This window comes from Anguilla anguilla, chromosome 2 (genome assembly GCF_013347855.1).
Source record: "Anguilla anguilla isolate fAngAng1 chromosome 2, fAngAng1.pri, whole genome shotgun sequence".
NCBI lineage: Eukaryota > Metazoa > Chordata > Actinopteri > Anguilliformes > Anguillidae > Anguilla > Anguilla anguilla.
Window position 1 is genome coordinate 40780913 of NC_049202.1, and position 423902 is coordinate 41204814.

Sequence of the window (423902 nt, forward strand, 5' to 3'; positions counted from 1 at the left end):
TTTGAAAGGGTTGGTGGCATTGAATTTCTTCTAAAATATCACTTTGAACTGAATAAAATTCCAATTAGATTATCTAACTTCCATAAGCAAGTACTATTCTCCTGGTTGATGGTATATAAACATAATTTTTCACCTCACAGGTGTTTTATTTGGAATAACAAGGACATAAGGTATAAGAATAAATCATTATTTATCCACAGATGGTTTGAAAACGGTATTCTGTTAGTGACACAATTATTCAACGAACATGGACATTTATATAACTATGTGGAATTTTTGAATAAATATAGAATTCTAGTGACGGTGAAAGAGTATGCCACAGTATTTGATGCAATACCTATAGGACTTATAAGACTTATACAAGGATTTGTTATTCATGAGAGGTGTCAAAACTTCAATTTTAGCGTCTTATTGAATGGTATATGCATCAAAGATAAAAAATGTAATAATAATTATATTAGGAAGCTGTGCACTGAACCTGTTTTACCTCCTGCAAAGGCATACTGGAATTCTAGATTTAATAATATCAATTGGAAAATGATATGGAACCAAAGTAGAAAGTATTGTGTCACTAACAAGGTCCGAGAAGTATCTTTGAAAATTATTCATTCAATATACCCAGTTAACCAGGTACTGTCAAGATTTTAAAATGATATCGATGTTAAGTGTGTGTTTTGTCAAACTGAAAATTAATCTATAAGTCATTTGTTTTATGATTGTATCTATACTAAGATATTTTGGATAGATATAGAACATTATTTTTATAGATGTTCAGGAGCCAAGATTAAGCTTGAAAACAATGATGTTTCACTTGTTTTTGGAATTTAGACTACAACAAAATATTTATGATTAATCTTCTTATTATGTACAGCAAATATTATATACATAAATGCAAGTGGGCAAAGGAAAAATCTAGATTTTTTTTGTTCAAAATTGAATTTGAATATTATATTAACATGTTGCACAGGATAAAAAAATAACAAGGCAAAGCGAACCCTGAATGTATGTGAAGCTTTATGTATTTTTCTTTGAGAATCATGTATACCCCTGACTTAAAAAATTAGTAAATATATATACGTTTATATGTTCTGTTAAAATGTTTACAAAAAAAACTGCATTATAAACTTCAAAAAAAAAGAAAAAAAAGAGAGTGGTAAGTACTATCTGCCCCAAAAAAATGATCACGTTGCCAGAAAAGATTAAAGTTGTCAATAAAGTGCACGCTGTGGGTGTTGCAGACGAAAGCCAGGTGTCGAGGCTGAGCAGTTGACTGAAGCGCCCCATTCCACGGCCGAGAGTGAGGGTTGGGCCAGAGATGTAAACACTGCTATGGGACTATTTTAGGGTATTAAAGAGGTGGACAAAGTCACATTTTAACAGTCCAGACTGCTGTTTTGGAGTGTCATTAGTACCAACGTGCAATAGGATCCCATGAACCTCAGGGTTGGATTTTAAAATATCAGGGACTTTGTGGTATTTAGCTACTGTTCTGTGTCGGTCTTTTCCTGTTGGTAAGCTTTGAATTTCACCACTCTTTGCCAATGCTGTTTGCTAATGTTTGACAAATGACGTCATATCGTTCCCCTTGCCACATTAAATAATTTTGCTATTTCTGCAATTTGGACACTGTCTGTTTCTTTGGAACTTAGTTGCATTGCATTGATTTGGGAACTGAAATTTTAAAGTGCTGATTGACAGAACTGTTATAGTTGGCACATTCTGCTAATTGCCATTCAACCTTATATAACTCACCTATGTACTTGCCTTTTCACTTGTGGTTTTGCCTACCATAAACCAGTACTTTCTCATGTGCCCAAATCTTGTATGTGATTACATTCTATCACATTATCATATTAGCCTATTTTACAACCTGTACTGCTGTTTTTTTTAAAAAACCCTCAGATACATCAAACGGCGCATCAAGATCACCAACTGTAAGAAACCAAAACTTGTCGTGTGGATGTCAGCAACTGTACGAAAACCCTCCTCAAACCAAACAACGGAAGTATCTGGGTGGCAAAGGAGCATGTGTAGTCTTAGCCGGTGCTACTATAACAGGATTAATTTAATCTTATCTTGATTATCCGACTCCAAAATAGTGTTTTAACCTTTCCTTTGTGGTAACAGTTATGCGTAGATGGGAGGAATCTGCTCTCCACCAGTAGTGTGGCTCTATACAGATCGCTATTTAACTTGGTAGATGCGGTCGTGTCTCTGGCTTGTGTAGCCTGCATAAATACAATTGTGCATCCTGCTACGACACTAGGCAAGTATAGATGAGTGGCAACGGACTCAGATATTTTGAGTATTATGTGTATGTTAGATTAAAATTAATGCAGTTTATTGTTCAGTGTGTTCAGTAATAATGACAAAATGTTGCAAAATGTGAGTGGTGAAATGGCTATATGCACGTGATGTGCAGATAGGACCTACCAGGTCACCTGGAAGGGGTCTGCCTCTGCTTCTCATCCACTTGTTACAGGAGTGCTGCAGGGATCTGTACTGGGTCCTCTGCTGTTCTCCTTATACACCAGATCTCTTGGTTCAGTCATTAATTCACATGGCTTTTCCTATCATTGTTATGCAGATGACACACAACTCTTCTTTTCTTTCCCCCCCCTCGGCCACACAGGTCAATGATAAGATCTCTTCCTGCCTGGCTGACATCTCCACCTGGATGGCCAGCCACCATCTGAAGCTCAACCTCGACAAAACTGAGCTGCTCTTCTTCCCGTGCAAGACCTCCTTGCTTCGTGAACTCTCAATCACGTTTGATGGCACCACAGTCACTGCCTCTCACTCTGCCAAGAGCTTGGGGGTGGTCCTGGATGACCAACTGGACCTCAAGGAGCACATCAAGGCAACATCACGGTCCTGCAGATTCCTCCTGTACAACATCAGGAGGATTCGACCATACCTGACGACGCACTCCACCCAGCTGCTCGTCCAGGCTACGGTGACCTCTCGCCTTGATTACTGCAACTCTCTCCTTGCAAACCTGCCAGATTGTGCCATACAGCCACTACAGATGATTCAGAATGCCGCTGCCCGACTCATCTACAACCTCCCCAAATTCTCCCACGTCACTCCTCTGCTGCGATCACTTCACTGGCTACCGGTCGCTGCCAGGATCCGGTTCAAAGCCCTGACCCTTGCCTACACTGCTGCCAACAGGACAGCCCCCATCTACTTGCAGGACATGACTCAATTCTATGTGCCTGCTCGACCACTCCGCTCTGCGGCAGCAGGGCGCCTTGTAACCCCTCCCACCCGCCCAAAGGGATCACAGAGCTTCTTCACCCTAGCTCCCCAGTGGTGGAACGAACTCCCCGTCCCTCTCCGAACCTCCCCCTCACTATCCATCTTCCGCCGTGGCCTGAAGCCTCATCTCTTCAGACTATACCTAGACTAACCACCACCACGCTGTATAATAATATTTAAAAAAATAATTAAAAAAATAAATAAATAAAAAAAAAACCTTTTTCCTGTCACTTGTTACATGTTGCCCCATCCCTGCACTTCTTGGTAATTTGTATTTGTCCTAATACTGTAGCTTATTCTTCTGCCTAGTTGGCTTTGCAGATGTTAGGCCAGAATAGTGTTCATTGTTCTCGGCTAGAAATAGCTGTTCAAAATAAGTATTGTACCTTACTGAACCCGTGTTCAGCAGTTGTCTACGACCATAAAATGCACTTTTTTGTACGTCGCTTTGGATAAAAGCGTCTGCCAAATGAATGTAATGTAATGTAATGTAATGTGTAGAAGACCGTGCTGTTGAGTCTCTCCAGTCTATTGCACTTCTCTTCTTATATACAGGGGAAAACCTGAAGTTGTGAAATAAAGACACAATCATGACAAAATAGTACGAAAATGAATCCTGCTTGCACTATCTCTGTAAACATATCACACTGGGTTAACCTTTGTAGCTGAGATACCAACTTGTTCCCGATGACATTGGCTTTCCAACAATGCAAAACATGATTAGAAAGTATTATGGAGAACCTAAATTTTACATAATTCTGATGCAATCGGATGTTTTGCAACTGAGCACTGTCTCTTTGTCATACTTGCTGACTCACTATCTGCACAGCAAACAGTCTGTTATTTGTATTATCCTTTTTCATCTCTTTGGGGAAATACATTGGAAGATAAACATTATTGTTGTTGTTGTTGTTGTTGTTGTTGTTATACCCTTTTTTTGGGTTCTTTTTTCTCTCCAGCTAAATGCCTATAACTCTATATATGGTGTGGTGAAAACTCAAGAACTTGGGTCAGTTGCAGCATGCCTTCAAATTGGAGACTAGCATGAGATTTTCTGAAGACATTCCATATTTCCTGGATACAGATCAAGATAAAGACCTAATTGCCTTAGTCCCGTTAACATAGTTCCATGCTAATCCTGATTGCAGAGGGCTTTAAACCCCACCTACAGTAAAACTGCAGTTGTGTACTTCATAAACCGGTTGGTCACTAGGACTCTGTCCAAATCAAAGCCCTTCCATACTATTGAGTATGCTTGTTTAGTACAATGGATCATAGACTGTAGGAAAAATATGGACAAAGTGACCCATTGACTTTCCATGGACTTTTGAAAAGCATTTTGAAGCTTAGTGTGATTGACAGTCCGGAGCCGTTATTAACCACATGAGATAAAAGCCCTTGAGTGATGTTCAGTGACTCGGCAGTGATGCAAACTGTCCCTAGTTGGTCCACAACATAATTAAAATATTGTCCTAATGACACAATAATTTAGTTTACAGAAGATGTACAGTAGGACAGGTTGTTGTTAACTATGAGAGTGTGTCAGACATTTGTTGTCTCAAAGTCACAGTAGAAATTAATCTCCTTTTACTAAACTTGAAGAGATTATTAAGCATTTTAGGTCTTTCCTCATAACTTTTACTTTTCATACCAGGAAGCAATTTAGTTGCCCTCCTTTGAACCTTTTCCAGAGTCTCTATATCATTCTTTGAGTATGGTCCCCAGAACTGCACACAATACTCCATGTGTGGTCTGACAAAGGTATTGTATGAAATAATATAGCTTCCTTGGATTTATACTCAATATTTTGGCTATATATCCCAGCATCCTTGCCTTTTTTTTTACTGCTACAGCACAGTGCCTAGAAACTGAAAGGCTTTGATCAACTCATACTCCCTAGTCTATTTCATATTGAACCATGAATAATTCTTTACATATTTACTAAACTTTGATACATAGTCTTGATGGCACACGTGTGCCCTTCAAATAATGCCATAAGCGCTCAAGCACCTTCGGTGCTTGGCCCCTAATAATAATAATAAAATAAAGGTGATTTAAAAGTTTATAAATAAGTCTGTACATTTTTTGAGTCATGTGTTGCTGACATTTTGTTTAATATGTCGTAAAACGACTTTATTATCATTTTACTTCAAGCTTTGGGTGAGAAGTCCATATTCCAAGAAAGAGATGGTAGTGGGGTAGAAAAAGGTAGGACAACGTAGAAGTCTCACAGTCTTGTTCCTGATAAACTATATTTATATTTTTACAGTATGTTCTTGTCATTCTGATTTTAACTTCTCTTTTCACAGAAAACAGAAGTGATCTTGCAGCTGATGTTGGAAGGGTGGAGGCTCTGGCAATTACACAAGTAAAAACACAAGTGAAATTTGATATTTTAGCCTGTGTGTTTTCAGTTGTGTAACGTTTCATGTCTGTATGTTGCAACGAAGGCCTTCTCAAGACTCAAGTCCACAATTAGGGAGGTATAGAGGATATGCATTGACGTCACTTTCCCACCGGAATACGCCCCCTCAGTCGGGACTGAGCAAAACATTCTGCGACATGGCTGCCTTTAGTAGAGGAAACTGCAAAACCGGGAGTAAAACAAACAATTATCTGCTTAAATTAAAGGCAGTTGGACTCGACAGTGATCCTTACAACTTACCAAAGAACCAGTGCATGGACATTCAACAAGAAATCGGAGCTGTTGTTTTACAGTCTGCCGAAAACTAAAGAAAAGAGAAGCAAATGCATCGCTGCAGTTCACAGAAACAACTTGAATCCAGGCACCAAAACCTGGATTTGCGGTTGTTATTTTGTGTCAGGTATGTTGGATTTTTGGGTAAAATCATATCTTATTAATTTATATGCTTGACTAGCTAACACTATCTAGAACACTATCTAGGAAGTTTGTAGAACACAAGGCTCATCATCATGGTTTTTAAAAAAATAAATGCTGACAAAAACTATTCAGTTACACAGAATATAAATGAAAGATGCTAAATATTTAATTGATGAGTAGTCAGTACATAACTTAAGTAACTTAAATAACTTAGTTACAATCTCGAAGATTTCCGTTTCGTTCTCTTTGGCGGTACCAATGGCGAAAAGCAGTAATTGCAGGTGTGTTTTTGAACCTCACTTCCCAGAGATCCAACCGGATCCAACGAGTGTCGCACGTGTGACGTCAGCCATTTGGCACCTGGGCCACGCAAACTATAACAGTTACTATTTACTGAATAAAAAATGGTTGGTATAAAAGTAACTGTTGCAGCTGAGTGCCACCGCTCGTTTAAGAGATGAGAGAGACGAGTTTATTTCTTTGGACGCGACTGCGTCTTTTTTTATTTTACGGCCGCCACGCGGCTTTCTGTTCGCAATTCACAACACACAAGACACAATACACAATCCCCGGCTGACTGTCCGTCAGCTCTTCTTCCGTCTCCCCTTCCTCTCTCTGTCGACCCGCTTTTAAGCGTCCAGGCTCACTGTCGAGGTAATCAGCACATTGTCCATCAATCAAACAATTAACCATCAGTGCTGATTAATAATCCCAAACAGCCGTGGCGCAGAATTCCGAGAGCCGCCCCGCCCACTCTCTCTCTGCAGCCAACGCAAAACCACGCCCACCCTACCACAGTAACGTTATGTACATACTCATTCATTGTCTAGCATTAGGCTAACTTAAGCTGTCTTTACACTGCTGAGCCGGGTTAAAATGCTGTAGCAGACCTGGGGTAGAATTAGTGGTGATCAATTTTCACAAACGTTCTTTATCCACCTTTTGCCCGGTATGAACATGTTTACACTGCAGAGAAGAATTCGCGGGATTCGCTGCGGCTCGTGCAATTATGTATCTCGTGCACAATAAACAGTCTTTTTCGTGAATGATTGTTGCGGGATATTTATGAAACGACTGCCTTGTTGTTTCTGGTTTTGCTAGCTAAACTGTTCGAGAATAAAGCTGAGCTGGGTGTTAAATTAGCAATCAGAATAAGAAGAATAAAACAAAAACAAATGAGATTTCATCAAAAAAGGCACCAAGGCTGAAGGAACATATGAGTAAGCGTAATAAAATAATAACGCTAATCCATACTGCCGTATTCTTTTATTTAGTTTTCTCCGGATTGACATTTTTACACAGAAATCAGACCCGGCTCTGCTCCACCTATACCTTGGCTTTATTCCGATCATTAAACTTGATGGCAATGTAAATAGCGGTAGCGTTAAGGCCAGTTCAGATCAATGATTCACAACGAGACGAAACGGTTTTAGAATGTTGCAGAGAAAATTGCAGCGGTGTGAACTGGTTAGTTGCAGAGCGTCTGAAGCCGTTGCCTAGGGTCTCAAAAGACCCACCTTGTCAAATCGCCAAATGCAGTTTTAGAACGTTTACCATCAGACGTCTTGGAATTTTGCAAGTTGCATCCAGTCTCGTTGCGAATCATTGATCTGAACTGGCCTTTAGTTAGCTACACTGCAACGTTGCAACAAGGTAGCATATTACATTCGAGAGACGGTTTGCGAGGTCGGTACCGGTCGGTAGCGTTAGCTAACGTTTTTTATAATTGTTAGCTGACGTTAGATTGTGTTATTTACATTAGCTAGCTAGCTAACGCAACTTTACCTGATATGAGAGATGGATATGTTGCCTTTCTTGACATGGTCCGGTAGCTAGCGTTAGCCGTGCACAGAGCTATGTAACTTAGTAACGTTACATTGTCATCAAATGTAATACGAAATCTACATCAACAAATAATATGACCTCTCATGTTACACAAAAACTCTTTAGGGTTCCATAACCCCCCTCCCCTCCCCTCCCCTCCCCTTCTCTGTTATCGTAACGCTGGCAGACACCAGAAAAAACAGTACGCCGCTCACACACAAGTGAGTTGAAAAGCGAGCCTGTTGCGTTAGCTCCGCCTACCCTCTGAGGCGGACCAACCACTGATGGGTGATGGAAAACACGTCACTAACTATGCGCCGCTTGTGAGTTTTTCCCAGGAATGTCGCCACAGACACCTAGTTCTTTAATCATAAATTATAATAAAAATAATATTAATTAATATAATAATACGCTTAATCCCATTGTTTTACCTAATTTGGCGATAGATAGTGACTTAACAGACATTTATTTTAATGAAAATCTTTGAGATTATTACTTTAAGGTATGATTTCACCCAAAAATCCTAATATGTATTTTACCCAGGGATACCTTTCATGAAAATTCAATTATGTTTTCTATTCCTAGCTGCATATAGTCACAAAACGTGTCTGTCATAAAAAAAACTTTATTTTTCAATCAATCACTCAATCAATCAATCAATCAATCAATCAATTTTTATTTAAAGTGCAGAATCACCATGCAGCATGGTCCCAATACACTTTACAAATAATGCAGAACAGAGATGCATTAAAGAAAAAGGAAAGAAAGAAAGAAAGGAAAAGAAATGTAATTGAATAGACAATTTAAGAGATCAAATTTGAAATGTAGTATTTAAAACACAGTATTTAAAATGGCTGATAAATGTTTTATCAGCATTTAACATGCGATAAAAATATAACACTTTTTGGCCAAATAATTACCTAATTTGGGAAAGGCAAAAAATCAAAATGATGGAGAGTAGCATGATCCAATTAGAATCCCGTAATGTTAAAGCCCTGTTCACTGTACAGCTGCAGTCCTCATTCCGAGGCTTGGCTGGAGCATAGGCAGCAGTTGGCGATGGGGCACATCTCATCCAGTCAACTGCAATAGATTTGGATGCAACAGCCTCTTGATTTATCCCACCTTGCTTCAGCATCCAGTAGGAATTTCCCTTGAAGAAATAAGTATCACCTGAGAGACAAAGGACACAACAGGAGAATTATGAGGGAGGTGCATAATAATAACTGAAACAAGAGGGGGAATAATGAAAAAATCCCACTACATTTTTCTATTAATACAATTTCTTGGATCTCATTTTAAATATTTCCATCACCTTCCTTTTAATTCAAATTAAATTCCATAACAAATATGATCCTGTGCTTTGCTAAAAATGTCATGAAAACATTTAAGATATTTCAAACTAAAAAGGAACACATGTCATTTTTAAATAAATTCCACTATTAATATTATGAGTATGATGATTGCCATACCCATTACGGTTTATGGAAATTAAATACACTTCAATATACTATAAATATGTTTACTTTTTAAAAATATAATGTTAATATATTACAGAGCCATATGTAATATATTACAATATCTAAAAGTAGTGATAATTTGTATGTCTGTCCATATATTGCGAAGTGTTGCAATATTTTTATGAAATACTTGATCTCAATACTTTTCAGCATAGTACACTTCTGTAAGGGACACTGTCCCTCATAGTGGCAGATTTCTGGCCTCAGTTCCTTTCATGAGAACACTGACATCCCATTTACTTTCAGAAGATGAAGAACTTGTGGACAGGCTTACATTGCATTTGAGTACATATCTGTCACCTCTCTGCTCTGCCCACATTTTAGGGTAAAGCGCACCTCTGTCTTGACCTCTTTCTAATCACAGAGCGAATCACCCTGCAGCTCTTTTCTGGGCACCTTTGCCAGGTGGCCAGACTGTGACACCTGGAGGGGTGGGAAGAGCAGAGAGGGGTGCTCCTCCTCTTTGGCTCCTGTCCGTGGTCCTGCAGGGCCCCCCTGACTGTGGGAGGAAACCCGCACAGCTGACAGCGGCCAATGGACTGAATCAGCCCTCTCTGCTCTTCCTCCCACCTCTCCTGGGATTGCACGGACAATACAGCCAATATGTTCCCCGAGACCAGGGAAGATGTCAATGGTTCATCTTCTAGGGTACTACAGTGTACTGGAATTTTAGGGCTCAAACCCGTTTTGTGATGATTGTTTCTGCCTGTTCCCCAATCAGTGATGTTGTATTGCTACTATACTGTACAGATTACATTTAAAATAATTAATTATTCATAATAAATGAATATAATATGTTTGTGTGACGGCTATGTAACATCTTATTTCTCACCATTTTTCCAGCTGAAAATGTCATCAGGGTCAGGGGGTACACCTCCCCAGAGAGTAGCATCTTTTGGGTAGTCTCCATCCAGCTTTCTCTCCATTCCTCTCCTCCCTTCATCAAACCTCCAAAACTGCCTACCACTGAATAGGTAGGTCTTCCCATTGTGGTCCCATACAAATGCAGCCTCCACTCTCTGTATCTCATAACCGTCTCTTGACCTCATTGTCCACTCTGAGAGTGGATGTGGGTACCCAGGAAGGGATGTGGCGCCATTGAAGACCCAATACTGATTTCCTGTTCAGATAGAAACATGGAGAGAGAAAGACAAGAAGACTCCTTTAAATTTTACGTTACACAGACAATAACCCAGCAGTGTTCAGACTGCTTTCTCTCTTACCAATAAAGAAAATTATGTGACTGTCACTCTTCCTCTCGTACACAGCATCAACTTTTTCAATTCCTGGGGGGATCCCAATCCAGAATTTCCATATCAAAGCTGGGGAAAGAGAAACCGATGAACCCGACTGCTGGATCCGCCAGAAATACGGGCCTGGAACGAGAAGAGCAAAATCGCTAATTTGTCACTGTAGGACGGCTGAGTACAATGTTATGAACTCCACAGCACTGTGGTCCAAGAAGTGCATTTTGGACACTGGTTCAATATTTTGTTCTCCTACCCTTGAACAAGAAGATCTCTCCTCTAATATGAGCCACTGCATCAAAGCTCCCATTGCAGGGATTGGGAAGAGAGTGGTTTGGCCTGAGAGAAGGAAAGTGTGCAGGTGTAACAGAGGGAGGGGTCAGTGTTACACTGATGCAGAGAGCCAAGACTGAGATAGTGTTGCCAGCTAATAATAAAACAATACCACAATAATTCAGCCGCCTTGAACATGACTGCTTTGTCATACAGAGGCACATTACTAATACACGTTCCCAGTATATATAGAATAAAATCACACTATTTGTATTGCACAGCACACAGAACGGGTTTAACATGACCTACACTCCTGGGCAAAAAAAATGGGCCAAGCCCAAAATGGCAAAATATTAAGCTTCTAATGGTCTTGACCAGAAATCATTGGTCAGAAAATTAGCAAGAATTAAACAAATGCACTCTTGAGACCTCCTGTGCCACCATTTGCTCGTTTACTTTTGCTGCAGTGAACTGTTTGGCAGCAGCACGGTGATTTGAGGCTCATTTGATACCTTGGACCCTTGATTAAAAGCTAATTTTTTTGCCATTTTGGGCTTGGCCCATTTTTTTTGCCCAGGAGTGTAGACATGAACTGAAGCCACTGAATACAGCAGCAGCATTTCATAACATAATTTTGCTGCTTAACCTGTGTTACACAACTTATATTTTATTTTTCAATAGTAATTCAAGTTGAGTGTCTTGTTCAAACATACAACAGTAGTGCCCCTCCTGGAATTTAAGCCTTAAGTTAAGTTTGGGTTAACCACGGCAATCCTAACTTACTTATGCCCACTTACAATAGGCATTAGTTATTGAATGTACTATGGACACTGAATGGACTATTGACCATCCTATTTTTTATTTATTGTATTCAGACATAACAACTGTAGTATTTTATATAATGATGGTGATGATAATAATGATGATGATGCTGGTTAGTATTATTGTAGTTGTTGCTGTAGTTATTGTTGTTTGATGGTGATGTTGGTGGTGTACTCGCTTTTGTGTTGGTCTTGGAGGATCAGGACTGGGCAGGAGAGGAGGACGAGGAGGACCAGGTACGTCACCTGGAGGCCGTGTAGGGGAGGCTTTTCTAACCCCTGAAATAAAGATATAGCCAAATCATACTGAATTCTAACAGTGATATTATAAACAGAAAGCAAAAAGAGAAACACACATAGGAATGTGAAATAAGTGATCTCTCACCATACAGTGTCTGGATGGCCAGTCTGTCATCCATGGGAAGTTTATATGCTGCAATGTCCCCAACTGGACCCTGGTAATAGGGCCTCATGATGGAAGGATCAGAAGAAGAATGGGAGAGACCCAGGGCATGGCCAAACTCATGTACAGCCACTGCGAATAGGTCTGTGCTGCCACTGTTCCCTAAAACATAATGACATTGATTTAAATGTAAGTCTATCACAACCACCTGGGTATCTGTCCATCTGTTCATCTATCCATTCAGTAACACCTAGCACCAAAGGACCATGCTCTAATCTTGGGGAGCAGAGGTAAATGGTGAGGTTTGTTGCATACAAAAAAGCATGGATATCATTGAAACAGATGAAAATGTCTTTCACAACTTATGTTGATTTCAGCAGCATAACACCTCAGCCCTATCTATTTTATGCACCTCCATAGCTCCAGATTTCCTCATCGTCGAAGTGCGTGTCCCCTGCAATGTCGCCCGTGCCAGGGAAGAACGCATGAGCAAGAGTCCCTCCTATACCATCGAAGGGGTATCCATCGTCGTGAAAAGATCGAGAGAAGGACACCCTTATGTCTCCCCCCTGTCCGGCTCCTTGTCCGTAAGTCTCGGATAGATAATGAAAGCTCAGCGGTGTAACATCGCTCCACACTTTGAGGGCATGAGCAAGGATTGGATTAACTGAATCAGACTGTATGTGGGTGCCTATGGTAGGGAAGCTGTGGACGCTAGGTACAGGTAGGAGAGAGAAAATATTACACACAGTGAGGGAAGTCAGTCACTGGACGGTGTGAAAATGAATATCTCATGGTGGGAATATCTTCGTCCTCTTTTAAGGTACCTCCAAGTTATGTCCGTTTTGTCCCAGCGCAGCCCTGACAGAGCATATCTCTTCCTCCTCCTCTTTTTCAGCATGTCTTCCGGTCCCACAATATCAGGGAGAGAACAGCGAGGGGTTGCCATAAGGGCAAGAGTGTCTTCATCTGTTAAAGAGATGAAATGGGTTACAGCTGCTTAAAACGAGGAGGAAACAAAGTGACACAATTATAATCTCCTTTTTTATTAACTCATTTTCTGTAGCATCCTTACAGTTACCCATTGCTATAAAATTTAATTTCCACCTATTTAAAATACTAAATCTTCACTATACATAAGGAGGATAGGTTGTCCATTCATCTTCATGCAAATCTACTAAATTCAGGTTAAGATATCAAGATAGATAAAAGCAGACATCCAATCAAAGATCAGTATACACATATTGATATGCAAAAGCCAGGCAATAAGGCAGGCTTGTTGTCAGATGATAACATAATTAATGAGCGACTACCCAGCTTCCCAGTCTCTTTTAGCCCAGCAAATCTCTGCATTTGGCGAAGTCCTTTCTCAATGCCCTCCCTTGTCTGAAGTCTCCCTGTGTGGGTGTTCGCGGGAGGCAGGTATCCATACCGGCTCAGCCAGTCCTGAGAAGGGGAGAAATGCATTACACTCACTGGAAACTTTATTACGTACACCTGTCTACTGGGTAGGACACCCTGTTGCTTCCAGAATTTTTCACAGCATGGATTAAACAAGGTGCTGAAAACATTCCTTTGGGATATTGGTCCATGCTGACTCGATAGCATCATACAGTTTCTGCAGATCTTTTAGCCACACATTCATTTTACGTGACTCCCACTCCACCTCATACCAAAGGTGTTCTGTTAGATTGAGGTCTGGGGGCTCAACAGGCCATTGGCGTAAACTGAAGTCATGGGCATGTTAGTGGAACCAGCCTGAGTGGTTTGCTTCATGTGTGCTTTGTGACATGGCACATAATCCTGCTGGAAGTATCCATTTGAAAAAGGGTACACTGTGGCTATAAAGGGATGCACATGGTCAGTAAAAATGCTTAGATATGCTGTGGCATTCAAATGTGGCTAAATTGGTATTAGGGGCCTAATCTGTGCCAAGAGAACATCTGACATGCCATTACTCCACCACCGCCAGCCTGCACCATTGACACAAGCCTGGATGGATCCATGGACTCATGCCACTTACACCATCTGCATGTCACAGCAGAAATCAATATTTGTCAGGCCAGGCAACGTTTTTCTTCAATCCTCCAGTTTTGGTGACCACGTGCCCACTATAGACTCATCTTCCTAATCAGATGGCAGAAGTGGAACCTGGCATGGTCTTCTGCTGCACTTGGCCATCTGCTTCAATATTCAACGCATTGTGCATTCAGAGATGCCCAACACTGTTGTAAACCGCTGTAATTTGAACATTAGTGGCCTTTCTATTTGCTTGTACAAGTCTGCCTATTCTACTCGGAACTCTCATTAACAAGGTGTTTTTGCCAGCAAAACTGCCATTCATTAGGGGTCCAAGCAGCGAAGCTGGTGGAACCCTATTGTATCTGTTAGGATTATTATTATTCTTATTTTTCTCCGCTAAAAGTGTCTGAGTCTCAGCAACCATCACCTAAAAATCACCTATGTCGGCCAGATGGTGGCGCTATAACAAGGGTCATGCATAAAAGGCCATAACTCCCACACCATAAGTTAGATCAACACAAAACTTAATTGACCTATGCATCTGAATGTGCTCTACAACTTTGCCATTGGGACTACCTATGTCCGCCATATTGTTTGCCCGCCATTTGGACTTTTTTATTAGTTGGGGTGCGGAAGAGCTGGAGCTCCAAATCTAAGTGTTACGACATCTAGTAAGCTTCTTTACGGCAAGCCACATCCATGGCAATGCAAGTAATCCGACACGGTAGGGTCTAGTTTTTATCAGTGAGGGGAGCGTCTGAACGTCGGGGAAGCGATGGAAGATAGTGCCAGCCAGAGTGCATGCTAGGCTATTAAAGGTTTGTTAGTAAAGGCTTTTTGAGAGGATGAATCATTACTTTTCTTTGGCATGGATCCATTTGAAGACAATATCGGGTGAGTTCGTTTAGTCTTTGAATCCGTCATTATCCTGAGAGAAATCGTATTCTCAATTTAATCTCTAAATTGACTGCAAGCTTAGGGTTGTAACTAGGTAGTTGTTTCGTAGGTGACTTAGTCTTAACTCGTCTTAACTATTGCTTGTATTTTTGCATTTGCGTTGTTGCTGTTCTTGTTTGTGTTAGTGTTAATCAGTTTAACCTACAGGGTCCAAGATGAACTATGCGGTTGTTCCCTGCACTTGGAATGGTAGGCTACTGCCCTCTAGGGTTTTCGACACACTTGTTCCTGGTTATGGTTATACACTTTGTTGTACGTCGCAGGTCGCGAGTTAATATTTCGTCTTTTGTTTAGTTTTTTCTCAATGGCGTATTTATTATTTGAAATGTGTATTTATGTGTTATTATTCTATCTGTCTCTGAGGCGCTCTGAAATGTGCATTCTCTGCTAAGCTGAGCAATGGATTGGAATATGTGTCTGACGTAGTGTTGCACGTTATACGGAAACTTCAGCACTTTTTCGGTACTTAAAAAAAAAAAAAACAATTCGGTATTAGAATTTTCCGACGTTCGGTAGTTTTGCGTCAAATGTAAAAGCCAGGGAAATGTGTCTCCTGCATTACTGATTGAGAGGATGAAAAGTGTAATTTGTCAGAATCTTCGCTAGATGGCAGTAGCAACTAAGGTTGCCAAGTGAGGTGACGTGCGCTTGTGCATTCACTTCGTAGATACAGCGCAAGCTTCCACTCAGTTGACTTCAGTAGCAATAGATGTTCTAATTTGTAAATATTTTATTATAGGAAGATGCTGTATTGTTATTAAAATATGCTGTTTTTAGATTTATTTAAAAGTGAAAGACCTGTTTTAAAGAAAAGTTTCTGATCTATTAAGGTAATTTCAGTATCGTTAGGTACCGAGTATTGAATCAGTATCGAGTATCGTGATACTAAACCTGGTATCGGTATCATAGTCAAAATTTTGGTATCATGACAACACTAGTGTGGCGCCTTTTTTAGTTGCGGCATGGAAGCGCTGCAGCTGTACATACACGCTGGGCCATCTAAGTGTTACGACATAGTAAAGGCCTTTACGGGAAGCGGCCAGGACACATCCATGGTGACACAACTGTCATCCGACAGCGTCTCTTAGCACAAAATTGGCCATAAGTCATCAATTTTTTATACAATCATCATGATATTCATTAGATATGTTGGGTGAAGGTATATGATCATGAGGACAAAGCCATTTTAAAATCGCTCCATAGGGGGCGCGATGGTGCCAATGCTTGGACCCCTCCCAACGCCGCTTGCAGCTATTTCTGAGATGCTGGAACCACCATGTCTGGCAGCAACAATCATACCACGGTCACTTATATCATATTGAGATTACTCAGTTTAAGGTTTGCTCGAACAACAACTGAACTTCTTCACCATGTCTGCTTGTTTTATACAATAGATGACATAATGGCATAAGTTGGTTTCATTAAGGGATTATGCATACTGGAAGTATCTTTTACATTTACTTATAGCTCTGGCAGAATATGACAGAATTTGGACAATTGCATCTACTTTCAGTGGACATTATTGTTTAGTGTGTAAAATGTATTTGCAGTATGTTGAAGTTAGCAACATGGTCCTCTACTTTCAGTGCTGCTAGTGATGGACACCATCACAAACACACAACTCTGTAGCTTCCGCTCTCATACCAGGGGCCTCGTCCCTGAAATAGTCTTACGATCACATTGTGCCTTAAATAGTGGCTAACACAGAAACCCATACCTACGTAGTTATTTTTAAAAACCTCATTGACGTCGATATGATCGCATCTGTATGTAAAGGTAACGGAAGTTATCTATAATTAACATACCTGATGGGAACATGGAGGTACTGCGCGTTTGAGGGCTGCGAGCGAATACCAAAAGTGAGCTGTGTGGGCGCTTTAAGAGCAACATTTAAATGATAATCTATTTAAATACTGTAGCAATTTCAGCGACCAGACGGATCGATTCCTTGAACCATTGTGCTCATTTATTGACAGGCAAAGTCGAATGCAGCTTTGAAACAAGCACGGGATTCTGACCTACCCGCGCGCGCATTACATGCTTTTCTTGTCCTACACCTGCGGACCACATGCAAATCACAGGTACAAATCCCAGTGGAAACTAACTGGCTGTTCTTTTACACAATTCCCGAATAACTGAGCACACACCAGGAAGTGTTACAAATACATTAACTACACACAAGACGAAAATATGAAGGGTCAACTGCGTGCTTAGCTGGGGATTAAACCTCAGATTTGAACCTCTAAACCACAGCTGTTTTACAACTGGAAAAAGCGAATCGTTATTCCAGAGGTTTGGATAGCTGTCCCAGTCGTTTCACCAGCTAAACACGCTGCGAAGAGTGCAAGAAATGTTGGTCGCATTCACAAAGCAGGGTAATTGTAAAGCTCGTTCACGTGATGTTTGAGATTTATATGCGTAATAGACACAAACAGGCCACTTTAAACCAAACGTAAGAAACTTTTCTCGGTCTCGGTTATTTATTTCTTTTTTAATAACCCAAGAGAAAGCGCGTAATTGCATTTATCATCATTAATAACCTTTATGGTAGCTCATACAAATGCAGTCTTACCACACCCCGGGAGTATTGGTGTTGGTCTTGGTGAGGTACTGGAATGGAGAGTCCAACAGACATGAAAACCATCATGGTCCCGGTTAAACACAGCACCTGGTAAACCATTCCGCACTCTGGCCCAACTCACAAAATCCAACACACTGGACGCAGACACGATCCCTGACAGCTTACAATATCGTCAGGTCCGATCTATTTCCTACACGTTGTATGTCAGATCTATGGAATTGGGCAGGGCTAATCAGGCAATTGGGCAGGGCGTATCCTTTGTGTGACAACCGTTTCAACTGAAAATGTCGTAAACCGCAAATGCACAGTAAAACGGTTAGTATTTATTCAACTGTAACAGAGCTCGTAGGCACCACATGTAGCCAGGTGCTTATGCATCGTAACAGTGGCAGTTTTACGGTGTGAAACAATTAAAACATTTTAAAAGCCAAAACATTTCGCAACTGGACCGTTTCCTAGAATAAGTGCAAGGAAACCTATTCCTTGTCTCATTCGGTTAGACTTTGATTTAAATTGTATGCTCAGAATAAAATCAGAATTTTTTTTGTACTAATAAAATTATTCATTCTTTAATTATTGACACTTCTGGTGACTAGTGTTTATGATATTGGTGAATATATTGCTTGTTCATTCCTCATAATCTTTCAATGATTCTTATGGCATGTGATTGTGGACTGTCAATCCAGTCGTGAAAATGTTTCATTCAGTGAATTAAATTGCATAAGAATAAGGTTAAACTCTTTTTTTTCTTTCTGATGTACCGTTTTTCTACGACGCTTAAGTTGGCTCCCGTTTCGCTGCTCCCGATTCGAAATTTCCGGTCCACCTTAAATCGGTTGCGTTATATGATTGGACGGTTTCGCGGTCTTCCTTGCGTATTTTCAAAGGTTAGAATTTGCTTCTAAAAGAGAGATACGAATCAAGAGAGAAATTGAACAAAGGTGGTAATAAGAATTTTAAAAAACTATTTTTAATTATGTTACGTTCACTTCACATATCTTTTAAGACTGTAGGCTACTATGGACAGATCAGTGTCACGCATTTTGTTTTCTCCTCAAAATCTAATAGTCTCACCATTGCATCAGGTGTGTATGAGAGAACAGGAAATAATGCACATCTAATATGTTGTGGACGAAAAATCACTGCACCATATTCAAATAAAACTCCAAACTGTGTACATAAACAAATGTATGAATAAAATCCTATTGAAAAATTGACGTTGTGGCAAGTGAGTGCCACCCCTCCTGCCTTCCAACAGACTCGCGTGAGACAAGGGTTGTTTTTAGCACTTCCGTGCTCTTTTATTAAGCCCACGGCTTTCGCTCGGCCGCAACGTAATACAGGCTTTTCTTTTTAATTCGGTAATTCTGTGCAGTTCCGTCGTCTCTCCGGCGTTCACTCTCGAAGACCCCCGGTCTCCGCTTTTAAAAACCCCAGGCTCACTGTTGAAAACAATCAGAGGCAATCAGAGCAATTAAACAATTGATAATTATCGGCGCTGATTACCTCCACCTGACAGTTGTGACGGGAGAGCCGCTCCTCTCACTCTCTCTCTGCAGCCGACGCCCAAACCACGCCCCCACCCCACCACATACCCCCACCGCCCAACTTAGGCCGGGGAACCATCCGGCTGATGACCAACGCCCCCCCCCCCTCCCCCCCCCCTCCTGGGGGCGAGAGAGGAAGTCAGCCACGACCATCCGTGCACCCGGTCTATGGACCACCTTGAAGTTAAAAGGCTGCAAAGAGAGATACCACTGAGTGATCCGGGCGTTGGTAACCTTCATGCGGTGGAGCCATTGGAGGGGGCATGGTCCGAACAGAGGGTGAATGGGCGACCCAGAAGGTAATAACGAAGGGCCCCGACCGCCCACCGAATGGCGAGGCACTCTTTCTCCACCGTGCTTCGCTTCGCCTCCCGTTGCGACATTTTTCGGCTAATATACAGCACGGGCGGTCGACTCCCGAAATGAGCCGTGCCAAGCCGATCCAAGATCTCGTCGACCCAAGGAATTGGATAAGCATCAAATCGTGACACTTCATTTACTTTTCTATAATCCACACAGAAGCGAATAGACCCATCAGGCTTACCTACCAGCACAATGGGGCTACTCCCTAAACCGCTGTAATTTGAACATTAGTGGCCTTTCTATTTGCTTGTACAAGTCTGCCTATTCTACTCTGAACTCTCATTAACACGGTGTTTTTGTCAGCAAAACTGCCATTCATTGGTTGTTGTTGTTTTTTTAAATTTTTTTTATTGCTCCATTCACTTTGAACTATAGAGACTGTAGATTATGAAAATCCCAGGACAAGCAGCTATTTCTGAGATGCTGGAACCACCATGTCTGGCAGCAACAATCATACCACGGTCACTTATATCATATTGAGATTACTCAGTTTAAGGTTTGCTCGAACAACAACTAAACAACTTCACCATGTCTGCTTGTTTTATACATTAGATGACATAATGGCAGAAGTTGGTTTCATTAAGGGATTATGCATACTGGAAGTATCTTTTACATTTACTTACAGCTCTGGCAGAATATGATAGAATTTGGACAATTGCATATACTTTCAGTGGACATTATTGTTTAGTGTGTAAAAATGTATTTGCAGTATGTTGAAGTTAGCAACATGGTCCTCTACTTTCAGTGCTGCTAGTGATGGACACCATCACAAACACACAACTCTGTAGCTTCCGCTCTCATACCAGGGGCCTCGTTCCTGAAATAGTCTTACGATCACATTGTGCCTTAAATAGTGGCTAACACAGAAACCCATACCTAAGTAGTTATTTTTAAAAATCTCTTTGACGTAGATATGACCGCATCTGTATGTAAAGGTAACGGAAGTTATCTATAATTAACATACCTGATGGGAACATGGAGGTACTGCGCGTTTGAGGGCTGCGAGCGAATCCCAAAAGTGAGCTGTGTGGGCGCTTTAAGAGCAACATTTAAATGATAATCTATTTAAAGACTGTAGCAATTTCAGCGACCAGACGGAACAATTCCTTGAACCATTGTGCTCATTTAATTCTCATTACCACCTTTGTTCAATTTCTCTGTTGATCCGTATCTCTCTTTTAAGCCGCGTTTCCACCGCAGGAACTAGGGTCTAAATTTAGTTCCTGGGGCTTTATTTTACCCCCCAAAAGGTTCCTGCTCGGGGGGTAGTACTTTTCGAAAGTACAGGAACCTTTTGGGTGGAGCTTGCAGCGCTGAACATTTCTGATTGGTCGCAGCATTTTCTTGTATTTATTTTCCGCCATTACCCGCCATGTTTGAAAATATTTATTTTCATAATAACTTCAAATCAAACTTGTATGTTATGCGGCGCAGTAGCCTAGTTTTGGTTATAGCCTGCCAACGTCTTGGAATTATAACGTGTGCTCTTCTGTTCGTTTTATAAAATGCTAAGCATTCGTGCTGGGACAGCATATTACGTAGGCTACCAAAACATTCAAACGGATTAATTCGGTTGCTGAATATTTTCTTCCGGATTTTCTTTGTTAGCCCGTTGTAATTGACTCAAAACGTTTGATACAGTTATGTGAGGTATGCGGTAGTTCTGCGTAATTAACATTGGTGATACAGTACAAGCAAACTGGAAATCACCTTCCGCACTTTTTTTCAGGGTAAAATAACAGGTTAATTCTAGTAATCGTCCCTTTAGCTTTTTCAGACTGCCGTAATTTTACTCAATTTTACTGCCATTTTTCAATTCCACGAAAAGACCAGGAAGACTATGGACTAATTTATGGTGCATGGTTCGCATCTGGAGGGCACACTTCGCTGCTCGGCTAGCAGTAACTTCGAAGGAAAGCAAACGGTGGCTGTACCACTACTAATTTAAATTTTCACGCAAGTCCGAGTTTTCGTTCTATTCTTGTCATTTTGCGATTAGCCTATATGGAATTGACGACGAGAAAGTAATCAAACAGCAAATTGTTTACAACGTGTGCATGTTTTCTGCTGTTGTTGCCAGTTATACATATAAATGTGAATGCATTCTGTCGCTTCGGATGTCAAGACATGAAAGCGAATGTTCGCATAAAAACATAATGAATGTGTTTGAGAGAATATATGAAAATCAATAAATACAAAAGTAACCATATATAGTCATTGTTCGTAACCCGTTGTATATAAGTGGAATAAACCCCTCCGGGCTGTCCCGGTTATTAGAAAATAATGTAGGCTACTTCGGTGGTAGTATGGGGTTACAGAAGAAATCATATGACAGATGGACCGACGACAACGTCGCTTTTTCATACGTCAGTGGGCTAATTTGCCTAATCTTCGCGGGACTTTAGACCGCGGTGGAAACGCAGACAACCATGGGCTGAAGGAACCTTTTAGTTCCTGGTAAAGTAGTTCCTGGGACTAAAAGTTCCGGGTAATTTTGGTGGAAACGCGGCTTTAGAAGCAAATTATAACCTTTGCAAATACGTAAGGAAGACCGCGAAACCGTCCAATCATATAACGCAACCGATTTAAGGTGGACCGGAAAATATCGAATCGGGAGCCAACTTCAGCGTCGTGTTTCACGCCTATTTGGAATGACCGTTCTTATATGATTGGTCACTGTTTCATTTCACTCCTCAGTCCACATGCTGAGCTGTGCAGTTGTATATGTATCTCTTGTATGTCTTTGGGACGTATCAATTTTGAGAAAGATTGAAGCTGTAATTATTACATGTACAGTAGGTTCAAGCAGAGCAATTATGAATAAATTATATGCTCAAGATCACAGCAGTGTTACTGGGTGAATTACAGGCTGAAAAACTCTTACTCAAAAGGAAAAAAATATCCTTGTCTGTTGTAACCAACTGTGTTGATGCAGAAAGATGCATCTCTTCATGTTCATGTTTTCACCAATTATCCTTGATCAAATTTAATCACAGAGTTGACATCTTGCATCATGTTGACATTCACCACTTTTACTTTTCTTTTTAAATATACACTCACTGGCCACTTTATTAGGCACACCTGTTCAACTGCAAACTGCACCCGTTAATGCAAATATCTAATCAGCCAATCACGTGGCAGCAACTCAATGCATTTACGCATGTAGACATGCCCAAGACGATCTGCTGACGATGACGATCTTTGACGATCTTTAAGTAACTTTGAACATGGCATGGTTGTTGGTGCCAGATGGGCTGGTTTGAGTATTTCAGAAACTGCTAATCTCCTGGGATTTTCATGCACAACCATCTCTAGGGTTTACAAAGAATGGTCCAAAAAAGAGAAAATATCCAGTGAGCGGAAGTTCTCTGGGCAAAAATGCCTTGTTGATGGCAGAGGTCAGAGGAGAATGGCCAGGCTGGTTCGAGCTGATAGAAAGGCAACAGTAACTCAAATAACCACTCGTTACAACCGAGGTATGCAGAAGAGCATCTCTGAACGTACAACACGTCGAACCCTGAAGCAGATGGGCTACAGCAGCAGAAGACCACACCATGTGCCACGCCTGTCACCTAATGAAGTAGCCGGTGAGTGTGTATATACCACGTTTCCAAAAGTATGTGGACACCTGAACATTACACCCATATGTGCTTCTTGAACATCTCATTCCAAAACCATACACATTAATATGGAGTTGGACCCCCCATTTGCTGCTGTAACAGTCTCCACTCTTCTTGGAAGCCTTTCCAGTGAATTTTGGAACATGGCTGCGAGGATTTGCTTCCATTCTGCCACAAGAGCATTAGTGAGGCTGGGCACTGATTTTTGGGCCTGGCTCACAGTCAACCAATTCATTCCCAAGGTGTTTGATAGGGTCAAGGTTAGAGCTCTGTGCTGGCCAATTAAGTTCTTCCACACCAAACTCAACAAACCATTTCTTTACGGACCTTGCTTGGTGCTTGGGGGCATTGTCATGCCGAAACAGGAAATGTTGCCGTTTCCCCAAAATGTTGCTACAAACTTAGCACACAGTCCTTTAGAATGTCATTGTATGCTGTAGCATTGGAACAAAGGGGCTAAGCCCAAACCATGAAAAACAGCCCCAGATCATTATTCCTCCTCTACCAAACTTTACAGTTGGCATTCAGGGCTGCTATTAAATATTATCTCTTTTTATTATCTCTTTATAAGTTTAACACCAAACACCACAATGAGCCAATAATGTACAAACAGCAACATCCTGCCCTCACATAACCACCAGAGGGCACACACTCCTAGTGTTCCTGTCCTTTATAACTCAAACCCCACTGCTGTAACATCGGATTATGGGCAAGAGTTGACAAAAGAGGTATGCAAGTATGCAATAATGGCAAACAGATTAAAGTGTATGGCCATTTTATACCTTAAAATCAGTTGCATTTGCACCCTTATGACATACAAAATTGCTGTAGATTTTATATGCATTTATGTACCACTTATGTACCACGTATGTCAACCCCTGATTATGGGTCATTTTCTTCAAGATGGATTCTGCAGATGTGTTTATCATTTGGTTGTGCTACATTTTGAAGAAGCTAATGTAAGAAGAGCACAGGCTTCTTCTGGCTACACAAACCCTGTACACCACCAGCAGCCATTCTTCCATTTTTAGCCAGGTGCGCTCAGAAGTCACTGCAGCTGCATAGAATCAATGGGTCTCATGAAACGTGTACGATCACATTTGATCGTAAACTGCATGCAAGAACTTTTCCAAGAATATTTCGGCGTTCGTCATTTTTTTCTTATCTGTATCTGTTCATGGCCGTTTCCTTATGCAAATCACATGAACAGGATCGCACTTAAAATTTACAAACAGCCAGCATTCATCATCTCATACACCTCAGCTGAAGTTTGCCAATTGGATCAAAAGGGAAGTGGAGTTGGCTTGTTTTCTGTTGGAACCGTAAGTAATGTTACCTGAAGTGTGAAGCTAGCAATAATAAGGACTTTGTCAGGGCCTGAAACTTTCTAAATAAAAATCCCAACAATAAAACCATTATTACGTTCCACATAATGGAATTAAGAAATAATCTAATCTGCCTTACTGTCTCTCACAGTCACTAATTTTACAGTACTAATGTTACTAATGGTATCCTGTTAGTTATGTTAAGTGGGGCACGTGGGGTGAGTGGGCAGAGTTGAAGACAGAGAAGGTGACTTCTTTGATTGTAAGCACAGGACCACAGCAAGGCTAAACAATCCTGCATTGTATGCTTTCAAGTGGACCTTGTGAACTCTCTCAGCCAACGGGGGGTTGAGTGACGGAAAAACCAGCACGGTGAGGCAGAGGTAGTGTTTAACAAAAAAGGTCTTTAATAATGGTAATGAGTGGGGGTAGAGGTAGGGGGAGCCAAAAACAACTAAAAAGTCTTCCCGGTCGGGGTATCAGTGCTCCGCTCCAGGTCTTCACAGCCTCTTCTGGAGAGAAACGAAAAAAAGAAGTAGGTTAAGGGGGGACAGGGCGTGGTCAGCCCGATCCGGGTCCGGTTCCGGTTCCGGTTCCTTGCTCCGGCTGCCGGCTGGTGATCCTCCGTTTCCAGCGAGTTGGCCCACGGCCGCTTCCAGTCTCTTCCCGGTGTAGAGTCGTCCGGCGTGGCTACGACGGAAGCCCCAGCAACTCTTCCCTTCCTTGGGTTGTGCTGCTCTATATAAGCCTGCCTGCTCGTTAGTACAAGCAGCTTCAGGTGGGCGCCGGCAGCCAATCCCGCAAGCAGCTTCAGGTGTGTGGCAGAGTGGAAAATTCCACCTACCTTCCCTCTGCTGCAGCCCTGTCCATGGTGCTGCCGGTTGTCGCCTCAGTTGGTCTGCCGGGGGCTGTCCAGGGTCCTGAACATCTCTAGACAGGGGTTTGCTAGGTACCGCCCACTCACCACTTTTCCCAGCGGCCGCCGGTGTCGATGGGCTCGGCCGTCCTGGTGGTCTCGTGGGGAGCACCGATAAGGGATCGGGGCGCCACAACCTCAAAAAGAACCACAAACAAACCTTGCTGTGACCACCTCTTGAGGTGGCCTGAGTAACGGTTCATTTCAGGGGGGTCTGAGTTTGTTTAGTGTGTCTAAATATGCACAAAAAATGCTGAGTCATCAGTCAGAGTCCTCTTGAGAGGCTGAAATGAACCAAGTGTGAAAAGACTCTGTCTAGTCTTAAAGTTTTTCTGGTATATTTGTTACGGGTGAGTTACCGAGTCGGGATTGAACCCAAGTCGTGCTGGTGTTGACCCTGTGCTCTAACCACTGAGCCACTGGAGCTGAGTGGACCTAGAGTCTTCAGAACAAACAGCAAGTGAAACAGCCCTCAAAGGAAGAGAGAAAAACAAAAGATCCAATAAAGCTCAGAAGATTACTAAATAAGAAAACAGGTCAAAAATACAAAATCCCAAAGGTTTTTTTGCTGAAAACAATGACATTAATTAAAAGTCTCTGAAAAAATCCCTAGGGGGAAAATGTCACCACCTAGAGTCCAAACAGAAGATTGTCCAGAATCCTAACAGGACCCCCCCTGGCTCCTGACGTTCCTCTGAGGACGATCAGGATGGCGCCGCTGGAACTCCAAAATTAGCTCTGGGTCCAGAATGTCCCAGGCAGGGACCCAGGAGCATTCCTCCGGGCCATTACCCTCCCAGTCCAAGTACTGGACGTGCCCACGGACCAGGCAAGAGTCCAGCAGGTGGCGGACTGTGAAGGCAGGTTGACTCCCAATGAGCCGTGGGGGAGGGGGTGGGCAGGTTGCAGGGGCAAGGGTGCTGGTGAGTACTGGTCTGGAGGCGGGAGACATGAAAGGTGGGGTTAATCCGCATTGACCGGGGGAGCTGGAGATGATATACCACTGGATTGACCCTTCTTAGAACCTTAAAAGGGCTAATAAACCAGGAGGTCAATTTGCGGGACTCCACCCGCAGAGGAAGATCCTGGGTAGAGATTCAAACCCTTTGTCCAGAGCAATAGGATGGTGCTGGTCTACGCCAGCGGTTGGCCTGATACTGCTGGTGCTGAGAGGCCTGTTGTAGGGCCAGCCACACTTTCCTCCAGGTGTGCCGGCAGAATCGAATGAACCTCTGGGCTGAAGGGACCCCGACCTCAAGCTCCTGGTCCGGGAACTGTGGAGGCTGGTACCTGAACTGGCACTCGAATGGAGACATCCCTGTGGATGAGCAGCGTAGGGTGTTGTGAGCATACTCTGCCTACAGGAGGTGGCTGCTCCAAGAGGTCGAGTTAGTGGAAGCAAAACAGCACAGAGTCGTCTCCAGGTCCTGGTTCAGCCTCTCCGCCTGGCCATTGGACTCAGGATGAAAGTCAGAGGAAAGGCAGCTGTCTCGGAAGGGTTTGAATCTGCTGGGTCCATGTCGCTGGCTGAGTCTTACTGTTACGGGTGAGATCCCTAGTTGGGATTTGAACCCAGGTTGTGGTGGTGTTGACCCTGTGCTGTAACCACTGATCCACTGGAGCAGAGTGGACCCAAATGCAGAAACTCTCAGGAGATAGATGTTGCAAAAATTTACTTTAGTCTTTGCTAGAGTCTTCAGAACAAACAGCAAGTGAAACAGCCCTCAAAGGAAGGGAGAAAAACAAAAGAATCAAAAAAAAGCTCAGAGGATTACTAAATAAGAAAACAGGCCAAAAATACAAAATCCCAAAGGTTTTTCAAAAGGCACAAATACAAAATCCCAAAAGTTTTCTTTTCACAAGGCACAAATATAAAATCACAAAAGTTTTTTTTTTTCACAAGGCACAACAGCAAAAACAGGAAACAAGTTTCAAATATTTTTAAACACAAGGATTAGCTCGGGAGAAGACACCAGAAAGGCTAGAGCATTCATTCCAAAGCAAGGCAACTCAAAGACTCAGCAAGGAAGAACACAAAACAAAGGGTTTAAATACAGTTACAAACAAGATACAGCTGAAAACAATGACATTAATTAAAAGTCTCTAAAAAATCCCTAGGGGGAAATGTCACCACCTAGAGTCCAAACAGAAGATTGTCCAGAATCCGAACAATATTCTCCTAGTTTATTTATTTATTTATTTATTTTTGAGCCCTCCAGTAAAGATCTATTCAAGTTTCGGAGCTCTATTTTCTGGAATCAATGTCACACGGTGCATGGGGGCTGTCAATGGCATGGCGTGTGGGCACACTGGGCGTGGCTAGTGAATGTTGGGATTTTCATGAGAGAATTAGAAACAGTTGGTAGAACTACAAACATCTTAAATTGAACCTCCACTAGAAAAAAAGCATGACCTGTATTGAACTGAACTGTACTGAACTGAATTTACAATTACATTCTCTTACACTTTGCTCATTTCCCTTTTTATAAGAATATGAAAGTAATATTAACCCGTAAGCATAAAAATATTTTTGATGGCCAGGAAATGATATCAATTACTTTTTTTAAAGAATTTCTTTAAAACTGTCAAGAAAGAAATGAGTCAACAGGAAGTTTAGCTCATCCTGTTCTTGCTTGCAATCATAAAAAATGGAAAGAACTAGTGAAGAGGAAGGCAAGACCACATACCACATCCTCTATGACTTGACACGCTCTTCAAGTCAAAATGTTTTTCATGGTACAAAACATTTAAAAAATGGTTGTAAATGTGTGAATGATTTCCTGGGTGTGAGTACTGCAGAGAAGATAATTAATGGGTGAAAACCCTTATATGAATAGCTGCACTGCAGTCCAATGCTCTTATGGACAGATGATAGAATATGGTACATATAGGCTCAGTGCATGCAGGTTGTACCAGCTGTATATGGTGGCCAAACATTCAGTGATTTGACATTGTTCTTAACATTCTTTTCATTCACTACCTGTGTGTTTTATTAAAATATATGTGACTATCATATAATTTCATACATTTGACATTTAAACAGTTCTACAACTAGAATATTGTGTGGGTATATAGCCCACATTTTGGTAAATTTAAATTTAGTAGATTACAATTCATAGTTGTGTTTGTTTATCATTTTCTATGAGCTTCATATTATAAACTACCACCAAATAAACTTGAGAGAATGGAGAAAATCTTATGAATTTATGGGCATACTCAAATTCCTCTGATTGCTGTAAATCATTCATCAGAACAATTCTATTCATGGCATCCAAATCTGAAGCTTAAGCTGGTGTCCGGAGAGTGAAGGTTGCAGTTGGAACACGGGCAAATAACAGCTTTCATCTGGAAATACCTGAACACCTTGGGTTTATATGCATGATTCCTAAGTCCATAACGGCACCAAAAAGAAACTGAAAGAGGAACAATGCACAGCAAAAATCTACACAAAGACACAGTATTAATACATTTTACGCTCTAGGGGTATTTCTTTCTTTTTTCTCACCATTCATATAGTCCAGCTTTTCTGTGCCCCTCTTTCCTTCTCCACGTGTGCGCTAGGGTGTATACATGATTGCACACATAGGCACACAACTTTTTACTGTGCACATTTGGACAATATCACGGTCGAATATAGCTCCCCGTTCCTGAGCTTATCACCCTCTCCCTTTCTTTGAGAAATATAATCATTAAATCAATAAAGACAGGTGACAGTTTTTTTTTTCTTGTGACTTCCCTTTGTGACCCAGACACAAAGAAAAGGGAAGAGAAAGAGAGAGAGAGAGAGAGAGAGAGAGAGAGAGAGAAAGAGAAGAGAGGAAGCTGTTGACTGCATGCATGAACATTTTTACCACTGCAACATTTCTATTTCAACATCCTATTTTTCTTTTTATTACTGTGTTTTTTCACAACTGCCGGAAGGTAAGTAAAGTTTTTCTATACCTTTCAAGAACAGGGAGAAGATACATAAATTAGGACAGCAGCGTAAGAGTTGTACAAATGGTATGCTTCACAACTGCTACTTAAGGATAATTTATACTATTCATTGCAGTATTTTTTGAGGCCTGTTTTTTAAATCTAAATTTGCTTAGTTGCAGTACGAGAACTTTTATTGCAGTCTTTGCAAATTTCTTCGATGTGTTGTGCTAATTGTTTACCTTAGCGGTGTATTTTCACTCTTTTTATTTTTTATGAGCTTTTGAAAACCAAATAAAAAACACTACACTTGACTGTGTGATCTTGACTGAGTCACAACAAAGAGCAGCTTTCATACAGTAACGCTCCAATGCTTTCTCTGTCTATATTGTAATGTGAGTTTCCTGTTCTGTATAATTACAAAATGAATGTAGTGTAAAATGGATTTAGGGTAAAGGGTTAGGTTTCTGCTACAGACAGACATTTATGGCTTCTACTTTCATCAAATGTTAATGGCCCTGTTTGCCTCTTTCTTGTAGGGAACACACTCATTTTGTCCATCATTGCTGTATTATCACCCTCTCTCTCTGTACTCTGTTCACTTAAACAAAGAGGAAGCCTAGAGAAAGCGAACAGCACATAAGAGGAAGAGAAGGGTTGTGACTTTCTGGCTGGCATGCGAGTTTACTCCAGAAGCTTATAGAGGACACAGGAAAATTGCAGAAAGAAGACAGGAGGGAACATTTAAATGTAAACACTAGAGAGCCAATTCACTGTTGAATCTGGACTGGATTAGACAGCAAAAAGCGGAATGACACCAGCAGAACACGAGGACATCTACAAATTGATAAGGCTATAGATAAAGGTGTTACCGCATATGACTACACCCAATATCTTAGCTCTGTATTGCATAATGGTCTGAGACTCAACAAGAGTGGTAATATAGAGGCAACAGATGCAGCATCATCCCAAATGGATGCATAAGGACAAAACTGTACAAAAACAGTCGAAAACATAAATATGAAGTGCAATTATACACTATGAAGGTAGCCAGAATGATACATCAAACCAGCTAATAATCTTAATTTCTTCAAACAGACTAGGAATAAATAACTGTACTGTGGCTTCTAGGACCATCACAAAACTTTGAAATAGCCAGCCATTCAATACAAACTTGAAGAACAACATAACATATCATTATTTCTACCATTTACAATTGCTATTAAAATTGGCTTCAGTCTCTGGCAAGCTGTGAAACATTTTTTATCATCTCATTTTCAAGTACATACTTTCAAAAGATAATATTTCTTTCAGAATAAAAATTAAAGAAACCAATAATCCCAGTATTCACAGAGATCAGGTAGGAGGAATCAGCTTTTAGCTGTCATCTACTTCTCCTGGATTCACCATTAACATTGACAATCACCATGTCAGTGCTAGTACTGACCTTCCTCATACACTCCCTCACATGCTCTCCTCTCTTTGCCCAAACATACTTGCCCTCCTCAGACTATGATTTGAACATGACCACAGAAACGTCAGAAGATGTAACACGTGGCATGGGTTCTCCAAATTTTAGTATGTTCACTCCTCAACCTTCAAATGTTCCTGTAAGGGAAACTACTGCAGTGCCCATGCCTGAAAACACGGCAATAACTGTTGCTGAAACAGAGTCCATCCTTGAAACTACTATAGCAGCCATTTTGAAAACTACGGAAGTGCCCAGTACTGAAGTTGATTCAGAGGACACATTTGAAACAACCCCTAAGCCCAGTATTGAATATGTTACCTCTTCTATTTCCCAAACATTAGAGGGTACTCGGCCTCAAACTCCAATTCAGACCAGCCACCATGTTAGTCGGGTGGTCCCTACACAAGCAACAACTCCAGAGACATTTGCCTCCACACCCTTCAGCTCTGCATCCCAAAATGAGCAAAGCTCAACAAAGAGCACAGTAGATGATGTGACTTCCAAGTCAAATCCAACCAAAACCCTCACGGTGGTCACTCCTTCCATGATTCCAGAATCTGCCAAGACCAGTTTTTCAAAGCCAAGTTCAGACCTGAAGCCTACCTCCACTGTTGGTTCTACTGCAAGCAGTCCCACGCCTGTCCCCATGACACAGGGTTTTGGGATAGTAATCATCATCATAGCATTGGTGGTCTGTATGAGTGGGATCATCTTTATGAGCATGTTCTTCAACAAACGAAGGAAGAGGAGATCTGAAAACTTCAGCTACAGCTTCAGGACTGGAGGGAGCAGTAAATCCAAGATGAAAAAAGGTACAGATGATGATGCCTGGTTTGGGCCTGTGGCTTTGAAGGGAGATGAGGCGGTGGAGGCAGGGGAGGAAGGGGGCAATGAAGTGGATGGAGATGGTGAAGGGGTGCAGGTGGTACTAAGCACTTTTATGGCAAAGGAAGAGGAGAAGGATGGGGTGAATGGGAGTTGTGTAGGGGCAAAGGAGGACATTAAGAAGGATGAGGAGGTACCCCTGTTGATCACTGATGAGGATGTGGAAAAGGCAGTCAGTCATTCACCTCCCCTGTCTTCTTCCCTTTCTCCTCCGCTCTCTGAGACTGCTGCAGGTGAGCAAAATGGGAGTCCAGCTTTCTGTCTGACCTCTGCTGTTTGAGAGGGAGAAATGCATTTGTTGATTCCTTACTAGTCCCTTTCAAATTGAATGTCTGATCAGTTTAGCTAAATTGTGAAATGCAGTGATTGCCTATAATGACAGTTGAGAAAGCAACACACATGAATTACAGGGGCCAGATGTTAAAAAAGAAGAATGACACGACATTATTTTTGCTAACCAATGTACACAATATGAACAAAAGCACCTGGACCACCCCCCCCCCCCCCTCCCCTCCCCTCCCCCCAACTGAAAACTCACCTCTTCAGGCTGCACCTCTCCCCATGCCTCCCTGCCTCCCTGTAGCCTCTAATTGACTATGTAATCTTAGGGCTGTAGCTAGGTAAGCTGCTTATCTTAGTTGACTTAGTTATTGCACTCGCACCTACTCAACTATTGCTTGTATTATTTGCATAGACTGTTTTGTTGCTGTTTTTGTTTGTGTTAATCAGAGTAACCTACAGGGTCCAAGTTAAACTATGTGGTCGTTCCCTGCACGGTACTTGGAACTGTACTTCCCTCTAGGGTTTTCAACACACTTGTTCCTGGTTATGGTTATACACTTTGTTGTACATCGCTCTGGATAAGAGCGTCTGCCAAATGCATGTAATGTAATGTAATGTAATGGTACAGCATACAATGACATTCTAGACAATTCTGTGCTTCCGCAACAGTTTGGGGTAGGCCCTATCCTGTTTCATGATGACAATGCCCCCTGGGACATAGCGAGGCCTTATAAAAATGGTTTTGTTGAGAATGGTGTGGAAGAACTTAACTGGCCTGCAAAGAGCCCTGACCTCAACCCCATCCAATACCTTTGGGATCAATTGGAAATCCAAGTGCAAGCCAGGCCTAATTGGCCAATCAGTGCCCGACCTCACTAATGCTCTTCTGGCTGAATGGAAGCGAATCCCTGCAGCAATGCTCCAACATCTAGTATAAATCTTCCCAGAAGAGTGAGGTTTTTATAGCAGCAAAGTGTGGACAAGCTCTATATTAATGCCCATAATTTTGGATGAGATGTTGGATGTCAGGTGTCCGCATACCTTTGGCCATATAATGTATTTAAAATACTCAATTGTGATTTGCTTTGACGAATGGTGAAATATCCTAATGGGATAAGTTGTGTCCAACAACGCTTATAAATAATTGACTCCAGTATATGATTAACTTACTTAGTTGTCATTATTTGTAAAAATAAATATTTAGCTTCTCATGCCAAACTTGTACTGAATTCATTATTCAATCAATTATTCTTATGCACAGTGCACAGTATTTTTATTCAAGCATGGTACAGAAATCGAGTGCCAAGTTCTGATGACTAAAAAACATTTGTACACATCATATCAATTTGAACAGTCATGAATTTCTCTCATTTCTGTGTCTTCTTCGTTTTTGTACATGCTAGGTTTTATCTCTTAATTTGTTTAGAAATACTGGTAGCATATTTTGGCCAGACATAAAAAATTTCAGGTTAGAGAAACACAGAAACACTGATATTATTGGCAAAGATCTAAATGCACTGCTTTTGCTGATTTTTTGTTTGTGTGTTTGTTTGTTTGTTTTTTGAGCATACTATTCATTTTAAATATTTGGGATTTATATTAATTTAGATGTACCTTTAATCATATTGGAAGCATAGCTGCATGACATGAATAGAAATGTTTATATTTCTATAAATAGTACTGGGTTTTGGCATTCTTTTGTAGTCAGTTTATTTTACCCTCTGTGTGTTTGACGTATACAACATTTTGACAAATAACAATATTATTTTCTTAAATAAGTAGGTGACATCACATTCTTTCCAATAAAATATTTTCCGAAACCTATTAATTTTGTTTGCTGTTCTATTTTTGTTGCTCTGTGTATGTTCTCAAACATTTAGAATATGGTGTGATAAAATGTGCTGAGGATGGGCATGTTCTTGTTCACCATGTTATATTGATATGGGTCAGTACTGTGTGGTCTAATTGTTAGGATTTTGTCAATTGCAGAATTAAATAATACAACTAATTTCTGTGTGACTTTACTGCGTCCTGGTGTTTAAATACAATGTGACATAACCAGGACACACCAATAAGATATTTTGCACCTTACAGCTGGAAAAATCTGCAAAAGAATTTTAAACTTGACAAATTAATTTCAATTGTGGACTTTAAACATGCAATTTATGACTCTGTGACCGAAATATGCTCCTGCTTTTAACCTCTTTTAACCTCTTCTCTACTTTTAATTATAGTTACACCTCTGTCTCAGTCCACATTTGATGTTTGGGTAACTTTGTGTTTCATGTCAGGTGCCCCTTGCAAAAGAGATTTCAACCTCAATGGGGTTCTCCTGGTTAAATAATGGTTTAAATATGAAGATTTCCAAATGTTTGCCACTAGAGGGCGCTACAGTACCAATTGAGGCAAAATAGGTCTTGGGGGTACACAGTTGTTCTTGTTTCATTTTCAGTCATTTTGGGGCTGTACTCTTCTCTCAGTTTTTGTGCTTACCAAAGAGCTTCAAGAATTTAAAGAATAATAGTAATAAATTAGGCAGGGAACTAAGTACAGAAGAAAAAGAGAAGTGACAGCCAGGGAAAAACAGTTAACACTTCTCCACTCTCCACTTGGACAAAGTAATATTAACTATGTATGGCCAGTAGGATTTATAAATATCTCATTATATTACCTAAAACTAGAACTACTGTGATTATTGTTGTATTCTCAATGACATTTTTATCTGTTTTCCTGAGCCCCCCATCCCTTACTGTGGAATGACAGGAAATGGAACATGGGAGGAAAGGAGGCATCACAAACAACGTGATAAAGCGATGGAACATCTTCAGCAATTATAAACTTTAGATAGCTCTTTGTTTTCTTAAAATGTGTAATCTTATAACTCAAATTCCTTGTTTTCAGTGGGACGGTATGGCATTAGGGAGAAGGGGGGAGGGAGGGGGAAAAGGGACAGAGGAAGAGGGAGAATTGTGGGGGAGGGAATGAGAAAAGAATGATTTCCCTTGAGACGGAAAATGGGGGAGGAGGAGAGGGATAGAGGGGAGGGCGGCAACAACGCTGACACATCTGGAAGTTATTGAGAACGAGAGAAACGGAGAGAGGAATTAACGGGAAACAAAAAAATGAAGAGAAGGTAGAAAGAGAAGGAGAAAAGTAGAAACAAAGAAAGATTACAAATAGCAGTTCCAATATTGTTCAAAGACTGGGTTTGCTGGGTCAAACAGAGAGTGCATTAAAAGGAGGAAGCTATACAAAGGGAGAAAAGAAGAAACCTTGTGTGAGGGGAAAAGTGTGCTGGAAAACCAAGTCAAACTACTAAAATAATACTATAAGTAATACTGTTAGGAGTGTCATAGTATTTTTGTGGATTTGGGACATTTCCAGGCGGAGTACAAATAGCAAGCAGTAAAAATTTCCAAGACTGACTACAAACTATCAACTTCAGCGTTGGAGCCACCAAGTGTTGATCATAGCTATTAACACTGAGACAGGTAGGAACAGATAAGATGTACATTTTATAGCACCATTACAATGACTCACGGACGAAGAAACAGTAAAGAAAGTCTCAACTTTCAGTACAAGAGAGGGTTAATTCTATGCTCTAACTGAGTACATGTTATAGTGCATTTATTGTACCATAGACTCTCAAGTGTAATTCTATCACTCCTGACTGAACGCCCAAAGCACTATTTAACATTGAGATGAACATGTAAATTCCATCACAAGGCTTCATCACAACGCTTCCAAATTTCCAAAATAAACTACTGGTTTGGCAAGAGCTGTGACATTTACATACGGCACTTGATTTACTTTGAAATGGTAGTAATGGTTCACACAAATAAACCCTTCAAATATATATTCAGTCAAATAAAATGATTGGATAAATGCATACACATTCAGTATAATCACTGTTAACCCTCTGAGTGTTGAACACAGCACTCAAATGCAGCTCAACATTGGGGCTACACGGAGGCAAATTCAGAAATTCTTTTCCAAATTAGAATACCATTAAAGAAAAGGCTATGCGGTTTATACTACTTTTGCCCATTCTTCACTGTTTTCTAAAAAAAAAAAATTATAATTTACAGCCAGTAAAGTGCTCCAAATAGGGCGGTTACTTCCTGTTTGGAAGTCTAACTTCCTTTGTATGAAACAATGAACGGACAAAGTTCAGGCGCTTCACAAGTTCTATGACTATGCAAAACAATGCATGATTAGAGTACATACATTCAATACATTTCAATTACTTAAATCCAATATATTCTTGTAAGGTTTCTAGTCAGACAGACATACACAAATATGCATAGAAAAATAGACAAGAATGAGAGGAATCAGAATATGTGCGTCATTCTAGCGGTAGCCATTAAGCCGAGTAGGCTACTGCGTTTTACCCGTGTATCAACCACATTCTCCTTCAGTCAATCAATACTGCACATTCATAAGGAGTTACTCCTCTGAACTGATTCTGTGTTAAATGTGTCTCTTGTCTCTGTACAGAATGTCGGTGTCACGAAGGTGTCTTTGCTGTGTGAAATACCTTATGTTTGTCTTCAACCTCATATTCTGGGTTAGTACATTTGGCACCTGATTTTGGGTTTCCTGTCACCAACTCAGTCCAATTTCATTTTGTTTGGTTCCACACTTATTTCTATTACACAAACAAGTGAACATACAGTTTATCATATTCCAATTACAAATGACTCCCATCAGTACTATTATTGCTGCTCTCTGCCAATGTAGCAGTTCTCCAAAGCCTGAACAGCAATTGTATCACCCCCAGTCTTTCATGTTAGAAGTATGTTGATCAACAGTTTTTGTTAAACACTCGCTTTCAATGCAGTGACATCAAATCATCCCATGATGTCAATATTGTTAACATTCACCTTTTAACGACAGACTGACGAGACATCTCAAAATGCTTTAATCAGGCATTGTTAGAATATTTTCACTTCAACACAAGTTTAAATATGGATGTCAACACTTGCAACCTGTGAAAGTCAAAATACTCAAGTATCATGTAGTCATAGCTTTGATTTAATTGAAACTTGCTTAAACTGTGCTCTCAGAGCAGTTGTCTTGGAGAGACTCGATTAAACCCCTGAAAAGGGTTTAATTACAACTGAATCCATTCAGTATAGCACCATTTGGCCTTGCTGATCAAATGCTAATAATTCCTTTGCCCCGTGCAGCTAGGAGGATGCGGCTTGTTTGGGGTGGGGGTGTGGCTGTCCTTCACACAGTCGGAGTTCTCTTCCCTCCCGCTCTCCTTCCCCTCCCTCTCTGCTGCAAACCTGCTCCTCGTGGCCGGGGGGGTCACCATGATCACGGGGTTCCTGGGTTGCCTGGGCGCCCTCAAGGAGCAGCGTTGTCTACTGATGACGGTAAGGACGGCTCACTGACACCACAAACACAAGGAACGGTCCACACCACAGGTGTGCACGGAACATCATTTCTGTTTAACGCAGAACACCGTCAAGGCACTCAGCGTTTAGGGCCACTTAGACCAGCATATAATTCTTGTCGTTTACAGCAGTTAGCAGACACTGCTGCTCTTAGCGTGGAGGGCAAAGGAGCAGTATTGTACACACTGTACTTACAGTACACATAAGCAACAAGACACAAGTAAAAGCTTACTATACCAGTTTATGAACTGTCCTATCCCTCAGTGTACTTCCCCAGAGAGGATGTAGAAGTGTCTAGTCAGCATGTTAACCATACTCTGTCTCTCTTCATTCAGTTCTTCGTTATCCTCCTTATTCTGGTTATAACAGAGGTGACTCTGACCCTCATACTGCACATTTTCCATGAACAGGTGAGATTATCTGTTTGTACAGTCCCCCCCCCCCCCCCCCCCCCCTTACCCCCCTTGTGCTGTTTGGACAATTCTTGATCCAAATAACTATTCTTTTGATCCCTTTTTCACGCATTTACTTATAATGTCTAGCCACAATTATTACTATATTTTTGTTGTGTGTACTTAATGTATTTCTATTTAGATGTAGGCAAAGGTTGAGTCAAGATGGACAGAATGACCTGTTCTTATTTGCAAGTCTTCCAGTCTACTGTGACCACCCGCCTTAAAGCAACAGCTCTTAAACACGGATGCTCTCACCACTCACCTTTGTCTACCAGTCACATTCACAGGGTATCACACCATGTGTTTCTGCCCCCCAGCTCGACACAAAGGCACAGAACGAGTTGAAGAGCGGAATGGTAGACTACGAAACCAATCCAGGGCTGCAGAAATCGTGGGACAGCGTGCAGAAAATGGTGAGTGGGGAGGCGGAGGTGGAGGCGACAGAGGCGCGAGCCGAAAGAGAACCTCACAGACCGCACAGAAGGCCACAGTGTCCATATTTCCCCCCTCAGTTCAAGTGCTGCGGAGTGACCAATCAGACGGACTGGTACGCCGTGCGTAGCACTCTCCCCACATCCTGCTGCAGCGCAGAGATTGGCCCTTGCAAAAACGGATGGAATGAGGTCAGTCGCCGCCAAAACACACGCATCACAACCCTCAGAGACTTGAGCCTTTCACTGTCTAATGAAGGTCCTTAGTGTTATTCTAGGCATGATTTACATTAGGTTTACATTGTTTGGTATGGTCACGCCTTTTACAGTATATTTTACATACAATGTAGGCAATGTTTGCAGCAGGAGGCAAAAACTAGCTGTTACATGTAAACATGAAAGTTCCCCAGCAGAATCCAGTTTACCCTGAATACGGAATCTTTCTCTCAGCCCTGTTATCAAAAAGCAAGAAGATGGTTACTGGACAACATCACCTCAGTCCTTATTTTTGGAGTCTGCATTGGCATAGTCCAGGTAATGCTACCCCAGTCACTTTCATCACGCTTTTACATATATAGTATAGCATATTAAGCAATAGGCACGACATCAATACATAATTCCCTTTCATTTTACATCGATACCAGGGTTATTTTTCAAATACAAAATGCTGTTAGGGTCTACTATAATTCCATTTGAGAAGAACAAGGTTTTATTGTTTGCACCCTTCTATGACCTGTGCTTCCCTACTCTAGTCTTCAGTTCAAGTCAATGAACCGCTCTGCTCAGTCACTTGTAATATTACCCCTTAACCCCAGTTCTTTCCATTCCAGATTTTTGCCCTGGCTTTCTCTTTGTACATGTACTGCCAAATACTACGTGCTGAAAAATACCTGGACTGAAACCAGATGAGAAATGGGTAAACTTCACATAGTAGAGAAGAAGAATGTATTTGAGTATATGGAATGTGTATGGCACATAGCCTTATACTGTGTTAGAGAAACAGATGGAGCTTTATTTTTAGAGACAGTTTTAGGCAACACATTGTCAATGACCAGTATGTACTAGATACTGGTGTATAATCTTATTAACAGTAATGTTAGTTACTGCTAGCAATGCAAGTTACTGTTATTAGTTTGTTGTGAAACTAATTATGTTTCCTAAGGTTTAATGTAAACTCATTTGCCATACACTACAAACTGTGGAATCACTGTAAATATGTAATCGTCTTGTAACTTCTGCATAAACCACATATTGACAAAAAAAGAAAAAGGAACACTGCTTGTTTTTGTAACAAAAATGTAATTTTAAAATGACAGTTAAAAAATAGCATGTTTCACACATCCATTCTTTTTGGTTTTACTGCTATTTTACTGCTTGATAATAGCACATTGGTGCACACAGTCTATACAGTCTACCCTTTCTCCTCTGCACATAACAATGACACTGGAGAGGATGCTACATGATTTTCCGTCCCCATTTCTTCTTCATGTCAGGTCACAATTCAGAGCTCAGAGCTCACAGTGCATGCTCAATGGAGGTAGTGATGTACTCCGTATTTGTCCACAGGCCTCAAGCTGTCAGTCATACTCAGAAACATCTTCTAACTGGGCAATGTTCTCCTGTAGAGAAAGAGAGAAACTGTTAAAGCCACTAAGCTGTCATTTAAAATACGGATGTATCTCATCAGCCGACTACTGGTTGTGCTTATATGTACAATATCTACCAACCATTTAAATTCACACACACCCATTACTAGGGAAGTGCAGAAAAAGCAGGGGAAACAGTACTCCTAATTGGATCTGTCCTACGTGACTTTATGTTCATACTGGGAAATGTGAAACCAAATGTGCCAGGGAAATCCATAAATGAATCTAAAATGGACTCTTCCTTGTATTAGCTGCAAAAGAAAAACGTTGAAATATTCAAACAAGTGCTTAAATGTAACTGCTGTCATATTCACAAGACCACAAACTCAAATATGATCAGATAAGACCACTCTGTGCACATGTTGAACATACAGTATGCGGCAAACTGGTGTCATAGTATGTTCCAAAGTATCGATTTGGGATTTTAAAAACAGTGTATATTATGGTGCCTGAAGTACAAAACACAAAAACAAACAAAAAAATTAGCAGAGGTGCATAAATATAAATACTAAATTAGAGGCGCAGAGGCTATATGCAGAAGAAATGTGGCTTAATTACAGAAATGCATCACACTGATCACAGCACCATCAAATTCTTGGTGCAGTTTGCATTGTAAGAGGAATAATTCACTTTCTGTGGTTTCCGATTGCCTTTTTATGTGTGATGAAGGATATCTGTACAGGAGTTTCTGATGACCTGCCAGCTCTACAGTGGCTGGTATAGGCGCTTTTGTTAATTCATCATGTAAAGAAGAAAATACACTTCAAGTAACTCCATACAGGATTTTACAGCAAGATTGCATATGCCGAGGCTGTACACATTAGCATTTCTACGGAATTTATTCATAATTATAAACATCAGTTTTCATATTGTGCTGCAATGGCAGATGCTAAGGAGCCTAGAAACAGTGAAGCAGAAAGACAATCCGACAGGGCTCGTTCATGAACTAGTCAACCTTGGAATTGCTTTTGCTCGGTGACGTCAGCAACGTGGAGTTGGCCTGTTTTCTGTTCGACCTGTAAGTAACGTTTTATCTTTTTAGTTAGCTAGCTAGATACGTAAGGCTAGATGCCCATGGTTGGGTAGCTTTTGTATCAACTTCTACTTTCCCTCAAGGAGTCTTCCCCCTATGGGAACTGCTGTTACTGTTTATAGTTGCAACTTAGCTAGCTCGGTAATTCACCAGCATTTATTTCAATCAGGAACTGAATTGATACAGTATGTATGCTACCTAGCTACGTGTAGCTAACTTCACAAACAAAGCTAATAAAGTTGCAAACAAAGACTCCCATTGTCATCAGGTTTCACTGATGATAAAACACAGCATAACTGCCTACGCATCAGTAGTTCACCTGCATTTATTTCAATCAGGGGAACTGAATTTGATACAGCATGCATGCTGTCTAGCAACGTGTAGCCAACTTCACTAACAAGTTAACAAAGTTGCAAACAAAGACTCACTAATATTAAAACACAACATAATTTGTAGTACTTCCATTGAATTATAGAAATTGATGTTAAATGAATACTTAACGTCAATTAGTTCATGATGTTAATATTAACACCATAAACTCATACATTTACTGGAGGACACTGTATGATGATTTACTTTATGCCACTCAAATGTCCGCTGGTTAAGACTGGTTAAAGTTTTCTGGCGGGTAACAAAAGGACAAGATTGCAAAAGGACAGATTTTACAGACTTCCACTTTATGTGCACTTCTCAGTACAATGTCTCAGTATTACCTCCGAGGCAACTATAGTAACCCTTGAAATGGTCTGTGTGCCCCTTATGCTACAGTCAATATGTGCAAGTTTGTCAACACCAGACTAGATGGTTTACAACACAACCAAAAGTAGTTAAAATAAAAGTAAAAATACATGAGAAAAAACACTTTGGCACTCACCCAACCACCCTGACTCTGCACCCAGGGGGCAAATTTTGTCATGTACCGCTCAGCAAACCCCCGCATCCTCTGCGTCCCTGTGGCCGTGACGACACGCCGCGACACCTCCATCGTCACGGCGACCCGGGTCAAAGTGGGACTGGCCGGGGCGGGCGTGGGAGCTTCCGCCTGACTGGCAAAGGTATCGAGCAACTTGGCGAAGGAAGGGTAGGAGAGACGGGTCAAAGACGATCTCAAAAACGGATCCGACTGGATCTGTGGAAAAAAAAGAGAGCAGAGGGTGGAAGAGATGCCTCCTGCAGAGCCTTGAAGGCACACAGCAGGGAGGAATGGAGCGACAGAAGGGGGCGTTCCCTTTTATACCTTGTTGTTGATGGCATCTCCCTGCAGTGACAAAACATGGACCAGCTGTCTGACCACAGCATCCTTATCACTGGCTGAGAGAAGAGAGACACATCCAAGGTTATACAAGCACAGTGTAACTGCAGCGAAAAGGAATCAATTGTCAAAGAGCAGACACAGACAGAGCGCTGGAAGTACAGCTAAAAAACAGTAACGTCTTAGAGTGCAGACGATGCCAGGGTATGAATCCTGACACATGACACAGAGCAATCATTTCAGATCAACAATCTCACTTTCACTCGTGCTGGGAGGTGGGCTGACAGGAGAGAGCTTAGCCGTGTGCTTCTGAGCTATCTTATCCAGGGTCTCTGCCAGTTCATTATAGAACTGGGGCGGGTGAGCTGAAAGAGAGAGAAAGAAGGTGGAGAGCAGGTTGAATATACTGACTGACTGACTGAGCATCATGACACCATGATAACACCAAGACATTACTTACTTATCTTGAAGCAGATAAAAGACAGAAAGGGAAAAGAAGGCCGAAAGAACTAAAACGATCAGCCTTCCCCCACCCCACTTTCCCTCCTTTTCACTTACACGGTGAGGCAGGTGTAGCCTCAGGCTCCACCCCTGCGGCGAATTTCAGGGAATTCGGCCTCTTGGGTTGCGACTCCGCATTCGCCGTCTCCTCATTTTTTGGGGGTTTTATTTTGCGGAGGAGGGAGGAAAGTGGGGACTTCTTTTTCTTCTTTTTACTTTCCTTTTTCCCACTCCCTTCATCAGAGGATGAAGTGGGAGACTGACGCTCTGACTAAAATTATATCCATAACAAAATATCATATAGCAGCCTGCAGCTACAAACAATAAACATAAAACAAAACCTTTCAAATGCAATATCTACAATGAATATTTGAATTTTAAAATAATTAAATGATCACAATATTCCCATTAATGGATAGATTGAAAAAGGTGACATCCACCAGTGAAAATAACTAAAATCCTGAAATAAGGGTTTGATGCCAAAGACAGTTGTAAAACTACAAGCATACAATTAAGTTAACAGTATAAATCACGCTGCCTGCTTTCTTCGTTTATAAGTAACAGTCAATCATTCAAAGAAACCAGTCTTACATTTTCAGACATTTTGTAGTGAGATCAGAAATATGAAATAACGCTACTTTAAAACCGCTATGAATATTATTATAATATTTCAATTAATTTTTATGGTAAAAGCTAGCTGCTGTAATGAAGCACAGAGCAACTCCACAGGTTTTCCAATTTATCCTTTGACGCCCCTACAAACTGGTGTTGTGAGAAAATACACAACACAACAGTAGTTTTTAACAGTAGTGTGTAAAATATTTTCTTACTTCAGGCTTGTCTTGTAAGTGCTGTGTGCGATCGATGCTTTTGGTTTTTCCAGAAACATCTAGCTTGGCCAGGCCTGTTCGAATGTCCCGTTCAAGGGAGCCACTCTGCACTTGGACGTCCTTCTTAGAAGAGTCCTTCTGTGAGCGTCTCAATACGGTGGAGCGCTGCCGCATCCGCTTCCTTATCAGGTCTTTGATTCCGTGTTTCTTCTCCTCAGCTGCACTGATTCGTTCGTCCAGCGAGTCCCAGCCATCTTCCGCCTTCCTCGGGAAATTCTTCTCAAATGCACTGAAAGATAAACGACAAGGAATAAAGGATGGAGAATGAAAAGGCACTGCCATTTGACATGTGACTTGTCTGCCATTCATAAATGGTGGCTGCATTCACTTGACTTTTCAAAGGTATGTCGGGCCTAGATCATTCTGCTCATATTTGGGTTTTTCCACGTGGTGGCTTAAAAATGAGGCAAACACAGAAATAGAAGATGAATGCTGACACTATTCAGGCTAATCAGTCACCAAAAGCATGTTTTTAACTATTTTTTCTAGCAAGCTTTCGTTTGCGATACCATTTTTTTGTCCAAGTCTCTTGACAGACGTCACAGCACTGCCACAACCTACACTGTACACAACATCCAATAAGGCAGACCAACTGGCTGTTTCCCCTAATGTAGAGGCTACTCTTTGATAGAGGACATAAACATTGGAAGCACAACAACTTCCAGGACAGTCTGTGGAAAAGCAAAGCCAAACAAATAGGCTATGTAGATGTTGAGTTTATAAATCGCAGCAATAAGTAGTTTTATCCCTAAATGCAGAGAAGGCCTTTGACCGTCTTAAATGGCAATATATCTGGCAGGTCCTTAAATACAACGGCTTCGGGTCCTCCTTTTATTTCCACGATAAAACTACTCTACTCCAATCCTACTGTCAGAATCATGACAGGAACCACTTTTTCCCACTAATTTTCCTATCTCTTGGGGCACTAGACAAGACTGCTCTCTTAGTCCCTCACTGTTTGTGCTCTCTTTTGAACCACTCGATCAGATGATCCGTCAAAATCCTGCTTTAATCTCTGTGTACGACACTAGGCACCATTTACCTCTGCATGCAGACAATTCACTTCTGTATGTAAATGATGTCTCCACTCACCTCCCCTCTTTACTAGTGATATTCTCAAACTTAGGGGACAAATTTGCAGGCTACAAGACAGATTGCATCCTCATCAGCTTTGCTATCTCTGAACAATGCGGTGAACTCTGTAAACATTACTACTGACATTCCCATAGTTAAACAATTCCAGGACCTTGGCGTGAACATCTTTTCTTCTATCAATAAAATGACCACTGAGAACTATGACAGAACACTAAATTCAATAGTAACTGACCTAACAAGGTCCTGGAAGGTTATGCATTGGAGAAATGCATCTCTTAAATACATTAAATTGACCCACAATAAAACCAGATTTTCATTTGAAAACCGCGACTACATTTTGCTAAATTTCGGCTGATTTGTCACCAACAGTACTAGCTGCTGAAAGCACAGAGAATGCAGTTCTCTTCAGAACTTCAGAAACATATTTTCAGAAATAAACGTTATTAGTAGAACTACGACTTCATGCCATACTTCATTCTAAGGATGATGGTCGGGAGGTGAATGTGAGAGTGCACTGAGGGTGTTTATTTCCATGACGTGCAATTGAGGGCAAAGTGAAACCGAAATTGACAAATTCACGCTATTTTTAACAGGTTACGCGTTGTGTTTATGGTTCGTGGAATGAAATACAAACGTTGCTATGTATACACTCCACTACTATATTGATGATTATAACTATAGGAATGTAACCATTGTTTTACAGGCATTACAAAGACTACAGTTATTCTGACACTGTGTTTGAAACAATGGGATTTTGTAGGCTGTTTGTCACCTGCTTCAGTAGCTTGTAGACCAATCATTCAGTTCATAGCAAAAAAATATATAATTAGTAGTCGTATGCATAGTTATTTACGACGGTATTTATTTTTGTTTTATCTCATAGTTATATATAACATAAATGTATTTGTTACACACTGTATCAAGAGAAGGAGCAAATAGGCACAACCTGTGGTATTAATTCTTCCAAAAAATTCTTTAGGGAGCTACAGTAGACTAAAACGGGTGTAGGCTATACTGTGTAAATACCGCTGCTGCTGATTACCCTCTGATGCACTTCCCCCCTCCACTAGCTATTATCCTGGAGGACATTCTGGATATAGTGTTTGTGGTCCTGTACCTGTACTTGCTGTGGTCCTTGTATGCCCCTCCTATCCGGCCCGGCCGCTGGGCGAGAGGGACGGCCAGAGACTGGCGAAGGAAAGCTCCGAGCACCAATCGAGTGTCTTCCATGATCTCCACAAGAGAAACAGTGGGGGCAGGAGATGACGGACGAGACACATGGTTGGATGTGGCAGGGACTGCCATTGCTGAAAGAGAAAGGGGACCAAAACGAGAGGTCAAAAGCCTATGAAACGAATGACTGCATCTGACCATAACGGTAAAAAAAACACTGGACAGGAACTGCAGCACAACTAGTGTTGGTCTTTCTTATGGTTAACAAGCTACAAGCCAATGCCTTGTCAATGTCTATAAACACATCATATGAAGACAGCAAAGATATTAAAAAATTAAATAAAATTAATAAAAATTAAATCACTTTACTAATCAAGTCAACTTAGTACATTAAAGACATTGACTTGTTTATATCTTCCTGCTACCATATAGCAGTTACAGGTACATTGCACAGCACCAGACCATCTGCTTGAATATAAAGAGATGGCATATAAAATCCAGGTTATAATGCAGTACAGCAAGTCTAACAGCCTTTTAGTATTTCAGCTATTTCTGAGGACTCACTTCCTCTCTGCGGACAATCCACTGCACCTCCTAATCCACAGCAAGAATACTATCATTATACATGGTGAGTAATCTGTTAAATTTTATACGCCGCGCTCTATATGTTGTGTCATAACATGGTGCTTTCCCTACTTCTGATTCAACAGTTTTACTGATGACACTTCTACCTACATAATGTATTTTCCCACTAATACTTTGGCAATTCCTCTTTCAGTTTCAGGCACCCCCAATAGGCAATAAGCTCCTGTTAAATTTTTTTACATGTTCAGAAAAAAATAATTTATGTGGGTGTCTCCTAAAAATAATATACAAATATTTTTGGATAGATTTCACTGACATCGACAAGAATCAAAGTGGCATGTATCATGCATAGGATGAGTTGAATGCTTTGGAGCCGCAAAGTTTCATTAGTTGCATAGAGATTCAGATCATAAGTTCAGGATGTGGACGGTTTGTATTTTCCCCAATGAAAAAAAAAAGTAGTTAAAGGTCCAGGAAACTCAGTTCAAATTATGGTTATAATCCCCATAAGTGACAATTCATTGTCTTCTTAATATTTCTTTCAAGTTTGCAACCCACTTATTACCATTAAATTGTAATAACACCATTATATTATTGTGACCTGTTCAGCAGACAAGAATAGGGTGGGCGTGTACCCTGCGTTCATTAACATTCATATACGTAAGACGTCATATGTAAAACATTCCTCATCGCTAGCTAAGTTAGAGCTGGTTTGAGCAGTAACCTTACACAACCAGACAAAACGAAAGAGACCAACATAAACAAGGCTTTACCATCTTACAGTTGAACCTGATGATCATTCAATGTGTAATAACTGCTCTATAGCAGTCTCAAACTCAGGACATTACAGTCAAATGAAGAGTCTTTGATTCCATATGTTAAAGCTTGAAAGCTATTTAATTCCCGGCTAGCTAAAGGAAGGCCTACTTACCGATCCACCATGTTCTGCAAAGGTTCAAGGCGAAAATGGACAGTGCAAATACTAACTGTACAGGTTATTGTAATATAGCAGTGCCCGTGGGCTCCAGAAATAAAACCTATTCCTTGTAGGTTTCTTCATTTTTGTGAAAAGCGCACATATTGCTTTCTCTGCATCAAGAGAAGGAGCAATGCTTAGGCATTTTCAACTTAGCATGCCTTACTAACACAAAAGTGGCAAGACAGCCAATTATATATTACATGTAGAAAGGATTTCACTGGACTACATAGGGGCAACATAGCTCAGGAGGTAAGAGCGGTTGTCTGGCAGTTGGAGGGTTGCTGGTTCGATCCCCCACCCTGGGCGTGTTGAAGTGTCCCTGAGCAAGACACCTAACCCCTAACTGCTCCCAATGAGTTGATTGGTACCTTGCATGGCAGCCTTTCACCATTGGTGTGTGAGTGTGAGTGTGCGTGTGAATGGGTGAATGAGAGGCATCAATTGTAAAGCGCTTTGGATAAAAGCGCTATATAAATGCAGTCCATTTCCCATTTGGACTAAGGGATTTCCTTACGTAACAAACACCTAGTCAACCCTGCCACTGAAAACCTGGCATTTTAACCAGGGGGAAAGCAAGCCAATTTTGGCACAGGTTTTCAAATGTTTTTTTGTTTGTTTGTTTTTTTAAACAATACATCAGTAAAAAATTTACAGATTTCAGTTCAGGGACCTTTAAAAAGGTAAAAGGTATTTGTGACTGAAATCCCAAAATGGCTCAAATACACTTTCCCCATATGACGTTTCTATGCACAAAATTTCAGGAAACTTTGAGACATTAGGAGTTTTCTGTCCAAATTCTCACACAGTGTCCCCAATATTGTCCTGACTAGCTGGATACCACTGGGGTAAGCAATATTGATGTGATAATGCCACTGCTATGTAAAGTGACAGAGCAATGTTCCATTCCTCCATCTAGTAAGTAAGCCTGTCATCACCTCTTCCCCTTGCAGCATATTGTTCAGTGGCTCATTCATACTCTTAAACCAAAACGTTGGTGTAACCACTAGCCACTTGGAAAAACACCTCCGAGCTGTTAGCTAGCTACCTCCTTAGATAGTTCATAAACAATTGAACTACTAGCAAATTAGCTCTATAGCTAGCATTTCCAGTCGCCACATACGCAGGACAGGTTATTAGCTTTTTACGCTATTTCAGATAGTCTAGCACTGTATTTTAATATCAAGCACACTAGCTAACCAAGTATTATCACTTCTTAACGTGAGTCAAATCTATGTTATAAACCGTTAGCAGACAACTTTAGGCGAAAGTTAGGAAGACAGAGTTACCTAACGCTGGCTTTCCAGCTAGCGTACCTGTGTCTACACCAGATCTGACACACAAGTTCTGAAACGGCGAGGAACAGCAAGCTAACGTTTGTTGTTGAGAAGGTGAGTGACCTTGTTAGGTAATTTACAGTAAATAACTAGACTACCTTGGATATCGTTAGCTTGTTAACATTAGGTATCGTTGACCTTACCCGAGTTCCTCGACGTTCCTCGCAGTGATCCTCCAAAAGAAAAAGTGAAACGGATTCATAAACACATAAAAAAAACTTTAATTAAACGAATTAAAACATGGTAAAACGTTTTGAACCATTTAAAATAGCCAGCTAACTACAAATAAAAATCAAGCTGTATATCAAACTGTTGGCCAGCTAGGCTTGGCTTGAAAAAAATCCAAGTGGCCGTCAGACTAAAAACTTCCTCTACTCATTCCCTCTGCAGCCAGATAATTGTTTCTTCATCTCGGAAAAACTTGAGTGAATGACATTTCCCCTCTACTCCTTTCTTCTCTCTTTACATTTGAGCAATATCATTGCGGGACAATGAAGTTTCTACCGAAACGCTCTCCATAGTTTTCATTCCAACTTGTAGGGACTGGAGGAATGTCATTTGGTGCACTGTGCGCATGTCAGGTGTCAGTCCCTAAAAGGGGCGGTGTATTTACTCACAGAAAATATTGAAATACTGTAGCAGAAGTATTCCCAATAACAGTCATAGAATGCAACATATGAAATGCTTACATCAACAATAAGGACACACAATGGAAATGATTATTTAGTATGTGGTGTTTATTGGAAAACCGAAATAGAAAAATAAACAACATGTAAAAAAAATTACACGTGTAAATTTGCCAAAATCTATATTCCTGCTTAAACAACAACACGAATATCAAATCGAATTAAATTAAAATTAAAATGATGATGAGGATGATTTTGATGATGATGATGATGATGATGATGATGATGACGACGACGACCATATATCCCACGAGCCTGCCCCCCCCCCCCCCCCCCCCCCCCCCCAATTAAGTGCTGAACCCCAAGCCTTGCCCCCCCCAAACCCTGCCCAGCGTCACTTGAAAATCAAACACTGGTACAAGGATTGGGAGAGACAAGACAGAGAGAGTAGCCGAGGCAATGGGAGAGATATAGAGGAGACTGAAGAATTACACTGTACGCAGCTGCAGCCTCGTATATACACACATAGAGATAGAGAGAGAGAGAGAGAGAGAGAGAGAGAGAGAGGATAAATGATTGTTCAGGTTTAACTCTAGAGACATACAGAGGGGTGGACATATACTGAAGAAAGGTAACATGACAGATCAGTGTGGCTATTTCAGGGATGGAGAAGGAGAGTTCCAACCGGTGAAGGAGAGCAACAAGCATGCCAGAAAAAGTGTATGTGTGTGCACATAGATATGGGCGAGCACACATCCACACACTGCATAATTACCAGTAGTCAAGATTAACAAAACATTTTAAGACTGTTGCTCAGACTCCTTTATGCATTAATTTCGCTTCATGTTCTCACAAATGACACTGCAAACTTTTCTGGGTCACTTTGTCTAGCTTCATGTCTCACAATCATTCTTGATGCTCCATCTAGTTCTTACAAATTGTTTTGATTCTTTGAATACTCACCTCTAACTCTGTGCCACTGTCTCTTTTGATTCTTTGAGTACTCACCTCTAACTCCGTGCCACTGTCTCCTCCTCTTTCTGAAAAAGAATCTCTTTGTGTTGCCTTCTTCTCCCAAAACATTCTTCAGTCTGCCTCTTATTCTTCTATCTTCTCCAGCTAGTAACTTGTCCTTTCCCTATCTCCTAATGTCTCACTCTTGGTATCAATTCCTGTGTGCCTATCTCTAAAAATCTTAACTGCTCTAGCGAAGGCCAATGAGGAAGGAGGCTGCAGGGTGAGGCACTTCCTTTGTGACAGGAAACGAGAGAGAGAGAGAGAGAGAGAGAGAGAGAGAGAGAGAGAGAGAGAGAGAGAGAGAGAGAGAGAGAGAGAGAGAGAGAGAGAGAGAGAGAGAGAGAGAGAGAGAGAGAGAGAGAGAGAGAGAGAGAGAGAGAGAGAGAGAGAGAGAGAGAGAGAGAGATGGGCCTAAAACAGCACAGAAAAATACCAGAAAGCAATTGGCAAATCCAAAATCCAATCTCTCTTGAATTCCTTTCTGGTCTACACATACCCTCACAATAAAGAAGGAGTAAACCTTGCTGTAAACCACATAAAAAACATATTTGACATCTATATCCAATCTGACAAAGAAGTCATTGAAAAATAATTTTAAAAAAGATAAAAATGAAAAATGTTTGATTCGGATTGCAAATATATGAGAAAAATTTATCCAACCAAAAACACAGACATTCAGAAAGTCAGGAACTACGCCTTCATTATTGTGAAACACTAAAACAATATAAAAACACACCCAGAACCAAAAAAGAACAGCACATCCAAAACCAACTAAATATAATTGAAGAATCAATTGAGTCAAATAACTTCTGGGACAATTGGAAATCTTTAAACTAACCACACCATGATGAATTGGCCATCCAAAATGGAGAACTATGGAAGAATAATTTTGAACAATTATATAGTAAGACGATAAAGAATCCAGAACAAAACCAAATATGTGAAAAACTGAATAACCTTGAAAAAATCACTAAAGACATTCAGAATCTAGATTATAAAATTACAGAATCAGAACTTGTGGAAAAATTGAACGCCTTGCAATACAGAAAAGCCTGTGGGGCAGATGGCATCTTAAATGAGATGGTGAAACACACAGATAAGCAAATTTAGATTAGCCATTCTAAAACTGTTCAATTTTGAGTGTGAGTCATTTCCCTGAAATCTGGAACCAAGGACTCATAACCCCTATTTGTGGAGTGGAGATAAATTTGACCCTAAAAACTACCGAGGCATTTGTGTTGACAGTAATCTGAGGGAATGTATTTTGCAGTATTTTAAATACAAGAATCATAGACTTCCTTATTAAGCACAATGTCCTGAGTAGAAGTCAAATTGGATTTTTACCAAAACACTGGACATCTGACCACATTTTCACCCTGCACACCCTAGTGGATAAATATGTAAACCAAAACAAAACCAAAATCTTTGCTTGCTTTGTTGATTTCCAGAAAGCATTTGATTCCATTTGGCATGAAGGTTTATTCTTTAAACTTATTGAAAGTGGTGTAGGGGGAAAATGTTATGATGTCATCAAATCAATGTACACGAATAGCAAATGTGCCATCAAAATTGGAACTAAACAAACAGATTTCTTCACTCAGGAGCGTGGACTGAGACAGGGTTGCAGTTTGAGTCCTACCCTATTCAACATTTATATTAACAAATTGGCAAAATTACTGGAGCAATCTGCAGCACCTGGCCTCACTCTGCATGACACAGAAATGAAATGTCTTCTGTACGCAGATGACCTGGTTCTGCTGTCGCCCACAAAAGAGGGATTACAGCAGAACCTGGCTCTGTCAGAACTGGGCCCTGACAGTTAATCAAAAGAAAACTAAAATATTAATTTTACAGAAAAGGTCCAGATCTCAGGGAATCACTCAAAACTTTACCCTAGGAAAACATAAAATCAACAACTAATTACACTTATTTAGGCTTAAGAATCAGTTCCACAGGAAATTTCAGCTTGGCCATGAATGAACTGAAAGAGAAAGCAAGAAGGGCTTTCTATGCCATCAAAAAAATCAATTAAAATCAAAATTCCAATTAGGATCTGGCTCAAAATATTAGAATCAGTGATCAAACCAATTGCACTTTATGGCAGTGAGGTATGGGGCCCGCTCACACAATGTGATTTTGTTAAATGGGACAAACATCCAATTGAGACCCTGCATGCTGAACTCTGTAAAAGTATCCTCCAGGTACAGAGGAAAACTCCAAACAATGCATGCAGGGCAGAATTAGGCCATTATCCTCTACTAATAAACATCCAAAAAAGAGCCATCAAATTCTGGAATCATATAAAAATGAGCGATCCCAAATCATATCATTATAAAGCCCTGCACTGCCAAGAACATAGAAAGGAACCCCCTCAGCCTGCTGGTCCTGAGTTCACTCACAGATACTAACACTACGAACACCAATCAGCCTCGGGGCTGCCATACACTATTTCAAACAATTAGACCAAACCAAATTATGATGAAAGAAAAAGAAAACTATGTTACATATTGGAACAAAACCACAAAAGCTCTACATAAGCTTGAATGCTATTTGGCCCTAAAAAGACCGTACACCATGACAGAATATTTGACCATGGTGGCTGATAACAAATTGAGAAAAGCATTGACAATATATAGACTCAGTGAGCACAGCCTGGCCATAGAGACTGGCCATCACAGGTATATATGCCTTGCAATGTAATCCGATTGATGTCATTTTTATAGTAATCTATTGCCTATCTATGTCTTCTGTTTCTATGTTCTCCAGCGAAGACACTTAAGTGATTGTCAACTAATGGCTGATTAGGACCACCTGTGTATAGCCATGTGTTGTCTTACAAGTATATAGGTTGGTTTGTCTGTGGTTTTATTACACTGATGATGATATTGTGATTGAAATGTTTGTCACCATTTTCTTTTGCACCTAGCACTTTTTATACTTTTGCTAGCATGGTCAAATAAATATTTATATTTTTGCAGCCTCTTCTCAAAGAGTTTTTCCTTTTATTTATTCTGTGGTGTGCGAATCCACCCCTCCTAGCCTCCATTGTCTACTATGACCTTTGCACCTGCAACCAATCAACATAGAAAGGGTGGAGATGGACACAATAACATATCCTGTGCTACTTGACACATTTCCTAGAAATGTGGAGAATATTCAAAATTGTGTGCATGCATAATCAAAAAAAAAAATGTATGGGTTATTGTCACATAGTTAAATGCGGTTATATTTGTGATTATAATTGATCAAATACCTTTATTTTAAATAATACATGTGGTATTTTGAGCATATATTAAAAGTATATTCATTGTATTTTTGGTTTGCATCTCTCTGTTATCAGACAGTGCATATCTTCTTAGAGGTGGAGGGGGGGAAACAGTGGGAGAACAGAGATAAAGATTGGAAATGATGGAGCGATAAAGCAAGTGGACAGTAATGGGAATAAGAGGTCTCTTTGCAAACATAGCTGCACTGTTTAATTGAAGTTGGGATCTTGGGGAATGGAGTTTTACATGACTATAGTGCAATTGACTGAAAGCAGAGCCTCAAATCACGTGTGGCTTCCTCAATTTCAAAAATGAACTCCACAGTTCATTTGCATTTGTCTAAATTAAGTTCAATGTTTTGTCAAACAAACTGTCCTGAAGTCCTCTTAGCAAGGAAAAAAGAAAGAATGTGATGTAAATTAAGAAAAGGTTTGTCATATGTAAGCATTGTCATTTGTATCTTGTGCTTTTATTCAAAAATTGTGATCACTGTCAACCAGTAGAATTTATACTGTTCAGTCAAAGCAGAAGTGTAACATAAGAACCGGACGAGTAGTAATTGTCCAAGGGATCGTTCACCGTTTGTTAGACTGTGCCTTTTACATTTACAGCAGATTTGAAATGAGAAGATTATCTGAAAATAAGTTAAATGTAACAGTACTGAGACAGTGACTCAATTTTTGTTGTCTTGGCTCTGTATTCCAGCACATTGCCTTTGAAATAAAACAATGAGGTTTAAGTGCAGACTGTTTGTTTTAATTTGTGATACATCCACATAAGGTGATCCCTGTAGGAATTACAATCCTTTTTATACATGGTTCTCCTATTTTAGGGGAGCAAAAGTGATTGGACAATTGGCTGCTCAGGTGTTTTTTGGCCAGCTGTGTGTCTTTATGAAGGACAAACCCTTTTTCAGCTGTCGAACAGATCAAGAACACTCTCCAGGATGTACAGCAGGCATAGATGTGTCAAGGACTACCATAAAGGGAAGACTACTCGAACATAACCTCAGAGGATTGACCACGTGAACCACTAGTAGTCACAAGGATGGAACAGCCAGATTAGTTTGCTCAAACATTTTTTTTAAAAGAAGTATTTTAAAGGAACTGACTGTTCTGGAGCAGTCTTATGGACAAATGAGATGAGTATTAACTTGTACCAAAGTGCTGAAAAGAAGGAAGTGTGGAGTAAGAAAGGAATTGCTCATGATCCAAAAGACCCCCCTCATCTGTGAAACATGGTGAAGGTAGTGTTATGGCTTGGGCATGTATGGCTGTCACTAAAACTGACTGCAATACTAAAGCAACCAATAAGTTTTTCAGGGCCAAAAAGTGGAATGTTCACCTATCCTGAATCCAACCGAATAAGCATTTCACTTGCTGAAGACAAGACAAAACACCCAAAAGACAATCAGGAACTGAAGATGGCTGCAGTACAGGCCTGGCAGAGCATCACCAGGGAAGATACCCAGTGGCTGGTTATGTCTATAGGTCACAGACCTCAGGCAGTCATCAAATGTAAATGATTTGCAACCAAGAACTGAATATTACGACTTAATTTAAGATTATGTTAATTTGTCTAATTACTTTTGTTCCCCTAAAATGTGGGGCCTATGTATAAAAAGGGTTGTATTTCCTACATGGATCATCCAATATGAATGCAAATACCTTTACATTTAAGCTTACTATCTGCCCTTTAACCTCACATTAATTGTTCTATTTCCAGTGTGCTGGAATACAGAGCCAAAACAACAAATAATGTCACAGACTCGGTTCTTTTGCATTTAACTGTAATTTTCTGTGCATGAATTCAATATTCCTTATGATCCAGCATGTTTGTGCGAGTTTAAGTGTCATTGCAACTCTGCATGTTCCTCTGTGAGAATGTTGAGTGCAAATTGGTCTATTTGTGTGCTATTATCAGTGGGTGTGACGCTGTTAGTGACAAAAACAGGAAGCCCCTGCAGGCACGCACGCCGGAAGTAATCTGCAAAATGAGAGAGTGAAATAAACAAGCAATTAAAATCTCTCTCTCTCTCTCTCTCTCTCTCTATCTGGCGGCATGATTAACACATATGAATTGGCGAAAATACATGTTAGAGGAACTACAGAATTAGAGAATCAAAAGAAAGAAAAGACTGCAAATGACTATTTATACCGGTAAGAAATATAAAAATGTAACTTTAAAAAAGAATCCCTGGTATAAAATAAAAATATAGACAAAAAAGTCATTTACAAAAGAAATATAACCATTAACAGCTTTTATAAGTTGGATGGTGTGCACTGAGTGTACAGTATGTGAGTGTATGTGTCACTCAGTGTCATTTAGTAGCAGTTGCCAGTGCTAGGCACTTGTCTTCCTTGGGTAGCCATGTTTTCCTTTCAGCCAGTCTCAAATGCTAGGTTGTGATCTCAGATTTTTTATTTTCCCCCAAAATGTATATGCTTAATATTATGCACTGTTCCCAGACAATCTTTAAAAGTGTAGTCATTTTAAGGTTCACATAATTTAATTTGGTTTGATTTTCCATGTTGAGATGGTGCTAAATTGAAGCTGTCTATTATGTTTGCATGTTTATACATTGAACAACTCAAACACCTCCTATATCACTTTTAAAACTAATTGATGGTAATACATTGCCCCAGCCACTATTCATTTTCACAAAATTTTATTCTGATATTTTTCTTCAGGGTTTCACAAAACAATTGACATTAAAACACCAACACAACAAAGACACACACCAACACAACAAACACAGAGACACACAAGAGAAAGAGAGAGCAAGGTATAAGGGGATAAGAAAAAGAAACTCACTGAAGTGAAAAGACAAAGGTGAAGGTAAAGAAGGAAAATGAGTAGAAAGGAAGAGAAACACTCTAGAAAGAGAGAATTTCAAATTAAAACAAACAATATGGCAACACCCTTGTTTCATAGTAGTCAATTCTTGATTGTCAATAGCTGTTCAGTATTCATGCTTGATTGTCATTGGTTGGACATTTTGATACTTGACTCCCAGGGGATTTTAGTCCATTAATGGTTGATTGTCATAGGCCAGATGCAAGTCTTCATTTGCGTTTTTTTTTTTTTTGCTGACCTGAGAACCTCTTTCCGTTGACTGGTGGCTGAGCTTGATTGTCATCAGCTGAAATTCATCCTTGGTCACTCCTGCTTCATCGAGTACTGCTTCACAGAGAGGGCATGTTGTTCATCAGATTTAGGACACATACTCTTGCTCCCTCATTTCCCTTTCCTTTTCTGCTTGACCTTGTCTTTCTCTCATCTACAGTAATTAACAAAAATATTCTTGTTCAGCAGTTATCACTTTCATGTCATGTTGCGTGTTCCATTACCAATAGTGGGGTTTCCATGAGAAATTATTGAACAGTGCATTACAAGATAAGCTTGTAAGAGGTTTCTAAATGCACCATTAACAGTCTTACTTTATTATATCAATGTTTGTAAGTTTTGTTGTCTCACATTTAGTGTATATTACTTATTTGAGCTTACTTGACCTATAGATCTCTGAGTGATTTGTAGTGACTTGACTATGAGTGCTGCAAGACTATTTTAATTTTAGGCACCATATGTACACTGAAACACTTATTGTTGTATGCTTATACTTTAGCATTTTTCCAGTTTGATGCTCAATTACTTGCCACTGTCTGCTCTATACTTGGCTGTTCTTGTTGTTCTTGTTGCTGTTGTGATATGTATTTAATTCAGCATGTCACAATGGCCCAGTATGGTCTTAACATGTCAGATGAAATATTTGTGATAATAATCAGCCACGATAAGATCAGAATTAAAGAACTGATTTGATTCATTTTGAGGGGTGTTTGTGCATAAATACAAATCTAATGCTGGGGAAAATATTGTATGTACATTTATTTTTCTTTATATGATTTAGTGCAATAGATCTGGCCTAAAGCTGCATGTAATTAAACAATAATGAAATGTTTGTAAATTAAAAAAAAAAGTTTTTTAGTTGTTCCTGAGAATTCAATTTTGTGAATTTATTGCATGACACAGACAATAAGTAACTCTGAAAACTCCACTATTGTTTATTGTTTATATTTAATATTTTTCCTTTTTCTTTTCTCTCTGTCTCTCCATCTTTCTCTCTCTGCTTCTCTTCATTGTCTGTACTGACAGTTTGTGTGGATGTGCTTTGACTAACCTCTCATAACCTCATAACTACCCTTTCATCTCACACATTCTTTCCTTTCCTTCCATCCCTTCCTCTGTCTCACTGCAGTCGGGCCCAGTATTGACCCATATTCTGCCCCATGCTCTGTTCACTGCCAGGGACCTGCACTGGTACCGAAACTCCTGGAGAGATGAGACCTGACAGAGATAACCGGAAAGGGAAGATGTGGAGGGTTAGCAATAGCTCATACTCCATTACAGACTGAATTGTTGAGCACCACTAAAATACACACACCATTGCAAACTGGTTAAGAGACAGATAAGCTCACCTGTGTTAGAGTTGGCTGAGGGAGGTGGAGGCAAGTGAGGGGAGGGGTAAGGGGATGAGTCAAAGTTCCGGGGGGCTGTGGGCGAAGAGGGGAGCATGCAGGAGTAAGAGGGGGCAGACTGAGGAGGTACAGACTGAAGGGTATGGCAGACAATGGAAGAGGGGAGGCAGAGACAAGAGAACAAAAGAAGAAGTTGTAAAATAAAAGAAACTAAGTCAGCCATTAGAGATGTTTTGATAAAGTACTATACTCTATAATAAATATACAAGTTCACATTTTGTATTAAAATATAAAAATAATAACTTTATGAGGTGGCTAAATATCACAGTGAGTCATAGATTAAACTGTAGTAATATTGCACAAAAACCTTTCACCACCAAAGCAAAATATAAATACAACAATTCATTGTAAGTTATATAAAGCATGACTTTATATTTGGCCAACCTGACCACAGTATAAAATGATTAATTTTCTATTTTCTAAAGAGTGTTATTTATGAAGGTGTTCACTAAATAAAATGCAATCACGGATGTGAACTTGTGAGGTAGACCATAGACTGACCACAAGAGGGAGCCAGCATACTAGTTTCCAACATTAAAGAATCAATTTTTCTTTCCCTTGACGGTGTTCAGTTAATAATTGCTGTGAGTGTATCAAAACCAAAGGTTTTTCATGTCATTTCTTCTCTTCCTATATTTGTTCTCTTTTCTTCTTTATTAGTACTTTTTGTTTGTTATGCCTGCAACATTACACACATTTGTACCACGACCTAGGAAAACTTTGATAAACACCAACACTGAAAGAGTTCATGTGGTTGTCTTGTATTTCTTCATTGCCAGTTTATTGGCAAATGCTACTAACCTATGGACTGAAAATCTCCATATAGCTATAAATGTTCATATAGCTATAACTGACAAGTATTACCTGGACCCCTGAAAAGACAGATAGAGAACTGTAGCTGGGGAGCGAAGAGTCATTGCGATTTAGCATGGAACCTGGGAACGACACAGTAAAATAGAAAATGAATGCAATTCATACCCCCACTAACACTCAGAGAGAAATACAGTACATTTTATATTAATTTAGTATATCAACTGTATATTAACCGGTGTATTAACACTGTCCTATCTCTAGACTCTCCTGTTTAGCTAAAATTCTACAATATTTGATAAATTCAAAATTTAAAACTTTTCTTGCTGACCACAACATCTTAAGTCTCAATGGCTTCAGACCCAAGCATAGCACCATTACAGTTGCCATCCGAGTAATAAATTATATTGCAAACACATTAGATACCAAGCTACACTGCGCTGCTGAAAAAACTTTTCAAAGGCCTTTGACAATGTGGATAATTTCTTGCTTTTAAATAGACTTTTGGATGCTTGTTTTGATTGTTATGCTCATTCTTGGTTTGGGAATTACTTAACAGATAGGACACAATGCAGTTATGTTGATGGGTTCAACTCAATGTTTACTCGGTATCGCTAATGGTGTCCTCCAGGGTTCTATCCTGGGCCCAATACACATAAATGACATTGTACTGGATCTGGGAATATGCTAATCAGATCTCTATGCTGATTATGTCACCATTATTTATTGTTCCATTTTAACTGCTCAGGCCATAAATTACTTGCAGCTTGGATTTAACATTATTCAAACATCTATTGCCGTGCTTAAATAATTTTTATGTGAAGAGAAAACTAATTCATGTTTTTTATTTCCAAATTACACAATGTTGTTTCCAAAGACTTGTAAATGTATACTTCAAATGTGCATAAATCTTACAATTCTCCAGCTACACGTTCGTAGGCATCTGGATTGACAACTGCCTTTCAAAAGTCACATTGTTGACTTGTGTAGAAATATCAGAAGTAAACTCAGGATACTATTCATGAACAAATTGTATTTTTCCTTTGAAACAAGAAGGAAGATTGCTGAAGCATCATTGATTATGCTGTCATAATTTATATGCACGCACTAGTTTCAGTACTTAAAACACTAGACATTGTTTTCTACTCTGCTTTATGGTTGATCATTAATTGTAGTTATTGGACTCAATACTCATTACTGGGTGTTATATACCAGTGGGATGGGATCTTTTATAAATAATAAAAGAAATGTTGCATTTCTGCTACAGTATAGACAAGTTTATAAACATGGGTGGAATGAATTCTGGACTTACCAACTCTAATGATTCTGGTACCACCTCATACTGACCAGTTAAGTTCTTTCCAATGTGATTTTAATTGCTCAAGAGGTGCTATGCGCTTATATATAACCTTATTTATTTATTTTTTTTTTTATATATTTATAATTTTGAAGGTAAGGAATTCCATGTGATCATTGCTTTGTATACTATTCTGTCTCAAGAAGTTAGTATTTGCTTTGGGGATTGGTTATACAGATATGTTGAGAAATTAATTTTTAAAATTTGAATAAAATGCAAAGAGATGGGGGAGAGATTAGTACATTGGCTAATATGACTACAGTAACTACCTCCCAACTAATACAAAATGTTTCAAAAACATTATATTAATATTGACATTTGGTTATGAGTTGGGCCACCAGTTTGTCTCCCCTTGTTTTCTCACATTGTACTTCAGTCCTCCGCCAGCTAGAGGTCGCGATAGCCTCTTTGTCAAGCCCCTTCTCAAACAATTATCCCATTTGCACCACCTCAGTATTTTAAGTTGATAAAGTAATTGGCACTAATTAGCACAGATGACAATAGACAGCAATGTTTACAAGCGTGTTAAATTCAGCTCGATTACTTGCTACTGTGGACATGCTGCAGTATTTTTTGTACAGGGCCAAGATTTTTCTAGAAGCAGTGGGAAATGCCAACATTAAAATTGAGAGCATTGATATAACATTTAACTTGCACAAAAAAGTTAAATCAATAAAAAAATATATGATTCAACTACTTAACTAATCATGATCTTCAATCAAGACTTTAAGTAGAATCAGGTGTCTTAGTGCTGGCTAAAACGCAAACCAGCAGCCACACCACCCCTTTTCGGATAAGATTGGACACCCCTGCTTTATTTTGATGCATTTTTCTTTTTCCTGCCTTGATACTCAGTCTTGGTCCTGGGGAGCCACAGAACCTGCTGGTTTTTATTTTTTCCTTAAGATTCAGACCCTAGAAACCAGGTGACTTCAGCTAATTGTGTAATCAACTGCTTTAATTGATCATCTGCTGTGCTACTCAAGTGGCGCAACGAAAGCCAGCAGATCCCGTGGCTCTTTGTGACCAGGAGTGAAGACCACTGGCTCAAAGGCATGCTTTTTTAGCATTTAAACTTCCATCCATGTTCACTTTCCTTCCTGACTCTCCCCATATTACAGTAGATCAACTAATTGTCTCAGTTAGAAACTCATTGTATGATTAGTCACTTGACTGTCCCTTTGGAGTGCTTATGGGGTCCCTGGAGCATAACCATTGAAATAAAATTTGAAATCGCTGCAGAACACATGGTGGAGACAAACTGGTGGTCCTAGTTATGAGATAAAATATTGACCAGAACTATTTTTTTTCCACAAATTTTTTTTAAATATTTAATCTTTTAATTTATTGTTCCAAACAAGATTGCCAAAGTGAGACAAATGGTTCAGACATGCTGATTACATGTATCCCCTAATGGCTATTGTTACGTCATGAGAAAGCACAATGGAAGGTTAATAATTAATATTTTAAGAAATTCATTTTTAATACATTTTAATAAATTTGTTTTAAAATGAATATAAAACTGAACACAGTTCCAAGACCGCTTCTGAAATGTTTTCTGTGACCTAAAACAACTAACAACTTTTTTACAATTACGCTCGGTATGCTTCTAAATTAAAAAATAACGTGGTTAAAAACCTTTGAATGTTCGGCCATTTTACTTTTCTTTAGTCCCCTTGTCATGCCTTACAGTGATTTTTTGTAACAATGAAGGAAATATCATGAAAAAGATCATGGTTGAATGGTTGAGAGATCAGTTGTTATCCTTATACATTATAAGATAAAAAATACAAAAAGGCAATTCACTATTCAACATGTAGGATGGGTTAGCTAATAGTATCCACAAACTGTGGGACAGGGATGAAAACTATAATAACAAATGCAGAGTTAAATGATACATCCAATACGTACTGCAGAATTGACAACATTTCACTTGCTGCACTAATACACAAGAAACAGCATGGTGTACAGTATAGCCTCCTAAGTTACTCATGAACATAAAAAAGTGAAATGGTTATTACATTAATATTATGTAAATTTTAATTGGTATCATAATGAGCGTTACATGACGTATTCACGCATACTTTTATCTGAACCAAATACAGACCTGAGCTGTTTCCATGTTGATGGTGATAGACAGCTGAGTTGAAGGAAGTGCTAAGGGGGGCATGTGCCTGGGAACAGGATGTCCCACCCCCAGATCGTCTCTGGTTACGCAGCTTTTCCTCTCTTCTCCATTTGGCTCTCCGATTGGAGAACCACACCTGTCAATTAATTTCAAGGAGGTGTATATGCATATGTATGCATGCAGCTGATCTTTAAGTGTGCATTACACTCAACTAACAGTCTGACAACCCTAAAGAGTATTAACCAAAAAGAGTATAAGAATATTAATAGGTAATTGCATACCTGAATCCGTGCCTCTGGCAGATCAATCTTGGCTGCGAGTCTCTCTCTTGCAAAGACATCTGGGTAATGAGTCCTCTCAAATTCTGAGAAGCAAAGACATTGCTTTCAATGCACACAATACACTAAAACGGCACAGGGTCATTGAAAAGACGAGGGCCTATTCTCAAAATTTAATTAGTTGTCTCATGTCAACATAGCATTACAGAAGACAATATTTCAAGCCCTTGTTTACATATAGAGATGGCTAGGGAGAGCTCTTTCTGGTGGAAGGCATTTGTAGGTTATATCTGAAACAATGCACTGTGGCAAAAGCAGGAGCGGAGGTGGCTGCCGTCTTAAATCATTGGTACATTACTGAATGGCTATTCAACTAAAGGTCTGGGAGCCTCAGCAGCCTGCCATGATCAAATGGTTGACCATTTCATCAAAACACATCTAATATGCATTTAAAAATGTGCCATACCCAGGTCGAGGTCCTAAAAAACAGTGTTTCTATGGAGAAATATAATCACATGCTTTTTTCTCATTCTCATAATTGAAATGCAAAAATGTAATAATGCAGTAATTGAAATGCAACACTGAAGCAAGATGCGGGAGGCAAACAGAGAGCGCTAGCAGCAGTCAGCAGTGACATTTCTTTGTAAAGTACAATCAGGGTAGCAAAGGACTGACCTTTCTCCAGGGCCTCGATCTGTTCCTGGGTAAAACTCGTCCTGTTTCTTTGCAGCTTCCTCTTCAGCTGCAGCCGGAGCTGAGACTCGTCCCCCTCATCCCTCTCTCCCTGAATCCCTACTCCTCCTCCCATCCCACCATCCACATCCACCACACATCCTTCTGACACTATGGTAGAGAGGCAAAGAGGGATCTGGTTAATACTGTGCCATAATGAAACAATGTATTTATTCACCACAAATCTGTCCAACTAGCACTGAAAAGATTAAAATCATGCACAGTACGAGCTCTTCAGAACCTTAATGACTGACCTTGTGGAAGAGGGTGAGGGAGGGAATGGAAACATAGGACATAAAATGCTGCGCATACTTCACACAAAGTATTTTAACTGGTATAATGAATCACACCAGATAAATATTGACCATTAGAGGCTTTGTTCCTATATGGTAAGTGCATGAGTTTTTAGTAACTTAAGCAGTTATTGTCTCCTTGTCTGCAGTCAGTTAAGCAGAAGTGGAGTTCACCCAAAGCAATTCCATAGTGAAGTGAGCTCCAATAAGAGAAAAAAGGGAAAAAGGTTTTTCTGTTAATAAGACAAGCATCTGACCGATACATCTCTTCATCACCCTTTCCCGCATCATTCATAAAGAATAATAATTTTTGATGCAACAACTCTCATCATCCTTTGCAATTGTTGAGGAAGCTTACCTGTGCTATGTTGTGGTGGCACAGTGTTTGGCTGATGGTACCAGTTGTTTGGCCCAGTCCAGTTTGACTCACTTTGCAGATTCAACATGGTTAGTTTATCATACATTATATTCACCCCCACCCCAAAGGAAACAGGCCCTTGACCTTTTCACTTTCTCACCCTTGACCTCTGGCCTCCCTCTCCCCCAAGAACAGGTCAAAAAGCTGCAAGTAAATAGAGAATGAGGTTACTTGTATGCGTGTACATGGTAAGTGTTACGCACCAATTGGTATCTGAGTGAAATCTGATTATATAGTATATGTCCTTTGACTAATCAGCCATTGCATGACAGTAGCACTGAGAAGAATGTTTTAATATAAAGTGTAAACACAGTGAATATACAGTATGCTAGTTTTAAATACAGTCAACATTAACAGTTTTTGAAAGGTCATCTTGTTTTTAATCAAAAATATACAGAAATTTAGATAAATAAATTGATGTTTATAATTAGTATCGGAAAATTAGCATCGTATCTACTACTTTCTACTTTATGTAAGGGAATATATATATATATATATATATATATATGATCCACTTTCAATTTAGCAAACTCTGTCAGACTGCATCAAGTTTATAGTCAAAGGTCAATTACCTGTCCTTTTTTGTATACATAAATCTAGCAACATTTATCATGCATCTATCCATCTTTTCTATCTCACTCCAATTATTACATTCTTTTGACTTCATTTTATTCGCTCTATCTTTGTCTCTTTGAGTCCTTGTCCCTGTCTCTTTTACTCTTCATATTACTGTCTACCACCCCCCTCCCCCCCAAATACTTCAAATGTTTTAAAAATGGAAACTCACCAATGATGGCAAATGAAATGTATGACAGAAAAACAACAAAAAGACAACTCTTCTTTCTCTCTCCTTCTGTATTATAACCTCCCCTCATTCCCCCTGTCCCTTCGCTTCTACTCCCTTGCTTTGTTGACAATGGACTGTATGTGTGCAAAAAGAGAAGGGACAGAGAGAGGGAGAGGAAGAGAGAGAGAGAAAGAGGGAGGGAGGGAGGGAGATGGAGAGAGTTAGACAGGGCGAAAGAGAGAGGGAGGGCTAGAGAGAAATGCATCTGCAGGCACTCTTGTCCTCGGAGCGATGGATAGAGAGAGAAAGAGGGTGAGGGAGGGAGAGAAAGAGGAAGAGAGGAGTGACACGGTGAGTCAATGTCAGTGTCAAGTTTGAACTTAATGCCAGAGAAAGGGGAGGTGAAGTGAGAAAGGGAAGGAGTGGACAAAAAGGATGCAGGGATAGAAAGAAGGTGGATATAAAGAGAACAAATTTGGGGAAATGGGCCAAATGGAGCTACGGAGGTATATTTGTAGTATGATCATTCTTAAAGTAGGATACTGGGCACGTACAGAAAGGCAGAAAAAAGAGAAGTGGAATGAGAGGAGGCCCATTCATTTTACCCATTCACTGTACCACAGTTGCTTTCATTCACAGGTGTGAATATTTCATATAGTCAAAATATAATATCTTGATTGCCATACATTCCTGTGGATAACAGTCCTTTCTGAAAATATCATAGTCACCACATTTATTTAGTTTTTCTGTTTTGTTCTAATACTAAACAATAAACGTTTAATGGAAAGCCTAACATTATGAGAATATAGAGAGAGTGAATGAGAAATTTTTGTTGTATTAAGGTTAAGTTGAATTAATTGCCTCTCTCTCTCTCTCTCTCTCTCTCTCTCTATATATATATATATATATATATATATATATATATATATATATGTGTGTGCGTGTCCCTGAATGGGTAATAAATAATGTATAACAATATATTACATTATACAACTTATTTCTGTGTGTTGTTTCATTTTTCCTTGTTGTGTTTTTCTCCACTTCAATGTCACATTTCTAATGCTGCATTTACATATTATATTGGATTAGCTCGGAAAAGCCAAGAACTTCTGACACGCCAAAAAAGAAAAGAAATCAAAATCAGAATCCTCTTTTGAGGGAGAGGTGAAGGTTTTCCGAGGAATACAGCTGTACAGGAGTAAAGAAGCGATCCAGATGGCCTCAGTGTTCAGCACAGAGTGCAATAATACATATGTCAGGTGTGTGTAAGGATGGGGGTTGATTGGATACACACAATATATTCACAATATGTGGCCATGTAAGATAATGCATATTGTGCTGTTACATCAGAATGTTACATACTTACTCAGTGCAGTATGGAAGAAAAGCCAAATGGAACTAATGGAAGAATACTGCATTTTCCTTAGTTGTAATGGCTGCTTCTTTTGGTCTTTTTAGTTTACAAACATATTTAATGCATATGATTGTAAATTAGAGCACTTAGGATTTTTTTCATGTATATTTACTGTTATACTACACTTCTAATCAAAACTAAGGTCTATGCTGTACTGTTTGCTCATTGGCTTTATTTAAAATGCAAAATTTTGTATGCGCTGTACTTCTGTGTTGAGAGCCTCAATAAATAATTGAGTAATGTAGTACGGTATGGGTAAGGTGGTACTGCACCATAATCAAACATGGCAAACATGTACTTTACTGCAACATGATAGATATCCTATCCATTTTTCAATACAAATGACAGGATACCAATAATGTTGTTTCTGAAACTGATTCAAGCACACTTGGGAAAGTGATGAAGGCACATAGGTTTGTATAGTGGAGATACAATCAGAGACTCGAGGAAGAGGGGTATAAATATATCTCTGTAGAGTCTAGGAGAAAAAAAGGGGGACAGGGAAATGTGAGGGAGAGATGGGGGGAGGAGGGTGCCAACTTGTTTTATTTCCGGTTGACAAGATGCTACGCTCTCTCTCTCTCTCCCACTCCTGCTCTCTCTCTCTGTCACTTCCTTCAGAGGATTGCCTGAGAGAAGAGGCAGAAGTGACAAACAACAGAGTGAGAGAAAAGAAAAGCAGATAAGGAGTGGGAGAAGGGGAGACAGGAAAAAGAAACATTGTATATACTGTAGAATGAGTGTGATTATTTGTTTGCTCTTTACCTGCAGTATGCAGCTATTTGTACATTCCCCTCTTTCCCTTTTTGCATCGGTTTGTCTGAGTATGTTTACCTGTGACTCTCCAGTACAGTGTATAGTGCCCTGTGAGTTTTTTGGTGGGAGTATGTTAGCATATGGGGGTGTGAGTGTCTTTGCGTCCCATACATGTGTCTCTGTCTCTGAGTGTATGTGTGTGCCTCTGCGTGCGTGTACTTCTGTGTGTGCCTGTGTATGCCTTTGCAACGAGTCGTGTAGCTGTAGGGCACAATTTTTTTCAGGTCTCTTGTTAGTTCATTCCTGTCACCCTCTCTCTCCCTCCCTTTTTAGTGCTGGAGGGGGGGATGAGCTGAGGGAGGGGGAGAGGAAGAGCGGTCACCATAGCAACAATGCCGGGACAAATTTTCATCAAGTCTTTAAAATAAAAACAAAACAGTGAGGGAGGGGCATATAAGCATATTTGCTGAAGATTTTTTGTATAACAACATATTAACACATTAGTGCAGAGATTTTGGAGGGGGCAATACAAATGCCAGTATATTACATTCAAACATTTATTTATTTAGATAAAGTTCTCTCTGTTACTTTTTGATCTCTACTTCACTCTGTCTCTCCTCTCACTCTGTTTCATTCTCTTTTTATTCCATGTTAACAACACTTTTGAATTCTCTCCCTCCCCCTCTTTGTCTTTCCTTCCTGCTCCCTCTATCTCTCCCTCGCTTTCTCCACTGTTGTGTAGCCCCAGGCGACACTGACGTGTCCTCCCTCCATCCCTCCCTCTCTCCCTCTCTCCCTCTCTCTGCCCCTGTCACCTTCAATTGCTCTGTGAAACTAGACACAGAGCCTGAGGCAAAGGAAGAGCCAGAGAGGGGGGGGGGAGAGAGAGAGTGAGAGAGAGAGAGAGAGAGAGAGAGAGAGAGAGAGAGATGGTAAAGGGGCATTGAGAGGAACAGTGGGGGAAAAGAGAGGTAGGAGAATGGATATTGAAGTGGGTTATACTGATTGGGGTGGGGGGGTATTTGAGCATACAGCAATAAATATAATAATCTAAAAATATATATATCAGCAGACAGAGAGGGAACAATGAGAGAACTTGGGAAGAGTTAAACAGAAAGAAACAACATGTGAAGTTTTAGAGGAAATAGCATATTGTTCCTGTTTGTGGTGAGTTATTTAACTCAACCCATGCATAAAATTGTATTTTGAAAATAGCCAAAAAAGAATTTATTGGAAATTGTTTTACACTAGGTGCACTAGGTACACTTTGGGTAAGTGAAAGTGTGAAAACATTGCTCTCTCATTGCTCTCGCTCAGTGGCTCACTTGATTAACCTTCCAGAATTAAGTCAATTTTTAAAATATCAATACGAACCTTCATAACACGTACAGGTGACTGCTGTAGTATATATCCTCTTGCCTTTACATTGAAATGTAGCCAAGAACCTTGGAGATGCCATAGGGATTGATAAAAGTGTTTGAAAATTTCAAAGTGGTATCAAAAGATAACAATTATAAAAAGTAATCCTTTATTGATCAAAATTAGTCCACTTACATTACTGTTTCCTTATCTTTTTAATTGGCTATTTTTAAAGAAAAATCTAAACAGAGAAGCTAAAGTATTCTGTGCCCATGAAATTATATATCTGGTCTAAAGACCCATAGCACCATTTATTGATCTCAGAAGTTAAATTCCTTACAATAGCACCTATACAGTAATTAAGGACGTTAATAGAAACATTGTAAATCCAGAGACTCATTAAGGCCATTAGGAGCTACTGTGTTTAAGTGATTAATCCAGTGTGTCTCTGCCTGGAGAATCTGCCAGGAGAATCTTCATAATCTCCACCTCAGCGTGATGGCAAGACTTTTTCAATGGCCCAGATACGAAATTGGGAAATGGTATGTTTGTAATGGACTGCAAGCATACGAGATTCATCATTTCTCTTAATGCTGCTTTTATGTTTAGCAATGCGGATTTTGAGGGGGTGCGACATCTTGCCGATGTACAGTTTTTGGCATGTACACTGCACAAGTAGTCAAGGTGGACAATGGAATTAGTTTTTTGGTATGTGGGTGAGGAAAGTGCTTTACTTTTGACATTGAGTTCTTATACACCAACATTCCCCACTCTGACGCAATTGAGGCAATGACCCAAGTCCTACTTACCAATAGACATACAGCACCTGCCTCCAATATATTCCTTCCCAAACTGGCAGTGATAGTCTTGAACAGGCCTGGGTAAAATACGTATTTGTTTCGGATTAAAATATTTTCCTGTGCTCTATTGATCTTGCCTGGTGTAGCTGAGCCTGCCAATATGACCAGAAGGTGGAGTATTTCATTGGTTCCAATACACCAGACAAGATCAGTAAAGCATAGAAAAGCATCTGAATCCAAAACAAATACATATTTGACCCAGATCTGGTCTTGAAGAATAACTTGTTTCATTTTGAAAATAACTATAATAAACAGATAAAAGGTGTGGCGATTGGTGCAGCTCTGGTGCCCTCTACAGAAAATATTTATGTGGCCAAGTTTGAAAGTGATTTTGTCCTTAACTCTTCTGTCAATCACTTTTTACCACCCATATAGGACTGGTACTGCTATATAGAGAAGGTACATGCCTTAATTCGGATGCCCCCAAAAAGACTCCCAGAGTTCCATTCTCTGTTAAACTCAAGGGACCTTAGCTTGAAGTTCACCATGAATTATGGCCCTGACAATAAATGTTTCTTTGCCATTATAATAAAGAAAGAGCTCACTACGTCCATCTATAGAAAAGAAACAGACCACAACACACTCCTATTAGCTTCAACCTACCATCCTAGTAATCTAAAGGATCTCCCAGTGAGACAATTTCTGAGATTGAGGTTTTTATGTTCCAGCAAACAAGATTTTATCACACAAGCAAATGACATGCAAATTACATTTATAGAGGTCATAGAATGAGGAAAATGGCTATTAAAGCTCTACAAATAAGCTGTCAACATTAGTATTCAGCATCAACTCATATTCATAAATGCATTTTACATTGTTATCATGTAGAGCACCTGCTCCTAGAGAGCCACAGGTTATGCTGGTTTTCCCGTTAACGCAGTGTATTATTCTGGTTTACTCAGTCTACCTGGTTTCTTGGGTCTAAATTGGTTGCTGATAATAAGTGTTGATCAGCATTGACCCTCCCTGTTGTGTTTCATATGAACTGTATAGGTATTAATTGCACTGGTGAATAGTAATTATATCTTCATGATAATTAAGATTCCCAGTGTATTCAAGCAAAGCATATCTGTTCATGATGTTGTTTTATAGCTTCACTATCATGTAAGTGGTGATGGATGGTTATGTTCTCCAATGAATGTAAATTGAAACTGTATGAAAACAAAATTTTAAATTTTATCTGTGTGTGAATATTTTACACACACACACAAACGCACACACACACAAACCAGGAATAAGCGGGTTAGGTAATGGATGGTTGTAATTAGAACAGAACAGGTTATCTAAGGTTATGTTCTCCTATGAATGTAAATGAAAACTATATTAAAACATAATTTTTCATTTTATCTGCCAAAGATTTTACACACATAGAGAAACACACACACACGAGTACAAAAGAATTCGTAAACATTCTCATTAATCTGACTTAAACATAACCCAAACCACCATTGCTGGATTGTTTCATGCGCGCCCCCAGGGTCGGCGTTGTTCCCTGCTCGTCCGCGTGTCAACGTGGCGCTTCAAAACCAATAGTAACTCGTGTCTTGCTCTGCGCTGCTCCCTTCTTTGCAGTTATTGGCTATGACTTCTCGCACCGTGTATTCTGTTGGTCAATCAAAGAGATGGGACCGCCTTCCGTACAGTACAATTTACAGGGAACGCGTTGCCAGGTCTTACCCTGAAGAAGGCTGAGATTTTAAGAAGTTTCGAAGTGTTTCAAGAAAAATTGGTAAGAGTTTATTTTAAAAATTTTTAATTATCAATAGCCTACAAGAAATTCATTCTTCTATAATGACGTATGCATTCTCAAAATGTAATTGCTTTAATTGTCAGACATGATGGGTATTCACATCTTATTGACCAAAGTTTTACGGCAGTTGAAGTTTTAGCTTTTGCCATCTGCGGTAAAGAAAAGAATGGAAGTTTATTTTGCTTGTTAACCGACTGTGCTGTCTTATAAATGTATACTGCAGTGAACTGAATGGTTTTATGGGTGTAGTTCGCTGTAAGAAATCACGAGGTAGGCTACTCTTTTTTTATATAAAGATAAATCACAGAAAAGTAACGGATAAAATGTTAGCTGACTGTTCGTTATTTAGATAGAGGAAATGAACTGGAATATTATATCTTGAATATATTTGGTCCATTAGCAAAACACTATCACTAAATTTTGCATCCTTGATACGGACATTGATTTGTCGTTACACGTCGAAATGATTGTAATTACAATTATACATTGTTTTTTTTTTTCACTAATATTTCGTGAGAAGTAAAAATCTAAAGGTTCAAACGTTGGCTTTAGTGCCTTTGTTGGTAAAATGAAGGTATGTTATCCTGTTGGAAACCTTAATATTTGATAAATTCACCATTCACGTAACAGATAGGTGGCAAAACATTCATTTAACTCATTTGCAATTACAGTGAAGTACAGCTGTATTTTACTTTTGCAGAAGAGCAACTATGGTGCTGATGCAGTTTCTATGGACAGTGGCAATATGTCTGGCTGTGACAGTTGCCGTGCCTACACAAGAGAAGCGGGTGCATCACCACAGTGACCTGAGTGACCACAAACATGACGACTCACAGGGCTACCAGTATGACCATGAGGCTTTTCTTGGGAAAGAGGAAGCGAAGACCTTTGATCAGCTGACCCCTGAAGAGAGCAAAGAGAGACTAGGGTAAAATTGCACTGTTCTTCTGTTACCTTAGTGCACTATGCCTCAGGTGAATCTGTACTTCACTACCTCTCAGAACAAATTTTATACGACAATAAAAATAATAATCATAATTGCAGACTTTTGTTCAGATATAGACATACTGTATGCAGGACTGAGTTGATTCTTTTTCTGTTCCCCAGTGTAAATGCACTGAAATGTCCAGGTGCGTGTATGTTCCATTTAATCTTATTCCTCTGTTCTCTGACAGAAAGATAGTGGACCGCATCGACACAAACAGTGACGGTTACATCAACCACGGAGAGCTACACGTTTGGATCAAACACAGGCAGAGGAGGTACATCGAGGAGAATGTGAACAAGCACTGGCATGAGTATGACCTCAACAAGGATGGACTGGTCTCCTGGGAAGAGTACAAGAACACTACCTATGGCTATTACTTGAGTGAGTATGTGGATGAAATAGAGAGAAAATGACTACTGCAGAGGGACGAGCAAAGATTTAGTGAACTGAGTATGAAAGATGGGGAGGGAGATAAAAGTACAGGAGAAAATGGTTCATCATTTGTCTACACTGTACACTCTGAGGACAAATATTAAATTAACCCAGTTACCTTCAGTGTAATCTGCTGCATTTCAAAAGTTCACATGAACACATGTACAAACCTGGCTGTTTCAGATGAGGAGTTTGATGATGTTGATGACAAGGCCAGCTACAAGGCCATGTTGGCCAGGGATGAAAGGAGATTTAAAAGCGCCAATGTCAATGGTGATGGCATAGCAACTAAGGAGGAGTTTACAGCCTTCTTGCATCCTGAAGAGTATGATCACATGAAGGACGTTGTTGTAGCGGTGAGTAGAAGAGTGGGATGATGCTGGTTAAGTACATATACTGGACTGGATTTAAAAGCTCATTTTCACTGGCGCAATATACAGTGCCATGAAAAAGTATTTGCCCCCTTCCTGATTTCCTCTATTATTGCATATTAGTCACAACCAGTGGTTTCAGATCTTTCGATAAAATGTATTATTAGACACAAGGAAACTGAGTTAACACAAAACACATTCTAATATTACATTTTATCTAAAGATCTGATACCATTGAGCGTGACAAATTTGCAAAAACAGGAAATCAGGAAGAGGGCAAATTGTTTTTCATGACACTGTATGCAAAGCAATGTCAGTGACAGAATCAATGGAAATGCTTAAAAAATGCTGAATTTTCCTCTACAGGAAACAATAGAGGACATTGACAAGAATGGCGACAGGTTGATCAACTTGGAAGAATATATAGGCAAGACACATTACCATTGCTTTCTATCCTATATCCTGGTAAAAAGATTCAATTTCCTAATTTGTTATACAATATTTCCTTGCTTTTAGGTGACATGTTCGCTCCAGAGCATGGGGAGAGTGAGCCAGACTGGGTTCAGACTGAAAAAAAGCATTTTGCAGAGTTCAGAGATGTGAACAAGGTATTTCTAATTTTTATTAAAGAGTGCAGTAACACATAAATAAGATAATTACAGTACATTAGTAAATTAAGATGTTCTTATCCAAACTATTCAGGTTAAGTATACAGCACCTCATTTGGGAAATAAGCCTACTTTAGGGTTGGGCTTAGGGTTGTACAGTTACAAGCACAGTTTCCTAATCATTATACCACACTGTTACCATTATACAGTATATTATAATATACCTGTGTTGTGTTAAAGGGTACCCTCACCATAAATTTATAATTTAATATTTAAGTGATGAAGAATGCATCAACAAAAAGCTACTACTACATGATAGTACATACTTATTAAAATAGTGAATATTTTGTACCCACCGAGTACCTAAGGACATTAAGGTTAAGCACAGCATATTAACAACAATTAATAACATGCAACATTTTTGGTGAGATTATCCTTTCATTCCATTTCAGGGCAATTCAAATTTACATGATTCTTTTTAATATGTAGTTGCTTATATTTGTTTTTCATTTTCACTGATACGTTTGTGTATGTGCAGTTTTGAGGAAAAACTCTCTGATATTGCTCATAGTGTTGATTCACTGTGGTGAGCAGCTAGTCTTCCCACACCCATGTTGGATCATATCTCTTACTTCCCCTTAACAACACCATTATCTTTGTCAGGATGGGACCCTAGATGCTGCTGAGGTGGCTCAGTGGGTCCTCCCTGGAGAGATTGACCATGCAGACAATGAAGCTAAACATCTCATTCACGAGACAGACACGGACAAGGTACATTTACCTTTCTACTTTAACTCGCCCACGTAACTCACGTCATACCTGTGAAACAACTGAGCTAACACTTTGTGGCAGCCGTCTCCATGGGTGACTTTCTTTCCCAAACTCGCAAATTCAAGATGAGAGTTATCAGTGTGGTGGGAGTATCTCCCCAGCAAAAAGTTTTGATAAAGAAGCCAATTAACCATTCTGCATAAATGTGTTAATGTGCCATGTTGAGCCCTGCATTTTCACTGACGGGACTTTGGGACCTGAAAATCAATGTCTGTAGCGCCAGCTGCTATAGTTGAAGACCAAGGCAGTTTGGGGGAAGCCAAAGAAGGCCAGTCATAATGAGTGTGGTGTAATCTAACATATTTGAAGAGTAACTGTATGTGTCAGATAGCAAAAGATGGGTGTAAAGTATTTGCAGAAACAAGATTTTACAACACAATCCTTGATGGAAGACATTATGTAAAATGTGTTTTTCCACTATTCCACTGTTCCGTGTGCCATTGGTTCCTTGAAAACAGCTAATCAGGTATTATCAGATTATTCAGTAATCACAAGCACATCTGTGGCTCAGTGCACATCAACATAGAATTAATAATTAAATGATTAATCGGGATGATTGAAGTAAATCAGCATGGTGATTGTGAGTGCTGAACAGGTAATTTCAGTAGGAGGATGTATCATTATTTTGGTGCTGGGAGACTGAAATACAACTAAACTCCCTCAAAAACACACACAATGAAAGCACAGGGCCCAGTGATATGAAAAATTTAAGCAAAATCATTGCAGCTGTCGGGTCACCTGAAATGTATTAGATACAATCTAAAGTTCATTTGACTGAGCTATGATTTACAATTGACACAGGCTTCATAAGGCTTCATAGCAGCTAACAATAAGGCTTCATAAGGCTTGCTGTAAAACTTTCGCTGTTAGTGATTGATTAATTGGTTTTGATTGATCATTTTTCTAATGACCTACAATCATCTCTCTCTCTGTAAATGCTCATTGTGATCTCAACGTGGTTGGCGGGACTGCTTACCTTGCTCCTGTTTGTGCCGTGATTGGCTGAGCAGGATGAAAAACTTACCAAGAAGGAGGTTTTGGCAAACTGGAACATGTTTGTTGGAAGCCAAGCAACCAATTATGGAGAGGACCTCACCAAGAAACACGATGAGCTCTGATGTCATCTGAGGACATGGGCATAGATTTGGGTTGTCATTTATGGAGGGTAGGTAGGGTATGGTTCAAAGTTTCTGAGTTTCTTGCTGGAAGCAAATATTGGAGTGGTTTTAAATTATGGTAAACATTAAGCAAAGATTTGATAAATAATCGCTGCTGTTACATAATACTGTAACTTCAATTTGAGACATTTTTGGATAGTTGTGATAATGAACGTAGGCCAGCATCAAAACTGGCTGAAGTATTATGATAATTGTAATATCACAAGCTGATACATTGAACCTTACTACTTTGTAAAAAAATTACTTGATTGCACCTCATTCTTTTTCTTAACTACACTTTGCCTCACACTAGAATGCATGTGCACTGCCAGTGTTCCATGTATTTTCATCCAGACATATTATATTTTGTCTAAATATTATATCTGTTTGGGTGAAAACAGAGTTTCTCATGTGGCACTAATTGTCCTCCTGATATATACTGTACCTTCACATTATTGTATCACCTTGATGCGATGCATTTACCTTTGGAAATACCACAAATGTTATGAAATTGTACACTTTCTCAAAACAAGATTCTGTCCAAAACATTTCTTCCACATTAATACTTATAAGAATTATATGCGATTGTTTACCATAATTTAACAAGAAATTTTGCAGCACTATTTCAGCCATGATGAGAATTGGGTTTAGGGTTGTATTTATACTGTCATGAACTGTCATTGTCGACTGGTGTATTTTAAAACCAGGTGTTCATTCGGAATCATTGAAATTTCCCAGGATCTTTTGGTTGGAGATATGGTAGATCAGACCTTTTATAAATAAATGGCAAAGTGAGAATGTTTAGATTTTCTATATTAGAGAGACAGAGGAAAGAGAAGAATGTTGTTTCTTTTTAAATCTACATTTTCTACACAGAAAGGAATTAGAATGAAGAGAAAACCAGAAGGTCACAGGGTAATTTCCACTGTTTAAATCAAAAGATCAAAGGATAATTGTGTTTTTAGGAATGACGATGGCTGACATAATTTCCTCATTGACATCCTAATAAAGCCATGTTTTCTAATCATTGTATTGTCTTGTTATTATTGCCATTTTTTAATGTGACAATATACAGTTCCACCATTTTTAACTACCGATACAATATAGTGTGATAAAAATTATATTGCATACCGGCCTTGAAATTATTTACTAAGACCTTTAGCATGTTCAAAACATTTTGCCACACAGAAAACTGATATTTGTTCTGCACTAATCATTGGTTATCAGTTTTGCATGTGCTAGAAGGGTTTGCACACACTAAAGGTCTTAGTAAATCAGTAAAGGTCATTTAGTAAATCAGGACCTTAGTGTGCCACACATCTGTTGCATATTTGAAGAATATGAACATTCCAGAAGCTGTGAAAGTTTCTCATTGACAGAATAGGAACTGTCAGTCTTTTACTATTGTACACCTATTATTTTAATTACTGTAATTTGCCTATCACACAAACTGTGTGCAAACTATATTCAGACTCTAGTCTCATTTTTATCTGTTATAAATGGACAATGTTATTGTACTGCGGTAAGACGAGACAATATTCAATCAGTGGCTATATTCACAGATGTTTAAGTTGCCGGTGAATTCAGGGTGCCATCTGGTGGATGACTGTGTATTCCAGGGCTGAGCAAACACAGCCCCTCAAAGCCGCATGGGTCTTCTGTTTCTTGTGTTCTCTTGTGTTCATTATTCTAAGACACCACCTCACCCAATTGCCCGCTATGAACCCATTTCTAATTGCAAGGCAGTAACATCACAACCTGCAAGCATGTTGTCTTTGAACTGAGTCTGCAATGGACCTGAACCTGATCCATTCACCAGGAGGAAAGCGTGTTGATAAATTGCTGGACAGCCACACAGATTTCTTTGAATGTCATAGTACTCAGGAACAATGATCTGATTCCAGTGTGATTCAAGCCTTGTTTGTGTGTTCTCAGCTTCCCCTGCAATGCAGACAGTCACATTACCACGTGCAGTAAGTGTTCACGGTTTTGTAGATTCTGTGGTCAGTCACCATTAGAAGAATGGTGGACGATAGCACATTAGCTGTTCTTCTGTAATGAGTTATGCAAGTGGTATTTAGGAGTGGTATTCATTGTTTTCAAAAAGAAAGTAATGAAGAAATGAACAAAAGTATAACAGCAAAAAAGGTATATCCAAAGCATAAATATTTTAAATTATAAGTTTTTAGCATGTGCATTTTTAACATTTTGCATTTTTACTATAAAATATCTTCCCCCATTTAGTAATGCATTGGCAATCATCACATTGTGGCTGAACAATTGAATTTTTCACTATGTCTAGACATTTCCAGCACCATTATATGTGAACAAACTTTTTTTTTTAAATCTAGCATCTGTATGAGAGTAGGTTTGGAGGGTTAGTATGTTGCCTTCCAGGCACGTGTAAGAAGACATATGCAGGTCCATGCTGTCATTTCCATTCAAGTTCATACAAGCTAAACACAGCTGCAATTTAAAAAAAAAAGTTTTTTCCTAGAAGCATAAAATACCTGCAAGACGCTAATCTGTACAAACAAACTGTCTTTTGTTCACCTTTCCTGTTAGAATTGCTCTGTGTGACCAAGATTTGACAACAGAAGGTCACACAGAATTTCACACAGCACAACTTAAAGACTAGGTTACGGATTGTTGCAAAACATTAATTTGACAAAATGTGGCATGGTTAGGTCTTTAGTCTCAGGCAATGTTACAGCCAGTGTAAGTCTCCGATACCTTATGCTCAATTGTCACCTCACTCTGTACCACAGTATTTAACACTGCATCCTGTGGAACAAGTCCACTGATTGTGGAAAGGTGAGCATGCTGCTCAGTATCTGTATGCCCTCATGCAGGCATACCATTCAGAAAGCTCAACTATAATTATACTGCACCACCAGAGAGAACAGGCTCCATTATTTATAATCCCGGACTGCGTGGAGGAACTCTGCTGGCTAGTCCAATTCAACATTCTGCATTGTGTCAGTGAATGAGGTGGAAGATAATACAATCTTCATATCTCACGTTGCTGTCCTAGTATTGAATCCCACCCATGTCAGTTGCGTGTGTAGCTAGCAGCCCTACAGAGCAAAGAGCTGGAAGAAGCGTGAACTCAACTCAATAACAACATTTTACAGACACCACATATGAATGTACGAAGGCATTTGTGAAACACTTACCCATTTTATGTTAATTATGTCAATTGCACACACACGAAACCTGATAAGTATGCCTGTCCAGTACAAACAGTACTTTAGGAGAAAGCTAGTACCCCCCCCCCCCCCCCCCCTTCCTCTGGCAGGACTAGGCAAATTGTTCCTTGCCACTACAAACTCCCATTGTGTTGGTTAATTAACTTGGTTATTAATTAATTATTAGGTTAGTTATAATAGCTATGTATGTTAATTAAGGATAATTTTAAAAATACAATAATTCAATTTGAATTGCATTATCAAAGAAACTATGCAAATAGTAGGCTCAAGGTACGATCACAACTGTTACATTCAGAAGTACCCATTCCTTATTCACCACATTATAAAATGTAATCACGTGTACAAATAGCAATGCAACTTGCTGCAACTTGTTCTGACTTCTACCCAAATTATTACACTGTACAAAACTTGGATGGAGCACACACATAGACTAGAACTCCTGCTTGACAGTCAACATAATGCTGCATGGGCTTTGAATCTTGTCTTTCTCCTTTTGATCGCACCGTGACTTATCCACAGCGGTTTATCACACATAGCACAGAACACCAATTACACTTTCAGTCTCAAGGGTTTGTTCATTCTTCAAATTTATTCAGAAAAAGGCAAATCACCCATTTCTAATACCATTCAGTTCTTAACTTAACTGACTGTGGAGACAAACCATTAACAAAGCTAGCTATAGTAACATTCAACTATCAAACATAGTGTAAGTATGGCTCACTACACTACAGCATACTAAAACACACTGTATAATGCGATATCAAGTCAAGCCTGTGGTTCTCCAAGACAAAAAGGGTATCTTGCTACTTGCTGTCAAGTGACTGTTGACTGAACGATATCTTTTAAAAATGCAGTTTTTGACCAGAAAGTGCCCTCCTCAACACTTCAGTACTTAAATACATTATATCCAACAGCTGAATACTTGTTTCTTTAAATGACTCACTCCTTTTCCACTAAAGGTGCAGCCACAGACATCCCATTGGTCCTTCCTTCCCACTTTGTATGTGTATTCAGATGCAATCTCAGGTGAGACAGCCTGGTGAAAAGCCGGTTACACTGAGTACAGCAGTAGGGTTTCTCTCCGGTGTGAATGCGCTGGTGGAGCTTCAGGCTGGAGCCAGTGCTGAAGCTCTTTCCGCACTGTGAACAGCAGTAAGGTCTCTCTCCTGTGTGGACACGCATGTGTACCTTTACATGACCCCACTGCCTAAATCTCTTAGAGCAGCAGGGGCAGCTGTATGGTTTTTCCCCAGTGTGAACAAGCAAATGTCTCTTTAAGTCATTATTAGATGTGTAGAACTTGGCACAGTAAGAGCATGTGAAAAGGTTCTGACCAGAGTGCAATTTTGAGTGCGTTTTTAAATCAGACTTCCTCATAAATGTTTTTGGGCAATTTTTGCACATGAAGGGACGTTCACCTGTGTGCACCCTCATGTGCGTGATGAGGTTGCCCTCGGCCAGGAAACTGAGCGGACAGGTGGGACAGGTAAACACTCCACGTCCAGAGTGAATCCTCTGGTGCTTGCGCAGGTTTTTCACACAGGAAAAAGACTTGTGACAAGACGGGCAAGGGTGCGGCTTCGGGGGTTGAGAGGAAGGCTGGGGGAAGGACCTGACTATCGGAGAGAGAGGAGATACAGCTGGTGAGGGACATGAGGGGGGCGTGTGTATTTTATCAGGGGAGCAGAGGGAAGACATGAGGAGATTGGGAGGAGGGGAAGGTGGAGAGGGTGGAGGGGAAGGTGGGGAGGGTGGAGGGGAAGGTGACCGGCGGCCAAGCACTAGGGAATGGGGCACATCAGGCGCTGGATCAGCACTGTGACTACGCTTCTGTGATTTGCATCTTGATACTGAATGAGGACTAACTTCCCCAGTTTGGGGAGTCGGCCTCTCTGCTTCAGTACACACAGACTGTGTCTCACAGCTTTGTAATTTTCCAAAACGGTTCTTTCGAGGTTTATTGGAAAGGAGCATTTGAGTTCTAGTATGTTTTCCTGCCTCGCCGAAATCAGACTTCTCCGTTTCAAACAGTTCTTCCTCCTCGAGATGACTCTCTGCTCCCGTTTCTTCCTCTTTAATCTGGATGGAGAAAACTGCGAATGGCGAGCCGCTTCCCACGTCCTTGTCCAACTTTTCACCTGCCTTGCTGTTTAGACTGAACACACAAAAGCATGTTAAGGCATGCAGGCTTTGAGCATTAACCATAACTCAAGTGACTGTACCCTCAATGTCCATACACACGCAATCCCACAGCCGTGAAATACCATTTTGTGAATGCACTATTCTTCTAGCAGAAAGGGTAGCCCATCTACACATCACATACACTGTACACAATGTTCATTCTTACCTCTTCCATCTCACTGGCTGTCCACAGTGATCCTTAAGATGACCTTTCAAAGTATTCTCGGAGCAAAAACGCTCACCACACTGGGAATATTGCCCAGTGGGCAAAACACACAGGTGCGACTTCTTGTTTTCCTCCCGACTGAAAGTCTTGCTGCACCGAACGCAGTGATACAGCCTCCCTCTCGCGTGCACCTGCTGGTGTTTTTTGAGGTCCCCAGACTGACTGAAGGTCATACCACACCAGGCACAGCAGTACAATTTTGCACCGCAGTGAGTCCTCTGGTGCTTTTTTAGACTGCCCTCCGTGCTGACGCTCTTCCCACAGACGGTACACAGGAAGCACGGTCGCTTTCCAGCGTGTATTTGCTGGTGTCGTTTGTAACTGTAGGAATTGGCAAATGTCTTAAGACAGATGGGACAAAGAAATGGTTTGTCCCCACTGTGGCTATGCTTGTGTTTATTAAGAGAGCCCAACTGGGTGAATGTTTTTAGACAGAGCGGACAGCTGTATGGCTTCTCACCTGTGTGGACCCTACTGTGCTGCTTCAAATTGTACGATCTGTCAAAAACTTTACCACAAACTAAACATGGATGGATCTTGTCCCTTCGTCCGTATTTGGGGATGGTGGGTAGAATAGTTTTTTCTTCACTTTTGTTCCCAGACATGTCCTCTCCTGTTTGTTCCCCGCCTTCAAATTCACTATTATATTCTTCCTCTTTGATTTTGACTGTAATTATCTGCGAACTGTCAAACACAGGATCAGCTACACTCTCCTGAGCAGTTTCTATATTTATTTCTGGGTTTAGGTTCTCACAGTTAATGAGACTGTTACCAACTGAAGGGTCCATTTCATCAATAGAGTTCAAATGATTGCTTTGGTCACTGTTAACCTTATGATCAGAGATGCTTTTACAATCTTTGTAAATTATGTTTATATTAGGGTTTTGTTTTACTTTCTCCTTCACACTGGTGGCATTGGTGTGCTGGTTAATGCCAACATCACCATTAGTATCTTTGTTTAATACAGCACTACTGCTTTTACAAGGACCGTGGATTTTCTCATCATGGCGTCTGCTTTTAGTCAATGTGACATAATCCTTTTGGCACATTTTACTTTTCCGCTCAGTTCGTCTTGGTTCCTCTTCATCAAAATGCTTTGCCAAACTGAGCAATCTTTTCTTTGCAAAGCCAGCTCTTGGTCTGGACCGATATCCACGCCTATTTTTTTCCGGGAATTCTAATATGCTGCTTTCCTGAGTTCTTCCATCAGAACCCAGTTTGGAGTCTCCTTGAAATTGTTCTTCTACTTCCAATCCCAATTCATATTCAAAAGGCTCTTCTTTGATGTGAACCAGTTCCATTTTTTTTTTTAAATATTCCAGAATAATGTTCTTCAATACATGCTCCCACTGTCAGACAGAATATTGCAGAGTATTAACTCAGACAGAAAAAGCATTATTTAAACTTATATAACAGGTACAAATGATTCAACTGTTCCTCCTTACAGGGCAATGAGTATAACCATAACAAACACCACATATTTAGCAGAAGTCGCACGTAAATTGTTAAACTGTCGCTACAAAATCCTACATATTTGCTTAAACTTAAACAATTAGGTTTAAGTCATTAAAAACAAATTACCTGCATAAACAATTACGATGGTCTGACAGATGAGCTAGTAAGTTACGGAAAGAAAACATTAAAGTTATTTGAAATACATATTTCTGTTTCACATGCACCAAAGACAGCAAACTACGCAGACGTACATGTGAAGGTTCTGATACACTTCGAAAACTCGTAACCGATAGCTGTTAGCAAACTAAAATAGCTAGGTCGCTAGCTAGATAAAAGCTAACTGTTATCGATAATGCCAAATAGTGCTACCATACGTGATTGTGTAAAAATCCATTAACTAGGTCGCTAATTTGTCCTTTATATTTCACATTGTGTTAGCTATACAAACGTAACAATCCCAGTCAAATGGCTTTCTAGCATGCTTGCTGGCAAGCCAGTGATGCAAAGTCAAGCTCTCTACTGAAGCCCACTGTATTCTGTCTGGAGCTCACAACGAGCAATAAAGTACTTTTCCTTTTAATTTCTTCGGAGTTAATCACTGAAGCTATTCGCCTCTACTGTTTTACCTGACTCTTTCACAACTTTAGGTTAATGGTTACCTTTTGTGAACTATGACGTTAGCTAGCCAATTCGTCCAATTATATATATTTAAAGAAATGTCATATAGCTGGATTATAGCTGCTGTAGCTATATATTTCCCCTTGATTGGATGGTGGTCCGTCACCCTTCTTGGTCTCCTGTTGCCATGAAGCTGTGATTAAAGGTTCCGTTTTATGGGCAAATACAGTATGTCGGTTAAGGTCTAACTGTTGACAAACTAAACCACAATAACAAAATTATGTTCGACTTTTAAAATAAAAAAACATTTTTGTATCACTATCATTTGTATTACTATGTATTAATGAACTCAAATGTTAATACAGAATTAAAGATTTAAATTTCTCAAAACGCGTTATATTATGCATAATACTAATATGTGCAAAAATATTATGCTAAAATACTAAGAAGCTTAAGTATTGTGAGCTGGTGTTATTTAAAATTTCATAATAATTCGTTTCAACACATAATTATCAGACTATTATGCTCTGAGTTTTATGCTGATCCTTTGCATTTCATAACACAGCTTTGATAGTTCATAATTGCTGTGCATTTTTGCCTTCGTCAAGTGTGACCATAAAACTTGACACATAAAAATTGCACTGGTGTGGTCAAATGTCTTCTGTGTATGGCCCAGTGTGTAGTATTTAATTACAGTTAATTACAGTCAGGCCTACCTGAATTGAAATAACATCCATTGGCAGTTGCTTATTATCATATATATATAAGATAGTATCTAATTGCATCTTATCTATATGTCCTCCATCATTTTGGAGAGCACATAGTAGCACATGAACTTTGAACTAGCGTATGCTGTTAATTGCTTCTTTTTCATTCTGCAGTTCACCAGCTAAGCTGCGCAGCTTTGCATTGGTGTTTTAAATTTCATATATAATTCACACACATGAAGTTGCAGGCATCCAATGAACCATACAAGCTGAAACCATCCCTTGCTGCCACAAACAATTAAGCACTGGCCTGTGGGGCCACCTACTACCTTCAGCAGGATTGAATTCAAAGCTGTGAGTAGGCTGAACACCTTTAGCAGAATGTGTTACTTGATAGCCCTTTTTTGTCTTCTTAATTACATTATACAATGGTCGCAGTTGGTTTTAGAAAACCAACTTATTGCATTTCCTTATTACAAGACAATATGTCTGTAGTTTTAATAATGCTAACATGTTATCCAATCTCTAAATATATTTATTTATGATGATGTATATAACAACACTACTGTGAAATGATAATCAATGATAATGTGTCCTCATGCAAAACATCATGGTTTATATCTAGGACACTATAATGCTATGTATATATGTCAAGAGTTTAGTATGGTTAGTGTATATTGATATTTGAAGGCATTTTATCATTTAATCAATTTGGAATGGTTACTGCATCTGAACACTACCTCAGACACAGCAAAATAAAGCATGGAAATGAAAACACAATTTAGTTAATCTGACATTTTTATTCTGCCATGCAGCAGTATACTTTGAATATTCCTAATTTCATATTGCTGCCATGCAACAATATAATACTTTAAATATGCCTAATCACATCTTTTTGTTATTTGCGACTGGGTCTAAAACTTTTTAAAACAATACAAAATTAACTAATTTAGATATTTTTATAATATTTAATTTTTCAGTTTGTATGTGTGATGTAATCAGATCAAAAGGTAACAGAAAAATAAAGTAATAAACAAAATAGCTAGTAATGATAAAGTAGTCTAACAACAAATTTCCCATTGGTGCAGATCCTGCCTTGGCCACATGGTGGCGATGGAGTGGTATCCAGGCTATTCAAAGATGTCAGCCATTGTTCTGTTGAAGGAGAGAAAGGAAAGAGTTCACTGCTACAGATCTCACCAAAATAATGTGGTTCTTTCATTAATCAATGCCTGTATTGATGGAATAGGGAATACAGTGTTTTTTTTTTTTTTTTGGGGGGGGGGGGGGGGGTAAAAGGTAGGAATCCGTGCTTTTACCACACATGAATTGTTTGATTATAAATCTAAAATTGTGGAGTACAGAGCCAAACCAAGAAAAGACAAATCTTTGTCCCAAACATCATGGAGATCACTGTATATAAAGTGTATTCAGTAGCTTAGTTGTGCCTTACTGGTAGAGTGATCCTGTTAGTACATCAAGAAAGCCACCTGAAAAAAAATGCTTGGTCAGTTTAAGGACTTGGAATTTGTTAATGCATTTGTCATCCCACAGCACTATGCCAAAACAATATTTAGAATATTAATGCACATTTCTAAATCAAATTGTTTTATTTAATTTTCTCACCTGGTCTGCAAACCGTGTCACATAGTACAGGACAGATGTAGCAGACATTGCACATCTAGAGAAAGATGAAATCAAAGTGAACACCTACACAACACGACTCACACCCTGCTCACCATTGAAAAACTTTGCTTACACATGTTTACTGTGGTCATGTACATACAGTGCCCAAGAGGACAAATCACCAATATTGCTTTTAGTTCATTTGTAAGATGTAGCATGTAGTGATGCAGCGTTTAATTATGGCCAAAGCTACTTTTCATGTCAGCTGCATTATTTGAATCGTAGATCTGTATGTCGACAAGTTTCACAACATGCAATTTTCTCACACAGGATGATGTTGTTCATTTAACTTGTCAAGCTTGGGTTTGGTTACTGTGACAAAAACAGACTCACTTCACAGTCTTTGCAGTGTTCTGACATGTCTCCCTCCTGACAAGGGCACATTTCACAGGCATCGCAGTGCTGAAAGAGAGAAGGTAATTGTTTTTACTTCTGGATAAATACTGAGGGATGCACACTAAGGAAAATGGCAGTGACAGAGACCGGTGTAGCTATATTGAGCGTTTACCTCGCAGAAGGAACAGTAGCCACAAAGGGATCCAGCGCGATGGAGTTCAGCACCACCGCCCTCTTCCTCTACATGACCATCTTCAGCTTCAGCATCGGAATCTGGAAAAAAAATAATGGTCATCCGATGAAAACAGATGTAAACAGAGACATAAAATTACTAACCAATATATTTCAGTGCATTTCTCAAAAATTGTGTTTGGCCAGGCTGAGCAAAAGGCCACAATAAAATCACTGATAAAATACTACTCTGACCTGAATTTCTGATGAAGACGAAACTGAAATATTTATGTTTCAAATAAGCCTTTTGACACAGACTGGAAATTATAAGTGTCTCATGGAAGCAACTGAGTAAGTACTATACTTTTTGACACGGCTAAAGAAAATTAATACAATTTATAATTACTTTTTTCAGCTATTCTATTTTTAGCTTCAGAAGGTCAGCATGGCTAACCCAGACTCCAGCCATTGTATTGCACATACCAAGAGGGCACATTGTGCTGAAGGATATCCTGGTGAAGAGCAATCACAGTGTGACTAATTCTGCACTGCCGCACTGAAGATGAGTTCTGTGTATTTTGGTTAGCTTTTGGTTAGAGAGGGAAATTACACAAAATATTGCTATATACTTAGTCTGTGGTACACGTACTATATAGCAGCATTTTCTCACGCATGTATTCAGTAATCACATATGCTTGCCACAATTCTGCCCTTGCTCAGCACACACACACACACACACACAAGCACATGCACATTTAAAGGCAAAAGTGCAAAGATTTTTATTAATTGTGATTCATGTACAGCTTTTGAAATCCATTATGTTGTAAAGTAAAATGGAATTCAGTAGGGACTGTAGAGAATTATATTATAATTATCTTCAGTAGGGGATTATCTTATAATAATGCATTTTAAGTGCAAACAAAATGCTTATATTTTTATCATTACACAAATCAAGATGGCAAAATCTTTGATATGTATTTCATATTTCGCAAGGGCAATAATGGGCACAGTACATTTAAACATATGTAGGCACAGTAGCAAAGCTCATCCCCTCCTTATTCTGGTTAATTCCCAAGTTCAGAACAAATATTAAATAGATTTTCATATAAATCTTTAATTACCTTGTTGATCCTGCTGTTCATCTTTAACATCATCACCCTCATCCTTATCACTTTCACCATCATCTTCATCATGACCTTCCATAGCATCAGGTTCATCTTCCTCCTCTGTGTCGTCAGCATCATCATCCTCCTGTCCACCTTCATCACCGTCATCTCCACCATCATCATCAGCATCATCATCCCCCTGCCCACCATCATCATCATCATCATCTCCACCATCATCAGCAGCAGCATCTTCTCCATCGTCATCATCATCATCTCTGCTGTCATTATCTTTGTCTTCACCTTCATTGTCATCTTTTGTATCATGATCTTCCTCCTCATCACCTTTATCATTATCATCATCATCATTTTCATCATGATCACCATCTTCCTCCTCAATGTCCTCTTCAGCATCGCTGCCATCATTGGCATTTTCATCATCGTTGTCGTCATCGTTGTTGTCGTCATACTCATCACTGGCTGTTTCATCTTCACCCTCCCCATCATGATCATCATCACTGATGACTTCCTCTTCACTCTCTGTATCAATACTATCAACGTCTTCATCATCACCATCATCATAACTGTCATTTTCATCATAATTGTCATCATTAGCTCCTTCTATGCTCTCCCCAATATCTCCATCATCACCGACATCATCATCCTCATCGTTATTATCATCATCAAGCTCTGCACCTGTTGGTTCCTCACTCTCATCAGCTTGGTTTTGTAGGTGGTCTTCAGTGAGAGCTTCCTCCTGAGCTCTGACCACTGGAGTGAGGGGTGTTTGGAAGGAACACAGGAGAATGAGCATCAGCCCTCTCAGCCATGTTTTGAAGGAGGCCATATTAGACCAAAGCGTGGGCAGATAAACAAAGAGAAGGGGAAAGAAGGTTAAAATCCTTCAGGGCTCCAGTACATCCACAAGAACAGATTCAGCGACAGCTGTGAGCTGTTGTTTTATCTAACAGAGAAACATATATTTAACATATACTCCCCCCTTTTTAAATATGCGTAATCCAAATCCCAGGATTTTGACACCCACACCCAAAATCCAGTGGAAACAATGCACAACTCTCAAGATATTCCTCTTCTTTTCAAAAAATGGGAACTGAACAAAGTATCAGAAAAACATATTGCCTCGTGTTCCACTATGCAGTAGCTTATGCATTCATGAAAAAAAAAAGATAGGACTATATAGTTCAGCCAACGATAGGTGCCCAGTGGCGAGACTTGGACCTTACTAAAATGACACAGACAGTGAACAGGAGAATGGGGGGTAAGATGAGAAGTGGGGGGTACTTTTGTTGACTGACAACAGCACATGTTTAAAGACTATGCTTATGATGTTCCGAACTCAGTCGGGTGTGGAAAAAGAGAATAGAGGGAGGGAGGGGGAAAGAGAGAGAGAGGGAGGGGGGGGGAGGGAGAGAAAGAGAGAGACAGAGAGAGAGAGACAGAAAGGGAGAAAGGATAAATGATTGTTCAAGTTTAACTCTAGAGACATACAGAGGGGTGGACATATACTGAAGAAAGGTAACATGACAGATCAGTGTGGCTATTTCAGGGGTGGAGAAGGAGAGTTCCAACCAGTGAAGGAGAGCAACAAGCATGCCGGAAAAAGTGTATGTGTGTGTAGATAGATATGGGCGAGCACACATTCACACACACCCTCACACGTGCATAAATGTGCTCCTAATCCCCAACATTTGGCTGGGAATCTATCAAACAGCCAGTTCATACCCAGGACTGTCACAGATGGACATTCCTGGAGCACATAATGAGTTGCACTTTGACACGCTGGAAGGTCATGCATGGAGAAGTAACAGTTGTCTCAACTACTCACTGACTTAAAATTATTTTGAAACTATTATGTAAGTATTTTGGAAGAAAGTTCACATATTGTATTCAAATCAGTTAACTATATATAGCCATGGCAGCAGTGACAATACTCAACAAAAAAAAACCCACTCACAAACACAAGTACATAAATGTAAAAAAAAATAAAAAGTGCACGCAAATGGTCTGGACAGAAACAATGGCATGTCACGCAGGCACAGACATGGGTACACGTAGTACTGGCCTCAGGCAGTCAAGCATTGACACTCAACCTTTCTGCAGCCAAACCCACCAACCCCCAACAACACATTGCCAAAATAGTTGAGTGTGTGAGTTGTGGGATGGGCAGGTGGGCAGGAACTCTATTAAAAGCCCCTCTATCCCCCAGTATCAGTATAAAGTGACCTTCACTTCGTCTGCCGGTCACTGGAACTGTGCGTTGTAAGCTTCATCGCAGTCCCTCTTTCCCTTTCCCCTTTCTCACATCGAACAGTAGCTCTGTCTTCCTTCTTAAGGCCTGTGCATTAGCTTTCAACATTTCCTTTTCTAAATCCTCCTCTCCAACCCTCTCTAAAAAAACAGCACTTTGTTTGTCCCTTTGTCCTAATTATCTCCTCCCAAAGTCACTTTGTTGAATCATTTCCCCCCTTCCCCTGCCTTTGTCGTTACCGTCTCTGGGGACAAATGCTCATTTCACTAAATCTCTGTCAGACATTTGTTGTGCTTCCTCGATTTTGTTTTGACTTGTGAGTGGTTTTCACATGCATGTGAGCAAGACAATGAGACTGAATGAAATGTGGCTAAAACTAATGTGCGGGTGAAATTTGAGGAGGCTGGACACAGGGGACCAAAATATGCTCTACTCCATAAACCCATTCAACTGTGATGGGCTCTACCAAATGGCCTCTTCAATACACATTAAGTGTCTGTGCACAAACAAAATGATGTTGGTAGGTAATTACATCATGCCACAGTACATAGAACTGTAAGATATACATACACAGCAACTGTAAGTCTAGAATTTCTGTTGAGAAAGTCCTATGTATATACAGATGGGTGACAAATTAAAGGAAAAACCTGAATAAATGAGTGGAGAAACATAACAAATACAGCTTCTTGGAGAAAAACAGTCAAAATAAGCAAGCAAGATCGTTTAATTCAGCAAACATCAATCAGAAACATATATGAGATCCAACAAAATTTTAAGTAAACAGTTTAAGATGGAATGGCTTTTCTTCTGTGTTAATTTTGTTTCCTCCTGTAAGATCCATGGTTACGCAATTCATTTCATCTCCTCGGCCAGTGTGATCCATGCAAGCACACATCCTTGTAAGGTTAAAGCCAAAACAGAACATTGTCCTCCACACACTGTGCCCTTTACTCTCCAAAGGCAGAGATGACAACAGGAGGTCTCACACACATACACACACACACACACAAATTCGAATTTACATAACCATTTCTTAAATAAAATGACACCAGACAGTCGCCCTAGAGTTCCCTAGCAAGATCAAGTGTTGTTTCTCTATGTATTTCTGAAGTTTGTATTTGTATGTATTTCCACACTCATTCCTGATCTGTGTGAAAACAGTGAACAATATGAAAGTACAGCACGAGCAAATGACAAATAGTGAAGGCTGATATAAAAACAGAAAGTGAACAATCAGCAGCAGTAAAACAGCCTTCAGGATTTAAAGCCATAAAAACAGGTTCAGTAACAAAGTGAAAAAGTCTGCCTCTTCCGTTCACTGACCCTATATATTAATTTTGGTTGTTTTCCTTTGGAATCAACTCGAAGAAGAGGGAGGAGTCTCTGAAAGACAAAAGGTACAGTATTATGATTATCATAAATATGCAATTAGATGTAAGAAATTTTAGGGAGGGGGGAAATTATTGAGAATTGGTAACAGAAACTAAAGTAATTGTCAATTAAATGCTGCTCAAAATCTCAAATAGACAGCTTTAAATGTATAATACACATTTCCCTGTATGTTACAGGTGACCCATTCCTCAAAGAGACCTGGCTGGCAGTGGGAAAAAGTGACAGCATATAGCAGTACCTCTGAGTTTAGGTGGAGGACGTGTTGGCTTGCCCAGGTTGCTCTGATATAATGTCTCCACCACCCAAGCGAGGGCACTACAGCAATAATCCGTCTGTGAGTGAGAAAGAGAGAGAGAGAGAGAGAGAGAGAGAGAGAGAGAGAGAGAGAGAGAGAGAGAGAGAGAGGGAGAGAGAGGGAGAGAGAGGAGAGTGCAGTAGATTAACTGTAGCCACTGTACTCAGCTGACTGAGAGGACAGCTGCAGAATAAACTCAGGTTGAAGGGGAGAGAAGCTGCCCTTATACAAGCAAGCTGTGAATTTAATGTGTTGGGTTACTGTGGGCCCAGGTGGAATGAAGACCAGAGACCTTGAGTCCCATTGCAGGGCTCAAGTTGTGCTACTAACAGGCAGTAAAGGAAATAGGACTAATGACAGCTTACCTGTGATTCCAGTGCTCTCAATCGGCGATCATGGTCACGAATTTCAGCCATTTGTTTCAGCACATTGTCCACCCTGCGCACACAGCAGTACTCCATCATTCACTGTCTGTTAATGCGTGTCGTCACCTTATATACCTCATGCCTTGTACAACAGTGCACAAACAAATGGAAAAGGCAATCAAGCCCTAGCTAGGCCTGACAGCCACTAAACTGAGATGTGAAAGCAGGGCAGAGACAAGGTTGGAGGGAGACAGAGGTAGAGACATGGGTTTAGAGACACATTGGTGGAGAAAGAGGCAGAAGGAGGTGCAGGGAGACAGAGCCATAGTCACACACACATAGGGCCACAGAGGGGGAGAGAGACACACACATAGGGCCACAGAGGGGGAGAGAGACACACATATAGGGCCACAGAGGGGGAGAGACACACATAGGGCCACAGAGGGGGAGAGAGACACACATAGGGCCACAGAGGGGGAGAGAGACACACACATAGGGCCACAGAGGGGGAGAGAGACACACATATATAGGGCCACAGAGGGGGAGAGAGACACACATATATAGGGCCACAGAGGGGGAGAGAGACACACATATATAGGGCCACAGAAGCGGAGAGAGACACACATACAGGGCCACAGAGGGGGAGAGAGACACACACATAGGGCCACAGAGGGGGAGAGACACACACATAGGGCCACAGAGGGGGAGAGAGACACACACATAGGGCCACAGAGGGGGAGAGAGACACACATATATAGGGCCACAGAGGGGGAGAGAGACACACATACAGGGCCACAGAGGGGGAGAGAGACACACATATATAGGGCCACAGAAGCGGAGAGAGACACACATACAGGGCCACAGAGGGGGAGAGAGACACACACATAGGGCCACAGAGGGGGAGAGAGACACACACACATAGGGCCACAGAGGGGGAGAGAGACACACACATAGGGCCACAGAGGGGGAGAGAGACACACACATAGGGCCACAGAGGGGGAGAGAGACAGGTGGGGAGAGCGGAAAAGGCTACTTGGCAGATGTGCGCTTGAGTCTCTCTGTGTCGCTCCCTCGCTGCCTCTTGTTCAGTTCGGTCAGGAGGTTCTCTTTCTGAATGGCCTCCCATGTCATCAGCCTGTTGGCCCGCTTGTCTGTTAACTCCATCACTGGGTGGGTGGGGGGGAGAGACAGGTGCTAGTTAGTGAGGGACACTGTTTACTCAGATGGCCCTTCTCAAACAGCAGGGGAAGGGGAATCTTTAACAAAGCATCATTTTTCACCCCACAACATGCAACACGGTAAAAAAACATGTGGATGTAGCAAACCTGATGCACTCTGGGACCTGCTGTTTTTGAACCAGCCTACCGTAAATCATGAAGACATAGTCGCTCTCATTCAACTTCAGCCTCTGAAAATCCCCAGAGCACATCTTTGAAAGTGATGACGCTAAATGATTCTGGTCTTGCCGCTCAGTACATTCATGGCTTTGGCTGTAGCATTTAATGTGTGGCTTTTACTTTCAGCCTTCATTAAGACTGCTATTGTAAGTTTCTAATTCTGTTGTGGTTCTTTAATTCTTCAACTGATGGAAAAGCACACTGGACCTGTGGCATCTGATGAATGAACTGCAATTATGATGATTATCATTATTATTATTATCATGTAGCCATAGTAGTAGGTTAGTAATAACCATGTTGTTCATAAATATATAAATAATATATATAATGTCAATATGAATATATACTGCATGTATACTGTATTTTGACAACATGTTAATCAAAATAATGTTTGATGTTTTAATGTGAATCTTTCACTTATGAAATCGCATGGCAGAACTTAGCATCCCATTGCTTGCCACAAAGTTGTTTTAAACCATGAGCTTCTTCTGTCTCTCTAAACATTTCTTCATGATCTTCCACTTAATAAAAGGTTTACTGTAAAGGCAAGAGTTTTCCCATTATATATGAGTGATAAGCAACGATGAAAATGAAGGGTTTTTTTATTGAATAAGAAAGTACTTCAAATTATACTAAACATATATAAATTTGTGTATGTGTTGCAGAAATAAACAGTAAAATGTCCATTGTTAAATCAACTCTTACAGTGTATATATGGTCCTGGTCTGGCCCAATTAACCCTGGACATTTCACTGAGTACTACCCACAAAAAATGTAGGCTAAGGCTTCCATGTGGGCAGCTCTGTCACTCCTCTTAGGGGGAAAGGGCCCTCCATTTAAGCTGAAATTTGCAATGCAACACAAACTCAGCATGAAATGTATTAGCTTTATCCTGTTGCCATTATTCTCACCATTACACAAGAACAAACGCAGCAGAAACTTTCCCAGATGCAAACTTGCACAAACTCACAACTCCCACCAAACTCACTCGTATATACCTCGTATACTGCATATAGGTGGTAAGTACCACCTATATGCAAGCTAGAACAGCTAAATAACAGAACCATATGCCCACCCTTCCACCAGTTAATTATTCTTTTGTTTCAGCCACTGACACCATTGGACACAACTTTGTTACACTCACCGAAGTGGCGGACCTTGACAGAGGGGATCTTGCGGATTTTCCTCTTGATGATGAGATGGAGGTGGGATAGAATGATAAAGGGGGGAGCCAGGGAGGGGCGCATGTGGTAATCCACAATCAGGTTGTAACGCTGGAATTTCCAGTAGATGTCGCTGTTGTCTTGTACCTTGGAGAACGTGTAGCTGGTGTAAAAGGAAGGGAGGAGCCATGGGTCAGTACACCATTGTTGTCTGTCTTTAGGTTGGTTGCTTTTTATCTGATACCACAAAAGGCCAAATTAATTTCCCCACCAGACATAATTAAGTCGAAAAGAATTTAACAGAATGGAAACAGTACTAACCACATTCTATTCATGCTGAGGATACTACATAGATAAAATATTGAAGGTATATTAAACAGCAAGAGACACCCTTGCCATAGTGATAGAGGTGGGGATAGTGATGGGGAGAGAAGCAAAGAGCAAAAATAGAGGTCAAAAAAGGGAGGGAGGGAGAGGGAGGAAGAGAGAGAGAGGTAGACAGAGAGAGAGAGAGAGAGAGAGCGAGAGAGAGAGTATGTGAGAGAGAGAGAGAGAGAGAGAGAGAGATGTTAAAAGCCATACCTGAACATGGCAATGAGAAGGTTGAGAAGCAAGATGTTGGTGACCAGCAGGTAGACCACCAGCAGAATGATCACCAGCCAATTGGCATAAGTGTTGATACAAGGCTCAGCTCCAGCATCAATTAGCGTCACGTTGTCTGTGCAGGTCACCTCCCCAGCCTTGGCAGCTAAGGACAGAGGGACAAATAGTGAATGAAAGATTCAAAAAGAGGAAGAGCTCAACAGGGAAAGGTTAACACTTTTGATCTGTAACAAGTGTATAGTGCATATGATTATATGCAGTGCACACTTTGGAAAAAGGCCATATCTCTAAGAGGGATAGGTCAACTTTTGGAGAATTTGATGTTGTTTCATTTTTAGCCTATTCTTTGAATTTGCCCAGACAGTTTTTGTGTGCTATGAATAATATTATTGATAAATACAAAAGTTTCTGATGGCTTGCTGGCTTTACAGTGACTAATATAGGGGCATTCAGGGGTTTGTGGTCTGGAGCATGAAAATATCTGACAACGCAATTCAAGCAGTTCCAAATCTGCTTGTATAATGATGTTACACCTCTAGAGGTTTACCGGCCATTTTAAGTCTGCAGGTTGTCAGAAACTTCTGTTAAAAACCTGAAAAATATCCTTAATTTCACATTAAAAAACAGGTCTGGCCCCATTGAAAATTTACACTAAAACAGTAATAATATTTTTTAAAACCCAGAAAGTTAACTATCCTTTAAATATTTTGTGATTGCGGTATTTCTCAATTTTAGGCAGCAAACAGTATGGAATACATGCACTGCACTAACAAGCAGGGAATCAGACACTGTAGAATACCATCAAGGTCCTCAAGGGGGATCTGTCCGAAAATGTGCAGGTAAGGCCGGTAGAACACCCTGCGCAGGACCCAGTCTGGGCGAGAGTCATACGAGTACAGCAACGCCTGATTGGCCACTCCATATGCCAATAGCCACACCCCCAGGAAGAAAAGGAAGAAGAACACATCTTTGATCTGAGGGAGAAAAAGACAGAGGGAAAGGAGTGGTGAGTGCAACACAGTTGTGAAAAGAGAAAATAAATTCTCCTTTTAAAGCATAATATAAAAATAAAAATTAATTACATATTGGTTTTTGAGCCGGCATTTGCAAATTTGTTAAGCTAGGCATATTCCCTCCCAGCACTGTCAATTTTATTTATTTATTTATTTTTTTAGAAAATTGTAGCAGGGCAGTCTTTAAAAATAGATGGTTCTAAGTGTCCAAAGCTTCAAATGACTTCCAATGGCATGAAAAATATAAAATAAAATGTTTTAAAAAATTGTGATGTATTGTTTTTTTTTCTTCAGAATATAAAGAGCAGGCAGTGATGTCAAAATATTTCAAAGTTAACTTATCCTCCACCTGCTCTTAAACCACCCACCACTCTGACAGTTGATCTCACAGTTAATCTCTTTGACCAATATTCATTCCCTCCCTCTCATTCATTACCCCCTCTCTTTTTCTCTCTCTCTCTCTCACCATTTTCCCCAAAATAATAATCTTGGGGCCCATTCTCTTGTGAATGGCAAAAATGTGGATGAGTCTGAGGGTGAACACCATGTAATCCAGACAGAGCACGGCCCGGCCGATCTCGTAGGACCACTGGAACATTCTGGCAAGAGAAGGAAGGAAAGTGGAAAAACAGGTTGAGCGTTGCTTGGGCCTCACATTAGGCTCAGAGAGCAGACGGGTTGAGCCCACGCCCTTCATCTATACAAAAGCCACAATGTTCAACAGTCTGTAAACAGATCAAGTAGCGCAGTGCACAAAGAACCACTTTCTAGTAACTGTCACGCTCTTTCCTTCCCTGCCCCAACCATGACACTAGCCAGTTTGTCACATTCCATTATATCAGATAGGTCACCCTATAATGGAAGTTGGGCCAATCTGGCCAACAGTGTGAAACAACTTTTGTAGTACTTGAAGGAGAACACGGACAAACAGAAAGTGGTTGAGTAAGCTGGAATATGACGAGATTGAGAGATATGATGGAAGTCTCATTGGATAAATTACTGAAATGACTGCGCTCAACATCTCTCCGCTTGTCTGTACAGTATTTCACACAGGTACGCAGTGAGCTGAGTGGTGGGGCAGTCGGTCATTGATTACCTGCAGCACATGCCGACGATGAATAATACGATGGCTGTAAGGTCACACTTGTTCCACAGATCCTGAATGTACAGCCACATCCTCTGTAGCAATGGGCTGTTCCCCACAAAGAAGGTCTGTGAGAGCAGGTGGAGATATTTATGAACAGTATGTATAGATATATAGTGTCCTCCAAAATGATTCACACTCTAGACAGAGATACGCAAAACAAGACTGTGTAAAATAAGCAACGTGGGGGTGGCCCATAATACTGAAATCTAATTACAGAGGAGGCAGGTGGAAATGAGCCCACAGGTCACAGGTTCGATTCCCAGGTAAGACACTGCCGTTGTACCCTTGAACAAGGTACTGAACCTGCATTGCTTCAGTATATATCCAGCTGTATAAATGGATGGTATGTAAAAAGTCACTCTGGATAAGAGCATCTGCTAAATGCCTGTAATGTAATACCCCCCAGTCAACAATCTGGGTGTACAGTATGTAGGGCTGATTCATTCATTTCCGTACTGTACAAAACTGATGCATCTCAGTACTATAAAACAGTTATTCATCTCAGTACTGTCAACACTGATTCATTTCAGTACTGTACAACACTGATTCATTTCAGTACTGTACAACAGTTATTCATCTCAGTACTGTACAACAGTTATTCATCTCAGTACTGTACAACACTCTCAGATCTAAAAGACTGCTGTACAGTACCGAGCTGAATCAGCCCGACATACACCCATGTGAGATCAGTGAGGGGTCTGATGTCCCACTTCTAATTGAAATTGCATGGATTGATCCATTTGAACCATTGAACTAGTTGAAATGAAAGGGAGCAAAATTGTTCCTGTTGTCTCTGGTCACGTTGGACTTCAGAATTTACTTTGGCTGACTAGAGCCTTAAGCTGTACAAGAGCCATAATCAGGCGGGAGCAGAAGCAGGGTTTAGAGTAAACAGGGAAGGAGATACTGTACACCGTGAGTACAGCATGGACTTAAAGACTGTATAGTATCACAGTGTACAGTATCACCTTCCCTGTATACTAAATCCTGCTTCTGCTCCCTCCTGCCCTTGTACAGCTTAAGTCTCTGGTCAGCCAAAGTAAATTTTGAAGTCAAATGTGACCATGTTATACATATCTACACAGACCCAGTAGATCCTTCTGCAAAGAAAAAAAATCCAGGGACAACAGGAACAATTTTGCTCCCCTTAATTTTTTACTAGTCCAATAGGGTCGAGAGTCAGCCACTCTACAGACTGCACCACGTCACACACAACTGAACACTCTGGTAAGTATAGACATCCATCATTCATTGCCAGGTTTCCTCTCTTGTAACATGACATTATTTGAATTTTACAAAACCTCAAGGCTCAACATTAATAGGGTTGTACTGTGAGTTCTGACAATATGCATAATGCTGTGTTGACCCAGTCCATCGAAAAATGTAAAATGAAACAGTCCATGGTCCAAAACACCAACAGTAATACTGTATGGACAGCCTTCTTTCTCCATACCTGTCGGATTTCTTCGCAGACAATGGTGAAGACCCAGAAGTACAGCACAAACTCCATTGTGGAAGGACCTTCTGGAGGTGGTGGCTTGAAGTCAACCAATAGCACATAGGCAAACAGGAAGAGGAACAGGAAGTACATCAGCACATTTCCTAGAAAAGAAGTGACTGGTGCAGACCAGAACTGTCTCCATCGGGCTAGCAAAAATGGGCGCTTAGACTTCCGATGGATGTGTTCTAGAGAGGAAAGAGAATGAGAGAGTTATTTAAGAACATGTACAAAGGCTAATGATCACAATTAGCAAATAAGCAGTATTGTACTCTGGGATGGGCTAAATACCTTTAGTGTTCATGCTGACTGATGTAACACTACACTACATTACAAGGGAGAGGGTTATGTGAGGAGTAATGAGGGGAAAAAATAAAGATATGGATGAAAGACAGAAATAGATAGAAATAAAGAGGTAGAGAGAGAGAGAAAGAGTCAAGATTAACACTGCCAGAGAGAGAGTCCCACCTTTGTTCGGTCTTAGAGAATGAAATTCTGTGAATTCTTCAGGTTCGTCTTCACTGAGACTGGGGAGAGGGAGACACACATGCAAAGTGCATTGACTGTCTTGACATTTGATTTTCCCAGCTGAAAGGTAAGGGCAAATGCAGATGCTCACAGACACAGAAGCATTAGGAAAAATGAGCAGCAGGAGAACATTACGTTTGCTTGATGTCAGCGAAAGAGAAGATGGTCTCTCCATCCAGGCTATCCATCTCTTTGGCCGGAGGAACCTCCTCATGGTTTGTGTCCTCATCCAGCTTCCTGAGGGAGGGAGAGAGAAAGAAAAAAAATTTTCTTCACAGTTGACAGTCCTGATACGACAGGTCACTCACAGTGACGCTGAGACAAAGCAAGAGAGAGAGACAGTTGCTGACCTGTAGTTGATGAGTCTGGTATAGACAAGAAAAGGGCAAAAGAAAGTAAAGATGAGCTTCCACTTGTTTGTGTTTCTGTCCATATCTCCCCACCAGATCTCAGTCAGGAGAGACTATAACAAAAACAAAGTTCAAAATCCAACATCAGCTTTGGAAAAACATTGATAACATGAAGAAACTTCAAACAGACATGCATAATTTTTTACATTTTTTTATTAAGTGCTGACCACAGTTTGTCCTGATATATTTTATAAATGAAGTATATAAATATATATATCAAAGCATGGTAGATAAGTAAAGACTGACAAACAGACCTGCACTCCATCATGGCTGAAGAAGAGGCGGGCATCACCTGCTGTCGCCATCTGCAGAGCGGTAGCACCGCCCCAAACCATTGACTTCTTGATGAGTAGCGTAAAGGAGCGATTCTCACTGCTCCGATAGCACTGACTGAACACATCTAGAGAGGGGGGCAGAGGGAGACCTTAAAAATACAATACTATGTGCTATGTTGTGCCAAATCCACTGCAGTGTCACAGTCTTACAGTTGACACAACTGCATTAAAAATGTAATGGTTTTAAAAATAAATAAAAACACTTTAACAGATGATATTTCTGTGTATTCAACATTATAAGACACACATTTTATCCATGCTCCCTTCAGTCCATTTCCTTATGAAGCACAAATATAATGCAAAGCATTCCATCATAGACACCACGTCAATGCAATGTACATTGCAATTAATGAACATCAAGCACAAATATGACTGCAGTCTCTTGGTCAGTGGGCAAACTTTCCACTCCCTCACCATGTGCCAGGTTCTCAAACTTCTGTGCCAGCTCCTTCATGGACTGCTTGGTCTCATTCTCCGATTCCAGTTTTGAAAGTTCCCTCAGCATCTTACAGCCAGTGAGCGCGCTCAGCACAGACTCACCTACCTAAGAAAGAGAGAGATTCAAAAAGAGAGAGAGAGTGAGTAATGAGTGAGGGAAATGATTACAGGACATAATCCTCTGATTGAGTAATGAAGTCAGCTTGTCTAGCACATATCTATCTTGGGTTGACAGTGCTGTAAGTTACTGTATGCTACGGTATGATAATGCTCCTGCCACAGATGAACACCACACATTGGTGAATTACCATCTCCCAGAAGAAGATGGCCATCTCTCGGCGGTTCTGCAGGACAGCCCAGATGAACAGAGCAGCCCAGGGGTGGAGGCAGGACTTGCTGCGGTACAAACACGGGCCCTGAAGAACCATGTTCACTTTCTGAGAGACAAACAGAAATTTTAACCAGTAATCCCATGACAAACATTCACATCTAAAAGGTGAAGCAGTACATGAAGGAGTCTGCACACTACAAAAAACCTTCCACACAGAGGTCTTCAGTATCAGAAGTATATAATTATATTATTATGTTCACAATCTAAAATAAAAACTTCCTGAGTTCCATTCATCTTGCCCCTTCAAGTTCATTAGGAACAGGTTCCAGTCCAGCTCCAAACCACCAATCATAACCTCCCATTTTTGTCAGGGTGTACAGAGTAAATCCCAACACCTTTAAACCTTCATTTCTAAGCCAATGCTTGGCTGCCTGTAATACTTATTCTGCCACACCCCACAGAGCAATGCTTTCCCCTTACCCCAAATTACCCATGGCCAAAGAGGTTAACTCAAAGGCTCGGATACATTGCAGGTCCTGCTGCACTTTATCTATCCAGTGGCAACATCAGCAAAGTGATCCGACTGCAGTTTGACCCCTCAGCAGGTGCAGTCATGTTAATGGGTAGTGTTACAGTACCTTGAGTGACTTTCTTGTGGGAGCAACATCATCCAGTTGCAAGGGACCAAAGTAGAACGGCAGACAAACATCTCCCAAGATCTCCCACAATACTCTTGAAACCTGGGAGAGGAGGAAGAGGGATGCAACTATTAGCATCCGAGAGGGAATATCTAAGGTAGCTTACAGTACACATGCACTGTTCCTCTGTCTAAAATGTGAGCAGCTATCATCTACAACAGGGCTACGAAACCCAAGTTATCAAAGGCCACAATCTAGCAAGTTTTCATGTGCTTCTACTTTCGAAACTCAAAAAATGTCTTCCATTTCAAAGCTACCTGAGAAAAATGCCCAAACGGATTTAATGCCCCTCCGGGACCAAGGTAAAGTATCCCTCATCTACACGGTCCTAAATTATTTATTATTATTTACAAAATTGCAGCATACTACTCAGGTCTAAAAACTCTTTTCCCTTTGTATTTATTTTACACAGAATTGACCTGGTAATAGGTTTACATCCCTGTGCATTAGTACACTACTTTTCTTAGGTCTCACCTCGTACAAACTGAACCGTTCTTTAATGAGTCCAGACTGGGGGTTCTCGCCGGATGCGATATCGTCCTCTGTATTGAGGGAGGGCGCCGACCCCGCGCTGACCCGCCGCTCGCTCAGACGGCGGTGCAGCAGCATGTAGGCCAGGGAGCTGTCCGACACAGAACTGTACAGGCTCTCCAGCCGCTCGTACGTCAGGTAGTCCAGGATGTTGAAGCCGTTCTCGGTGAAGAGCCGCACAAACTGGGGCTTGTTGTTCACCAAGGCGTCTGTCATGGAGTCCTCCAAGTCAGTGTACTGATCGGGGAGGGAGGTCAGTAAACAGATCGTGAGTAACGCTGCCTGTAAACACTTAGTGACTGATTGACTAGAGTGCAGTCAAGCTGCTGATGGATAATGTCCTGGGGGAAATGCGTTGTGAAGGAGAAGGAAATAAAGTTTATATTACATTACATTAAATAAAAAACAATCCACTGCATTTGCCTTGTGGCAAACACCAAGTGCAAATAACATAAAAAACAGAGAACAGAGAACAACTGATTATTGGCCTAGTCCTTCAGTTAATTATAATACAGAACATTTTCTTATACATGGAGACAGAAGAGATGCTCCTATATGGACTATGTAGAGCCAAGACTACTCTGATCAATGTAATCTACAGAGTAAATGATGTCCAGTATGGGGACAGTGCATTACTGAATGCTGAGAGATTCACACAGAATTATGTTTGGAGGAGATTCATCTCACCTTCCACTGAATATTCCCATTGAAGAGCTCGCTCTTGGCAATGTCCACTCGGTTCCAGGCCACAGCGAGTTTCAGCTCCTCTGTGTAAGGGCTTTTGTCATTTGCATCCCGCTGTTTACTCGCTGCAAAATAGACAAAGAATGAAATTGGTGAAATGGCCATTACCGGCTTTGCAAATCGCTGCCTTTTTAATCCACCACTTTTCATGAAAGAAAAGGGGCATATTTGCTTTGGTGTCAGTTATCTCTCAGCAGTTACAGCAGGTGAACCAAAAACAAGGAAGAAATAGATGTTTACCTCGGACTAGAGCTTTAAGCAGTACGGTGTCAAAATCATCCGGTCCCTCCTGCTCACCATGATAGATGGTGATCAGCTCCCTATTCTGACATATATTCAGCCCCTGAGAATGAGGCGTGAGAAAGAATAATTATAAAAAGTTGATAAAAGGATTCATGAGATTCATATTTAGGCAGAATGGAAGAAAGCTGGCCACACCCTTACCTCACATCTACCACCTAACTGAGATGAAAATGTCCTCATAAAGACCCTGTGCAATCTTTCTTAGGGGCAAACCCAGATATGTTATAGTGACAAATAAACTTTGTTTAGCTCCAAAGCAGTGTATACAGTGACATTATAGCTCCAGAGGCTATACATATTACCAGATTCATTTTATAGTGTTTGTTCACAATTATAAACATGAAAATCTAGTTTCTATATGGTACCAATGCTTTTTCTCAGTTCAAAAGCAGAACAAGCTCTCCACTCCCATTGTCAGATGCAAGGTTTATATCCAGATACCTAGCCATGGAGTAGTCTACCACCAAGTAGATGTTCTATGCCTAGCATAGCAAGCTACTTACAAATTAAAATGAAGTTACGATTATGTCCAACTACAAAACAGAAGAGTTTCAGCTACATTTCCAAACCTTATTTATTCAAAACCAAATTTACAGATGATCACGTCCAACAGAAAAGAACCTCAGAGGTTGAAGAGGGAAGGTAAACTACCCTTTAAGTTGTACTGCACATAACCTCGCCCACTCATATCTGTGCAAGCTCAATTTACAGACAGATGTGTGAAAAAAAGAACTAGCTAGACATCCCATGTCCTGGAGAAGAGACCAGCACCTGTTTGACGATTTTGATTGCAAAAAAATGTTACATTTGGTCTTTGAAATTTGGTCTGTCACACTCTGCTTTCCGAAGAACACAAGACTTATCTGCCCCCCGCCCTTACCATTTCAGTCAGTTTCTCAATCTTTTTTTCTTTCTCAGAGGGAAAGTGCTTCTTCACTCTCTGTCTAACTTGCTCCCTCAGGTCAAGATTGGGGTCCTCCCCTTCTCCTTCAACTGCAGCCGAGACAGAGGGTGCAGAGAAGAGGTCATCCACAATCTCAGAGATGAGGTCAGCTGCACCCCCTGACCCTTCCAGGACGAGCCAGGGCGTCAAGTTCCGAAGAGAACTCTCCACTTGCTGAAAATAACCAAGGGTTTGGCATTAATAGGTGTCGGCTGGGATAAAAGCAACATTGTAAGCAACAAATGACAATATTATTCATTGCTATGATCACTGCTTGCACTATTCACAACCCCACCTTTAGCATGGATGCCTCTCCGGCTATCAGCATACACAGGACAGGAATCTCAATGTTTCCGCTGCCTGGAGGAGAACAAAACGGATACAGATGGACATACCATTTTGCAATTACCCTTGCATAAAACCTGATAAAGGTTAGACCAGCAGACAAACTTGACAGGCTGAGATGACTTCACAACCCACTGAACACATAAAGATGAGTTCAAGTTTATCTATGAAATAACAATAAGCTAAATTTTCTGATATAAGTCATATTGCTGCAATAATATTAATTAATGCTGCTACAGAGAAAGCTATGGAATTACAGTAAAATGCACAGTGTTTTAGAATTGACTTCGCAGCTATAAATCAGTAGCGCAAATTGATGCTTTTAACACATAACTTATAACTAAAAAAATGATGAGACAGAAAACATAAGGAAGTCTGAATTGCATGCTTATCTCCTGAAAAAGGAGTGCAGGTTTTTATTAATGTTAGACACTGCCACACTTAACAACATAACCAGATGACAGATTTTAGCTTAGACTCTGATTGAAGGGGACAGTGACCTAAGAAGACTGAAAAACATGTAACACCGTATCTCCATGACTAGTCAACAAACAGGTTATTCAGCCTTCTCCTCAGTAGGTACAAAAAGACCAGTACAAAAGATACAAAAAACATGACGGTACACAGAAATACACAACCTCCAGATAGCACCATCAGTGGCAAATTGAGCTAATTTCAATATTTTTTCTCCCCCTCCCCCTTGCTTTCGTCCCTTCTTACTACATGCGCCCAGCTATTCTCTCACCCCAGATGCCCGTCTTCTGGTTGGAGATGTACTCCTCCAGACGGGCCCTGAAGCCGGCTTCCACCCCCCTGCGCCCCACGCTGCCGTCGTCCACCAGCAGAAAGGCCTGGCAGTTGTTGTCCAGGCAGCAGGTGTCGCTCGAAGTGTTCTGCACATAGTATCTGGCAGGGAAGCTGCCCTGAAAGACAGCGAAGACAGCGACCTAACATTAGAAACACAAGCAAGGCGGTATGTGGCTGCGGGCTTTTCATTATTGCACATGGCATGCGTTTGTAGGATGGCATCCTTGGCGCTAACGCTACCTGCGGGTTGACCAGTTGCTGTCTGTTTTGCACCAGGCTCCAGGGTGTGATGCCCAGGGTGATGACCTTGGTTTGGGTCAGTGAGGGGGCAGCGGTGCCATGGTCTCTGACCGCCTCGCCCACACACCTCCCCACCCCCTCTCGCAACCCTCCTGTCAATATCCATGCGCCTGAAAGAAAAACAGAGCATGTGTGTGTAAGTGAGAGAAAGAGAGGTATGGAAAGAAAGGCATTGGTTCAGCTATAATGCATTAATTGAGTTCTCTGGTATCTTGCTAAATTTTGAGTTGACATGGGTGTGGGGGGTTGACTTTTTTCTTTATTACAATGAAAAGTACAGAACAGCTACCATGTTCTTAAATTCTGTGTAATCCATGTAAACCATGCTTTTTTGTAAAAATAGAAAAAAAAACTAAATTAAGCAAAAAAAATAAAAAGGAACAATGCACTGACATAAATGCACTGCTTGGCAAGCCTCTAAAGAGCCTTGAATAAGAACGGAATTTACGCAAATGATTTGGGCTTTCCAGATGCAGGAAGGCCCGTGCAAGTGGCCGCTGTGATTGATGTGGTACTGTGGAGCCCACGTCTCTGAATGCCCTTGTCCTTGTGACGGGAATTCCTCTGGTTGAGCCAGGCTTTCAGAGGAAGCCTCTATTGTGATCGCATTTAGCAGCATACCCTAAGGGGCAGCGCTCTCCCTTCATGTGCCATTCGAAAAAGAGACGGCAATTGTTTACAAGATGTCCTTGCTGACACCACTGCCCCATTCCTTCTGGCCTCGGGGTGTAAAATGACTCCACTACGATGTAACATGGACAGCTGACAGACAACGGCATGTGTCCCATGTGTGACTGAAAATGAGAGAACACAAAGGAAGAAGAAAGGGTGGGGGACTCACCAGTACTCTGCGCAGCCTTAACCAGGCCCTGTCTGAGCACCTCTCGAACCCAGGGCTTCACCTTCACCTTGCCCTGTCCGCCCACCACTGACACCACCAAGTTAGGCTGAGGTATTCCCCAGTGAACGGTCATCAGTGTGTACACGATTTTTGGGGCGGTGTCGCAGGACAAGCGCAGGAACTGGGAGTAGCGGGGGAGAGAGAACGTCACATACAGACCACACCGGACATTGGCACATTGGTGCTAAGAGCAAGATGGTACGGTACATGGACACTGGCCGACCAGACCCTTCAGCACCTGACCACTGACTGAGGTGTTTCTAACTCAAACACAATCCCAAGCTGCGACCTGTGTGATTGACTGACCAAGACATCGGAATAAACAGCAAGGTTACTTGACGAAGCTCAAGTAACCTCTGAGTCTGAGACTTCAGAGTAGTTTGAGTCTATTTTCACTGTAACACTGCGGGATGCTGGACCATTGGAGAGCCTAAAGCCCAGAGCAAACTTTTTAAGTCACTCAGCGAATCAGAAACGTCTTGTATCAAAGGCATTTGCAAGATGCCACACCCTGTCAAAGCTTTATTGAGAGTACCCCTCTTGAAGTGCTTGCAGCTTTCATGTGTTTGCATATATGGCTCCAAATGTTTCCTAAAAAATATACAGGAATCATTGTGTAGCCAGCGAGAGTTCCTGTAAGTTCTAATTAAATTCAGTTATCTGAATTGTTAAAATCAAAACTCCAGAAAGAACTCAGTGCAAGTGAACTCAGCGCATTTTTAAAATTCTAATACAACACTAAGGAGTGTTTTAAAAAACAATGTTCAAAAAAATTGTACATGTACTGGGTGAACAAAACACCTATTGGCAGCGACTTAACACATTGTAAATGTAACAATGTTCCAATTTTTTCAGTTGCACATTTGTTATCACTGCTGTCAGAAATTGAGAAAAGGCAGTTCAACACAGAATAGGCACCAGTGAGAGAAAAGAGCAAGGGGTCTTGAGATCAGGGCAACAAAAGGAAGAAGGAAGAAGATGAAAGGGTAAAAACAATTAATTACAAATGCAACCAAGGGGTAACGTTACGATTGACTGGATGAATGAGCGAGCGACTCATAGTCAGAACTAAGTAAAAGGAGCACCCACGTGACTGTGTCTCTTCCCTGCGCCAGCAAACTCCAGTTCCCCAAAGGCGTCGGTCGGGTACTCAGACGAGTGCTGGGCGCTGTCCCACTGGCTCACGATGGCTGTGCTGAAATAATCCCCCGTGGCCACTGACGTATGCGTCTCCCGTGCCCCCCCACACTGACACAGAGCTCCATTGCTGAGGGGGGAGGCGAAGGAGAGATTATATATATGCATGAACAGATTCAACTCCACAGTCGTGTAAACACTGTTATATGGAGACAAAAAAAAGGATGGTGCCTACCTCGACGAATCTTCAACAAAAGTTGTACACACTCTCTTCTTAATGATCTTGCAGATCCAGCTCTACAATGATAAAATAACTTTAGATTTTGTTCACTGAAACAAGTTTGTTCAGCTGGATACCAGTATCTAGATCACAAAGCTCCGTAAACCAATTAGACAACCGTTGATGGCACAGGAGTGGCCATTTCTAGGAACTAAATACCATTCTGTACAAGACAGCCCAGGGCAGACAGACAAGTCCATTCCTGCATCTGCCCTGAAAATAACTGCGGTAAACAAAATCACTACACCCAAAAATTTTAATGTCAAACTTTGTTGAATCACACTACATACTGCCAAAGAACACAGAGAAAACATACAATAGCGGTCTTCAAATTCAGTACAAATAAAGCTCAATTCAACAATTTCATTTAAAAGCCAAATCACATTGTTGTGTTTGAAACTCTGCCTCATTTCATCCTTTAATGTTGAATGATAGATATAACTATTGTAGTGGGAAGTTAACAGGATCCAGTTTGCTAACATTTTCTATGTAGAATCTTGTTGGGCGTCGCTGTGGCCACATAGGGATTAGAAAAACAAGAAAGCCATTAAATTAACATGATTTGTACAACAGGGTGGGTGATAGTATTCAAATTTTTGAAGGAGTAAATTAAATCAGAATATGCAATGTCATTGTAATTATATGCACATTCACTTTACCAAATCTGCAGTTTAACACAGCATTTGTTTGGGTAAACAGAGCTATTCAACATATCAAAGATGTTTATTGGAAAGAGTTGGAAAGTTCAATGCTTGGCCAAACATTAAACAACATCTCAGAATTTGAGGTAATCACATTTATTTTTGCTTGTACAACAATGACTGGGGACAACCACAAACTAAATCAACCACATACTTTCCAAATTTAATTGTATTCTCAGTGGGAGGTCAGAAGATAAATATTACAGATGCCTGCCTCTGTGAAGAGAGATCTGGTGCTCTAATTTGTGTGTCCTTGGCATACACATTGATTGTTACTGCCATTACAATTTCTCCAGGTAAATGTGGATGTTTTTTTTTTTTTTTTTTGCCTATTTTATTGTATCGATGAATAAAATGAAAACAGCACATAATTGTTGCCGGGGAAAAAAAATCTTTAATTTTCATTGATATAAAACAATAGGGGGTTTAGCAGCCTTCAGTTTTGAGCTATTTTATTTGAGACAAAGTTTCAAACACAGAACTGGAACATGGAAATGTTCCACCGTCATGAAATAAGTGCCTCAAGAAAATAGTAGATACCCAACAGAGGACCTCTCTATGCCTTTTCAGCTTGATCCTGAGAGTAGTTTTTGTACTGCGCTAAGAACTGAGAGAGTGTGTGCTGTAGGAAGCTGTAATTTCCCACTGTCCAGTTATTGCTAGTTATTACTGTATCTTTTTTTAGAATTTCAAGACTCCAGTCTGCTTGAATCATAAGTTAGCCCTTTGGCTAGTTGCTACTGAATAACAAAGGTAGGGGGCTAGTTAGAATCTAACTGCTTTGGTGAGAAATATGCAAGGTAGTTAAGATTGGTTGATGAACTTATCACACATTTTACATGTTTTGATTCAGTGAAAGGTGAGAGAGCAGTCTGTTGATATATGATAAGTAAACCTAGGTATCTATCTAAACCTAAAACTTTCCAAAAAAAAGTCCTGTAAAACATAGCTAACCTAGCTAACCTAAACAAAGGTTTAGGATTGGCCACTCATTACGTAAGTGCATCAGAGCTAGTTACATATTTAGGGCTATTATTCTTTGATCCAGCACCCCCGCGACCCTGACCAGGATAAGCAGGTATAGATATGGATGGATGTTCAGAGTGCTAGTTTTGTTGTAGCAAAAAATAGGGATGATTTACCATCCTAATGCCATATTATTTTACAAAGAACAAATATTTCATAGTCATTTAAGGACTTCTAATCATTCAGCTCATGTAGGCACTACTGTTGTTCCGCACAGGCAAATGATTCATTTTCAAAGAAGTGGGATTTCTTTGTTTTTAATTTCCCTGATGAAAATTCAAGCCAAGACCAGCTGGTTGTTGCTGGTCTAATCTAGTCTAAAATGTCCTGTGGCTGGTCAAAGCTGGTTAAACTGGTGGCTAAACTGGCATATTCGCTGACTATAGGCTGATGAACAGCTGATTAAACTGGTTGACCAGCTAAAACCAGCAAGAAGTATTGAAAACACAGTTAAACCAGCTTGATCAGCTTAAATTGGTTTAAACTGTAATTTTTGGCAGGGTTATCAAGAGACTGAGGTTGAAATAAAAGCCAGCATACACAGTAAGTAAGGCCCAGGACCAATTTTGGGAGCATCTCAGTTATCAGGCTTTAGGCTTTCTATTTCCAAGATTAAATTTAGTTTTTCTCTATATGGACTCTTATAATAAGTAGGTATACTGCTTTTTAGATAAGCCAAAATTAAGCGTACAATATATGATTACGATTCGGGAGGGGGGGGGAGAGAAACACATTGCTTCAAAGCTGTTGCAGACGATATTAAGTTATTATAGTCGCCTAAACCGGTTTCAGTTTGGGATGGAATAAAAGTGGACTGACGTCACGGCTATCTTGGCAACAATCACTACCTCTGGCGTGGTTTCAATCCGAAGTTAAAACGTAAAATACAGCAACAGAACTGTTCGCAACCAGCAAGGGTGGTTAAGAAGAGATCAAGGAAAAATCTAAACTATACTGTAGGCGAAACTACGACACATCCAACTAAAACGTGGACACTTCCACAATCCGGATATTAGGCTAACCTACTTCCAAAGTTAAATAGGCATTTTCCGCATTACTATTAGTGAACTTCAAGAAACAGTGTTTCTTCCCCTCAGAATATTTTAGACGCAATAGATTAACAGCGCGAAAATCAAGTTGCCATGCACTTTACTTATGTATGTATAAAAATGTGTTCTCTTTTCTAGCTCGCAGTGATGCAAATGTTTTTAGCCAAAAATGCGTGTACGTTACTGCGTAGGAAAATCTAATTCAGAGCCTAAAGTTACCTGATCCTTCTCCGGTTTCCCCGTTCCTCCTCCCTCCTCTTTATTGGTGTCTTTCATCGCTCCAGGTCCCCTACCATGAGGTAGAGCAGGCTACTGTAGGGTACCTCTGGTGCAGCAAGAGCAATATGATTGATCGTCACCATAAAGGTGAACTAAGGGAAGCCCGTGATAAAATGGGATGTGGCTCCAATTCGGGAAGTAGCTTCACTTCAAGGAACAACCCGCCCTGTAGTCACAGACATCTACCTTGACGATTAAAGTAGTTACCTAGGCTACATGTAGCCTGGCGTGCCGAGGGTGTGGTTTCAAACATAGAATTAAAAGGAAGATAAAAATAACCCGTGAAAAGCATTCCTAATAGAACTCAAAATACCCGTCAGATTTAGTGCTTAAATACTTCGATATTTGACACACTGACATACAAGCTGCATTTTAAACAATATCGGGGTGATCCAGGTTGACTGTCAAAAAGTATATATTCGTCCGAAGATCGCAAATCATTAGAATGTTCTTAACATTCTGATGCTGATCAACAGTCACTTCTGGTAATTGAAAGCAATGAAATCCTACAACATTGACTTAGAATACTGGTGCGGGGGGAGGGGACCATTCCAAAAAAAACCTACTATTTAAAAAAAAAAAACAAAGTTAAAAAAAAAAGTAAGTTATAGGCCTGTTCGCCACATTGTTTTCTTTCTGGACAGGATTTATTCCTAAAATGACCATGAAGTGGCCTTTTTGTTATTTTACCCTCTATACATTGGACATAATTAGCTACACAGAAAATACACTACACAGACTACAGAAAATCTCAAACATTTTTATTTAAAATAAATTTTTACATTAATAAAAATAATATAAGTTATCTGTATGTACAAAAGCACACTGCAAACCACCACTGAGACTATACACCCACAGCTCATTTCCTCCCCTAATACACAACAGTGTGTATGAACTACTGTGCAGTAAATGTTGAAACTTCTGCTTGCTCCTCTATCTCCACTCAGCACAGTGATGTGCAGATGATGAGTCAGAGCATGTTGTATAAATTAAAAAAGTTGTTTCTTCACCCACACCTGTTAAACTGTGAACCTGACCCCCTCTGCTCTTCTATCCCTCTTTCTGTGGCAAATCACAGTTATAGGCCTACTTATTGTCATTTGACCCTCACTTCCTCTCCTATCTCCCATAGCCCTGTGGGTCATTTGCCTTTTTGGACTCGTCCTTTCCATTGGTCTGGCCGATACGATACAACGTGTTGGCCAGGTTGTGAAGTTGGCAGGTGCCAAGCTGACAGCCACGTGATGGAGCGCGCCGGGGGCGGACTCTGGGCTCTGTGCTGTTAGAAAGAAACATTTCATTGTAAGATATTAGTGAAAATATTGAATAAATCCCACGTTAAACACTACAGATATTCATATAACCAAAGACACAAGATATGCTGCTTTTGTCTCCTGTAAAATTAATTTGGAGATGGACAAAGATTTTTCTTTTGTAAATTTACATTGAAAATAATACAGCTTATATCTACATATTGATAGAGAGAATCTCAGTACCTGTCCGTTTGTCCCAGAGAGTTGTGCAGCACCATTAGGCCCAGAAAATGTTCTGGCTGCGGAGCCTCCAGATTTTCAACCTTTAAACTCGGGACACCCCTCTCCAAAGTAGAGGTAATTGGCTGGAGTGGTCTAACAGAAACAGTGTAAATTAGATTTTTACTACTACTAATATTGGTTTTAAAACATTGTCCTTATTGCTTGTACCTAATGGTTTTAAAACTTGTTTACACAGTTAGTTCAATCACTAATTTAAAAGTGGTCAAAATAATCTATGAAGATTTATTTCTACTAATTAATTGAATTCCATTTGATTTCCAGAATTGACTGAACTGAAATCGAGTAGGCCCCCCACATTGTTGAGGGTACTTTGCCAACTCATACTCATATCACGATGACATTGTCAGATTCAACAACAGAAATGTATAAATTCCAGCACAAATCACTAAGGGCCGATGGCTCATCTGTAGAGAGGTATGTACGTGAGACACAAGGCATGTTTGTGTGGCTCACCTGTGTAGCTTAGGTCTAAGAGGTGTAGCTTTAGTTCCAGACAGGGTCACCAGCAGCAGGATCAGCTGGTGGAAAAATTTCATGCTGGTCAGCTCTACTCTGGTGCAACCTGGGGAAGCAAGGAGCAGATGCAGAGGCAAATGTGTTATATTTGTGGTCACAATGATTTATATATTTTGAACCAACAGCGATACAAATAATGTACATATGTATGAAAATATTGTAAATGATTTAAATAAACATACGACAGGCAATATTTATACGCACATTAAATGTAAAGTGTCATATAAGATCGGCATTTGCCGTATATATAATAAGCGAAGACTTACCTAAATTAATATGTATTCTTGATTTATTGATTTAATCCTCAAGTTCAGGTTGAAGTTTTCTCAGTTACTTTCTCTGAGTCTCTAGCATTACTCAGTCGCTCTCAGTCCTTTTATAAGAGGAGGGAGGGAAAGTGGGAGGCGTCTTGGGTCACTCAACCTTTCCCTCCGCCTTCTGCTGTGACACATCAATTAATAAGTGTGATTATAACATATATAGGATCGCCTTCTCAACTAAGTATCCGATCCTCCACTACACCAAATATTAAGCTCTACAATTAGACTGTGTTGTTAAACCAGTTTCATTGTTTTCGTTATTTGAGTTTAATCAGGACTGACACTCTACTTCCCACACCCCCTCCACCATTCTCCACCTCCCTCAGTCTTTCCTGGAGTGATTGTTTCAGGGAAGATTGTTTCATTTCCATCACCTGCAGGAAACCACGTCTGAAAATAACTCCATCCCTCTTACTGCCTTTACCTTTCGGGTTTTCCTGTCGTTTCCCCCTCACTCTGCATCATGTTTTGACTGCATCTTACGCATTTCCCTCCAAATTTATATCATATAGTACTACTATGATGACTACTGTGCATGAGTTTATAGTTACTCACAGTCCTGAATGTTTTTTTTTTTTTTTTTTTTTTTACCATTTCCTTTAACAGATAAGAAGGATAACCATATTTCCAGTGCTACAAATGCTAAGACGCAAATCCAGGTTGGTCCAGGAAATCATCATGTGGTATTTAAATCCCTCCCTGCCAACCTTGGTTATACTCAAAAGAAAATTATTGTTCCATTTCTCTTCTCACGATGTCCCTCTCCTCTCTCTCGCCGTTTCCTCCTTGGGCCCATTGTGTACTTTTCCGGCAAGAAACATCTGGAGTTGTTTTTCAGACACAATAACAATTTGAGTCATCGTACACATTTTGAGTCATACACACGTGCATATATAAATGCCAAAAATTTCAATGGCTAAAGTTTGTTTTGTAGCTACATGATGAATCAGTAATCAGTAACCACCTTACCGTTAAGGTAATGGGGCCACAGTAACAAATGGCTCAATCTTGACCGTTTCTATTCAAACTCAATGGCTGACATTACAACATACACCATCCTTTTGAAAAGGTGTTTTTGTCTCAATTGTTATCTCAATGCCCTAGGACACATCACCCAGTAACTCGAAATTAAAGATAACATTGCTACATCAAGTTATAGGACCTAAAGCAATCATGAACAGTTACAAGAGTTTATTAAATTCCGTAATACATTTGGGGGATAAGCTCATCATAAGAAGCTGTTTTTCCCTAAAAGTTAAGAATTATGAATCAATAGGTGATTGTGTGGATAATGTCTGTGGCATTTTTGACATTTAGTACGTATTGTTGTACCTGCTTAATTTACTTTGCTGTTTTCCTCCATCAGTACCTGTTCTCTATCCTGTGTGTATCTGCGTGTTGCTTTGCCCTGTCTGTAATGATGCAAACATCCTGTTATTCGTGGTCAGTTCGTACCAGGTTGCGAGTGGGCTTTTTGTTTTACTTCGGGCAGTAGGTACAAGTGTGAATATCCTGTCAGGAAACTGGGTCATTCACCTACGACGTAACGCTCATATGCTCACAAGCTTCCCTCCAGCACTGACAGGGGCACATAAAGGGGTAATCACATGTGCAAACACTGCATATGAAACATCCAGGACTCTATTCAAACACAGCAAACTGCAGTTTCGCCTAGGTGTGGCACGGAACAGGATTTTTAAACTAACAGCATAAGTAACAGATAAAAAAAGATGCTTCATATGCTTGGGAATTGGTATCTCATGGCAAACTGAAGCCAGAGGTTGCGGTACTCCTGCCGTTACTTTGGATGTGCACTCCACTGAGTCCCTATGGAGATCCTTCTGACACATTCACTCATCTGCCCACCAATGGGTCAAATTCCCTCCACTGTGCGCCATCAATAAATCACAGACCCAAAAACAGCAGTGACTACTTGTGGTAAAACATTCCACTTAAGCTAATTAAGACACACTCATGAATGTGAGTTCCATATATTTGTACCAACCAACACGCAGCAGATGATACTTCCTATGCACAACCTGGGTGCATGAGAGACAGAGAATAGAGAGAGGGCAGGGTCTGTGCATTCATGGTGTACTTACAGTATATACAGTGTCCGTGAGACTGCATTTTGTATTCATGGTTTTATCTCTACAATATATCATGGTACCGTGTGTATATTTTGAATTGCTATCAATATATCTGTACAGCAACACAAAGACAAAGAAAAGGGGATCCACCATCAGTGTGCTTATAGGGTGTAAGGAATGGAAAAAGGACTGGATGAAGGTGATTGCCAGTCTAGTCTCTGAACAAATCAGATTTCTGCTTCACAGTCTCTTGCATCATTACAAGTGGGCGCTCTGGTGAAGGGGGGGGGGGGGGGGATCGATCACATTGAAGAATGAAGTGCCCCTGGCTCACTGGTCACACCTCCGCCAGCCCCCTCCCTCTCTTCCTCGTCCATTTTCCGTCCGTGCTTCCGGAAGTACTTGTATCTCTGGACATAGAGCTTGACCAGGTTGCTGACCTTGACGGGGTTGATCTCCCCAGTGCGGCTGTGACAGATCTGAGGGATGGGGGATGGGTGGAGAGAAGGGACAGGCTCATTCAGACACGCCCTATGGATGCATCCATCACATTCAGGTGAAGCTCATCGGGCACTGCACACTCACAGCAGGACCGCTAATGCACCATGTGCAACACGTATGAAAATAAATACTGCACAGGAACGACATCACACACTCTGTCAGAGCATTCACCTTTTGCGATGACCCCATTTTTGCCATAAAGCACACAACTAGCGATTATAATGCTGGTTTCTTCTGTGGTAAGAGGAAAAAGCAACCTTGTTGTTGCAAAATATATTTTAAGCCGTGGGAACTTAACCATACTAAACACACAATAATAAGCCATTTTTGCAGAAAAAAAGAAAATCATAAGGTGGTTCTTTCCTCTATTCATCCGAAACAGACCATTGTTAGGACAATTTACCTCCTATTTACCTCATGAGTAATGCTGCTTTTTCATAAACATTCATTAAATACACATGCGACCAGGTTTAAACAGGGATTAAACCGCATTGATGAATAGAGGTCCTGACCTTGTGCACAGCCTTTCGCAGAATGTCCTTGTATTCCTCCTTGGTGATGTCCTTCCGTTGGTAATAAGGCTTGATGGCCAGCTTCACCTCCTCCACAGCTCTCTCCTGAGTGTGGAGCTTCTTCATATACTGAGGAGAAAAAGAGGGTTAATAACACACACATTCAGATGCACTGCAATCTCAACACATTCACACATACACTGGATAAGAAAAAACTGATTGGTGAAAACGGAGACGGAGAGGCAATTTCAGAGCATCACACACAGCAACAGGCATGTCATCAATTTCGGAGAAACGTAGAGCAGAGTATACATGGTGAGACCATGAAACTGCACCAAAAAAATGTCTTACTTTTTCAGGATCTTTGCTCTCACTGTCCCAACCCGTTTCACTTGATGCCCCAACTGCCCCTGAAGACACCCCAAGCATGGGATGGGGCGGGGTCTGTGTGCATCCACCAGCCAATGACAGGCTGGGATGCAGGTGGGATGGCGGAGTCTTGGTGCAGCCAACCAAAGGAAGAGAGCTATGGAGGATGAACTGGGCAGGGGTCGAGCCAGGGGGCGTGGCAAGAGATGAAGGCGGTGGAGGTTGTGAGGATGAGGATGAAGACGACGGTGGCAGGGGCAGCTGCTGCGATTGGCTCTGGTTCGCTTGGGAGAGAATCTGAGACAGAGAATATGAGGATATGAGGGAGCAAAGAAATACAAAGAAATGGTTAGTACATTGGTACATTTATCACTGAGTATTTAAAAAGTAAAGCAAGGAAGAGAAATCCTGTGATGAGTCTGACCTGGCTGGTGGCCTGAATGAACTCCTGGGCTTTGGCTCGATTGGCCAGGTTTGCTTCCTCCATTTTAAACAGGAGAGCTGTCACTGGAAGAGTCAGAAGAGTGCTTAAATAGTGCAACCAATATTGGGACAACATGCAGCCTTAAAGTAGTCCACACTAGGGGGGCTACTGGGTGGCTCATCCTGTTAAGGCAGTAGCCTGTAGTCAATGGATGGGCCCCATGGTCTAGTATCAAATACATGCCGGTACTAGTGCCAGTACTGACTGAGGTCGGCAGCCCACCAGGGCAAGTAGTGCTAGCATTGTCCAGGGATGGAGGCTTGCAGCACGCTATGATAACAGTGTCTACACCCCCTACTGGTGGATCAGTCACCCTTAAATCCGCCTGTTGAGCTGCACATGAAGCGGCTTCCTCTAACTTATGTCTGTCTACATTTTATGTACCAACCATTAAGGTTATGGAGTGGGAATAGTTAGAATGATGACTGCGTCACCATTAGGAATACAGAGGTGTCACAGGATAGCTCTAAGGAGCGCTAAAGCAGGGTGTGGAAAATTTATTCTTAAAAAAAACCTACCTAGTCAGCCTACTAATTTTTTCACAGGTCGACTCAAAAGTTTTGCTCTGCCTACACCACTGTAACTAGCGCAAAATGTGCAAATGAAATAGAAATCACTCCTAGGGTTTTTTATTATTGGCCTGAGTGGCAAAAATTTGTTTTGATCAGAACGGCAAAACATTATTTGTTTGCTTATTTCATCCTGCTTCTGTTACAAGTGTCATGATAAAATGCTGAACGACAAACATTTATTGTGTTGTTATTGTGAGTTGGCATATAATGGAAAAAAGTATTTTTATCAGAATGCAAGTGAATTAGTGCAAAACACAGATTGTGAAATGTCCCGCGTTCCTAAAACACAGCACTTCATGCCCTAGCGCAACCACTGAAGTGAATACCATCTTGATTCTGACTTTAAATTTAGGAATACCTTTTTCTTACGGCCGCCAAGTAGTCTCCTGTAGCTAACACTACTTCAGAACAGAGTTCTGCTATTGAAATGGCTAGATTTTATTCTGGAAACTGAAACTGAAATGACTTAGTTATGTCAAATTTAGTTTTTCACAGTCTCAATGCTCCAGCAACATTAATGAAAGGCCAATAAATTAATATGAATATATAAACATGAATTTGGTGTTAGAGACTAAATGGGGACAAAGGAACTGAAAACACACGGAGATACTCACAGGCTAATACACCTCCAGCGGTGCAGTCTACTCCTGTCTGCAAGCTCCAGGGCAGGGGCTGGGCAGCAGGAGGTGGTGGGGGAGGCGGTGGGGGTTTGTTGGCAGAAGAAGAGGAAACAGAAGAGTTGGGCTCTACAGAAGATGGAGCAACTGAGAGAGAGTTGGAGGAAGAGGAACATGGTGGGGAAGTGGGAGTTTTCTGATCATCCATAGGGTTGTTGAGGTCTGGAGTAGACTGAGAGATGCCAGACACGCCCCCCGGGGCAGCCTGATGGGGCAGGGGGCTGGAGGGAACATTGGAAGGGGATGTGAGCGGGGTGGTCTGGGACTGTGTAGGGCCGTCTTCAGAAAGGAAGTTAGGCTCAGGGGTCTTGCAACTGCTGTCGACAGTCTGAGAGTCTGGTGTGGATTCCCTGGTGTCACGCGAGGGGTGAATACCAACAGGGGGCGTACAAGGAGGAGACAAGGGTGGGGGGACACTTGTAGAGGAGGATGAGGAGGAGGAGGAGGAGGGAGTTGGGACAGGAGGCCCCGGAGGGGGGCTAGAGGGTTTAGCACTACCTGTGCTCCCAGACTGAATGTCTGATACTGACAAGGGCCAACTACCACCTTCCACACAGGAGGTTGTATTTGCCCCATCACCTTGAACACCCACTCTTCCCTTCTCCCTCTCTTTTTGCTTCTTCCCTAGCTTTCGCCTACATTTAGTCAAGGAGAAGGAAGAAGGGGAAGAAGCAGCAGAGGAGGAGGCAGAGGTAGTGGAACTGGGCTTGGCTTTTTTTGATTTGAGAACTGAAACATGCGAAGAGGAAGATGAAGGATGGACGAGGGTGCTAGTCTTCCGGCCTTTGCCAAACTCTTTACTCCTCCCAGAAAGCGAGATTGGTTCAGAGCTGGGTTTAAGGAAAGGGGACCTGCTTTCATTGTCCCTTCGGAAGACCACCGCTATAGACCCACCCACTACAGTCCCAGTGCTGGCCCCGCCTGGGCCTGCCAGATCTTTAGTGCTTGCAATGCCTCCCAACTTCCCTGACCCGCTCCCACCAGTGGTACTGCTCACCCCCTCCCGCACCAGCACCGACACCTTGGATTGCAGCTTCCCTTTCTTGGTCGAGCCGCTGCTCAACTTTTTGGACTTGCCTGACCGTCCGCCCTCCTTTTTCCCAACTTTCTCCTTCTCCTTTCCCGTTTTCCGTGCCCGTTTGGCCACTGTAGGCATGGGAAGAGTGGGAGTAGGGACTGAGGGAGTGGAGGTGGGGGAGAGAGAGGGAGGGCTCTTGCTGGCTTTCTGTCTGAGCGACGAGTCCGTGGCGATGGTTTTTTTGCCTGTTCGAGATTTCTTTTTGCTGTGGGTCCCACATTTCAGCTTAGGCTTGGTCTTAGTGCTCAAAGTTGGGGTTAAGGGAGGAAGAGGAAGAAGAGGAGAGCCCTCCAGTGAGTAGTCCGAATCCAAGGCCTCCCCGTCTAGAGACAGCATGTCTACTCCGAGTGTGTCAGAGAAGTGGTCCGAATCGTAATCAAGGCGGTACCTCAGTGGGGTGAGAGAGGAGTCTCTGGACCGGCTCAGCCCCTCCTCATCATCCGCATAATCCTCTTCCTCCAGCCGTCTTTTTCGTTTGTGTTTCTTTTTGTGTTGCTTGTTAGAGGATGGAGGGGGAGTACCGGAGGCTGTCTGTGGCAGCTGGGGTGACCCAGGTAAAGTGGTGGTGGTGGTAGTGGTAGTGACCGTAATGGTGCGTTTGATAGCGAACAAGTCTGAACCATTGAGATCTTGGATGGACGGGGGGACCACAGGTCGCCCATCTCTCCTCCTCCTTTCCCTCTCACGATCCTGTTCTCTCTGCTCTCGGCTCGCCCTCTGCCTGCACCCCGTTCCTCTCTCCTCATCCCCCAGCTCCTCATCTCCCTCTCCCCTCTCCCGCTTTCTCCTCTGGCTACTGTGGTCTCTTTCCCTCCTTCTTTCCTTGTCATCCCGCCTCCCATTTCTGTTCCTGTCCCTGTCTCTGTCCCTCTCGTGTTCTCTTTCCCTGTCTCTTTCCCTATCTCTCTCCCGGTCTCTCTCCCTGTCCCTGTGTCTGTCTCTGTCCCTGTCTCTCTCCCTGTCCTTGTGCCGATCTTCAGCAGTGCTGGACCAGGAGCGCTGGCTGTGGTGCTGGTGAAGAGAGGTGTGAGAGCGGGAATGAGAGGGAAGCTCCGGCGTAGTCCGTCTCTTCTTCCTCTTGCTGCTGCCACTTCGACTACTCCAACTAGCGCCCTCTTTTCTTTTCTTGTCCCTACCTTGCCGCTCACTGTCCTTATTCCCCTCCTTTCTTTCCTGGCTGCCTCCTTCCTTCGCTTTCTTCCTCCGCCTTTTCCCCACGATTTCCCCCTCCTGCTTCCGCTTACGTCTCTCCCTTTCCTTGGAGCTCTTTGATGACTTTCGGCTCTTTGCCTTCTCTGTTGGAGCGGGGCGAGACGGAGGGGGTGTCGCCAGGGGGAGAGGAGGGGGAGGGGACAGTGAAGCCGAGGAGGGACATGATCGGTACCTGTCTTTCCGTCTGCTGACCAGCTTTCTCCTCAGGTCACCCACACTTGTTGTGGTGCCTCCATCCCTCTCCACCATCCAGTCACCCTCTGCTCTCACAGACACAAAATCATCTCCCTCCAGAACTCGAAGGATTCTCTCAGGCTTGGGACAAGAGGGAAGAAAGGAGCTGTCAGGGAAATGCCCCCTCTCCCCGTCTCGGTCTCTCTTTTTCTTTCTGTCCCTTTCACCTGCTGCCACTATTTCCCCTTCCTCGATTTCAGAGTTGTCAGAGTTAGTCTCCTTCCTTTCTCGTCCTCCTTTTCCCTTGTCTTTTACTCGATCTCTAGGTCCTTTGCCCCTGACTGCCCTCTCTTGCTCCCGCTCATCCCTGCCTCTCTCTTCCCTGCGTCTGGGATGGTGTGAAGGGAAATCAGCGGAGATGGGGGATGCTGAAGGAGGGGCTATAAAGTATGAAGGAGTCATTTCTTTCTCATCGTTGTCACTCCCCTCTTTTTGTTCCCCTGTCACTCCCATAGTCTCTCCCCTCTCGCTCTCCACACTAAGAATGCACTCCACTCTTCTCTCCTTTTCTCTCTCTGAGGCAGGCGAGCCAGTGGGATCGAAGGGGTCATATTTGTCTCCCTCCTCCTCATCTTCTTCTTCTTTGGCTGCTCCTCCCTCTCGCTCCCCTTCTCCTTCTGTCGGGTGGAAAGGGTCATAGATCTCCACATTCTCTTGATCCTCCCCAGAGCCAGGATGGGAAGGTGTGGAACAGCGGTGAACAGAGGGAGTGGAGGACAGAGGAAGTGACCGAGTAGGAAGGGGCAGTGAGATGGAGGTGGAGGAAACTGTACCCCCCTCGGACTGGGAGACCCCCGCAACACAACCATGACCGCGGTCATGGAAACTGGTTGCTGCGGCAACAGGAGAAGAAGATGAGGACGAGGGGGAAGATGAAGGGGACGAAGGAGCCGATGAAGGGGAGGATGGTGTAGAGGGGCAGGAAGGCAGGGGGCTTTTGGGTGCCTGCATTGCACCTAATAGGGAACCATTAACCTTATTTTTCATAGATTCAGGGGTCACAATAATGACTTGGGGTTGCGTTGGTAGAAAAATTGGACACTGGAAATTGTTCAAAAACTGCTCTTCCGGTTTGGATATCCATGTTAAAGACTGATGTTTCAACTGTAAGGGCAGATGATCCAAGAGGGTGCCTGGGAAAACAGAGAGAAATGGTGTTTTGACTGGATGAGAGCACTTTTTTATCTCACCACATACATTAATGAATGAAAGTTCCTTCCTCTAACAATAAGAATACAGAGGGGGGACAGGGTGAGAGTAATAGAACGAAGTACCTGACTTTCGACTATGGAACCTATGGGAGATAGAGGACAAGAAAGCGAGGGATGACCCATCTTCCACTCTTACTTCTGCAGTGAGCTCCAAATCAAAATCAATACTGAGACCACAGTTGAAGGAGAGAAAAGGGGTAAATGTAACAACAATTTTGAAATTACATGTCATTCAATGGAGAAATCAAACAATTGTAGATTGATTCAATATCAATTACTTTAGTTCCAATGATATATCATACTGTGATGCTACTGACCACAGTATCTGGCTTTCCAACTGTTGTCTACGCTGTTGGTGTTCTGAATGAAGTCAATATCATTAATAGCCCCAAACACACACACACACCACAATCCCCCAATTCAAAATGGGCCCCTAGGTTGTCCCTCCTGCCCTCTCACCTGTCAGAGGGCTGATGGGGGGAACAGTGCAGTGAAACAAGGGGGAGGAGGGAATCTGAGACAGCAAGAGCAGCAGCATCCTGAGACAAGGAAAGTAAGAACCAAGAAATTACGCTAAATGACATGGAACTCAAATGAACACAAAACAATAGAGGGCAAATTAGAAAACAACACTGGTAGCCACAAGCACAATGTTCAGCTGAATGCTATGAGTATTGAAGTTAAAAACTGGGGTGACCATTTACTTGAGCAAAGATTCTTAAATGTTTAGAAGAAAATGTAAAGGGGAAATTGGAAATCTTTTTTTTTCCTTTTTTGCTTTTGTATCTTTCAAAAATAACTGCCATACTAATGGGTCAAAGCATATACTAACGGTCAAAGCCCACATGTTGCGAGCCCCCCCCCCCCCCCCCCCCCCCCCCCCCCCCCCCGCCCCCCCGCCCCCACCCAGATTGCACAATCGCTCCTACCAACTACCCCACCCCCCCTACCTCCAAGAGCCTTTTATCTTATCAAAGAGCATTGTCATACTGGCTAACCTACGTTGTGACACCATTAGGCGGGACAGCTGCTGCAAAACAACTTTTACGCACAAAAAAAAACTATGAAAAAGAGTAATCAAGTAAATAGTAAGGACAAATTAGTTTGTAATCATTTAGAGAAAATTGTAACATGTCCCACCGCAAAAACAAACAGTATCATTTTTGGTCTCAAAAAATGCAACACTTAGTTTTCAAAATATTAGCAATTAATTTGTTGATCAGTTTATTAATCACAAACCCAGGACGTTATCACTGCAAAGAACGGGAAGATGCAGACTACACAGCAGTTTGACTCACATGGAACAAGGGGATAATACCAAAGACAATGAAATAGTCTGTCTTATCATAGGTCTTACCAGTTCACTGGGCTGGTCATCCGAGGTTTCCCTCTGGTCTTGGTTACACCTCATCCCAGCCCTCCTCTCTTCCTCCACCCCTTCTCTTTCTTTGTGGCACTTTTCTTGCTAAACAGATGGACCAGAACAAGTTACAGGCAGGTAAAACCCCACACCTTCACACAGCACAGAGTCAAAGCGCACAATGACAAGCATTCCAAACCGAATTGAATTCAGCCTTGCTTACGAATAACAATTTTTTTCTAGCTTTTCTTTCCCCTCCCCTCCCCCCCCAATCCAAAATAGGACATATAATATATAACTCGAAAACACGACTGAAACACGGGCACAACCATATAACAAAGAAACTTCTTCACACAAACCAATGATTTGGGGCCATCGGATGGAACATTTTCGAATCCTTCCTCTTCTTCCATCTAGACACAAAATACAAACATTACAGAATTACACTATGAACAATCTCTATCTACCTTCGATGACGTACAGGTCTGTCTGCGTATGGGTCAAACATCAGGACGGTCACAAAGCCCTTTGTCTACGTATATCGTCATCGGTTGTGAATAATATGTAGCAAATGTTTACTAGCCAAGAACCAAAGAAACTAGATGGGTGACTGAATTTCAAATTGCCTGTCACTCCGTGTCAGTCAGGCTGTAACGTTACAATTACCAGCAGCAGTCAAGCAACTGACTGTCAATTTGAAGCTATCCTATATAACCAGCTAGCTATTTAACGAGTGAATGGTTACCCTGAAAACATATTTAGACTAGTTGGTTAAATATAATGAATTAGCTAAAATAGCTAACGTGAAAGACCTGGCAATTTAGAGAATGTATACGTAAGTCAGCTAGCTAGCTAAGTTAACTCTACACGCACGAATTACTTTGCAGGGCAGCTAATCATACAGCTAACTAGTTCGCTGGTTAGACTGTAAGCTATGTTTCACCGTAATACATGGGCACGTCAAAGACAAATTTCCATGAAGCGTCAGTCAGGTAGCTAGCTACGCCTACTACTATGATATTGGGGCTAGCTTGATCGGAAGCTAACGTTAGCTAGCTCGTAAGCTGCCTACAGTGGTTAGCTAAATTAGCTAGCTGACTACTGTCTCATTACTAGCTATTGAGCTAGCTAACTACCAAGATGTCATCATACTTACAATTCTTTATTAGACGAAACTGTTGAAGATTAAATATTCAAGCCCCAGCGTTACTAATTAAAAAATGCGCTAAATGTAATTAAAAATTTAGACAGCTATTATCATACACTCAAAACGTTTTTTCTTCCCTCCGAGAGTACAATAAAGGGCCCAACCCGGCCACCGCCGCCATTTTCTTGATTGAATGCCAATTGACTTGCGAGGGACGACGGGAAATGGTGTTCTTCTATAAATCAACAATCCTTTCAAGAAATCGTCGGTTTGTACTACAAGCCGAACGATGCGCTGCAGGGACAAATATGGAGGATTTGAGAACCAACTCTGCGCAAAATTTTGCGCATGTTCTAGTCTAATACTGTGATAATCACTTATCAGCTCCGTTAAGTCAAAAAGAGTTTTGAGCAAAGACGTTCTGTTATTATACAGTTATATGAACTAGGTAGACTTCCGGTTTCCGGCTGCCGAATTGCATTAGCGCACTTTTCTTACCAAAATAAAAGTACAGACTAATAGGCCTAATATGTTTTGAACCTTTGTTAATAATAGACCATAAAATGGGTATGGTATAATTCCCATCTCATAAAAAACACGTGTTCAACGTACAAAAATGCCAAGTTACTCACACATACAAGTGACTTGAAAGAACTGAGGAAATATTGGGTAGCATTGCTTTGGAATACATTTTATTTAATTTCGGCGAGGCAAGCCTATATTGTTTGTAGTACCGTAACTTGGCGTCATTTTGATATCAATACTTTTAATGGCAGGCCTGGATTTTGGCAGTCTGAATGAATGAGTTATAGACGGTGTATGTCTTGTATGTGTGAGTAACTTGGCATTTTTGTACGTTGAAAACGTGTTTTTTATGAGATATCATTTCTTTTTGCAAAGCGTTTTATTATGAGAGCGAGAAATGCAAAGTGACCCTGTAAGAAACGGTTGTGGATTATGGCTATCCTTGTGTGAATTTGTACAGTCTGATGAGTGTGTACCGTTTAGCAGTATCGGTTTGCTATATATGTAAAACAATGGCTGTGACAAAGGGTGCGGTGGCGTAAGTGTAAACGCATCAGAAGCGCAGGTGAAATATGGCTAGTGTATGTACTCACGGATTTGACGGCCATCCAACGAGCCTTGATTGACAAAAAAATCAGCAAGCCCGTAGAATTAGAGCTCCCTAGGTAGAAACTTGTGTACCCTTCTGTTCTGCTCCGTTGTCTGTTATTTCGTGGAGATGCACTTTTAGTGTTTGTAAGGTTTATGAGGCATTTTGATAGGCTTATCTGCAGGTAGGAATCCTCTTCGCTGTTTTGCTAAGCTAGAACTGGAAAACTTGATAGTGGAGAATAGGAGCAGACGCATATGTCCCAGCAGGCTTTGCATATGAGAAAATAACAACATTGTGAGATAAATTAGGAGAAATTATGAAATTGCGTAGTTGAAACAATATGTTTTTAGCAGAATGGGTATGTAGGTGAAGGTTGACATGATAACAGACTATAGTGCGAAGTAAACAAAGTGACCATGAGTGAGCTTAGTTTCCTTATCGAATGGTAGGCTATATATAACAGTCTGTAGAAACCATTGATTGTTAAGGCGGATGGTTGAGTAATGTGTGAAATCTATTGGACTGATGCGGTTTTGTCATATTCAGTACTAGTAGTTATAATTATGAGTGAGTCATGATTTTAAATGTAATGTTTTAATGGGGAGTTGCAGAACGTACATACGTAGTAATTGTTTGTATGTGGCTAGATAGAGAACAGGGCGAGGTAACATGAATGTAGAAACGTGGCGTTTGCTGATAAGAAGGTTTTGTAGGGTAGCCAAGTGAAGAAATATAGTTAGTAGAAATGGCACAGTGGTGAACTGGTGTAACTTTTTTAATAAAAGGAATACATTTGCCGTCATGAAATGCATATGGGTGGCCGTGAGTGAGTTTTGGTAAAGCAAATATAAGCGTAAGAAAACGTTAGTGTAAAAGAGGAAATTATCTGCCTGAGGGCGAGGCGGGATTCAATCCTTCAACCGGAGGTTTACCAGTGTGTGACTTTGTTAGTGCAGCACCATGACATAGCTGTGCAATGCGTGAAATATCATTAGCAAACCTGTCCGTGGTTTTAAAGAACACAGGCCAGTAAGCACAGAAGAGCTCCCGTTGAATCCATATGGCTCTGCAATATTGTAGCTGGTTAATAACTGAACGTGCAGACGGTACGTCATAATGCAGTGTATACGTTCGGTGAACGGTGGGTAGATATGGTGCAAAAGCAATAATTGAGAAGTAGTAGACAATTATTAGGGAGCGTAAAAGGAGGTTGAAGAACTGTGTTCCTAGCTGGGCTTGAACCTATAACCCCACGTTCCCAAGAATGGGACCTTGCCCACTAGGCCACAGGCAGACTAGTTATTTAAACTGGAAATGTTTCAGAGTAAAAAGGCATGGGTATTTTGCGTGTGTATGCGTGTTTTTGATTGGGTCGTGTAGGTGATGATTTGGCTGGTGTCGGTAAAATGTCCAATGGGGAGACATGTTGTTAGTGGGATAGGCGGCAGGAAAAATAAGAATGAGAAGAAGAAGAAAAAGAAGAAGAAGAAGAAAACGCAAAATCCCCTTAGTTTGGGGCTTCATTGTGTGGACATGTGAAGTTGTTCATGAAATCAGTCTGTTGAAATGGGGTCAGAATGTACAGAATTTAATGTTTTTAAGGGCTGAGTGTCTGTGGCTGTTGTGGTTATTTCTGTGGGGAACCCTGAAAAGTGCCAAACTCTCGGTGCTGTATAGGTATGGGGCATGCCCCCGCCAAGGCGTAACTTGGCGGGATGGCATACCTGCCATCCCAATTTACGGCTATAAATTATTGTGTATTGTCTACAAACGACCAATTCTAACACAGTGAAGGTGGTGTGAATTATGTCCTTGCATCATCAGTGTAGGAACTTAACCCAAGCTGCAATTCATTTAGTAAGACTGTGGTCTAAAAAAATACTGATTTAATTAATAGTTGGAAACTTAATCTGTACAAACTACACTGGGCCCAGTATTAAAGTGAAATGTTTATCTGCCACTTTCAAAAGTAAAACAGGTCTTGCCTTTGTACTCAAAGCTCCACCCAAGACTGTTTCGTTATCTATTTTTACTAATCACTTGGGCACGAATAAGCAAACACAGCAAATGGTGTTTTTCATATACTGATAAAGGCTATATTATAATGCCAATTGATATAGCTACGGCACACTTAACAATAAAATTACATATGTATACAGTTGGTTTGTCTTACCATACATACCTGTTTTATTCGGTGCTCTGTTGATTTTGAAGTACTGTAGATATTGTTCAGGCATGGTGCTGTGTACAGTGCCCCTCCCATTCTGCAACAGAAGTGATCTACTAAAGATTATATTGCATTTAATACAGCATTCTATCTTCCCTCTGGCGCCTGCTACTTTCTCTCTTTGAAATGAGTGGTTTTGCTATATCAGTTGCCCTCTCTCTCAGGCCTGTCTGAAAAGGCCTTGTTCCCAAACAAATAGTGCAGATGCATTACTGAGATTTTCAAGAAAGGTCTTGTCCCTTGGAGTTAGTGTGCTTGTCCTACACACTTATTGGGTCTGCTGGCCACATACACTATGGCTCACACTGTTCACATGGTCTAAGGCTTCAGTAGACAAGGACATTGCAGTTGAAATTCACAGATAAGATGGCCCTCCTACTAGTTCCTTCCCAGACCAACTTTAGGGACCATATCATGAGTGCCTCATTTGCAGGGCACATGTTCTTATGGGTTGAACAAACTTTCAGTCCAGAGAGAGGCACCCATTTGGATACAATACATAGGTATATATTATACAGACCTCAACTACATATATATATATATTGTATATATCTACAGATATCTTTGGGCATGCATACAACACAGATCTGAAGTTTCCACAAAAAGCTCTCCTCTATTTTTTAAAATGGGATCAAACACAACTTCTGAGGAATCAGGCCAAACCTCAGACCTTGGTCATTGAAGTAGAAGCTCTTTTGGTGAAAGGTGCCATCCACATGGTGCAACCCACAAACCAACACTGCAGGTTTTACTCTCGGGACTTCCTAGTGTCAATGGGGGACAGAGGCTTGCACCACACAAGAATAGTCACAGATAGTGGGTTGCTTGGCTTACTCTACTTTAAGCCACAGAAAAGAGCAATTTGTAACCCATGCAAAATATGCTTTTCAAATATGCTAGTCACCAGAATTCAGTAAATATGCAGGCATGCCTCCAAAACAGAACCCATCAGCGGATGGTTAAGCACAACTGCAGTATGGCACTAAACTGGTGAGCAACCGCAGGCCATCTAACACCAGGGGCCCCCATGGGACCCATTGGTGAACTGGGACATTTTAACAACCAAGACCTCTTCCAAAGGCAATGGTGCTGCTTGGAATGGTCTGCATGTGCGCAGGGCATTGAACCCTGCGTACAGCCATTATTAAATCAATGTGAGAACTGACAGCTGTTTTTTTCCAGCCCAACATCACTTCTCACTAGTGGTGAGAGGGAAGACTATGTTGGTGAAAATAGACAAAGACACAGCAGTGTCTTATCAGTCACCAAGGCAGATCAGATCCTCACTGTCACACACAACAGAGAGATGGCTCCAACCTCCTTATACACGTTCTGGGCAGGCTGTCTGTGAAGTTTTTAGTGTTAAGGAGGGATGATATCAACTTAATAAATAAGTGTCCTGAAATCGGGCGTTGTTATCTTATCTGTAGGAATGAGGACACGTATTTTAGCATTTGGGTCATGTTCTGTGGCAATAACTTCTGTCTGTGTTATTCAGCCCATAGGAGTGGCCTCAGACAGCTTCCACATTTAACCATCCAAGAGAATGTGCAGCAGCAGAGGACAGGCAGTGCAAGTTGAGAAGTAGAGGATGCTCAATAGACTGGGATGACAGCATCTCATTGTGCAACAGCAACCCCCCACTGGCGGATCGGGCATCCACAAATCTGCCTGTTCAGCACTGAGGTTGTATGACTCAGCTGCACATGAAGTGTCTTTCTCTAACTTGTCTGTGTGAGCCTGACTTGTGAACTATAGTGTGAAAAAAAGCTGTGGTTAACATCTCATGCATTCAAGAATTGACAGCCGAAATTAGAAATATGATTGTGCATTTAAAATTGTGAAGAAAAGGGCCAAAAGCATTATTAAAAGAAATGGATTTATATTTTTAATTGTGAACTCAATACTTGATCTGACAATTTTTTTATTGTGATGTAGAACATAATGAAATGGTTTTAAACATAATGAAATAGTTTTAATCAAAATATCAAGATGAAATCCAGTAAATTGTATTTTAAAATATTTTTTGACTGAGATCTACGATCACAATTTACAATCTCAGTCTACAAGACACATATTTTCTAAATAAAAATATATGAAAGTTGCTTTCACTTCCTCATAGGAACTTGAAGTTGGAGATCATCTGAAGGGAAAAATAACACATTATTGATGGTACTGACATTTAGTTGAACATAAAAATACACTTTTTCCCTTCTAAAAAATTGATCAGTCAATGCCCCATAATCACAATGACAACACTTTTTCAGGCGATAATCTATATTTTGTAGATCAAATAATGTCAATAAAAGGGGTTCATGTACAAACATAAAGTAAAGTAGTGACCAAGGTAGGGGAGCATTGAGTGTTCTCAACACCTCCTAAATTCTGTTGATATCATAAAATAGAGTTTGTTGCCACATGACCATGGGCCTCATTTATAAAAATGTTCTTAGATTTATACTTGAACTTAGTCTTAAGATCATTTCCGACGATGTGCTTACGTTCGATTCATAAAAGATACTGAGAATAAAAAACCTTGCTTACGCAGGTTCTAAGAAGCCCATTTGTAACTTACGCACCTGTGATCTATACATCGGAAATTAACTTAAAACTGACACCACCTGAACGTGCCTTACAACCAGCGATTTCCCCTTATATAATGCTAACACAAATGAGGGTTTAGTCAGGAATAACCATGGACCAAAAGAGAAAAGCGAACTTTTTGGAAGACGAGATCACGGCGATGGTAGAGGAGATTGAAGACAGGCAACACGTATTATTCAGTGGACTAAATAGTGGGTTGACAAACAAAGCCAAACAGGTAGCTTGGGAGTGTGTCGCCGCTGCAGTGAACGAGGTGGGGCAGCAAGACATAACTGTGGCTGATCTGAAAAAGAAGTGGTCTGACCTTAAACTGCAAGGGGAAAAAAATAGCCATACATAACCAGCAGGAAAATCACTTACGTCAAGTCTAGACTGCGTAGAGATAAGATCATTTCCATGTCAAAGTAAGGTTTTATAAATAACTACTTATACGTGGTTTTCCGCGTAAGTCATACTTAAGATCAAAATTGATCGTAAGTCCATTTTATAAATGAGTCCCCATAACTGTAATTGCACAGCCGCACATCAACCCATAGTTTCATAGAGCAGCAATATATCAACTCTCTAACGTGTCCATCCACTGTTCCAGTGCATCCATTAGGCTGGGTTTATCAGAGATCTGCAGCTGCACGGACTGGAGAGAGGAGGCGCCACCATCCACTGCTATCAACTTCAGCAACTCCAAAGAAGTTAAGATGACCTAAGATGAAATATGACCAAAAATGGGGCTGAAGCAAAGAGTAGTGAACAGAGAGCAACACCATAGCACAAGAGGATTGCCTTTTAACAGAGGACTACTTTCAAGAACATCTCCTTACATTCAAGCACTTTCACATAACTGATTAGTGGGGTCTTTTTTTTCGTTTTGGGGAAGAAACATATGAGCAAAAGAAACATGAACAGGTAATGTGCGAAGCCTCTGCTGGTCACTCTCACCTCCAGCATGATGAGTTTCTTCTCCCAGGGCTTGTGTTCCGGGTCTGGCCATTTCTCCCCAATGCAAAAGAAGAGGGAAAAAGAGGGGGATTCACCCCCACTGCTTATGAAATTCATCAGCCCTGAGAGGGAGAGCAGGAGGGAACATAGTGAGACAGTGTTGTACAATAAACATCTCTGCCACAAAACATAAATTCCATTTTCCTCTCTTCCTAATCTCGGTCGTCTGACTGTACCTAATCTCTGTTCACTCTATCGTCAAGTTTCAAGTTTCATTTATTAAAGTTTGTCAAGGCAGGGTACAGCAGCATAACAACACAGTTTTTAAACAGTGAATCCTGAAATGCATCAAACATAACAGCGATCAACACCATAAGCAAAAAGTATAAAATTAAGAGCATAATCTCTAGAATAAATAGGTTATTTATAAAACAATTTAAGGGCACGAGGAATAAAGGAAAGTTCATGTCAAAAATAGAGCAGTAAAAGCATAAAATCTTGGAGCCCAAATTCATGCGGCTGCCCTTAGAAGCGCCACCTAGTGCTACAAGCAAACCCCGACGGAACTAACGCAGATGCTCAATATGAGCGAAAAAGGCCCTGTACCAACAATTACAAAAAAACTGCCTCTTCTCGATGTTGCCTGACCAACAACACCTGCCAACCCCTTTTCCTTCTCACCTTGGATGAAATCCTTCATAGAGTACAGGATCTGTCCTTCTTGTTTGCTGACCTCTTGAGGAATGTTGCTGTTCGGAAACTTACAAAGACTCCAGTAGATTTTGCTGCCACCTCTTCGCAGTCCGTACACTGATGACCCACCAACCAATACCTCTAATCCATCACCCAGCTTGTCCAGAATTTGCTGGGTGAGCCGGGCCTGTGTCCTGTCATAAATTGTGACCTGGTCTGTTCCAGGTAGGTAAATTGGTGTGAGCCCAGGGTCAGACCTAGCAAATGCACTCGAAGACTCCGTATTCTCAGGCCTGTTACACAAAGAAAGACAATAGGGTTTATAACTGTTACTCTCCATTTTAGACACTGCAGAACAGGGGACCCCAACTCAGGCCCTAGAGGGCAGGATATTCTGGTTTGTGTATCACCTTAAAATCAGCAATTAATTTAGACCCAAGAAATTAGGTATGTGATTTTCTCACTGAAATGCCGAGTAACAACAAAAATCATCATGTTCTGTGGCTCTCTGGGACCAGGGCTTCCTATTCCTGCTCTAGAACATGTGGTGTCGTAACTACTCCACCAAATTCAAAGCCAGGGCTGCTGAGTGATTCATCCAGTAAAGACATCATGCTCATTCCTGCGAATGGATGAGGCCCATGGCCCATGATCAGTGGCATCAGTGGGGGGAATGGTGGAACTGATTACCCAGAATCCAGGCTCAATCCCAAATCGATTCCTAGCATGGGGAAGAATCTATTTTTAGAATATATCTTGGCTGAGCAGCAGCACAAATGGTGCATGCCCAAAAAACCTACATACAACAACTTGGCTGAATACCGAATTCTGATCGGCTGGGACTAGGATCATTTTTCAATATACGCCCTGGCTATGAAGTAGTGCCTGCAAAAGTTCAATCACGTAGCAGTCAGATCAGCCTGATATTTTTTCAGGGAGGGGTGAAATAAAGTTTCATCATATGTGCTACTATACATTAGTTCACATTTGGGCATGTGCCTCATCTTAGCTGTCTGAACATATTTTTTTTTTTGTCCTGGTGTCAAGTTATCTCCAAATTAATAAAGGCTGGGTTTGCACTTATCTATTTTAACATGAGCAAGCACAGATTCAATAACATTAACTGGAAAATTGCCTGTCACTTTACAAGAAATTCATTTTAGTCGTACACAGCTAATAACGACAAAAGTATGCAGTAAGGACTCAATGTCTGAACCATTCACAAGAGCAACTGAATGACAATGGACTTATTCAATATATCTTCTAACAACAATGACATTTCAAATGAATGACTTTTATTAAAGTAAAATGGTTATTATTGATGTCAATGTCATCTTGGTCATCAGGCGAAAGTTCTTGCAAGGCCAGGCCTATAATGCTGAGTAATTTTCCCTCTGTTCCACTCTCGCATGCTTAACATGTTTGTGCCATCTTCCTCTTGTAAGTATCATGGCTGCCACGGTGACTGACAACTTTAGACACTGCTTGGTTCTTAAACACACCATACAAATTTACTTCCACATTTCAGGTAGTCTTAAAAACCTCATGTTTTTAAAACTGCTTGTGAAACAAACATGTCCTATATTGCACCCGTTTGCATAAAAATTTGCCAATCTGGCACTTACGATAAACACAATGTGAAATACATAAAATACACAATATTCATTACGTCATTTAAGTATAACCAAGCACTATAAGATTAAAAAAAACAAAAAAACAACTCACTATAGAATGTTTGCAATGTTTTAGTGGTGATACACAAGCAGAAAGGCAAAAATGCATTTCTTACCAGTTTTCAACAATAATAATTTATCAGTTTAATTTATCAAGACAAATAATGCAATTTATCAAGACAAATAATGTAATTGGCTAATTGAGATTGTTTAGATTGTTATATAATGAACCATCAAAGAGTATAAAAAGACATTCTCTAGATAAAATGTAGAATTTTAGCCATTCCTTTTCATGCCACTCTTGCCTAGTCCATAAAATTATTTATTTACCTGAACAATACTTTGAACCCTGCATTATTCTCCACCAGCTGTTCCAAAACCTTCACTCCTCTGTAGTATGCTGACACCTTAAACTGGGTACCTGGGACAGGGAGAACAGAAGCAAGCTGTGGAAGGGGATAGAGAGGATAGAGAGAGACTCTGCTGCAACATTCAGACGAGACTGCAGCTTTCGCTAAGTGCACCATATTCAGGTGCTCCCCTTCCTCCTCACTGCTATCTGTATCCCCTTTCAATCAATCGACTGGTCAGCCAAACCCTCCCAGGCTCTACTAATATCATGACCAGGGACAACAGTTCAAAATTAGCAATTTGTCTAACATTGGCACAGTTGATTAACATAACATAACATACAGATGAGAACAGGCCGTTCAGCCCAACAATGCTCACCAATTTCCTAACTAAATTGTACCTAGTACTCTGATTGCATACAGGCGTATCTACTGTAACACTGTATCAAGCCTGGTCTTGAAAACCCCCAGAGTTTCTGCCTCTGCAACATGACCTGGCAGGTTATTCCACACATCGACTACTCTCGGTGTGAAAAAAATGCTTCCTAATGTCTGTGCGGACTTTTGCTAACTTCCATTTACGTCCCTCGTTCAACTCATACCCCTTTTCCACCAAGGCATTTTGAGGGCCAGTTTGGCGCCGGTGCCTAATCGCGTACCAGTTCTAGATTTTCGACAGCAAAAGAACCAGCTCTCGGCCAGGAAAACTGGTTCCAAAGCGGCACCAACACTTGGCTGGTCTAGAACCAAGAACCGCTTACATCAGGGGCTGGAGGCGGGATTATTGTGACCAACCAAGACCAACAAAAACTTTGTGACCGCCAGGTAGAGTGAGAGCACCTATTATTGACCACCTTCGTTCGACAGACAGGAAAACGTAGACTTATTTGCAACTATATATGAAATAGGCAAAATATCGGTAACAACTTGTACCTAGTTATGTAGGAAAAAATGTCCTTGTTATCCTCCAGTGGTTATTTTTTCAGTACTTTCGCGATTTTTTTCTGTGCCGGCAAATAAGTCAGAGGTGGCACAGTGCTAGATTTTGGTTGCTCAGGGGACGTGTATCGACCACTCCAAATAAATGAATGGAACTTGACATAAATTTGCTAGCATACTGTTTACCTGTCCTGTCTTGCGTATTTGAGGTTAATATGAGAAAGGGTGGTCGCTATCAGCACGTCTAGGAATCCGTACATATTCACTGTTGTAACCCAAGTCGCAGGATGCAAAATAGCCATTAGGAAAGCAGTTTGAAATTATGAAGCAACGTCTGCACCATTGGATTTAATGGGTCGTGATAAGAGAATTCCGAGCGTGTTGCTTGTCTTAAAGTTGATATAGTAAATAAGGCTGTAATAATAATATAACTAAATGTATATGTATGAAGTTGTTTTTTTTTACATGTAGACAGTTTATTATCTGAATTTTTACAGGACATACATCTTAATAGGTAACGATGTTGCCGGGAAAGCGGAGACGTATACAGTGACGTAATGACGTGGCTCTCTAGCCCATGGAAAAGCAAACCGGTTCTTAGAAGGTTTGCAAGTTGAACCAGCTGCGAACTGGCACTAGCACCAGCCCAGAACCAGAACTAGGTTCACGTTGGTGGAAAAGAGGCATCACAGAACTCAACCCAGAGAATCTCTTGTAATTCACTTTGTTAATCTCCTTTATTAATTTAAAGGCCTCAATTACATCACCCATAAGTCTCCTTTTACTATCCTTGAAGAGCTTAAGCATCTTAAGTCTTTCCTCATAGCTTTTATCTTTCATACTAGGAATCAATTTGGTTGCCCTTCTTTGAACCTTTTCCAGAGCCGCTACATCTTTCTTGTAGTACAGTCCCCAGAACTGCACCCAATACTCCAAGTATGGTCTAACAAATGTATAAGATAAGTATAACTTCCTTGAATTTACTCAAAACTTTTTGCTATATATCCCAGCATCCTGTTGGCCTTTTTTACTGCTACAGCACAGTGCCTAGAACATGAAAGGTTTTGATCACACATTACTCCAATTATTACCATTCAGTTTGTTAAAACTGACCACATTACAATTTTATTCCTTCCATTGAGTAATCCTGCCTTATGTTTTTAGTTCCCACATGCAAAACGTAACATTTAGCTATACTGAATTTCATTTGCCAGGTTTCCACCGACTTCTGGATTTTGTTTAAATCTTCTTGGATAATTTTAGCTATTAGCTGGACCTCCCAGTTTTATATCATCTGCAAATTTAACTTATGTAAAATCAATGTTCCAGTCAAGGTCATTGATATAAATGAGGAAAAACAGGGGTCCCTGCTCTGATCATTGTGGGACTCCACTTCCCATAGTACCCATCTCAGATATGGATCGTTCCTACTACTCTTTGTGTTCTACCTTGTAGCCAGTTCCGAACCCACTCTGAAATACGTCCTGTACCTCCTACTGTCTTCATATTGCTAATACGTTTCCCATGTGGCACCTTGTCATAAGGTTGGTTATAGTCAATATACTTGGCTTCCTTGACCTTCCTTAGCGAAAACCATGCTGGCTATCCCTTAACTGACAGGCTTTTAGTTTCCTGGATCAGTATGGTCCGCTTTCTCATATATTGGTATTATCTAAAGCAGTGGTCTCAAACCCTGGTCCTGGAGAGCTACAGGGTCTGCTGGTTTTCATAGTGACTCTGCACTTCATGAATCAATTAGAGCAGTTGATTACACAGTTAGCTCAACTCACCTGGTGTCTTGGGTCTCAATTGGGTGCTGATTTTAAGATGAAAACAAAAACCAGCAGACCCTGTAGCTCTGCAGGACCTTAAGGTTGGAGACCACTATCTAAAGACCGTAGAAACATACCTGCCAGTGGTTTAAAGATGATCTCACCTAACTCCTTGGGTACCCTTGGGTATATGTCATTAGGGTCTCCTGCCTTATTTGTCTTTAGATTATGTAATTTATCCAGTACTTCTTTATCCTGTATATCAATACCTGCTAAGACATTTTGAGGACTGAATATGCCTCCTCTCTAGTAAAACCCTCAAGAAAGTAGCTACTTAAGGCATCAGAAATATGATTATTCTTACGAAGCAATTCTCCTTCTTTATAACATCCTTACATACTCCTTCACTTTCCTTTTCCTACTACAGTATTGAAAGAAACATTTAGGATTACTTTTTGCATTGTGGGTAATTTGCCTTTCAAAAAGCCTCTTAGCTTCCCATAGTTCTTTTTTAACCTTAGCTTGCATATTACAAACATGCAGCCTTATTACTCTGTTGTCATTTTTATACATCTTACGCAGTTTTTTTTTCTGTCCCCACTCTGGCCACTTGCTTGTCCTTACACTGCAGGAGATCTCCTACCTGGGCACCACGCAGGCAGCACACCATATGGGATTCCTTTTTGTGCAAACAGACTATGATGTCTGCCCCCTAATAATTGAGTCCCCCATTATCACCAGCTTCCATTTCTGGGAGGATGCGGCCATCTGGTTGCAGAGTGGCTCATCTGTGCTTCCACTCTCAGGGTCAAGGGCCAGGTCCAATTCCTGCATGTGCTGGAATCGGTTGGACACCCCAACCTCTGGAGATGTTGCCCCTGTGTGGTGTACACGCCCCTTTCAGCTTGCTCTACTGTCACCCAACTATCTCCCTCTCACCTTAGGAGCAAAACCATCTTACCTCACTTATGATATGGGTTTTAAAAATCCAAACTAATATCAAATACACACTTGAAAGCACAATACAATCTTGTAACAAACTTTTCCAAACTCCACCAGACTACTTCCACTCTCCCCACAAAAAACAGGAAGTGCGTGTCAGACACAAGCAATTGAGCAAGAGCAGCCAAAGGGCATGTCAGAGCAGCCAAAGGGCTTTCACTAAAAAGTGTACTGTCTCTCTAAGAATAAAAAATAAAATGAATAAAAATGAATATTTAGATCCATTGTACTCATCGTCACTGCTTGACCCAGTGTTCTGTTCTTACTCAGAGTGCCGTTCACCACGGATGAACTCATTGTGTACGTAAGCTGCTCCATTCTCTGCATGCTGTGGTCTGTGGCCATTGCTTCGGTGCTAGAATGTTCCTGTTCTGGAATCACGACAGCTGACACCACTTCTGCAGGCTGCATTATTACTACAAAAAAAAAAAGTAAAACTTGAATAGTTTTGTCCAATTTTGTTATGACTATTTTAGTCAGGTGTGCCACTATTGCTCATGTAAATAAGGTGAATGCACCTACAGACGGGTGACAAATTAAAGAAAAAACCAACATTAAGGGTCTTAGTAAGGTGTTGGGCCACCAAGAGTCACCAGAACAGCTTCAATGCACCTTGGCATGGATTCTACAAGTCTCTGTAACTCCACTGGAATGAAACACAAGAACATATTCCCTCATTTGGTGTTTTGATTATGGTGGTAGAGAGCGCTGTCTGACACGTCGGTTCATCTCCCATAGGTGTTCAACTGGGTTGACATTTGGTGACTGTGTAGGCCATAGCATATGATTCACATAATTTTTGTACTCATGAAACCATTCAGTGATAACTCAGAATAACTTTGTATTGATTTGCAGTGACCCTTCCCTCTAAGGGGATAAGTGGACCCAAACTATGCTAGGAAAATTCTCCCCACAACATAACAAAGCCACTGGACCCCCTCATTGTAGGGATCAATCTTTCAGGCCTCTACCATTCTCTTAGTGTATGCCACACGTGCACTCGCCCACTTGTAGAGAATATGGTGAAGGATGACTCATATGACCATATCACTTTTTTCCACATCCCTGTAGATCAGTGCCCATGCTTTTGACCACTGAACTGTGAAATGTGGATTTGTCTTTGTAATGAGGGGTTTATGCACTACAACTCTACTATTACATCCCTCTGGATGCAGTTGACGGACTGTTCTTGCTGACACAGTCTGATCACATCCTGCATTGACATTCTCAGGCACCTGAGGAAGAGTTGCCCTTCTGGTTTTCCTTACATATTGCACTAATGAACGAGCATCACGGTCATCTAATGGGAGCATTCGACCACAATTTCAGACCCTATTTAGTGATCTCTTTCCCATAGATCTAAATACAGATGTCACTTTAATCACTGAATTGAAGCACCACCCAGTTGAGCAGTCTTTGTGGCTGAAGCCCCAGCCACCCTTGCCCAAATAATGAACTCTCTTTCAAATTCGCTTAGGTATTTTCCTCTTGCCATCTTCATATAAAATCAAGGTCAACTAGGCCTGCTCAGCATTTTTATACAGGCCACAGAGCAAGATATGATGTTAATTGCTTAATTGTATCATGCAGTACACCTGTATGGAAGCATTTGCATTCCTTATGTTTCTCTACTCATTTATTCAGGTTTTTCCCTTAATTTGTCACCAGTCTCTATGTTAAATGAATACACTGCAATGCAAATACGTAATATTCTTCCTGCAGAATTCCAGATGCTGGTAGACTCTTATTCCACATGATCGCCCAACACCTTATAAAGTGAAGTATAGCTGTACTGAAAAGCAGTGCAATACTTATGTCAGTTACATTCTTAGTATTTTTTTAAACATACTTAAGCTCTTAATGCTGCACCCCCTTAAAAAAGCAATCTTTTCTTATTTACCCAATTAAATGACTTTATAAATGACCTTTTTCCTGAAATCTCTACCACAGACATACCTTGTTGAGGTTCATAAATATTCAATCCCATCAAAGACTGCTCAAGCACATCTTTATCCACTGCAGGGGATAGTCCATCTGGTGAGTAGGAATATTCAGGCACGGCATATACTTTGAAGAGATGGGATGAAAGGGGACAATTAGGAAAAAGAAAAAAAGGAATAAATAAAATAAAAAAATGTATAAATAAGATATACATTACTTTTAATGGTTCTTTGGGCAGAAAATAGAAATAATTTCATAAAATGCATCACCTATGCCTTGGATAGGTGTGTCTTCTGCAAGATTCTCAACAGTTGGCATTGGACTCTGAAACAGTGAGACATTGACTGAGTTCAACAAACAGTTATACACTGCATCAATAAGCAGACAATTGACTGAAACATGCTTTGAATTAACACACACAAATAGCACCAAATGTACTTACTGCCAGTGGCGGACCTGGAGTTGGGTTTACAACAGGTTCCTGGTATCCTAAACATGAGACAAGCAACTGTCAGTGTGCACAGTGGGCTCCAGTTTCTGACAGTATAAATGACATTGTGGAGTGAGTTTTAATTCCTATGAGCTACACGTTTCTCATTGTGTCTGTTCCACAGCTGCCTTTGATGGCTCCTTACTCCTGCGTTGCTCTCTCTGGGGCAGCCGGAACACTTTGTGGGGGTAAGCAGCATCATTACTCTTGTCTGTGATCCTTTCACAGCCTTTGGCACGGAGAGCGCTGCGGAAGTTGCGTTTCCACACTGAGGCATCAGTATGGGTCGCACCACTTATCTCTGCCCATGCCTGTGAAAATCAGAAAGCAGGGCACAGATGAACACTTAATACTGGCCAGCTGGAGATTGAAGCGGTTGACAAGATGGCTCTCATACAGCTGTCATCAAGTACTCAGACTGAATGGACATTTGATTAAAATGTGAAGGGACAAACATTGGAAGACAGATGGAGTACAGAGTTCAGAGAGTAACATTACCTTAAAAATTCGAACATCATCATCAGAAGAGTCCTGTCTCAAACCATGTTTCCACGGGATACAGAATTCCGTGCGCTCCTGATTGGCCCAGTTCACCCCAGGGTATCGCCCACTGTCAATCTGTTCGATCAACCAAGGGATGAGGAGAGGCTTTGATGCCGCCATTTCTGTAGACAAAGTTACAATATGTGTTGGAACATGTACACGCTTCTCATTAATATGGAAAAGTGGAGAGATGGGTTAATTTAGCAAAAAATAATTCCCTTTAATATTAGATTCTACATAGGTGAATGAGATTAAAAATATCAAACAGAATAAGCAAAACATAAAATATTCAGGGTTCAAATATTTGGATCTTAAAAAATATACCAATCCACACACGCCAAAAGCAGTTAATGGTTCTAATATGCTCCATAACTTAAAAGTTAAATGAGTATGCTCAAAGTGGTTAATGGGAGACATTCAGGGCACAATCAAGGTCTTATTTTTTGGTTTTCAAAAAAAAAAAAAAATAGATCATGTAGGCTATCTAACGCTTTACGACCACAGTTCATTGGTTATGACAAGAGCCGATTCACTCCCGACCAATGTTCCCTCTAAGCTGCGCGCGTGCGCAATCGCGCACTGCCCGCACATTCTCAGCGCACAAGAAAATCTATCCAGCGCATAAACAACATCAACATAACGTATTAATTCATATCTAATATTAGACCTAATCTAATCTAATTAATTCGCCCAATAATATTGTTTTTTTGTTTCTCACTCTGAGTGACAGGTGTCCAGCCAATGATACGATACGGTTCACTTACGGTACGAAGCCAATCATGGCATTGACGGTGCTTGCGTCTGGGCCCTGCCTATATGCGCCGTGCAGGTTAGCTAGCAGGTTAATAGATGCTAATACAAACCCCGCATCATGGCGAAACGAACAGGCAGCGACACATCCACTCAGCAAGCCACAGTAAAAAAGAAATGCAGTTCTTTTAAGATGGAATGGCTGTCGGAGTATGTGCAAATTGAAGAAAAAGCGGTGAAATTGGGTGAGATTTTTTCTTTTTCAAGTGAGAAAGGTCTACTCTGCAAAACATGCAGCGATGCCAAAGTAGCAAGTGAGTTTTCAGAGGGAAAAATGTGGACTGAATGGAAGCTGGACTATCTCAAGCGTCACGTTCAGCATAAAAGTCATTTAAAAGCTGTCGAAACTGTACGAAGACTCAAGATGGGACAGGGGATTGGTACATTATTGCGGGAGAGCGCAAAAGAGCGAGAGAAAAGGAACGAGCTGTCACACAAAACAAAATCGGACCCTGAACAAGTTAAAGTTCTCATTGACAATATTTTACTTGCCATCAAAATGAATGCATCAATTCTGTCAGTTCAACAAATCCACGATCACATGGCACTGTGCTTACAGAATTCTGTAAAAGAGAATTCACCGATAACAGAGATCCAGTGGCAAAGTACTGCTACAAAAAGCTGAGTGATTCAAAATTCAAGGTTACTATCACTGCTCTGGGAGATGTTTTGGGTGAGCTAGCACAACTCTGCCTCACTTTACAAAGACGCAACCTGACTGTGATGGAAGGACACTGCTTTGCTAGAGCAAAAATTGAGAAGTTGCGTTCCCAATACTTGAAGGAGAAGGATGTACAGTGGAGCGACCGTGTCAAAGAGGCAATGGGGACCTCATCAGCTGATGGCAGAAATACTGGTGAGATTACTCTTTTTATTAGTAAGCTGTGTGATCACATGGATGCTCGTTTTCCAGAGGATGAATTAAAGGAGTGGTCTGCATTTGACATTGAAACATTGAGCTCAGACATCAGTTTTGACTATGGATCAGCAGACATTGCCACACTGGCAAAGAAGTATGAGGCCATTCTCCACCACCCACCACAGTCTATGGAGACCATTAACAGTCAGTATGCTGAATTCAAGTACATAATGAAGCAAAAACTTAAACAGAGGTCAATCAGCACATTCTCAGATATGGTTGCTGCAACACTTAGATGTGAGGAGCTAAAGGAGATCTCACAGCTTGTGGATATTTGTGCTACATTTCAAGCTTCCAGTGCCGACTGTGAAAGAGGATTTAGTTTAATGAATCATATCAAAACAAAATCCAGAAATCGTCTTGAAGTGACACATTTGGACCAGCTGATGCGCATAAAGTCAAAGCAAGAAGCAGACGAAGCCATCAACCTGGACAAAGTGTACAACCATTGGAGAAGTGAGAAGGACAGACGTGAAAAATAAGGTAAAATTTAAGTCAGATTTGTGCATATTCTAGTGACGGTTATTAAGATTTTGTCTTTATGGATATTAATCATTAAATGTTGTTACTATTAGATCATTTATGGGTAGTAGAAATGCCAAGAAAAACTGTGTAATTAGATATTTTACAGACAAAGTGTTACAGGAATTTGCACTGTATCACAAGCTACAGCACAAGTCATTGTGCAAAATGTGAATGTTTTAATGTAAGCAAAATGTTATGTCTGAAAGGTGTATATGTCTCATATCTTCCAGAACAGGACCCTCAGCCAGGCAAAGCAGGACTCTTCCCATGGCCAAAGCAGGACTCTCACATACTGTATAACATCTACACATCCCATTTTTCAGATTTTTGTCTTTTTTTAAGTGGACCAAATTACTTATTTAAAAATAAAGCGTGCATATCTAATGTTGCTCACCGTAGTCCTCAGTTTGCTCAGGGAGCTTGTGTGTATGCCCAGATACATGAAAAATTAGAGGGAACATTGCTCCCGACCATCGCGGGGGAGAACCCGACGTTTTGATGCCGGGCAGATGTCGGGCAGATGTGTCTGTGCTATCGGGGTACCTCTAAAGCGGTTTAAGACTGAGAAACAAGGGGAAAATTTGTCCCGGTAAAATATACCTAAGTAGCCTATAGAAAGTCGTCATTTAAAACAATCTTCTTCAACATTGCACGTTCAGGTTTTTTCTACATGTAGTTTGATATTCATGAGGCAATAGTGTTTTCATAACTTAGACCGCATGACAAAGGCAGGCATTAAGGAATTCTAACAAAAGTGGCCAATTATGCACAACTAGTAGATAGCAATTTTAGTTTAGCCAAGCATTAATCAGACCATCCTAATTCATGAAGTAACACTGGAAATACTACTTTAATGCCGTTACGCTCATGAGACTGTAGCCAACTTCAAACATTTCGGTCGACATGCCAAAACGACCGGTCAACGGACACTTTGGCCACGACCGTAAAAAACGCGCAGATGCAAGTCAGTCTTAAATGTCAGCCATTATTTTGGTTGCAATAAAAGTTAAAACTGACTATCTACAGCGCTTCGACAGCACCTTACCAAAATTAGTACCTAGACGATGTTATAGGTAATAAGGTAATAAACAAGTAAGATAGGCTACTTACCGGGAAGACAATACGACACCGTGCGATATGAAGTTCACTTGACAGTCTCGATTTAATCGTGCGAAATGTGCATAAAATGACCCTGTCAGCATACGTTAGTTATACTGCCACTCTTGTCCTCTCAAATGAATTAAATGTTTCAAACCACCTACCTGGCGGTTAGGTTGTGCTTCTCTGTAAATCCGTTCTCTCAGTTTCGTTTTCGAGTTCCTTCGTCATAATTGCTGTCCCAGACACCGCCCTCTTTAGACTTGTCGGAGAATAGCTAGGCTACAGTACATTGGTACCGACTAGCGATCCAATCCAGTATTGTCGCTCCACGTCTGCCATCTGAATTGGGGATTAATTAAAAATAATGGTCGCGACTTCGTGGAAGACACAGGTTTTAAGGTCGCTGTGATCGAGGTGAAGGTTAAAGAGAAGACCTACAAAGTTTATGTTTTTCCATCATTTTCATTACTTTAATGTTTTATTTGTTTTGTCAAATACAGGTAGTTAATTTACAGAACAACGGAGAATTTGAGAGTCAAGAACTGTAGAATATTTACACAGAAAACATTTTGCCAGGAAATAAAGCAAATAGATACCTCCAAAAATAATAATTAGAATAATTAGAATAAACAACAAACAGATAAAAACGAAAAAACTGTTAACACGTCTTCCTTTATTACATCTCTATAATCCCCCTTCCTTTTAGAAAATGAATGTCTTAGATTTTTTCTTTTCTCTACCCTTTCATTGTTTTGAAAGAACAGAAATACTACTTTTGTTTAGTTTTAAATACATTTCTTCCTCTCTTTTTAAACAGACAAAAAGGACAACATATTTCTTCTCATCCCTTCCTCCTTTCTTTCACATATGGTGAAACGGAAAGAGAACAAAGGAGTGTGGGTAGGCAGTTTCATTTATCCCCAACAAAATGTTATTTAAAATAGCAATAACAAACTATCCCAGTTTGTGCGGGTACTTGTTAAAAATGTTTTTGTATAAATAATAATTATATATATATATATATATATATGTAGATCGCACAGCTCACCGACACTGCCTGTAGCACTCAACTGCATAAACACCTCTCTTTTCTTTCAGCTTTACCAGGTCCAAGTCTGTGTTTCACCAACACACTCTCCATCTCTCTCACACTTCAGTGGCACTGTTACCTTTTACTCTGGTTTCTATGGTCTCTAATACTCTTCAAAAGTGGATACTGTTATAATTTTAGCACAAAAAAAAAAAAAAAAAATTAAATAAAATCAAATCGTAACAGACTCTCCTATCACTGCCCAAGTCAAATTCGTTCAACGAGTTCCCTCTCAGTCCGTGTAGCCTGATCTGACATCTGGCTCAGTCTTGTAATACTGTGCCTGAACAACGCCATTCCCTCACATCCTTCAGCGAATCCTCACAGAGGGGAAGTCACACGGTCAGCTGTTCTCCCTGACAGAGCTTTCACCAGCGGGTGACCGAAAGGCATCCGTGTTTTTAGCCCATTCCCACTGGCCCCCTGTGGAATGGAGTTGCCCATCCTGGACCCTGAGAGCTAACCACACTTTGTACTTTTCATCACTCTCCCAATTCTCTGTACCACAAGTTCATTTTCTTCCTCTCACTTTTATTCCCTCCTCTAGCTCTCAGGCTTTTGCACTGAGGGCGAGTAGTTCAATGAAGGAGTTGAACAGCGTCTCCAGCCAGCCCTGGTTAGCCATACACTGCTGCACAACCTCCTCCTGACCAGGATCCTCAGCTGCCTGCTCAATGCTGTCCGTCTGCAAAGGGAAGGCAAACGTGGAAAAGGGTTCAGGTTGTACATACATAGACAGGAAACAAATCCAGGCTCACTGGCCCAGACATGTTTTTTTAATGTATTTTTTTATTTGGTCAAGCCCAGCAAGAACCTGCCCCCAAAACAATCTGATACTGGGCTAGTTTTACCCACGCCAGCAGCAGCTTTCACAAACTAAATATTAGTACCGAAGCTGTCACAACTGAGACATTTTTTTCACATTTTGCTTGATATTCATTGAGCAATCCTAAGTACATTTGAAGCCTCAAATTTTCACATAAAATAAAAATCTAAACCATTTCTGAGATGGAATCTGAAAACAAATTTTTAATACAGTGATTTGAATTACCATTAAATAGGACATCATCTTATACAAGTGTTCAGGGCCCAGTATCGTGGTGGTTTCATTATTATATGGTACCTGCACCTCCATGCATTCTGAGAAAGCAGGTTCCATCAAACATGTTTTTAATGTTTCATCCTACTCGCTCAGTTTTGCACAGTTAATGAATGTGGCTGGTGCAGTACATAGGTGCATTATAAAGCTCCCTTCCACTGGCCCAGTTAGTTTGTGGGCCCACCTTCTCTCTCTGGCCTGTCTGAAAAGGCCTTGTTCCCAAATAAATAGTGCAGATGCATTACTGAGATTTTCAAGAAAGGTCTTGTCCCTTGGAGTTAGTGTGCTTGTGCTACACGCTTATTGGACCTGTTGGCCACATACACTATGGCACACACTGTTCACATGGTCTAAGGCTTCAATGGACAAGGACATTGCAGTTGAAATTCACAGACAAGATGGCTCAAACACAACTTCTGCGCAATCAGACCGAACCTCAAACCTTGGTCATTGAAGTAGAAGCTCTTTTGGTGAAAGGTGGAATCCACATGGGGCAACCCACAAACCAACACTGCAGGTTTTACTCTTGGTACTGCCTAGTGTCAATGGGGGGACAGAGGCTTGCACCACACAAGAATAGTCACAGATAGTGGGTTGCTTGGCTTACTCTACTTTAAGCCACAGAAAAGAGCAATTTGTAACCCATGCAAAATATGCTTTTCCAAGGTCGTCACTGGGATTCAGTAAATATGCAGGCATTCCTCTCGGACTATTCATCTCAACAGTCGGCTCTTTTCCACCTCCATCCACCCCAAGTGTGAGGCTTCAGCAGTGTCTGAGGACATTGGGATTCATGACAGAATTAGTATCAATAACATGCCTGGGCCTCTTCCTTCTGACACCCTTTAAGAAATACTTAAAAATGTCAGGCTTTGAATCCACAACAGAACCCATCAGCGGATGGTTAAGCACAACTGCAGTATGGCACTAAACTGGTGAGTAACCGCAGGCCATCTAACACCAGGAGCCCCCATGGGACCCATTGGTGAACTGGGACATTTTAACAACCAAGGCCTCTTCCAAAGGCAATGCTGCTGATTGGAATGGTCTGCATGTGCACAGTACATGGAATCCTGCGTACAGACATTACTATATCAATGTGAGAACTGATAGCAGTTTTTTAGCCCAACACCACTTCTCACTAGTGGTGAGGGGGAAGACTATGTTGCTGAAAACAGACAAAGACACAGCAGTGTCTTATCAGTCACCAAGGCAGATCAGATTGTCACACACAACAGATAGATGGCTCCAACCCAACCCCTGGTAGTCCTTCCTTATACAGGGTACCATGATTATGTTAGTATCCCATCAGTCTAATGTAACAATTTGTTCTGGGCAGGCTGTCTGTGAGGTTTTTAGTGTTAAGGAGAGATGATATCAACTTAACAAATAAGTGTCCTGAAATCAGGCATTGTTATCTTATCTGTGGGAATGAGGGCACTTATTTTAGCATTTGGGTCATGGTCTCTGGCCATAACTTCAGTCTGGGATGACAGCATCTCATTGAGCAACAGCGAACCCCGCTGGTGGATTGGCCATCCACAAATCTGCCTGTTCAGCACTGAGGGTGTATGACTCAGCTGCACATGAAGTGTCTTTCTCTGACTTGTCTGTGTGAGCCTGACTTCTTGACTATAGTGTGAAAACACATCACATGCATTCAAGAATTGACAGCGGATGTTGTGACAAAAATTTTAAATATGATTGTGCATAAAAATTGGGAAGAAAAGGGGGAAAAGCATTATTAAAAGAAACTGATTTATATTTTTAATTGTGAACTCAGTACTTGATATGACAATTTTTTATTGTGATGTAACACATAATGAAATGGTTTAAATCAAAATATTAAGATGACAGCCAGTACATTGTATTTTAAAATAAAATCATGTTTATTGAATCAGTCTACAAGACATATATTTTCTAAATAAAAAATGTGAATGTTGTTTTCACTGCCTAATAGGAACTTGTAGTTGAAGATCATCAAAAATTAAGAGGCAACTTGTGAAGGGAAAAACACCACAATATTCATGGTACTGAAGTAGCCTGCTTAAATATTGGTATTTAACCAATCCTGTTTATGGGTAATGCACAGAAATTGGATCATAAATTATTTTAAATGTAAACACCAAATTGTTTTATGGGGAGGGTAAACATCAATTTTGCTTAAGACACATTATTGTGATTTTGTACCGGATCAAACAAATATGAATGTATAGCAGACACTGAGGTGAACATAAAAACACACTTTTTCTCTTGTAAAAAATTGATCAGTCAATGCCCCATAATCATGCCTAATTAAGAAACCCCTGCTCGGTGCAATGACACCACTTTTTCGGGCTATAATCTATATTTTATAGATCAAATAATGTCAATAAAAGGGGTTCATGTACAAACATAGTAAAGTAGTGACCAAGGTAGGGGAGCATTGAGTGTTCTCAACACCTCCTAAATTCTGTTGATATCATAAAATAGAGTTTGTTGTCACATGACCATGGGCCTCATTTATAAAAATGTTCTTAGATTTATACTTGAACTTAAGATCATTTCCGACGGTGTGCTTACGTTCGATTCATAAAAGATACTGAGAATAAAAAACCTTGCTTACGCAGGTTCTAAGAAGCCCATTTGTAACTTACCCACCTGTGATCTATAAATCTGAAATTAACTCAAAATTGACGCCACCTGAACGTGCCTTACAATCAGCAATTTCCCCTTATATAATGCTAACACAAATGAGGGTTTAGTCAGGAATAACCATGGACCAAAAGAGAAAAGCGAACTTTTTGGAAGATGAGATCACGGCGATGGTCGAGGAGATTGAAGACAGGCAACACGTATTATTCGGCGGACTAAATAGTGGGTTGACAAACAAAGCCAAACAGGTAGCTTGGGAGTGTGTCGCCGCTGCAGTGAACGAGGTGGGGCAGCAAGACATAACTGTGGCTGATCTGAAAAAGAAGTGGTCTGACCTTAAACTGCAAGGGGAAAAAAATAGCCATAGTTTCATAGAGCAGCAACATATCAACTCTCTAACGTGTCCATCCACTGTTCCAGTACATCCATTAGGCTGGGTTTATCAGAGATCTGCAGCTGCGCGGACTGGAGAGAGGAGGCGCCACCTTCCACTGCTAACAACTTCAGCAACTCCAAAGAAGTTAAGATGACCTAAGATGAAAGATGACCAAAAATGGGACTGAGGCAAAGAGTAGTGAATGGAGAGCAACACCATAGCACACAAGGATTGCGTTTTTAACAGAGGACTACTTTCAAGAACATCTCCTCACATTCAAGCACTTTCACATAACTGTTTAGTGGGGTCTGATCGTTTTGGAGAAGAAACATATGGGCAAAAGAAACATAAACAGGTAATGTGTGAAGCCTCTGCTGGTCACTCTCACCTCCAGCATGATGAGTTGCTTCTCCCAGGGTTTGTGTTCCGGGTCTGGCCATTCCCACCCAATGGAAAAGAAGAGGGAAAAAGAGGGGGATTCACGCCCACTGCTTATGAAATTAATCAGCCCTGAGAGGGAGAGCAGGAGGGAATATAGTGAGACAGTGCTGTACAATAAACATATCTTCTGCAAAGCATCCTCAATTCCATTATCCTCTCTTCCTAATCTCTGTCATCTAACTGTACCTAGTCTCTGTTCACTCTACAAGCAAACCCCGATGGACCTAGCGCAGGTACTCGATATGAGAAAGACAATTACAAAACAATTACAAAAAACTGCCTCTTCTCTATGTTGCCTGACCAACAACACCTACCAATCCCTTTTCTTTCTCACCTTGGATGAAATCCTTCACAGAGTACAGCATCTGTCGTTCTTGTTTGCTGACCTCTTGAGGAATGTTGCTGTTCGGAAACTTACAAAGACTCCAGTAGATTTTGCTGCCACCTCTTCGCAGTCCGTACACTGATGACCCACCAACCAATACCTCTAATCCATCACCCAAGTTTTCCAGAACTCGCTTGGTGTGCCTGGCCTGTTTCTTGTCAACAATTGTGACCTGGTCTGTTCCAGGTAGGTAAATTGGTGTGAGCCCAGGGTCAGACCTAGCAAATGCACTCGAAGACGTATTCTCAGGCCTGTTACACAAAGAAAGACAATAGGGTTTATAACTGTTACTCTCCAGGGCTTCCTATTCCTGCTCTAGAACATGTGGTGTCGTAACTACTCCACCAAATTCAAAGCCAGGGCTGCTGGGTGATTCATCCAGTAAAGGCATCATGCTCATTCCTGTGAATGGATGAGGGCCATGGCCTGTGATCAGTGGCATCAAAGTGGGGGGAATGGTGGAACTGATTACCCAGAATCCAGGCTCAAACCCAAATTGATTCCTAGATTTCTATTTTTAGAATATATATTGGCTGAGCAGCAGCACAAATGGAGCATGCCCAAAAAACCTACATACAACAACTTGGCTGAATACTGAATTGTGATTGGCTGGGACTAGGATAATTTTTCAATATACGCTCGGCTATGAAGTCGTGCCTGCAAAAGTTCAATCACCATTCTAAATGAATGCGCATTCATATGATTCAATAAAGTGAAACTTTGTAGGAGCTAGCAACCCAACAATGACATTATCATGCTTGCAACAGTGTCAGCATGATGTCCATGAATGACTGTAGAGTAGCTAGTCTAGTTAAAGATTGACGATGTTTATAGTTTCGCCCGTTTTCAATAGCTATAATTCTATAGTTGGCTAGCTATCTATCCGTGATAACAAATTTGCCAGGAGACCGTTTTGACTTAAAACCAAACTGAATTTTAATATTAGGAAGGCTAACCCGCTTGAGGTAATATGAAGATGCATTCATTGCTAAGCCATATAAGGTACGGGATATTTGCAGGAATACTTGAGTAGCATTCCCATTGCAAGGGAATTGAATATTTTGCAATAGAAATGCATGTTTCCATTACAAATAACAGTGGTAGTAACCTAAATTCGCCCCAGGCAATTTTCTTCAGAGCAGGGAATTCAGCCTGTGTAATGTTCGGTCCCTCAGACATTAAACCACTTAAATGGAGGCTTACCCACAAAAAGAACAACGGTAATCAAAACATGCATTTCAGAATATATATTTTCGTACCAACTCCAAAGCTCAGTGAGCTCACAAACACCTTACATCTTGATTCTTATTAAGGGACAGAGGGCCCTATTTCAATAAGATTTGGTACCCCTTCATCTGTTATCTTGGGAAGACAGGATGTTAGACAAAATATACAAGGTGAACCTTAACTAGGTTCATCCCATACAGCGCCCTCCTTAATTTCTCGGTCCTCGTTCTTCCCCCCTTTTTTCCCTTTTCTCATAATCAGCAGGTGAGATCTGTTGGGTTGGGGGGTGGTAGGGAAATTGGAATAGACTTTAATTTTTTTTATTTATGTATTTATTTTGTTTTTCCTTTCCTTTTTTGTTGTTGTTGATGTTTTTAGTTTTATTTTGAATGTTAAATGTTTCTTTATGCATACTGAAAATCTTCCTATACTACTTGTACTGTCATCCTCATGTGAACCTTGAATCTCCAATAAAAAACTTACTTGACAGAATATACATTTTCTTTATTATGTTCATATTAGATTAAATAGCCTTTATTTATTTCATATGATAAATTAATAAATGGCATCAAATTCAAACACAGAGTATGTATATAGCCTTTATGAGAAAATAAAGATAAAGTAGGCAGGTATCTGACGAGTAATCGATCAATCCATTACTCGTACCCATCCATACTAGCTAGGGGGTGTTCCTAGGCACAACTTGAAGCAAAGAGACCCAGCATACCCCCTAGCCATGCCAATATTCATACCATGGGATGAAAATACTCTCAAATTAAAGCTGACAGTATGCACTTCAACCTCATTGTCATTGTATCCTTTCAAACTCAAAGTGCTAGAGTACAGAACCAAAATAACAAAAAACGTGTCACTGTCCAATGAATTATGGTGCTCACGATATCTCACCAAACAAAGACAACACAACAACTCTAAAAGTAGGCTAATGTTTTAACAGATTACGTGGTGTGTCCTTCTGCTGAATTTAATTGGTTCATAAGCAATGATAATTTCTTGTTTGGACCAAACATTACTTTAACCAGCTACATACAAAATATTGTAGGTTAGCAGCTTAGCTATTTAATTTAATGCTGGTTATCTCCTATTGCAAAACCTGGGGCACGGATTACAAAATTGAGAGTATGGATTTCCACATGGAGATGTTTTTTCACTGGGGGGGGGGGGGGAATGGGGGGCTCCGTGCAGACAGATCAACCTGATATTGTTTCAAGGAGGGGTGAAATAAAGTTTCGTCATGTGTGCTACTGTACATTAGTTCACATTTGGGTATCTGCCTCATCTCAGCTGTCTGAACATAATCTTTTTTTTTTGTCCTGGTGTCAAGTTATCTCCAAATGTACAAATTAATAAAGACTTTTGCACTTATCTATTTAACACGAGCAATCACAGATTCAATAACATTAACTGGAAAATTGCCTGTCACTTTACAAGAAATTCATTTTAGTCGTACACAGATAATAACGACAATAATACACAGTTTTAGGACTCAATGTCTGAATCATTGACAAGAGCAACTGAATGACAATGGACTTATTCAATATGTCTTCTAACAACTATGACGTTTCAAATTAATAACTTTTATTAAAGTAAAATGGTTATTATTGATGTCAATGTCATCTTGGTCATCAGGCGAAAGTTCTTGCAAGGCCAGGCCTATAATGCTGAGGCCTATAATTTTCCCTCTGTTCCACTCTCGCATGCTTAACATGTTTTTGCCATCTTCCGCTTGTAAGTATCATAGCTGCCATGGTCACTGACTTGGTTCTTAAACACACTGTAAAAATTTACTTCCACATTTCAGGTAGTCTTAAAAACCTCATGTTTTTAAAACTGCTTGTGAAACAAACATGTCCTGTATTGCACCGTTTGCATAAACATTTATCAATCTGGCACTTACGTTAAACACAAAGTGAAATACATAAAATACACAATATTCACTACCCCAATTAAGTATAATCAAGCAATATATGACGAAAAGAACTAATACTCAATATAGAATGTATGCAATGTCTTGATGGTGATACATGAGCAGAAAGGCAAAAATGCATTTCTTACCAGTTTTCAACATAATAATTTATCAAATTAATTTATCAAGACACATAATGCTAATAATGTAATTGGCTAATAAAGATTGTTTAGATTGTTATATACTCAACCATTTCTTAATCAAAGAGACATCCTCTAGATAAAATGTAGAATTATAGCCATTGCTTTTCTAGCCTAGTCCATAAAATAATTTATTTACCTGAACAATACTTTGAACCCTGCATTATTCTCCACCAGCTGCTCCAAAACCTTCACTCCTCTGTAGTATGCTGACACCTTGAACTGGGTACCTGGGACAGGGAGAACAGAAGCAAGCTGTGGAAGGGGATAGAGAGGATAGAGAGAGACTCTGCTGCAACACTCAGATGAGGCTGCTGCTTTTGCTAACTGCACCATATTCAGGTGCTCCCCTTCCTCCTCACTCCTATCTGTGTTCCCTTTTAATCAATCGACTGGTCAGCCAAACCCTCCCAGGCTCTACTAATATCATGACCAGGGACAACAGTTCAAAATTAGCAATTTGTCTAACATTGGCACAGTTGATTTACATCACATAACATAACATCAAACATTACTCCAATTATTACCGTTCAGTCTTTTAAAAACTGACCACATTACAATTTTATTCCTTCCATAAAGCAATCCTGTGTATGTTTTCAGTTCCCTCATGCAGAACTTTACATTTAGCTATATTTAATTTCATTTGCCAGGTTTCCACCGACTTCTGGATTTTGTTTAATTTATTTTAGCTATTAGCTGGACCTCCCAGTTTTATATCATCTGCAAATTTAATTTATGTAAAATCAATGTTCCAATCAAGGTCATTGATATAAATGAGGAAAAGCAGTGGTCCCAGCTCCGATCTTCGTGGGACTCCACTTCCCACAGTACCCATCTCAGATAACATCTCTCCTACTGCTCTTTGTGTTCTACCTTGTAGCCAGTTCCGAACCCACTCTGAAATATGCCCTGTAATCCCTACTGTCTTCATATTGCTAATACATTTCCCATGTGGTACCTTGTCATAAACTTGGTTATAGTCAAAACACTTGGCTTCCTTGACCTTCCCTAGCGAAAACCATGCTGGCTATCCCTTAACTGACAGGTTTGTAGTTTCCTGGATCAGTATGGTCCCCTTTCTCATATATTGGTATTATCTAAAGACTGTACAGAAATGCTTGCCAGTGGTTTAAAGATGATCTCACCTAACTCCTTGGGTACCCTTGGGTATACGCCATTAGGGCTTCCTGCCTTATTTGTCTTTAGATTTTTTAATTTATCCAGTACTTCTTTATCCTGTATATCAATATCTACTAAGACATTTTGAGGACTGAATATGCCTTCCAGTCTATCAGCAACCTCCTCTCTAGTAAAACCCTCAAGAAAGTAGCTACTTAAGGCATCAGAAATATGATTATTCTTACAAAGCGATTCTCCTTCTTTATAACATCCTTACATACTCCTTCACTTTCCTTTTCCTACTACAGTATTGAAAGAAACATTTAGAATTACTTTTTGAATTGTGGCTAATTTGCCTTTCAAAGAGCCTCTTAGCTTCCCATAGTTCTTTTCTAACCTTAGGTTGCATATTACAAACATGTAGCCTTATTACTCTGTTGTCATTTTTATACATCTTACGCAGTTTTTTTTTTTTTTCTCCCCACTCTGGCCACTTGCTTGTCCTTACACTGCAGGAGATCTCCTACCTGGGCACCAGGCAGGCAGCACACCATATGGGATTCCTTTTTGTGCAAACAGACTATGATGTCTGCCCCCCTAATAATCGAGTCCCCCATTATCACCAGCTTCCATTTCTGGGAGGATGCGGCCATCTGGGTGCAGAGTGGCTCATCTGTGCTTCCACTCTCAGGGTCAAGGGCCAGGTCCAATTCCTGCATGTGCTGGAATCGGTTGGACACCCCAGCCTCTGGAGATGTTGCCCCTGTGTGGTGTACACGCCCCTTTCAGCTTGCTCTACTGTCACCCAACTATCTTCCCCTCACCTTAGGAGCAAAACCATCTTACCTCACTTATGATATGGGTTTTAAAAATCCAAACGAATATTAAATACACACTTGAAAGCACAATACAATCTTGTAACAAACGTTTCCAAACTCCACCAGACTACTTCCACTCTACCCACAACAAACAGGAAGTGCGTGTCAGACACAAGCAGTTGAGCAAGAGCAGCCAAAGGGCATGTCAGAGCAGCCAAAGGACTTTCAAAAAAGTACTGTCTCTCTAAGAATAAAAAAATAAAATGAATAAAAATGAATATTTAGATCCATTGTACTCATCGTCACTGCTTTGCCCAGTGTTCTGTTCTTACTTAGAGTGCCGTTCACCACGGATGTACTCATTGTGTACGTAAGCTGCTCCATTCTCTGCATGCTGTGGTCTGTGTCCATTGCTTCGGTGCTAGAATGTTCCTGTTCTGGAATCACGACAGCTGACACCACTTCTGCAGGCTGCATTATTACTACAAAAAAAAAAAGTAAAACTTGATTAGTTTTGTCCAATTTTGTTATGACTATTTTAGTCAGGTGTGCCACTATTGCTCATGTAAATAAGGTGAATGCACCTACAGATGGGTGACAAATTAAAGAAAAAACCAACAATAAGGGTCTTAGTAAGGTGTTGGGCCACCAAGAGTCACCAGAACAGCTTCAATGCACCTTGGCATGGATTCTACAAGTCTCCGGAACTCTACTGGGGTGAAACACAAAAACATATTCCCTCATCGTGTTTTGATTATGGTGGTAGAAAGCGATGTTTAACACGCCAGTCCAAAATCTCCCATAGGTGTTCAACTGGGTTGACATTTGGTGACTGCGAAGGCCATAGCATATGATTCACATAATGTTTGTACTCATGAAACCATTCAGTGATAAGGGTGATCACTCAGAATAACTTTGTATTGATTTGCAGTGATGCTTCCCTCTAAGGAGACAAGTGGACCCAAACTATGCTAAAAAGCTTTCAGGCCTGTACCATTCTCTTAGTGTACGCCACACATGCACTTGCCCACTTGTGGAGAATATGGTGAAGGATGATTCATATGACCATATCACTTTTTTCCACATCCCTGTAGATCAGTGCCCATGATTTTGCACCACTGAGCTGTGAAATGTGGATTTGTCTTTGTAATGAGCGGTCACTTTAATCACAGTTCCTATTGAAGCACCACCCAGTTGAGCTTCATGAATCATACGACTGAAGCCCCAGCCATCCTTGCCCCAATAATGAACTCTCTTTCAAATTCACTTAGATATTTTCCTCTTGCCATCTTCATATAAAATCAAGGTCAACTAGGCCTGCTCAGCATTTTTATACAGGCCACAGAGCAAGATAGGATGTTAATTGCTTAATTGGATCATGCAATACACCTGTATGGAAGCATTTGCATTCCTTGTGTCTCTACTCATTTATTCAGGTTTTTTCTTTTATGTATCACCTGTCTATGTTAAATGAATACAATGTAGTACAATAACGTAATATTCTTCCTGCAAAATTCCAGATGCTGGTAGACTCTGATTCCACATGATCACCTAACACCTTATAAAGTGAAGTATAGTTGTACTGAAAAGCAGTGTAATACTTATGTCAGTTACATTCTTAGTATTTTTTAAACATACTTAAGCTCTTAATGCTGCACCCCCTTAAAAAAGCAATCTTTTCTTATTTACCCAATTAAATGACTTTATAAATGACCTTTTTCCTGAAATCTCTACCACAGACATACCTTGTTGAGGTTCATAAATATTCAATCCCATCAAAGACTGCTCAAGCACATCTTTATCCACTGCAGGGGATAGTCCATCCGGTGAGTAGAAATATTCAGGCACGGCATATACTTTGAAGATGGGATGAAAGGGGACAATTAGGAAAAAGAAAAAAAGTAATAAATAAAATTAAAAAAAATGTATAAATAAGATATACATAACTTTTAATGGTTCCTTGTGCAGAAAATAGAAATAATTTCATAAAATGCATCACCTATGCCTTGGATAGGTGTGTCTTCTGCAAGATTCTCAACAGTTGGCATTGGACTCTGAAACAGTGAGACATTGACTGAGTTCAACAAACAGTTATACACTGCATCAATAAGCAGACAATTGACTGAAACATGCTTTGAATTAACACACACAAATAGCACCAAATGTACTTACTGCCAGTGGCAGACCTGGAGTTGGGTTTACAACAGGTTCCTGGTATCCTAAACATGAGACAAGCAGTGTCAGTGTACACAGTGGGCTCCAGTTTCTGACAGTATAAATGACATTGTGGAGTGAGTTTTAATTCCTATGAGCTGCACGTTTCTCATTGTGTCTGTTCCACAGCTGCCTTTGATGGCACCTTACTCCTGCATTGCTCTCCCTGGGGCAGCCGGAACACTTTGTGGGGGAAAGCAGCATCTTTACTGTTGTCTGTGATCCAATGACAGCCTTTCGCAGAGAGAGCGCTGCGGAAGTTGCGTTTCCACAGCGAGGCTTTAGTATTGGTCGCACCACTTATCTCTGCCCATGCCTGTGAAAATCAGAAAGCAGGGCACAGATGAACACTCACTACTGGCCTACTGGAGTTTGAAGCGGTTGACAAGATGGCTCTCATACAACTGTCATTAAGTACTCAGACTGAATGGATATTTTATTCAAAAGTGCAGGGACAAACATTGGAAGACAGATGGAGTACAGAGTTCAGAGAGTAACATTACCTTGAAAATTTGAACATCATCATCAGCAGAGTCCTCCTTTCCCAAATGTTTCCACGGGATACAGAATTCCGTGCGCTCCTGATTGACCCAGTTCACCCCAGGGTATTGTCTACTGTCAATCTGTTTGATCAACCAAGGGATGATGAGAGGCTTTGATGCTGCCATTTCTGTAGACAGAGTAAGAATATGTGCTGGAACATGTACACGCTGGTCATTAATATGGTCTTTAACAGAGGAGAGAATTTAGTTTAATTTAGCAAAAAATAATTCACTTTAATATTAACTTTCACTTCTTTAATCTCTTCTGAATGAGATTAAAAAGGTCAAACAGAATGAGCAAAACAAAATATTCAGTGTTCAAATATTTAATCTAATTACAAAAGAAGTGAAAGGTTCCAATACCATGCTCCCTAACTTAAATGATAATGCTCAAAATGGTTAATGGGAGACATTCAGGGCACAATAAAGGTTTTATTATGGGTTCCCAATTTTAACAAACTTGATTATGTAGCCTATCTAATGCGTTACGACACTGGGCTGATTCCCGCCTGACCTTCGCAGGGGAGAACCCGACGTTCTGTCGGGGTACCTCCAATGTGCATTTAAGACTAAGAAGCCGGAGGCAAATTTGTCTCGGTAAAATGCTCATTCGTTCAATTCAAAACATTTCAAGGTAGCCTGTTTTTCCATGTCTGAACTTAACACTCAAACATAGCAAAATTAAAGTAATGCCTATGTCAATGTAGGCCTAACGAAACCGTGCCTTTCATCACCTAGCCTGTGCCTTACCAATACGTATAGAAAGTCATCTTCAAAATCATCTTCAACATTGCACGTTCATATTCATAATTTAGACGGAATGACAAAAGCAGGCATTACAAAATTATAAAAGTGGCCAATTGGGCACAACTGTTGGATATAATCTTAAATTTAGCCAAGCATTAATCAGACCACCCTAATTCATGAAGTAACACTGGAAATACTACTTTAATGCCGTTACGCTGTGTAGCCAACTTCAAACATTTCGGTCAACGTGACAAAACGACCGGTCACTGGACATTTTCGCCACGACCATAAATAACGCGCAGATGCAAGTCACTCTTAAATGCCAGCCATTATTTTGGTTACAATAAAAGTTCAAACTGACCATCTACAGCGCTTCGACAGCACCTCACCCAAATTAGTACCTAGACGATGTTACAGCTAGACAGGTAATAAACCAGTAAAATACTTACCGGGAAGACAATACGAAACCGTAGAATATGAAGTTCACTTGACAGTCACGACTTAATCGTGCGAAAAGTGCATAAAATGACCCTGTCAGCATACGTTAGCTATACTGCCACTCTTATCCTCTCAAATGAATTAAATGTTTCAAAGCACCTACCTGGGAGTTAGGTTGTGCTTCTCTGTAAATCCTTTCTCTCGGTTTCGTTTTCAAGGTCCTTCGTCATAACTGCTGTCTCAGACACCGCCCTCTTTAGATTTGTCGGAGAATAGCTACAGTACACTACTACAGACTAGCGATCCAATCCGGTGGTGTCGCTCCACCTCTGCCATATGAATTTGGGATTAATTAAAAATAATGGTCGCGAGGTCGTGCAAGACACAGGTTTTAAGGTCGCTGTGATCGAGGTAAAGATTAAAGAGAAGAGGCCACACCAACTACAAAGGTTCTGTTTTCCCATCATTTTCATTCTTTTAATGTTTTATTTGTTTTGTCAAATACAGGTAGTTAATGTACAGAAGAATCGAGAATTTGAGAGTCAAGAACTGTACAATATTTACACAGAAAACATTTTGCAGGAAATAAAACAAGATAGATAGCTCCAAAAATAATAATTATAATAATTACAATAAACAACAAACAACAAACAGATAAAAACAAAAGAACTGTTAACACATCTTCCTTTATTACATCTCTATAATCCCCCTTCCTTTTAGAAAATGAATGTCTTAAGATTTTTTCTTTTCTCTACCCTTTCATTGTTTTGAAGGAACAGAAATACTACTTTTTAGTTTTAAATACATTTCTCCCTCTCTTTTTAAACAGACAAAAAAGGACAACATATTTCTTCTTATCCCTTCCTCCTTTCTTTCACATATGGTGAAATGGAAAGAGAACAAGGGAGTGTGGGTAGGCATTTTCATTTTACCCTAACAAAATGTTATTTAAAATAGCAATAACAAACTATCCCAGCTTGTGCGGGTACTTGTTAAAAATGTTTTTGTATAAATAATAAAAATAATAATTATTATATATATATATGTAGATCACACAGCTCACCGACACTGCCTGTAGCACTGAACTGCATAAACACCTCTCTCTTCTTTCAGCTTTACCAGGTCCAAGTCTGTGTTTCACCAACACACTCTCCAGCTCTCTCACACTCCAGTGGCACTGTCACCTTTTACTCTGGTTTCTATGGTCTCTAATACTCTTCAAAAGTGGATACTGTTATAATTTTTGCACAAAAAATAAAAATAAATTATATTAAATCAAATCGTAACAGACTCTCCTATCACTGTCCAAGTCAGATTCGTTCAACGAGTTCCCTCTCAGTCCGTGTAGCCTGACCTGACATCTGGCTCAGTCTTGTAATACTGCGCCTGAGGTCCCTCCCCTTTCTCGTGGCAGGCCTGAGTACGTGCCACACACTAACAGTAGACCTAGACCAGGCCTGAGCAACGCCATTCCCTCACATCCTTCAGCGAATCCTCACAGAGGGGAAGTCACACGGTCAGCTGTTCTCCCTGACAGAGCTTTCACCAGCGGGTGACCGAAAGGCATCCGTGTTTTTAGCCCATTCCCACTGGCCCCCTGTGGAATGGAGTTGCCCATCCTGGACCCTGAGAGCTAACCACACTTTGTACTTTTCATCACTCTCCCAATTCTCTGTACCACAAGTTCATTTTCTTCCTCTCACTTTTACTCCCTCCTCTAGCTCTCAGGCTTTTGCACTGAGGGCGAGTAGTTCAATGAAGGAGTTGAACAGCGTCTCCAGCCAGCCCTGGTTAGCCATACACTGCTGCACAACCTCCTCCTGACCAGGATCCTCAGCTGCCTGCTCAATGCTGTCCGTCTGCAAAGGGAAGGCAAACGTGGAAAAGGGTTCAGGTTGTACATACATACACAGGAAACAAATCCAGGCTCACTGGCCCAGACATGTTTTTTTAATGTATTTTGTATTTGGTCAAGCCCAGCAAGAACCTGCCCCCAAAACAATCTGATACTGGGCTAGTTTTACCCATGCCAGCAGCAGCTTTCACAAACTAAATATTAGTACCAAAGCTGTCACAACAGAGAATTTCTTTTTCACATTTTGCTTGATATTCATTGAGCAATCCTAAGTACATTTGAAGCCTCAAATTTTCACATAAAATAAAAATCTAAACCATTTCTGAGATGGAATCTGAACACAAATTTTTAATACAGTGATTTGAATTACCATGAAATAGGACATCATCTTATACAAGTGTTCAGGGCCCAGCATGGCGGTGATTTCATTATTATATGGTACCTGCACCTCCATGCATTCTGAGAAAGCAGGTTCCATCAAACATGTTTTTAATGACATGATCCTACTTGCTCATTTTAAGGGAGACTTTTAAAGAAACTGTTTTACATAATACACACTTTGGAGAAATAGATTATATGATGTGCCAAATTATGCAACAGTGCATGTATTTTAAGTGTTTAAAAGCAAATAGCAGATTTTTCCACAGTCTCAATAATATTTTTTTAAATGGTCAAAATTCCAAACAATTTTAGCAGGAATAAAAAATATATATTTGCATATTCAGGACAAATGACTGGGCTCTGCCAAATGTACTCCACTCCTGGCACCACATGTGCAACACACACAACATTAAAGAGCATCAAATATTTCTATTGTACACGGACATACAGAGGCAACCATGCTTCAAGTAATCATCTAGCATCATGTGCTCCGAACAAAATGAAAACAAAGTAACTGGTTGAATATTTCCAATTGTATTTACAGGTTCACAAGAGTTGCAGAAAGCTCTGTGTAGTTGTGCATACAAGCTCATCTCTTACCTCCCTCTTGCAATGAAGAAAGGTGTGATATTTATAATGATGGAGCGAGTGATAAAGACTGTAGAGACGACATGTTTCCGTTGCCAATTTAAAATCCTGAGAGAAAGAACGAAGGAACAGTTATCAACAGTGCATTGTTTACCTGAGAAAAAATAGCAGCAAATCAGGAAAGTAAACAAATGGCAAGTACAGTTAAATTTACATATTTATGCAATTCACTGTGTAAACACACTGCTTCTTTAAAATATCATATTCCCGCAACTTTATTTTTGTCTCGTTTTGCACATGTTAACACCTTTCTCCGTGTCTGTATTATGCCTTGACGCGCTTTTCCCTTAGCCTATAGAACAAAACCGCTCCATTTTACAAATAAAACGTGGGAATTGATTCAATTGTGTTCTTTATTTTTTTTTTAAAGTTTTGCAACATAAGATTTAATAATCTTTACGAAATTACATCTCTGTGGACGCAAAAATCGATGCTTTAGCCTAATGCTGGACAAGCCTGATGCCGCTGAGCATCAGGCTCGGCAGTAACAGGAAGTAAAGAAACTCAGCATTTCCACCATTAAGCAGATGCCAGGAAGCTCCGGGGCGGACCCCTACACTTGCCTGCTGCTTGGGCAGACTCCTCTTGACCCTGTTCAGGGTTTTGCGATTGTATCCTTCCCCGCTGAGCCGCACCTTCACTGCCCCCGAATCCAGGGGGTCCGCCGTCATCTGAGGGAAGGCGTGAAGCGCCTCCTAAAGAAGCGGAGAGAGAGAGGGGAGCGCAAGACGGAGAAACAGAGAAGAGAAAGAAGCAACGAAAAGGGAGAAGGAGTGAAGCAAGAGAGAAAAAAGGCATCAATGTGACTGTACGTCATAGACTCCAGAAAACTGAATTAAGTCTGTCAAGTTAACAAGATGTGCAGGAATGTATCAAAGGTCCAGGCAACTGGATTCAAATCGTGGTTATATTGCCCAGAAGTGACAACTGATTGTCTTCTTAATATTTTCTAACCCCATTATAACCACTAATTTGTAATAAACACTATTCGATTATTGTGATCTGTTCAGCAGAGGAGGACGGGGCGGGAGTGTATCCTGCGTTCATTAGCATTCATATCCATGAGCCATCAGATGTAAACCATTCCTCATCGCTAGCTAAGTTAGAGCCGGTTAGAGCAGTAACCTTACACTACTACCAGACAAAACGAAAGAAAGCAACATGAACTAGGCTTCATCATTGTATAGTTAAACCTGAAGATCATTCAATGTATAGTGACATTGTAACACTGAGCTACTGTGCACTAACATTAGACTCTTCTGATCCACCGCATTCTGCGACAAATTCCAGGCGAAAATGGGCACTGCAAAACTAACTGTATGGGTTATTGTAATATTGCAGTGCTCCTGGACTCTTTGGACATTTTTGTGAAAAGAAAAGCGTATTGCTTTCTCCACATCCAGAGAAGGGGCCATGCTTAGGCATTTTAAACTTAGCTTGCCTTACCCACACAAAAGTGGCAAGAGCATAATTTACATATTACATGTAGAAAAGATTACACTGGACTTAAGGTTTTTGTTATGTAACAAACACTCAGTTAAACCCACTCACTGAAAACCTGATGTCTGGCCAAAGGGGAAAGCGAGCCAATTACAGCACAGGCTCGCAAGAATAATTTAAAAATATTTCTCACAGTAGGCGAATGCAAAAAAAAACACATCAGCAAAGAATTTACATTTCAGGTTCCTGGATCTTTAAAAACTTCCAGTAAAACTTTAATTGAACCCTTCAAAATAAGGCTGACATAACATTGTCATACACGACATAGCAGCTGTCACAAGATGGCATAACAAATGATGTCAGTTTATGGCAAATGACATAGAACTGTCATCAATGTTCTTGGTAAATTTTATGATTTTTTATTTTTTTGCATAACTCATATTACACACACACTGGCATTGAAAAATTTTTTGTAAGAGTTTATGTTGCTTTACACTGAACAGGAGCAAAGGGAAATGGTAACAAAAATGATTATTGGCTTTATGTCAGAATTTAATTTAAAAGATGAAAAAAAGTCTATCAATAATATTATTTCCCATTTCTCAGAAAGGGAAAATGCAGTAAATATGTTTGATTATGTATCCAACATAGAGATGAGACACTGATCAAAACATTTCATTTTGGGAGCTTGTGTTATTCAACTGAAGTCAATAAAGGAATTACTGAAGGTCAAAAAAAGGTGACAGACAATAAGACAGGTCCACAGACATGTAGCAGTGTTGGGTGCACACAGACCTGGTGTTGGGAGCTCATGCTAACTCTCCTTAGCAACCTCCTCTTCTGCTCATTAAGGATGCCGTCAATCTTCCTCATTGGAGGGAGGTACAACTCATCTGCGCGAGGGAGGGAGAGAGAGAGGGAGCGAGGGAGAGAATGGAGGACAGTGTTAATTCCTTAATGGAGAGACTCACCTCTATGTCCCACCTTTTCCATTCCCACTCCAAAGCCCACAGAGCTTCCCCCCCTCCGTTCTCACCGTGGGTGTCCTCCAGGGCCTGAATCATGTCAGGGTCCAGTGCAGTGCTGACCAGCATCTCCACGTAGCTGCGGAACATCTCCCTCATGGCACGGCTGTTCACTCCTCCACGGACCGGCACTGCGGGAAAAAACAGAGAGCAAACAGGCTCAGTGTCAATGAACACACCACCAAGGTTTCAACCTGCTCACTCTCTAAGAACAACCCTATTATGGCCACAACCTGCTCATCCTCAAACCCCCCCCTCCCCAAATAAAACAATCTTGGTGCTCACCCTCAATGAACACAACAATCAAAATGCCTGTCCTCTCTCATGTGAGACAAACTGTATTTGAGGCCTCTCCATAGAGCATGATCATTGTGCACAACTTCTTGTTAAAACAAATATTTAGCTTCTGAGCAGCTCAGTTGTGAAGGCACACACAGGCACAGGCTGAGCCCTACAGGTTGGCTGAATATAGCCGAGAGCCCACAGCGGTGGGACACAATCGGCTCGGTCCCACTGGGGAAGTCAGCCAGGGTTCCCCTGGATCCCACTGTTATCCCACTGTTAGCTGCCTGTGGTTATCAGTGACAGACAGGCCTCTTCTCCAACTGGCGCTAGCTCCCTCATGTAGTGCAGTGTGAATGACAAGGCAGTCACAGGCATGCACAAGAGTGGATCAGGCTCAGATGAGCTATTGGCGATTCTAAACGGCGAAGGAAAAAGGGGGGAATGAGCACAGGGAGGGATGGGAAACGGACATGACTGGCAATGTCAACATGAAGCCAGAGGTAAAAGGGTTCTCACTCTCATCCTCGCTGGGGGGGTCCGGAGAGGACTCGGACTCCGACGAGGACGGGACCTCCTTCAGCCACTTCTTCCTCTTCTTGGGTGGGGGCTCCGCCTTCACCTTCACGGGCCTGGCCTTGGGGGCGCGCTCCGCTTTCCTCTCCCCTCCACCTCTCCTCTCCTCCCTCCCCTTGCCTTTCTCCACACCTCGCTTCTCCAGCTTCTCGTGAGGCGGCTGCGGTTTCCTTTCCTTCTCTTTTTCCTTTTCCCGCTCCTTCTCTTTCTCCTTCTCTCGCTGCTCTTTGTTCCGCTGCTCTTTTTCCCTCTCCCGTTCTCGCTGTTCGCGCTGCTCTCGCTCCCTCTGCCTCTCTCGCTCTTTCTCCTCCCTCTCTACGCGGGGTGGGGTCTGGCTACGAGGAGGGGCCGTTGGTTTGGGCAGGGACTGCCGCCTGTTTTGAAGACAGACAGGATCATTAATACAGTGCGCATTCTACGTATTGTTTATATTATATACAACACATATATGTGTGACACACACGCACGCACACAGACACAATAACACATGCTATATGAATAAACAAAACTATTTCATTAGCCCTCGGTCTTGCGTAGTCTCTACCATTCACAGGAAGTCACAGAGAGAAGAATCAGGGTCCGTTTTACTACTCACAAGAAAATGGAGTGGACCAGAGTGGACACACTTCAACAGAAAAACAGCTACGTGAGCATACCAAGAGCAAGGTGGAAACACTCAGGTAAAAAAATGTTTCATCGCACTCAGCAGAGAAAACACCAGACCATTGCGTTGCCATAGAGACACATGCAGAGGGAGAGAAGAGATGGGCAGGTGATGCGTTAGCATATCGACAGGTAAATCGGTGATGTACAGAGACTGAGAATGAGAAAAGGAAAAGGGACTGAGACATCAGTGAAATCAAGATGTGCAGGCATACCTCAGTGTTAGTGCGGGTCTGTGCCAAGGTTTTCGTGAGCACACCCTCACATAGTCCTTTTTATTGACGTTCTCAAGGAACTTGACGTACAGGCGCTGGTATCGTGTCTTCGCATCTCCAAAGTACCCCAGATACTGAGAAAGAAAGAAGCGCGACGGTTAAGAGTTGTGTGACATGACAATCTTAGATCATGAACGATTAAATTTTATCCACGATCTGCGTTTACAGAGAGAAATTGGAAGTATCGTGCCTCAGAGCTACTGAGCACCTGTCCTGAAGAAATGCCTCATACTTTGTATATGAAAATCCAAAATATATGTATGTATATATATATATTGTATTTTTTTGCAAAAAGACATTCTCAAATGTAAAATTGGCTTGCGTAGTGTTGAATTGTCATTTGCGGATCGAGTGATGCGTACATTCAGTGATACAAGTTAATTCGGTTGCTTTGTTTTTTTGTTTTGAGACTTTTCTCTGGCAGTTGGTGTGTTTTCGCACAAATAGCAACGGATACACACAATGACAATTTACAAGACATAAGTTGAAAGATATGGGTTTTTTTCAGATGGCAAAACGTTAGTAACTTCTCCCTTATTTATGAATCGGGATATACGCATTTGTCAATCATACTGAGACTAAGCTCTCTCAATAGAAACGGGTCGTTCCCAACAAAACCTTTGGTTCCGTTCTGGGTATACTGGCACCTAACACAGTCAAAGGTGTTCAGAACACTACTCTGTGTTACGATTATTATTATTGCCATGACAAGCGATTATGGTCAAGTCTAGTCATACCTCAAAGCCCTATTTGAGTCTCACTATTCATTTCATTCTCGACTGGAAGCTGCACTTTTTGGAACTGGCATATTTACTAAAAATCCCTAACTCAGAGTCCCTGCCATTTCAGACTTTTTTGACTGTTATTGTTTTGCAGAAATGCACGTGAGTGCTGTTTACATTTTTAAACAGGTGCAGTATTTATTAAAATATTTTAAAAAGTACTTTGGCCTGAGTTGTCTTTCCGTAATGTTTTCACTTGTATCATAATTACTAAAATTTTAAAAGCATGTTATTAAAATGACTGGCCATTTCGTATTTTAAAACACTGCCAGCACAATCTTCCACATTGTCGTGCAAACAAAGCTAATTTGAGTAAACCGTGTGGAGAAAAATCACCCACAATTAAGAGGATGAGGCCTATCTTCGAAATCGAAGGCAATGATTTAATTCTTAGTCAGGTGGCAATGTCCTGTGTTTGTGTAATTAAAATCGGGAGCACTCCCACTTTAAAAAAATTACAAATAGAATAAACGTTAGTTAGATTCGAGCTGGCGTGGCTCAGCGGGGCAATGGGAGACTCACATTGCTTGTAGCACAGAACTGCCTCTGTCCGTCCTTGATCTCGGGGGTGAATTTCTGCAGCAGGGCTTTCTGCACCCTCCAGATTGGGGGGGGCTCCCGGCCTGTCTGCAGGGCCAGCTGGGGAGGCAGGAGAGAGAAAGGCCGCACAGCTACTTTCACAAACACTGATTGCACTTCTCCATGTCAGACAAGAAAAGGGGTCTGGGCTCTAATGCGAAATGAGAGAGAAAGCTCTGCATCAGTGATTCTGAACCATCTATTGGTCAAGGAACACCTGGGCACCATCTGGAGGCAAAAAAAGCTCGTAACAAATAATTCTGGTTCAAAAGGCGCTTTGAATTACTGAATGCCCAGGTTAGAAAATGCTGGTTTACTGGTTAAGAGACACGGGAGTAGACAAATTCAAACATCCACTGGAGCTTTGTTTCATCCAATGAAGAATGAGTGAAATAACATAATACTGGAAGACTAAACAAAAAGAAATGGACAAAACAGACTACAGAGCAAACAAAACAATATGGACAAAACCGCAGACTATAAACTAAACAAAAACATGGACACAAGAGATGGACAAAATAACAGACTATGAACTAAACACAAAGACGTGGACAGAATAATAGACTATAGAGAGATGGACAGAATAAAAAATTATTAGACTGAGCTCAGACAGATAGACTGAAGGACAGGAAGCAACAGGAACAGAGACGGCAGTGTGGAAAATCATGAGAGACACAACAAAAAACAGACATATAGGAATTTCAGTGAATGCGTCACATGCACCCACACACGCATAAGTCTGCACGGTACCTTCAGAGTACCAATGTCTTCTGTTCGCACCACAAACTCGTCCCTCTCCCGGAATATGCCTTCGCCACCACTCTCGCTGTCCTCCTCTTCACTCTCCCCAGCGATGGCTGCATTCGTTTGCTTCTTGGCCAAGTGCAGAGCAGTGATCTGGGGGGCAGGCGCATCCTCTGGAGTAGGTGGGGATGGAGGGGAAGGCTGGGGAATTTCAGGGGGCAGGGCAGAGGGAGGGGAGGAAGACGGAGGAGGGGTGGAGGATGGAGGGAGAGTCGGAGGAGGAGGAGGAGATGGGGACGGAAGTGAAGGAGGAAGAGGGCTGGGGGGCGGGGACTGCTGTTGGTGGGGCTGCTCTTCCTGCAGGGGTAGGGGAGAGGGAAGGGAAAGAGGGGGCAGAGGAGGGGGGGATGGAGAGGAGGAGGGAGGAGGAGATGGGGAAGGTGAGGGAGGGGAGGGAGGGGAGGGAGGGGAGGGAGGTGCCAGTGCTGGAGGAGGCTCCTCCGGGGATACTGGAATAGAAGAAGAAAATCATTACAGGCCTATCGTTTCAGCAGGTCGGCGGTTCTTGCATTTTCAGCAGTCCCGTTTATAGAAACATCTGTATGACAAAACAAACAGTAATCTCATAAATGCCAAGGCAGCGGATTCCTGCTGCTCCTTCTCACCATCAACATTTGGGGCATCTAACATTTCCAACTGCTGTGCCCTCGATTCATCGTTTTCCTCCTCTTCCTCCTCCTCCTCGTCCCCCTCCTCTTCCCTCCTCTCTTCCTCTTCCTCCGCCTCCGCCTCCTCCTCCGGCTCTGCCTGCCTCTCCAGCTCCGCGGGCTCGGGGGACTGGGGGTGAACGTGGGGGGGCGGCTGCGGGCTGAGAGGAGGCGGCTGCTGGGCGGGCAGGGCTTGGTGTGACGGGGGTGGGAGGGGAGGCGGGGGTTGGGGCGTGTCGTAGAGGGCAGAGATGGCCGAGGAGATGCTCTTCTGCAGATCCTGGTTCTTGCTGACCGAGTCCTCTTCGTCCGAGGAGAAGGAAGGCAGGGTCTCCAGGTTCCTCTTCAGTTCTTCGTCCAGCCTCTTGCAGGGGCTGGGGCAGTTCCCGAGGGCTAACCCTCCGTCCCCTTCTCCGTCCCCAAATGGTGGAGGGGGAGGCGGGGGAGGTGGTGGCGGGGGTGGAGACAAAGGTCGGATCCCGGATTTGCTGGGGGAGGCACTGCCGCCTCCTGGCCCTCCTGTTGCCCCTGGGGGCACCCCCTGTCCCGCTGGTCTTTTCCCCGATTTCAGAAAGTCCAAGAACGAGGCCATGAACCCAGATTTCATCTCTGGCTCTTTCTCATCCACCTGCAAAAGTACGGCAGGGAGTTGAACAAAAGACAGTGAAAAAGGGGAAGAAAAAAGAAGAAATAAGAAAACTAGAACAGAATTTAATCATGTATTTATAGAACACAAGGACTTTAATCTCCTTGCCCTTCCTACTTTTGGTCAGCTGACCCTTTTAACAGCGCAAGAAGTTATCAAAACATTGAAGCGCTCTGTGGGTTACACCCCCCTCCCCCATTGTCATCACCCAGTGTAAATCTACTTGTGGGGATATTGAGCCAAATTGAGCCAAGTAACTTAATCATACACAAAGTTACACATCAAACCGAAAAAAACAATCTGTCTATTCAGAAAAGAGGTGCACTATACTTTATCCCCCCATTTCAGAAGAAAGTGCTGTTCAGCTCTCTGACCACCAGAGGGAGCACAGGAGCCTTGATAATGACAGAAGACCGTGACTCATGTTCTCAATCAGGCATCTTGGTGTAGCAGCATGTCAATCAATCATTTCATGGCTGTTTCCATGGAAGATTTTTTTTCACACAAGCTACTGCAGCTGTACTCTTGGTTTTGGTGCAAAATGCAAATACAGATACGAAACTGGAATGAACTCTTGGTTACTTAGTTACATAAAATACATTACAGACAGGGCGATTGGTTTTCACAAGCTCTTGAAAAAGTAGGCCAATTACATTATGAAGTGGATGATGGCAGTTTATATATTCTGCACGAATGTAGTGTATTCTTCATAAACACTGGATAGAATATTTGCAATACTAACTAGAGATTTAATTCTGTATGTGAAAATGTTAAGAGTCTAAATTTGACTGGAGAGTGCATACTAGTATTGGAACAATTGTTCTAAACCTGCTTCCATGCTAACAAGGGGAAACTTCTATCTCCACTTACCCAACATCACAGTGTACATAAAATTTTGTATATTGCATTTGCAAATTCATGCAATGCATTGTATAGGGACCAAAACCAATACCCTATTTGAATTGCACATTGGGCAAGGCAGATTTTTTGGTTTCATTTCAATACAAGCAAATGAACTACAAATCCCTACCAAACCCACACAACCTCCCTCCCTCCTGCTCACCTCCTGGCCTTTCTGCTTGACCTTCTCTTGGTTTCGGTTAATCTCCATTCCACTCGTGGGCCCGGGGCTCAGACCTAGAGATGGTGCCGATCCAACAGAGCCGTCGGACAGAACCGGATCGGTACCAGAAAGGGAGTCCGTCCTCAAGAGGGCATCGGAAGAGGGCATGGAGGGGATGGGTAGCTTGATCTGCAAGACAGAACGGGACCAAAGAGGATTGAAGCCTAACCTGAAGACGACACGCTTCTGAACACATTCCACCCTCTCAAGCCTCCATCAACCCAGTCACACCCCCAAATCCATCCCTGCCCATTCACGGCCCCTTAAACCATCTCAAATTCCCCAGGCTTTGCACCACACCGCTGTCCCATCCATTCCCCACCACCTTGCTCACCTTAATAGGTCTTATGGGCTCCTGGTGCTGTTGGGGTTGGTGATGTAATTGCTGCTGTTGTTGCGGCTGCTGCGGCTGCTGCAGCTGTTGCTGCGGTTGCTGTTGGTGTTGCTGCGGTTGGTGTTGGTGTTGATGTTGTTGGTGCTGCTGTAGTGGCGGTTGCTGCTGCTGCTGCTGTTGTTGTATGTGTTGCAGTTGATGATGCTGGTTTTGGGTTTTATTCGCCATGTCCATCATCATATCCTCCCTCTTGCCCCGACCTCTGCCCCTTCCCCTGCCCCTGCGGCTCTCTCCTCCCATCCCCGCCCCGTACGCTCCCATCACGCCCCGGGAGTGGTGCGGCTCCGGCAAGGGGCGAATGCGGGGCCTGCCCCTGGGCCTCGGGGGCCCCTCTCGTTTTGGCTTGGTGGGTTTCCTGCCCCTCTTCTTGGGCCCGTCCTGGGGCAGCAGCTGCGGAGAGGGACCGAGGGAGGGGTACCCGGACGAGTGACAGAAGTCCAGGTCTCCCATCAAGGGGCTCAGGGCCCCGCCGCCCGGCACGCCCGCGCCCGACTTCCTGCAGCTGGACACCAGATCAGGGAGCAGGTCCGGGAGCCTCCGACTGTTCAGCCGGATGTCGGCCGGCACGTCCGCTTTGTCCTCGTCGTCTTCGAACTCGTATTCCTGCGCGTAGCTTTTCTTGGGCAGCGAGTTGGGGTCCCGCCTCTGTTTCAGCAGGTGGAAGGAGCTGGTCTTCAGGAGCTTCTTGGGGCGGGAGGAGCAGAAGATGGGGGAGGTAAGGCCGCCCGGCGCGGGGCCTCCTCCGATCCCCGTCCCTCCCAGCATCTTGTTTGCGGAGCCGTCGCCGGCGCCCCCTAGCCCCATGCCGGAGCTCTGGGACTGGATCAGGCCCAGCTGCTCCGTGTTGACGGTGGAAGGGAGCTCATGGGCCTTCAGAGAGTCCAGGTCCAAGTGCATGGAGCCGTTGCCCGACTCTGACAGGGCGTGGCAGTACTGCCCGTAGCCTTGGTCGCTGTGGTGCCCCATCATGTCGTAACTGCCTCCGCCACCAGCTCCGGCCGTCTTCACCCCTTCCATGGCCTCCTGACCCCTGCGTCCCTCCGAAACACCTTCCTGTCCAGCCTGCCCCGCCCCTCCGCCCCCGCTGCAGCTGGACTTGTAATCCTCAGAGCAGAACATGTCCTCCATGCCCGGGAAGAAGGAGCGGTCTTCGTCTGGCAGGAGCGAGTCGGGGAAGCAGATGGACGTCAGGGGCACGAATCTCTGCTGCTGGCCCTGTCCGGCTTTGCCCACTGGGCTCCCGGTGTCAAACTGGTGCTCTTTGAGCTGATCCAGCTGGGACTGGGAGAGCTGAGAAGGGTGGGGTTCCTGCTCCCTCTGCTGCTGCTGCTGCTGCTGCTGGGGAGGGCCAGAGCTGGGGGGCGGGGCCATGTGGTGGGGGTGACCAGGGTGCGAGTGCGGGTGGGAGTGCGGGTGGTGAGAGTGGGAGTGCTGGTGATGGGAGTGAGGGTGGGGGTGCGGGTGGTGCGGGGCGATGTGGTGCATGTGGGAGGGCGTGGACAAGCCCAGGCCCGGCTCGGAGAGGAAGTCGTGCAGCTCCGAGGCGGTGTGCGGCGGGTGATGGGCCGGGTGGTGGGGCGGGAGCCTGTGCTGCTGCTGCTGCTGCTGCTGCTGCTGGCCGTGGCGGTCGCCGCTCCCTCCACCTCCACCTCCTCCCCCGCCCCTCTCCCCGGTTCCCGCCCCCTCCCCGCGGGCGTTCTGGGAGAGGGAGTGCTCCAGCATGTCCAGCGGGGAGACGGAGTTCTGGCCGGACTGGCCCTGGTCCTGCTGGGCCCCGCGGCCGTAGTGGGCCTCCAGAGCCTGGGACTGGAGCTGGAGCTGCAGCTGAGAGGACTGGGTCTGGCTCTCCCCCGACGCCCCACCCCCGCCTCCCCCGGCTCCGCCCATCATGGCCGCCTGCTGACTCATGGAGTGCTGCTGCTGGGCTTGCGAGTCCATCTTATTGCGGGTGGTGTGGGACAGCACGGACTGGAGCAGGTGGGCCTGCGGGGGCTGGCGGGGGGCGTCGGTGGGCGAGTCCAGGATGGAGAGAGCGGCCTGGGACTGCTGCTGCTGCTGCTGCTGCTGCAGGTCGGGGGTTTTGCGCAGGTAGGGCAGGTCGGTGGGATCCTGGGGCTTCTTTTGGAGCTCCAGGTGAGAGTGGGAGTGGGCGTGGGGGTGAGGGTGCGACTGGTGCTGGGAGAGGGGGTGCTGGGAATAGGGGTCCCCCCGGCTGTAGTGCACCACGGACCCGAGGGAGTCGTGGTGGTGCGGGTGGGGGTGAGGGTGCGGGTGGGAGTGCGTCTGCTCCGCGCTGCCCCTCCCTCCTCCTCCTCCGCCTCCTCCCCCCGCCCCGGCCCGCTCGTTCTTCTGCTGCTGCTGCTGCTGCTGCTGCTTCTTCAAGGACATCTCCAGCTGGCCGTCCAGGCCGCTTCCCGGCCCTCCCCCGGCAGCCCCGGCTCCGCCGGCGCCCGCCCCGGCGCTGGAGGTGGCGTTGTTGGTGCGGATGACGCTCTGGAGGTGGTACCTCTCCTCGGAGCTCTTGCTCAGCTCGTAGGCCAGGCCCTTGCCCCCGTCCTGGGACTGCGGCTGGGGCTGCTGGGACTGCTGCTGCTGCTGCTGCTGCTGTGGGTGGTGCTGGGAAGGGTGGGGGGCGGGGCTCTGCGCCTGCAGGAGGTGCTGGATGAGGAAGTCGTCGTCGTCGTCTTCGTCCTCGTCCTGGGACCTCTCCACCCCCAGCATGTCGGAGCCCGGCTTGGATTTGGGCGGGGTGGGGTGGTAGGACTGGGGCGGCCCTCGCGTGTCGGGGTACCCTTGTGGGGAGGACAGGAAGGCGGGGGAGAGGACGGAGGAGAGGTACTTGTTGCCCCCGGCTCCGCCGGGGGACTGGGCGGGCCGGGCGGGGGCAGGAGAGTGCAGCCCCGGGCGAATGATGCCGGAGCCTGATGGGGAGGGGCTGGAGTCGGGGAGGTGGTAAGAGCTCCCTCCTCCTCCGCTCCCCACGCTGCTACCACCTCCTCCCGAACCCCCGCTGCCTCCGCCGCCACCGCTACTGCCCCCCGCGGACCCCGTACTGCCCCCCGCTGAGCCTCCACCCCCTCCTGACCCTAAAAGTGCAGGGGAGTGACCGGGGCCGCCGTACCCCAGAGAGGGGCTCCCCGCTCCTCCGAGAGACGCAGGCAGCGACCCGTACCCCGAATCTCCCCCGTAAACCACCTCCGCCGAGAACGACTGCCCACCTGCCCCCAAGCTCCCGTAGCCTTTCCCCGAGCCAGCGCCTCCCCCCGCGCTCAGATCCTGCGCCTGGGGGGAGTTGAAGCCCCCGTACGGCTGCGAGAGGTGCGAGGGAGGGGGCTGGCTGGGGGAATAGGACTGGGGCTGCTGCTGGGGCGGGGTCTGGCCCGAAAGCCCGGGGGAGGGCTTGACCGGGGCGACGGGGGAGCCGTAGCCCGACAGGCAGGGCTTGGGGGGGGCCTGCTGGGCGGACGCGGAGGATGTGGGCGGGGGCGGCGGTGGCGGCGGAGGCGGGGCGGACTGGGGCGGAGGCTGCTGCCGGGAGGGAGCGGAGGAGGAGCCGGAGGCCGGGTTGGAGCCGGAGGGGTGAGCGCCCGAGGCCGAGGACGAGGAGGAGGAGGAAGAGGACGTGGAGGACGCCGAGGGGGGCGTGTGCGGAGTCCGGGACGAGGAGCCCGAGCCGGAGGAGGAATAGCCGCTGCTGGAGCTGCTCTTCGCCCCCTTGCCCGCGCCCCCCGAGGAAGAGGAGGAGGCGGAGGAGGTGTACGCCGGCTGGATGATGGGCCGGTACACTTGATCCGCCCTGGGGGAAGGTTTGGGGTCGGACGAAGGGCTCTGGTCCCCCAGGGGGCTGCAGGAGACCCCGGCGTGCCTGTGGTGGGCGATCTGCTGGTACCCCGACGCGCCGCAGCTGAGGTAGTGCTGCAGGGAGTGGGCCGCCGTGGACGACAGCTGCGACTGCGAGGGCGACGGGCGCTGGTAGTGCTTGATCACGCTGTCCTGCCTGGGGATGGCCCTCTCCTGGGGGGGCGGCTGGGGCGGGGCGGGGGCCGAGGAGAACACGGAGGCGTTGTACAGCTGGGAGGACTGGTCCTGGAGCTGGGAGGAGAGGAGATTGAACTGATGGGGGGGCAGGTGGCGAGCGGAGGACGTGGTGGGGGCCTGGGGCGGGGGCGGGCCCCCGGGGTCCTGCCCGCTCCGGTAGGCCGCGCCCTGCGAGGAGAGCAGCCGGTCGAAGCCCAGGCTGGACTGGGAGGGCGTCTTGATGTGCAGCAGGGGGTCGTGAGGGGACAGGAGGCCGTTGGAGGTGGGGCTGAACGTGGGCGTGTCCTGAAGGGACAGAGACGGGGCGACCCCCGGGAAGGACCGCCCTGAAAATGACGCGGGGTGCTGATAGGCCGACAGGGCGGAGGAGGAGGGGAAGGTGCCTGACCCGGGGAGGGCGCCGGATATAAAGAGCTCAGTTGGGGCTGGAGGGTGCATGGCTGTGGGGGACAGAGACAGCAAGAGGGGAATTATTCACAGCTCATTCACTCAAACGCACTCAGACCTGGGTAAAATACATATTTGTTTTGGTTTCAGATACTTTTCTGTGCTCTATTGATCTTGCTTGCTGTAACTGAGCCTGCCAATATGACCAGAAGGCGGGGTTTGTACCTTTTGAAAGTATTTCATTGGTTACCAATACACCAGACAAAATCAGTAAAGTGTAGAAAAGTATTTGAGTCCAAAACAAATACGTATTTGACCCAGGTCTGAACGCACCACATGGCATGCTATTGCCAAGCAATGTTTCCATTTGAACAGTTAAGAAATAACAGCAAAACGCACAAATGCTTGTTTTAACATTCAATATTCAAGTTTTCTTTGGCAAGGGTTCTTAATGTCCAAACATGATCATAACACATCATAACACAGCGCAGCGCCGATTGGCAGAGTAGCAAAAACAGTAAAAGAAAATACTACCGCGCCGATGCACTGACAGTGTCTTACCTGTCTGCCAAGAAGGGGTACGGAACTGCGAGAGGAGGGAAGAGGCCGATGGGGGGGGCTGAGGACCTCTGGACTCCAGAGCTGAGATCAGGTTCATGACTGAAGCATCCGGAGCAGAGGGGCTGGCATGGTGCAGTCCAGTGTCAAACAGCCCGGACAGACCTGACGGGGAAACGAACGCAGCCTTAAAAGCAGCTGAACGCCGGAATAACACTGCAGTCGACAGAGCATTAGCACGACTATTTTAAGGGACTTTTATTGCAAGCGATTCTACACAGAGATGAAAATAGACAACATCTCATGCAAGTCATCAAGCCAAGTGAGCACAGTCATAAGAGGAAAGAAGTGAAGTACAATTACAATACAAAAATTTTAAAAACAGGACCCTACCTTTGAATAATGCACTGTATAAACGGAACACATTTTGTATGTTCTTATGAGTCATAAATTTATTTCTAACAGACAGGTTCTTCTCAGCACACTGAATATTATGTGGGACTGCATGGTTGTTTCTAATGCATAAGCATTCATACTTCCATAAGCAAAAGATGATTAAGTGAATCACTAAGTGAATTGCTCCATAAACAAAAACACAATTTTCTTACCTAAACTCCGCCCAGCAGCCCCCCAGGCTCCACCCTGTCCAGAACTGGCTGGGTGGTGATTGGTTGCATAGCCCTGCAGGGGATGGGGTGTGGCATAGGCCTGGCGATGGAGAAGCTCTGAGTCTGGGTGGGATGATCTGGAGCTCCCATACACCAGACTAAACAAGAGGAAAAGATTAATGCAGATTTCAACCAGGCCCCACACCAAAAACACACAATCCATTGGTTTAATGCAAAATCACTGCTGCCATATTTGTTTCAATGTTGAGCACAATATCTGATTTCAATCCACTTGACTACAGCCAGATCAAAGACAGAGCTGTTCTCTAATGTGCAAAGGCAAACCGAGCAAGCTATGTCTTTCATGTACAGCCATGAGTAGTTTACTACTGTGTCAAAAGCACTTAATTTGCGTGAGGGTCAATATTTCCAATCCACTGAATAATAAATACTGTCTTGATACAATACCTTAGGGAACTGAAACAGAAGTATATCATAACACAAGTATCCAAAAGCACACTATTAATAAATTACGGAATTCATATAAAATCAGCCCATTAATAAATAAACAGGAAATTTTCATTATAAGCAGAAATGTTTTTCCAGTTTGTGTTAAAACAATAGTTCATTTTCAGGGGTTCCTCATATTATTTCTGTTTTATTGGATGTTTTCCTTTGGTTCAGTAATTGTGCGCAATGAAGGATATTTTATACATTTACATAAGTCTGACGACCAGCCAACATAATGCATTATGGAGTTCATGGTCTAAAGCAGGAAAATACACTTTTCCAGTAACTCCAAAGCAGCTTGTGCAGTGATGTTATGCCTCTATGCCCCTGCGTAGTTGTACGTGAGTATATTACCCGATATATCTTCAAAAGCATTTGGATTCAGACTTTGGTTAAACCCATTTCCTATGGTGCAGGCAACCCTAGACTTTTGTGCTCAAAAAAGAAGCATTAGCAAGCTCCAAAACAGACAATTATGTTGACAACTGTGAATAAACACTGTAAAAAAATTTTTCCATATGTACAGCCTCTGAAAACATAACATTGCTGTTCAAGCTGATTTGGGAGTTACTTTAAGTGTATTGTCTTGCTTCAGAGGACAAAGCTCCCACTGCGCCAATACCAGCCATTATAATGCTGGCGGGTAGTCACACATTTCTGCAAGTAGCCTGTCTAAAATATCACTCATCTAAACTGTCTGAGCCACTCAAAAACATACACTTAAACTGAAAATAAAACCCCCAGAAAGTGAACTACCCTGTTACTAACCATCTAAAAAAATTGTACAACAAACATTTTCAATCTGATGTGCTTAACATCTTCAGGCCTTTTGCAAATTGTCCTACAAAATCGCCTTACAATGGGTATATTCACAGTGAATCTGGACAACACAGCAAGAGCGTGCTTGTGACACAAGGTCAAGACAGAACCTAGAGTCAATTTGGCCACTGAGGACCACAGTAACCTTTTTCATTCATCCAGTCATAATAATTGTTAAAAGGTGTCACTCAGGTAGGCCTGAACTATACCTTGCTAGCAAGGTGCACTTAAAACATGATAGTTAGGATTTATATTTTCCCCCCAAAACATACAGCCTTGTTGACCAAAGAAACATGTTTGGCCCTTTTGAAGTTAGCAAATCCTTGCAGCAGCCCAGCATCTCTCTAGGTACGGAAAAAGGCCGATACTGCAAAGAAATAATGTTTCACATTCTTTGTAATTCATTTCAACGAACATTGATTATAGACATCTACTTTGCACTTCTGAAAATGTTTTTAAATAGTCTACTTCGTTCTTAAGTTAATTAAGAAACGCTTGATTTTTTTTCATACAAATGCTTAATATCACTTAAATGCAAGTGAGAAGACTGAAAGGCTGATGTGCTAGGGGCTGCTGAGTGCACCACACATTAACCGAATGATATTCAGTGATACATGATTGAGCCCCAGGGTCCCGGATCAAATACGGACCATATCAGTGCCAACTGGGGCCACTAGCTCCATAGAACAATGCGCGTGGTATGGGAGGGTTCAGTCAGTTAGGAATTTAATCCCTATTTAGCATCCCCCAATTGGTCGCCATGGACTACATGTTAATGCCAGGTGTGAAAGGTCTTCCTCTGACTTAATGCCATGCTAAGCTCCAGCATAGCTGTGGGTTGCGGTGTGAAAAGAAGCAGACTGGCGACCCCAGGTGTTTCGGAGGGGAACCGTGGATTTCTACACTCTCCGAAATGGGCAGAGGAGTTCAAGAATGAACATGGCTGCGGTTTCAAACAGTTGGTTATAAAATATATATCAAATTAGGGTAGGAATTGGAGATGCTCAGCCCCATGCTGGGTGCCAAATTTATAATAAATACATTACAAAAATCTGTTTTGCTTTTTTATTTTCAAAAAGCTGATATGCTTAAGGTTAAATATAATGATACTTGTAAAGATACTTGCCGCTAGCTGTTGTAATTGCTTAGTACAAGTAATTGGCTCACTGATTCAACATTAACTAATGAGTTTTACAATCTACAAATCTAACATTAGCCAGGCTAATTAAAATACAAAAAAGGCACGTCATAACAATATGAATGTCACAACTAAAAAGTACCACCAACAAAAAGTTCTGCCAGGGTAATTTTTTAGCAAGGTTTTTAAAAAATCTATTATTTTCCCACTGAAATTAGAATATTCTTTGCTTGTTTAGTTGAGTCATGCACCTCCATTTTATCAGTCTATTTCCACCCAGAACACCAGGTCCAAAACAAATGTATGCTTCAGAGTCTACGCTTGACCACGTTGTTTTCTTTTGGTGTACCTGAGGTGGAAGAAAAGGCACACGATGGATCCAGCCCCATTTAGGTGAAGCTGGTTTGTGCTATAGGGGTTAGTCTACAGGTCAAAATATTTAACAAAATGTTGAAATACAGCATTATTTATACAACCATAATTACTCTTCAACATTATGGCTGATATTTGCATTCAACGACTCGCAGGAATTGCAGGGAACAATTACCGCAATACATTAAAGGCATTATTGCCACAGTCCTAAATCGGTGCAATTCACTACATGACTGGTTGTAAAACTACACATATTTTGTTAATGCTTAGGTAGCCCTAGCTCCTGCACAGACTATTGTTTCAGGTTTCGAAAAGTGTTGTTTTAGCAGGGATATTATCAAAATGGGCACGATACCCATCCCTGGTCATGAAACAATATTGTGAGGTTTACATGTGAAATTATAGAGAATAAATTTCAGAAATATAAATGGGTTCCCCACAAAGATTATACAAGTGCAAAAGAAACAGCTTACATTTTTTTTTGCCAATTATTAGTTGGCAAGCAAGCTAGCTTCCACACAAACAAAAGATGGTGACCGCAAATTTTTTAAAAACGTTTGCACTTCCTTATATGTCCATTTTGCGTATGTATCCAAAGTTGTTATTGGCTGATGTAGCTAAATGTCTAATGGGGAGAATTATTGATTGTGGTATTGGAGTTTTTGTGATGATGTAATCGGCAAGAAGAAGAAAAAGAAGATGTAAACTCCTTTAAGTTTGGGGCCTCATTGTGTGGGCATGTGAAAGTTAGTGAATTCTGTTTACATGAAGTCACAAGGCACAGAAGGTTAATGTTCTTAAGTGGTGAGTCTATGGTCATTGTGGTTATGCCATCCCAATAGTTCATATACCGTTCTCTTTTTTTTCTTGTTTTTCTTTCAGAAATATATCCTAAAAAACTTTTAGTATATAAAAACTTTTTATACTTTTAGTATAACATTACACGTGCGTTGTGTTTTCTGTTTTGTTTCTCCAGGCAGGTGAAAAAGTGAGGGGAATACATCCGGGAACAGCCAAACAGACAGGCCCCCCTTCAGAAATTTTGGCAAGTAATAAAAGAAAAGTCTTTTTCTGTGTGGAACGGCCATTGAAATCACTGATGTGCAATGGAAAAAAATTAATTACCAATAAATTACCTGCAATACTAATCCCATCCAGACAGGGTTTAAGATAGCTAATGTTTGCCAATAATAGTTACAGAAATAGTTTTGAAAAGTATCGTTATGAAATGAAAAAGGACATTTAGAAATAAATCTATTTATATATTTATTTATTCTGGCACATTCCATCCCGCATAGTCATGCGATCTGAATTATTTATTTTGAAATAAAATGTATTTATTTATTGATTCATTCATTTATTTCATTTTGGCACATTTAGTTCTCCACACCAAATATAATTCAAATTTCTCGACTTTGCCTACCTCTGTTTAAACAGTTGTCCTTTTGTATTTTTAATTACTTATCACCAGCTTCTAGAACATCCCACAGTGGTTATGCTTCACTACCTGCTAATTAATTTTATGTCATATCAAACAATCCACTCAGCAGGGTCTGAAGCTAGCACCTGACCACCCGCCAAATGCGGGTAGATTCCGTCATTGTCGGATAAACGGGTCCAATTTACCTGACATTGTCGTTTAGAAATCAAAACAATTTGTCGCAACACATCAATGGGATAAAAAAAAAAAAAACCCTGAAAAGAGGAAGACAAATTATACTGTCTAAGACCAAAGTAAGGTTAAAAAAGAAGCAGTATAGTAATGAGAAGGGGAAACTTGATGATACCGGCAAATGTCGCGAGTACTCGAGGCTGAAGACCAAATCATGTCTGAGCGCACTGCCGTCTATACCAGCGTTTCCCAACCTTTTCCCTTCTGCGGCACACTTTCCAAATTTACAGAATCTCATGGCACACCGCTCTCAAAAGCATAAAAAATAAACACCCTGCAGGCCCCCTCTACACACGCACGCAGGTAGGTCTAAATTTTCTTTTGGGGATTTTTCACACGGCACACCTGACCTCGCCTGACACGGCACATCGGTTGGGAAAAGCTGGTCTATACACCCCCGAAAACCAAAACACAAGCATTCTAACTTATAGCCCTTCCTACGTTAAAGAAAAACACTAAATACTGTGACTACTACTGTTTGTTCATTTAATTATATTGTGAAAACAAAGATTTTAAAAATGTTTTACAAAGCATGCTTGCGTGGTTCTATGATTTTCATTTTAATACTGTCTGGTAAAATGTCAGTGTCTGGAAAACGTTCTCCATATATGAAACAGCGGCTGGCGCAACAAAAAGTTTGTTGCAGATCCTGACTCAGTATTATCTCAATTGCACACGATCACTTTCTCAACCTTTAAATATATTCTCTTTTATGTACATAACACCTCTTCAGCACTCATCTTTCTACTGCCATAGAAAACCGCCATCCAATCCATGTCAATGCATGCTCTTCCCTATTTGGGCTAATATGCGTGTCCCCTGACATGATTTAAATCAGCTGGCGGGTTATTTTTCACCAGACTGCGTAACCTACGGTTCACCAGAGGGCTTGTTGTTGAGCAGTGAGGCAGGGGTTACCCCCGTCAGTTGTAACCCTCCCTCCATGTGCTATAGCCGATTATGTCACCCTGAGGGACTCTTCTGACTCTGGCACAACCAACATTTGATGCGGGCTGCAGGATGCATCGCTACACTACAAACAACTGCCCGTAACTGATACAATCCATATTTATCAAACTAAATTTCAAACCAACACCCAAAAGCAACCTTGGCAAAGTTGGCCCCTAGAGGGTTCGCAGCTTTCTTTTTACACACAAATGGACCAGGTCCTTCAGCAGAGGTTCCCTTTAAAAATGTAATCAAGTTTAACCCTTTCATATAGCACCTTGCACTTTCCATTTCAGGCTCAGAACACAATTAAGCAGCGAAAAACCCAAGGCATGTCATATCCCACATACACAAATCCACACAGCTTACTCTATACAACCGTAGACAACATGAAGCATGGATGAGCTGTAATTCACAATGGCTTGCCTTGACAACAGCATCCCATGATACCCAGGCTGTGGTTAAAAACTCCACATCACATTCCCTATCTGAGGTCTGCGGTTGCTAGTTGGTTGAGAGATGCACAGACACATTTAAAGGGTAACCAAGACAGCAACAGAAATAAATGAAAATCATAAGTTCTGGGTGGTTAATTTAACAGTGCTGTTCTTGTGTGGACAGGCCCGCCAGACTGATACAGGATCTGGATTCTGCCTATGTCCAGCGGTGGCTGGAAGGCCCGCATGACACCAAACAAAATCACCCAGGGAGGGAGGGTTCTGAGTCAGTGGGACGTTACTGTATCATCGCACATCAGTGGCCCATAATCTACATACCAAAACAGACATGAAGTGCCACCATCCAACCCTACATTTCTGCAAGCTTAGCTAAAGGACCCCAGAGCAATAAGAAGCAGTTGGCTAGGAATTAGGCCTACATTTTCATTCTATTCCCTAATTGGGAACAGGTCACTTGCAAACCATTTTATAACGTGCTATTTAGGTAGACGGCTAAAACTCTTAGCTTGTTCGTACGCGGTTTAGTTTGTTCATGATGATGATGCACACATTGGTAAGGACTGATGTCAGTACAAAATCTGCTGCCCGTGCAAAACCTGTTGTCTCAAATTGTTATTGGATAAAATGCTATCACATGGTTTAAACTTCAGCACAGTTTTGCGCATGCGTACGTACAAGTTACTGGTACATTCACTTAGTAGCCTAGCCTGTTTGTAGCTGTATTAGCTCTGAAGGTAGCTAACAAGTCTTTGTAGCCGGCTAGCTAGCTAGCCAGCTAGGTGAAACTTGCGTGTGACACATTTAAATCGATTCAAATCAAATGGCACATTGCTCTTGTTAAAAACTATTTCAGAATTTTTGGAAAATAAGTTGAGACCACTAGAAATAGCCTATACTGTGAGCTTTCAGTTTTCGAAAGATATGTTTATCATGGTTCTTCAAGGCAGCAAAAATTCCTCTGGGGTATTCCTATGGGAGCTGTGTATAAATATGCAACAAAACTATATAAAATTCAATCAGCAACATTTTGGTCTCTACTACGATTATCCAAAATTATCCAAAAATACGGCCTGGGGTTCAAAAATCCTAAACCTATCCTTTAATTTAGTTTGCAAGCAATGTAACTTCCCTAACTTTAAAGCTGAATAACAGCAACTGTGTTCTGGCTGTAACCCTGAGGCACTAGGATGATGCCGTGAATTAATTGGCAGCGCAAGAGTATCCTGCTGCTCCATTTGTGGTAACATTCAGAGGATGCTACTGTCAAGCAATGTACACTACATTTCCAAAAGTATTTGGACACCTAAACATAACAGCCATAAGTACTTGTTTAACATCTTGTTCGAAAACCACAGGTATTAATATGGAGTTGGACCCACTTTTGCTGCTGTAAAAGCCTCCACTCTTCTGGGAAGGCTTTCCATTAAATTTTGGAACATGCTGCTGGGATTTGCTTCCATTCAGCCACAAGAGCACTAGTGAGGTTGGGTACTGATGTTGGGTGTTCCAATTCATCCCAAAGGTGTCTGATGGGGTAGAAGTCAAGCCTCTGTGCAAGCCAGTCAATTTCTTCCCCACCAAACTCAGCAAACCATTTCTTTATGGACCTTGCTTTGTGCGTGGGGGGCATTGTCATGCTGAAACCGGAAAAAGCCTTCCCAAAGCTGTTGCCACAGTTGGAAGCGCACAATCCTCTAGAATATCACGGCATGCTGAAGATTTCCCTTCACTGAAACTAAGATGGGCTATGCCCAAACAATGAAAAACAGCCCCAGATCATTATTCTTCCTCCACCGAACTTCACAGTTGGCACTATTCAATTGCGCAGGTAGTATTCTGCTGGCATTCGTCAAACCCAGATTCATCAGTCAGACTGCCAGATAGAGAAGCATGATTCACCACTCCAGAAAATGCATTTCCACTGCTTCAGAGTCCAATGGCGGTTTGCTTCACACCACTCCAGCCGATGCTTGGAATTGCGCATGGTGATATTAGGCTTGTGTGTGCCTGCTCAGCCATGGAAACCCATTTTATGAAGCTCTTGACGAACAGTTCTTGTGCTGACGTTATTTACAGAGGTAGTCTGGAACTCCGCGGTAAGTGTTGCAGCGGAGGACAGGTGATTTTTACGCGCTACATGCTTCAGCACTCAGCAGTCCCATTTTGTGAGCTTGTGTGGCCTGCCGCTTCGAGGCTGAGCTGTTGTTGCTACTATACGTTTCCACTTCACAATAACAGCACTTACAATTGACTGCGGCAGTTCTAGCAGGGCAAAACTCTGACTCGCTGGAAAGACTGCATCCAATAACACTGCTACATTCTCTTCAGAATGACCTATTCTACTGCCAATGTTTGTCAACAAAGATTGCATGGATGTATGCTTGATCTTATGCACCTGTTAGCAATGGGTGTGGTTGCAATAGCCAAAACCACTAATTAGAAAGGGCGTCTACATACATTTGAAATTGTAGTGTACATCAACACTCCAATTAATCAGTTTTACTGTAACAATTTCACAGTAAGACTTTTGTTGCAGTTGAGCTAATGGAATAGTCTTTTGTGGTTTCTTGGTGAAACTTTTCTGCGTTTTGAGCACTAAATATAAACGGTTGGAAAATTAAGGGAACCAGCTAAATGTTAACTAGCACAATATATAAATATTATTTTCTGAAAACAGTGCTGTTAGTTTGTCCACCAGCGATAATATATGGCTCTCAAAAAGCCATTCGGTTTTCATGGAAAAGCCATGATTTTCAGGTGCATGTACATGAATGTATATCTTTTGTGCCTCCAGTTATCAATTCAAAATTTTGAAATGCAAGAACATTATTTTTTTGCGCAAAATAACATGAAGTAACCTGAAAGGAAATGCTGGGAGCACTCCGAGGTCAGTGAACAGTAACAGTGATGACTAACAGTATCATCTTTCTCCCCCCTTAGCATGCTTGTTTTTTCCCCTTCATCTCCACTTCTGACCACCGTGAAAAGTAGCTGATTAGCAATATGGCATTTATGGGATTAAATATTCACTCCCCATTAAATTTAACTGATCTAGCCAGATAGCTGGGACATTTTAAGATGGAACATGAGCAAATTACAACCGCTGAATAAGTAGCACGATCTTGTATGCTCCAATTACAAAATCATGTGCCCACAGGAGCTATGATGACCAACTTAAATATAATATGATTCTGCCATTATACCACTGCCGTTATTGATAAATGCTGGTCTTTTTTAAATATAAACATCCACTGGTACGAAACATCATCATTACAGTACATTCTCTTATTTGATTAGCTTTGGTTTGTTTTGTATAAACTTCAGAAGAACTTGCATTAATTAACCTCCAGAGCAATTTGTACATACTGTCGCCTCAATGTACTATACTTGCATTTTGCAAACATTTGGGAAGTACAAATGTTTACATTTGGAAAGTACAAATGTGCACAAATGCCTTTCACTTCTTTTACACTTAGGTATAATACATCAGCCTCAATACCTATAGATCACTACTGCCAGAATTAACATGCAGGGTTCTAATGCAATACTAATGAAGCACAGCACTGTACTGCATCATGGGATAGTTACTTGTATATGAAGCATGTTCTTTGCTGGATGCAAGCAGGAAAGCCAAGCTACATGAGCCTACATGAGATGGTAAAAGTCCCTCCCAAGTTAATAGCACTACGCCTGTTTTTTTCTGCAGTGATTTGTAGTGATAGGGATCTTCGACTGTTAAAAAGGAAATAAAAATGCTTTTAAGCAATAAAGCAAATGCTCTTTCCACTCCCTTATTTACATTATCCTGGTGAGTTCACTTCCAATATTTATGTCATACTGTCAATAAATGATTGCTATATTTGCAAGAGAGGAATTATGTTTTTAGCTGATTATATCCAATATAAAAATAAAACCTATACAATGAAACTGAGTTAACCAAATGCCTTTCTGACAATCCAAAGCAGAACAAAAAAAAAATTTAATCAACCACCCATGCTGCAGCTAACCAAGGAATTCTGTACCAGTAAAGTGCCATTCAAGATCAATGGCATATAAACGTCTAATATGAGTTTAAATTCAAAAGTTAACATAGTTAAATTTAAAGTTAACATGCATATATAAATATTGAGCCGACACAACAGTAAAGGCATTGCGTAATTTAATTTCTCGGTTCAATCTACACAGAAAGGCAAGAACAGTTTTATTTAAATGCTGAGTTTAAAGTGTTAATTGTGGTATCTAGTTAACCCAGGGATAATTCACAACCGCTAGCTAGCTAAAACAATCCAATTATAAACCCATGCAGTTGTATCACTTTTTAAGAAGCTTGAGCCAACACTTGGGCCATCAAAAAAATTAAGTAAAAGCTGTCACGTGTACTGGTTTATTTAAAGTGTTTGGAAACACACTAATGTTGCAGTAAAATATCAGAGTTGGAGTTCACAATTCAACAAATATCTTGATGATGAATTAAACTTTATATATCAAGGAAAACATTTCTACACCTCTTTTTTCAACTTCATGTAACTAAAAGGTCTAATCAACAGGTTTCAAGCACAGATTCACACAGGGCTATTCCAATGACATGAACATTGGGTATCAACATCCAGCTGAAAACAGTACTTGAACTTGATTAGCATTCAACAGCTTTGGATAAATTTATGGAAGCGACATAACAGTCAGCTTTGCCAACTTGATGCTGGGAATAATTCTAGTACTGTAAAAGTGTGTAGCTAACGTTAGTCATTTTAACTTGACAGTCCATTGTACCATTTAATTCATATCAAAGGAAAAGTAGCCAGAGTTACCACAAAGAATAGGCCATACTGTACAAATCTGGCCAGCTGCTCATAATTACAATTGCAGTGCAAATATCCACAGTACCACTCCCTCACATAATCAACACAACGTATAGACTTGGTATTGGTAAATCCCTTACAGATAGAAACATGTACCACCCACCCCCCTTCAATTCAAAGCTGCCGATATGATACTGAACATTAGAGCAGCTGTTTTGTTCAGGAAAGAACGTTCCCTTTTGTGGAATCAATGTGTTTCGTTGTACAGAATTGCCTCTTAACAAGGGGAGAGTGGGGCTTTTCCAATTTCCACTTTCAGTTACCAAGGGTGATGGCATTCCCCTGCGTTCAATGACAATTCAAACTCTGGTTGAGGGGAACTGAGAAGATGAATAGTAGTAGCAAGTCACATCCTATCAATATGACTACGATATCTTTCTCATTTCAGAAATAGCTGTTTGATGGGTAAGACTAAAAGCAAGTCTTCATAGGCCCCAATAGTGCTGAGCAAGAGACACCACTGACTCAAGGAAGGTGGCTCACCTGACATCCATTGTCAGATAAGTAGTCTCCTACCCAACATAACTGCAGTCTGAACCCAGCTTACACTACCAAGGGGAAGCATTTGTAGGAGAGAAGGATCCCACAGAATAAATAGCCTTGGACTGAATAGTATCTCAGCACCAATGATCCTCTGAATACTCTCTTGGATGAAGGACCAATACTCGCTCGCTCTTTGGATAGCTCCATAGTACATGTACCAATTTATCTTCAGAGGGACATGTCCAGCATTTTGGACCTATTTTTGGATCTTCTATATTAGGGGCTCCTCTTTTTTCATTTTCTTTTTTTTATTTTTTATTTGCTATAGTTTCTTCATGTACACATACACAAATACATTGTTACACTGGTTACAATGTCGTCAAACTTACTCCACTATATGCAACATACTATTAGTTGATGGATGGTACTTAAGTATTGTGGGTCTGAGGTGTTGAGCTGAATGTGTACGTTTGTATGAGGAATTATGCATTTCTTTATTTTTTTTTCCAAGTGGCTATAGTATGGGTAAAGGGTTCCGTTGGAAATGCATGAGGGGGTACATGTATTATATATTATTATTAGAAATTAAATTGCTGTACCCCTCACAAAATCTATAATAAAGAGATTATCAAAAAAAAGATCAAAGTAGTGATGATACATAAATAAATAATAATGTGTAAACTAAATTGACAATAAGCATTAGTTTGTGTATCCTTAGAGGAACTGAACTTCAAGCAGATAACTTCTGATAAACTGGCCCAATCCAGCAATATACTAAGGTAGCAGGAAGTGAGCGAAGAGATCAAAAGCATAGCAGTGTAGGAATCTGTGCTTGTAACCTGAGGGTTGCTGGTTTGATTCCCAAGTAGGAGACTGCTGCTGTACCATTAATTGAGGCACTTAACCTGAACCACTTGTATATATTCAGCTGTACATATCCATACTATGTGATAAGTGGGTGTGCTAAGTGCCTGCAATGTAATAAAGGTAAAAAACCCTTTAACCAATGTTCCATATGTAGAATCCTAAAGTGTGATCAGAATTTCGAAGTGTAGTGCCAATAGCACAAGCATTAATGGTCAGGGTGGGTTGCCATTCCGAGTTACTGGACAGTAACAGCAGAACACACAATGCTATAGTTAGGTGATTTCTTATTCTGATTTTGCATCTGATTTTCATTATACAAGTTTTGTTCTACTAATAAAAATATAATGATAACCATGAACTAATTTTACAAATCAGGACTCATTTTATTGATAAGTCATTATACTATTCTTGTTTAGATGCAATGAGGGGCCTGTTGTAACTATTGAAGGCTGATGGAAAATACCAGTCCTGAATGCTACAAAAATCTTAGTTTTGACAAATGGGCAATCTGTTGGGTCTGCAGTAACTGACTGAATATATACTGGGCCTAAGCCCAGTTGGTCATTAACAAGTCATCTTAAAAGCTGGAAGACCTTTTTGCTATTTAAAATAGCTGCTGGAGAGACTAGTGCTGATGTAGGGTAGAAAGGAGGACAAGGAGAATGAGGGGAAGGGTCAACTGAGTGTATTCTCAAAAGGCCATCTCACTGACACAATACTGGCTTGGTTGTACTGGAATTTCAGAGGAATTATACCTGCAAACTTCATTACTTATTGAGCAAATATGAGCTAATATACAATATATGACCTAAAGTATCTGAACACTCCTTGGTCTGGGGCTGTATGATTTGGGCCAGGCTCCTTAGTTCCAGTGAATCAATCGCATACAATCACATTCTAGATGATTCTGTGGTTCCCCAAGATTTCGGGGAAGGCCCTTTCCTGTTTCAGCATGACAACGCCCCCAGGCAAACAGCAAGGTCCATTTGGAAATGGTTTTGTTGAGAACGGTGTGTAAGAACTTGACTGGCCTGCACAGAGCTCTGACCTCAACCTCATTCAATTTGGGAACAATCATAAAGCAAAATTCGAGCCAGGCCAAATCGCCCAATCAGTGCCCAACCTTACTAATACTCTTCTGGCTGAATGGAAGCAAATCCCTGAAGCTATGCTCCAACATCTAGTATAAAGGCTTCCCAGAAAAGTGGAGGTTGTTTTAGCAGCAAAGAGTGGACCAACTCCATATTAATGTCCATCATTTTGGATAAGATGTTGGATGCCAGGTGTCCATAATACTTTTGGCCATGTAGGGTACTATAGCATTAACTCATCATCAAAGAACTTAATTCCATTTGATGTCACCAATGACATTGTATCAGCCAGAATTACAATTACCATATCTATATTAATCAGACAAATGTCTGATAAAAACAGTATAGCTGCCATCCAAACTGGGTGACCTTATAATGGAATACAACACTAAATTACCTAGCCTACCAGTAATAGTCACAGCCACTGCCAAACTGTAGCATAATAAAATGTACTGCATGATTATCAAAAAATTTGACTCAGGCCTATATATAAAATGACTTTCTTCCCTTTAAGGCATTCTTTTTTCCTTTGGGGGAGGTATATGTGACAAATGTATAGGGGTATATGCAAATTATACGCTTACCTATTCTAAGACTTACTTGGATTGGAGGCCTCTTATACAAACCACGAGCTGGTCAATGCGATGTTGGCATGATCAAAACCAGATATTTTTCAGCCAGACCAAACAGCAACAAAAATGCTAGGAAAAGTCATATCCACTGTAGGAAATTCTATCTACAGCATCTTTCAGATTACATAGTAAGCTTATTCCTGACTCACAGTATTCATTACAAATCAGCTGATGCAGAGGGTGTCACCCTGGTGTCAGGGCCAATCTGTCCAACTGGCCATATTTAAATTCTCAGGCTTGTCCTTTCAGTGCCACTGCAACCTGAGAAGTGGCTACATAGGCAAACCTTAAGTAAGATTTTGCTTTTTTTAGGGGGATAATAGAAGGTTGGCTATAAAAACACTTCCATATTCGCTCTGCCCAGGATCACCTGTAGTGATGTCTAATGGTGATGTCTGAGGTAAAATGGAAATGGTGTAAAAATGGTTATTACTTGTAGTATAGATTTGAGATGTCTATGACTTCTACAAAAACATGTACACCTGCCTAATACATGAAGCATTCTGACATTATTACAATGGAATTTTTTCCATTGTTTACCTTGATTGTTTCCCAAAAATATGTATTAATCACAAATAAATACTACAATTAAAGTAACTGTTGTTGATGTTCATTAAAAATTATTCCTGCATGACGTTAAAGAACACAAACTCACAGGTGTTTTTTTTTTTTTTTTAAACTAGTGCTACATAGTTACATAGTAAACAATGTGCACAACCAATCAGTGTTTTTATTCAGTACACACAGCGCTTTAAGTACTAATCTATCTACGTTTAAATGTGTAACACGATTTAAAATTGTATTTTTAGCGGTGCTGTAATGTCTGCAAGAAATTAAAAGTATAACCACTGGGTTATGTTAATTACCTACCTAAAAATACGATAACTTCCCTACTACGAATATCATAAAAACTGATTTACTTCAGCTGTCATTGACTGCAGTGCTGGTACAAAGCTAGCGAACGTTAGCTAATGTGGCACGTTCTGAATTGACAAAGTAGGCCGCGATTGAGTAGACTCTACGAGCAGACACACACAGTCGCGGCATACTTGCCATTAAACACTATATTTTCACAAAGTCTTATTCAGGAAGCATAAATATACTGGTTACATTTACGTTAATTGTTTATGCATTAATTCTGCTGAAGACATGGTGTATGTGATGCCTGCGTACCCAACTGGCAATTTCATTTCTCAAATGCCTTGACAGGACAGCTTGCGAGCTAGTCTAGCCACAAAGCGATTGTGCGGGTAAGTACAGCTACCTATCCTGCTCTATTTCGGCTCGTCAGCAACATGTTGGAAAAACGGAAAGCTAACCTTTCTTATATGACATGCATTGTTCAGGTATATGGAAAAATTACATAACGAGGTAAGCATCTACACAACTTGCTTAAAAAACAGTAGGACCGGACAACACCATAAACGCTAGCCAGACAGCAGAGATTAGCAGTAGCGCTTCTAGTTCTATTTAACTACCGTTACTGATTTGTTTTGTCTTCCAACCTTACCGGTCTTTGAACGATGGTATCAAAGAATACCCATGTTTCTCTGGGCATTTCTTTCATTTCATGTTACTTGGTATTACGCTAACTATGTAACCAACAGCGTTATTAAAATAGGTTAGAGAGCTTACAAAAATGTATTTATTCTGAGTACAATTTGATATCTAATTTATTTCTGTTTTTGAAATACCAGATGTCTTCAAGCTAGTCTGGTTGCTAAGGGCTAGCTATCTGTGTAGTGTGTCGTCGTATGAATCACAAACTAGACAACATTTTGAGCCATTAACTTTCTATCGCTCTGTTAATTCCGCTAGTTGTAACCAGTCCAATTAACATGCAGTGCTCATTTGCATGTAACGTTAGCTACTTGCAAAATGACACCATCAGTTAGCTAACGATGACCATATTAAGTAACTGTTAGCTGTATTGTCATGCACCACCGAGCCTTGTGTTCAGCAAACTACAGTAGCTAGAAACTAGCTACTAGGTACAACAATGTTATATGAACTGCAGCTCACGCTAGGTTCCACATAAATAATATTAGACTATAACGATATAGCAAGCGACTGTGTCAAGCATAAACCTCTACAAAGCTAACAAGTAATGTTATTATTAAGGCTAGCTAGGATATATTCTGCTAGCAAGTACATGGAACCGATTGCTACAGCTAGGTAGCTAATTGCTTTTGCATGCGGGTCATACTAGGTTTTGTTGTAGCTAGTACGTTAACAATGGAAGGAAACTAAATGTCGTTTCATCTTTTAGTCAGTCAACATATTTAGTTAGTTCATGAAAATATTTTTTATGTAACGTAAATGGCATCGCACCACCCAGCGAATATACAGAGGCCATGGATACGGATACAGTAGCGAGGACATATCCGTACCTATAGTAGCTAGCTAGCTAGCTAATACCAAATTATAAACATTGATATCAACACCTACCAATATACATTAACAGGTAGCAAAGAATGTAATCAGCCAGGGGAGCATCATAACTATGAAAATATGTAACTGACAGTATAGCCAATCATCTAACAAAATAAAGTATATCGATTTGTTTTTTGTTTTTTTTTATAAACCGACACATCCTTCAACCCATCCCCCTCTCCTCTCCCATCCCTCCCCCTTTTTCTGTCTACCTTCTTCTCCACGCATTAACTCTGTCAATCGCATTCCTTGCATTTTCAAGACAGCCCCCCTCCCCCTTACGTCCTAGTAAGCTAATAATAATACTAGCGAGTTCGCTATCTACCTGCACGACACAATGTAGCTTGCTAGCTAGTGCTAGCTAATCAACGTTTCTTGTTACATGTCTTGCTATACGAAAAGAGCACGGGTTCTATTGCGCCAACTTGAATGGGCATTGTTACCTCTAGCTAGCCAGCTAGCTGCATGAGGACATGTATGCATGCATGGTATGGAAATGCACATTAGCTGCATGGACAAATTCTTACCTTGCCTTTGCCGACCTCTCGTAACTCCATCCCGTTCCTGCGCCCAAATCACCAAATCCTGTACCAGGATAATTTCTATCCATTAAAAAAATGAAGGATGAAGATGGAGTGATAGTGGGGGGCGGGGAGGGAGAAATATTCTGAATTGTAGCACACTATCTCGGCCTCAATATTTTCTTCCTTTCTGTATTATATTTAGCTATTTCTCCCGTTTCACAGGCAAATCTTCAAGAATGAGAAACGGCACAGAGAGAGGGAGAGAAATGGAGGGGAGGAGAAGGAGGAGGGGGTGGAGGATAGAGAGGGGAGGAGGGGGAATATGAGGGGAGTCACACCAACCACCACCAAAAAATTCTTTTTCTTCCTTCCCTCCCCTCTCCCGTATTTCTTTCAATATCTAGCTAGCTATTGTCCTTTTCAGGAGAAGCAGCAGTTGAACTCCATTGCTGTAGCTTATCCCTTGTAGCTAAAATGCTGATGCACAGATATGATTATTCACGTCTTGTCCTTTCACCAGTCTCTCCTCCCCTTTCTCTTAAGAATCGCAATGGTCGCAAACGGAGGGGTACGAGTGTCGTTAGAAAATATATATTCCTTTCTCGAATTATTTCTTTTGTAGACTTCGCTAACCAGCTAGGTAGCTCCCTAGCCAACAGCAAGCATACCCCTCCCTTCTACTGAAATTGGTTGGTGGCTAGCTAGCGAGCTAGCTCTGTCGACGCATCAAAATATGACTGGTTGGTGTCTTTTTGCAGTTTCGTGATCTTTTTCTTTTCCTGTCCTCCGAAAAGGATATACAACGATATGCGTCACAGCGAGGCTCCAAGACCGATGGTAAAAATCCAGATACAAGGCTTCAGCGTTAGGCCTCAGTTTAAAATATATTTTCAGTCATTTTGTTCTGAAGACGCCATTTTTGAAAGCGACTGGTTCGCTCTTTCCCTCCCTCCCTCACTCACCCTCTTTCTCTCAAACACATACTCACACGCAGTCTGTCTACCTCCCCCTTCCCTTCCCTCGTCCTCTCACAGACGAGCGTAAACCATTCCCAGCATACAGTTCAGGCCCATTTTTAACAAAAAGGGAAAGACAGCGAATGAGGGGGATGGGAGGAAAGGAAATGCATGGAATCACAGAGAACATTGATTGATGGATTGATCGCGCGTATTTATTGACTGACCGAAGGATAGACAGACATTTACTGCATAGTATTTTATTGGTACCTTGCAAGCTATAGCTTGCTACAATTACACAGACATACATTGCAGTATGTAAATTAATATAGACCAGGTGGGACTGTATCACTGCTCTGACCTCTCCTGAGTTGTAGCTAGCTATCTTGGCAAAAATGGAATAACTGAAACTTGTGAATCTGAAACAGACTGTCGATTCTTTATATTTGATTTTAATAAATTACTCATTAGTCTGAAGGTGTTTACAAAAGTATGCACGTGACACGTTAAAGACGAAATCAGATTATCCGTAAATACGTGAACTGTAACTGTTACCGAAAACAATAGAAATAACAGTGACTGTGAATTTCATATCGAGATTGCCTTATTCTGTTAACTCAATCTATCCTTTTCTGTCAGTCCTCTTTTTACCCCATATATCAGTCGTTAATCGGCTGCTTTTATATTTCCAGAAGACATCGGTTTAACACTTGTAACGATTTACACCTCATACCCCAGTTTATCCATTCATCGTTATCCGTTCTGGACTATTCTGTCTCTACCTGTTCGTTCTTCTTTTTGGTCAGGTGCTCATGAGACCCCCCCCCCCCCCCCCCCCCCCCCCCTTTAAAAACACAGCAAGGGTCACAGTACTAATGTTTTATAGCAATAGTACATGACTACGATGAGAAAGGGCATGCAGTCCATACACTAATCTGACTGGATTTGGGTCCAGTATTATGTGTGTGGACTGTTGGCTTCTGACAGATATACACACTACATTAGCAAATGGAGGTAATGAAAGAAGACAGCCGCCTTGTATGGAGACCAGAGTAAGGAGGCGGGGTTGTGTAATTCTGGTCACTGCAATTAAGGTCCTCCTTAAAGGTTGGCAGTCAAGTTGCTAATATAACAGACAAAGGCACTGACTGAGGAGGCAATGGGGGAAATCTTCTGGCATCCACACTGGAACACAGAAATGTGGATATACAGTGCCCCCTCTAATTATTCACACACTAGATAAAGATGAGCAAAAAAGGCTATATACACTCACCGGCCACTTTATTAGGTACACCTGTTCAACTATCTAAGCGAACACATATCTAATCAGCCAATCACGTGGCAGCAACTCATTGCATTTATGCATGTAGAAATGGTCAAGACAAACTACTGAAGTTCAAACCAAGCATCAGAATGGGGAAGACAGGTGATTTAAGTGACTTTGAACATGGCATGTTTGTTGGTGCCAGATGGGCTGGTTTGAGTATTTCAGAAACTGCTGGGATTTTCATGCACAACCATCTCTAGGGTTTACAGACAATGGGCCGAAAAAGAGAAAATATCCAGTGACCGGCAGTTCTCTGGGCGAAAATGCCTTGTTGATGGCAGAGGTCAGAGGAGAATGGCCAGACTGGTTTGAGCTGATAGAAAGGCAACAGTACAGTAATTCAAATAACCACTCGTTACAACTGAGGTATGCAGAAGAGCATCTCTGAATGCACAACACGTCGAACTTTGAAGCAGATTGGCTACAGCAGCAGAAGACGCCACCCGGTACTAGCAAGTACCTAATAAAGTGGCTAGTGAGTGTAAAATAATATAAGTACTGAGCTATATCTTAATTCTCATATAAGGAAATTATTATTTATATTAAGGATGATCCAGTGGAATCAACCAAAATAACATTTTCCTCAAACTATACACCCCCCCCAAAAAAAAAAAATGTCTGAAATATTCACAAGCCTATTTTCTATAGTTTGCACATCGTTCCTTCACTAAACTCTACTGAGTTATTTACTACCATGTTTTGAGATTGGTAAATATATTGGGAGGGATCTTTCACCATTCCTCTGTACATAATATTTTAAGATTCTTCAAATCCTTCAGTGTGCACTTGTAGGCTACCCTCTTCAATCAAAAACCATACTTCAAAAAAAAATCAGATTCAAGTCTGGAGACAGAGCTATTACAAAACAGTAATTTTGTGGTGAGTTAACCATTTATTGATTGATTTTGAGATATGCTTGCTGAAAGATTCATTTACAGTGAAGTTTCACCTGACTGCCAGAGGGAGCCAGATTTTGGCCAAATAGTATTGGTACTTTCTGAAGTTCATGATTCCATTGACCTTAATATGAGCCCCAGGGCCCTTAGATTCAAAAGACTCCCATAACCATATTCTACCACCATATTTTTAAGTATGATATTATTTTCAGGAGGATAAAATTTTACTAACACCAAACCCACTGCCGATGTGCATTTTGGTCTGATTTGACCATAAAAGATGGTCAAATTGAAATTCAAATGCCATTTTTAAACTTCCAGAAGTGTATATCTGTTAATTGCCCTCAATATAGTTTTTTCTGCCTTAAGTCTTTCTATTCGCATAGAGGTAGCATCTGATGGTATATTTGGAGCCTTTGTTTCCCCCAGATTCAAGTTCTGTTGATCTCCAACAGTAGCCCTTCTTTCTTTTCATCCAAAACAGTAACATTTTTTCACCTAAGAAATATTGCTTGCCTTCATCCTTCACCATGCACCTTCGCTGCTGAATGCCCAATTCATGCTTTTGTTACCTCCTGGCTTGACTTCAGTAATTTTCTATTCTATGGCCTCTCTAACACCCTACTGACCAAACGTCCAAAACTCTGGGGCCACACTACATCCTGGAAATACAACACACCCACTTTAAAAGACCTACACTGACTTCCCATTAAGGCGCGTATCAATTTCAAAATTCTTTTGATCACGTACAAAACTCTCAATGACCTGGCCCCTTACTACCTCACTCATCTGCTGTGTACGTTCTCCCTCATACCCTCTGCTCCTCTAATGCTGATACTCTATTCACCATCCCCAAGACCCATCTCCATGAGTTTGGCCTCTCTGTGGAATACTCTTCCAATAAACATCAGGAAATAAGAGCATGTAGAAATTCTTCCAGAACCCAAGGTCGATTAAATAATAATAATAATAATTATAATAATGATAATGATAACAATTATTATTATTATTATTGTTGTTATTATTATTATTATTATTATTACTATTATTTGGCTGCTGCTTGGCCCCTATTGTGTTTCTACCTTTTCTTATTTTGCATCATCATCATTTTCTTCTGGCTAGGGTGTCTATGGCAGCCCCTAGAACCGTATGGTAAAAAGTTGTAAAAATTTGGCACACTGATTGGGGACAGTCCCATTATTCTTTTCACCAAGATTCATGTCTCCACCCCGAGCACTCTAGTGCCACCAACGGGTCAAAGTTGGAGGTATGTTTATGCATGTAAGTTTTGAGCCGTATGCCCAATTTAAAAAAAAATGAGGTACCGTTGGATTCCTTGGATCAAGCTGAGTTCAGTGCACTCATTAACATTAATTTCCGCCATATTGGATTGTCCGCCATATTGGATTTTCTGAAAAAGTTTTTAAAATTTTCACAGGCCACAAATTTTGTCCAATCTTCACAAATTTGGCACAGATGATATTCAGACCAAGCCTCACAAATGTTATCAGATGGATTTTGGATTTTCGAAAGCGTTCGTCCGTCATAGTCAATCGAAATCGGCGGAAAAGTTGCCAAACAGGAAGTGAGCTCATACTTCAGAAACGCTTTGATGTATCAACACTACTTCCGGAGGACTTGCAGAAAAACGAGTCATTTGACCACTGGGGGGCGCCGCAATAAGTAAAAATGAGTTTTGCCCAATAACTGTTGATGTGTTTGCTTTAAAAAAGTCATTCTCATGTGTGGTTGTATCTTAGGAGATCCTAAGGCAGAGACAAAAGCGTTCGTCCATTATAGTCAATCGAAAAACAGGAAGTGAGGCCATAACTCAGCAACGCTTTGATGTATCAAAACCAAACTTGGTACATGGACTCGGGACCCCATTTTGAGGAAGCGCAAAACATTTTCTGTCATTTGACCACTGGGGTCACTGCAATAACCAAAAATGCGTTTTGGCTAATAACTGGTGATGTGTTTGCTTAAAAAAAAATAATTCTCATGTCTGCTAATACCGTGAGAGGTCCCAAGGCCGAGACATGGCAACTTTTCATGTCAACCTAATTGATGCAGCCGCCATATTGGATTTTATCAAAAGGTTTAAAAATTTTTCACACACCACAAAGTTTGCCCAATCTTCACCAAACTTGGCACAGATCATCTTCGGACCAACCCTCAAAAAGGTTCTCTGATGCATTTTTGATTTTCAAAAACGTTCATCCATTACAGCCAAATCAAAGGCAAATGACCCAAACAGGACATGAGCTCATATCTCAGTTGCACCCAGTCTTTGGTCAATTGACATAAAACTTGCTATCAGTGCTTACAGCCACACTTTTAACATGATCCGATCAAGTTGCCATGGCAACTCTGCCCTGCTGGACTGCTTGGCCCCCTCATCGCTGCTTGCAACTATATTTATTATTATTATTATTATTATTATTATTATTATTATTAATAATTTATTTATTTTTTGTTGGATTTTATTTAAAATTACTGACCCTTTGTGAAGCCCCACCCAAGTCCCACTCTCCTTAGGTACTGTTGCTAATGCTGTCAAGCTTTCGCTTCAGAAAGCTAGTTTCCATAAAAAACCTGTTGAGAGGACCTGTCAGTCAACGTTATATTCACATGTATTTGTATATAGCCTACTTCATCAAATTGAATACAGTCTACCCCCTTGTTAATGAAGAGAATCACAGGTATGTTATAGTGCACTGCATTTAATTCATTTCATGGTAAACACCTTGGTGTTACGTTTTTTTATGTTTTTTACGCTGCTGTCTACAAAATATGCTCACACTTCAATAAACATTATCTATAGCCCTTACCTAGCGCTCAGTTGCTAGCTAGCTCTGCGAGCCATCACTACATACTGTATTGTCTTTCATAGCTGTATTGGGGTGATAAACATTTAGGAACTCCGGCCCAGATCTGTGTGAAGTCCGGCCCAGCAATGCCGACTTTGGGCCAGAATCAGACCAGATCCGACCACTACTTCATTACTTTACATTTATTTTGCAGACACTTGACTCCAGAGCAATGTACAAGGAAAGAGAAGTGTAATTCATCCTTCAGCATTATTTCAGCAACACTTCCAGACCAGCAAGTTTATATTGAACTTTAATAAAAATACAAATAATATAAAATATAACGAAGTAGATAAAAAAACCTCTGGGTACCCAGTTTCCTCCCACAGTAAAAAGACATGCAGATAGGCTCTTTGGAGACTCTAAATTGCCCACAGGTATGAGTGTGTGAGTGAATGGTGTGTGTGCCCTGCGATAGATTGGTGACCTCATTACAAGAGGTTGGCAACATAAAAGGTACAGATTTATGTTCCACATTAGGAAAATGATCACAGCAAGTTTTACATTCATAAAAGACAGCAGTGATTTTTAATACATTTATTTAGAAATATTGTGCTCTGTAGCACCATCATACGATTCAATTAGAAAAATAATAAAACACTACGGAAAACAATAGAGTATCTTTTGGTGCCTCTAATAATAATAATAATAAGAAGAAGAAGAATAGTCAAAAAGCTAATGTTTATAGAAAGCCATAAAGCATGCTGTAATAGTTCTAAATTAATTACATAAGAATAGTGCTAGGGGGTGGGAACAGGACAGATGGATTCCAAGATTCAGTCTGGCTCTTTCGGTCAATACCTGGTCAGGGCTGGTGGATCCCTAAATGTATCCCTCTCCATTATCTTTGTTTAGTCCTGAAAATACTCTTCTGCCTCCTCATAATTAACCATCTATGGACATAACCTCTCCAGACTGTTGGGCACCATCAGTTCAAAATTCCAGTTGCTGCTGAGGACAGAGCAAGACAAGAGCATACTTTGAACATTTGGTCGCCTAGTCAGAGAAGAAAGGTGAGTGTAGGCTGAACACAAGCAATGCACGACAGTTTATGTGGACATAAGGACACTGTCAGATTCAGTACTCACTACAGTGGTTGTGTGGGTACTGACATGAGATGAGTTGATATTGACATTCAGTGACTTACAGAATGCATCACTAACAAAGAAATAGAGCTAGTTTTGGAATATACCATAGCTCTTGTGGACTTGTGGATAAATGTGGAGACAAGTAACGGCAGGAAGTGTGAGTTTGTACCATGCAATTATATCTTGAGTCCCATTTCTGAAACAACAGACTGAATGACTGAACAATGCTCACACTTACCATTGTTGTTGTACATAATTGTGTCCTCAGGTGCAGGAGGGATAGTGCACCAAAATACATTTATATCAAGCCTATTCTTCAGAAATAACATGAAAAATACCACACAATGATGCTTATAATAATCATAATGGTACATACAATCGTGGTAAGTGAATATTACAGTCACAGATACATAACAATATCTACAATAACAATAATGTAGATACACTAAAAATGGCACAATATTAATCATCAACATCTTAATTGTGGCAATATTAGCATCAAAAATAAAAAATCTGTTGCCTATTTAAATATATAAAGTACAGGACTAATATTCGGTATCATAAAATGAACATAATTTCTTTATCATTGTCTCTGTCGTCATCTAGTGGTTCATGTTAGAATGCAGTTGCTTTGTATATGTGTTTAACATCCTTAAGTTTGTGTAGTTCATTTGAAGCAATCAACAGACAACATAAGTTTTAAGTTGAATTACTTTCATGCCTTAAAGTTTTTGTTCAATCTAAACTAATCGCATTCTCATTCTGTTCAAGCTGAATTATTATTTTACTCACCTGTTTGTCTCCATTAGCTTTGATTAACCAGAAAAAAAGCATAATCAAATTCACTTATTTTTCCCCAGCTGCATAAGCCACCTTGTCTACCACATGGTTTACCTGTTTGACAACATACCTAAAGCTGAGATATTGGTGATTTATTACATTAATTACACCAGTTACACAAATACACCAATGCATAACCTGTAAAAATAAATAGATTTGGTAATGGATGAGAGCGCTTAGTAAACTAAATGCTGAATTGATTCATTTCATAGCAATCTGTATCAGTGGACACACCAAACTTTGCAATGCAGAGCTCAAAGACTTGTACAAGACAGAAGATCAAATGAAAAGGGCATCCACCACCTTGTTGCTACCTGTAATACATTTTAAATTGCAAGTACACAGTTTGATATCTTAATTAATGGATATGACTGAACAAAATATCTTATCATAAATTATCATAAAATATATTCTAGGTTGTGAATTTTACTCTATTTAGCAAAAGGTATGCAGTATACTGTATATACAGTTATATTGGGGGGAGGGAAGGGGTGGAGAATTCATAAAAAAATACATGCATCTAAGAGGTAATGAGGTGGTAATTTTGTTTACAGCTGGTTTCCTGTCTATTCTTACATGCAGAAATACTTCTGGAATAGTTTTTGTAATCCACACAGAGTACTTCACTGAATACTTTTTGAAGTCTGAGTCAGCTTTGTTGATAAATATTGTATGATAAATATAAGTATTGTGCTGCCATAGTTTGGCATACTACAGTATTAAAGCTCCTCTTTACCATTGTAACAATGTAACTGTCTATACGCAGGAACATTTGTGGCCTCTGGCTTCCTGACCATGGGACTGACCCTCTACTGAGTCACGTTCACCATTAACCTTTTCTGGTCAGCCAAGGCATAATTAAGTGCCTGTCCCCTTCCTCTTGTGACTCTCCAATAAACTTGCTGCTTGATCAATACCACCAGCTTGGGGTAGGAACACCCCTTTGGCCCAATTTAACAGGCTTAAACATTAAAGCAGTAATCAATGGTTTACCTATCCTTGTTTTATTGACCGCACCAATACCACAAGCCAATCAAATGTTTTTATGCCCAAAATAATACACCAATCACGTTACAGTGATCATGTGAGATTCCGTCGCGTCACTGACATAAAACTCATCAAAAATCTGGAAAAAAAAACAACTTGAACAACTACGCTCTGAGGGTTAAGGCACTTGTATACCCGACCAGACGCCCCTAAGGAAATCGACAGACTTCACTACGCGCCCCAAAGCACCTCGCGAGAATGACTGATCTAGCTTACTGGGCAGGAACACATACTAGCATAGGATCACACTAGCAGAAAGAGCTGAATGAAGCTTCTGTGATACACTGCAATATACACAGCATATGCTCATAGTAGCTAGCAAATAATTTTTTGAAATTTGCCAATATACAATTTTCTGTTAGCTTTATTGTACTCTATAATTATAAACAAAATTATGTGAATCATGACTACAGTTGAATAGTTTACCCATTTGTGTAAGTAGTCAGTAATCATAGTCTAATGGGGGTTAGCAATGGTTTTGCTAAATCCAGAGGGACACAGTTTCACTTTAAGGTATTGTTAATACCTGTTCCAGTCCTAATGCAATATCAATAATCCAAACCTGTGCTCTTTTCTCCCATTTCTTCTACACTAATGTCCACTTCTGCTTTCCTCTGAATCCTCTTACCTTAGCCTTCTGGTTTTACTTCTATGAACCACCGCTCTTGGATTTGACTTCCATTTCTTGAGGACAGTGTTGCATTTCTTACATAGCCTATAAATCAAGTTTAAAATAGCCTATAAAATGTGTCAGCATGCTGTCTTCAAACTCAGGAGTTTTCTACGTATTTCTCAATATGTTTATGTTTTGATGATAATGATGTAACAAAATAAAGCACAAAAGTAGTATACAAATACTTAAAATATAATGCATATGATTCATTAGATGTATACAGAGTAGGCTATAGCTAAAAGTAACACTTCATGCATATTGGATTATATAAACATAAGATGCAAAATGGTGAAACCAAAATATGTTCATAATTTATTGATAAATTAATACATAACAATTATCAGAAATCCACACAAAGTATGTTTTCATAAACTAAATTAATGAGCAATTTCCTTTAATTATCATTCAAGTAAATGTAGACTTCCAGTAAGATTTGTCCAACATACATTCCAAAGCATACATGCAATTGAGTTCTACCTAAAGTGATCCCCAAACACACACACACCCCTCATACAGTTTAAAAAAAAAAAAAACATTTTCTTCTATTCCCTCTCTCTCTCTCCATTTACAATCTTTATTAGGATGTGTTAGCAACATTGCGGTTTTGCTTTCCTCCCAGTTCACCATATGGACGTACAGCCTGTCCCACCTTAATTCTAGGGCCCAGTAAAGCTCCCAAAAGCATTTTTTCACCCCGGTTTAAAAACCTGTTGAGAGTAAAGTTGACAGGAGACAATGTGGCTTGTTCCAAGGTTGCACGTTCAACAGCCTCCACCGCAGAAGCACAGTATATCTCTGGTGCCACCCGGTCTTGATCTATGGAACCACGCCCCTTTTGACACTCTCTCTGTGCAGCTGAACAGCAGCAGCACACAGCCTTCTTCTCATGGTTTGCGTTGGAATGATCACTCTCTCTGTTTTGCTGAAAAATTGAATTGCAACTTTCTCCGATTCGATTTTTGAAGTTGTACTTGCTTTTGCATTCCCCTCTCTGTTGTCTTTTCTGAACATGTAGTCTGGGGGTCTCTATCTTAGACTTTTCAGAGGGAACTAACAAATTATTTGGAGCTGAATTTTTTGCCTTTTTTTGTCAGCAGATGAAATTGCCTCCATCGTCTGGTCATGTTTGGAACTGCAGTCTCTGTTTGTTTGGTCTTCTTGGTGGCTGTTATTAACGCAGACGTTCCCTGAGCCCTGCTTTTTGTGTCCATCAGTTTCCATTGGAAAGAGAGCAAGAGTCTGAGTTTTCCGTAGATCTGAACGAGAGGTAGATCCTGGTGGTATTTTTAACTCTGTTGGTTTTAGACATGGATTTGTTTAGATATTATTTAATGAATGTTGGTTTTGAATCAGAATTTCAGAGGAGCCCTGAATCTCTTTATTATCAAGGGAAATAGTGAGTTTTGATTCTGTCAGAAAGAGAGGCAGTCAGTTCTGTTGCTTCATTTGGGTTCTCTCGGTTTAAGTTCTTGGTTGCAACATGAGTATGGTTTATTTCAGCACACTGTATATAGCCCTGGATAAAATTGCCATTGACGTGATTAGAACTGTCACAGAACGTGCACTGCTGACTCTCTTCTGTAAAGCCTTTAGAAACAAAGTGGTCCTTTGGAACATCCAGGATATGCGTATCCTAATTAGGTAAAATTAACAGAGCAGGATAGCAAACATCTCTAGATGTCTTGGCAGAGGTGGGGCCTGTATCTGGAACCTGAATGACCTGAGCAGTTGTCTTGGTTCTGCAGCCCGTTTGGGCTAAGGTACCCTGGAAATATTGCATTTGGCCCAGGAAATTGAAGTTAGGTGAAACTGATGGTCTGCACTCTTTCACAAACCTGAAATGGAATGAGAGCAACAGCTGGATGTTACACCCCCTGAAAAGATCCACGTCACTGATGATGAAATAAACCTCAGATTGACCACCATAGTTTCCAACACACACTATTGCTCTTCCCTTCTCTCTTCCCATCATAAACATATACTTCTATTCCCCATCTTTCAAATTGGCTCAGTGTTGTGCATGCACACAGACATCCTCACAGGCACATATACCTGCACACAGATACACAAACAATCCACCATATTCTATACATAGACTATCACCCTTCTCTTTCAATCACGGACCTGTAGGCATTGTCCTCATTAGTGTGTCTTTTGTTTTCTGTAGGGAGTGAGAGAGAGCTCGTGCACAAGTGCTAATGGTGCCCATGCTACTTTTGTGCAGGTATGTGGAGTTCAGGGGTACATTGATTTATCTCATCTGCCTACATGTGCACACGTTTTTCTTTCAGTTTAGCTATAACCAATGGTTACAAAAAATGACTAATTGGTGGGACAGTGGGACTACGTCCTGTTATCATTTACAGCAAAATAAATTGTGTATTTCTGAAGTAGATATTTATTGGATCAAAAGTCATGTTGATTAAATGTGGTTTGATCATCATCATCTAAGTCACAGTAATAGACTAACACAATCTGCTTAATCTAATAACAAACAAACAATTGTACTTCTTGTCAACACTGAATGCATCATTTAAACACAGTCTAGGTTGGAAAAAGTATCTGGACCACTAGGTTAATGACTTCTCCAAAAGCTAAATGGAGTCAGGTGTTCCAATCAATGAGATATGATTGGAGGTGTGGGTTGGAGGTGCTCTGCCCAATAAAAAAAGGCACACATAGGTGGGTTACAGACAGTCTGGTGTTTTCAAGAAACATATGTTCATGTAAACCATGCCCTGAACAAAACCATTTTCAGAGGAACATGAAAGAATTGTAGAGACACATAAAGCTGGAAAAGGCTACAAAAGCATTTCTAAAGACCCGGGTTTTCATCAATTCACGGTAAGACAAGCTGTCCACAAATGGAGGAAATTCAGTACTGTTGCTACTCTCCCTGAATGGGCATCCTTCAAAGATCACAGCAAGAGTACAGGGTGCAATGCTGAAGTATGTCAAAAAGAACCCTAGGGAAACAGTAAAGGACCTGAATAAATCTGTTGAACTTGCAGAAGTCTCTGTTCATGTGTCCACTATAAGAAAAACACCAAACAAGAATGATATTCATGGGAGGATGCCACAAAAAAAACACTGCTCTCCAAGAATACACTGCTGCATGTCTCAAGTTTGCAAAAGACCACCTGGATATTCCACAACGCTTCTGGGACAATGTTCTATGGACGGATGAGACAAAAGTTGAACTTTTTTGGCAGAAATGCACAACACTATGTTTGAAGGGACACTGCTCACCAACACCAAAACCTCAACCCGACTCTGAAGCATGGTGGAGGTAGCATCGTGGCTTTGGGCTGCTTTGCTGCCTCAGGGCCTGAAAAGCTTGTAGTTATCGAGGAAACAAACAATTCAAAATTGTATCAATATATTTTACAGGAGAATGCTAGGGTAGAAGTCCATCACCTGAAGCTTAATAGAAGCTGGTTGATGCCGCAAGACAGTGACCCAAAACACGAGTAAATCGACAACAGCGTGGTTTAAATGGAAGAAGATTTCAGGATTCAAGATTCAACCCAATTGTGATTAGGTGACCTGAAAAGGGATGCTCATGCACAAAAATATCAATGAACGGAAGGAGTTTCATAAAAATAAATGGTCTACAATTCATCCTTACCATTGTGCTACAGGAAACATTTGTAGGAGGTTATTGCTGCTTAAGATGTCCTACCAGTTACTAGATACAAGGGATCACATATTTTTCCAGCCTGAACTGTGGAATGTTTAGAAAATGTGCTCAATAAAGACATCAAAAATGCATTTGAGTGTGTTATTATTTTAAGCAGAATGTGTTTGTCTATTATTGTGACTTGAATGAAGATTACATTTAATGAGTGCAAAAATCCAGGTAATTCCAAAGGGTTCACAAACTTTTTCTTGAAACTGTATATAAAGAATTTCCACAATTGGAGCTGCTCCTGTTTACTATTTATATAAATAATATCTGCTCAACAATAAAGCACTCAAAATTCAGTTTTTATGCAGATGATACAGTTTTGTATTCCATAGCCCCCACTCAAGCCCTGGATCTATCCCATCTGCAATCAGATTTCCAGGCTTTACAGTTAGCTTTTGTCTATTATTGTGAATCCAGGTAATTCCAAAGGATTCACAAATTTTTTCCTGCAACTGCAAGTTACTCCAAAGCTGTCTGTACAGTGACGTTATGCCACCAAAGGTTGTGTAAGAATGTTACTCAAAGTATTCTTCAATGAATATTTCCATTGACGGCTGTAACTATTTCCTAAAGTGTAAGCAACCTGAGAGTGCTCTGCTCAAACAATTACCAGCACAATATAAAAATTGATGTTTACACTGGTGAATCAATGGTATAATATTAATCTAAATATTATTATAGAAACATAAAATTTCTGTATAAGTGCAGTTTCTTTCTGTAAACGACAAACCTCCAACTTCCTCCATACCAGCCACTGTAAAGCTGACTGGTCATCATAAACGTCTGTAAGAATCTAAAATAGCCTTCGTTTCACATAACTGTTCAGGCCACACAAAAGCATACACTAAAACAGAAATATCAAGAAACCACAGAAAGGGAACTATCCCTTTAAACAGACAAACAAATATGCAAAGAGCAGTAAACAAATACGAACCAGACAAAGAGAAACGGCTGGATACAAGGTATACTTTTACTTTCACATTGTTCAGTACAGAGCAATTCTAACACAAGTTTCTGACAGATTTTACACTGATACACCTGGCTGTGCAGCTAGCGATACCGTATAGACAAATACAATGACAATGACTCCTGAATTATCTAAAATGAGCATGACCACAGTACTTCATTGAAAGCTTAGAGGAAGCAGTTACTCTTACCCACGCAAACATCATGATAGTGGCTCCTTATTCATCTAATATAACAGTGTCCCAGAACATCCTGGGTGTTTATTATGAGCAACGCACAGCCACAAAATCAACACAAACCCTGTGGTGCAATTGAATAATAGTATATTTTGACTGCGTGTACATACCAAGTCCAGGGGCACAACGGTCATTTTCAGTCTAAAGTAAAAGTGCATCAGGAGACAGATGGTTTTAAAATATCAGCTTTCAGCATGCACACACACGCACGCACGTACGCACGCACAGACACACACCCACACGGACACACACAGAGACTTTGGAGACACGCAGAATGGTAAGTCCCTGCTTGGTGCACACACAGAAGAATAAAGACCTAGCAGGCCACTCCAAGTTGCATACGAACACTGTCAATCAGAATCAAAGGATCTGGTCCAGCTACCCCAAGAAATGCCTTAATATATATCCTGGAATGTTAAACAGTTAACATGTCGATATACATTCAGAGACAATATCAAGGAAGTGTTAAAACGACTATCAATAATTTCATGTATGTATATTTTAGAACTGCAGTCCATGCTAATGCAAGGCTGCTACAAAAAAGCTGAACCTCCAAGACCCAGGTACTGTGAGTAACAGTTTGTGCCCTGTGCGCAGACTGGAAGCAGGAATATCAGAGGGACAAGGAGGGGGAACCTGCATAAGAGAGCACACTGTAGTGTCTGTCAGTACAAGAAAAGCTTGTTTTGTTTAGGAAAGCAAAATTCAGGAGGAACAACTGAACTTCATCAACATACTCTAATAGGGAATGGTTCAATTTCAACAAAGGTGGCGAGGGATGGGAAAGCGCATAGTAGAAGCTCTCAAGCTGTCTATCTCATAAAGTGCACTGGCCAATTCTATTCAACCAACAGGCAGGTGAAGCGAGGACTTTTTGTTAGAACTCTTACAATAGGGCCGAGTGTTGCTGTGGGCAGCAACGGTACAAAGCCGAACGTTGTCGTATAGAAATACAGGCTTATACAGATACGAACGTGTGTGCACACCTGTGTGTTTGTGTGCGTGGATTTTATCAACTAGGAATGCTGTCAGATTGAAATGTCACTGGCAGGTTTGGAATGAAGACTGAAGGAGAAAATGAGAGATCGCCATCGTTGGTCTCTCCCTCTCCCACGGCAACCGGCTGTCAATACAAGTACGAGATTAAGTAAATTCAACGAAAGACCGAATCACCGAAATCCTGAAACGCACGCAATCGCACACAGACATACACACAGGTAAACACCAATAAAAACAATAATTATAGCAATAATTATCATGACAATAATAATAACAATAACATATGGCTGTCATGTGAGGACAGCTGTTTTTCCCTTATGTAAGCACGTCTGAAGGTTCTGCTGATCCTCTCTTGGTTGACACAGTTTGAAGCCCGGAGCCCAGCCTTGGCGCTAGCTCTAAAACTGCTCCGCCAGAAGCTCACAGAGGCGCTTGGAGACCGAGTCCTTACTGCTGCGGAGCGTCAGCCGGTACATCTGAGAGAAGGAGAGGAGGGGCGCGCAGGTTAGCATGTGCGCTCTGCACTGGCAACGGTACGGACAGGACACTCCGGTGCTCTGAGAGAGTGGGTGAGATGGGGGATGTTACCATGAGCGACTGCCCGGACGCTACAGTATGCACGCTAACACGAGCACTGTGCCGAAAGGGGGGGGGGGGGGGACGGGGGGGGGGACAGGGGGGTTTATTACCTGCATGTCAGGCTTTAGTCGAGGCAAATCCAGAGAAACAAGACCGTGACAGAGAGACAGGAATGTAATGAATCAGCAGAAATGAACAGTAAAATGTACAACAGAGAAAGGGATCATTTTAATCGCCATTTTATGACAGAGAGAAAATGCAATTTCTAACACCGTCAAAACTGAGAACTTCCCCACCCCCGGATGGTAGGTGCAGTTAGATGCAAAGAGATCAGAGGCAGACAGAGGACTTGACTGCGAGAGAGAAAGGGGGGAGGTGACAACAAGGAAAGGGAATTATAAGGCAGCGAGACATTAACAGAGCATGAACCGATGAAGTATGTACTTACCTGGGCTTGTGCATTAGGTTCCAGTCTCAAAAGACAGCCCACCTGCTGGGCCTTGGTCTGGATGACTCCAGCACACACAAAGTTCTCAGGGTTGGGGTCCACATTCTCCAGCAATGCAGTTCCCAGACCCAGCAACTACACCACAGAAGGGAGGTAGGAAAGGACAGGGAGACGGAGAAATGGAGACAAGATGGAAGGATGGAGAGAATAATTATGTTCAATATTTGATGCATTCTTACAAAATCAAGTGTTTTTTGGGCAAGAAAGTTCAGTTGTAAAAGATTTTTTGCCATCCTGGACTTCAACTGAGCCAAACTCACTTTTAACCATCACAGAATCTATAGACATGGCAGCCATATAAAGCAGCATAAAATACTAAAGAGATGCCTGAATAGTGGTTCCTGGCTGTACCGGAGGCTTCATGTGCAGGACTGCTCCAGTTCTAGTCACATTGCTTTGGCAGGCTCTCCTAAGTGGGAAATTCTAACTACGCTACACTAATCCCTCAGTTCTGAGACAGGGATGACATGCATAGGAGAGGGTCTGTCCGTTCAGTATTATTTTCTCTCGTTGGGAAGACTGACTCCATCACAACTCTTTGGGAATTCTTAATTTGGCATCCTAAAGCCATGGTCACACACACATGAAGCTCTGCAGTCAGGGATGACTGCACTGCACCCTACCTTGGCTTTGAGCACCTCTGTGTCCATGGCATTGTTGGCCTTGAAGATCTTCTGCGCTTCTTGCTGAGGGCTGAGAGGAAAGTGGAATATGTTTTAAACATGCTTTGCGCCAATAGTTTTAAAGCAAATATTAACGATTACCCATCCATCTACAATGATTACACATGACATTATAATATCCACTTATATTTATGATGATGTGAAATATTGCCGTAAAGATACCAAAATTTTACCTGCCACGCGATACCAGTATAAGTAATTTCACTTAAAGAGCATACGGCAGTTTAAGACCCCCAAAACAGTGTTAATTAACACATAACTAGTAATCGAAAAACCTCAATTGTATTTTAATACATACAAAGCAATTTGAGATATGAGTTATATAACTGTTTTCTGCTGATACAAAAAACGATCCTGCAATATGCTCATTAGGGCGATTAAAGCTTGTGGCCTAAAACAGAATTACAAAAAATATCATATTACATATCACTACATATCAACTACGGTGTTAAAAGTTTCAGTTTCAAAACGTACATGCAAACACGTACAAATAAAATGCACACAAGTGGCATGAAATTCTCAACCCATTTGACAATGAGACGAATCGACATGCACACAAAAGCTCACAGGCTGAGCTGTTTCCAGCGCTGAAAGAAGTCTTGAGAGGCCATCTCTGTGGGCTGGAAGAACTTGTTGATGGTGATGGGAAGTTTCAGAGTGATGTTCTGTAGAGCTCCTCCATATCTGAGAAAGAGCAAATAAGGATAATACATCATGTACACAAAATGCAAATCAAAGTAGGTGACTCTTGGGCAAGGACACAAAACACTGCATTTGTTTATTAAAAGTGTGCCCATTTGGTGTTTAAGCTCTTTTTTTCAATGGCTTTGTACAAGAATGTGTCATAAGTACTCCAGCATTACATGAAAAATGTGTCATAAGTACTCCAGCATTACATGCAGTCCATTCTTTCTTCTGAGAAAATTAGGCTTTCTATTTTGTCCTTTATTCAGTAACAACAGGAGTCGAACATCACTATTTTTTTTGTCCCTCAACACAGACACCTAGACACAGACGTACCTGAACTTGATGTTAAGCAGTGGAGCCTCACTGAAGTCGGACAGACACTCAATGTTGATAACTTGCTGCACCTGAGCACCACCCTCCACCAGAGGCTCCACAGGTTTTGCCTGTAGGTTGAGCTGTGAGGAGGCTGCGTTAAGGCCTGCTTAACCAACACTGCACTGAACGCCACACAGCACTGTATTACTACATTATCAGTCTTCAAACACCAGCATAGCACCGTGACTCAAAGCAATATTCTGCAGAGAACAGTCAACAGACTGTCATTGCAATTTCAGGCAGAATAACACGTGAAAACTAAGCGTTGTACTCTACACAAACTACATAACAGTACTAAAATTAGAAAGAAATCAGCACTCTGCTGGGCAATGCTACAGTTTCACACTATAATTACACGGTAATTTGATGAAGACACCCGCAGGCCATGCTTTCTGTTGTACTGAGCAGTTGGTAATTGCAGGAGATGAAAGCCCTTATTTCGTAAACCCTGCAGAGAATCAGTGTGATGGTCTGCGTAAAGGATATGAGACTGCAGCTCCCCTGGGCAGCTGACAGCAGTGCTGAAACTGACAAACTGAACTGAAGTCTTATTTCCATAGAACAAGTACATCCGCCCTAAGAGTGAGTGAGTGAGAGAGAGAGAGAGAGAGAGATAAAGAGAGAGAGAGAGAGAGAGAGAGATTTAATAAAAGATTATTAAATGTCATATTTTAAAAACACACACACAATGAGCTGCACAATGTTTGAGACAGACATTTCTTCTAGATTTGGCTCTGTGCTCCACAATTTTTTATTTTTAATCAAACAACTCGCATGTAGTCTGGAGGGATTTGCTTGAATTTAAATGAGATGATTCTGTATACTTCAGAATTCATTCTGCTGCTGCTGCCATCAGCAGTTATATCATCAATGAAGACACATGAGCCCAAACCATAACACCCCCGCCACCATGTTTCATAGATGAGGGGGGTGCTTTGGATCTTGGGCAGTTCCTTTTGGTCTTTACACTTTGCTCTTGCCATCACTAGAAGGCTTTTGAGAAGACAGGCAGTAATGAGAGGTGTACTGGCCACTTTAAGTGCAGGGCATTATCATTCAAGCACATCTATAAAGTGAGCTCATCACTACACATGCTGCTGGCTAAAGTTTCCCTAAATTGTTTTGCATAATGGTTTTGCAAAACCACACACACTTTATTAATTTCACACACATTTTTAAATAGTAATTGGTATATTATAGGTGGGCATTGTCACTGTAAGAAGATTCCTGAACTGAAAACCAATCAAATACATGGAATAGACCAATATTGAATACCAGTTAAGCTTTCTGCCTGGTTGAGAAGGAATTATGTTCCCACTAGATGCGAATCGTACCACAGTTCGATTGCAATTGTTCAGGTCTACCTCGTACAGGCAAACTCGGGTAGGCTTCCTTGGTCCACACACCTGGATCCGGAAAAATCTTCACCAAATTTTGAGGTGAACCGTTCCTGGGTTCATACTAAATTGCCAGTGTGAAAACCACCTTAGAAACACACAGAAACTTACCCAGGTTCTGGCGATACTCGGATTTGATCCCAATCTGAAGCAGCTGATTTTCAAAAAGAACCCCATTATTCTTGCACACAAACCTAAGAGTCAGAAGCACAGTGAGGGAAAGAGAAAGGGAGAGCAGGATGGAGAAAAACAGAACAGATGACTAAGTGGAGAGTGGTCATCGTCTCTCATGAGCAGCATATCTCAGTCATCACATTAAGCCCAGCTAAAACAAGGCTGCAACATATAATCGCTCCGGGTAAACAGTGATGACTAAAGGAAGCGCTTTCATTGAATATTGCCAGATGGTTTTTTTTTTTTTAAACCAACTGTCACCAAAAATGAGAACACAATTATTCAAGCATAATGAAAATTAAAATAATTATAGTCTCGTCAAGGTGTCCACCTCTTCATGTATTGGCAGCCTGTTCATTGTTACAGTTAAAGCATAAAATAGAAACAAGACAAACAAATAGAAACAAGCAGTGTTTTCATAAACTATATAAGGAATAAAAGCATATTTCACATGCGCACGTGCACACAGACACACACACACACTAATCAGAAAGTATTTCTGAAGGACTAATCCTCTTACATGCAGCATACATGTTATCTGTAACAACTTCAAATACAACACAGGAATCAAACACAGATATACAGTTACTTTAACGGCTGTTCAACTACCAGTTAGCTTAATGCTAACAATAATGGAAAACTGCATAGATGCACCAACAAAATCTTGCATGCAGCAAATTAATGTATAGCTAAAGAAATAACTACTTTGGGCTCCACAGAACCACACTGACATGTTGGAGGCAAGGTAACTTGTTAATGTTTATTTCACTAACTAGGGAGATGAGGGAGAGGAGCATCCCGTCAGACCAATTAAATCTAATTTCACTTTGTATCTCACTGGAGGCTGGACTGAGTAGCCATGCAACATAATTGGAAGATATTTTATACAGGGATAATTTTATACAGGGATTTTTTGTTGCACCGCAGTATCTCAACACACTACTGTTTTTGTGTCCCTCAAAAGGGGGGTAACGAATGTCAAGTACCCGGCTGTGCCGTGGTGGTCTATATGCTGTTCCCATGCATACTATTGGAAAATTGCACTAAGCTTCATTCAACCACTTCCGGCAAGTAATCAACATGTCTATATTAAGGTCTGCTAAATTACCACAAAAACTACAAACACATTGAACATGGGAAGAGTGACGTTAAGGGTAGTAATAGTAGTAATACAAAAAGACAAAAACGGAGAGACAATTATCTAACCCAAGAATGAAAGTAGTAGGCAGGAGGCAAAGGCTGGGGGACGAGCGGGCCAGAAGAGTAAGGATGTGAAAGATGGGGAGAAGGACAGAGCTCTTACTTGTTCAGAAGCTCATCTGATTCAGGGAGAGGTGGAGCGGGATCCTCAGAGCCAAGAGAAGAGGAGGAAGGGGCAGAGCTGAGAGAGGAGGAAGAGGGGGATGGCAAAAGAGTCAGTTCAGAATGTGAGTCAAGCACAGGAGTGGGGGAATGGGAATGAAGGAGAGAAACCAGGAGGACAGGAATGGTTGGGATATCAAAGCAGAGTCAGGAAAATGAAGAAGAAAAAAAAAAAAGCACAAATACAAGTTGGGACAGATGGACAAAGGGAACGAGATGCATTTGAGCAGAAAAGCAAAGCGATCGCGTATGACAGAGAAAAGCAATGAAAAGGGGAAGATAAAATGGACATACATTTAGAGAGATATTTTAATGTGGTTAGTACACACACTTTGAAATTCTGGCAGTTTATAAAAATCCCTCAGATTGATAACTCACTTGAGATCATTAATTATCGTCTTGAAATACGCACAACAAAATATTGTCACAAGGGGGTTTTAATGACCATCTGCATACATCTCAATATATTACATATATCCTCCATAAGTCTCATCCAACAATTTAACCATAACATTTACTGAAATATCCATTTTTCTCAAAGCTGTATTTTTCTTTTGTTGTAATTGTTAAGAATATGTTCTTAATATGGTAAACTCTGCCCCCTTACTCTGATTCACTGGGACCCTCAACCAATAGTGAGTCAGAGTTTTCAGTGGGAGGTTCCAGATCACTGCCAGCATCCAATCACAATCGAGAACAAGAGTCACAACACATAAACAGCACACAAAAAGAGAGAAACAGACAGGGGAGGGGAGAGAAAAGACAAGAAATAAGAAAGACATTGAGTCACAAACAGTAAAATGAAAAGGTGAGTATAATACACACATACAAAGGGAGAAAATGAACAACTGACAGTGAAAGACAGCAGAGTCAGACAGTGTTAAAATAGTCAGTAATGAAGGACAGATTATTTATTTACATATTCTAATCAAGCCTCCATTGAAGATAAAACTCCTATAATCTTCACACAAGTATAGTACATAAACATAACACAGTACCACCTATAAACAATAATGAAAACGATCCAATTTCCCAAGTGTGTAAGTACAAACCAAACCCAAGCTCACAGACACTGCTCCTTACCTGAGGAAGTTGTCATCATTTACCGCAGCTGAAGGAGCAGCAGGTCCTGCCTCTGAAAACACGTCAACCAATAGACTGCCAGCACTGGGAGGAGCTGAACCAACCGGGGCTGCCGAGCGAAGTCCTAATAGATCAGCTGACGGGGATGGAGTGGACTGAAAGGGAAGTGAAAATATATGTTCTGTCCATCAGTAAACCACACCCCATTTCTTTCTAGGGATGGGCACCAGAGTGCTCAAGCATTCGAGAGCTCGAAAGACCAGGACAGCTTGTGCACCATACAGTACTCAGAATAAATTACTTAAATTTATGTGAATTAACATGTTTAATTAGATTCTTTATTTTTACATGGCAGCTTTAGCAGCTTGCTGTTTTATGGGAAATGTTTCAGAAATCCTTGCATCAGAGTTCAGTTAATTCAACAGGTGTTGTGAGTTTTCAACATTGCCGGCCTCATGAAGAATGCAAGCCTGATGAAAACCTATATTTTATGACCACTGTCGATGATTCTGAGCAATCTTGAATGTACGGTTGCTTTGAAAATTATGCACAATATGAGTTTAAAGTAAAGTCAAAATTTTTCACCACATTGAAACTACACGTAAGGATTTTCCAGTCTACAATATGTTCATTTAAGATATAATTAATATTTAAATTCTTTATATTGACTTGCAAAGATTTTCGGGTGCCATGTCAATTGCTAGGTTTTTCCATTTTTATTGCCTACTATATAGCCTATATACAATAAAACGGGGTTGGGCTACCGTGTGTCCGTTTTCAGTTCTTTAAAGCTTGTTTTGGTATAACATATTGTTCATTGCGAGGTTTGCGATGAAGCATATTGTCACTGAATCTACATTGTCGCATTTGCAATATGGCCACAATGCTATAGGCCTACCCTGTAGGCTACAAATCACACTGTAGGCCAAGTTAAGATTGACGGTTCCCATTCAAAACTGCCAAAAAGTCACGGAAAGCAGTAAATCGCAGGAATGGCGAAAACGGGGAAAGTAACACGACTGCCAAAAATAGTAATTGTAACGGGATTCCCCCCCAGGTGAGACAATGAGGTGTGTTTCCACTGCAGGACATGAAAAGTCTAGATATCTAGACAACCACATCTTATAAAAATCAGATATCCATTCTTGCTGAATGAACATGGATTATATTCTTTATGCATGCCCATGCAGTATCAGTGATTTGACATTTTTAGATAAATATCTTTTGATTCATAAATATTTTAACTGGATAAGCATCTGCTTTACTTCAAATGAAACCCACCGCATTGGAGGTGGCGATAGCCGAGGCATCGGTGCCCCTCTCCCCTGCTCCATTCAGCTCTCCCTCTCTCTTCCCGTCCTCCAGCTCAGACACAGAAACCGCCCCCGGGCCCTTCTTCTTCTTCAGCTTGGCCAGGATCGATGACTCCCTCTCAGGGAAGGGGGGCATCTCTTCCAGGACTGTAGCCTGCGTGTGCGTGCATGTGTGTTTGGGAGAGAGACAGAAAGAGAGAGAGAGAGAAAGAGAGAAAGAGAGAGAGAGAGAGTGACAACCAACTGTTACCCTCATTAGAAGAGAAAGGCTCTAAAATGGCTGTGTGAGAACTCCCCGGCGCTGCCGCACTCACCAGGACGTCGGTGCTGGCGATGGACGAGAGCTTGAGGTACTCCACGGCCCTCTGCTGCAGCTCCACGTCCGAGTTGCGGATCTGGCTGTCCGAGCGCAGCACCTCCTGGATGGTGGCCTTGGTCTCGGGGAAGAGGTTGATGAACTTGATGTAGGCGGAGAGCAGGAGGGCGCGGGTGGGCACCGAGCACAGGTGGAACTTGGAGTGCAGCAGGTTGAACTGGATGAGAGGACTGGGCGAGGAGGGGTGAGGTCAGGTTAATGCAGCGCACGGGAGACAGTACTTCAGAAATGCAAGGAGGTAAGACACCGACTGACCTGGAACGAGGGTCCCCGGCGATGAGGTTGCCGAACTCTCCGAGGATGTAGCCCCCAACCTTCACCATATTCTCATGACACGCTGGGGCCTGCAGGGCCTGGAGGACGGCAAGCAATGTCATTATTGGATATGAAAACCCAAAGTCCAAACAGGACTTGCATAATCCTTTGAATTTGTTCAGACACTAAGGAGCAGTTGAGAACTTTGTATAATATTAATTTGACTGAGCCATGATGTTGCGGATCAGTCCCTACAGTTTTAGTTCACATATTCCCATTATTTAGTTAGACATGCAGCCACTTTCTTCCTTTAGTATTAGCTACCATAACCAAAAAGAAATAAATAGAGCAGCGGGGGAGAACATTGAGCATACTCAAGAAAAAAAAATGAAAACAACCCCCAACAAACTCTAACATGACATGAATACCAACATTTATGCCTTAAAACTGTTCTTACTGTTTGATACCAGGCTATACTTTCACTGTTAACCAGAAAATCTCAATCCTTATTTGCAACTATTCAACCTCCTCTTAAGAATGGCCATGCTGATCTTGTGCCGGAAACAAGTCAACACCCACCTTTCACAAAGGTCAAAAAACAGACGCAATTACCTTTGCCGCAAGGGCCACCAACCATGATAAATCACCTGTAGCAGGTCATATGAATAAATTTCCATTCTCTCTTTTTTGTGGTCTGTTAGAATTCCTTGAAATACATTTGCATTAACCCAAACATTTCGCTCGTTTTACCAGTGCAAAACCTCCGGTGCGGTACTTTAGTAAATAGTCCCTGTATGTTCTAATGTGAAGTATGGTTGTGGTTATTATAAGTTAAATAATCACTGGTTGCCTGGTATGCATATGTGACCTAATAAAGGGGTTTACATAGCTGACTAGATTCATCCTTGGGCAATTTGGAATATGGAAAAACTATTTTTGACATTAAATACACCAATATATTCAAACACTTAAGTATCTTAAGTGCTTTAAAGTACAATATTAGTACAATTATTAGTATTATTAATACAATATTCAGCTACAGTTTTACAGAGGGTAACCAAAAATAGGACCCACCTCAAACACAGTCTTGGCGGCATAGCCCTGCACGTCATCCCTGTTGATGACGATCTGGATGACTCTGTACCACACCTCCTCACTGACATAGTCCCCCGCGATGCGGATCAGGTTCAGAATGGTGTCCACATACCAGGAATAATCCACAGCGTACTTCTCTGCCAGAATGGCCACTTTCAACACCTGAAGGGAAAGCAAGATCAAGAGAGAGATAAAGGAGAGAGAAAGAGAGTGTATGTGCGTCGGTGAGATAGATGAGAGAGCACGTGTGTGAGAGAGGAAGATATAAGAGAGAGATGGAGAAAGAGAGATGGATTTTATGTTCTAGTGTTCGGAAGTTTGATTCTTTAAAATCAATCAGTACGTTCAAGGCAATACAATGAAATTAATAGAACTTTTTTGTTTTTGAGTTGTTCGGAGTTATTTTCTCAGACTTAAAAATAAAAAACCACTCGTTTTGCTGAATATACCATTTACTTCTTATTTATGCCCATCTGGCTCGAGCTGGAGCTCACTCACTTGCAGTTTATAGCAGGACGTAGCTGCCTGATAGAAAGTATTGTAACAGTTGGGAGAGACTGTATTTCACTTTTCCCGCTTAGGAACTGCATCTTGAAAAAAGACGCGTACTCTTTTAGCAGCATGAGAAGTGTCCTTATTCAGCAGACATACAAAATATTTAACACACAGCAAAATCTCACATGGTGTGAATTCACCTATAGTTCAATAATTATCTACACAGAAGCTACAGCTAAGCACACTTTACTACTACAACACTTGAGAATTTTTAACAACGCTAACACTTATTTCACAATATCAGTACTTAACCTCGTGGCACCTCCTAGGACTCCAGGCAAGAGGGCGGCGCCAACACTATAACAGCAGCGGTCGTTACAGTATGAAACTCGAAACTCTAACAGTAGTGTATAACAGTACTCTATAACAGTACTCTAACGGCTGTGCATAGTTGCACAAAAAGTAAGACAGCTGGTATTTTTTCAATGCCATTTTGCAATAAGTACATAGGCTATGTAGCCTACATTTGTTTGTGTAAACAACTGAAGTCCCAGCGGGGTTTTGCATTTTTATTATCCTATTTATACATTCATTTTAATTATTCGTATCATTATTCGTATTATTCATTTTCTTGACTGTAATTTCTTGTTTTTTGATCTCGCAATAGGCTACGTTTATATTTTCATATATTCATTTTTTATATTAATGTATTTCCACTTCTCTTGATTTGTTGTTGTTGACAAAGCCTTTTGCAGTGAAGTCCTATGACATTTAGTTGTTTAATATCAATCGCGAAGAAGTCAAATTTAATTGCAAATTAACATTTATAAATGGTTATTCATTGAACTTCGTGGTCAGACAGTGAAACTTAGAAAACGCACGCATGCACACACACACGCACACACGCACAACCAAAAGCACACGCATAAATCTGAGTTTCTGTGTGTAGCCGAGTGTTTGCATTTGTTGTATTTGTCTGGGCTCTTGCTTTATGCAAGAGGTGAACTTTACACTTTCATATGCATCTACAGTTCCCCCGCAGCCCCACCTGCAGTCACACTTCATTTGTTGTGCGGAACAATGCCAACACCCTGTTGGAAGTGGTGGGACACAAAGCTGATCTACACAAGGCTGAATAATAACCAGAAACATTGCAGAATATCAGAGACTGGGGTTCTGGGTTGCAGGGCAGGAGGGGGGGAGTTATGAAAGTTTCAGGCAAATAGGAATCACACAAGGTGACAATATCTTCACTGACACAACCCAAGTGGCTACACTTCTTTTGTCTGTAATAAAACATGCCTCATAGATAATGCACTCAGATAAATAGGAGGAAGCTTGAGATGTGAGTATTTGGGGGCAGGGTGAGGTTAAAATCCGTTTGGATAAAGAAGATAAAGTGGGCTCAGAAGCATTGTTGTTACTTCACTGGGAAACCCTGCTGCTTTATGTCTCTTCACGGATTAACTGAAGGGCTCTCACACACAATCCCGGGACCCACTTTTGTTGCAGCCAATCCCTTGATCAATTAAATTTGTTGAAGATATGAATCCTCAGTTTGAATATAAGTGTTTTCTTCCTTATTGGTAAAATACAGATTAGGCCATTTACTTCGCTTTTGTTTTGGATTTCATTTTCCGCTAATGTTTGAAATTGCCGACCAGCGTTGTTCCTGGTCTTCAAAGAAAACCAAAAGTGGCTCAGCGTTTGGCTGATGCAGAAGGAGAGCATTGTGGCCCAAGGCACTCAAGAAATGGGAGTAGAATTGGAGTAGTCACAAGGTTAATCTCCACAAAGGTTTACAGGTACCACTCACAGCTCAGTATGTAAAGAGCTTAATAATGAATAACTCAAAAATATTTGTTCACTCAATTTGGAACAACACTTCTTTTTTTGCCATTTTTCTCCCATATTCTCTCCAATTTAATTGTTATACCAATTCCCCATGTGTATCACGGTCCTGGTCGATGCGCTATCCTTCTGTTGGTCTGGGGAGGGTGTAGACTACCACATGCCTCCTCCGATACATGTGGAGTCACCAACCGCTTCTTTTCACCTGACGAAGAGTTTCACTGGAAGAACGTAACACGCACAGAGGTTCACTCTATCTCCCCCAGATCCCGTCCCTGCTGAACAGATGCCCCGCCCAACCAGTAGGAGTCGCTAATGCAACGATCAGGATTTACACCCTCACCGGCTTCCCACCTGCGAGCACTGCCAACTGTGTTCATAGGAACGTCTGACCAGGCCAGAAGTACTGCTGCCGGGGATTGAACCCGGGAACAACACTTCTTTGTACAACGGTGGTCATATTATCGCCACCAAATAATTTTTTGTTTTTGTAGTTTTCAAACCTTCAAAGGCTTGATTTCAAATTGAACAAAAAGAAAAACCTATTTTGAAACCTAAATTTAGCATTTTTTGCAATACAAAATGGCCTGGACATAATTATTGGCTAATACTTGGTTGTACAGCCTCTGGCGAGGATAACTGCCTCCAAACACTTCTCATACCCATCAATGAGCTCGCTGTACACTGCAGAAATTTTTCTACACTAAATTTTTCTTTCAGCTGCATAAAGCTCTTATTTGAAGGGTGCCTTTATTCAACTGCTGTTTTCAGGTCTTGCCACAGGTTTTCCATGGGATTTAGATCTGGACTCATTGCTGGCCACTGCAGAACAGTCCAGTCATTTTTCTTCAACCATGCTGAGGTACTTTTTGAAATATGTTTAGGGTCATTGTCCTGCTGGAAGATCCACGGCCTTTGATGAAGACTCAGTTTTCTAACACTGGATTGAACACGTCACTCCAAAATAGCTTTATAATGAAATTGTGCATGGCACCATGAAAACTGATCAAGGCTCCCAGGTACCAGAAGCAGCAAAGCAACCCCACAGCATTGTGGAACCTCCGAAATATTTGACTGAAGTGAGGGTGTTCTTTTTCTTGAAAGCTTCAGTTGGTCTTCGGTAAACATAGCACTGATCAGAGTTGCCAAAGAGCTGCAATTATGGCTCATCAGTCCACAGAACCTTTCCCCCAGAATGATTTAGGCTTGTGTGGGCAGGTTTTGCAAAGTTCACGAGGGCTTTCTTATGTCTCTCCTTTAGCAGTGGAGTCTTCCTGGGCTTTCGACCATATAAGCCATCACGGTTCAGTGCCCTGTGGTGCAAACTGAAACCACTACTCCAGCCCTCTCCTGGTCAACCTTAAGCTCTTTGGAAGTCGTTCTTGGAGCTTTTTCAACCATTCAAACCAACCACCTACATGATCTTTGGTCAGTTTTTCTCTTTTGACCATGTTCTAGCAGGATGCTCAGAGTCCGATAGGCTGCATTCTTCTTGATAACATTACGGACTGTGGAAACTGGAATGTTAAGGTCTCGTGAAATAGTCTTATAGCCTTGAAAATTTGTGTGCTTATCAATAATCTTATTTCGGATTTCTCTTTTGCTTCTGCCATCTTCACAAAGGTATCCTGGAATAGAATAGTCTGTTTTCTGACTTTTAAACTCATGGAATGTTGATCTGATTATCAATGTCACCAGGAACACAGGCGAGTTGAGGTACACAGGAAATGACAATCAATTTCCTCCAATCAGATTTATTTGAATTACTCTGAGGGGTGCCACTAATTTTGTCTAGGCCATTTGTTTGTTTTTGCAGAGAAAGTTTTTTTCTCTTTCTGTACAGTTTAAAATAAAGCCAACTAAGGTTTCAAGACAAAAACTTTTCCAGTGAAACTTATTTTAGGCACAATAGTGAAAAATGCTTCGGTGTCAATAATTTTAACCACCACTATACCAAAACAGAAAATAGGGAATCGAAAGGAGGAAGTTCAGTACTGACGGGGTGAAAAGCCAACGCTCCTCAGTAATAAAAAGTGTAATGAAGTGTATACATGCAGACATTGAGAAATGGCAAATAACAGTGTGAGGCATGGGTGGAAAGACATAGTAATTTGACATTACTGGGAAGAACAGGCTGAGCAAAGACAGACGCACCATCTCCTCCCTGATGGAGTAATCCGCAGTCTCCAGGTAGCTCAGCATCTCGGCCACGATCTGCTTGGCGTTGCTGCGGTCGCACATGGCGTACAGCAAGTCTGCAGCCCTCTGCCTCACACTGACATCCCTCTCCGTCTGAGGACAGACACAGTACGACTGAGACGCCAAACTTCATTTGACATTTTTAATACGAAAGATACTATAGCAGCAATTACTATATTAAAAACAACATCTAACATGCATTTCATTATAGACATTACTTCTATTGAGTGTTGAGCTGGTTTTTAATGTAGGCTGGCAACCATTAAATTACAGGCATTTAGCAGACGCTCTTATCCAGAGTGACTAACACAACTTGCTACAGAGTACCATTGTCGACTGCTACTGAAAGCTCAAATATCATAACACCGAGTGAGGAAGCTAGATAAGTCAGCAAAATTAGCCTGCCAGTTACTGAAGCTAGCTTAAGTTTCCTCGCTATGCTTAATTACAAAATGTCCATATGTCCGTACAAAAGATAGGACACTTTATGAGTGTCAATGATCTCTGGTTGGAAATCAAAGGTCAACTGAAATGAACTCCTGAAAGCAGGTGGCTCACTGACAGGTTATTAAACTAGAACTGGGGTAGCTATCTGGCAGCCCGTCTCTATAGCCATGGACTAATTTAATGGCACTTCTGTCTGTTTATAAACAAGGTTTGTAGCGACGGTTATGTGAAAGAGAAACTCAGCTTATTCGTGCCATATTAAGATGCCAGTTGCCCATAATGGAACAGTATTTCTATGTTTGAGGAATGGATACTCTTACAGATAGCTGGTTAATCAATTAGCCCTTTGCACAGGCTGTACCTTGAGAGCGTTGATCACTGTCTCTATGTGGGTCTTGACAGCCTCGTGGGAGAACTCGGAGCTGGCCAGCGTGCACATGCTCTCCAGGGCCAGGTAGCGCAGGTTGGTCTCACGGTGCTGCAGGAACTGGCCCAGCTGATTACAGGCACGCACCAGCAAGTTGGGCTCACTTCAGACACACAGATAGGGAAGGGAGTGTGGGAGACAGAGGATGGAGAAAAAACTTCATTCAAATATGGACATTGATGCTATATGTAATATCATTTTGACACTAAAATCACTAACTGATGAGACCGTACAATTGAGACCAGCATTTAAATTCAAAACCAAACACCAGAGGTACTCTCCTACGACTTTGGATTACAGAGAAGGAATAAGCTAAAAATATATTTCGAATAAAATATTTTATTAAGGTTTTGCAACAATATATGGCTAAATATACAAATAGAAACCTTCAGAAATTGCAACATGTGCTCTGAAAAATGCACTGCAGTAAAATACGTTTATTGGGGGGCCCCAAAACACTCTAGGGGGTTTCCACAGTTTAGTTCATTAATAGAAAACACTGATATTTTCCAAAACGTCCCCATATTTAATATTGCAGAAGCGTACATTTCAAGTCTGTAAAGTTAAGCCAAACATCCAGCATATTGCAAAGAAGCACAGTATGACAACAGCCACATTGTCTCAAAATGACATGCAGAGCCAAGGAACAGCTATACTGATTTGTAGGTGACACTTCATAATGCAGATGACTTGATAAAGTGTGGGAGGGGGGATGTGTCAGGATTATAGTCACACATGCTACACTTGGCTCAGGTATTTTCAATCCATGCAGCATCACAATGACACAGCAGGAAACAGTCCCTCATCAAAATGATAAACATGGGTTTCATTTTCCTTCCCAAAATTGCATCGCCTTAGTCACCACTGTGTTCCACCTGCAGCCATACAGCAGGAGCACTTCAGATGAAGCACATGCACCCTTGGCTATTTCACACATTCAATCCACACAGCAAAATACAAGTCTGGATTATAATCTGTGCAGGGCCTTACAGGCTTCCTTAACAAAGAAAGCATACTTACAGTGGTGCATGGAGGGAAATGAATGGCCTGGTTTGCAAAAGGGAAGCTTTTGATTGGACGATTAACCCTGTAACCCTCAAGCCCTTACCTGTCATAGTGAATGATGAGAGAGATGGCCTCAAAGAGAATGGCATTCTTTGCATTGGAATGCTGGACCTTCTTCGATTTAGGTGGCTCCTGAGCCTTGTTGAGGATTGTTTCCAGACACTCAACCAGTCTGCCCTTCACAGCGCCATCCTCTGGCGGGGGATAGCACTGCAGTAGTCGTAAAAGCTTGCAGGACAACCAGGGAGCCGGAACAAAGTAGTATGTGTAGTCCTGAAGGTCCGTTGAGGCAGAGGACACAATCTGATGGAGAAAACACACGAACCCACATGTTGTAACCCTGGGTAACACTACATTCAGGCTGACAGTAAGCCACAGAAGTACTCAGTTGGAATGCTGTTATTCACGGTCATCTAGGAAAGCTGTTTCGCTTGTAATTCCACTATTTATGGGGGTTTCGGCAGTCCCATTTTATTCAAAGAGATAAGTGATCAATAATAAGGGCACTGCTAGCTTGTGTGAATTCTGCGATTACAAGTGGCAAATTTTCCTGCTGAGAACAGTTGTTCAACACGGAACCTACCTCAAATTTCAAGTGAAAACCAAATGCATTTCTCGCACTTAGTTTCCATGGTGAGCATCACCATTTAAAACTGGAATACCTTCTACTAAAAAGCTCAGACTGGCTAATTTTGTGCAGTTTCATCTCTTAAAATTAGCAGTACCTGCGTGAATAGCTATACACCCGAAAAGGGAATCAAATCGGTGGTTGTTAACTTGTTTAATGTCTGAATCAAGCCACATCTAAAAATAAAAATTAAGTTTTTTTCATTTCTTTTGAAATCCCAATTGAGCAATCACTGCAACATTCCTTGTCATTTTAAGAGAGAATTAAATATTGGGAATTGATTATATTAAAATAATATTTTTTTAATACAAAATAATTTAATAGCTGCTGATAACTTTTCGGTGCATACCGTGTTTGCAGTCTTATAATACACTCTAGGCATTCTGCATGGATTCTCTCTAAATTGCATAAGCATAGTTTAGTTGATTAAGCTGCTAAATAGCGCATTGTTTTGTGGGTGTTATTGGAAACCTTGCCTTTCCTGCATGATTCAACAGTCTATTATCGTTTATTTTAATTATTGAGGGGGGCGGGGGTCCAAACCTATTTTCTACAACGGGCAGAAAATGCAGCCGCCGCGCCTGCCGCTGTGAAATAGAACAAGCTTTCATTGAGAAACACTGGACTACTGTTCAATTAACATTGGCCCAGAGTTGGCTTGGAATGGTGACCATTGTTCAGGATATCCACCAAGATCCAAAAGGTTGTGTTTACAGGGGAAATACAGAGAAGAGAGAGAGAGAGAGATACAAGCAAGTGTGAATCTATAAGGCATCCAGTAAGACAGAAAACTGAGGAAGGACGCAGCGATACTCACCCTGCTAAGTCGAGACACGGCCAAAGACACGCAGGTCTTAAACTCATCTGGGTTTTTCTGGCTGAGACAGGTGATGAGGGAAATCGCTGCTGTCACAACTCCCTGAAAGATGAGACAGGAACTAACATGTCATAATCCGCCAACTACTGGTGTTACAACAGTTTACATCCTAACAAAGCCAGCTAGGCTTGTTTACTGATACCGTTGAGTTACACATCATCAACCTGGTAAACACAGATGACCTAATCCTACTGCACTGAATTCTGTAATAATTTTGTCAGATTCCATTAATGGGATGTTATAGGCTAGCTTCTGCATTTGTTAGGATCACATACAATCAACTGATCATAAAATGGTTATTATGGCAGCTGCTGACTTCCATAATCTATTTAGTACATTATAAAATATCAGGGTATTATGTGAACTGAATGACATGTCAAATAGTTTACTTACAAATACTTCCTTGAAGAAAGCCACTCAAAACATTGTTTCTCTGATATTCCTCACAATAAAACTTACTATTAGGAACAAATGGGCATGTGAGTATGATCCCTATTTTACTTATTTTAAGCTGTTAAACTGTTTGAAATGAGGATGGTCACGATGCTGTCAGTACATACATTTCAACAAGACACAGTCTCTCACCATGTGCTGATCGTTGAGCAGGTGGACCACCCGGGAGGTCCACTCGCCCATTAGGACCAGGTCAGGAGACGTCTTGTACAGACGCAGAAGACACAGGGCAGCAGACTGCTTCACACTGTCCATCGTGTCCCTGTCAATAATAATTGATCACTATGAGAATGGGCCAATACAAAAAAAAAAGTCACGTCAGACCACCACTTCCGCAAGGAGACAATATAAACAAACCTTTACAATGGCAATGAACAATCAAACCAATACAACTAAAGTTTCACATGTACTTATACCATCAAACTGATGCATAAATAAATCTAAATCAATAACTGTATAAAGATAACTGCAAAAAAAAGATGAAGAAAATCCATCCAGCCCACTAGGACCCAGTGAAAAATAATGTTCGCACAGAAGAAGGCTGTCAACACTGGCCAAAAAAAACTCTTCAGAGGTTTGAATATATTTGAATATATATTAATATATTGCAATTTTAAACGTTTAATTACATGTCAGAATTTTACCAAACTCCAGGCATTGTTAATTGCGTGTTATATCCACAAGACGGCAAACCAATGCAACGAGTGACGGATATAGGCTATTTCATTTGAATATAAACGTGAACACAGTCAAGTGCAATAAAAAGTAAAAAGTTACCATGATGGTTAATATCTACATACACTACACTACTTTTATAATCAGGGGTTGACATAAGTGGTACCCAAGTACGCATGCACAGCAAACAGTTTAAAATGCGCAACAATTTTATATCGTAAGGAAAAGTGTAAAAAAAAAATTGATACGCAACTAAAAATGGATACAATGAAATTTTCACACATTTTAATCTATTTATCTGTGCATGCATAGGCTACTTACGTATCACTTACGTCAACCCGTTTATGATGCTGTTCTATATATATGGTTAAGCATTTCATGCCACTGTCAGACCTGTAGGTTAGTAGCCGAAAACACCAGATGGTCCACTTGTAAAGAGGCCCGTGCCGATCTCTTTTAATTCACTATATTCCCAGCGGAGGAAAAGACGTGTTCCAATCGCACCGAGGAACCAGAGATGAAACGAAAGTGCCGTGTCCGTCAAGCAACAGCATAGCAGTAGGTATGACCCAGCAACTCAGAAGGTGCCAAAATGCGAGAGTTACTTCTGGTTGAACACAATCCAAAATGAAATGAAGACAACTGCAATAAAGGCACGCTGCATTTTTTTTCCTTTCAAATTCAAATATTAATGTTCGCGCTCGAAAGCCCCCATTCCAAACTGGGGAGCAAAACGGGAAAAAGCATTCAAATGAAAACACACATTATATGGCAACAGCAGTTTGTAGTTTATATTCATTTGATGGGGCATTTTGCACCAAGATCCATTTTGGTTTATCTTCCCTCCATTCCCACAAGTCGACTCATTATAGTGAACAGACAATTTAGAAAATCATCAACAGCCTACCCTAAGTGTACACCAAAGGCAGGGGGTTTGTTGTACGCACATGCAAAACCAGCACCGATTCAAAGCAAAATAGTAAAAACAACAATTGCATCATTGAACAAGAGATGAACAACGCAGTCCAAGAGTTTTAAAACCAAGCTCTCCTGTGAACTGCAACTTACAAACAATTGCAATTTCGACATAGAGCTTCTAGCAAATGATTCATATTTAAAAGACAACAATGTTAATATTTTGGCCAACTAACCATTGCAAGAAGGGAAAGGTATAAACATGTGATTTATTTAGCAGGTGCAGTTCTTTCTTTTTTATTGAATGATTTTATTGAATCTATTATACATGAAGCTGGTTTAAGGAAATTAGCAAGCTGGCTAAGATGCATCTTCCCTCCATCTTGTTCCCAACTGGCAATGTTTCCATGAAGCACACCCCCCCCCCCCCCCCCGCCCACAGAGGAAATGCATGCTTTATCTACGACTCCCCCAATTCAGACCCCTGTCGCTGCCAAACATTCAGCCCCTTTTTAGGCTATCTGTGACCAGCACACTAAACTTAGTACTGCCAACGGACTTCTGAGCATGTTCTCTGAGCTGAACTACGGCTGAAACAGATCTGCCCAATTTTAAAGGTAAAACACCCAAAAAGCTCCCTCAGGGACTCACCCAGCCACCAGGATGCGGGGGATCTCCCCAGCAAAGGCCTCTGCCATCTCCCTGCTGCCCACATTGGCAATGCAGTGCAGGGCCAGACACATGAAGGTGGGGTTCCTGCTGGCCAGGTCATTCTTGATGGCATTGTTGATGAGACGGATGAGCTCGCTGTTGCTGTTCACGAGCACTGAAATGAACAGGTACCCCTAAAGAGGGACACAGAAAAAATACACTAGAATCACTTTAAAAAAAAAAAAAATAAATAAATAAAAAAAATTTTTTTTAAAAAGCAGAAAGAGAAAGGAGAAGGACTTCCATACATTCATTGGCTAAAGCAAGTGGGATTAGCATTGTCTGTAATCCCAAGTAATAGTCTGGAAAATAATAGTCTATTGGCTTGACTTTGATTGGTAATACTAGACCCATCATGATGTCATTGTCATAAATCATACATCCTTGGGATCAGAGGGAGAGGTATGAGTCAGAAGGTCAGTCGACTGCAGACCTACTGAATGTACTGTAACTGCCGGAAATAAAGAAGTGAAAATGTCACAGTCAACAACAAAGTGTGCTGACTGGACTGCAACAGTGCATAAACAAATGGATGTATATGCAGAGCTCCATTATCATTTATGAGACAGGAAAGGCAGGTTTATGTAGTTCACATGTTTGACTGAAAAGGGAGGGGCCCACACTGGTGAATAGAAACAGGCATTGTAAATTTCATCATTGCGGTTTGGTAGTACTGCAATCTATTGACAGCAAATTTGCCATGTGTTTTGGAATATGGCAGAAAAACAGTACACTGTCATGCCTGTCAATTCCAAGTTTACATAAAAAAGACAAAGACAGAAGGGAAAAAGGTTATGAGAGAAATTACAAACTATTTATTATTGTGATTTTCATTTACAAAATTCTAACTCCTTTCTATAGCACAGTGCACGACATGGTTTTAGTGCTTGATACTACAGAAAATTATTGTATAACAGAATATCAATTAACTAGAAATACCGCCTCACGGTTGTATGCCTCCGCCAACCAAGGCAAAAACGTGTTTTGTGAGGTCACAGTGACCTTGACCTTTGACCACCAAAATCTAATCAGTTCATCCTTGAGTCCAAGTGGACGTCTGTGCCAAATTTGAAGAAATTCCCTCAAGGTGTTCCTGAGATGTTGCATTCATGAGAATCGGGACTAATGGAAGGACGGATGGACGGACAACCCGAAAACATAATGCCTCCGGCCACGGCTGTGCCGTCGCGGAGGCATAAAAATGAATTGCACGTTAAATTAGCCTGTGCCCTTGGATCCATCCAGCCTGAAAAATGATTCCAACAGAAACCTGAGGAATCTGCATCCATATCCTACCCAAGTGTGTACAGCATGGAACTGTTAACACTCAACCAGTTTGCATCAGAATTGCAAACAGCAATTTCCAGTTTGTGGTCAGTGAAAATAATTAAAATCCAGGAAATTGAAAGTCTTTCATGCAATCAATTAATCAATCAATCAATCAATCAATCTTTATAGGCTAGAGCCAAAACACAGGCTCTTACCATTCAAATAAATTTCATTTATTTTGTCTCAGCAAATTATTATTACGATGCCGTCAATTCACCCTTAGGCTGGCAGGCTCTGCAAGCACGAAGCAATAATCTCAGAAACGCACTGAGAACCCGCCTGCAGGAGAAGGTCACATGGCTAATGAAAGTCTCCCGGGAAAGTCTCATAAGTCAGCAATGACTTAAGAGACATTCGATTTCAAGACAGCATCTGCCTACTTCCATGCCATGTAGTTTCACTACAAATGAAAGGACACAGCCAATATAAGTCAGCAGTTGGATATCGTAACTCTAATGTCCTTCTTTGCCTGGAAAAAATAGGCTGTTTTTACTGCACCAAAGCTGATGTACCTGAATAGGCCAAAAAAATTTTTTTGCTTGATCTGATCAGCAAATTGTTTAATTGTTTTGTTGTCAAATGCACTCTGAATTTTGTATTGCAGTATAAATATATAACACTTTAAATACAAAATTTTCTTTATACCCATTTAAAAATCTCTTAATGTAGGACTAGCTGTTTGAAGACCAGGTATAAGGTACTCGAGTCAATTAAATTTTAATTATTTGTTGACGCATGTCGTATTACTTCTCTCCCTTGGTTAGAGTTGGGTCCAGAATCTGCCGAATCGATATAGGAAAGGACCTACCGATCCTTGGGTCTGATTGCCAATGGTTATGTGTAGGGTTAGGTCTTTCTCATTGTAAAATTTATTTATTCACTTTGGGTTTGGAAATCCATCCAACCCTTCATTTTTGCTATTGCTCTAAACAGAGAAAATCCTGCATGGGATACATAATAATGGTAAGAGAACACAGCTTTACTCACAATCTGCTTCTCTGTGTACTTATTCGAGCTGAGCAGGTTGACAGCCTCCATGTGGCCAAAGTCGATGTCATGGCCCAACAGAAAGATGAACAGGAGTTTGCAGACATACTTCTTCTTGCTGTAGCCATCCAGCGCTTTGTCACCTTTAAACTTGGAGCGGATGTTGGCCAGCTCCTTGTTAATGCGCTTGATCTCCGCTTCCTTACTCTTACCTGGATGGAGTATGAAAAGAGCAAATAAGACGCTTGGGAAAAGAAAGAACAATGGAGAGCAAAGACAGTAAATGGAAAATTAACAAATGAATACAAGATGCAAAACTATGGCAGCATTCCATTTCAACATGAAAACGGTAAAGCTAATGTCTCAGCTCATACCGCTTCAGCATGGTAACACAATACAGTGGAAACCCAGAGATGTGAACAGAATGGAAATGGAGGCTGTTCACAACTGGGATGTTTTAAGTTTGAAAGTGACATCGCAACACGAGAATTTCAATATTTTTTTCTTTTTATGAACCATTTGCAACAGCCATTTCCATTTCAAGCTTCCATTTATGACCAGGGAATCAGTTATCAGAACAGAAACGGGCTGAAGAAAATTCAGATGGCTTACAAAACCCAAATGAAAAGAAAAACTGTTGTTACTAAAAAACACAAAAACAATCTATTTGAGTTTCAGTTTCGTTATATTTGAGTAGACTAATTTTACGGTACATTCACAGACCTACTTTAAAAAAATGTAAAACATCTTTGGTCTTGGTTTAAAACATAGTCTAATTTGGTTAGGGTACTGTTAAAGTTGCACACTAGATTGTGAAGCACATACTGAGTGAAATGGAAATTTCAGTTAAACAATTCACAATTTTTATTTTTATTAATATTTCATCATGTGTATATTTTTACATCACATCCCCCCAATACAAAGTCAGTATTTGCATTGGTCCTTGAAGAACCTTATCAGGTTAATGGAAATCAGAAGGGAGGGAGGAAAGAAGGGACTACAAACAAGGGGAGTGAATTCAAATACAATTTAGCAAGCATGCAAAAAGGAAGTTGGAGAAAGAGCACATGGATATACGGGGAAAAGGAAGGGCCACAAGAAGAAAAGGGGAGAGCAGATTTTAAGGACGTGGGGAATGAATGGGGTGTATGAAAAATGAAAGAAAGCAGAACCAAGGGATTGGGAGGGAAAACCACAGAAATGACTAGCACAGGGTTAACCCAGAAACTGTGTGCACTTTAAACAACACACCATTACATACGGATTCTGTAAACCCTTATAATCCTGTACACAATAATTTACCAAGTATAAACGTTTACATTTGAATGTTTCAGATCCTGTGTGTGTATGTATCCTTACAAAGACCTCACTGAAAGTGGCCTCCTTCTAAAACCTGAAGATGGCAGACTTTTACTCAGATTTTCCTGTCCAGATTTTCCTGGGTGCTCTGGGGAAATTGCACAAACGCTGAGCCATAAGCCATACAAACACGCAAAAGAAGTAGGGGAGACCAAGGGGATAATCAGGAAAACCTACACAACCCAAGAGTACAACAGCCTTACAATCAGAAAAACACGACATCTTTGTTCATAGCAATACACCCGGGTGCTCTAGTGTTAAATAAAGCCAATGTCTTCAGTGTATAGACTACATTCTCATGGAACTGTTCAGTACAGTTATTACGTCTCGGGTCAAGCAGGGTTAAAATGTGCAAATGTAATAACGTTACTTAATATATGGTCATACGCATACAGTGCTACATTATCAATGAATCGCGTATGCATTGTGTTGTGACAACATTCATGTATTTAGCCTATTTGCAAATGAAATGTCATTCCACGGAAAATAAAAAAAGACTGCAGCAGTGATATAGCGGCCTACACTACAGCTATAGCTAATATTACACTTCAGCCCATCACTACCCGACCGTAGCGGCCCAATGCCCGCCGAAGCCACCAAAGCAAACTAGCCATCCAAGATAATGATCGTTCCGTTGTGTATTTATTTCTGGTATCGATGGGTACCAAGCGAATGCTGTCTCCGACTCACCGCCCTCGACTGCAGTCAGATTAAAACGCAATTGTGCCCGTACAAACACTGATTAATACGATTAGGGACACAGCTAGCTAGCCTGAAAACCAAACAGCGAGCTAGTTGCTAAAAACCGCATTAACTGAATTATTTTAAAATCCATAAGGATATACATGAATAACTGCAGTTGTCTTACCAACTAGCTACCTTGATAAAAAACTGAGAAATGAATCCAGCTAAGTTAGCAAGGCGAGAACGAAACAGGAACTTACAATTTCGTATGTCCGAAATGAACACTGCTAATCCTCGCATTCCGTCTCCCTTCGACACAGCCGGCATTTTCGATATTTTTTATGGTTTAAATACACACAACTGTATTGCTAATGTAAGCGAACTAGCTAGTGACCGAGTTGTTTATAAAAACTCCTACTCCAGCCGTAGCAGGATAGTTAGCCAGCTTGCTAGCAAGCTACCAACCTAGCCAAGTTATTCTGATGACGCTGAGCGACGAGTTTGCTATTAGTGTCTGGCTAACTGGCTCACTGTTCATTCAGAATGGCTCTATCCACTCGGTGGCAAGCTCTACAGAGAGCTAACCAATAACAAGCCGAGTTGATAGCTACGTTTGCTGCTTGCAACTCACCCCAAGCTCGGAAACACAAAGTTTATATTGGTACCTAATACGACATCGCCATGATACGGCGAAGAATTGATAACTAACCAGCCAACGTATTGTCAAAAACGTTTTCTATGTGACGAATGGCCTAGCAATCTATTAGCTAGCAAGCTTCAGGCAATTATCCATCTGCTAGTTAACGTTAGCTATAAAATGTTAGTATATATCACCAAAAATGCCTGTCTAAAATGAAATCGCATTTCCTTGTTTTTCATTGTCTAACGCATCACTTAAAGACAATAGTACAATTAATAGTCTAAACTAGACATGTAACGATACTAATAATAATCTTGTCAAAATACTGTATTCCGACTGATAGGGCTCGTGACTGCAGTCTCCGAGACTCCGACAGTCTCGCGCTCACCCTACAGCCTCCCAATTCCAAAGCAAACAGAGATTGGTTAAGTAAAATGTTTCCTGACGAGTGAATCCTCCCTCCGAAACTACTTGTTTTTTTTGTCACTCAAGCCTAATGGCGATTCTGATTGGGTTTTTGCAGAGGTTGAGAAAAATTGCCAGCAACAAACGAGGCAATTGCATTGAAGCCCTGTTTTTTGGTATGCACCATCCGTAGACCTATCGTAGTAGTGATTTTGTTTTTTCTCATTCCGTTGGTTCGTTCAGTACTTCCGGAATGTTGCACAGTTCGCGCGGGAGCACTACGTTCTTTTTTATTTTAATCAATTTAAACATTTACAAAAAATATACAAATAATATGGCATTAAAATCTTCACAATACACACATGGAACAGCTGCATACACAAATTCCAAAGTAAAAATAAATAATGGTTTAAAAACATGAATAATAACAACAACAACAATAATAATATTGCTAGGGTTTTCCCTATAAAACCATGTTTTTCTATTATATAAAATTTTGCTCGCATTCCTCTTTTTCATGAATTTAAGGCTTTTCATATACATGAGAAATTATTTATGAAACACATCAAATAAAGGTTTCACGTTCATATAGGCCCTGATTTGTGTATATAAAATTTTCCAAGAATAACCTCTTATTCACCAGGAAGTCATTATTACTATTGTCCATGACAAGACCATACGTCCTTTTAGATAAAGTTTCCAAGCTGAAAAACCTTTGGGTATAGCCAGTCAAGTACATGAAGGCAAAGGGAAAAATGAATGGTCAGTTGTTTCTGTAAGTTCTTTTAGGGGAGACCGAGGCAGTTTGGCTAGGGGTTAGTTGGCGCACAGCTATTTTCTGGTCTTTTGTAGGTCACAGACACAAAAATGTAACATCAGAATGTTTGTTTTCTTGAACTGCAGCCACATATCACATGAAAACATCTGAAAAACTAGCCTACTAACTTTTTTGTGATGTAAACATTTCAGTTTTGCTGTATCAAATGTAAAAATAAAAAAGAAAAGAAAAAAAGGTCTTCACACCTAACATATCATAAAACTCCGTTAGATAGAAATATTGGAAAATGTATTCCAGTTAGTAGACATAGGAATCAGCTACATTTTTATATAAGATTTGAAAGTCTGTGATGAGTAATGTTGACTGGGTAACATAATATTATCACAGAGGTGGGTCCCAACGTGAGTGGGGTTGGTTGGCACAACTTTAACATGCTATAATGTTCAAAGAATGAAGGAACAAATAGAAATCATTTTTGACATTTCATTCAAATAAGTACCAGAAAACATGACTATTGAATGCAATAAGTGTAAATATAGTAAATGTAATATAAAATGTATAGTAAATATAAAATAAAATAGAGTTGAACCCAGGGTTTGTTGGCACAATTATTTAGTGGTTGTGCCAACCAACCACAATATAGGCTTGTTTAACATGTGCATAATGCTAGAGTGTCAGGGAGGCTTTGTGCACAATATTGTATATATTGTGCACAAAGTAACAATATTACTGTCCCATCAGTTGCATTCAGACACAAACATCCACACACACCCACACACACAAACAGTAATAGAGAGGAGGGAGAAAGGGAGAAACATAAATGTAGAGAACAGTTGGCCTATAGGTATGTGGCATTTCTACTGATTAACTGGTTAAAAATGTTGTTTGGTTTCAATTATTTTATATTATATTGTTTATACATTTAATATTTTATATATTTATTTTTAAAATATTTATTCCATTGAATATACATGTTTTCTGGTCCTTATTGGAATTAAATGTTGACAATTGTTTCTATTGATTTCTTCATTCTTTGTAACAATAGCATTTTAACACTGTGCCAACCAACCCCATAACTTGTGCCAACCAACACGGGCTGGTCGGCGTAAGTGCACAACATGACTTTATCATTAGTCTTTAGTCACCTAATTTTAGAAAACATTTATAATATAAAACAATACAATATACTTATTTATAATTGAGACCTTAATTTTTCATTTGCTACTGGTTTTAATATTCAAATATAAATTATGCAAAAGAGTACTTACCATAAATTACCCTACACTTTATATCAATTTAAGCATTGTGTAAGCGTTAATGTTATTTTCTGCAAAAAATAAGCTTCTGATGGCCTTTTGTCTGCATGATCAGTATTTAGAAAATACTGTCCAGAATGGAAAATTGTTTTGACAATGTTGACACTGCACCCCAGAATACTGACATGCTTTGGTTGAGACGGCACAGATATGCACAGTTGGCATATTAAGACAGAAAGTAGTTTTCAATTAAACGTTTCACAAGGTATGTGGATGTTTGAGAGTAACCTATATTTGGAAAGTGACGTTGCGTTTGAGTTTTTATAATGATCATTTTTGGAGCTTTGAGCACCAGAAACACTCGTTGAGGTCCGTTGTATCAGGCTGAGCTGCAGTTGATGTCTAGAAAGCTCATTAAAATCTCAGCAAAACTATCTGGGTGGATAGTTATCACTCCAGGAAAGTAGCTTGATTTCATTTTTGGGTGAACTGTACCTTTAATTTTGCATGGCTGGAAATGGGGGGGGAGGGGGGGACTCAACACAGAAACAGCTGTTTCTGTAAAATGGCCAAAAATATATGCATGTAAATACCATGAAATAAAAGCTGATTGTCTGCACTTTTATCTCATAGTCATCTTTTGATCTCAAATCCAAATGCTTTGTATATAGCAAAACTAACAAATTTTGTATACCGTTACCATACTTTTGGAAATGTAATCTGTAACCATTTTTCTCTCAATCTTACAAAGGGTCCTTTAGCAAGGTCTGTATAAATCGTCACTTCATTTGTAGAGACAATGTAGCTGAACCTCTTCCTGAGCAAATTGTTTCTTTTAACAGGAGATCTCTTAGAGCTATGATCTCATAGCTACTTTTAGACTTAATTTTGAATTTCCTTGCTTCGATTAATTGCCAGCCCTTAATTTAAAATAGGACGTATTCCCACTTTTGAGTATGGCTCATATTTGCATGATTCAAAATGGCATTGTCTTGTATAAAAGTGTTATCTGAAACTGATCTGAGAGAATACGTGTTTTATTTCCAGTGTCCTCTTACACCTTTAGGATTTACTATGTTCCCCTCAAGACAAATAGGTAGTACTTTGATCTGACAAGGGGCTTCTGAGATGACAGTTTTCAGACACATATTGTGTCACAATATGAGGAATAAGCCAGAAATCAATTCTTGACCTTAATGATCTAAAATTATTATAACAGGTGTATTCTCTGTTGTCTAGATGAAAAAACCTCCAGACAGACATCTATTGCAGCTTGCCACAGGCTCGTAGGTTAGGTGAAACTATAGGACTGTATTTAGGAGATTATCTGTATTTTTTTACCATTTGGGACCTCCATAATGTGACCTCCTGTATTCAAATAACTGTTTTTTTCTGTTGTTTTTTTTTTTTTGCAACTTGACCTGTGTGTTGAAACATTTATTTTAGTAACATTTACATTATACTCATACACATTAAAATTATGAAGACAACATTGTCCACTTTACACACCATTATAATCCTTCTTTCTGCATCAGATGAATTATTTTCTGTATTCTCAGCTTTCAATTATAATAAAGGTAAATAAACTGCCATGTTATAAATATATATATATATATATATATATATATATATATATATATATATAAGACAGAAGAATACGGAATACGTGCATTAGGTAAAAAAGGAAAAGGCTGTGGCAGCCATGCTATTACACTTAAGTAAGACGGGCATTACAACGGGCCATGTGTCCATAATGTGTGTGTGATCCATGTGCAGATATGTCAGGGGTAGAGAAATGCTAAAGAAAACAAAGACCAAGCAAGTAAAGATAGTGAACAGGAAACTTAAATACATGGCTAAACAGGTGAGTGTAATATGAACCAATGAACAGACACATGCAGATGGCAAAGGGGAGCTTGCGACCTCTGGTGGTTCACAGGTGGAATTGTTACAGAAATGTGCCGTCCTTGTGCGTTTTTCCCCCCTCCTCTCTGGTTTTAGAAACAAGTGACCACGCTTTTGTTCTTGCAGCTTTGTCGCTGGGAGAGAGTCTTTTCTTAATTACAAGTGATTCTCCTCTAGGTATTTGGAACCTTCAGCATCCCTCTAGATGAAATCTCTGTAGTGCTGATGGCTGAAAGGATGATAATCCCTCTTGAAGACCCGCCTGCTTGTCTGCTTTCTGATCCGATGTCAGCAGTGTCAACAGTTTCATAATCTTCACTGCGATGCCTGGTGCGATTTTGGTCTGAATCTTGATCACCGTATCTTGGGTGTTCTCAGGGAGGTTACTCTCCTTCTCCCCATAGAGCTTGAGACACCGTCTACGTTTGTCGTTAACTTCTGCAATTTGGATTCTCAGTTGCTCTCCCGCTTCCAAGTCTGGATGGTTGATTCAAGCTGGCTTATTTCCACTTTCTGCAAGGAGCTGTTTATCAACAGTGTCTGCACCATAGCATTCATTGAGGTCAGTGAGTCTGCAGTTGACAGCATGTCTTCTCTTGTATTGGTTGCACTGTGATTTTTCCTTTCTTTGATGAAGGACACTTGTTTAATATAAACAGGAGAGGTGTTGCTAAGGCATCTTCCTAATCCACAATAATATCTTCACCTTCCTTAACTGTCAAATTTCCCACAGGTTCTCTTTGTAAGTACGCCTCTTTACTCTTAGCTATGCTAGCTGTAGTTGTCTCAGATCTTCTGATTCGTTTGTCCATTATTGATTGAAAAATATCTCTTTCCACACATCAGTGTGATATTTATGTAATAGCATCATGGGCATTTAGTGCTTAAGTTTTCTTGTCTGTTATGAAAATCTAATTTTATCACCTGAGAACAGTCTGACTGTCTAGGACTGTGCCATTTCGGCTCCCACCTACAGATGACAATGCTAGATTGAAATACACAGGATGCAATTAATTAGCAGCTATTTGATTCACACACATGCTGGCCTAATAATGAACTACTGGCAACTGTGTAAGTCAATAAAATATTTGTGTTTGGCTTATGTAATACAGAGACAAGGAGTTGATGCCAGAGAAGGAAGTCCCAGCACTTGTGGGGCAGCCAAAGGAACTGGGAAACCGGGATCACTGCGGATGGACTACAAGCAGGCCCCAACACAGCGTATAGGCTCTAGACTTCTGTTACTCAAATCACAGTCATTGTGAGGCAGATGTAAATTCAGTCTGGCCAATCAGTAGCACTTATTGTTCAGCTAATAACCTGGGAGAAAAGAAAACCAGGACCAGACTTAGAATTGAGGGCCAGATTTGAGTATCCATGCGCTAGACCAGGGCTTCCTAACCCTATTTCTGGAGATCTAACATCCTGTAGGTTTTCACTCCAACCTTTACAATGCACATCTTATTCTACAGCTACAGATCTCATTGAGCTGCTAATTAGTAATATCAGGTCAAAATTAGAGTTGAAATAAAAAAATCGACAACAGTATATCTCCAGGAACAGGGTTGGGCAGCGCTGCTCTAACCCCCACAAATAAAACATAAAATTTATTTTTTAATTCTCAATCCTGTGGAAAATATTCAATCAAATATTCTATAATGATTCAATTGAATCATCAAAAGTAACAAATTTCTAAAATTATTTCCAAAAAGCACTCTTTTTTTCTTGTATCACTTCTTTATGATTTAACAGCATGCTTTTTTAGCTTTATTTAACTTCATGAAGAGTACTGTATAAATAAACGTAATAGGCTATTTATAGTTTACATGTATTTTAGTCACATGACTGATTTTTTGATGCTATGATTCCAGGTTGACATAATAAAAAATGTTGCACATAGCCAACACTTATTAGCCTACACTTGCTGCTCGGGGAATGTTGCGCACATAACTCAGTTGGATGCACGCAAGTTTTCCTCCATTCAAAGTAGACATCAGCTAAAATAATATAATATTAAAAAATTTAAAGTAGATTTTTTCAGCAAATTGGAAAATACTAGTGCTTAATATAGTTCCACAACTGTCATACAGCTCCAAAGATGTGGGAGAGATACCAAGTCCTCCAGGAAAAGAGAGAATTGTTTGTATCAATTTGCAAATTGGAAAAAACTAGCATTTGGATCCGTGCTGATTGATTTTAAACATAAAATCACAGAAACTTAAACAGTCGTTAATTTGTAACATAACTCGTAGCGGTCCACCAATGCCGGATTAGAAACTTCCTTAGAGTCCGATGTCTAGCTCTGACACTGCAACATTGTAGCTGACAGCGGAAAAAACCTTAGCTATACAAGTAACAGAGCTTACTTTGTACGTGGTTATTGTTGCGGGACTTGGAACACAGACACACGCTATTCTAAATGTCTGGATGGGGTGTGTGTTATTTTAATTCCATTCTCCAAGTCGAAGACAAACTTTGGAGAGGTGACCTGTTGTGGATAAAACTTTGTGGACAACCACCCTGGCATCTTAAGGTCAATACCGGGCATTCGGGATGATTCAAGTTAAGTTATTAATTAATGACAATGTAACAGTGTACTTTAACTCAAAAAAACTATTCATTCATTTTTTCCAAGCAACTTCAGTGTCTCTGCATCCTAACTATGGCGGTGGAGTGTAAACATTTTTTTTTTTGGATCAAAAATCAGAACGTTGCAATTGCAACTAGTTATATAATATAGTACAATTATACAGACAACAGGATACAAGCGAAGCAGAGTACACACAGAAATAAAATACATTTTAAAAATATATATTAAAAAATACAGTAAATTGGGGGCTTAGCATAGCATGGTCAGGAAAGGAGTGTAAACATTTGTAGTAACGAAACTGCTACTGTTGACGTCGACGGCCACTAGTGTAGCCTAATTCGTGGGCTGGGCACAGTCTGACTGTTTGATAATGAACAAACCGTCTCTGGTTGCCTACGCTACGGTTTAGGCTAGTAATCCGCCCGCCTATCAGTCAGCAACACGAATAACCAATTGATTCTCGTTTTTCGATTTCTGTTTTTTAAAATGAATATCGAGCACCCATTCATTTCTTGCCTTTTAATGTAAGTTCCTGAAATGGAAAAGGATTGCCCAGAAAGTACACGGATCTATTTGACAGTTACAGCTAACGAGTCATCTAATTCATTAAACAAAAACGCTGCTGAAAAGTTTGTCTGAGTGCCCACGAAGCCCCTCTGATTCCAGCAGTTTGAGTTTTAAGCGGTTTTAAGTCTTCTTCTTCTTCTTTGGTGTTTTACGGCAGTTGACATCCTTTTTAGTTGCATTACCGCCTCCTTCTGGATCTAATCATGTACTGCTGTCTGGATCTCTTATATCCTGTTACTTATTCCAGTTGCCCTCAAAAAACTAAGCATCACCTTCTTTCCCTCCACCGTTTCCCCACACTCAAGCAGATCTGTAAACCTTGCCTCCACTCCTAGTCTCTGTAATCCTGTAAACATTACCCTTCTATCTTGCTCATACTTCCTGCATTCAATCAGGACATGCTCCACTGTTTCTGATTCCTGGCACTGATCGCAATAGCCAGTTGGATGTTTTCCTATAATAAATAGGGTGCTATTCAAGTTGCTGTGACCAATTCTTAATCTACTTATGATTACTTGCTCTCTTCTATCGGTTCCACTGTTTCTTACCGTTCCTACTTTATTTAGTATTTTATATAAATGTCTTCCTTTTGTTTCACTATCCCAATGTTGTTGCCATTGTTTGATTACTCCCCTCCAAACGATGCTTTTCCCCTCTGATTTTGAAAGTTTAATATTAAGGTCCACATACTCTCTCCTGACCGCCTCCTTCGCCAATTTATCTGCTTTTTCATTTCCCTGGATTCCTGAATGTGCTGGAGTTTTAAGTCCGCCAGCTGTTCTCTTAATGTATACCACAATCCATTGCGAAGCAGCTAGAACTGACTTGGAGAGCGTTATACAGTCTATGGTTGACAATAAAAACCGATAAACTCTCTAGTGTCTCTAGTCGTGTGTTGAGGTATCTTAGGCATGTATATATAACGCTTTATATGTTCCCCTCGTGGTCACAGCGGTGAGATGGCGGAGACTTCGGACAGAATGGAAGTGAGTTGCTGCAGTTGTAGCACGTTTTCCTTATACTGTTCATTTACATTAGCAATCAGTTTGACTATTTCACGCCAGTAATACAATAGTTAAGTAAAATGGCAACTAAGTATTTGTTGTGAGCCACAAATCTCATTGTGCGACCGGTAGCACAGCTAACTGACTGAGAATTGACGAGGTCGCGTGGTATTTTAAATGCCATCTTTTAGCTAACTTAAAAGTTTGATGTGACCAGTTAACCAATAGTTAACGTAATACTATACTATTTTAGCTGACTGTATTATGTCGTACATGCACCCATCTTGGATATGCGGGTCTTTAAAATTCACCTTTTATCATTTGGCTGTTTTGCCAGCTACACGCTTGCTAATAACTAGCTAGCTTTATTTAGCAAGATGGAAAATTAGCTAATGATAGCTAGCGTTAGCTTCCAATGAATCCTACATAGTCGTGTAGTTGGCTCAATTACGATGCCGTCGTTGATGGTTAATCTGCAGTGCTAGCTAAAGCCAGCTATTTGTCGAGTTTTTTGGCCGTTCTAGGACGCTTAACGTGAGACTGCTTAACAAGGCTTAATGACTGTACCAAAGGAATTAGCTGGGACCACCAAAATTTGCAGTCGTAACGTGGCATGAGTACTAACGGTATGCGAAAGAATGAGAAGTATTTAAAATGCACTTTTTGTACGTCGCTTTGGATAAAAGCGTCTGCCAAATAAATGTAATGTAATGCCTTTTATGCTCATTAAATCAGCACTTGGAAGTGGCTCGGCTTTATTTTAGTCAATCTGATTACAATTCCTGCTGATCGATTACTTTATCAGGTTGGGAGTTTAACTCCTGTCGGCATCAAAATCTCCCATTACTCCTCAGATCGTTTGTTCCTTATGTGAAAACATGGCCCATTTGTAATTTTATCTTTCTCGCAGGTGTCTCAGGGGAATAACCTGGAAAAGCCTACGGCAGAGGACATGACGTCAAAGGACTATTACTTTGACTCTTATGCTCACTTTGGCATCCATGAGGTACTCTCCCTTTACACATTGTTTTATTTTCTTTTTCTTTTGTTCAAAGTACATAGCTTGTACATGTGAACGTAATTAATTTCCTCCTATTGCTGTCTCTGTAGGAGATGCTGAAAGATGAAATCCGCACTCTAACTTATCGCAACTCCATGATCCATAACAAGCACTTGTTCAAGGACAAGGTGGTGCTGGATGTGGGTAGTGGCACCGGCATCCTCTGCATGTTTGCTGCCAAGGCTGGGGCCAAGAAAGTCATTGGAGTAAGTTCCCAGTGTACTTTTTTTATCCAGCTAGAGATGTTAGTCACTACAAGACCCTAGACAGCAAATGAGATGTATCTCTGATCACTGTTGTCAGGTTGGTCTGGGTTAGGGTAACATTCTCCCATTGTTCTTTGCCAGATTGAGTGCAGCAGTATATTGGACTATGCTGTCAAGATTGTCAAGGCCAACAAGCTGGACCACAGTAAGCAACTAAATTACATGTGCACTTACTTTAGTCTGTTTTGCTCCCTATCAATGGTATTGTATAGATTTGTCTTGCACCCCCCATATGAATTGTTTGTTATGGGCATATTCTCCACTGGCACAGCAGTCTTTATGTGATCCTGCTTTTTGTAGTGGTTCAACACTTGGAACATAAACTGCCAGTTTTGTGTGGTGGTCTATGTTGCATTTTTCATTAAGATGTTATGTAAAACCACAATCAGTGCAAAGAATTTCTCCCCACAAAGAGTTGGCTAGCTATATTGATTCATTGCCCGCCCACTAATGTTAGCTTCCTTGTCATCACCATCACCAGCCTTTCTCTTATTTGGTAAATATTTTAACAAACTCGTCTGAAAGTTCAATCAAAAATGGTTTCTCAACCCAGTATTATTTCCAGGTATGCAATGATAGCTAGACTAGTTGGACTGACTTTGGTAGGATTTAGCAAGTTATCTTAGGCGAGCTAAATAGTGTTTGCCAATATTAAAACATTTTGCTAACTACATTAAAAATATAGCTCAGGCTTCAGAAGTCACTTTGTTCATAAATGTAAATTACTGGAAGACTTAATCAACTAGCTCTTCCACCTTCTCGTTGTCTTCATCTGATAGCTATAGTCGACTCAAGATTGTCATCATCAAGATTGACTATCGTTCACCTCACAAACCAGATGCTCCCACCTCAGAAAAAGGATGCATTTGTTTTAAGAGGCAAACAGAACAGGGTATGACATTTGTTCTGCCCATCAGGTGCAATGACAGTGCGCATATCTATATATGTTTAACAAGCAAGGATGTCCAAAAAGCTTGCATCCTTAGGTAAGCTGTGCAGTGACGTGAAGAGTGATAATAGCCAAAGTCAGCATTGGCATGAATGGTGATGATTGTCAGTCTGAGCTGTGGTGCAAATATTGATTGCCACTGAGATTGATGAGAAATTAGCCAACAGCCTGCAGCACAATTGTGGCAGCGGTGAAAATTCAGATAAATGTAGTGGAAACAATGACACACAGAATATATTGTATGGTGGTCACATTGTTCCGCCTGTGTGATGTTCTGGCATTATATCACTGCAATATATAGTCTTTATGTGTACCCTTCCTCAGTTGTGACCATAGTGAAGGGGAAAGTGGAGGAGGTGGAGCTGCCTGTTGAGAAGGTGGACATCATCATCTCCGAGTGGATGGGTTACTGTCTCTTTTACGAATCCATGCTCAACACGGTCATCTATGCCCGAGACAAATGGCTGGTGAGAGTTTTAAATATTAAAATTTCTTTCATTGAATTAATTTAATTCATTAATTTCTTGTAGTTATGCAACACTAACATTTTTCACATGAATTTATCCTGATTATGCAACACTCATTTTTTACATTTTCAATTTGTGAACTGAACTAGAGTTGAAATTGAGTTGAACGTTTCACCTTCTTTGCTGCTTAGAAACCAGATGGATTGATATTCCCGGACAGAGCCACTCTTTATGTCACCGCTATTGAGGACAGGCAGTACAAGGACTACAAAATACACTGTGAGTATATTCTAGGCCATCTTTTTTCTGACTTCTCATTTTTGTTTCTTTTAAGCTTGTCTGCATGTTGTGCATTGTACTTCTGCATTATTTGAATGACTTCTATTCATAATCTGTTGTTGTATGTTGGGCAGAATCCATAGTCAAAGTTTAGGTGCTAAGTATGTCAGTCTCTCAGGGTGGAAGAAATTGCAAGTGACACCATGTTCTCATCTTTCAGGGTGGGAGAATGTGCATGGGTTTGACATGTCTTGCATTAAGGAGGTTGCTATCAAGGAACCGCTGGTAGATGTGGTGGAACCCAAGCAGCTGGTCAGCAGTGCCTGCCTCGTGAAGGTCAGAGGCAGTTCTCTCTCCCTTGTGTCGTGTGCCATAGCTGCTATTGTGGCTATGGATGCCCTTGACTAAATCATCGCACCGCTCATATTCGACTGTAGTGTATGCTTGTGTTTGGTCTTAATGCTGCCTTTCTTTTTTAGGAGGTGGATATGTACAATGTGAAGCTAGAGGATCTGTCCTTCTCCTCCCCATTTTGTCTGCAAGTTAAGAGGAATGACTACATTCATGCGTTAGTCACTTACTTCAACATTGAGTTCACCTGCTGCCACAAGAGGACTGGATTTTCAACCAGTAAGCATCCGTCTTTTGTAGATTTTGTATATATTCTTGTGTATGATTTAAAAAGGTGACGATCCCAGTCATAAAATCCTGAATTTTATCAAAATATTGATCACTTCTTGATCTTGAAAGAAAACCCTGCCCTGAAAGGGTTTATGGAATTGGCATTTCTGATCATGTCACATCAACATGAGTGCTTTGGTTGCGATTTCATTATTGTGACAAATGTAGTGTGTAGCTAATTTGGCTAGGACAGCTACATCATAAAGTCCTACCTACTTCTGAAGTGAAAATGGGCTCATTCCTGAAAAGAAAGCAAGATGCCTCTGCCTGGCCCATCGCCATTACAATTTACCTCCTGCAGCAGCAGAAAACATGTAGCAGAGGGTGGGAAGAAACTTTGGGTTGGTCAGCAGTAGACCCTAAAATAACCATTACTTGTCCGATGGGTTCGTCGTATTTGGGGAGAAGCTTTATAAACCATGCCATGGTTCTAAGCAAACTCAAGCATTAGCTCGCAACAATATTCCTTGATTGTTAACGATGACTGAGTTTATTGCATTTGAGACATTAATAATGGGGGGGAACCGCATTCATTGGGAAATTTGCACTCTATTATTTTTGGCTTCTGAGAAAATGGCATGCCACAAGATTGTCATTTGTGTGCTGTGTTTGAAAAAAGTTGGCATACACTCGTATACATTAGTCTCAGCAACTTTGGTTACAAGTTGTTGCACAAAGGCAAGCTTAAGCAATTTCACGGGCAATACTAATCTTTTTTGCTTGTACTGACCTTCCACATCTCGCTTCAGCAGACATTGCAGTCCATTTCACTTGAGTCTGGACAGGTTGTACTCACTGTGTGAATCTCTTCACAGGCCCAGAGTCCCCCTACACTCACTGGAAGCAGACTGTGTTCTATCTGGATGATTATCTGACGGTGAAGACAGGGGAGGAGATATTCGGCACACTGAGTATGAAGCCCAATGCCAAGAACAACGTAAGCTTCTGCACATGCCTTCATCCTGTTGTCCATGTCGCCTGCTTCTGTTCGGCTTTCCTGACCTAATGCCTATTAGCTGTATGTATATAATATATATTAGCCACACACACACTCTCACAAACACGCTTAAATTAAAGCGGAGAATGTGCACCACGTGAAAATTCTAAAATTGTGGAGTACAGAGGCAAATAAGTATGTCTGTCCCAAACGTTATGGTGGTATATGTGCATGCGTGTGTAAGTGCATCTTTCCCTAGGTTTAATTTATGATTCCTCCTCCCCCAGCGTGACCTGGACTTCACTGTTGACATTGACTTCAAGGGACAGCTGTGTGAGGTCACCAAAACCTCTGAATACAAGATGCGTTAGAGGGGGGGCAAGTAATAGCCAAGGGCTGTGCAGGTGTGTGCCTAATGTGACGACGACTCCTGATTTTAACTACTGTATGTTCTTTTGCTTTTGTGTAATAATTCTCGTTGTTCAGAGGTTGAAATGTTTCTGTAAATTGGTCTTCTGCAACCACAAGATATTGTGCATTAGTCATATAGAATGTACTGTACAAAGTTGTAACATTTTTAATATCTACACTACCATTTGAACACTGCATCTATGCCATACACATTGCAGCTTTCTCAAAATCTAGACAGTGAGTGCACACCCTATCCCCTTGACCTTCCATATACGGTATTACTGATAAAATAGTTAATTCACAGGAATGGAATTCTGGCAATGCCACCCCCACTTTTTTAATTGTATTTTTTTGTGGAGCAATATCTTTGAGTTGTTTGTTTTTTTATTTTATTTTATTGTAGGCTACACAATGGTAATAAGGACCCCAGTGAGAAGTAGAAGAGGAACTTTAAGAATGCATGGGCCCGGTCTTGTGTACAGTGTAATCTTTGGGTAGTTCCACGGTGTATATCAAATGCATAGGGTGTCAATTCTGGGGTGGGCATTGGGGGCTGAAGTGGGGGGGGGGGGGAAACCAAAATAACTGCCCTTCGTACACGGAGGATTTTGGTCGTGGAAGGAGTGGATTGGATATTGGAGAATGATGTTTTATATTTTGCTGATTTTTGATGAAATAAAATTTTTGAAGTGGCTGTGCATGTTTATCCAGAAGGATTTATTTTTGTCCATAATGATTATTGTCTCCTAATTGTGGTCTAGAGCAGGGGTCTCAAACAGCAGTTCTTAAGGGATGCGGTGTTTGGCGAACGTGACCTGTAGGCAAAATGGGTGTCGTACTATCGTTCTCACTCCCTTCCCCCCTTTAAAAAATTTTTTTTTTTTTTTTTTTTTTTTTACTGAAACCGTCCAAAATTTAACCTGGGCCAAGATATTATGTTCTCTGATCACTTTAGTGTATAATGGCTGATGGATTGAGAGTGTAAAGTTCAAAAAAGAGTGAAAGAATCCAGCATAGACGTTGGAAAGCCAGCTGACGGCAAGCTAACCTCCTGAAGGACCAGCGGTTGCATGTTGTGACTTCCATGGGAAGGTTGGACTGAATTCAGTCAAACGTTTTAGCTTGCGCAGAAGACATCAAAAAGCTCAATGCACCAAGTTTCATGCTCAAATTATGAAGGTTATATTGTTCTAATTGAATGTACGATTTGATCTAAACCACTAGTTAAACACCTTTCCTCATCAGCTCCTCCAAGGGTTTGACTGAGGACAGTGCCATGGGCTTGCTGGTCTGATTTGATTGCACAGACTGGGAAGTGTTCCAACCTACCAATGATTTATATTAACTCACTGACACTGCGTGCTGCTATGTTTCCTTTTGTAGAGAATGTGATCCCTACCACAGAAGCAACAATTTCCAAAAAACTGGATTTCTAAAGCTTCTGAAATGAATTTTGTATACATGTTTTTAATACATGTTTACTCAATTCCTCTGTTCTCTGTTGAGTGGAGCTAAGGAAGCGAGGAAAGGACGCAAGGAAAGGATGCAAGGAAGTAATTTAAGCAAATGGAATGAGCCCCATATCCTGCAGGCCATAGTGTCTGTAGTGCAATGCACTGCACCACCTGATTTCACTATTTTATCACTTGGTTCAGGAAGCAGTGGCGGCTGCTGAGCTGAAAACTGACGGGGCGGAAAACTTCCCTTGATTATGGGGAAACCGATTATTGGTCTCGATCTATTTTAAATAATTTTCCTCGATTAACAGTTCAATGATTAATTCACAAAATAATGTCATCAGATATAGCCTGTTATTCTGAATTAGGCCATTAGGGGAGTAATGAAATTATTTTTATTTGCATCACAAAATTGAGCACATTTTATCAATATTTTAAATTGTGGATACATGTACTCTTCGTTCTCCGCACCCACACTCAAAGAATATTCATGACAAAGATACAGTATGCAATGTGCAGACTTTGTCATTTAAATTGTAAGAATCCCATCAGATACACCAAACAGTTGAAGTATCTGAGTGGCAAAGGTTAGTAGAAACGGCATTAATTTAATGTTATCTCAAAAAATACACCTGACTCTTGCATAATATCATGAATACATAACTTCAAACCAATACTTTCCATGCCACAGAAGGAGGAAGGAAAGATAAAATGTAGGTGAAGCCGACCTTGTGTATTCTCATGTGTGAAGGAAAATTCAAAGGTTCTGATCCGAATGTCCCTCAAGTATGACCTGGAGATGTCAAGTGACTAAAAAAAACCAACGAGAACAGATTGAATTGTAATAGCAAATGAGTGAAATAATTTGAATGTCCACAAGAGAGGAGGAAATTATTAAAAAACGAAACGTAAAATTCTTATAGGACATGACAACAGACTTAAAGTTTTTTTGATCAAACCACAATTTGTAAAATAACAATTTGAAAGTTATACTTCCTAAATAATATTTGAAGTATTTGAAAATAAGTTGTATCTCACTACTTATTTGAATAGGGTAGAGCGCAATTGAAGCACATTCGTTCTTTACTTGTTCTCGCCTGCCCGTTAGTGATAACATACAAAAAAGTCTATGTTCTTTTTGTTAAAACTACTTTGAAGTTGCCTCTGAAGCATTGTTCCAGGAGAGGTGGAAGGGGCAATGAAGGGAGTGAAGCTGTCAAGCTGTAATGACACAGTTTCTCCACACAATGGAGACAAACACCTTTGAGTTATTTTTGTATTTTATTATTTATTTAATTATTTTTTGGAACATACATTTTTGATTGGTCCTGGCAATTAGTTAGATATTTTAGTTACTCAGAAGTTTCTGATGACCAGCCAGCTTAACAATGGTAAGTATACAAGCAGTCTATGGAGTACCAAAAATCTGACATAAATGGGTTTTTCTGAATTTATTTCTTGATTCATCAATTTCTATATATATTTATTTCTGTATTCATTTATTGATTCATTTATTTCTGTATTGTTCAGCCATATGGTAATGAGGGGGCTCGACTTTTACATTCAGCCATAGCAATCAAGTCCAGAGTGGGAGATTAGGAGGTCTTTCGCAGGCAGGCATGGAGTGCAAAGTTCAAATATCTGGCTGAGCAGACTATGCTCTGTTGTCCTAAGATCGCTTATGCCATGCACTGCCATTCGATGGTGAACTGTTCTCCCACCAACCCCAAAAAAGTTGCAATGTCACGGACAGACCAACCAGCTAATAAATAACCACAGCTTTCAAAGACAGTAGTGAGAAGGGCGTCCAACTGATCTGATATAATCTGAATTTTGGAGCGAAACATTTGAGCGATGAGCCACTTCCTCCAAATTGTTGTATACTACTGGGTCAGCCTCTGTGTTGTAGCTAACTGAAACAAACTGACAAAGCATCCACACAGGAGTAAATATTCAGGACTAGCATTTACAGCTGTTTTAGTCTAAATCTCTATTGCAAGGCAACAGATTCAATTTATAGAGTTCATTCACAAATGATTAATGTACATATCAGTTTTGAGGCTTTGACAGAATTTATTTCCTTTTCAATTCTCATGCAGTACAAGCGCAGTACTCTTCACTCCAAAGGACCTGTGTACTAACTTTGATAAGCTGTAACAAAATTTCCTTGAGGGCAGTTTCCAAACAAAAATAAGATTTAAATCAATTAAAAATGTTTTTTAAATAAAGAAAATAGTCATACACACACTACAACCTCTGGATGCATACTTTACTGCTGTACAAGCTGCTTTGAATTCCCCCAAAGTGTATTTTCTTGTTTTAAAAAGTCAAGTGTCCCTTTTAGGGACACTGAGAGACATCCGAGTGAAGGTGGGACATCTTTTTTAAATTGCCTAGAGAAGCTGTGTGTGTGCGAACACATGTTTGTGTGTCCCTGTGCGTCTGAGACAAAGCCAGCTGTCTGGTATGCTGAGTACCGGCTGTTCATCATATGAGTTCTTATGTTGGAAATGTGCGACTCAGAATGACAAGGCACCATCATTTTCCCCATAAGTGTCTCAAAAGTCCTGATAAACAAAATGAGAGATTATCCCAACGCAGTGAGCATATGGATAGGACCCTACAAAGTATTGACACCAGTGTATAATGACACACTTCAATTTCTAGAGATGTGCCAAGAGAATGCATGTGTTCTGATAATTTTACTGCTCTCTTTTAGGCCACTCCTTAGGCTATACTCTGGACTGAGAATGGCAGACAAACAAAACAACACTATAGGAAGGAACCATGAAAGTCACAAAGCATTCATTCAGAACAACATGGGCACTACATTCTTACAGGCAACCCCACGCAAATGGCAAGATGCCTAGTCATTGTTTACTTGTCAACAGGAGCTTCCTCTCTTGGGCTCATTGGGCCATTTCTTTCAGTTCTGTCTCCTTTACACCATTATTTGTCTGTGCTTCATCCTTTCACTCAAATGTTACAGTGTTCCCGACTTCACATTTTGTGTTACTCATCAATCTAGAAGAAGGGTGGAGATGGAACTTTGACTTGCTTACGTGGAAGTAGGTTTTTACCCACTTCTACGTCACAGATGTGGACTGGGCTCCAGGCGAAACTAAACAAAACTTTTCACCTTTGGGTGGCAGTGCATGGCTATTTTTTTGCACAAAATGCAGTGGCAAGGCTAGATTAGATTTTATTAACAAAAGGACTAATGTGATGTTTCATTTGGAGACAGGATACTTGGCTTTATGACTCAAAAAACATGATTTAGTGTTTATTACCCCTTTAAGGTGATTTTGAATTGGAATTATTTAGGCCATCGAGGTAATAAAGTAATTATACGACTGAAAAGCTAGGAATAGATGGGTAAAAAAGGTTGAAAAAGATAGCATGTGCACGTAATGTTTAACAAACATACGGTAGATGGGTAAGACTGGACTTCAACCCCATAGAGTCTGTGGGCTTGCCTCATGTGGAGATCCACCTCCCCAACTAACAATTTAACCTCTATATACCCTTTAAAGACTGCTGCTACACTGAATCTGCAGTGGCTCTCTGTCTCTGTCTGTATATAGGTTAGCTCTACATTTTTCACTTAGCCATGTTAAAAAAGACTCTCTGGCGTGTTTCACAGCAGGCATCCTGTTGTTTTTAATTTATTGCTGTAACCTCTGAAGAAGGTACCCATATCATTTGGTTTTGGTTCACATTTCATTTCATTTATTTGGCAGATGGTTTTATCCAAAGTGACGTACAATAAGTACATACTGAAAGCCATCGGAAAAACTATAGAACACAGGCCTGATAAGGTACATCACTCCTTATGTAACAGTTAACCATAGCCATGAACACATTAAGTCCAATTCACACAGTAAGCATAGGCTAGGTCAGAAGGTTATGGTAAATCAAACCAGGAGACATGATGAAGAGCTACAACATCAAGATAATGGTACATGGTAAAGTGCAATATAAGTGCTGGATGGAGATACAAGTGTGGCATGAAAGTGCTAGAGAAACAAGATAGAACAACACAAGTGATAAGAGTGATCCTAGATTGGGAGTGCCCTGCAGCATTGTGATAGTCCAGGTGCAGTTTGAAGAGATGCTTCTTCAGACCACTGCAAAAGATAGGCAATGACCCTGTGGTTGGTAGAGGGTGGGGAGTTTGTTCCACCTCCGGGGAGCTAGGGTGGAGAAACTCTGTGGTCAAGTTGTGCTGCTGCAGCAGAGTGGAGTGGTCGAGCTGATGTGTAAGGTTGAATCATGTCCTGTAGGTAGGTGGGGACTGTCCTGTTGGCTTCGGTGTAGGCCAGGGTCAGGACTTTGAAGCTGATCCTGGAGACACTGGTAGCCAGTGAAGAGACCTCAGCAAGGGAGGGACATGTGAGACCTTAAGAAGGTTAAAGATGAGGTCTAGCAGCAGCATTCTCAATTGTAGTAGCTGTATGGCACAAGCTGGCGGGTTTGCAAGGAGGGAGTTGCAGTAATCTAAACAGGAGATTAGCATAGCCTGGATGGGTAGCTGGGTGCAGTAAATGGACCTTGATGTTGCCGTGATGTGCTCCTTAAAGTCCAGCTGGTCATCCAGGACCACCCCCAGACTTGTTGCAGAATGAGAAGCAGTCACTGTGGTACCATCAACAGTGATGGAGAGCTCCTTTAGTAAGGAAGTTCTTGTGAGCGATGAACAGTAGCTCAGTCTTGTTGAAGTTGAGCTTCAGGTGATTCCTGGCCATCCACGCCGAGATGTCAGCCAGACAGGTAGACTTTCTCACGTGTCGTTTTTGTGTCACAACTGTCAACTCTTATCAGAACAGTGAGTATTCATGGGTTAGCACTGCTGTGAATCTGTCGGTTCTATGTGTTAAATAATTGGATGAGCCACCATTTCTGAGCACTGCTGAGGCTAACAGTTTTTTGGAGAGCTGGTAACAAAAAATATGGTTGACCTTCATTCAGTGTTTTTTTTCTTTTTTCATTCCATCTCTGTTTTATTACATATATATGAACCAGAAAAATAATGCCAGAAAATATAGACTGGCAACATATATTATTACATTTACAAAACATATGCCCTTTTTTACTCCTACACAATTGTAAAAGATGATAGCATGAGATCTGGGACATGCTCATGTTAAACATTACCTGGGGAGCGGTCTTCAGCGGCAGGGTTACATATGGGCTCCACAAGGGCAAAGTCTTTCCACATATGCACACAAAGGCTGTTAAATATTATATATTCAAATAGCCTATCCTGTTCTATCCAGTGCAATCCAGTCTCACTGAAAAGAACGTTTTAAAGGTGTGGTATGAAAGTTGTTGTTTTGGAACACTTTTGTTCATATTTGCTTAAATTTCCTTCACGTCCTGACAGATATCAATAAATTAGGAAAAGAATCAGGTCTCTCTGACTGGCTCAGGCTCTAAAATCAACCACTCCAAATTTTACTGTGCCTGAATCTCTGCAAAGGAGACTTCCCTCCCTGTCTGTCAATCCTGTTGCATGTCCACAGCTCTGCCAGAGGAGGCAGGGCAGGACTACACAGAAAAGAGCAGAGATATTGCAGGGACATGAAACTCCAGTACTACCATGTCCTCTTATATTTTACTATATTTTCTCTCTGAATTTGGCATTAAGACATACAGATAATAAAAGCAACGACATTTTGAGTAAAATCAGACGAAACCCAATGGGGCGACATAGCTCAGGAGGTAAGAGCGGTTGTCTGGCAGTCGGAGGGTTGCCGGTTCAATCCCCTGCCCTGGGCATGTTGAAGTGTCCCTGAGCAAGACACCTAACCCCTAATTGCTCTGGTGAATGCGAGGCATCAATTGTAAAACGCTATATAAATGCAGTCCATTTACCAATACATTAGCTTATAGTGGCGAACGCAGCTGATGTGACTGGTGACAAGCTGGCGAGTCTCAAAGAAATGCGAAACTCCAGTGCTACCTTGTCATCTTATGTTTAAAAGCTGCAAATCTATATTTCACATTGAATTTGACATTGAGGCATACAGATTATGAAAGCCAAGACATTATACAAATAAAATCAGGTGAAGCCCAGTAGCTTGTAGCCTTGAAAACAGCAAAACAGCTGAGGTGATTGTGTGACTGGTAACAATAAGGTTGGAAATATACTTGAATTTTATTGTGATACAGCTACATTAAGTGGCTGCGAGAGACGTTGTTCTCTTACTTGTCTTCTTTTATGTCTGTCTGGAGGTTCACGGCTGGAAACATACTTTATTTAAATTACACAAAAGCCTAACAAGATTGCTGTCACGTGTATCCTGCAGTTGTTCAGAGCATTCTTCGTGCACGTCCACAAGGTGCAATACCTGTGTAAACCATGGGGGCAATATACATTTTTTTCCTGGTGAAGTGACAGATGCTAGGAAGTCAGGAAGGCTGGTGGAATGAAGAGACTCCCTGATCTGGCCCCTAATGGATATACAGTGGCATGTACAAGTAGTTGCCATCTTTGTGATTTCCTTTACTGTTGCATATTTGTCACACTGAATGGTTTCAGATCTTTAGACTAAATGTAATATTAGTCAAAGGGAAACGGAGAAAACACAAAACACATAATTTCAAAAAAATAATTTCATTTATTTCTTGAAAAAAGTTGTCAAACTAATGTTACCCATGTGAAAGGGTAATTGCCCCCTTCGTTACTCAATCACTCATATTGAACCTTACAATCAGAGTGAGGTAGTTCTACAAGTTTCTACAAGTTCCACAAGCACACAATGCCACGATCAGAGGAAAAATTACATAAGTGATGAAAAAAATATATAAGGCTGGAAAGGGTTATGATGCCATTTCTTAGGCTCCAGGACTCCACTGAACCACAGTAAGAGCTATTATCTCCAAATGGAGAACACTTGGAACAGTGGTGAATTTTCCCAGGAGTGGCTGACTTGCCGAAACCCAGGGAGTCACAAAAGATCCCAGTAGAACATTCAAAGAACTGTAGGCTTCTCAAACCTCCACTAAATCCATATTCATGAGTCCACAATAAAAAAAAAAGAAACTAGGAAAAAATGGGATTCTTAAGAGAGTAGCAAAGTGGAAACCACTGGTAACCAAGAGAAACATTAATGCTCATCTCACATTTGCAAAAAGCACCTGGATGTACTCAAGCCTTTTGGGATAATGTTCTACAGACAGACAAAAGTGGATCTTTTTGGACAACAAAGCTCCCATTATGTCTGGCATAAAGCAAAAACGGCATTTCACAGTAATAATAATCATTTTTTATAATAATCATATAATAACAATAATATATTAATAATAAACTTTATTTGTATAGCACCCTTCATACAGAGATGCAGCTGAAAGTGCTTTACATAGTGCAGTGGAGAGAAGAAAATTAAAATAAAGTAAAATAAAATAATAAATAAAAGAGCATATAAAATGTAAAAATAAAATAGCATGTGATAGATAAAAATGCATAGAACATAAATGCATGTTTTCAATGAGAAATTTATTTATTTGATTAAAATCCACTTTCTCAAGTACCTTGCTCATGAATGGTAGGTTCAAAATAGGCCTGTGGGATATTATTAGTTAAGTTTGATTTATTTAGAACTATTTTCACTACAGCTATTTGAAAGGCCGTAGGAAAGATTCAATTTTCCAATGACGTGTTAATTATATTAAGAAGAGAGGAAGATAGACCTGCATAGATGTTTTTGAGGAAGTGACTATAGGAACTGGATCAAGAACACATGCTGAGGATTTAGTCTGTGGTCAATCATACCACCAGTCAAACATGGTGGTGGTAGTGTGATGATGTTGGGATGTTTTGCATTTGCCATTATTGAAAGAACCATGAATTCTGCTTTGTACCAGAAAATTCTCAACAAGAATGTCCGGTCATCTGTCCATGAGCTGAAGCTGAAGTGTGATTGGGTTATGCAGCAAGACAATGATCCAAAACACAAAAGCAAGTCCACATCTGAATGACTGCTGTGGCAGGACCTGAAACGAGGAGATCATACTTGAAAACCTACCAATTTGTCTGAATTAAAGCAGTTCTGCTAAAAAGAGTTGGCTAAAATTCCTCCACAGTGATGTGGAAGAATGATATCAAATTATAGCAAGTGTTTGGTTGCAGTTATCGCTGCTAAAGGTGGTGAAACCAGTTATTAAGCTTAAAAGGGCAATTACTTTTTCACATGGGTGAGATGGGTGTTTAATAACTTTTTTCATTGAATAAATGAAATAAATAAAAAAATGTGTTTTGTATTTACTCAGGTTCCCATCTAATTTTACATTTTGTCTAAAAAGCACTGAAACCATTCAGTGTGACATGCAACAATAGAGGAAATCTGGAAAAGGGCAAATACTTTTTCACAACATTGTACCTTTAAAATTCCAGTCAGACAAAAAGTAAGCAGAAAAGTATGTGAACAATGTTGCTCAGGACACCATCACTTCATGAACTAAAATTCAAGTATTTTTCCAGCCTAAAATGCGTGCCCACTTGGGCACAGGGCTTCTCTTCAAATGATTCCGCCATCCTTCCTGGCTTCATAGCATCTTTCATGTCACGACTAGGCATAAAGGGCATGCTGCCCCCCAGGTATACACGGGTAGCCTATTCCTCCTTGCGGACGTATAATGTGAATTTTTGAGGACTTGTATAAAGTACGTTCAGAATGACCGCAGGATATAAGACACCAATCTTGTGTAGGCTACGCGTTCGCGTAATTTAAATCAAGTAGGTTATGTTTCCAGCCTAAGTTGGCTGGTTTCCAAACAATGCGAAACTCCGGTGCTGTTCTCTTACGTAAAAAACGTTCCAAAACTATAGTTCTACTCTTAATATAGCATTAAGACATGTAGACTATGAAAGCCAAGATATTGTTCTACTAAAATAACAGTAAAGCCTAAAACAGCCAAAAATTAACATTTGTGACGTAAACATCGATTTATATGAAATTGCCCATAGCAACTTCCTACTGACGTCCTATCGTTCCATTACATTACTGATGTCAGGCGGTGCACGGTGCATGTTTTTGGAGGGAGGGGCTTTGGTGGGACAGCTGAGGGTAGGGGGTGGGAGTTGGAACATTTTTCTCTGCTTCTAGCTCAGTCTTGGTCGTTTCTGCAAACTTATATGCTGCGCCGTCAATTATCCCATGTTTCATGAAAAAGTTTATTTATTTATTTATTTAGATTTCGTGTCACACCAGTTTTAAAGTGGTCAGATTTGTGAAACTGTGTCTGACAGTGGGCGTTGTGCAAAATAGTAGACATAAACATACTGACCGGCCAGCACAACGTGTAGCTTACCGACACTAAGGATGCTTTTTAAGTTGGCTTTGCTATCCGGTTCATTTGACATGAATGCATAAAATTCTCAGGGGAGTTTACCGCGTATTATTTTAAGTACTTCAGTTGATGCATCGACGTACTTACCAATCCTGAAGGTCATTTGCTGGGCATTACTCCCAAAAGGCCAGTGATATCGCCAAAGGTGACCGTGTGAACCAAGTGTCGAGAACTCATGTAGCCAATAAAGAGGTGGCGAGCTCTGTTCCACTGTCTAGGGATTTGGTAATAATGTAGTTACTCTTCCGCCAAAAAAGAGACCTAGTGTAGAGATAAATATTTGGGAACACGGTGACTATAGTCTAACTTTACTTAATATAGGCTATAGGTTGAATTGCTGAGATTAGGCTGCTTTCTAATTGAAATAAAGGGGCCGTACATACAGTATGTGATTTCTTTTGCAAGTATATTCCCCTATACATATGAATATTGTCAGAAATGTCGCATTGATTCTCTTCGATTTGTTTTATCGATTTTTTTCAGTTGGGGATACGAAGCCACGACAGACGAATGGGTTTCTGAACAATTTAACATTAAATGTGCCAACATTAAATAAGTAACACATAAATAAATGCATCAGCTTTTATTTAGAAACATTTCACACCTCATGACTGTGCTTTTAAGTACGGGATCCTATTTCATTTTGATTTCATAATAAAATGTATTTCCGAATAGTTGTTTTCATTTCGTAATGACTCTTTTTCAAATAACATTTCCGAATGCTGTTTTTAATTCTGAAATCCTTTTTCATTTCCCGATGAGACTTTTCAAAATGCTAAGACCTCCTACCTCGGGCATTCAAACTGCGTAGCTAATGCCCAGTCCCTCGGTATATAGGTTACAACAGTTGTAACTACGAAATAAGTAGGTTAACTTTTATAAGGACCCTTGAAACTTTGCGAAAGCTGAATTTAAAAAAAAATTTCTGGTATGCTATGGCCTCTGTTTGAGTAGTCCATGTAATTTTTTCAATCTGGTGCCAAGTAACTTTTGGTGCCTAACTTGTCTGGCCCGCAGTCTTCTCTCACGTGCACATGCTTTCACATGCTGTCTGCACGGAACCCTGTGATACCACTCTCGCATTCTTTGCTTGCTGACAAGTGCACAACATTCTCTCTCTCTCTCTCTCTCTCTCTCTCTCTCTCTCTCTCTCTCTCTCTCTCTCTCTCTCTCTCTCTCTCTCTCTCTCTCTCTCTCTCTCTCTCTCTCTCTCTCTCTCTCTCTCTCTCTCGCTCGCTCACTCTTTTTCTCTCCCCTTCTTGCACATGCACACCGGCTCACAGAGGCACACAGAACACAACAAATATGTCAGATTCTGAGAAGTTAGCTGTTGCTCAAGCTGAGGCTCCTGTACCTGCTCCCTGTCAAGCCATCAAAGCGGACCTAGACAAATGGTAAGCAAGATCTCCATTGTTTGGGGCAAACGAGTGCTGTTGGCATCACTATCTGTTCTAAAATGGAACCAGCAGTGTCCAATTTTCACTTATGGGTGAGGTGTTATAGACTAAAGCGACCATTTGCAGATGTGGTTCTAGTTACTGGTCTGCCATTTGACCGTTAATGCAAGAAAGATTATGTGGTTATATAATCTGCATTGCTGTACGAGATGCTGTGCTGAAATGGTGGAGCAGGAGCTTGGACGTTGACTGTATTGTATCGGTTAGAAATGTAAGGAGATAGTGATTGTCAGTCACATGGACACATGTATGTACACTGCCCTGTCAAGGGCAGAGAAGGACACTGAGTGGGGGTGGGGGAAGGCTGATGGTTGTAGAGTTTCTGTGGTTATGATTAAATACAATGGTGTTGGACACGGTTGATTAGATAGGGAGAATTTGTGTCATAGTCTAGCTCTGCAAGTCCTATCCCTGATGTCCCCCTGCTTAGTGTTCTAATGCAGTGTAATGTAATGTTCTGTCTGCCCCACCCCCTCCAGGATTAAAACATGTACTGCATATTATTTGGCAGACCTATGCAGCATTTAACTGGATTTTGCAGAAAGTGAGAGGTTGACACAACAGTCAACCATCAACCATGACACAAAGTCAAAAGTCAGCTATTTGATATTTGATGTAACTGTGCTCATGTGCAACTCAGTGATCGCTTCAGCCCGACATTTCCATATTGATGATCACGTCACATGCTGTTGTAGTATTTACTTTAGATTTGAGAAACAAAAAACAGAACGGTAGCCTTGAGGCTGTTCCTAGGGTTGGACATGAGCAACACACTGCCTGTGAATGCCTGATAAAATAACATGAGTGCATGTGGCTCAATATGGGGACAGTGCACAGAAGATAAAGAAGAAGTGTGAGGGACACTTGCCATGTTTTGGGGTGAGGGATGGGGCTAGGGGTGGAGGTGCAGATTGGGTGCATGTGCAGGGCTGTTTTGTGTAACTCAGTTGAGTATATGAACAAACTGGACAACTCTAGTGTGCTACCCTGGTGTATGTGGGTGTCTTGAGTGTGTCATACTGACACCAAGTGACGGAGGCCAACTGTTTAGCATGTTTAAGATGGGAAGTTCAAGCAATGGATATCATTTATTTATAGCTTTTTTTAAAATAGACTTTAAGTATGTAACCTATTTGGGGGCTTGACCTGTTCCAGACACAAGATCATGTTACGCATGAACTTAACAAATATACTGTGGCTAATTTGCACATGGCTGTTCAGACTTTTTTAGATACAGTGTAGACTTGGATATATGTTTATTTATTTGTCATGGAAAGTGTGTGGTTCTGGTTTGTAATGCTTTGTAATGGCTGTACTGGTGGCCCATCTAGATCTATGTTGGTGTGGGAGCCTCTCAGTATCTATGCTGTCTGTTTGCCAGGATGACTGAATGTTAAGGAGTAGTAGGCCTCTCAATGATCTCATTTTTTTTCTGGGGCCTCAGTGGACGTTTTATCCATTTTCTTCATATTTCTGCCTGATCAGCCCTGTTGCTTTCAAATGCCCATGTCCTGCATTAACTCTCTGCATCCAGCTGGTCTCCTTATTATTCAGATTATTCAGCCCATAAAATCAATGGAACCAGTGAAAATGGGGTCCATGTACTGAAAATATGTCCAGTCCTTATTCACTAATACTGTATTCTAATTTTACTTGGATTTTTAACTTTTTGAACACATAATGTTTGTTTTATTTGTGCATGCCATGGTAGTGTACTTCATGGTCATAATGTCAAGGTTGAAATGTGAAGTGTCTGTGCTTCCTGTGCTGTTAACTGGAATGCCCTGGTGCAGTGTCAGGTCTGCTGTACTGTCAGTTTTGGTCATGTGTGCCCCTCCTCTCTCCATGAGGGGTGTATAAACCTCTTTAATCTGAATGGGACAGCTGTGCGGTTGCATCATGAGTGCTCCAGAAAGGAGGGGAGGAGATGTGTGCATTCAGTGACCAGAGAGACATGTAGATGGATTATTCAATGGGCACGCCACCAGTTGGATGACATATTCTCCCCTTTCCTGAGTCCCAGTAGCTTTGCTAAGTCACACAGAACTCTGTGTATTGCTCTGTGGTAACCCAGCCCCCCCCCCCCGCTACTATGGTCTTGCGCTCCATCACTCTAATGTGTTCTGTCAGTGGCTGCCTCTGTATTTTTGGTACAAAGTGCCTGGAATAATCTGCATCTCTCCTGCCTCCCCTACTGCTGTTGTGTTCAGTCTGTCACTGTGCAGCTTGACCCATTGTTAATGAGAGATCAATCTGAGACAGTTTGTCCTTAACCCACTAACTGTTCTGGGTGTCATGTTACTATACCTTTCTCTTTCTTAGTGTGAAAGAGAAGGGAGTTGACGGATGCAAAGAACTGATGGAAGCTTTCCAGGCTTGTCTGAAGACTGCCGCTGAAAAGTCATGAGGAGGACAGCCCAACACCTGACAAATGTGAGTGTATGTAGGGGAAAATGCAAAATGAGAGGTGGCTTCAAATGTGGAATTCATATTTTGATCTGTTTCTGTAAGCAAAAACCCATGTTCTTTCCATTCAGTCTTCATACAGAAGTCATTTTTTCCCCAAAGTGATTAACTGTTTGCAATCATTATACATTTTGGAAGACTGAGGGATGCCCTCCAGCAGTTCATTTCTGCTGTTAACGGGTTCATTTCAGGATGTGTTTCTGCAAGGTGGTGGGTGTGGCTGTTTTTGCACTGTTCAGTATGTGTGTATCGATTGCATTTTTTCTCTCTCTAAGGTCCACTGCACTGAGTCCTCTGCGTTCCCAGCATTCCCTCCTGAACATTACACTGGACTAAATCATCTTTGGGATTGGGAGATGGGACAAAGGGTAACTGTGGGAAATGCCCCAATGAACCTGAAATGCAGTCCTTTTCTTTTGTAGCTGATTACTCTGGTTGTTATGCCCTGCCAGAAAACCCCATAGATTTTAAATGTAAATTGTCTCGCGACACATACATATTATGATCAAAATAAAGTTTATACAATTGTAATGGACTTGAGTTTTTTATTTAGGCACCAGCATTTCTCAGTGTCACTGAATAGCAAAAACACTATAGCTTTGGTTAACTTTGGAAGAAAATGTGTTGTATTCTACATTGTTATTGGACTATGCTCTATGCAGTGTGCACTGCAGTGGCCAGGGATATCTGATGGGTCAGTTGGTAATGATGGTTGCCAACAGACCTTAATGCAGAGGTGGGCAATGAGGCCGCATCTGTATCTCGTTTTCGTGTTAAATTCTGGGCTTAAATTGGAATTTGCTCTAATAATTACATTATCCAATATTTTAGCTGCATTTCTTGATAAGTGCATGAATGACAGCACTTATCTTGTGCCCCTATAATAAACGTTTTACTCTGATCTAAGTAAACCAGTGTTGCTGTATACAGCCAGTTAGCTCATTTAGGCAGGGTCTTTTGTGGAAATGAAAACCTGCATACCTGGCCTTCCAGGACTGGAGTTGCCCAGGCCTGCCTGAAGGAAATAGTATTTGCATAAGGACCAGAATGCAAATCTCAGAGCAAGTATGGCTGTAGTTTAATAACCTTCATACAAACAAAAAGAAATTTGCTGCATGTCTATATATTGTAGTCAGTGTAGTCAAATCTATTTAAAAGAGGGGTGCACAACTCCGGTACTGGAGGGTAGGTCTGCGTGCTGGTTTTTGTTCCAAACAATTACCTTTAGTTTTCTCAAGCTCTATAAACTGTGCTGGTTCACTCCTGCACTTGAGCACAGTAAAATATTCTTGATACACTTGCAGTGTACGGCTGTAGCTGGCACTTAATACAAATGTCAGATCAAGAGTTAATTATTGAGCTAATTAAATAATTAAGAGCAGAAATTGGCATAAAACCTTAAGCGGATTGGCCCTTGTGCACCCCTGATCTAAGATGTCTTATGAGTCCAGGGAAGCAGCAGAGAGGGAGGAGGAGGGGTTAAGTTTTCAGAGATTAAATTTATCCATGAGTATCCAGTTTGCATCGCTAAGTGTGTTAGGAGAAGGGGGGAGAAAATGGGAATCCCTGACTTAATTTACATTTTGGTCTTAAATTGGTCTTTTCCTACATGGGTGTCTGGGTTGAAGCCTGATAAACCCAGCCAAGCATAGTTTATCAGAACGTTTAGCCCCTTAGGCTGGGAAAATAATTTTAGGGTGTTAATTCAGTAGAGCTGTTCTCTCATTGCCCCATTTTGCAGAAATCTATACGGCACCAGTCTACTCTTTCTCCATCCAGAAAGCACCACACATTCTCACACTATCAGACACTCACTGCCTGTCAATTCTCGTCTTGCTGAACTTGATACAGGGGGACATGCAGCTCCTCTAATGGGGAGAGAAGAGGGTTTTCTAGTTTCTCATGATGGGATAATGTTAACATTCAGTTGGTTTGACTTTTGGTAAGGGATGAAATCACAAAAATTTAGAAAGGTCACAAAGACATGTTTTCCAACGGCACTGAAAACTGTACTCCAGCTGCTGCGACTGACAAGCTGTTTTATCACCGTGTTCCTCATCTTTAGGCCTGGGGGCATGTTGCCACTTATGTTTGTTCCATTTTGCTTCTTATTAATCAGGTTTGATGTGTGACTAAATGTTGTTCTGTTTGACAATACCAACACTCTGCTCTGAATCCTCTTGAGGAATGTATGGTAAGGTGTTATTTCCAATAAAATCTGTTATTAAAGGTGGATATTCAGCAGATTACAATCAGGGTAGCAAATCCAATGAAGCTATTCAATTAACTGAAAAAATATTTGAATAACAACATGACCACAATGAAACGTAATATTCACTAGGAATGTGATCAATTGTTCAAAGGGGTATTTAGCTGTACCTTTCATAAGCCATGCAACAATACAGGGCACACAATCAGGGCTGATTAGTTTTAATGTTTTATGCCAAACTCTGCTCTTAATATTAGCCCAATCATGTATTTGTTTTGCCATTTTAAAGTCTTCAGCTGCCCTCTACACAGCTCCTGTGATTCATGCAAAGTATTTATTGCCTAAAGAATCCACGCACCTTGTTTTAAAGGCCTCAATTGGATGCTGATTGAAACAAAATCCTCCTTCAGGAGTTCAGTTTGACACCCCTGCTGTACTGAAGTCCAGATGTTGATTCAGCTGTTAACTGAAACAAAATTAAAAACTTAGTTGAAAATCGCAAATGCCATTATACAACTTCCAGGACCTAGGCTGGAAAATGTGGGGTTAGAGAAACGCAATTGACTATAAATGCACAAATATGTATACAGAACTGCCCCTTGGTGTTCACATAGGGAACTGCATGTCAAATATATTTGGTTATCAGAAATGACCAATGACCTGTATGATGACCTGCTCTGGTGAAGACGGATCCATATAATAATCTGGGTAATAATTTTCATTATTTCAATAAACTATTGAATTATCAACTTGTTTGTTAAGTATATTTTTGTATATTGTCGAGTTATGAGTACTTGAATCAGTAGTTCCTACATTGTGTATTAATTCAGAGCTGGGAAAATGTAACTGATGAAAAATATATAATAAAGTTTCAATTTAACCAGGCCCAACAAGCATCTGAATATACAACACTGTGTGATACAGGGATATGTGTAATAAGTACTTCCTATGATTTGATTACAAGCATAAAACACAGATGAAATTTAGATGTACCGTAACCTTATCTTGTATAAATGAACAATGCCTAGTTCATAATTTATTCTATATAATATTCAGACACTCAATGTCAATTCTTGGTTTTTATGAAGTGAAGATCATGCATATGCCCACAAGAACTAAGATGTTCTGAACCCATGGGTGTGGTGTCCTCCTTAAATATCTCTTGGTGGTAAAATATTCACGAGAAAACGATATCATTGTATAATATAAAATAAACAGAGACACAAAGAGAATAATGTGCTTTTTGGCATAATCCAGAAAGAGGAAATAGTAACCTACATAAGAGTGGCAAACTCCTGTAAAACCCTAGACATTTACGCCTGTTTTGAGTGTTTTAAGCAAATAAAATGCCACGTACATGTAAAATGGGTTGTCTTTCCTCGCATTTAATTTTATTTAAATCATTGTTATGTTGATATGTGCTAAATGAAGCATAGCTAAGGTTTGAAAACAAAAAAGTTGAGAGCATAAGACTATGCTATATGCGGAGTCAGATGCATCTGAAGAAAATGAGGGAGGGAGGGGACAGGGATGGAGAGGGAGTGGGACCCGGATGCTGATGTTGCTCGTATCGGATGAGAAGGAAGAGGAGAGAGAAAAGACCGATTACGGGAAGAAGCGGATACTGAAAGGCAGGAGGTCTTCGTTTTCGAGGGCCTCAATACAAACAGAACGATTTTCAGAGAAGCGCAATTAATAGTCTATAGGCTACCTTTTACAAGGATAACGCTGAATGAATGAACCCGGGACCGGCAAACGAGGATACGGGGAAAGAGAGAGAGAAGATGCTGTGATATGCACACAGACAGAGAAGGGAGGGAGAGAGGGAACAAGCGAGAGAGGGAGGGGGAGAGTACTATGCTAAAGATGCTTGTTTTACTAGAAACGCGTTTTTCCTCCACGAAACCAATTGACCGGGGCCTAGTTGAAGAAATACATTTCTGTACACCAGAAAGGAAGTTTATAAGGATTACATATTGACAAAGACTTATCGTGAGCAGACAGCGAAATAGAAAGCATAGTAGGCTATAGATACATGGTAGTTGTTTTGTCATAATAAAAGGGCAGATACAACCAGGATTCTGACCTGTGAAACGATACAGTGTGTATCGTTTGCACGATATTTAATAGTTTCTTTAAACGGTTGTTGATTCGATGCAGATTAAAAATAATGGGCATTGGTAAGCCGTGAGATAGAGAGCAGGGAGTGGGAAATGAGGTGATGGGAAGGGAGGGAGGCTTGAAGATACATCTGTAGACTAAAACAGCGTTTTTAAGTAGCTTATGGTGTTGATTTCTTATTTAAAACAAAACTGTATTTAAAATTCCGAGGCGGAGACGGACTGGGTTTGTGCGCGACACGCCGACGCGGTTGTGAGCGTAGGCTAGCCTATATTAATAATTCGAGATTCCAATATATTATCAACAATAATTATTATTTATTTCCTCGGACTTGTCGTAAAATATACTTGAATTGTGTTCTGTTTATCACACATTTATTACCAAACGTTTATACCTCTACCCTCTACCTCTCCCCGTTCCCTTCCTCCTTCTTTTCATTGCCCCCCTCATTCATTTAATCACCAAAACTATTATCTTACTGCTTACTGCTGATTTTCACCAACCGCAATATGATATAACATCGCAGATATCAATAAGAGCAAACATTTTCCGAGAATACTTGTTATAATTTCAATATTGGATATGAGAAGTGAAGGGTAGGCCACAAAATTGAAGAGTAGCCTGCTACTACAAGCCCATTCTCCGTCTCTCACTGTAGATTATTATTGTCTTCGATTTGTAATGTCTTTACGTTACCGTTTCGCGTACAAGACGGACAGTTATAAATTCCTTTTGAAAATACTGTAGTTAAGTTATATTACTGTAAAATTATTTACAAGCCTATTAACCATACACGTACAGTATGTCCAGTAAGGAAATATCAGGGAGTCAGTCGGCTCAGTATGTTGGGCCTTACCGGCTGGAGAAAACGCTGGGGAAAGGACAAACAGGTAAGAAGTGGTTGTTATTATTAACTAACTTATAGTATTGAAGTGAATTTAAGGTAGCCTAACAAGAAAAACCGCAAAAGGAAATGGTCTGAAAGCAAACAGATTTATATCGGACATTGTATTTTCAGATGATATTCATTTGCTATATTAAGCATTGCTGAAGCACTGATACATTTGTGACTTAAGTAAATTGACAATTTAAGATAGGAATGTATTCATGTGATTTAATAGTACACATTTTATAACATTCTAGTAGCATACACACTGTTTGTAATGCTGTGTCTGTCTGTGGGCGCAAGTTTGTATGAATGAATCGTTTTCTGCATTATGATGTAGTTAATCATTGCCACTCTGTGTGTGTATATGTGCATTTCTGTGTTTATGCCCTTTGTTGAAAGTATGTAGTTTTCAGTTTATAACTTGCTAACTGGGCATTTTTTATATACAACATGTGTATCTGTCTCTATTGACAAGATTATTAATAGGCCTGCTAAAATTGAGATTTTTAGTAATTCCAGAAGTTTTCTCTATGTCCAGTTTTGGAAGCAGATACGGTTGTATTTAGACAGTAGCCTTGCATTGCATTGATGGATGCTTTTGGAGTTATGAAGGCAGTATGCTTATTATATTTTGTCTGGCTAGTCACTAGGCCAGCGTGTGAATTCTTTGGTAGAGTGGCTAACATTTTGTCCCACATTCCAGAGTGGGACCAAATGTTATCTGTTAAGAGTTGAATTAACACTGGACATTTTACTGTAGGCTATAGCCAAAGGCAAATAAATATACCTGGTGAATCATGAACTCTCTGAGGGACCTGCTATGGGCAGCAGGACATTTTAAATGGTTAACAATCAGCACAAATATAAAAAGGTCACTGAAATAAATTTTGTGATTGCACTTGTATGGATCAAATGGCAGTATTTATTTTAGTCTTTTTGGCTGGACCGCAACAGCGGGGCCAGCCCTTCAAACGCGAATGCCTGTGACTGACTGAGTGACTGAGTGATGAAGTTCCACCATTGGTCGGCCGAAGAGGTCCAGCCCTATACTAGATTTTGACCTGGTCTTGTTTCCATTTTGTTGTATGAAGGAACATACAATGCATATTTAGCTAGCCCGAAGGCTTTCTGCAGCTTGCTCTTTCCACTCTGATCCTTTATCTCCCTTTATTACTTCCTGCCTCTCATCTAGGTTTGGTTAAGCTCGGAGTTCACTGTATCACAGGACAGAAGGTTGCTATCAAAATAGTCAACAGAGAGAAGCTATCTGAGTCTGTGCTTATGAAGGTAAGGGTTTTTTAAATATATTTAATATTATACACTTTATCATTCAGAGATTGACTGCCATGATATTCTGCTACTAATTGAGAGGAAAAGACCATATTAAATTACGTGAAATTCCTCTTGGTAATGTATCTGGGAAAGAAAAAATCAGAACACAAATTAAGATAATGTTATTTTTAATTAATTAAATAGTGTGTGGATCAGTTTGGCTTATGTCTGATTTGTTTTTTCCCCATGTATTACCTTATGCATAAATATGTTTTTTGCTCAAGATGTGCAACACTTCTTATTTGTTAGAATGTCTGCACCATTATAAATGTGTTTTATGTGCATTGGTTGTGATATTAATTGCTTCCCCCTGAAAGACTTGGTTTGCAGTCTGAGATATTTAATACATTCTTTCATTAGCTCAGTTATCTCTGGTGTCTTCAGAATTTGTGTCTCATGCAGCATTATCATTACTCTTGTTGATATTATCACTGTTGAGAGAAGTTGTCAGCATCTGCAGATGTCTTGCTAACTTTTTACTTTATAGAAGATATGAATTGGTCTGGATGAGGATTGACTGTAGCAGTTTCCTCACATTTACTGTTACCATATTACTGTATAGTACTTGCTTATAGCATTGGGTCATCCTTTTGATTACATTGGTTTGGCAATAATCAAAGTGGCCACAAAATGTATAAGAGATTGCTCTGGCAGCAGCACAGTCTTGATATGCTATCAGTAGCAACAGTAGGCCTTTGAGCACCGATAATGACTGTTATCTGCACAGGGATGGAATCTCTGCTTTAAAACAACCCATGGCCACATTTATGCCAGTAGCAGTTGTGGAATCACATGCAGCAGGCAGAGTGGTGGTCAGAGCACTGGAGCTGAGGTTCATGGGTTTGATTCCCAAGTGGAAAACTGCAGCTGTGACTCTGCAAAGTGTTTGTCTTCAGCTGTTGCTGTGAAAGACTCAGCTTTATGAATCACAGAACGTGACGGCGAGTAAATGAGATGATGCAATGCAGTAGCGTTAGTGTTCAGGAGAAACAGTTGCGGGAGGATGGAAGGAATACTAGCTGGGACCGTGCTGCAAATGAAGGTGGTTTGTTTTGTGATGGGATTCCTGAATTTCTTTTCCTTTTCTCCTTGTCTCGTTTTCTCTTCATTCCCCTCTCCCTCCCTTTCATGCTTCTTTTCCTGTTTAGGTGGAAAGGGAGATTGCTATTCTGAAGCTCATAGAACATCCGCATGTGCTGAAACTGCATGATGTATACGAGAATAACAAATACCTGTAAGTACGTTGCCAGTGCTTTACCAATGCCATTCAAATTGTCCTGACTGCCATTTTTGTCATTCCTGTGTTGTTAACTCTGGTGACTGTATACCAGTACCAACTCCTATTTGATCTCTGCTTGGGTCTTATTCTCAGGTTTTCTTTGGGCTTCTGAAAATGGGTTTATTTATGAATGAACGCGTTGTCACTGCTGTGACCTTTCTCTCCCCTGCCCCTCCCCTCAGGTACCTGGTGTTGGAGCATGTATCAGGAGGGGAGCTGTTTGACTACCTGGTGAAGAAAGGGAGGCTGACACCCAAAGAGGCCAGAAAGTTCTTCAGACAGATCATCTCAGCACTCGATTTCTGTCACAGTCACTCAATCTGGTAAGACATAGCGCATACATGGTCAAGTGCTCTCATTTTTGTATTGTTATTCAAAGAGGTAATTTGTTTACAAAGTGGATTGTCCCTATTCAGCAGAGCAAATATGTTATTGGACATCCTGAATGTGTTACTGATGTCTTGTTTTTCATAAAATGATCATTGCTTCATTTGGTTAAAAAAAACATGCTATTATTGGAAACTGACCCTAGTCAGACTATTTGAAGTGTTATGTCCTGTGTGTTGGACAATCAGTTTGACTTGCATTCTGGGAAAGATAATGTGACCCTTTGCAGTCTATGAGTGGGACCACTGGGGAGCATAAGACTTGGTTTTTGAAGTTGCATTCCGTTTGTTTAGCACTGGGTGCTGGTCGCGTCAGGTGCTTGCTTAATGACTCAGCCATTTATCAATGAAGTCAGTTCAATCAATAAAGTCAGTTGTACACAATTCTCTTGCCTTCGATTTAATCATTTTGTTTAGCACCATTTGTTTGACAGAAAGTGTACCCCATCATCTAGTAACAATCCTGGGTTTGCCAGTTCAGGTAGCCTTGCTGAATAGAGCATAAAAGCGTGAAGCATTGCTGAGGAAGGGAGGGATGCAGTTGGCAGGGCTGTCCCCATTTCATCATGCAAGAGCAAATCCTCTGCTTAATTGGGTGCCCGTTGTCTTCCTGTTCCAGTTCTGGATCTGTTTTACTCCTCTGACACAATAATATGAAGCTTATGTGGTGAACTGCATGCTCAGCTGCATATAACTGAATTGATGGAAATAATGACAGTAAAAGGACAGGCCTATGAAATCAATTGAGAATTACGAACTGGAAAAAAATAATTGGTGATAAAAATGAGTTGCAACACCCTGTATTTAATATAAACAATAAAACCAGTCGTTCAGTTCTCTGTGAAATGTTTAACATTTGATTTTTACCACTACTGTACTAATTATAGTGCTGCTTCCACTTCTATCATAGCTAATGTTAGTTTACATGCATAGTCAACATCACACACAGCTAGGACAAATCACATCACTAGCCGTGTAGCTATTGCATTGCCATAATATATTGAAAAGTTTCTGTGCAAATATTCATTTCTTGTCAGACGTAGGACTACTTGACATTTTGGATACAGCAATAGCCGTCTTCCAATCAGACTGTGTTCAGTGACACGGGTTGTGAGAGAACCTGGCAAACTCTTGCGTGGGTGGAGGTTTGATCGAGTGCAGTTAGCAAGGTGGTGTCATGCTGTGGGTTGGGACTACAGTCCTCCCTTGTGGACACCAGATGGGGATCTAAATGATCTATTGCCCCTTTAAGATCAACCTGTTTCTTTACAACATGAATATGTACTCAGCAAGGCATTTTAATTTTTCGATCTTGTGGCTAGGTTGCTAAAATCACAGGTGTCCATTTCTATCGATATATTGTTAGCTAGCTTGCTAAGTAGCTAGTTAGGCAGCTGGGAATCCCACATTCACAGGAGCAAACCAGTGTTATGTTACATTCATTTGCGTAACTTAGCATTAAAATTCAATTTGGTCCTGGGTGAAAAATGTCTCACAGTATGTTTTCTGTCATGGATAGCTAGCTAGCCATTGACTCCATTTGCTTCAAAACAGCAGATGTATGGTTGTAGCAAAATTGTACTGAAGCTGTCTTCATTGAATTGAGTGCATATGTGATGAGATGGGAGGCAACATAGCTTTACAGCATAGCACCACATACTTCATGGACACACTGTTGATGTAACTAATATATGTAATGTAAAATAACTGTTCTCCATCATACATTTCAGCTTCTGCTATCAAGTTGATCGTGATTTTTTTTTTGGAATAATGAGTATGCCGCTCTGGGGTTGAGTGTGCACCTCAGCTGTGACGTTGCGCAGAAATCTGCACGCAACTTTATATTTGATAGGATATGCAGGACCACATTCTGTATTATTTGGCTGCTTTGTCACCTGTATGCAAATTACGTGTCGCCCAGAGGGCATCCTACTGCAGAGCAGTGGCCTGATTCATGACACCTGTGACTTACCGTGGGCTGATGCCTTTGACCATGACAGCACAAAGTCAGGGAGGCCAATGAGAGCATATAAAAACACCTGAAATATGGGAGTTCTTCTCGGACGTTTGGAGCGGTAATGTTCATTGTAAAATGTGCGAAGGGGCATTAGCCTGGCACAGTACAACATGTGTGGAAGAGCACCTAAAGAGAAAGTGTCCCGGTGCAAATGCCAGCGGTGAGAGCTCTGTAAGATCATTTGATTAATGCTAATGGTGACGATTTTTTGCAGACAAAATTGCTATATCAGACGTAGCTAATGTTAGATCAGCAACGTTAAAAGCCACATGCTAACATCAATGTGGTTTCTGTGGTTGTTTTGCTCGCAAGTTATTTTTTTATGAATTTATTATTTATTATGTACAACGCATTTTTCAGAAATCTTGAACACAAGCTACCAGGAGTATATGTCTACATACAACATTGCATTAATTAATATTAACTGAATAGTATCAATTATTGCATTGCATTAATGAAGTATACATTCCTTTTCATTCTTGCATTTTGAATTATGCCATTTGGTGTAACTATAATGCTGCTTACAGCCCAAAAATGTCTGCTACTGTGTAACAATATAAGAACTGTGGCTAAACAGTAATCCTCTATTATTATTCATCATTCTTTTTCACATTCTTTTTTTTATAAATGATAAGTATCATTACTGTGATCACTCACCACCCACCACATTTTTTTTTACCACATCTGTTACCTCATCTGGCCCCTTATTTTTTTTCAACAGATTTTGCCAACCATCTGTCAGTCTTAGCATTTAGCTTAAAGGTTTCTGAGATCATAGATGCCTGTCTATGTCTGTCTTGTGAATGATGTCATATGCACAAGTTGTGCACAATGAAATGTGTCATGCAGTAGACTCTGAATGGCAGATCATGCGAAAGACAACAGAAAATACACATTGTTCGACATTTATGGATTTGGTTTGTAAAATGCAGGAAGATTTAACAAACCAAATCAATTGCTAAACCCTACACCCTGGCCAGATCTCTCCAGTCCACAGCCTCAAGGCAACTAGCTCTCCCGTTCCAGCATGGTTGCCTCTTCCAGTTATGATGCCTGTCTGTACTGAGCCCGCAGTGGAGGAGCAAACTTCCCGAGGTGGTCAGGACAATAGAATAATTGAGTCCGATGGCCCATCTCCTCAGACTGCACCATGCAAACGATGGTATTTTTATGGCTTTGGGTTAGATTGATTTTTTTATGGTTTTATATGTCTCTTCATAGGGCTTGTTAGGGGTGTAGTCTGTATATATTTAGAATTTGTACTTTGTTTCTTGGTTTGCACAATGAACTTGCAATGGTGCTTTAGTGAAGTTGCATCTTTACTCACTATCCTGGCACTGTTGTTAGCCAGGTCTGGCATTATTGCTCATATGCTCATAGTGAGAGAAGAGTTTTGGGTGTGACACATATGCTGATCCTCCTAGTTAGAGAAGAATTTTAGGTGTTACATGTATGCTGATCCTCCTAGTGAGAGAAGAGTTTTGGGTGTGTCACATGCTGATCCTCTTAGTGAGAGAAGAGTTTTGGGTGTGACACATATGCTGAACCTCCTAGTGAGAGAAGAGTTTTGGGTGTGTCACATGCTGATCCTCCTAGTGAGAGAAGAGTTTTAGGTGTTACATGTATGCTAATCCTCCTAGTGAGAGAAGAGTTTTGGGTGTGACGCATATGCTGATCCTCCTAGTGAGAGAAGAGTTTTGGGTGTGACACATATGCTGATCCTCCTAGTGAGAGAAGAGTTTTGGGTGTGTCACATGCTGATCCTCCTAGTGAGAGAAGAGTTTTGGGTGTGACACATATGCTGATCCTCCTAGTGAGAGAAGAGTTTTAGGTTTTACACATATGCTGATCCTCCTAGTGAGAGAAGAGTTTTAGGTGTTACACGTATGCTGATCCTCCTAGTGAGAGAAGAGTTTTGGGTGTGTTACATACTGATCCTCCTAGTGAGAGAAGAGTTTTGGGTGTGACACATATGCTGATCCTCCTAGTGAGAGAAGAGTTTTGGGTGTGATGCATATGCTGATCCTCCTAGTGAGAGAAGAGTTTTGGGTGTGTCACATGCTGAACCTCCTAGTGAGAGAAGTGTTTTGGGTGTGACACATATGCTGATCCTCCTAGTGAGAGAAGAGTTTTAGGTGTTACACGTATGCTGTTCCTCTTAGTGAGAGAAGAGTTTTGGGAGTGACACACATGCTGATCCTCCTAGTGAGAGAACAGTTTTTGGTGTGACACATATGCTGATCCTCCTAGTGAGAGAGGAACATTGAATGAGTCAAATGCATTCTCTGTTGTTGTCCACAGCCACAGGGACCTGAAGCCTGAGAACCTTCTGCTAGATGAGAAAAATAATATCCGAATTGCTGACTTCGGCATGGCCTCACTGCAGGTGGGAGACAGCCTTCTAGAGACCAGCTGTGGGTGAGTAGTGTTTGCGTGTGCATCACGTGTGTGTGTTGGTGCACTTTCTTGTTCATAAGAATTTTTCGAATCTGTGTGTTTTTGAATTTGAGTGACTTGAGTGAGTGTGTAGGTGTACTTGTGCATGTGTGTGTATGTATGTGCATGTGCAAGTGTACTTGTGAAACTGTTCATTTGTTTAGTTCCTGACATTCAAGATGAAGAAAGCTGTTGAAGTTATATGTTTATAATTATCAGGGCCATGAGTTTTTCGTGAACATGAGACCTGGAAAGCATTTGGTAAATGGTAAATAGACTGCATTTATATAGCGCTTTTATCCAAAGCGCTTTACAATTGATGCCTCTCATTCGCCAGAGCAGTTAGGGATTAGGTGTCTTGCTCAAGGACACTTCAACACGCCCAGTGCGGGGTTTGAACCGGCAACCCTCCAACTGCCAGACAATCGGTCTTACCTCCTGAGCTATGTCGCCCATTTAACCTGTATTTCAGTCATTATCCTCAAGGCATCACTGTAGCAACTGTAATTGCAGTGATTAGTGGTAAGGAGTCAAAAGAATGCAACTAATTATACAATTAAGAGCCAAATGAAGAACTTGTTGATGCGAAGGGTGCTAAACTAAGGGTGTTCTCTCTTGTCTGGGAAATGTCTGGTTTGCATGCAGGTCTTTGTTGTAGCCCAGCCTTGAAACAACTGGTTCAGGGAATCAGTCTTGATTGTAGACCACAATTGTGCCATTTAATTGATTAATTGAAATTATTAAGATACTGTAAGGTGCTGATTGCTTCACAAATGGCTTCAGAAAGTCCTGTATTGTCTTGGTGTTGGAGAATGGAACTATTGGTTAAATAAAACATTCAGGAAAACCTCACAAGCCTAATACGAGTTCTTTTTTGAGGTATGTATTTGAAATTGTGAGAACAAGGGACGTTTAATCAAGCCCATGTGCCTATTTACATACATGTGTTTTGTTTCAACCAATTTCAGATCCCCACACTATGCCTGTCCAGAAGTTATCAGAGTAAGTCGCATGACATAAATTGTGGATTTTACTTGTGAAATGTATTACAGTTACAGCTATATTTGAGATTATGTTTAGGTTGATTGTTTGCTCAAATGGTGCAGTTGAATTTAAAAAGCAAACTTTAGATTATGCAATGAGGGCCATGATTTTACATTACGTCGCATATTTAATCTTAAGCTACCTTTTTAGCGTAACGCATCAGAAAAATGCTTAAGGGTACAGTGGTGATGTCCTGTTGTACTTCTGCCCTGGTATCCAGTCTTCTATCCATACTGCCCAGCTACTTAGCGTACTACACAGCATGCATACTGCACATTATATGAGTTGTGGCTATTATACAGTGTCACACACCAGTGTGACACTCCGGGGAGGGGAGATGCGGCAGTACCAGGGAACACCGTTTCTGTCACATGGAGAGAGAGAGTGCACACACACAAACATGAAATAAAATAAACAAACCACTTCACCCTTCCCCCTCACGGGTTCGGGGCAAAAACATTAAACTAAAACAACAAGCTAAAATAACAAAGACAAAAGAAAGTAAAACAGAGCAGCAACTTTTCAGTTCGCCTGCTCTGTAGCTGACCCGCCTTCCCAGCCAGGTCCAGCTCCTCCAGCATCCCAGCTGAGGATTGCTTTTTTTTTTCCAGTGCTCAAAATAAAACAAAACGGAAATCATAACTGCACTCTCTGTGTTAGCTCCCGGTCTTGGCCCCGAACTGTGGAGAGCAGCAAACCTTTAAGCACCTGGGCTGATTAGCTAACGCAGCCCAGGTGCGTGTGCTCTCTCCACCAGCCAGCGCAGCCGAGACCAATCCGCCTCTCAGGCGGACCGACTGCCACATACAGGTATATCACCTTTTAGCAGGGGGTCAGCAACGTGACTGACAAGGCAGCTGTAATCACTACATTTGTGGCAATGATGGCCTGTGAGAAAGATACAGAGAGGCAGGGAACATTTAAACTGACAATTGTTTTCAACTGATAATTATATTATGTCAATTTCTCACTCCTTTTCCTGTTTACCGATCTTGTCAGAGAGCTGCCACTTCCCTTTTCCTTAATAATGTTAAGAGTTTTAGCATTGTAGACCCACTGCCCTCTACTGGCATTTATTTCTGAGTGTTTAATCCATCGAGCGCTTGGGTTCCTGATGTTGAATGGAGAAGTGGGTCGTTGGCCGTGGCTGTGCCGTGGCCCGCCGCGCGTGACCGGTGCGTACACTTCTCACTGCAGGGTGAGAAGTATGACGGCAGGAGGGCTGACGTGTGGAGCTGTGGGGTCATCCTCTTTGCGCTGCTGGTGGTGAGGAATCCTTTCTGCCCTCCGTGTGATCTGTCTGCCTGCATCTCACTGTATCCTCCAATGGCTGTCTACCTGCCGGTGTTTTGTAGCCATTTCCTATAATGACTCTGTGTCTCGTTTTCGTACGGTGACTACATTCCAACTTTGTATACATTTTCATTAGCCAGTCTGCTAAATTCTCTTTCACACAATCCCTGTCCACATTTCTGTCTCCATCTCTGTCGTGATATCTCCCACTGCATCGGTACAAATTGCCCACTGCGTGTCTTTACTCTCCCGCTTCTCCGCACCCCTCTCCCATCCCCGATCTCCCTGTCCTCTCTCCACAGGGTGCTCTGCCCTTTGACCATGACAACCTACGGCAGCTGCTGGAGAAGGTGAAGAGCGGAGTGTTCCACATGCCCCACTTCATTCCTCCCGACTGCCAGGCCCTGCTCAGGGGAATGATCGAAGTCAACCCAGACAAGAGGCTCACAGTGCGTCCCCACAAGCACCGATACACCGAAATAGTTACACACCCAGGGGGACTGGCACACAGTTACACTTACACGCACAGGGATGTGCTGACACACTAATACACTGACACACAAACGGGGACACTGACACACTGAGGGACACTGAGACTGTAATACATTGACAGACTGGAGAACATGCTAACACATGAAAACACTGACACTGAGGAAAACATGTAGACATTAATACACTCACCTACAAAGGAACACACAGACACAGGGAATAATTCACTGATCAACACAGTCACTACTTTGCAGGCTGACTAACATTGTGAGGTAGAGACTGTCTGATTAATAATGTTCTGTTGAGATGGGTGCATTTTTACTGTGACAGTTCACTAAGGCACACATAACTAATGCCTTTTCACAGTAACTGTTTGATGTGCACTGAAAACCGCAGTGACAGGCGCATGTACACAAACAGAAGAGTTACATTGGTGCCTCATGTATCTGCCTTCATATAAAATGTAACTTTTCTGTCAGTGTCGGCGTTTGCACAAATTACAACCTGTACCATGTATCTGTCAGTGGCATCTCTGTGCATACAGACTGTGTTAATACCTCTGTCTGCCCTTCCTTTCCCACAGCTTGAAGCAATACAAAAGCACACCTGGTATCAGTAAGTCAATCTTTCACCTGTATATTTTACTCAGCACATTGCACATTACAGCAGTTAATTTGCCTGCCAACAATATGTATATATCCATGAGCTCTCACTACAAGGTGTGTTGTCAGTCAGTAATATCTCTCTCTCTCTCTCTGTCTCTCTCTCACTCACTTTCTCTTTCCCCCCCACTCACTTTCAGGGGGGGTAGGAACGAGCCCTGTCCTGAACAGCCGCCCCCCAGGAGGGTGTGTGTGCGCCGCATACTGTCCCTGACGGAGCTGGACCCTGACGTGCTGGACAGCATGCACTCTCTGGGCTGCTTCAGAGACAGAGGAAAACTCACACGGGACCTGCAGTGTGAAGAGTGAGTGCTCGCTCTCATTCTCTCTCTTTAGTGCTCAGGGTCCTTTTTCATGTTTCAGTGTTTATGCATTTGAAAGTTGACATGCTGGTATGTTGTATGATATATGATGACTTTCAAAAGTAATTTCTCTTCTATGTTTTAATGTAAATGACAGTTGCCTGATTTGAAAGTTGTGACACGCTGGCCTATTGTATCATATATGGTGTGTTAAAATAAACTAGAACAGAACAGTCAACTGGTGAATTCCATGTCTGACAACATATAACCGCAAAAATCACGTTGTTTGTTATAGCAACTCAGAGGTGACGTAATTGTAACAGCGGTTACATTTATACCGACAGGGACATCATGTTTTTGGTCACCTAGCAAACAATTTCTGCTAAAATTGATTCAGAAAACCATACTAAACTTTCAAGGACAGATGACTGTTTAAAATGATGTATGATTTGATTTATTGTAAATAAAATTAATGCCTTATATCCAAAAATTAACTTCTGGAACAGATTTTTACCGCGCTCAAAAACAACAAAAAAAAAAGAACACAGCTTTCCCACAAAGGTGGTCAAATTGCTCCATTCTTTTGGCACTTGGTAGAGGACTGAATTGCATGTGTACACCCTGAAATGGCTACTGTAGTAGCAGTGTACCAAAGTTATTTACCGTGTTATATTTATGATGTGTTACATTTATACTGACTCTCCTCTATATAGAGGAGCAATTGAAGAATGCAAAACACATTGAATCGACATTGTTACAAAAATGCCTCTGAGAAAAGGTATCAAATCTGGAATTTTTAATATAAAAATATTAAGGATTAAGGTTTTTTAAATATTGCACAATGGGAATATGATATCGCAAACAGGACACTAATTGTGCCGTGGACTGAGTGCATTGTCTCACTCCTACTAATTACTGTGGTCAACATGGAAGTTAATTAAAAATCTAAAGAAGCATAAAAACTAAAGGCACAAAAATATAATCTTCCTATGTTTGTCTCAACCTCTAGCATCATTCTAGCTGATGTTTTCTAAGGTGGCAGCCATTGCATGCAGTTGGCATTCAAATGTTGTTTCACATTAAATGAGCTCTTTTGAAATAGGGTTAAATGTACTTGCTAATGGAAGTCAATGATTTACTATTGGGTGGTTTTGTAGCTACAGCAGTTCTTTAATAACCGTTCCCTGAACCAGTGAGAATGTGTACTGCCCTTAATATACAAGAGTTCAGCGGCCCTTATTACAAAATAGCAGACATGATGAGTGTTCCACAGCTGAAATTAAACAGTGCCTGGCCATTCCCCATACTCCAAAGAATATGAGAGGGGAGGCGGCAGCACTCTAAAATGTATCACAAAAGGATTTCCCCTTGGGTTCAGAAAAAAATGAAATCATTAGACCATGTTAATCCAAGCGGATGTGTTTTGACTAAATATAAGCTTTCGTCTGAGCAAACGCGTACCACCCTGGCTTAGAATGAAATAGCACCTGTATCTGTCGCTAAATTCTCTGTCTGAAAAAGCACACAGCACAACCATTTCGAAATTATTAAGGAGCTCTCTCAAGTGGTTGAAACAGAAATACATTTCAGATGTACAACTCAATTGCTATTATGTTTTATAGATTTTTGTCGCTAATGTTTCTTCAGAAACACGGTACCATTTTCCGAATAGTCATTTTAAGGAAAACAAATGTGAGAGAAAACAATTTCAATTTTTCATTCAACAAAGTAATAACAACTAGAATATCTGGACACATCTGCCTGTAGTCAGCCTGGATTTGACATATTGATTAGCTGGTCTGAAATTAAGCTGCGAAGATGACTTCCAGCCCTGGCTGAACTTTATTTGGGCTTAAGGTAAGCACTGTCGTACAAAAAGCACAGTCATATTTACTACATGTGCACCAGGAAAGCAACACGGCCTGAGACGAGTCTACTTTCTGCTATTGCTGCATTAATTTTACTGACAAAATCCTGGTTTTTTTAGTTTGTCTAGTGTCACAGACAAAAATGCCCATTATATTTTAAGGGTCATCCTCTTCTTCTTTACATTTTGGCTCTTGGCGAAAAAGTCAGATGCAAGGTATCAGATGTAGCATGTGAACATACTGTGTGCGGAACACTTTTTGACGGTATGTCATAAATGCACATGCAAATTTGTGTTAACATGAATGACAGGAAATACTTAAGAGACCATCACAGGACTTGGCTTTTAGCTGACTTTATTTGTAAGAAAATATGGATGGGATGATATTTTTAAATAAAAGTAGGGAAGTCAAACAAGTTTCTCTGTCTCTTGCAGAGACAACCAGGAGAAGATGATCTACTACCTCCTCCTGGATCGGAAAGAGCGGTACCCCAGCTGTGAGGATGAAGACCTGCCCCCCAGAAACGACATAGGTGAGGGGCAGCCCCTGGCTCTGTGTCTCTGACTCTCTCTGTCAGTTGGCCTTTCTTCCAGCCTTGATGACCATCATATAAAAAGGACTGGTTGGGCCTTGGTTTTGTGTCATCGACTGCATGTAACATTTATATTCCCATTGAACAGGTCTGAGACCCCCGTGTTACCAACAACCAGCCTTTAAACAAAACTTTCTTTGATTAATCATGGTTATGTAATGTGGAGGTACATGCAGCAGGACAGGGTTTGATGAAAATGGCGGTGGGTCCGCTCCTGGCCGCAGACTTTCCTGACGCCGTCTCTCCACATATCAGCAGACCCTCCGCGGAAGCGGGTGGACTCCCCGATGCTGACCCGGCACGGCCGCTGCCGTCCGGAGCGGAAGAGCCTGGAGGTGCTGAGCGTCACGGAGCAGGGCTCTCCCACGCCTCCCCGCCGGGCTCTGGACACTGCAGCACACAGCCAAAGGTCAGAGAGAGAGAGAGAGAGAGGCTGCTGCATGGCAGGCACGATGAGCTGAGTGAACGAGAGTATGCCGCACAGCAAACACTCTCTCAGGTTTAACTTCCCCCTCTGCCTCTCTCCCAGGTCTCGCTCAGTTAGCGGAGCTTCCACTGGACTTTCCTCCAGTCCCCTCAGCAGTCCCAGGGTAGGTTACTATTGGCTTTTACGTGTGCGCAAAACCAGGCTACAGGTGACTTGTGCTTTTTCTTAAGAATAGACAGATCCACTGTACGCATGCACTAATGTTTTAACATAAACATAGTTGTTACAGTTATACTAGATGCCAGTGTTAATGTTAAGCATATGTTCTTCTTTAATCAGATAATTGTTCTATTTCAATATAAGACTATAAATATGTGATTTGCAATGTTTAAAATGACACAAAAGGCACATGCCTTTTGTATTAATAATGATGAATGGATGTTTTAAGTACACATAATAAGCCACATTTATGCAGTTTTCTTCTGTCTGGATTGTTCTGATGTGTTGTGATTACTGTTCTTTGAGAATGCTCATTACACCCATACTGTCCCATTCTGAGTCATTACACATGCCAAATCCCACCCCTCACATTCTGAGCTCTTTCAGTTGGCCTCTGTTCTTTTACAATGCTGGATGATTCCTATGATGATTCCACTCATACATGTTTCATGCTACCTATTTAAAGACTTGCATTCAGTTAAGGGAACATTCTGTCATGTAACTCTTGGCTTCTTGATATCACTTCTTGGTAGTGTCACACTGATTACCACAGTTGCCATAGGTATGCAGTTGTCAAAATAAAATTAGCAAATGAGAACCAAAATCCGAATGAACCAAATTAACAGTTTTCAACTCTTGTCTCCATTGGGAATGAATGTGTGATTGGGTACATTCAGTTCAGCATTTATCAGAGAACAAAAGAAAGGCCAAAACAGGACCCGTTGGATAAAGTAGGGCAGTATCCAGATTCAGGCTCATGCAATGAGCGGAATGAAAAGATAATCTGCAAAGAATGTAATTCAGTAATCTGGTCCTGTGGAGAGGATAAGCGGGGAGATGCACAGTGCCCTCTTGTTAAATCACACATCATGGATAATGTTATTCACCTCTGTGGGGTGAAGCTGGGCTTTGTCTCTGTCAGAAGGAGGTTACCCAGCCACAGTCTCTCACAGGGAACCTGAACGTACTATACCTGTAACCTCTGAACTAACACACTGCGAGAAAAGAAGCTGGGAACAGGCATGTGTGTTATGTCTAGTGTACAGTACCAGGGTTTTTAGACAAGATCTTAAGGAAATCAAACGAAAATCTCCAGTCTTTGCGTGATCGCTTTGCACACCCTCCTCTGGCAGTCGTTTAACATGAGACTGTCAGAGTCTCCCAATCCAGTTTTAAGCCAGTCTGTGACTGGTGCAAAAATATCAAATTGATTTGATTTTATCATCTTTAGGCTTTAGGCATGGCTTATTTAGTGTGTGACACCCTGTGACCATAGCCTTTGACTACAGATGTAGTGTGAGCATTCCTAGGATGGAAATACCAGTGATGTTTATAAGAGACAGTCATTAAATATGACATGCTCTCTGTTGTTTAGATTCTGTTAGCATTTTTTAAAGTAATGTAATGTACACAAGACATAAGATAAAAAAAAATATTCATGATGAAACTGCAAGCATGGGAAAAATACTGTAAGCTGTCTGGCCTTACTGGGAATTGTATAACTTGAAGGGGTGACATACAGTAGACTTCTTCTTCTTTTATACAAAACCTAGTCAATTACTGTAAATAAAAAGCACACACGAATGACGATATAATCATTGATCCAGTGGTGGCTTCCATATGTTTAATTTTTCATAAGACTGATGCTCTGCAGTCATAATTCATTACTCACGTCCATTCCTCTTTCCATTTCTCCATTTATCTTCCCTCTCCTCTTCCATCCCCCTCTTCCCCACCCTATCAGAGCCCCGTCTTCACTTTCAGCCAATCAGAAGTCACTTCTGCCACCACCACCCAGTCTAAGGACCCTAAACCTGGAAGTGCTACCACTCCTCGGGCAGCCCAGCGAGCACCCGACCAAAAAACCCAAACTCTACCTTCTAAAGCCGCCTCTGATCGCCCTCACCTTCAGTCCATGAAGTCTCTCCCGCTCCACAACCCTCCGCCCCCATCCCCCTCGCCCCTTCTCTCCCCCATCCCTCGCTTTTTCTTCTTCCCTGCTCCTTCCGTTCTCAAGTCAGTCACCAAAACTATCTATCCTAACTCTGCCCATCCTAACACTCTGTCACAGGTCACTCCCCAGGGCTCTCCGCTGCCCACCCCACTTGGTACCCCTGTCCACCACCCCCAGCATCCCCCTCCTACCCCTCCTTCTTCTTCCTCCTCCTCGTCCTCTTCACGGGCAGAGGGCGGGGGAGTGGGCGTGGGCTCCCTCTCCCTGACTCCACCCTCCAGTCCTGGGGGTGGTGGAGGCATGGCGGCCAGTAGCTCCGCCCACTGGAGGACCCGCCTCAACTCCTTCAAGAACAACCTGCTGGGCTCTCCACGATTCCATCGACGCAAGCTACAGGGTGAGAAAACTGAACTTTCAGGGAGGGAGAGCTTTGTTATGGAAAATGTTCTTTTATTCAGTCTCTTATGTGGGCTGGGAAGGTTTGGTATGATTTGATGGAGACATTTTGACTGCAATGAAATATTGATAATATTTTAGTCCACAAATACTGTACTGTTTGTAGAGAGAATTGCATTTTTGGTCACGACTTTCATAGTTTGCAGAGGGACTGCTGTAAATGTTACATATGTTGGACTACTCTATAAGAAATGGGTACTGTTTAGATGTTGCAGGTGGGTCTGGCTCTGTTTTGCTTTTCACATGCTGTGTCAGTGTTCAGTGTAATGTGTGAAAATGTGAGAACGGTATTAGCTCACCATCTCCTTCTCCCTGTCAGTCCCAACATCAGAGGACATGTCCAGCCTGACGCCAGAGTCCAGTCCTGAGTGAGTACTATGAGCATACACAATAGATATGACAAATGTTACAACAATGGCAGAACTGATTATGAGCACGTACCTGTCCTCTTTCCCTCTGTTTCCCTCAGACTGGCGAAGAGGTCCTGGTTTGGGAACTTCATCAGTCTGGAGAAGGAGGAGCAGATCTTTGTGGTGATCAGAGACAAGCCCCTGAGCTCCATTAAAGCTGACATCGTCCACGCGTTCCTCTCAGTGAGTATATCTGCCACTTTCTGTCCATCGTCATCTGTCGCTCTAGCTCTGCTCTTTCTTACTGCTTGAAGCTGTATTAATATATATGTGGTATATTTGGTATATAATGTGTTTCTGATTGATAAGCAAGCAGCATCTTGCTTCACAAACATATTTGGGAAGCATGCAGGGTGGAAGGGTAAGCAAGCAGCATCTGAACCCCCCCAGTACGTGGGGGGGGGGGGGGGGGGGCGGGGGCGGGGGGTTCAGATGCTGCTTGCTTACCCTTCCACCCTTCATGTTTCCCAAATATGTTTGTGAAGTTTACCTGATTTGCTACAATGATATTTCCACACACATTATCTGTTCTATTTTTGGGCTGTGGTTAACACCACTTAAGGGTCTGAACTTAGGTTAGATGTGGGGTCAAGTAAACATTGCGGCAAGAAGGTTATTCCCAGTGAGAAATTGAAAAGAAGCTTAGGATTTCCAGGTGCAGTATTCAGGACACACTCAGAAGGGTCCAGCTAATGGGCAGAAATGTTAACAGGAGAAGACCAGGAAGACCACACAAGATATCTGTGTGCTAGACAACACAAATGTCTTGTGTTGTCTAGCAAGAGAGACCATCGTAAAACTGCACAACTAAAGGAAGAACCTAATGCAACTAGAGAGTTCAATGCAACCAGTTCCCCTGACTACAGTGAAATGGCAACTACAATCTGCTGTTCTAAAAGGATGTGTATCTGAGAAAAAGCCCTTGCTATGTGCTGTTAACAAGATGAAAAGACTCAAGTGGGCCAAGCACTGTCAACATTGGACCAAAAAGTTTGGGAAACGGCAGATACACATCCTTTTAGAAGACCACACATAACCAGATGGTCTCTTCCACAATAACATTTCCTCATTTTGCCATTGCTGTCTTATGAGTGTAGTATTACCAAGTTGTAAGTTTACACAGCATGCGTGTTTCCAGTGTGTACAGTGGGCCTGAGTCACTGCGGGGTAATTATGCTGCAGGATCTCAAACCTTATTTACCTCTCTTTCTTTGTCTCTCTGTTTCAGATTCCTTCCCTCAGTCACAGTGTCATCTCCCAGACCAGTTTCAGGGCAGAGTACAAATCCTCTGGTGGTCCCTCCGTCTTCCAAAAACCTGTCAAGTTCCAAGTGGACATAGCCTTCTCTGAGGGAGAGAGGGAGCGAGAGAGAGAGAGGGCAGAGAGGGAGGGCAAGAGGGAGACGGGCATCTACAGTGTGACTTTCACCCTCATATCAGGTATAGAGAGAGAGAGAGAGAGAGATGTGTGATGGCTGGGTGAATGGCTTGCTGCATATGCTAAAAATAGCTAGGATAGCATGGTATTAAAAAGTAGGCCTGGGAATAGCACACAATGGCAGCTCATTTTGATCGGTCCTATCTTATTTTACCTCTCTCTCTGTCACTGCCTCTCTATGAGTTTTACTTTTGCTTCCAGTATGTGTGTGTGTGTGTGTGTGTGCGCATGCTTGCACCTTACCTTCTGTCTCTCTCTGCAGGTCCCAGTCGCAGGTTTAAGAGAGTGGTGGAGACCATTCAAGCCCAGCTGCTGAGCACTCACGACCAACCTTCTGTGCAGGCGCTTGCTGGTGAGTCCACACATTAGTCATGCTTGTGCTGTGCAGCATCTCTCTCTCTCTCTCTCTCTCTCTCTCTCTCTCTTTCTGCTCCCTATTTCTAACTCTGTACTCCCTCGTCTCTCTCTAATTCTCCCTCCCTCTCCTCCCCCCTTTCTTTTTCCTCATCAGATGAAAAAAATGGGCAGCTGTCTTCTCGGCCACCTGGCACCCCAACCCGCCAGAACTCACGTCGCTCAGAGGGTGGAGGGGACAGGGGCGAGTGGGGCGAGCGAGGGGACGGAGGGGGAATAGGAGGAAGCGGAGGTGCATTACAGCGCAGAGGGTCTGGTAAAGACAAGACAAGACTCCTGTCCTCCAATGGAACGCAGTCTCAACCCTGAGAAAACCGCAACAACCAGTCAGTACTGTAGCGGGTCACAATTTCACCCTAAACAACACTGAAAGTGAGACAAAAATGATCAAAGTGAAAATTCTTCAGTAAATTCAAAAGTAACCCATAATTCCCCAATGACAAAATAATGCTTTTTATTTCAACAAAACATGATGGTCTATTGGTCACTGTAAACATTTTCATCCCTCAAAGGAAAGAAAACCAATAACATAAATACAGAAATTTGATGATGGCATTGCAACGCTATTCTTAATGAGAAACCATAACCTCTGGAAAGTTAAAATATGATACAATCAATGATGTTCAATGTAGTCTTAGAACTACCGTGGAGGAAAAAGGAAAACTGTATGACAGAAGGATCCAAACCAGAAGGTCTCAGTGAAAGAACCCACTGGAAACAGGAGAGAGAAACCACCCCAAAGATTACAGAAATGATGTGAAAACAAAGAATGACGAAGGGGCAAAAAATCTAACTGAAAAGAAAATTCCAGCCATGGAAAAGGTTTAAAGTAGAAATTGTAATTTTTTTTCCATTGTACCAAGCAATGGACTGAAACACCATTGGCTAAAGCTATTGTCACCACACTTGAATCTTACAATTCTCAGAGGAAGAATCTTGAAAGCCCTGTAACATGTTGGAAAATGGGAAGAACAGATCAGAAGTTACAACAAATGGAAAAGCTTACAATTACAATGGTGAGATCAAGAGGATCTGGAGCTTACCTCAGTTATTTTTCTCTCATGATAGAATCATTGGTATTTTAGTGAAGAACCAAACATGATTTTGGAAACTTGTGGTGATATTGCCAGTGGTGATATCTCATCAAAAAGATTATCATATCATCAGACCTTTAGTTTATGAGGGGCAATTATCCCTTCAGCTAATTTAAATAATTCTTAATATTTGTTGTCAGTTTTTAAATAGAGACCAAGCATAAGCTAGTCAGTCAGAGTCAGATAGCAATACTACACATTGATACAATGACCTTCTTTCAAAGAATGGAATAAGTAAGTGTGCAGGAAAATTAAATTGAGTAACTAATTTGAACCAAGTCAAACTATGAGGTCCGAATGAGTGAAGTAGTTCCAACAAAGCAAAGAGAGCGGCAGATCAGACAAAAAATACTGAATGTTAAGGAACAATTTGTCCTTTATATCCAAAATCCAAGACTGAAATGCCTGAAGGTGAGGTCAGTACAATGAAATCAAGGAGGGTCTAAAAATTGTGGGAACCTGTATACAATTGAACAAGCTACAAAGCTTAGAGGTGTTGAATCTTAGCTAGTGTCTCTGCAAGTAAAAATCAGATGCAAGCTCAAAACTCTCTTGACCTACGATAGTGATCAGTCTCCCCAATGTTACTGAATCAACCAGCGGAGCATGATTTTCAGTGAACCATTCAACCTGAAGCTTGAAAAAAGGACAGAAAACATGACAAATGTGAAGAATAAGGAAACCTTGAGCGTTCAGTGATGGAATTGTGGTGCTCACGCAAAAAATAATGGAAATTTAATCTGGAGACAGTGACTCTTCATAATAGAAATACACACAAAAAAACTGCACGTTTAAAAAAGAGAAGGTTCAAAATGAAATTCAACACCCTTTTCTGTTGACTTTCATTGTGATTGTGAAAGCAAAGAAATTTAATGAGTTTCCGAATGAACGATCAAAAAAATCTAACCAAGTGAATGTCTAAAACTGTTACACTTTTATTTATTTATTTATTTATTTATTTATTTATTTATTTATTTATTTATTTATTTATTTACTTATTCATTTATTTAATGCTTTCTTTTATTTATTTATGTTAGAGAGGAGGATGGAAGAAGAAAGATAATTGAATTCAGTAAGCTGAACAAATGGAAGAATAACTAGAAAAGTAGCCTCGGGAATGAGGCGCAATCTGTAACAGAGGCCACTGGTAGTGAATGCTTAATTGGAAATCACCGTCAGAATGGAAGATAAAACTGCCAGTGAAAACAGAGTGAAGGAAAACGGATAGCCACATTTAAAATCTTTTCAAAACAACAAAAGTTGTCAGTCTTTTTCAGATTTCAGTCCTTAGTTTCACTCAATCATTTATTTTCCTTCACATTAAAATAAACTTTGAAAATGAATCTAAATAAGAATGAGAAATTCTGGGAAAAAATAATTCTAAATGGTAACAGAAAAGAATACTGGAAGATATTCAGAACAAACAGATGGACTACTATTGTAGTACTGTTACCGATTGTTACAAGAAAAAAAGTCCAGAAGTATGGATATGAATAACTGAGTGATTTTCAGATTTTTTCACATATTTACGCAGTATTCTTACATTGACGTAATATGATGATTCCACAGTCAACTATGGACATTTTCTCATGAAACGGGACTCAAAACTGGAATGCACTGTCCTCATCAGAACTGTACACAGGAGAACAAAGTAGCTATCTTCCATCTGCCCCTCAGCCCCCCCCCAACCGCCCACCTACCCCCCCCCCCCCACTACCGCACACGCACATGCACGCAAACAACCCACAATGCCATTTGACCAACGCTTCAACATGCAAAAATGACACTAAAAGCAGAGGCTTCATTCTAGTTTCTCTTCTGTCTCTTATGTATCCTGTGCATTGGGCTTCCTTGTCAACAGTACTGTACCATAATGTATCCAGTACATACAAACAAATGGGCACCATTTTTGTTTGACGTCAGTTGGTGATTGCATGCACTTTAAGGGAGACTGGCCAGATAATTTAGTTATTATAGTCATCATGGCATGTTGCTGCAAGCTGTGGTGCTGAAAAATATTCTACACTGTACCATGGTGAATGTTTTATTGCATGCTTATGGGTGTATCACCTGTCAAAACTATCAACAAAAGCAAAACAAAATGCTTTCACTGTAGAATATATACATGTATATGATATATATATATATATATATATATATACATACATATACATACATATATATACACACATACACACACACCTTAATATTAATATTAGAATTATCTTGAATTTCTTTTTGTTTTGCAGGATTAACAAACACGCCTACATGGCATTTATATTATATTTAGAATACAAAATAAGGCCTACACATCAGCAGCTGATTTCTGTTGCCTAGCTTGCATCTAGTGTGATACCATTACCTTTATGGATGTTATATTCAGTTATGTTGTACTCATTATATACTCATTTATGGCAGTATATCTCAGTTTTCTTAAAAAAGAAAGAAAAATAATTCACGTGAAGTGCACTAAAGTACTGGAATGTGTACATTATACACTATTAAGTAAAAATGAATCTGCTGCTGAATGAAAGTTGACATGTTTGTTACTTGTCAAAAATAATGAAGAACATGTTCAGGAACATAATGTATGTAAAAGGTCTCTGCTTCCCCTAATTTTGCTAATGGACCAAGACATAAGTAGACACTGTGTATATGTTTTTTTGTATATGACGCTGTACTCCATAATTTTATATCTGTAATCAAACAATGTAATGACGTGTGCACATTCTCCGCTTTTGTTTAATTATCCACTTTGGTTTCCCTATGTGGAAATTAGAGCACTTTTTATACATAGCCCCCCTCCCCCCCACATTTCAGGACACCATAATGCTTGGGACATAATAATGTTATGTACATTAAAGTAATCATGTTTAATACTGTGTACTCTTCAGCATATGAAACAGATGTTCAGTTGGATTGAGATCAGGTAAATGACTTGGCCAGTCAAGAATTTTCCAGTTTTTGACTTTTAATAACTCCTTTGTTGTTTTAGCAGTGTGTTTGAGATCATTGTCTTGCTGTAAGTTGAATTTCCTCCCTATGAGTTTTGAGGCATTTACCTTGAACTTGCGCTGATAAGACGCTTGAGTACACTTCAGAAGCTGCTGCTATCAGCATTTGATGAAGACATTAATGAAGACCAGTTAATGTCTTCATTAATGAAGTGAGCCAGTACCTGTGTAGTTGTACATACCTGAACCAGAACACCCCTGCCACCAGATGGGGGGGGGGGGTGCTGTGGATCTCGGGCAGTTCCTTCTGGCCTCCACACTTCGCTTCCTGAGTGTTTCTGACCTGTTGGATGGGTGTTTGGGGTTTTTTCTTCATTATGGTGAGAATTCTTTGGGAATCAATTGTAGAGGTCGTACTGAGCTCACCGGAGCTCTCTTTCTTCTTAATGCTGCTCCAATAGTTGATTTTGGTAAACCTAAGGTTTGGCCTATGTCTCCAGCTGTTTTTTCTTCTTATTTCTCAGTAATGGCCTTGACTTTCATTGGCACAATTCTGATTCTCATGTTGACAAATGCCAATTACAGACTCCAGAGGTAATTGAAAACCTAGAATCAAGACTAGGTACTGAGAGCTGTCTTATACCTGTACTTAGGAAGCAATTAAACACACCTGACTAATCAGAAATACCTGTGAACCCATTTGTTCCAAAAGTTATGGTGCTCTGATATTGGGGGTGTTTGTATAAAAAGTGCTGTAATGTCTACATGGTGAAACCAAAATGTACAAAAATAGCATTTAATTAAAGCTGTGCAAAATAATCTGCATTTTAACCATGTGATTTGTTTGAATCCAAATATTAAATTGTGGAGTACAGAGCCAAATCAAGAAAAAAATATCTTTATCTCAAACATTATGGAGCTCATTATATATAAGTCAGGTATGCCTTCCAGTGTCCAACCAGTGATGTGTGTGTGTGTGTGTGTGTGTATGGGGTAATGTGTTTGTATGTATATGCATGCATATGCAGTTTCATGAGATACATTTTTGAGGTAAGTATATGATAGTGGATAGGGGTTGTCAAAAGAGAGGAAGGTTGAAGATGGAGAAACTAGAATGACACCCTTTGGAGCACTCTGTATAATGAGTGTAAATATTAATGAAGATAATCAACATGCTGGCCATCCACTGGGCCATTCAAAATGGACCCCCCCCCCACCACCACCACCACCACCACTTTTCCTCACTCAGCACCTCATCCTGCCTCCAATCTTCAGTGCCCTACCATGTCCCTACTGGTTATATACACCTGTCTTCTCACTCTCTGCTGCTTTTAGATAAACGCTCTCTCAATACTCAACTGTCCATTCACTGTATACAGCAAATATAAAATCATATGTTGAGTCTCCAGCTTCACTGTATTCACATTCTGATTACTTTTATCATTATTGATGATTCCAATTAAGATTGTAAACTGTATTCTTATTTCCCCCATGCACAGTAGAACAAGGTTTTCCTATTAAAATTGAAAAAAACAACAACAATGAAAAATGTTTTAAAAAAGAAATGTCTGTATTATATTATAAAGATAAAGTGCACTATTATTATTACTATTATTGCCTGTGATTAAAAATGAATAATAATGACAACAATTATGGTCATAAGTGAAAAATAAATATCACATTATTATGATTATATTAATAAACTTTAAAAAGGATGAACTCATTGAGGTATTCTTTTTTAGGTTTACTCACCCAGATTGTATTTTCTTTCTGTAATTTGTCATAGACTGGCATGTCTGATAGTGTCTACTGGCGTGCCTACCATTATGACACAATACCAATGCAGTTTTAAATTTCATTATCACAAGAATGTGACACCTATCTGCACTTATTCATCAGTTGGTCCTCCATGTGACGCTCAACAGCTGAACAGTTGGGTGGGTATGTCTCCGGAAGTTGGAGGAGGCAGAGCATGCGACAAGATGAAAATGTTTTCTTACAAGTCAAAAGAAAAAGGTGCCTACAAGCCGTAATCAGAATGTACATTCGGGGAATGGAGATGATTGAGACCATAAAATTTTAGTTTTAAATATTTTTCTCCCTTTTTCCCCAGTTCATCAAAGCTCATTGCTGCACTCTCTGTTAGCCATTTGGAAATGCACAGCCAGAGCATCTTATCGCACCACAGTTCACAAGATGGGCTCACACCTCATGAATGTGTTGCCATTCAATATTGCATTGCACATACATGCAGCAGACGGTCCAATATTTTTTTTACACACACTTTCAAAAGGAAAGTTTTAAAGCAATATGCAACAAGAATATGTGTTAGGGCTGAATAGTATGCCCTGGGATTCTAGATCGATACAGAGATGGTTCACTTATGTTCTAACATTTAAAGTTACATTCCACACTTCATTCTCATTCTGGGCTTTTTACTTAAATGGAGAAACTACTTTACATTACATTACGGGCATTTAGCAGACGGGCATTTATCCAGAGAGATTTCCACAACACAGCAGTTACATTGCATCCATGTACACAACAGCTGGATATATACTGAAGCAATGCAGATTAAGTACCTCGCTCAAGGGTACAACGGCAATGTGCTACCCGGGAATCGAATCAAATTCAAGTATTCATTCAAATCCCTCTGTTCTGCTACCTCAGGACGCCTAGCACCTCCCCCTCTTCGCACCTGCACTTCCAGAACACGTCTCCTGTCTGTTCTGGCCCCACGATGGTGGAATGACCTCCCTGTGGAGGTCAGAACAGCTGAGACTGTGACCCATTTCAAACGACGACTGAAGACCCACCTCTTCAGGCTGCACCTCTCCCCATCCCTCCCTTCCCCCCTGTAAATGACTAAAACTTAGGGTTGTAACTAGGCAGCTGTTTCATAGGTGACTTAGTCGATGCGCCTGTCTTAACGACTAATTGTATTTTTATTTATTTTTATTTTTCCATAGATTGCGTTGTTGCCGTTCTCGTTGTTAGTGTTAATCAGTTTAACCATCAGGGTCCAAGTTTAACTATGCGGTTGTTCCCTGTACTTGGACCGGTACTTCTCTCTAGGGGTTTCGTCATACTTGTTCCTGGTTATGGTTATACACTTTGTTGTACGTCGCTCTGGATAAGAGCGTCTGCCAAATGCCTGTAATGTAATGTAATGTAAAGTAAGTGCTTACTGCTCGTAAATCGTCACACTATTCTATTTGTCTAAATTTATTTGATTATTACTTTCCTTGTCTTGTACATACAAGAATTTTGGTAATTTCTGTTTATAGTTCTGTCCTCAAGAGACTTTTCTCCAAGGAGTGCTGTCCTTGAACTAACTTGGATATAAATATTCATGATAGGATGGAGTTAAGTCACTTTGTGCTTCTGATTCCACTGGAGCACATTGGAAGAATTTGTCTTAAATGTGGTAGTTCATTTGCTGGAGTTTATATTTTAAAGAACCGATGTTTGTTGAAAGGGTTCCGTGGTAAATTGAGCATCTTTTGTTCTTTTGCTTAATTTTGTGGTTCTCTGTGGCAGAAAATCCACCTAGTTGGCACTCTCCCGTCGCCATCGCCTGTTCCTCTGCTGGCGTAAGAAGATGTTGTGGGGACGTTTCCAAACCACGCAGAAGAGTCACGTGTAGCAAATGGACCAATTAAATGTAGCGTCAAATATGCGTTGGACTGAGTGAATTTCAGAGAAAGGGAGGAGAAAGAAGGGAGATGTGAGACGGTGGTACAGTAGCAACCTAGCTAACTGTAGTTCTCGAATTTTCGGTCTTCAGGCAATTTCAGGTATGAAAATTATACATTATAGTATATATATATTTTTTTAGAAAATGTATTTAATTGTGAAACAATCAACTTGTTTTTCCTGTTAGCATGCGTTTAGGCGTGGTTTTTTGGGATAGGACAGAAGTCACAGGATATTATCGTTATGATACTTCTTCTCAGCGACTTCATTCGAAAAAAAATCGGTTTTCAAATAGAAATCGAGCCCGTTGATGAGCCTATTAATTTCCCATATTAATAGAAAAATTGCCCATTGTAATCCTGAACATGCGAATGTTTGTCTGGGTATGAGAATAACTGAACTAGATTAGCAGCACATTTGCTGGCTAACGCCTTTGCGTTAGCTTAGCTTTCAGTGCAAGCTCTGGGTTCATGTACAGTAGCTGAGGAAATTGATGACCAACAGGGTGTTAGATAACAGTCACTGGTAATATTCGGAATTAGACTTTCTTGCAAGTATATGTGAATCGTCTCTTTGGTATTATGCCACAAACATAACGCTATTTACCTCGCAGTTCTTATTTTCGGTGTGCAAACATTGTTTAGTTACGTTAAGTGTTTTCTGAAGGTGGTAATACTAATAGTCACCAAATAGCTCGCGAGCTTTTTCAGTCCTGTTTAGCTGTACTTGGCTAACGTTAGTGCCTATTCTTTAGCAAGCTAAGGTTATAACGTGCTACAGCAGATGGCTAGAAACTGTTGCCATTTTAATCAATTATATCTTAATTATTTGCTAAATTGGCGTTTTAATACTTTGAATGAATTATAACCAGGATCAGTTTCCTAATCCTGAAGTACGGTTGCTTTTTGTCCTTCATTGTCTGTTAGGTTGGTTGCATGGAAATGAAGGTGTAACGATATGTTATTCAAATGTGGTCTTTTAGTTGTTACACAAACGGAATTATATGACGTAATTGACTACAACACTAATTTCATTTATTGAAAAAAGATAACTAGACTAGGTTAGCCCACATTTGTATTTCACGGCCAGTCTTTGTAGTGTAATTTTATGTTCAAGGGATTAATAATTGACAGAAATTTTGTTTTTGTTCCACTAAACAATATAAGTCCTATATTTGAGTTTGGGCTAAAACTTAAGTAATTCGGAAATTGAGGAAAGGCATGCCTATACTAAGTTGCAGTGCAGCAGGAAGGATTGTAACGCATAGCTAACTAGAAACGTGTTTATTTGCATAGTTTGCATAAGAGTTGATAAACGCTTATCTTCAACGTTAGTGTGACTGAATTCTGATGATAGGGTTTTCGTCAGAATCGACATGCACTACCAAATATTGTCATATCCTTGGAAGTAGAAGCTTTGCGGTGGTTGCATTAATTTGTTCATTAATCAGCAGTTTAATATAAAAAAATATACAAGACTAATGAAAGTATTGCTTAATGTGTGTTGCCATGGTAACGACAGTCTTTATGGCCGGGTGTACAGTAATTGCTGTAGTTCTCTGTGCTTATCTATTTATTGGGCTCTCAGAGGAGGAGAGTGGGAGTGGGATTGAGCGTGATCGTGGAACTGAGAACAAAATACTGAGGAAAGGAGCACAATGTGTGGTTTCACTGAGACTAGGTATTTGTCCCCTTGCTGATTTCCTCTATTATTGCATATTTGTCACACTGAATGGTTTCAGATCTTTAGACAACATGTAATAATACACAAAGGGAAACATAGTGAACCAAAACACAGTTAAAAATAATTATTTCATTTATTTAAAATACCCATACATGTGTTTTAAAACCGTAAAAATATACTTTATTAAATTATTGTTTGGTTACTATGCTTTTTCCACCAAAAATGTTTAATAAACTACTGAAAATGGCTTGGTTGCATTGCTACACCTTTACTCTCATTGTGTATGCCAGAATTTATGGACATGCAAATATTCAATATCCTCAAGGCCTTGATAAATCTAAAACGGTCAATGACTTAATGTACAATTTAGCTACTGTAGCCATTTCAGGTTTGTACATGTGAAATTCAGTCCTCTGCCAAGGAACAGAGCAAAGTGACGACCTATTCCAGGAAATATTTCCAAAAAAAATTTCTGTTTGTGCGAGCTAAGTAGAACTGTTCCGGAAGTATTTTTGGGTATAAGAGTTTATTTTATTTGCAATATATCAAATCATATATAATTTAAATTGTTATCTGTCCTTGAAAAGTGTGATTTTCAGAGTGTATTCTAACGGGAATGGGATGCTAGGTGACCAAAAACATGATGCCCTTGTCTGTATAAATGTAACCGCTCTAACCGTTATGCTGCTTCTGAGTTGCTGTGACAAACAACATGCTTTTTTGCTGTAATATGTTTACAGAATGCCAAAAGGCTTCATATTTGGAGATAAGGGACACTAGATCGTGTTGAAAACCATCTGCATGTAGTGTCCTTTTGGACATACTTTAGGCATTTTAAATGTTCAATTTCTTTAATAAACATAAATTTTACCCATCAATGTATTTGACTTTAAGTTCGGTGTTTAATGTTAAATGTGTTGAGCTAGTCTGCTTGCTGCATGTTGACAGCTTCATCTTCTGGATGCTGTGATTAATGGAAAAGTAACAGCTACCTGGTCACAGGCCTTTATAATAAGCACACACCAGATTGGTCTGTGTGGTTGGCTATTTGCTTTGTAAAAGCTTACCTGGGTGTTAAAAAACAAACAAAAACAGTTTTCCTCGTCTATTTGGACGTTACCCCAACTCACCTCACGATAAGTTACAAAGTTGCTTGTGCGTCAGTGTTTATGGAGTCTTTTTTCATGAATAAAGCCCCATGCTTCATAATCTGGTCTAATTTCACTGGTCTCACTTTACTAATGGAAACGTGTTTCCTTGATTAACATTAGTAGGGCTATGTGCCAGAAAAAAACCTGCATACACACATTATAGGGCATTTTCATTTGCTGTTATAATTATTCCACGCCTCTGATAGAATCATATGGACTAGGTGGTATGAATGAAGAGCGTCTGCCAAATGCCTGTAATGTAATGTAATGAATGTAACATGGACTGCATGTACCTTTGTTTTAATTGTATCTGACTCAAATAAGTTAGGGATGTAATTTAAATGGCTACTGACAGGTCAAAGCTGTTTGAAGTAAAATTTCATAGTGCTATGCTCAATATTTTTTGAAATGAGAAAAATCTGAAAGCTGTTACATGTATGGCAACTCTCCCCTACTCTAACATGCTGATGATGTCTCCTTTTAAGAATAGCCTTAGTGATCTTGTACCGGAAAGAAGTACACCAGATTTTTGCAGACGTTAAAAACGCAATTACCTTTACTGGAAAGGCTGCCAGCAGTGAAAAATCACCTGTAGCAGGTCATATGAATAAATTTCCATTCTCTCTTCCCATATTTTGGTGATCTATCGTTAGAACACCCTAAAATGCATTAACCCAAACATGCTAATTTTAGGGATGCCGCATTTCTTTCGTTTTACCAGCGCAAACCTCCAGTGCGGCAAATCCTTAGGAAATATGTTCTTATGTAAAGTATGGTTGTGGTTATTATAATAAGTTAAATAATCACTGGTTGCCTGGTATGCATATGTGACCTAATAAAGGGGTTTACATAGCTGACTAGATTCATCCTTGGGGAATTTTCAACTGTCTGACCCGCAGAGCCAGTTCCTCAGGCTTGCAAATATCACAAATTTCACTATTTCTCATTCATATTTTCCTTTTCTACATAGTAGTCTATCATAACATGTCTCCATGCCTCCACCATTCCTATTTGATCAGTTCTTAGATATTGTACTGTTTTTTGAGTAAAATTAACTTGAATTTGGTTTGTTGAATGTGCATTTGGATGCTGGCTTTTCATCTTATATGGGTGCAAATAATCTCGAAAGTTTTACATTCATATTCTCAGTTCTGCATTTTCAATGTGAAAATGGCCCTTTCCCCCCCCTCTCACTTAAATTCACATGTGCTCTTTGAATGGTCATTTTTCAAGTTCTCACTTGCAGATTAAGCAAGAAAGACACAATCATGCCTTGGCGTGAAAGAAGCTGCAGGGTTGCCAGGTCTCCCTTTTGGGTTGTTTTTTTATTTATTTTTAAAATCTTGTTTAATTAGGGTGTTGCATTCTGTGTGCATCTCACCCATCTTTCTGTTTCTGTCAGTGTGTGAATGCTTTCACCTCTCACCCAGTTTACACGCCCACGCCTTATATCTTCCATCCATATGCTCCTTCATCTCTCTGCCTGGTATTTTTCCTTCCCTCTGTTTGAGCGTAGACACAGATGTGGGCGGTTGCACTCCACCTTGGCTTCTCCCAATGAACCAGGATAAAGGATCACATGATTTTGGTGTGCTTTTACCAACTATGTTTTGTCAGCTCTTGTCTTGAGACGTCTGCACTGATATTACATGTTTTTGATTCTACACAAAAGCATAACCAATGAAAGGGAGGGTGGGCTTCCTAACTAAAAATCATCAGCAGTGCATGTGTAGTTAATAAATAATAAGTACTAATTTCTTACTTTTTGTTAGCTAATTCAGTGTGAACTAGCTAACAAAACCCACAACCACATCCCACTTTTCAAAATGCTTGTAGCTATAAGCATAAGTAAGGCCCTTACTTACCCTGACAATGGGTCATTGAAATAGTTCTACTACTGTTTTAAGATGGCCATAGTTTATACACAGGTTTCCGTGGGAGTGTACACTATATCATCGCTATAAATCTGAGATATTCTGCTGCTTGATAGCCCCAAAGAACTATCGGAATAGGCATTTTGATTGACATGCTTGCCGATTTTAAGAAGTCCCTTTTTTTGTCATGTATGCACTCTGTCACTTCTCTTGGCTCATGTGAGCTTCGCTAGCTATCATTAGCTAGGTTATAGAGGTGAGTCAACCAGCTGGAAAATCCTACTATGCTGTGTAAGTTAGGTTTTTTTCACCAAATATGACTGCAGTTCGACTGCTACAGACCAATATCCATGGTCAGAGAGACGCATTTTTCACAAAATTCATATCTATGACTTTTGCTCTTCTTGCTCTGTCTCTTGCCTTGCTACTCTGTAATGCAACTTTGTAACAGTTCCCTGTAAAAAGCACAATACAAATACAATTGAATTGAATCTTGGGTGAATGTGCAGTCGTGGAATGCAGCTGCTATATCTTTCCCAAAATGTCAGCCGTCTGGATATAATACAAATTGTGTGAAGTGTATATTGAATTTCAGTTTTTTATTGACCTGGGTTTTATTTGCGTAATATTTTTCATCAATCCTATCAATTCTGATAGTATTTTACGCAACTGCTTCATTGTCACGTTGTGGCTTTTTTGACGTTTTTTTCTCCGTCAGCAACTTCACCACAGCGGCTATTGGGCATATCAAGATAGGCTGCAAGTTCAATGTACTGTCAAACAAGTTTATCTGAACCTGTTATTTGGAAGTGAAAATGAATGTGAATTTAGAAAGTCAAAATTAAAAATAATTCAGTATGAACTTGCTGAATTGACCTTGACCTTACAGAGCCATTGTGTAAGCTGCACTATCCTGTCCGCACACAAATTAAATTCAGCTGTATGTCTGTGTAAATAAATATAGATCAACATGTAGATAAAAATTAACTTGAATTACATTTTCAGTTCCAGCTGGAACTGATAGTGCCGTCGCCTTGGCAACAACAGAAACTCCAGTGAGAAAAAGGAGTAGGACAGCGTGGAGAGATGGACTCGATCAGATGTGGAGAGAGATACCCAGGGGCATTATTGGAATCTGAAAAACAAGAACAGATCAATCGTGATCATCACTGGTGAAAAAGAAGGGGCAGATATATGAGCCCTACAACTCCAAGTGTGCAGTGAATTGTATGTAAACTGCATCAGTGTTCAGTTGGTCTTCTGTATGGGCTCCCCTGTCTCAGTTATATCAGTTAAATCAGCAGTTAAGTCAGCAGTTGAATGTGTTTAAATATTTGTCAATGACGGATCAAATGGTTATTTTGATCTCTTTTAACTTCAGACTCCAATGGCTGAAGCCAATGATGTACAAACTCTGGCTGTGACCGGAAAATAGAACCTCGCTAAACGCACCCCCACAGTTACCTCGCTTTCAAAGTCACTGAGGTCACCTTTTGCAGCTGTGCTAGCCATAATTATTGGCAATCTGCTCCGTCCGGCATTATATGGGACCCTGCGAATGCTCTGATGATACTTGTTTTATTATTAGCCGGCCAACATGTCTAGTAGCTGTTGTTCTTCATTTGCCACATGGCAAAGCTGACGAGTGCGTCCTTTTTCATTTCAATGATGTTGACAACTCGTAGAGTTTTTTGGTGTTCCTGTATGCTTCAAATCTGTACATATGGTATGACAAACATTGCCAGAGATATGAACTGAACATCACGTGGCTGGCTCAAGCAAGCTGGTTCTAGCTGCCCAAAGAATACCATGCGCCTTCTTCCTTCTGTCTCAGTTCTCAAGCAGCACAACCTTTTCTCTTCCAATAATCCAAGTAGAAATGCAATTTCCTTGAGCGTAGGTTGCATGGCCATGGGAAATTTCCAACTGAAAGTAAGGTGAAGTGCAGTTATTTGAAAAATCAATGGGCAATGTACGCATCCTCTGGAGGCATGTGTCACTGTCCCAGCTGCTTTAGAGTTCTGTGCACTTTATTTTCCTACTTTGGACTTCAAACCCCTGAAAGCGCTATATCCTGCATTGTAAAGCCGGTGGGTCATCATAAACTTATAAACATAAACGTATCTAAAATATTGTTCATCTTGCATAAAACTCTTCTGGGCCAATTGAAAAAAATTGCACCTTTAAATTTCTATTCACGTTTTGTTATCAGAAAATATTTGAATTTAACTGCAGAGCAGATGCAGTTAAATTAAAACTCTGGGTCTGAGCATTGGATAAATTCCAAAGCTGGAGAGTGTTTTTCTAAAATACTCCATAAACTTTTTACATGTGCATACAGAGGATAAAAAAAGGTGAAGCAAAGCGCAATTGAACTTGTGTATTTTGTTTATAAAGTGAATTGAGTAACCAGTGGTACTAATGCGGTGGAAAAAACAGCACCTCATTGGCAGTCTTTTCAAACTGTTCCAAACTTACTTTGGCTGGTTAGGAAACCAACCACGTAAGCAACGGTGTAAGCTTGACTTAAGTTTTGCATTTGTGTTGCAAAATATGTTTTTTGAAAGAATATTGTCAGGAGGATCCATACTGGTCAACAAAACTATTTATGTGGTGTATGTACATGTAAAGCAGTAGGTGTTGCTGTTGAACAAAGGTGTGTAAAGTGTAGTTACATTTTCAGTAGTCTCCATGTGTCGCATGCCAATGTGTGAACGCACATTTTGGATGCGTGTCTGCTGGTTTTTTTTGTTGCAGAATCGTAGTTTAGCAGCCTTTGGAATTGTAACATTGTTGCCACGTGTTACTCATTTATTTTCCAGCTGCTCTTACTCTTTCTTGTAAGCCAAGTCTGTAATCCTGGCGCATGTCTAAGTCACAGTGGAAGGAAGTAGGGCATGCGCTGGCTGTGCGGTAGAGTACAATTGGTTACATATTTAGTCAGTTCTGTTTCAATTATCATCAGCTGACAGAGAAGACAGTCTGAATGCTTTTGGAGTCAGTAATGAAGGTGTTGTGTTGAGTAACTGCGTTGGTGTGGTTATAACCCCCTAAGTTGCTCCACAGAGATGGCAGAAGCTCACCAGGCCGTGGCCTTCCAGTTCACCATCACACCGGAGGGCATCGACCTGCAGTTGTCCCATGAGGCTCTAAGGCAGGTGTACCTCTCTGGGCTGCGCTCCTGGAAGAAGAGATTCATCCGCATGAAGGTGATACTATATGTTGCATTCTCGTATGAATCTGTGTAACCCGCTATACATTGAAATGTTTAACAGCAGGACTTAATATGTTTCGTCTGTCTATATCTTAGTGGATATTCAGTCCAGATATAAACTCATTATCAGTTTAGTATCAGTGTGCTAAGCAAAACAAGTTGTGCTTGACTTGGTCCAACATAAGGCCAAACATCATGCTTGTTTAGGAGCACATGTTGTGGGCACCCGCATGGCTTAGCCTATCTGTTGAAGGCATTTAAATCTGGACTGTGCCAGTGTAGCCGGAGTCAGGGATGACGCGGTATGGTCTGTACCATCACAAAGGCAGGGAGGGTTTCTCAAAACACGTTTCAGAAAACACATTTTCGTTAGTACAGACAAATCTCTACTTAAGTATGTACTTAAGTAGTAGTCAGCAGAGAATTTCAGTCTGAAAGAACAAAGGTGTGAGAACAGAGCAGACTTGTTCTGAAAAGAATCTGACCAGAGTAGACTTGTATAGAATGCAGCTGCAGTTTTCATTGGTCTGCTGCATTGAGATTTGGTGAATTTCTGTGTTTCATAGGCTCAGTAAATCCATTCCTTCAGCTTATATGATTCTTCTTGTTCAGTTGTCAAGGGTGGTCTTGTGGCCGTAAACTAACAATAATAATAATAATAATAATAAAAAAAACACATTTATCACTGTCCTTTTCTGTAAATACATGTACTTTAGTTTCAGTTTATGTGCCATGTTGAGCTTGATTTTTCTGTCTTGCTCAGCTCAGTTTTGACATTCAGGTAAGGTTTCTGCACAACAGACTATGGTGAGCAACTCGCCATACACTACAGTGATGCCTAGTGGAACTGCGCTGAACTTGCCCCTCTCTTACAGAATAGTGTGATCACAGGAGTTTACCCTGCTAGCCCCTCCTCTTGGCTATTTGTGGTCATCGCAATCCTAGCCACCATGTACACTCGCTCAGACCCCTCCATGGGCCTGATAGCTAAAATACAAGAGCACCTACCAGTCAGGTAATACCATTTTCTTGATCTCCCTATCCGGTGTTGCTGTACTGTTGGTTTTAATTGTTTTAGTTTTTGTTCCCTTTTGCTTGTACCATTTTTGTTGCATTACCACCATAAGATATAATCTTTTGCTAGCCACAGTATCAGTTGTGGGTTTGTTTCAGTTCACCACCATTTTGTCTGCTTCAGTGATTTTCTGAATCATTTACTGTTGATTCAGCAAATGTCCTTATGTGAACACATTGCCCGGCAACCCCCTGGCCATATCTGAACTCATGGCCAAAAAAACCGTTACCATCTGTCTTTCATAGAAAACGTAGTGCCCTGTTTGTCCGGCAGGGGGCAGCATTGTACAACAAACGATAACTCTGGCGTGGTCTCCTTCTCTGTCCCTCTCAGTCAGTCTCTCAGTGCGCAGTGCCAGACGGTGGTGTCAGCGGTGCTCTTCAGCACGCTGCTCTGGCTGTCTCTCATCTTCACCATGCGCCTGTGCCTGAAGCAGCTCCTCTCCTACCACGGCTGGATGTTTGAGCAGCACGGCAAGATATCAAACACCACCAAAGTCTGGGTGGTCAGTACTCCTTCACCTATTACGTGTGCTTCTCCACCTAGAAGTATCATTTGCAAGCATTCTGAAGTGAACTCTCCACCTCTCTCGTTCTCTCCCCCCCCCCATGCCCCCTATAGGCATTGGTGCGCATCTTCTCAGGCAGACAGCCCTTGCTCTACAGTTACCAGGGGTCTCTTCCAAACCTGCCTGTCCCTGCCGTTAAAGACACAATCAAACGGGTGAGGGAGAAAGTCAGTCTTAGTCTATGCCAACAGACACAGTCTGTCACGTGCTGTTTGTTTTTATCTCAGATTTTCGCCCTCTTCCTCTCAGTACCTGGAGTCTGTGCGGCCTTTAATGAGCGAGAGCGAGTTTGAGCGCATGTCTACGCTGGCTACGGAGTTCGAAGGTGGCCTGGGGAACCGGCTGCAGTGGTACCTCAAGCTCAAAGCACTCTGGGCTGCCAATTATGTGAGTACCTCCACTCATGTCTTCTTATTCTTCTCCTGTATGAACTGTGCCATATAGGATGGTGCTTATGACTTACATAACTGTATCAATCTAGGTTATGGGTATATAGAAAAACATTGAAATATACGTACGTATAGCTTGACCATTGTTTAGCTTTAAAACTCCACAAGTTTTAGATTTGAACCACCTGACATTGTTAATTGCGTGGCCTTGGGGTTTAAGTTAATGACTTACATTGTAAATATGATATTGAGTGTCTCTTGCATGGATTGCTGTAATTTATGTATCTTACTTATTTACCTTCCTATTTCTCTCTCATAGGTGAGTGACTGGTGGGAGGAGTATATCTACCTCAGAGGGCGAAGTCCCATTATGGTCAACAGCAACTACTATGGCATGGTACATTCCGTCTCTTCTGTTCCAAGCAATCTCTACTACCACATTTTCATGTTCATCCCTTCTCAGTTATAAACATTCTGTCTGGTACGGGGCTGGCTTTCTCAACTGAAACATTATGGATAGAAACGGTGACTCCTGAGGGCTAATGCCAAAAGTGACTCCTGAGGGCTAATGCCAGCAGTGACTCCTGAGGGCTAATGCCAACAGTGACTCCTGAGGGCTAATGCCAGCAGTGACTCCTGAGGGCTAATGCCAACAGTGACTCCTGAGGGCTAATGCCAGCAGTGACTCCTGAAGGCTAATGCCAACAGTGACTCCCGAGGGCTAATGCCAACAGTGACTCCTGAGGGCTAATGCCAACAGTGACTCCTGAGGGCTAATGCCAACAGTGACTCCTGAGGGCTAATGCCAACAGTGACTCCTGAGGGCTAATGCCAACAGTGACTCCTGAAGGCTAATGCCAGCAGTGACTCCTGAAGGCTAATGCCAACAGTGACTCCTGAGGGCTAATGCCAACAGTGACTCCTGAGGGCTAATGCCAACAGTGACTCCCGAGGGCTAATGCCAACAGCGACCTGAAGCTGAAAGAAATGTTTTGCCAAACATCCAATTTTTAGATTTCATCATACATATTAGTTTATAAGGTCCATAATGCTACTATGTTTGAGCAATGTTTTCTGCCACAAATAATGATGGGCTGTTTGATTAAAAATCCACAGTATTAATTGTCCCACTTTTTGTCCCTCAGGACTTCCTGTATGTGACACCCACCCCCATCCAGGCAGCTAGAGCTGGGAACACCATTCAGGCCTTCCTGCTCTACCGGAGAAAGCTCAACCGAGAGGAGATGAAGCCTGTGAGTTCTCCACATGGGCATCCTTTCTGGTGGCTTTGTCTAAATTGACACTTGCGCCTAAACCCTGTAATTCTGCATTCGACTGAGCTGTAAAGCCACCGATTGAGAGACATGTCACGGTGTCCGGTGCCATTGCCGTTTTGAGCACGGCCCACGGCAGAGGCGTAAAAAGATGAGGGTGTGAGGGGAAAATGGTGGGAGAACAAGCATTCAGAACGTGTGAGCGTGTGAACGTGTGCGCGTGGCTTTGGGTGTGTGAGTGAGAACACGAGCGCCTGTGTGTGGGCGAGCCACCTTTACCCCCCTTTTCCTTTCGGTGCATTTCATTTCCAACAGAATATGTTTGATTGCGTCTGTTTCACTGTTTTTTGTAAGCTGTAGTTTTAAACCCATTCTGTTTCATGGTTTCATTCCCTCCCTCTCTCACTGCACTCTCATGTCTCCTACCCCCCCCCCCCTTTCCCCTCCACTATTGGTTTGTCCCTTCACCCTCCACTCTTTTCTGCCTCCTTTTTTCCACTCCATCTTTCCTTTTCTTTCTCTCCCAGAGTCGTGTCCCAGGCACTGTCATTCCTCTGTGTGCCGCTCAGTGTGAGAGGATGTTCAACACCACACGCATTCCAGGAGAAGAGACTGGTAACACAGCAGCTATATGAATATACATCTCACACAATGCATGGCAACACGTCCACATGTGAACACTCACTCGTGCTTTTCCACACACACACACACACACACACACGCACACACGCACACACAAACACGCATGCACTCTCTCATGCGCACATCCACACAAGCACAGATGGACAAACAGAGCATCAAATTTTGTATATTGCATAGCACTACCGTACTAAAGATTGGAATCACTGAGAAATTTTTACGTTTTTGAACAAATTTGATACTTTTATTTTCCATGGTAGCATTAAATTGATCAAAAAATACAGCCAAGACATTAATAATGTTACAAGTTTTTTAAAATATAATCTTTACATATGATTGCAAAGCCCCATTTACAGCAGCCATTACTTTAGTGTACTGACAGCGCACTGTTACCTCATCCTTAAATAATTATGCTAATGTGCTAATTTGGTACTAGAGAAACCACTCATTATATTAAGCACAGCTGAAAACAATTGTGCTGTTTAATGAAGCTAAAAATCTCTTTCTTTCAGTTGCTATAGTATCTAGTAAACTGGTATTTTCGAAGTTCAATTTTGGTTTAAAAAAAAATAAATAAAAGGTTATCACTCTATTTTACAACACCATGCCATCCCCTGTTGTCAACATTTGACCGGTGCCAATTTCATCATGCAGCAGGACAATGATCCGAAGCACAGCTGTAAGTTATGCAAAAACTATTTGGGGAAGAAGCAGTCAGCCGGAGTACTGTCTCTGCTAGATTGGCTAGCATAATCCCCTGATCTAAATTGTGTCAAGATTTTGTGGGAACAGCTTGATCGTAAGGTCGATGAGAAGTGCCCTACAAGCCAGTTGCACCTACAGTACGGCAAGTGCATCAAGAAGCGTGTGGTGAAACTTCACCTGAATTTCTTGAGAACCTGACAGCTAGAATGCCTAAGGTCTGCAAAGCTGTCAGTGCTGCACATGGAGGATTCTTTGAACAGAAGGTTGGAAGAATAGAACCATTATTATTTAAAATAGAAATGGTTTGTAACATTGCCAATGCCTTGGTTATATTTATTTATTAATTTAATGCTACCTTGGTGAATAAATATCAATTTCCTTCGAAAAACATAAGATTGCTCAGTAGTGTACTGTATGTGCCATCTACAGTCTCCAGGAGATGAGACTGATTAAAACTACTGATTATGTGTGTGCACATTTGACATACTATGCTTATACACACTCGCATGCACTCACATTCAGTCTCACACTCAAACTCATTTACTTACAATTACTGATGCATAGTCCAGGAAGGGATGCATAACATCTACATGACTATATACTACCATGGCACACACTTCTGGAGTGGAGAGTAGTTAATAAACAACTGCCCAAACAGCAGCAGCTACATAGTCAAGGCTGCGATCCCATCCGCTAAATGTTCAGTCCTCACAGACTTCATCTGCAGACTTCACGCAGGAGGATGTGACACAGCACCAAAGGGACAAACCTGTCAATAGAGGAGAAGGGCAAGGGCACACACTATAGACTGAGAAATGAGTCAAAAATAAAAAATGCATAATGGCCAATAGAAGAGGTCTTCCTAAGCTGATTGCTGTACACAACTTTGAAAGAGGAGTGGTTGTTGGGCACATTTAGCAGGAGCTTTAGTGATGAAATCTGCTAAACTTTCTGATGTTGCATGAAGAACAGTGGCTATGGTGATGCTGGCATGGAAGTGAGGAAAAGCCGTGATCAGCTAGTAGGGTCAACCTCTCAAAAGCGCATACTCCTTGGCCGTGATGTTCGTGCAGTGGTTCTAGATGAATGGTAAAACAGAGCAGCGACTCTAAATCTGAGTTGACTGTAGATATCAGTCTAGGTTAGGGCTGCCCAATACTGTTCCTGGACATCTACCATCCTGTAGGTTTTTATTTCAACCCTAGCCCTGGTGTAGGGCATGAGCAGGCAGCTGTACCAAAAATAGTTGAGCAATTCAGAGAGAGGTGTACTATGGTTGGGTTGCAGTGCATGAAGTACATGTTTGCAAGTTGTGCAAAGAACGTACGCAGTGGTGTTTTGAGCAGTGGAAAAAAGTATTGTGGTCAGATGAGTCATCACCCTATGCCCTGTACTCAAAAAAGTGTGGTGAAGGGTTCCGGCGGCTTTATTTTCCTGTCTTTGTTTCGGTCTACTCAACCCGTATTAGATAAATGCCAATAAAAACAAAGCCATTTTGAGTGCCAGTGATCACCTTCATACTCTAGTTAAGCATTTCCGTCCTGATGGGAGTGGTCTCCATTCCAGGATGAGAGTGCTCCCATCCACAGGGCATGAAGTTGTCACTGACTGATTTGATGAGCATGAAACTGACATGAAGCATATGCCATGGCCATCTAAGTCAGCAGATCTGAACCCAGTTCAACAAATATGGGAGAATGTGGAGTGGAACCTGAGAGAGAGTTTTTCACCACTATCAAAAAAAATGGAGGAAATGTGGGGATTTCTCATGGAAGAATGATTTTGCATCCCTCCAGCACAGTTCTAGACGCTTGTAGAATGCTGCTAATAGATCACATATTATAACATGATTGTGTACAGCAATTATGCTACAAAGATGTATTCTCCTGGCTTAACTCTTTAGTTACTTCAATAAGAGAACTAATAATGCAAATCTGATAACGCTCTTAATAGTAAATCTTTTGCGCCCTTAAAATACCTCATTAGCACGCTCTGGTTAGTTTGCTCTTTTGCTGTTTGAATTGGCTTAACTGAAGTGAGCTGGCCATGTAGCTAATCTCAATTAATCTTTCTGAAACCACATTATATGCATAATGGCAAACTTATAGCTGGAGAGCGATTTTAAGTGTAAATATATCAGAATTTAATTAAACTTTGTATTGGCACTATTATGAACAATTTTATAACAGCGCTTGTAGTTTATCCATTTTCACAGGTTTTTCCTGGGATATAACAGGATAATTTCCCATAGGGAATTAGGAGTTGCAAAATATTCTGGCCAGTTTCAGTGCCTGAAGTCTGCAGTTTTATAAACTTCTTCCCTCCAGCAAAATGCTGGGTGGAGGAGCTAATTTGTGTACTTCCCATGCATTGTTAGTGGACTGGACCACACAATACAAATAACTTCCAGATCGTAAAGGAATTTCCCCAAGTGGAAATGGCAAGTGTATGTGTGCAACGGCTTGGCTTTTAGCGCATTGGGCTGCAGCCAAGGACACTGCTGGGCAGGCATTCGTAAAGTTAACGACTTCGGTGTGCTGAAATGAAACTAACTGTATCTGCTTACATTTAGACAAGTATGCAAGTCCACAGGCAATTCAGGATCAATAATGCTTAAAATATGTTTACACATCTGACTTGAGACTACTGAACATTGACATTGGGAACGAGAGAGTGGGAGTGCTGTATGTTGCATTATTAGATTGGCTGAATTAAGTTTAGTTTAGACTTAACTGTTGGTTAAAATGGGCCCCTCCCTGTTCATTTCTAACAAATGGTGTGTCTGAAGCAGTTGGTCTTCTTTTTCTACTTTGTCTCTGTGTCTGTCTCTTTGGAAGTCTCATTGTGCCGCTGTGTGTAATGAGGGATTCTTCTTTAATATCTTCTGTCTCCCTGTTATTCTGCATTTTCCTTAATCCTCTCCTCTTTCCTTTCATTCTTTTCACTCCCATCTCTTTCCATCTCCCGTTTTTATCTTTCCATCTCCCTTCCTGCACCACTCTTCCTCCTCTTCTTCCCACACTCTCTGTCTCTCAGTGGTTGTTGAGGTCATCGGTTCCTTGCTGTTCCTATCAGTTTGAGAGGATGTTTGACACTTGTCGAATTCCTGGGGAGACGACAGGTATTAACACTTAATGTTTAGTTGTTCTGTTGCTCTCACTGCTCTTGTCAGGTCTAATAATATGTTGTGTGTGTGTGATGCTTTCTCTAGTTCTTGTCAGTCATTGTGTTTTTGGACTTCTGCTGTCTCCCTATGGCTGTTCCTCACTAAAATACTCATTCCTTTATTTGATCATGTCCACGTTCTCTGGATGCCATACCATATTTAGCCTCCTGATGGCAGTTGAACCATTGTCCTCATATAGTCATTCAAGTGTCAGCCTCACTCTCTCAGTGCTAAGTCGGTGTTAATGGGGTAGTTCACTTCCTGGTGTTTTTGATTGTCCAACATGGTTTTTTATTCAGACACTTTTGTTAGGTAATTCCAAAGCACCTTCTACAGTGACATTATGCCTCTAGAGGTTTTATGTATGTTATCATGTATATAATTTTTTCAGAAAATTATGTTCAATATTACTTTTGGCTTGAACCGTTTTCATTTTGGCAAAAGAAGCTGAAGAACAAGTGAGAACCGGTCGGGGAACCGAGGGTTGAGGGGGTGGGGGGGTGTTAGAGCAGTAGAGCGATTGTAAACCCAAGGGAAATAGCTGATAGGTACATTTACAAGTTTGCTTGTGCCATTAAGCCATAGTAACCATGAATTCGTTTCTTATACTTCAAAATAAGCAGCCAAATTTAAAAAATGAGCCCAAAAAACTTTTTTAAGACTTCAAGGGGCAGGGGGGGGTATTAAACACAAAGTTGGGTTTTATAAGTGGACTTGAAAGGCAACGCTGGAAAGGAGCACAAGCACAGCATAACTTCATAATTGTGAATAAACCCATATACAATGTATTTGTTAATAAGTACAGCCTCTGGAAACAGCACTCCTGTACAAACTGCTTTGGAATTGGAAGTATATTTCCTTTCTTTAGACCATGAATCCACGAATGTCGCTATACCTGCAATTGTGAAGCTGGCTGGTCTTCTGACACTTATGTAAATGTCTGAAATATTATTATTCATACAAACAGACTGTCCTGGTCAGTCAAATACAAAAATTTAAATTATATCAATGAACTCCAGAAAATGAACTATCCCTTTTAATGTCCTGTAGTGTCTAGTCAGTTAGTGTCCCTTATTTTTATCCTCTACTCCCACATCTCAGTGTAGAACACCCATATTCTATGATCACCCCATGCCCCCTCTCTCCCCTTCCATCAGATACCGTACAGCACTGGCAGGACAGCGACTATGTGGCAGTGTACCACAGGGGGCGCTACTTCCGATTATGGGTATACAAGGCAGGCAGGATGCTGACCTCGCGAGAGATCGAGCTCCAGATCCAGAAGATCTTGGATGACTCCTCTCCCCCTTTGCCTGGAGAGGACAAGCTGGGGGCTCTGACTGCAGGAGACAGGCGAGTTATCCTGAGAAGGCGGAGATGGGTTGGGGCAAGATGTGGGGAGGGGGGGGGGGGGGCATCGCCAGGAGGACAACGTGAACATTACCATTTGGTTTGGGATGCTGTTTTTTGTTTGTGTGATTGAATGATTTTGCAAGAAGAATCACTAAATAGGCCTTGATCAAGTGTATCAGTCTCATTAATTAATAATATACTTGAAGTACTCTAATAAAAACATTGTTGGATGAAGTTGTTATTGCCCATTTTATTTATTTATGTTTTTATTGGGCTCGTTGTTCTTCTCAGAGTGCCATGGGCGAAGGTTCGAAAGCAGTTTTTCAGCACTGGAGTCAACAAGCGATCCCTGGACTGTATCGAGAAAGCTGCTTTCTTTGTCACCCTGGATGACGATGAGCAAGGAATGATGGGAGATGATCCAGCTGCCAGCCTGGATCGCTATGCTAAGTCCCTTCTCCATGGGAAGTGTTATGACAGGTAGTGTATCACGGGTGCCATTGCAGGTCTTAAGCTTTCAGCTCCGTACAGCTCGCTGAATGACTTCTTACTGCTTAGTATGCACAGAAAAGTAAAGCAAATAATACAAAAATAAATAAATGAAGACAGATTTGTGAGGTTATGGAGGACTAAACGTGCAAAAATGAAATTAATATATAAATGAATATGGAATTACAAGTTAATTTGGAAAATAATTTAATACCTTTTTTCTAAATAATTTATACCTCATCCTTTTAAGATAACGTTTTCATATAATTGATAATGACATGTATTTTCGATTGGCTTTTTTTATTTCATAATGAGACTTTTCAAAATGGTAAAAACCTCCTGTCAGTCAACACAAGTGGGGCAGGGTCACTGGTTGCTCACACATTCAGGCAAAAGCAGAAACCCAACAAATGTTGATGTGCCTATTAAATTATAGTGGCTTTTTTAAATTCGTTTCTGGCACATCCATTCCAGACATAGGCTGCAAATAGCTTAAATAAATAATGCATTCACAACAATTGTTCAATGTGAACAAATCATGTATGGGAATGAAAGCATGTTGCAAAAATACAAAACGCAGAAATTAAGCTTCATAATGACAAGTTAAGTCATGCTTGCGTTGGTCAGTCAGTCTTCTACAAGGGTACAGCAAAAAAAGGAGTATACACTCGAGAAGAAATTCCACATATACTAATAAATTGATAGAAAACAATAAAAATTGTTGGAAAAAAACGACTTTCTACTAAATTTAGCTGGGCATTGTGACATTAGCCACTTATGCCAACATTGGCTAAATCTCTGATTAAGAACCGATTGCTTCCTAGCTAGCTAGCTAGTGAGGCTAATGTCACTAGCTATCCCACTTGCTCCTGACTAGCAGGGTTGAAGAACTGTCTTCATGACTGTGTCTTCAAACATTTACAGAAGCCAGGAAGTGAGTTTTTACTAGGTACTTGCAAAGGAGTGTCATTATTTTGATCCAGCACTCAAACGTTCATTTCATTTTGGTGGGTTTAATCCTCCCTAGTATGCAAGCTGTAGGTTTGTAACTGAATATTGCCATTTGAAATGTCATAGTAGGCTTTTGATTACTTCTGACTACTTTTCCATTCTTTCCATTATTTTCACATCAGTTTGCACATTGTACTGTGTAGAAGAGCTGTGTGGTAGGGCTGGGGTGTAGCAGACTAGCAGTTTCCAGGCAGGGCACTGCTGTCGTACCCTTGAGCAAGTTACTTAACCTGAATTGCTTCTGCAAATATCCTCCGAAGTTAAATGGGTTGCATGTAAATAATTTACTCTGAATAAGACCATACTAAATGGCTAAATTGTAAAAGCACTATTAGCATCTGATCCTTTCTTCTCCTCCTCATCCTCCCACTCTGCTAGGTGGTTTGATAAGTCCTTCTCTGTGGTGGTGTATAAGAATGGAAAGAATGGCCTGAACGCGGAACACTCGTGGGCCGACGCTCCGGTCGTGGCACACCTGTGGGAGGTGAGCTGAAAGGCGCTGTAGTCATGTGAGCGGGCGTGTGAGTGCATGCGTGTGTACACACTGAGCTCTGTCCATCCAGGCAAAGGTGTGCATGGGCTGAGGGTCTGGCGATGTTGGAAAGAACAGTAGCCTGCTCTGTGACTGCTGAGCTGCAAATTATTCATGTAACATTCAGTGTTCTTCTTTGTGCAGGTGGTCTTGGGGCCAACATTTCTAAAATTACTTGGGAAATATTTTTAGAATGCTCATCTGACAATGGGGAGGAAAATGAATGGCAGCAATCTCATGACTTAACATTAACATCCTGGGATAATGGTATAACTGGCCGGGCTTCTTTTTGCAAGACCACAGACCCCTGCCTGAACTTAGGGTGTGACCTTTGATCCGTGTAGTGAAAGCGTGTACATATATGGTGTAGATGTGTGGATATATATCTGTGCTGTGTGTGAATCATAATAATTATAGTATTATGTAGATGTGTGGTACAAATGCCTTTTGGAAATCTAAATATATTCCTGTAAGTGCAGTGTGCGAATTAGGCTAAGTGTAGTGTGGTGTAGATGTGTGGATCAGGGCTGAAATGGTTAAAATTAAATAAACATCTGGTTAATTTTTTTCCTTTTCTCCGACCTCCCCAACGTTGAATCGAACCTAGTAACCTGTCTCAAAACCTATTGTCTTAGTGACCGTGTTTCAAAAAATAATGATAAACATGGGTAAGGTGAAGAGTTTTTTTTTTTGGTTGTGCAACTGTCATTCTATGATATGCACATGTCATTTGACGTATTAGTCATGACTGACTGACTGCATGAAACTCTCCCACCCATCACCGCCCGACCCGAGTTAGAAAAAGAAATGCATTCTGTGGGTGATGGAAAACACAGTGGGCAGACAATATCACACTGTGGGCAGACAATATCATACTGTGTTAGCACTGAATAACTTGGCATGGGGTATACAGAGTTACGAAAAAATGACCACATGAGAATTGATGATGGAAATGACGGGGGAACATTGATGCCACATGATGGGAAGAGGCGCAACTATGAAATGACTCACAGCAGCTCAAACTAATAATCTGATTAACTCCAGGCATGTACAAGGTGTAGGGCAGCAGCAGCTAGAGAGGTAATTGAAATACAGGCATAAGTCGCATCCAGAAGTTGACTTGAACATAAACCGACAGTAATGTTAACATTGTCCACATTGAGAGATGAGAATCAGCATTGTTTGCTCTAACAAATCCACTGCGATAGCTTACACAGTAGCCTAACAAATGAAATGATTCCTCTTGCTTTATCGTGACACAGTCAGTCAACCATGCGGCAGCTGGGGCCTGAATTCACTGCAATAACAAGCACTGATTTGGCCTCCTCATTTTCAGTAAGAAAACCAAAGGCATAGACAAAACATCACCAATAATATATCAGGCTATGACAAATACCACCACCATGGTAAATATATTGTGTCTTACCCTTTAATGTCTTCGTCCTCGACTTCCACTTTGCAAATGCGTTCATAGTAGGCTATTTGCGAATTCCGGCTTCCTGACAACGTCCGACTCGGCCATCAATAAACTGAAGTGCGGTCAGGCGTTGCTGTCCCATTGTGGCATGTGGAGGCCTACTGGTTGGCTACGCGCTGCTGTCCCATTGTGGCGTGTGGAGGCCTACTGGTTGGCTACGCGCTGCTGTCCCATTGTGGCGTGTGGAGGCCTACTGGTTGGCTACTAGCAGAAGTGGTGTCGCCGGTAGTACCATTAGCAGGTAGCAGCAGCAACTCAAAAAATAAAAACAGCTGCTGTAGAGTAATTATACCTTCTGCATAACTGCTGCAGAGTTGGACCTCTCTGTTTCTTCAATTCGCGCTTTGCAAACCCATGTGGACAATACTGATGTATTGTATAATACCTGTATCTCTGTCTTGGCTGTTTCTTGGATTATTGCACCATGTAAATTGTTGCATGTAATCTGAACCAGTTCTGCCTTTTTGCAGTTTGTTTTGGCCACTGACAGTTTCCAGCTGGGTTATGATGAAGAGGGCCACTGCAAGGGTGATGTGGACCCAAAGTTACCCCAACCACAGAGACTGTCTTGGGAGATTCCCCCAGAGGTATGTGCTTGTCTGTTTCTAGTCTGTCTTTGTCAGTCTGTCACTTGTCTGTGTGTCTGTATGATATTTTCAGAAAATAAATATAAAGATATAGTAATATATACAATATTTTCAATGATTAATGTATGTCATAATCATCCTCAATTACAATGACTATTGATAGGTTTGAACAATTCAGTTACTTCCTGTGTCTTAATGTCTTCTGAACACACATTCCCACACTCTGACTTCCCACTATGTAAGTGTCAACTAAACATTACATTTTAGGCCTTTAGCAGACACTCTTATCCAGAGCGACTTGCACAGTGTACATTTTTTGTAGATACAATCCAGTTGCACAGCTGGATGTTTACTGAAGAACTTTGGATATTTACTGAAGCAATTTACTTTGCAACATCAGTGCCCTGCTAGGGAATCAAACTGCAGTAGCAAGCCCAGTAAAGTTGCTTTAGGTCAGCTCAGTAACACCACCCTTTAAAGACTGCAGAATGTTAACACATTTAGTCAGAGCATCTTCCTGTGGCAAAAGACTTGGCGCTCATGTTTACTAGAAGGATTATCCTTTTACACATGCCACTTAAGCGCTATCTTGTGATTGAAGTTCCTCTGTGTAGTGGCCAGTGTGTAGTATGAACTCGGAATTTGGGTAAATTTGAGAGCCTACCAAATGATCTGGTGGGAAAAGACTGATTGATTGTCTCTGTCTGGTCAGTGAAGACAAAAATAAGAGCCAAGAGATTGGTGATTCTCTGATTGCAACATGAACACTTTATACCAAGTATAATTTCTTGTCAAAGGCAGTTTTGTGTCAAAATTTACCTTGCTAAAAATGACCCTAGCATCAGAGGGCAGGGAGTCCAAGGGTGCCGAGTAGAAGGAGAAGACAGAGGGAGAAGGAATATGTGCCTGGGCACCAACTCCTGCCTGAGTGGGATTTGTTGTAGGCTGGCTATAACTATGGATGGGGCTAGTGCCATTATCGTGCTGAAAGAAACAATAGGTAGTTGATAGTGGCCTGGGGAGGGCCTCAGCATCACAAAGTGAGCAGACAAAATCAGGTAAAAACGAAGGTTGACTTGACTCCTTTTATTCAGTCGCAAACAGTGAACAGCACAATCTTCCAACAAAATATGAAAATAGTCCTGGAGTCAGCCCTTAGGGGGAGAAAGGGCAGGCAAACAGAACTGGTAGCCTGAACAAAAGAACCACCAAATAACCAGTCCCAAAACAGTCCTTAATCTCTGCCCTGTAGGCTTGTGAACTAGGCCTTTTATTAGGCCTGGTGATTAGGGAATCATTGTAATCACTACAGCTGTGGCTGTACCTGTGTGTGGGGCTGGTGCTGCCCCCAGCACCCCAGCTCCCGTCCTGGCACCACAGAAGTTTGAACCACAGCTTGACACACACTGACCTTAGCTAGCTAGCTACTTTCAGCCAGGTGTCCCATATTTTGTTGTGGGCCGTAACTTTAGCTAGGACTGTTTTGGCAGGCTAACCAGTTAACTTATATATATACCATATATAAATAGTTGTTACTAGAAAACTGCAGGTTGTTAAGAGGATATCATTTTTATTTTTGGAAGGTTCATGCTGTTTAGTCATTTATTTATGGGACAGTAATACCCCCTTACCCGTTGTACCTCTTCTCTTATCTACCACCACCAACATCCTCCCTGAGGAAATCATTGCATTTCCAACCTCCTCTATCACCCCCCTGCTGTCGGCCGTCTGCCATCTCTAAGCTTTTTTTCAGTGTACTTCAGTGCTGTGTGTGTTCCTGTGTGTTCTCACTATGTCCCTGTGCTACAGTGCGAGTGCTTTCTGGTTTTCTGTGTGTCAGAGTCTGAACAGATCCCTCTGTATTTTAGTGTGAAGAGGTGGTGAGCCAGTCTTTGGCGGTGGCCCAGGCTCTGGCTGACGACGTGGACTTCCACGTTTTCTCCTTCAGCGACTTTGGAAAAGGAAAAATTAAAAAGTGCAGAATTAGTCCAGATGCCTTTATTCAGCTTGCTCTGCAGCTGGCTTATTACAGGGTAAGATGGAGATGTCTTGTTTTATTTAATTATTTATTCAAAATGCTGTTTTCTGACTTTGTTGAGCGGCCTGAAGAACTGTATTGCTTCGATGTTCATTGATTGAAGAAAAAAAATAAACCAAAGCGGTAACCAAAGTAACTGAACATGATGCACGTAACACCCTGCTTTACAAGATAGCGCTCCTAAGATTTGGGCAAATTACTCCAGATGACATCAGGAGTCAGGTGAGAAAAACTCCTCCCATCTAATCATGTTTGTGTATTTGTCCTTTGTCAATCAAGCAATTCATGTGTCGATACAATTGCCGCAGCCCATGGTCCATTTTTCCCACGGCGCACAGGAACTGGCGCCGTGGGCTATGCGTGGCAAATTGTGGTCACTCAATCACTCACTCACTCACGCACCCACTCACTCACGGACAACCTTTGAGGGAGGTTTGGTGGGACGCATGCGCAGGTGGTGCTTCGTTTAGTAGGACGCATGCGCAGGTGGTACAGCACGACATTTTTAAACACAGCTTTATTGCCTTACGTTACTTTAGCTAGCCCTAACATGTTTGCGTTTTGCCTACTTTAGCTAACCTAGTTAGCGCGTACGGATCGCCTACTTTAATTAATCTAGATAGTGTGTACTAAGGCTGTCAAAAGTGCCATGAAATTGAGTTAGAATATTAGCTTTTGTAATTAGTTAGAATATATTCGAATATCATTTGCCTATAATTCACAAAAATAAGCTGCTTATTATCGGGCGCAATATGCACGTGACGCTCCCTCTAAACTGGCCTACGCGTTATTGTCCACAAGCGGGCAGTAGAATAGAGGACATCGGTGAACTTTAATACTGAGTTACTACATCTGGGGCCTCATTTATAAAACGTATTTTAGATCAACTGTGTGGCGCGTGCGTAGAAAATCAGGTCAAAGTAGTGATTTATAAAATTTCAACATCACTCGGTTTGACTGTGGAAACGGTCGTGGCTCTACGTCAGGTCTTCACTTGACGGAAGCTAGCTGACCAGTAACGTTCGGTGTCCATGGAGCTGAGTATCACCGGAGGTTATTGGCAAGGAAAACCAGACGATCCACTTGCTCTGGGTCCAGGACAGAAAGTTTTTTGTTGACAGAGGAAGTAACGTTAGCACAGGAAATGAACTTTGCGTGCATGAACATGATTTGCCGCATGAAATTAAAGCCTGCATGTTAATTACAATACGCGGGATCCAAAACTAATATTTGAATGCTCAAATTTAGGTTCGAACTTTAAAAAACGAAAGATTTTCAAATAGTTTTCGAACTTCAAATATTTTTTGACAGCCCTAGTGTGTATGGATGCTATCCTGCACGCATGAGTAGGAGCTAAGGACACACGGCTACAACCACCAATACAGATGTATGGACACACGGAAGACAGCAAATAATGTCACGGAGGCGAGGACGTGCCATAGCTAGCTAGCTGTATAGTACAGAGGGCAAAACGGAGCTTTAGAATGTCGCCAGCAGTGTATGCGCGTGACAAGTAGTGAGTGGTACTGTGCTGTTAGCCTTTATTGATCGCCTTACAAGGTTCATGTAAAGTAGCTAGCACAATCTGACAACACTAACCCATGTAAATGTAATGTAAATTTAATTACCTTTACATTTGTGTGGAAAACTGACCCCACCCACAGGCCAGAAACGTTTCGTCCTTCAGGTCATTTTTTGCCCTGCGCTCTGTGATTGTGGATGGGGCCTACTTTTTCATTCCTCCTCCGTCTTCCTTTCAGGACAGAGGGCTTTTTTGTCTGACGTACGAGGCCTCTATGACTCGCCTGTTCAGAGAAGGGAGAACGGAGACCGTGCGGTCCTGCACCAACGAGAGCTGTGCCTTTGTGAAAGCGCTCGAGAGTGGAGAGGTAGGACGTGTTTTTGTGCGGCTATATGGTCATATTGAACTTTCACGTTCTATTTATACTGCTTTATTTTATTTAATTGAACCTTCATTCATGCAGAGAGGTCCTAATGAGTCCAAGGTCTCTCTTTCAGAGGAGCCCTGTTATGAGTTTCATCTCATCAGGACCCCCAACCCTCATTGTGTCTCTGTACTGTCCCTGAAGGATGAAGACCTTTGCAGACGCCTGCTTCGACTGGCTACGGACAAGCACCAGAATCTGTACCGAATGGCAATGACAGGGGCAGGGATAGACAGACACCTCTTCTGCCTTTACGTGGTCTCTAAGTACCTGGGACTGGAGTCACCTTTCCTGAAAGAGGTGAGTTGAAAGAGGAATAACTTGGCAATGGTGGCTTGCACAATGAGAATATTTTTGTAATTCCATAAAATAGGAGTGTGGCATTCGCTCCGCAGGAGAGGCGGGTTGGTCTCTGTTGCGCCTGCTGGTGGAGAGAGCACACGCACCTGGGCTGCGTTAGCTAATCAGCCCAGTTGCTTAATGGTGTGCTGCTCCCCACAGTTCGGGGCCGAGACCGGGAGCTCACATCGAGAGCGTGTCTTCCATTTCAGGTGCTGTCAGAGCCTTGGCGCTTGTCCACCAGTCAGACTCCAGTTCAGCAGGTTGAGCTCTTTGACCTGGTCAACCACCCAGAGTACATTTCCTGTGGCGGGGGCTTTGGTCCGGTCAGTACTTTGCTTTTGTCTCATAACATTATGTCTGAACTGTTTCGACAAGTAACACAAGCTTGAAGGAACTTAGTCCTGGCTGGCTTTCAGGTCATCTCTCGAGGTCAAGTTGGCTGTTAGTTTATTTAATACATTTTTTAAAATCTCTCTGTCTGTACTACTTCTAGGTGGCTGATGATGGTTATGGCGTGTCCTATATTATAGTGGGGGAAAACATGATCAACTTCCACGTCTCCTGCAAGCACTCCTGTGCACAGACTGTGAGTATGCTTGATCACACAATATGTGCATGAAAACCCTCCCCATTGGCTAATGTTATGTTGATTTATGTTTGCTAAAATGTTCTTTTATCATTGTTGACAATCTTCCTCTTCAAACATACTCTAGTGTAGACTGAAAGGTGATAAGGCCTAATAATTCCCTATCTTAATGATGGTGGCTATGCACAATCCCAAGTATTACAACAATCCCATTTTCTAGAAGCTACTTATGTGAAATGTTAAAATTCTAGCAGAATGTAGCAACAGGCACCATACCTTGAGAACGCTGGTACGGTTCATGTGAGAATTCACACAAAGTGTAGTACACTTCTTTGTAGAAATAGCTTTTCTACAATTGTGTTCTCCACTTAACATTATTTCTATTTCTATCTTCGGCATATTTCATGATATATAAAGATATTGTCTGTCCAAACCTGGCATAATGAAGGCATTATGTGATAAGACTGTTCCATTCAACCAACTGTATATAATTTTAATATCTGTTTTGCTATCAGAAAACATGTTTTTAATTGAATTAATCTTTAATTCAGCTCTTGCTTGCTGAATTAAAATTATTCAGAATTATTTTCTAGAACACAACTAATTAACTCAAGATGGGTTTTATAATATTTGTTAGGTGTTAACTGTACTGTAAAGCAGACTTCAGCAGACTTTGGCGATCTTTCATTATCTGTTTTCTAACTCAGTGGTGTCTTAAGATTTGCCGGTTTGTCTTCTGATTTTACATTGCCCTATCCTAACATACAAGTGTATGATGAAATGTAGTGATATATAATGTATTGCATATTAATGAACTGGTGAGTGAATTTATTTGGTACTCGGTACATCCTGCACTGTCCTGGTCAACCTGTAATTGCTGTTATACTTGCAGTGTTTGCCTAATAACTCAATAAAAGCTACACAAAGACAAATGCTTAATACGAATTTTAATGTTCTGTTTAACTGAATATGGTAGAATCTCATAGATACGGACCTGGGGCAACAAGGTGCTTTCCTGTCGCTGTGATAATTTGAAGAAGGGGCATGACTTAGCACTATTGCTAAAGAATACAGTTTGGGGAAAGTCCACAGTGTTATTTGTGTTATTTTTATTCCGTTTTTGGTCCGTTTGCAAAGGTAGACTGTGGACTGAATTTATATAGACTGAAGAGATGTGTATGATTTGTTAAGTTGGCATAGCAAAAAAAGGATACATTTCTGATAGCCACCAGCTTCATTTCTGAAAAATGACTGGTGCCAATTCAAAAAAAAAAAAAAAAAAGACTTTAGCACTGGAAGAACACCTTGACCTCTAACTCACTGATGTGACGGTTGGAGTGAATATAAATATTGGAGTATTATAATAAATTGATGCTACTCCTCCAGTACAAGTTATCCAAATAGAAAAATAAACCATGCCAATAAATACAGGATTCAAATTTTAATCCTGTATTTATTGTCCTGTATTTAATCCTGTATTTATTGTTTTTCATGTCATCTGCAAAATACCTCTATTGACGATGCATTTCTATCTCGGGTTTCGCCTCATTTGGAAATAAAGGAAGTAGGCCGCCTTAGAAGTACATTGGGCCTATATAAGTGCAAGTACTTATACTCTTTCAGTGTATCTGGTGCATGCCAGTTGCTTTATGGTTGGAAACTCCTTCAGGACTGGTCTCTGCTCTACCCCACTGAAGTGGCAGTAGATATAGATAGTGTATATTTTACAGTTATGATAAATGTCATTTAAGTTATCTCTAACATTTACCCTTGTTCCCCTTCAGGACTCTCACAGGTATGGTGCTCATATCAGACAGGCTCTGCTGGACTTGCTGCTCCTGGGAGACCCAGGTAGACCGGGAAAGGCACAGGCCAAGAAAGACCTGTAGACACGCGAATGGGCGGAGCGTGGAAAGTGAAACGGGATTGGGTAGGGAAATGGTTAGAAAAGATAGTACTGCAGCACAAATAAGTGAATGGGGGGGGGGGGGTGAAGCACACAATGGAAAAAGCAAACTCTTCTATGTGAAAATGGGAAGTGCAACTTGTAGTAGGAGGAAATGGAACCTCAGAAAGACGATAGAGAAATAAGAAATTGAGGGAACCAAAAGCCAAAAAAGGCTTTTTTTGATGAGGGTTAGTAGGACAGAAAGCAAAAGGGAAGCATAGAGATTTGCATCTTACCATTTCAAGGTGAATGTTCTCAAAAAATGGCCAGGTTTTGGCCGCAACATTTGGAAAGCAGTTCAATGCAAAACCCAGACCAAACCTCTTGCTATAACTAAGGCATTCTGGTGAATTTTGAGCACTTACTGATATAGCATAAAAAGTGTGGACATTTGCACTTAATTATGTTGTTGATTTTGTAGCTTATTCCATATTTATTTGTTTTCACATTTTTGCTTACACTGCTACAGAAATTATATATGCCGTTGAAATTGGAAGCTGGATTTTCAAATTATTGCTAAAAATGTGTATAATGCAATACAGCTCAGTTAAGTATGGAGTAGTACAGTACTATGTATGTGCTGTATTTCAGCTTTTCTATTTCCGTGTTTCTATATATTATACACTGACACACTGCTTTACTAGACTGTACTCAAATGTGGCTATCCGTGTAACGCTTGTGATGGTACTGTCATGTAATGACACCAGAGAGCACCAGAGCATGAATGTGTTACACTGTATTTTATCTGGAGCAAATGCAGTGAAATGGCCTGGTCTGTACACCCCTCTGATAGGTCATTATCCGCACATTGTAAGCTAAGTCGCACATTGGCTATTCCTAGATATTATTTTAGCGTGCAGATCAGTGGCAGAGCTGGCTAGGGCCAGTTGGTTAGGAGAATTCAAAACGACAGATTTTGAACAGAAAATGAGTTATTTGTTACAGGGTTATTTTTTCACATTTCCTTTACTAAACACTGCAGTATTTTGCCTTTGATGCATTTATTATGTTAACTTTCATTTCAAGTGAAAACAAGTATGCAACTACATGCTTATTTTTGTAATATACAGTTTAGCCCCACACTTTACTTGGAACATTAGCAGTGAAACCTCAGAGATAGAAATCCTTTCGGACTGGGGGTCATTTGGAACTCTGAGCAGTTTGAAATTGCACCCGATTTAATTTTAATATCGTATATTCAAGTGCTTACTTGTATTACTGTTGGTAATTTTATCCATTAACAACAAATAATCAAACTAATATAGACAGGGATGTCATGGGAATATATTTTTGTCAGCTTTCTGAATAATAATAACAGGTCCATTACTGACCCCTGCTTAGCGTAATGAATGTAGCCAGTATGTGTTGATTAGAGGAACCGAACTATTGAACAAGAAATGCGCTAAAAGGCAGTGGAGCGCATTTAAAGAAAGCGATGGCTGGTTCTTCCCTTCATAAGACATGAGGTCAGTAAAGAAACGTAAGGGGAGCAGTGATCTGCGGATGTGCATTCTCTGTCAAGCGCAACTGAAACTGCCTCTAGCACTTAATGAATAAACGCCTGTGTCAGTGAGAAACACACAGAAGTGTGTCAACGTGAAACAGAAGGTACCATTGCTTTTGTTTCATTATGCCGGGCCCTCAGAGACTTGTTACAAGTGCACTGATTTTAGATGAACCTTACATAAAGTTATAGAGGAAGAAGTGTGTGTGTGTGTTTTTTTTATCCGTGGAAAGTGTTACTCATTCATGTTCAAATGGTCACTTTTCTGCATCAGCGACAACCACAAAGAATCTGCGTTGTGTAATACGGAGCTTGAAATGGCATAACTGCATGTGCTGCTTCTGCTTTTGTACCCTGTTTGGTTGACTGGTCAGTCTGTAACAGGTTTATATCTCTGAGGTTCCTCTGTATTGGTTCTAGTCAACAATCACAAATAAAAATAATGACATTTTATCATCAGTACAGGTGAACATCTTGAAACATTTGAAACATTTGCCATCAATGCATTTCACATGCTGTACATTTTAGGAACGATTTACAATTACCTGACTGGTGAACAGTGACTGAAAAGTGAAGTTAAGTGTCTTCAAAATGTGCACGTGCCAGTGACATATTTCTGTCCCACCACTCTTTATTTAAGGAATTTTGTTTTGAAGAAAAAAAAAACATGCCATTAGAATAACACGTTAAGACTTATTTGGCCTGTGTCAGATAGATGATGCATATTAAATACAGAGAGCTAAGGAAATATTAGTGTTTAATTTACAGCTGTCAGGACTGCTGTGGTTTTCACACCTGTACATTATAAGCAAAAGCATGAGCTTCCGTGCTTGGCCATGCTTGTGACAGTCTACGAGTGTTTGCTCATATTGTTTATTGGAAGTCAAGAAGTTCATGTATTCTCTGGACCGTTGTATAGACCTACCTGCTTTTTACAGAGGTCAAATCCGAATATATTTGCCAAATGTGAGAGCAAGAGCAGTGCATGCCAATTGTTGGTGCTATAATGCATGAGGTTGGGATTGCCCTGTAGGCTTAATCGCCCTTGATCGTACAAAGATGATTGCCAACTTATTGACAGCCAAAAGGCATTTTCCCCAAACTTGAATCTGGCTTTTCCTTTTCCCTATTCTGATGTAAAATAAATAAATAATATGATGAAAATGTGCTATGATATTGAAGGGGTGTCCAGCTAATGAGAAAGTATACATGCCTTTGTTGAGATTTTGTGTAGAAGTCACATTCATTCCTGAGCTTCCTTGATCGCATCACACCGTTAACATCCTCAAGCATTCTGGCTTTACTGTAAACTCCATGGACATCAGGGTTGCGAGCTTGCATCAGAACTAATATGGCAGGTGATTTGACCCTTCTTAAATGCGTCCTTTTGATATAAATGTAACATGTCCCCCGAACCACTGATGATCATCCTAGGGGTAATGAAGCTCAGAGGCTGCCAATAGATTAGCAACTTAAGAAATACCAGGAGAATTGAAATCCTGTTTTTCAGCTTCCTCCAACTGCATTTCAACCTCCATCCAGCAAATTATTAATTTTACAATTGTATTTAATTAATAATGACAGTATTTTTTAAAGTAATATCAATAACTGGCTGTCATTTGTAATGTTCGTACACAAACATGGCACATGAGGGGGAACAGACTTTTAAAGTACCACACATGGATAACTCTGTAATGCATTTAATGTTGACTGGACATTTATTAACTGTATCTTGGTATTGTACTGCCTGTGTATTTTCAGTACAGCTTTGTGTACATAACATAGCATTTATATATAAACCCAAAGTTATTTAGTTAAAGCAGATTTGTTTAGATGATTACTGATAAATTCAGACAGGCTAGTGATTTTTTAGGCTTGATTAGTTTGCAAAGCTGTCAGAGTGGGGGGGAAATTAATAAATTAATAATGGTATTTGAGGAGTGGGAATATATTCAGATATGAGAATTTATATCCAACCGCAATTAATAAAAATAACAAACCAATACATTTACATTCATTCTTATTATTCATGTTGGGCCTGACATGATCCACAGCCAGTGGGGTTTTAATGGATATTATTAATTTGCATGGCTAAAAACACATGGATATTAACATTTGAATTATTGTTCCTTGTATGTTCTAAGTGTTCTCATTATTCTTTTATGAACATTTTAGATTTGGTCAACCACTGGATACCAGCCATATATATTAGTAATAAATCTAGGCAAACTATCAATGCATGTTACATTCGTTCAGGTATAATTGATTCCCCCTTGTATTCCAGCAGCTACATGTTTTCACTCAGTGGGTTTATATGATGCTTGAAAAAGTTGATTTATTGTATTCGTCCGGCTAAAACTGGACTTTTAGAAATCATGTTAACACTGTAGTCCTACTGAAATCGTACCAAGTCGAATTTGTCGGACTAACATACCTAGATAATGCGTTTGGGGGTCGATTTACTACGGCATGTATACGCTTCAATAGGCCAAAAATTGGCCTAGGCGTTCTGCGCATGTTCTGTAATTTACATAGCAACTACTGTGGCCAAGCGTAATCGATAGCGTTTCAGAAAATATATAACTTTAAAAGATTTAATTCAATCTTCTACTGGGACTTTTGCCGTTTATTGAGGGCGTGACAGAAAATTTTGGTGCCGCTGACTATAAGCAAATGTTTTTTTCACATTTACCGTTCGATTGAGCAAGTAGTCTACCATTCAAAGTAGGCTACATTTTTTTGGGTTAGTGATGTCCGATTGTGCTAGCTACTTCATGTTAACCTTGTACGACGATCAATAAAGGCTAACAGCACAGTACCACTTAATTATTGTCACTTCTATCACCACTGTAATGAACTAAAAAAAAAAAAGGCGACAAACTACCTTTTCTGTGAGAAATGCATTGTCGAGCTCACGCGCATACACCGCTGGTGACATTCTAGCTCCGTTTTGCCCTCCCTAGTAACATGGTGAAAAAAACACATTTCTGGACGGACGAGGAGACCAACTTCATGCTATCGCAACTAAAGGAGTTAAAGATCCTAAAATAAAAATACATGGATGGAAGTAAAACGCACCTCTGGTCTATAAATCAAACCTTTCCGAGTCATGTATATTGGGACAACGACAATAATCCAATTAAATCTGATCTTTGGCCAAATCGAGCTATTAATATAGATCGATTTCAACTGTGCATGTAAACCCACTGACAGAGTAAAATAAAAATCTACTGCGAAATACTATACTGAAACTAAGTGACTGTAAACTTGGTCATTTGTAATAGTTGTAAAAGCACTTCTTGCTTGTTCAAACTTGATACATACCAGAGGAAAATGTATGTTATGAAAAAACTCATTTTTCATAAAATGTCTTCAATTAATAAACGGTGATAATTTTTCTTCATGTATAGACAGCATGTTTGAACTAAAGGGCTGTGTGTTATCACTCTTCCTGTTTTGAACTATACTATTGCAAAATACTTACCATTGGAACCAGTGTTTCAACACATCCTAATACATACTGGCTAGGGGGGAACTGTGGGTTAACACCATTGCAAAGGTCAGGTCACTTCACTGCAAAACTGTAAACTCAAAATGTAAAGTGTGCAAGCTTGGATAGTTGTTTATGTTAATTTGATTTTCTGTATTATGAAATGGACACAAAACAATGCAAGCTTCTAATTGTAAATGTAATAACCAAGCAATTATGCTGGGTCTGGAGATCTGTTTAACTCTTTTCTGTACTTCATTCTACCTCTAACTTTTGAGCAGTTCATACGTAAGACTGGCAACTCAATAGGTTTATGTATTTTCTGAAGAAAAATGTGAAATTTTGGGACTTGTCTGCCAAGATTATACTTGTAAAATCCCGATGACTCTGATAATATCTGAACCAATCGGAGATGCAGAGTACATGGAGGGTAGCACTCCTGTGCATATTATTTTAGTTAAAATTGGACCAGTGTGAGGAAAGCCAGAATCCTGTTAGACAACATAACAGAAAATAAATTATCTAGATATTCTCACAATGTCCCAATTCTTGGGTTGAGAATATTATATAAATTGGCTGTCCTTTCTTTTTATGGTAGACAATCAATCCATCTGTTCCAGTGTTTATTTTGTTATATTTGCTAAAACTCGGTTAACAGGACCTGTTGGTACTGTACTCGGATAGGTTTCTTGCAAAGATGCTGCTGCTGCTTTGTCCTTACAAATTGGCAGTCCATGGAGTTGTTGGCTAAGTGTGCTATTAGCAATTATTTCAGTCCAGCCATCCGCAGTATGTCTACTACTTGAAAAATATCACATCCTTCACTTGTTGTTTGTCCATTTGTTTAACATTCTTCTTCTCTGTTCTTATTTAAGTGCACATATAAATGCATTGCTGTCTCCAGGCCAGCTTTCGTACAGTTGTCTGCACTGTAAACCATTTTAATCTGCATTTTTTGTAAAACTACAAGGAAAAAACGAATATGAATTTGCTTTTTCAAATAAAGAAAATACAAGATTCCACATGGGTTTAGACCGTTTTTTTTGTTGTTGTGCTTGTGCTTGTGCTTGTTGGGTGCTTGTGTGAAATTATGTCTTTTTGACTCTCCTCCTTGGTGGTTTGACAAATGTGCATGAATTTTGGTATTCACAGTGTATCAAGATCTAAAATCTCAGTGTGAACAATTTTCAAACATGTCCACCATGAGCCACTGAACTTCTGTGTGGCTATCGTAGTTATACATAAAGTGACAAAACCGGATTGTTAGATTGACAGCTACGAGACTTCAGCCGTGCAACATTTGGCCCATTAAAAAAGTTAATCATTTACCATTTTGTACACTTACCTGTTCACTTTGTGCACTGCTACTTAATCCGGAGTGCATTTTTTCCTTCTAAGAATGGCTGCCAACATGGAGCTATACATATCCAATTCCCACCATTTGGCACCTGCTTCTTTTCACACTGCAGACTACAGCTAAGCTCACATAGGGTGGAAGACGTATACGTTCATGTGCGGCTTTAACATCCTGTCCACTGGTGCCTGATCGACCATTGGGGGTCACTAGATCGTGATGAGATGTGGGTCTTTAACCGACTGCAGCCAGACGTACTCTGGCTAACCCAATTGCCAATTGCGTGTCACCGGTGGTCGAGTCAAAACACGGGGGGAAAAAATACATTGTTCAATTAATGCAGATATTACAAAGACTTTTTTTTTTTATTACAGTGGGCAATTACACTGACTCGACTGCAAAAATATATTTCTTTGAGTCAACTGTCTCTCGGTGTCTGACATTTGTGTTGTTTAATGATCATAAATATTTACACAGCCATTGGTGGCATTGCAAGAATCAAAGAGAAAGTGCTTAATTTGAAAAGTCCAAAACGCTCTAGCTAGCTTGCTCAACAAGTGTAAATTAAAACAGGAATCACTCCTAGGGTTTTAAAATATGATTAGGTTGTGTGGCAAAAATAATGATCAGAACACCAAAACATTTTTCACTCATTTCATCCCATAAATCCCTTTTATTTTCACCCTTCTTTCTAAGTTTCATTAATATGAAAGACATTTGTGTTACTATTGTGAGTTGGCATGTTATGCCAAAAACATTGTTTTTTTTTATCAGAAATCAATCAAATTACTGTAAAATGCAGATTTTGAAATGTCCTGCGTTCCAAAAATGCAGCATTCCAGGGGCTGGCGTGAGCACGAGTCACCCTATGGAGCTACCGGCCACAGCCACCACCAACACTGTCCGAATTCAAGTGCATTTAAACTCCTTTCAAAATAATAATCTCAAACAGGAATTTGTTTTTCAGTCTTTGGTTCACTTTCAATGATTCCAGGGGCTGGCGTGAGCACGAGTCACCCTATGGAGCTACCGGCCACAGCCACCACCAACACTGTCCCAATTCAAGTGCATTTAAACTCCTTTCAAAATAATAATCTCAAACAGGAATTTGTTTTTCAGTCTTTGGTTCACTTTCAACTTTTTTGGGTTTTTAATATTGTGTTTGGGTTTTAATGTATTTTATAATTGGCCCCTGCAGTTTTGTGTGCAATGAAGAATGTTTTTTGTTTTCAGAGGTTTCTGAAGCCTTCTCCAGTTTACCTGTGTTTAAAACAAACTGCTATTATTAATAAATATTAATTATTTGGACACATGGTGCAATTCAACATGACAGACATATGACATATGTTTAGTCAAAACTGAAAAGCATTTTACCTTGAAATCAGTTTGTATTGTAGATTATTCTGAACCAATAATAAGTGTATGATGGAAAAAATCAGTACTCCTTGGATCCTCCTTGATCTTTAAGTATGCACAGGCCAGGAGAAAAGGGTATAGTGGCAACCCCCCCCCCCCCCCCCATTTTTTAAAAAGTAGATAAAATGATCACCTTTCTTTTAGTCTACAGTATGTTTTAGCATTTGTAAATGGACATTTGAGTCCTGCAGCTCAGTCAGGCATTCTACATTGCATCTCTTTTTTGTTGTTGTTGAATATTCTGCTGTCTTTTGGTTTATTTATTTATTTATTTATTTATTTATTTATTTATTTATTTATTTATTTATTTATTTATTTATTTATTTATTTATTTATTTATTTATTTGTTTGTTTGTTTGTTTGTTTGTTTGTTTGTTTGTTTGTTTGTTTGTTTGTAACATATGGACAGTAGGGTCCAACTTTGGCATACAATGAATCCTTGGATCTATCCTGCATCGTGTCAACAGTGCAGGCTGCTGGTGGTGGTGTAATGGTGTGGGGAATGTTTTCTTGGCATTCAGTAGGTCCCTTAATACCAACTGAGCACAGCATACTTAAGCAATGTTGCTGACCATATGCATTCCTTTATGATCACAATCTAGGCGTTCTTAAAATTGTGCCATCACACAAAGCACACATCATTTCAAGCTGGTTTGCAGCATGAATGTGTGGTCGAACAATCTGCAGGAACTGTGCGATGCTCTCGGGTCAGCATGGACCAGCATCCATAAAAAAATGTTTCAGGCACCTTGTTTGCTCCTCAGAAGGATTCAAAAAATAGCAATGAAGGCTGCTTCACTAAAGCGTCCTGTCTTCATTTTATATTCGGTAAACTTTAAATATCCTACTCCAAGAAGAAAGCAAAACCAAAATATAGGCACATTTACACATGAGAGCAGTGTGTACTTTTAACATTTAGTAGTAAATAGACTTAAAGTCAAAGAGCTACTCCGTGCATGGTATCTTTTTTTTCTGGGTGACATTTCAATTGACTCGCGATAGACTGGCGACTTACAGTGAGCACCATAATTCATTGGACAGTGACACATTTTTTGTTATTTTGGTTCTGTACTCTAGCACTTTGAGTTTGAAAGGATTCAATGACAATGAGGTTGAAGTGCAGCTTTAGTTTGTCAGCTTTAATTTGAGGGTATTTTCATCCATATTGGATGAACCGTTTAGAAATGACTGCACCTTTTGCACAGGGTCCCCCCCATTTTCAGGCATCAAAAAATATTGGACAGTTTAACATAATGTAGAATAACGTAATCATTTTTAATATTTGGTCGCATATCCCTTGCATGCAATGACTGCTTGAAGTCTGCGATGCATAGACATCACCAGACGCTGTATATTTTTTGTAACTGTCTGTTGTGTGGTGGATGTTCTAAGGCCTCTGACATGAGACCAAACCGGTTCACAAAAGGTGGTGGCTGTGTTAAGCTACTCTGCTTACCCCCAGGCATTTACCTTAAATAAAAAGATGTATTACAATATCATTAAATGTTTCGTATGCTATTAGCCTATGATAGAGCCGTGTTTCCTTTTTCTATTTCAGCATATTTCAAATTCAGTGGTCAAAAATAATGGTATCTAAGATAGATAAGATAGCTATGTCTGTCAGTCAATAGTAATTGTTCAGGCTTCTAATACATTTTATTTTGTAGCCAGTGTCTTGAAAATATGAGGGTAGGTGAAAGAAAATAAGATTTTGTCCAAAAATATTAACTTTTTAATTTCAATGGAGCCATTGCGCCGTATCATATCGTTCATTCCCGAACTTTTGACACGTGATAGAGAAATCGAAAGTAAAATATGTTTATATATACGGAGGGAGAAGGAAGACATGAAAGAAGCTATTATCCTTCAAGGTAAAACGGCAAACCATAATCAACAGTTTATGTGTCACTTAAATTCCATGTGCGGTAGGTTACGTTGTATTGATTTTTGTCTGTAAACGTAGAAGACAATATTTGAAAACGCTGCCATATTAACGGTGACAGATCCAGGGGGAAATCGCGGGAATAATTGGAATAGACGTAATAATTCTAGTAGTTACTGTGTGCGATTGAAATAAGCATGATCTAGAATCCCCTGTAGAAAAAAATGGCTTGCACGGCAATATGCGCTTAATGGGTAGGCTATTGTGGCAATTTTGATGTTTTGCCTGGGCGCTTTCTATTTAGTAGGCTATCATACAGACTATGTATAGGCAACATTATTTTCACGGTTAAGGATAAAAGGCAAATAGAGCAACATTAAAACAACTTTCACATGACATAAAGTGACATAATTCGGTCTCTTCCATTATGTGGCTTAAAGTGACGCTGCAGGATTTTATTTTAAGGTTGTTTCGATATTCAATGTTCGAGACAAATTCCAGTTTGAGAGAGTGGTGTATAACAAGCTGTTTTATCTTTTAATTGCTATCAAGACGAAAATGTCACATTCATGTTTGATCACGTTCTTTACACTAGATACTCAATATATCATGGGTTTATATCTGATATCAATCGTTCTGTGATATGTGCACTCTTAAAGTGGTTAATTGCTTTGTACATGTTGACTGCACTACTGTTGTTCACTGATATTTCACTGTGAGATGAATTAAAGTATAGCTACCTGGCCAATAATAATAGAGAAATAATTAACAACTTGCCTGCGATGGATCAAAAATTGGTGTACAAAGTACAAAGAAACCTAGTACTTTTTTTTTACAGTTTTTTCAACATTCTAGGCTTTATTTATTTTTATTTATTCACCTTTATTTAACCAGGAAGTCTCATTGAGATTAAGATCTCTTTTTCAAGAGAGACCTGGCCAAGGTAGCAGCAGTAGGCCTACACAATAGTTACAGACGGCACCTTTGGTATGGAACGGGAGGGTCACAGTATAAATGTGTGGGTGAAAAATGTACAGGAGCTGTGCAATGCTGTTCAGTTCCGAGATCCTTAAAGAGTGTTTCCAGCACCTAGTTGAATCCATGCCGTGAAGAATTCAGGCTGTTCTGGAGGCAAAAGGGGGTCCTACCTGCCCAATAGAGTTACTTGCATTACATTAATGTGGTCATTGAGTGTACATGATGGCATTGAGAAGCAGCCTAGAGGACATAATGTTGCAGCACCAGAAGTCAAGACCTGGCTTTGCTATTCAGGCGAAGCATTGTCTGAAAGTAGTCAGAATATGAAGAATTCCGATTAATTGAAATAAAAGTTAGCATTGTGTTATATCTTAATTATTCTGTTATATTCTGGTACAAATAAAATACTTCCTCTATTTCTGTATTTTCTCTATTTTTTCATATCAGTTTTAGGTCTACCATGTTGAAATAATTGGCAATGATATCAGTGGCAATGTGAAGAAGTGGAGGGAGTCAGGCTTCCATACCCGGGCAATTGTGAGTTCTTAATCTCCTGTAATTTCATTTAATTTGTACGATAAATAATTGTGTCAAAGAATGTCTAGGTATGTCTCCTGCCTAACCCTTTTCTCACTATCCTGTCATCTTTTCTGTGTGTGTGTGTGTGTGGGCAGGCTTCTGTTTGGATCTTGATGGTACAATTGTGTCCTTCAAATACCATCATCATCCATGTCTCTTCTGTGTGTTGCTACAAAGGCTCTATTTAAGAATAGTGCAAACCAGGCGAAAATTGGCTTTTTAAGTGCTTGAAGATGTATGAATATATGAAGATTTCAGCCAGAACTTTTGCAGTGAGACAGATGGTCTTACATTTTCTAGAACAGTGGTTCTTAAACTCATGGAAGATTTATTCTTGATGCCATGCATACTGTAGCTATGTCTGCCACAATGTGGCTTACGAGAGTAAATCCCTCTAAAACACGCCTAAAGTGCCTAAATAAGAAATATTAACAGCTTGTAAAAATTGTAAAAAAAAAAAATTCTGGCATTGCGGTTACAGTGAAAACCAATTCTGAGAACCACTGTTGTAGAATACTTTCACATAGAGGAGAATTAATAGTAGTCTCAATGATTGTGAGGCATCCTGTTTGGCATGTCAGTTTGGCAAAACAAAGGAAATATTACTCACATTGCATACCAACGGCCTGACACTATTGCAGGCAGCTGGAATCTACTTTCTCGAAAATCATTCTTGTCAGTCATCCTTGTAAGTAATTCTTGTAAACCATTCTTGTAATTATATTGTTAATAAAAATTAGTTTTAATTGGTTGGTGTCTGTAATATCCATATTATCACATTTGATCACCAACAATAACTGATTCCAGGCCATGGTATATTGTGATTAGATCACAACTAAAGGGATTGCAAACAACACCCCTTAGCTGTGATATATCACAATATACCACTGCCTGTCCTGACTTATTTAAATATGTAAAGCTACTTTCTCTTTCACATCACTGTATATGAGAAACATGATTGCTTGTTGATGTGTCAGCCTGCCTGTCTTCTTTTCCAGTCCGTAGAGGGGAAAGTCCAGTGAAGTCCCCAGCAAAAGCCCCTCAACGCCCCCCCCCCCCCCCCCCCCACTTTCCCCCATGCTGTCATTCTTCATAGTCTGTCTTCAATGGCAGTAGGCTTTCAATATCATTTCAAAGCATGAATTCAGCTGATGAAGAATGAGCAATGAACCATGAAGTCATTACACCTGACAGTAAGTTCCTTTTTATCTGTGTTCGAGCTATAGACCGTTTGTGATGTTATTAATGCAGTCATCATTTATTTATCCAAATTATGCTTAGGCTTTTCAAGCATAGTTGGTGCAGATTCTATAGATGTGCTTTTTAAATATTCTATATTTTTAGTTTGTAGAATGTGTGCAGGTCGAGGTGGGCTTTGACAGCTTCTTAGTATCATGCTGTATTCACCCTTAGTGAGGCATTTTGTTGCCGATAAGAACAGTGGAGTAGCCATTTATCAGAATCTTTTTTTTTTTTAAAGCTCTTATCTGAAAAGCAAAGCAACAGTTTGGGCATTATATATTATATGTGAAGAAGTGTTGCAGGGAAACAAGATGGTAACTTTTCCAGAATAAAGGGGAAAGAAAAGTAGGCTATAACATGGCATGCATATCTATTTATGATATGAAGTGGCTCAAGAGGGCAAATGATCTGGCTAAACATGACAAGTGCCTAATTAAGACAGCATGTTAAAATTCTGAGATTATAATTGTGGTCGGAACAAAAACCAGTATACACAGTGGTACCCCAGGACTGACTGAGAACCACTGATGTGAGGCATATTTTGGTTAGTCGCATCAGTCTTGTTTGTTATTTGTCATGTTATTGGATATGGGAAAACCTTTTCTACAGTGATCTTTCATAGAAGGCTAATGGTCTCAGTTTTTTTCTTCTCATTTTTACATCTTCATTCAATGGCTATGCACCCCATCGATAAAGAAGTAGCTAATGCAATAGAAACTTGCTAGCATTTTGCACTTTCCAGTGATTTCCTCTGTCACACACAGACATTGCCCTAATGTGCTGCCATTTCAATGAAGTAGTACATTTGTGGTAACGTGATCTATATGGTGTGGCTAGTTTCCACTTCACTTTTTAACTGAAATGGGGATGGAATAAGCAGCGGAAAGAGTCTCCGGAACATTAATGAATTCATGGAAACTGTTCCAAGTTGAGGTCACTCTGGTCCGTGGACTGCATTAGATGTATGTCTGGTCCTCCTTGCCCTAGGCATGGACACCCACAGCCTGTGCATTCTACAGATTCCACTGTGGGGTGTCACATTGTACTGTTGCTTTTGTGCTTCCACTTCCTTTGTGGTATTTGGTGGTTTTTGTGCTGAACATAAAAAATATGCTAAAAATGCAGCCAAACAGCTTCTCATGATTGTGGCCCAAGCAAAGGTCAGCAAAGAAATTTATCATGTTTGTGTGCCTGCAGCGAGAGTTTCTAACTGACAGTTGATCAAGATATATTTGCAATGTTCAGTTGAAAAAAAATATCACATGCAATACATGAAATGAAAGCATTTTTATTTCTTTTTTAAATTTTCGCATGCAGAACACTGATTGACACTCAAAGCCTAATGAAAATATGACATAATCGTACATGTTTTAATACCATTCACTTTTAATTTGCTGAATTTATTAGATTGCAAAAATTAAACCGTAAATGTGGCATATGCAAACAACTTTTTTTTTGCCAGCCAACAGTCTTTCTATTCTTGCTTAAGGAATTTTTTCCTACTCATCTTTGCAGAACCCTTCAAATTCATAAATGTTGTTCGGTCTTCATGCACACAATGCATGTTTGAGATCTCTGCAGATTTGGGGACTGTGAGTTTGGGGACTGTGAAGGCCTTAATCCTTTGCTAATTTAAGTAGTTCATGGTTGATGAGGTATATTTTGGATCATTGTCTTGTTGAGATGTCTAAACTCTTTTAAGCTGCAATTTCTTCACTGACTCTGGGACATTAGCTTCTAGGATATTTTTGAATCATATTTCTTCCTACCAACTGCACAGTATTTCCTGTGCCACTGGCTGCCACACAACCCCGCAGCATAATAGATTCACCACCATGCTTCACACTTAGCAATGCAGTTCTCCTGATTTTCTTCAAATGCATCTTTGGTGGTTACATTTTTGTGCATCAGCCCACAGCACTTTGTTCTAAAAAGTCTCCTGCTTATCTGACTGTTGTGTTGCATGCTTCATATGTTGACACACTTCCATGCAGATCATTTTTGTAACACTGCAAAGTGGACCAGTGCTCTGCCACTCTGGCGTCACTAAACTTTTCTGCAGGTCCTTTGCCGTTATATGTGGGGTTTGCTCAGTTGTGGGCTTTGATCGAACAGGATTCTGGCATTCACAATTTTAAAACATAAATGCTCTTTTTTGAATTACTCTGACATGGCACAGGCTGCTAAAGTAACATGCAGTGTGTTTGTAGTGTTTAGTGAACACACAATTGGTAGGTGGGACCAGCGTTCTTTCTTGTGCATGGACCTACCAGCTTCCTTTCACTTGTTTGTATTGGCTTTGTATTTCAGAGGAAGCGGTATAAGATAAGATACACAAAATATCTGAGACTTGCTTGAATTAGAGTCAGTAGAGGGGAAACCTCTCCTTGCAAGCCTCTAGCTCTTCACTTTCAGCCTGCTGGTGAAATATCACCTCAATAGGAGTGTATAGAGCTAAACAATATATTGAAATGTCCTTATCTTTTCTACTGTGAAAATAGTAATTAGTTTAATACATTTTTTAACAGTGGTATCTAATTCTTGGTGTGATGAGTTTTCTAGATATCTGCTGTAGTTCAATAAAACAGGCCTCAAAGGGTACCTATCTTTTTTGGCCTCAAAAATTTCCATTTGAAAAACTCAACAACATCTTCCACGAACGGAAACTTAGCTACAACTGCATGGATAGTCTGAAGCTTGAAGGGGCAGTTCACCCAAAAATGAAATTAAGGATTCTTTCTATTCTGATATTTCCATTTACCCTGAGCACTATCTATCCTTCCAAATCGTTTCTAGAAGTTTTCTAGATATCCACTGCAGCACACCCTGATACAACGGACTGCAACAGATCTCTAGCTTTTGTGCCTTCAAAGCGCCAAAAATTTGTATTTGAAAATCTCAACAACACCTCTTTCCATATATAATGCCATGGTTATTCACGAACATCCAAAGAGCTTAATTTGTGCATGGTTTAATCAAAAACTACTTTCTAAGACATATGCCAAGTGTGTATATCTGGGCAAAATCTCAACTAAATCATGCCACTATTCTACGGTGCAGTACCAACATTGTTGTGACAATGTTGTAACCACTAACAAGCCAAAGTTGGACATTTGGCTGTAACTTTTTGAATTATTGGCCATGATTTTTTTTCTCTAAATTCTTTACACTGTAGGTCCTGCTGAGTTTACCACCCACCAGTATTGAATTTCCTTTTTAATTTTATGAAAGACACATTTTAAACATCTCCTCCTAGACCTTTGACTGGATCACTACAAGATTTTGGATTTATCATCTTCAAGGTTGGCTGATCAAAAAGAGATAGTTGCTAGGTCAAACAGTATGGCTGCTGTAAACAAATAAATTTGCTGATGAAGGTGCCAGACAGGAACTGAGCCATTTTGTGTTTTGGCCATCTTGGATTTAGTCAGAAAAATATTTATCCTCTGCTCTTTGGTTATAATTATCCAACAAATTTGGCAGAGAAGTCAAAATAATGGATGAGTGGCCCTTTGTCTGTCACACTTTGGTTTTTTGGCATCAAACTTGGTACACATGCTTACAGTAAGGCCTTGATTTTGATAATTCTGGCCACTTGGTGGTGCTTATACCCTGCTTTACCCTTACTCTGCAACAAATTCAGATTTTTCATCCAAAATTGTGGACCATTGCAGTAAAGGATCCAATCAAATTTTTGAACACTCTATATTATGTTGCAAAATAAGGAACCACAAAAACTTTAAAAAAATAAAATAGTAAAATAGTTAATGGAGTTAGAACCATGAGTTTTAACACATTCAAAAGGTATATTGTGTGACCAGATTGATTGAAAATTTCACTGTTAAAAAAACAAAACAAATGTGAATAAATCCACTCCCAAATTAAGGGGTTAGTAAAGGGGCATCAAAGATATGTCACTCACTTATGAACACTACTGTCCAATGGCCCACAATCCAGTCAGTCACTGTACACAATATTAACCCTGTAAACCCATTCTCTCTTACAGGTGTATATGTACTTGGCAGTTTGTAATGGCGGCTTTCCATACAACGACTACCTGGATGAAGTGGTAATCTTCACTTTTTCCTTTTGTATGATATGGAAGTAGTTTTCAAAAAGGCAACACAAGTCCCTCAGCACGATTAGATGACCCTCTGTTGTTTCAGAATTTTATAAATTGCCATCCCTGTAAGCTTAGGATACAATGTATATTATTATTCCTAAATTCTGTTAACTATATTACTAAATAAGCTTTGTGCATGGAATGTGCAAAGCAAGTTCTGTCAGAAAACTCTAGTTGCAGCTGACCAATCGGTCGGCTCCAGTAACCACATACGCGTGCATTTCCATTATCAACCAATCCCATACACACAACACTTTTCTCTTTTCTCATCCAAGCACAGGCACACATCACCAGTGGAGCGCCTTTTTAAACCACCAGCCAGACTTCTCAGTGCTGCTGCTTGCCTGCGCTGCTTTGCATGTTCATTGCTGCTGCTCAGAATTGCGCTCACCCTCCACCACCCCAGCACCACCTGTTGTTTGGATCTGCCTCTAGATGCTGGGGGGTTTTCTGGTATTCCTCCTGTTTAGTAGGGGAAATGTATTGTGCTCCCTGTTAGATAGGGTAGTTCAAGTTGGGGTATGATGGGAAAGAGTTGGCAAAGCTTACAGGAATAGTCTGGTCATGCCTTCAAAACTGGTACCCATAGTGCAGTGGTGTCAAACTCCTGTACTGGAGGGCCACAGTTTCTGCAGGTATTTGTGGTTTCCTTTCAATCAGCAGGGAACTAAGGTCTTGAGAACAAGATGTGTGGACTCTTTAGACAATCAAAGACTTAAATTAATCACTTGTACTGACACACACTGAAAACCAACAGACACTGCACCCTCCAGGATGGAATTTGACACCATAGCACAAGGACACTAGCAGACACTGTCATAGAGCCAAAATGTTCCTGAAGAATTTCTTCCATTTATGTGGAGTGTGCATATCTTGTATAAGTTGATTATCTAAATGAAAGAATCCACTATGTTTTGACTTTAATTGCATTATTGAAATATTTGGTTGGAAATAAACATACTTGTTAGATTTCTCTTAATTGACGGCTTGAAGAATGAATTACAGTGAGCTCTGTAATGTTTTTTGGTTTGGCTCTGTTATAAGATGTGTAATCAAACAATTCACATGTGGTTAAAGTGCACATTCTCAGGTTTTATTAAAGGGTAGTTATACAATTTGTTTTCACCACAGCACTTTTTATACATCCCAATCCCCCCCCCCCCCCACCATTTCTGGGCGTCAAAGTGTTTGGGACATAATAATGTTGTGTTAATTAAATGAGTCACGTTTAGTCCTTTGCATGTAATCACTGCTTGAAGTCTGTGACCCATAATGCAGCCATCTTCAGTTTCTGCTGATTTTGGGGGCAAATTGCCTTACGTTTCCTGTTCAGCATATGAAACACATATTCAAGTGGATTCAGAGTGGGTGAACGACTTGGTCAGTCAGGAATTTTCCAGCTTTTGGCTTTGAAAAACTCATGTTTGTGATCAGTGTCCTGCTGTAGAATGAAGCACCATCCAATAATTCTGGAGGCATTTGGTTGAACTTGATAAGAAAAGATGCTTCTGCACACTTCAGAATTCATTCTGTTGCTGCTGCCAAGTGAGCCAGTACCAGTGGCAGCCTCATACGTACCAAGCCTAGATACTGAAAGCTCTCATACTTGCACAAGGAAACAATTGAACACACATGACTAATCAGAAACACCCGTGAAGCCATTTGTCCGAAACATTACCATGTAAATAGTTCTGTAATTTCTACACGGTGAAACCAAATCTGCACTTTAATCATATGTGTACTGTTTGATTACAAATCTAAAATTGTGGATTACAGAGCCAAATAAAGACAGAAATATGTTTTTCCCAAACATTATGGGGATCACTGTAATTAAAATGAATTTAAAAATTTTGAAAAATGTTGAGAATTTTAAAACACTTTCTTATGGTATGTACTAATTTGACTAATGTGATGTTTAGTTGCATGGGGTTCACACTGACGTCCAAATTATTTGACTGGGAATGTATCACACCTGCTCACTTGTTGATGTGCAGAAAGCATTTTGTTTGTGAGAAACTTTGAACAATTGGCTTCTGCAGAAGTTGTGGAATTACAACATTAAAAACATTTACTTGTATTTTTTTATTTTTTAGAGAAACCATCTACCATCTGATTACCTATTCAAGATACCTCAGTTAGATTCCACTTGTAATGAGGTAAGCAAGTAAACATACAGTGAAACACTGTGAACCTGAAAGTGATTCATGATACACTCGATATTAAATCATTTGTTATATCACAATTGCCTCACTTGTACTGTCCATATTTCCATAGTTGTGTTAGTTGACTGAATATATATATATCCTTTATTTAACCAGGTAAAAGTCTCATTGAGATTAAAATCTCTTTTTCAAGAGTGACCTGGCCAAGAAAGCAGCATAAAAATTGTTACAACAATAACAGAAGAATACAAACAGACAAATACAACTGTCATACCACACAAATAAGTGAATACAACATCCAGTTAAAATGAAATACAAGGTCAAGGACATAAACAGGTACAATTTTCTAAAAACGATATCAGTTAAAATTTAGGAGCAATCACAATGACCAAGAGTACTATTTTCACGATCCTTGTAAATTGACTTAAATTTCCCCATAGTAACTAGTTCTGACAATTTCAGGTCCTTCTGTACCTTATTCCAGGAAAAGGGGGCAACGTATTTAAAAGCTGTTTTGCCCAATTCTGTCCTAACTCTGGGAACCAACATCTGCAGGATATCGTGAGAACGCAGGCCATATTTATTTTGGTTTTTACACATACATGTAAGTACACAGATAAGAAGGAACCAGCCCAAGGAGAGATTTATATATAAAAACCAACCAATGTGAACGTCTGCGGACATACAGAGATGGCCACTTAGCAGCATCATACAGAGCACAGTGGTGCAGAAGATTGCCACAGCCAGTAATAAAACGTAAAGCACAGTGGTATACAGTATCCAACTTCTTTAGGCACTCGTCAGGTGCATTCATAAAGAGCAGATTGCCGTAGTCCAATAAAGGTAAAAAAGTTACCGAAATCAAGTGTTTCCTTGCCTGGAGGGAGAAACAGGATTTATTCCTAAAGAAGAAACTTAATTTAAGTTTCAGCTTGGAATCAAGATTTTCAATGTGTGTCTTGAATGACAAGTTCTGATCAATAATAATACCTAAGTACTTATATGTTGTGACCATTTCAATCCCTTGAGCAGTTAAGATCTTGGGGAGATTAGATATTATCTCTTTGCCATTTGAAAATAGCATGAATTTGGATTTGTCTGCATTTAATACCAACTTAAGTTGAGTTAAATGGGACTGAACAACATCAAAGGCAGACTGCAAGAATTCAAGGGTTTGTACTACTGACGGTGATGAGCAATAAATAACTGTATCATCTGCATAAAATGGAATGCAGCATTTGATAAATTATCACAAAGATTATTTACATATATAGAGAACAGCAGTGGTCCTAGTATGGACCCCTGGGGCACGCCTTTTGAAACAGGGAGGAAAGAAGAGGAAGACCCAGCAAACTGGACACACTGTGTTCTAGCTGACAAGTAATTTGAAAACCAACGTACTGCATGCTCAGATAAGCAAATATTGTAGAGTCTATCCACCAAGGTGACATGATCAACTGTGTCAAAAGCCTTGGACAAATCAATATGAAAGCTTGACAAATGCAGGATACAGTTAACTTAATTGATCTCCCAGAGATATTTTAGCAGCACTGGCACATGTGGTGCAATTGGTAAGCAGTTTGGTAACAGCTAATGATCAACAAATATGACTGCACTAGCCAAGACTAATGCTTTCCATATTGTATGAGCATGAGATTTGTAAAATTGAATGTTTACACTTACCTAAATGGTATCAGAATGGTTCTGAAGTGGATCTTTGCAGGTTTATAGCAATATATTTGGCTACCAATATGTAATTGTAATTGAAAATTGTGAATAGATGTGATTTTATATATATTAGTAAATATACAGGTGTAAATATTATCACACTGGAAACATAAAAAAGATTAGTAAGCAACACCAACTGTGTCATTAGTACTAATCTTTTTATGTCACCAGTGTGATAATGTTTGCAACTGTATAGTTACTAATAAATATTTATCCATATTAATAAATCAAACATTTGACCTAAAACAAACAGTTGTGAAACCAATAAATTGCAATTATTTATGTTCCTATTATTGGGCATGTATGCTACATTTCAAAAAGTATGTGGACACTTGAACATCACACCCATGTGTGCTTGTTGAACATCTCATTCCAAAACCATGGGTATTAATATAGAATGGGACCTCACTTTGCTGGTGTAACAGCCTCCACTCTTGGGGAAAGCGCCCCACTAGATTTTGGGACATGGCTGCAGGGATTCACTTCCATTCAGTCACAAGAGCATTAGTGAGGTTGAGCACTGATGTAAGGCCTGGCTCGCAGACGGCATTCCAATTTATCCCAAAGGTCTTAGATGCGGTAGAGGTCAGGGCTCTGTGCAGGCCAGTCAAGTTCTTCCCCACCAAACTCAGCAAACCATTTCTTTATGGACCTTGCTTTGTGCACGAGGGCATTATCATGCTGAAACAGGAAAAGGGCCTTCCCCAAACTGTTGCCACAAAGCTGGAAGCACACAATTCTCTAGAATGTGATTGTATACTGCAGCATTAAGATTTCCCTTCACTGGATCTAAAGGGCCTAGGCCAAACCTTGAAAAACAGCCCCAGACCATTATTCCTCTTACACCAAACTTTACAGTTGGTATTATTTTGGCCAGTATAGTTGGCCCTATGCATTCTGCCATACCCAGATTAATTTGTCTGACTGTCAGATAGTGGAGCGTGATTCATCATTCAAGAGCACACATTTCCAATGCTCCAGAGTCCAATTGAGGTGTGCTTTACATCACTCAAGCTGATGCTTGGCATTGCACATGGTGATCTTAGGCTTGTGTAAGGCTGCTCAGCCATGGAAATCCATTTCATGAAGCTCTTGACAAGCAGTTCTTGTGCATATGTTGGTTCCAGAGGTAGCTTGGAACTCTGTAGTGAGTGTTCCAACCAAGGAAAGATGATTTTTATGCACTACACGCATCAGCGGTAGTCCCGTTCTGTGAGCTTGTGTGGCCTACCGCTTCACAACTGAGTTGTTGCGGCACCTATGTGTTTCCACTTCACAATAACATCACTTACAGTTGACTGGGGCAGCTCTAGCGGGACAGAAATTTGACAAACTGACTTGTTAGAAAGGCGACGTCCTATGACAGTGCCACATTGAAAATCACTGACCTCTTCAGTATGACCCATTCTAGCTCATTGCTAGTCCATGGAGATTGCATGACTTTATGCTTGATTTTACGTGCCTGTTAGAAATGGGTGTGGCTGAAATAGATGAGACAACTTATTAGAAGGGGTGCCTGTCCACATACTTTTGTAAATGTAGTCTATGTAGTACTCTCATTATAGTACTATCTGCATGTTGATTCTTCCCTATTATAGTTATGAATAAATTTGCATTTTCCGCATAATTGACCCAATCAAGTACTGTCCATGTAAACAACCTTCAAACTTTTTTCTGGAATATTTTTAAAGATCCATTAAACACAAATGTGCACCAATTAACACACCCAAGTAGGTGATCCAGCCCATGTCAATCCCAATCAATTATAAAATTAATTAGGAAAATATCTATCTTAGAGCTACTATTATATTTTGTTATCTGTGCCAGTCCAAATGACCAATTTTGCATTATCTGTGATTATTGTAACATCCTTTTTTGCCCCATAATTTGGGGGCACAAATGCTGACGTTTGGAAATGTTTATTAAGGTATCATGGTATTTAAAGGTTCTTGGTTTTTCTTTTGTTTTTTTGTTTTTTACAGAAAAGGGACAATTATCTGCAAGTCAAATGGACTCTAGGATGCATCATTCAGAGGGATAAAGATAAAAACAACTCACTATTTCTCAATATCGCTCTGTTATTTGAAAAATTGAATCATTGCCAGGTTTGTTCACATTTACTGTTTTTATTTTTCTCATAGCCAATATATTGTATGACGTTGTGTAAGTACATGTTTGAATTTAAATTATCCTGTGATTCTAGTAAGTCTTGGTGCAGATTGGAAAAAAAAACTTGATGATGTCCTTTTGTTCACCTGATGTTCTTATGCTGGCTGTCCAGCCCCAATGCACATTCTAGTTCTCTCATCAGTTTTTGAATTAAGCTTTTTATTGTAAAATATAAATGGATCCTTTCCTTTCTACCCCTATCTGTGTAGGACATTTCAAAGAAAAGCTGTCATCTAGGTGACCATCTCCACTATGTCAATGTAACACAGTTCCAAGAGAAGTATAGTGAGGCTTACGAACACCAGCATGAAAATGGTACAAACAAAATAATAACCTTATAAATTAAACTGATAATATCATTAACTGTACTACAAACGAAAATGACTGTTGCACAGAATCTTGGCCTTTTCTATTTACTTAAAGTAATAGTGGTAATATAAAATTTTGAAAATCATTTAACAAATGAATCTGTATTTCTCTTCCTAGATTACATATCATGTAGCTGTCCAAGTACAAGCACAGCTGTCACAACAAAAGAAATACTGGTGACAGGCTTTGAACCGTCTACGACTTCTGTTCAAGTAAAAACACAGAGAAAAAGTGGATCAACAAGTAACCGATTTCAGTCATCTGCTACAACAGATATCCCAGCAACAAGGTCTAGAGACATAACAGAAACAAGAAATATAACAAACCTGGACAGTGGACTACTTTTGACCTCCCCATTGCCATTTATTTTCATGGGACATAAGGCATCAGGTATGTAATCTTCTCCACTTGACACAGATGGGCATCAGAAATGGTAACACCTCACTCAAAATACTGTGCAAAAGTTTCAAAAATACTGAAGTGGCCATGCTGTGGACACAACAGTGAATACATAATATTCATGTAACTCTTGTATTTCTTGTGCATGTTTTAATATAATGAGTGATGATAGTATTGACAGGTGATGTAGTGCAATTAAGAATAATTTGTATATGTAAGAAAGCACAACCTTCTGTCTACCCACCAAGGGCTCCTTGTACTCTATGTTGAACTGTCAGTAGGGCATCAAATATGCTGAATGTCAACATCTTCTTTTGCCATTTTGTGCAATTTCTCCCAGAAAAGGCAGTGATTTCAACAATTGTGTTTATGGCAATTGTTATTATGTGCCTCACCTTTGCTGCTCTTTGCCTGTGGCTTAAGAACAGACGACTAAGGAATACACAGGTGAGTAATAAACTGTAAATGTCATCATCAGCCCCAACTTTAACTGTATTATGCCTATAAGTGATTATATGAATACAGTTACCTCTTAGTGATACTGGGGGGTATTAATCATTCCTAAATTAGAATCTTAATATGTGTCTAAACTGCTAAAAATGGATTTACACTGTGTGACGGAAAACATGTAATGCTGTCAGTCTTTGGAATTGCATTTTTTGTGATAAATAGGTTAAATATTCGATCAGATTTGGTGATAAATTAGTTCAATGGTTTGATGGATAGAATACAGTTTAAAATGGGGGGTATATGAAGACATGAGCAGTGCACAATTGTGTGAAGGAAACATACCATTCAAATGTTTTTCTTTCATTCTGCATTGGAAAATCCCAGAAGCACAATTTTTTCCCTTCAGTCTTTACTACAGACCTTTATTCTGAAAGTATATCCATTCCTCTCTACCATCAAAGTTTCTTGAGACTATTTGAGCAGGCTAAAAAATATGTGTACAGGAAAGAAAGCTTTGTGTGAGCCAAAATGATTCTGTTCAGATTGTAAACTTAAAAATGTGGACAGACAACCCCCCAACAATGCACCTGAATTTGTATTCGTATAAACAGTTGGTTAGAAATATTAATTTGGTATGAAATAATTCCAAAGTACCAAATATTGAGGAATAAAATGTAGTCAATGGATGAAACTGATGACCTAGCCCACATATTTAGTTCAGCTTGGATGCCTATGCAATGTAATCACTAATGTTTCTGTCAGTTACAGCAAAATATTGCTTTGGAACAGTGGAATATTGAGGAAAACCAAACACGGCTTCTATAGGTAATATTGTACTTTTCTCACATACTTCTTAATTTTAAGCATTTGAGTCAGTGTAACATAATGTGATGTGCTGATGAACTATAGTGCCTTGTTGTGTTGTGACAGTAATGGGTAGATCCACTTATTTGTAGTGACTGCTGCTTGTCTTTCTTTTGTGAGTCACATGCCATTGTTATCAGCAGAAAATTTTATGATCAAGTTAAAGTCAAGACAACCAGTGAAAAATAAGACAGACATTCAAAAACTTGTCTGCAAGTGACATCCTTAGAGATCAGAAAATTAGACAGGACCAAAATCCATCGGCAATCTGAGAATTCCATAATATGGAACAGAATCATAAACAATACAAGAACATTGGTATACATTTACATCTGAAGAACATTAGAAGACGCAGAGGACAAGGTGGTTTAAATTTCTATACAAGTGAAACAAACTTGAGGTCCACCTGATAAAACACAACTGACAGATAAGAGCTAGGTTGCCTGCATAAAGCTGATGCTAACTGAAGTGGAGGATTGATACTGCTGGACTAGTGAGGTGATGACAGTAAAGTTATTCCTTTTCAGTGACTTTTCCTAGAATAATTAATTTACTCTGTGAAAAAAATCAATAAGTCCATGTTTTCTTTCATTTTAAAATTTCCAGAAATGTTTTTTTAAAGAATGTCAAGCTGTGCTGTCACTTATGTGTTAAATTGTTTTTACTTCTCTTATAGGTCATTCACCTGAAGAAAATCTCGGTGGTTCCCAATGATTCACACAGCTGCTATACCAAGTTTATCTGTGGTAATATGTGCATAATATACAGTATATTGTATATTATGCACATATTACATAATACTGACTGATATTGCATGGTACTACAGAATAAATAAAGAAAATCATTTTTGGGTGGTTCTCTCAATGGATAACAGCCCACGAAGAGTAGAAATTGCAAAGTTTTGCAATGAAAACAAGCCAAGCTGGGCAGAGTACAAAAGAAAATGCCAAGGTGACAGTGGGGGAAGCATCCTGAGCCAGAGTGGAAAGGACTTTTTTAAACTGTGAGAAACCCACTGGCTGGTGTGGAAGTTGTCAGCCTGTGCAACTGATAAGGAAAGTCCTCAGAACTGCTAGATATCAAAGGCTGATACTGGACCAAAATAATCAGTGGCATTCAGGTACCAGCAACTGCTAAGCGTTATGAAAGGGTTGGCCAGGACTGTTGCAACAGTGGCCAGGACTGTTATTTAAGAATTAAAAAATTCAAACAAAAACAGAAGCAACTGCCTTGCGAATGAAAGAAAGCAAATCCTCTGTGAGGAACAGCTCTCTGACAGGACACAAAATCCACGTGTAGCTTTGGACACATACCATATACTCTTCTCTGTGGAAAAGTGTGATTGATCTGTAGTGTTTAATTTCACTAATGGGGTTAAGATTGTAATTTTTCAACTTTACTATTCCATTCATATATATTACATTGCCTTGTTGCCTTGATTTGCTTTGTGTAAAAAGTGAATACTTCATACTTATGTTAACTGTATCATGATTTTTCTTTTTCATGTCATTATTTATTTGTCTTCCAGACAAGAAACATGAATTCCATTTTTGAAACTAGACTGGTTGCAAATGCATGAGCAGACAGTAAGCATTCCATCCAACTGTCTACTAATGCTTCACCCAGGCTCGGATTGCACTCATATTGTGACATAGGCATGGACAATTTTGTGAACCACCAAAGAAAAGGAGGCAAAGAAGCGGAACTATTGATATTATCTGAACCAGATGCTATAATTTATTTTTTATTACATACAATCATTTTATTGCCTAGATATGACATTGTTACATCTCTGCAGTACCATATTTTCAGTGTGCTCCATAAAGTTTGCAAGAAATACTTTTTTTGGCTTTGGATTAGGCTTTTATTAAGGGTATTTTTATACATTTAGGTTCACCATGTAGAAATAACAGCATTTTTTGCACATAGTCCTCCATTTCATGGCTTCAGTACAGGCCTGGCAGAGCATCGCCAGAGAAGATACTCAGCAGCTGGTGATGTCCATGGGTCACAAACTTCAAGCAGTCATTGTATGCAAAGGATATGCGACAAAGTACTAAACATGACTACTTTCATTTACATGACATTAATATGTTCCAAACATCATGATGCTCTGAGGGGGAAGGGCTATGTATAAAATGTGCTGCCCCAATTCAGAGCACAAATAATTTTAAATTTATGATTTTAGATTTAGATTATGGAGTACAGAGCTTACTGTGTTTGTGTGTGTGTGTGTGTGTGTGTGTATCAGGTGTATATCTCATCAGGTGCTTTTTTGGGCCCTTCTTTGACATGACCACATAGGCATCTGCCTGTGTGGCTTATGCTATAATCCAGGCTTCACCTTCTCATACCTCGTTCTTTCTCTGGCACACGCAGAATGGACGGGCACTGTAATGTTCTGTGAGCTGCTCCATCAAGAAAAAGTAAAAAAACAAAACAAAAAAAATCAATAATGGAGAAACCTGCTGCCACAGAGCAACATCAGATCGATAGACCAGAAACCAACCATATGCGATACTCACTTCTGTATAGAAACAAAGCGCCATTCATCTCAACTCAAGCTATAAAAATAATCTTTTGTGCATTTAACTTGAAAACAGGACATTCGCCCTGCACACTCCTCCGAACAAAAGACAACGACACCGACACCATGGAACCTGTTTCCTCTGGAAACTACTGGTGGCAAATGAACAAATTCAAAAAATGTAATCCTGCATGTCTGGTCTGTTGTTTCAACAAGGGTTGAAATATGTTTGGATTTCAGCTGATGTACAGTAATGCATATTATAAACTTCATTATGATTAATGGATGCTAATTCCATAGGATGCACTGACAGAATGACTTTTTGAACTGGTTGCAGGCTTTGGGTGGCAGTGTAGCATAATGGGTCAGGACTTGGTCTTGTAACCTAAAGGTAATGGTGTAAGGTAATGTAATGGAAAGGGCTGGCCAGGTAATGTCAATGTGGATATGTTATATTAATGTGGCCACTCAGTCCATCCAAATGATGTAAAGGTCTGTGGATTGATAAAGCGGGCATTTTTGCTTCATATAGACTAGTATCATTGTGTTTGACTGTTTATATTTCTATTTTTAGTTTTGTAAGCTTAGTGTGATTGGCAGTTATAGCTGCTAATTAGCTATTGTATTACATCATTTCAAAATTAAGATATTGCATAATATGTGTTCTAGCAGTAATCATACAATTAACACACACACACACACACACACACACATATATATATATACACACACACACATACACACACAGGGTTATGGGATGCAGTTTGTAAAATGTTGCACAAAATGTGTAACCCTGCTCAATTGTCCCACATTTTGCATTGCATTGTAAAAACAATGCACTGCAATTTTCGAATGTTACCTTTAAACATTTGGAGAGACTTTCATCTAAAACATTGTCATCGGTTTTCTAGGAGGAATGTTATGCATTGAAGCAAGATTTAAAAATTACATGTTGTATATAAATATCAGTGTAAACATTCAATATGTAAATGTTAAAGGAGTACCATGGTGATTTTCACACTCTCTCGGTTTTATGTGCTATTTGCACAAGAGGCATTGAAGAAACACAATGAGTAAAGTATTAAATATGTCCGTTCTGTATTTTTGGAGAAATATGCGTTTTAAATAAAAAAAATATTTTCAACCGGTTGAGAAAGTTGTCAACTTGGTGCGTCACGAATACAGTAACCACTCCCCTTTCCACGCCCCGTAAACCCATGGATAACTCGAGACCCATAGTTTGCGCCGCTGGCTTACAGGCAAGACAATGCAAATATTTGACTAACGTTAGGTTCACTTAAATTAGAGTGCCTTTTAAGGACTATTAGATTATTTCTGGTTATATTCATTTAGCTAGCTAGCTAACGTTAGCTAGCCAGGTAGTTTGCTTTCATAAGGCAATGTTATCGATAACGTTAGCTAGCTAGTTTGCTTTTGTGAGGACGTTATAGTTGTGCTTTTATCTTAACTTGGCTAGCTAGATAGCAAAAATTATAATTGGATATAAGTCAACGTCCTTACCTTAGCTATCTATCGATACTTGATATACTACTAAGCTAGCTAGCTTGTGAAAATTCAGTCTCCCAAGAAGAGCTCCCAAGAACTATCATGGTTGTAGCTATGGTAACGGGGCACGGTCTGTCAATCATAGCTAACTGACAGTTCTCATTACCACGCCCAGACGGTTCGGGTGAACTTTTATAGTGGGAAATTTAGGCTTAGAAAAATACGTTTTAAAGTACATTGAAATGACTGAATAATAAAAAAATAATGCACATTTGTTTTGTTGTTACCTAAAGACAACTGGGAAGTGTCACGTTCAACCACCATGTTACTCCTTTAAATGTAGAAACTAAATGTTTCGAACATAATGCAAATTGGTGACAGCTCTTATGTGTAACATCAGTTTTTTGTATGGTGGAGAGCAGTCTTGATTGCACTCACACAAACACCTTAGTATCAGCAGAATCAGCCATCACAAAAGGGCTAGTCCAAGCAAATTATATGAAGTTTAGAGTATATGTTGCTGAGGTAAGAGCTGCAACCTAGTGTAAAATAAAGTGAACTTTAAGATCATTTTGTCTGCGTCCCTGTTTTTATTTTCAATGGTAGTTTGGTAGAAACCCAAGCTCACATAATTTCCCATAGCCTATTTTCATGACAGTGGGGGGATAGCCCACTGGGAGTGGATGTGTAAGGTTTATTTTAAGCTGATTTTTAGGTTGGCAGTACAACATGGAGTCTTAATATAGATTGCAGTGTGTGCACATAAGCGCAACAATACATTTCTCACAGAAAATCATTTGTTCACTTACATCACTGCAGTGGTGATCAAACTTACAAGAAATAAGTGCTAGTGTGTTAGCCATTATTGATCACTGTATGAGGTTAGTATGATGTGGCTAGCACAAGCTAATAGCTCTAACCCATACAAAATGGACTTTTAATGGTACTTGTTCAGCCAAATGTTAGAAGTAAAAGCATTCAATTATGGTCGACACCAAAAATTTCTGTTGCACTCTCAACATTTAGCAAAAGTAGTGTAAGACAGAATTAATTTTTAAAAGTTATACATTTTCCGAACTGTCAGAAGTCCGCATGGCCATTGTCTGCATACAGTTGCTGTGTAAATTACTTTATAAAGTAGAGATTTATAAAGTGTTCAGTGAAAAATCTGACCTGGCTATCAGTCAGAATTCCCAGAGTTTTAATTTGTTTTTCATGGTTTGGGCTAGGCCCCTTATTTCCAGTAAAGGCAAATCTTAATGCTACAGCATACAATCACATTCTAGATGATCTATGATAAACAGTTTGTGAAAGGCCCATTCCTGTGTGTGGCCCTTTCCTGTTTCAGCATGACAATGCCCCTGGGTACGAAGTGAGGTCTGTATAATTTTTTGTTGAGAACGGTGTGGAAGAACTTGAATGACCTGCACTGAGCCCTGACCTCAACCCCATTCAACACCTTTGTGGTCAATTGGAAAGCCATCTGCAAGCCAGGCCTAATCACCCAATCACTCGTCGTCACTAATGCTCTTCTGGCAGAATGGAAGCGAATCCCTGAAGCAATGCCCCAACATCTAGTATAAAGCCTTCTCAGAAGAGAGGTTGTTATAGAAGCAAAGGGTGGACAAACGCCATGTTATTGCCCATAATTTTGGATGAGATGTTGGATATCAGGTGTCCACATACTTTTGGCCATGTAGTGTATATGTAAGGAATAATCCATGACTGGCTTTGATTTATAATCAAACAATTCAAACATTTAATTTGGGGGCCATCACCTGAATACAAGAGGGAAACAGACTGAGGTTAATCTGATGTTGACAAATCCATTTGAGCAAAGCTAGGCTACTACTGCCGATGTTTACATTAGCTCATCTTTTAACTCTGACAATGTAAAGTGAAAATTGTGCAGCATCTACAATACTAAAATGTATGGGCAGGCTAACCAGCGCACATAATCATATGAAAGCAAAGCATTCTACCATCACCAGCATGGAGAAATTGTCAACTCAACAGTCATTTCTTACCTCATTTTCAGAGGAGATGTGATGCCTAGTTTCCTGAGGTAAAATATACACCCAGCCTATTGACACTTCTGTAAAAGGCTGCCACTACACCCCCCCCCCCCCCCCCCCCAAAAAAAAAACAAATTAAAAAGAGGATCCTATTGCTATTTGAGTGGGTCAAGTTGCTCAACCCTATGAGCATTTTTCTGTGTGTTTTTCTCCACCATTCTATCCAGTGTAATATTTGATGAGAAGAATATTACAAAATCTTCTCCATCCACGAAACAAATGTCAGTGATACTGTGATACTGATATGTTAAGGGGATGACCTTACAGTTGTGTCTAAAAAGGCATTTGGAATATGAAGGTCAGAATATACCATATGAATGAATGTAGCTGGTGAGACTAAGATATATCATTCTATGTTCTCATCTCCTCATCCCGACTGCTCTCTTGCTCTTCCCCTTCTCTTGTAACCTCTGCCAACCCTTCCACCTGTCCCATTCTCTCTTATTTCAGCAGTGATGTCAGCATCCCTCTCTCAATCCCTGCCATTAAAGTGCTTGCCAGACACAGGGTTTTCTATGCCCATTTTTCCCTAATCCTTTTGCAGTCCTCTTTGTCTGTCTCGGGTAACCTCTCTCTCCTTTTCCCTCCCTCTTTCATCACTCTATAAAAGCTCCCAATATTCTAATAACAATGCTTATACTTTGTTTTTCAGCAGCCAGCCTCCAATCCTCTAAAGGTAAGGATTATGTTTTTCTCTCCCGTTATACTTTAGAATGAAGGGTCTTTGATGTCCCATGTAATCCGTAATCTCTCTCAAATGACATTTCATCCTTGTTATCTTAATGTGTGTTAACTGTATTTGTCTAACTGCTGTCTTTTCTGTTTTTCTCACGTTTTCCAACTAAGTCACACGTCTTCTTTCCTGTCTGTCCATATGCTTCTGTTTATTCTTACATCTTTCCTTTGTTAAATTGATATTATTTATGTTTTCACAGTGCTTTGGTCATAATGCACTCTGTTCTTTAAAATTGTTTCTAAATACATTTCTGCTCTGGTATATGGTGGTTTTTCAAATAACATCTTTCATACTGTGATAAATATTTCAACTCTAAATCTGATCTATCCCTCTGTATTCCTCATTGGTTCATCTGTCTTTCGTTATTTCTATCTATGTCCAGTGAGCAAACATACCATGGCATTGAAACAATGCATTGTTCAACTAATTCCCTCAGGCATAGCTGAAGCATGTGTACAGACACATACTAACTGACTGCTACAATGGGAAGGAAAGAAAGAACAGTTGTGTCTGTGTGTTGGGGGAGGGAGGGTTGTAGAAAGAGAGATGAAGCAGGGTAGAAATCAGAGTAAATCTTGATTTGAAAGTAATCATCCGTCAGTATCAAAGACTTAGCTGTTAACTCCCTATTATTAGGTTTGTAAATTACTCTTTCCCCACAACATTATTGTACTATGAAAGGCTCTCTCTATCTCTCTCTCTCTTTCTTTGTATCTCCCTCTTTATCTCTCTCTCCCTCCCTCCTCCTGTATAATGCATAATAATATACAGAGTTATACCCCCCAGTTAATATGATAATGTACAGGCCATATCTATGATTACAGTGAACTGACCTCTCTCTTGCCCCACCACTATTAATAATATCTTTTTTTATTCTGCGGGAGTCACCTAATCTCCCTCTAGTCGATTCTCTCCCCTCTCTGTCAGTGACTAAAATTATCTGAACAGAATTCCACCTCTAATGCCCTACACACAGGGCCTACATAACCTTATACCTCTCTAAATCCCCTCTTTCTATCTCTGTACTGCTATCCAATTATCTACAAATCGGTCTTTACTTCTTCCCTGTGTATGGAATAAACACTATTTTATATTGTTAAAGTGTTTTAACTTGGTTACCCTGTCTTCCTTAATATTCTTATAAGCACGCTTCCACTCACAATGTCTTTATCAATGGCCAAAAACACACTTGACTTGCACTGAGTGCCTTAGAAATATTACATGCAACAGTTGTAATTCCCCTCCCCATGTACATCCAAATTCATTAATCCATCATTCATTGCCTGAGAGACGCTCAACCTCTTAACAATGAATTAAACTACCTCTGTCAATCTTAGTCCATTTCTACTTTATTTCCCAGCTGAGAGGTTAGATTGCACACAACATTGGCTTGGCAACTTGCCAATGTCTGCATCTTGTCATGAGGTTGAATTGGAGAGGATCTGCTGGCTTGTTATTCTTTACTGACTTACAGAGTTGCTTGCCCTGTATGGTCTCCACATCAAAGTGATTGCCGCTGACTGATTTTACTGAAATGGAGTAAGTTATAGCTGCTCTGGTAAGCCATGCTCCCTCCAGTTCACCAGCTGAATATGCCAGGGTTTTTGTCTCATAGTCTCCTTGGTTTGCCTGAAGTGCACTTGCATACAGTGCTCTCCTTGGTTTTGCACCTTTACTCTTTCCTTTCCACTCCTTTTCCCATTTATTGTAAGAGGACCTCTGTCACCTGCAATCAAATAAGAAAGTGGCTTAGCTGAAAGTATGCTGGTGTAGAATTTATCCTTTTTGATCAGGTTTGAGTCTGCAGACTGAGATGGTCCATAATTTTGGCATCATTTAACCATTCCTTGGTTGATTTGGAATTATGCCTGGGATTATTGTCTTTCTGATTATTCAATTTGCAACCAAGTTTGAGGTTCCTGGCAGAGGGAACCTCAAATGTCTCGGTACTTGCTGGAGACCATGACTGTCCTTAACAAGAGCTCATGGACCCGTAAATGCAAAGCAACCCCATAGCATCAAAGATCCATCAACATGTTTTGTGATAGGTGTGAAGTCCTTTAGAACATAAGTGTCCTTCTTCTAATACAAAACCCGCTGTTGGAGTGTGGGGCCAATAAACTCAATTTAGGTCTCATCTGGCCATAATACCTATGGCATATCTTTTTCAGAGGTGGTCATCTTTTTGAATGCCATATTTTGAGAAATAAAATGATTACTTGTTTAAATACCTTTTCTCTGAGCAATAGTATAGAAGAATATCATTTTCCGACTTTTGAGCATACAGTATAGCTTTTTTACCTGTGTTGATTATTTTATATACTGTAGCATTTTTGCTCATCCTTCATCAAGGGTACCAATAATTTTGGAGTGTACTGTATCTGAGCTTAGTAGCTTACGCGGTCGTTCTTATCAGTGTTTCCCTATTATGAATAGGTCTGCATATGTTGCAATGCTGACATGACACATTGTTGGAAAATGCAGGCCACTAGATTAATTATTTGTAGCACTGCATGTTTGGTGAGACCGTGATGCCGTTGGTGGACCTTCTTGATCATTTCATCTATCCTGTTGAAATGAATGCCATCTCAATGATTCCTCCAACTCAATTAACAGCACTCTCATTGAAGGGCCCTTAATGCTTTGTGCTATCTGATCCAAAGGTAGTGTCATGTTTGGGATGGTGAAGTGTAGGCGTAGACTCTGACTACAACTCAGGCAGGTCTGTCTGCCTCTGGCCAGCTCAGTGTGTGGGTTTGCAGATACATAATAAGTCAATTTTTAACAGGTTTTATGAAGCATCCTAATGTGGCTGTCTCGGGGTGTGGTAGCAGGCTGGAAGAGTGGACATACAATTGACAGACAGCAGGCTTTGGGGTGACTCATGAAAAGGGCCAGGTGCCCCATTTGCCCCTAATGCCATGCCAATATTACTACACAGGTCCAATAGCGTTGTACTCCCTTCTGCTGGCATAAGTGCTCATGTGGTTAGAATGTCAGTGTTTTTGCAGTGTTTAACCCATTTTTGTTGCTAAATTCTTTTGACAGTAGGTTCAGTATGATGCAGTCAGTTATGGACTTTTGCCTTGTCCACGCCCTCATTTTGTTTATCAACATTCTTCAGCGTTGAGTCAGCGTGTGTGAATAAATGCACTGCAGTAGTCTGGATGTATCTGTAAATGTGATTAAATGGGCTTGTGTTTACTGTATTTTTCACCTTTTATTTCCTACAGTACAACCATGTCTGATGTAGAGGGTGAATATGAGTAAGTCTTTTTTGTGAGTAAGATAAAAATAAGATAAATATAAAAATGTAATCTAATAATAGTTGTCTAAGTGACCATATCACTCTCTTTCTTGTCCCTCTGATTCAGGGAGCAGCCTGAGGGTAACCCCCTTTTCCGCATATGACAATGCATGTGTTTGTCCTTGAATGCCATAGCTTTTGTTGTATTTGCTTGAGATGATTCTTATGAGCTATAATTATTCAAAGATTATTCAGTTTGCTGCCGGCACCCTTCTTCTAAACAAAGGCTGAATTGTTAACGCCTTCTTCGTGTGTCCTTGTCTGCCTTTCTGTCCATAACTTTCTCACCTTCTCTCCTCATCATTTCACGTTTCCACAATCTCTTGATCTCTCCTACACAGAAGGACAGGAGGAGGTGCGGGAACACGGAGCAGGTGGTGAGGCCTTACACCCCCACCTCTTTAACTCTTTGCTCCACTTCTCTCCCCATTTCTCCGTCATTCTGTCTCCAGCTTTGGAACTGGCACCCAGAAATTTGATGCTACAAAAAGACACTCTTCTCTCCTGACACACTTCTTTTTCCTGACCACACAACACTGAAAGGGTTGTCCTGTTTCAGAACCACTGGTTGTGACATGTCTAACCCTGTACACAGTTTGTTGAGTAATGCAGTAGAAAGAAACAACAAATCCATCCTCTTAGTACATACATAGCTGTAACCATGTATGTGTTTATGTGCTTTGTCTTATGTCTCCGTTCTCCCTCTATTTGTTTGCCTTTGTGACTGATTTTGAAACATTTATATTTATACACTTATTCACATATCATACAATTTATGAAATGTCATGCTATATGTGTACACACACACACACACACATATATGAAAACATTTATAGAATTATGCAAGTCATGCCTCAACGACTGTCTAATTCCTCACAGCACAGTTATTTTTTAACGTGGTAGTATGAGCCTTCACTGATTGAAATGGAGCAATAATTATTCTCCATCTTAGACAGGAAACTGTGTTATCAAAAGGTTTGATAATGCCCTTAAACAGCCTAAGTGCACTTAGTCCTCTGAGGGTTCAACCTGTCAGGAGTGAGGTACTTAGGTGTTAACTGGGCTGTTACTGTAGTTACTGTTACTGTAGGTCCTCCCTGCGTCACAGCAGGCACTCACATGCTTGGAACAATGTTCAGCAAGGGACTCATCTCCCCTCTAATATCTGAAGTGTATGTACTCACAGTACAACTCACCAACCACTCTATTAGGTACGCCTGTCTAACCCTGGTAGGACCCTCGTTTACCTCCAGAACAGCCTGAATCCTTCAAGGTATGGATTCAGCAAGATGCTGGAAACATTCCTTAGGGATTTTGGTCCGTGCTTGACTCGATACCTGCAAATCCAAATCCACTTCATTGAAAAAACCTAACAAAGCACAGGTTATTTAACAGCTATAGATCTCATTAAGCTGATCATTAGTAGAAACAGGTGGGCCAAATCAGGGTTGAATTGAATACCTACAGGAGAGTAGATGTCCAGGAACAGGACTGGGCAGAGATCTGGGAACTGTGCAGACGATTGGTGTAAACTGAAGCTACTGTTATGTTCGTAGAACCAGCTTGAGATGATGTGTGCTTTGTGACATGTGGCATTATCCTTCTGGAAGTATCCATTTGAAAATAGACTGTGTCCATAAAGGGATGCACATGGTTAGCAACATGCTTTGGTATGATGTGGCATTCAAATGTCACTCAGTTGGCATTAAGGGGCAAATGTGTGCCAAGAAAACATTACACCACACCATTACACCACCACCACCAGCCTTCACAAGGCTGGATAAATCCTACCATTTGCATGTTGCAGCAGAAATCAGGATTCATCTTCAGTTGTCCAGTTTTGGTGATCAAATTTCCTGTGTAGCCTCAGCTTCCTGTTCTTAGCTGACAGGAGTGGAAGGTTCGACGTGCTGTGCATTCAGAAATCACCTTCTGCACACCACTGTAATCAGCTCTTAGTTGAGCATTTGTGGCCTTTCTGTCTATTCTCCCCTGGCCTCTTGCATTTACAAGGTGTTTTCAGAAAAATAACTGCTGCTCACTGGATGTTTTTAGTTTATACAGCAATACAGTACAGCAGGAGTAGGTAAAGTGCTATGTGAACATTCCATTGCTTTAGTGAGGAAGTTTTTGATTTGTTAGGTGTGGAAATGAGGAGTTATTAACTGTTCTGATACAATAAAGATGAAACTTTTGAGGAACATGGGACAGGGATCTTTTTGATGCAAGGACCTGTTGACTCAAATTAAGAACCATTATTACACCAGTTCCATGGGTTGTGGTTGTTGCAGTGATAAACAAAATGATTCTGCGATGAAGGTCAGGAGAGCTCCATTAATGCCATTTTGCAAAAACTCACAGAGTTTGCATGAAGAGAGTGTAAACACTGATTCATGTGCAGGAAAAACATACCATCACAACGTTGTTGACATTGCTCTTCTTAGTAGTGTTGCAACAGTGACATCCTCTCAGACTTGTGGTAACATGTCTGTCTTTTTGGCTCCTGGAACTTCCCTGAAGAGGAACGCCCACGATACAAGTAGGCTTGATTCATAGTGCATGATACAGTATATGTGAACAGTCGAGACTGGTCATTGAGGGACATTATTTCTGATGTAATTGTGTGTAATCCTAGGTACATTAATAAGCATTTTTATTGTACTAGTTAGTTAACTTGAAGATTTTGGCTGTGTAATGGAGATGTAGCCTTAGAGATTACAGTGTTCCTTATTCACACTGCCTTGCTGGTTAAATGGCTCCCTCTGCAGTAAATATTGAGTAATACCACGTCACCACCGGAGGGTGAAAAAGTCAGCCGTTATTGTTTAACATCTTCTTGTATCTGTCACTGAAAGTCTCAAAGATGCATTTGATACATTCTTAACCATAGAGGATGTACTTCAACACTGAGCGCCATGACCACCTACTTAGCATTGTCCAGGAGACATTTTGCGCTTTTTAAAATTTTTTCTAAAAGCTCCACTGACCATACCTATTGGACTGAAAGCTCTGACAATGCAACGTGGTGTAAATTATCACATGCAAAATTATCACAAGCTTTCACTCATGAGAGATAGATTAATCTGTGAACGTTACTTCTTCAATAAGTGTATACTAAGAGTCCTCCCTTCATATCTTTCCTTTTAAATTTACTGATGCCTGTTTCCACTGTTCAAAAGCATAATTTGATGTTTTCCACTGTTTAAAAGCATAAATTGATGTACTTCTCTCTCTCTCTCCCTCCCTCTCCCTCTCTCTCTCATTCAAAGGACCATGGCCTCCCAGCTTTCTGCTCCTAAAATCCCTGACGGGGAGAGAGTGGACTTTGATGTGAGTATACTTGCGTGATCAATTTGAATCTGTTGATGAAAATGTGGACGCAGTGAATTATTATTATTATTATATATTGAAGTACAAGGTGATAGACTGATATAAAGTCTCAGAAATGTTGACCCAGCCTTTTGCTCTCAGGACATTCACAGGAAGAGGATGGAAAAGGACTTGCTGGAGCTGCAGACACTGATTGAAGTCCACTTTGATCATCGGAAGAAGGAAGAGGAGGAGCTTATTGGGCTGAAGGAAAGAATTGTATGTCATTCCTGTCTCCAACTGTCTCCTATGCTTTTCGACTTGCAAGCACTGCATATTACAGAGTAGTAAGCATGAAAGTGTGGAAAGAGAAGCCTGGTTTCCAGCCAGTTTATACACCCTGATTTAGGAGAACCGGAGGTCAGCTAGAGCGGAACAACAACGAGTTCGGGCTGAGAAGGAGAGAGACAGACAGACAAGAATTGCGGTAAGAAGATATACTACTACGTGTTTTCACTGCAAATGAGTATTGCGCAAAAGTACATGATATTTGCATTATGTTACTGTGTTAACAGCAGGATGCCTAACATAATATTGCATAATAATGGTTTCATGGCAATTTCAAGGCTCTCAAAATTGCAACATCTCTCCATGCCTCAGGAAGAGCGGCAGAGGAAAGAAGATGAGGAGGCAAAGAAAAGGGCAGACGATGACGCCAAAAAAAAGAAAGTGCTCTCTAACATGGGGGCTCACTTTGGGGGCTTTCTAGCTAAGGTAAGAGTCTGCCCCAACCTCAAAATAATGCTGACAAAAAAAACACTTTGAAGTTACTGGTATGAAAACCATACGACTAGAGCAATTAAAGTGTAAGAATGTACTTACATTGGTACCTTTTGTATGATAAATCTGTAGAGACTGTACAGTTAGTATGCGCAGTGTGTGAATGACTCTCTAAATGCTGAACCAATTGGTCAGCATCAGTTGATCAGTGTGCATTTGGTGTCTGAACCTTGCCCTTTCAGGCAGAGCAGAGGAAGGGGAGGTCACAGACAGGGAGGGAGATCAAGAAGAAAACCCTGGCGGAGAGACGCAAACCTTTAGGTATTGAGAACCTGAGAGAGGATGGACTCAGGTGAGGCCTTACATACTCTGAACCACCATAACTTATTCTGGATATTCCTTCACTATCAGACATACTAAACCGTAGTAGACATGTTTGTACATGTGGTACATTAAAGTCAGCATCACAGAAAGTGTTACTCTACAGGACTGTCAATCATCGTCAGTATTATTGTGCTGTACTGTAGCACATCTACTGTACAAATACACCCACTGTAAGTGCAACTGGGATGTCATGGTGTGATAGTGTCCAATCTATATCCCGTAATAGTTGATTCACATTAGATTACAAGTGCTTCATTTATTTTGTTGCACTTTTCTTTGACTTTTCTCTTCTCATTTAGTAGCAGTTGGATCTACTGTATGAACCTTCCCAGTCAGAATTAGCATGCTGTTTCAGCACTCCTCTGATTAACTATAGATGTTCAGCAATACAATGTAAGTTGTAGTGGATAACAGCCCCTAACTTGTGAGTTAATATCCTGGAGATATATTTGGAGGAGTGCTTTTGCACAGATGAAGCACTCTGGTTGTGTGTACCGGTGGATAAAGAAGGTGATGTGGACTGCAAATGTATAAATAAAAGAGGTGATGTGGGAAGTGCAATAGACCCTTTTAAAAATGGAACCAAAGAGGGGTGGGTGGGGGGGGGGGGGGCTTGGTGGATCCCTGAAAGCTATTAGTGTGCTGCAGTGCAGTAGTAAGCATTGGCAAACCGATCTCTGCCCCAGGGAGCGGGCGAAGGAGATGTGGGAACGGGTCTATCAACTGGAGTCTGAGAAATTTGACCTCATGCAGCAGATCAGAGGACAGAGATATGAGGTGAGAGAAATGCACACTGCCTCCTACTTTATGAAATCCATTATTATGGCTGTAATACCAACTTCCCAATTATTAGAATGGAAACTCTTAGGTAAACAAGGATTTAGTTTCTTTTACCATGACCATATTGATATTACAAATGATTTCACAGTTTCTGTTTCATGCTCGTTTTTGCTGTTTGCAGATCACCGTTCTCTTGAACAGAATTTCCCATGCCCAGAAATTGTAAGAAAAATTCATTTAAGATTAATACATTTCATTCAACGCACAATAGTGTATGACACAGAAAATCTTTAGCATGCATGTGGAACAGTTTGTAGCATGTTATACAAACCAAGGCTAATGTACTGTAATAGATGTTACTGAGGAAAAAAATACTTTGTTTCAAGCTTGATATTACACACAGCTGTGTGTGTGTGTGTGTGCATGTGTATTACACTTTTATGTGTGTATATCAAGCCTGACATAATATGAAGCGTGTGCTGTTGCATACTGTGCATCAGCCGTGATAAAAATACTTAAGGTCTTTCGTGTGCTTTTGATTTGACAGTAATATTGTTTAGTGTGTTAGTAGGACATGTGTTGTCTTCCTTTCTCTCATCCCGCCTCTCTCCCTCTAGTAAGAAAATCCTTGGCAAGGGCAAAGTTGGGGGTCGCTGGAAGTAAGACCAAATCCACAGACAGCTGGAAAAGACTTTCCAGAAGAAATAGTAAAAATCACATCTCTAAATTGTCCCATCCTTATGCTTGCTTCAGCATTCCCTAAATGCTTTACTTTTAAAAATATGTCTAAAACTAGACTAAAATGAATTAAATGGACATGAATCCTCTATGACTGATAATGCAATAGAATTTAATTAGTGGGTAATTAGTGTGCCAAAGGTGTGTAGGCACCAACATGCTTTTGCTAAGAATATATTTGAATGTATTCTGTAGTTCTGTATATGATATATTTTAATGCAGTATATTGTTGACATGAAAAGAAACTGCAGAGAATGTCTTTTTCTTCATATTTTATGGCATTTTCATGTCTATGTAGTAAACAGCTTGGTGCAAATGTATGTGATTTGGTCCATTTGGAGGAATGTGCCAAATGATTGAATCAAAATGAGCACAGAGAAGCTACTAGAAAAGGTACCAGTGTGGTCCATTAACCTTAACAAGAGGCCCAGAAGCCCCAGGACCTATAGCAAAACAACACCATAACATCATAAAATCTGTTAGTCAAGTGAATAATATCATAAATACTTAACTACTATATATAAATCATAATAATATAAAAATGTACCCTGCTTGGCCAGTACTACTTTAGCACTATACATTAAAATGGACATACCTGTTCAGTTATTGACCTATATGAAAGATATAAAGAATGGCTATTTCTAATGAACATTATTTTATGTGCTCTGGAAGATAAAATAGACATTTTCTTGATTTGCAGTCATGAACACACATGGGAACTGTTTATGTGAAATGTTTCTTTATATAAAACGGCTTATTTCATTGACTGAGTCAATATCCCAGCAGTAGGTAGCAGAATACTGGACATTTGCATGCGCACACAGTTTCATTAATGCATGGAGATCTGGTATGGAACTGGAGGATAAGGATTAGGGTACCAATTAATATAATAATAATAATAATAATAATAATAATAATAATAATAATAATATGAGGTTGGAAATTGAGTGCAATGCAGTGGACAGGAATGGGATGTCACTCCTTTTGTAGTGTGTATGTTGAGTATACATCACTCTTTTCTGCATTTGCAGACTCAAACCCTGCCTCTCGGGTAATGTCATCCACCTTCTCTGCAAATCCCTTAACTTGATCCTTTGAAAGTTCCAGCAAGTACCTGAAAAGGAGAGAAGATAGGGAAGGTTTAAATTTCAATTATGGGTGCAGAAAAGTAAAACACACACACACAAATATCAGTATTGAGACACAACTGCCCTCACATGCAACAGCTGCCATATGAGTTGGATGCATGAGTGTGATAGAGACTTACTTGGCCAGCTCCACCACAAGAACAGCATCAGGGGCTGTGACCTGTCTCAGCGAGGGACCCAGCTGGTGAACCAAGCTGGGGAGGAAAAACAACATCAGTCACATCACAGTAGTGCCAATCAAACATTCATTAAAGCATTAAAACAGTGAGCACTGGCCAAATGGAATGATGATCTCAGGAGAGCACTACACTGCCATTAGCACATTAATTTACCTTATAGTTCTAATATTGCTTTCATTTGTGTATAAAACACCCAAGACAAGTGACTTTTTGCCAGGAAAAGTGGTATGATATTTGTTAAACAAAACACACATGTTATGGTCAGCAATGCCTTTCTTCACATATGAGAGTGGTAGATTTTTTTAAGGTAAAGGGGTCAGCTTTTTGGGAACTTCATAATTCCCTTTTCCCATGTGCATTTTGACCAGTTGTTTCACAAATTCCTGAACTGAGTCTTTACTCCATATATCTGACTATTTTTTATTTTACGCATTTAGTATTCACTTCCAATAAGTTGCACAAAATCAACTTTCCAAATTTGCATAAATTCACGCTAATGGAAACTTGGCTACTGTTGTGGCACAGAAGAACAGTCCAACAGACGAGATGTAAAACCAGGTACCTGGCCGAACAATATATAGTGTTGAAGAGACGGGAGAACCTCTGTTTGTTTGGGAGTTTTGACAGTGCGTCCACAGGCAGAAAAGTCACATTCACTCCGTCTAAGCACAAGAGCTCTACAAGAGAAGAAACAGTTAATAGCACATAAAATATTACAGTTACCTTTCATATAAGGCCCACGACAAGAGCTACACCTATAGAGTAACATGCACAAGCTTACTATAGCCTTCGATTATAACTATCATTATTTGAATATTAAAGTAATAAACCCCTCTTTAATAAGCACGTCAAGTTGTTTGTGTCACTGTTTATCCCACCCACTAATCGGCACACTGGAAAGGCCAGTATAATTAACATAAAATATATACATTAAGCACAGACTACCATTATCAGGAGATCTCTGACTGGCCTCTGGCAGACGTGATGAGGTTCTATGATTGGCCGAGGGGTCTTGCCCCTGTCTTTCCTGGGTGCCTTGCTGATTGGAGGGCACGTCACTCCTGCAGGCGAGAGCCTGGAACAGCTCCTGAACATTGTGATAGGAGACATCCTGGGCTGTCTGAGACACAGGAAGCACTCTGTGAACATGTTTGTAAATTATACATTCACATGCAAGAAGTTTTCTCTTGTGTAAATCTACGGATGTTTTTCATAATAGGCATTTCATTATTTTAACTGTTTGCTGTACTGTCTCAGGAACACACAAAACCATGGCTTAATTTGCATGATATACAGACAAGGGAAAATTATAGAACTTTTATTAATAATGTATTTCAACAAAACTATTTATTAAAAGAGAATTAAGTATTAAAAGAATTCAAATTTAGTCTCCATGTAGACAGTTTTGCAGAGACAATGTGACAGTTTGAGGTGCCAGCACCCTCATCGATGTAGCACAGCCACAGTCATACGCTACCTTGGTGTGTTTCCCATTCTGTATCTGGAGTAGAGCCTTGTTGTCCGTTTCAATACCAAAGGAAAGATAGGGGCTAGACACAATGTCTCCCCAGTACCCTCGAATTCCTAGCCTGTCACCCCTCTGACAAAAAGAAGAGCACATTATTAATCACAGTTTCACCATCTACAATGAAAAACTATGCCTATATTGCTACTTAAAAATGTTCATTAAATCAAAATAATAGCAGAAATTAATTATAATATCTACATATTTACCTGCATTACAATTCAAATGTTAAATTGTTATTTAAACTATAGAGGTAAGAGTAAGTACTCACACGATTGAATATGCGTGTAGAGAGCAAGCTGTGATTGGTGGTTTGATAAAGGCCCTCCCTCATCTCAAAAGCCACCCCCGTTTCCCTCCATCTGACGTACTGCTGTTTGCTAATAACGCCACACTGAGAGAGAAATAGCTGTTATCATGTTGTACACATTTGCCGGGTGAAAGCAAAGACACCGTTGTTGTGAAAGGAAAGACAACATTCCACTCCACTTTTCTCTGGCTGTTGCTACAGTCCGCACTTACACCCATCTGATGCAGTTTCATGTTGAGATCCCAGTCAAAGCACCCCAGTCTCGAGTCATATCGGGTGCCCAAGTGGTGACGGACTCGACTGTCCCAAAGTTTTGACATGGGCTGACAGGGGGGCGGGTGGATCCATTGCTTGAATATCCTGTCCAGTTCATCTCTGTCCTTAAACTGAGAAAGAAACAGGCAAATCTACCCTACGTGTTTTAGAGGTGAAGGAGACGGTGAAAGATGTTTAGTGTATCCAGGATGAAACGGACAGATACTGAGGAGAGCATGCCAAATCGGAAAGATGGAAAGAAAGGTCACAGAAAGTCACACCTTGAGCATTGTGGTGTCCAGGCATGGGTTGGGGGAAGAGTTCAGTGTGTCTGTGACAGCCGAAGAGAGCTGCGACGCTGTTCGTTTAAGTATCTGCTCCGACTGACAGCGGATCTCACTGTTCCCAAACACTTCCAAGAACACTTCCGTCTTTTCTGTAAAAACCATACGAGGGAAGGAAGAGTATGCATAGTGGGCTCAATAATGTTAAGGACAAAGACATACTTCTTCTTGATTTGGCTCTGTACTCCACAAGTTTAAATTTTTAATGAAACAAATCACATGTGATTAAAGTGCAGATTCTCAGCTTTTTTCAGTATTTGTATACATTTTGGTCTCACCTTGTAGAAATTACAGCACTTTTTATACACAGCCTATTAAGGTAAATTAAAGTAGACACGTTTAGTACTTCGTCGCATATCCTTCGAATGCAATGACAGTTTGAAGTCTATGACCCATAGACAACACCAGGTGCTGAGTATCTTCTCTGGTGTTGCTCTGCCAGGCATGTACAGCAGCTATATTCAGCTCCTGCTTGTTTCAGGGGTTAGATGCCTTAAGTTTTCTCCTCAGCATGTTCAACTGGATTCAGATTGTAAAGTGTATCACAGCATGCACTTTGCATTGGCCTTGCCATGAGAAAGTCTTGTAAGATAGCATCTGCCAAAGAAATAACTAATAATAAGCAGCATTTCATTATTAGTGTGCTGTAGGGACTGACCGTGGAGCCCCATGCTGTGCTGGGGAGAGAGAGCCAGAGACAGGAGCAAAAGTTGCCGAGCCACTATCTCCAGACTGTTCTCCACCACCCACACCTACACAGGTAGAGAAAGGATCATAACAGTGCACACGCCCTGCTTAACACGATACAGCACATTTCTCTACCAGCCAAACATATTTTTCCCATGATAAATTAAGTTATGCATCAAGTCAGTGAGTCAGAATTTGTTGTATGAATCATTCTGTCATTGGTCTTAAAACTACAGTACTCCCAAGTGGTGCAGCTAGTTAAGGCGTTCAGGTCCTGTGGTACAGCATAAAACAAGTCATTTTGTGGAGCTTAGCTTATTGTTTTTCCTTTTCCCAGCTGACTGTTAACGGCATCGCCATTCTTCCTGATCGTCTGGCTCCCAATTCACGCCCATTCATTTTTGAGACCTCGCCAAAATTAATAGTTTTAAAGCACAAACTAACTAAACAAGCATTGTTTCCCCTGATTAATTTTCCTGTTGAACTCAGTGGAAAAAATATTCAGGAGAAACAATGCTTGTAGTATCTATTGCATATCTGGCAGCAGCACGGTGGTTTGAGGCTCATTTGATACCTTGGACCCTTGATGACTTGCAGCCATTTAGCCAACAAATGTGTTCCATACTGTATCAGCATAATTTACAGCTGAATCTAGTCCCACCCCCAATTCCCATAGAGACCAATTCAAATGCAAAGAGTTTTTGTATCGCTTGTAGGACAACCTGAAAATAAGATATCCAGACTCTGATGATGTTGATAGGTCACAGACATCAGGAAGTCATGGCATGCAAATGATATGCAACCAAATACAACATTATGTTAATTTGTCTACTGTATAAGTGAATTTCCCTGTTTCTAGCTTTTCCCCAAACAGTTCACTGCAGCAAAAGTAAACGAGCAAATGGTGGCACAGGAGGTCTCAGGAGTACGTTTGTTTAATTCTTGCTAATTTTCTGACCAATGATTTGTTGTTAAGATCATTAAAATCTTAATATTTTGCCATTTTGGGCTTGGCCCATTTTTTTTGCCCAGGAGTGTACTAAAGTCAAAAGTTCTTTTTGTGGTGATAAGCTGTTTTAGGTTTAATTTGGCTATAAATCGAGAAACTATTTTTAGACTGTGTAGAAATACAGCAAGTTGAAGTTTGGTCATTTAATGCACACACCCATATGAAATTATGTTATTGTGTGCCAGGATATATCATTAGTTAAAATAACAAAACTTTTCCCCAGGATCTTCTTTTTCCTTTATAAGACAATAAAACATCTAAAATACTTGAGATATGTAAAAAAACAGAACTTTTGGCATTAGTACTCTGTTTTATCAATCTATTATCCGCAATATTTGGTCTGTGCTTTACAACTTTGAGCAAGGCCCCGAAAAAGAATGCAAATGAATCGAGAGCCTTACAACCGGGAGAAACATCAGTGCCTTTAACAGTGAGCATGGAAAGCAGATGCTGCTAGCATTCATGCCCTGACTGAATCTGAACCATGCCAAGGACTGCTATGGTAACTCGGCATTTCCAAGAAGGGAAGGCTGCAGTTGGCAGGCAAACTCATTTGCATGCGTCACTAATCAGGTGTCAGCAATTTGCCTGTGATGTCACTCAACCTGCTCAGTCCTCTAAACAGTGGCTCTAGTGGCCTTGCTGGCAGCTTGCAGAGTCAAAAAAGATCCGCCTACTTTGCGTGTCTATAAGGACACGCATGCTTGTCCTCATCTTCCTGGATCAAAAGAGGATATTGCAGCAATGAGACTGAAATACTTGTCATTTAGCCAGAGACAGGATTCACCTCGCAAGTGTAGAACAGCACAATACTACTCTGGAGATCTGTCCCAGCATGCCTACTTTGCAAGCAGAACAAACACTAACAATGCCTCCATGTTCAGTTCAATATGTGATGAGGAAATTTAAGGGAAACTAAATGTAAAACAGATTTGTGGTCAGTTAACTTGGATAATTGCCCAAAACGCTCACTGCACCTCATTGTCATTTATCTTTTGGCTGTAAATGTGTTCATCCTAAATTCACACTCACAAAATCTAGTGTCATTACACATCTAGTCATAATGTGGATTTTTTCTCTTATGTTGTTTGAGGAAGCATTCCCATTGTCTACCTAATGTCAACCTTATTGTCTGCCTCAGCAGTGATGCCTCATTTTATTTTAATCCAAAAAAGAAAAAGAAAAAAAAAAAAAACCTGACAAATGATTCAGTCTCAGATGGTAGGCCACTCAACATGATATTCGGTGTATCAGGCACTAATGAAAATAATAGACTAAAACTGAATCAATCATGGAAATAGTTGTGCTAGTTAAAACACCAGTTATAAAAACCTTTATATTAATAATTTACACTACTGACTGCCCAATGCACGGTACAAGGTAACAGAATGTATACAGTTCACTGACACTGCAAAGCAAGGAAGTAAGATTGTTACAGACTGCACACTGACTGACAATGGCTGAAAGGGACTCTCCTTCAGGCACTCACATGCAGAGTGTCAGTGTCTTTCAGGCCAGCAATGGTTTTGAGAATGTGCCGGGGGTCTCCACTACCCACCAGTAAAATGTTCTGTTTCCCTTGCGGTCTTCTTGGGCCTGGGGAAGCAGAGAGGGAGAAAGGTGAGGACCGAGCAAACAGATTGTTTCATCATCTACCCACATTAGAAATGGCTTCCATTAGAAGAAGTCAAGAGATCAAGTGACATTGAAATGACAATTAATTAGGAAATAAATTAATACTAAGTTTAACAGTAATATAACATAAGACATTAACCATAGGACTCACCTACATTGAGGAGGTCTAGCGCAGGGCTGAACCCCCACCAGGTTACACATCCTGCACCTTCCACAGTCCTACCTGCACACATACTATCATGCCACACACCACAACACGACTGAGCTGATTAGTTTCACAGCTTATTCCCACGGTATGGCTGCATACTTATTCAAGGCTAATGGAAAATGTGCGCTAAAACTTTACGAACTAACTCACATGCAGCAATGGTAATTAGAAGTGGTAAGAGACCGTTTCAGAATGCCATTTATTTAGCTAACTAGCTAATTTACCAACCTATGAATACGTCATTCAGGTCGAAATAAACACAGACCCCGCCTGACTAGTGGTAATCATATGACTAGTTAATAAAATCTTTAAAAGCACAAGAATTTAAGGTAATTGTTTTGTTTTTAACTACTAAACATGATCTAAAAACAGGCACACTCACCTCTGCTGCGTTTGGTTGGAATAGCCCACAGATCACGGTGTTGTTTCAAGTTGCTTAGCAACAGTAACCGGAAGGCGGTCTCTACAGCACTCGGCATCGAGGGAGAAAATTTTATCTTTGTGTCACATCTAAGTGTAAAATAAAAAGTGCTGCATGGAAGAATTTAAATGAATGTGTCACATGAAACTGTAAAATGAAGATTTGGAAATAATCTGCAATTGAGCTGTTACATTTAAAAATAGTAAATAAATAAATAAATAAATAAATAAATAAATAAATAAACTTCTATATGTATGAACAATTATGTGCGTCTAGTGCTTTTAATAATAATGAATAAATGTATAATGAAAAGTAGTGAAGTGAAAGACATGCATACACATACATTATTGCTGAAAGAAACTCTCGGGCATGGATTCTGTCATTTTTCCTTTACCATGAATTACCAATAAATGAAAGTGTTTGTCATATTTTTTGTTAAGAGCCAGCTGTCAAGGGGTGGGGTAGATATGGTGAGCAACATTAATAGAAATAGTGAAAGTCCATATAGGTGGGGAAGAATGGTAGTTTCCAATAAGTGGTGGGACAAGCAATAATAACCAATTCACAGAAAAGGTACAGTGAAAAGCGTTTGCTGGGGACAATAGTGACAAAAGTGCATATAAGTGACAGGCTATAAAAAAGGAAGTATGTACAATATTTACACGAGGGCAGAAGGTTCAGAAGTTACTGTTCTTAAGGGCTGAGAGTCTGTGGTAATTGTTGTTCTTTCTGTGGGAGACCCTGAAAAGTTCCAAACACTCAGTGCTGTATAAGTGTAGGGCATACCGCCCCACCAAACCGTAACTATTTATTAACAATTTTAGTTGTGTATTTAGTTGTAGTTTTTTTCATTAATGCCTTATCCCACTGTCAACTAATGTTAACTACCACATCACGTCACTGTTCAGTCAGTAATTGTGTTATATTGCTGAAGTTATATCTGTTAAAGCTGTCACATTGAGTAAGCTAGCATGTTTACCTTTTAAAGGTATACGGAACTGGTGAGCCAGATACGTTTTTATTTATAGTCCATTGTATTTTATGCAGACAATTATTCCATCTGCCAAATTAAACTCAGGATATGATGTTGCATATCCTTAATCCACCTCTGAACCAATGACCCTTCAGCAACTGGGAGCTTGGGTCTCAGCTTTACATTATGGCATTGCATTACAGTAAATGTTAAAACTTGGCTAATTAGACAGTATTCACGTGGCCTTGTGTTGCATATACACTAAGCTTACAACAGAGAGTTCAAAAAAGGAGGTCACTGCACACCAACCAATCAAAAGGCCGGTATGGTGCTTCTCAGATAAAGGACAATATAAGATTACAAAAGGAAAAAGTCTGGAGCGCACGGATGCAAAATAAGGCCTTTAATGGTGCAAAATAAAAATGATGCCATGTATAGTCATAGTTTTATATTGCACCATCATAGTTTTTTTTTGCACCACTAAATTGTCTGATGGTGATTCACAGAGACATGGCATGGTTGACACTTATCTTTTATTTGAGAACAGTTTTTCTTCCCCAAAAGTTTCACAAAGAAAGCATTCAAGAAAAAGTTATTTTACTGAACGTGTCCCATCTATTTGGGAAGATTACCCTTACAATATACAGAGAACCAAACACACACACACACATACAATCAAACAGGTGCAGAGAATACATTCACACACTACATTCACACACACAGAAGTTATCACTGAGGACAAAGTAAGGGAATGTAACAAAATAACAAAAGTGACACAAAAATACAAATACAGTACCATAAAAACTCACCAGAAACAAAAAAACATACAAAAGAAACCAATTAAATATTTTTTTTAAAGGAAGACAAAATAATTCAGACCAATTTTACAACGCAACACCAATCAAATCACAACCAAGAACTGAATAAAAAGTAGGTTAGCGATGGGGTCCTTTGAGGGCAGCATCCACTTCCTCTTCAGGTTGTAAAGTGTGCCATTGAGCAACAGGGCGCCTTGGATTGGCCAGCATGTCTGACCAGTGGCGAAGCCCCACTCCTGTGGCCCCGTAGCCAATGAAGAGTTTGCCAATGGGATCATTGCTCCCCAGCTTGTCGTAGTCATACACTGTTATCACAACCTGCACTTTCTATACAGAAACAGGGAGAGAATAACACAGTCTGTAGACCCATAATAAGGGGATGCTCCAATACGTAAAATAAATATTTAGAGAAATGTAATACCTGTATCTGTTCAAATGGAATCTCAAAGCTGAAGCTCTCGTTGAAGTAGGGATTGAGTGTGTTTTTCTTGACTGTCGTCTTCTTCTTCTTTAGTCGCTTCCCATTGTGTTGCAGCACAATCTTAACAAAAGGATCTGAACAAAGAAGAAGGGGAAATTCCGTGATGTACTTGAAGGGGCATAGTTGACTTGGAGAGGGACGAAACAGCAAAACACGCAAGAACAATTTTAGCTAGCTATTAACATACATACAAAAGTTAAAATAGTATGTTTAAGCAAACTTATTTGATTCAAAGACCTGTAACTGGCACAGACAGATATATAGACTGATATACTGTGATTTGAAAGACCTGTTCATTTGGCTTCATAGAGCATTATGAGATTTTGTATGTGTAGGTATTCTGGAAACAGCTTAGTTTTATAAATAAATAAATTTGGCATCTGCAGTTCCACCAGAATTTGGAATATCCCATTTGCAAAGAAGCATGCTCAGACATGGCTCTTAGCTCAGGAGAGTTAAGACAAACTTGCAGTTCTTCTCCAAACCACACGGTGTCAGCCAGATGCTTCTTTGCACACCAAAGCCACAGGCCCACACACGCAGAGGGGGAGGAGAAGACCCAGTCATATGCATGTGCAGAGAGCAAGCCACGGGCGCCTGAATGGCCAACAGGGGTTGCTTGAGCAATGAACACTGCTATCCCCACCGACTGAATCCCTCCCATTTATCCCTTGGTTAACCTTGAGCATGGCAAATTATCATATTTGCCCCAGTAAAATAATAATTTAAAAAACTATCATGTAATTGGGAAGCATGTACAGTATAGGCCCTAAACAAGGGTAGTCACTGAATAAAAATGATTTTTTTAAAATATTACCAAAAAAGAAAATGTCAACTTTGAAGGTTTTCTGCAATTTACTTATTTTCTCATACAGGCAGATACTTATTTTGAGTTTTTAACCTTAGGTTTTGTAATTATATATCTGCATTTTCTAATACAGCAAGGGGGGGGGGGGGGGGGGGGCGGGCCTTCACCTGATAAGCCACCAACATCCATCTTTTTGAGGTTCTTGGCCTCCATGATGTTGACTGTGAGTTTGCCAGCCGTAGGGACATAACGCAGAGAGATGCAGACGTCACCCAACTTCTCTTGCTGAGAGACATACAGTTAAGTGTTAATAATACAGATATGTCAATACAAAGAATTTGAAGCCAGAGATGGGATAATGGAAAGCAAAAAATTATGGGAAGAAGTAGGAGAACAATATGAGAGGAAACAATTGAGTGAATAAAGAAGTAAGAAAGTAAAAAAAAAAGCATTCACCAAGAGTTTAGGAAGGATCACTGAGGTCTGTTTCTACCTACCTCCTCTTTTTCTCCATTCTCAAGATCCCTCCATTCATGTAAGGGTTGGCCCAAGTCCACACTGTTCATGGGAATCTTAATCTCACCAATGACATCATGCTTGGAGAAACGGTCAAAGTCAAACACCTGCAATACCAGAGTCTTCCCACCCAGCTCTGCATAAGGAATCTGAATAAAAGAGGACGAAATCAAGAGAAATTTGTCACAACTAACGACAGAAGAAGGCATCATTCAATGTAGAGTGCACATTTGTCCCTGACTATCCAAATATGTATAGACTGTGAGTGCCATGCCAGTACTGGTAATTTTGTTCCATTGTGGGGAAGAGGTTAGGTTAGGTACGCAATTAGACAAGTATATCACAAAGCAACTAACTGACAACTTACAGAGGCAAATAAATCAAATGTACTTCTGGATAACTATAATGGCAGGCCCATTCTGAAACACCTTGGTCTGGTCAGAGTTACCAAACACTGTAACTAGGTACCAAACACTCTAAAACTAGTCATGAAGCACATTACTTACTGGGGGGAAAGAGTCAGAACGTTTCACTCTGTATGCTTACATTTTCAGGGAGATCTTACATGTTGGTCTTGTGAAAGAACACATTACACTTATATTTATAGCTTTTAGCAGATTTTTATCTATTGTAGTACCTATTAATACAGCTGGATGTTTACTGAAGCAATTCAGGTTAGGTTGCTCAATTTAGGTTGCTACAATGGCAGTGCCTTACCTGGGAATATAACTCACATTATTGGATTACAAGCCCAATGGCATAATCGTTATATTACATGGCCACTTAAATACTAAACTGGGTTTCAGCCTGCTGTGCACACCATCTGTGTGCTTCTTCCTTGATTTTATCACTTTAAACATCACTTTATCTTAATATTTCCTCATAAACAAATGTATTATTGTCACCTGGAAGAATGAGTATGCTTACTAACTATGCAAATAAAAAAAATAAAACAATTTAAAGTGACATCTGTAAAGTAGGACTGGAAACTGATACATGCTCAGTTCAGAAACAGAAGAAGATCAGCCAAACCAGTCACCATCACTCATAAATACAATCACAACACAGACCTTAAATATAAAGGTTTCGTTGAACACTGGACACAGATTCTTGCGTTGGATCTTGGTCTCAAACTTCTTCTTTTTGTCAGGGAGCAGGTATACTTTAACATAGGGGTCAGATGTTCCTCCCATGTCCATAGCAGCTAGGTCCTGGGCTTGGAGGATTCCCACTATCAGCTGAGAGAGAGAAGACCATCAGTCTTTGAACAAATGCATACCCACTGACTGACAAGTAATGTTAGAGAGAGGCTGCAATCAAGCTACAGAAAAGGCATAACATTGGCTCTGATCCTGAGGGAGAGGTCCAGACATTGGCAGTGAAGGAGGGGCTGACGCACAGCACAGACAAACCAGAGGACACATGCACCTGAGCATCAGTGAAGTTGTAGTCCAGAGTGAATTCCAACTTCCCCAAGTTCTCCCGCTCCTTCTCCTCCCCAGCACCCTCTTGCTTATCTCCTTCTTCCTACACAGTACATTGAAACACACATTATAATATGAAGGAGGATGGACTATACAACCCATCTACTACTCTGACATGATTAAGGCTGATTGTGGTAATCTCTGAAATCTCTTCTTCACAATATACAAACAATTTAAGCCATTAGATAAAATGGTCTACTGTAAAAAAAAGTCATAGTTCTCTGCAAAGCAAAATTGTCAAATGTAATGTTTGGGTTATTCTGGAGAATATACAATGCCCTCCACAATTAATCACACCCTTGATAAAGATGAGCAAAGAAGTCTGTATAAAAGAAACAATACATGCAATTAACTATACTGTAAACTGGGAGAACCAATATGAGTAATATTTTTTGCCAAAAATATGTCACATTTATTCACACCCCCAATAATTTCTTGTGGAAAAAGTACAACAAAAATAAACATTCATCAAAGTGCTTCTTTTTTTAAAGTTAATCGTAATCTTAGGGAACTGTATTGTGGTCTCCCATGGCATCCTATTTCACTCAAATAAACAAATAAATAAAGACACCAATATTTTCCTCTATTAGTTCAAAACCTAAGAAGCTTATAAAACCAAATCCACAAGATTGATAATTAAAATATTGCTTAGCACTTTTATTATTCATTATAAACTGTATTTTTTGTTAGTCTTCATTAAATGTGTATAATAAAATTAATTATACGAATCAAGGTACTGTAACACTGTCTCTTGCAGCACCTAAATGGAGCTTGCCTAGTGCTTACAGCCATATAGTAGATCCTGTAATCAGAGGTCTACCAGCTGAGCATCAAACTTTGTGTAAATACACCAGCAAGGCAGTGTACTTATTCTAACAATTTAAAAATGCATTTATTAACACAGCACAAAAAAAGTATGTGGACACCTGGCATCCAACAGCATAATTTTGCTGCTATAACAACCTCCACTCTTCTGGGAAGGCTTTATACTAGATGTTGGAGCATTGCTGCAGGGATTTGCTTCCATTCAGCCAGAAGAGCATTAGTGAGGTCGGGTACAGATTGGGCGATTAGGCCTGGCTCACAGTTAGCTTTCCAATTGATCCCAAAGGTGTTGGATGGGGCTGAGGTCAGGGCTCTGTGCAGGCCAGTCAAGTTCTTACACACCGTTCTCAACAAAACCATTTCTATATGGACCTCGCTGTGTGCTCGGGGACATTGTCATGCTGAAACAGACAAGGCCAGTCTTTTCGGGACCCACAGAATATAGATTCTAATGTGATTGTATGCTGTAGCATTAGGATTTGCCTTCACTGGAACTAAGGGGCCTAGCCCAAACTAAGAAAAACAGCCCCAGGTCAAGGAATGTCCAGATAATTTTGGTCATATAGTGTATTTGCATTGCAGCTACACGCCTGACACACAACATATGGGACCAGTTCCAAAACATGCTGGTGCAACATTTTTAAAAATCATCGATAAGTATGTAATATCAAGATTATAACATGGTTCCAGAGTTAAATCTTGCATTTAGGCATGAATTAACTCCAGCTAAATTAAGTTTAACTCATGGAAAGGTTATAAATCTGGAATGAAATACAAGTCTGTATTAGTAATAACAACTACTTTATGTTTGAGAACCTTTATGATGGTTCTCAAACAGATGACTGCAAAGGGGTGTTAAATCTGGATCAGCATTCAACACCTATTTAATTGTGCAGAGTCTGAATGAAACAAGTACACAGTACATGACGGCTCTAAGTGATCCATGTTGGGAAATTACATTTTATTGTGTAAGTTTTATATAAAGCCTAGACTATGCCATTGGCTCTTTTAAGGAGAAGGAGACCTTCTACAGCACTTTTCATGTTTTTATCTCACTCCTTTTTAATAAAATGGACTGACACTTGTATTTATTGGTGTCTTATTGCTTGTACGCCTTACTCATGACCTGCTGTCTCTTTATAGGGTGTTTTACGTTTCATAAAAGGTCCATTCCGACAGTATAACATGAGCTATATAATGTTGTAATGTTGCTGTGTTTTGTCTGTTTTCCTCACCTTCTCTGCACCTTCGCCTTCACCCTCTGCACCTCCCTTCCTTCTGCGGCCAGCCTTCCTCTCCCTCACTTTCTTTGCTTTCTTCTTCTTGCCGAAGCATTTTTTCACAACACAGAAGACAAAGCAGCCTACTAACGCCAGGACCACCACCACAATGGCTCCCACTGCCCACATAGGAACTGGAAAAGGGGAATATTGTAACCAAAGTAAAATAAATCTGTCTTAGAACAAACATGGGCAGAGTAACACAGATAAAAGGATTCAAAGATCTGAGAAACATTAACTGACTATGCGAGAAACAGTTATTTATATGGACAGGTAGTCAAGAAAGTAATATAAAAATGCATATGAGATTCTGGTTCCTAAGCAACTGTGACAAAAAGAAGCTGGGTCAAGTTGCCCTGGAAACAGAAATCTCAAGCCTATAAAAGTAAGAAGCTCACAGAGGTGTAGATGCCTTGTGACATAGCTAGGAAAATGGAAGAGTTGGAGGAAGGTTGGCAAATGGGAGATACAGGGAGGTGCACTGTGCTTTACAAAATGGCAGATTTTTCTAGCATGGCAATGTAGTATAATGCCAGCAGTGTAAAACGAAACCACAGAGAATCCCTGATCTCTATGAAAAAGGCAAAACAATTGAGTTTCCAAATTCAAAACAATGGAGAGATGTGATTTTCAGTTATTTATGAGTATTAACTTGCTGAACAGACAGATATAGGTAAAGGAAAGGAAATGGAATGAAAACAAATATATGGACTCACGTCTGTGACGATGGTCTGAACAATGAAAAAAAGAGAATGGAATGAAGAAATTGAAAGTTATGGATGGACGAGATGATATAAAGCATAACACAATATACTGTGCCCATCATAATGCCTGCAGAGCACGTGAACCCTTTTTGTACTGTCTCTAGAACTGTATTCTGAATGAAGTCTTCCTCTGTGTCCAGGTACTCTCTCAACTGTATGAGATAAACCTCTTTGTAAGTGTAAGTGTTTCTGTACATCTTTACCCATTCAGTCAGCACCACAATTTTTTACAAACATTCAACATTTGTGGTGTACAAATTGAACAAATAAATGGATAGACATAGAACTAATGCATTTAAATAAATTCAGAAACTATTTGTTTTACACTTTCTTTTCTTTGTCAAGGCTGAAGTCCATCAAAGCCATTTTGATCATTTACCATTTCATTTGTGCATGCTCTCTCTTGTTCTCCATTAAATTCTTCTTAGCTCCCAGTAAATCTCTGCAATCATATCCGTTTCTTTTACTGTCCTTTACTGTGTTCCAGTTCAATTAAAGTAATCCATTAAATGATGCACATTAGCCTTAAATTTTTATGCTCAATTTGATATGCCTAAATTGATATTAAAATTTAAATGGCTTTGTTTTATCATTGATATATACATTGTTTCATATATAACATTGTTTCAACTTATATTTTTCAGCTTAATCATGACCTCTGTCTACTTGGGGTGCACCGATCATGAATTTTTATGGCCAATTCTGGTTGCCGATTTTTTAAAGCCAAATCAGCTGATTCCGATTTTGATAGCCGATTTTTAAAGTTTTTTTTTTTTATTTAAAAAAAAAAAAAAATTTAAAGCAACAAATAACAAAGAAAACATATAATTGTTCATTTGCGCTATAGGTTATCAATACATTCAGATACATTCATCATTATTATAATAATAATAATTATTATTAACAGAATTATTGTTATATTGTTGTCGTAGCGTGACGGCTTCACACATGATCTGCGCCAGGGCTGCAGAACAGTATATTTTTGTAGTAAGTAGAATCAACATATTTTACCTTAAACGTGGATTACCTTCATAAGATAATGTTGAAAATCCAAATTCTGAACATGTTGCACTAGCTAATTATTCATCACAAGGATTATTAGAAGGATGTTGTCGAGCCTCTTCACTTTGATGGTCGACTATATTTTTTTGAAACCAGAATATAGGCCTACAGACAAAGCTAAATTTGTGTGCACACAGAATAGTGTAGCTTACGGTCAATTCTGCAGGTTCAGACGGAATTATTTTTAATTTCGACAAATAAATTTCTACATTCACATTCATTTTCACTTTAGTAAACAGCTTTAGATAAACTGGACTTGCTTGAAGCTACATTGAACCTGTGGCCTCTTGAAATTCCCCATAGACACTGTGAAGCTACTGGCATTGAGAAAGAAAACGTCAAAAAAGCCAAAACTTGACAATGAATCAGTTGTGTAAAATACTATCAGAACCAATAGCACTGATGAAAAATATTACGGAAAGAAGACCCAGGTTGAAAAAACATAACTTTAATGTCTGCTTTATGCACTTTGTAGCCTATTGTTTCCTGATGGCTGATATTCTAGGAAAGATATAGTGGCAGCATTCCAATGCAACTTGCACATGGACTCACATTTCTTACATCATAAAACCGGAATTCAGATCGGCCAAAATCTGCGGGTTTCTGATTGTGTATTATGGAGTGAAAACTGCCCGGTTCCGATACACAGCCGATCAATCGGTGCACCCCTACTGTCTATATATACTGTATATATATATATATATATATATTTTTTTTTTGTAACCATTTAATGCACATCTTCTCATTAATACAGTATTCTATCCTCAACACATTCATTCATAGTAGTACAAAAGAAAAAAAATCAAATTGCCTCAAGGTAATAATCTATACATATATATGGCACATGAACACTCAAGAGATAGTTAATTAGTGCAAATGACTTAATGGCCCCAGAAATGAGTCTCCAAAATGATGAGAAAACCAGCTATTCTATTTATAGTACACACATATAAACTATTTGGCGCTGGAAAGAAATATTAGAAACGTTAGTCTTACTCATTGTGTCCGAAAATCGTGCATGCCATACTAAATCTGTGGAGGTTCTTACTACTCACTTGGCAGTCTACCCAGCTCATTCATAAACTTTGTCTTCATGTTGTTGAAGTTGTGGCTGGGGTGGTGAGCAGGCGGAGCAGGGGCTAGGGGTGGTGGTTCCTGGGCAGGGGCTGACTCTGGCTCAGGCTCAGATGGCTCGGCCGCTCGCCGCCCTCTGACTTCCATTCTGGCCAATCTTATTGTAGCTAGGTAATGGACATATCGTGAAGAACATACACATTGTGCATTAGTGCATTGTGAAACCACACCAACCATATATCATATGGTTATTGATATTATATAAATGTAATGTAATGATAAAAATAAATGAAATGTAATATTATAAATTACTTTTTTCAGTTCCACTGCAAGATAAATGCACAGAAAATGTACAGTAAGGTGAGCATACTATGCAATATATGCATGTAATAGAAAATGAACTATAGTACCTGGTAAGTTATATTACCTCAGACCGTTGTCTCACAATATGAATATGAGTACAGGGAACAAATAGGTCCATATTTCTTTAACCTTTCCAGGTGTAAACTCTAGAGTCTTGTTTCCTGCATTTCCAATCCCAGTTTATTCCCCCCTTGCTTTGTGCTACTCTCCTTCTCTGTCACTCCTCACTCCCTGTCTCCTCCTGTTTCGTTTTCCAGCTGTTTTGCCTACCACTGCATCACAATCTCTCTGTTACTCCACCCTCTCCCTCCTGGCTTAATGGGTTCTGCAGTGAGAAGGCGGTTACATACAATGGAACTCTAAGCCAGCTGCCCAACATGGCTGACCCTAATCCCCAGTCACTCTCTCCTCCCTCCCTGTTACACACTATGTTATCCTTCCCTCTCTCCCAACAGACTTGTAACAAGATTAACTGCAAAAATTAATCCAAAAATCCCAAAGCTTAAGTAAATAAGGGACAGTTTGGCTCCACCCGCTTAAAGCCCCTCTTCTTCAGTCCTCATGTTGGTACTGTATATGGGGTAACATGATGGGTGTTGTGGTTTTGATTGTGTTCTCTATGGAAAGCAAAGAGCAGAGAATCCTGATCCTTGAATATTTTTATCCTATCAGGGGATTTCATTATCTGATTGAAATGGCTACCAATGAATATTGCTCTTATGCTCGCTTCATAGACAAAGCATATCAAACTCTTATTACAGCATACATAAACAGCATCTAATTGGCAACCGCGGCAAATGATTTTAAGCAAATGTGATGTGGATTCATCAATATTCTTATGTAAGTCATTTACAAGCTTAGTAGCATTTGTGAGGAGAGTGGGGCGTATTTGATGGGATGTAAGCTATTAGATGGAATATATGGCTATGTTGAACCAGATCACAGTATTATCTTCAAATTAAATGGGAGCAATACTCGCTCAAGGGAATCAATATCAAGTGATAAGACTAAAATGAATGTGCATACCAGAGCTCTGAGTGTGTGAATTCCACAGACATAGAGGCAATGCTGTTCCCACTCACTGTCTTTTGACAAAACTAGTATTGCAGAATAATTGGTTAATAATTTTATGCAGGGTTTCTGCAACTAGACTGAAAGAAGTATACTTAAAAATCGGGCAGCATGTTATAGTGTTACCAGTTACTGCCACAAATAATTTTTAATTAGGATGAAGACACCATCAAACTTCTAACATCCTGCAACCAATAGAAAATTTCTCGATTGTTGTTTTTACAAGCTTCTATTTTAGCTGATGACGCAACAATCCATGAGATGCTCTGCTAGATAGTCACAGTAAAAGTCATGTAACGCAACTCACCATATAGGCTACATTAAGCACTTTTTGAACTTTACATTCTATTCCATGATCCATTGTTAGTAGATGTCAGTATAATACACAAATATCTCGACAAATATTTATGAGAGCATGTTTAATCAAAACATCCATAGTGATTTCTTGTTCAGTTAGACCTACATTCCGATATGGTGGCATGAATACATTAATAAGACATTCGCACACACTAGGCGGGCGGGGTGTGGGAGAATTCATTTAGAAAGCAAAGGTTATGGTTTAAAAAATAAACAAATATGTAACTAAGTTGATTTGTTTGTAGTTATTGCGACTTTTCAAAAGCAACGGACAACACGTTGAAGGAGTACATATTTATAGCCTGGCAATCAAATCAATTCCCGCGCGAACATCAAACAGTTTAATTTTTCCCTGCATGTAAAAAATACAAAATTCATATAATCTATACATATTAATAATGTTATGTGCTGTATGCTCCAAAATTACGAATTACTATGCGTCAATGTGACGTTAAATAATGGATTAAATGCATGTACTTACCCACAGGCTAATATTTTTATTTTTGCGAACGATGTGAGAATACCTCCGCGCTGAGAGCAGACAACTGTTGCACAACCTTTCCCTTTCTCTCCCTTGAACATTCACCTAACCACCTTTCAATATTTTCCTTTTTTGCCTGCAATGCACAACACTACCCCCTCTCCACCCCCGTTAAGCCAAAGCGTAGTCGAATTACTAAACCAGTACTCAGCTTAATCTCTTGCTCTCCCCCTCCTCTCGGTCAGCTACACATCTGTTGCTGTATCTTCCTTCTTCTCAAATTAAAAATCGACATACACAGTATATTTGTCTTAGTATTTAAGTTAATAATACCCATGTCAATTTACCAGGAACAACATTGACTGGTATTTCATTGGTAGTTTTTTTCTGTCAGCAGCTGAAGACAACTCATCTCCCCTTTTTCTAATCATCATAATATCTAACTTAACACACCTGAAGGCAATTTACAGTTAAATAGGTTACATAAATATGTTTTTTAAAATTATTGTACAGTTTAAATATGTTTCTAAATACGTATTCACATGACAGCGACTACACTGGTACACAGCAAGAAAAATAAAACTGATATTTAAAAAAAAATAATTTTCAGGGTGAATTAAATGAGAACAGAATTCATGATTTTCTCTTGGTGTAAACAGAAAATTATGAGCTTTTCATGACTTTTCAAGTACCTGACAACCTTCTGGGCTAACTAAATCTAGAGCTCAGTAATTTGTTAAGCACATTAGCCTTATGGTGCTTCTTCCCTCACTGGATATACTAAGGGTTCTAAGTCGGTGTGAACATGCTACTGACTGACAACAGCTAAGGCTGGGAGTACACCAGTAGTTTTGGTGAGATGGATTGCAACTTGTCCACTGTTTATCTAATGGCTGACAGGCATTCTGAATTATGATTCTGCATGCCAAATTAGGTGAGGCATAATATGGAATACTGTGGGGAATAATGTTGTAAAATCCTGGCATTGAAAGGAACTGCATTAAATTGCATTTGTTCTGGATTGAAGGGATTGATGTAGAAAAGTAATTTAGTCGAGATTTTAATTGTAGTTGAATTCACGGAATTGAATCTAAGTGAAACTGAATTTGAATTGACTGAATTAATCCTGAGAATTGAATTGAATATATTTACAGTATGTATGTTGTCGATTACCTATGGTGGGGAGTTGTAAATAATTCATATTTAACGGATACATATATCGACTCCATGCAGAACTAAATTTGAATTGACTGAATTAATCTGGAGAATTGAATTGAATATATTTAGGCGGCACGGTGGTGCAGTGGGTAGCACTGTTGTCTCACAGCAAGAAGGTTCTTTGTGTGGAGTTTGCATATTTAACTGCTACGCACAGAAACCTATCTACCTACTAAATGCACATATTACTATTATAATGAATCACCCCACTCCAAAATTACCAAGAAAATTCAACAGAAGCATAAGTGAATGTTCAGCACAAAATCTTTATTTTCCTCAGTCAAATCCAATGCTTTAAATCGTTGACAAGCAGAAGCACACAATTAAGAACAGGAGTTTCTATTATAACACAAAGGAACCATTCAGGCACACTCACATGAATATGCAGTGTTAACAATACAAGGCTCCAAGTTCACAATGTATGAATTAATCACCAGTTTAGAAGATGGAACGTAAAATTTTCTTATCACCCAGTTGTAGATTATGATGACCATTTAACAAGAGTACAGTAAAAGCCACACTTTATCCGAAACAAAGCAGAATTATTTGGGTCTTAAGCGGTCAAGAATGAAGACTGGGGAAGACTTTAGCTTTTTTCCCCCAGGGTGTGCTTGTCAAACAGGTACTCGGCCATCTTGTTATTGCCCGAATCCATTCTTGCCAGGTTGGTAATGTAATCTCCAAGCTTCTTGATGGCCTCCACCTGTTCATTCAGGTAGTGAGTCTCCAGGAAGTCACAGAGCTAAGGAAGCGAAAATAAGAAAAACGCAGAATATCAATAATAGAAACAATAGTTACAGGAACTTCAGGAAGCACAATAAATTAACTTCAAAGAAATTTAACAGAGGTAAACTCATCTCAATACAAATTAACATTAACAATACTCTTGCCACCAGCAATACAGACTGAAGTGCACAGGGGTGAGGGGAAAAAAAAAGAAGAAAAAAAAACAGTAACCAGAACACTTACGTGGGGGTCAATCTTGTCAGAGGCGATCTTATGCAGATCCAGCAGGGCCTGGTTCACATCCTTCTCCAACTGCAGAGCACACTGCATGGCCTCCAGTCCACTACCCCACTCATCCCGTTCTGGCTTCTGCAACAAAAAGAATGACATCAGTCACACCAGGGCACACCCTCATGTTCACCAAACCACGGAAGTGATGTCATTCTTCACATTTCGCAGTCACGGATGACTATATACACATTCTGTATGGAGCTTGCATATTCCCTCTGTCTGTGTGGGCTTCCTCCCACAGTCCAAAGACATGCAGGACAAGGCTAACTGGAAAGTCTAAATAGGTATGTGGCAATTATTTATGCATCCTCAATATTTGATATTTGGGAGTGGCATTAAATAACACCCTCAGGCAAGTTTACAAGACCAGACAAGAACAGATAGAAAAACACCCAAAGACTCAACATCAGATTTCTGACCTTGATGTCATTCAGGAAAATGCGTCCACCCCTCTTGTTCTGGAAAGACAGCAGCTTTTCCGCATGCTCCCGTTCTTCCTCACTGTTCTCCTTAAAAAAATGAGAGAACCCTGGAAGAGCGACGTCATCGCGGGCAAAGTAGTGAGCCTGGTGGGAAAAAAACAATGGTGAGCACAAGGGAATCTTCCTTATAAAGCAAAGGGTGACGGCAAGACTGAGTTTGTAATGTGAGGTCAATGACCTCATTAACGTGGCACAAACAGCGAGTTCGTCGATTTAGATGAAATAACGTCAAACCGGAACAGACGCGTTTACAGGGTGTGACACACACTAGCCTAAAAAACTGGCTAGTTGGCAACAAATTTTCTAGGTAGCTAACGTTACTTATCAAGCAAGCAAGCACTAGGGAAATGCAGTATGAGATAAAGAACATCAGTATTCATTAACGAGTTACTCACCATGGACATGTAAGTGTAGGACGCAAACAGCTCCATGTTGGCCATTCTGTTAATGGCGGCTTCGCAGTCACGGTGGTAATTCTGACGGATCTGTGAGGTTTCCATCTTGCCTTCTTCGTCAGTCGAAAAATTTATTTTACAAAAATATTTTCTTTCAAGTAAAAAAATACAGGAATGTAATACTATTTACAATTTTACGAAAGCAAACGAAAATGTACGAAGTTCCGTTCAATCACTGTTGAAGCAAGAACTTCCAAATTTCCTCTGCGTTGTGAATTTGTCGTAGTGTCTTCACTTTATATATGATTCAAATTTGCCTACGTCAGTAGCTGACAGATGGGGTTTCGCAACCAATAAAATAAAGAAAGTAGGAGGGAATCCGTGTGGAAATAGCCAATAGTCGAGAAGAACTTTTTTACAGGAAGCTGCGGTCGAACACAACAAACAGGAAATTCTTTGTAATCCAAGAAGACAGTCTATGAATTAATGTGCCTGGGTGGCTGGCAGCGAGTGCTTGATCTTCTGGACAAAACAAGCATTTTAAAGTGCAGCGTTTGTATTAGTACATACATCGTTAAATATTAGATTTTACAATAGAGTCCGTCCACTTGCAAATAATAATTACACGAATGACATGTATTTTTACAAATCCCTTAACTAATGCTTCATCAAATTGTGACTCAGCTATATAGACTGCACAAGACAAAATGTGTTCATTTTCATGATGAAATGTTACGAATATAATCTAATACGGTATCATTATATTAATGTGGCTTAAGTAAATGCACGGAGGACGTTTTAAAATATATTAGCTAACAATTACAATGGCCGTAGCTTATAAGAAAAAAACGCCTACTATCCCACAGCTAACAGAACCTTGTGTAAGTGCCAAGATAGACACAATTTCATTGTGACATGCTAAACAGAAATGTGAAAGTACAATTATAAAATGTTTTGTAATGTGAAATGGTGTAAGTCCTAGTGCAAGCGTCTAGATGTTCAAATTCGATCACACGTTCACACGTTTCAAAGAGGTGGTTTTTGTGACCGAAATACATTATTACAGGTTTTGTATGAAGCTTACATATGATGAAGAAAATATAGGCATCTCACTATGGTTCCAAGAGGCAGACTGCAAAAATGGGTTGATGGTGCATCAGATTCCATTAATCAGCTTTGTATGGATTTCCGGCAACTAACAGTAACCTGGTGGCTGCTTCATTAAAAATGCGCAGGACGTTTTTAGTAGTTAAAATATTTCTTTTTAGAATCAAAGTTACGTTACTGTTTTGTCCGAGCCCTTAAATTGAGTTGTAGATTTCAGTTGGCTCCATAACCGTTCACAAATGTGTTCCCAAAGGATTAGGAAACATGGTTTATAATCAGAATGTTGCAGGCTTGAATTTTGGTCAGTCAAAGAGTTGTGGCGTTGTGTTCAGTTGTATGGGTACCATTTTAGTATATCAGATATAAAGATGTTAGAATATTCTTGTATAAAAGTGTCTCCTAGATTACCACATCACATTCGTTTTTGAATAATTACGTCAGTCAATGTGGCAGAGTGGGTTTTCCGAGGCTTTCAGCAACTTGCCCCCTTTAGTGCCCCGATTCCCCATAACCAATAACCACCACGACATGCCGTATATTATGGAGCTTATTAGGGAGCTAATATAACATGTTTTTTGTCATGTTATATTGCTTCAATAATAAATCATACAGTATACTGTCTTCATACTGTGAACGTCACTCATATGCTTATGAATGCAAACAAATTTAACAGTCAGGGTTAGAATATTTTGCGATATTGAGCTTCTTATAGTTTAATAGTAAATAACTATGGCCAACAAAATAACTTTGGCCAATAAACCTAAAATTGCACAACAGACACCTTACTAATTAATATGCTGACCTGGGTGCAGTGTTTTCAGTTTGTGAATAGGGGGTGTGTTAAATTTTGGATTGATCCCAGCTCTAGTTATTGGCTTTCTAACAAACCATTCTCCTCTATACACAATTTATGCGCTGCAGTTAGAAAAATATATATACTTGTCTTTTGCCTGTTAAAGAAGAGCAATGTTTCAGAGATATATGCAAGACTGGCAATTATGGGATGATGAAAAAGCAGTCAGCAGTTGTATGTGAAAAACTAACCTTAACCAGCTGTATATAAAAAATGAGTGTGAGAAAGAAATCAGTTCTTTGCTGAGTCATGTCATCCCAGTCCTCCGAAACTCATGACACCACACCTTGTCAGCAGTTGAATTTCTCTTAGTTACAACATTTATTTATCAGAGGCACACCCAATTATGTTTTTAATCCAGCCAGGTGGATGCATAAAGGTGCAATACCTCATATTATAATACTGTTTCAAATGTAAAAAGGATAGATGCATTTTTTAATATTATTATATTATAATTGGAATTTAGATTTTTGATAATTTGCTTTTGATTTTAGGATGAAATATCCCTTTCATCAAAGTACAAATTAGCTGACACAAAAGAGCACATTCAATGTTTCAGACTTTGCTTAGATATGCATGATACAGCAAAATAAAATAGTTGAGTTCAATTGTTTAGGTTACAACTGCATAATGTATGGTTCACTGTTTAAATATTGAGAGATCACTTCTGTCATGTACTGTAGTTCTACTGGAGTTCTACTTTTAGCTCTTTTTCATTTTTAAGGTTTATTTATTCAATAATTAGTATTCCATGCTGAAGGGCTTTTTACTTTTGAGTTTTTTTTTAGTAAAGTTAAAAAGAATGTGTAACATTATTAAATTAAAAGCCTTTAATTGTAACCATTTTTATCAGAGCTGCATTATACTGGGCACTGTGGCAAAATATGCTGCAGTTGAGTGTTTTTGGCTTTTTGTGTGTTAACGTCTGTTTCAGCAGTGACTTTGCATTCTTCACTGTCTGTGCCCTTATCTGGTCATAACCTTCTGTTCCCATTTCCCAGACATAAACTCATAAACACAAAACTGCTGCCTCACTGTGACTCAGCATATTCTAGGTTCAAAGTCCTATTGTTATCTTTGGAACGGTAGAGAAGCGGTCTTGTGACTATGGAAACTGTCTTGTGCTGTTTGAGGGTGTGTTTATGGGTAGTGGTTGGACTGGTTTGGACTGGTTTTTTAAATTTTTTTAAAAAGAGTACATGAGAGGAAGTGCCTCCCAAACAGGCAGTACTTGCTTCTCACTATGATACAGTGAATTCCCTTTTATTTTTGAAAGTTTAGTATTTACTAACTTACAGATGTCTGCCAAAATAAGTTTTCACAAATTATAAACTTATTCCCTTCCAATACAATTGGCACTAATATCTTTGGTACTTTGCATGGAAAACAGTGTTTAGTTGTCTTATACAGTATTTTATGACATTGATGAACATGTTAGGGGAATAATTGCAAATCTTTCAAGATTCCTCATATCCTTTGGTCTGCGCTTGTGGACTTCTCTCTTCAGTTTAAAGCTCAAGTTCTAAATTGGGTGCAAATCTACAGACTGTAATGCCCATTGGAAAGCAGTCATTTTGTGGCCGGTTAACTATTTCTTGGTTGGTTTTGAGATATGCCTAGGATCATTGTCATATGGGAAGATCGTGTTGCAGCCGAGTTTGAGTCTCCTGGCAGAGGGAACCCATCCAGGTTTTTGGCCAAAATTAGATACTTTCAGGAGTTAATTCCATTGACATTAAAAACAGCAACTCAATATTTAAAGCATGGTGAAGGGGTTTAGTTTTTTGTTTGACCAAAGTAGTAGTAGAATGGGCATGATGCGTGATCTAAGCGACTTTGACTGTGGTATGATTGCTGGTGCTGGATGTGGTGCTTCCAGCATCTCAGAAACGGCTGCCCTCCTGGGACGTTCATGCACTACAACTACAGGAGCTCTCAATTACTGTTGATGGCACCATAGTGACTGCCTCTCACTCTGCAAAGAGCCTGAGGGTGGCCCCGAATGACCAGTTGGACCTCAAGGAGCACATCAAGGCAACATCACAGTCCTGCTGATTCCTCCTGTACAACTTCTGGAGGATTTGACCATATCTGACTACGCACTCCATCCAGCTACTTGTCCAGGCTATGGTGACCTTCTGTTTTGACTACTGTAACTCCCTCCTTGCAAGCCAGCCAGCTTGTGCCATACAGCCACTACAGATGATTCATAATGCTGCTGCCCGACTTGTCTTCAACCTTCCTAAGTTCTCTCACATCTCTCCCCTGCTGAGGTCACTCCATTGGCTACCGGTCGCTGCCAGGATCAGGTTCAAAGTCCTGACCGTCACCTACACTGCAGCCAACAGGACAGCCCCCACCTACTTACAGAACATGATTCAATCCTACATGCCAGCTCAACCACTTCCCCCCCCTGCCATCCGGGTGAATGCTTCTAGCTCGTCCCTACCACAGAGCTTCTCCACCGTAGCTCCCCAGTGGTGGAACAAACTCCCTGTTCCTCTACGAACCACTCGGTCATTGCCCATCTTCCTCTATGGTCTGAAGACTCATGTCTTCAGACTATACCTGGACTAACTAACTATCACCACTCTTGTGGTGCACTCCCAATCTGGGATCATTTCTATCACTTCAATCTCTCTACTTTGTTCCTATAGCACTTTCATGTTACATATGTACCTCCTGTGCCACTTTCATGTTACATGTACCTCTATCTAGCACTTATATTGTGCTCTGTATCATTATTACATTACATTACATTTATTTAACAGACATTTTTATCCAAAGCGACGTACAAAAGTGCATATCTAGGTCATTGGAACAACTACAAAACACAGGTTCGATAAGGTACAATACTTATTTTGTATAGTTATCTTGATGTTATAGCTTGTCATGCCTCCAAGTTTGACTTAGCATAGTTTAGGTCAGAGAGTTAATGTTCACTGTGTGAACTGGACTTAATGAGTTCATGGCTATGAATAACTGTTACAAAATGAGTATTGTACCTTATTGGACCTGTGTTTTGTAGTTGTTCCAATGACCTTCGGTATGCACTTATTGTACAGAAAGGCCACACAAATGTGCAAATAATAGCTTTTTTACAACAGTGGTGTGCAGAAGGGCTTCTCTGAATGCACAACATGCCAAACCTGGAAGAAGATGGGCTACAGCAGCAGAAAACCACGCCAGGATCCACTCCTGTCAGCTAAGAACAGAAAGATGAGGCTTCATTGGGGAAGATGAGGCTACAAAATGATTAAACAGTGGAAAAACATTGCCTGGTCTGACTAATCTTCATTTCTGCGAAGACATGCAGATATTAGGGTCAGAATTTGGTATCAGAAACAGCATGAATCCATTGGTCCATCTTGCCTTATTCTTGTCATTTACACCAAATTATGACATTACCATCTGCATGTCGCAGCAGAAGTTCATATCTGTCTGACCAGGCAATGTTTTTACGATCTTCAATCCTCCAGTTTTGGTGATCACCTGCCAAGTCTAGCCTCATCTTCTTGTTCTTAGCCAACAGGAGTGGAACATAGCATGGTCTTCTACATCAAGGTTCAGCGCATTGTGCATTCAGAGAGGACGTTTTGCACACCACTGTAGTAAACAGCTTTTTGACCATTTGTGGCATTTCAGTTGGCTTGAAGTGTGCCCATTATCCTCTGACCCTTCTCATTAACAAGTTAACTGCTGCCCATTGCCACTCACTGGATATTTAGTTTATCACACTAGTCTCAGTAAACTCTTGAAACTAGTGTATGAAAATCCCAGGAGGGCAGGTGTTTCTGAGATGCTGTAAGCACCACATCTTTATATATTGGGTTGCTGCCACGACGCACTGTTTGAAGGAACAGTCCATTTGCGTTAATGAGCATGTGAAACTAATTACGTGGCCACAGTGTATTTAAGTACAACTACAGTTTCCCCTCATCTGTTCTGTGCACATATATAGGAATGGTTTTTCCTGTGAGGATAGATGCAATACTCATGTTATGCACTAGAGGTTGCTGAATTATATAAACGCTGGAGTAAATAATAATCCACTTTTATATAAAGAATATAGGACAATGGAAAGGAGCTGACATGTGAAATGCGTCAAATGTGTATAACTGAGGAAACCAAGGAAGAAAAATGTTCTTTAACAAAAAAATGACAGGGTTAAGATATAAATAAATACTCAGAAAATTCTTGGAATCTTATTTTAATCAAATTAGTCAACTTCATTCAAATCCAAAATCATTCCAAGTTATAGTCAAAGTAATCTGCAGTAGTTAAACCACAAGGTTACAAACGGAGCTTAAAAAGTGAGTTGGTCCTTTCTCAAGAATGTGGACCCAGTGGACTTCTGTAACCAGGTACAGCACCGTGGGGACCTAAATGTACCAGCACACATAAACATCATGCATGTACAAGCACGCACATGCACATAATACTGTAAACAAGTTATGAGAATGAGTTAGATCCATGTTCATTTCCAGCACCGGTTTCAGACAGTACATTAATGAACGCAAGAGGTATTGGTTGAGGTATGTGGTATTGAGGTATGAAGTATTGTCATTAGAAATGGATTCCAATAATCAAGCCATTCTTATTTTTCTCCATCTAAGGGGGAAATATAGGTTGTGGCAAAGGTCTTCAAGTCACAGAGTATGCTTGTCAAACAGGTACTCCCCCATGGACCCCTGGGTTGCAGAAGTCAGGCGGGTCAGACTGCCCACATAATCGCCGAGCTGCTTGATGACATCATGGCTGTCAGACAGGAAGTCCTGCTCCAGGAAGTCACACAGCTGAGATACACAAAGCAAGAAAATGTTAATACTGACACTGACAATAAATCCAATACTGTGCACGCTCAGACCAAATGACTACACGTCTCCACAAACGAAAACCATTTTTTTTAAAAGCACTGAAGTGAAAATCCTTCGAAACACATCTTTTGACTCACATGAGGATCGGTGTGGCTGTTGGCCATGTTGTGCAACTCCAGCAGGGACTGGTTGAGAGATTTCTGGTACTCCAGAGAGAAAGTCATTGCATCCAATCCTCCCTTCCAGTCCTCCCTGCTGGGTTTCTGGGGAAGACAGAGGAAAGAGTGAGTTCTTCTCAGATTGCCATTGGCAGTCCAGTCTGAGAGAAAGGGAACCTGCTGGCAGTATTCAACTGCCTTAAGTGTTAGAAACAACATTTTGATGGTGACCCAATAGATGACAGTATAAAAATAAATAAAAAGAAAAAAAGAATGAGTAAGGTTCATGAAATGTTCTTGGATCTCCAGCATTAAAGAACACCATAGCATGCAAAATCAAATGAGTTGTTTTAGGAAGAGTATCGCTGGGAACTCACCGCAATAGTCTGCAGCAAAATTCGACCACCTCTCATGTTCTGGTATCCCAACAGGCTTTCTGCCTGCTTCCTCTCCTTCACAGAACGTTTGAGGAAATAACTTGAGAAGCTTGGGAGAGCCACATCGTCCCTGTCAAAAAACATACCCTGAAAAACATCTAAGTGTTAATATGGCATGTAGTTTGACAAGACAGTCACAGTGCACTGACACCAACAGAGAGAATGGGCAAATACAATATGCGCACACGGACACATGTTCATGGCAGGATATGTTGAGTTAGTTACTATTAATGATACCATGAATATATTGGTCAGCAGGTACAACAGAGAACAAAAGACAAGACATCATAAACACTAGTCGACAGGGGAAGGCTTAGCATAGATGTCGCATGGCACTTGGAACTACAACACCAACAAAAAGTGCAATATTATATAGAAATATGCAACATTTTTAAATATCATCTCAAACTGACATTTCAAACATTGAGAGGAAGAAGGTGAATGTCCATACCAGTGACAGATAGGTGTAAGATGCCGTCAGCTTGATGTTGATGAGTTTGTTGATCACCACCTCACTCTCTGGGTGGAGATTCTGTTTAACTGGAGACTGCATTTCTAAAAGAGACTACACACCACATCATCATCATAATCAGACAACACATATAGCGACAGTTAAAATATCACAATTTCAGCAATAGTAGAGATTACAAATATACAAAAAAACCACACAGACACACATACACAAATTACATATAGTAAAATACAAACACTAATTTACAGAAAGTGCAGCAGCCAGAGTAATTTAGACAGAAGACAATAAATAGGTAGATGACTAGACAGTCCTGGAAAGAAGTCACACGGAGTCATGAATTAGTTCAACTAGTAACAGACTAGCCTGTTCTGTGGTCATAAAGAGCACCTCATACCAATTTCTGTAAAAACCAGCCGGAGCTTCTGGGACAGACAGTGAAGTACCACAGTATTCCTTCAACCCCCTTTTTTAAAGTCCCTCGTGTTTCTTCTGCTTCTTACGAAAGCCTGACCCTCCCTCTTCCTTAACTATGACATGTTAACAGAGTTCAAAAATCGCTTAAGCTAGGCGCTAGACAAAGGTACAATTTCAGTCTTAACACATGGACTTTTGGACACACAAACAATATGGTGACGCACACTACAATTTAGATACAGACAGAACTAGTAGGTAGGCCTCCTCCCTCACTCACGTCTCAAACAAGTTGCAATGGGAAAACACTGCAACAGTATTCACTTTTCATAAATCAAACAAGCTAGCTACTAAATACTAAACTATTAAAAAATACTAAAATATTTTATAACCCGATTCAGGTAACAAAAGACTGTTTGCAGGGGACGTGAAACGCTACATACATTTAATATTGAAATACCTTTGTTCGCGATTACGCTACATTATCTAGAATATGAACCTAAGCTAACACTCAAGAATTCTGCAAATTATTTACAGCTAGATAGTAACATGTATACGAGCGTGTGCATCGGATTCAAATTATATACATCTACTTACCCGTTTACAAGAATAGCAAAATTACAAACGTTCAGCCGTTTTCAGTCGTGTCTGTTTATGTAGCCAGCAGGTCACGTGAGAAGGCACAGACCACTCCTTCCGAGGGGAAAAGCTAAAATTGGTGGGCGTTTAGCAGAGCGACGAGGAGTATCTGATAGAACAAAATGTATCCATTATTAGGGAGGGCAAAACGGAGCTTTAGAATGTCGCCAGCAGTGTACCGCGTAGTTTAACTTGGACCCTGTAGGTTAATCTGATCAACACAAACAAACTCAGCAAAGCAGCTATGCAAATAATACAAGCAATAAACAAGTAGGCGCGAGTGCAAAAATTAAAATAAACATCTTAGCCTACGTAGCTATACCTATCTTTCCATCAAGTAAATTCAAGCTCGCGTGTGTCTGTATTCCAGGCATCAGTCCAAGGATTTTGTACGTGATGTCACAGGATGGCGTCATTTTCTGATCCTTACGCTGGCCCCACACTAGAGGATAATTGGGCCGATTTTGTGCCCGATTCGCTCTTCCCGACAATCGCGGGGGCGTTCCCGATCCGAGGCTAGTCTGAACCGATTAGCTGCCCAAATTATCCTGTAGTGTGAGGGGTTTACAGACATGATCTTAATGTTACCGACTGGATCGGAGTCTCCCCGATCTTGAATCGTAAATATCAAACATGTTTGATATGGAATATTAAGCAGGAACACGCAATAGCCAATGAGAGTGAGCTGACCGGGAAGCGTCACCAACCGATTTTTTTTCGGCTTGCAGAAAACGAAGAAGTTCTCTGCGAACGAAATTGTTTTATACTCGAAGTTTTAAAAAAAAGAAAAAAGTTTTTTCCTTGGTGAGCCATGGAAGAGACACCGCCAACAGAAGGCACAGCCAACAGAAGGCACAATGAACAAGCTGGTTTCACTGCCAAACCCATAAAGGGGCCTTTACATGATGGGATGTGAAGGGCTGCCCCAGGACTACCTGGGGGACCTCCTAACTCCGGTGGCAGAGGTCTACAAGCCACTTTCAATTGCCCTCGTTGTCCACTGGACCACGCACGCTGTTCACTGGACCTCTCGTGAGGTTTCAATTGCTCTTGTTTAACTGGATCTCTGTTGTGCAGAAATGGTTAGTTTCCTCATCTGTTTTTTTAACCGACTGTTGCCCACAACGGTGCCTCATACACCATAGCTTGCCACAGTGGGCCCTCCAGAAGGAGTTTCCTCGCAGCCTGCAGCAGTGAGTGCTTGGGAACGAGCTCCCTTATCAGCTGCTGCAGCAGTGGGCCTGCCAGAGGAGCCTCCCTTGCTGTCTGCTACAGGGAGCCTCCCAGAAGGGACTCTTTTGCTGTTGCCAACTGCCACATCAGACCTTCCAGAGGGTCCTTCACCTGTTACAGTAGCTGGCCATGTGCGTGCTACGGAGGCAGGACTGGCCCTACTGACAGGTAATCACATCAGCTGCGAGAAATTACCTGATGATTGGGCTTCAGGCCTTTGGGGTTTCAGGCCTTAGAGGGGAGTGGGAAGTCACTTTGAGGACTTGTGTGAAGTGTGGTGCCTGATTATTTTTGGGGCTACTTTTTGACTTCTTGTTTGGCATTTTTTGTGGAGTTCTGGTTGCCAGATTGACCTTTTCCTTTTCAAGGATTCCTTGTGTTATTTGAGGTAATAAAAAGCAGCAAGCCAATGTTACTGTCTTTCTGTGTCTGTTCAGCACATGATGTCAAGGTCATCTTCAGCCGTGCATCACAGGTGGCTTGTGATATTTTCACTCCTGCCTTCTTGAGACTGCTAGTGATGTTACTGACTGTTGTTTTAGGGTTTTTCGTGAGACTCACTGGTCATCAATTGCAGTTGTCTTCCTTGACCTGTATGGTGTATTTCTGAGTCCACCAGTTTTTTCTCTTTTTCAAGACTTTTTTTGCTGAAATTGCTGTACTTGATACACCTTGTTCTTGTGCTATCCATCTCAATGAGTTCTCTCAGCTTACAAATTAGTTGTTTTTCACACATTTTAATTCTTTGGTCTTCATGGTGTATGCCTTCTATCTCCACAGACGAAAACAAAGGCTAAAACCAAGACTAGACACTGCTCTTATGTGTGAACAATTCATGCAACAGGAAACATCTTAGCAACAGTTAACAGCTGTCAGTCACCTGTTAACTTTCTTTCTCACAGCTGAAAATGTGGTGACTCAACACAAAATGTTTTGTAAAATGGTAAAACATACCATATATGCTTGTAAATATCATTAAATAAAAGCAGCATTTTTTACCTCATCCTTTGATCTCAAATCCAAATGCCTTAAGTGTATAGAAAAAATAACAAATTTAACTGTTTCCATACTTTTTGAAGGGCACTCTTTCAGTTATTATTAGCATTTTAACTGAAATGGAAATTTCATAGAATAGGCCTACACCACACTCAAACATCAGTCATCTTAATTGTTAAGTTAATTATTAAAAAAAGAAACTAAAGCTAAATTGTTTTCTTTTTGGCTTCTGAACACTTGCAGGTTCTCCTGACCTTTGGGGAAATGCTATAAGGCAACCATGTTTGCATAAATTAAGTTATGTTGTGTTATATTATGGACTGTCACACATTCTGAAAAATGTGATTTGGTTGTTTTATAGTGTTACTGCCCTCTTTGTTACCAATAAAACAGGTATGAGGTGGATGTAGCCTAGTTGTAAGCAGTACTTTATTTAACCTACTTGTGAGAGGGTAGACTGACTATTGTCCTGATGCACTAAATACCGAAGCACAACTTACATTCACATTACATGAACAGACTTACATTCACATACAAATTTATATAGTAACACAGGCAATGAAAGATTGCTGTGGTCGGCCATTTAACATGAGCATAAATTAATTAATTAATTTAATGCGTAAATAATGTCAAGAGTTCACTGAGAAAATGTTTCCACATACCGCTGACAGGAACCTCTGTGACTGTTAAACTGAAGCAAGTCATGTGTTTTTGTTTTTGCTTTTTCAGCACTCCCACCACACCACATGTAGTAAAAATAAGAACTGAAAACAAGATGTGAATATATGTCAGACAAACCACACTCATCTTATTTGGTGTACATACCGTACAATCTGCTCATGGGTTAAAAAGTAAGGTATGAAAATGGTATGATAGGAATGGGTCTATTAGGAGTTGATAAGAATGTGGTTGTAAAACTGAAAAAAGTACATTTTATCTGGTTTAAAACATACATATTGAGAGACCTTGACATGCAGTGAACTCACCAAAATAAAATATTAATAAAATTAATTAAAAAAAAAAAAAAAAAAAAATATGAATAGTTCTGGCAAATATAGGCTGGTCTATGGCTTACATTAGTGTGCACTGAAACTGAAATGTCCTATTGTTCGCATAATGTCTTATCATGAATATATTGCTTTAAACACATTTCATTATACCTCATCATAGCAGCTACTAAATTTTTTGTTTTTAGTCATATCTATTTATATTTGATAGGCATACTGAAAATATTATATATCATCAGTGATTGAAAATACAGCATTTAGAATGAAATTCTTAGGAACAAGCATAGGCAATGCATAATCTACTGCAACCTTAACTTAGAGGTTACACAGATATCTAGTCTCTCGATTATCATCTTTGAGAAACAGACAATATAATTTGTATGACCCTAGGATTGTATCTGTTATCCCTCCCTGCCCCCTCTCCCCACTCTCCTCTCCATTGACATGAAAGGGAACATCCTCATGGCAATTAAGCCACATTACAGGTCTTATCTCCATGTAAGTCTGGGGTTTACTTTGGTGTTAAAGTATAGTCCGCTACCATGGGGCTAATATACTCAGATGTATAATTTGTTTTCAAATATGATCACTGTGTGATTCACATGTCTGCTGATGTGTCAGTAAATAATTAAGCTCCCCTCATAACTACACAACTGACTATTGCTCCAAAGAATTCACAGATCTTTAAATAAGTGATATCACTAAAGATTAAGAGAGGTCAGCTCAGGGAACTACTCTACAGCAAAATATTGGTAAGTTATGTATACAGATGCAAGACAGCGATTCCTGCTTTATTTCATAAACCATCCATTTGTGATTCTGAATCAAGATTTTTGCACAATGAAAGCTTTACGCTCATCAGAAACATTGTGATCACTCATCATATAGCTGACATAGCTTCAATGACAACAGACAGTGATATAATGAGTACAGTCAGAAAGTATTCAATTATTACATTAAGATTTATTTATATATAAATCTGTATTTTTTGTTGTGTAAATTAAGTTGTGTTTAATGCAATATCTTGGAGTACAATAGTTGTCCAATATCCTGAGCAGTCCATCCCTAAGGGTGGGTCAGTGAGGTAGGTTCTTGTCAAACCTGTTCATATGTCTCTGTAACAACACAGTTGTTGTTACTGTATTTTGTACCAGAGTTACTCAGAGTTCAGAGCTCAGAGTTAATTTTTTTTTCTGATTAACTAGATAGTAAGTAACAATACAGATAAATTCTAAGAGACATTAGATTTATTGATATCAAACATTTTTCATGTATCAACATGTACAAATACCAATAGCTAAAGAATATACTTATTACAAATAAAAGACTTGACACTTATGTCTGGTCCCCCTAGAACAGGAGTCTTATGGTCACTCCCATAGACAGATTTCAGCATGCTGTTGATGGCCATAGACAACCTGTTCTGTGCTTGATGATGCTGCCTCCTGGTGGTGATGTGGCTTGTGATTCACTTTTTTAAATTCTAAAATTTCATTAAAAGAATTATATTGTTTAATTTTCTGGATATCTCAGGTACAAAACAACAACTGTGTTGTTACAGAGACATATGAACAGGTTTGACAAGAACCTACCTCACTGATGGACTGCTCAGGGTATTGGACAACTATTGTACTCCAAGATATTGCATTAAACACAACTTAATTTACACAACAAAAAATACAGATTTATATATAAATAAATCTTAATGTAATAATTGAATACTTTCTGACTGTATTCATTATATCACTGTCTGTTGTCATTGAAGCTATGTCAGTCAATGAACCTCAGGTTAGCAATGCAGATCTAGAGACATATGCATATACATACTGTAAATATACAAATTCAGATACTTCAAGAAGTATGTTGTTTAACTTATACACACACACACACACACACACACACACACATAAGGAATTTACAAATCTTGCAAGATATTTTAAAAGTATAATGTAAAATCAGTCAATGGGAGTGTGACATATTTGAATTGTATTGAAACAGGTATGTTAGGGAAAGGCTATGACATCCTCAGGTATCAATGTGATTATTAGAGTGAATGCCCCAGTCAAAGCGGGCACCAGCATCTCCAGTCCAAAGCCTAAGATCTGAAACATTATGACGAATGGTGTCAGTATTCAAGGCTGCCTCTTGCTGCTTTACCCAGCTTCACCAGCTGGGGAAGCAACATGGGAATTAATGTCTAAAGTCACTCCTGTTTCACACATACCACACAACAACAGTATGCTAGAAAGTTACATTAAAGCCACAACTACACACTAGTGGTTACATGTTTTATTTAGAATTGGGTCAGCTGCAGTACCCAGATATGCGTGACTCAAAACAATGTACTGAAGTTTAAATCAACCGTTATTACAGAGGGCAACCGGTTTTGTAGTGACACCCCCACTACCGCTTGTCTCCTACCCAGAAGTATGTGGAGGAAAGGAGGGGAGGAGAAGAGTGGATGAAAGGAGAGAATGAGGAGGCGTGAAGAAAATCGGGACAGCTTATCTGCTTAGCTGTCATCAAAGTCAATGTCAACTATTGATGAAATGGCCCTAACATTATCATTAGATTTTTTCCAAGCTCACAAATAGTCTGATGTGGTGCAGATGGTGCTCGCTCTCATACTGAGGGGATGGTTTAGGCCTTCCGGTAGAAGAGCGAGATTTACAGCTGCAGCCCGGATATTCCCAGGGGGAGGGAATGATTTTCAGAGGTCCGAAGTGGTAAACAGGTACACATAAATGTCATATATATAATCCTGTGTATTCTTTTCACCTGGGAGCCTTAGACTGACCTGACCCCCTTGTCTGGTGGCCTGAGGAGACAAGTCTTTGCTACCATTCTTTTCTCTCTATCCTATGACTAATTGTGCAGACAGGCGCAGCTACTTCAAGGCCAGTTGAGGTAATCAGTGGAAAGTTCTGTTTGCTGATCACAGTGGTGAGAAGTAATTGGTAGATACATTCTGTGGGCATGCCCAATGTGTGGGGATTCTGATTGTTGCCAATTAAATATGAATGTATCAAACAGTTCTCTTGGACTGCCCATTATAAGCTCTCCCTCCCTCCCCTCCCTCCACAGGATAATATATTCTTACCCGATAATGCAACCCCCATATGCGGAAGAGAAAATTATGGTTAAAAGTTTTAGGGATAAACCTGCACCACTTGGTTGCGTATCTATTCTGTTGATTTGGCCGTGGTTTTATTCCCACTCAGTATGGAAGGTTCAGAGGTTCAAGGTGATGGGGAGGGTGGAAGGAAGTCACGTCATCCACTTTGGGCATCAGGGGTATTGGAGCAGGACTAAGCTTTATATAAACTGACAAAGTTTTAGAAACTTGCTGAAAAGTCTTTTTTCATGCAAGAAGTGTAACTGTAATTACATGTTTTTATGGGATGTTTCATCATCCAGTGTACTTTTCTTTAGTCATTTCTTCATACTCACAGTCATTTTTTGGAAATCATGCAGTTGATAAAAGTATTTCACATCGATTTACACTAGCTTACACGCATGAACAAAACCTATCAGCCTTTTCTGTAAACAACCAAAAGGCGCCTCAAATCGTGTACATTTTGGGCCCATTTTCCTTCCTTGCTTGATAGGTACCACAAATCTCAGGTAGATTTATGGTTTATAACCATTTCATATTTACACAGAGATCAAAACTCCTTGTTGTGATGTTTAAGTAACATTACTCTGTGTCACACGCCGGTGAGACACCCCTGGGAGGGAGATGTGGCAGTTCCGAGTGTGCACTGTTGCTTGCCGCATGGAGAGAGAGTGCACCCACACCAACACAAAATAAAAAAAATCAAACACCTTCACCCTTTCCCCTCACGGATTCCAGGCAAAACCAATAAGCCAAAATAACAAAGACAAAGAAAGCAGAATTGAGCAGAGCTGGCCAGCTTTTCAGCGGTAGTTTACTTTCGTCTTGTGTGCAGACACCAAAACTCAATCAAGCCTCACTCTCTCGGTGTGTACTCCCGAACTCGGCCCCGAACTGTGGAGAGGAAGACATCTTTAAGCACCTGGGCCAAGACAAATCCGTTCCACTCGACCAAATGCTACACTCTGGAAATAGTCTACAATAAATGTGAGGGGTATTTGTCCTACAATCAGGGGTGACTAAAAATATACAAAATACACAATTGTCAAAATCATGTTCTAACACACTTCCCATATGAATGATCTGTAAATTATAATCAAAGTGGTGGTGGTGTAGATAACCTTGCAAGTGGCACAAAGCTATAAGTCATACAAAGAGGCAGGGGAGTACACGAAAGACATATAGTACAATTGTCCATATAATTTGAGCATCTGTTGGCACTGATGTTTCCTCATTGCAGTACAGATGATATACACACTTAAACATCAATTAAACAGCTCAAATGCAGTAATTCAATACTCTGTCCCTTACAATATATTCTGATGGAACATCTTAATTCTGCAAATACATTGGTAAAGCATAGTAGTATGTAAATGTAAAGACAGTCAAAGTGTTTCCCAATCAGAAACCATGGCTGAACAGTGAGGTAAGACCCTGGTCAGGACACGGGACTCAACATTTAAATCTGGAGACACTCAGGCTTACAAAGAAGCACGAGGGAGACTAAGGAGGGGGATCAGACGAAGTTAAAACAGTCCCACCTCCCACAGCAGCTGCTAGTAAACTTTTACCGTGCCACCATCGAGAGCCTCCTGAGCTACTGCTGCACAGTGAGGTACGGCAGCAGTACTGAGGAAGACCGGAGGGATCTGCAACGAGTCGTGAAGGCGGCTCAGTGTATCATCGGGACTACACTACCACTTTTGAAGGACACTTACACTGGCCGACTACAAAAGAAAGCCAGCGTTATCATAAAAGATCCAACACATCCTGGACACTGTCTGTTTGCGCCCCTCCCCTCTGGAAGAAGATACAGGACAATCAAAAGCAGAACAAACAGATTAAAAAACAGCTTCTTTCCGAGAGCTGTAACCTCTGTTTACCCCCCACTGCCAAAGACTGAAAAAGACCGACCGTAATAACCCCACCGACCCACCCACCCACACACACACATTCATTATGCACTACACACTTTACAGACTTACCAAAGACTATCACATTGCACATATTGCAGTATTGCACATACCACCCCATATGCTGCTACTTTACCACTACTGTACTCTTTAGGTCACTTTTTTATTGTTTGCCTCTGTATATATTTTGCTTTTATTTATATTTGCTTTTATTTATTGAACTTTACAGTTTTTTATGCTGCACACTGCTGAAGAGCTGCTAAACAGATTTTCATTGTTCTAAGCACAACGACAATAAAGATCTAATCTAAATCTAATTCATCACATGGTTTGGTGCATATGGTTCAATAAAAAATATAGGTCATGGGACTTGAATGAGGCTAGCTGCCCTTTAAAGTCAACATGTTGGTTTTAAACAAGCCTGTACTGGAAATGTATATTCATGTTTTTCCAACCACAGAAATACCACTCAACCCGCATGCAAGTCTAACTGAAGAGGCTCGCCAACAGCAAAGCAGCAAAGGATGACAAAAAGGTACCAATCAGTAAGGTGGAAAGACTAATCTGAAAACACTTGAAGTGATCATAAAGGTACAATAAATGCCCTCAGAATACATTGTATGGGGTTAATGTACTATATACTAAACATCAGCAACAGTATGAGAAATTAATTACATCGCAATATTGACTTACATCAGTCTAAACATTTTTGTTACTTCCTGTTCTGGGCCAAATAAATATCAATTAGCCAATCAGATACTTTTTTGTATAGTTTCTTTCTGTTCACCATGTGATGCAGTGGTCATCCCCAGCCCTGCATAACAATATACTTATCAGGCACACCTGCTCATTAATGCAAATAGCTTCAACTCAATATATAAAATATGTAGACATGGTGAAGAGATTTAGCTGTTGGTTGAACATGCTTTTTAAATCTCAGGAAAAACTCATGTTTTGCATAAATCTTTGGGGAATGCCATATTTAGGCTAAATCTGAGAGAGAAAAAAACAAGAAAAATGTTGTGTTTCACTTAACATTTGGCATCCCATAATGACATCACATAATGATTTAGAAATATACAAACATTTCTTTATTTTTAAATGTTGTGCCTAGCCTAGCCCCCATTGGCTTTAATTACAATTAAACAAATAATTGGAAGTCTGTCCAATCATTTTGCAAAGTGGGAGGTGGAGGGCTAGGAAAGAGATGAAATCTTATCTACTTTAAGTTATTTTATACCCACGGGTAGCCTAAGACCTTTAGGCTGTAGTCCAAGTAAAATAGGCACTAAAGTTACAAGAAATATGGTAAAGAAGGGTTAGGCTCAGATATGCGGGGCCAAGTAAACATATTGTAGCAAGAAGGTCATTCCCAGCAACAAATTGCAAAGAAGCTTTAGATTCCCAGATGCAGTGCTCAATACACACTCAGAAGGGTCTAACTGATGGGCAGTAATGTTAACAGAAGAAGACCAGGAAGATGAAGAAGGAGACAACAAATATTCTGTGATGAAACTACGCCACAACTACAGGAAGAACCCAATGCAATGAGAGAAATCCATTTCCCTGACTACAATGAAACGGTGACTATGATATGTCGGTCTAAATGGATGTGCATCTATGAAAAAAGCTCTTGCTATGTGCTGTAAACAAGAAGAAAAGATTGCGAAAAGGCAGCTACACATGCTTTCAGACCAGCAGGTTGTGTTTTCTGTTTCATTGTAGTCAGGGAAAGAGGTTTCTCTCTAGTTGTATTGTGTTCTTCCTGTGGTTGTTGATGGTATTCTTCCTGATCTTCTCCTGTTAACAAGACTGCCCATCAGCTGGACCGTTTGGAGTATGTACTCATTTCTCACTGGGAATAACCTTGCTACAATGTTTACTTGGCCCTGCACATTTAAGCCTACCTCTGCCTCGATTTCCATATTTCTTGCAACTTCAGTGTCTATTTTACTTACACTTGAGGCCAATGATATTAGGCTACATGTGGTTTAAAAAAAACTTAAGGTAGATAATATTTCAGTCAATGTAACTACTCGTCTACCACCTCACTCCCACCCTTCCATCTCCCCCTTTGCAAAATTATCGGATAAACTTGCAATAATTTGTTTCATTTGAATAATTTGACAAAGGAGGCTATTTTGAGGAAAGTCATGACAAGATTATTTTTTTAAGTAAAACTCATCTTTTTGTGTTATTGTTATTTTGTAGAAACAAAAAAAAATGTTCGTACCTTGGTTTGTTATTCAAAAAATGTGCATAATTTAATTGCATTCTTCTTCTCATTTTTTAAAAACCACAGCTTGCTGAGTACTTTTGGCCTGTACTGTATCTTTGGTGAATACACATAAAATAGATCCTTTGTTCATATAATTTGAGCATCTGTTGGGGCTGATTTTACTAATAGCAGTACATATGAAATACACAAACGCAATTAAATGTCACAAAAATTTTATTGCATTTATTCAGAACATTGCCCATCTCTTGCTATATCTCATGGAACATCTTAGTTCGGCAAATGTACTGGTGAAGTATAGCATATTTAATTCATCATGTGCTTTGGAGCATGTAGGTCATGACTCATATGAGTCATTTCATTTCACAAAGGTGTGAAGCCAACTTCCCTTTAAAGTCAACATGTCGGTTGTAAACAAGCCTGAACTGGAAACATATATACCTTTTTCCAACCACAGAAATACCGCTTAAACTGCATGCAAGTGTAACTGAAGAGGCTCACCAACAGTAAAGCAGCAAAAGAAGACCTACGGGTGCTAGTCCGACAACAAATGTGAGACAGTGAGTACAGGACAATTTCCTGCCAGTTATTACACGTTAAAAGAAATCTCAAATGGACTTCTCTCAAATACATTGCTAATCGGAAAATCCATAGCAGTACACAAGAAATAAGAATGACATTACAACCACTTGGCAGTGGAGAATACCAATATTACCGAATGAATACAAAAGTGTAATATTAACAAGATAGCACACAGGCCCATTTATAATCTATAAGTGAAATGTCAACCTAACAAAAACTATTCATATTGAAAGTAACAATAGACAGCTAACCAATCCAGCTATACAGTGTTATATAGCTATAGAAAAGAAAATCCAAATAATTATTTTGAAGCCAAAAAGAAAAGATATCTAAAGGGGGTCAGCCATGGTGCAGTTTTAATAAGTGAGTCTTCAGTCTGTGCTGTAAGATGGACAGGTTGCTGCTGCTGTCCTGACTGCATTGGGAAGTTCATTCCACCCCTATGGGGGCAAAACTGACAGTAGATGTGACCTGGAAGTGCAGGAAGGGAGGATTAACATATCCAGAGATAGCATAATGGAGAGGTCTGATAGGTATGTAGGGTCTGATGATCTTTTTGTAACCAAAAGGGGGCGCTACGCCCTGACTGGTTTAAATATTTGACTATGACAGTTGACTATGCCACTCTCATGTGATAAGTGAGACCCCCTATATGTTACCCGAAGACTTCCCCGCACAAGGAGATCCAATTGAATGTACTAGGCAGAGGCAAGGTTACAAAAGTACAAATATAAATCTTTACTTTATTCTGCTTCTTTGGTTCAATGTCTTTTGTCTGGAGGCTCACAGAAAGCGGGTGCTTTTAGACCTAATGAAATGACCAAGTTTCAATAATGGCAGGCACGAAATAAACAAAATGCAAAATAAGAAAATGGGCACCATCTCACTTGACAAGGCTTGGGGAGGGGGGTGACCTAGGAGTAGGAGCCTGTAGGGGCTACAAGTGCTATGCCATCAAGCAATTGATCTGAAGGGACCCAGGGCTAAGTGGCAGCCTACACGAAACAGGGGTGTACCCCTCTAAGGGCACGGCTAGGGGATGGTGAATATCTTTATGCCACATGAATCAGAACACACCCCTCTATGGGCAACCAGTAAAATGGCTGATTATCTTGATGCACTATGAGTCAGGATACACCCCTCTAGTGGCCAGTCCAGTTACCGGGGTAACAGGGTAAGAGACCAGGGGCTGGAGCACTAGGGTCCTACAGGAGACACTAAAATAAGGGGCCAGGGCTCCTATCGGGGGCCAGAAGGGAGGGAGAAAAGAAGTGGTGCAGCCCAAAACACAAGACTGGGTCACAACTGGGTTTTCTCTACCACAATAAACCCTGCTTCACCCACTCATCTAGAATTTCACTTATCAAATCCTACATCCTTCCCGTTTGACTATGGCGATACAATCTATCGCACAGCTTCAAAAACCTTTCTATCCATACTGGACACACATCATTCTGCTATTAGGTTTGCCACAGGAGCCCCCTACCACTCTCATCATTGTTCACTTTATACTGAATCCGGCCTCCCTCCTCTCTCCATCTGATGCAAAAAAGACTGGTACACCCTCATCTATAAAACCCTCACTGGCAAAACCCCAATCTATCTATTCAAACTCCTTTCTATATCCCAATCAATTTACAACCTCCGCTCCAACAACCTCATCTCTCTCTCTCTCTGCCCCTACACCCCATAGTACCGCTGGTTTCAAATCTTTCCACTACTCTGCTGCTGCTAATTGGAACACACTGCAAAAGGATTTACAGCTTTCTCACTTCATCTCCCTACCTCAGTTTGTTAATTCCCTGAATGACTGATACACTCATGTAACTGTTTTTAACTCTCCCCCTGCCATCCTATCCTGGTTCACTGCTTATGCTCCTCTTTCTTTATAGTATGCCCTACTCATATGTTGTGTTTTTATGGTTTTATATTGTTTATAGTATATTTGTCTGCTGTTGTGTTTATATTCTATGTTATTTTTATTTGTGTCTGTGTACTTGAACCCTCTTGGCCAGGACGTCACTGTAAAAGAGAATGTGTTCTCAATGACCTATCTGGTTAAATAAAGGTAATGAATGAATGGAAACAAAAGGTCACAATAAACAAATAAACAAGGGGTCTCTACCTTACACATTTTCCAGAGTCACATAAGTTTTAGTATGGGAAAACAGTGGTCAAAGCTTTAGTTCATAGAGGCATGTCCTAAAACACAGACAAAATCATTTCAGCATTGCCTTGTGGCCATATACAGAATATCTTTGTTAAAATACATATAATTTAGTGCCTCAATTATCTTAATTCCTTATAGATCACCTTATATGTCTACAAAATAATGTTACAGGAATGCTCATCTTATTTGTTTCCAACTACCAAACACATCAAGCAAAAATCCACTTTTTTATGTGCAATGAAATGGAATGCCCCTACATAAGATGATTAACAAGTAATGAATTTTTGATTACTTAATTAATTATGTGTTCAAAACATGCATTGAATTTGCTTCTCTGGTACCATGCCTAGCCATCGCCTAGTCCCATAGTTAATCTACTGTACATACTTGAACCCCGTATTCAACACCAACATTATTGGTAGTGAATACGGGACCTCCCTGATGATTTCCTGCTTCCTTCGCGGTTATGCTACTGCTCTGCCTCTGAGCTAGATATATGCTGTAGTTTGAACCTACAGTACCAGAGTAATCTGTGGTGAAAAGCTACACAAATCTGTCTACCTGGTTTTCCTACAAAGCTAAGATCCAGAACAGTATGTCCTGTGCGGAGAGATCAAGCCTGCAAACTGCCATGAAGCATATAGCAGTGTTGGTTCTCATTTCATTTGCAGCACTCCTTTTGCACTTCTTAACTTTTCAAACAATTAATTTTCGTAAATGCAGCTCAAATACAGTAGCTGTCATTTTCTTGTCCTTTTTTGGCCCTGGCCTGGCTTTTCTGGCCTTAGCAGTTGGTTTGCAAAAACGACGCATTTTTTGTAACCTGCCATCCACACTTCTGCGGGGTCCTGGACAAACATTCTTCTGGAAGAGTATCTTTCTGTCTGTCTACCCCTCCTTGTACTGGGTGGCCATGCTGATGATAGACGGTCAATACTACAGGAGTTACTCAATGTGCAAGGAACCTGACAGAAGAGATTATTTTGATTTTCAACATGATAAGGCAGAAGAATTTCATGTTAAATCTCAGGTAAGTTCAGCATAATACATCAGATTTTTGCTAGTGCCCAGCGCTTTGCTTATCCATACTGCCACATGGAGAAGGTAGCCACACTGGTAGCAACTTGACAAGTAGAACATGTATAATTCAGGACATAGATATTATGGCACATAGTAACAAAACAAAAATTGTATGTATGTAGGTGTAATATGTGTATTTTATACATTGTGGACACAATTTGTTTGGTTGAAAATATTTTGTGTATTATTACTTTTAGATTTGCATGTACTAAACTTACTTACACTCTGCAAACCCAGACCCATCAGAAATCCACTCAATCTGTTGTTGGGGTTTTTCTGAGTCCCATTTCATGTTCTCAATGTGTATTTAAGCAGTGGGGTTCATCCATACTGATTTTCCCTTTAAAGGGATATTTCAAATTACAAGTAATTTTTTGGCACTTACCCCATTGTACTTGCATAGCGTGAATACTAGTAACATCAGATGTATCTGTTGACCATTATAACAGCCGGTAAGCTGTTTTCAGGTTTAGGTTAGCTATAAACAAACTATTTTCAGATTGGCTATCGCATAGAACAACAGCAAGATATAGTTATTTCATGCACCCATGTGAATATGTTATCATGCTCCAGGATACATAATTTAGTTAAAATAACTAAACCTTTTCTGGATCTTCTTTTTCTTTAATAAGACAATAAAGTGTTGAAACTACATCAGATATTCAAAAAACCGTTTGACAATAGTACTCTTTCATCCATCTATTATCCTCCATTGTTAGTTTGGATCTGATTTTGCTAGCATTCACGCTACGCAAATAGTAAACTCCACAACATTACCTGTGTAATACTAAAGTGAAATATCCTTCTGGGTTATATATATTAGGTTAATATTAGTTTGGAGGCACCTTTACAATGTGAAACATGGTGGAGGTTTTGGGCTGCTTTGATGGCTCAGGACCTAGGAATTGAGACAACGAGTACATCATGCATTCCTTATTGAACAAGAAAATTCTGGAGTAGAACCTAATAAACATCTAAAACTTATTGGGATTTCGCAAAGAATCTGATTTAAGCTCTCCATGTGAGAAAACCAGAGTTGATACAACTCTGTAAGGAGTAGTTCAGAATATCACCGAGGAAATATGAGAGACTGATAAAAAACCTTTTCATTTAATTATTGTGGCTAAAGGAAGTTTTGACCAGTCATTGAAACTAGGGGACACTTATACTTTTTCCAGCAAGGATATAAAATATGTGATGACTTGTGGTGTGATTTTCACACCAACTTTTTTTGCCCCCCCCAACCCCCCCCCCCACCCCCGCCCCCCCCCCCCCTCTCAGATGATAGGATTGATTCTGATCCTGCTCCTTGCTTCCCTGGTTCTGCTGTACTTCATCATTGAGCGCTGCTGCAGGCCTGTGGCCTGGCGGCTGGAGGAACAACGTGCACTTGCCCTCCAGAAAGAGCAAGATGAGTGTGTTGCGAGGTTTGCTCTGGCCTTGGCTAAGCGTACAGTTGCCCAGCAGGAACACCACCTTTACGAAACCCCTCTCCAACAGCAGCCTAACATCGCAGGTCCTGCAATACCAGCCAGTGTACCCAGAAGCCTTACCGGATATGATGTTGTCCACATAATCAACCACCCACCAGTTAATACACTTTATGGCTAAAATGAATGATCAAAATAATTAAACAAATGAGTTCTATGTTCTTAGCATCTTTTTATTTCCTCTAAACTTACAATAACAATTACTGTAAAATGTCCATATCCAGACGTGCAGTTGCTTTTGTTGTTTTGCTGAAACAGAACAAGAAAATCTAATTATGTTTGAAGAATATGAAGATTGTAAATGTCATTTGTATTTAAATGTATGGTGTTCAAGAAATTAAGACAACTCCTCAATTTATTACATTTTTATTAAATCTGGGAGCCAGATTTGTAGTTCATTCAATTAATGCTCATTCAATTAATGCTATAATCTAATAATCATGATCTAATTTTAGCCAAGACCTAATACAAATATATAATTCTGCAGTGGTGGCTTGCTAGCTAGTCACTGACTGACTATTCTGGGGACTGCTAGAACAGCCTGTTGCTTATGTTGCCTATAATAATGCCTTGCGTACTTTTGTAATTGGAATGTTGTGTGTGGGGATCGCCTTTGGGCACTCCCATATCAAACAGTTCTGTGAACATTTCCCACTGACTGTCAAGCCTGTTCTTGTCTTGTGACTGCTCTGTTCTGGTCTCTGCTTTGAGTCTATTTTAACTGATTGCTAAAATGCCTTCTTTTACCTTTGTACTAGGCTTTTTGATCCCCTTGAGGACGTAACACACATAAGAGGAAGTGCCCTGGAATATTTCATAACAATGAATTACTGGTGAAATTTTAACCTTTTCATGTACATTTTGCAATAAATATTCAAAAATATTCAATCATATCAGAAATATCTCATCACTCCAAATGGTTTGTAAGTCAACAGAGGAGCAGGAGTGGAAGTTACGGTCTCAAATTGACATTGATATCAAAATAATATGAAGTTACAACCAAAGTTACTATCATAAACAAAAAATGTAATTAAAATCTAGCCATGGAAAATTTTTGGTTAAATTCTGGATCCAAGTTCAGGGTCGAAAATTCTTTGGTTAAAAAAATTTAGGCCATGCATGCCCAATTCGGTTAGAATCGGGCAAGCACTGTTGGAGAAGTACATAAAAGTCTGTTTTGCAAAACTGCGGAAAATCCAACAGAGCGGCCGCCATGGGTTCTTAGAAATTGTTTGTTCAGAAGGAACATGAGATATGAAATGAGGAGGTAGACATGTGGAAGAAATTTTTTGCATGTCTGAGGGATGGCTATAATACCTTTTTTTCAGTTATGCAATTTTATAGGTGGCACTGCAGCGTGTCAGTTGCATGTGTGTTATACATAATGAACTGGCAGTTTGACCGAAAATGGCTGCAAAATTTTGTGAGTTTTTGCGTATGGGAAAGGGGTGAAAATGTAGAAAAGGGCAGGAAAAAAAATAATAAGAACTAGAAGAGTACACTCAGATCTCCGCCAGGCGTGTTAGCTTTGCTGATGCAACAATAGAGGCTACACAATCAATGCAACCAGACAAATACAATATTACAAGTTTTTACCATGTGCCACCCAAAAATGCTGATTCAGTGAAGTAATGCTAAACATGGTGACATGTTAGCTAATTTCATTCATATCAGCCACGATGTGTTACAGAGCTAACGTTAATGTTATAGTCTGGCACTTTTGTTTCAAATCTGTACAGGAACAATGTGGACAGGAACAATTCCAATTGCCACAGATTCAAACGTTAACATACCCCGTGAGTTGGCGGATTATTTTGTTGGCATTTTAACGTTTAAATTGACATTTTACATCGCTGGTCTTTCATTCCAAACGGAAGCAGTTGTTGATCACTTGCGGCTCCTGCCGGCCGGTTAGGAGGAGTGAGGAGTTGGCACTCAATGTATTTCAATGGACAATGATGGAAATTAATTCAAATAAAATACTTGTTGTCGATTTGCAAAATATTTGAGAATTCAGGTCCTTGGCCTGCTGTCAGCATGCACAACAAGTATTAGGCTGATCGGCTCAGTAGTATGCGAGATTAGCTGCGGACAGATACACAAACACACACACGCACACACACACGCGACCAAACGCATAATCCCCTCCAGGCTCTCGCCTGGCGGAGATAAATATAGCTGCAAGCAGCGATGTTGGGGGCCGAGAGCACAGTGAGCTACAGTGCATTTGAAGATGCATATTACTCTCCATGACACGACTCCCGTGAAAAGAACATACATGTCTGTCCCTAAAACCCTTCAAGTGAAGCAGTACCTGAGAGACCTGTTGGAAAAGGGGTGGATCCAAACGTCCAGATCGCCTTACTCCTCACCTGTGGTTGTAGTAAAAAAGAAAGATGGGGGGCTACGAGTGTTGTGATTATCGAGAGTTAAATAAGAAGTCTGTCCCAGAAAGGCACCCAATCCCAATAATTCAGGACTTAATTGATAGCCTATGTGGGAGCTCCTGGTATTCAGTGTTAGACCAGGGGAAGGCTTATCACCAGGGTTTCATGAACGAGGAGAGCCGCCCCTTAACGGCATTCATCACACCCTGGGGCCTTTTTGAGTGGACTCGAATACCGTTTGGGTTAAGTTCTTCCCCTGCAGAATTTCAGAGAGCCATGGAGGAATGCCTGGAGGGGCTGAGAGACAATGTCTGTCTACCCTATTTAGATGACAACCTGGTCCATAGTCCCTCCTTTGATGAACACTTGAACCACATTCGCCTGGTATTGCAAAGCTATCAGAAGTACGGCATCAAACTCACCGCCAAGAAATGTGAAATGTTCAAAAGGAGTGTTCGGTTTCTAGGCAGGATAGTGTCAGAGCAGGGCTACACCATGGATCCAGCAGACATTGAGCCAGTGCTGGCTTTGGGAAAGAGCGGAGACCCACCAACGTGGGAGAGCTGAGGAGATTACTGGGCTTCCTATCATACTACAGACCATACATACAGAACTTCTCACGCCGTGCCAAAACGCTGTATGGTCTGCTGTGTCAACCAAGTGAGGTGAGTCTGAAGACACAAGAAGTAGCTCCAAAGGGGCCCCCGCGTGAAAAAAAGGGTACAACAAGGAAACGCCACAACCAGCTGCCCAGTAGTACCCGCATATGCTGGACAGAAGAACATCAGCAGGTGTTGGAGGAATTAGTTGACTGTTTGACCAATCCTCCAGTGTTAGGGTACCCTGATTTCACCCAACCATTTATACTGCACTGTGACGCTTCTCAGGAAGGTTTAGGGGCGGTCTTGTACCAGCAACAGAGTGGTAACATGGTGGTGATCGGCTACGGGTAAAGAACATTAAGTCCAGCGGAGAAGAATTATCACCTGCATTCAGGGAAATTGGAATTTCTGGCGCTGAAGTGGGCGGTATGTGAGCGTTTCAAAGATTACCTATACCACGCTCCATCATTTACCGTCTATACGGATAACAATCCATTGACTTATGTTTTAACCACAGCTAAACTGAATGCGACAGGTCACCGCTGGGTGGCCGAACTGGCAGATTACAATTTCAATATCAAATACCGCCCTGGCCGGGTAAACAGTGATGCTGATGGCCTTTCCCGAATGCCTCTGCAAAGTGAGAAATGGGATGAGGAATACACCGAGCAGACGCAAGTGGATGTGGTGAGTGCTGCTCTGAAGGGAGTGCTTGTACAGACGGAGACCCTCACCACCTGGATCAGCCCGGTAGCTCTGGAAACCCTTGGCGGTGACCTAGCTGGCCCAACATTATCCCAAATCCAACCAAACAAGTAAAGACTGCTCAGGAAAAAGATGGAGTTATTAGTCGGGCAATGTGGTACATAAAAAGGGGTAGACCACCCACGAATGCTGAGAGGAGACGAGAACACGGAGATGTAGTGGTGCTGTTGAGAGAGTGGAAGAAGCTGTACCTCGATATTGATGGCATCCTCTACCGTCAGACTGCCAAAAGGTGTCAGCTGGTCCTACCGCAAGAGTTCCACCCTTGTGTCTATAAGGAGCTGCATGAGGAGATGGGGCACCTGGGAGCTGAGAGAACCTTGTCATTGGTAAGAGAGAGGTTCTTTTGGCCCCGGATGCAGAGTGATGTTGAACATTATGTAACTGAAGTCTGTGAGTGCCTTAAGCGCAGGCAGCCACGTAAAAGAACCAGGGCCTCGCTAACAACAATCAAGACAACTTATCCTTTCGAGTTAGTGTCAATTGACTTCTTGCATCTTGAACCATCTAAGCAGGGCTATGAATACATTTTAGTGATAATGGATCATTACACCAGGTTCGCCCAGGCTTACGCCACAAAGAATAAATCCTCTAGGACAGTGGCTGAGAAATTGTTTGAGGACTTTGTGCTAAAGTTTGGATTCCCTACTCGGTTCCACCATGACCAGGGTCGGGAATTCAATAACAAGCTAATGGCAAGATTGCATGAACTGTGTGGCATACAAAACTCCAAGACAACACCGTATCACCCCCAGGGAAATGGGCAGATGGAACGGTTCAATAGGACATTGCTGTCAATGTTACGGTGTCTACCAGAGGAACAGAAAGCAGATTGGAGGAAAACTCTACCCAAAGTAGTGCATGCCTATAATTGCACAAAGCATGACACAACCGGGTACTCTCCTTTCTATCTCCTTTTTGGGCGCTCCCCAAGACTCCCAATCGACTTAATGTTCAACCTGAATCCAGACAACACGGAGAACACCTATGATGAGTATGTACAGAGATGGAGAAATCAAATGGCGGAGGCTTACCAGATTGCGTCACAAGCAATGGAAAAGCACGCTGAAAGGGGGAAAAGCCACTACGACAAGAAGGTGTATGGTACAGACTTGCAGCCAGGGGGCAGAGTTCTCATCAGAAATCTCAGTGAACGTGGTGGCCCCGGAAAATTAAGATCTCATTGGGAGGACAAGATCCATGTTGTGGTGGGCAAGAAAAATGAAGACAGTCCTGTCTTTGAGATTCGACCTGAGGATGGAAAAGGAAAAAATCGAATAGTTCACCGGAATCTGCTGTTGCCCTGCGACTCACTCCCATTGAGTCCAGTTGTTGATGCCAGGAAAAGGAAGAAACATGCAAGGCGTCCCCAACAATGGCACCATGCTAATCAGGGACCAGAGGATTCTGATGAGGAGTATGAAGGGGTTCTCATTCCGATGACCTCATCAGGGAAGAAAAATAGTTCTACAGCAGAGAGTCATGAGGACATGGACCTGAGAAGGAGACCAACGGAAGTGAAGTTGTAGGTGAGCCTGAGCAAGCGCAGGATAGTGTGACATAGGCTTAGGAATCAACGGCGTCAGAGACAGAGTCTTCAGGTCAGGAAGAACAGGACAGCTCCACTGATTTGGCGGATAACCAGGATCAGAGAGTATATCCAACAAGAAACAGGAGAGCACCATTGACCTTAGTCTATGATAGGTTGGGACAACCTTCAGTAAGCCAACGAGACCCAGTGGTGAGAAGTCTGAGAACATACTGCCACCAGCGTTCAGCAGGTCATGGATTCTGGAGACCATGGCTATTGTGCAGCTCTGAGGACTTAAATCACAAAGACAGGGATTAAAAATAAAACGGTAACTGTTTCTGGATACCTTGCCACAGAGACTCTAGCGCATTTGAGACAGTGAACTTTTATGGACTGTTTGGGGACACTTCATCACAGAGACGCTAATGTATTTGAGACTGTGAATTGTTATGGATGGTGCATCGTAGACAGTGTAAGTAATTTTGAAAAGAAAACCTGTTCCTCGGGTTCATGGAGTAATGTGAAAAAAATTGTAAGAACAATTTTTTTTCTTTTAGTGGGGGAGGGTGTCACACTCTGAACTGAAGACAGTGTACGGAGTCATATTCAGTTTGTTAATGGAGAGGGCATATCCACCTCCCAGCAGTAAGGTGGCGCTACTAACTGCAGGGGTCTGCACTGTGAAAGTTAAATCAGAGATTGTCTTCTGTTAATGCTATCTGGAAATGGTGTGGTAATCCGGTGCAGCAAACTCATATATGTCCATTCTCCTTCTGTTTTCAGGTAATGTAATATTCACTCCTGCAATAGGTTAGTGTGTAGTGGTAATAGAAAGTAGAAAGTGATATGTTGATATGTTTTAGTATGAGGTTTAATTGCAACATGATCGTCAGTGAGATTGTGGCGCGAATACACTGTGTTTCTGAACGGGGTCGCCGTCCATTATGGAAAATATTCGGTGAAGATGGTTAAATATTCCATTTCGGAATGTAAGCTAAAATAATCGGGTATGGATTGTGAAATATTTAGAACATTAAGCGCGGTTTTGGGAAAGGAACCGGGAGACGGGAAACAGAATGGCCGCGAAAGTGTACAAAGCGTGCGTAGCTTGATAGCCACAGTAGCCGACCAAGTTATTTTAAGATATGCTCAGTTACCTGCTGTGAGTAAGTTCAGACTTGAATAAATTATACCGGGTACGGCGACGTTCCAAAGCCGATGCATCCTGTGTTTATTTAAGGAAGATTCGCGACTTTATTAGTACATCCTGCCTGAGCGAAAGCGAATCTGAAACAATAATTCCCAGCACTAACTCGGAAAGGGAACGTGGGAATATCAGTAGCTGAGCTAATACTCGGCAACTTAATGCAGTGAAGTGCACGGATCTGTTATTAAAAGGGACATGTGAAACAGTTAGCTTAAACTCAGGGGCATATGCTTTGGGGAAATACGGACCGCTTACATAATATCTCAAGGTAGTGATACTTATCAGTAGCCATGGTAATATGACAGAATCATATAAAACCTGATAAAAAATGGAAAGTTCGCTAAAGGTCGGTACGGGGAAAATGCACGGAACTGTATTACCTAGTTTCGTGGGGAAATGAGGTTCGTTCAGTATTGCTAGTGGAGTGCAAATAATTGTTTGTCCACTAGGTGGGAGTATTCAGTTAAATGTAGAGCTATAGAGATTAATAAGCCTAAAATCTTTGTTAATTAGTTTTAGTGACTGTGTGAGATTGCTGGTCTTTTTGGAATTGTGAAATGTGATACTGATATATGGAATTGATACTCTGTAAATAAATATGTTTATTTTGGTAATTGAAACAGGCACAAAGTAACTGAACCGTAAAGGGTAAAGTGTTTTCTTTATTTTTGCGACACTGTGAAAGTTAAATCAGAGATTATCTTCTGTTAATGCTATCTGAAAATGGTGTGGTAATCTGGTGCAGCAAACTCATATATGTCCATTCTCCTTCTGTTTTCAGAATTAATAAAAAAATTTAAATGTGATACAGTGGCGGGTTTATTCCACGTCAGACCTGTAACACAATCACTTCATTACAGGCTTTGTGCATGCACTGTAGCTCAGGCCTACATTTAGTGTAATTTATGGCAATGGCGATTATTGAGAATAATTCCCTTCCCCAGGATGGTTTAAGATAGAGTAGTGAAATTGTGATCGTGATGCTGGAAATCGTTTCTTTCAATAAAGCTTTGAGAAATTTATAATCAGGTCAGGTCTGTAATTCAGTTACAGCATATATAGCATAGAATATATATAGAATGTCATGCACCTACTGCCAGAAAATTAATTTGTTAGAAGCTTTGCATAAGAGAGAGTCAGTATGTACCTATGGCAGCGACCAATTGTAGCTTACATTTGCAAGGGTGTTGTTCACATTCCGAATGTGTTAATCAATGGGAAATTATCCGATGTGAAATCGTAAAAATCTAAAAAAAAATATCTGCGATATTTGCACAAAAAGCACAAGCAACTAGGTGAACTACTATAGTAGGTCTTGCTGAAAAGCTGTTGGACAAGTGGCATACAGAATGTTGATGTGGAATAAGAAGAAATAGTTAGAACACTAAACTCGCATTTTCAATTAACTTAAATGCCCTCCAGTGAGATCATAACTTTGTCTAGGACCCCATCTTTGAGCAAACCTTATAAACATGAAAATTAAGCCTCTAATTGAGATCCGCTTTTTCAAGCTCTTCAAATACTTCTGTCACAGCTTAAAACCTTTATGTCCGATCTACCATAATTATAAATACATTTTATAGCACAATGGCAAGTTGTTAGGAGAACTAGCTGGCTTTTCGGCTACGTGCATTCACCCCACTATCTGCACGATCTTTGTGATGCAGAGCCCCCCCGACAGTATGCAGTTAGATCACTTGGGAATGGCTGGACCCATTGACACCAATGAGTGTGCATTTGAAAGGTTACTGTCTTGTTTAATTTGTTCTGTAATTTGATTGACTTAAAAGTAAACCTATCGCTGTTCAGCTAAGCAAACACCTGCTAAACAAAATACTACTGTTCTAAAGAGAGCATGGGGTGGTCAGACAAACCAACCTTGTCCAAAATGGATTCTTGTTGGATTGAGTAGAAAATAGAGCCCAACCTAGCTAACAGCGTTAGCCTGAATATGAGCAGAGGCATTTTTGATTAAAGACATGTTTACAAAGGAGCCAGTATTGTGTACACCGCAAGTGCATGCAATGTAAAGACATTACATATGGACAAACTAAAAAAATAAAAACTTTTTCTGAAATTATTTATTTGGTGATCTGCGGTACTGTTCTGAAAGCTGAAAGGGTATACCATTTTTTAATGCAAAAATAAACAAGTCCGGGTAACCAGAGAAAGAACAAAAAAAGTTTTATGATGTAGGTTACTGTGTAATAAATGATTGGGGGATGGGGAGGTTCTTTTTATTTTATTGCCATTTATTGTCCTGAGTGCTGATAAGGGAAGGAGTGGTGTTGTCGGCCAGAAGGAAGTCTGCTGCTGACCTCAAATTTGTGGTGTGTTTGTGGATATTTTGCTTTATTACCATTCTATGGGCACGGGTGCCCACACCACTTGGGGACAGGATGGAAAGGCCTACAAAGGTGATCATCTTGACATAGAAGTGTTTTATGAAATGTCAGAACCTCATGAATATAAAAACGTCAATATTGTTGTTTTGATGCAATCCAGGACTCAGGGACGGATTTTTTTGTTTCTCCAAAAGACCAATTTCTGTCTTTAAAGGCATACTGTGCAGGAGTTTTTACTGGGAAATATTGTAAAATAACTAAGCTAAGGGATATCTATGATGCACTGACAATCTCAGACTTTATGTACTTATGCTGAATTTGTGCATTTGTATTTGTTATTCTAAAACGTGTTCAGGATGATTCTAGGCGTGGTGCTCTGTTCTGTGTGGGGAGGGGTGGTCGTGGCTAGAGAGCCTGTGGTTTGGGTTCAGATTCCATCAAAGTTTTTGTTGCTAGTTAACTGCTGTAATAGCAGATGCTAAGAAACTTAGATACAGTGACAGGGCTTGTTCAAAAACTGGAGTCAACCTTGGAATTGCTTTTGCTTGGTGGCGTCACCAAGGGGATGAAAAGCTACACAGAGCTGCCCTGTTTTCTGTTGGACCTGTAAGGAGGACTTTTAGCTAGGTACGTTAGGCAGCTAGATGCCCAAGGCTGAGTAGCTTTTATATTGAATTCTGTTCTCCCATCAAGATATCCTTCCCTCTTTGGGAAATGCTGTTACTGTTTATTGTTGCAATTTAGCTAGCTCGGTAATTCATCTGCATTTATTTCAATAAGGGGAACTGAATTTGATACAGCATGCATGCTATCTTGCTACGTGTAGCCAACTTCACTAACAAAGCTAACAAAGTTTCTAATCAATGGCTTAGTAAACATTCTATTCATACGTTGTTGTACTATTTTTTAATTATTGAAAATGACGTTACATGAATATATGCTAAAGTTGCAACACATTATATCTATCTCTATACCTCACAAATATAACAATGTAATATTAAATGAAATTACATTTTATATGGCAGATGTTTTTTATCCAAAGCGACGCACAATAGCTGCATACTGAAGGTCGCTGGAACAACTACAGAACACAGGTCAGATAAGGTAGCTGCAATTACCAGTTAACCATAGCCATGAACATATACATTTTATGTTGCATTTGAGAAAATAAAGAAGCTAATATTTGGATACAGATAACTTCCATGAAAAAGTCATTTATTTTGCAAGTGTATTAGCTAGCTTTGATGGACCTATGGCCTGCTAATGTTACTTATTCCACACAGGATTCCATGTTCACAATTACAAATGCACTGCTCAAACTCGAATCACACACAATAATCACAAACACACCAACCAAAGCAAACAAACATTTTCCACAATGTTGTCCTTATGCAGTGCCATTTATATAGCCTATATATTATCAACTTGCACAGATATTTCATTAAGCAATGCAGATGTTTTGCTTCAACATGCAACCTCCTGTATATTACTAGTTGATTTCATTAATCAGTGTGAGGAACTGTTCAATCATGGGAGCACAAGCACATACAAGCATACACAAATGCACACACAAATTCATATTCAGAGCCACCAAACACAGACCAGCAGACAGATGGGCACACAACAAATCCCTGGGCAGGTTTAATCAGTTAAAATTGAAAAGAAGTGATTGACAGACTTTAGACTGGATTTCAGGGGTTTCTTCAAAGTGCTGGGAGCCATCTACTCTTTATTATCATAATGTCTGTTCTTGCTCAGAAATAAGGCGGAGTTGTACAAGAATCAGTTTCAACTAGTATTTTGTATTTGAGTCACAACTAGCAAGTATGTCACGAAGAGGACTGGACGAGGTGAACGAATGTAAAATATCTGTTCCCCACCTATCTTTAAAAGAGATCTGGTATTCCAGAACAAAGGTCTGACCATAGAACCCAAATGTGTAGCGCTCTTGCATAACTTGTTCATACTTGTAAACATTGAGAAACTCCTGTGATGAGTGTGTGCGTGGACAAACAAAACCAAAGTCCAGCTAAGTAACACTTAAAACCTTAGAATCTGCTTGTATATCAGCAACATCAACAAGGCCTTACAGTAAACGCACTATACAGCTTTGCAACAGCACCACCAACTGTTCATAGCAGAGCAGCTTGTAGAAAAATTCAGCCAGCATAGACTTACAAAGATCGACATCAATGATGTGTGATTTTACTGGAAGCTCAACATTCAAATAGAATAAAAATATTTAAGGTAAGGTAAGCCAAACCACTAGGAGTTTTTTTTTTAGGTAATATGATTTGAAGAGGCCGAAGATAAGCTTCATAAAAACATATAGCGGTGCCTCTCACTGGGCGACTCCGCCTGGCTGCGCATGTGTGGCCGTGTGAACGGCCAAGTCTTTGTTTTCTTTGGCAAGAGGGAGAGCGGCAGGGCCGGTGTGCGCCGCTTAGCTAAGTGCTCGGATGTCACACAGAGAGTGGACCGGCCTGGCGCTCAGTGTGATGCCATGCTGGGGCCCGCGGGCAGCCCAGAACACCACGCTCAGCGCCCGCTCACCACGCTGGGTCGTGCAAAGCAAGCTTCGGCCACCAGAGCCTTTCAGAAAAAGAATTACGCGGAGCATCATGCACTCAATCAGGGTAAATATGCTAAATGAATGTAAATACAGCTGCCACGGTGGCGCAGTGGGCAGCACTGTTGCTTCACAGCAAGAAGGTTCAAATGGTTTGAATCCCTTTCTGGAATTAGCATGTTCTCCCCATACCCGCATGGGTTTCCCCGGTACTCCGGTTTCCTACTTTTGTTTGCAGTCTCAGACCCATAGTTGCAATGGGTCCGCTTACAGAACAGAAATTTCACAACTATTTATAGTACAACCTGAACAACCTGTTCCCCTCACTTGACAGCAAACCAAAAGCATGTTGACCCCACAATAACATGCTGTACCTTTTATCACTGACATGAAGCCATCCTTATCTTATCTGAAA

General features: G+C 40.6%; 24 protein-coding genes and 3 long non-coding RNA genes across 52 annotated transcripts; 11 read left to right on the forward strand and 16 right to left on the reverse strand.

Moving 5' to 3' along the window:
• The first annotated feature begins 5873 nt into the window (after positions 1-5873).
• LOC118220287 lies at positions 5874-11277 on the forward strand. The gene is made up of 3 exons (XR_004763932.1): positions 5874-6086; positions 10291-10421; positions 10716-11277. It is a non-coding gene; the product is annotated as an uncharacterized LOC118220287 (long non-coding RNA).
• Positions 8586-17963, reverse strand: mmp25b (matrix metallopeptidase 25b). Its single transcript, XM_035403987.1, has 10 exons — positions 17743-17963; positions 13505-13637; positions 13019-13160; positions 12604-12905; positions 12174-12353; positions 11968-12067; positions 10951-11033; positions 10671-10823; positions 10280-10567; positions 8586-9100 (listed from the first exon to the last, which is right to left on the reverse strand). The coding sequence occupies exons 1-10, from the start codon at positions 17848-17850 to the stop codon at positions 8844-8846; spliced, it is 1746 nt and encodes a 581-aa protein (XP_035259878.1). The 5' UTR covers positions 17851-17963; the 3' UTR covers positions 8586-8843.
• Positions 17964-29143: 11180 nt separating this feature from the next.
• On the forward strand, positions 29144-32317 carry LOC118220247 (mucin-5AC-like). Its single transcript, XM_035404023.1, has 2 exons — positions 29144-29443; positions 29977-32317. The coding sequence occupies exon 2, from the start codon at positions 30865-30867 to the stop codon at positions 32071-32073; it is 1209 nt and encodes a 402-aa protein (XP_035259914.1). The 5' UTR covers positions 29144-29443; positions 29977-30864; the 3' UTR covers positions 32074-32317.
• A 2789-nt stretch (positions 32318-35106) lies between these two features.
• Positions 35107-39632, forward strand: tspan4b (tetraspanin 4b). Its single transcript, XM_035404077.1, has 8 exons — positions 35107-35566; positions 36573-36642; positions 37265-37456; positions 37813-37887; positions 38250-38345; positions 38445-38555; positions 38814-38897; positions 39194-39632. Exons 2-8 carry the CDS (start codon positions 36574-36576, stop codon positions 39260-39262), a joined length of 696 nt encoding a protein of 231 aa, XP_035259968.1. The 5' UTR covers positions 35107-35566; position 36573; the 3' UTR covers positions 39263-39632.
• A 10-nt stretch (positions 39633-39642) lies between these two features.
• On the reverse strand, positions 39643-50665 carry LOC118220252 (bcl-2-like protein 12). 2 transcript variants are annotated; one of them, XM_035404032.1, is made up of 8 exons: positions 50486-50665; positions 45898-46087; positions 43626-43914; positions 42853-43066; positions 42552-42659; positions 42280-42353; positions 41917-42171; positions 39643-39982 (listed from the first exon to the last, which is right to left on the reverse strand). In XM_035404032.1, the coding sequence occupies exons 2-8, from the start codon at positions 46083-46085 to the stop codon at positions 39941-39943; spliced, it is 1170 nt and encodes a 389-aa protein (XP_035259923.1). In that variant the 5' UTR covers positions 46086-46087; positions 50486-50665; the 3' UTR covers positions 39643-39940. The 2 variants fall into 2 exon arrangements, with proteins under 2 accessions (XP_035259923.1, XP_035259922.1); XM_035404031.1 differs by lacking the exon at positions 50486-50665 and adding an exon at positions 48995-49778.
• Positions 50666-56822: 6157 nt separating this feature from the next.
• LOC118220271 (paired box protein Pax-6-like) lies at positions 56823-65224 on the reverse strand. 3 transcript variants are annotated; one of them, XM_035404070.1, is made up of 8 exons: positions 65099-65224; positions 64252-64455; positions 63544-63711; positions 62872-62954; positions 62570-62726; positions 59160-59230; positions 58236-58310; positions 56823-58104 (listed from the first exon to the last, which is right to left on the reverse strand). In XM_035404070.1, the coding sequence occupies exons 2-8, from the start codon at positions 64355-64357 to the stop codon at positions 57955-57957; spliced, it is 810 nt and encodes a 269-aa protein (XP_035259961.1). In that variant the 5' UTR covers positions 64358-64455; positions 65099-65224; the 3' UTR covers positions 56823-57954. The 3 variants fall into 3 exon arrangements, with proteins under 3 accessions (XP_035259961.1, XP_035259959.1, XP_035259962.1); XM_035404068.1 differs by having other exon boundaries at positions 58236-58368; XM_035404071.1 differs by lacking the exon at positions 58236-58310.
• A 5905-nt stretch (positions 65225-71129) lies between these two features.
• On the forward strand, positions 71130-76653 carry LOC118220261 (calumenin-like). The gene is made up of 8 exons (XM_035404051.1): positions 71130-71216; positions 71938-72165; positions 72413-72606; positions 72841-73013; positions 73395-73455; positions 73545-73636; positions 74300-74407; positions 75478-76653. Exons 2-8 carry the CDS (start codon positions 71948-71950, stop codon positions 75583-75585), a joined length of 954 nt encoding a protein of 317 aa, XP_035259942.1. The 5' UTR covers positions 71130-71216; positions 71938-71947; the 3' UTR covers positions 75586-76653.
• Positions 76654-79402: 2749 nt separating this feature from the next.
• LOC118220218 (zinc finger protein 271-like) lies at positions 79403-83488 on the reverse strand. Of its 2 annotated transcripts, XM_035403965.1 has the most exons (4): positions 83355-83488; positions 82822-82855; positions 81181-82589; positions 79403-80988 (listed from the first exon to the last, which is right to left on the reverse strand). In XM_035403965.1, exons 2-4 carry the CDS (start codon positions 82825-82827, stop codon positions 79773-79775), a joined length of 2631 nt encoding a protein of 876 aa, XP_035259856.1. In that variant the 5' UTR covers positions 82828-82855; positions 83355-83488; the 3' UTR covers positions 79403-79772. The 2 variants fall into 2 exon arrangements, with proteins under 2 accessions (XP_035259856.1, XP_035259857.1); XM_035403966.1 differs by lacking the exon at positions 82822-82855.
• Positions 83489-84805: 1317 nt separating this feature from the next.
• LOC118221479 (sarcoplasmic reticulum histidine-rich calcium-binding protein-like) lies at positions 84806-88595 on the reverse strand. The gene is made up of 6 exons (XM_035406598.1): positions 87335-88595; positions 86215-86315; positions 86040-86108; positions 85647-85701; positions 85474-85510; positions 84806-85175 (listed from the first exon to the last, which is right to left on the reverse strand). Exons 1-6 carry the CDS (start codon positions 88161-88163, stop codon positions 85151-85153), a joined length of 1116 nt encoding a protein of 371 aa, XP_035262489.1. The 5' UTR covers positions 88164-88595; the 3' UTR covers positions 84806-85150.
• Positions 88596-90285: 1690 nt separating this feature from the next.
• LOC118221647 (transient receptor potential cation channel subfamily M member 4-like) lies at positions 90286-110757 on the reverse strand. Its single transcript, XM_035406902.1, has 28 exons — positions 110485-110757; positions 107445-107506; positions 107162-107339; positions 106013-106193; positions 105112-105281; positions 104810-104987; positions 104015-104079; positions 103657-103893; positions 102714-102816; positions 102417-102538; positions 101673-101966; positions 101139-101240; positions 100478-100606; positions 100146-100275; positions 99651-99796; positions 99337-99449; positions 99122-99223; positions 98927-98985; positions 98414-98646; positions 96910-97025; positions 96280-96412; positions 95600-95774; positions 94780-94945; positions 94179-94360; positions 92671-92803; positions 91638-91710; positions 91216-91309; positions 90286-90968 (listed from the first exon to the last, which is right to left on the reverse strand). Exons 1-28 carry the CDS (start codon positions 110539-110541, stop codon positions 90943-90945), a joined length of 3759 nt encoding a protein of 1252 aa, XP_035262793.1. The 5' UTR covers positions 110542-110757; the 3' UTR covers positions 90286-90942.
• Positions 110758-111283: 526 nt separating this feature from the next.
• On the reverse strand, positions 111284-113971 carry LOC118220636 (protein ADM2-like). Its single transcript, XM_035404640.1, has 4 exons — positions 112883-113971; positions 112554-112662; positions 112041-112172; positions 111284-111823 (listed from the first exon to the last, which is right to left on the reverse strand). The coding sequence occupies exons 2-4, from the start codon at positions 112634-112636 to the stop codon at positions 111664-111666; spliced, it is 375 nt and encodes a 124-aa protein (XP_035260531.1). The 5' UTR covers positions 112637-112662; positions 112883-113971; the 3' UTR covers positions 111284-111663.
• A 141-nt stretch (positions 113972-114112) lies between these two features.
• LOC118220635 (splicing factor, arginine/serine-rich 19-like) lies at positions 114113-124612 on the reverse strand. Its single transcript, XM_035404638.1, has 10 exons — positions 124393-124612; positions 123596-123649; positions 123234-123341; positions 122336-122415; positions 121940-122043; positions 118079-121798; positions 116833-116915; positions 116391-116705; positions 116040-116168; positions 114113-115505 (listed from the first exon to the last, which is right to left on the reverse strand). Exons 2-10 carry the CDS (start codon positions 123647-123649, stop codon positions 115329-115331), a joined length of 4770 nt encoding a protein of 1589 aa, XP_035260529.1. The 5' UTR covers positions 124393-124612; the 3' UTR covers positions 114113-115328.
• Positions 124613-130429: 5817 nt separating this feature from the next.
• Positions 130430-144310, reverse strand: LOC118220990 (interferon regulatory factor 3-like). Of its 3 annotated transcripts, none has more exons than XM_035405520.1 (11): positions 144187-144310; positions 140626-140792; positions 140273-140438; positions 140080-140126; positions 139907-139961; positions 139653-139763; positions 137963-138112; positions 133964-134054; positions 131949-132253; positions 131268-131389; positions 130430-131031 (listed from the first exon to the last, which is right to left on the reverse strand). In XM_035405520.1, exons 2-11 carry the CDS (start codon positions 140788-140790, stop codon positions 130888-130890), a joined length of 1356 nt encoding a protein of 451 aa, XP_035261411.1. In that variant the 5' UTR covers positions 140791-140792; positions 144187-144310; the 3' UTR covers positions 130430-130887. The 3 variants fall into 3 exon arrangements, with proteins under 3 accessions (XP_035261411.1, XP_035261412.1, XP_035261410.1); XM_035405521.1 differs by lacking the exon at positions 144187-144310 and adding an exon at positions 144035-144180 and having other exon boundaries at positions 139653-139730; XM_035405519.1 differs by lacking the exon at positions 144187-144310 and adding an exon at positions 144035-144180.
• Positions 144311-148078: 3768 nt separating this feature from the next.
• LOC118220991 (interferon regulatory factor 3-like) lies at positions 148079-159436 on the reverse strand. 2 transcript variants are annotated; one of them, XM_035405523.1, is made up of 11 exons: positions 159291-159436; positions 158056-158222; positions 157703-157868; positions 157511-157557; positions 157338-157392; positions 157084-157194; positions 155671-155820; positions 153541-153631; positions 150000-150301; positions 149613-149656; positions 148079-149379 (listed from the first exon to the last, which is right to left on the reverse strand). In XM_035405523.1, the coding sequence occupies exons 2-11, from the start codon at positions 158218-158220 to the stop codon at positions 149236-149238; spliced, it is 1275 nt and encodes a 424-aa protein (XP_035261414.1). In that variant the 5' UTR covers positions 158221-158222; positions 159291-159436; the 3' UTR covers positions 148079-149235. The 2 variants fall into 2 exon arrangements, with proteins under 2 accessions (XP_035261414.1, XP_035261413.1); XM_035405522.1 differs by having other exon boundaries at positions 149613-149734.
• A 289-nt stretch (positions 159437-159725) lies between these two features.
• On the reverse strand, positions 159726-194868 carry LOC118220989 (proline-rich protein 12-like). Its single transcript, XM_035405517.1, has 15 exons — positions 193800-194868; positions 176991-177148; positions 176386-176547; positions 171340-175877; positions 170946-171134; positions 169195-169864; positions 168536-169038; positions 167729-167845; positions 166365-166498; positions 165430-165860; positions 164640-164759; positions 164399-164496; positions 162727-162858; positions 162116-162211; positions 159726-161138 (listed from the first exon to the last, which is right to left on the reverse strand). The coding sequence occupies exons 1-15, from the start codon at positions 193880-193882 to the stop codon at positions 161004-161006; spliced, it is 7566 nt and encodes a 2521-aa protein (XP_035261408.1). The 5' UTR covers positions 193883-194868; the 3' UTR covers positions 159726-161003.
• Positions 194869-208128: 13260 nt separating this feature from the next.
• On the reverse strand, positions 208129-235607 carry LOC118220647 (AP-2 complex subunit alpha-2). 3 transcript variants are annotated; one of them, XM_035404664.1, is made up of 22 exons: positions 234632-235607; positions 232329-232540; positions 229953-230146; positions 227844-227973; positions 227199-227300; positions 225797-226056; positions 224623-224791; positions 223770-223907; positions 219249-219431; positions 218175-218272; positions 217858-218089; positions 217512-217697; positions 216231-216385; positions 215755-215817; positions 215089-215166; positions 213723-213805; positions 212701-212790; positions 212173-212296; positions 211720-211836; positions 211093-211162; positions 210410-210544; positions 208129-209858 (listed from the first exon to the last, which is right to left on the reverse strand). In XM_035404664.1, the coding sequence occupies exons 1-22, from the start codon at positions 234696-234698 to the stop codon at positions 209781-209783; spliced, it is 2964 nt and encodes a 987-aa protein (XP_035260555.1). In that variant the 5' UTR covers positions 234699-235607; the 3' UTR covers positions 208129-209780. The 3 variants fall into 3 exon arrangements, with proteins under 3 accessions (XP_035260555.1, XP_035260556.1, XP_035260558.1); XM_035404665.1 differs by lacking the exon at positions 215755-215817 and having other exon boundaries at positions 234632-235606; XM_035404667.1 differs by lacking the exons at positions 215089-215166; positions 215755-215817 and having other exon boundaries at positions 234632-235606.
• A 7738-nt stretch (positions 235608-243345) lies between these two features.
• LOC118221840 (protein arginine N-methyltransferase 1-like) lies at positions 243346-249264 on the forward strand. 2 transcript variants are annotated; one of them, XM_035407240.1, is made up of 11 exons: positions 243346-243498; positions 244427-244522; positions 244627-244782; positions 244924-244987; positions 246116-246258; positions 246450-246537; positions 246758-246873; positions 247017-247167; positions 248034-248155; positions 248443-248559; positions 248970-249264. In XM_035407240.1, exons 1-10 carry the CDS (start codon positions 243472-243474, stop codon positions 248524-248526), a joined length of 1047 nt encoding a protein of 348 aa, XP_035263131.1. In that variant the 5' UTR covers positions 243346-243471; the 3' UTR covers positions 248527-248559; positions 248970-249264. The 2 variants fall into 2 exon arrangements, with proteins under 2 accessions (XP_035263131.1, XP_035263130.1); XM_035407239.1 differs by having other exon boundaries at positions 248443-249264.
• Positions 249265-266976: 17712 nt separating this feature from the next.
• LOC118220890 (serine/threonine-protein kinase BRSK2-like) lies at positions 266977-293300 on the forward strand. Of its 5 annotated transcripts, none has more exons than XM_035405305.1 (19): positions 266977-268517; positions 269709-269803; positions 270997-271082; positions 271310-271450; positions 275832-275948; positions 276935-276968; positions 278208-278276; positions 278606-278752; positions 279376-279407; positions 279595-279759; positions 282059-282156; positions 282475-282625; positions 282746-282806; positions 284607-285213; positions 285592-285640; positions 285742-285865; positions 286911-287121; positions 287382-287471; positions 287631-293300. In XM_035405305.1, exons 1-19 carry the CDS (start codon positions 268430-268432, stop codon positions 287840-287842), a joined length of 2577 nt encoding a protein of 858 aa, XP_035261196.1. In that variant the 5' UTR covers positions 266977-268429; the 3' UTR covers positions 287843-293300. The 5 variants fall into 5 exon arrangements, with proteins under 5 accessions (XP_035261196.1, XP_035261195.1, XP_035261199.1 ...); XM_035405304.1 differs by having other exon boundaries at positions 267023-268517; positions 282472-282625; XM_035405307.1 differs by having other exon boundaries at positions 267026-268517; positions 284934-285213.
• A 1942-nt stretch (positions 293301-295242) lies between these two features.
• Positions 295243-326831, forward strand: LOC118219808 (carnitine O-palmitoyltransferase 1, liver isoform-like). Of its 2 annotated transcripts, none has more exons than XM_035403247.1 (19): positions 295243-295378; positions 303052-303194; positions 304075-304214; positions 304608-304779; positions 304896-304997; positions 305092-305229; positions 305551-305628; positions 306377-306484; positions 307033-307120; positions 312173-312368; positions 312660-312848; positions 314247-314352; positions 316348-316464; positions 318333-318497; positions 320263-320391; positions 320593-320748; positions 321000-321113; positions 321284-321376; positions 323161-326831. In XM_035403247.1, exons 2-19 carry the CDS (start codon positions 303054-303056, stop codon positions 323263-323265), a joined length of 2337 nt encoding a protein of 778 aa, XP_035259138.1. In that variant the 5' UTR covers positions 295243-295378; positions 303052-303053; the 3' UTR covers positions 323266-326831. The 2 variants fall into 2 exon arrangements, with proteins under 2 accessions (XP_035259138.1, XP_035259139.1); XM_035403248.1 differs by lacking the exon at positions 307033-307120 and adding an exon at positions 310886-310970.
• Positions 326832-332385: 5554 nt separating this feature from the next.
• Positions 332386-350577, forward strand: LOC118221464. Of its 7 annotated transcripts, none has more exons than XR_004764112.1 (12): positions 332386-333013; positions 334396-334485; positions 334623-335215; positions 335526-335720; positions 339776-339838; positions 341986-342048; positions 345765-345887; positions 346161-346266; positions 346438-346710; positions 347060-347166; positions 347932-347994; positions 348710-350577. XR_004764112.1 is itself a non-coding variant. In XM_035406564.1 (11 exons), exons 3-10 carry the CDS (start codon positions 335700-335702, stop codon positions 347992-347994), a joined length of 819 nt encoding a protein of 272 aa, XP_035262455.1. In that variant the 5' UTR covers positions 332398-333013; positions 334396-335215; positions 335526-335699; the 3' UTR covers positions 348710-350577. The 7 variants fall into 7 exon arrangements, 3 of the variants coding, with proteins under 3 accessions (XP_035262455.1, XP_035262453.1, XP_035262456.1); XR_004764111.1 differs by having other exon boundaries at positions 332386-332959; XR_004764114.1 differs by having other exon boundaries at positions 332392-333013; positions 335169-335215.
• Positions 350578-354686: 4109 nt separating this feature from the next.
• On the forward strand, positions 354687-364196 carry LOC118217765 (troponin T, slow skeletal muscle-like). 2 transcript variants are annotated; one of them, XM_035399776.1, is made up of 13 exons: positions 354687-354704; positions 354797-354817; positions 358111-358143; positions 358252-358265; positions 360705-360723; positions 361454-361514; positions 361656-361772; positions 361903-361980; positions 362154-362267; positions 362516-362625; positions 363344-363434; positions 363619-363659; positions 364055-364196. In XM_035399776.1, exons 3-13 carry the CDS (start codon positions 358118-358120, stop codon positions 364098-364100), a joined length of 717 nt encoding a protein of 238 aa, XP_035255667.1. In that variant the 5' UTR covers positions 354687-354704; positions 354797-354817; positions 358111-358117; the 3' UTR covers positions 364101-364196. The 2 variants fall into 2 exon arrangements, with proteins under 2 accessions (XP_035255667.1, XP_035255673.1); XM_035399782.1 differs by having other exon boundaries at positions 354690-354704; positions 354794-354817.
• A 615-nt stretch (positions 364197-364811) lies between these two features.
• Positions 364812-371936, reverse strand: LOC118217777 (dynein assembly factor 3, axonemal-like). 3 transcript variants are annotated; one of them, XM_035399800.1, is made up of 12 exons: positions 371858-371936; positions 371423-371501; positions 371122-371228; positions 368595-368688; positions 367874-368028; positions 367550-367723; positions 367299-367421; positions 366980-367102; positions 366448-366622; positions 366065-366179; positions 365443-365517; positions 364812-365289 (listed from the first exon to the last, which is right to left on the reverse strand). In XM_035399800.1, the coding sequence occupies exons 2-12, from the start codon at positions 371466-371468 to the stop codon at positions 365151-365153; spliced, it is 1326 nt and encodes a 441-aa protein (XP_035255691.1). In that variant the 5' UTR covers positions 371469-371501; positions 371858-371936; the 3' UTR covers positions 364812-365150. The 3 variants fall into 3 exon arrangements, with proteins under 3 accessions (XP_035255691.1, XP_035255699.1, XP_035255684.1); XM_035399808.1 differs by having other exon boundaries at positions 371191-371228; positions 371419-371501; XM_035399793.1 differs by having other exon boundaries at positions 371419-371501.
• A 1448-nt stretch (positions 371937-373384) lies between these two features.
• On the reverse strand, positions 373385-384655 carry syt5b (synaptotagmin Vb). Of its 2 annotated transcripts, XM_035402802.1 has the most exons (10): positions 384254-384655; positions 381963-382148; positions 379798-379812; positions 379037-379215; positions 376921-377019; positions 376563-376730; positions 375474-375641; positions 375144-375261; positions 374109-374242; positions 373385-374014 (listed from the first exon to the last, which is right to left on the reverse strand). In XM_035402802.1, the coding sequence occupies exons 2-10, from the start codon at positions 382126-382128 to the stop codon at positions 373805-373807; spliced, it is 1257 nt and encodes a 418-aa protein (XP_035258693.1). In that variant the 5' UTR covers positions 382129-382148; positions 384254-384655; the 3' UTR covers positions 373385-373804. The 2 variants fall into 2 exon arrangements, with proteins under 2 accessions (XP_035258693.1, XP_035258694.1); XM_035402803.1 differs by lacking the exon at positions 379798-379812 and having other exon boundaries at positions 384254-384651.
• Positions 384656-385717: 1062 nt separating this feature from the next.
• On the reverse strand, positions 385718-387712 carry LOC118221599 (ferritin, middle subunit). Its single transcript, XM_035406818.1, has 4 exons — positions 387366-387712; positions 386908-387054; positions 386441-386566; positions 385718-386213 (listed from the first exon to the last, which is right to left on the reverse strand). Exons 1-4 carry the CDS (start codon positions 387468-387470, stop codon positions 386058-386060), a joined length of 534 nt encoding a protein of 177 aa, XP_035262709.1. The 5' UTR covers positions 387471-387712; the 3' UTR covers positions 385718-386057.
• Positions 387713-393519: 5807 nt separating this feature from the next.
• Positions 393520-396370, reverse strand: zgc:56095 (uncharacterized protein LOC406286 homolog). Its single transcript, XM_035407231.1, has 5 exons — positions 396218-396370; positions 395189-395302; positions 394678-394824; positions 394280-394405; positions 393520-394121 (listed from the first exon to the last, which is right to left on the reverse strand). Exons 2-5 carry the CDS (start codon positions 395288-395290, stop codon positions 393975-393977), a joined length of 522 nt encoding a protein of 173 aa, XP_035263122.1. The 5' UTR covers positions 395291-395302; positions 396218-396370; the 3' UTR covers positions 393520-393974.
• On the forward strand, positions 396371-398495 carry LOC118221835. The gene is made up of 2 exons (XR_004764187.1): positions 396371-397660; positions 398273-398495. It is a non-coding gene; the product is annotated as an uncharacterized LOC118221835 (long non-coding RNA).
• Positions 398496-410032: 11537 nt separating this feature from the next.
• LOC118221333 lies at positions 410033-412972 on the forward strand. The gene is made up of 2 exons (XR_004764093.1): positions 410033-410541; positions 411873-412972. It is a non-coding gene; the product is annotated as an uncharacterized LOC118221333 (long non-coding RNA).
• Positions 412973-423902: the final 10930 nt, after the last annotated feature.

Bases quoted from the DNA above. Each gene is read 5' to 3' on its own strand.
- mmp25b (XM_035403987.1), bottom strand. From the start codon at position 17,850: ATGGTTTACCAGGTGCTGTGTTTAACCGGGACCATGATGGTTTTCATG. The intron at 13,161-13,504 runs GTAGTCGCTCAT...TCTCTTTAACAG, and splicing joins AAAAGAGACTGGGAAGCTGG to ATGAAGACACTCTTGCCCTT. The intron at 10,824-10,950 runs GTAGGAGAACAA...TTCTCGTTCCAG, and splicing joins AGAGATCTTCTTGTTCAAGG to GCCCGTATTTCTGGCGGATC.
- LOC118220247 (XM_035404023.1), top strand. From the start codon at position 30,865: ATGTCAGTGCTAGTACTGACCTTCCTCATACACTCCCTCACATGCTCT.
- tspan4b (XM_035404077.1), top strand. From the start codon at position 36,574: ATGTCGGTGTCACGAAGGTGTCTTTGCTGTGTGAAATACCTTATGTTT. The intron at 37,888-38,249 runs GTGAGATTATCT...TCTGCCCCCCAG, and splicing joins TGCACATTTTCCATGAACAG to CTCGACACAAAGGCACAGAA. The intron at 38,898-39,193 runs GTAATGCTACCC...TTTCCATTCCAG, and splicing joins TCTGCATTGGCATAGTCCAG to ATTTTTGCCCTGGCTTTCTC.
- LOC118220252 (XM_035404032.1), bottom strand. From the start codon at position 46,085: ATGGCAGTCCCTGCCACATCCAACCATGTGTCTCGTCCGTCATCTCCT. The intron at 42,172-42,279 runs GTATAAAAGGGA...TTTTTTCCACAG, and splicing joins GAGATGCCATCAACAACAAG to ATCCAGTCGGATCCGTTTTT. The intron at 39,983-41,916 runs GTGAGTGCCAAA...CTTTCTCTACAG, and splicing joins TGCAGAGTCAGGGTGGTTGG to GAGAACATTGCCCAGTTAGA.
- LOC118220271 (XM_035404068.1), bottom strand. From the start codon at position 64,357: ATGTATGATAAACTAACCATGTTGAATCTGCAAAGTGAGTCAAACTGG. The intron at 59,231-62,569 runs GTCTGTATTTGG...TGTCGTTCCCAG, and splicing joins TCAACATGGAAACAGCTCAG to GTTCCATGCTAAATCGCAAT. The intron at 58,369-59,159 runs GTAATACTTGTC...CATACCCTTCAG, and splicing joins CTGTCTTTTCAGGGGTCCAG to TCTGTACCTCCTCAGTCTGC.
- LOC118220261 (XM_035404051.1), top strand. From the start codon at position 71,948: ATGGTGCTGATGCAGTTTCTATGGACAGTGGCAATATGTCTGGCTGTG. The intron at 72,607-72,840 runs GTGAGTATGTGG...TGGCTGTTTCAG, and splicing joins TACCTATGGCTATTACTTGA to ATGAGGAGTTTGATGATGTT. The intron at 74,408-75,477 runs GTACATTTACCT...TTGGCTGAGCAG, and splicing joins ACGAGACAGACACGGACAAG to GATGAAAAACTTACCAAGAA.
- LOC118220218 (XM_035403965.1), bottom strand. The intron at 80,989-81,180 runs GTAAGAATGAAC...TTGTGTGTTCAG, and splicing joins CAGCCAGTGAGATGGAAGAG to TCTAAACAGCAAGGCAGGTG.
- LOC118221479 (XM_035406598.1), bottom strand. From the start codon at position 88,163: ATGGCCTCCTTCAAAACATGGCTGAGAGGGCTGATGCTCATTCTCCTG. The intron at 85,702-86,039 runs GTGAGTCTGTTT...ATCTTTCTCTAG, and splicing joins AACACTGCAAAGACTGTGAA to ATGTGCAATGTCTGCTACAT. The intron at 85,176-85,473 runs GTAAGGCACAAC...CTCCTTCAACAG, and splicing joins CTAACAGGATCACTCTACCA to AACAATGGCTGACATCTTTG.
- LOC118221647 (XM_035406902.1), bottom strand. From the start codon at position 110,541: ATGAAAGACACCAATAAAGAGGAGGGAGGAGGAACGGGGAAACCGGAG. The intron at 102,539-102,713 runs GTAAACATCTAT...TCTATTTTGCAG, and splicing joins GCTTAAAGCTCTAGTCCGAG to CGAGTAAACAGCGGGATGCA. The intron at 97,026-98,413 runs GTATGGAGAAAG...CTGCTCTCACAG, and splicing joins TCTGCGAAGAAATCCGACAG to ACCTTCTTTGTGGGGAACAG.
- LOC118220636 (XM_035404640.1), bottom strand. From the start codon at position 112,636: ATGAAATTTTTCCACCAGCTGATCCTGCTGCTGGTGACCCTGTCTGGA. The intron at 112,173-112,553 runs GTGAGCCACACA...TGTTTCTGTTAG, and splicing joins CTTAGACCTAAGCTACACAG to ACCACTCCAGCCAATTACCT. The intron at 111,824-112,040 runs GTACTGAGATTC...TCTTTCTAACAG, and splicing joins TCTCTGGGACAAACGGACAG to CACAGAGCCCAGAGTCCGCC.
- LOC118220635 (XM_035404638.1), bottom strand. From the start codon at position 123,649: ATGGAAGAAGAGGAAGGATTCGAAAATGTTCCATCCGATGGCCCCAAA. The intron at 122,416-123,233 runs GTAAGACCTATG...TCCTTGTCTCAG, and splicing joins ATGACCAGCCCAGTGAACTG to GATGCTGCTGCTCTTGCTGT. The intron at 121,799-121,939 runs GTACTTCGTTCT...CTGTTTTCCCAG, and splicing joins GTTCCATAGTCGAAAGTCAG to GCACCCTCTTGGATCATCTG.
- LOC118220990 (XM_035405520.1), bottom strand. From the start codon at position 140,790: ATGGCGGCATCAAAGCCTCTCCTCATCCCTTGGTTGATCGAACAGATT. The intron at 139,764-139,906 runs GTGATGCATTTT...ATCTCTTCAAAG, and splicing joins CACACCTATCCAAGGCATAG to TATATGCCGTGCCTGAATAT. The intron at 131,390-131,948 runs GTGAGAAGGAAA...TCTCCCTCTCAG, and splicing joins TATGAAGGATTTCATCCAAG to GGCTGATGAATTTCATAAGC.
- LOC118220991 (XM_035405522.1), bottom strand. From the start codon at position 158,220: ATGGCAGCATCAAAGCCTCTCATCATCCCTTGGTTGATCAAACAGATT. The intron at 157,558-157,702 runs GTAAGGTGCCAT...TCTCATGTTTAG, and splicing joins CCAGGGAGAGCAATGCAGGA to GATACCAGGAACCTGTTGTA. The intron at 155,821-157,083 runs GTATGTCTGTGG...TTTTTTTTGTAG, and splicing joins TATTTATGAACCTCAACAAG to TAATAATGCAGCCTGCAGAA.
- LOC118220989 (XM_035405517.1), bottom strand. From the start codon at position 193,882: ATGGATAGAAATTATCCTGGTACAGGATTTGGTGATTTGGGCGCAGGA. The intron at 177,149-193,799 runs GTAAGAATTTGT...CCTCTTGTTTAG, and splicing joins GAGAGGTCGGCAAAGGCAAG to TCTGGTGTATGGGAGCTCCA. The intron at 164,760-165,429 runs GTGAGAACCCTT...TTTTTCCCGCAG, and splicing joins CCCCCCCAGCGAGGATGAGA to TGCCGGTCCGTGGAGGAGTG.
- LOC118220647 (XM_035404664.1), bottom strand. From the start codon at position 234,698: ATGCCGGCTGTGTCGAAGGGAGACGGAATGCGAGGATTAGCAGTGTTC. The intron at 227,974-229,952 runs GTGAGTCCCTGA...TATTATTGACAG, and splicing joins CCCCGCATCCTGGTGGCTGG to GGACACGATGGACAGTGTGA. The intron at 223,908-224,622 runs GTACAGCCTGTG...GTCTGTCCTCAG, and splicing joins CAGTGATCAACGCTCTCAAG to ACGGAGAGGGATGTCAGTGT.
- LOC118221840 (XM_035407239.1), top strand. From the start codon at position 243,472: ATGGCGGAGACTTCGGACAGAATGGAA. The intron at 244,523-244,626 runs GTACTCTCCCTT...CTGTCTCTGTAG, and splicing joins CTCACTTTGGCATCCATGAG to GAGATGCTGAAAGATGAAAT. The intron at 244,783-244,923 runs GTAAGTTCCCAG...GTTCTTTGCCAG, and splicing joins GGGCCAAGAAAGTCATTGGA to ATTGAGTGCAGCAGTATATT.
- LOC118220890 (XM_035405304.1), top strand. From the start codon at position 268,430: ATGTCCAGTAAGGAAATATCAGGGAGTCAGTCGGCTCAGTATGTTGGG. The intron at 269,804-270,996 runs GTAAGGGTTTTT...TTTCCTGTTTAG, and splicing joins CTGAGTCTGTGCTTATGAAG to GTGGAAAGGGAGATTGCTAT. The intron at 282,157-282,471 runs GTGAGGGGCAGC...TCCACATATCAG, and splicing joins GCCCCCCAGAAACGACATAG to CAGACCCTCCGCGGAAGCGG.
- LOC118219808 (XM_035403247.1), top strand. From the start codon at position 303,054: ATGGCAGAAGCTCACCAGGCCGTGGCCTTCCAGTTCACCATCACACCG. The intron at 304,998-305,091 runs GTGAGGGAGAAA...TCTTCCTCTCAG, and splicing joins TTAAAGACACAATCAAACGG to TACCTGGAGTCTGTGCGGCC. The intron at 320,749-320,999 runs GTGAGTTGAAAG...CTTCCATTTCAG, and splicing joins AGTCACCTTTCCTGAAAGAG to GTGCTGTCAGAGCCTTGGCG.
- LOC118221464 (XM_035406564.1), top strand. From the start codon at position 335,700: ATGAAGTCATTACACCTGACA. The intron at 342,049-345,764 runs GTAAGCAAGTAA...TGTTTTTTACAG, and splicing joins TAGATTCCACTTGTAATGAG to AAAAGGGACAATTATCTGCA. The intron at 345,888-346,160 runs GTTTGTTCACAT...CTATCTGTGTAG, and splicing joins AAAAATTGAATCATTGCCAG to GACATTTCAAAGAAAAGCTG.
- LOC118217765 (XM_035399776.1), top strand. From the start codon at position 358,118: ATGTCTGATGTAGAGGGTGAATATGA. The intron at 361,773-361,902 runs GTATGTCATTCC...ACCCTGATTTAG, and splicing joins TTGGGCTGAAGGAAAGAATT to GAGAACCGGAGGTCAGCTAG. The intron at 361,981-362,153 runs GTAAGAAGATAT...TCCATGCCTCAG, and splicing joins ACAGACAGACAAGAATTGCG to GAAGAGCGGCAGAGGAAAGA.
- LOC118217777 (XM_035399793.1), bottom strand. From the start codon at position 371,500: ATGTGTGCAGGTAGGACTGTGGAAGGTGCAGGATGTGTAACCTGGTGG. The intron at 367,724-367,873 runs GTGTGACTTTCT...TTTCTTTCTCAG, and splicing joins TGGACACCACAATGCTCAAG to TTTAAGGACAGAGATGAACT. The intron at 367,422-367,549 runs GTAAGTGCGGAC...TTTCTCTCTCAG, and splicing joins TGAAACTGCATCAGATGGGT to TGTGGCGTTATTAGCAAACA.
- syt5b (XM_035402802.1), bottom strand. From the start codon at position 382,128: ATGGAAGTCAGAGGGCGGCGAGCGGCCGAGCCATCTGAGCCTGAGCCA. The intron at 376,731-376,920 runs GTGCATGTGTCC...TCTCTCTCTCAG, and splicing joins ACAACTTCACTGATGCTCAG to CTGATAGTGGGAATCCTCCA. The intron at 374,243-375,143 runs GTGAAGGCCCGC...TTCTTTGTTCAG, and splicing joins GGATGTTGGTGGCTTATCAG to ATCCTTTTGTTAAGATTGTG.
- LOC118221599 (XM_035406818.1), bottom strand. From the start codon at position 387,470: ATGGAAACCTCACAGATCCGTCAGAATTACCACCGTGACTGCGAAGCC. The intron at 387,055-387,365 runs GTGAGTAACTCG...TTTTCCCACCAG, and splicing joins CCTACACTTACATGTCCATG to GCTCACTACTTTGCCCGCGA. The intron at 386,567-386,907 runs GTCAGAAATCTG...TTTTTGTTGCAG, and splicing joins TTTTCCTGAATGACATCAAG to AAGCCAGAACGGGATGAGTG.
- zgc:56095 (XM_035407231.1), bottom strand. From the start codon at position 395,290: ATGCAGTCTCCAGTTAAACAGAATCTCCACCCAGAGAGTGAGGTGGTG. The intron at 394,825-395,188 runs GTATGGACATTC...GATGTTTTTCAG, and splicing joins CTTACACCTATCTGTCACTG to GGTATGTTTTTTGACAGGGA. The intron at 394,406-394,677 runs GTGAGTTCCCAG...TGTCTTCCCCAG, and splicing joins TTTTGCTGCAGACTATTGCG to AAACCCAGCAGGGAGGACTG.